The sequence below is a fragment of the Molothrus aeneus genome, chromosome 7, assembly GCF_037042795.1.
Source record: "Molothrus aeneus isolate 106 chromosome 7, BPBGC_Maene_1.0, whole genome shotgun sequence".
Taxonomy (NCBI): Eukaryota; Metazoa; Chordata; class Aves; order Passeriformes; family Icteridae; genus Molothrus; species Molothrus aeneus.
In genome coordinates, this window is record NC_089652.1 from 14,461,709 (window position 1) to 15,038,424 (window position 576,716).

Sequence of the window (576,716 nt, forward strand, 5' to 3'; positions counted from 1 at the left end):
GCATGTGAATATGCAACATTTGATGCTTCTTTGGCGAGCACACATTTTGGAGGAGGAAAAGGATTCTTTGAAAGGCTTTTAAGTTATTAAGTACAACATTAATCTACAGCCCTGTGAAATCAGCACTCTTCACTACTTGCATGATCAGTCTTATGCTGACCCAGTGCTGAATGAATTGCAAGCATCTGTCAATTTCTGTTCATTGGATTAGACATTGACCTCAGAATTTTCAGGTTAAAGACTCCCTTTCTTGGGGCTTTGTTTGGTAGGTTTTATTTAATTTCATCTTATTATTACTGATACTTCTGTTTTCTCAGGAGCCAAATCAATTTTATTCCTCTTGGTTTACTAGCATTTCTAAATCATCCTTTTTCTTGCAACCCCACAGCATGGCAAGATTACACAGCATGAGAACTAGTGGTGCTATTCCCACCCCAGTTTATTTCTCTCTTTCTCACACTCACACATACTTCTCACAGGATATATCTGTTCTTCCTGACAGATATAGCTCAAGGGAGGGAAAGACACTTTGAATAAAAATACCTATATATAGAGAAAGGCTTTGTCCTTGTGTCTCCAAGGTCTTATCTAGCTAGAATTCAGGAAGAAGCATTCCACTGGATAAGAGGGGCACTCTTACCCAGCTCTGGCTGCTATTGGAAAGAGGCTGGGTTAACCAGCCCGGCTAGTCTTTGACTAGCTGACACCCAGTAGTTCATCCCTACACCACTGCAAGGTTTTGCTGCTTCTTTTGCAAAAGTTTGGCCAGAGATCCAAAAGCAAACATGAAAAAGACATATAGATTAAAATCTACTTTAATATGACTACTGGTTGAATTAGATAAAGTACCCAAGATAGGCATGAGGTTAAGAATATGGAAGGTAAAAAAAAAATTTCTGGATATAAAATTCCTTGGCTGAGTAAACATGGTGCCAGTATGATTCTTGTTAAGACCCTTGCTCAGAACTTCACTGCTGGCACTTTTAACCCCTTGCTTTGCTGGCTCTTAGCTTCTCTTAGACACTGTTATCCAGGCTTCCTCCTTTGGTGAGGTTACCAGTTCATATTTTGCCTCCATGACTTGTCCTTTCACTGGGTGGAGATACAGTTTCCTTACCAGGACACTCAGCAGAACTGTGGCCACCATATAGGCAAACCTGAGGGAAAAATCAGGAGAAAAAAATGAAAACCTTGCTATGATGTAAATCTGCCAAAGGACAACAGCCAGCTTGGACAGGCTGTCCCAGCAGTGACACCAAGATCCTGGAAGCACCTTCCCTCCTGTCTGCCACAGAGACTCACTATGACCTCCTTCCCTATGCTCACCTCAACTCTGGGCACTCCTGGCTTCCTGAGAAACCCAACAAGGAGAGGTTTTTCATGGCTAATTCCTCATTGAATCTGTCTGGGTCATACCTATAAAAGATGAAACACATTAGGGTTTTCTGAGCAGGCACAGCATCCTTTCCCCAGAAATGTGCACACACAGAGAGAAAAGTAAAAAACCGGAAATGAACCAGAGAATCTCACTATTTGTTCTCTCTGGGTCATTCCACGCAAATGGATGAAGGCAATTGTGCATCCATTCCATCAATGTTCCCAGCTGGTCAGCTGTGTCCCAGCTTGGTCAAAATGCTGACAAACTGAGGTAGTGTGAGACAGGGCTGGAACTAGGGCACATCCCCAGGGCACATGCAATCTCATTTGTCTCTCTCTCTCTGCCTCTTTGAGTCCCTTCCTTTTTCACTTCCAAAAATATTTCCTTTTTCTCCTTGCCCCTCACCGTTCTCTTCAAGCAGCTGGTGTGTGTATGTGTATGTGCTGGGGGAGGGAAGCCAGTGACTCATTGAAGTGAGAAAAGTGGTTTCCAGCTTTAGGATGGTAGAGGCTGTGAGAAAACTATTATCCAGGGCTGGCATGAGTTAAAACAAGGGAAACTAATAAAATAACATTCAATTTAAATATTAACCCCCCTCCAAACACAAAATTTGATGGACAAAAGATGGTTCTTTTAAACCTTTCTGCTAAATACTTCAAGTCTTCACTTCCCTGCTTAAACATCCAAGGTCTGCTTCTAGCAAGGTGAAAGGACATGTGGGTGCTGATCCTTAAAAAAAGCAGCATCAAACTTACATTCCCCCTGAACTAAAGTGAAAATTACAGATTTTGTAATAGGAGAGAAAAATGCACCTGCCTAGCAAAAAAGCAGGGAGGGGCAAACAGTTTTTTGTACAGTAGGTGAGTGAAAGGATCACACAGAGCTGGTCTCCTACTTCTGTTATGGAAATCTTCACGTACCTCAAGCTAAACTGCGATGCCAGCCTCCCTGAAACAAACATACAATGTTCATAGCAGTCCTCAGTGTAGGTCTCATGGGGTCTCAGCAAAGCTGAACACCATTATGACCTACCTTGGGAGGCAATCCCTGCCAAGGGGCTCATAGACTGGTGCATCAATGCCTGACCCCTTTCTAAAAAGTGTAATTGCAGGAGAGGACAAGTGCTGTTCTAAAGGCTTTATTCTTTCTCCTAAATCTCAGCTGTCTGTTCTCTCTGTCTAGAATAACTGACCCACATTTTTTGCAGCCCAAGTGAAGTAAATCAGATACAGGTTAATATTTGCCACCTGGAGGTCACAAGAAGCTACAGTGATTTTTTTCTTTAACCTCCACTGGCCTAGATCCACTTCAGTTTTCACAAACAGAATGAAATACTGAGGCAGCGTTTCCTTTCACCCTAAAAAAACCAAAACTTCAGACTGATATTTCCTCCCTCGCATCCTTGTTTCATGATGACAAGCAGTGATTCCAAAGCCATTCAAGTCACTGTTTCACAGAAAACCTTTAACAGAAGTTACCAGCATTAGCCAGGGAAGCTCTGTAAAAACAAAAAAGTTTTTACTAGACCCTAACACATACATGCACACACACAGACTGGAGCATCAGAGGAACCTGACTTTAACTGCCCCATAACCATGCCCATGGAGACAAAACAAACCCAGACCTTCATAAACTGATTTTCTTACAGACTCCCTTTCATCTCCAGAATCTGCTTAAGGCAGGCCCTGCAGCACAAAAGGCTGTGCTGCAAGATCTAATTTAACAAAGAAAAGGAATTAGTTGCAATTACAGTTGATTCTACATACTTGTATGGTGATGGCCAAGATGAACTATCCTGCAGCATCACACCAAGAGCATAAAGCACAAGTGTCTGCAAAGAGAATTACAACACATCAATGAGGAAGGAAATGCACAATTAAAGACACCTCTCGACAGCTCTACTGGATGATGATTCTTCTGTAGACTACTCATATTTAGGTGGATTAAAAAGACAATTATGCAGTACTCATCTACAGATTTTCATAATCCATGCCCAGATGTTAGGATTTTAACTTCTAAGAATCACGCTGTTGGTGGTTACAGAGGGTGTGACCCCATTTCTCTATGCTTACTGAGATGTATGTATGGAATACTTTACTCTCAGGAAGGGAAGGTGATATGATGAGTGATATGATGAAGCCTGAAACAATGTTCTTCTATGCATAACTAAGTCCATAGGCCCCTTCAAAAGCTTACTCATCCAAGAAGAAAATCTGCTCAGCAAGATAACATGAATTTGCAGAGCCTCTCCCACAGAGGAACTGCAGGCAAACTTTGAGCTAAACTGTACTTTCAGATGACAGAGCACCTGCTCAGGTTCAACACTGACAGAAGAAATGGTCTTCCTGCCTCACCCCTGGTCTGGAAGAAGAGGGAACAGCAAATTCTCCTACAGGAAAGGAGTGGCCTAGCTCTCCCAGCACTGCCCTACCTCTTTAGGGATAGTGTGCTGGTCGACTCTGCCCTCCAGCTCCTGCAGCTGTGCAGCAATGGGAGTGAGCTTTGCTGTCCGCACTGTTTCACACAGGACCTGCCGGCAGTACCTGCAACAGTAACCCTTGGTCAGTGCCAGTCTCACAGAGAAGCTTGTCCACATCCTTGTGGCAGCAAGCAGAGCAGAGTCAACTGCTTTATTTAGAGGCACTTCTTTTTTTTCCTTTTTGACAAGGAGTCCCAACATCTTTGTAAGAAGCATTAAATCTCATTAACAGCTTTTATAGAAGGTTATTGGAATCCCTCTTCTTTCAGATTTTAAACCAAACTAAATCTGCTAAAATGCATGAAGACATCAGTCCTTTTCCTGTACCTCTCATTCATACAAGAAGAAGCAAGAAAACCACACACACAATATTCCCTAAAACCCTAACACTAGTCCAAATATAAAATGCACCAGGTTGCACCAACATAACAAATGCAGAAAACATAAAGGCACACTGTTGACCAGTCATCATTACTTGCAGCCCTTTGAAAAGAAGATTGGTCCATGCTTTCTCTCTAAATATCTCTATATCCAACCATGAAAATGACTGATTACTTCTACTACTAAAACTAGGACAGAAACCAAATAAGACAGTGAGCAAAAATTTTGGCCTAGCAGCCAAGGCACTGATTCTGTGCTTTTCCTCTGCTGATGAACCTAAAGGGTTTCCTACAGACACCCTAAAGTGAGCACCTTGGTCCCTGTGTCTGGAATGCCAGCAGATTCTCTCTATGTTACAAGTCATCCTGTGGTTTGATCACTTCCAGAAAGAAAAAAGGGAGTAAGCAGCTTTTGGATGTCTTCTCCTGGCCTAGTGCAGGCTAGGCATCAGATTCCACATGAAACACCTGTCCCCACCACATGACACAGCCTTCCTCTGCATTCCTTCGATAGGACCCACCTGAGATGCTCCATTTTCTCATGGGTAATTGGTCCCTTCCCCAGAACACGGTCCAGCTCCTTGTAGAGATTCTGCTGAACATCTTCTGAGGTTGTCAGGAAATAGACTGCCCAGGTGCACACTGGGGAAGGAATCAAGACAAGACTGGACTCAGAAAATTCAATCCTTTACAAATGGCATTGAGTTTCCTTACTTCCTATATTTTCAACATTACTTTTTGGCCTAAAAAGAAGGTGGCCTCTGTTCACAGCAGGCTGTGCTGATTCTGTATTCAGTAGTAGGAACAGAGGCTGAACTCCTGTATAGCAAGAGGCTCTGCAAGTTAAGATTCTCTTTCTGATGCTATGAGGAGCTTTGCAGGACACTAAAGCACTCAGTCCCACAGCTCTGGCAAAAGGACCCCACAGCCCAGCAAACCCAGGGGAATCACAGCTATTACACCAACCATGCAAATGAAAGGCTGGTTTGTTCAAAGCTTTAGAAAATTCCCTTATTTGGGGGTCTTCCCTAGCACATCTCAGGCCAGTGCTCCAGACAGCCAATGCCTGAGGCTCCTGAAGGGAGCTCTCTGCAGATGTTGGCCAGCACTTGTCCCCCTACATCTATTTCTTGAGGTAGTTGAGATTATCTTCAAATGCAGAGTGAGGAAAAAACCCTGCATAAGAAATAAGTGTGTAGGAGGCAGTTTCCCTAAAGCTACAAGGAAATGTTTCTAGCTCTCAAAAATGTCTATTCATGAGAACTATCTGGAATCTTGGACTTCATGATCCTTCCAACTCAGAATATTCTGTGATTCTGTGAATCCGTGTGGATTCAAGCCCTTAAAATCACAGACTTCCTGGAGTACCTGGAGAGGATATTCTCTGGAGAGAGAACTACCACAGTTGTCTGATTTACTTCCCATTTTCTAACATCTAGATGCATCTTGGAGGTTTTCTTTGGAGTCCCAGCCCCACTGGCTGAGGTACAAGGCCAGATAATTGTCCCTTTATTGTAAGGTATTTTACACAGCTTCAGTTTATATTTTTATTTGTTTGGTTTTTTTCATAATCTTTGCATAAATCCCAGAGTAGCTTCTTTGAAAGTCCTCCATACATGGAACACACTTATCCTCCTGAAATTCCAAGCACCCAGACACATGCTAGCAACTCTTTCTTCCTATATGCCTGAACCTATTTTACAACATGATCTTTGTAGCTTATTTATTTTGGTGTTTTTCTTCATCAAATTTAGCATCAGTTGTCTGGGGTTAAGAATGCAAGCAAAAAGCAATGGGGAGAAATTCTAAGGTCCACCATAAGTCTGGAAAGGTTGTCAAACACAGCTTAGGTTCAGCTCACTAACTGTGAGGCTGTGTCAACAGTCTGATGTAAAAATTAGCTTCTTCTGTATGTCTGTAGCTCAGGAGAAAGAATGATTAATACAATTTTTTATTAGCCTAGGGTAAGTCTCATGTCATCACACACAGTTTTTGGCAGCTGAGTGCAAGGATGGGAAGCTACCTACAGTTACTGTACTTACAGTTAGCAGTGATTACACATCCTGCCAAAGAGAAAATCATTGTATCTTCCAGAATCTAGGAAAGAAAATCTACTTCAGGGAATGAAGTTCATAAGACTGTAAAGAGAATAAAGAAGTAGCACACTCTCCACTCAAGCACATTAAACCCCTTTAGTGCAGAGAGCAGGAAATACATCTAGAAGACATAAACTGAACTCTCTGTTGAACCTCCACTGAATTGCATGAGACATGCTTAACATTAACATACTTCTGGTTTATAAAAATAGCTATGAAGCACTGGCAAGGAAATCTACCAAAGTCTAATGCAAGCAAACACTGCAGGAGTGGAGAAAACGAAGCAGAAGCCCTGCTTTGGTAAAAAAATCTAAGCTAAGATGCAAGAACTTATATTAATCAAAGGCTACAATGTAATGAATTGTCCCTCTGGCAAAACTCCATTACTGTGTAAGGAGGTAACAGCTGCACAGACCTGCTGGTCACTCAGGCTCCCCTGCAGCAAGGTGTCTATAAAGACATGCCTGTTGAATGATCTGCCTCGGCGCTCCTTTGTAACCTTCTTCAAGATGGATTCCATCTCCACCAGAGCTTTGGAAGAAAAAAGAAATGTTTATTTTAAAACCTGGTCATCCTGGTGCTGCAGAGAAGCAAATTCATCTTCCCAAGCAGATTTTCAGACCAGCTGTCCCTGCTGGGCTCACTTACAGAAGCAGGCTCTGTTACATGTTACTGTCAATTTGGAAGGCAGTATCCCCAGTTTAGCTGAAAATGCAGGAACCAAATAACAGAGGTTGCCTATAAAAAGCCATCCTTACAGGTATAACCAAGGTGTGTACTCTGTGAGCTGAAATCATGCATGGGGAAGACAAGTAATGTTGTCAAAACATCAGAGAATGCATTCTCATCAGCCCCCATGAAAACACTTATGAGCCACATAACTCTGGTTACATGAACTGCAGAGTTACAATTACTGCAGCACCAGGACTGATGGAGCCCCTTTGGCCAGGGGTTCTACAGGCAGGGTGAAAGAGGATGGCTCTGTGCTAAAGAGTGCAGACACAGACAGAGGAATGGGGGGAAATGTGGGAGGGTCTTGGCAGAGTCCACACATCTGAAGATATGTGAGTGCCTAAATCCTGTGGGAACCAGGGGGAGTTAGGGACCTAGACATCATTGCCCGTCTGGCTTAAATGACCTATTGATGACTATCCAAGAAACATGGAGTAGAATTTGGGTCTGAAACTCCATTTATCAAGGCCCAGTTCAGGTCCTTTGTCTCAGAATTACCTTCCTTCCTCCTCTGTGCAGGAAGGCCAGCAACACTCAAACACCAGGGCTCACTCTCTGGAGTTTGTGAAATTTTGTCCTCACGCATCATCATACTACAACTCAGGAAAAGTGACTATGGGATGAACCCATTTCAGTGGCGCAGAAGTTGTCCTCAGGTTCTGAAACCCACAGAACCAGAAGCATAAAGAAGGAAACACTGGGTTTGGAGGATTTACAAACAAAACTTTAGTTCCAGATACCATCTACTTTAGTTTAGCATCTTATCCATCAATACTGAAATGGTTTAATTATTAACAAAAAAGACAACCTAAAATTAAAATAACTTGATATAAAATATATTAGAAATAAAAGTACTGCTGTAGCAGACCTAAATCATGTTATCTTGCAAGAGCACATCAGAGGCTATCTGATGGTGTATCCAACAAAGCAGCATCTCTGTACCTGTGTCTTCCAGCTTGTGAGTGACTGTCTGGCAGGACAGGCCCCAGATGGTGCATCATTTGAATGCCCATATGGGCCAAATCCAGGGTCTCCATCTGTCTCCACCTAGCACAGCTGCTTGCCTCCAAGAGAGGTCAAAAGTGGACACGAGGGAACAGAACAGTAAGGGAGGAAGCACACCCTGATTCTTCCCCTCTATCACTCTCCAGACTGGACAGACCCTGGAACTCGACCTGGAACTAGTTCTAGTCCTACAATTTCTCACATAAAGAAAGGCAGCTTGGCACTCAACTCCAAAACAACGATCTAATCTGACAGTAAGTACAATGCATTATGACATGATGAGCAACTCTAAAGAGAAGCCAAAACAACTGGGCAAATGAAGTGCTTTCACATGCTAGCTAACTCCTAAGTATTAATTAGAGTGAGAGAAAACCCCTAATTTTGGGAGAAACGTACCATCTTCATAGTGCTTCTTCCTAGTCATGTTTTTGTCAAGAGACCCATCCAAGAAACCTTTTCCAATCTCTGACCAGATCTGGAAGAAGGAGAGAGAGAACAGCACCATCACTTACCACAGGCTTAGACTGCTGGGACTATTCTATTCTTCCCTAGTCAGGAAAATGAAAACACCAAATAATATTAGGACTTCCTGTCAATGTGGAACTGGTCTCTTTAGGACACCACATCCCATTTCCCACTATGTCTATGATAGCTGGAATTAAGCTGAAATTAAACAACTATAATTACAACTGTAGAAAAAAAGCTATAGAAATTTTAAATGGGAGACGGAACTGGTTCTTTCCCACTCTTATCACCAGCATGTTTAACATCCCCACATGTGGATACAGGTGAGGTCTCCTCAGATTTTCCTTTCTCCACAATGTCACAGAGCCTTCAGAAGATCTTCAAAATGGAGAAATTCCACTGGCAGTTCCAACAGAGTTTAACTGACTTAGGTACCAAAGACCTCCCAACTGCCATTGGATCTGGGTTCCTGATCCCCATCGATCCTCTAGAAACACCTCAACTCATGACAGCAGGATCAGCAGTAGGATCTTTCTAACAGTTTAGAGTGTTAGAGACAGACCCCTCAAGCTCATACTTTAAAGTCTCAGGAGTAGCTTGTACTAAACTGTACACAGGTACAAATTCTGTGTTATCAGTTTGGAAAGATTGGATAGGAGATTTCCTGGCTCTGCAGGACACTTACTGCATCGTGGTGCCTGCGGAATCGGATGACTTCCCGGTCATCTTCGAAGCTGCTGCCCATAGCTGTCTGTGTGACAGACTTCATGGCAAAGCCCAGCATGTGCTGGCAGAGTGGCACATGTTGTGCCTCAGGGAGAGACAGCCATTTGGCCAGCAGCTCTTCTGACAGCTTGAGAGGGAATGAACCATTAGTTAGCAGTAACACCAGCAGTCTATTTACCAAACACACCCTGGACACATTCCCACCCACTTCCTAAGGCAGACCACACTTTCATGGCTATGGAATAATGCTAAACTCCTTCCAGGTTTCTTCTCATTGTTAAACAGTAACATTTCAGCCTCCAATCTTCTGCTTCTTTCAAGGCTCTCCCCTAACAAGGCAACTCTACCCTCCTCTCTTGTTCCCTCTGTCACAAAAGAAACCTTAAACCCTTTAATACAGACAGAATAGGAAAGAGATTAATTCCTCCAGAATAGGAAAGAGATCATACTTTGGCTGCTGGACTAAATCAAAATCACCTCTTTGTGGCCCCAAAAGCTGGTTTCTTGCTCCATCCTCCTGTCCAGGGAAATATATCTAGAATCCAGGTGCTCCAGTATCTTTAACTAAATCTGGTATCTTGGCATAAAAATTAAGCAAGCTCCACCCTTCCCCCAGCCCACTGGAGCTAAGAGAACGCAAATATTCACACCATGAAAGGCAGAGGCTGTTTGCTATCTCAGATGCTTATAGCCCCAGCACTAATTTGAATGCAGGTCCTTTATCCTAGTGATCATTCTCACTAAACCTTCCCCTGTGAGCCACACAGGGCTTCTCTGCTGTACAAAGGCAGTTACCTTCTGGATGAGAGCAACGTTACTTTGCAAGGACTTGGTCACACCGTTCTCATACAGTTTTCTCCTCATGTGGCTCTCTCCTGTATCCCCATTCAGGCTGGACTGGTACCTCAAGAGGGATTTCAGCATTGTCTCAAAGGGATCCACTGAAAGCAGAGGAAACATCATTCAAAAGTCACACTACGCAGGGCTGATTAAAACAGCAGCCTCTTTAATTAGATACTGCTACTTCTGGGCAGTGAGCAAGGTGTGGCTCCTTCCCCTACAACAGCCTCTTTGGGGTTTCAAGTTTCTCTTGCTCAGTGTGGGCTGGTACCTCACAAAGTCTTTTTCCTAGGGCTGATTGCCATCCTGTGATCAGCTCCTCATGCAGAGTTTGCCTGCTGGCTCTACCAAGTAACTCTTCAGTAAAAATGCCTTCAGAGCTTGTTCCCTGTTTGCCAGTTCCCAGCTGGTTGTGCCACCGACTTGGTGACAAGAGTGAGTGTGGCATGGTCTTTCCCCTTCTCCTCCAGCCTGACTTGCAGGCTCTTTAGCACATTCCCTTCACATGTGGTGTGCCCTCCTGCCCTGAACATGGCCGTGCACTCAGGATATACCAGTTCATGACAGACTTAGCCAGAGGCTGCTCCCGACACTCCTTCCCTTGCATCACAGACCCAGCAAGGTCTGTTTGATACCCTACTGCTCCTGCATGAATTCTCTTTTGGGCACTGAGTTCCCTCTTGAGGAGCTCTTCCCAAACTAGCACCTACCTGTCTGCCAGCGCTGCCTCCAGAACAGAAGCTCTGAAGCTCCTACAGAAAACCATACCCCACTTAGCTACAGAATGCTTTCTACTGCTAACCACCTTCTTTCCATCTTCAATCCTTCCACATAGACACTTGCATCAGTGTACAAACTAGACAAAACCACGTCACTTCCCAATCCATGACTCATTTCAGTTAGATTTTTAACTCTGAATTTCACCACCAAGGACCTCTATTTAATAAATTTGCTGAAGGATATTAGGTGTCAATGCAAAACTGCGCAATACAGCATGGCATATGTTTTTCCCTTTCTGTAAACCTTTTAGTGTGTCTTGTGGAACTGACAGAGTCTTTAAGGAGCTATTTGGAAGCAGCAATCAGGGTTTTCAAGAAGGATATTGTCACTGTTTATCACAGTCTGTTATTTCTCCCAGATGGAGAGTAAAACCTCTGAGGCATCAGAAAACATCAAGGCTGGGCTAGACACATATGACTTTACCAGCTGTGGATGTATCTAGGATTCCCCACAGAGACTGGGGCCTCATTATGCTACCAAGCAAACTTACACGAAGAGAAAATTCCCACCTGCAGAGGACTTACTACCTAAAGACATAAAAGCAGCTAACGAGGCCAGAGGCATGAATATGGTAATCTTTCCCAAATGTTTTTCTCTCACATCTTTTCCCTTCCAATGTTTTTAAGCTCTGCATCTCACCCTCTTTCCCACTTTGAATGACAAGGAGCATGAGCATGTGTCTTCTGGCAGAGCAGATGGTACCTGCGGCTCTCCACGTGGCGCAGGCTGTTATGTGCCTCTAGCTGCTGCTGACAATTCCTCCTCCAAGGTGCTTTGTCATGGAGCTGCTATTGATGCCACAGATCCCTGCTGACTGGCACTGGCACAGCCAGGCACAATACTGGGCAGCCAGGAAGACACATGGCAGGTGGCAAAGCCCACACAGAAAATCCGGCAAGCAGAGGCACCCAGAGAGGCTGGAGGATGCTTAGAAGCAATGCCTGCTGAAACTGCAAAGTTTTCCTGCCGCATATGAAAGGAAACTGCTGGATTAGCCATAGGCTCTGGGTGTTTTTCTGCCAATGTCCCTAAACTAAACTGGCAATCCCACACCACTGATACACACTGTTGGGCACTCAGGGCTGCAGAGCCCAGGCTGCCCGTTTGCTGAGGGCTGGCTCTGTCTCCTGCTGTTTGGGAAAGGACTATTTCTGCACAGCTGTGGGAGGCTAGTGACTCCACAAGGCACAAACTGCCTCTGGAGAGACCTCTGTTCTGCCAGCACTTGCACAGACTTCATCCTTTGTCTTGGAAACAGCTCCAGGGTTACATTTTCACCCCTCCTAGTGACATATATCAAAATTTCGACTGTTCTTTTCACTTACATGGAAATCTCCCCATCCCAAAGACCTCAGAGTGCTGCCCTGGACACCACTGCAAATAAATATACAGAAAAGATCTAACTGAGATCAAGCACAACTGAACATCAGAGTTAGAAAGGACCTCTGGACCTGCACAGTAAAATGCTCACAGAACAGCAGTGAAGTCCTGCTCAGACAGGCCAGGACCCATAGCTCCATCTCCAGCATGCAGTGTGCTTCAGGTTCATTGCCCCAACCCAAAAAGCAACATCAACTCAGGAGAATTTTCCAAGTTGGTCTCTGAAGCCCCTGCTCCTGGCAATCCTGAATTAGTCCATCCTCTTCACATCCACATTGTTTATAGGCCTGAACAGCTTCCCCAGAGCCCCTCAGGGGAATCACCAGTACCAGCTACAAAGTTTTACTTCCTTTGAATTCCCCTTGCAAACTAATCTCAACCAGGCTTTAAGAGGCCATGAAAACATACCAATTTCAAACACTGCTTGAAGCCTAAGGAAAAAGTGTCTCCTGGCATTGGAAATGTTTATAACTATGAATCCAATTAGTCCAGCTTCAAGGCTTTGATGAGAAATGCATTATCTGCACCTCTCTCTCTCTCCCCAAGAAGTTTGGCCATACCTGTGACACACATATGAGATGAGAGGAACCTTTGTCTGGAGCCAAATCCTGTATTTCAGCCTTGGAAACCAAATGTCAGGTATCCATGAAGATGGATGGTGGCCTCAGGCACTCCAGCTGACTGAGGAATAGTCACATGGCTGGGTTTTCAAGTGGGGCTGAGGAGTCAGGAGTTGGATATAATGCAGTCCACTGTGGGCTGTCTCCTGTTCCACAGCACTGTGTGCACAGCAGAGATATGGGCAAGACCCCATCTCCAAAAAAACTACAGCAGAGATATGGGCAAGACCTCATCTCCAATAAAACTTCAGCCTGCCCAGAGCCAGCTTGTGGCTGAGACCCACTACAACTCCTGTTCCCACTCACCAAGAAAGGGCATAGAAAGGGCTTTGCTACAGCTACTCAGCTCAGTTTATACCTCAATGCTTCAGGACATATCACCTGTAAGATTCCTCACCCCTAATAAAGCTTGAGCACTTCTGGCAAGCATCAGTGCTAAAAGAAAAGCAGTGATACAACTAATATTGCTGCTCTGCCAGCTCTGAGGTTGTAAGAACCCTCCTTCTCAAGCCTGTTGCCTTTATGAGGATCCCTTCAGAGGCTCTTTCTTCATCTGGGCTGAACACACTTTCCCTGGCTTCTCCTGCACAACAGGCTTCCCACTCCTCTGAGAGCACTGGCAGCCTTAATTTGCACTTGCTTTATTCAAAATCATGCCTGAGTATAGAGGTCAGAGCCACACACAGGACTCCAAGTCTGACTCATGCTCATTTTGTGCAAAAGTCCTCTCTTTACTGAAAATCCATGACTCAATATATCCTTTTTTTTCCATGGCCATGTCATCCCATAGGCAATTCATGCAGCTCACTTTTTCTCCTCCTGCTCCTGCTATCCCAGCCCTCAGGGATATCCATCTCACTCTGCTGCCCTGTGCCAACAAAGGGTTCCAGAATAAAGCCAGCAGGGTAGGACACTAACATAAGATGGAGTATTTCATGTCCCCAACACTGCATTTCACTTTTCAAGACAATCTAGCCTTAATCCCCATTTCAAGTACCAGTCCAGTATTTATCAGTATCCAAGCAAATTCTGAACTGAATCCCTGACATAAGCACAGTTTTATCACTTTATTTGTCTAAAAATCTAATTATCAAATTATAACATGCATTTCCCATTTATCCCCCATGCTTAAAAAAATATGTTTAGCCATTGGCATAGCAGGATACTAGGCTAGTCTGTAGCTGCCTGGGTCACCTAATTTCCTGCACTTAAGTCCAGGCACTGCATTTCTCTTTCTCCAATACTCAGATCCTCCAAAATGCAGAACATTTATGAGAACTTGCGTGTGCAGGGGCCTGTCACCACTTCTCTGAGCTTTGAGAAAGTGACTGTCTGCTTAATTTCTCCCAAACACACTTGAGAGCATTCAGATCTTTCAGGGTGGTTTTCCACCTTCTGGAGTGTCATCGTTATCCACTGTGTCTTGCTGATCCTTGTTAACTCCCACTCCTTTCCCAGATTGTCACCATTTCTTTTTCTGATTCTGTCAGGCAACTGTACATGAAGTTTACCCCTCACGACTCCAGTGTAAAGTGAGCTGAGCTATCTACCTGTGCCTAAAGACAGCCTACAGGATCAGGTCAGAGGTGTGCACCCAGCACCTCTGTCAACCTTCTAAAGAAAAACTGGGAAAGCAAGAGATTGAACCCAAGCACCAACTGAGTTAACTTATCAAGTATGATAACCTTAGGAAGCAAAATGCCCACCTAAGAGGCTTAGGCCATAAATTAAAATACTCTCTCATGACTAAGATGGTCAATTCAGCTACCAGTATCACCATCCACTTCCAATACTGGAAGATCATTAAAGGTTTTCACTACAAAATTCTACACACCAAAAGAAACATGAAAGGTAAAGAACTTCTCGAAATAATAGTTTGAAAAGCCTCCATGCTGAACCATACAAGGCAGTTATCACAAACTAGCAGAGCTGTTTTCAGACCTAATTTACCAAAGTTACCTCCTAAACTGTATATCAAGCTTTTAAAATGTATGCCAAGTGGCTACAGGATGTTCATCTTGCTCTATCAAGTGACTAATGAGCATGATGCTTTTCCTGAATGTTTGCCTGTAGAGAGATGGTAAAAGACACAAGCATACTGATTTCCTGATGGCCACTGGACAGCAGTAACCCTTGGTCACTGATACTCTAGCTCAGTAAGCAGGACCAAAGTCATACCTGAACCACCATGTCAGCTACAAAGTCTCACCTTCTTTCAATGTAGAATGAAACCCCAACTTCCTCTGATGCCCAGTGAGGCCAGACCAAATGGACTCAAAAGACAACGTAAAAGACACTTACACAACCGGTTGGGGTTAACATGCTGTTTCAGGAGATCGATGGAGCCGAGGCTGACAACAAGACGCCTTCCAAACCAGAAGGAGACCAGTGGCCCATATTTCTCATGAAGGTTGACAAGAAACTCATGTAAGCTGCTGCTGGCAATGATATCTGGCAGGTTGCCATCCCTGAGAAACACAGAGGATATCTGGTCATGAATAGCATCCTCTGCCAATGCTGAACTTCATCAATGTGAGAGAGAAACCACTTACTTTTCATCAGTTGGAGCCAGCCCAGGGATACCTGATGCTTGCCTAGATGCCTAGAGTAAAAGGAAATGCATCAATCTACATGAACTTCAGATTTTATACAGGTCCCACACCTTTCCGGCAGGAGAGATGAATTTTCCGCACCAATACCACTACACTACTTACAAACATGAAACAGGAGCTGAGTATGCTACATCTGCAGGCTTTAAACCTGCTAAGCCGATAAACCTCAACTGTGTGCCTGGTGCCACTGGCTAAACCAGGATTATTCATCTGTTTAGATCAAAGATGTCTACGTAAAGATTTAAAGGGTCACGTTTGCAATGTAGGGTATTACACACTGATTTGCCTTGGAAGCCTGCAAAAATACAAGGCGAGCAGACGACCGCGCCTTTGGAAAGCAGGATTCATCCCGGAGCCCGTAAGGCAGGAGGAGTGCCGGGGCTGCGCCGTCCCGGGAACGCCCTGCCCGCAGCTTCTCCCGCAGGCCTCTGCCACGGCCCGTCCGGGCCCCGGGCTGCGGGCCGGGGGCACCGCCCGGGCCCAGGGGCTGCGACGGGCCCGGGGCTGCCTCGGCCCCGCGGCCGCTCGCTCTCCGCCCGCCTGCACCGGGGCCGGGCCGGGCCAGGCCGGGCAGGGCCGAGCGCCCCCCGCCCCATGGCCGGCAGCATTACCGGGTACAGGTACAGCACGGCGCCCACGAGGATGAGCAGGAAAGTGACGGCGAAGATGGCGAAGTCCAGCATGGCCAGGCCGGGGCGGTGGAGCGGCGGCGGCTCGGCCCCACCCCGGGGCCGCCGGCGGGGCAGGAAGGGGCGGACCGGGCTGGGCAGGGAGCACGGCTCGGCTCGGCTCGGCTCGGCTCGGCATGGGGAGCCCGCGGCGCCTGCTGCTGATCTCCAACTCCACCCTGCACGGAGGGGGCTACCTGGGCCACTGCCAGCAGCACATCCAGAGCTTCCTCGGGCAGTAAGCGCCGTGAGGGGCTGCGGGAGCGCTCCCGGTCCCCGCTTCCGCCGCGCCCACCGCTCTCTCCCCTCTCTCCTCTCCCAGGAAGGTAAAGCGGGTGCTGTTCATCCCCTACGCACTGCACGACCGCGACGCCTACGCCCGCACGGCCAGGGAGAAGTTTGAAAGCCTGGGTAAGGCCGGCCCGGCTGCGGCGGCCACGCCGGCTGTGCCCGGGACTGCCAGGCCGGTACCGGGCACGAGGAGCAGGCTGCGGGCACGGAGCGGCCCGAGACAGCCGTGGGGCACACGGGCTGGGCTGGGCTGGGCCGGGCCGCTGCGGCACGGGCAGCAAGGGCAGTGAGCAGCAGGAGTCGGCTGCGGACTTCTGCCTGGAAGGAGATGTTTTAGAGGCCTCCAGAAGAAATCCTACTGCAAACACTTCTGCTCACTCCAGGGAAGAAGATTTTATCCCTAACTATTAAGTGGCATCTTTTTATCTTTCTTAAGCACATGAGGGAACATTCTTCCCATATATCTTAAACCTCTGCTCAAGCCATGGTTCTAAGTGAAGACCATTACTTAAAGCACGTCAAGGAGCCGGATAGTTCCATGATGGACAGCAGCTGAACTTTGCTTGGAGCAAAGATCTCTGCAGTCTACAGCAACACCTCCACCTAGTATCTATCACTGTTAAGGGTAACTGTGGGGCTGTTAGTGTAGTAATAATCAGTACTCACTTGCCTGGGCAGCACACTTTGCTCCTTGACTTGCAGGAAGATTGCTGCTGTCAAATGCCTGTGTTCTTCTGTCTCTCTCGACACTTCCTGTACTCAGTGAACCCTGGCAAGGCAAATCTATCAAAGTCAGACATTTTAACAGAAACAATACTCAGATCATGTATTTGCACAAGAAGTGCTAGAGCCAACACATCCTGTCAGACCTCAGCATAGCCAAGCTGAGGACTAACAGCTTTTTCCTCATTTTATAGTTACCTGGTAATGCTCAGGATACTGTGCCTTAGCCTGCACCTGCTGAGTGAAATGCTCTGCTCCTAGAAACTGAGTGCTTATCTCCACAAAACAAGTATTTCCTTTTGTATAGCTGTATTAGCCCTGAACTAATATAGGATGTACACTCTGTTTTACGGCGTAGAGTTCTCTGAAATTTCCCTGGTTGAGATATTTGGCTCAGGGTTGGAGGAGGTGGGCAGAGAGGGATTGAACGTATCCCATTCTTCCACCAAACTTACATATTAAAAGGTAAATACATTTTCATTTAAGGTTATGGGCTGGACAGCATTCATGAATCTTGTGATCCAGTGGAAGCTGTAAGGAAATCTGAAGCAATATTTATTGGTAAGTTTCACTTCTTACTCCCCAGTGAAGGTTTATATAGGGCACTGGACTAGTCCTGCTCAGAGGTGGCACTGAAGACCAACAATTAAGCAGTTAGGCCTAGTAATTAGAAACTACAGAAGACAGTAATTGGGAGCCCTAAGACTCTAAATTTAGTGGTGGGCTGGGAAGTTAGATTTATTAATGGAACTTCATCTCCACTAAATTTCAAATTATTATTTTGAAGAGTACTTCAGTGTAAAAACATGATCATAACAGCTGTATTATCACTTTAGCAAGCCCAAGAAGTTCTAGTCCTAATAGCATGGGTATTGGAACCTGGGTATTGGAAGAGAGGTCACTGTCAGACAGTGGCAGCCTTACAAGGATGACACAGGGCATGCCCATGGCCTGCCCAGTAACCATTCCTCTGAAGCTTTTATTGCTTCTCAAAGCAGGATACTGCCCTGAATAGAGCATAGAACTCATGGTGCCTGCTGAGTTTGTGAAGGCTTCAATTAAAACTGATGGTGAAAGCATGCTAAATAAGCTGAACTTTGTTTCTGCAGGAGGTGGGAACACATTCCGTCTCCTGAAAGCTCTTTATGACAACTGTCTGATACATGAGATCAGGAAAAGAGTTCTTGAGGTAAAACTACAGATTCTGGCCAAGTCTGAAGGGCTGGATCTCATGCATGAGCTTTTGTTCAGACAAGTCCAAGCTGATTCTGCATTTTTGTCTCTAATACACTTCAGATGTCAAGCCATCTCAAACAACCTGGTGAACTGAAAACCATGGCCAAATAAGGCTGCCATTGAGTCATTAAAAAGACTTAAGGTCAGCAGTCTGTCTTCCTAGAGCAGTTTTCTAGATGCTGGATTGCAAGGCCTTGGGATGTACAATGCTACATAGAACCCTAGAAGCAAACCACTCAAAATGCCAATCAAAAGACCAGTGCAGGATTTAATCTGTGTCCAGAAACCCTGCTTTTCAGCTTGAGATGTCCACTTCATATCTTGTTGATACAGATGTGTTCATGTTGCAGGTTGTCTACTAATAAACTGGTGATAAAGTTGGATCCATATGTGCCTTTTAGACAGTGTCCTGTTGATGTTGAAAATTACATAATTCTTGTATCTCCTTGGAACTGAGAGGTGTGAGTGCCATTGAGCAGCACCAGTCCAGCTGGTGAATCTCATAAGGCACAGCAAAGATACACCATCTCTGGAGGAGAACAGAAGCAAGGTGTTCCCTAGCAATGTGGAACTGCAAATGACTTTATGCAGATTTATACAAGCCACAGTAAGGCCAGCTGCCAAGAATAAAGGTTAGCTAGGCTTATCTTAATATATAGAAATTCATCATCTGTTGTGGGAATGAAAGCCAAAAAATGTCCAAATGCCAGTTAAGTCTGGATAACTACATGGTTATATTACCACCAGTTGTCTCAAGACAGCTCTATTTTTACAAATTGCTAAGGATTACCTATACACTTGCATATTTGTGTGGCATTCTTCTATGTACAGCATAGTACTCAGTACTAATAGCTAAACAGTGCTAAACTGGTCATGGTTCTGGTAAGTTGATGCTGTGACAACATTGCACTGAGCTTGCTCTCTCCAGAAGCTAGTTAAAAGCCAGTTCAGGTATTTCCTGTAACTGCAATAGAGGCAAGTCTCTCCTCTTAATAGCAAAGTTCAACATGCTATGCAACATAGTAAATTCTGTCTTGGGGGGTCATAGAGTTGTGAGTACAAGGCAGGCAGCAGTTAGTTCTCTGACACAGAGAAGGTACTGCCCACCTCAGAATCTGAATTCTTGTTCTGCTTTTCACCTGTAAAGTTACCAGTAAGAGGAGCTGGAAGCACTAAGTCTGATCTGATTGATGGGTTTCTGAGACTGATAGAAGATGGTATAAAATTGAGTTCCTAGTTGTGGTGCTGCAGACTGATCATTGCTTTTGTCTTTCAGGATGGGATTCCTTACATGGGATCCAGCGCAGGAACCAACGTTGCTACTGTCAGCATCAATACCACCAATGACATGCCAATTGTTTATCCACCTTCCCTGCAGGCTCTAGGATTAGTTCCTTTTAATATTAACCCCCACTACCTGGACCCAGACATTAAAAGAACTCACATGGGTGTAAGTAAAGCACACCAGAACTCAGACAGTAACTAGGGTGTGGAGGAGTAAAAATAGTGTGCATTTCTGAGGCCTTAAAAAGCTATAGAATGTCAAACAGCTGCTCCCTAGAGAAAATGGAAATGCCAATGAGGCAGTAACACTTCACTTCCTCCTGAAACTTAACTTTGCTTGGGAAGAGGAGTTGGCAGGAGTATTACTGAACAAAGTGTTTTTCACAAACAGAAGCTCTGCAATGTTTGAAATACCGTTGAAATGCTGGCTATCTGGCATGGAATGGGGGAATTAAAAAAGAAAAGATAAACCTGAAGTGTTAAGATGCAAAACACTGTTTCTGGAAAGTTCTGTCTTACCTGCTGCTTGGGAAGCCCTAACTTAAACATACATTAAGAGGCTTAAATATCTAAAGGTCTGAAGAAACAATCAGAACAGAGAGATGTTGAGATTCAAACAGCTGTGTAAGAAAATACCTGGGCACTGGTGTCCTTGCAGGGAGCACAGCCTGTAATGTCCAGTACAGAGCAAGAACATGCACCAGTACCGCTGAAAGAAAAACACTTCAGCCATCAAGAACAGATTTCCATACAGTGGGGAGGAGCTCCTTCTTGAAATAGCATGTCAGCTAATTCCTCAGGGAATAATCTGTGTGGTGCATCTTTTAACAACCTAAATACTTACCTCCTTGTAATCAAATTTCATGGTTAGAGGAAGTATTAAGAGTTAGGGAACAATGAAGATGGTGGATGCTTCTAGATGGGTGAAGAGATGGGTGTGCTTCTAGAATTTAGATGAAGTTGTAGGTATTCATTTAATCAGCTTGTCACTAGATTAGCAGGCAGTCTTTTCCCTATAAATAACTTCTGTTCTTTCTCTCAGAGGAGGCTGGAAGCCCTGTACTGTACCAAGTCCCTGCTGTGTTCCTATGTTTTTATTTCTTTACTGTTGCTCAGTTTAGCAGCAAACCTCAGTAAACATGACAGAGCTGTTCAGAGAAGGAAATTCTTCAGTGTAATACCTACTTGAAGACAAACAAGCAAATATTTAATGACTGAAAATCCATGATTCACTACTCTCTTTCACAAAGGTTGCACCTCAGGCATTTGCTTCTACCACTTTCCTGGTAGTATTAGTACTATCTCTGCACACAGAGATAGTACTAATTAAAAAAAACCCCATGGATTAATTGAGTGGAAGTAAGTTTTGAGGTTTTTTAGGGTTGGGATTGTGTGAGTTCTGTTTGATCAACCTGCAGTAAATTGCTGCTAGTGATGAAGGGTAAAACACATATCTATTAAATAGAGTCAATCCTGCCATCCCATTCTGCTTGAGGTGAAGTGCCTGCTTTGTTTAATGTTATGAAATTATTTGATGTCATGTTGCCTGGATAGCTCCAAATCCTTACCTTATGGCCTGGGAAGCTAAATCTGTGCTCATTATTGCAGGAGACAAGAGAGGAAAGAATCCGCCAGTACCATGAAGAACCAAACACGCCTCCAGTTCTGGTGAGTAGTAGTTCTCCATCAGGAAGCTGGAGCATGATAAACATTTTAAATGCATTCATGCTAGCTCTCACTGTGGGTTCCTTGCCTGTCAAGCCTTACAATTCCATGGATTGGAATGCTAATTGTACTCTTGCTAAGAGCTTGAGCCTTGGATATTGCTCATTGTAGAAAATGGATTGGGGCCAATGAAAGCATACTCCTGTTAGTGTTGCTCAACACTACTTTAGGCAGCTCTGATCTTCCCAGTCACTGGCCACCAAATATTGGGTGTTGGGTGTGATGTGCATGCAGATGGTACAAAACTCCCCCTTAATCTTTTTGCAGATACTCTTAACTTTAATCTCTGTAATAGTTTCTGAATTTGCACATTCAGTAGTGTATACGTAATTTCATTATGTCTGTCTGGGGAATTGGGACTTCTATGTTTCCTGTCCCTGTGTTTGATCTTGTACTATAAATTTTGTGCACTAACAAACCCACTGGCTGTTGCTCAACCCAAACTGGAGCTAAGAATAACTGTGGGAAAAACCAGTTTCCTCTCCTCCTTAATGGTTTCTCCTTTAAGAGTGAAAACTGAAATAAACAAGAAAATCAACTTCTAAAACAAGATAACTCACCTATTTTTGTCTTTACCTCTTTGTTAGGTAAGTGAGAAGGTTTAGTCTGTAGTCATGGTGCCACTGAGATTGGCCTGCTTGTGACAAGCATTCTACCCTTTCACATAGCTTGAAAATAATTTTAAATATTTCCACCTCCACCAGGGCTTGCGGGAAGGTACGATGCTGTTAGTGGAAGGAGATAAAGCCACGCTGCAAGGAGTGACAGGAGCACGTCTGTTTTTGAGGTAAATGCATCACTTGAATTGATATCCTCCTTCAGACAGAAAGGAAGAGAGGTTTCTGTTAAACTCCTGGCACAAGGTGCCTGTCCCCCCACCAGAAGTTACTTAATCCCTTGGTTCCATTTCTCTTTGGAGAAAATGTGACTATTGTTTAATGCTCCAGAGGAGCCAGCAGTATGACAGCACTGCAAAGGATGTCTGACTAACCCAGTGTGTGCTCTAGCTCTGCATCCATTGCTGCTTATGTTTCCAAATTCTAAACAAGAGCCCCAATAGTCAGCTCCTTTATTGAAAGCCAGGGAAATGCCAATTTGGCCCTAATGAACTGAATTCCAGAACAAGGGAGTCCATATCTAGAATTACGTGGACTTTATTGAGAAATCTAAAATGCATGTGACATGATGGAATCAAAACTCTGCTTGTTCAAAATAAGGGTGCCTTGATCTATCCCTAGTAACAGATAGGAGCAGAGTAGTCCCACCTCCCATTAAAGCTCACAGCATGGTTTCTCTTGTTTGCAGGGGTAAGAAACCAACTGAACATGAGCCTGGAACAGATTTCAGTTTCCTCCTGACTGACAGCAATCCCCTGAATCCATAGCCTTCCATATTCTGCAGCAAAAGTTACTATATAGGGAAGACACCGAGGAAAAAGGAAAGATATGCTTGTTGTCCCAGAATAGGTGGGGTACTTCAGCTTTATAAATAAAGATCAATATGCATTAGTGGACTCTTTTCCTCACCCCAATGCATGCCTCAGACACCTCCTTCCCAGCAAAAAGACACTTTTTGTTGCAATACTTGGAGAATCATAGCTAATCAAAGCTTGAAGGGGCCTATACATTCACACATCCACTTTGATTTCTTTCCCACCAAAATAAAAAAAAAAGTTGCCTTAATACAATTAAGACAGGACACTGAGTCAGCTCTTCCCACTGCCTACTTTTACCTGCTACATAAAAGAATTGTTCATTCAGTGTACTCCCACACTTAGTTTAATTTTTGTGCTATTAATAAAGGGAGAAGTTATGCATTCAATTACTTTTATTTGCTTCAGACTCATGTTAAATATATACAATGCTAATTATGTACAAAAGTGTGCATGTTAAAAATTTTCAGGTTACAAACTTGCAAATCCTAGAAAAGTGCAAAATTTTAAAACATCTTCCACCATGCTGTACAGGAAAAATATCCATCATTAGCCAATATACACACTCTTAAAACATATTGATCAAACCAAAGAAAGACATACAGTATACTCTTAAAGCACCCAGAGGGAAAAAGATATTGCACAGAAGACAGACAGCAAGTTCATTACAGTGCCTGAAGGCTCATTTCTGAAAGTAGCTATTTCCAACACTCCTCAGACCTAACATTTAAATCTTTGAAAAGGCATTTTTTGGCATTTAAAGATCCATTTGTAATCACATAATTGCACAATCTGTAAGAATTATCAGAAGATATGGTTAACTTTGCTGTAAGACCTTTGCTCCCACCCCCTGATTAGCTTCAGTAAAAAATCATCAGAAAACTGAGTAGCATCACAGCTTCCATCAAAACACTGACCAAAGGGAGGTAAGTCTCACATGCAGCATTTCCCTTGTCCTAAGTAGCTCCTGCAGAATCAGAATACATATTGCAAGTTTTTCTTTAATTCTTTTTTCCCTCTCATGGCTTTCTTTAAGAAACAACTCACTGCTGCATATGACTAAAGTAGTACTATCAGGTGCAAGACTTCAGTTTATTTTAAAGCTATTTCAAGGCAAAAAGTATGGCTCCCTTGAGAGGAAAATACTGACTAGACAGGAAGCTAAATAAACAAGTGACCTCCAAGTTCAGTTAGATCTATGATATATATGGCTGGATGGTTTATATTCCAATCTCAAAACCCCTTAGCAGCTTTAAACCATAATCTTTAGTGACAATCATGCTTCTGGGACAGAAGATGTCTGATGAAATTATGTCTTTGCTGAGTATAAGCATAGACCTGAACTTTGGAAATACCTGCCAAATTTCTCAAGTCCACTGGACAAAACTAGGAAGAACACACACTGAAGGAACTCTATTGAAAACAAGTGAAACACCTATTTTATTCGGGCCACATAGGTAAGTGATAACTAAAAGAAAGACACACCAGTCTTCTTCCACAGATGCACAATAAAAAGGCGAGTTAAAACTGAACAAAGGCTACCTTAGACTAAACACTGCAAGCAGTTCCTCACTTATAGGGTGTTCAAGACTGCAGTACGGTGAATGGCACTCAACTGAAATGCAGAGCATGCTATGGTGCCACTCAGGCATTTTTACATTCAGGCATCTGATATCCATAACACTGAAGAAGGGAACAATAGCATTTTACCAAATTTTAAATATATTTTTTTAATGCAGTAGCTTTCCAGAAAACTTGCTTCCTTCAAAAGTATGTGCTTACAAGGTCAATTTAGTAATAAGATTGGCTCCTTGGAATGAAAGGAAAGACATCTTCCAAACACTTCAGTTGACTCTAACATTGGCATACAATGAACCCACATGTATTTGAAACCATGGAAACTTACTCTCCCCAAAGGGAGACTACCAGCAAGTGTCATGTTTGCAGCCATAACCAACACAGCTTTTAAGCTAGAAAGCATAAGACCTAGAAAGCACTGAAGCACATGCTTGAATTTCCATTCAAAAAAATACAAGCCTATGTAGTGCTTTCATATAACAGTATTGATTACATCAGGCCCTAGGCTCACTTTAGGCTATGCATTTAATGGGCATGCTTTTTTTTTAATTCTTTGAAAGGGAAAAAATATTCCCAGCACCTCAGCTCATCATTTAACATAGTCAGCAAGGTGCCTTTAGCAGTGGAAGACTGGAATGTTTCAGGTGACAATACAGAGCATGTGTCTACAGAGACTCTCAATATAGGGACAGAAGGAAGTCGACATCTCTACACCCCTTCTACCTCTAAAACTCCCTACCACTCTATATTTTATCTGTATATAGATACACATTTCCAACTAATTACACATACACAGCAAAAGCTTTGTGCAGCATTTGGTTCCTTTACTTATCTTTTCTAATGATTTTGTTCATTAAGATTGGGAAAGGTTTGCAAAGGAAACAGGGAGGAGGAAGACATGGTTTAGGGAAGTGAGGTATACAGCTCCCATTGCCTAAAGCAGGAGTTACCAAATCTGTGCATTACAAAAATAAATTTATCATTCCTGCAGGACTATGTTAAAGAATTTTTCCAGTGCAGAAACTTAGTTCTTTGCACTCATTTAAAGGACAAAGAAATACAACTTTCAATACAAAGAAATACAACTTTGGGGATCCTTGTAAGATAGCCAATTGATTTGGCCATTTAAAACCTGTGAAGTCTGATAAACGTGTTTTGTGATAATATGCATCATCTAAGGTATGTCAGAGGGGAAAGAGCTTTTTTATATCAATGTTGCAGATTAGCAAAGTAATTGTAATATGGATGTGGATGAGTTTGGTTTATTTTTTTTGGAGAGGAAGTTGTGGGGGTTGGGGGTAGTTTTGTTGATTTAGTTTTTTTCTTTTTTTACTCTTTTTAATATCAAAAAATTATTTTCCTAAGAAAATCTAATTTCCATAATGTGTCTTAACCACCAGGACAAATGCAGTTACTTTAGGACTGGGATTACGATGTTGTGCTGGTAAAGGTACATGGATGATAGAAGATGTGGTTTCTAGATATCCTAGGAGTGAGTAATGGATAAGTACATTGGTTACAGAAAAATCTGCCTCAGTCAGATGCTAACTTGAAGAGCATTTCACTTTCTATATGCTTGTATAGTTCAAACTCAGCAAAGACCAGATGGGATTCTTCACTACAGCTAAAAAGACAACTAAAAATACTATCAAGAATTATAAGTAAATTGATTTAGAGAGATTTAACAAACATTTAACTTGAAATAAAGGCGACATGTCTTCTAAATATCCTTTGGTACGCAATTCAAAACTGTGCTACGAAGAAATTAATACTGCTAACTACTTAATCTCATTTATATACAGGTATGAAAAGTAGGTCAGTTTTCAGTTTCTTTTAGATATATATATTTACACTTCTACTTACTCATCTTCAAAGGTAAGCATATGTTAAACTTTGATAAATATTATTAGAGTTATTCCAAAAATTAAACATATGAAGATATCACAAAAAAGATCTTGACAAATGTAGTGCTATGAAATAAATGTCACTTAAGACTTGTTTCTTCTAAATTCCTCATTGGAATACTATAATCTTAAAACTTTGCTTTTTACACTTAAACAAACCTTTGAACAAAACCAAAGGAGAACCTTATTTCACCAGTACTACCTGAAAAAAAAAAGGGATCCTAAGCTTTATTGACTTCAGAAAATCAAAGAATTATGAAAGTCAGTTCACCAAGTCACAGTGCACTGCATAACAGGCTGCAATTCAATGAACTAAACAGCTGATCAGAAGAATTATTTTCTATTTTTAAACATTATTTTCTATTTTTTATGCAAATAAGTTAAACCTAAAAGAAACAACATACCAGCCAATGCTCACACTTACGACTCATCTTTTATTTAAAGCTGGTTTTAAACAAAGGCAAAGAGCAGACTTTCACAGCCATGGAGGTCTTTCCAGATGGCCTCTGGCAAGGATGCCAAGCTGTGATGTTGTACACCTCCCACCCCAAGGAGCAGATCTCAGATCCAAAGGCCATGGATGTTGCCATTCTACCTGGGGCATAAAGCAGCAGCTCAGAGCTCACCTGCCCCCTCCTCATTCTGCTGCTGCTGCTTTGTACTGAGCACAGACCAGCCTTGAGTTTGAGAGCCCAAGAACTGTCCACATTTAAACCTGGTCCAGGTATTTGTGATGATCACCCAGTGCTTGTGATGCACTGAAATTATGGTATTCAAATGTCAAAGGTCTTAATCATAAATTATTTCAATTATTGCAACATTATATTTTACTTAAACTGACACACTATATTCATTATTCTTTAATATTGAAAAATGTTAAGTCAGCTGTTGGATAAACGTACCTAACCCACAATAGGATGTTTTAAAATGCTTATACAAACCCCTCTGTGCAAGTGACAAGAAGAAAACTGTGCTCCCACCAAACACTACATAAGCCCCATCTCCCTTTTTCACTTCATTCTCATAGCCTAAAACATGATAATTTCCTGCCTCCTTCCCCTCCAAATAAAGACTTAGCCTTGTCTATGCATTTAAACACAACATTAATGCACACCTATAAAACCCATCAATTCAATGCCCCAACTGAGTGTTTTCAACCTCCCATAATAAAGAAAGAGCTCACATTCTGCGCTGAAATACTTTTAAACTAATCTACAAAGAGCTCCCCTGAAATCCTTTCTTCGTGAAATCATAATGGACAAACATACTTCACATTCTCATGAACAAACTTAATACTTCCATAGTATCCTTAGTATTCTTACTGGATAGGTAACTGATTAAAAATAGTAATTTTCACTTCTCTATAGCTTATTTGAAAATATGGGATGTGGGTTAATTTACATTTTTTTTTACATATGTGGAGTATGAAAAAACCCACATCACTCTACTTTTGGAAGTTTAATCTTCTCTTGGCAAGTGACTCAAGAAAATAATTCTTATTTTCTCCTAACTTTCCAGACAATCCAGTCTGTCACAGTGAATAGGCAGAATATTGCAACTATGCATAGACCCACTTGTTCACTAATCTGATTTATTATTTAATTTATAAAAGTTAAGAAAATGCAACACAGCTTTCTTTACAAGTACACCAATCAGCCATCAAGAGGGATTTTTTTTCCAGTAAAGAAAGTGAGGAGGAGAAATCAGTTTGAATGAGACTAACACAACTTGTAGAGATAATCCTTTAGCAGGGTAAGGAGATATTATTTCTATAAAGTCAATAAATATTGTGCTTAAAGTTAATGAAATGAGATTATACATTATGTTCCTCAGGTAGTTCAACAACTCCCCAGCCACAAGGCATATGTGATAACATTTATGTGAGATACAACACACATTCATTTCAATAAATAAATAAAAAATAACAAGAAAAGCGATAGTAGAGGGAAGAAATGGGGACCCAAAAGGGAACATATTAGCTAACAATCACACCTGCCTTGTATCTGTGCTCCCCTCACCCCATGGGATTTTCTTCATTTAATACATACATGAATATACATATATACATACACACACATATATACACATACACACACACCTTCGCACACTGATCTGGAAATTCGTGTTTTCCCTCAGCACCCAGCTTTTCTAACAGTATAGAGTTTAGCATTTCAATCAGTAACATTAAAAAAATATCAGATTGCTAGGAAAATGCACCCTTCTATCATCATGTATTGCTAAACAAACAAACAAACAAAAAAATCAGTAATGGCTTCTCCAAAACATAGTAAGCAATTTGATAGAGCACATGTAAGGATCTGATATTTCCTTTTACCAGGTCTTCAATGCATTTTGAAAATGGATATATCATCTAGTTTTCCCTGTTCATTTTTACAGAAAAGAAAATATGGCTAACAACTGGTTTGGTGAACACCAAGAAACAAACAGGTGCTATTTTTAATTGAATTGTGCTGCAATGTTGCATAATGATTCTGCAGTGGAAATTTATCTTTTGTTTGCAGAAGTTGCCTTGCTAATAAAGCAGACTGATTATCTGACCAATATAGATAAGAAGTCTTCCTGGGTATTTCTGCAAGATGTTAAATATATAATAGGATTTCTTGGTGTATGTCTTAAGTTTACTTAACAATATAAATAATTTTCAGCAGCAATATTTCCTACCTCCTTCAGCTCCTTCACCACCTTCAACTCCTTTGAAGTTATTCATGTCTGTACTTAAAACAATTTCTGATAAAGTAGTGCAACACAGATGTCCCTTGCAGAACAGCCTAAAATTGGAACTACACAAAAGAAGTGAGCAATAGCCATTTACACAAATAAACTGTAATAAAGTTGATTAGGCTAACAAACGTACTGAGAAGGTCATAACCATCATCTATTCAATTCTGAATCCAACCACTGCAACTACCAGAGTTTTAATTTACTGGGAAATAACAGTGCTGTCAAAGCAAAGCCAAATATCTCGTTTGTTATCAAGGAGCATCTGGCCCTACTCAGCTTTAAATCAAACGCTACTTATCTTAAATTCAATTAGTAATCTGGGGGTTTGAAGACTTCTGGGGGGATGGTTCAGGGTTTTTTAGTCCTCCCAAAACACAGTTTTAGCAGCTGTTGAGAGAGGGATTTTGCTGTGAACAAGTCAACACAGTTGAGGACAAATATGCAAGCAGGCTAACTTGCATGAGTACATACGCTTACTACTATACCTCTACCATAAGTTCTTCATCAAGAATCAAAGGGCTTCAGATTCAAAGCCCTAATTACATATTTATACATCTAAAGTGACCAAAAGATTAAACATTTTTCTGGAATCCATGAGAGAATGTAGAAGCAGCAATCACTTGGAATCTTGAGTGTTATATTCAGTCTCTCCTGCTGAAATCTGGCTGAGCCGTTTGCTTGATCCCCACAGCTTTCGGGAAAGCTGACCTGAGCGCATCTGTTTGAAAGTAATTCAGAGAAACAAAAGGAGGGGGAAGGGATAAGGTGGATAAATTAAAAAAGAATTCAGACACTGAATCTGGTGAAATGCAGACACTACAATGTACTGCATAAACAAAATATACCAACAAAAATTCTTTGAAAATAAACTAAAAGTTACACTTAGGGATTATTCTTGGGACTGACAAAAAACAACACACAAAACACACTAACCACAGTCTTCTCTGAATTTGAACAGTTAAAGGGGTATTACCCACTAATGTGTACTTATATGCTTAACCTACTTCAAACAGATTAGAAAGAGTGTTTAGATTGCTATTTTGATAGGAAGAGAAAAGAAGAGGTGAATGCCAAGCAAAAATGAACTAAATGAGAAGAAAGGACATTTTATTTTAGAAATTTCAAACAGAAATTGTCAGAAGTGGGAAAAAAATAGCCAAGATGCAGGACAGTGATAGCAGAATAAAGGAAAAAGAGAAAGGTTATCTCCTGGTATCAAATTTATACAGTCTTCCAAAGATCCTGGGTGAAGTGATCAGAGGAATGTTTAAAGCAGAAGTAATTCATAGAGTATTCCATAGGATAAGATGGATAACAAGCAACCAGAGGCCATATTAAATCCAGCATCTGGTAGGTCTACAGTCTCACAACAGTTTGTAAGAAACTCTTCATTACCTAAGCACAAGGTTGATGATTGGCCAGTAGTGATCAGCCTGGCAGCTGATTAGGTTCTGAAAATCCCCACAGTTCAATAAATAAGATCCATGCCTTCACAAGTTTGAGAACAGCTCCTCACAGTTACTACTACAAATGTTACCAGCTTCTGAGCTATATTAGCACAGCAGCAGTGTTCTAGAAAAGGCACAGCACTGATCAGGATTAACACTAACAAGTGATAATTGCCCAGACTTCTGCAACATCCAAAACAGCTAAGTAACTGTTAAAAAATATAAAAGCATTTATTATACTCCATATTAGAAACTGTCAGTGCAGAAACACTAAGGGCCAATCTTGATAGCAAGCAGCATTTCACTTTTTGCACATTAAAGCAAGTCTGTGCCAAGTATCCAATCCTCTGTCCTAAGGATCAATATCACCACTGAAAGCCAGAACTACAACACTGTCTTTGCATACAGATAAAGTTCCAGGAATTAACACATTCCTTCCAAATAAGTCATTCAACAAATGAACACCACACATACACACACTTTTCAAATATATTGATTGATGCCATTATAGAAAACTAGAAAATCTGGGGCATAATGTTGTTCCTTATATGTTTGTGTTAAAAAAAAACCTATTTACATGGATATTAAGCTTGCATATCATCTGAACTGTAAACAGAAAATCCTGGGAAAAAAAGTCACTGGAAAGCCTCTATAATGATAAAGGGAATCCAGTCTTTGAAACAACATTTTCTGCATAGTTAGAAAAATAGATGTGATTAAAAAATGAAAATAAGAAAACAAAAAGCCTTCAGTCTAATGATACACACAAATTTCAGCCTACAAAAGATCTTTTCTATGGAATCGGAAGCTTAGAAATGACAGTGGCTTTAAAACTGCTGTTACAACCATATGTTTAACCACATAATAATCATCTCTTTTTCAATTCTACAATAGAAAACTGAAAGTCAGTGGAAATCTCCCCTCCACATCCAGTGCAAGCAAAATCAGACTACCATTGTGTGAATATTTTTCCAATATTAAACTATGTATATCCTAGCAAGAAAATTTAAAAATACTGACAAATAAAGTTGCTCTGTTTTCACATTTAGAATATAAAATAGAATTAATACACACTTTTCCAGCATGTACTTAAGATCATGCAAAAGTGATAATCACATTTTCAAATAAATACATAGCAGCACAACAGAGATTGAGTTATAAAGATAATAAGCAGTTTTAAGTTAACTCAAGTACTTTCAAAGTCATTACAAGAAGTAATTAAGCAAAAACTATGGTTTTGCACAAGAAAAATTGGGCATATCTATTTGAGAGATGGATGCTCTGTAATTGATATTGCATATGCAGAACCAGCAAGTTTCTATTCACCATATGGAACACAAGCATACTGGGAACCTACAGAAGTGATTCCCTGTGCACTGCCATTAGAGACTCTCAACAGAAATAAATAATACCTTTTTCCCCAATGTCAGTCAATGCATATTAAAAGATATCTGATAGAAACCATAAAAAAAATAAAGGAAGTAGCTTGCTCTCTTTCATTTCCAATTTTCTTCTGGAAAATTATTTCATCAAGAAGAGGCTGACAACACTATCCCATTCAGAAAAGGTTAGCTATTATGACTTTGCTTATTCACATGTGAGTGATAAAGTCTGGAAGTTAGTCCAGCTGAGCTTCCCATCTGCGATCCCTATACACATCTGATTCTTAATCAGAACTTTCAGCAGAGCAGTCTCAAAAGTTATTTGTTTCCCACTGAAAACTGAAACTTGCTCTTAAATTTACCCTGCCATAGAGGAGACCTCTTGCTCAACTGGAAAGCAGAAATAAGTGAACTTCCCACTGTTCGGTAGAAAAAGTTCTTGATGGTGGGTTTTACCTCTGCCGGCTTGCCAACACCAACGATAATCAACTTGCCGTCCTCCAAGCCAACAAGGATGTGGCTGTACTCTTTGGTGACAGAAATGCAATGGATTGGCAGTCTCATGGCTAAGGGAGAGATGCTCAGACTGAGGCTGGAAGGAACAAAAACCACAGAGAGAAAGTAAGTCAGTCATGTATTTGCTTGCACGTACTGCAAAGAATCTCATGCAAGTGAAATTGCTGTCCATGAGATGCACTATAAAACACAGTTTCTCAAGGATAAAATTTGCAGTTTCAATTATCTTACTGCATCCTAAGAATCTAATTTTATCCCAAAATAAAGCTTCAATAACAAAAACAGATGTGGATAGGTTAAGTCAGTAAGCTAAGACACTGAAAAACAGTGACATTAATCGCACAGCTGCCTATGTGACAAACATCCCTCCCATTCTGAGGAGCAATGGAGCTCTACAGATCTAAGCAGTAAGTGGAGCTTAAAACTTGGTGCAGAACTATGTGAGGCTTGATCCTGCAATTGCTGAGCTCCCTGTGACTAATCACAGCAGTTTGCAAGCTGACAGCTCCTCCTGTCAGTTCTAGGTGTTTAATTGGGATAAATGTCTTGCAAGAAAGAGATCTGCTACAACCTCTCATTTTATTTTTCTCCACATCTTAGTTCCGCCAAAATTTTTTTTGGGAACACAGAAAGAGCAACAACTATCACCTATAGCACCAAGCAAAGTTTATTACACAGCCATTTCTCTATAAGGCTCCATATTTGTATCTCAGTACAAATGCTGGTACATTACCTGTAGAGATCCCGTATGGAAAGAAATCCCTGCAAGCTGCCCATGACGATATATTCGCCAGTTACACACAGATCAGACACTTCCTCCTTCAGAGTCTCAGAACCCAGATATTTCCCATTGACAGAATAGAGATGTAATGCATTCTTATCCTGAAGAGATCAAAAATAAATATGTCACAGAGGACTGACAGGATGAAGAGTGTTGTACTTGTATCTTTTGCTCATTAAAAGGCACCAATTTGGCAACAACCACAGATGATAATGCTGACAGCAGTCTCCCTGTTGAATGATGCAAGAGTAGTGAGCCTATACTCAGTGTGTGTGGAGGTAAGGTCCTGTATAGAAGTTTTTGAAGCTACCTCTTGATGTAATATTGTAGCCCATTCAATCAATTGTAAATTTCTTGGAAACATCCATGGATCTAATAGACAGGTCCCTATTTTTTGTTAAGAAAGAAGAAAGCAAGATCGCACTCATCTTCAGCCTTGCTACCACCCCTCCTTACTCTCTTGCCCTCCCAAATCCAAAAGCAGAAGGAAACAAGCGTACTTCCACAGAGCTAGACCCAGAAGCATTTTCTAGACAAGCCAATGACTTCTTGCTGCATTACAGATGCAAATAACAAAACCATCTTAAGTTCTTCCAGCCTGGCATAACCTTGAGTCTCTTCTCTCCCCATCTTCCTAATGTAGTTAGTATGCCTACATCAGAGATTTGTTTTCCAAGAAATCTCCCAGGTTTAAGGAAATCACAACAGCTCTACCATTATTAAAGCAAGTACACAGCTCAACAGACACAAACTTATAGCTGTATCTCCAATCCCAAACTAAGAAACTCCGTGGACGCTGAGCATCTTCCATCCAGAACTTGCTGCTCTCCTTATAAGCCTCTGTTCCTGTGCACAGTGGAACTTGTTTCCCCTAGTTTTTCTGTCCAAAGTGGCTCTCCCAGGAAGACACACTAATGTATGCTTGAACATCTTGCAGGTGTTTGGAGATTTTAATGAAACCCACAGAAGCACAATATGCCTGTCACTTACCTTTAACAATTCAAATTGTTAATTCAAATTTCACTTGAATTGGCCAGCAAAATTTAAAAAAAATATGGAAACTGACACTGCACGCTCAAAAAGCCTCATTACTACAGGAAATTAGATAAAGTTAGATACACTTATGATTAAAATCTTCAGTGACAGAAACAGAGGTTTTCCACAAACTTAAGTACCTTGAGAGTAGTCTTTCCTTCCACACTGGTGTGGACAACTATATGGCCTTCCCAGGACACAGCCAGATTGGGAACAGTCAGCAGGAGAGAACTCTCACACGGGGGTCGCAGAGTCCTCACGTACTGACCTTTCCGAATGGTGCGGACAATGACGGTGCCATCCTGCAGCAAGCACATCAAGGGCAGTGGATATTCAGCAGGACAGGATATTCACAACACTCAGAATTTACATACACAGTACACAGGGGATACTCTGAATGCACTTCAATCCTTAGTGGGAGATAAGGACTCCTGAGCATTAGGAACTCTTCACAAAGAAGTCTTCCCCTCAAGACCATGTACTATAGGCATGTGAAAAAAACAAATGCAAGTAGGGCAAGAGGGAGGATAGGCAGCAAATCAGCCACTTCACAGGTCACATTTATGAGTAGGCATTACATGGAGTACAAAGCCAGACTTCAGCAGCCTGCAACATGAGCAAGTGGCACAGAACCTTCAGGGTTAACATAGCAAGGAAGAAACAATCAGAACACTGCTGCTATGAGAAGCTTAAAATCTCCAAGAAAGTCCACACACATAAAAGCTCATCTGTGCAGAATAACACCACATAGGAGGTGAGGTCTATGCTCTGCACAGCTGTTTGAGATAGTCTGATTTAAGCAGACAGCAAAGGGGATGGCAAATATCTTCTTGATAAGCAAGGCTTAAGAAAGAGATTGTGAAATAGTGACTATTTTTTCTATTATTCTTAATCAACTTCAAACACCTGATACGGTTTGAGTTTGGTTGAGAAGAGGCAAAAAAAGACAAGTAGGAAGGTGCTTACCCTGGATCCTGACACTGCCATGTCCAGTTCGGTGCTGATGCCAACACTCGAAACTTCATCTGTGTGCCCATAAAGGATCTGTAATGGCTTAGGTGCCAGGCCTACAGGCACTCCTCCCTGAGAGTAACAAAAAGTGCAATGACACATTCTCTTGCAGCTGAAGGACAAACAAAAAATGAACTTCTGGTATCTTCAGTACCAGTTGTGAGGTGTGTATTTGATAGAGGTCAGAGCCAAAGGCATAACTCACCACTCCAATATCAATGTATTACCCTCTGTGAGCACCTCACTTATTGAAATCCCAAGAATGAATGAACATGTAGTTACTGCGTGGGTGTGAGAGACAAGGTTACTTTGCTGACTTCCCTCCTACCCCTGCAGGTGTCCAGGAGTGCAAGGACAACAGTGAGCAGGCCTAACAGGAGTTGTTCACATACCCCATCCACACACTCGTTCTTCACCTGTGTATCTGGGCTTTACCAGTTCTTAGAGTTTACCCTGGAATCAAGCACTATCTTCACAATCAAGCTTAAAAAAGAGCTGAAATTGACTTTTATTTTACTTAAAATAACAGCAACTCTTTCCATTTTCCAAGGAAAAGGAAGCAAATAGTACTTCTCAGTGACTACCAGTAGTAAAATACACGAAGGAAATCTTGGAATAATGCTCATTAAAAATAGCAATGTCCCCACGTAACTCCAGGTATCACAGCTTTTGTCCCAGTGAGTGCACTGTCAGCATATACAGACTTATTCTCAAACAAGTTCTAAGGAAAGAACTGTCCTTAAAGAGAAGGTACTGTAAATAGTCCTACAGAGAACTATTTGTTTTCATTTCTGTGATAAGGATTTGTTTGCCAATCAGGCCCTGAAAGCCTGAAGCATGCAGGAATACAGAACAAGTGTCAAAATACAGAAGGTGTCACTGCAGAGAAGACAAGTAGAACGGAAATGCCAGTACGCAGTCCATACGCTGCCACTTTGTAAAGACCAAGTTAAAAGTCTCACAAGAAACATTTACTATACATAAAATAGCATTTATGTATCTATTAATAAAAAATACATTAAAAATCTTCAGAAAAAGCACTTCTAAATAAAGATAATTTCCAGAGTGTGAGTTAACTGACCATGAAAAGATAAACTAAAAAAATCTCCAACATTTATCCCCACTTGAGACAAAAAGCTACCCGTATGAGCACTAAGGTCTTACTTTTTTTGACCATGCACTGTAACTACAAAGTACTTTACAGAATTATAAATACTCCCACCACAAAGACAGCTTCCACAAAAGCACATGCAATTATTCACCACTCTACCGCTTTAATGTGCTGACTTTAGTTCCACGATAAGCACAAGGTGACTTGATGAAATCTACTGTCCGAAACATGACAGATTCCCCCAGCAATTAATCCTACTTGTATATCTTAAATGCAGCAATCAGAAATCAGCATTTAAATGAATAATGATGGAAATAATGATTGAGTATAAGTACACACATGGATCACACAACTACTCTCATTGTGTGAAAGCATGAGACTAATATTAAAGAATTCTCAAATGCCAGTGCAAATGCAGGAAATAGACAGTGCTGTCTTTGCTATAGTTATCAATACCCACCACACAGAAAAGGCAGTGCTAAAATGCAACCACTAGGAGTGAAATGGAAAATTCTTATTTGCCTGCCCTGAAAATAATCTATGAAATCTTAAAGAGAGCCTTTAAAATCGTGCACTAAAATCAATCACCTTAGTAATTTTACTCCCATTGTCTTCTCTGAAGTACTACACATATCAGTTACTATATAGCTAAAGTGCACTATCTTCCCTACAAACCTGAGAAGAAATCAATAAAACATAATAGCAAAACAGAGGAAAAAAAAATACATCCAGAAACTGCTTCTGAGTATGCCTAAATAACCCACCTGGTGAACAATTTGCCATATCATACAGGTAGTATCTCTGGAGCCTGAAATTAAATGAATTCCACAGTGGTCTATTGCCAAGCAGGTCACAATATCTAGATAAAGAAAAGAAGACAAAGTTGTCACATAGGTAATTAAGACTAATTTCCCTCAGCCTGACAATGTGGATACAATTTGTCACACTGTATCCTGATTTGCAGTCAGCATGAAACACTCTACTGTGATAAGGGCTGGTGACACTATTAAACAGTGAAATTATCATACAGCCAAATGTACCCACTTTACACATTCAGCTCTGCTACTTAAAAATAGCAGGCAAGCCTTATTTTGAAACTACATTAAAGCACCAGTCCAATGACTGAAAAGCCATGCTCAAGTATTTATGTATAATCACAATTCAAGCATCCCTCTGTTCTTATGCTGCCATTCCTTTACAGCTGCTACACTTGGGTGCCCAGGGGATGTGGATGTATTCTGGGACCACCAAATAACACACATAATAACCCTTTCCATTTCCCAACACAGAGTGACTGACCCATGTGCCTGATGTGCTGTCCCATCAGTTTGCCTTTGGTAAGGGATGTCACTCGGATGCTGTTGTCCCAGTGTCCGCCACTGAAGAGCAGCTTTGCGTCATGGGACACTGCAAACAGCTTGGAGGTGATCTCCAGCCCTGGGGCAAAAGGACCACTCATGCTGCGCTGTGTTCTGCAGGCAAACGATGAGCAGTTAACAGTAACCTTGGTTCACATCCATGTATTTTGCACTTCCTCTGTCTTTAAACATCACTAATGAATTCCATCTATAGAAGAGGCTACACCCATGGTAAAACTCGCACTGCCACCAGTGACTGGAAGCAAGATTTCATCTTAGTTTTTTTTCAGCCTTTTACACAATTGGATAACTCATGTCCCTACTAAGCACTGTAACATTAAAGACAAAAAAGGAATTTTCTAAAACCAAAAAATCCAAATATGCCATATATGCCTATGTATTACTACAGCATAAGAATGTATGAAGACTATCTCAGATTACACAATGAGTTTTTGTGATTGATAATTAGAAAAAATTAGGAGTAGCTCTAAGAATGAAGCCTGAAATACCACTTACATAACTGTACTAGAATGCTATTATAGATTAGAGGTAATATTAGTGAACACCAGAAGATACATTTTTGGTGAAAACCCAGACAGTGAAAACAGTATTTTCACTGATTTTCAACAATTATTGTATTTCATTATTTTAAATGCATTCATCTGTACCCCCCCTCAAAATTTGCTTACTTGGGATTTGTCACTGTTGTATCTTTGATGAATGTAAAATAGTTGGAAATATTTTTGTCATAAGGCAGCCAACCATGAGTTCCAATAACACAGTTCAGACTTGTTGTTACCTAAAAAAGTTTAATGAAAAAGTTGATGAAACCCAGAGGTTTGCTTTCTGCTTGCCTCAATGCTAGTAGAGCTTGCATAAAGTTCAGCAGAGGCTTCTTGAAAACCTACCACAAAGGAAAAAGCACATGCACCTCGCCCTGAACAAATAAATCAATAAAAAAAAAATCCCACTCAGATGAATTAATCCACATGCGGTACACAGAAACATATTAGAATAGTACATGTTCTACATAGGTCAGAGAAGTTGGGGTAGGAAGGATGGGAGGAGACAAACACTAAAAATCCCAGTCAACCAACCCCTCTCAAATATTTAATTACAAATCAGTCATTTAGTTTAAGCTGCTGCTTCTTCTCTTCTCTAAATACTAACTGTTAATAGTAAACATATTAACACAAGAAGTTTAACAAACATTGTACTACAGTTTCATTTCTGAGGAAGTAACAAAGGAATCTAAATATTCAAGGGTACTTTGATTAGATAGTTATGAAAAACACAAGGAGAATTTTAGATGTGCTCCAATAACCTATGAATGTACCACAATTAAGTGAACACAGTAACTTTGACATACAATATAGGAATATTGAAATATTCTTTCCTGCAAAACAGAGATATTATTGCACTGGGGCCAGTGTTAGGCCATATATACAGATGCAGATACAAAACCACTGCTCTCCTTTCATTATCTGGTATCTGCCATAGTACAAGAATGTGTGTTAGTGCAAGAGTTAGTTCTAGAAACAGTGCAGGCCTTTGGAAGGTGCATGCACCAGATATGGTATAGTTTAACATACAGGTTGGAAAGCAACGACAAACAATGACACCATTAATAACTCAATGCTGTAATTTTAAATCTGGACTGCACTGCATTAGCAAATTGGTTGTTGCAGGGAAGCTGATCAAGTGTCAACTTACAATATGCCTCACTATAATTTACAGTCATATCTCATCAGCTCTTAAACGCCATTCAACAAATCAGCCTGGCTTCTCCTTGGAAGATAAATATTTAACTCAACTGACAGTTGCTTCAGGTTAAAGGAACACATTTGAAGAGGAACAGTTAAGAAATATTTCTCTACAAGCTGCATAAAAAAATACAGCCATTTGACTATCTGCAGTTTAAGAACAGTATTGACACATGCAACTCACCAAGATCTCTGGGCTTCCCTGAGAAATAAAGGAGCGTGATTGATTCCTGGGGACAACAGCTTTGACAATGGGCACACCATCACTAATTCCCTAAGAGAAAGGACATGGGTTTGATCTGATTATATCCAAAAGCTAAAGGATAAATCTAGAACCTGTAAAGAGTAAGATGCAAAGCTCTGGAATCAGTGTCAGACCTGTAGAGCACCCTAAGGCATTGGCACACACCCATTCAGTTTGTGCAGGTAACCTTCATCACAAACACTGCAAATGAAACCCTGACCCCAATCAGAGAGTTTAACTACCAAGTTCAGTGATTCCTCACACACCACCAGTGAGGCTTGCAGCTTTCTTGGTGTGGTGACTAGTTTAATACTCAACACCCACACAAGCAGCCAGCAGATTATGGGATTCAACCTCTAGGAAGCCAACTAAAAAGACAGAGCTCATTTAATACACATTGCATTGCAAAATATTCTAAATAGGAAGCAAGTTTATTTTCATCCAGGTTGTGACCTTTTGTTTCAAGTACATCAAATTTCAGGTTAGACTTCAAACAATTTCAAGTAACACATCTACCTCTATGAAGAATGACTTCAGCTCAGTGAGGTGTTGGAAGAGATTCAGAGTAGAGGTATCGCTTTTAGTTAGTCTTTGTACTACCTCTTCTGCTGACAGCCTTTGTGGATGGGGCTCCTAGGAGGCAATATTTGAAGGAGTAACAAATTAGACTAGTTTATCAATTTGCACATGAGTACTCAGACTCTTAATGGGAAAACAGTCTTAAATACCTAATATCCCTTCTTGAAGTAAATTTATTAACTTTGAAAATGGATTCTTTGGTAATGTGACAAAGATTTAATGTTGCTAAAATTACAAACCATTACCTTAAAAACCATTGTTTTTTTCAGAAGTCCCTGTAACTCAGTTGTATTTAACCACAAAGGTCTGGTTGAGAGGGAGCAAAAGAGCAGTACCTTTAACAGCTGACAGGGAGTTTGCCCAAAATTGTTTATCATCCCTTCTAAAGCCTTCCTTTCTTTCTCATCTGTTAAAGCATCCAAATCCACAGCCCCTGGATCACAATCAGAATGAAGAATAGGAAAAAAAAAAGAGAACACAATCCAAACAACTTATTAAGAACCAATATGGTCAATTTAATTTACTTGCAGCATTATGACCCTTTACCCCCAGAAAAGCCCCAGACAATGCCTCCATTTAAAACACAATCTGAAAACTCCACTCTGCATGTGGAATTTTAAGTGTATCTGTCAAGGCAAGAAGTGCAGGCCTTTGTCTTATCAAATGAATTTAATTTACCTCATTGCAAGCAACAAGTATCACACAAAAACCACCCAAAATTTAGCTTTGAAATTAACAGATTAAATTTATCTCTAATATTAATTGCTTTAAGTCGATGTGCCTGAACTCTAAACCACAAGAAACCTCCTCCCACATATGCATTTAAGCAAGTACATAAGTGGCAAGAAAACCCAGTAACTTTTAGGAAAAAAAAAAAGACAAAAAATCGTAACAGCCCTCCTTTTAAAAAAACTATACTTTTTTTTTTGATGACACATTACAAGGTTTGCTGCCATATTTCATCTATAAATCTGCTGTCTTACCATATGCTACTGAATGGTACACTCACAAATCAAGTGTCTACTGTCTAATAATGAAAACTCACAAGCCTGATGACAATGACAAGAGAACATGCTTTGTACCTTCATAAGTACAATAATAGAACACATTAAGCGCCTCCACTGCAGCTGGTCCCCTCTGCTTGTAGCCAAAAATCAAATCTATCCATTCATGAAGATGAGCAGAAACATACTCAGATTCCTAGAAGGAAAAAAAGTGCTCTTAGAAGAATAAGAGAATACTGCTCCCTCTTGAAGTTTTTACTATTCTCTATGGAAAAGATTCAATTCCTAAATTAAGAGTATCCACAAATTAGGTATTTAGCAACATATAGGGCAGAGGCATAAGAATCTTGTGTGCTATGGGCAGTAACTGCCAGGTAAGAGGGAAAATCAATATAGTGACACAAAAGGTATGCACTTTTGAAATGCACCTGTGCAAGGGAAGGTAACCTGCCAGCTCCCTAACACCAGACAGAGTCATCTTTAAATAGCAAAGGAAGCCTACTCACCTGCCTCTGCATTTTATCTCCTAAGACAGCAAATGCCCAAATCATTAGTGCCCAAAATGCCCAAGAGATTAAATGCTCTTTTCAGCATTTTATCAACGTGCACAGAGCTTTTAACTGGAAGTTCTAATGGCACTTGTAATGTCAAATGCAACGCCAACTCTAGTGTCAACGCCATCCCACTAGTTTTACATTTAAGCCACAGTAACAATCTGCAGGTGCACTTCCTTTATGATTACATTACACACACAAACCACATCTTACCAAAGCCTTCCTGTGTTTATAAATAAAGTCTTCTGGGGAGCGGGCCCACTTAGGCAGAACAACATCATTTACCACCTCTTTGGACATTTGAAGCTGGCCTAAGTTAAAACCTGGTGAATAATTCAGAAAAGTTTTAGAGTTGCTACAAAATATTTCAAGTACCTTGATTTCTCAATAAAAATTAAAAATCATTATTTTCTCAATGCAAGAGAAGGATATTGAAAAGTTATTAATGTAAATCCCTAATAACTCTACACTAACATAGGAGGCTAAGTTCTGTTCTGCATGTTTACGATTTTAAATGATAATGGATAACAATTATCCAAAACATCGAAATTATTTTGAAGCTGAAGTCCCAACCATAGAAGTAGTATTGGTCTTTTACACATCCATCTGTAAACATATCTGTATTTGCTTGTTTATAAACATAATTGCATATTGCAATTTTCCAGGATTAAGAGTCCAAAACATTTCAGGAAGTTTATTCATAAGAAGGGAGTTACTTAGAAGTTTAAATGGTTATAAAATCAAGGCTTTTAAGAAGTCTGAAATCTCACCAGCTGTCATTGAAACAACTCCAAACACTTAAATGACTTGAAAGCGGGACTTGGGAGTTGTCAATTTTTCTAATTTAGAACTCTAGTAGATTGTTCCAGCACAAACATACAAATCCATTTTCAAATTGTGCAAAGATAGAGAAACAAATCACTTAACAATAAATGTGAATTTAAAAAGGAGTCTCATGTCTGAATGCGGGATACTGTCTTTTTAATCAGCATTATAATAATTATAATTAATCTCTTTTAACTTTTGCTATGTATTTAATCAGTATTAACTATTACTAACTTTTTCAAACATCCCAGTGAGCATCTCTGATCTCTCCATTGGGTAAACAACAATATTTTTAGCCATCCTTAAGCCCATAGCCTGAATTTTAAACTATGTTTAGGCTGCTGCTTAACACAACTGGCATCTTCACTGGGAAAAACTTCTAAGTTTAAAGCCAGCGTCATGATTAATGTCTACAGTCACACAATAAGGTTTAAATAGTAAGTGTTCCTCAGCATTCACAAATGGCTGTAACAATTCTTTTCTGAAGAATACAGAAACCGTTTTCTGTGAAAATATTCTTGGCAGTCAGTTTACCATTTTGATTCTCCAGGAACTCTGGGAAGTAGAAGAACTCTGGAATAAGTTCCTTGACATCATTGGGGGTGTCCATGAGTGCCTGCCAGGTAGCAGGAATAGAGTGGAACTGTCTGTCAGCACAGTCAAATCTGTGGATCAGAAAATCCAGGTTAGACTTAGACAATTCCCTCAGTAAAACGACAAAGAAGAAGCAGGAGGGGGCTGCTTATTTGCCCAGCATACCTGCCACTCTGAAGCTGGATATGGAGTGTTGTGAAAGGCTCCACCCGAATGAGGTAATGCATGACACCAGCAGCATTTGAGTAGTGTGTCCCATAGTGAAACTTGTCGATCATCCCAAGAGGATCCTCAAAATTCTCATATCTGACAAAAGAAATCTTTATAAATACAACTAAGCATTATGGTTGATTTACATGGGGATTATGCTTATTCAAGGCAAAGATTCGAAAGAAATTACCACAGCAGTCTATGAGAGGAAAAATACATTGAGTGCCATCAAACATGAAGATTCCAAATCTTACTTAGCAAGTCCCTAAGAAAAGACTGCTGAAAGATAAAAATGTACACCAGATGAAGCCTTTGCATGCCTGTTATACTCTTCCCTAGGCATTTGCTATCAGCTGTCAGAAACCAGACAAAGGGCAGACAAGACTGATGACTTTACACAACAAACCAACACACCCCCCACCACTAAAATGAATATTTACTTGTGAATAGACTTGTGATGGCTTCCTGCAAGATTTAGGAAATGTGTTTGACTGTGCAGGATGCAGGAGAGAGCTCTTTTTCACACTCATGCCCATTTCCTGTTCTACTGGCAAACTCACTCTACCATGCCACCATCTGGCTGATACCTTCCTCAGCCGCACAAGGCTGCTAAGAAATTCTAGTTGAACATACTTCTAGAGAACCCACTTCATTACAATCAGGATAGAACCTAGTCATCCAAAGGAAATTCTCCATGTTCCAAGTTTTCAGAAGATTTTGGAAGACACCTGGCTGCAGTCTGGTATGACAGAACACTCACTCTCCCGACTAGCAAACAAGGGGAAAATCACTACACCGCTGTGTGGGTGTAAGTACCTGTCACTGGCACCTAGAGAGGACCTGCTGAAAGTCACTTGAGACCTATTTTATTTTGAAGATAATAATCTATGCTTGAAAAAAAGAGGAAGCACAGATTTGGGCTCAATGCTACCTCTTAGGCAGCTCAACTCAGCAGTATGATTTCACATTCCCTATCTTGCAGCAGATATGGGACACATTATGTCTTTTCAAGCCATTAAATTGTTTCTACAATCTTTCAGTTTTTCATCTCCACAGCTGAGAAACAACTGAAAATTTACAACAGTAAGTTTTGTCCTTTCACTGCCATATAACTGAGTGCTATATAATATAGTCTGAATGCAGCAGCAACAACAAACCAACCATATTTGCAAGTGCATCTGTTATGTCATAAAACCAGCTTCAAAAAATTCACTGCCACCATTTTATTTTTTAAATGTGCTATTAGCCTGGAGGCTCGGAAAAGACAAAGAAATATAACCAAGTGTTCAAATACGTACTTCTCTTTCACAGTCTTAGCATTCTTCTCATTAACCACACCTATAGGTTTGGACAGGTCCCTAAATACAGCAGGATTATTTAGGTCCAGTTCTTCTGAGGTGTAATCTCGTAAAATCCAGGGAAACTAAAAAAAAGTAAGTCAAGCATCAGATAGAGATTAAAAATACATCTTTCAAACCAGAAGAAACACATATCTTTGGCAAAAACTTAAAAATTAACTTTTTAATTACCACAGGATATTGAGCAAGGTCATTGTAAGTTCGTCCTGCCATAGTGTTTAGCTGAATAAGGTAGTCAAAGTTGGATATTTCTCTATTCACCCATTTCTGAAAGACAAAGAAAGATTAAATGGAATTCACTATATCAAAGATATATTTATTGCAAATTACACATCTTGTCAATATCTATATGCCAGAGGATAGCACTGCCAAGTGAAAGGTACAAGACCACAAAAATTGTATGCAAGTCCAGATTCAATTTCTCATAATGAAGTTTATTTTCCCTTTGATTCAGTGCTTGTGCTATCTATATTTCATTGAAATCAGGTCCTGATTAGTGACAGTACTGTTTCAAATACAGAGCAGCAGATAATTAGCAACCTTGCTAAAAAGGAAAAGAAAAACAGGAAGTAAGAAAAACAAAAAGAAGGCAAGTATGCAGATACTGATGAAAAGGAGAAAAGAATTTTGAAATCCATCTAAGTGCTAAGATCAAGATTTATTTCTAAATTACTCTCCCATTGGTTAACAATCTGTAAACCAAATTGTCTGTGCACCTTTGTTTGCTCCATTATTATATTCTAAACCAAAGAACAGATAGAGCTGTGTTCAGAAGGGGTCAGTATTTGTCTGTAGAGTGATGGAGACATGTCATGAAAGATGACATTTTCTCTGTGTAAATACACAACTCAACAGTTTTTATTGTCAGGAAAACAAAGATCAATCAAAGTATTTCCAATATCTTAAACTTATTTGTAACGCCTCCTCCCTCAGAGAAAGCAATTTTGGCATAAAGAGATGGAAGATAAAAATACATTTACTATATTTACAATTTACTATATTTAAAAATTTATCTGTGTTTATGGTTATACGGACATTATGACATTATCCTTTTTTACCAATATTACTAATTCCCACTTAACCTTCATGTGAGTTTTGTTGAAAGCTCCATCATGAAAAGATAGCAGGGAAAATTATTTGCACATCCAGTGAAAGAAGTTTCAAAACAGCACTCAAGATCATAGACTAAAACCAGAAGCCAATCTGCCACGTTTTATGCTCATGCTAAAATGCCTGTCAATCACATCACCAGAGCTGGCTATACCCATTTACCTGACTGTAAACACAAACCAAACCATCCTAAAATTATGCACATGGAAGTTCAGGGACCAGGCTGAGGGTAGAAATTGGCAGCTGCCATATAAACACTGGGGGAGTCCTTCAAAAAGCAGAGGAATTCTTTAGACCATTGGGCTGAGGTCTCATACCTGCATCAAACCTGATGCTTTGAAAAGCTCCTGTGGCGATCTGGTCCCAGAAATGTTTGGAGAGCGCAGCGACAGTATCCGACTATATACTTTGTTTCGTACCTGTTAGAAACAGCACCAATAAAACAATATTCTGGAGATTGAAGCTGATAATTAAGCAATTTGTCTCCTAATTAAAATATGAAATAATTAGGACACAGATACACTTTCAAGTACTTTGATCTCTTGCTGTTTAAAACATTTGGACATGGATGGATGTGACATCCTTCACATCAAAACCAAACCACGCAACATTTTCTAAGGGATGGCCTACTAGTACACTGACCTACTAGTATGTAACTCACCCTAAATTCTGAAATTTATCATAGTCCCTCATAAAAAGGATCACTGAAATTACCCAGAGAGGGAAAAAGTTCACTACACTTTGACCATCAAATATCAATGATTTCTAATGTTGTTGTTAAAAATAAAGTCCCCTTCGATTTGCAATTAATTTGTTCTATCTTTAAGAAGATGGGCTTCAAAACATTTAGATTACTACTGATGTGATTTTAGTTAAATGGTAATTCTGTATTACAGAGAGAGAGAAAGGAAAAAGGAGAATCTCATTTTAGCTATCTTTTCACAATTAATCAGTTTCTAGGTGCCAGACTGCAGTGTAGTTTTCCATGATGACTATGTAAAGCAAACAGTTTGCTATTAGTGTTACGGTATTAAGAAAGGCACCAGACTCAAATTCAATCACTGATCTTAAACCTAACCTTAAGCTTCTTACATGAATCCATGACATTTAGGAAACCCATACCTCCTTATTGAAGTTGAGGAAGTAGTTGGTTTGATCCGTAAGGAAGATCTCCAAAGCCGACCTCCTCAGGTTGTACCGACGCAAATGGATCTCTCGAATTTGAGAAAGGTGCCATTTGAAATCAAAACCTACCCCTAGGAGGAACGCTCTGTTTACTGATTTGGAATATACACGAAAAAAACCCTTTTCATACAGACACAGTGCAGTACCAGCTTCAATCACCTCAGAGTTATTCCCAGAAAAGGAAAGTCTTATAGCTGATGTGATTAACCATTTTGCTAGGAAAATATTAATTTCAGATATTGGTTGTGCTGAAAGAAATGAAGCAAGAAATACCTGATGGAATGTAGAATACATTTGCTTTCTGATTAAAGACATATTATAAATGTATTCTGTTGACAAAAAGTATGAACCAACCCCTTTGCTTTCTTAAACAGACTCCAAGGCTGAACACTTCGGTATACTGATTTGGAAAATTTTACTATTATTTGTCCAACATTTCACTTCCATGTTTTCATAGCCAGCTGTGTATATTCTATTAAAGTTCCCTAAATTAATATGGATGATGAATGCTTACATACTACTGCTTTTTAATCAATGCATGAGTACAACATTATTTGTTGTAGAAAAAGAACAGAGAGGTGCCATTTACAAAGCAAATTAGAGGTAGTAAAACTTTTTTTTAGTCAGCAGGTTTTTTAGTAAGTTATTTTTAAGAAGTATTAAGAATAGTTAATCAATTTACCAGCTCAGAAATTACAGTTCCATATTCTTGATACTGAAGGGATCAGTCAGCCACTAACCATCAAAAGCAATATTAATTTTAAGTACAGACCGACAACTTGTCTCTTTACAATTACTTTGACACTCGTTTTCAAAACAAACTCAGCCTACAAAAAGCAGAATGCTGAACTACACTGAAAATAAAGAGACATTGATCATGCTTACCTTCCTCTTTCTCAATGCTACCATCAAAGAAATAGATGTGCTGGGTAGTGACCTCCAGCCTGCCCGGTATCACATCAATTACTGTAATGAGTTCACAGTCTTCAGACAATATTAGCTTTTCTTTCTGACTTTCCTCATCCTTCTCATCCCTGCAAAAACACCACCAAGTGTTACAGGGTTGGGTAGATTATACTGTTGCTTAGATCCTTGGTAAGAGCACAGTTAGAAAAGAATCAAATTTAAATGGCATTAAAACTGCAGCATAAACAATTCTATAAAGCTGCTTTCATCAGCAGTCGTGGGTGTTTCAGACTAGACCACAAACAGCATCACTCTTCAGTCTTCATATTTTGGTCTTAGGCACAGTGGACTTGACTTCATGTGAAGCACAAAAATATCAGGCTCCATTTCCCTACTTTATTTAATTGTTAGGGGCTTAAGCTCTCTGGTCCAGATGAGAGCTGAGTTCCAGTTCATGTGACTGAAGTTATCTTCAGGGTTATTTTGCTATAATCTACAGCAAGCATTTAATAACCTTTAAAGTACAAAATGTATCAGTACCACTCAGAGTGCCAACTCTCTACTGAACTTAACAGCACAAACAGAGATGCATGCACAACGTGACATGTCCAATTACTGAAGCAAAGCAAAGCATTTGCTATCCTCCCTCAACTCCCCTTTCCCTGCTCTCTCTCTCCTGCCCTTTTTTTTTTTTGGTTTTAGTCACACAAGTGACATGGAGAAAGCACAGCCTTCCCTCTGGAATGCTCTTAAACACAAGGCACTCTCCAGCACTTAAATGCTAACCACACAAATTTTCATGCTATGCAGCTGACAATGGAGTGAATGACATGGCAACTATGGACAAGAGGCAGTTCCAGTATGGTCCATGTCCTCACACAGCAGATTGCCTCCTGAGAATTACAGTCAATATACACAGCTGAAAAGCATTAACAATTCTGTAGCTTCAGCCCACCTGTGAGCAGTGAATCACTAATGGATTCTCATAAACATCTGCTCTGCCTCCTTTTCCCTGGGGCTTTTCTTGTCTTAGTGGTAACAAGGATAAATCCAACAGTAACTTTGCTGATCAAAACTGCCCTGGATTGAATTGTTAAGGCCAGACAAAAAAAAGAGGGAAACTCTGGATGCTATTCAACTCCCAAAATTGTTTCTTGCTCCCTACCCCTAGCACAGAAACAAATTATAATTGTTTAACCTGTTCTACTTACAAATTGGAACTGGCTGTTGTGTCTTCTTCTGGTAGTTCCAGAACATCATCTTCCAAGTCACTCACTTTCACCTGCTTCACCACCTCCAGAAGCAGAGACTCACTAGAGGGCTGTGTCTGGTGCACACCTAGCATAAATAGACATAACAGCTCATAACTTTTTCTGCTACAATGCTTTTGGAAATCTAGCCTACTAAACCTGTCTTCTACAGTTGAATTTTGGTTTTAACCAAGTAAGAAGCAAGTAGGTTTCTTATATATTTTTGTGGTTAAGCAGAACACTACAAACAGTCCTTGAGCTACACTGAAAATTATGACAACAAAAATTTAACTTGAATTCTGATGTGGACACTTACAGTAAAATATTTAGCAATGTTTTTCCAGACATTTCTAAAGCATGCAGATTTAGTAGAAATGCATTGCATTTGTTTTTTGGTTATGTGGGTTTACAAGAGTGTTTCGTGGGGTTTTTTTGCTTGAGTCTTGATATCCAATACACCAAACTTCACAGTTACACCTAACTCAGCTGTTTGGCACACTTCTGAAACAAAGCACTTCCTATCTACACATTTTAGCCACAAATTCTAAAAGGCTTTGAACAAATACTGCTTACTGTGATCTTTATTTCTTCAAGAAAGAAGCAAAATCTCATACAAGAAAGCTGTGTGACTTCTTATTTTAAAACAGAGGAGTTGACTTTTATTTATTGCTCAACAAAACCCCACATTTCAACGAACCAGGGCAAAAGAATTCTACTTAGTAGGAAAATGTTGTTTAAGGTCAAAGAACCGCTCTTATAATATAGATTTTAGTATAGATGAAATTAAAAAAAAATCAATATTTACGTATATAAGCATATACTGCTTATTAAACACAAAGAGGAAAGTGGGTACCTTTCTTTGGTAAGAACTCAAGTGAGATAGCAAATACAACTTTATACCTAAATTATCTCTCAGGTCACTAGCATCCTGATGAGAGTTGAAGTTGTAATTCTGCACTAGTTTTAGTCTCATACGTGAAAAATTTTCCACATTTGAAAGTTTCCAGTGAACAGGACGCTGTTTCCTAGGAAAACAAGAATATTCATAAAAACAATCTGAATAAAGACCTACAGGAAAGAACTGATTACAAAAGAGTACCTATTTAGAAAAATACTGGTCATCCAGTAGTACATTGTAAAAAATAAAAGATTAAAATGCAGCTATTGCTTTTGTTTCATATTGCAGCTCTGACCATCATTCTTTATTTTGTAAACAGTATTTATTTTCACAGAATTAGCAAGGTTGGAAGAGATGCTCAAGAGCATCAAGTCCAACTGACAAACTACCATCATCACAATCACCCCAAAATTACTTTCTAATAAGAACATTCCCTGGCATGACTTGAGGCATTTCCCCTTGTCCTGTCACTCAAGACTGTACACCTCAAGCATGGTTATTGCAGTCAATCTGACCTGGTTTTAACCACATGAAACAGTGAGCAAACCCCTTTTAAGAATCACACCCAGTCTAGGAAGTCCGGTCTCACCTTTCAGCCCAAGGCCCACGCTCAGAGAACAAGTACAGCTGGGCTGCTCTCCACTGCCTCAGCGTGGCTGTGTGCTGGCTGCTCAGCTGTTTGAGCATGCTGTTGTATCGCAGGTTCTCCTGCCGAGCCTTCCTGCTGAACGGCTCCACAAAGTGCTCCTGAAACACCAGTGCAAATAGATCCAGCACTGAGTTTACTCTGACCATGGAAAACAGCTTCCCAAGAATTCTCAGAAAACAAGAAGAAACGGAAAAGGTTTAGCGATAAAACATTCTGAAATTTTAAGGTAATACTTAGGAGAGAAATTTTAAAAAGCTTAGACCTAGAAGAAATAGTGCCAGACTTTGATTTAAAGATGTGAAGAAAGTATTATCAATGCTGAATCCAGACTAAAGCAATTTTCATCATCAGGAAAGCAGTCAGTATGAGAAACTCTATTATAATAGGTAGGATTTTTCTTAAATTCTGTATTTTTGAATGTGACTCTCATGGTATTTTTCCTTTAGCTATTTGAATAAAATAGACCTGCAAGTTTTGTTATTAAAAAAGCAAAGAGACATGTAACTTCACTACGGTATTGCCTGAAATTACAAGTTAGCTCTAATGCTAAAACTCAATCTGGACCTTATATAGAAAGGTCAGTTTAGAAGCAATTTTTCCACACATTAAGTAAGAAACATTCACTGCTGTAAATGCTTTAATTGTATTAAAATAGGGTTTAAAAAAATCCCAAACAAACAGCTCATAATGGAAATCAGGTTTTAATAATTCAAAACACAAATCAAAGAGGATGCAGCTTATGGTTGAGGATATTTCTACCTTGCTGATGAAAAGGAAGGCCTACTGTACTGAAATCTCTTTGATTGCATGTAAGACTGTTAATAGACAGAGCAGAATTAGTAAATATATCCTAGAAGTGCATATAGTTCCACTGCCCATAAAATCTTAATTTAATTAACCTGTTTACAGTTACTTGAACTGGATCATCCTGAAATGAATTTTCTCCATCTTTTAGAAGGCAGCTCTCGAGAGAGTTCTTTTAAGAGAACCTCACACTCACTGAAAACCTTACCTGAAATTTAAGCTTACTTTCTCCTCTTTCCCGGTCTCGCTTGTGCATGTTCACCATAAATGCTTCATAACAATCTTTCCAATAAAGTGCCATTTGCTCATTATCATGACGGAATGAATTCTCTTCATATTGCTTCATATTTGGAATAATCTGGTTCCATCAAAACAAAATAAAAAGTACCATGTAATTTCTGAATGGGTTCCTCTGCTTTCATGGCTGAAAAGAGGGAGCAAATGATACAAAAAGAATTTATTACTTACATATTTGTCAATATAAACTTGCCACTCATCAGATCTGCAGTATTCTTGAAAGTCCTCAAAGAAAGATGGGCTGCCATTGGTAGGAGGCAGTGAAGGAAGGTGCAGGTTCATAAAGAGAAGTTCATAAACCTTGGATACCAATGTCCGAACAAGGGGAATCAAAAATGAGTAAGTTTCTGTCTTCTCTTCAATTGACCTACTCAAAATGCCTTCCAACTTCCCCAGGAGGTAGCATGCTTCAGGCTGGCTCTCAATTGCTTTGGTCTGAAGGAGGGTGTTTAGTTTGGCTGCTGCCATAGCACAGACCTACAAAAACAGACAGCAAAAAATGAGTGTGATCTTCCTTGAGCACCCATCTTTTTCCTGCCACTCCTGCCTTCATATTCCCATCCTCAAACAGAAGCCCTCTACCTCCTTCTTGTGTTCCACAGGTGCACACTGGCAGGACTGTAGAGTAAACCTGCAAAAGCAAAGAGCCAATAAAACATCTTCCCAATAGAAGGATGAGGGACTGCCACAGGTCTGCTCACTGGTGTGAGCAGCTCTCCCAAAAACCACAACAGTTACATCAAATGTGCCCTTAAAACTCAAGTACCACTTGCAAGAATTTGCAACAAACCTGTAAGTTGTCTTGTGCAATAAATCCAAGGAGGAGCTGGACTTGCACCTGTGAAAGCCTAATTGCTTCTAGGCCAGCAGAGTACCAGACTGACAGACTATCCATGAGAGTCACTAGTTCTTCCAAGAGCTATTACAGAAACAGAAAATAAGCATAACATTAAAATAAATAAAATAAACTGGAATAAAAGTAACAATAACTACTCTAGCTGGAGACACAATAATTTCAAAGAGCTGAACAAGAGGCTGTGTTCACATTTGTAACTTAACCAAACCCAGAAAATCATTTGAGAACACTGCAGTTAAACCAGTAATTTAAAGAAATTCCTGACAACAAAAATCTACCCAGCCCAGTACATTAAGTCAAGTATCTCCCCTAAATAAAGTGTGCATATCTATATATCTATATATCTATATATATATCTCTATATATATATATATATCTGTGTGTGTGTACAGGAAGAGAGAGAGTATATATATGCTTATTGCTTTTCCTATAAGTTAACTCCAGTAAATGCCATATCCTTAGAAAATTTAAACGACTCCACTTTAGGAGGCACTTCTTTCTGTCAGTATTTAGATAGCAAAAGTGACACAAGCCTTGTGAAAGGTGGGTATTCCCAAGGCAAATGGCACATTTCGCTATCCAGATGTGTTTGTTTAAAACTAATACACCTTGACATACTCTCTAACACAGCATTGGAGTTACTGTGTTAATGACTCTTGACATTATACTTTTTTCTTAAAGCAAGTAGTCTTACAAAGTATTTTTAAGGATTTCTAGAGAAATAATGATGGCTTCCAAATAATATCTCTCTTTTTTTGCTTAGAAAAACTGAAAAGCAATGCCAACTCAGACTGTGAAGGAAGCATGACCAGTGCCAGAGATTACATAAATGTTGAGATAAACTGTACCTGTTGAAACTCTAATATAGGTCAAAACCCAGAAGTGACATTTCCCAACTTGCAACCAAGGGCAGAGTTTTGGCTGGTCTTTCATTCAGGATGCTCAGAGAGTCATAAATGCTGATGAACAGTGCAAAATCTGTTTAGCCTACAACTGCTGCTGTTCCATTAGCTTTTACATTTTCTAAATATTTCTCCAGTCTGAAGAAACCTGGATTCTCAGTAAAGAGTACTACTTACATGCCTACTTAATTTGCAAAATTTACTATATTCCCTGTGGTAAATATTCACATCTTTTATTCATGAAAGGGCACTCTAATCCATTCTACTATAAATCCTTACTCTGTAATATCTGTGGTTTAATATGACTAGAAGGGTGACAGTTTCCAAACCAAACAACTTTCTTGTTACCATTTCAGCCCATATACAGTACTTCCATTATGCAGTTACTGTACCTTTTCTGTCCATAAATTTGAATTAATTAGTCCTTCTGCCTGCAGGAAACCTTGTACAATTAGCAAGAGCTTGAAGGCATTTTCAGCATGCGTAGGGAGAGCTTTTGAATCTCTGTTATCAGTGACTGACCATTCTAACATCTTCTCCAGCAAGCTGCATGGAAAACGAAATCCCAAAGTAAGTATTACATGTTCTGAGTGTAAGTGGCTTTTAAAAAATCCAATTAAGCATTTAATTGAATCTCTTAGTCTGCAGTTACATAACTGCCATCTTCTTGATAAGCCAATGAGATAAAAGCGATTGAGAGACTCATGAAAACAGTGATAGTTTTAAAACCTTCTGGCCTCAAGACACACCTCCTAAACAGGTACAGGAATGTATTTCTGACAGTATGTGAAGAGACAGTAGAGAAAAGTACATATTGTTGGAAACCACCCACCCCTTCCCAGCTTCACTCATGTCCCTCATTTCTGTTTATCCACAAAAGGGATGAACTGCACACTCACTTGAGTTTTATTTCATCAGAAGGCCGCAGCAACTCGTTAGACATCCCCAGTTTGGTGAGAGCAGAGAATACCTGTCCTCTCTCAATCCAAGCATCATCATCAGATTTTTCAATACCTTTCCACATTATACACAGTAGGATGTCTGTGAGTAACTGTATGAGTTCATTCTCACTCCCCTACAAAAGAAGTGAAATATTTAAAGCCCTTCTAGTATAGAAAACCTTCAAAACATTTCTTATTCATCACAGCCCTTATGCTTTCATGTTTCAACATTTGAAACTCTGCAGTCTTCAAGTGGACTCTAAAGTCCAATTGAAAAGCTCAGGAAAACACAAATATAAGAGACTGTAGCTTGCTTGTATGATGTAAAACAAACTGCCTTTTAGCCAGCCTTGATTTTTTTCACAGCAAGTCTGCTCCATACCTCCTCTGGATGATAAAGGATGTTTAAATATAGAGGGAGAAGAGTTTGCAGGGATTTTTGTGGTTTCTTATGGTTGGGAGGTTGGCCTTATTTATTTGCTTTTTTGTTCTTTTTTTTTTTAAACACCAAAGCTACCCCAAGTGGACAATCAAAAAAGAAGACACATTACAAAAGGAAGTACCCCTATCCACTATAAAAGAGCCATTTTGTTCACTTTCCTGTTGGATGATAGGAGAGACAAATAAAACTAATAATGATTCATTAGGGAGATTGAAAGAACAAAATGAAATTTCCAACAGTTGGAGAAACCAGCCCCATAGTTACTTACTCCTTGGTTTTCAAAGAGAGAAAGCTCAGCAGCCAAGCCCACATCATTTGTAACACCCAGCTCTTTGTCAGGCTGCCCAGAGAAGGGCTTTGTGCTCTCTGTGGGTGAGGGAGTGCTGGGCTGGCTGTCTGTCATCTGATTCCCACCATCAGCCAGTTCATAAGAGTCAACACTGGACAAATCCAAACTCAGATGTGAAGGATTACTGTGCCACAGTTCTTCTCGGCCCTCCGAACCGAAAGACATCTCTGCTGTGGATGCATCTTCCAGCGGCTTAACAGAGAAATGGGCAGGGACCTCCAGGGATTTGTTGTCTTCTAAACTCCACTGATCAAAGAGACCATTAACTGATGCAAAGCTGCCAGCTTTATCTCTCTCTGTTTTATCAGCTTGATGTTTCTGTAGCTCTTCAGTAGGAGGCTTTTTATCCTCTTCCCTGGAGGAATCAGTCCTGTTCTCCTTACAGCCAATCCGGACCTCTGAGTTTTCTTTCAGGAACAGTCTAACCAAAGTGTCCTGCCAGCCCAGCTGCTGAGAAATCTCTTGTGCTGCATCCAATTGGGAATGCAAAAGGTGCAAAATCTAAGGATAGAAGATATCCCATACCTACACATTAATTTTAGCTTGTAACTGCATCCATCTGGCTTTTCAACTAAACATTTTACAATCTTACAACTTCTTTTCTTACAAGCTTATATAAAGAGCCATAATCAGCTAATAATAAGCAAACCAGCCACAAAGTAATTTTTCCTCATAAAAAAATATAGTTGAGAAAAAAGAAAACAAAAAGTAAAAAATTCTCAAGAGTAGGGGAGAAAAGAAGCTATAAAACCATATTGGTAAGTTGCCATATTTCAGCAACTCTTCTGCAACAATTCCTCCAAAAGCCAGTTATCTCGATAAATAATCACATTCCCCTATAGTCTAAAAAAAAATCTAAATTGGAAAATATACTTGATTGGGAACTATTAATAAAATTACAGTATTAATAGCTTACTCGTAGTATACATTATAGTTTCACTTCTTCATTTTGGGAAACCTTATTTGACTATATGGTGTCTCACAGCTACCATTCAGTACTAATTCCAGTGATACAAGCTTTGAGAAAACTCAGTAAATTCAAGGAGCCTACTATCTCTAACTTGCAGAAAATACAAGCTATTTGAGAATCATGATAGAAGCTTCACTTTTTGTTTTGACTTTTTAAAGTTCTTGAGTACACAAAATTCAACAGTAAGTGACAGATGGGTCTAATTCTTAAAATAAATCACTGCTAAAGAAAACAGTAACAACAAATACTGCCACTGTGTTTCAAAGAAATAATTTAGTTATCACACTGTACAGTTTATAGGCTTGAAGGACAGTATTCCAGTTCTAAAGAAGACAACTAACCCTTCTGCAGATAATCACTCTCATGTTTATATCTGATCTATGAGCCAGATACACTACAGCTAGGAGATCTTTATAATTGACAGCAGGATCTGTAGGGAAAAAAGAAAAAAAGCCACCATAAGCAATATTACACTAAAGAATGTAACAGATAAATATTTAAAAATTGCCTTGGAAGTTATGACTGCATCCAGGGATAGTAAAAGGAACAAACTTCAGCTAACTAAGAAAATGTTAGCTGAGACTAATAGGAACTTTGAGCAGAACAGCTCTACAAGTAACACCTCTGGTTTTCCTCAACAAAAACCAGAGATGTTGGCCTCTGAGCAGCAGAAGTGTACTAATGTCAGATATAGCACTTGCCAATTACCTGCATACAGAACTTGGTTAAGAAGGTTTTTAATAAGAGAAACAGTAACTGGGGATTCATTCAGAAGGAGTCCCAGCCCAGAGTACCCCACTTCTCTGAGCCTCATCCGGTGCTTGCTCCGCTCATAAACTTTGGTACATTTCAGCATCTCTTCCACAATCTGTAAGGAAAAGTAGACACAAATGCAAATTGAGCACAAAAAAAGCATCCTTATCTCACAAACTTGTGTATGATATAGCATGCTGGTCCACAGTTTTTAGAGTTTATTTGACAAACTAACTCAAACAACATGGATAGTTTTTTTAAAGATCCCAACACTTTATTTTAAGAGAACACTAATTCCTTTGTGACAATGCCATCTAGCTAACATTAAAGAAAAAAGCAAACTTGGATGATTAGTATCTTTGTAATTACATACACTTCTGCCAGACCAATGGAAAACACAAATTTATGTTCAATTGATTAATTTAGGAACGTATCATTCAATTCATTACCTTGAACACAAGTTCTCTAAGCCTGTCAGAGTATCTTTGATGCAGTAACAGAGCATAAAGAATATCAGCATTCCCTGGTTCAAAGAGCAATAAAAAAAGCTGGTCTGGGGTTGGACTGGAATGAAGTAGGCTGAAGAGAACATCCAAAATTCCGCAGAGCTACAAAATTAAGACAACCAAATTAATACCCAGTTCATTTAGATTTCATGCTTTGTTTTAGGAAAATTTTCTTGGCTTTTAAGTTTTACTTTTGCTGGTTAATAGACATTTTGTTGCTCAGTATTAGCGCCTTTAACAAATTTTTAATACATTTTTTTCTCTATATAGAATACCTTATCACATTAAGCATGGACACAAAGCAAGATTGAGTGCTGCTGATGCTATAAAATAGAAACTACATCCCAATTCCTGGTAGGCTGAAAATCAATTCATTTGGTTTTGTAAACTAAGATAATTTTTCTAATGGCACATCCTTATCTTACCTACATCTAAACAGAACCATACATCAGTTAACTTTTGTTCGTGGTCATTTCCTTCTTTGTTCACCCTTCTTTTAAGAAAACAAGGCAAGATTTCTAAATGCCAAGATGCAAAACCAAAACACGTCCAGTTTAAACTGTTAATTGATGCCATGTTGCATACCTGCTCCTCATCACTGGTGGCAGCTATGTATCCTACAATGCTCTGAATTTCTTCATGTGTTCCACCTTTGCTCAGAAAATACTTGATCAGTCCATACAGGGATGTCCGTATTGTCCTCAGGTCATCAGGAGCCAAATCGCCGTCTTTACAGCCAGTCCTGCTTGCCAACAGACCAGAAAGACAACCTAAGGACGCTCTTCATGGCTCTTTAATAGCAATTTGATGGTGCCAGTTTGGTAATTTATCATTTACCCAGGCAACGTGCACAAGTGTTCAATTTTTACTGAACTCAAGCAACTGAACAGTAATAATTAGATCAGACTTTGCAAGTCTATCCAAGCCCTGAAATGCAGACTTGTACTGATCTGGATGTAGGTCAGGATTGCAGGTTCCCACCTCCCACAGGAAACAGCAAAGTCTCTAGCCAATCTTCCTCAAACACATAATTATATTCATAAGCAGATATAAATCATCAGCACTGAAAGGTTACAATTTTAAATTTCTAAAGAAGTCCTACTTCAAAATTCTACAAGCATTTAAAAGAACTTAAAATGCTAAACTTTTTACAATGGTAATGATCTATGACTTAATTTGCATTGTTTAACACAAGTCCTACAATTTTGTAGTTGTAATTACTTTTACAAGCACTCCTAATGTCACTGAAAAAGTTTACGTAATCTTAGCATAAAAATTCAAGGCAAGGCAAAGTAGTAAGTCAAATGGGAAAAAATTAATGCAATTTTGTAAACAAAATCAACCAACAAAATCCAACCTGTGGTTTTATTTATTAATTTTAAAATGATGGCAAAAATCCCCAAGAGCCACGTAAAATAAATGAGGAGTCAGAAGTAGTAAAATTCATACCCATAATAAATCCTGAGTGTGTCTAGAAGAAACTGCACACCATACTTCTTTCTGAAGAGCCTTCTACTGTCCTTGATGATTGTAGAAAGATACTGTATATGTCCTACAACATAAAGGTTTCTTTTAGAACCAAGATAAAGATTTGTGTCATGTGAAGAGTCCTGTGCCTTCACACAGTTGCCTCAGGCCAAGAACTCACCAATTCTGAAGGGAAAGTCACCACTGTTCCAGATGCTGAAGTCAAAAAGCAAGTGGTGATACATCTGTTGCAAAAGCTGCATGTTCTTTTCTACTGAGACTTGTTCTATCAGCAACTGTACAGCCATCAGGACATTCACGTCCATTAAGATGCTTGGCACCTTGCAAAATAACAACAGGTGTCAGCACTCAAAATACTGAATGTCCTAATAAAGTTTTATTTTAAAAAACAGAAGTTTATTTTATCTTCTACAGCAATTTCGGCTCCATTAAAGCAATAAAATAAACACAAAAGTAGTCTCATTTGAATAACCAAACAACAAAATAGCTGTATCAAAAAACCAGAACATTACAGAAAATGAAACATTGTATTTCACTTTGCAGATAAAGACCAACTTCTCACATCTTTTTGCTTTTAGAAACACAAGAAATAAAATTCTTACTAAGGAGGCCTTTAAAGACTGTGGCATTCTGGCTATGCTTCAAAATCAGAACCTCATCCACAAAATTCATTACTAAAGGATGTTTCTCAAGTTTGCTCACCTTCTGTAACAAGGCTCCTAGGGTGGCAACTCCATGGGAGTGAATGAGATTTTCTTGATTAACATGATGTCCCTGAATAAAGTGTTTTATCATCAAGATGAAAGTTGCAACTATGTTCTTCTCTAGACGTGCTTCTGCAGAACAGAACAACAGTAGCAAAAGTCTTATGGTTTATCATTGGATCACTGCATAAAAATAGAGGGGAAAAAGTAAAATCAACTGTTTATATTCCTCACTACTTCCTGAACTTCTGAACTCCTGTTCCTTAGCTGTAGCCTGTCTTTAGATTTTTTCCCGTGCAGAATCATAGCCATTCCATGCCCCTCCAGAGCAAAGTGATCCCAGTCCTGACTTCAGTTGCTTCATCCATGACTGTAGGTTACAAACTTCTTTGTTACAATCTTTTGCAAATGCTCAGTTATTTTCCCTCTGTAGCTGCAAACTGACACTTCCTAGCCATGGTATGCAAAAAATTAGAGACAGAGAAGATCTATTTTTTTCACTCTTCTCCACCATTTCATCTGTGTAAAAAAGTAGTGTTCTGCCTTGCAAGGTCTGCTTTCTCAGTGGTTTTTGTTAAGGTCAAAGTTAATTCTCAATATTAGCAAAGCTTTAAAAAAATCTAATCTTAAAGCATCTTTTCAGTTTCTTTTTATTTTAATCCAAAATGTGACTATGTGTGGAAGAGGTAGGAGTTGAATATTTTATTAGGAAAATATAAGTTTGGCTAAAGGCTAAATAGTGCAGTTCTGATGCTGCTGTCCCCACATGCCTGTGTGATCCAGCTCTCAAGCTGTAGGAAAGCTTCTCCTGTTGATATTAGTAAGTTTTACATCAAACAATTTCTCAAAATAATCAGAATAGAAATTAAAACAATGTCATACCTTGGCACCTGTAACAGTAAATAATGAAAAGAAAAATAATGCTATTAAATATATCTATACTTGAAATATGTTATATTATTTTTTATATAGTACTGAACTCCTGGTATTCAGTATCCATGTCAGGTATCTAGGAACAGAAAGAGCCTTTCAGCTTTACATAGATGCTCTGGAAAATTCAGCACATAATAAACAGACCTGTTATTCACAAAAGGACTTGTAAAATCAAGCTCAAAAATTAGGTCACTTCAGCTTCACTTTCCTACCTGATGCCTTTGGGGATGAAAACACCACCCAGTCACCCTCTACAGGAGTTACAAGTTCTGGAGGCAGAGCTTCTCCTTCAGACTTCTCAGGCATCTGTGCACCAAGAAAACTGATCTGCTCCAGCAATGGAAACAGCACGTTCATTCCACCAATACAGTTGATCATATCCTGAATCAAGAGAAAAAGCAGGATAAACAGCATAATCACCATAAATAAAATCCCTTCCACTACAGCAAAAATTTACTCTGCATACAGGAGTACTCACAAACCAATCAGAATGTCTCACAGGCCACTTACACATGGGCCATCCTGTCAGCTCTTGTTCTGAAAGTACATTTTGTACATTTCCTTCCTCCTCCCCCATATAAACACTGAAAACTGAAGGACACAAAAACTTAACAAGAATCTTCTGCTAAATATATTTGAAAAACAGGAAAAAACATCTCTCTGATTTCTAAGTTGCAGCAAGCAGTAAGATAAGATGAAGATTATACACATCTCTGTTTTAATCATCTTCCTGCAACATTTCAACTTCAGGCAATCAAATAATACATTTTTTTTTTAAATAACTCTACACATACATCAATTCTAAGCCTCTCCTTAAAATTCAAATCTCCCAAGTCCCCCTTTTTCCCCTCCTTCTCACAAGTGGAGATAAACACTGCCAGGGGCTGTCTTGTGCTAAGGACAGACTGGATTTGGCACTTAGTGCCATAGTCTGGTTAACAAGATGGTGTTTGGTCACAGGTTGGACTTGATGACCTCAGAGGATGTTTCCAATTTAATTGATTCTGGATTCTGTTGTTCAAACAATGCTTCTTGTGGTAAGGTATAATATATTCCAAACACATGATTTCTAGAAGTGATTCACAACCACTTCAAATCATTTCAAAATCAGGGTTTTAGCAAGCTAGTCAGAGACACCCACTCATTTTCCCAGCTTGGTCCAGAGACAATACTGTGGAGCTGGTGTAGAGGACAAATTTTAGAACTATTCATATCATAGCAAAATTAACGAACGAGTGTCTGCATTTTCTTAACATTAGTCTCAGCAAGTGGTTGTAGAGATATGCACAGTGGATATGTAGGGTGTAGGTCCAGCAAGATTTCCTTATTAATCAGTTTGCCAGTACAGTCAATTGTTCACAGTTCTTAGAAAAAAAGGCAGATCTTATTTACAGTGCATACATTTTCCTCAAGATGAAAAAATGTGGTATTCTACTGACAAGTCCGAAGTGTTAACTAAACCCTAGTAATCTTCATCTAACTCAAAGTTTATGACAGCAAGAAAACCATGACAGAATTCCCTAGAGATGAAAAAATGCTCTTGATACACAACACGCATTCAACATTATTATGAAGAATTGTCAGCTACCACAAAATATCTTCATGTACTGTGACAGTAAATGCAGTGGCATTCATAAGTTCTCAATAAATGTAATGTAAAGGCAACAGTACTTCAGCTACAGTGTTAGCCCATGAATTCTTAGTAAAAAAACATGATGCATCTGTTAAATATAATTTACATTATGATACTAACTTCCAGCATTCTGAAAGTTAGATGAACACACACAACCACTGTTATTTCTGCATCAGGTTCTGCCTCTTCACAAGACATTTACCTTGATGTCCCAATTCACTACTTTGTTTCCAGTTAGTCTTCCATGTAAAAGATTTGCAGACAGGTCAAGGCAAATAGGGTTTCTGCAGGCCTGTTAAACACATAAAGAAGCCATGATATCATCACTCATCTACAGCTGCTTGAACACAAGATTTTGTGCCAGTGTGTTGATATTAAAGTATTTAATATTAATATTAATAATTTAATATTAAAGAATATGCCATTTTAGATTTGACATTCTCTATTGTACAAGATAATTCCATCCTTTTGCAAACCTACTATGTCTGCACAAGACTACAGTTTAAGAAAGCTCTCACTGCCCCTTATCTTCCCATAAAAGCCACAGTGCAAACACTGAAAGCAATGCACGCTGTGTAGTCAAAGAGAAATTATGTCCTGTTTCATACCTTTGGTGTATAATGAAGCAGCACCTTACTGGGGAGGTCTGCTACTTCAGCTTCTTGAGACTTCCATGGAGTTAAACAGTTTGGACCTATTAAAAAAAGTATATAAAATCATATGACCTATTTTTAAGAGTCCAGTGGTTATTAATGTTGCCCTTTACAAATGTTATACTACCAAACTTGTTGGAAGAACAAATGGGACAGTCTGAACCATATCTATTTGAGACATGCTTTCAAGTAGAGTTTCTATGACTTAAATCATTCATTTCAGAGAGTCTGCTTAAAAAGGAATACATCCTACATGAAATGCTAAACTGCACAAAGAAGAGGTGTTTGTACAAACATGAGAGCTGCTTGAAGGCAAAAAAACACCTATCTCATATTTGTCACTAATCTCTGTCATCAAGCCTAAATGCCCAGAAAATGATTAACCTTCAAGATAGTTTTGTTTAGCAATACAAAATACTTCCTTTAAATGGTGCAAGTGTTTTAATGCCAATCTGTAACAACCTTGAGTCATTATGCAACTTAATACCTTTCACACTTTGAACTGTACCACATAGCTTTCAGAGTACTTTCTTCAAAATGACCACTTAATTATTGATTCTTATGGAAGAATCCTTAAGCATAAATCACCTTTAAGTAGCCTAACAAATAAGGGCAATACTTTTAAAGAGTCTCAACTGTAAACACATGTGAGCAAAGGGCAGCAAAAATTCAGAAATTTACAAGTGCAGTTATTCCCTAATGTTTAATTTTACAGGTCTGCTCATATGATAAACGGATGAGCTTATGGAAATGTAACATTTTAAAATCAAACTTCATAACATACTTATTAAATGTTAAGCTTATTTGCTTTAAAGCCCTCTCACTTAGGTCAGCTCTGCAGTTCTTCTGGATTGTAAGTTCTTCATTATGTGTTTGTGTAAAGCAAAGCTTAGTGTGGTCTTGTTCATAACTCATTCCTTTTACTTTGCTAAAACCAGTACAATCACCACTCACCTGCTAAATATAATGCTTTCACCTGAGAAGGCTGCAGTGCTTCATGAAAGATAATAACTGATCCAAGTTGGCCCTCCAAAGATGTTGGACACCCCCATTCACTGTCCTGAGTCCCTGCTGAGATCATTTTGGTGATGAACTCTGGTTTTCCAAGCACCCCACCCCAAGCTCCTGGAGCGAGAATGCCCCCAAGCGATGTCCGGTGGGGCATGATTGGGGAGGAAAAAGGGGGATCTGGTATCTGAGAGGGAGGAGGAGTTGTTGTTCTTTGACCAGCTGAACCAATGCAGCAAGAAGTGAAAGACTGGAGAGTCATACATGGAAGAAAGAAAACAAAACACATACTGTAAATCTCTGCTTTAAATCTGAAGACTGCATCTAGCAAATCTGAACAAAATAAATGAAACCCCAAGCAACAAGTTCTGCCAAGCAATCCATCACAGTAGGCCAAAAACCAGAGCATATACTTCTCATAATAGAAAGAACACCCTTTTTCCAACTAAGAGCAATTTGCAGCACTATTTCAAGTGCTGCATGACCTCTGGCAGGAGCACAGCAGGAGGGCCAGCTCCTGATACCCCTCTGTAAATACTCCTCTTCTGGATTATATTCCAAAATACTAGCCCAGCATACCTGCTACTGCACATTTCTCGTATCACTTAGTCCACTCAAACAGATGCTCTCATGGTAAGATTACTTGCCCTATTTCTAGTTACCTTGAGATTTATAATGTTTATTCTACAGATGGCCCAAAATCCAGAGTTTTATCTTGAAATGAAAACTACACTTCCTCTCATTTATAAGTTTTATACTGATTTTACCATTACAGCATCCAACTTAATTGTTTTCTCAACAGACTTAACAAATATCAAATTAGAACTTAAAAAAGAGGGAAGAATGTTGGGTCTTATAGCCCAGTTTAATATAAATTTGTTTCCCAAAATGAAGGAACAAAGCTTACAGAGGAAATTAAACATGACATACACTCATTTTGATGGCTAGTGTATTGTTAAATGTGTATACATTCAAATGGTTAGATTAACTGTACATAAAGTGCTTATTCAGTTACTAAAGGAATAAGGAATAGCACATTAAGGAAACATTAAAAAAACCCAGTAAAAATACATGAAAATAACAGGGAATATTCTCCATTGAGTACTGTTACATCAATCCTACTGGTAGAGCTGCCACTTATGATGATGTCATCATAAATTATGTCAATATACTCAGGCAATTATTTTGAGGAAAACCCCACTATTTAATCAATGTCACCTGGTAGACGTTTTTATTTTTAAACAGAGATGACTAAACAATAATTACTTAATGGTTAGTTACACTCCAAAAGGATAATTCTGGACAGTATCCATGGCTGAACATTACTAGCAGCAGTCTGAAGACTCACTGCTGTATGAGAGCTCATCCTACCAGGCAATGGCTCAGAAGGGAACTTACTTCATTCATAGCAGGGAATCGAAGTGGGGCAGAGACCTTCTGCTGTCCATTGACATAGATATACACAAGGCTCTGACCAAAGGGCCTCTTTCCAGGCACGTGGACAATAGTTATGTTGTGCTGCAATAAAAAATAATTAAGTCATTATTAAGAGCAGTGAAATTACTATATGAAACTATTTAACTTTATCTCTACTAAGCTGGAGGAAAGCATTTAAGAAAATAAATCCAAACCATCAACAAGAATATAACAAGAACACCTGCTGATTCTATTTCAAAGTAGTAAATGTAATGTTTACATAAAAACAGGTTTGGAAGAGAAAGATACAGCTCTTTCATAGTAATGCACATCAGTTCTTAATCATGGGAATAGAAAAAAGTAAGGCAGAAACAGCACCACAGCCATCTATGCCTGTTTTAATTTAATATAAAAACCTCTAATGCTGTAACAAACTTAATCAACAAAAATGCCTAACATACATGCATAAGTTAGCTCAACTGATAACTAATCTATCTGAAAATTGCTTGCATTATTTGAGATTAAAACTGCTCTTATGCAATGAATTACTACAATATTATAAAACAGACTATTTGTTAAATGATCAAAAAAACAATTTTGACTTCGGAGCCAACAATACAATCCTAAACAAAGTGTTTGTCAGTATCAAATCTTACCCAGAGTGAGTCAAAAAAACAATGGTCAGGCAGCATCACTGTTGCATATTCCCTCTTTGTGCACACTGCAACCACCAATACCCCCGAGCATGTAATAAAGGCTTCAAACCCCATACCACTTCCTGTAAAAAAACTACAAAAGACATACAATCAAGGACTTACTTCATCAAAACTACCACCTAACAATACAATCATTAAGAAGACAATCCACTCAAGTTGTTTGGTGGTGGTGCAATATTTACTATGTGACTGTTACTTCTCTTATTAAAAAAAAAACTAAAAAAACCAAAAAAAACCAAAAAGACACTTTGTTTGCTTCTATTAATACCTAAGAAGTTAAATTACATCAAGAAGCATTCATGTCAATATGCACTATTTAAGCACCATGAAGGTGCCTTCTCACTTGCGCACTTATACAAATCCAGACTTTATTACCTTTACAACAAACTGTGTGAAAGCTTGTTCTGGTTTTGGGTGGGAGGTTGGAGGGATTGGGTTTTGGTTTTTAATGCTGTTTTGTTTAAGCCATGAACCTTCCCAAAATTTGGAGTTATGGATGTTGAAACTGCAGATGACAAGACATTACAACAGAGAAACCACACTTAAGTTCTGTAACAGAACTTGGCTGTGGCGACCAATGAAAGCTCTCCCTTTTCCAGACCAAGCATTAAGTATTGCCTTCGATGAGATTAAGCAGAAGCAGCACATGTCACGGTACCAAACGCCACAGGGCACAGATGGCCCACCCCTGCAGGCTGTAGCAGTAACTGTACCTGTACAGCTGCTTCCTCTTGCCGCTTTTGCCCGTCGTGCCGGGGTCCACCCGGTCCTGGTCGAGGCAGAGCCAGGCGTTGAAGGAGAAGGCGGAGCCCGGCCACCTGTGGACGGCGGGCAGGGCGATGCCGGCCATGCTGTGGTGCAGGTTGAAGTACTGCAGGGCGCTGGCCAGGCCCTGCTTGCGCGCCATGGCCAGCAGCGCGCGCATCACCGGCACCACGTACGGGTGCGCGCCCCGCGGCTCCTCCGGCCGCAGCAGCCGCACCAGCTGCAGCAGCTCTTCTGAGCCCATGGACTGGCTCCCCAAGGAGCCCAGCAGGGCAATCAGGTTCTCCGCACAGGTGCAGTGGAGCACCGAGTGGGAATTGAGGGTCTCGATGATGCGGATGACCATGTTTGCGTTGACGCACGTGGCACGGCTCTGCCTGTCAATGCAGCAGATTCGCCTCAACCAATTGGAGATGAAAATCTGCAGCTCGTGGGATTCTAGCTCTGGAAGCCACTGGATCAGCAGCAATAAGGGCTGGACATTACTAATGCCTAGTATCCCAACAGCCATGTGGTCACCTTCAACAGCCTGAAAAACAGCAGGGAACTCAGACATGAAACACAATAAGACAGGGCCAGAAGTACTGTTGAAAGATGAAAGATTTCTGCTTCAAAGCAAGCACAGCTCACCATATTCATGAGTTCCTCCAGCAATTCCCGTGACGGCTGACCCAGTGATTTCAGTACCTCATATATGTGTGCATACCCAATCCTCTCCTTGAAGACCTCCTGGGGATAAAAATTCCCATCTCACTAACAAGTAAAATGCACAAAAACTGCTTGTCTACTGCAGCAGGTAGACAAGCAACTTTTAATTTAGACAGTTTAATGCAATATTAGACACATAATAATTAGAATGTAATAATTACAGGTTACAAATCTATTTTTGATAACCTGTTCAATCTATGTCTCTAGAATGCTGCAGATGAGAAGCATTTCACTGGAGCACACAGATAAATAACAGTTCAAAGTTGTATTTTATTAATTACCTATAAAAGAATATAACTACGTTGGTATAATCCAAATGTTAATAATATCACAATGAATAAAGAACTTAGTTTTTCATCTTTTTAGTGCAAACTATAGCTTGAAATGTTTACACTGAAACACAGAAGTATTCAAATATTAATGTTTCAGTAAAAAACTTTCATAGAGAAGATTAAAAACCACCTATCCTAAAAACTTTAAAAAATTAGAGAAATGTTCCACAGAAGTTTTCCTGAAAACTAACTGATTTTACAAGAAAAAAAAAACAACCAGCAAAGTTCAAATGGTAGTATCCATTTATGGTTCAATTATTAAACAGCTAACACATCATATGGAATGGATACTCTTCTCCTGGCTCTAGTTTGTGTTGAAATTACTTTTTTAAAAGAATAAATCTTTCAGCAGAAGTGAGGTGACTACTTCGGTAAACATGAAAAGAAAAAATACACATATTGCAGTAGAAGTACAATTGAAAACTCTGACTCTCTGTGAATCCCAGCTAGGCCCCATCTCCAACACACAACTCTTCCCAGGCTTTCCTGAGTCAGTGGAGAAATAAACACCTTCAGTAAAGCTCTGGAGGAGCATAATAGATCCTGTTGTCTCTCCCTTAGGCTGTACTGCAAGTAGCAAAAAAATTAATGATTCCCACTCCTCCTTTATCCTCCACTGGACAGTCACATCCCTTTACCTGTGCCAAGTCCAGGGAATCATTCAGCCAAGGGTTGAATTTAATTAACTCAGCAACCCAGGAATAAATATACTGTTTTTCCATGGGCTCAGCTTCCAGTCATAATCACAAACTAACCACAACCTATCCATTTACCAAATGACAAGAATAACTACCAGGGAAGGGCACAGGGCAATAGCATAATCACCATCTGGCAGCAATACTGTCTTGGCTTGCTTTAAAGCCTTATAAAACTACAATACAAACAGCTGCCTGAAAATTCCTCCAAATACCCACTAAGTCTACCCCATATATCCATGAGACAAGTACCAATGTCCTTTCTTTACAGAGGTTCCAACTGCCAGCATACTCAGATCTTCCAGTTTTGCTAAGAAAGATGGCTCAGTGTTCAGCCATTAGACACATATAAAGGGATAAGAAATCAGCTATTCCTATCAGGCATGAATGTGTGAGCACAATCTGCTCATTTCCATCAAGGTATAACTGGAAACAAGATGAAGAAGCTGCAAACAGCCCTGTGCATAGACACTGTTACCTTTGCAGCTGGAGACTTGTGCATTACTGCTGTGAGGGCTTGAATGGTTGACACTGCCAAGGAGTCCAGGTGTCCCTGAAACACCTGAAAGGAGCAGGTACAGAAGTCATATAACACATGCAAAGACAGTTCAGCTCCAAAATCTGTGCTATGCCCTCCTGCCAGGAGGGAAACCAAGAGTTTGCTAACATGCTTCAAAAATCATCTCCCCACCAGCCAAAATTTCAAACCCCACAGCCTACAAGGAATTACATCACAGTAGACAACTAACCACAGACTTCAAGAGGAGAGAAGCATTCGCAACACAAACCGCACCTCAAATATTCTGATGGACAAACAAGTTTTCCTCATGCGTCTAATGGACAACCTCAAGAGGGAGGGAGGAAAACAATTAGGAAATCTCTTGCAGTGTGTGTGCTGCTGGAAAATCAGCATCTGCAGTTCATATAAAGTGACTTATTCTCCATCCAAGGCCCTGCAAACCAATGCAGCACAGACACACCCCCAAAATCTAAGAGATAAGTCACACCAGCACAGTTAGGTGGCTGCCTCACCCATAGCCTCAGTGCATTGATTCAACACCTCTCTCTCCAATTTAAGTAACCTTTTGAGGTTTTTTTCTATAATTCTTGTTTATATTGATATTTCTATGATGGTTTTAAGAACAAAAATGTTGGAGCACTTTTTGCATCCATCAGTAAACCTAATTAGCAACACTGTACAAACAAACATACTGTTTCATCATCTCTGAAATATGATGTGCACCTCAGACATATTTTGAAAGTGAAATGTCAAGAATCAGATTATTAGATGTGAAGAAACATTTACATGTGGTTAGAGCATTGTGCTGTGTCCAAAAAAGCCAAAGCTATTAGTTAAAAATCACAATTTGTAAATAACCATCCCTTGTATTCAGCTTTTTTTTTTTTTACATTTTTAATCAGAACAAATAATTCTACTATAAAATTTATACAAAAGCTGGCATTTGTAACTTTCCACAATATTTGGGAAAAGCGAAGCAACAGGCTATTCCTACCTCCCTGATTCAGCCTGTCCATTGTTTTGTGAACATCTGTTCTTGATGACAAGCTAAGAACCAGGACACCAAACACAAAACCATTGAGATTCACAAACAAGGCCCCAGAATCCAAAACACCACAGTGCTGAGACAAAGAGCAAAAAAGAGGAAAAGGAGGGGAAAAAGAATCAAAAAGAATCACCACCAGTTTGAGAAAATTAATTTGGCTCTCATTCATGTGCTTCACCTTTTCCTTAAAAAAAGCATAACTGATGCTCATTCTATTGCCAATATCTGCAGTTTGAAGCAGATGAATAAAACATAGGCTGAACTCAATCTGTTATTCAGAAAAATCATTTTCCAGAGACAGGAAATGCTGATCTCTGCAGCATCAAAAGTTTATCTTGCTGCAGAAGGCTTAAGGAGGATGATTAAGGTGAAGCACAGGAATCAATTTTCCTGTGATTGTGTCTTGACTTCAACTGAAGCAAAATACAATTTAGGTAGGTACCTGGTCCTCATTCATTTCTGTCAGTAATTTGTTGGTAAGGTCTTTCTCACTCTTGTCTGCCACTTTATTGTTAGCATTTAAAAACAGCTGTTAGAAACAGAGACAAGAATAATGGAAATAATTGCATTAAACAGTTACCTGCAGCCAAATCTGTGGAGGCTGCCTTAGATTGGTATTTCACATACAAAAACAAAAATGGGGGGAAAAAATACTGATGATTACACTGTATTTTTGCAAAAAAAATTACTTTTTTTTTAAAAACAAAAAAGAAAATATGTAATCACTGAGACAAAGAGAGAGATTTATTTGGAATTTGTACTCATCTCTGGCTTAGCAACTGTGATTTCATTCAATATGCAACATGACAGAGTTCTAAGAAATTTACTTGTAAGAAATAAAGACAAGAGTGGGGCATTAACAAGGAAATGGATACAAATGTTTCATCATTTTCCACTTATATTTCAGCCTAGGTGAAAGCTGAAGATACCTAGACAGAATATGTTCATCTTCAAACAGCATAGTAGCAGAATTTCTGGGGCACACAGTCTTTGGGACAGGAAGAAGGGCAAAATATCTCTGCCATCATCCTGAGGATCAGACAGGTTGCAAATAGCTTTAAATCAAACAGACACCCATACTGCATGAACAGCTAAGGAACCGCTCTGTGTTCAGTAGCTAAATTCCCAGTCAGTACCTGAATTTGACAGTTTCCAACTCACCCAAATTCATAATCAATTGCAGTCAATTTGTGTGCCAAATTTAGATGTAATGTAATCAGAACTAAGATTTACCTCCTTCTGTTTTAAGATTTTATTGAGGCATTAAAAAAAAAAAAATCTGATCAAAATGTTTTAAAAGTTCCTTTAAAAAAATATAAATCCTCTCCTTCAGTGGGTAAAACCTTTCCTCCAGTGGGTAAAACCTAAGCATTTCTTTTCCCACACAGACACACACATATTTTGGTCCATTATCTGCTAGCTTAGTCTCCCTGAAGAAGAACAACCTAAGAAATCAACTTCCATAAATTTGGCTAAAACAAAGGACAACACTGAAGATATTACTTTGACTTACATAGGTGTGAAAGCACATTGTTAGAAACACTTTGAAAGGTACATCACAGTCAAGAGCACTCAACAATGCAGAGTAACTATAATATGTCTCAGAGGACTAGAACATTAACAAGAATAAGAACATTAAACAAAAGCAAATGGAGACAATGAAAAAATAAAAATGTCATCAAACTTTTGGTATGAGTTGCTTCATTTCTTATAAGGCATGTGAAAAGGAAAAATAGATTTCTTTTTACAAAGTCTATACGGTTTGAATTTTTCCATTTAAAAGCTGTTAAAAAACCACATTTTTTTTTCTTTTAATCAGACATACTGTTAAAGGTCATTGTGTTTTGCTCAAAGTCTGACCTCTGAGATAGTTAAACAGATGAGAAAAGATTCAGCACTGAAAAACCAGATTGTTAAATGACTCTCAGTACAGAATAAGCACCTCCTGATACCTCTAAATTACAGTCCCTCTTTTTGAATATCACTGGCAAAAAGCAACATTCAGATCATCAAAACTTAACCAAGCAGTTTTGAAAAGCTTTTGTGTAGATCTCTAACCTTAAAGCATAGCTAAGGAAAGACAGTTTGCCTATGAGCCTTAAAACCAGCAAACATTAAAGAAAAAAAAAAGGATTTACATCTTAGAAGATTGTAATACTGCAAATGACTAGGACGTATGAGTAGAAATACAGCCTTGAACACCCCAAGTTCTTTGGGATATCTAGAGCAGAAATATGGATTTGCTTTACCCCTCCTTTCCATAGAAATTACTTGCATTTCAAGTTTGCAGAAGATCCAATAGCTTCCTGAATTTCAGGTATGTGTATGGACTCTCATGCTCTCTGCAGAAATGCAGAACATGCTTTCCACACACAGTTTGCTTAGGAACCCAGCAGCAATTTTCACAAAATAAGGAATAAAATCTAGAACTAGGATCTCCACCCCCAGCTAATAAGGAGAAATGCTAATTCCAAAACTAACTCAATCTTTGCTATTTGGCTTTGAAAAAGAATGGAGACACAGTATATTTGGAAGTACAAATATACTGCGACACCTGCCCTGCCTCTATCTCTCCCACTTCTCATCTGCGGGGGTATTTTGCCTGTGAAAGGCTAAAAAAGCACTCTGTGTACCAAACTGGCAGCACTGATCTCAAAACAACACAGTGATATGTGAGTCTGTACCCCTGGAAAAAACCTTAAAAGAATATATCTTGTAACATACAGACAGGCAGAATGAAAATAAAAACAGCAAACAGATAAAATAGATCAGCTGAAAAAACAGATCAGCTGTTCCCGCTTTCTTAAATTCCACCACTTGTTTATGAGTGCAGGTACACAGCAAAGAGTTTCCATGAAGAGGTAAACATCACACTGCTGATGATTTTAGAAGAAACTAAAAAAGGAGTTTCTTATCAAGTACAAGGTTAGTACAAAAACAGGCAGATTCCCAAACGCAGGAGAAGAATGGAAAGGTCAAACAATGTATTTTCAGAAGGAGATAATAAGCTACAGACTATTTAAAACACTTCAAGTCAGTTGGCATTCTGCCTCTAATTATACTTACAATTAGGACATAATCCAAACACATTTATTTTTAATACATCATTGCACTGAAATACATTCTAATCCAAAATCTAAACGGATTAGAAACAAATTGCACAGTGTAGTTAGCATTAAATTATCTAACATCAGAAGAGCTCAAAACAGCTATGTCACTAACATATCACATATCATAATAACATATCACAAAAAGAAATAGTACAGAGAGTTACATCATATCTGTGTTCTTTCACACAGGGAAAAATAAAATCAGTGCAATCAGTGGAAGTTTGCAAATTATGACCATTCGCAGCTCAGATGAAAACCCTAGATCCTATGTAGAAAAGGAAAAATTGAGGAGCATTTTTAACAGTTAGAGCTCATATTTTATGTAAGCCACACACAGGATTCAAATATTCTGAAAGACTTAAAATGGGACACCAGAAAGATTTTTTTAAATGGAAAAACATTTCTCTGAAATTAGAATTCAGACCTTCATCTGGCAGCAGTTGTTAAGTGACTTCCTAATGATCCAGTGATAGAATATAAGAGAAACAAAACAAAATAAGGAAACCCCACAACAAAAAGCCAAATAAAAAGGCTGGTGGGATTGATTTTTTTAATCAGACATACTGTTAAGAGATTACTGTGCTTAGCTCAAAGTCTGACATCGGAGAGATTGTAATAGGTAGGAAAAGATTCAGCAGTAATTCAAAGATTGTAACAGATTTTAGAGACTGAGCAAGGTCGGCAAAGGTATTTTGCTCAGGACTCAAAGTATTCATTGCTTTAACCACAAGACAGATGAGACACCTCCACCTCATTAGTAATAATACAAGGCAGGGCTTATTAAAAATATGCTGATAAGGGAAAACTTACCTTGCAGTTCTGCAAGAGTCGAATGAGATGCTCAAAGCAGTTACTGTTAAGGAAAATTGCCTGCAGAACAGGCCTATCTGTGCAGTCTAACATGGCTGTGATGGTATCTATAAAATTAAAATAGAACTGGCATCAAAGACAAAACACATCCCAAATCCATCAAGCATTTTTTCCTGCACATTCCATAATACATATCAGGAAAAAATTATACAAATCATATTATCTGCACTTTTGATCAAGAATGATATGCATTTTAAGAACAAATCACTAGGCCTAAAGCTAAACATTTTGACACTGTAAAGACTACCACAGACTAATATTATGGAGAAATTTTACCAAATGAATATCTTTGATTGCTTTGGGGCTCTGTTTCAAGTAATTTCCAATAGTGAGAACATAAGCAGCATCACCTTTTCTTTACAGCACATGAACATTTCTTTCCTCAACAAGCAATTACTCCGCATTCTACAGCAGCCTTATAGTGTAAGCATTCTCCATGGCCACAGTACTATTCCTCAGTTTTCTTGGAAATATGGGAAAAGAAACACCTTTATTCCCCGTGCTGAACGTCAAAATGGAAAAAATTCAAAGCCCTGAATTCTAACCCAAAAATTTATACCCAACTCTTTCAGACTATTACTTCTGGCCAATGTTTACAGTAACGCCATTTGAAAATCAAACTATCACAAAACAACACCACATAGCTATTTTATTACAGAACAGTTTTATTCTGCAATTACTAAGGTACTGATAAGCTTCACTTCTTGCTAACAAAGTTTTTCTCTTTCAACAGACACTTTTGGCCTATGAACCTTGACACTGGTTAAATGGTAGCAATCTGATTTGGTTTCTTCTGGTTTTTTATTACTAAATTGTGGAAGAGGTTTCACAGCAACTTCTGTGAACCAGAAAGGAGTGTGATAAGAGGATCCATGTTTACCCATGAAAGAATTTTCTACCAAGGTCATTGACATAGAAACCAAGAAAGAGAGAAGGATAAATAAGAGAAACCTACAACTGCCTATTCCAATAAGCTCTCTGTTTGTCTTTCCTGACCTATGAGTAAAGTGTAAACTTATGAGCTTTGTAAGAATGTATAAATAGCATGCATGCTGTAATAAAACCGGGTTTGAAGCTTCCTGAAAGTGGAGCATTGCTTTGTTTTGTGACCCTCTCAACTACGACAGTAAATAATTAAAACAAGAAATATCTAAGAAGAAATGTTAGAAATTTTTCAATTGCTTAGGAAGTCAATATTTTTTGCTTCAGAATTATTGAAAGGAACTGTGTACTCACTCAGCATTTGGATCTGCAGTGCTATGAATCTGCTCTCCCACTGCCTGCATCGCCTTGGATTAGGTAAGGCTGAATGGTCTGAGTTAAGCAACTTGAAATAGTTCTCCAATATTGTACTTGTCTCCACCTGGCGCTGGTCAGAACTGCTGGTTAGGAGGATATGGACAACTTCTGTCAGGCACTTCAGAGTCAGCTCTGCTTTCCTGCTCACTTCCTCAGGGTTTCTGTCATCCCAGTTGTCACAGTCTGCTAAAACACGCATCAAGACTTCCATGGTGGCAGGGGATACTGCTTGAAGAGCATTCCTCTGAAACCCAGTAAGGCAAAAAAATGATTAAGAAAAATAAATTTAGAAGAATTTAAACCTCTTCAAGCCAGCTGTGTCTACTTGAGTTATCTGAACCATGCAATATGCATTGTTCCATCCACTAATGCTGTGTAGTTAAATAACTAAGAAACATTCTATTTGGATTATGCTGATGGCTACAGATGAAATGCATCCCATCTTGTTCACATAAATAGGCTCTCTTTTTCAAAGGGAATGCTTATATAGAAAAGGAAATACAATTTAAATATGTGTTATAACATTCTTTTAAATTAGCCCTGATAAACTGCTAATTTGAGGCAAACCTTCACCTGAGTTTTCATTTTAGATTATGAGATTCATGATACTTTAGAATGTGTGGTAAGAAGATACTCATCATCAAACGTTTGCCTGGGCACTGAATGCATTTTTCTCACCTTTCTTCCTGGGGGCCTGACTGTCTAGGCTCAGAGACAGGAGCCTGAGCTTGTGGCAGGCTTTGAGAAGCCCTGTCAGGGATTCCTTGCCCTGTGTAGGGAGCTGCATTCAAGTTTTGGCTCTCAACCCTTTATTGTTTGATCTACACTGCAGCCATGGCCATGCCTGGCTGTGTCATGTCTTGAACCTGACCCACTGACTTGACTGCAGCTTGACCTCAGCCCTGCCTCATGGCTATGGATGGGGCTGGCAGCCACCGGCCTCTTGACTGACTCTGGTTACCACCAGCAGAGCAAACCCTTACTCTGACGTGCTGACCAGACTTCCTGGCTTGACTTTAGGCTTTATCACCACAGCCTTGTGTGGTGGGCTGGGTTGGGCTGGTCCATCCTGGTTCCAGCCAGCACAGCTGCTCCCATCACTGGGTGCAGTGAGAGTGCACCCTTTGCTGGTCAGGGAAACTGCTGCTGGCCATCCTGCTCAGACTCCACTTGCCTTCCATGATGGAGCAGAGCCTGGCTTTGCAGCTCCCTGGAAACCTTTAAAAACACCCTCTTGGAGATCACCAGAAGTAGCAGCTGCTTGTGACCAGACTAAGTAGGACTTTACAGGAGTCAGGTGAGAAAGTGGATGTTGACTTTGCTGCTGATGAATACCCTCATTTCCTCATGTTCTTTCAAAGACTTTAAACAGCTTCCAAGCTGTAATGCCCCACGCCTCCTACTGAAAACAGCTTACTTTCAGCACTGGGAAGTAAGATAGATCAATTTCATGCACATGAACACAAAACATCCATCTGTGCAGGTGGAAATTCCTAATCTAGTTATGCACATTTTTTCTTAAAGATATTACAGTAAGTTCATATGAACACATAGTTGTTCTAAACAGCAAACTTCTATGGTTACTTGAAATTGGGACCTAGCTTTTAGCATTTAGGTATTATTGCCCAGAATGATCCCAAAGTTGCTAAGACAAAAATAATTAATCATGGATAATAAATTCTTCTCATTTACAAGTTATGGAGTATTTAAAAATCTTAAACAAAGAACAAGCATTTGGAGGTTTCAGCAGCTGAAAAGTTCAAAGTATCCTTACCTGACCACCAGACACAATAGCTCCAAAGAGATGCAGCAGGCAACATTTTAGGCTTTCCTTGAGATGTTCACTTTCTTGAAAGCATTCTGATTGAATAAAAAGAAGATTTTTCTCAAAAAAACCCCCACCAACAAATAATAAAAAATCCCTCCTCTATTCCCTGTTATCATACAAATTTAAAAAAAATCAACTGTATTATCTCCACTTTGTTTTATATAACTCAGACACAAACACACCAATTCCAGCATTATCAAAGCAACACAACATTACCACATTTATCAGGAATTCACAGGGCCACACCTTCAGCTTGCATAAACTTCCCATGCCAGCTGACAGAACTATAGACACACAACTTTTGCTCTCAATTTGTAATGTAAAAATGAGCCCATTTTGTCCATATTAACGAGAAAGAGAAGGACATTCTAACACACAACCAGTTATCAAGCATGGTAAAGTTCAGAGAAATTTTGGCATGAAAAGTCTGATGCCATATGCAGTGCAGGTAGCTCAAAAAAACAGTTCTTGAGCTTGCTGACTTTAAGGCAGATTGTCAGAGAATCCTGCGTGGATCTGTAACCTTTCTAGCAGTAATTTCTTTAATGACAACTATCTTGCATCTCTTCTCTTGCCATATCTGATAGAAATTAGTCCCAGACAGCCTCAGCGTCTCTTCTTAGCAATAGATATAACCTGGATATTGTTGTTATAGCAATAACTGTAGACCTAACACAGCAGCAAGAAACTACAAAGAATTATTTTTGGAAATGCCACTTATTGGCAAGTAAGATTTCTCATTATATACTGAATGTCTAAGCCTATTTTAAAAGAAGATGGCAGAGCTATTTTTCCAATCTCTTCTACAAACAGAACAAAGCTTACTTAGATGATGCCACTGTTAGTGAGCTAGTACCACCATTCCTTGACTTATAGCCTCTGGATCTTTGTAGAACTACAGGCAAATTGAAAAGAGCAGTACCTATCAGATTGTGAATAAATCATTAGGCTGGGTTTTTCCTAGTCACTAGACTAACCCCCCCCCCCTCAAATTAGTCCTGGCATGGCAGGATGCTTAAGGGACATGCTCAGCAATTTCTTACTCTGTCCTTTCTGCCAGTTGGCCAACAAGCAGATGAGTATCTGCTGGCTAATGAGCAGACTTTTAGCTCGGTCACATTATACTGTATTTAAGAGACAGGAGGAACCACAGGGCAATGCACTGAATGGAGAGGAGAGAACCTACAGATGATATTCCTCAGTAGCAGCCTTTAGAGTGGGTTTCCAGTGCTCTGGTATGTAGATAAAGGCATTTTACCGGCAGCAACAATTTGGTCTTTTTGGCAACTATCCTATTTTTTGTATGCAGCAATGGAATCTCAAGGAACAGGAGCTGTGACTCAAACCTAGAAAAATCAAATTCATAAATGCTACCACTCCATGAATAGAATCCCTCTTTTTTTTTTTTATTTTCAATTAAAACTAAGTTATTGGATGGCTGCAAAAAGGACTGATTTCACTCCGTCACCGCCCTTCCCTCCAGCTTGTTCCTGCAGCTTCAATTCTGTAGGCACTAGCACTTTGGTATGCTCAACTGGCAAACTACCTGGATATCCCACATTCTTGAGATTTAAGTACAGAATACGCACATGTAAGTTCTTCTCTTCCATACAAACAATCTGTAATCATAAGAACGCATAAATTCCAAAGTAGCCATCATGATATTTAATGACTTAACCAGAGAAAATTGCTTCCTAAACTCGAGGCCAAGGAGCATTTGCTAGTTGAATGGCACAGTTTCATTTTTTCTAGTTGTTAAAGCATATTAAAGAGACAGAAGTACATGAACACTCTCCTAAGATAATTTTTCCATGAGTTATCAGTGCAGTTACTACAGAGATCGCATGTGCAATCACTGTGTACCACAATAAAAAGAAAGTTCACAGAACCAACCCTATTAAACCATGTTAGGCACTGAAATGAAGTCTAGAAATAAAGAAAAAGGCTTTCAAAGATGAGCAGGAATGACAAAATAGTGATGCTCAAAGCCAAGAAGAAACACAGAAAATAAAGTAACCTGCTACATTCAGTCTCAGAAAGCAAGTAAATGACTTGAACATTATCAGGCATGCTTAGGAGAAAGTTACTTGGGCTCACTAAGTTCATTCCTCGACAGAAAACTATTTTTAACAGGTTGTTAAGTAATACTTACGGTAAAAAAAAGGGACAAACTCAACAGTGAGGGAAGCTGGTTTATACTTCTGTCTGCTCCTTTCAACTGTACTAAGGAAACGTCTGCAATTACATTAAAAACATACACCAAAGAAATTAGATATGATACCTTTGTTTATTACTTACTTATTAATTTATTACTTATAATGTGGATTTATAATACGACATAGTAGAAAATGTTGCCATAAATCAGGAGTTATCTTTTGCTTACAGGATGAAAAAGAATAGTGAAGTAGTATTTCATCCTGAAGACATGAATCACAGCTAATCCCATATTCAGTCTGCACTTAAAAATACTTAACATTTTACAAAATGGTTTAGTTAAAAAAATAAAATTTAAAAAAACCAGCAATCTCTTATTTAGTCCCTGCTTATTGCAACTAAGCCACCAGCTAGAATGCCACATTCCTTGACCAAGCCATTTTAAATGGGCCGAAAACATTATTATGAGTTCATTAGGCTGGTGAGAACACATAGTCAAATTAAAGGGCTGTAATTCTATTGCTACACTTATAAACTCATTTTCAAAGATGTAAGTTATCTACACTGTGAACTTCAATAAGTTCTTTTACCCTATTTCAAGCAGGTCTGCCCATCACATTCCTTTTGGCTTTGTTCCACTAATTTAGAAAAATGGTCAGTTTTTGGAAGGAGAACATAATGTAAGTACCTTCGTGGTGATCAGTTGCAACCAACCACCTCTTGATATATCCTCAAATTTAATTGTTTTAACTTTAGTATTAACAGTAAAAATATTATAATTTTTGAAAATTATTTAAATCTATCCAGTTTGAGAAAGCATAACACATTTCTGTGGTGTGATTATACTGATTGATGGTTAAAGCTCTCATAAACCAGAGTATTTACCATCCTGTGCTAATCCACACATACCCTGCAATTCGCTGCCTCCAGTTCCGATACGGATCATACAGGCTTTCACAGAAAGCCAATGCATGTCTCACAAATTCTTCTATGGGGGTCTGATCCTCCACTTCTTTTTCTTTTGTTTTGCTTTTTAACTGAGAAGAAAAAGAAAGCTATGGTCAGAAAATTTCCAGAAGTTGAAAATTAATCTTGATCTCCCCCAGAACAGTTCTGAGTCTATGAATTGTTCCCCACTATTACTGAAAGAGCAGATCACATAAAACGAAGCAGGAGATGGCAAAAATACAGACAGGAATTATTAACCATGTACCTGTTGAATGTACAATGTAGTCATGGTGATAACATGGTTAATGTATGAACACATCCCAATCTCTTCCACATTAGCCAAATTCCTGCAAAGACAACATAAAAACCACAGATTGTACACTGTGTATCATTTGAAGCTAGTTCAAACAATGTTTGCTTTAGCATTCTGTCTATATTCATACCAGCATTTCAAAAATAGTCTCCAAAAGACTGCACATACTTAAATGTTTATTTCTGTCACCATTACAGAGCTCACGAGTTTTCATCTAACAGGAAGAAAGATTCAAATCACTCTGCTACAGGCCAATTCCATCTGGAATTTGGGGTTTCAGAGGTTAAGCAAATTCCCAGGACACCCTAAATAGAAAGCTCAGAAATGGCATCTGATAACAAAGACAATAACTTCCCCTTTACTAGTGCACACACTTTCTAAAACTTTAGGAAACATATAACCTAGAAACTTTAAATTTCTCACTTTAAATTCCCTGGAGCAAAACAAACATCTAATAAATTATTTTAGAAAATAAAGCAACAACAACTAAGAATTTCTCAGTTCTGAAGTTACAAAGATCAAATACCAAAGCGATGATATAGAATAACTTTTCAGCAAGTAAAGGTGACACCAGTTTGTAATTCAGAAACACATTACCACCATCCACTCAGCTTATATTCAATACTCCAGGGTATTTAAACACTGCCAGCTCTTTGAATTGTTTCAGAGGTACGGTGAGACAAAGTATTCAAAAATGCTGCTTCAAATACTCCTCAGTAAAGGAGATTCTCTATTATATTTTATCTCCTTCCTCTCTCTAATAGCATTTTGCAACAGCAAACTGAAGAAATAGTGAGGAGTAGATCCCTAAAAACAGTTTATTCATTTGTGTCAACAGAATTACACTATCAGGCGGAAGTTTCAGAAGGAAATCAGCTGCATGAGTAGTGTAATAATAAGTTTCACAAGCTGTTTATGGAATTATAAGCATGTTAAGAATGTGCAACAGTTCGTCCTGTACAATTCTCTTGAGTTATTTCATAGCTAACAGTTGTTAGAGTGCACCTTTTCTTTTAAAAGTATTTCTTATACGAGGTACATCATATCTTGAATTCCCACAGATTTATCTTCTACAGCTACAAAGAATTTAGAGTTTAAACCCCTTCTATTTCCATTGCAAACATTATTGCTAAGATCATTGCATTGCTCCCCTCTCTCTCTTTTATTCCCTCTACCTTTATTCTGAAGATTGTGAGAAGTGTTATTTCTCTGTACCTACTGGAATGTATCAAATCACATACTATGTGTCATTAAAATCGATATTTATAGGCTGCATCAAGATTTCTTAACCAAAACAACAGCCTTGCTGAGGTACCAATTGGAACAAATACCTGCAAAGGATGATAAAGAATTTCACAAGTAAAAGTGACAGAGTCTGCTGCTGCTCTTCCAGGCCATCTGACATTTTCTGGACACACTGTAGCAACTGGAGCCTGAGGACCTGAAGAATGTTATCAGGAAGCAGCGAGATTCCCGGTGGAATGTCATCCACCCTAATAAAAAAAGCCAGACACAAAATTGTTAATCATACAAATGCCAAGCTGCCAATCGATTCCCATGCACTCATGTGGTGTTCCAGTGAAGTTCTGTGGGAAAGGTCACCCAGCTGACACATCACAAACACTTCCTAATGAGCCACACAGAAACGTCTGGTGGCAATACACCAGTCTGAGCTTTCTTTTCCCCAGCAATGAGCTACATTAAAAAAAAAAAAAAGTGTTAAAATTCATTAAGTGGCTTCCTAAATCCTCCTCCATGCAATGAGCTGCCTTAATTGCCACAAAGAAATTGCATGATCTTCACCAGATAAAAAGGTGGCCTGGGAAATCCCCAGGGACAGTCACAGTGGAATGAAACATGAGAACAAAACATATTTGGAAGAACATTTTCTACTTTCTAGATTAAAAGTGTCCAAATAAATGAGATGCCAATTACTGCATAGTTATTGAAGCCCAGTTGGTATTCATCTACAGTGAACCTCACGTTGTTCTAACAAATTTCAAAAAGCCATGCAAAATTATCTTTTGCCTATTGTTTTCTGCAAACTAAAACATTTTTAGAAACACGCCAGTGAGAACCAAGACATGAAGAAAAGAATGGGTTTATTTGTGGTTTAATTCTTTTTTCCAATGATCCAAAACCAAATAAGAAAATGACCCAGGAACAACCATAAGGAAACCCATTTCAATAACAGTATAGAAATCTACAGAACTGTAAGAACATTTTTTGGGATGAGAATTGTTTATCCACTGTTGCACATGCTAAAAACAGTTAGCCTTTGGCAGCAGCTATTTAGTCTGACACATCCTCTATGAACTCTATGAAGGAAAAGGAAGACACAGGCAAGAGCCTTAGAGCTTACAAAAGCCTCCAACATAGCCAAAGCCAGAGGAAAGCTACAACAAAAAAATTCAGCAAGCTCAAACCCTCACTAATATGACTGCTGTGCACATTTCACCTACGTGAGAAAAACCACAAAAAAGATGTGTAGAAATGCAGTGACTGACCCTATACAATATGACTCTATTATTTAAGGAAAATGGGGAACAACCATTGTTTAGCTTCTAATGTTGAAAAGGAAGCCTTTATAGGAGGGAAAATCAGAGGCCCGGTTTAGTAAAACACCTAGACAGGTGTAAGTGACAGGAAGCTCCCATATCCTAGAAAACAAATGCTACCTACACTTATACAGATCACTACCTACTTCATTCCTTTGCCCCCTCACACAGCTGTGCAATTTGCTTTTCAGATTGTGGAATTCAGAATCTCAAGGGATTCAGAGCACAATTGTAACTCAATTGTAACACAAATTTTATAGCCAAGGCTCTAAACTGAAAGCAACACAAACCACAAAACTGAGAGCAACTGCTTTTTTTCCAACACAAATGCCAAGAAATAAATTTAAATTCTGTGATAGCAACTTCACCCCTCAAGATGCTGGCAGATTCACTCTGGAATTAAAAGCATGGTTTCTCATGATCTGATAATTCAGATTCTGTATTTCAGATTCTGATAATTCCCTCTTAGTATTAGGAAAACTGTAATTTTTGACAGCTGAAATCATATTTCCAGAAGTTAATTCCCTAAAATGGCCAACAAGTCTTTTTCAGTAAGATCATGAAATGCTTTACAAGAGAGCAAATAGCATACCCTTCATGCCTCACATCCCAAAGAATGTTTTCTTTGCAGTAGCTGCCTGTGTTGCACAACCCATGACAATTTGGGAGAGATGTGTGAGACCAGCATGAGAAATCCTAACTGGCATTACACAAAATTAATACACTGTAGAGTATATAAATAAATGTAAATATTTATAACCAATCAAGCTTGTTTTCACCCCAGACCAAATTACTACTATACCACCAAAAAACCTTAGATTTAAACAAGGATTTAAATTTGTTGACATGTAGTACCAATTTTTCCCGACCAGAGTCATTGTTTAAAGTAAGTACTCCAAAAGGAAGGAAAAAAATGAATATAAAATACATACTCTATCTGACATTGTTACTTGACTGCTGGTACTCTACCTCAAAAATATAAGAAAGAACTTGACGCATTTGGGATCCTTTTGTTTGTAATTTCCTTCATGATGTTAGCATGGTTATGCAGCCATATGACCTCTGTCAGGGGTCTGGAAGGGAACTGAACCACCTCCACTTCGGAGGCATCAATTCCAGCTCAAACACACACTGGGAACTCTCCTCCGCCAGTGGTAAAAACTGCTGTGGCAAACCAGGCTTTACTTTTCAACAATCACCATGCAATCACACAAACCATGTAATCAGCATTCTTACCATGATTTCTGCATCATTTTTATGTGGGTTTGAAATCAGCAAGTAATAAAATACGGTTTCTATGGTACTTTGCATGAGCTTCCTTTAAATTCCTTTGCTCAAGATCATGCAAACCAAAAGCAGAAAAGTATGACAAACACTCTGGAGGCCTTTGTTATTTTTAAAAGTATTGAATCAAATGACAATTCCTCTCCAATGAGGAGAAAAAATCCTCACACCAGCTGGTAGAGATTTTATCCTTTTTATGGTAAATACATATGACATGGATACACATTTTGAGGGAAATAACAGACAGGTGTGTTGGTCTTTTGTGCTCAATGATCAAACCATTAGCATAGCTATATTCACCTTTTCAGCAAAATCAATTATAACATCATCAATGAGCCATTTCATACAGAGTAGAGGCACAAAGATGGGGTAGAACTGAAGCTGTATAAGCTGCATAACTGTATAAGCTCTACTTATACAGTCAAATCATAGTGAGTACACTCACACATTATATTTAGAGGTTTCCTAATTCTGTACTGCTTAGCATCTTTCACATTTCCAAAGCAGACTTCAGGAAATTAGATATTCTAATTTATAGGGGGAAAAAAAACCCTTATGAGTTAAATCAGCAAGTGACACTGCCAATTAAGAGTCCTTCTTTCAGGAAGGAAAAAAACCCAAATCCAAACTTGTAATAGAATCTTTAAATTCCTTAACTGGTATTTTCTTGGATGCTAAAAACCCCCACATATGTTTTAGATTGACACAAAATGTCATGCCTGTAATCCAAAAGTTAGTTGTGTCCAGCAATCTGTACAAGCCTTCTCCCTAAACAGTTTCTCATTATTTCCTGGCATTAGCCCTTCACTACACAAGGTCTTGCAGGCATACAGCTGTAAAACCACCAAGATTCATAGATGGAAGAAAAGAATATTGGTGCAGTTATTGGTGCAGTCTCATTTTAGCTAGTATCAGGCTTTTTTAAGACCAACAGACAGAACTAGTTGTCTAATAAGGAATCCAGTTAAACAAAAAAAAAAAACATAAAGTGAGTCCACAGGGGCCTGTGGTCCCTGGACTCACTGGAAATCAGCATTTGACAGTTCCACACTGACCTACTTTTTTTTTTCATGGGCCCAGTAATACTGTTTTCACAATGTAAAGGCCTGCAATACAAATTGACACAGCCCAAAAAGATGCCACTTTCACATGCCTGATTATATCACAAATGCACGTATAGGCAGAAACTGCAATTCTTCATTAACTCTAGTATCTGAGCACCATGGGTTTGCTTATTGCAGACATAAAAGCACAGGAAGGATCTGCCTTCATCCCTATGTTGTTTTGATGCTTTTTCTTTGCATCTGTTACACAAATAAGCCTAAATCCACATGGTTCTATTCCTCCAGACTAAGTCACTAATCCTGTCATTAAGCTCAGAAAAACACATTATTTTTACACTCACTAAAGTCACCATTTATAACAATGAAGATGCTACTACTGTTCTGCATAATTAAGCTTTATGTTGCTGAAAAAAAACCCAACATGAAAACCATGAACACATACACTAAAAACCACTTAAACTGAGAGTACAAATAAATTAAAAAACTTAAAATCAAAGTACCAAGAGATTTTTATCCTCCAGTGTTCATATTTCAATACTAAACAGTATGTTAAAGATAACCTGTGTCAAAGGACAAACTTTTCTCCTTAACTAAACATAGTAAGATGCATTTTTGACACTAGAAAGAAATAAATTTTTAGAAAAAGCACAGAATTAACTTGAAGGTCTTGCTTACTGGTAATTGCACTATATATTTTGCTCTCATAGAGGCATTATGAGGAAAATTTTAATACAAAGAGCTGGGAAGTCCAGCTTTTATCTGCTGAGATGCAGTTGCAGCATTCTTCCTTTCTTTGTAACAGTTGAGGCTATCACTTGCACTTCAAACAGCATCTGACCCAAAGCCCATTAAAGAATTTCCATTGATTTCAACAGGGCTTGGAATGCAGCCACATGCAAGGAGCACCATTCTGTGCTTTCAAAGAGCATTGGTGGTATAAGCTGTAATACTGACACCAGCTCTCATGAAGTCTGAATCCTTTACATTTGGTTTTTCTTAAAATCCCTAGTTCATCCAAGCACCTCAAAAGCAACAGAAAACATCCAATGCCTAAGTTTTTACTCCTCATTTTCAAAGTCAGACATGAAAACACAATCATGATAACACAGCATACAAATTTAAAATACTAAATATGAAACTCTGAAATTAGGCTCCAATAGACTCATGATTTTAAGTGGGAGCTTTTGGTCAGCAACATGAGGGATGTCAGCAATACTCTTACCCTGAAGTCTTCATGGATGCAAGGAAATCACTCTAAAGTCTATAACTGGTGCATGTTTTAATTTTTACATGTTTTCAGCTAAGATAGCCAAATCTTTCATTGAGAATTTCATTCATCCTTAATCTTAAAGCAAACCCTGAAATAAAATTACAAATTCTTTATCTATATCTTGCTTCTCTTCTGTCACTGCTGATGCAGATAGTAAACACTACTTCATATGCAACATTAAATGAATACTTATTCAAAAGAATTATACCGAATACAAGGAATAACAATTATATTTCTATGAAGAAGAACAAGAAGTACTCATGGCCAATTTCCTAATACAATGTAAATACCAGTATTTGCCTAATTTCATCATTCCCAACCCAACTCGACCTTCAAATGAATGGGAGTGCCACTTGACAACTAAAAAACTTACTTTTGTTTAAAGGCAGCACTGCCATTGAAGAGGACTGGGCTCTCAGCCAGGTCTGTTTCAGGTATCAGGGAAAGATAAACAGGTCTGTAATTCTACATACCTCGTTGGCAGCTTCTCAAAGTCCACATCCAGAAACTGTTCATAGCTAGACACAAAACTATCCAACCAGAGCTTCAGGTAATCTGGGTCTTTCTGTAAAAAGAAAGAGAACATTAGGCAATATTGCACTCAAGGTCATCTATCAACAACTCTGTAATGCTGCCACAAATAAAAAGTTTCTATTTAATGCATTTCAACTGGGTGAAATGAGAGAATACACATTTTTTAGAACCAAAAGAAAAAACGACCACCTGTGTACTTGGAAATGTTCAGCCACGTTGTGCTGATGGGACATTTCTGCTCTATTCAATAGTTTATGCATCTCCTCTTCTTGGCACCAGTGTCAACCAAAGCATTTTAGCTTTTCCCCTCATAAACAATCTTAACTTATTCTCTAGAGTCATCCATACCAGCTTTACAAACTTACTAGAATGTGTTCTAGTCTTGACACCATAGATACTAGTACACAACACTCCTTATGGCTCATAAAACTAAGTAAGAGCCCTAACAGCAATCCTAATCACAAAATAATTTCCTTTTTGCTTCACTCATAGGTCAATATGGCAGATAATAGCAGATTAGAGACAGATGGTGTTCAGAAAAAACAATGTAGAAACTATGACTTGCATATTAGATAGCTATTAACAGATTAAAATTATATTTAAGCTTCCTATTTGTTCCCAGTAGAGCACAAAGACTGTGTTTGTGACCAGCAGTCCCTCAGGGCTAGACACTGCCCCAGGAACTAGGACAGATCCTAGACCACTGCAAACACACAGGGAAATGCTGTCAAAATATGCATTTGAGGTAGTCTTACTTTAGAAGTCAAGCTGCTTAATTTTCAAAAACAAGCTGCCAGCCCATAGCTAACATATTCCTTTGCCAGGACTGTGCAGTCTTGTTCATTAACACACATGCACATAGTCCCATTCTACACTACAAATAATTTTCAAAACAGTTTTAAAATTTTTGCCTGAAGTATTTGAGATTACAAATGATTTCTGAATCCACTCCATAATTTATAACATTTTGCAGAAGTTGAAAACATTTTTCTTTATCTTTTTTCCTCTTCTGTATCTCCTCCCTTTTGTTTGTTGCCTTTATACTACCACAGATGTTCCCAAATAAGATAATGTTTCCCTGTAGAGTTAAGACTGAAGAGCAAACAGTGAATATCTCTAACACACACACACTCTTCTGCAGCAATGTCAATGTAAAAGAAAGTCACCAAGAAAGACTGACAGAGAGTCCTGTCAGTGTAAAATAGCTACCTAAGAAAGAGCCCTCCACGAGGGAAAGAAATCAAACAAAACAAAGTTTTAAAAAAACACACAAACAAAACAAAAAAACAACCTCAGAATAAAATAAACACATAAATCCAGAACCTCAAGTGGTGCAAAGCTCTTCCCAGAGCATCTTTCCACAGCATGTACAGGAGTTACAAAGCATGGGAACCCCCTTCTCATTCTAAACCTTTACCCTTCTCTGTGTCCCCAAAAGCCATCCTCAACTCAAGCAAGAAGTGTCACAAACATCCAGACACAATTTACTTCACTATGACTATTAATTATATATAAAATGTGTTCAGGTACTGTGACAACAGGTGCCAAATAAAACCTTCAGCTAGATACATATCTCATCTGATTATTCAGTTCTGCTGACTTTATGGCATTTTCTTATTCATTTTTCCTTGTTGTTTTATTTTCCCTTCCTCTGTTTAATTCCTAATCTCTCCCTCCTTCATAATCTTTCTTCTCCTCATCTCTGCTTTTATTCACTTTTCAATTATTTAAGTAATCACTTCCTTTCTTTTTCTGTTAAAAATTTGTCAAAACAGCACTATGTTCTGAAAGTGTAATGTAGCCTTGTTCTCATGTTTAATATGCACTCACCTACCAAATGGTTAACTAATCTTAAACACACCTACCAATTGTTCTCAACGTGGAATTGCAAAACACAGAATGAAGGAAGCAGTTGAGATAAAGAATAATTTCAAGGTTTCCAAGATACTGCTTTAAGCTACAGAGTTTGTTCGATTATCACAAGTAGGTGAGCATAGAATACACATTTCTCAGGTTCAGACATCAAACATATTGAAAATCAACCCAAAAGTTAGACAAGAAATAAGACTTGCCTAAAAGAATGATTTAGAAGTAGTAGAAGACACTGTCTTCAGACAGCCCAGCTTTTCAAAAATGTTCACATGTTCAAAGCTTTAACTTTCTTGCATTTCACAATAAGTAATTTTAGCTGAAAGCAAACTATTTCACAGGATCATATAGACAAGAGAAACCAGGATACCATTTTAGTAATTACAACAGAGCTCAGGCTACAAAGGACAAAGCAACTACAGGAAGTAATGAACAGAAATGTTGCCATATCCATGTGTCCATGACTCTGATGAAAATGGCCATATACACGTGCAAAAACTGAACTTAAAAGAGACTTTTTCCCTGTTGAACAAACTGCTTCTTCGTTGACATGAGAAGCTTCTCCTTGAAATCCAACAAGAAATACTAGATTCATGTTCCCAAATAAAAATTTTTTGTTGACACAACTCAGGCTCATTCCTAATTGCTAACAGTAAACTTGTGTAAAAAACCTGTTTTCTTGGTTACCATGAAAGAAGATGTGCAAATAACAACACTATCTGACTTAAAATTGCTTTAACAAAAGTCAAGGATGAGAAAAGGGGAAGGGTAGGGCAAAAGACAAAGTTATATTAAATGCCTGCTTGCTCCTTTTTAATGATACAGCCTAAATGAGTTTCAAGCTTCTTTATCTTTGAACTCCAATGCCTTTGCAAAGCTATCAGTACAGACTGGGAATAAGAGAACACTGGCAGACAAAATTTGCAAGAAATAGCACTTAGACAGATGGCAAGAGTAAACCACATGTTATGAAACAGCCAGAAGTTTTTGCCTACCTGTAGAACACAGCCTGCTCAATTTGCTCTGCCACTAGAACTCCTCCAGCTCCTGGTAAAAACCAAGAACTGCTGTACTGTTTGATTATTCCTGCAGCACACAATTCAACCCAACTCCCTTCATCTCAATCCCCTGCCAGTCAATTAATAATGTAATATTCCAAGTTACTAAAATAATCAGATTTTATATCAAAATACCAGGTAGCACTACTGGTATGTGCCAGCAGAAAACAGTTTATGCAACAGTTGACTCAGAGTCAAATCTAGATATTTCCATCACTAACTCCAAACCACCTGGACAAATTTTTTTTAAAAAAATCATGAAGGCAAAAAAGTAAACAAGATCACTTAGCAACATGAGAAACACCAAGAAATAGATCTCCATTATACACCAGCTAACAGAGGCATGCCTCCTTTCCAGAAATGAACAAAAATGAAGACTTGTGAAGCAAAAGTTCATTCCAGGAAAAAGTGACAAAATATTTAGCAAATGGGCTACAATTAAAATATTTCATGTAAGTTATGTCAATAATGTTAGAAACAGAAGCTATAAACAGCTTTTTAACTTCAAATCTGGCCCAGGTTTTCATTTTTCTTTATTAGGCACCAGTCTCCTGTTGAAAGCTCCAAGAAAACCTAGATTTTACTGAAGTAGTTTTAGGAAAGGAAACTGAAAATGGTAAATGTTACCCTTGGCAAAGTATATATAAATGTCCTAAAACACAGCTAAATACATACAACCTTTCTGAAGATCTGCCTATGTGAATCAGATGCACCTTACATTCTTCCAAACCAAAGGTATCATAGTTTAGGACAGTCTTTTTACAGTGGTTTAATATTCCAAGTTCATAATAAAACCAGGCTGCAATAACAGGTATCAGCTGTTTTGTTTACACTGTGATTTTATGTATAATGCAATTATCCTACCCAGCATCTTTACCTTGAACTGAACTTTTTCTTGAGGTCAGCTGGTCCCACTTAATCTGGAGTTTAAATTTGATGGAATGAAAAGTGAAAAAGAATGTATTTCTGTTAAGTCCTCCCCCCCCACTTACCTTTTCAACAATCCTCTATTGTCCCACAACAGAAGTGGTAAACCATATTAAGAGCAGAACACAAATTAATCTTAATTTAACATTAATACATTTGTGTTCTCCAGTGCCAGATTAACTTTCCAAGCCAGTACATGTTGCAATATGACAAATATCTGTGTTACTAGGTGTCAGAAGAGAGCATCCCATGGGATCCATGATGCTACTGAGGGCAACAAATCAATGAACTGCAACCTCAGCTCCACCTGATTCACTGTAAATTGTGAGCTACTACATCACATCTGTGGTCCTCCTAAGGAAGCAGCAAAAACTATGGAATGTATTTCCCCTCTTTGAAAATTACTCTTTTGTTATCATTCTGCAGACAGGCAGCTGGAGGCTGTATGTCAGAAAACAGCTCCAAATTGTTTTCTGTGGTGCTGGTTGAAGATGCACTTGGAGAGCACAGTTTACAAAGCACTGTATGCTTTGGTAATACACCACAAGGCTAAACTGTGATAAACCAATGTGAGGATTGGTATTCTTTTCCAGCCCCACCACACACACTCTGCACACACGTCCTCTTAGATCAGCAAGAAATCAAGAAGGATATTTTTGATTGGTGCAGAAGCAGTAAAAGCAGGAAGAAGCTTCTAAGAGGTAATAAAATGCCTTTCACCAGTTACAACTTTTCAATTACTACAAGATAAAAAATGCTGTTTTCTGAAGCCTTAAAGCCTTCTAAGTTACAAGCCTAAGCTTTTAATTTATTTACCTGAAACCTGCCTGGCTTTTCTGCAGGCCAAATTTATGTAATTTATTTGACTAACAATTCACATATAGAAACTGCATGCCTTAAAACTTCTGGAAGATAATTTCCCCATGGCTTGAACTCCAAGAAGGTAAAATAGAACTTCAGACAGCATTTCTTTTCATAGTGATACATGGAAACAACTAGAGTTTTAACAAAGCTATCTTAAAGTTGTCATTGTAACAAAAGTCTATGAAAAAACCACTGAAAAACAAAATAAAGAGCCCAGGAATATAAAAATTTGTTAATAGCCACAAGTTTGCAGAAGCTAAGCTTATGCTTCTGAGCTCAGTCCATTGTAATGAAGGCCTTTGAAAGTGCTATAGCAGTCACTCACCTGCACTAATGAAAAACAAGTCCTTTGTGCCTATTAAATCAAATATAGCTCAGAGCAGCTGAAAGTGAAAGTACTTCCTTGTTCCTTCCCTTCCCTAAATACCTCTGGTTTTCATTAAAAAAATGAACAAATAACCCAACCCAGCACAATGACACACCACCCTTCAGGCCTCCATTTCCCCAAGATCCTCTCAGCACAATAAGAGTTGCTACAGCTCTTTACACTTAAAAAAAAAAAACCCAAAAAAACCACTGCCAGGCCTGAGCAGTGGAGTGTTTCTAACAGGTACTGAAAATAACCTCAAAAACCACTCCAAACCATAACACACTAAACCCATTTCCCATGAAACAGCCAGAGGAGCCAGAGGAGGGTTAGGTTGGTTGTTTTTTTTTTCTTTCTTTTCTAAAATAGTACAATGCCAGAAAGAAAAAACATTTGCTAAATAAATCAATTGTACTGGTCTCCAGTATGCACTGCAGTACTGTGACTAAATTCTGCCAACCAATTACCAAGATTCCCATGGAGTGTTAACACTTGCAATTTGGATGTATAAACTCTAGAAAGGCTATTCTTACACGGGGTGTTCTTCACCTTCAGCACTGAACCATGCTGAGGCAAAGCCCAGAGCCCAGTGGGGATCTACTCTGATGCCCTTCAGACAGGCAGGACCTTCTCTAAGGCAATGAAGGGAAAAGAAACTACACCAAAATCTACAGGAGCTGGGGACAGGCTCTTGTCTCTGATACACTGAATTGTCTGGAAATTACAAGAGCCTTTTCTAGTCTCTATGGAAACTCATTAAATGAATGACAAAAATGTTCTAATACACTCTTATTTTTCAATCTGTGCAAGAAGGTCACAATAAATGTTGGAACCACTGTAACGTTTTTTATATCCATTAAGAAGCCAGGTAGTACTAGTCTTACAGCTAGTTCTCAGTTAAATGAAAACATTTTACAGAAAACTAGCACTGAAGTCCTCCCAATTGAAAGTCTTCAGCCCTGTGCCTGTACATTTACCCAAGCTTTCAAACCAACACTGTTTATGTATTTATATAAAGGGCTTATTTTAGATTTAGTACTAACTTCCATTTCTACTAAGGCTTCAGGCAAAGAACTGGAAGGGCAAAGCTCAGTAGAATTTTACAGATATGTTCAGGAAGTATTAGTTCCTAAAACAAAAGCTGGATCCACCCGAGGCTCTTGGTAGGGTCACATTCCATGCTCTGAAGGCAAAAATTCCCTGCAGGGCAGTTCAGAGTCCAGCTATCAGACAAGCCCGACTTGTTGGACAAGGCAGTGGTTTGAAGTCGTTAAATTTAACATGCAGCCATCAAACAGCCAGCCGGGTCTGACTCCTGTGCTAGCACTCAGTCAACCTTCAAAGTGGATTTCAGCTTAGAAGCACAGCCATAAAATCTCACTGGCACTGGCATTATCATAAATAATCCCCATCCCCAAGCATTTTATTTAAAGTAAGAACAATCCTTTGGTGTCAAGATTGAATTAGACTTACAAAATGTAACATTAGGAAACTAAACATGAAACATTGCCTTTAGATCACTGGTGAGTTTACTCATCTTTAAATTAATTGAAGTAGTCTGCATAATGCAGAATTGCAGAACACTTCTCAACACTGTTTGAAATAAACTATTCATTTGGGAATTAGAAGATTTGTGTTAAGGGAGCCCTTTCCTCTTCATGTTTTCAGACATAAAAGGCTACATTTCCAGCATGAGAACTCCTAGAAGCCTTTACTGTGCAATATGACACAGTGCCTATGCTTTTTGTGAAACTTTCATATAAAATGTCAAAATAAAACATGAAAAGCTTTGTTATAGGAGCAACACCACAGACAGAACTAGTAAAAAACTTCATGATAAACCATTGTAAATTGGCATAACTGCCTTGATAAATTCAATCAATCAATTCTAATTGACTGGGGAATCAGTCAATTTTTGGGCTCAACTTTCCATTATAATCAAAATACTGATTTTTGAATCAGTGGATCCAAAAGAAGAAAAGGTCCTGGCAAGTAACTATAAATTTCCGTTTTCAACATCCACACAAGCATTCTGTTCTATTTCCAGAATTAAAAGCAAAGAGGGATGGAGTGGTGATGCTTTGTTTTATAAATGGAAGCTGCAGTGAATCATGATAGAAACAACTATTTTGGAACAACTTAAAAATTCGCTTTAGCATAGGGATTTATACCAAAATAAGCCTATAGCTGTCAATCATGATAAAATTTAGTTCAAGTTTAGTATTTTTCTTCTCTTCTCAACTTTAGGTCAAGTTTAGTATTTTTCTTCTCTTCTCAAAACAAAAAATATTTTTAATCTTCTAGTATTGCCTTAAAGACAATCCAAGCAATTTATTCATTTTCCTTTTTACTTCAGATCTCCAACAAAACTGGAAAAACAAAATGAAAGAATTTTCTTACTAAAATAGAAGTAAAGCCTCAACTTTTCTTTCTCTTGCCATTTTTATTTTGCTGTTGTTTTTGAATGATGATACAATTACAACCTTGTAGCTTGAAACTGGCATGTGTCTGATGCCATCCATGGGATTAATCTAATTAATGTGAATTCAGATTTTAATGTCTTCACATTTGACAGAAAGTACCACCAGGCAAGCCCCATGTACAAGTTGGTATATCCTATTTCAGCCTTCTGGAGTCCACCACACAGAATACTTATCAGGAACTTACCATACTGTAACAAATTTCATTCTATCAACATTCAATTTTCCCACCAAATTTGGCATTGTGAACCAGCTGGAAGCTGTATTTTAATGGGAACAAGAAACATCCTAAATAATTCAAAGATAACATGATGCCAAAATCTACAGTGTCAAGATTAGCCTAAATTTAATGAAAATTCAAACTATACCTTATACAAGACTTGAACTCTTAACTGCTTATAAACTCCAAATTTTGCCATTATTTGACCTGAGAAAAAGGCTGAATTTTAGCACCAACACACACAAAGTCAGCTTTTGCCCCACTGAGTTTCTAACTTTCAATGTAGTGCAAGATACAATACAAGTTTATCACAGACACAAAGGAAGCAGGATGGTGCTACAACAGTGAAACATCAGCCTGTTTCACCATATCAGCAGCTAAACATTGTCTAGCTACGTCTTCCAGCAGATAACGTTGAGAACTGGAGTACAGCTTAGCAAAAAAAAGTCTTTGTTTCAAAGACAAAAGCATGTGTTTCCAAGTGTCATGTGATTATACCAAATTAAATTAAAACCAATTTCTGTATCATTAGCTATGTATTTCACTATTTGGTTTTGCCTCCTCAGTCTCACCTGGCCCTACTTAACATACTGAAGCTGAACTATGCACTGAAGGTATAATTTATGTATTGACTGGAGGGGTATAATTTAAAATCCCCAAATTCACTTTTCAAAAGCACACTTTAAAAAAACTCCTCAAAAATTACAGCATAGCAGAATATGGGTTACTTGCCTAAATGCTGTTTGGCATCCAGTACACTTCTGCTGGTTCAGTTTTTAAATGATCAGCACAATTAACTAGAGCCAGATATCTGTAAATAATACACTTATTTTCTATACCCTGCTTTACTCCCAAGAGCTTTACCCACTCACTATGTATTTAACATCACTTATTCCCATTGCTTACTAAAAGCAAATGTAAGCCTCAATCATAAATTGGATTATGCTTTAAATATCAGAGAATGCATCAACACACACAAACATCTTACCAGCAGAGAGAACTCACAGCTAATGTTTAGGTTTGCAGATACTTGGAGAAGCCTGAGATACCAAACTTAAGACAGGGTTTATGAAGAGAATAACCAAATACAGTTTTCATCTCTTGGTGCTCCCTGTCATCTCTCCCATTGTCCTCCACTGCAACCTCCCATTTAGTAGAAGATAAATTGGAAAAGTTAGACTTGAGCAAGTTGGTGTTTTTTTAAAGAAAAAAGGTGCTTGTCGGTACTGGTGAGATGTGCATGTTTTGATGTTTGCTCCCCTACTCACATACAATTCTTTCAGCAAGAAAAGCTCAGTAATTAGAGAAGCTCTTCTCTCTCCTACAGCAGCTGTTTAACCTTTCTGAAGCCTGTAAATATTTTAACAGTGTCTACTGACAACATTTGGATTCAGGCCTCAAACTCCAATGCTGTTCAATGGGCAGCTAGCAAGCCTTCCTCTCATTTCAGAATCAGCACAAACATACTGCATATTTGAGTTGATTTGGCAATATTCTCTTACCAGGACACACGTCATCCCCAAAGCTGCCCAGCTGACCAAGTTAAAAGAGCTGTAACTCAGACACACACAACAATGCAGGGTTTGTTAATTTCTCTCTATATTAGAGCATCACATATAGAACCAGAAGCCTGTGCTCGTAGCTTTGTGATATATCATTCCATTTAAGAGACACTCAATTCTTTCACATCAATAAAAGCTTGATCTGAATTATTATTTGTTGGCATGTTCAGAACTGGATGTTTCTTACTGGTTCTGTAAAGTGCTGATCCACAAACCCACAGGCATGTGGAAATTCTAACCTCATGTTGGACTCCACTAAAATGCTGAATCTTACATCAAAAACACCAACAAATCTCAGACTCTACTTTGTCCAGCAGTAGCAGCTACATATATGCACTGCTACTTGTATGATAGAATGAGCAACAATAATTTCTTCATAGCTTGTAAAAACCTTATGGTTTTCTTACATCTTTGCCTGTTTAGATTTAGCTGCTGCCTCACTGCAACCTGAAATCTGCATTCTCTGTGTCAGTCTCTGTTCTGTGTCTGAACAACTACCAGCACAAGGTCACCCTGGCCTATAATTAAGGAAGGAAACAGCCACTCCAGAGACTGATGGCTCATATACTGATGTCAGCTATTTATATGAGAAGTTCTATATTTGTAAATATCAGAATTATGTTAGTTCTTGGACTAGGAGACAGCTCTTTAAATAGCAGTTAATTCAGAATTAGACCAACTGTTAATTCAGAAGACCAACTGTTATCTCTATCCATTCTTAGTTCAGGCTCTTGAATAGAGACAGAACAAAGATATTTTTGTCACCACATGGCCACAAGTGACTTGTGACATGTTCTTCAAGTTACAATCCCTAGGAACAAAGAAATTTACTTAAAACAATCTACAGAAAAGATATCTTACACAACAATTCCTTTATAAGACTTCACTAGTTTCAGCAGAGGCATGAATTTACATGACAGTGAATTCCTAAAAACTACTTTTACTGAGCACTTGGTTTGCTCAAATTCATCTAACTGTAAGCTGAATAATTCTTTATCAAATCTAACAAAGGCAACATATAGCAATGTGATCTGCATCACTGACAAGTCAGCAACTGCACAAGAAGGAAGACAAGGGCAAGCCAAGCCAGGATGAGATCACATTTGGGATGCCATGGCCAGTGTTTCACACGGGGCTTACAATTCAACGTCAATGATTATTATATTCTTGTTGAATTACATGCTTCTCATCACAGCAAAGCATAATTTGGCTAAAGGCACGTTTATTTGACAAACAATGTTACAATATTAAATGAGACGATATTTATAATACAAAGATATCCCTCACTGTGCCAGAGAGGAAACTACAATTGTAGTGTATTATCTCAATACAATCAGATTTTGTAAAAACAAATGAGAGGTGCAGCACAAGGTGAGAAAGCACATTTGAGATAACAGTTTATGCACAGGTCTGCTGCTCTTAACACAGCAAGGGACGTGGCTGTCTCAGCTCTCTGCGTTAGTAAAGACCAGATCATTATGATCAGCTAACACACAAAGTCCTGACTGTATCAATGACACCAAGGCTGAACATTCCCTCTTGAAATGAGAAGCACAGGCTCCAAACTGAGTGAAGAACATTCACAGCTTTCCCTTGAAATCATTGTTTCATGTCACAGGAAAAAGTAGTGTTTAAATGAAATCAGGGCTATATTCAAGGCAAGAGTGTAAGAAAAAGCTCAGAACTATTGTAGTATCATGAAAACTGATGTGAATATGGCAGTTAAGTGCTTCCATTAATGCCTTTGAAATGCCTTTTGAAGGCAACTAGGATCTCTTATTTTCACAGATTAGAAAAAATCTCCATATAAAAGGCTATCTGAACACTTTCTGAATAAAATCCAAAATATCAGAAATCCTGACATGCTTTATGTCTAAGAGTCTGAAATACCTAACAGAACAACTGGAGGTGAACTACATATACTTAAAATCTTACAGATAGGACAGAGGTTGAATCTCTTTAATTTGAATCTGCAGCAAAAGTTACTTCAGAGGATTATGAAACAGAAATAAATTTTCTATACTGATATATAATTAATATCTAATAAAAGGATAGTCAACCAATATTACAATAGTAACAGCAACATTACCATAGTAATCTTGCAGCCATGACAGTCTAATGTTACTAGACAAAACTGGTAGATTAGCTCTGTCACAAACCCAAAGAAGTCACAGACACACATGGAAGCATGTCCTTCTACCTGATGGAGCTCTACTCCTGCTGTACACTTACATTAGTAAAGCATTTTCAGCTATCTGCTCTATGTGCACTTACATAAGGAGTGCTCCATGCTCCTCTGTAGGTTATTGAAGGCTTTTAACTATCAGTCTACTGGAAAAAAATGTTGCTATCTCTTTTACACAATTCAATTACCTTAAAATGCTCATTCCAACATTTGGATGAGAAGACAGTAGTTCACAGTCATATCAATATTTGAGTAAAGGCGTTGTACAGTAACAGTTCACTGAACAGAAAAACATCCCCCAACCACTAAAATCATTTCAAACTGAAAATCATCAGGAAGTTACATCCTTAACAAGGCACTCTATGCAGAAACTTTAACAAATTAGAAAAAGAAAAAACCAAAACCAACAAAATACTCAAGACAAAACCAGATTTAGGCTGTGAATAATACAACATGGTAACAACCGCAGTGACTCAAATCTAAATTTTACTAAATCTAAAGAAGTTTTAAACTGCTTCCATGCAACATCAAATGTGGCTACTACTTTAATCTGTAACAGCCGACTGCAATCTGTAGCTTTTAGGGAAACAGAAGGAGAAAAAAAATCCAAAACCAAATCCCACCCTTAGATTAGAAACTGAGAAATGAAAACAATTGAATACCAACTAAAACCAAACTCTTGCAGACACCCAAATATTATCGTTAAAAAAAAATTTAAAAATATTTTTAAAAACCACAAACAAGCAAAATATCCCACCAAAACAACAACAACAAAAAACCCAGAAAAATTAAACCACCTCATACATGGTGTCTTCCAAAGACTGCTCCTGCAAAGGCCCTGCTTAATGCTGCTATCTGCCCATATCTCAAATTCTTCACCTGCACAAGAAGCAATGAAAATGGAGAAATGCCTTCCTAATGTTACTTTGCACAAAACTAATCGTTGCAACTGACACCTGATGCTGCCAGAGATGTCAAGGAATCACAAAGAACAAAAGTCACGACCCAGGATAGATGGTAAGATGGTGACACAGCATTCTGTAGCACTTGAAAGCTGTGAAAAGCCTTGCTGCTTTAGCACAGGGTGCTGTATTTAAAAGATTATCACGAAGGACCCGATTATCAAAAGACAAGACCATTAGCAACAGTCTGAAGCATCACAAAGGAGTAGCTTGGATTTCACTGTCTCTGTAGCTAACAAGGCTGCAAAAGCTAAAGCCACGTATTTGGGATTGGGGCACAATAAATAGGAATTTATCGTGCCTTACTCAACTGTCACTCTCCAGCCATTTTCTAGTTTGAAGAATTTGCCTAGCTTTATTTCCCAGGATGTCATTCAGGGACAGTCACTGCAGTGCAACATACTGCACTTCACTGGGCAGGTATAAACACTTCACTCCCAGCTATAAACAACTTCTCTCTAAACCACTATATCCTATCACTGCTAATTATTGCTACACCTTCCCATTCTGCTAGATGCTCTGAGAAGAACAAAGCACAATATACAGATGTTTCCAAGTGGACTGAATAAACTAATTTACTTTAAGGCCTCCCACATTTTACATCCCAAGATGGAGACATAACTTCTTCACCTGCTTTTAACTTCACCAAGTTTAATACTCTAATTCTGGATGCATGCCTCAAGCAGAATATGATATCATTTTAACCTGAACCAGTTGAGAGATATGGAAAAAAACTGTTTTGTGCTTAACACTTCTTGAAAAAGTGAAGACTCCCTTTTTTTGGATCACTCCAATTGCCCTCATATGTTGAAGACACTCCATTTTAATTTTAAAATACATGGTTTGTTACTTAGGAACAAGCCCTTATCAACAAACAAATTCATTTAATCGTGCCCTTAATATATGGGTCTGAAAGAAAAAAAGGTCAAAAAAGTCACTGATAGCTAATGAGGAGACTGAACATATGAAAAGATTATTTATTTCAAACAGCTCATCCTCTACCACCTGAGAGCTGAGTAAACTGTGGGCATATCATTCCCATAAAGAAACTGAACATCCCCTAAGTGATCTAAACTACACATTTTAAATAGCACTCCTTCATGCAAACTTCCTGCCATGAACAACATGGAGACAGATAGCATACAATCTGAATGAAAGGTTCCAGCAAAGGGGGAGTAGGTCCAAGACAGACAGAAGAATATTTTAAACAACAAGGGAGGAAAGAGCCAAAGAACAGCCAATCAAAGAAATTCAGAACTTGGCTCATCTCTGCTGCCTTAGCGTCTCTCAAAGCTGAGTCAAGTCTGGATTCTCTGAATGTATTCCAAGTGCATTTGTTCCTCTAACATCGATGAACTCACTGGCAAAACATCCATCTTCTCCAGTGCTACTCCACTTCCTACTGCCATTATCATTACTACACTGTTTAAAAGGCAAGGTCCAAGCCAGCAGATCACCCACACGGGGAGCAGTAAGAACTGGTACCACGCTGGTATGCTTGCACTAGGGTTTAACACGTGTAGAGGATTAAGGCGGTACAAAAATTAGGAAACAATACAATTAAGACAAGTACTTCGTGTACTTGTGTTAAATGGTCTGTACTTAACATCTCACATTCTCTAGAAATGAGGTGGGAAGAACAAGCGAAGGACTGTTCTACCCTTAATGTCCTACTGGATTGGAGACTTAAAGAAACTGAAATACAAACGAAGCATGAGACTGCAAAAACGCAAAACAAACCCAGAGAATAAGGCCATCAAAAGCTACCCTTGCCACTGAGGTCCTGTATGACAGTAGATCAGTCCTTTCCTCCACCTTTACAGCTGTTTTCTGTATGCTACTTATTTTACAGCCACCTATTCCGATAATCTGCAATCCAATTTCTCTACGTACTCGGCACACCCGGCAGCAATTAGGATATGGGCTTTAAACACATTAATTGCTTTACACTATAAAACGCAAATAGAGGCAGGACAGCATTTTTGCATTATTTCTGCCAGGTGAAGGAAATTCGTTACTAATGGAGTATGTAGATATTATGGCAATAGCCAGCAAAGGCAGACTCTGGAGCAACTTAACAAATCTGCTCTTTGGGAAGGATTTTGCTAAAAAAGTTTAAATAAAATTGAAGCTGTTCAGAAACCAGTAAGTAAAAAGCTAAATACTAGGCAGTACTTAATTAAATTAATACAGTACAGCTTAATTGCTACAAAATGAAGAATTATGTAAACGTGTACATTCACATAGTTAAAATATATAGCTACAATAACTGCTTAAATTGACCCACGAACACTGCAATTCTCAAACATAAAAAAGACCAACTTGAACAGCAAACCATGGGATGAGGCTGTAAACAGTCTAAGAAGTGCAATTATATCCTTTCAGAGGCTAATCATGTCTATGCAATTTCCAAGAAAAAAGATGTTACAGTTTAAATACCTGACTACCAAACAAGAGAGGAGAAAAGCAAACAAACACAAATATTTACCTTATTGCAGTAAAGCATCCAAAGCTCATACAGTCTCTCTCGGGATGCCATTCCTCCCCTTCCTCTTCCCGTCGATCCCAGCTACTTTTACCTTCAAGATCCTATCATGCTCAGTTCCCAGGTGCTTCTTCCACACTTTTGCTTTATCGTTATTTATATCATAACCCGAGAAGAAGCCAAGTAACAGAATCTCAGTCTCTCCTTTTCGAGTAAACAACGAGGTGCAACACAAGCAACTGCAGACAAGTGTCAAGCATGTCCGTTCTTCGCCAGCGCCGCTTCGGTTTTAATCTCTGAAAGTGAAAACATACCCTTCAGGCCTTTGGTGGAGGGAGGAAAGCAAATCCGCACTTAAAGCCCACAGACAACCTGGGGATTGGGGCGGCGGCAGGTCGCGCTGCTCTGCTCCCTGTCACTATTACCGCTGACGGAGAGCTCTGCCGTTCAGTGTTCGCGGCGCTTGCTCGCTTTGGCGGGGGGGGAAGCCGCAGGGCTGCCGAGCGGCGGCGCCGGAGCCCCGGGTACGGCCGCTCCCGGCCCGGCAGTGACAGCCACCGCCACCGCCACCGCCCTTCTGTCCCGGGCTCCTCGGCCGCTCCGGACCCCGGCGGGCCCCACAGGCCAGCGGCTGCCGGGCAGAGCCGCGGGGCGCGGGAGGAGCCCCGCGCTGCGCCGCCGCCCGCTCCCGGCCGGGACCGGCCGCCCCGCGCCGCCACCTACCGCGCCCCGGCCTCCCCCAGCTCCCGCGGCGCTGCCGCGGCCTCACCCGCAGCCTACCCGGGCCGCGGCGAGTGGCGGCTGGGCAGGAGGGGCCGAGCCTCGCCACATCGCCCGCCCCGCCCGCGCTCCCGCACACGCCCCGGGCGGCCGCCGAGGGGCGGGGAAGCCGCGGGCGCCATCTTGGCAGCGGGCAGGGGTAGTGCCCGCCCGGGGCAGCGGGCGCAGGGGCAGAGCCCCGGCGGAGAAGGCGATCCGCAGCCTGCGGCGCCTCGCCCACAGAGCCGGCGGTTCGTGCCCCGCCTGCGCCCCTCGGCCGCACCAGGAGCGTGCCCGTAAAGAATCAGCATCTCCATCCTGAGCACCTCAGGAAACCTCCGCACTGCTTTGCTTCATAAGTTAATAAAGGATACCAAGCACATAGACGCGTTTTACATACGCTCCAGATAGGGCTACCAGCATAGCCTGCGGAGCATGGATATATCAATACATCCAACCTGCTGCCCCTGTATGCAGCCCCCTACCTTGTATGCAGAGTTTGCGTTAGGACTAAGGAACCAAAGTTAGATTTCCAAAGGAGAAATGCAAAGACATCCCTCAGCTTGCGAGTGGCGCTGCCCAAGCACACCAGCCTGTGCTGACACACAGCCGAGGCACCACACTCCAGTGAAGGACCTTCCTCCTGCTCCTTCAATAACAGGATCTGCTCGGCATGACTCCCCAGGGAATGGGCTTCTCTCCGTGTCCTCCTGCTCCCTTGGACAGTGAGGCTGGAAGTTAATATTGGATCAGACTCCAAAGCAGGGAGGAGGCAGTTTTAAGGAGACGTGGGGCATCTCTCTAGCTTGCTGGGAGAATCACAGACCTGCAGCCACAGCCCTGGTCCTTCTGCCACTGGATCTTCTCTTCACTTGGGTTCCTACAGCTTCATGCAATAAAGCATTTGTCATTCATTACACAGTTGATTATTTTCAGGGTATTTTCACATCTTTGCAATAATTTAATACAAGGTTTGGAAATCCTTTGCAAAGGAATTCACTCTGCAACATCATTGTAGCGTCTGCTACATTAATTTTTTTCTAGGGATGGATAAGTATCACCAAGAGCCCAAAGACAGATTCAGATACGTTCCTGCAACAAGCCTTTGCATATTTGTCTTGTTTTTAGAATATCAGTGAAGTTTCCCTGGAGAAATTCAAGGGCTAATCTGTGCTCAATGTTGTTTCATGTGGATCACCACTGTGGGAGTGGTAGAAGTATCTTTTACTGCAATATCTAAACATAGTATCTAGCACGGATGGAGGGACACTGACAAAAATGAGCCTGTAAAATTATTTTTAGTTGTGTGATACATGTGCTCTGATACTTGATGCTAACCACAATATTCTGCTGCCTTTAGGATGTAAGATCATTTTTTCCATCAAAAAAAAAAATAGGAGCTTAGAGTCTAAACTGTCCCCAGGGCAGGATCTGCTGAGCTTAAACCACCCTGGACCCCCTTTGGTGAAATGTGTCTAGGAAAAAAGAGAGCCTGCCTCCTCCCTGAGAGATTTACCTCAGGGCTTGAGTTACTGCTGGGAGCTCTTCCCTAACAGCCAACCTGCATCACCTTTCTAGCAATGCAAACCACTGTTATTAGACCCTTCTGCAGTAATTTGATAAAAGGAAGCTCTTTCTTAGCAGGTCTTTTGAGTTACAAACTCTTATCACATTTTTTGCAGCCTTTTCTAGACTAAACAACAGCTTATTTCAAATTTCTCTTACAATTTGCTCCCTTTGAAGAAGTCAGGCCCTAGCAAAGCCATGTAAAAATCCCAATCCTCCCTTCAGATATTGCTCTGATTTTTTGCATTACTGACTCCTGTAAGAGCAGCTGCTCCTACACACCAGTCCTGCAAGAACCTTCAATGAAGCAATAAAAAGCCTTCCTCTGACAGAAATGGGAGACTCCTCCCTGGCTAAGTGCGGCCACCCCCGTAATTCGGATGCTCCCAGACTATAAAGCAGCCATTTTCCACTCTGCTGGAGTTGTAGCAATGTAGTTATTTTAGTGGGCCTAGGCAATCAGTGCTGCTTGTGTAGGCAGTTCTTGCCTTATATAGGTGCTCTAGATGGAAACTAAAGCATTTGTGATTTGCAACAGAACAGTCTGTTCCTGTGTCATTCAGGGTGAGTGGTCTCCTGGTCTGACCTAGAGTTTTTCCTAAGCCAGGAAGCTCCCTGTAAAGTTGTTGAGGTGGCTTTGGGGTGTCTGCATCAGTGGGTGTGTGTCAAGTTTAGTCTTTCCCTGTACAGACAGACATTTAGTATTTGCTATGAGTTTTTTCTTACATAGCTATATGGGCAATAATGGGAGAGGTCAGTGGAAAAAGGTGGGTTACAGGTTTATTTCTGCAGGTGGAGTATAATTCTAGGTGAATTTATATTTCAGTGTACTTACCTACACGAATACTCAGCAAATGATATGGAAATCAAAGAATGGAGGAAGGTGTAAAGAGAAGCCATGCCAGCTATGGATGGGTACTTTAAAATGTGACTGTTTATGGATTGCTTCAGCTGTGAGATAATTGCTAGACTTTTCATTGCCTACTCTTCCATAATGATATTCCAATTGTTTCATGGACCTTGAACTGTCAGCTAGGCAGTGTTCATTAGTATTTCATTGTCCCCTAGCTGCTGTCTTGTGGTAACTGTTTACAACAGTGGTTATTTCTCATACTTTGTTTATTACTTTGGGTTTTAATATCTCTCATCAGGAGCCATACATTAGTAACTCAGTCATTTTACTGGGGAGTGAACGTGTTTGTCAGCAAGTCCAGGTAACAGAATGGTTAGAAAGAAGGGTGTGGATAAGGAGAAGGCATTAATTGTGTGTTGAGGAAAGATTTAACAAAGAAATGGACTACACTGGATTGCAACTTTGAGTCCAGGAACCTCTAAAGTGGCAGGAAAAGCCACATACCTTATAATACTGCTTTTGCAAGATTATGCTTATTTTCTGTGGATGCAAATAAATCAGGCAAAAATCTGTATTTGACTTTTAGATATTCTCAGGCCTATTGTTTAGCCCTAAGGCTTCTACTGAAACCAAGCCCCAGAGCAACAGAAATCATGCTGAGATGAATGTATGGCAAAGCTTTTAGCTGAGCTTTCTTTTTGATGTCTTAAAGCTAATGCTTTGTTTACCAACAATAAAGACCTGAAATAGAAATGGATGTGGAAATTAGCTTAGAAAGAACCTGCCCTCAATTATTACACACCTCCACACCTCTTTTTTTTTTTTTTTTTTTTTTTTTTTTTTTTTTTTTTTTACAAACAGGCTCTTGCACAGAGTAGCAAGGAGTAATCTTTACAGTGTAAGTAAACAAATGGCCTGGTGGTTGCATGTAAAATTTCCGTTATCAAAATACCTTTTGCTGAATGTAAAGAAATAAGACTTTTTGGATGCTAGTTTCTGGACATTCAAGACAAAATAACTTGTGATTGGATTTGGTGTGGCTATTGGAAATAGGCAAGCTGGTCCTTGTAAGATGGTGTCTGTGATGATGTTTTGCTGAGGGTGATTTGAATTTCTCTGGCTATGATTGCCAGATGAGTTTGCAATTATTCTGTTTGTTAAGTCAGCAAACCTAATGTTTAATTTTCCTTCTGTTACTATTTTCACTTTGTACCAGAGGTAATTCAGAGCTTGTTAGTTGTTTGTAAAATTTGAAAAGGGGAAGGAATTTGTTTGCCCCTTGACATATAAACTGGTGTCGAGGGATTTTAGTTACTTTCTTTCAAAGTGTTGGAGACTGGCCACAGCTAAAGCTGGGTGGTGATGGTCTGACTAATAGCATTAAGTCTGCCTGCCTGCCCTGCTTTCAGATATGTGGGGTTAAGCCATTCGCCAGACTTAAATTCAGAAAGGAATTTACCCCAGGGTAGCCTGGGACCCTGGTGAGTATTTTTGTCCTTGCCTGTCCTTTCTGCTTGTTTCCACAGGGGGCCTTCAGTATGACTCCACCGTTGTCAAAGGCTCAGGCAGTGACTTCATCTCTTCTGCTCCCTTTTTTGTAGTATGGGCTCCCATACTACAAACTTAAGTTTGCAGCTGTGCTAGGAATGTTCTTGTGGGGGTACCTCCTAAAGACCCTTTCAGACTAGATAGATAGTATGTGTTTATATGCTTTGATCTGCCTAGGTTCTTAAGCAAACAGTGAAAATTCCCGATGAGAGTTGAGTCTCAGGACTGCCCCTATCCTCTGCTGTCATTTAGATTAGCTGTGCAAGAGCTAACATGTAGATTTGTGCTACAGCTGTCTTTCTTTTGCAGATGCTTGAAGGCACCAGTTGTTACTGCACAAGATTGCATCATAAAAATTGTTCTCTGTCCTTCACCAAACTGAGTTCTTACTCAAAGTCATCCTTTTCTGTACAATCTCAGTGCCAGGAATCAGTGAAGTTACCATACTTGCACTTCAAATCATTCTACTTTAGATAAGAGGGTATTTAATGAATTATTTCACTATGTTGCAGTGCTCAGTAGTATGGATCTGCAGTATGATTCCTGAAAGCAATCAGTGTGTCAGGAAAAAACCAGCATAGCAGCAACCAAGACTGAAGGATGTGTAGGGGTTAGTAGTCTCTCTTGATCTGTTGGAAATTAATTCCCTCTTAGCTGAGCAGGGTAAGGTTGTCTCAAGGATGTATGCTATAGCAAACTGGAGCCTGACTTCTCTTGGTTTGGGGAAGAAGGCAAATGAAGGGAAGTAACTAAGGGAAAATGTGCTTAGGAAAGCTCTAACTTGGACTAGAGGTAGGCTTATTGCAAAATATTAGTACCACAGCCTCCCAAAAGTTAGATGTTGGCTGCAAACACACTGCCTGCTTCTGAGTGGGATGCAAAACCAAAGAGGTTCCCTTGTGAATATCCCAGGGACTTGGCTAGCCTAACTCCTGAGCACAGAAAGGGTATAGAGACCTGAATGACGGCTACTGTTGTAAAACTCGAAATTAAGTTTTAAAGATTCTGCAGTAGAGTGTAAACAGTGTGCTGTTAGAGTATGTGAGAGACTTGTGGGGGCCCACTTGCACACTGAACTGGTTGTAGAAGCCTTAATATAACAGGTCTCTCTTTTGGTTCCTAAGCCCAGACCCTGGGGAAAGCAGTTACTTCTGTGCTGTGGAGGGTCAACATGAGTTCATGCCTCCAAATGGTGTGAGGTCCTTGCTAAACAAAAGAGGACAGTGTAGGCCTTGAGCTGGAAGTAGGAGCAATTCAATCCCATTCAGAAATCTGGATTTAATGCCAAATGGTAGCAGGAACTGTTGGGCACCAGGACTGTTTGTTTGTTGGGTGTTTCTTGATCATGAAGTGAATAAGCAACTGAAAGATTTATTTTGTTACCTGTAGCATTTTAAATAGTCATTGCTAGAAATAATTTGTATTAATAAACTTGGTAAATACTGTAAATGCTTTGCTCTGTCTTAAGCCATCCGTGTCACAGGTGGAGGCTTGGTATGCAGTATTTCCATGATGACACTGCTGTCAGCTTGCCAGTGTACTCACAGAAGAAATATTTCTGTAAAGGCCATTGCTTTTATGGGGCAACTCAAGATGAAAGGTACATCCTTTCATCAATTCAAGCATGGAGTTAGCCCATGGGTTTGATTACAGGTGAAGTTTGGGATTTTCATAATCATAAATGAAGAATTTTTTTCTCTAAGGTCTGAAAGTTTTTGGTTTTGTTATTGTTGTTATTGTTGTTTTTAGTTTTGGGGGTTTTTTGTTTTTGTTTTGTTTTTTTTTACATTGAAGCCCACTCAGTGCTGGCAGTCAGGAGAGGTTTCACCTTCAGGAAGTATTGATGGCCTGTGTAGTTGGGACATTGATAGATATGCAGCAGCTGGTTTCCACTTCATCAGGAGTTGAGGAAAGCATGGAGGATGGATCTGTGGTGATGTAACAGGAGCAGCCCTCAAAGAAAGACATCTGCAATAAAACAAAAGTACTCCCAATCACACTGCAAAGTATTTGAAAGCTGACTGGGTTTTGCCTAGGTTGTACAAAGCAATCCAAAGACTGCAAGGGTCCATAGGGACCCTTCTGCTGAGCCCTGGGACGAGCAAAGCCCTTATATCCATTTTCTATAGGATGTGCAGATCATTACTGCTGCCTTCCTTTCTCTAGTACTAGAGAATGGTGGATTTCCCTTTGGGACTCTGAAAGTGGGGAGCAACTGTTATCATTCTTTCATGCTGAAAGTATCCTGTTAACAAGATTTTGGGAGCATTTAGAGAAAGTGAAACCCTATTTGCTCTTTGATAGCTCTGTGGATGACTTCTGTTTATCACAAATTCATTCAACTTGGTGCCCATCTCATGCTCCCAGTCCGTCCTGGGTTCCTAGAAATCTTCTGTAATGTAGAAGACAGACAAAGAAGGAATAATTCTACTATATCTGAATCGTGCTGAAGCTTTCACATCTCTTAATGATACTGGAAAAAAACAAGACTCTCCTGTCCAATGCAAGTAAGCCCACTGAGCACTTTAGGTCTGCTGGACTGCCAATCTTAGGAGCAGTAAAATCAAGTTAGAAATATTAAATTAAGCGGTATTGTTTGGTGATATTCCTTACATTTGTTTGATATAGGTTATTTCAAACTTATTTGCCTGACATCTTAAAAACCTAAGATGATATAAACTGCTACCAACCTTAAAGCAAGCTGCAGGAGCCTAGACGACTTGCCAGTGAAAACTTGTTATTAACTTGTTCTCAACTTGTTCTTAACGTCTCCTTGAGAGTCTCTGAACATTTGCAAACAAAAGCAAGTGCAGCCCCTCAGTAGTCCTTAAAAATAGGTATTGTCACCATCTCAGTCTCAGGTGGAAAACTTTGGAGAACTTTAGCTACCCCTAAGCTCTAGACGGTGGCAGAATCTAGAATCCAGACACCCTACCTATCACTCTGATCTCTGAATAGTTATTTCTGTTGGTTCTTGCCTTTTGCCAGAGGAATGCCAGCACATAATCTACACATGACTATGGAGCCCGGGTTCTCAATTGCACTTACTGAACCAGATACTTTGTTGCAGTAAGTAGGCATATGCTAATTGCTGTCTGGGGAACTGGTCTCTTCTTTCTTTATTTATTCCTGCTGAAGACAAATGAAATATTTTGATTTCCTGTTCTAAGCAGACAAGCAGATACTGTACCTTAACTGCTGTGTTATTTTGCAAATCTGAGTTAGCTAAGCATGCTAACACACATATTCCTTACACTGTGCAGTTCCCATAAATGCACAATATTAGGTGTTTGTGAGCAAGAGGAAACATGCTTTTTCACACCTCTGCCCTGAGAGCCAAGTTGCTCATGCTCCATTTCTCTCTGGCTGAAGCATGGTGTTTTTATGTACACCAAATATTTGCAGTAGCTGAACAGCCTACTTCATGCAGTGAAGGACAGGCAGGAGGGCAGAGGTAGTGTCCCACGTACAAAAGAAAGGACAAGAAGGGCAAAGAATAGTTCTATTCTCCTCTCCAGTGTTGTCAGGGAAGGGCTGGTGAGGATCACGAACAGGCTGTTACTGGTGGGTCATGTGAGTGTGAAATAATGGCTAAATGAGGTCTCTGACATTAGCAAGGGGAGATGTGAGTTTTAAGCAGTCTCCCCAGCTGCTGTAAAAGTTGTTTGGTTTTATTCAAGGACTCCATTATCAGAATGTGTTCTCGGCAAAACAAAATCAAAGCCTACCATTTCAAGCCAAGATGAAGTGATTTAAAATTAAACACATATTAGATAAGGTTGCAGCGTCCTAGTTGTTCTGTGCTCTCAGTACTGTGTTCTCTTTCCAAAAGTCTCCAGAACTTTGCTGAAGAACAGTAGTATCCCTGATAAGTATAGAGCTGGGATCTATTCCTAGATTGAAAACTTGTGAAAATAGAGAACTTAGATGAAAGAATCAGATTTTTCCTTCACTTACCAGGGTATGGTAAGTGTACACTTACCAGCAATGTGCAGTTGGACCTTTAAAATTTATGTAACTTATCATGCCTTAACTTATCATGAACCACTGGCTGATTGTGAATATATCTTAAACCTATTCCTCCTCTTCCCTGAAAATATAAAAGAAATCAGATTTCCCTCTGAACTGCACAACTTTAATTTGTTTGAAGAAAGAGTTGTTTGAACCAGGGTTTTGGAATGCATTCACTGTTTATTTAGTATGAGAGCAGTAACTTAGTGTGTGTCAGCCAGCCTCTGCAAAGAGACAATTTTTGGCATTTACTGTACCACAGTCAAGAATGCTTCTCTATTCCCTAGGTTTCAATAAATACAGTCTACCCTGAATTTTGGCATTTCATACAAGATCCAAGAGCTATGTCAGACATTGAGGGAGCAGATCTCAGGGAGATGGACATAGGCTGGGACAAATATCAGTAAGATCCAACATTTGACCTTGGGGCATTCCTTTTTTATAGAGCTGAATATTGTGGGAAATAGAATTCTGTAGTGGCAAATAGCAAAAATACAGAAAAGACAGAAGTTTAACTGATTTTGACATTACTAAACAAGACAGACATACAGGAAAGGGAGTGTTGCCTGCTTCCATGTGTATTTCTGAGAAATCGTGTTCTGTTCTGGAGTTGGGATTGCAAAAAGATTCACTCTTTTGAAATGAATGGAAAAGGTTTAATTCTTACCCATGGGGAAGAGCTCAGGTATGCCAACAAATGGGTATGATCACACATGTGATAGCAAGTAAATGGAAGATGCTTTATGATTTCAAGAAATGTGATTTATAAGGACTCCGTATCAAGACAATAGGAGCAAATGTATTAATGCAATTTGTGGATGATATGTGGCACTTACTCATGACCAGGCCTGAAAAATGTGGCTTTTTCAGAATTATGCTACTAAAAGACATTCCTGCTGCTATGGCTCATACTGAAAGGATATCAAAATAATGAGAGAAGTACCTTGGCAAGTATTAATCCTTTGCCTCACTTTAACAGACACAGCTTTTATGTTAGGAAAACTGTACCCGTTGCAAATCTGATTTAACATGTTCAAGTATCATTGTACAATAACGCAGTATGGTCATAAGCAAGTTGCATACATCAGCCCACAACAGAAGTTTTTATCAGATAGCCCTGCCAGCCTTTCCCTGGGTGCTGTAAAGATATTCTTTACCTAGGAACAGTCACTCCACTTTGTTTTAGTATCTTCAAGTTATGAAAAGGCCCTGGAAATAGCTTTGATATTAAACAGATTATTTCCTTCACCTTTAGTGAAACTTTGCATCCCCTTACTGAACTTTGCCTGTCTCTAAAGTTGCTTGGAGAGACTGTGTAACTATAATCTTAAGGGATAAACTATACCCACTTTCTTAAACTGTGATGTGCTGCTAAGCAGAACTCACTTTTAGTATTACATGGCAAGACCTGATGGAATTGCAGAGACTGAACCACTTCTGGAAGTCAGGATCATTCTTCCTTTTTAAAAGGTAATGGTGTTCTGAGTAACTGGGCACTCATAAGTACTCTAGCAGCCTTTTTTTGCCTTAAAGGAATTGCATTGTTTCACAGAGGGCTGCAGGTCAAGGTGGTCACTGCAACATTCACAGCAGTGACCCAGAAGCTCTTATTGTCATAAAAAAATGATCTGCAATATAAACATTCAGAAAGACTCATAGTCCACCCTGGTGTCTGTGTCAGAGCAGGGCATGGGCATACTGAGGTTTCCACTTCTCTTTCCCACTTCTGAAAATTTGCTGAGATGGAAGTTGAGAGCTGTGAGCAGACATTGTGCTTGCTTTTATATACCAGAGTCCTAATGCCCCATCTGCAAAAAGTAACACAAAAGAGACCATTTTAAGCTGTAACTGTGGGGTAGACTACACTTTGAGTTGCTGTTAACTGTTTGGTGTGGTCCATCTGACCCAATGTGAGATAGGTACAAGCACATGTATGAGTATATAAAAATGGTTCTTTATAGAACCTCTTTTGCCTGAAAGCTCTCAAACTCAGCAGACCTGAGCAGCTTCTGGTGTAGGTCTGTTCCTTTCCTTCCCCACCCTGTGCTGATTGCCACTTGCCCAAGCTTGTCCCGTGGCGAACTTTCCTTTTGTGACAGCAGATAAACTTTGCTTCAATTTCAGTACTTTGGCACACACTTTATCCTGGAGACAGGAAAAGTCTCCATCTCACATGGTGTTGTTAGCCTTTGCCTACTAATCCTTTCTATTGTGTACAGATTTCAACACAGACGTGTGAGGAGGAAGTAGTGATTAAAAGTCTCAGTCTCTTCCTGGTGTGTGATTAATTGCAATATCCCAGAAGACTATAAAGATTGAAATCAAGTGATTCTTATTAGATGTTTATCAGTGTATCTGAATTTCTAACTAACATTGTGAATCAGTTTGGGTCACTTGGCTCAGTGTTTTCCCTTTGAAAGTTTGTTTTAAAAATTCAGAGGGAGAAAACAGCATTAAACTCCAGTTGCTGTCTATCTGGAACTCAGAAGGATTGTTTAGTCCTAAAGCAGAGTGCTATAACGCTAAAGCATAGATACTAGGCTAGAGAAAACTGTATTCCTCCATTTTGAAACTTTTCCTCTGTTTTTTTTTTTTTCCCCCGTTTGGTGAAGGTTTGTAATAAACCTTGACTTGTTCTGTTTCAATTATCATTTTGTTGCACCTAAATCTTAGACTCTGAAAAACAAACTGCTTCATGGAATATGCAAAGCTGGTTATAAAAGTGACCTATATCACCAGTAGATGAGGCATCAGATCAAAACAAACTACTGCACTCCAAAACTAGATTTTTAATCCTATGTATCTGGGGACCTCATTCAAGCATGTGAAGACCTTGTTAACATGATCCATTAGCAACTTGGCACACAGATGTACACCTTTGTAGATCTAATTTACTTTAAAGAGCTCTATTTTCAACTACATAGCCTCCACCTCCAATGGAACAAAGGAGTGTTTGTGGCTGTAAGGAGGGAGGGCAGGGCACAGTTTGGGAGACTTAGTGGAGCTCAGCTTTGCTTAGGTTTCAGGCCAAAGAAAAGTGCTTTCAGTGCTGTATTAAGAAAGAAAAGAGAATGACAAGTGTATTCTGGGGAAATATGAAACCTCCACCTTCACAGCCTTCCATCACAAACCACTTCACTGATGTTTTTTTTTTAACTACATCCACATTAAATGACAGTGGCTAATGTGCATTCACCATTTCCAAAAAGGTTAGATACCCTTCTGTCCTGTTTAGTATATTCAGCCCTTTTGTCCCAGACTGTGTTACCTCAGACCACCTTCCTTCATCCTGTTGGATTTCCTTGTCATGATGTTTGCTTACCTGTTGTATTTGACTTGCTGTATTGCTGCTGTTACTGTAAGTACACTGTTCAGGACTTGATACTTGTCTGCTGGCAAGTCCCCATGAAAGACCATGAAATCTAGCCCTGGATGCCTTTGGCAACCACACCACACACTTGCTTCACTTAAATAGATGATGGGTTTAGCACTGCCAGTGGAAATACCTGTGTGGAAGTACCTGGCAGATCACCTCCATAACAGCCTGTCTGGGCTAGTTTCTGTTTTGAGGACCTCTAAGCACCCTTTCAACCATGACTCCCTTTGTGAAGCCAGCATCTTTAACAGTGTTTTAGAGAGATGCAGTAAAACTGATTTTCTCATGGCTTTGGTAATTGCTGTTGCTGCCAGCTGCCTCTTGAAGATACATAGTCCTGTGGACTTATATTACTTTCCAACCTGACAAAATTGATGCTTTTCAGAACAGATTGGTTATATTTTTGTCCAACAGATAAACCAGTTTGGGGGAGAAAAGATATTTTGCTTTTCCATGATGAATGCTAGATAGATGTTTCTACATGACATTGGGCTAGGAAAAAGCTCTTCACATAATAAGTGAGAATTTTCAGACTAGCTAGAGAATCAGTAGTGACTTGTCTTAAGATTACTATAGCAGCAATGAGGGAGAAATTTGTGCTTGCTTGCATGGGCAGTGCTCTAGTAACTCTGGCTGTGGTACGAAGACTCTGACTCACAAACTTGAGTGGAGCAATTTAAGAAGCTAGAATCTCTGGTCCAGCAGACAATACGTTTGTGCCTCAGCTGCTGTGTTGTCCAGTCAGGCGTGTTAGCTGAAACCATCTGATTTCAGTGTCATAAACTGGGCTCTGAATTGAGACAGAAAGTTGCCACCATGAGTTCTACTGATGGAGCCAGCCTCTCGGGTACAATTTTCCTCTTAAATTAGCCAAAGGAAAAGTGGATAATGCCCTGTTCAATTCCCCATTTGCCCCTTTTCCATGATTTCAGGTGCTTAGGAAGAACAGAGCCAGAATAGCCTCTTACCTTTCCCACTGTGGGTAGTTTTGCCATGCAATGGTAGGCACTAAATGTATGCATAGGGTGCACTATGATCAGAGATCTCTTCTGGGTCCTGTAGAAAAATTTCATGACTCTGCATTGCATTTGAACTCTGTCCACGGCTTTCTGCATAGCTGAAGAAAGACTTTGAAGTTGTTCTGACTAATTGATTTGGTCACTGAAAGACCTTTCTTTTTTCATTCTGGAGACAATATAGCTCAGAAAAGGAGGAATTTCCTGTCAAGGTAGCAGAAAGCTATGATTCACCAATCCTGTGGTGCACACACAGCCACCTTTCAGGTCTCTAGTTCTGGCTGTCTGAACATGTGAGCAGCAAACCATATGATGTGCTGGGCTTGGTTTTTGTGTGCAGACAATCAGATGCCAACCAGCCAACAGGGGAGGGAGTAGCAAAAGGGCAGGTACTTGCATTCTGATAATAAAGCACTGGGTTTATGCTTATTAGCACAAATAAGTAATACTATAGTAAGTATAACATACTATAATAAGATTTCTGTTGCTTATTCCTCTTAATTTCACTAGTCTTATCTATAAAACCACAAAGTATTAGCCAAAGAAAAGTGAAGACCATGGCAGTAGTCTAACAGCAAAACCAGCACTGGAAAAACAAGGCTAATCACCTATTTGTTAGTCTTACTGTTTATTTTATTACAGGTCAATGAACAAAAAACAGTCATAAGATGTTAATCTCTCTAGCTGTTTAATCTTAACCACCCCCTCACCACTGCTGTCTCATGGGCTCAGCAGCAATATCCCCTCCTCCCCTCTTGAAATGACCTCATTTCAAAGTATAATTTCTCTCTGTTTTGGCTTTTAAGGGGTCAGACTGATGCTGTTTGAGTTGGGATGAAATTTGCTTAGGTCCTGTCATTGGCTGCTGCCTATGGTTCTCCTGAATTTGTTTCAGAGGAGATTCACCAGTTAATTTGTAATTTGTGAATATATTGAGCGGTGATTAGTGACAGCCCATCTAGGGAATGGGGAGTGTTGTTAGGCAGCACAGCATGGACATACGAGGTTACCATTAGAGATGTAAAAATGGGGATTGGAAGATAGACTTCAGTGTACTTGGCACTGCAGGGAGATGCTTTTTCTTTAGCTGAGCCCTTTACCAAAATAAGAAAGCAGGATGGTTAAAGGGGAGAGCTGAGAGGCACAGGCCACATCATCCTGCCCAATGCTGGATCCTGTATGGGAGTTGCAAAGCACTGTGGAAAAGGGAAAGTGTGTATTCCCTGCCTCGGAAGTGCTGCATCCCTCATTGTCTCTGGAAAAGTAGCATAGTGCCTTGAGGAGCAGTAGGGATGCACTGGAAGAATGTAAGCTCCCAACATACTGGCAGGAGGAAGCAGGAGAGAAATAGCTAATGGAAGAGGAATGGATGTCTTAGATGCAAGATATGAGGGTGGACAGGAAGGAATGGCTGTGAAGATTAAACAAAACCCCAACTAAAACACAAGTTGCAAATGTATTACCAAAGCTGAGGTAGAAGACATCAGTTAACTCACCTACAACTAAGTGAAGTAGCTGAAGTCTAGGTATTTGTTATGTCTTTGCTTCATTTGCTTTCCTCAATTTGAGTTTGTTCCAGGCTTCCTTGGAGAGATTCCTTGTTTTGCTTCTGTAGTTCCCTGCAGGATGCAAATATTAATAAGCACAAGCACAGCAGGCAGGGCTGAATCCATCAGGAGAGATGGGGACTGCAAGGCAGATCAGCCTCCCTCCTGCTGTGTGACATGTGATGCACGTTGAACTCAGGGCTGTGGGGGAGCCCCCTTACTCTGGTTCAGCAAATTCAGCACTGCTGCTGGAATGTTTTCTTAGCTTTGTTGCTTAGTGGAGCAGTGGTAAACAAAAGGCTTTAGCAAATCACAGACAAATAGAAAGGCAGAACCTATTTCATGAATGTGCTAGGCTAATCTGACATTACTGGGTTCTTTATGGGGTCAGGGGTTTTGTTAATTTCTTTTGAAATAGGCTTTCTTTTCTTTTAACCTAAGAGTGACGGTAGTAAATGTTTTGGGTTTTTTTCAGAGATATTAGGCAGAAGAATACTTTCCATGTGTATATTACTGGAGTTGACTTTCCAGCTCATGAGTGACACCTCCTGCCAATGTCATGCAATCCAATTTAGAATTTACACTCTTTAGTGTTGAAACATCTCATGCTAAAGAGAGCTGAGAAGGGCAGACAAGACTGGGACATTCAGTGTTGCATTGCAAAAACTGTTTTACTGGCTCATGTGAATTCTCCAGACCAACTTTGTCATTCTGTTGCTTTCCTCTGGTCAGTGTGTCCAGTTGCTTGCAGTCCTTCTTAACTCCTTGCTGAATGAGGGCCTTGCTTCTGATGTGCTGTTGGTGTCTGGTACTTGATGCCTTGGGGGAGAGAGAGCCTTGTATCATCCTGGGCTTAGAGTGCCACCAGGCTGGTTTCCAGACCTACTGCACGGGCCCACTCGCAGTACATGGTTGGAGGTAAGAGGTTCTGGCTTCAAATTCTTTAATGCTCCTGAAGTTACTCTCATTTTTGCTGCAATTGGAAAAGAAACAGGCAAGCTGTAGGTGGCTCTCAGTGGACAGTGGCATGACTGACCTTTGCAAAACTTCTAGTATTAGTCTAAATTTAAAAGCAAGCAATAATTGATCAACATAAAGGCTGTCAAAGGCTACTGGAGACATGTAATCTTGTTTACCTCCACTTGAGGAAAATGCACCTATTGCAGTTGTCAAGAATTTCAGGAGCCTGAGCTAGATGCCATTTTTAGGCTACAATGACAAAACTCCTCTACATTCCCCCCATCTTCCCAAGAGAACAGGCACAGCCCAAGGTTTACACCTTCCTTTCCCTGTGCAGCTGTTGGAGCTCAGCAGGCTGTAACTTGGTGGCTCTGCGGGGCCAGGTCCTGCTGCCTGGTGTTCCCCTGCCCTGGCTTTGTAGGACTTGGGGTCAAATGTTCTCCCTTTGCTTCTGGCCATGCCCTGCAGCTTCAGGGCCAGTCAGCGTGGCAGGTGGATGCAGGGAGATCTTGAAAGGTTGAATCCAGTGGTCCTGACAGGACAACAACTCATAGACTCATATACCTGCAGAAACAATGTGCTAAGACAATGGGCACATTCTTCTGGTCAGCAGAAGCTAATTCAAGTGCTTCAGCAGTCCTGGGGGATAAATAAGCACCATTTATAGTGTCCATCTGAACTACCTCAAGGGTGTGACTTGAGCTCCCTAAGTATCTATATATTTTAATAAAGTTAGCACATGATTTTCAAGGAGATTTAAGCCAAGGCTTAAAAACTGACGAGGGATAACAGGAAATCTCCACCAGTTTACTTCAGCGGGGGAAAAAAATCCACAGAGAGTTAATTTTCAGATGGGCTGGATTCTAGCTCTTTGAGTCTAGGACTCTTAAGGAAGCATAAGCTGAGTTCCAAGAGTTACTGTTAATTTAAAACAGTAGATTTAACCTTTAAATGAATTAGAACTTTGCAAATTAAAGCATCCTTAGTTTCCTAGCTCATCAAAGCATTTCCTTTTCTTTCTCATAGAGTGGGAATGATCTTTAGTGCATGATTAAAATGAAGCAATGTTGTTCTCTAATGTTATCATGAAGAGCATGATAACATTAGCTTATCTTCTTCAGAAAAGTTTGTAACTTTGCTACCTTTTGATCATTAAGGAAGTATCTCTGAGTCCACAAGGGGCAAGATCTAAGCAAGTGGACAGTAACACGAGCTGAGAGAAATATTACTTCTGTTCTTTCTTTGAACAGAAGTACTGTTCTTTCTTTGAACTTCTGCTTGCATAACATCAGAATATAAATTAAAGCTAAAAAAGGCCCACCTCTCCTCCTCCCAGAGGAAGAAAACCCCACCAAAACCCAAATGCAAACTCAAACACCCCACCACAGGAAACAGCATGAATAGCTAGCTGGAAACCTTTCAAGAAAACATTGCTCCTCTGCAGTGTATGGTGAGCACTCAAAACAGATTTCTAAAAATATCCTGGGTTGGACATTCAAGTATTCCTGTCCATAAGAAGCAAGGCTGTAAAAATATACAGTGCAACATTCACAGCAAAAGGAGGGACAGTTAAACCACCCACTTATCCCAGGAGCAGAGAGGAAGATCCCTCCTTCTAAATAACATATTGTGAAATACCCCTACATCCACAACTAGTGACATTTCTAGTTCTTGATGTGGAAGAATTCAACTAAGAGAGGTTACAGCCAAGGCTATTTTGGTGCATGTAACTGTGAGCTGGAATGAGCTCTAGCACTTTCTGGACACTGTGTGTCAGTCTGTCATTAATATTACACCTAAGCATGTCTGAGATTAAAAAAAATGTTAAGTGCACCACAAACACTGTGAATTACATGTAAATTGTCTGTTATAGTCTGACTACAATTCCACATCAACTTGAAATAGTTGGTTAGGAAACATCTATAAATTATATGTTACTGAAAAAACAATCTGTATATTCCAGTACAAGAGACCACCTACACAAATAGAGGCAAAACCATTTCCAAGATAGGATTAAAATAGGAGCTGAGAAAAAATTAATCAAGAAAGAACACAACATACACAGTACTGAAAGTACTTTACCCTTGTAAAGAGTTTAGTAATGAGAAACAGACAGAATGAGCCCATTTAAGATGAGCATCAACCTTAAGCATCAGCTTGCAGCTTGCTTGCATCCCCATCAGTGATGTATATTCTCTCATATAATGCAATCTTTTAAATACTTTCCTTCCTTTTTTTCCCCCTTTCAAAAATCCAGCTCAAGCAGCCCAGCCAGCAGAAATACATGACTGTATTAAACTGTTGTTAACTGAATTCACACCTCTGGGATGAACACCCCCCTGAGATACCCCCAGACATTTCCAAATGCTTGGCTACTCACACAGGTGCACAGTGTTCAGCTCAGTGCATGGAAACACCCTGACTGTGGAAAGGGGCACCTGCTGGGCCTGGTTTGGGTGGGTTTGACACATGACATCACTGACAGGGACTATTTCTGTTATTCCTACTGATTCACAACAACTGTCTCACAGACTTAGTGACTGATTACACTTTTATAACAGAACAAGCATAATCTGGTTACTAAAACCACATGTGCAGCTCATTAGGAAGGATCCCATCCTGCCTTTCAGTGACTGGGCTGTGCTGTCAGTTTAATGAACCTTATTAATTTTGTGAATGAACACATCAGGAGACAAAAATGGAACCTCAAGAAGAGGCATTATTCCACTGTATTATTCACTGAACTGAATAAAACTGCATTTTAAAACTAGTCATATTCTCCAAAACAATATTCTACATGTTGCCTGGCAAAAATCTGAGCAGCTAATGATTTAGACAGGTATGTGCATATAGTCCAGGCTATATATTCTCAGTAAATTCATGATGAATGAAAGGATTAAGAGACTTTTTGAGAAAGAAGCACCATAGAGCCAGTTCTTCAACTTTTTAAATCTCCCCATGTTTTTTTAGTTATCAGTTATCAGATAGGGTATAATTTTGTTGATAGAAGTGCAGTAATTATACAGAGCTGAAATGGAAGGAAACCTAAAGCCTTCTTAAAATTTTCCATGTAAACTAGAGCTGCATAAGTTAAAGCAAAATATAAATCCAATTAAAAAAAGTGCCAAAGCTAAAAACCCCTTTTGATAAATTAATGAACAAGACCACTGTTCCTTTGTAACATTAGTAGCATAAACGATAGTAAATTATGTTTCAGTCTATAATATATTAAAATGCTCAGAGTCATGTATTTGCATATATGGACAAGTTTGCTTGAATGCATCAACCAAGGAAGCCACTCGGTCTCAAAGAAAATATAACTTTATTTAACTACACTTTGTAAATATATGAACCTGTTGAAACTGGAATGAAAGCTGTGCCAGTTGCTGTACCCTTGTATCACTCCATTAATTTCACTTATCAGGGCAGTGGCTCCAAATAATGCAGAATTGGTCCTACAAGTAGGATCCATTAGAGTCAACCAAACCTCAAACCCAACAGGTTTTAGACCATGGCACAAGTCAGTATGAAAGCACTGGATCACAAACACTGGAGTAAACTGTTAGAAAACCAATATATTGATTCAATCTACACTGGCCATCTGATGAAAGCAAAATGAAAACATGTACCAAAAAAATCACAGCTATCATGTTGCAAAATCACTTAATTTGAAAAAAAAGTCAAAGGAATTAGATTATTATTAGCATTAAGACAATTCTCAATTGCCCACTGTGCATCATTGTATTACTTAAAATGTGACACTTTCCTGGACTTATATTAATGTTACCTACAAATTTATTCTGCGAAGAACAAAATTATCCCTTCCAAATGTAGTGCAAAATCTGTGATGCTTACGCAGTGAATCCGTTGATCATATGAGCATATTTCAAAATGACCAGATCTAACCAGCCACAGTGTCTCTTTCTGCCCGTAGTTACCCCCCATTCATGGCCACAGGACTGTAAAAGATCTCCAATTTCCTGAAATAAGGCAGAAAGAATGCTGATGGTGTTTCACTGAAAACATGGCTGGAAAACAAATACAAACAAATACAGATGAAGAGCAAGAAAAATGCAGTTGTGCCATTTTGAAGGCTATTTTCCAGGAAAGAAAATTTACTAGGAGAGGACTATGCAGATAACAAATCCCCTTGTGCACAGGATTTCTGTATTGCAATTGCTAGCATTTCAAATCACGTATTTAATATGACTTTTGTGTTCCAAGGAGAGACTTTTCTCCCTTCTTCATCCAACAGGAAGATTTTCTTGACAACTCAGTCCTTTATTAAATTTGGTTTGCATTTACTTTCTTCATCTGGTCTTTTCACATATTTTTGGGGTCAAGACTCTAAATGCTTGGGACAAGACCAATGCTTGTACACGGTCTAGGTCAAAACACCTAGGGCACCTTGCTTCTACCACAGTATGAGACTGCCAGCTGTTCCATTCAGACTGGCAGTGGCTATACTGTGGTAGAACTTTATGTTCATGATTCATAGACCCCAAGGATACCATCAACTCATCTGAGCCATTAAATAAAGGATTTCAGTGACTAAATCCTTAAATTAGATTCAGAGCACTGCCCTAGAGATTGCTGCATGCATAGCTCACAATCAATATCCTGAACTTTCTAATTTCTTGATAATGAAAATAAAGCAGACAGTTTAAAATAACCAAAATCTCTTCCCTTCTATTTATTGACCCCTTTGTGCATGACTGGCTGAGACACACACCCCATTTATTCTATAAATCACACAGAACACAGGCTGTTAAGCACAGAAGTTGTTGTAATTTAAGCTCTTCTGGGATGCACTGACAGTTCCAGTCCACAACAAACTCTCACCACTGAAATACACCTAATGATGTTACATAAGATGATGACATCTGTTTTCACACTGATCATTACAGCAGGAGTGTGGTCACTGCAATGTAACATCACCACACTCGTGTTTCTCTCCTCTCATGACAAACACCATAATGAAATTCTCTGCTCTTTATGGGTGTGATTGCTCAGCATTATTATCACTGTGCTTATTTATCAGTGGAAAACCCTTACCCCATTGTGTCGGGACCCAGGACATTCCTCTGGTTGCCCTGGGTGATCCAAGACCCTGGCAAGGGGCTCAGAGACCTTGGCACGGAGTCAAAAACACCTGTGCCTTTGATTTTAGTCCATGGAAAAAATTACCAACTTTCTGTGAAGATTTACAAGCCACAAGAGTTTGAGTAGAATGATAGTTAATTTGTCACAAAGAGAAAAAGTAGAATTTCAGGGTTTTAGAATCGGGGTTCAAGAAGCAAGATGGAGGAATCTGGTCGTGTCCTGTCCTTCTTCTCCTTCTTCTTGTCCTCCATCTTCTGCTGGGATGGTGACACTTTTTGATTGATTTAGAGTAGAGACAGACTGCCTAACATAGGTGACAGGTAGTGGAAAATTATTGTAAATAAAGTATACATAGTATGTAGGATAAAAAGTTAACATCACCCCAAGGGCAGACAGTGTGCCACAACCCAACCTGCTGACAGATCTCAGCAGGTCAGAGAAAGAATGTAATAGATAAGAAAAAATAAACAACCCTGAAAAGCAGAACCGACGAATCTCGACTTCTTCTTTGGTCGCCGGGGCTGGGAAAAAAAAAAGACTTTCTAATACCTCAGAGGTCAGAAACCCGAGACCATTGCACAGTTACTTGTTGCCAGCTGTGCAGAGCCCATTTTGTAGCACTAAACGTACATGGATCTGCTCGGTGGGGAAGGCGCCGATGCCCACGCGGGTGGTGTAAGCCTTCACCACGCCGTGCGCATCCCCCACGCGCTGCGGAGGAACGCCCAGCCCGGTGCACACACCGCCCACGGTGCAGTTTGAGGAGGTCACAAAGGGATACGTGCCTGCCAGGGAAACACAGCAGCACAGCCCTCTGTCAGCAATTGGTAAGAAACAAAGACTGCTTTTTATCAGTTCAAAGAAGGTTTTCGCTTCTATGTTTGGCTTTAAAGTTAACTGGAACAGCAGCCAAAGAGGGAGGCAAATTATTTTTATTATGTGTCATTCATCCTTTACAACTTTCACCGAGGATTGCACACAAGGGAGAAATTCAAAAGCATCTCAATATTACCTCCATTAGGCACAGGATCTATTATACGATGCTTCTGCTGTGTAAAGCCTTTTTTCAACGTTCTGTGTATCACAGAAATTATCTCCATTAAGTTCATGGAGAGTGTGATGTAAAGGTCACAGACTGGCATTCCCAATGCTCTGCACAAGTGGCTCTGAGTATTTGCCACAAATTGTCTAAGTCTTAAGAGTTACTTATGATCTCTACACAGTGACTCTGGACTGGAGAATCTCTGAAGTCCTTAATTTTTTCTTCATTGATTTAATTAGACTATTGGTAAGAAAGCAGAGCAGAGACCAACTGTAGTGGCAAGACTTAGAGGCTGCTGCACCAGTTTAATCCTCCTCCCATGGCAGAGGAATTACCTAAACTGCACTGCAATGAGTACCTGGATTGTTTAGCAATGTGCACACACATTTAAAAGCAATCAAGACAGGAATATCTGCAGTGAAATTTCAGCTGCACTGGAATAAACTTCAGTAAAAATCAATATTTAAACCCTAAACACTAATCCTGTTGATGATACAATCTCTGTTTTAATGAGCTTTACTTCTGGGAGATAAGTTCCTATTAAGGAAAGACTATTTTCTCTATTTTCCTGCTGCTTGCAAAGTCAATATAAACACAAATCAAAACAAAACTGATCTCTTAGGAGTTAAGCTGAGTTTAGAATATAACTTACCAAAGTCAATATCAAGTAGTGCTGCATTGGCTCCTTCAAAAAGGATCTTCTTTGGGGAGCCATGAAGAGCTTCATACATAAAATACACACCATCTCGAACCATGGGTCTTATTTTTTCAGCATATCCCTGCAAATTGAGTTCAAATGTCAGCTTCCCCAGATAATAGCTGCAAGCAGAGAACACTGTGTTCACTTTTGAAAGACAAAACATACAGATAAGTCTAAGGTTCCAGCCTCAATAACTGTGTTTTCCTGAAAAATACAACCATTAGTTTATACTCCTTTCAATCTATTGAACCACTCATATAAGAAAACTTGACTTATTGTGGCATTAGAATGCCGTAATTTCTGTATCATTGCTGTTCACAGAGATGTGATATGCCTACTAAATTTTGTTGCTAATGTCCTTAGATAGTGTGCTATAGTCTAGCCACACTGAGAATGGGACTTAGAACTAGTTGAAGCACCAAAAGACAAACATATCAGTCCTTTTGAACATTAAAAAATATCCTCAGGGTGTCAGCTCCAAAAACTTATAAGAAAAAACATGGGAAAGGTAAGAGATATTTTTAACATCCTCTTTTCTTAGATATTTATGAAAGCTGTTTTACCAGTTGCTCTTCTGGATTTATTTGTAAAAAGACAATTTTCTTGTAATACCAGGATCTTGAAACATGCTTCCACAAACAATTCTTCAGTAAGCAAGGAAGTCCCACTGACACACTGGACACTAATTGAAATCATCACCCTGCATTCTCTTGACTTCTTTGACACAACAGTCATTTTAAACAACATTCAAAAAAGTAAAATATTATAGGAGAATTAAATCCTCCACAGAGCTTACATTAATGCCTACAGTAAGAGAGAACATTCAACTACAAAGCATAGCTACTGTTTATTAAAGCTCTCATAATAATGAACATATGTATTTTTCATCCAAATTAGCTCAATAAGTGGTATGTCTGGTACACTTCATTTTTATCTTTTAAAATTAAAATAAATATTTCAAGTGATAAATCCTTACCTTTAGCTTTTTCAATTGTCCTTCTGTATCAATTTCCAATGTGGGAAACATTGACTTGTACTGTTGTGCCAGGTTTTTAAATCTGTAAAATATTGAAATTGTATCTATGAGGAACATATTCACAGAACCTTTGGCAAGAACTCAGTTTGTATTATGCACAGTATATACTGAAAGCTATAGGGAGAAAATACTCAGCACTCTGACACTTCAACCAGTGCATTTCCCAATGTTCAAAATTCCATTTTAAATTATGAGGAACTCTGTGAAGTACAGGAAGTACACACACACACACACACACACACATTCTTTCCAGTTTTCTTCTCCTTCTAGGCAATTTATATACAAAATTCAGACACATATTTAAAAACATCTCCTTAAAAGCAAATCAGTCAGGCAAAATGTATCACTCTTTAACATAATATTTACAAATGAAAATAGTTGTACCTTGAAGAAAATCCATCTAAGTCAGAGAGGAGGTCACAAATCAGAAGGCCTGTTCGTGCAGCTTTGGAAGAATATGTTGGTCCAATCCTCTTTTTTGTTGTGCCAATACTAAGTAAAAAGAAACACCCCCCTCAAAATGTATAAATACATGCAAAAATACACTTTATGCCAAGTAATTTTGTCAAAGTGAAATCATATAATGGGCAGGATGTCTGAGACATAAAAATATATTAAAGTTCTGTAATAATAAATATATTACATTAGTACCTTTCAGGCTTTGCATGAGTATTGCTAATATTTGTGGTATTCAGTAAAGCATGAGTCTGGCTGACAGTTTGTTCACTAGCATAAGTAGGAACAGAACAGAAGCACAGAATTATTAACATCAACAAGGCTCTTCAGAGACACACGGCATTTCTGTTTTTCAAAATTATAATGATTTTCCAAATTTGTGTGACTATTAATGAAATGAGGCTGTTGGAAATACTTACTTTTTGCCTTCTTGTGCTTGACGTTGCACTTCCGGGAGCCCATCTACTGCCTGGTGGAAGTCAAACACTGCAGTGGAAAATCCAATGGATATAGTGAGAGAACAAAGGAGAAAAATATTCTTTAAATCACATATATCCATAATTTCAAGACAAAGTGCCTCTGCTGTCATTGACGGCGCACAGGCCTCCTCAAGTGGAAACAGAGGGAGTATTCCTTAAACATTGTGAAAACATGTAAAAACATCACTCTTCAGTGGACACATTCCATTATCATGCTTCAAATTACACAATATAATAAGAAACTGTGTCAGATCAAATACACAGCTGCTCTGTGGAATAATAATTTAATTTAGCCTCATGAGCTAAGCAAACATTTGTGAGGGCTTTTTCCCCTTCACTCTTCACTTACCTCTATGTGCTCTATCTGATATAATCAGTCTTTTCTTCCAATCTTTCAAAACTGTCAAAAGATGAAGAAAGGCAGGATTTAAGCTGTGCTGATTGGTTGAGCTTTGACATTGATTTTTACTTTTTCTGTCTTTTTGATAGTTTGTATGGCGTATTCTTAAGATAACTGTAGACAAAATGGATAAACCACAAGACAGTATCAAATACCAGCAGTGTTTCTGTTAAGAAACTTCTCGCATTTTTGACTTATCAGGTTTCTCATTTTGGTATGGACAAAGATATTTCTTAAATGCCAGAGTGCTGAGGATTACACAAAATTCTTTAAAAAATATTCTTGTTTATATTGCTACACAACACATTTTCCCCTCCAAGTTTTGTCTTCCTCCTTGACTTTTCCCCCTGCTTTTGCAACGTCTGTGAGCTTAGTTTTGGCATGTTTTGGTCCTTTGCAATGCAGCTTATTTTCTCAGAGACCATTTCTTGAAGACACTAAAACTCCCAATTTTCTGTTTTTTTGGGGGTTTTTTTCAATTGCATTTCATTTGATCCTATCTCCTTTCCAGAGTGTTTGTAAGCCTTTCTTTTCAGGGTCGCAAGATTCCATTTCCCTTCCCGAAAGGAAATTTCATTTCGGGAAGGGAAACGGAATCTTGCGATTTCAATGGGCACAAAGAGAGGAATCTTTGGTGCATGTCCCTGCACTTGATGACATGCCATGCCTTTTGATGGCTTGGACTTGGGGAAAAATCTTTTCCTTTTTTTTTCAGTTTTTTTTAGGTGTCCATCCCATGTCCCTCATATCTTCCCCTCCACGTTTTGTCTTGCTCCTCTACTTTTTCCCCTGCTTTTGCAACGACTGGGTGCTACATTTTGGCATGTTTTGGTTTTTTGCACTGCTCTGATAGAATCCCAGTCCATTTTCTCATAGTCCCTAAATTGCCCAAATTTCCCAATTTTTTTTTTTTCTCCTCCAATTGCAATTCCTTTGATGCTATCTCCTTTCCAGCGTGTTTCTAAGTCCTTCTTTTCTGTTTTGGCCTTCAGTGGGGATCAATTTTGGCAAGCTTTGCTGCATCTGCCTGCACTTGCTAGCATATGGCAAAAATTTTTATTTTTTAATTTTTTTTTTTAAGCAGCTATGCCATGTCCCTCAAATCTTCCCCTCCACATTTTGTCTTCCTCCTTGACTTTTTCCCCTGCTTTTGCAACGTCTGTGAGCTTAGTTTTGGCATGTTTTGGTCCTTTGCAATGCAGCTTATTTTCTCAGAGACCATTTCTTGAAGACACTAAAACTCCCAATTTTCTGGTTTTTTTGGGGTTTTTTTCAATTGCATTTCATTTGATCCTATCTCCTTTCCAGAGTGTTTGTAAGCCTTTCTTTTCAGGGTCGCAAGATTCCGTTTCCTTCCCGAAAGGAAATGAAATTTCTTTTCGGGAAGGGAAACGGAACCTTGCGAATTTAATGGGCACTAAGAGAGGAATCTTTGGTGCATGGCTCTGCACTTGCTACCACTTCTGAGTTTCTTATCACTCGCTTCCTCTCCCTAGTGTGTGTCTCTTAATCAGATCTATATGGTAGAAAGAGGGGATGGACTGGAAAGAAGACCGGATATAAGCGATGAAATAACAGCAAAGAAAAAAGCCAGCACTTGGCGCAGCAATTCATTGTAACATCGAACTGCATGCTCTACTCCTGCATTTCATGATACACACAGCTGTTAATGAATATTGCCCTTGTATTCTGTCTCTCATAAATGTACAGAAGAAATCATGCTCTACCTTTGTCAGTTCTTGCAACAGGCCTCAGGATCTGGGTTTGGAGCCTCTCTGACTCGGGGTATTTCGGAAGAGGAATTCCCTGTTTCTTGTCTCTGCCTCAGTTTGTGTGCCAGTGAAATTAGGCTATGGCTTCCTGCTGGACGGCTGTTTTCTCATGTTGCTTAGAAACAATGCTGCTCATCTGAGAGAAATTAAAAGAAAAAAAGCAGCAAATCAGAACCACCACAGAAAAGAGGTTAAACCTCCAGCTTGCATTATCATTTTCCAGAGAGATGATACTAATACACTTCCAGGCATTGAGTTTTGTTGCTGAGCCTCTAGTGGTTGGTTGGAAACCTAGCAGACTTGCTAACAAGGGAGGCAGAGACTATTCACTGGGTTTTCTGATGGATCTAATTACTTGTAAATGAAGCTACAATCTTCTACTACTGTTTCAGAATTCTACCAAATGGAACAATGAAAAACTAGTACTGATACCCCCCCAGAGCCCATCTAGGGTTCCATTTGCAGTGTTTGTGGCATATAGCAAGGATCCTGGCTACTTGTTCTTTCATCAATGTTATGTTTTCTCTTACAGTACTAGGAGAAATTTTAACAGTCAAGAAATCCCAACATGCAGTTCTAAACACCACTGTTGTCCTTCCAATGGATGCAGGTCTCATTTTTCATGGGATTGCTGATGGTAGCCAATCTGTCATGATGGCTAGCAAGTCACTGAGAGGCTATGGGGTTTTGTAGATAAGGGAGGTTTGCAGGCTGTAGTTCTGAATGAAAAAGCCATCCCCCTCCTTGGAAATGTACTCCTGTTAATAAATGATTTCCTAGTAAAAAATAGGAATCAGTTTATGAGACATGATCATAATGCTGTCTCTCTTTGTGATGGTCTAAGAAAACATACAAGGAAATGTGTTAACACGAGACGCAGATGTTCTCCAGGAAGAAGCCTACTTCGCTTTTATAGAATTTGTGCTGTGCTTTCTCTTGGTTCTTTCATTTGCCTTTGTCACTTATTCTATGGCAAAAGGAGCACCAAGCTTAGCACTTCCCCACCTTTCATCCCAGCTGAGGAGCTTGTAATTAAGTTGGATTTGATTTCTGAGAGCATCCTCCATGCATGCATCGTGGCAAACATATCAAAAATAGAGCTGCTGCTTGTTTGCTCTGAGAAACAGATCTACTGCATGCCAGGCATAACTCCACCAGTTACACCCACCCAGGTCTTATCTGCTGCTATGGCCAGGCAAGAGAGAAAAGTGACCTTCACAAAGTGAACACAGCCATGCCAGGACTGCCCCAATGTCCTGCTAACCCAACCCCTCTACTGTTATGTGGCCTTAAAAGTGATATCCTGATGAAGAAAGGGACTTTCCTGAAATGAGTCTGCTCCCTAGTCCTTGGGTGAGCTCATCCCTGCCATTTCCCCCAAAGTAAGAAATGCTGCTGTATCATTTCAAGGTGGGGAACGCCACTGTGTTTGTTCTCCTCCCTGGAAAAAATAAATAACATTCACTATAAAGCCCGTGGAAGAGATGGGGGGACTGTGCCAGCAGGCATCAAGCTGTGTCAGTGCTTGATTTCTCTGTTCTCCAATTCAGGACCTTCTTGAGCAAAAAGTGTTGCCTTGGCTGTTAATAGTTCTTGCTTGTTTTTAACTTCTCCAAATTTGTCCAATCACTTTCAGAATAAGTGAAATTGAAATTTTGAGAAATGACATCAGCAACATCTCTTGGCAAAGATTGATACTGTTTCAATAGAGCTGTGTCAGAAAGGGTCTCTGATTTTAAGAAGCCAACTGTTAATTTAATTTACTGACCGGTATTCTTAATAAACTTAGTAGAGAAAATTTAGGCCCCCAAACTGTGGAATTTGTCACACATGGATCACAGAGTGTACCTTAGAGGATACTTACATCTTTTACCCACACCCAAAGAACTAGCATTTAATGGCAGTCTGTTTCCTTAGAGCAAGAAATAAAGCTACAGGTTCTGTGTGCCTGCAGAATTGTTACCCATTGCACGTCTAATTTTCAGGATAGGTATGGAGAGTGTTTTGTCAATCTGCTACTTAATTAGGTTGGAATTAATAAATATATTTAACAATTGCCATTATCTAATGCTCATCTGCTATGTATTAACAAATACTCATAAAATAGGAGTAGGGTTTAGGACTCTTGCAAAGGGCTACCTTTGTCTGTGGCAGAGGTATGACGTTCAGGTTTTAGAAACATAAATTACTTATCAGTAGAACTGCCTTGCTGAGGTTCAGAGCTTGAAATGTTTCAATAATCTCAGCTCCAGAAGGACATTAACAAAGTTTGGGAGAAGGATGTACTAGTGATAGTGGAAACAAAGAATGCAGAATTTGCAAGCCGCAAGGACATTTGGGAGAATTCCCAAGATAAAGAAGAAACTAACAAAACCAACTCAGTAACTGTGCTGAAGTCAGCCCCAAGTAGGTAGAAAGTAATTCTGGCAAGGGGAGATTGCGACCACAAAACTCACCAACTCAAAAGAAGAGAGACTGAGCACATAGACTATAACAGTAGATAGAATACTAATTAATCAGAGAACTATGTTACTTGTAGCCAATGAATATTAATGCCTTTGTTTACTAAAATGTATGAATAGTGATAGTTTTTGGTAGTCATGCTGGTTTAGTGGATTTGACACCCAGCACTCTTTTCTGTGCAGAATTGTACAAAAATCAAATACCTCACCTCTCTGTTCGGATTGGCCTCTTGAACACCAGGTAAAAGAACCCATTTTGGGAAAACAGACATGTTTTCAGCAGCTTTACTTCTATGGTACCTGCACTGTAAATTGATTTTCAAAATATTTGTCTGCTTTTCCTGTATGGGTCATCTCCTTAAAATATTCACCAGCACACATAATGTCAACTTCCTGAAGGCAAATTCAAGGGTGTCTGGAAAACAATGTATTAACTAGGACAGAAGTGTGAAGTGCGTAGGAATAAAAGTAATTCCTTTTAACGGTCACATTTAACTGTCTTTGTCACAGCTGAAAATTACAAACTCCAATTTTTTGGGTGGCGTATGTCCTTCAGAAGAACCCTCGGCCTTCTTTGAGGCATTCCAGGAGCGGGTTAGCTCTGTGGGGCCGGGGCCGGGGCCGGGGCCGCTGGCGGCAGCAGCCTCAGCGTTGGCCGCTTCCCGCGAGAAGGGCAGCGGGGCCGCGGCAGCCCCGTGCGGCCGGGGGAGCCCGTCCGGCCTCGGCGGCGGCCCCGGGCGGCAGAGGAAATTCATCCGGCCCCGGCGGGAGCGCAGAGGAGGCGCGGGGCGGGGCGAGGGGCGGGCCGGCCGCGGCATTCGAAAGTCGCTTGGCGGGCAGGGCTTCCTATTTGCCCTTGTCCTCCTCCTCGTCCTCGTCCTCCTCCGCCGGGGGTCCGCGCGGGGCCGGGCCAGGCCGGGCCGCGGCGCCGTTTCTCGGGGAAGTGCGAGCCTTGGCCGGTGAGGGCTTGGGGAAGGGAAATACGGGTGCTGACCCTACTCGGTGTCGCTCTCAGCAGCGATGGCAGCGTGGGAGGCTGCCGAAATGTCCTTCTTCAGTCTGAGCGACGTGAGGGAGCGGATGCGGGAGAAGAAAAAGGGTGCCTTGAGGACTGCGAAGTTGAATGCCTCGCTTGCATCGAAAATCAAAACGAAGATCATCAGTGAGTATATTTTGCGTTGCGGTGTGGACATATGCTGGCTGCTATGTCAGCTTATAACTGGGCCTTTGGCCGTGGCATAGGGAGTGGGCAGCAGTCCCTTAGCAGAGCTCGTGTGCTGCTTCTCAGCTGCTTCTCTGCCCGGAGGTTTTAAGTGAATTCAGTGCCCTGCAAATGAGTGTCAAGTGCCACGCAAGGTGCCCCAAGGTGTACGAAGTATTTTAGTGTATATGCAATCCTCTGCAGAATCTAGGCCAACTGGCTTGTTTTTATGGGGGAAGTAATGCAAGGATAGAATAGGATATAATTTGGACTACCTTTAAAAACTCAGATGTTTCCATTACTTTTATTTAATTGTTTTGAAATTGGGAAACAGGGGTCCAAATTTACTCAAGGGCAACTATAGAGGAAAACAGTTTTTTCTCCCATTTTTTGGATGGCGATGAGGACTTACCTGTTGGTGACTTATTCAAAGCAAGGAGCATATATTTTTAAACTCAGCACTTCAACCATGCCATCATTCATTAAGAATTTAAGAAGTAGCTTGCTGCCTGAGTGTGACCCACTGAGGATGGAGAGGGTATCTGAAGTGTTGTTACATGTTATTATGGAAGGATACTGCTAATTTTGTGAGGGGGCTATTGAGTTGTAGAGATCTGAATGTGAGGAAGGCTGGTCTAGGAAGAGAGAGAATTATGATGACGGGAGAATTATGGGTGAGACCTTGGACGTTGATGATGTGTGATACTGCTCTGTCTCTCACAGACAACTCCTCCACTATGAAAGTCTCCCTAAAGCAGAACAATAAAGCATTGGCTCTGGCCCTCAATGCAGAGAAGGCCAATGCACAGCGGCTCACCCAGGAGAAGACCATCCTACAGAAGGAGGTGAAGCAGTGCCACTTCCAGAATGCTGTGCTGCGGCACAGGCTCTCCTTCCTGGTAAGGCACTCACTGTGCCTGGCATGGGGAGGGGTGGTGGGCAGGGTGAGCTGCACTAGCATCTCAGCTGTGGGAGGATTGAGCTGTTGCTGTTGAATGTCTGGATTCTCAACATATCAAAAAGATTGCCATTCATTTGCTTATTTTTGTTTCCAAGCTGTGTTCTCCCCAGAACATTCCTCTGGCTAGTAGCATCCTTGTTGGAAGAGATGTTTTGATGTAATGTCTTTATGGCTTCTCTCTCTTTATTACCTCAATACAGAATAATATGTTGAAAAAAATGGACAATCTTATGGCTGCAGTTAAGATGGCCGAGCTGTCTGAGGTAAACCATGGGAAACCTGAGCACACTGCTTCTGGGAAGGGGGCTGTCTTTTTCTGTCTTTTGCTTTGTGTTGCTGGCCAGTTTGGTGTTAAGGATTTCCAGGATAAGTCTTTGTGTAGGAAAACTACAGTTTTGAATTGTTTTCCTCTGGATTATTTGCTATATTGGGCAGTAGGCTTTTCTGTTCTGACAGGTTGTGACTTCTTTTCAATTTCTTTTTTGAAGTATTGCCATGGCAACTTGGGATAGGGAATAGGGCACTTTCCCTGTGTCCTGTCTCATGGGTGGATAGGAAAATACTTCTGCTTCCTAGTCTCAGATTATCTGAACTAGTTTAACTTCATCCTTAGGCCGTGGAGACACAATCTGATTCTGCTGCAATTTGTTCCATAATTTATTCCATATCGTGAGAGAGTTGCTGGCAATACTTTACATACTTTCTAGAGAAACTGAGCTTCTGCTGTTTCTGTGCAGGAGGCTGCACAAGGGATTTCAAGAACTTTAACTCACTCTCCTATTTCTCTTATTTCCAGTTCCATATAAATTCTTCATCCTTGTCCAGTGGCCAAAAGAGCATCATGACTGAAGATAGCTGGGCTGATGATATTGTAGATGGTCAGCTTCTGAGGTTGGCTTTAAAATGATACCACCAAGCTTGTTCTGAATTTCTATATGCTAAACTTCTTGTGTTTTATGTGTGTGCCTTGTTGCCAGTTTTATATGAGATAGCTTCTCTGAACCACCACTGCTTAATGCTTTCCTTTATCCTGTCTTTTTATTGCCATTCCTTGTCTTGTTTGTCCTAATGCTGAGTCTGTGCAAAAACTAGTCTTTTTACCTCCTTTCTTTGAGACTGTGTTACTTTTAGGCAGTTTTCTCTTTGCTGCTGAGTACAGCAAGATTTGCTTGAGCGAGTGAGTGCCATAGCTGGCTACTTTGATGTTTGTTACATAAAAACGTTTAATAGTCACCTCCTTGTATCATGTAAGCTTTCTGGAAAGATGGTCAGAGCACGATCTCCTAAAGTATATTTGAAGTCCTCTTTCTTCTCTGTGTAGTCTCTGAAGACAGGGCAGTCCTTGGAGCTGCCACACGTGGCCTGTAGTTAGTCTGCTGGATTCTGGGGCCTGTCATGTATGAGAAACATGATCCATTCTGCTCTTCCTTCTCACCAGGGTTACACAGATACCAATGAGAGTGCCTGTTTCCAAGCTGCATGATGCAGAGCAGCAAGCTGGCAGCTCCACAGTGCTACGAATATCCTCAGGAGAATTTCAGAGACCTGCTTCTAATGCAGGAGAACTTCAGAGACCTGCTTCTAATGAGGCCCTGAAAATTGTGCCTGTTGCCTCCAAAGATACTTTGCCACCACAGCACGATGAGATACCTCAGTTCTACCAGGAAGAGAATGGCAAGAAGGTGACTGAAGCAATGGCAACAGAGGGGGCTTTTCATGACTCTCACGTATTTGGAGGTAAATTTGCATCTCTTGCTGTTCTTCTGGTATGACTTTGTGTCTGTGCTCAGAAATGCGTAAATGCCATAGCTCCAGTTAGCTCTCAACCACAACTCCAGTAGCTCCTAATGACTGGTATTAACTACATGCTCCACTGGGGCCGCTCTTGCTGGAGTTATATATATCCCAGAATCAGTCTTCAGAGGGATATGTGGTGTGTGTGCAGTAGATCAAACTCACAAAACAGGCTTTTTGAGTAATAGGCACTGAGCTTGGATAAGACTTTTGGAGATGTCTGAAAGTGCAGAATCTGACTAGGTGCACCACTGTTTCTTGTGGATTTGCCATACAAATGATAGCTCTTATACAGATCATAAGTGTTCCTAATATTACAGCTGGTTAGGGGAACTTGATTTGGGCTGCCCCTCTGTTCAGAGAGAAGCCAATCTGATACACAGTAAGTTGGGGGAATCCCTGTCTCAAAATCATGCTTTTTTATGCTCTGGATTTGTGGCAGTGTATGGAGCAAGGTTTTTACTGGTATGGAGAAAGATGGCAATTGCCTGCTGCATTTCTCAGCCTTAAACATGATTTTTTTCTTTCCAACAGAGGTCGTGTGCAGCACTGAACAAAATCCCAACAATTTGCCAACACTTGCCTTGGAAAGTCATACTCTTTTTTATGAGGCTGATGAGATGGCAAAACATTTATTTGATCGTCTCTCACAAGGGCACGTTACTCAGAGGAGAAAGCGTTCCACCCTGTTTGCTACAAGCACTCCATCTTCTGCTCTGGATATCTTCCCACATGTCAGTTCCACTCAGGCAGCTTGGGGTAGTACTGCACAGGACAACAGCAGCTCCAGCAAGAACAACACACAGCAACAGCTGCCATCTCCCAGTCCCCTGGCTTCACCTGCTCAAACTGCTGTTGTTTCTCATAGAAACTCTGTGGGTAAAGAGACCTTTTTTGAGCAGCCACAGACAAAAGGAATGGGGTGTGGTGTTGAAATGGACCCTAGCTATAGCCAAGTCCCTGAGTTTGTTCCTGTAAAGGTTAAAAGCAAAGGTAAGTGTAAAACCAGAGAGAAAAAGACTGTTAAAAAAGCAAGAACAGGAAAAAAGAAAACAACTGCAATTAAAAACAATGCAGAAAGTAGTCCTGACAGATCTCAAGGTGAAGAGTGTGCTCAAAATGCAAAGCTTCTTCAGCCAGAAGTTGCAACATGTTCTAGTGAGACTGAAGTCTGTGAGATGGGGCAGAAGGTGTGGGAGGGGGCTTTTGACAGGACGAATAGAGACTGTGGTGTGGAGCACCATTCCCACTCTCCTGATGGAGTCCAAGACTTTGAAAGTACTCATGAGGTGAATCCAGGACAGCTGCAGAGTCTTGAAAGTGCTGACTCAATGCAGCAGGTTAAGAAGGGACCTGTCTTTGGGATGCAAAGTGTGGAGAGCTTGCTAAAACCCCCAGTTCATACCTTCTCAAGTCTTGAAGTTCCCTCAGGTGATTCCAGTCTACAGAATTCTACAAAATTCTCATGTGTGACCAGAAAGAGCATCAGACAGAAAGCCAACAGAAAAACTAGAGTAATTGGGAAAAGAGATGATTCTGATGAGGAATATTTACCAAACATTGTGATAATACCAGAGTCCAAGGCTGAAGAATGGCCTAAAAGAAGCCAAACAATCAGGAAGAATACTGCCAGGAATAGTAATTGTGATCAGAGAAATGAAGTTCGTGTTTTTAGGCCCTGCATAGATGTTCAAGGAGTAGCTAATGGGAGCACAAAGAATTTGCCAGGTAATCTAAAACAGCGCAGGGAAACATATATTGTCCATCCTTTGGATCTTGCAGGAAATTCGGGTTGTTTCCAGACAGAATCTGAAGGGAGTGAAAATCTACCTCCCAGGTCTGTTCCTGGGAGCAAAGTGAGCAAAATCCCCAGAGCTGTTAAGAGCAATCAAAAGAGCAATAAAAACCAGACAGGGGACCTTCAAGAAAATGGGCAAGGTGAAGGTGACCACAACATGAATGCTTTGACAAAAGAAGCCTCTTGCAAACCCAGGCCTCAGAGGAAGAGGAGCAACCCTCAACCTCCAGAGACTGATTCCCTGGCCAGAAAAAGTGATGGAGCCAAGGTTCTCATTGGGAGTTCCACAGAACTTGCATCCAAGCAGACTGTCCTGATGGGGAAGTTTTCCTGCATTAGCCATCTGCTGTCTGAGCCAGGTGATTTCCTGGAGGAGCAGCTACCTGAGATATCACTTGCAGATAGTCTTGCAGACCTTTCACACAGTCTTGAATCCTCCCATGTGAGCAGTTCTGCAGTTTTGTCTGTCAGCTCCAGACTTACAGAAGTACCAGTTTCCAAGAACTTAAGTACTGAGGGCAACAGAATGCCAGCAAAACTCCCTGTTTTGCTGAAAAACTCCCCAATATTTCAAGAAATGACTGCAGAGGAAATATCTGGGGAAAGAAACCAAGTCCAGTCAAGTTCTTGGAGCTCACCTTCACAGAAACCTGGTAGGTACTAAGATGGGGAAGCTACCTGTGTTTGGAGATGAGGCAAAAACTCCATGCAGCAAGTACTTATATTTTCCTTCCTCTCCTCTCTTTTTTCAGAGTTAAAGATCAGTCTCCAGTACAATATTTATGCTTCCACTTGTGCTGTCCTGTCCTTTCTGTGGCTGCATTTGCTTCTAGTTTATCAGCATTTCTATAAGAATTTCTGTCCACTTGTCCATGTGTAGATATTGGGACAAGACTAGCAGGATATGCTGAGTCTTGCTTTACCACTCTTGTTATCTACAGGGCATACCTATTAATTTAGACAGTCAAGTATTTAAGCACTTCAAAATCTAACTTGATGCTGACCCTGCCTACTAAAGTCAGTCAGTATTATTGGGGCACAAAATAACAAGAAGGTGGAAAATTTTTGGTCCAGAATGTTTAGTGCTGCAAGGCACTTCTAAGGTGATATCTTCACTGGAAATTACCCAGGACCCAACCTAAATTATTTTGGTTGTGGGTTTATTTTTTGTTTGTTTATTTTTTAAAAGGATGTGGAGGGTGCATCCCTGGGCTGGTACTACAATAGTTAAGCTGTTAGTTTTGGGGAGATTGCTGTTAATGGATGCTCTGTAAAAACAGTAGTCTTGTGGGGTTTTTCTTTCTGTAGCTGTTGACAAACAGGCCTGTTACAACTGGAGTGGGCTGTACTTTGTAGAGAGGGAGGAAGTTTGTTCTCCTGCCTCCTTTTGGCTGTCTCCACTTGCAAAGGTGCATGAGCACTGGTCCTGTGTCTTGCTGGAAGTGAGTAGGTTGCTGGTAGGTTGTTTGTGTGCTATAAGCTTGCTATCTTCTCCAGGTTGTAAGCTCCTGAGCATTACAGCTATCAAATAGAGTTTTTATATCATTTTTCTACTACACCAGAGCCAATGATACTATCAGTACTAGTGAGTTTTTCATTGAGGAACCTAATTTGATTTATGAGCTGACTTTTCAGGAGCAGGTCTGGTATTTTTGGATTATAATGGTCTCCTGAGTTTAGGGGCAATATGCTTAGATTCTGGATTGCGCATGTTCAGAGAAACCTGGTAATGCAACTCTTTTCTGTTTGTCAGCTGTTATTTTTTAGGATATCTGGAAATAATTTGGAATCACTTTGATCAAACCATGTGAATGTCTCCCTTTGCAGATATCAGGCCACTACAGGACTTGAACAATGCCAGGGTTGTGTCTCACTCTGGCTCGGAGGAAGCGTCAGGGTGCTCATCTAGGCGGAAACGGAAGCCAACCTGCTACAAAGAGCCATCAATCAACAGGTTGGGCTTTAAACTATTAATTCCAAAGACTGTTCCCATGCTGCAACCCCTGCTCAGCTCTCATACACTAACTCTCCAGGGCTGGGCCTTCTGTTGCTTTGTTCAAAGTTCTTACCCTTTGTGTTCTGTGACCCTCCTCTTTTACCACTGTGTGGTTATGCCAAAATTCTGCATCAGTACAAATGGATGTTTAAGCTTCTGGTAACAAGCTACCAAAGATGTTATTTCACTTGTTGAAATGAGCACATCTCTTGGCAGACTGCATCTGTGGCACTCCTGTGCTAATGAGGCAGTAGCACAAGGATAAAAGACAGGTTAAAGACAGCCCAGCAAAAGCCCTGATTTCATTTACATTTTGTGATGACTAAAATTTTAGACACCTGAGTAATACTTTCCCCCTGAGAGCATCCGGTATCTATATTCACTAGCAGATATACCTAAATAAATAGCAGCATCTTTTCCCTAGGAAACTGTAGATTCAGTACATCCAATGGCTATTGCACAGAGTCATGTATTCCTAAAATGACAGCTTCATAGTTATATAATGTTTCTGGTGTGTTTTTCCCTGCAAAGTGTCCCAGTTTGAACTTTCTGTGAATAGCTGGTTATATTGCACCAGAAAGTACTCTATTGGACAAGAAACAAACTGTACCACTTAATCATCTTATGGGGAAGACCTGCACTAAAATTAGAAACTTTAGGGACTAAAATCATACATGAATTCAAGGAATACTTGATGGTTCAATGTAACCCTTTTGTTTCTGCAGGAAACTGAGGCAGGGTGACCCATTTACAGACACTGAGTTCCTCCACTCTTCTCTCTGCAAAAAAAAACCAAAGCCTGTCAAAGCCAAGGGAATGACCAAGAAGATGAAAGAGAACAAAGAATGGCTTCCTGAAGGATGTCTCAGTGCCAAGGCAGGCAAGTTGGTTACAACAGAAAGGATTAGAACGGTGGTTGAAAGCAGCCCCCAGGCTCCTAGAAGCTCACGCGTTTAGCCACAAGGCTACAGCTTTGAACACAGAGGCCCAAGCAAAGATGGAGGTGGCTGACCAGGCAGATGAACTATTCCAACTAAGGCAACCCAAGGACCAATTTGACAAATTGAGCCTTGTGCCATGTATTTCTTCTGTTTTGAAATCTTTAGGACTTACGGAGTGGGGAAAGTGGTTTACACAAATTGATGGATGTCTGTTTTAATGATGGGCATGGCCCTTACGTGCTGTATGATTAGCTCCTAGCTATCTTCTGCTTTCTTCATGTTCTCTGCCCCTGGCTGCCATGTAAAGCTCTCTGCAGCAGAAGATGAGCTCTGTACCATACATTAAGGAATATTTAAAACACAGGGTGCTTAGGACTGGATCTAAACATGTCTTGTCTTAAACATTCTGAGTATTGCTACAGGAAAGGTGATCAGAGGAGAGGGTCCCATGGGACAGAGCTCTTTAAAAACATCTCTCCTTTTCCTATCACTCCTTGCCCTTGTTAAAAAGTACCTCCTTCAGCCTTCTTGTAGCCCCTTGAGGTACTGGAAGGTGTGATAAGGCGTCCCTTGCACCTTCTGTTTTCCAGGCTGAACAACCTCAACTCTCTCAGTCTGTCTTCATAGGGGAGGTATTTCAGCCTCTGATCATCTTTGTGTTCCCCTTCTGGCTTTGCTCCAACAGGTCCATATCCCTCTTAAACTGGGAATCACAGAGCTGGACAACAGTACTCCAGATGGGGTCAGTTGTGTTTCAGGAAATCCTTTACTCTTCCACTGCAGTACCCACTGGCTTCAAGCACTTGCTTTTTTTTAGGTCTGCTGTGTAACTTTGAAGATCATTGATTTTAAATGTTGAGAGAGTGGTGGGGAAAAGATCACACCAGTTGTAAAAGGGAAGGAAATGTGCCTGTTTGGAAGCAGGAAAAGTGTTTCCTCTATGGCAGAGCAGGGAGAGGGCTGCTCTTTTCTTCTGACCATACTTACTCCTTCTCCTTAGCACTTCAGCAACAACTGTCAGTTCATGAGGATAGGCTGGGTCTTGCTGTATTCTCTGTATTCAGAGGACTCCAGAAGGTGGAAACTTCATTAGAAGAGGGAAAACAGTGTCATCAGCAGTCAGGTAAATGCTACTACATAGCTTACATTTAAGCTGTACCATTAAGTCATTAAAACTAGGAAAAAAAAAGGCCTAAGATTCAAAAATGCCTTCTTATTTAGTTGTTCAGTTTTCTGGAAGTTACCAAGCTTTCTCTGGTATTCTGTAACTCTGGAAGCCAGGTAGGAGCTAGTCAATAACACTTATAATACTTGTTATAAGTGCTGTTGTATTAGAACATGCCTGTATTGATCCACTGATGTCAGAAGCCAGGCCAGGAACTTAGATCTCCAAGTGTTCCCACTAATTGTTTTCATTGTCTCTGTGGGTCAGAAATGGGACTTTTTCCAGCTGCACTTATGTGCTTGTGCTAATAACAGAATAGTAGATTGTATTCATTGACATTGAAGGTATGGAGACAGGTGCTAGCAGTTACAGAACTGTGCTTCAAACACAAGGTAATAGTATCTCCTTTAGTCTAACAGTGGTATCTCTATCCTAATCACCACCTCGAGCAGTCAGCTGGAGGGGGAGTTTGTTCATGTGTAACCAGTTTGTTTTGCTGAGCAATGATGTATCAGTTTTTATGACTCCCAAAATAAAATTTCAATGCAAGTGGTATTTTCAAATTCTTGTACGCTACCTGATATTTACCATGACACTACACATGACAGCTGTGCCTAGGCTAAAACAAATTGAAACTATATTCTAAGAAGGGAGATACTTTTTGTTTATATCACATTGCAACAGTCTGTCCCAGCCTGTACTGCACTGTACTGAAAGCTACTGGAGTCTCTCTCTGAGGCAGTTTCCCCATATCTGCTAATCACACAAAGGAAGGAGACACAAAGAATGTTAGTTGGCTTTTATTTTAGTTTCAATTAAAAATATTCCTTAAAAAAAACCAACACACAACCATGGATGGAATAAGTTTTCACAGTCATGATACGACTTGCCGTAAGACAACAAGGGTAAGTAATAGCCCAGACAATGGAGAAAAGTTTGCACCTTTATGAATTGTGGGGAGAGGGAAGAGGTTAACAGTTCCTATGCTTCACATCCAGTCAGAAGGAGCATAACTAAATGCATGGCCTGCATTTAGACACTGCAGCATGGCTTTGGTAGGCTCTTAGCCTATAAGGCTTGTTTCCAGCATTTACTAAGTGCTACTCAAATGCTACAGTCCTGACTGTAGCAATGGAACCAAATCCCTTGGTATCAGGACAGTGTGCTCTGGTTGGCACTACAAGATAAATTCAGGAGGGCTGTGGTAGAGCTGGCATAGCCCTCTGAGCTCACTTATACTCACTGGGAAGTACTCGAGAGAGAAGGACGGTATTCATTTCTAAGGTCTGCTGCACATAGGTCACTGCTGGTTTAACCAGAGCTGTGACACAGACTGGCCTTCAGACTGAGAGGAAGAGATAAACATAGATCAAAGTCACAGAGAAAAACCTCAGGTCTGCTGTGAACAAAACTAGGAATCCAGACCAATACTGAGCTTTTGTCAAATTCATCTGCTTAGCAAAAGTAGGGCTTCACCTAGCAGCTCAAAGAGTTTCAGAAAACATGATTTTCTAAAAGTTTAAAAAGTGTCTATGTTCATTTTTATCTAGTGTTTGTAAAGTTACACAACAAAGCACAATACAAGCAGAACAGAAAAGCCAGGTACATGTTTTCTCCAAAATCCTAAAGTTCCCATTAACTCTTGTAATTTTTTCTTTGATGAGGGCACTTGTATTTCTTCTCATTCCTTTAAAGTGTCTGGAGGAACTACTGCACTGGCTGCATCTACCAAGTACCCAAAAATTTATTTCTTGGTCCTTGACATTTTTCAGGCTGAATTTCAATTTCTGGTTCATGTAATGCTTCCTATTATTGCTGCAGCTTCTCCCACCTTTTCATGGGAATCTCCTTCAATTAGAGTATCATCTATATATTAGTATAGTTTTGCATCTGGAGGGAGTGAGACTGTAAAAATTCAGCAAGATTGAGCAGTCATGGGTGAATGTTTGTACCTCGGAAGGAGCCTATTAAAAACCTAAAACTGATGAGAGAACAACTGCTAAGAAAGCAAGAACAGGAAAAAAGAAAACAACTGCAATTAAAAACAATGCAGAAAGTAGTCCTGACAGATCTCAAGGTGAAGAGTGTGCTCAAAATGCAAAGCTTCTTCAGTCAAAAGCTGTAACATGTTCTAGTGAGACTGAAGTCTGTGAGATGGGGCAGAAGGTGTGGGAGGAGGGTTTTGACAGGAGGAATAGAGACTGTGGTGTGGAGCACCATTCCCACTCTCCTGATGGAGTCCAAGATCTTGACGTAAATATGAGGTAAATCCAGCACAGCTGTAGAGTCTGGAAGTGTTGACTTAATGCAGCAGGTTAAGAAGGAACCTATCTTTGAGACACAAAATGGAGAGCTTGCTAAAACCCCCAGCTCATACCTTCTCAAGTCATGAAGTTCCCTTAGGTGATTCCAGTCTACAGAAATCACTTCTCTTGAGGAAAGCGACCTCCAGTGCCTGTGCTTTGCAAGAAGACTCAAGTGTGATCAGACAGAAAATCAAGAGAAAAATGAGTAATTGGGCAAAGAGATGATTCTGATAGGAAGTATCTACCAGTGTGATAATACCAGATGGCCAAAGCTGAAGAACAGCCTAAAAGAAGCACAACAAATGAGACAATGCCACTTACACTCTGATGTAAGTGGGAGACACTTTGTTAGGGGAGCTTGAGTGCAACCCATGCCTTAAGCTTTGGGCATAGAGGCCAGCTTCCGCTTCAAGTTTTCAGCAAGCTTGTCCATGAACTCAAAGGTGTTCAGGTAATCAGAGCGTGTGACACTGGCAGGGGGAAACAAAACAAGACAGGTATTAGTTGTATAGACTCTAAATAAAGCAGAAGAAGACTGTTCAAACAACTCTGTGTTTTGCCTCTAAAACCAAAAGAGTTCTCTCCTACTCATCAGGCTGGGTTTTTTGCCATAAGACTCTGGGAAGAGGTAGCCAGGTGGTATTTTACAGTTATGTAGGTCTTCTTCATTTGTCAGGATCTGGCCACCATAGCTAGACTGTCATACAAAACATGTAAATCTTTGCAGTTCCTTCTTTACTTTTTTCTCCCATTCATTTGGTGCAATAGCAGGGAGAGAGCAATCTGCACTAAGTTGCTTGGGTCAGGGAGTGTCTCATGTTTGTTTTACAGCACTGGGTACAGGAAGTCCTTTGAGACAGACTCCTGTTCTTTACCACACTAAAAATAACATTTCAGCCAATGCTGTTCAGAACCACCATGTAAAACAGCCTTTTCTAGGCATAGCTGGTTATTTCAGACACTTACTTAGGCAAGCCTTTGATGCAGGCAGCAAGGTCCTTTGTCATGAAGCCAGATTCAATGGTCTCAATGCAGACTTCTTCCAGGGCAACTGCAAAGTTCCTGAGGCTACTGTTGTTGTCCAGCTTAGCCCTGTGAGCAAGGCCTCTTGTCCATGCGAAGATGGAGGCTGAGAGAGAACACTGGGTTATTCTATCTTTCCAGAACTTCCTGAAAGTTGCTCTAAATCATCATGTGGAACAATAATTGGATTTTTTAATACCAATAACATGGAAAGCAAACTGAAAAAAAAAGATACAAAATCTGGTATGGGAAAGAACACTTATCTTCATTTAGGTATCCTTTGCCTTTTGTGGAACTTGAAAAAAACAACCAATGCAGACCTCAAACTACTCACTGCCTCCAGTAATCTCTCTATGCATGTAATTTTATTTTCTCCCTGCCCAAGTCAGAAAGAATGACAGGTGGTAGGACCCTGTAGTTACAGAGAATATTGTAACAGAAGGGTACAGTTCTTTTCCTAACACTACATTATGCTCTGGTCTCTATGCAAATTTAGAGGATGCTTCCCCTCATGTCCCATTTCATGTACCTTTACACTTTGAGTGTGTACATGGCTTGGGGTGTGGTTGGTTCTTCTGGGCCATCAGAAAGAGTTATAAAAAACAACCAACCTAAACCTTAAGGCCTTGTGGCTATAAACCAATAGTTTCCTGAAGAGTGAATGCATAAAGGCTAAGTTAGGTCTAGTTTATTGCTTGCACTCACTCCATTCCAGCCAGTTTTTTGCTTCAGAGGCTGTATCTGTGTCTGTAGAGACCCAGAGAAGCTGACTTAAGTCATGAGAGGACTGTGGAGGTGTATTCCCTTGCCTCCCCCTCAGGCCACACTGTGATCTGAGAAATACTCATTAGGCCTTGGCAAACCACACTTAAGCCCTTCTCAAGCTTGTCAGAAACACAGGAACTAGTGGTGTCTAATGAGCACCTTGTTTTTAAATGAACAGCCTTGCAAAGGTATTTTTCTTGCCTGAATAGCAACCCAAGTTGAATAATATTTTTGTTACTGAACTTTCAAAGAAAGTTACTGACTTGAATTGCAGCCAGGATGGAAAATTACTATAACTAAAGCCCACTCTCTTGTAAACCCCATAAACAGTGACCCAAAGTGAGACCCCTCCAGCTCTCGATTATAAGGAGCTAATGCATACTATACCCTACTCTCTAACAACCCTTTAAACAGCAGCCCAAAATACATCAATGCTGTAGCCAGGACTAGTGATCTATTTTTCTCTCTTTTCTCCTCTTTTTCTTCCTTTAATTCCCTCTTTTTTTTCCTTTCTTACTTGCTTTAATCCATCTTTCTCTCCTTAATTCCTGTCTTCACTTTCACTCTGCCCCTTTATCCAAAACCCACTGCTGTGTGCTTATATAGTTGGTATTTCCATGCCATGTGTGTAATTTACTGATCTACTTTCTGATTGTTTGCAGACCCTCTGACTTTTGTAACTTCTTTTGATCAATGAGCATTTAAGAATCTTAGGTACCTTCCTTCCCCTTAAGGGTCATCACAATCTCTGGAAGAAAAATGCACTATGACCTGCAAGTTTCACCACTAAGTGGTACAGTTGTCTACAGAAAGGGTGCAGATGTTCTTACTCTAAACTTGCTCTTTCATGTGTAGAGATGATGAAGGGCAGTGAAAAGCAGCTCACCAATGGGGTTAGTGGAGGTTTCTTGGCCTTTCTGGTGCATGCGGTAGTGACGAGTAACTGTCCCGTGAGCAGCTTCTGCTTCTACAGTCTTGCCATCAGGGCAGATCAGCACACTGGTCATCATCCCCAGAGAGCCATAGCCTACAAAATACAAGTTTCAAAAGCTCAGTGTCTCCTTTGGACAGCTCCCTCAAATTCCCCTTCATCTCCCCATCCTACAATCCCCCTACATCTTCCCACTGATGGAAGGAAAATCCCTGAACAGCAGAGCTGCAGTAGTGCTTCTGCAATTAACTGGCAAGTCCCTACACATCAAAATAACAGTTCATCTGAACATGAAGTCCAGCTGAAGCATGAGCTATAGATATACAGACATTCTGCACCATTTCAAGGAAATTAGTTTTCTTACCTAATTTGCTGGACAGATTTCTACTGAAAATGTATGGTAAGAGAACAGTAAGTGTTGGGCTGTTTGTCTTTCACACAGGGTGACAGGAAACAAAACAACTTCTTATTAAGAGCATCTGCTCTTGTGAGAGGAACAAACAACTTCTGATATTGGACATTCACACCAGTTCTAACCCTGTAGGTTTCAGAGATCTCCATGTTTGAAAGCTGCTTTGTTTAGAAGTCCAACACACATCCTTGTTCTGTGGGAGGCAGTTTAGTGGCACTACTTCAGAAAGAGTGTATTACATAAAGCCACACATCTCATCCTGTGGAATTCTGCATCCATATTTGTTTTGGCACCGTGCACCTTGGTTATACAGGATTTTGATCAAGCATTACAATTATGTCTAGTTAAACCTATCAACATCCCTCTTTACACCTGACAGGTAGCTTTAGGTCCTGAAAGTTTTATGACTTATCTGCAGAGCACCTGCCATCACTCTCAGCAGCAGTCAGCTTAACTCAAGCTGTCAGTGACAAAGAACCAGCTGTCTAAATACTGTCCATGAGACTAGAAAGCCTACCAGTTATCATGTGGTAGAAACTTCCCTCCTGTAAATAAATACAACTACAGAGTCTACATTCAATAGATTTTCTTGTAAAAGCAAAATCAGAATTTTTTGACTGATACCTCCATGAACTGGCAACAATTTTGAAACACAAGTTTTGAGACCGAACATCACATCCTGGGCCATTCCATAAGATGTGACAGAAGGACACAAGAGACTGCCACTAAGCCTGCTTCAGCGTGGCACAGGAAGCACCTCATACCTTGTGCAACAGAGTCAGACTGCACATCCCCATCGTAGTTCTTGCAAGCCCAGACAAAGCCTCCTTCAGATTTCAGGGCCTGAGCAACCATGTCATCAATGAGCCTGTGCTCATACCAGATCTTTTTGGCTTCAAACTGGGACTTGTATTCTCTAGGAAACACAAACCAAAACACCTTGTCATACAAAGAGGGAATTGCACAGTCTGTACATAGAGAGATGCACACAGATATGACTAAAACAAAAAAACCCCTGCATTCTCTTTACTCTTTTTTCCCTTGGCTGCTTCAGAATCATAGAGGCACCCACAGAGAATCTGTGGCTTTATTAGAAGATATGGACACCACAGCCACATGTAGCAGAGCTTTCCACACTGAGTATTGTGCTTTGCAGGACAAGAGAGACTGTGACAGAGATGGCATCCCCTGTGCCCTTAAAGAGTTGCTGAGTGTCTGAAAAAGCAACTCACAAGGCTGGAGAGGATGTTCCTGCTGCAGACTTATGCACTGAAGCACGAAGAACACAACTGATTACCTGTCATAGATGTCTTGGAAGATGTCTTTGAAGCGGCCATCATATTTCTTCAAAATGGTGTTTTTGGTGCTCATATAGAGGGGCCAGCCTTTAGACAGTGCCATCTGGAAGGAACTGTGGGCAAAATCCTTGATAGACTGGTCAAGATTGTACATTCCCATGGCTACACCACCACAGCCTGTTAGTGGAGGAAGAACAGATAGGAATCAACTAGATTTAGTTTGGGTTTAAGAATTTTATTCTCCCCATAGCATACTCTGGCAGCCAGGCAGACTGGTGCTTTTCCCAGATGTCTTAATCTAGTTCTCAGTTTAAGGTTGGTTCTTCCAGGAGAAGATTTGCTTTGTGTTATCAACTCAAAGCTTCAGCAGTTCTGTGACACATGGATAGGAAAGTGGTTTTGTTTTACAGGCAAGTACATATCTTAATAATGTGATCTAATCCCTCTAAGAAGTTTTGTTCTAATCCAGCCTAAGTACTCAAGCACACTGTGACAGAAGTGAATGTACTTGAACTCCTACTAGCCATTTAAGTAATACAGTCTTTTTCTATCAAAGCAGCAGGCAGCAGTTTGGAGCAGGAGGTCTCAGTCAAAGTCAGAAAGGGATGTGCTCACACCTTAAATGCTTTGCACCTTCAGAACTAACTCCAGCAGTCAAGGACTGCTTTGCCTAGCTCAGGTAAACAAGACTCCACATGAATTCCTGCATTTTTTTTCAGCACACGTGTGGCCTACCCTGCTGCTTTGATCCACCCGCTCAGGCTCACTTCTAGCAAGTTGTGGGAAGAATGTGCCAGTCATGTGGGTGCTCCGGCAAGTCCTGAGAAGGCTCTGAGGAACTATCAACATTCACATGACTTAGACTGTGTAAGGCAGATGTGTTAGAAGCACAAATGGAAGTGCGCTGAACTTGCAGCCCAGCTCACCTAGAAGAAAGCAGCACTCAAATAATGGAAGAGGATGATTGTGGGTGAAAGTAGGGTCTAGAGCTTCATGAGAAAGCTTTGTCATTTTCAGAGCATAACTCTGTTTCTAGTGAAAAGTAGATACCATGTACTTAATTTTAAGCACCTCACTAGCACCACCTATCTAGTTTTTGTACAGTACCAATATTAGGGATCTTTGTTCTAGAAACACCCATAGTTTTTAAATATCTATTTTTCCTGATATCCATTTATCCTTACCACCTTCAGATGGTTGTTACTATATGGACATACATGCAGAATGAAGAGGGGAAGGCAGAGGAGGTTTATCTGCTTGCCAAGATAGCAATGTCATTTAAAGTTGATATTGGCAGAGAATGAAATTCCTGTTGTTACATGTTATCCCTGTACCTTCCCTATGGAGTCAAGGACAGTTCAGGGTGTGATCAGCTACAGAGACTGTGTCCTTTGGAACCATGATTTCATGGTTGCTGGATGACAGCTGTTAAGTTTGAATTAAACAGCTATTTTCATACATGTAAAAGAAAATCCTTATTGCAGTCATATAATCCTACTGCCTCCTAAAAATCTCTTGACTCAGTGTCAAGGTTGAACATATTAGTACAGCAAAAAGACAAGCTTCCCTTAATCATTTGGGAGATATGCTGGCACAACAGTTATCTGTGGGGAGGGCAGCTCCCCAGAGCAACAGCAGTAATCTGCCATCTTTGCACTTCCCTGCCTTCTGTTTGCTGATGCAATGCAGAGTAGCAAACAAGACTGGCAGCTGGATGGCCACACATCTCCAACACAGGCTCACCAGTCACCTAGCAAATGAAAACAGATTGGGACTAGCCACGAAGGTGAACTCCAGATGAAAGGCTATGCAACAAGAGATGATAGAGATGTAGGTTCTTAGGAGCAAGCATGCCAGAGGAATCAAGTATTACAAAGGAGGGTCATATGTCAGTCTTGGTAGCTGTTTGCCAAACCAACTGCACACAAACAAGGATGCTGGTTTATGTGGTTTCATTTTTTTGTAGCTAAATAGATCACCGTAAGACTTTACATCCTGAACCCTTTGATTAATGACAGACAGAGACATGACTTGTATGATGTTTCCTTGAATCCTGCCCCTTAGAGCATACAGCCTGAGTTCTGGCAACATGTCTGTAACTGCTTCCATTAACAAAGCCCAGCAATGTCAGGACTCTTCTGAGCCTTGCAATGTCTGCAACCAGCAGAACAATAGGGAGAAGAGTGACACCAAAACCTTTAGTACTGCATCTATTAAAACAGTTACAGCCTACACAGTCAGGAGCATCCTTGTGAAATCCTCTTTACACCTTACAGAGTTAAGTGTTAATTCTCATTTCTCTTGAGCATATAAAAAGACTGCTTCATAAAGAAGGGCAAAAACTGCTAAGGTATAGAGATCAGCAAAACAAACTAAACCCAGAAAGAATTGCACATGGATTGCTCTCAAATATATCTCCCCATAGGTCAAACCTAGTTTACATAGTAAATTTGCCTCTGATCAGAGAGAAAAACATATATGCTGCTACCAGAGTCATCATATAATGAGCATGACAGGTGGCCAATCTAATATGATTGTGTTCTTGATGTGCCTCTTTGATCCCAGGAAGATTTCAAGGTACTTTCAGTACTTGACCAATAAATGAAGAAGGCCCAAAAACTTTCTCCCCCATTCTCCCTCAAAGTCATATTTTACCATCAAACAGATCTGACTGATATGTCAAGGTTGAATTAAATAAAAAAATACCAGTGTATCAGTTTTAATCACTAATTAGAGAAAATACCTACTTTCAAAGTTATGGACCAGATATGTGACTGGTTTGCCTCCATCTGCAGGAGTGTAGGTCATCTCTACTTTTCCAGGTCCAGGTACCACAAAATCAGTTGCTCTGTACTGTTAAAAGAAAAAAAAAAAAGCCATGATAATTTTTTCTATCAGGAAGAGAGAACCATAAAAGACAGTCCTCATTTGGGAGGGCAGGTTACAGAAAAACAGTTGTACTAAAAACCCCATTAAGCAGACTTTTTCTTCAGCCATATCGTCACTAGATTATTTTACTAGAGCTTAGAAAGACGAGAGTCATGGAATCACTTAGGTTGGAAAAGACTCTTAACATCATCAAGTCCAACAGTTAACCCAGCACTGCCAAGAGCATCACTGAACTGTATCCTTAAATAGTCAAAAGTCTGCCTATTTCAGAAGCCATCCTCCCCTTTAGGGGAAAAAGCTCACAGATTCTTGGGCCTCCATCAATCAGCAGAGTATCTACTTTTGCAGATGTGCTGAAGTTTTAAAGTGCAGAGTATTTAGACTGTTGTGTGGTTGGTAGATAGAAAGGCTCCTCTCCTTGCCTTAAAGCCATTCATATTACTGCTGATCTTGTAGGGTTCATACATCATACAAGATGACATTTGAAAGGCCAACCTGTAACAAGAGCCTTTGAAGTTAAAAACTTTAAGTATTTAAATGCTGTCTCATCTTCCCAATTGTCCTGAACGGTACTATTTAAGGTTACATTTCCTTGAAATTTATTATTCTTTTTCATGTAGTTTCCCTCCTATTAAGGGAATCTGTTCCCTGAGCTGTTCTGAAGTTAGTGTCTCGCTCCTATGTCCTTTGTATGTTCTGATATTGTTCCTTTCACTTTAATCTCATACTTTTGCAGGGTTTCAATCCTTTCCCTTTAATCCGCTGTTTCCTATTATTTTAACCTTCTCAATTTTTCACAACCTTTAAGGAAGTTGAATCCCATTCTTTTCTAGTGTCAGGGTTCTGCAATTATTTTCCTCTTGAAAACTTATTATTTTATCTTCCTAAATTACCTATAGCAGGTAATTTAATGACTTGCCTTCAGTTTGCAGGTTTAGCCACCTATTTAAGCACTTGGCTCTTCTCTTTTGCCATGTTTGGTAGCTTTATAACATATGACTGCCCATGGAGAACAGTATGACTGATTCTTATCTTCCAGGCTACCCAGAGGGCACAACACTGACAATGGTTCCAGGGCTTTCCACAGCCCTGTACTACCATTGTCAGGGAAGTTCTGATAAAAGAGGTTTCCCTACTTCTGTACCACAGCCTGATGTGCCCAGGTCAGATACGAACTCTGCAGGTGTGCTGTGCAAGAAACAGAACAAAACCACACCCCCATACAGAAGGCAATTTTGCCCACTTCTAGAAATCACTCACTTTTATTCATTTTTGCTGTGAGCAACATATGACACCAGAAAGTCCTGCAAAGTAAGAGGGTGGGCAGCGTAAAATAGTATTTTCTGAAGATTCATAAAGTTCTTACGTAAGAAGGAGCGTTCTAGGGAGATGAAGAACAATAACCTAGCAGAGTTAAGTGTCTAAGTACAGGCTTGTGTAATCCAAGCACAGGTTTCTGAATGCTGTTTATACAGTGACACTGCTCAAGGGAGAGGCATGAACCAGGCTCTCCCACACTTGCCGGGTGCAGTACAAACAAAGTGCTAGCACGTGTGTGCTCCCAGGTGGAATGCAAGGCACAGAGCAGGAGCACAGGGATGTCTAAGTCTTTGGAGCTCTATACCAGCCAGGAATAAGCCTGTTAAGACAAAAAGAGGGGTAAACACTGGAGTGACTCACTTGATCCCCATAAGCGTGACGGCCGATGACAATGGGTTTCACCCACCCAGACACCAGCCGGGGAATGTTCTTGCAGATAATCGCTTCTCTGAAGACAGTGCCACCTAGGATGTTTCTAATTGTGCCATTGGGAGACTTCCACATCTGCTTCAACTTGAACTCCTCCACTCTGTTCTCATCAGGAGTGATGGTTGCACACTTTATGCCAACATTGTATTTCTTTATGGCTTCAGCAGCTTCCACAGTTACTTTATCATTTGTAGCATCACGATGCTCAATGCCCAAGTCATAGCTGTAACAAAGCCACAAACACCATCAGGACTTCCCAGGACATTTGTTTGTGTTCAATAGGAAAGAAACAAGACAAGAAACACATGTAGATGTGCTTGTGGGTGTAGCTGCAGCATTCTACCACAACTGAAGTTACCCCTCTTCCAGTGCAAATGCTGCTGGACTGGAAGAAAACAAACTTATACAGTGACATTTCTCCTGTTAGTGGAGGTTGGTAGGAGATGGGAGAAAGGAGAGCTTCAGTTTATGGCTAAGGTTTGCTGCAGCATGGGACAGTATCTCCTCTGCCTTGCCTTTTGAGTTTCCTGCAATGGCATCTGTCAGTTGAGGGTTTTCATTGTATGGAGCAGCAAAATTCCCAGATATGAGCCTTTATTTCAAACCTCTTGTGCTGAAGGCTCTGGCTTCCTTCATGTACTGAGCACATGAAGCTATACTAGACTTAAAAACTGCTTTGACAGTGGACCCACAATCCTGCTCTGGCAGCAAAAATGCCAACATTCCTCTCAAACATCAGAGGAAGGTCATTTCCATACTCACTGTTTTAATAGCTTTTGGAGAACAATGGGTGCCCAGCATGGGACAGCCCTGAAGCACAGCCAGCTGTACATGAATCCAGCCACTGTGCTGCCTCAGCCAGAGGTTTGCTTGCCCTCCTCCCACCCTCTTTGAAAAGGGATGTTCTCCAGACTGTGTGCATGTATTATGCTGCTGGGCTCCTGTCTGCCTGGTTCCCAACACCAGAAAGCCTGATGTAGGTGGCATACAAATGGCTCCAGTGGCAGGGGAAGAGGTCAGACTTGTGGGTTTAACTATGGCAGATACCACTGAAGGCCTCTGTCCACATCGCTAGGAGCAATGTAGCTGGATATTTCTCTAATAATTACAGCTCAGTGGCCAGAAAAGGAAAAGATTATTTGTTCTGCTTGGCCAGATGCTATAGATAGCATGTCCCTTTTGCTGTAGCCAGCTGCTAGTATTTGTTATTTTCCAGAAGGGAGTATAGGAGCACAGCCTAGCTTCAGGGAGTAATTGCAACAGTTAGCTCACATTGTCAACAGCAGAGCTCAGGCTCACAGCCATCAGGGCAGAGTCTGTGCCCTACACACACCCTTCTGTCCTCTGGGCAGATCTTCAAACAGGCATGGCAAGAAGCCATAAGCCCACTCAGGGGGGCAGGATGCTATGCTTCAAGTCAGGGAGTGGCTGAAACAAGCCCATATTTCTTCTCACTGTTTAAGCTGCAGGGTCATGCAGACTTGTCCAGGTGCTGGAAACCCCAAAACACAGGAAAATAAAACACAGGCCATGTCTCGGAGAGACTTTCTTAGAGGCACAGCACAGGCAAAACTCTAACTCACAACTCAGCATGCACTGCTTACTGCTGTGAGGAACATGCTGGAGGGCATGCTTCCGGTGCTTAAAGAAAATCCATCAACACCTACTGACACATGCAAACTTCAGTACATTCAGCTGAATGTCACAGAGTCATTACCTGTGCAAATCCAGATCTACATAAGGAAAAATCAGCTTTTCTTTAATCAGCTCCCAGATGACCCGTGTCATTTCATCTCCTTGCATCTCCACAACGGAGCCTCCACGGATTTTTTTAGACATCTTGAACTGCAATAGGCATAAAAAAAGTCCAACCTAAGTCAAAAGCTACTAATACATGTATCCTGCATTTTTACAACATAACTAGGTGAGGCAGTAACATAGCATACAGGATCTCTCCAAAGTCTTGAAAATAACCTCAGTTTATCCTTAGTTTCATGCTACGTGGTGTTTTCCTTAAAGCCCTAGCTCCTAGAGAGATCTATGTGAGATAAAAAGGTTAATATCTTGACAATTAAAGGCATGGCCTTTAATTATGACTGTATCAAAAAATTTAAAAATACGACCAAATTCTTCCCCCAAATTCCACAGAAATAGATGAGCACTGTTTACTTTTAGATTTCACGAGTTCTAGTCCAGTTACCTGTTTCTCCACCTTTTTCTGAAAATCGGGGGTTAATGGACATGATTACAATGACAGCTCATACTGCCGAAACCACTAAGATTCGGCTGTTAGCTTCTTTATTAACTTTGTCCCCCAGGAAGGAAGGAAACAGGTAGAAAAATCCAAGGGCTACACATCAAGAGTAGTTTCTTGTGGCAAGCTTTATTTCTACAGATAAAATAAATACTGGACAGATTTGTTTGCTGTAGGGAACAAAGGCTAAAAAAAAAAAAAGAACTTGAACTCTGCCCTTCTATTTGCACTTTGATCTTTGTCAAGACAACCTCAGAAGGCACTGAACTGCTCTAGAGTGCCCTTTTTTCCAGCAGCCACAGTTTCTTGGGTCTCAGCTTATGCAAGAGCTATGACTTGGCAAGCTCCTCCCTCACAGTCCTGTGCTTGTGTGCAGCTGCTGGGATAGTACCGTGAGATAGCAAACCCTTGTGCCTGAGGCTGCAGTCTCAGAGACCAAGGGCCAGGAATACTTGATCCAGAATGAAGGGTCCTACTGTACGCGGGATCTGTTCCTCTAGACCAAGTCAGTCCGAGGTGTGAGGCTTGCAGAGCAAGGGCCTCCCATTACAAGCATGTTGGGAGACTATCCCAGGGTTAAAATTTTATTTATTTCTTTTTAATTAAGTAATTTGTGCTGCATTTCCAAAATCCAATCTATTAATAATTTTAGTCTGGGAAGAGAATAAAATTTCTAAGCTACGTTCACAGGATCAAGCTTTTCCAAACCTTTTAAAGCACAAAATGAAGAAAAAAAACCCCAAAAAACCACCACCAACAAAACACCAAAAAAGACACCCCCAAACAAAAAACCAAAAACCCAACAAAAACCCCACCCAAAAAATAACATAAAACCCTAAAAAAATTGAAAAAATAAAATGAGGTCACGTTACAGAGACTCAGTTTAAAAGATAAACTACTTCAGGCATTTCTATCCGTAACACAGACAGTACCTTGGCTTATATTGGGCTTCTCCAGTCCTGAAGGAGAACTTGAACTTCATATGACCCCACTCTATCTGAAATCAGTTTACTTATGCAAGTATTTTGAACCCAATTTTCAATTGTGGCTATCTAAATAATAAGGTCTGTATCACAGTCCATAGCCTAGGCACAGAATTACTACTGTGGGAGAGTTCAGTTTTGCTTCTTGGATCAATCTGAGAAACAGTCTGATTCATTTAAGTAAAAATGTAGACAGGCACAAACCCAGAAAATACTGCTTGTTTTGTGGTTTGGTTCCACTTAACTAAGACAAATCAGACTATGTCAGTCATAGAAATCAGTCTGGCTTCAGAAGCATTTGATGCTGCTGCCACACAGAGAGCACAAAGGTGGGTGAGAAACACCTCCACTGATGCGTGGGAACAGCAGCCTCTTCAAAATCTCTGACAGCATCCAACATGTTTGTGCGATCATGGCCAGGCACAGGCACTTGTCCCATCCTCAGCCACCAGTGCCCCCAGTTTCTCTATGAACTGGGGCAGTACTGCACTAGCATCCCTTGTCTGCACACCAGGCAACATGCCGAGAGGCTCCTCTAGAGAGCACACATTCCCCAGAGTTCAACTCTGTCACTCGTCCCCGCTGATTTTGTACTGAACTGCCAAAATCCAGCAAGGTCTTTCCCCTGCAGCAGCTCTTCTTTAAACACACTTAACCCCGGCACACAGCCAAGGCAACTTAGAAGAAACCGTCTATTTCCAAATCCCTCTTGGTCCCGCGGACGGGCTCGGGGCCTGCGGGCAATAATTAACTATTGCAACAAGTCCGTGACTCCGGCGTACAGCTGATCTCCCGGGAGGGAGCGGCTGGCCGGGGGCACGGAGCGGGTCGCTGGCACCCACCGAGTTCTCGGCTGCACTCGTTTTTTGGTTGTACTGGCCCCTGGCAAGGCGATCTGGTGGCACACGGGGGATTTTCCCACCGGGCCGAGGGCAGCAGCCCCGCCACGGCAAAGGCTGAAACCCCGGCACTGGCACGGCCGCGCCTGCGGCCACTCCCCAAGCGGGAGGGGACAGCCGAGGGCCCCCGAGCCCAGCCCGCGCCAGGGACACCACCGACCAGCGGGAGACCCGAGGACTACGTGAAGAGACAGCCTGGCCCAGGACAGGGCGAGCGATCCCGGGGTGCAGCACCCTCAGCGCCAGTCGCGGCGGGCGGGGCGCGGTCGCGGGGTTCCGCCCGCCCCGAGGGAAAAAAGCCCTTAAACACAATAATCGCACCCCCCCAGGGACCCGCTGCGGGGCGCCGCGCCCGGGAGAGAAAGGAACAAAGGCTGCTGTGCGGCGGCCAGAGCCGCGGCGCGCTGGGGCGGTGGCGCTGCCCTTTACCTGCGGGCGCGGTGCCGGTCCGTTCTCCGTTCCGTGCGGCGGTGCGGCGGTGCGGCGGCGCTGCGGAGCCGGGCCGTGCGCAGGGCCCTTTATGTGGCCGCGCCCCCGCCCCGCCCGGCCCCGCACCCGCGGCGCCCCCTGCTGGCCGCGCGCGGCCCCTCCCCCTGGCGGCGGCGGTGCGGAGCCGCTAGGGGGCGCGAGCCTGGCGCGGGGCCAGCAGCCGGGCCCGCCCCGGTCTCGCGCACCGGTGTCCTCGTGCGAGCGGCCCGTGGCAGCTCGGACGGTGTGGCTGCCGTTCCGGGCCGGGCCCGTTCCGCGCCCTGGCACCCCCGCGCAGTGAGTGCCCGCCGGCACAGGGAAGCCGCTGGCACCGGGGGGCTCGGACGTGGCCCAGGGAGAGCAGCCCAGCCCGGGGATGCGGTATACACACAGCGGGCACGGGTTCCTCCGCTGGCGCTGGGGCGGCGGTGTCGACACCACAGCCCCAGGGAAGAAACGGGCACCTCTCTGGGGCTGGGGCGAAGCGGGGAGAGTGGCCGGGGAGGAACCTCGGGGCGGGAATAGAAGAGAAGGGAATATTAATGAAATAGGGTGAACCCCGAGTTCCCGGGGGACACACCGGCTCGCCGCACTGCCAGCGGCTCCCGAGGCAGCAGCCCGGTGTGCCGCGCCCGGGCAGAGCAGCCGGGAAGGGCCGAGGGGCGGGGCCGGGCGCTGCCGACGGGTGGAGCGCGCGGAGCTTCGATTGGCGATGCCTGGGCGGGAGCGGCGCGGTCGGCGGGCGGTTGGTCGGGGCTGGCGGCGCCGCCGGGCCGGGCCGGGCGGTGAAGGAAGAGCGGCGGTGCCGCCCCAGCACCGGCAGCAGCCGCGGGCAGCAGGTGAGCACCGCCCGCCGGGGACCGCTGGCACCGCTCTGCGGCACCCTTGCTCCGCCCGCATTCTCCGGGCTGCCCGGGCCGGCCCCTGGTGGCGACCAGCGGCGGCTCTCCGGGGGTCGCTGCCCGCCACGTCCGCGCCCTCCCGTCGCAGGTGATCTCCGGGTCTGCCGTGCCAGGCGGGGGAAGGTGGCGTTGTCCCCTTCACGGAGGGGAGAGCGGAGCAGCTGTCTCTTGCGCCGAGGTTGGAGGTGAAGCTGTCAGTCACGCAGTTATGTCCCAATTGCGGGTGGTTTTGCACCGGAGTGTGTTATCCGGGTGCCCGGGAGTGTGTGTGTGTGCAGGAAGGAGGGGCCGTGTCCGTCTGGCACTGAGCCGCTGTGGGTAGGTCTGTGGGACGCGGGATGTCCCGGCCCTGCTCTGCCGGAACAGCAGTGCGCGTGGGGAGGGAGCCTGGCGGCCACCCTCGCACGCCGTGTTTGATCGGTGGTGAGTTGGTGATTGCTGAAGCTGCAGCTTCGAGGGGGCTTAGATACATTCCCCGTGACTGTTGGTGAGGAGCCTATGAGGAATGTACTCTGGTTTTCTGCTTGTTGACCGATATGTGCACCTTGCTTTCCCCTTTCCCATATTATACAAAGGAGTGACTATTTCTTGGTTTCTTTTGGTGGGAGTGGGGAATATTTTCCCTTTAGTGGGGCAGCTAAAGCATAGAAAGGCTGATAGATTCCACAGCTAGTGTGTTGTACAGCACAGAAAATCTAGGTGTTTCTGGGGCTAATGTTAGGTATAATGCTATTCTTCTTAATAGTTTTAATTGGACCAATATTGCTGTGACAGAAGCACTTATGGTTTTTTTCCTCCTTGAAACACAAGTTTTTCTATTAGCACACACACACATATATACATATATATATATAAATACATATATATATTTAATGCACATTCAGAGACTTGCTTGTAACTCTTATCTTGCCAGGCTATAGTCAGTTGCTGAAGTATGAACATAGTTTCCTACAAAACTGACTTCATAGTGGGATTTTCGATGTGGTAGTGTGTGTGAAGATACACCCTTGTTGTATGTTCAGCATTTAAAAAGCAAACTATTAGTTCCCTTAAGATTGAAGAAAGAATTCCAAATTTACCTGAAGAGTGTGTTTCAAGGAAAATGTTCCATGAACTCTGCTGTACATTCAAATCACCTGTTTGAATAATACTGATGAAATGAACAACAAAACAACATACCCTGATTTACAGCGTAGAGGGATGTGGAAGACTGACACTCAGCCTTACATAAAGAATCTGAACAAAGTTTCTTTTGAAACTTAGTAAATGATGTCTCTCTGCTCTCTTGTAAATGATGCCTCTCTGCTTTCTTTCCTGAGGACATGTGAATAGCAAAACTCTGAGCTGAAGTACAGAGCAACAAGCAGAAGTCCACTGAGCAGTCATGTGAATGACTTGCAGATACATCTTTTTGGCATTCATTGTAGGAGAAGTCAAACTTTGCCACATGAGCTGCTTGTTAGCACTTTCAGTGTCACCTGCTGATCATGTTGATTTTCTCTGGACTGCACAAATTTCTTTCAGTGTGGCTTCTTGGAACTTGGAAGAAAATATTCTAGTGAGCAATACATGCCTGTAAGTTCTAGGGAACAACTGTGGGAACTGGAGATTGTTATGTCGTGAAGAAGTGGGTATCAGCTGCTAGGCAGGTAGTAGTTTCATAAGGGGTTTTGATCCTTGCCACAGGTTAAAATCAGGCATCACTCATAGGCTCCATCAGCTCAGCTGCCTCTGTTCCTACTCTCAAACATTTCGCTAAATCTTTCTTAAACAAAGATGAAGTTAGTAAGCACCTTAGCCTAGCAGGCTAGAAATGCAGGCTGAGTGAGGTGTTGTGAAAGAAATGGGGCGTCTGATCAGCTTAAAGAATGTGGGTTGGGGAAAAGTATGACTCTTGACTGTATGACAGCTTTGGTACACAGAAAATAGGGTTTACAGGCATGGCTTCTTCTAATACAGAAAGTGGTTTGGGGTTTTTGCTTTTTTTTCCTAAATGGAGCTGCTCCTGAAAACGAGGATGTTTGAAGGTGTTAGATTTGACAACAAGTAAACCACAGTTTGAGTTGCTTCCCTGGTAACCTGCACAAGCACCTGTGTTGTAATGCAGAGGGGAGGGAAACAGTTTCCCACCAAAATTAATCTTTCAGTCCTGTTTTTGTTTGTAGTTCATTCTGCTTCTCACTCTGAAGTTAACCTGGCCAAACAACAAGTCTGCCTTGTACTTGCTCAGGCATGCCTGTTTTCAGTTTTGTTACAAGGGCTGCAGAGGTCACAACATTAGGAGAAAAGCTGTCAAAGTTAAAACTTCTTTGTGGTATGCCTGCAGAGTCTCCATTTGAAAACTTCAAGTTCTCATAAACCTCTGCTGCAGTGTGTCATCAGTGTAGCGGTTGTTTATTTTGTTGCTCTGGATGTTTAAGTAGGCACTCTGAATTACACTCTGCAGAGGTGCTGCTCTCTGTCAGTGCCTGGGCAGGGGGCATGGGCTTCTCTGGCATTTCTGATCTGTGCTAATAGTAGGTGCCTGTGATCAGTTGGGTGAATGTCTGTCCTCTAGGATCCAATGAGACATCTCCTGTTCAGAAGGCTGAGGAGGTTCTGTTTCACCACCCCTTGTGTAATGTGTGTTGCTGACCTCTTTCCAGGGCACCTGAAATGGCTGCAGATGAGAAACGCTCTCCGACACTGGACTCTAGCAGTGACCTACCTCGTTCTCCCAGCAGCCCATCTCATCTCACTCACTTCAAACCCCTGACTCCTGACCAGGACGAGCCTCCTTTTAAATCAGCTTACAGTTCTTTTGTAAATCTCTTCCGTTTCAGCAAAGGTGGGTGCTGGGGGAATGTGTGGGCATGCCTTGTGCGTGCTGTTTGCTGCTTGTAAAAACACCTCTGAACATAAGAGCATAATGTGACAGGGCTGATGTCAGCTCTTTTGTGAGGGGTGTTGCATCTGGCTTTTGGATGGTGTAGGAGAGCTTTATTATGATAGATAGCCAGTGTCTTGCAGCTGGAAATCTGTAGCTGCCCATGAAAGTCTAAGACAAGCCAGTTAGCAGGTACTATTGTATAGATTCTTAGCTTGACATCAGAATTTCCTTTGCCTGTATGATTTTTTTTTCTGGGCTGAAAGTAGAAGTAACCCTCTGCCAGCCTGCATGAGCAAAATGTGCGCTTGTCCTTCCAGTGCAAGTTCTTCAGACTTCATCCACCTCTCACCTTCCTGTGCATCTCGTACCTGCAGCTGGGTGACAGCTGACCTGCAATAAAGCAGGAAGTCCACACTTAATTTGCATGGCTTAGGTGTTCCCCATCAAGAAGTCTGAAGCGTTGTGAAAGTTTTGTATGTTAAAAAGTATTACATGATTTTGGCCTTTGTACTGCATGTGTCATTAAATATGTTCTCAGTGAGCAAACTCTAAAAGAACTGTGTGAGTTCCTTTTTGTTTCAAAGAAAGATCCTGCTAAGAATGGTGAATGAATGCACCTGGATTTTGTGCAAAGTCTGTGTATCCCTTTACTAGAGATGGCACACTGGTCAGCTGCTTTTGTTTAGTCTGTTCATTATCCAGCTCTGTTAAGCATACTTCAGCAATGTTTGAGCTGGGGGAAAAGAGCCAAACAGCTTTTTGTGTAACCAATCTGTTCAGACTCTTCTTATGCAGAATGAAAAATAATTACTTGGTATGACTGCTATTAGTTTGCATACTAGAGTAGCACCTGTCATTGCTAATTTATTGAAAGTAGCATAAAATGTGGTTAATATTGGCTTCACTTGTTTTGTTCTGACAAAAGTAGCTGGAGTCAGCAATGTCTTTTGTTAAGTGGATGAGAAAACAACCTTGAGACAACACATGAAATGTGGATCTTACTGGAATCAATGAGAACCTATCTATACTTGATCTGCTGATGGAAAATAAAGGCTTTGGTAATTTTACTGTGACCTCAGTACTGGCTTGTAAAATAACTGAAAATCTCTTTTCAAGGCAGAAGCTGATATTCAAGTGTAGCTATTCTATTTTGCACGAACAATTCACATTTGGATTCATGAATAATCTGCCAGGGTTTTTTTGACACTTTTCACATTAGAGAGATTCTGAAATAGCCCGAACCATGAAGACAGCCTACTGTCCTGTTTCTATGATGTGTATAGTACTTTTAAAACTAAAAATTCATTTGTTTTGTTATATCATGATCCAAAAGAGCTGTTTGTGAGAGTTTTTTAACCTTAGCTTTGTGTGTACTACTGGTTTTCTTTATCATGTCTGAACAGGTGGTTTCTTGCTTTTTGTCAACTCTAGATGATGGCAGGCTTTCATCCCCAGCAGAGAGAGCAGAGGCAGGACAGAGTGATCCACAAGCATTGAGTGGTGGCTGGTCCAGTCCTCAGCATCCCACCAGGGCTCAGTCTCTGAGATCACCAATCCCTTACAAAAAACAACTGAGTGGTGAGCTGCAAAGAAGATCTTCTGCAACTCTGGGTAATTTCAGCTCTTTGTTCTATAAGGCAATTTTGCACTAGCCAGGATGCTTCAGGGGGAGGTGGAAGGATGTGAGCAAAGGCTCACTGAGTGTCTAGATTCATAGCAGAATTTAGTATCAGGCTACACTGCTTCTGTTAGTGAGGTTGCACTTTAACCTAATAACCCTCCACCCTTCTTGGTGTTCCAGCAAGGCAACTTCTGCTTTTTTAATTGGAAAACAGTCTGGAACAGAAGAGGCTGCCAAAACACATCCAGTGTTTTAAAGTCACCTGAACTTCAATCCTGACCATTTCTGCTTTGTCTTGAGAGACTACAGTTTCTTAACATCCACATGCTACCTCTAACTTTAGAGCTTAGTCTGGATTGATTTGGTGTTTGGGTCTTCAAGGGAGTTGTAAATGAAGGTTTTTGCTTGTAGTTGTTTTGAGGAGAATTGAATAGGAAGTTGTGCTTAAGATTGTTTTTTTCAATCCTGTCTACATTATTGCCAAATTTTGTATGGATTGATTGTAATTTCAAAGGTGCAACTGTGTAATGGCTTTATGAAGATGTGAAAGAGTGAGGAAGTAGATTAGAGGGGTCCCTCTTGAGATCTGACTGGTTGCTCTTGGCTGTTGCTGATAGCCTTGAGGAAACTGCTGAACTGGATAACAATCTTGTGCAAGGCAGTATTTCCAAGAGTGTAGTACTTAGTGCAAACAAATCAGATCCTAAATGTTGTTAATGTGTATGGGATTTTCAGAAAGACCTGTCGTTTTGGTAGCCAGGCAAAAGTCTAGTACTGAGAACTAGCATTTTTACCTGAGTCATTTGCATGCTTGGTTAAACATGTTCGTCATCTTCCTCTTTGCCCTCTAGTAGTATTTGATCTTTTTAGTTGTACTTCATCCAACGAACCAATTAAGGGGGTTAATTAATTAATTAATGTGGGGGTTTTGTTTTGTTTGCTTGGGCTCTTTCTTAAAGAATTTTCTCAAATGTCTCAAGAACAACCATGTGCTCTTGGTTGATAAGCCAATTTACTTTTACTTGGTACCTCCTGTAAATCACTTGGAAATTGCCTGGGGATTAGGTATTAGAAACCTTCAGGTGAAGTGTGTTGTTTGATACTCAGAAGGCAGAAGTAATCTTGCTGTTTGACTTCCTCTGGGATTGGGCAGCCAGGGAATAAGATTTAGTTTAAGGTGTGTGGGAGGAACCGTTTCTGTAGTATTCCAGCTCTTTTTCAGGACCTCCATTCAGATCTCTGGGCTTGGACAAAAATATGCTTAGAAAAATGTGATAATGAATTAGCCTGTAAAGAAGTAAAGTTAAGACAAGCAGGAATTGCTGCTCACTTTTTTGAAGAGATTTCTGTGGTACCTTGTGCTGAGCAGCCTGACTTGCTATTGGGTATTTTCTCCTGAGCAGCCTTGATGCTGTAACAAACATGAGCTCTGTGTGACACATGTAAAAGTGTATTGGATTAGTGAGAAGGTTTGGGGGAGTGTTTTAGGCCATCTCACTTTATTTGAAGAGAGGGAAAAATACTTGCAGTTTCCTTCTCTAAAAATCAGGCATTGGGTTTTTTGAAGCAAACTTTAGAAAATTCTTTTTCTTTCCTTTTTTGACCTTAAGTGGTGTTGAATAATTAGGTCTTTGAGGATTGTCTTTGAGTAGCAGAGAATTTTATTTCTGCTATTGCAGCTGATGCTGGCCTGCACAAATAATCTTAGAAATTATTATCATATCTAAATGGTGAAAAGCAGGAAAATAAGTGATGGGATTTACTTAAACATCCAGATTGGTAAATTGGGTCACCCACTGACTTCAGTGACAGAGAGGTGTTTAATTAAGTTTTCTTGTAGCCCTGTGTCCACAGGCCCGTGAATGTCTCTCTAGGCTTTGCCATTACTTAGATACTTAATAACATGGGCAGGTGTAGGCAGGAAAATATATAAGCACTTCACAAAGGTCTCCCTAGCCTACTTGATCTTAAATAATTTTTTAAGTTAAGCAAACTGAAAGGAATAAATAAATAAAAGGTTGCTTCTAGTGCCTCTAAATAATGATGACATGAAATTGCTTCTGAAGATGCTGACCCTCACCCCTCATATGTCCATTAGCTTGTGGTGTCTGTGCAGCACATCTCAGTGCTTGGGGACCATGCTGTCTGACAGCTGCAAGTGCAGAACAGCATGGAGGGATGGTGGCTTTTGGAGGACACTGTCTGGCAGCAGTTGTTTAGGGTTTGAGTTCTGTGCTTCCCTTCAGGACTGCTTACCCAAAAATGCTCCTTACTGACTTTTGTGAAAATAGGAGGAGCATTGGGTGCCTGGCTTATGTCAGAGATGCTCTGAGGGTTATGTGGCTGAAGAACCAGTGCTGAGACTCTTCAATGGCTCCTGTGGCCTCTCTTGGGTAGTCTGTTGCATCATTGTGTGCTGGTTGTGTTGGATTGTGTGTGCTGTGCTGTCAGATCAAGGCTTTCAAGGTGCTGGATTGAACCAAAATAGTCCAACAATGGGACTATTGTCACTGAGATAATGTCACAGCTTGCAAATCCTGTTTAAGGAGAACTGGAAATGCTGACTGCTGCAGAGGGAGCATGGGTAGTAAAAGCACTTCTAGCTTGTCACCATGTCATGCAGGATAATGCTGTTAATTCTAGACAATTGTAGCGGACTGGCAGTGATAGGGAGTGGCAAAGGAGCTTAGCAGGAGCAAAGGAATGGCCAATGATCATATAGGGAAGAAGGCCTCAGGAAGGTGGTACTTACTGGGAACCATTGTGGAGCGTGAAGTACTACTACAGCATCTTTTCTAATCAAAAAGATTTTGGAACATGAAAATGCATGGTATAAAATGAAGTTAAGGGCAGTTTTCCTACTTTTCATGGCAGTACTTTTTATGGCAGTGATTTGAGGAAGATGTGATATTTGAACTGTGAAAGTGAAATTGAATATGAAATTTTACGCTGTGGCAGCAAGTAATTAGAAAACAATTTGGGATGTTTCGTATTGGCAAAACTAGTATCTCTGGCAGGGGTGTTTTTTTATGGTTGAAACTGTGTGAATCTCTACCTTTTGTGTAGTTCAGTATGGTCAGTTCTCCTATAAACTGAAACTATAGGTTGCAACAAAGTAGTTCTTGTGGTGTTTTTGCCTTGTCATTCACTGTAAAATGAATGCTAAAATACTGTAGAATCATGAAACTCTGTGAAAACATACTTCTATACTTTAGAGTTTTTTTTCTTAGGTTTTTCCAAGGATCAGCAACCGTAAATGCATATAGGAAGGATGATGTTTACTGTTGAAATAAATTAACTGTTTTTTTCAGCTGTAGAAGTTAAAAATTAACTTATAATAATGCAGTTTGGATCAGGGGTAAGAGTTAACCTAAGATTGAACCTGGAAATTCTTTTTGAAGGATGGTGTTTTAGACAGTGTTTCCTTTACTGCAGGAATGTTCACTTCTTACTTTCTTGCTATACAGTGTTTTTCCTCAGTAAGGGAGAAACCTCATTATTGAGAAGGAAAAGAACCAGCTGAATTTTAATCTAGGTATCAGTCAGTTTCTCTAGTACAAACAGCTTGGCCATGTGCTGCTACTGCTGATGGCATACTTTTTCTTATGTGAGTGACATCATTCTGACATTGTTTTATGCAACAGAGGAAAGGGCATTTAACTAACAAGAACCAGTGTGGAGTTACCTGTGGCATTTCCTCAGTGCTGTGTATGTTTGTTTTTGGAAGTCACTTGCCTGACAAAATTTATTGGTAGTTAGGCAGTAGATCTGATAATTCTTTGAATTGGAAGCAACATTCCTGGAAAGGAGATACTCTTGAATTCAGAGGAAGTATCAGGAAGTAAACACAGCACAGATCTTGTGATAGAAGTAAGGAGGAGCCAAAGGTTTCTCTAGTATTATCAATGTCTTCCTGAAATATGAAGGTTCCCTTAATCACCCTAAAATACTGAACTTCGTACTGCCCAAAAGTCTGTTTGATTTTTAAAAAGAAATCAAGTCCAAGTGGCCAGTTACAGAAATGGATTTCTTTTCTTAAAAAGGAAAATGTGCATTCTTTGTTGTACATAGCAGCAGAGTGTGGGCTGATTGACTAAAAATACCTCCTAAGAAGCTGAAGAGGAGGCATGGAATCCCACAGTTTTAGTCCCGTTAAGGGAGGGCTGTGGTCTGCTGCTCACAGAACAGTAGCGTAGCCCTTACTGCACAGCAACAGTTAACGGGCTTCAGGCAGAGCTGTCAGCGTTCTGCTGACATCAGGGAGAGCTCAGGCAGTAAACAGGGAGCAGCCATGTCTGCTCTTCCTGTGCTAGGGGCAAGCTAAATAAAACTCTAGTCAGATGGACAGCAACGAAGCTGGTAAGAAACTTTAAACTATTCAGAAAGTTATTAATCTAGGAAAGAGACTCTGAAAATGTTTAAGTGTTTAGGTAAATAGAGAGCTGTGATTTCAAATCTTCCTGGAGAGAAGGAGCGTATTTGTAATTTGTTCAGCAATGCTTCAAAGTAAAAGAAATTAGCTGCATTGCATTTTTATTCAGGAAGTCTTTTTGCTGTAGTTAATCAAGAATGACTGTACAAGTTCTCAACAACCTGCTGTTTTTGTTAGGGAAAAAAACTAAACAAAAAAAACCCCAAACCCCTCAAAAACGTGAACTTCTGAATTACTGTTTTTAATAGGAACTGAGCAATGGAGTCCTGATTTTTTGCTGTAATAATTTATAAATAAGTTCAGGTCAAAGCATTTACTTGTACTACTCCTAGAATGAATGTGTATATTGTAGCAATTATTTTGCAAGTATTTGTATCCTAGAGGGCATTTAAAAATGAGACCTCAGTGCTTCGTAACAGACTACTACAAGCTTCATCTAGTAGCTTGAAAATCTTCTTTGAAAGATGTTTTCATTCTCAGAGAACTTAAATGGCTTCTTGTAAACTCAGAGGGTGGTATTTAAAATGTCAGTCACAGCAAACTATCTGGCATCAAGGGCAATGAGCCATACACATTGTAACTTTGTAAAATGCATATATATGTGAATGTTTTTCTCTCTAATTGGGCTTTGTGTTGCGATGTGAATGTTGATGTATCATGGAAGGAATGAATATTGCTCTCTCTTCCCTTCCAGACAATCGGAGGAAAGTAGAACCACCTCTCGGAGGTCATGATCCTCGGACTGCAGTTCAGCTAAGAAGCCTCAGCACTGTTTTAAAACGCCTCAAAGAAATCATGGAGGGGAAGAGCCAGGTACTTCTCTACAAGGATTTGTAGGCCAAACCATCTAGAAAATTAACTCTTTACTGGGCTTTTCTGAGCTTTTTTTTTAGATACATCATGGGGATTGTTTTTTCTGGATGTTTGAAGGATGAGTGAATAAACTCAAAAAGCATTGTGTGAATGCAGGGGAAACAATTTCATTTGATGCTGACTTTTGACTTGCCAAACATCTGTCATATTGGGGGAGTGAATCATTGTGTTTACTTGGCTTCTTGTGCTTGGACCAGATGCTCTCTTTTTAGACTCCTTCCCATTTATGTGTTACTCAGTCTAGTGAAAAAAAACCTCTTAATAGTTTTCTCCCTAGAAGGCTAACCATGGACAGGTGAAACACATTAACTGTCACAAAAAATGATGAGAGTTCTTGGAGTGGTTTAAATCTGCTACTTACTGTGGTACTGATTGGTCAGCAATATTTGCTTGAAAGGTGTGCCCCATTAATCAGTCTCTATTATAGACAAGAGTCTGGTGGTTGCTACTGACTTGCTGATTTCATCTCCATCTGCTGAGTTGGACCATACCTTTAAGAAGAGGCTCTAGTTGAGGAAAGAATCCACACCTATTTATAAGTGACGGTATAAATAGCTATGTCTGTGGGCAAGACATGAACAGGCAAAAGTACATTTAATTAAAAACTGGTAGAGGAAGGAAACAGCTTTTGGCTTGATAGCTTTTATAGGTAGACTTTGAGAAAACTTACTTAGCTTCCAGTGCTGTTCTGCTTGTAAGAATAATCTTTGATAGAAAGGGCAAGATTTTTGAGAGTGAAGCAGAAGCCTTTCATTGCAGTAAGCAGGGCATTGAGTATGCCCCTTACTAATATTTCAGTTTGTGGCAACTTCTGAAGGCCCTAGAGATTTTCAGATGTATTTGAAGCTACTGGAGGAGTGCTGAAACAGACAGGATACAGCAGTAAATGAATATGACCAGGTCTTCTGGAAACAATCTGTTAGTTGTCAGCATGCTGACTTCTGTTAAAAAGGTAATGCATCACCGCTCTTGACTGCAGCCATGTTTTGCTTGAGTCGCTTCAGGTAACAGTTTGTTCCTGCTGTGGGCTTGGCCTGTCTCTGCAGGAGACCTCTTTACTTTTGTAGAAAGCTTGTATCAGATTCTGGAAGGTGCTTTTCTAATGAGCTTACTGCTAAGGCAGGCCAAACTTCTGTTCTGAACCCTCCCTCATGATAAGAACAGCCTGCAAGGAGGGCAGAGAGTTGGGAGGTGTGACCAGCAGTGACTGGGTTTCTGGACACAGTCACATGCATGTGGGGCACAGCACTGGTGTTTGGAACAGCCCTTCTCTATGTGGTAGATCCAGAGACCTGGCTTACTATGCATGTTGAAAAAGAAACTGTTATATAGCATCCCCTGCAGCTTTGCAGCAGTTCCTTGGCAAAGCTCTTCACTCCAATTTTCCCTGCTTGAAGCTCAGTGTTTATCTTAAAAAGTGATTCTAGATTCTCTAAAACACTAGACTGTCTTGAGCAGACTTCAGCTTCTTTATGTGTGGGTTTTCTTGCCTGAGGACAGCATGAAAGTATTGTGTTGTTGATCATAACTGCTTTGGTCTCAAAATTGGTCTAGCAGCTATGTCAAACTTTAGTTTGTGAATATCCAAAAATAAATCCCAATTTAAAATAAAACCCAATGGGTTTTTATGATTATGTGAAAACGAGAGCAGGGATCACCTTTCTTTTGTATGATTACTCTCTTATCTGGTTGTTTTGAGATAATGCTTGCAGCAGTTTCTCTTCCTAAGAAAAACCTGGTGTATTCAGTCCCTCTGAAAAGGCTTTTTGCCAGAACTGAACTCTAGCAAAGAGTGTTGCACAGGCAGAGCTGTCATGTGACCATTAGCAGTTGTGTCCATCCATGGGAGCTGCAGCTGGTGTGCTCAGAATCACAATTGAGAATTTGTCTTGCTCTATAGCTTCTACACCAATGGAAGTTTTAACTCTCTGTTTTTAAGATTATGTTTTTCCTGTGGCTATACCAGTGCTGTTAATTAATATATGTTGTTGTCTGCTGAATGTGAATTTCAGTTTTCTTCACATAGCAGTTAACCTGGAGTTTTGAAACAAGATCAGTTGTGGACTTTTACAGCTATTTACTGAAGTGTTGAAAATGCGATCAAATAATAAAACTTTTTACATGTATCTATAATCCTTTCAAAACATATCCCAATATTAGCTGCTGAAATGATCTTCCTGCAGTGATAATTTCTGATAACTCAATTTATTCCTAGATAAGAGCTTCAATTGATATGTGGTGGATTTTTTTCCTTCTCATTATTAAATTGTGCTAGTTGAGGACCTCTCATGTGCTGGGGGCAAATGAGAGGTGAGGGCAATCATTACTTCATATATTTGTTTATTTTTGACTTCTCGCTACATCCTATGATAATTTTATTCTGCTTTGCTTTCATCTTGGATCAAGGAGGCAAAGTCCTACTGGGTTTATTCTCTTAATTCAGAGCTCTCAGCCTTCTGACTCCCTGTAAAACCACATGAAAAATCCTTTGTGTGCTTTTATGCAAGAGTGTGTATACATGTGCATGGATATGTGAATATATAAAATCTTCTTTTCCATAGGCATAGTCTACAAAGAATCATGAAACTAAACATGCTTTCTTATTTACAAAAGAAAAAGCTTTTATCTGCTGTCTTCTCTTGTAGGACAGTGACTTGAAGCAGTACTGGATGCCTGACAGCCAGTGCAAAGAATGTTATGACTGCAGTGAGAAATTCACCACTTTCCGAAGGAGGCACCACTGTCGACTTTGTGGGCAGATCTTTTGTAGTCGATGCTGCAATCAGGAAATCCCTGGAAAATTCATGGGCTACACAGGTAGGGTTTATTTACTGAGAAACAGAGCAGTCTCTGTGTGCTCAGCTCTGTTTGGTTTACTGCATCTGAGATCCTGGCATCTTCTAGAAAATGCTGTACAGATCTGTAGTGGGCTTAAAAACAAGAAAAAAGAATCACAGGACCTAATTCTACCAGTTTCTCTATGAAAGATGGTGGATTATGCCATGCCTGCTAATTTTACCACACTACAAAACAAATATGGCCACTATTGAACAAGAGTGTGCAGTACAATAAAGTATGCCTGAGGAAAAGCTGCTCTGAGTAACAGTAGTATTAAAGTATGAGCCACATGTTTTAATTGAGGGTCAGGGGAAAATCATTCAAATACCAGTTACCAAATTCTAGACATCAGCCTGCAGTGTCATATCTGACTGGCTGTTCTGCCATCATTTCAGTGGGCACGTGTGTTCTCCCTCCCTCCCTCCCTCCCTCCCTCCCTCCCTCCCTCCCTCCCTCCCTCCCTCCCTCCCTCCCTCCCTCCCTCCCTCCCTCCCTCCCTCCCTCCCTCCCTCCCTCCCTCCCTCCCTCCCTCCCTCCCTCCCTCCCTCCCTCCCTCCCTCCCTCCCTCCCTCTTCCTCTCCTTGCCTCTCTTCTCTCTCCTCTTTTACTGATCTTGTGTTAGGTACCATTTGCCCTGGAAAAACTCCCTGAGTGTGTAATTATCCAGGGTTTTGCCCTTTAAGAGAGTATGAGAATTAGACTTGCAAAGAGGTTTTGAAACAGAAAATCCTTCTGTTTCCGCCACTATACACCTCTGATCCTGCAGGAACAGAGTTCTATTTGTTTCTGTTTGCTTACACTCTCTGGTTCCCTTTTCCGTAGGGGATCTCCGAGCCTGCACTTACTGTCGGAAAATAGCCTTAAGCTACGCACACTCCACAGACAGCAACTCCATTGGAGAAGACTTGAACGCGCTGTCGGATTCTGCGTGCTCTGTGTCCGTGCTGGATCCCGGCGAGCCGCGCACACCGGTTGGGAGCCGCAAAGCCAGCCGCAACATCTTCCTGGAGGAGGATCTGACCTGGCAAAGGTAAAGGCAATGGCTGCATGCTCAGCTCTGCAATCTCAACTGTTCTCAGGCTGAAAGCTGCCTAGACAAAAGCTGGTGGTTTCCACCTAGTAAACTTAGATTCCAACTCATGTAAAAAGAATCGAATTCTGTGCTTGCTTGCAATATTCTTCTCTTCATGTTGAAATATGGAAACATTTCTAGTGAAGTTTTAATTTCTTTGCAGTTCTTCATTTAATGTACTGATTCAGTGATTCTGTACCAGTGACAGAGCAGGCTTTTGTATTCAGAATTTAAAAAAACAGAACCAAAATCACACCATCTAACCACCACTGTATTGAGAGGCAAGTCAATGTAACACTGGTGCTTTACCTGTCACATTTCAGGTGGGGCAAGAGAACGTAAGAAATGCTCTCTGTGTAGGTAAAAGAGAAGTGATGGAAGTAACCACCTGTTTCAGATGAAGTGGTCAATAGAGAGGACCTATAAAGATCCTCCAATCTCCTTTCAAAGTATATTTATTCCTATTGGTCTCAAATAAGGGAATCTTTATTTTTGGACCACGAGTAAAAGAACACTGTACTTCTCAAGTTCTATGCAAGCTATTTTCAGAATACCTTGATTTAATTTAGTGTTGTGAGGAAGAAGAAATAGTCAGGTATGGTACTTGTGCTCGTTTCCCTAAAACAGAAGAACAGGCAGATGTGAAACTACTGAGGAGGTCTTGAGTCAGAACCTTTGTTTATCTGAGTGGTAGTGCTAGTGACATATGCCCCATAGCAGCTCTTCTGATAGCATTTAAAAAAAAAACCTGTCAAACCATTTACTGTATTCAGAAAGTACCCTGGCTCTTGCCTTGCATGTTGCTTTTCAGAATATGATGCTTCTGTCTGGAAGCATTTAAATTATCAGGTTTAGGCCTAAATAAAGAAAAGTACTTCTGGTTTAATGTTATGGTCATTTAAAATGATAATGTAACAATGCATGGGACAAATACTACCAAATTTTGAATTGGGAAATAAGTAGATGTTCTCAGAATCTTCTCTTCAAATGTACAAAATACTAAAGGTATTGTTAGTTTTGTCTTCGGATGTGTTGTTAGTGCCTTTATAACAACAGTTCAGCAGCCTGTAGAAATGAGCATGTAAAGAAAGAATCTATATCTTTATTTGTAGCACTCAAAATAATTCCTATTGTTGAAAGACTCATAACTCATATCACAGTCTTTTTGAGAGACACTGAGTAAATGTGGACCTCTTTTATGTGTGAGAGGAAGAGAGATTTGGGATTAGGTGGTTTATTGTTGCTTTAGCAGGATTAACATTTTTGTCAGTGCTTGTTGCACTTTGCAGTGGGTTACAGTGCTTTTCTTAAATACTGTTTGGTAAGTTCCTGATTGACCTTAAGATATTTAAACACAAGATACTGAATTTAAATGGTGCCACGATGGGAACTGATAACTCACAACTTTGTAATGGAGCAGAGGTTGTGTTCTAATAGTGGCTTCTGCATGAGGAGTAGTTTGTTTCAAAAGAAAACCCGGCAGTTTTCTCTTTCCAAAATAATCTATCTGAGATAAGATGCTGCAAAGCAGTGAGAAAAGCATTTGGGGAGACTGATGGTGCATGTACTTGTCAGACGTGGCTCTGCTCTTCGAACAGGTGGAACACAGAGTTCCTGCTTTAACTAATTTGAAGGGCCATGTCCTTTAAAAGTGAAGGGGTGGTGTACTCTGGGATAAGTACAGCTACCCAGGCAAAGCTGCATTGCTTACAGTTTCTCATGAAGAGCATTTATCATGCTAGGAGCATTTATTGTGCTAGAGCACAGCAGCGTGGCTGTATCAGTTGGCCTGTAGCGGCTTAGGTCTGATACAGTTTTGCCGACAGGAATTTCTTTAGATGTGCTCAAACATCTGCTGTTCTTCCTCCTGGGATGGAAACAGAAGGAGATTGGGATCAGGTTAAACAGTTACAGAAGGTTGTCAGGCTGTCTTGGCAAAAGCTGTCTAGCAGTAGCTATGGGGTAGCGTTGCTTGGATTGCAAAGATGGTATACGGGAGAGATCTAGTGCCAAAGCCTCTACTAGCAGCCTGTAGGAAAGGAAGAGGTGTAAGAAAGGGAAATAGGGGAAGCAGGTGGGAAGGCAGAATAATGCAGGAAGTAGGAATAGTCTGTATTGTTCAAGAGTTGAGTTTGGAAGAAGACAGGAGCACTGTCTTCCAGATACCTTTGGCCTACAGATGGGGAAAGCTCTAAGCTCTCCCTGTTCCCTTGTTGATTTAACAATCATGGATGTGAGAGGTATCATGACAATTAACTGTACTTTAATTACAGTTGTTCTGATGTGCTGGATGTCACAGGTATCTCAAACATCTCTGCCATGCTCCTTTCCCTGCAGTTTGATTCACCCAGACTCTTCAGCTACCACGTTGTCTGCACGCCTTGGGTCTGTCCAGGAGGATGCAGGGAAGTCACCAGCTAGAAACAGGTAAACTAATAATTTCTGAGTATTTTCTGTTCTGGATGCACTCCTAGCATACTCATTGCTGTAACACCTGGGTTTCCAGGCTCATTTTTACTGAAAGTGCTGTTTCATGTCTAAGATGGGACATCTCACTGCCCATATGGAGTGGTAAGGAAGAATCATTTGTGTATGTGTTCATGTTAACAAATGTACTGCTTCTCAGGGCCTGTAGTTTGCTTCTGACTTTGTCAAGCAGGAGTGGTGGTGAAGAGGACAGGAGGGGAAGTAAATGGCTAAGAAAAGTACAGTTCTGAGGAAGCTGAAGAAAAGGGAATAACACCTATTTGGTGACGGGAGACAAAAAGACTCAGGTCAAGGAGGAGCAGAGGTGTAGTTTTTGTTTGTTTGTGTGCATCCCCATCTGCTTCCTTTGCTCTTCCATTAAGGGTAATCTTATTTAAATTACCAAGCTTCCTTAGGCTAAAATCCCTTCATAGATCTTTTTGCAAGAGTGTTGGGATGAACTTGAAAGTGTTCATGAGAGTTTTAGTGTAATTTGTGAGTACTTGAGCTTAATCCCACTAAATAGGCTGGTATTAGAAGTACAAGTAGCTCCCACTTTACAGTGCTTCTACTATGGTGCTGGTTGCAATGCTTCTCTTATGGTTAAATTAAGGAAATGAAGGCAAGGCAGAGAGGTGAGGAACAGAGTAAAGATAATCCAGATTTCCAAACTGGAATTGGGACATTCAGCAATTTCTTTGCATTGGTGTTAGAGGAATACACAATGTTTAGCAGTTTTGAGGGATCTGGCAGGACCAGTGAAGACAGGGGAACTCAGCTGAGAAGGGTGCTGGGTGTGCCTTTTGGAGAATGGTCTGCTTGCAGCCTTTATTCGTCTGGGTGATGGGAATGGTTAGGAGGAGATGCACACTGACTCTACATCTGAGACCCAAAGATCTCACCTGGGGGAGTAAAATACTGGTGAATAAATGAGTACCAAAAATCAATATTGGGCAAACATGGCAAGGAGTCCAGAATTAAAAGTCCAATGTTAAATAACTGCTGTGACGTCAAGAAATGTCTGAAACCTTGAGGATGGTCTCCTGCTTCCTGATTGAATATACCTCTATTTTAAAAGGCTTTTGCTGTTTGCTCAAATATGTGGTAGTAGGATGGTTCTAATCTTGATCTGACAGGCCCAGATTGCTTATTCAAGTGAAATTTTAACTCTGGCTGTTCATGGCGTCACCAAAAGTACTTGTTTGTTTGGACATGTGTAATGATGAGGTATAATGTATCTGTTAAAAATTCTGAACCTTTGGAAAACAAGCTGCTGGCTTTAGGTTAAGTGATGTTAGCCTTTAGATCTTCTCAAAGCAGCTGTAGCCATTTCTTTGAGAGAAACTTGACTATTCCTCTTTCTAGAGGAAATGAAGCAGAAAATATGCAGGTTGAGTGCATTTAGAGGCAGGTAACAGAAGTTACGTATTGCTATTTGTTTTCCCCGTGGGTGGGAAATGTGTTATTTGTTCTCAGTCTTGGTTTTTATGAAGGGGGGAAAACCCCAGCAGAACAGTCAAATGTTGCAAGCAGGGTTCAAACTGCTCCCTTGCAGGTCCTTCTAAAGGATAAGCATTTCCATGGCAAAATCTCCCTCTCTGTTTCTAAAAAACATGTATATAATAAAGGCCCCGATATAATTCATGATGATAAAGACACAGATATGAAATCTCACTGTTCTAACTTGCTCACACCCAAATAAAAAATCCCTGCTGCTTACAGGTATGTGGCACAGTTAAGGCAGATGTTGCAAAACAACTGGCAGAAGTGCTTAGTTATGGACTTCCATGTCAGCCTCATCTTGTGCATTAGGATGCTTTCTGTCAAGGTGCATTACTCTGCAGTAATCAGAAAGAAAAAAAAAAAACAGAAATAGGGTGGCATTGCTTTTTTCATGCCTGGACTGAGCCACATCATCCATGGAGAATTTTTGGGAATAATTATAGTATGTCTGTTAGCCAGTTAGCAAGTTCTCCAAAGTTACCAAAGTTTTGTTCCAAAGGCTAGAGGCTGGCAACTGTTTTCATGAGATTGGTGCAAGCCTCTACAGTCAGTTCAGCACTGGCATTTTGAGTTTCCCTGTTGATGTATGCAGAAGTGTTTTCCATTCTCACTCCTTAGAGTGCTCTTAGCACTGATAGGTTACATTGCAATTGCTGCTATATGATGAGAAGTTGCACTCTGGTTATTCAGAGTCTCAGGTCTAGTTGTGGGTTAATGGAACAGAAGGTATCTGGAACTTGTTTGCATTTGTAACTTCGCAATGATAATTGCAAAACTGTGTGTTTGTGCTGGGGTGCACAGCCAAGATTTCCTAACAGCTGTGCTGAGATAAGGGGGCTGCTCCATGTCACAGTACAAGGGGGATTGCCCACTGCAGTGACTCCAGCTTCAGAAAATGGTTTAGCCACTCTGGGGAACAAGTGCTCAAACTTCAGACTCTGCAAGCTTTCAGCCATGTATTTGAGAGCTGAGGACAAGGAATTTTAAATGGGACAAGGAGAGGATGAAATCTCAGTGCTCTGTTACAGGGATCTGGGTGTTGGCCACCCTTGCTGACATTTGTCTTGTCTCCAAAGTGCTGGAGCTTCTAATTAGCCAGCACGCCATCCCTTCCCCAGTCAATTTAAATACAGACATGTATGAATTGGTGTGCCTAAACTTAGTTCCAGCTGCTTCATACAAGATCTTTACAGAGGCTTATGCTTACCTTAGCAGTTCCAAAGCAATTCACTTGCTTCCTAGGGAGCCTTTCTTCTGCTTTGACAAGGGAGGAAGCATTAAGCAGTCTGTACTGACAAGAGTAAACAGTGTCCTAGGATTGAGCTGTTTTTTAGTATGCTACAAGATAAAGGCCTGCTATGGTGAAGCACCACACGATGAGTACTTACAATGGAATTGTTCTCTGTCCCCTGCAGGTCAGCCAGCATCACTAACCTGTCTCTGGACCGCTCAGGGTCCCCCATGGTGCCTGCCTATGAGACCTCGGTCAGCCCCCAGGCCACTCGCACTCATATGAAGGCAGAGACCAGCGAGGATGAGCGCAAAATCCTTCTGGTACCTTTCGTGCTTCTCTTTGCCTTGCTCTGTGAAGACAGTGAAGTTTGCCTTCCTTGTGCCATGCAGCAGGAGTATTTTGCTGCCTTTTAAGGCTCTTCTCTAAGCACTCTTACCTGGACTTCTCCTCCAGGGGGAGCAAAGATGGAAAATATTGATGCTGCTTTGGACATTACTGTCTTCCTGAAATAAATCATAGTTTCATGGGGTTTTTGCATTCAAATGTTTACAACTTTAGTCTTGCTAAGTGTGGAGTTGGTATGGTTGCTCTTTGAGTTAAACCTGTCGTGGTTGCAGCTGTAATGCAGTGACCTGTTTTTTGTATTTCTTCAAGTTGAGATTTTCTCTTTCATAGGCCACGTAATCAGGAGCTTTAAATGGCTGCTTTGAAATTGTTACACCATGATGAATAAATTGAAGCCCTTATAGCTTACTGGGCCAAAACATAACTTGGCCCCTCTTTGTTTACAGAATGAGTAAAAGATTTTGTAGAAGGTCGTAATGATGTACTTTTTAAAAGAAAACTCAATGTGCAACCGTATTCTGTGTAGTCCTATTATCCCTTCCCCCCAGAGGCAATGTTGTAGGTTGCAGTTACTGTATAAATTTCTAAACAGTAAAAAACTGTTTTGTTTCTTTGAGGGAAATAAAGGGAAGTGTTTCCAACAAATAAGGCAAAGAAGTTGCAGAGAATGGAAGGCAGTGTTTTTCACACATTGAAAGATTCAAGATTGTGCCCCATTGCCACTTTAAAATCAGGCTCATTCTGTGTTACCAAGTTCTGCCTGCTGTCAGCAGTATGCATTCAAGTGTGCCTGAGGGTGTAGAAACACTAACTCCTGTTTAGTTGCAAAACTCTTTTCCTAGTTCCTGAGTAAATGGATAATCACCTGAGGGAGAAACATATTTAAGGCATGTTTTTATACCACTCAGCTTCACAGATGTATGTTAGTGTGGGAATAAGGAAATTCAGACCTCTGTGAATGCAACTTGAAGCAAGATGTTCAAGTCTCGGGGCTCTTTGTCTTCAAGTTGTTTGATTTTTTTTTTTTTGGTCTATTTTCTTTCTTGAGGAAGAAGAGGGCTGGTACTATTTTATTCATGTAAGAGCAGAAGACAGTGTCAATTAATGAAGGATTTTCTATGCATTCCCACTGTTTGTTTAATACCCTTACTGTGTGGAGTTGACCCTCTGTCAGGAGTTGATTTAAAGCCTAACCTAGTCCATTCAGAAGACTAATGAACTTTGTTCATGAAATAAAGGTAGAGAAGGTTGTATGTACACTGGGATAAGCACACACTTCAGTGAACTAGAGGTCAAAATCCTTGAGTTGGAAGGATTTTCTTTGTTCTGCCAATTTCTTCAGTTTACTGTATTCACCAGTTCAAGACAGCTGAACTGTGGAGACTCCAGGTGCATCAAATTGTGTGATCCTGTTGTGTTCTGGTACTGATCCATTTGACTCCATAGGTGGTATGGAAGGGGAGCTGCTGACATTGGTTTTAGGGGAATACCCAGAACAGCCACTGCTGGAACTGAAAGCAGAAAGCCAGTCCAGCAATAAAATGGAGCATAGCTCCTGAGCCTCGGGGCACCCTTTGGAAAATGCAATAATGTGACAGTTAATTGGAGAGCTGAAACCAGTTAAAATGTAATTAAAATTCTGTTACACAAAAATAGAATAAATGAGGCATTTGGGAAAGTGAGCTGCAGTATCTCTTCTCCACACCTTGGGGTGGTGTGCTGCTTGGTCAAAATAGTTCCAGATCCCAGTTTCCACCTGCAGTAATGGCTTGTGCTGTGCTAACTGAGGGTACATATGGGAAGACAAAAGTGGCTAGGGACAGGAAAACAGCTCAGTTTGGATGGAGCACAGCCTACAGAAGAGTTGGTGCACATGTTTAGCAGGCTCCAAAATAAGTTCTAGGTATAGACTGATGTGTTCCATGTGGTGAGGGGAAGAGAGTCACAGATTCAAAAATGGTTATTTGAGTTGGGAGGAATACACATGTTTTTTTCTTAGTGGCCAAAGCTAACAATGCCTAAAGAAGCTTCATAAGCTAGCAGTGCCTAAAAAAGCTTCATAAATGCTGGACAATACAAAACTAGATCCTCAATATGAGATAGTATCTTAGCAGTGAACATTGCTGTGTTAAGTACTTGCTTTATATCTGATCTTGATATTGGACTAATATGTTCACAATGCCTGGGTTGAGCACAGATAATATAGAAAAACTGTCTTGCCAAGGATGATGTCCTCTGTGTTTGCTTACACCTCCTGAGTTTAAGAGTGGGTGCAAGGGGACAGTAGTGAGGACATAAGTTATTCTGCAGGCAGTACGAAAGGTTGCCTCATCAAAACCCCTGTATCTCTCACTTTGGTTTTTGTATTGTTCTCAACTGGATATGAATGGAAGGAAATAAGGAGCTGGTTTTATATCTGTCTGTTATTTCTGTTTGCACTTTTGCATAGGTTATGTTGAATGGCTTAGATTCTGTGCCTGTTTATGGAGGGCTTTCGATCTAGAAGCTGATCTGAAGGCCTGGGTTGATGGCTTTGGAACCAGTGCTGAGATTAGGCTGGTAATTAATTTGCACATCTCCCTGTCCAGGACTCAGTCCAGCTGAAAGATCTGTGGAAGAAAATCTGCCATCATAACAGTGGTATGGAATTTCAAGACCATCGCTACTGGCTGCGGACACATCCCAACTGCATTGTGGGAAAAGAGCTGGTCAACTGGCTCATGAGAAATGGGCACATAACCACGAGGTAACCCTGATGCTTTAGGACAATAGGTGTCCTCTTTCTGTATGAGAGGAGGTTGTGAGTTTGAGCTGATGTAGGGTACCTTAGACTGCAGAGATGGGCCCTTTTGCAGAGAGATGAGAGAGAAAACTCAAATCTCCCCTTTACTGCCTACCCCAGAGTAGCTTCCATTCTGACTCCATGTGCCCCCAAACAACAGGGCACGGGAGGCTGTCTGGTTTGGAAACCAGTATGCGAGGTAGCTGTGGGACAAGTACTACTCATATGGAGAACAGTGCATGTATTACAGAAATTGTCCAAAAGTGTTCACTGCTGCTCCAAAGAGCAAGTGTGCCTCTGGGATCAGAGATCACTAATAGTGTTTGATAGCTAAATTTTCAGTGGAGCTGGCAGACTCTTAACCATGTAGGTGAATATAAACAATCTTGTGTATTTAATTATATGATAATGGGATAAAATGGAGATGGTTCTTAAATGTAGAGCAACAGTCCTCCCACAGAGATGATCAGTATACATAACTCAACAATACTGGAGGAGCACAAACAACATGTCTTAATCATATGTTGGACACCTCAGCTGAGTTCAGAGTACTGGCAATCTCTTTATTTAGCTCCATGCATGAATTAGTACACTCCATGCATGAATTAGTACACTGCCTCACCACAGTACTGTAAATAGTGTCTGTTAAACATGGGAATGGAATACCAACAGGTCAAATAGTGCATAGCAAAATGACTCTTCCCTTTTGTAGTGTGCTTGTATCATAAACCATATGTGTTTAGAGCAAAACACAGAAAACCATCTCTATTATACTTCCAGGGTCCAGGCCATTGCCATAGGACAGGCACTGGTTGATGGACGTTGGCTGGAATGTGTCAGTCATCATGATCAGCTCTTCAGAGATGAATATGCTCTCTACAGACCGTTGCAGGTAAAAGGAGTGGGAAAGCTGAAAGATACTGTTCTTCTGGGATTTGGCTGTTGACTAGAATATTTTCTAATCCTGTTCTCAACAGCTGTAGTATGTTTTCTAAATCAGGTCTCCTGTACAGAAAGTAGGGGGGCAGGCCTTTTTCCTTAATGGGTTGAAGCCTAAGGAAATTTCATTTGCCCAGAAAGCTTTGGGGCTGCCCTCTGTGGAGAATGAGATGTTACATGTGGTGCTACTTAAAGTGAGGGAAAGGCCAGGCCTCTCATGGTGGACATCTTCCACAGAGGCCTCAAGGTGGCACAGTCTGTGCCTGTGGCAGCTATGTTGTCATGTGCAGAATCTAGAATCTGTGTGCACTTACTGGTGATGGAGACACATTGGTGATCTTCTGTTTCAAAATTCCTTAAAAAAATTCCAAATGGATATTTTAGATATATTGTATTGGTAACCTTCTTCTGATCTCCAGTGATGGAGTAATAAGGAATTCAGTACCTTAGCCACATGATCCAAGTTTGGGATGAGGTCTTTTTCATGCCTCCCAACCAGGACTAGTTACCTGAGGGGAGGCAGGAACTAGTGACCAGAGATTCTGTCCTACTGTACTTCACTGGAATCAAATCTAATGAGGGGTAAGAGCAGTCACTGGCCTGAGAGATTGTATTGGGTTTTTTAGCTTGAACAAGATAGCTCTGTAGCCTCTCTTAGCTGAAAACATTTGGTTTCAGTGAAGAGCCTTTCATGTTCTTCAGCTTCTTACAATGACGAGTGGCTTAGCTGTCCCATGGACTCCAGACAGAAAGATTGCAGCCAGTAGCATTTGTCTGCCTCATGCATTTCAATCATATGGATACAGTCACATGACTTCCCTTGAGATTGCTCTGGGGTTCATCTGATACCTCAACTAGTCAGCTGTCTCAGTGTCCTGGTAAAAACTTGCTCTCAACTAGCAAGTCCCTATGCATCTCTATTTGTAAGATGCTTATGTTATATGTTTAAAGTAATTTCTTGTTCTCATCAGCTGGAAGCACTGTCTGATCTCAGTTCTTCTGGACAAGAGTCTGGAGAAATGATGTTGTTGACTCAGTTGCTTGCTGCGCTCACTGCAGCCAAATGCATGATGATGATAACTTTGTTTTGAGGTGCTTGGAGGCATGAAGAAGGCTGATGGAAATTATGTAGGTAGTCTCCAGGTTCTCTGACAATCTGGCCAGTCCTTGCTTTGACATAGTAGGCCCAGCTAGAGTCCATCTTGGATTGAAACTCTTGGGGCTACATTGGTCAGTTAAAGAATTGCTCCAGTAACTTAGAATTAGGCTCCACCAAAAGCTGTGCATGTTGGTTTCTGGGTGAAGGATAAGGCTGTCACCTGCCTTGGCTGGAGACAGCAAGCTTTCAAAGCTGCTTACCTGGATGTGATGACAGAAAATGTGCAGTATAATAAACTTGTCCTTTAGTGCCACTTAGTCACAATTTGTTTAGAAGCAGAGTGTAGGCAGAGACTGGGAATTATAAAGAAGTACTTGTTTCTTGTCCCAAAGAATTCCTACTTCACACCAAAGGGGGTAACTCTATGACTAACTTGGCTCAGCCCACTGAGAGTGTCCTCTGATTTTAAAATGCCTGACCTTCACTTGTGGCAGGCTGCTTAATATTTCAGCAGAGTTGCACTTTAATAATTTTTTTCCCTTCCTTGTCTTCTAGAGCACAGAGTTCTCAGAAACCCCATCTCCAGACAGTGACTCTGTGAACTCTGTAGAGGGCCACTCCGAGCCATCCTGGTTCAAAGACATCAAGTTTGATGACAGTGACAACGAGCAAATTGTTGATGAAGGGGAAGACAACTCAGCCAGTAAGTTTCACCTGAGTCTTGTTCTCACTGTGCCTTCTCCCCTGTTGTCCCCAGTCCTTCAGGACTTGGTAGTTTAACCATGTCTTGCTTTATCTGTGTGTGTTTCTGTGTGTGCGCTTGGGGCCGTAAGGATCTAAGAGAGCTGTAGCCTATCTAGTCTTCCACTTTCTCACAATGGATACAGTAGTTTGAATTTAGTGAAACTGGTAAAGCTTCATACTTTTAATGAAGGAAAAGTATGTAAATTGCTGCCTTCTGTTTCCCAGGCAGACTTCTGCTTGATTTAGGCCCTATAGTAGTACACTAAAGAATGTCCAGTATGTCAGCATGCCCACATGAAGAAAAGATTAGAGATATGAAATTACTGTATTCCTGTATTATTGCACACTGGTCTTTATGTATTAAAGACAATTTTTCTCCTCTCTGGTACCCTCATAATACCCGTTTGAACCCTTCTCCTCCCCTGTATCTTCCCCCTCACCCAACGCTAAAAGACTCCGCCAGCCCTAGCAAGCGCACTTCAGTCAGCAGCTTCCAGTCCACAATGGACAGTGATTCGGCCGCCTCCATCAGCCTGAACGTGGAGCTGGACAACGTCAACTTCCATATCAAGAAGCACTCCAAGTACCCACATGTGCCCCCTCACCCTGCCGACCAAAAAGGTACGAGGTAGTCAGCAGCTGGAGTTGCACATGATGGAGAGCTGGCCCTAATATTACTGACTTATTTGGACACTGCTTACATGGCTGTCTTACAGAGGGGAAAATATGATATTTAACTGGCACTTGCTTGCAGTTTTGGTGTGCTCACCTCTGAGGAGGCTCAATAGACCTGTTGAAATGCCTTCTCTGCAGAGTGTGTAACTTCCCCTGTGACTTTCTCTTTGCCATTGAAGCAAAGTCTCTTGCCCATGCATAATAGACAGATCCACCTATGTTCTGGCTAACTGGGGTGGAAAAATAATCCACACATAAACCAGTTTGATACGTGACTCTACAGTTGGAGATGGAACTTAAAACAGCAAGCAAGAAATAAAACCCCAGAGAACAAAAGAACAAGATTAACTTGGAAGAGTTCTGTGCTGATGTAAAATTGTACCTTAATAAGCTTACATTTTCCAGAAGAATCTTACTGATAAACAAGAAGGCCTAACTTAATCCATATACATAATATTTCTTCAAAAGAGATCATCCACTTAAGTAGGAAGAAATCAAATACTTGGTGTTGGAGGCTGCTTTTGAAAGGATTTTCCCCTAAAGAAGTACTAAATTGAAAGACTCTATAAGCAACATCTTTATGGAAGAAATAATGTGCCTGCATGTTGACAACTGCATTCTCTAAATGATTCAAGGCCTGTCTGAAACTGAGGCTTGCCACTGGCTTGGGTCTAGTATATTTATTTGCTTTACATGTTGGGTAGTAGTGGCTGTCTTTGCTCTGCTTCTTTACATAAGGCTACATCAGCTTTGTAGACTTGTTTCTTTGGTGGCTTCTAAGTAGTTTCTTAATTATTTTTTCACCCCACCCTTTCAGTGCTTCTGACTTTAAAAGATGATCCAATGTTAAATAATTTGCACTCTTAATTAATTCATTCTTCTATAAAGTCTAACAGATCTCGTGTTGCTATGAATCAGAATGGAACAGCAGCCTTGAGCTTGCATACAGATGGCATATTCTGAAACTGAAATGGTCTCTGAAGACAGTGAGGGAGGAGAAGCAGTCATAGCTGACTTTCCAAGTGTGCTAGACATGTGAGGCAGAATGAGACAAATTAGAGGGGACATTTATTGATGCCTACTGTAGTCACCTTTTGTTATTTGCTAAAAATATGTCTAGAAGGAAGGAATTCTAATTGCTTGTTTTCTGCCAAAGAGAAAAGCAGAACAGTTTCAAAAGTTTGAGTTGATGTCAGATGATCCAAAAGTGGGTTGTCAGCACTACTGATACCAGCTCATTATTGGTTCCTTTCAATTTGTTTCCAGCTGATGCCCTAATCAGATGAAAAGCTAATGCATCTACAGGGAAGGAAAGCTGAGAGGCAGATATACCAAAGAATTCCTTTTTGGAAGGAGGGGTGCTGGATTAAATGAGCTTGAAACAGGCCCAGGTGTGCTGCTGTATCCAAGGAATTTGCAGCTGTAGCAGGTTTTTTTTCCAGTGTGTGATGACAGTAAAGTAGGCAATAGTAAGTTTGGCTCTGCCAAATGTTAAAGGACTTGTAGGGTCTGTTTGTCTGGTTTCAGACATATTTCAGTCTTTATCTCTTTGTACAAGGAGCAGTACATAATGAAGGGGAAATGTAAGAGAGCCTCTTGCTCTTGGAAACTGTTGACCAAATCAAGGCTGCTCAGAGCAGAACTCTTGTGAGTTCTTGTGAGAAAGCTTTTAATAGTGGAGAGCTCAGAGAAGATCAGTGGAAAAGGCAAGTGGAGAGGGGACTGAAAAGATAAAGACTTCTGCCTTTGAATTGTGTATGCTGGCAGCACTCTGATGTCCTTGGTGAATCTCTGCTGGTGTTTGGTATATGTTCCTGAAACTTGTGGTCTCTTAACCAGGTTATTCTGTAGGAGTGTAATTGGCAGTAGAAAACTGGTAGCAATTTCTTCCAAGAGAATGGATTTCCCTTGAGGTGATAGTACCAGTAATAGGCCCAGAACTGGGATAGGGTGGAATTATTATGGAAATGCACTGTGGATAGGTAGGTATCCTGCAGCTTTTTGAAAAATCTGTATCTGCAAATACAGAGAAGTTAGTGAACCTTTTTTATTTTGTTTGTGAATTTTATAATTCCTGGCATGGGACTCTCTAGAGAAAAGACCTAACCAGGAAGCAACAAATTAAAATGAGTGACAATATCTTGAAGAGCAAGAAACACTTCTTGGCAATAGACAGATTGAAACTTTGTGGGTAGTGAGGAGGGACAAAATTCTACCATGAATGCTGTATTGCTTAGGGTAGTGAAATACATGACTTCTAAAACTTGGCTCTGTAAATATTAAAGTCAGAGGCTTTATATAATAAAGTTAATATGAAGATTTTCACCTTGTTTTTCTGATTATCCTGGCTATATTCAAGAAAAGATGCCATCTAAGATGCTAGAATATCACAGTGATTAGACAGACAAAACTGGATAGTTAAGCATTTGTGTAAAATAGGTGGTTATTTTAAGGCCAGAGTTCTGTAGTTAATCAGTGACGTGAGGTGTTTGCCACTGTCAGCATCAGTAACTTCCTTGTGACTGTTATGGACACACTTATTTAGCTTGATTGTGTTGGAGTTGTCTCTTGTCCTTCGACTGGGTGACAGTGACTTGACTTCCTTTGAAATAATGAAGTGAAACTGAAGATCCCTCCCACCTTCCTTTTGAAGCTGTAATTTAGTTTCCTTAGGACCGTGTAAATTCCAGTAATTGCATTGTGGAGAGGACTGTCAATAGAAAACATCAAGTGCTGGAAGTTCAGGTCAGACTTTGATCTAAGCACTTTGTGGGTTTCTCAAATGATTAAGGAATATGCAATTTCCCAGAGTCACAGAGGTCAGCTGCTTTGAAGCAAGGGCCGTGATGTATCCACCAGCTGTGATTGAGCACAGAGTGGTTTGTATATACTCTAATGGCAGAACTTCTTGTGGTGTTACAGGCTGACTAATGTCTGGTGTGTTTCCATGAAATTTGGGTGACTCCAAGTTAGCTGAGAATAGTGACTCATTTATAGTATCATCTGCCTAAAGACATAGTATGTATCAGAAGGGGAAACAAAGTAAGATTATTTTCTGCATTTAAATTAGGAGAGGAGATTACATGATAAATTTTATATATGGGGTTTAGTTGCTGTTTTTGAAGAGATGCAGTTAACAGTGTGCGAAATGATATTTTATAAACACCTTTCCAGACAGATATTTGTGATCATGGTACCAGGTATTTTGGGTAATTTTGATGCTTGAAAGTAGTTAGGAGGGGGAAAGAGAAGATGATTTGAGTAACCATATGCAATTCCTTTTAAGTGTTGCTTGCCAGGACTCAGTGTGCTGTTGCTAGGAGCCCTTTTGGTTCTTCTTTTGAGAAAGTGCTTGGGTTTTCAGGTTATAAAATGAGCTACAGGAACATTTCCCCGTCCTCCTTCCTCATTTTGTGGAGCATGATGCATGTAGGGATGATGTGAGGTAAGAAATGTGCGTGTTAGCCCCCCTAAACCATCTCAGACTCACACTTACGTTATCTGTCTGAGCTAAGAAGGGGTATGGTATCTTACCTTGTCAGGAACTTCCCCTGGGAACCAATCAGAAGTGAAGTTATGGGAGGTGAAGTTGTATTGAAAAGAATAATAAAGTGGTTTGGGTTGTAAGGGACTTTAAAAATCACCTAGATGAAAGAACCTAGATCATTACAAATCTAGAAGTGACTTGGAGGTGCTACCTGTGTCTGTCCACAGCATAGCTAAGGTTAGGTTTCAGCTGGGGATAACTTGTGCTTTGGCTTGCCAGACCTAATTTAAGTGTGTTTACAGTAAGAACTGATGCCCTGAGGCTGTTGCAAGAGGGAGAGGGATGGAGGTGCTAGTATACATGCTCTTGTGTAGGTAGAGCATGATGAGGCTTTCTCTAGATAGTCAGTGAGTGAATGAATGCTGGGGGTGGGCCAGCTTTTATAAAGCAGTAGTTTATTGTAATGCTGAACTCTTAAACCAAGCAAGAGATGAAAGGGATCTCAAATAACCAGGAATCTACAAAGGAGGCTTGTAACTTCTCTTTGGTTCACTTATCCTCTATTGAGTATCTGTTTGCAAACAAGCTCAGATATTTAAAATGGTGGCATGAAAGGGGTCTCCTGAGTACTGCTGCTCAGAGCCTTGTGATTGTTTATGTTCTGTCAGCTTTCTGTTGCTTTCTGTCGGTGTCTGAAGCAGCCTGGCTTTGTGTTCTGCTTGTGATGGGTCTGGAGCATTGTCAGGAAAGATGATAAAGGCTTGCCTTTGGGCTTCAGGTAGTTGTGCTGTATAAACAGTTGGGCTACTGCTCTTGTTTCTTATTGTAGAGTCCCTTTTTGTATAAGTGAGGAGCCAACTAAAGGCACAAGAAGTAATGGCTTCTGGAAAAAAAACAAGCTTTTTGTACCCAGCATGAAAGATTAAGATCTTACAAGCTAAATGAGGGTAGTAGGTGGAGCTTCATCCTGTTTCACAGATATCACAGAATGTTCTGAATTGGAAGGGACCCATCAAATCCACCTTTTTAGGTGAATGGTGCATACAGGGATTGAACCCACAACCGTGGCATTATTAGCAGCAGGCTCTAACTGTATTTCCAATGTGTAAAGTGATCTGTCTCTTGCTCTGCTTTGTTTCTGGGAATTCATCTCTGTCAGTATGGATTCCTCAAAACACTTTGACCTGTTCTGGACTTGAGATTTTCAGCTCTTGAAAGGCAGGCTGTCTTGTTTTTGCACTGTATATGATAAACCTTATGGCTGGTCTCTCCCTCAGTCTGAGATGGTTCAATGGAGTGAGTGACCAAAATGGTTTCTGAAGCTGCATTTTTAGACCTGAGTGAGGAGGCCATTCCCATGGTGTTTGATCACATCTTAACATATTTGTGTTCAGGTCTAGAAAAGGGTGGTCTGTGTCAGGTAGAAAATGCACTCTTAGTTCAGTCTTGGCTCGTGTCTACTTTGTTTGTTTTGTTTCTTCACGTTAGTAAGCACTGTTTTCTTGTCATTGTAGAATTTTTGATAGAACAAGAATGAGATTATATTCTTGTCTTAACCACTCAGCAAGCTGTTGCTAAATTGGTGACTAAACACTTGGATGAGTAATGCTGCTTCTTCTGGTGTGGGTGTGTGCATTATAATTATATGGCCACACCAGTGTAACCTGTCCTTTTTTTTTTTTGTCTCCACCTATATCCCTCTTCTCTCCTTCTTTCAGAGTACTTGAATCCTGAAAACGGAGGGCAGCAGATGTTCTCTATAAGTGACGCTTTCATTAAAGGTAAGGAAAAACTTCAATTGCTGCTATGTGTTTTTTTAATATAATGATGGAAATTCCTTAATACTCCTCTAATAAAGCACTGACCCTTTCAAAATATTTACTTGACAGTAAATCTGAACTTATTTGTGGCAAAACTGACGTATAAACTATACTTTGACTTTTTTGAATGCACTTTCAAGCTTAAATTTCTTTCACTTCTCAGATTCCTGCATTCAAAAAGCCTCAATGAAAAGCTTTCACTTTTTTAAAAAATGACTGTGAGAAGTTTATTCACAGTTTCTACACCAACAAATTTATGTAACCGATTTTTAACTTCCTGTGCAAGCAAATGAAGATGTGATACAATTAATTGCATTTCTACAGAGTAGCTTAAAGCTTCTTCTCTTAAATCTTTCTGGGTTTCTTGTCATCACCACCATAGTCACTGCCTCTGAAATGAAAGGCCACTGCATGCACTTATGAGTTTTTAAACCCATGTGCTTTCCGGTATTGTGGCCAGATGCACTTATGGGCTTTTTTATTCTTCCCAGTTAATGCTATTGATTTTGGTGCCCTCAGAAGAGGAGGAAATAAGGGAGAAACCCCAGTGTCTGTCTAGCCTTAAAAATAAAGTCTTGGATTAAACTGATGTTTAGTTTTTAACTGAGCTTTTGCAGAAGGAAGGAGGAAATCAATGTAGGTTCTATTAATCTTCTACACAGCTAATTTTGTACGTGAAGCATCTGGAAGAAGTTAATTGTTATTTTTTAGGAGTCTTTTTCTTCAGTAGTCCTCTTTGGATTGCTATTGTCTAGATTTTGCTTAACACTGAGGAGTTTTAAGCTTTATCTCTGAAGGCTTACATACTTGCTTGAAGAACATTTATACACTACTAGTATAAATGAATGACTTATAATATTGTCAGCCAATGTGGAAGTTTATTATTTGCCTCTATAATATCATAATAACTGTGCAGGAAATAACCCAGTAACTCTTTCAAAGCACGGACTGTGCTGAAGTAACCTCTAATTTTGGTACTGCAAAACAGAGAACAGTTCTAAGGTGTTACGACACAATATAGTAATTGAAAGTGTCAGTCGCCCTCATACTGAGGAACTTGACATCTACCTTAAACTCAGTACTTACTAAGACTTATGTCTTAGTAAATTCTTTCCTTTTTGAAGCAGCCTTTCAGAAAGACAAGCATTCATCTGTGACCTTACATTAACAATGTTTGTTTGTCTCTTGCAGAGTCGTTATTCAACAGGAGGGTGGAGGAGAAGTCCAAAGAGCTCTTATTCACACCCCTAGGCTGGCACCACAGCAATCTGGATCTGCTGAGAGAAGAGAATGGGGAGAAACAAGCCATGGAAAGGCTGCTGTAAGAAACATGTAGAAAAAGGAATTTGCATATCTTGAGTAACAATTTCTGAAGCCCCTCTATTCCACCAACTTTCAGTGGGACTTGAGCTACAGTAGGCAATACAAGGAAATAATTTGCATTAAGGACACAGCATTTTTACATGTATTTTGGTTGGTTTTTTTAATCTTGTGTTGTTTATATACAGAGTACAGGACCAAAGCTGACTGTAGAACATTCTAGGCAACTGTTTCTTCAGAGAACTTCTACATTGTAAATGTTAAGAAATTTACTTCAGCTAATCATTGCACTGTATTTTTATATTTTTTTAATGAGAAATCTATTTATTTTGCCTTTTTTATAGGTCTGCTAATCACAACCACATGATGGCACTGCTTCAGCAGCTTCTCTACAATGAGTCCCTGTCACTGTCCTGGAGAGACATTATTGTTCCCGTGGTCTGCCAGGTAGTTCAAACGGTACGGCCGGATGTCAAGAAGAGAGATGATGACATGGATATCCGCCAGTTTGTCCACATCAAAAAAGTAAGTTTCAAGCAGTGGATGTAGGGAAACAAAAGGGTCCAGCTGTTGGCAGTACACCTTGTTTGAAGAGAATAGTCCCCTTTCCACTGCCCCCAGCATATTCAGTACTGTAATTGGATTGCCTGGCCTTTGGATGAGGTGGGATTTGGAAAAAGTTGCACAGAGGGAACTTGGCATGCTGTGCAAAGTGCTTTAATGCGCTGGGGCTGACCTCTTCTTTCAGGCTGTGGGTTGCAGAAGGTAGCAAAGAGTAACACCACCTCTGTAGTTACTTGGTTCATTTTTTGGTTTCTGCTTGTTTTGCTCTTGGAGATATACCAAATGCTGGATAAGTAGCTTGCAGGACATGGTGCAGCAATCTGTTGCCCTGTACCTATCCATTATGGAGTATTCAACTCCTCCCATGCCAAGTACAATGACTTTCTTCAAGAGCAAAACTTGATTGTTATGGAATGGTATATCCAGTTCTGCCAGATGGCCCAGTGTTGACACTGTTGAACTGTAGGTCTGGAGTTCTGGCATGCAAACTTCATTCTGAGAGTCTGATGTGAAAATAGCATCCAAGGAGTTGTGTGACTGAGGACTGAAGATTTGGGCTTAGTTTTCTTTGGCCAAATTCACCTCAGCAGTACTCTTGTTTGAAAGCCATATGAGATTTGAGGAGAGCCTTATGATTCTGGTGGTAATTCTGTGGCATCTCTTCAGGCAGCACTGCTTGTTCCTGCTGCTCCTGAAACTCCAGTTCAAAGAGCAGTTGTTCAGAGCTGAAAGCTCTTCATAGCTGTCTGCTATTTTCACATGCTGGTAATATGAATGTCCTCTGAAACATATTATTCAGAAAACTGTTTCCTGCTGCTTATTATGCCTGAGATTGCCTGTTACTGCAGGCACACCAGTCAATCAACTGTTTGATGTGTTCAATTGGTAGGTAGAGGGTTTTTGTTTTTCTTTCTTTATTTTATATTTTTTCCTCCCTTTGCTTACATTTTTTTTTGTTGCTAATAGAAGTGGCATGTGCAAAGCTATGTGCTTCTCATGGCCTATCCAAATTAGGTTCCCTTGTCATGTGCTGAAGTAAACTGGTTTAACAAATAAGCATCTCTTGGGAGGGGTGTAGAAATCCTAGAACCCAGTACTAGTTTTCATGTTGTCCTAAGTTTGTCAGGTTTTAAAGGGGAAGACTTATGTGTCCATCATGACTGTATCTGATCTTTCATCTGGTAATTGAGGGTGTAGCTGAAGTTTGTACATCACCTACAAGAGGTATTCTGTGTATTAGCTTTACTGCACTACAAGATGTGGGAGTGTATGACAGTTCTAAAAATGTTCTTTGCTTTGTTAGATCCCTGGTGGGAAGAAATTTGACTCCATGGTGGTGAATGGATTTGTTTGCACTAAAAATGTGGCACACAAAAAGGTAATGCAGCTTGATTAATCTTACTGTAATGCACGCTGTGGAAACAAGGGTGCTCTGGCTTGCTTTTTGTGCCAGGAAGCTTCTCTTACCACCTTGGAGGTTTGTGAGCTTTCTCTGCTTTGAGCCCCCAAAAAGAATGGCTTTTATGGCTTTTAAAGCATTTATTTTCCAAGCTGTTTTGTTTTCTAGCTCAGAGATTTTAGGGGAGAAACTCTCCTCATGCATGTATAGAAAAACCTTTCCAGCCCTACTACATCATGAGGCATCTAATAACTATCCCAACTTTTAGGCAGAAAAAGGCATTTGTGGTTGTGACTTATAATAGTATAGTAAAATGGGTCTTTAAGGCAGAAGGGCAAGATAGAAGTGAACTGCATGAATCAAGTGTATCAAGACTTTGGGGCTCTTAGCAGGGACTGGAAATCCTCTCTAGCATTGCCTGCTTATGGACAGTACCTATGAAATTCCAACAACTGGGTGTTACAACTTCAGAAGAAGGAAGAATGTGTAGTTGGGTCTGCAGTGGGGGATAGCAGAGACACTTTAACGGGAAGTGGGGGTAGCAGGGACCAATCATTGGAAGTCTGTCTCTTTTTCTTGTGTACTTCTTCCTCTCTGGGTATTTGTATTTTTGTTTTAACTATTTTTGTGTCTTTTTTAGATGAACTCTTGCTTAAAAAATCCCAGAATTCTTCTGCTAAAGTGCTCGATTGAGTACCTCTATCGAGAAGAAACAAAGTTTACCTGCATAGAGCCTATAGTACTTCAGGTGAGTGTATGCTTTTGTTCTTGGTTAAAATAACCCCAACAAAACCATGACCAGTGCAAATTTTTTCAATGTGTAAGGTGAAGTTCAATGAGTGAGATTGCATAGAAAAGAAAGAACTTTCCTCTTCTAGTAAGCTTGCTAAGAGAGCTGCTGCAGTAAATATAGTACAAATTTGTAGCCTTGCAATGAGGGTTTTTGTCCTCAAGTTACATGTCCTGAGAACATGTGAGCTTTTGATTCTCACAATGCAGCATTTTAGAAAACTTTTCTTTTTATTGAGACCTTCTGAACTGTAAGTTCCTTATACAGTATTAGAGCTAGATAAGGTTTAGGTGTGTGAAAAAATACTTGAAAAGTTAATGTAGGTTAGGGTTAGGTCACACCCATGTTATTTTTTGTCAGGCTTGAAAAAATGGAACAGCCACCAACCTGATGAACTAGAAAATGTCACTTTAGAACAGGTGCCCTGCCCCTCTGAGTAGGGATGTGCCTTAAAGATGAAAACACTGAAGTACACACACCTTTTCTTTATGAAATGCTTATGAAATACTACTGATAAACTAGTGTTGTGCTGTAGGAGTAGGAGAATGTTCACAATGGACTACTGATGGTGTTTTCTGGATAGCTCTTTTTACCTGTTTCATAGGAAAGGACAGTATGTAAACAAAGTGAGAAATGATAGTAAGCATTAAAGTGGGTTTATTTTCCAGATGGGTTTGCAGTGGTTCAGTGCTATACTTTGTTCCTGTCTGCAGGAAAGGGAGTTCTTGAAGAACTACGTACAGCGGATAGTTGATGTCCAGCCCAATTTGGTCCTTGTTGAGAAGACTGTGTCCAGAATTGCCCAGGATATGCTCTTGGAGCATGGAATCACTCTGGTCATCAATGTCAAGCCGGTGAGCATTTCTGATCAGAGTTAGACTTGGCCTTGTGGTAGATTTCTAATGATTCCTTGTAGCAAACTCCCTGCAGAAAGCCAAGACTTGTCTTATTTTCTTCTCTAACCAAATGTTCTTTTCCAGAAAGGTAAGACAGGGGAATCTGGAGAGTTTGGACTTTGATAACCATTTATAGCAAATCATGTGTGGGTCCTCAGCTATTGCCAGAGAGCCTCTGTCCCTGTGAGGCAGGGTACAGACAGCCAAACAGAGATAGCTGTGGGGCTTGGCTGAGCTCCTGGCAGAGCCAGCATTATGCTGACTGCACTGTACCTCCTGGAGGTATCTGGATCTAGTCAAGTGAGAAGTTCTAGGCAGGGTACAATCTCACCAGAATTATTTACCCAACTGTGTTTCTAAGGTTTTTGTATATTGGGATATGGGTTTGTGGGACTGGGTTTAACTCAGAGTTTGCATCTCAGTGAGTTTTATGGATTGCATTGGTTTAGATTTGTTAAGAGCAAGATAAGGATGCCAGTGTCCTCTTTGCATTGCATATTCTTACTGCTCTTTCCAATTTTACAGCAAGTGTTAGACCGGGTAAGCCGGATGACTCAGGGGGACTTAGTGATGTCAATGGATCAACTGCTGACCAAACCACAGCTGGGGACCTGTCATAAATTTTATATGCAAGTTTTTCAGTTGCCCAATGGTGAGTAAAACTTGATGTGCCTTAGCCTATGTGTGTGAAAGGATGAATGCTTTGCTCCTTTTTAAATAGATTTGAACTGTTGTGATCATGTATCATTCTGCTCATGTATGAGTACTACATGTATCATTTTATTTTTTTTCCTTCTTGTAACTACAGTGAACTGCCTGTGTAAAGTATGATCTTACTAAGAAAAAACACTCTATAGTTTTTAATTAGACTGATTTCTTTCTTCCAAGCTGTTTTTTCTCTTCCCAAGAAGTCTGTAGTTTGTCTAGTCCAACTTCCTGTTAAAAACAGGAAGGATTAATTTCAATGCAGTATCAGATTTCTTTTGTCAGTCAACTCTTGAAAAGATTACAGAGTGGAGATTTTGGTCATCTGTCTGGGCACCATCCTCACTGTAAAGAACTCTTCTGCATTGAAGTTAGAGAATCATAGAACAGCCTTTGTTGGAAGGGACTTCAAAAGATTATCTGGTTCTACCTTAACAAATCCAATCAAAATTTGCCTTGCTGCAAGTTGTGCACACTTCCCCATGTCCAGTCCTTGTGCACCTTTAAGAAAGGTTCCTTTTTCTCTGTAACTCCCCTAGGCAGTGCGAGTCTACAAAGGAAGGAAGAAATGCTGCTTGACAGGTTACCAGTGGTGCTGGCACACATAATGCTGTGGATGCAGATCTTTGTGGAGATGCAGTCTTTGCATCTCTTCATAGAATCGTAGAAAGGTTTCATTTGGAAGAGGCCTTAAAAATCACTTAGTTCTAGCTCCTCTGCCATGGCAGGAACTAGACCTTCCACTAGACCAAGTTGCTCCAAATTCAATCAAATCTGTCCTCGAACAATTTCCTTTCCACTTCCTCATTGCCCCTTCCAGCCTTTAATTGTCCACAGAATGTCATAGGCTTTTGACTTGTAAGGATGAGTAAATGTGCCTGGAAGGGAAGTGATTCTTTTGCCTACTGGTGCAGAGTCTACAATGGTCTTAGAATACTCTGTTTAGGTCAGGATGTTCCACATGGCCTTCACTTTGACTTTATAATGGCTTGTTTAATAAAAACAGGAGAAGATTTATAGCCAATGCTTTTTTGCTTTTTTTTGTTTCTTAATAAATAAGTTATTTCAGTACAGTAATATGAATTTTTGCAGCTACCCATATTACTTGCTCTTAGTCTCCTTTACAGTCTCTTGGGTGTGTGAGGTATCTAAAAGCAGATTAACTGTAGTTGTCATCCTAACTCCCATGTTTTATTTCTAGATCAGACAAAACCCCTGATGTTCTTTGAAGGGTGTCCCCAGCACCTGGGTTGCACTATCAAGTTGTGTGGTGCTGCAGAGTACGAGCTGGCTCGTGTGAAGGAGATCCTGATCTTCATGGTCTGTGTGGCTTATCATTCCCAGCTGGAAATTTCATTTCTTATGGATGAGTTTGCCATGCCCCCTACTCTCACCAAAAACACTTCCTTTCACTCCCTTATTGAGGAGCCAGGAGATGAAAATGAACAACAGAACCTCTTCAATGGTGAGGACTTCAGCACAGCAGTCAAAGACATTGAACTAGCCTCTGAAAAGCTGCCTGTAATCTCTGAATCAGTGTCCGCTGATGAGGTCAGTTTGCCTGAACCAAGGGGTGTATTTGACAGAGGTGACCAAGAGAACAGTCAGCTGGAAACGGTGTCCTCCAAGCAGCAAGAGCACCACAAAGTGGAGTCACCATTTGCAGTGCTCAGCTCTGTACCTCATGCAATACCTGAAACATCCCCACTGCCCCTCCATGGCATGGACCAGCACTTGGCCGCTCTGGATAACCAGGCACTAGAGCCTCTTCCACAGGCAGATGATTTACAGGAATCCAAGAGTCAGATGAGAGTCTTCAGAGACCCTCTCCAGGATGATACTGGTTTATATGTCACAGAGGAGGTAACTTCGTCTGAGGATCGTCTCAAAACTTACTCTGCAGCATTTAAGCAGGAGCTGAAAGATGTCATTCTCTGCATTTCCCCAGTGCTGATGTTCCGTGAACCATTCCTTTTGACTGAAAAAGGCATGAGATGCCCTGCCCGGGAATACTTTCCTGAACAAGTTTATTGGTCTCCTCTCCTCAATAAGGAATACAAGGAGTTGGAGAGCAGAAGGAAGAAGCAATTGTTGCGGGATTTCTCTGGACTACAAGGGAGGAATGGGAGCGTCCAAGCCAAGGCTATCCAAATCTTACCTTCTCATGAGTTGGTCAATACTAGAATAGCAGAGCATCTATGTGATAGCCAGAGCTTAGCCAGAATGCTGGCTGACTATCGGGCCAGAGGAGGGAGGATACTACAGAAAAGCACAGATCCTTTTGCCCAAAATAAGGATGTGTCTAGTGTCCCTACTGGAAAAACTGGGAGCAGAACTGAAGAGGAGGAGAAGGGACTGGCTCAGAGTGAATCCTCATGGTCCCATAAGGTAAGATTGAGTTGTGCTGCTCAAAACTCAAGTTGCATCAGTTTCTCATGGTATAGAGAAGCTGTAGGATCTCATATTAAATCACAGGGGTTGTTTTTTGTCTGTTTCTTTCTGTTTCATTATGGTTTTTTTGGTTTTGTTTTTTTTGACTGGGCCATAACTCCATTTTAGATTGTGGTACTCTGCAATCATTCAGAACAAGAGACTGCAAAATGTCTCTGAGAAATGCACAAAGTCAGCCCAGAATCAGTTTTGCCTGTTTGACTGGGCTGTACCTAACTGGTTTCTGAAAATGAGTCCATGAAGAGGGAGCAAACCTTAAGAAGTTTCTTAAACCGAGCTTCCTTGCTCCTTGTATTTGGTTATTTGTAGAAATGTACTTTCATTTTCAGAGGGCTTTATGTCATGGAAACAGCAGTAGGCTGTAATTACATTGAAGTACTTGATTGATTGTGAAAGTTTGGGTGGTCTGAAGAAAAGTGAGAATCACATAATGGAAAGGAATCTTATTTGAGATTTCAAAGCAAGGGAGTATGTGTTTGTAATAAAAATATCAAAGTTTTGGTAAACTGCCATGAAAGTAACCAACTTGGATCTGAGGCAAAGGAGATCTTGGGACTTCCTTGAATTGTGAGCTGTTTAGGAAGAATGTCTGTGAACAAGATTAGCAGAACTGATCTCTTGAAACAGTCAACATTTTGGTTCCTGAGCCAATCAGCCCTTGTGTTCATGAGCAGAAGTCACTTTTTAATTGGCACTTAAATGTAGATCTCTGTAGCTTTACAAGCCATAATCTTACAAACTGTAAGAGTAGCCCTTGCTCTGGATCAGACTGGCTGATGCTGTTTTAAATTTACTCAGTGATCAAAGACAAGTATTTGGTAACATCATAGTTTTGTAGGGTGTGGAAGGGAAAACAGCTCTGTTCCAAGAGCAGTGTGGTACATCTCTTGCCAGAGAATAGAAAGATGGAAATCTTTCTATAGCCTGAATGAGTAACTGAAGTATAATATATTGGCAGAGTTTTGAATCCAAGATATCCTACATCATACAGTAATTTAGAGACTCTGGATGTTTGTCATGGGGCTTTTGTTGTTTTCTGTTTCTCTTGGCGTCATTTCCACAGAAATATGTGCATGTTCATTGGTTTCCTTACAAGTGATGTTGTTCTAAAAATGGCACTTAGCAATTATACATAGTACAGGTTTACCTGAGGCTGGGAGATAATGCCAAGTTCATCTGTTCAAAAGGAGAAAGCAGATACTTGTCTTTGAATAAAATTACTAGAATAGAATTTTGTCAACAGAAGTTGTGTGTGAATGGAGGTGTCTGTAACCACTGAATGAGTTGTTTTCTCTCTACTAGGTGGATTGCCTGAGTCCAGTAAACCATCAGAGGCTCTGTGTTCTCTTCAGCAGCTCCTCTGCTCAGTCCAGCAATGCTCCAAGTGCCTGTGTTAGCCCCTGGTATAAAAACTACTCCTCTACAGCTTGGATAGTTGCTATTCTTTCCTTCCTAAAGTTAGAGTCAGTGCCTGCCTCATGCCAGTATTTCTTTGAGGAGGTTGTCCTTTCCTTGGTAGGTTGTGCTCATCCTGTAACAGGAACTTTTGCCAAAAGACTTTTGTCTTGCGTGGTCAGGTGAATCTCCAGCAGTATTGCACGACCTCTGTAATACCCAAGGCATGAATGAGAAAGGCCAGCCTGAAACCTAAATGCTTGAGTTGGTGTTTCACTGCAGAGTAATGTCTCTGTGTGGGCAGCACTGCATGCAGACTTGTGGAGAAGAGTTAGTGTAAATGGACACAGGGCAATGTCTAAGCCCAAAAGGGAACCTTGTGAGAATCTGGGAATACTTATAGATTGTATTATCCAACAGTGGCATTGGAATATATTGCTATCTTTATCGTACTATAGTCGTCAGTATTAAGAGCTTTATTTCCAGTTTAGGGGGCTGTAATTTGCTAACTGTGTGCAACTTATGACACACTTTTATCTCTACTAAACAGGACAGGTCTTGGTGTTTAATCATTAGCCTAGGTGATTTTAATCGTTTAACTTAGGTGAAAATAAAGAGATGGCCCTCTAACAGGGAAAGGTCTAAAGTTCCTGTAAAAGCTTAGAAATGAACCAAAGATGATGGTGATATGCTCACTAAGCAGCAACAATGAGAGGATGTAAATTAGAGAAGTTGGGGATATCTGAATTATGACATTTAAACTGATACACAATTTAAATGGCTTGATCACCTCAGGTTCTGGGGAAAGTAAAGTTGCTATTAAATATGCTAGAAGAATAAGGATTTCTTGAGACTTTTTTCATGTTCTGGATGTACCCTTTTTTGTAGCTGTTTAAACATTAGTGCTTGAAGCTTAAGGATGTTTAGACTTCTGTGCCTAGATATTTTGGAAATAATCTTCAGAAGTGCAGTTGAGTTGTATTGGACTTTTAAATGTCAAGTTTAAAGTTGTTCTAGTAGGACTTTGATCTCATTATTAGCAAACCTGACAGCAGGGATCTAGGAAGGGTAGTCAGGTGGAAAAAAAAATCTTTGAAGTTATACGGGGCTGTAAACAAGCCAGCAGTGGGTGTAGATCTGTGCTCCTAAAGGCCACTGCACAGCTAATGGTGATGACATCCAGTCTCTAAAGCTTTTCTTTCTCTGCTTTAGGATTGTGACCATGGAGTTCTATGGGAAAAATGACCTAACTTTAGGGATTTTTCTGGAGCGCTACTGTTTCAGGTAAGGAGGAATTTATTCTAATTCCCTCATGCTCACTTGTTACAAGCAAATACATCCATTGCTTTCCTATTTTGGCCCTGTCCTTCTTCCCTTCATGAGGAAGTGAAACAGATTATGAAACAAAGTTTATAAACTTATGTGTTCACATAGCCCTTTCTGTAGCAGTTGGTTTGAGGGCCAAATTAAGAGCCTGAACATGTATTCCAGCTGTCTGCTTTTCAAGACAAGCAACTGTTCTGGTCACAGTTTTCTGAGGTTCCTCTTTAAAAGGTCATACGAGTGTTGGCTAATACTACTGATTCATTTAGTGTCTCAGAGTAAGGCTTTGTCATATGTGCAAGGCGGCCAATGTAAATGGTCCAGAACACTTTGAGTCCTGGAAAAGTACTGTGTCATTTATTTCATCTTATAGAGGTGCAAATTGTTATGTTTCTGTAATAACTGGTGCTGTCACAACCCCGTGCAGAGTCTCAGCAGGCAGTGAAGCTGGATATGTAACCTGCTCAAAAGACAAGCCTTACTCTGTTCTCTCCATTGGCCACTTGCAGTAGCAGAAGGCCCTCAATGTTCAGCCTGCTGGAGGAACAAATATTTCTCCTTGTGGTGATCAGTGAGAAGGAGCTTAGCTGTCCAGTTTTAAATTCCTGCTTCTCTCTGCTCATTAGGTAGTGTCTGCTAAAGTGAATCCTTCTCAATCTCCATAGTTTCAGCAACTAAAATTATTTATTTTTTCACTTGAGCAAGGAGAATCTCAGCTTTTTCAGACCCTTTCTGGTTTTGAAGAATATCTTATCTGGCTTTGGTACCTCAACAATTCAGTTTTTATTTTTCTGGTATTAGTCTTTCTTCTGTGACTTAAAAAACCCCATCCAAATAAAGGTCATGGGGCTTACTGTTCAAAGATGTTCTAATACAGTGTGTTGCTTACCATTTTCTTAAGGAACTGAAACATTGCCATTTTAAGACTCTTTGTCACATCTTTGTCCTTGGCAGTATGTGCTTGGGTACACTACCAAAGCAGTCTTTTAATTTGGTGCCAAGGACTTCCACAAGTGCCTTGGTCCTTATACAGAATATATTGGTAGAAAGTGATTCATTGTAAAAAGGTGATAGCAACCAGTACCCAGTCACTGCTTTTGGGACCTACACAGCCATTGCTGTTGATGGAACTTCACTACATGCTCCTTCTAAATTGCTCTGCAGATACACCTTTCACTACAGGCTTAGAAAAGACTTTTACAGTGAAGATAAATAGTACCAGGATATTAAAAGTCGTATTGAATCAGTTCTTCAGCAGTGCCTGGTACATGATCATTCATGGATGTTTCTATTTCTCTCTGTCAGGCCTTCCTACCAATGCCCCAGCATGTTCTGTGAAACACCAATGGTGCACCACATCCGTCGCTTTGTTCATGGGCAGGGCTGTGTGCAGATCGTGTTGAAGGAGCTGGACTCCCCCGTGCCTGGGTACCAGCACACCATCCTTACTTACTCCTGGTGCAGACTATGCAAACAGGTAAGCATGTGGACTTCAGAATCATTGCTATTCCAGTTTAGTACTCTTGTTGTGATTGGCTTTGTAGGGAAAGGCAGCATTTTTGAGAAAGTACTCATGCCTGGAGCTCTGGCTAAACTGGCAGAAAACCTGTTACTGGTACATATGTTCTCATGTTACCTACAAATTCCTCTTTTTAGAACTGGGGCCCTTGAGGGTGAAAAATCTTGTGTGAGGTAGTCTTGTTAGAAAGTGTCAAAACTGACTCTTGGAGGATAGATCTAAGCAGAAAAAATGGAGTTGCTCACTTAGAGGTGAAGAGTATGGTCCCTTGCAGTGAATCTTTATGAGCATATGAGAAAGGGCAGACACTAAGACCTGCTGGCATAGTAATTGGCTGAAACCACTTGCTGTTCTTTGATCTGCTGTGCACTGAACAGCCTACATTGCGTCAATGTGATGTCTGGAGTTCCTTTAGTAGTCATTAAAAAGTAACATCTTCATTAGAGAAATATTAAATGGCTTTAAAAAGCCCACAAGATAGTAAGATTGTGTATTATCTGGGACCTGTTCTGTAATTTAGCTAAGAAAACATTGCTAACTGGATACTCATGTCTAGCTAAACATGAAGAGCCTTCAAAGAGATGAGAATAAAACATAATGAAAAAAGATTCATGCAGTACCTGAAATGCAAAACATCTGAATTACCCATATGGATGACTCAGGTCACCTACTTAGGCTGCCTTAGACGTGGGTGTTGGATGTACAGATGCCTGCAGGAGGTTGACGCAGTTGCTGACAGCAAGCCCTGTGTTGCTGTGTATACAGCTGCTCTGTAACCTTTTATTTTTGTGTGCTCATGTAAACACTTATGTGGTTGAGGTTGTTAAGTGTGTGTCAAGTGTCTGCTCTAAGCTTGCAGGCAAGCACTTCTGAAGTTGAAATGCACTGCAAAGCAGTACCAATGCATTTGTAGCTGCAGAATCACCAGGGAAAAGTACATGATATGGCCCTGCTGCTGGCTGGGTTGCTGGAAATTGACTCTATACAGAGAAATAGCATCCCAGAAATAAGCTTCCATCAGCAGTATGTTTGGACTCCCCCAGCTTAGCACCTTTCATCATCAGCTAGCAGTTGTTTAACAAATTTATTTTAATTATGTGTTGGCCTTAGCTATGCATAAATGCTATCTTTGTTGTTAAGTAGGTTTTCAGGGTCATGGTTGCTTCTGGTACTAGAAATACTAGATTGCTGCCTGGATTATCCTCTCCTTAATCTTGTTTGAAGGATGAAATTTAGATGCTTGCCCTTCAATTTTTCAGGTGACACCAGTTGTTCCCCTTTCCAATGACTCTTGGTCTATGTCTTTTGCAAAATACCTTGAGCTGAGGTTCTATGGGTACCAGTACACTCGAAGGGCCAACGCAGAGCCTTGTGGGCATTCCATTCACCACGACTATCACCAGTATTTCTCCTATAATCAGATGGTGGCATCTTTCAGGTGAGTTCCACTGCTAAAACCTTCCTTCTCTCTCTGGTACTGTATGAAGCATGTGGCTCTAGTAAGGATTCATCAGTTCTGTCCTTCACTGTGAGTATAGCATGGGATAGCATAACTGTATTATAACCACAAGTGCAGGATTGTGTGCTGGCTTGCAGAGGGCTTTGTGGGTGTCATCACTGTCCTAGCTGTGGTGGGCAGTGTTCCAAGACTGGATGGTTCCTGTTCATGATACAGAATGGAAATGCTTTTCCCTATCTAATTCCACATGCTTTCAGAATTTTGGTTTTGCAGTATGATTTGTGGTTTTACTTCTTGACTGGGAGAATGAACAGTGTTATTCCTACTAAAAGTAACTAAAGCCCTAGACACATTGACAGTGGCCATTTTCATATAAGGGCCTCAAACCTTAGTATGTTGTAGAACTGGTACTGTGTGATGTGGGTCTTGTTACAAGCTGTTGTATTGCCTTCTCAGCTACTCTCCAATCCGGCTGCTGGAAGTGTGTGTCCCACTCCCCAAGATCTACATCAAACGACAGGCTCCACTAAAAGTTACTATTTTGCAGGATCTCAAGGATTTCTCACAAAAGTAAGCTTAGATTTTAATGTCTTCCTAATCTTATTTGTATTTTGTATTTTAATTAGCAGAACACTTAACAATTTTGCTAGTATGATGAGATTTGGCTAACTATTCATTATTTGATAGAAAAGTAATAGTTTAAAACATGTATGTATATATACTTCCAAGGGACAGTGGTATTGAAATCTTTGTTACCTTTGTTTGCTCTGTCTGTACTAATGTCTCAACTCTTTGTCTGGTGGCAAGTCAGGTTAAACATTGCCAGTAGAAACTAAGATTCTTTTCATCTCTATCTCTGAATGTTTCACTGATGTCTGAGTCATATAGCATGTTTCTGAATAATGCTGCCAAGCTACTGAAAGGTTGACCATCAGCAGGTGTCTGTCATTACCTTATGAAATGTCCAGTTGAAGTATTTTTAATTCTTCATCTAGTGCTAAAAATGAAGAGATGGTCCTAGAAGGCCGACCTGGAAAACTGCAGGTTATACTTCATACTCTTATCCTGATGTTCCTTTATAGAACATCTGACTGAGTTTCAATTCTTCAGCGCCAAAAAACTGCAAAGACCTTGCTCAAATCTCTTGTTCTCTTGTAGAACGGTTATCATTCTATTGGTCATGTGGCAACAGAACTCTGGTGTATAAAAGTCTTTGCCTTTGTTAGCTATTGAATATGATAACAGCAGGCAGACTCTACCTCCTTGTAGTCTAAGGTGAACTACCATGAGCCTAGACACTTTCTAAATGTAGGAACAAAAAGGTGGAAGACAGGCAAGATGAAAACTCTGTAAAATCCAGCCAGACTGCTGTTCTGCCTGGTCACAGCATTGCTGTATGTCTCTGTCTGTATCTGACTTTTTTTTTTTTTTTTTTTTAATTATCTGACTTCAAAACCTGTGGAGCTTTGTTTAGAGCTGAAATAGAGGTACTAATTTTTTCTGAGCCCTGCTGGTGGAGGTATAGCTTGCAGACCCATATTCTTCCTAAACACAGACAACACAATAGTTTCCCTGTGTTAGTAATGTTTGAGACATTTGTATTGCTCTCTGACAACTTCCACTGCTAAGAATAAATTGTGGAGACAAAAGTCAGTGTATGTAACTTCTAGATTCCTCCTATTACTAATGAAGTTTTCCCAGCTTTCTCTGTGAATACAGTTGGATAGCTTACTATGCAGGAAGGCTGTCATGTATTGTCTTTTGTATTCTTAAATGCTGACCTTCAACACATTCAGACTATTCTAAAGAATGTTGAAGAAGCTCCAAGTAGTCACAGGTTAACTCTTTGCATTGCTGTTGGCAGGGTGTCACAAGTGTATCTTGCTGTGGATGATCGCCTTGCCTCTCTGAAAACAGATACCTTCAGCAAAACGAGGGAAGAGAAGATGGAAGACCTCTTTGCCCAAAAGGAGGTAATAGACTGTTTGTACATCAGTGGTCCTTAGGCTAAGTGTGTGGAGGAGCTATTCGGATCTTGTGTTGCCTTGGTGAGATAACACTGACAGTTTTCCTTTTGGCAGATGGAAGAAGGAGAGTTTCGAAACTGGACTGAGAAAATCCAAGCAAGGCTGCTTTCATCATCACTGGACACACCTCAACAGCTGCAATCTGTGTTTGAGTCTCTAATAGCTAAAAAGCAAGGACTCTGTGAGATGCTACAAGCCTGGAATAACAGGTAAGAGGACACATGCTGGAATCATGAGCAACACTGATACAGTGTTGATTCTGGGAGGGAAGAGTTTCAGCTGTAGTTTCTTTCACTATAGAGCAGTTAGTGTATAGAGCTTGTGCTGAATGTGTTCTACTGATCAACACACAGCTGATCAGTTGGAACAGAAAATCATTTGAGGCAATATGATAAAAGCATTGTGTTGTAGAGTGCAACTTGCATCTGGAGGAGAAATTTTCATTTGAGTAATGGTGGAAGAGATTGGAAGAGGGGAGCATGGGACCTATGGATTGGGTGAAATAGTCTCAGAGCTAAAGAAAATGTGCTGTCTTTGGCCATTTGATACATCTTTGGCATGTGTTAGCAGCAATCTGAGTTTGTTATGGAGAAACTTCATAACTTGTGTCATTCAGAGATAACACCAGTAACCTACCTTTTGATTAATTTTTCTTTGGTGGTGGTGGTTTTCTGTGGGTAGTTTTTGTTTGTTTATTATTTTTTTTTTTGTTTAAGATTGCAGGATCTCTTCCAACAAGAGAAAGGAAGAAAACGTCCATCAGTACCGCCCAGCCCTGGGAGACTGAGGCAAGGTGAAGAAAGCAAGGTATGGCTAATAGGCTATAAACCTCTTAAATATTTTTTTTTCCCCTGGGGCAGCACAATAGTCTAAGATTGGCTTGAGTTCTCTTTAAACGTTATTAAAGAGATGCTGATTTTCTGTGATGTTTGTGTAGTGTTGATGTGAGCACTGCCATCAGAGAGCTGCAGTCATTGTCTGTGTGCCTAGATAGGAACTGGGCTGTCTCCTTCAACCCTAGATTGTTGCCCATCAGGTGCACTCCTTGTGAAAAAGAAAAGACAAATAATATTGACAAATAATAGAGCAAATGACGCAGGAAGGACTGATAGTGGCTTTTCAGGATATGATGTATCCTGTGGGAACTGACTGAAGGGATGGATAAATGGTTTTGGACTGCTGCCTCAAGAGCTCTGTCCAAGGATACACACCCCAGCATGCTGAACTTCCACCCTCTGGGGAGCTGGAGCTCTGAGGAAATGTCTGGGCTGCAAGGAAGGACAATATAAGCATGATACTGAGAGGCTGAACTTCCAATAGTTCTATGGTAGTGAGGTGCACTAAAAACTCCTGGAGACCCTGGATTTGCTCTGCTGCATGCACAAATGCCCCTTCCACTTAATGCCCCTTCCACTTAACATATTTGTTAGGTGCTAAAGCAAACCTTACCTTGATCTAGCAGGAAGGAGGTTCTTAGAGAGGGAGTGTAGCAGCATACACAGGTAACAGACATCATAAGCATCCTGTGAACTTGAGTTGCTTTGTCTTGTCTTTTTTGTATGGTAACAGATACAGTGACATGCTGTATAAGGGTTGAGGCTGAGAAGTGGGTGGGAGTACTCAGTTTTAATACATCTGCTTTTGTAAGTGCTCCACACAGGGGGAAATAGAGCTGTAAAGAGCTTGGCACCAACGTTGGTGTTTTGTTATTCTGCCTAGATCAGCAGCATGGATGCTTCCCCACGCAATGCTTCTCCAGCGCTGCAAAATGGAGAGAAAGGTCTGTTACTTCTTTTTCATAATATACCAATAGAAGCATGTTGTAGCCATTTTCCTGACATAATATGGGAGCTTTGGTCAAATTTGATAAATCAGAGAAATACCAAATCCCCATCATGTCACATTTGTTTTTTTTCTAGTGGTAAGATAGAAGTTGGCCATCTGCTTTTAATATGAAGCTGAATTACTAGTGACTGGTAACTTGGCCAACAAGAATTTTCCATTGAACTTTAGTTTAAAAAATTTCAGAAACTTTCTAATTAACTGAATAACTACATGGAATTTGGGAAATGCCTTTTGCCTTTTCTGTGATCTGCTTATGGGTGCTGAGAGCTCTTACCTGTGAAGCATACTGGGAGTTTGTGGGAGCTGAAGGTAGTAGCGATTGTAAGAGTACACGTTTTCTGGAGGTGTTACGCTGATGAGCTTGCCCAGTCCTTTGGTCTGTGTGGCCTTACCTGCTTTCTAAGTAAAAACTTCCTGAAAGTGGGTGCTAGTTATAGTTTGGGCTGGGAGCAAACAGTATCACTTCTTATAGCCTTGTAAAATTATTTCTTCTCTCCTTAACTGTCCTTGTACTCTCAGAGGATCGTTTCCTGACAACTTTATCAAGTCAGAGCTCCACAGGCTCCACCCACCTACAGCTGCCCACCTCTCCAGAGGTTGCATCGGATCATATGACTGGTGCCAGCACACTCTCTGAACAGGACACAACAAGCAGCTCAGAAGGTATAGTTCAGTTGTGATCTTGTATTCTTTCTCTTGCTTTTCTGTGCCAAGTCCACAAAATCCTTTTAGGAAGTGACAAATAACTGTTAACTCTGTGGTCTGTCGTCATCCTTCTGAATTTACAGCTTAAAATTTGATAATTGTGATGCAGACCTGACATATGTCTTTTCCAGATGTGTTTGATGGACACTCACTGGGATCTACAGACAGCCAAGTGAAGGAGAAGTCTACTATGAAAGCTATTTTGGCTAACTTTTTGCCTGGAAACAACTATAACCCCATTCCCTTTCCCTTGTAAGTACTGCATAATATATATAAAATGTACAAAATCAGCAGCCTTGTCAGATTGCAGGCAGAGCCATGCATGCTTCCTTTGCTCAGTGTATAATTTAAGCTGTTACTTGAGTTTGCCTGAGTTTGTCAAGGTAGGAAGTTTTCTAAGTCCATTCTAGGTGATTGTAGGTTAACCACCTTTCTTATGAGTAATCTGCCCTTGTGTAAAGCCAGTATTAGGTTCCTCCTAGCAGGCATGCCTCCTCAGAGCTCTTGTGGGAGATGAAGGGATGGGGAAGAGGGGAGAAAGGTGCCTTCTAGCTCCATTGTTGCAGGGAGGGAGTGGAAATGCCCTTCCTTAGCAAAGGCTTAACTAAAGCTACATGCCTGCATCTTGTTTTTGCTTCCAGAGCTCTTCCAAGGGTTGGACTCAAATTGGCATTGTCTGGGTGTAGGTCAGGTTCAATGGCTACTGCATGTGCCCTCAAGTGTCCTTCTGGTGTGAAGATGGGCAGGCTGGAAAGTCTTTCAGCTACTTGGTCTGCGTGCTTTGTAGTGTTTCTCGTTTGACATGAGCCTAATGTTTGGCAGCCTGAGTTTAACTTGGGAATCCCACCCCAGTGTAGGAGCACAGGCCTTAGGCTGATGAGGTAAAAGCTAAATGACTGACCCTAGAGATCAGTGGAAAAAAAATCATACAAGAATCCAGGAGGCTTTGGGGAATTTTCAGTGATAAACTGCCTGTTTAGAAAAGAGTCCATGTTTGTCCCCTAAGTTCAGTCTACAGGCTATGCTGCTGGATAGTCAAATCAAACTCAGGCAGGTGTTGGTGCCATTAGAAACAGGGGCTGCTAAACAGAAATAGACTCTTATTCTAACCTAAAGCTGGTCTTCTGATCCAAGCAGCTTGCTTGAAATGCTGATTTCCCTAACACTACCATTTAGAATTAACCACATAGTTATGAATGTGTCTGTTGGGAGAAGCTGATCTGGGGAACTTGGGTTCTATGCTGAGACTTGCAGCTTGTGCTTGGGAGTGCAGTGATGATATCTGTGTTTTGACCAAAACTTCTATTCTTTACACAAATTTTTATGACCTACTAACAGTCTGTTGTTTTCATTTAGTGACCCAGATAAGCACTACTTAATGTATGAGCATGAACGTGTACCTATTGCAGTCTGTGAGAAAGAACCAAGCTCCATCATAGCTTTTGCTCTCAGGTACTGGTGTGATTTGGCTTTTCATCTGAGATACTTTACTTTTGCAGCTTTTGTGTTTGAGGAATATTTAAATTTTGATGATAGGGAACAAGCATGACAGAATTTCTATATTAACCCATGTTAGAGTTTCTGCCAGAGATGGTGTTCTTTCCTCTTACTGCTGAGATAATGAAAGTGCAACTGGTTTTTGGATTTTTTAGTGGAACTCTAGTATGCAAAAATGACTTAGTTGTGTGGTGTTTCTTTTAATGAGGTATTTATCACTAGAGAAAGAAGTGCAACTAAGGTTTGCTTAGCCTCTCCAGCTAGAGGAAGTGCAAATGAATTGGGGAACAGCTATTAGTATTGATATTCCAGTCTTTTTCTTGCCTACCTTTGGTCATAGCAGCTCTTTTTACTGCTTCAGTAAACCTTTGGGTTTGCATGTCACAAGGCAGCAGATTTTTGAAGAAATGCATTATTAAATTAAAGGCAGCAGATTTTTGAAGAAGTACATTCCTAAATTGTGGGAGGGGGAAAAACAAGGGGATATTTTTCCTGCAGTATTGTCTAGAGCAGCTTCTGTTCTAAGAAAAAAAAAAAGTTCTAATAATAAGAAAAAATAAAGCAGAGGTTTTTCTGCTGTGGTGTTTTGTTTCCTGTGGTTGTCTCTGAACTGAGTCTTTGGGCTGGTATTGCAGAGTTTCCAGGAGAGCACTTAATTATTTTGGGTCTTTCCCTTTCCCTTTCTTTTCTTCTTTCCTCATCAGTTGCAAGGAGTACAGAAATGCCCTGGATGAGTTGTCCAAAGCATCTCTGAAGAGCAGTTCTGAAGAAGGACTACAACCAAACAGGTTACATGCAGGAACTATAGTACATAGAATGAAGACACAGTGATGGTAGTGAATAACCAAAACTAGGATGGGGAAAAACCCTCAAAATACGCCCCTGTTAGGATCTCTGCTTTCTGATGGAATCTGACTCATTCCATGTAACCATCACTTACTTCAGTATGTGAGTTTCCATTTCACATTATAGACCATGCTGGCTCCATCACCTAATCTCTTGGCTGTGTACATGGTAGGAATACTGGGCCTGCTTACTTTGCTGTGGTCATGGATGGAACTTTGCTATGGACCTTGAGAGATATTTTTTAGGAAGACGAAGGAGGACAACTTCGGGGAGTCCCCCACTCTTACACCTTTAAATGGTGTCTTTTTTCCTTTAGTGTTTAGGTAGGGGAGAGAAATAAATGTCCAGGCATAAAGCAGTAGTGTCTTGGGTGGCAGCATTTGTTGGTTCATCACTTCTTTGTTCTTTCTCCTTTCAGCATGTCAGACAGCAAACCCAAGAGCAGCAGCCCCGTCCGCCTGCCTGAGGCTAACATGTGTCCCCTTCGCAGTGCAGAGCCAGAGCAGCGTAAGGCCGTTTTACCAAAATCATCCATGGTGCTCATCTCAGCTCTCTCTTGAGTCCATTTAACTGGATTCTAGTTCATGTGGGGAAGAAAAAGAAGCATTCTGAGTTGAAATTGTGGCTAGTCCTAGTGTCAACTTAATGTAACACTTGAGAGTGATGGGAGTGTGTGGGCTTTTTAGTTTTATGAAGATCTTATGAGATCAACAGTTCTTATGAGAACTATTATGAGATCAAGCTGTCATTCCCTGATTTAATGTTATTATGTAGTGAACCTAGGGTTGTTCTTGAATCTAGCCTGTTCAGTGAGATATGATGCCCTTCTTTTGGCATTGCCTTCTTTAACGAGATGCAGTTAAAATATCTTGAAATGGAGACATGAAGTTCTTACTGTATTAGAGCACTTATTCTTGGTCTGTGTTTTCAAATGTCTTTGCACCCTAGGATGCTACTCAGAACACTGGATCATCCACCCTCATGGACCTTAGTTGCCTGAAGTTGCAAATGAGTTATAGTTTAATGGCATCATTGCTTCACACAGAACAATGAATGTGGAATGTTCATAGGAGTCATGCTGTTATTAAACTGCCTGTGAAAATGCCAACACCATTTTTGTATTCCTTTTCACTGTAGCAAAGAAACCATCTGGTGTTTTGTCTTTCTTCCGTGGCACGGGAGGGAAGAGCCCAGACCTGTCTTCCCAGAAGAAAGAGACCTTACGTGGTGCTGACAGTGCTTACTACCAGGTTGGACAGATGGGCAAGGAGGGAGCAGAAAACCAAGGAGCAGAGGCACAAGGTACAAGACTGCAGAGTTCATCTTCTCTCTTGCCTTGCTACTTCTCCCAAACCTCATTCATCCATATAAGGCCCCAAATGCACTCCTGCTTGTACTTTTTCAGCAGTCCAAGGTTACTCAGCATGCATGGAAAATGAATCATTTGAATATCAAATATTTGTTTTTCCTAAGTAAATGCCTTTTCTTTATAATAAGGGAAACAGGATCTTTCAAATTCAAGCTATAGGGACATGGAGTAGTCTGATCTTGAATCTCTTTAGATTGAGTTGGCTCTAGTTAAGCAGCCCTTAGTTCTTAGTTTCTCACTTTAGTTCTCATTGTTTTAGCTAATGGAAAATGAATGAAGAGAGAGGCTGGATTTGTGTCCATAAACAGCAGTGCCCTTCTAGCATATGTATTATATTATACAATTACAGCTGTATTTATAATTCCCTGTGTATAGTTCCCACTGTATTCTTGAAAAAAAAATTTCTTGTAAAGTGAGTTTACAAGTAGTAACTAATGTGGCTTTCTCAGTAATAATAGTGAACAGCCCTGACCAAATGTTCCTTTATGCCTTCAGATGATGGAGATGGAGGAGATGGACAGAAGAAGCAGGTGGTGAATCCCCATGTGGAACTCCGTGAGTAGTTGTAAATAACAACTTAGTTTTAGCTGGGAAACGCATTTCTTCATGCACATGCAGTGGAAGTCTTGAAGTTAATGGTTTTTTTTGATATTTTTCTTGGTATTCTTGGTATCATGAAGGAAAAGCAAATCAAGAAAATAGCAATGCAATTTTTGCTTACTGCAATCAATCTCTTTTGCAAAACTACTCCATAAACTTTTTTTAATTGTTCTTTTGTTTGAACACTTCCCCATGACATATTACTATGAGCTTATCTAGAGGGAATTGACTTTCTTATCATTTTCTATTTAAATCTCATTGGTTGAAACTTCTGAATTGCACTAAGCATGAGAGAGATATTTAGCACAATAATACTCCTCTAGACACAAGTAGAATCTCAGTGTTGTCTTGGGTAGTCAGTGCATGTTGCATGCTGGTATTGAGGAAAACCATTTTTTGCAGAGTTCTCAGATGCGAATGCCAAGTTCTACTGCCGGATTTATTACGCTGGGGAGTTTCACAGGATGCGTGAAGTGATCCTGGGGAGCAGTGAAGAGGATTTCATTCGATCCCTCTCTCACTCCATGCCCTGGCAGGCACGAGGTGGCAAATCTGGAGCTGCGTTCTACGTGACTGAGGGTAAATGCAGCTTCTTCCCCCCTTGTACTTAGGGCTGTTATTTCTGTATGGTGGTGGTTAGTGTGTCATTTGATCCCTGATAACCTCTGTCCAGAGGGCTGCCGATTGTCAAGTGGTCACTGAGAAGGGAAAATTGAGTTGTTCTGGGGTCTTCAATATCAAATTATTTGTCTGTTTGTATGTGCAGGAAAACAAAATAAAGTTCTGTTTTTCAGCAGTAGCAGTTAGGAAGGCCAATTAACCGAAGGGTTGTAATCTCAGGCAGGCTTCAGACAACAAAAACTTGAGTATAATTCAAGGAAAAGTTGTTGTTAAAGACAGTGTGTCTTATAATCTCATGTGCTATTGTGAATCTAATTTTTTTTTTTTTAGAACTTTGGCCATTTCTAGGCTTCTATGTAAAACAAGTACTGAACAAAGTAGTCTGTGCAGTTTCTGTTGGCTATATAGGAAGACTGTATAGCTGAGGTAGACCTTGTGTAGTCAGTCTCTTGTCCATGTTTTACTGGAAGGTAGAAATCCAGGGAGGCTGAAATTCAGAATATGTGAAGTAAAAAGAATCTAGAAATGAACTTCTGAGGGTAAGTATTTAAGAGAATTGTAGTGCTTTAATTTTTTAAACCATTTCAGCTATGTGACAATCCTAAAAAATTGTAAATATGCATCACTTATTGTATGTAACCCTGTTGCCTCTGTCTAATGTTAAAACAGATGATAGATTCATCTTGAAGCAAATGCCTCGTCTGGAAGTCCAGTCATTCCTTGACTTTGCTCCACACTACTTCACTTACATCACTAATGCAGTTCAGCAGAAGGTATTAAAAAAGTGCTTTTTATTTTAGGCAATGTTCTGGATTTTAAAGACTAGTAGAAGTTTCTATTAACTTTTTTCATTTAAATAAAAGAAAACTTTGGAGGGTGTGAGTTACATTAATAATGGGGTTTTAAGATGTAAAGTGGAAATTATGCTTGGACTTCTGAGCTGTAATACACAGTCAGACAGAACAGTGGTGCTTCTGGTATGGGATTGCTGATTGTCTCTACACAGATCTTAACCCATGTCTTGTCTTCATTAGAAGCCCACAGCACTGGCTAAAATCCTTGGGGTGTATCGAATCGGTTACAAGAACTCTCAAAACAACACTGAAAAGAAGTTGGATCTGCTTGTCATGGAAAACCTTTTCTATGGCAGGAAAATGGCTCAGGTAAGAGCAAAGTGTTCTGTTCCTTGCAGTGCAGTTGTGACTGGGAGAAAGAGCAGAGTCATTTGTAGCCATCTCGGTGACTTTTAACTTTGCATGTGGTGTTGACCTCTCACACTGCTCAAGGGTGACAGTTTGTGCCTTTTCCTTGTTATGTGATCCTCAGGAGCTTGATGCCTCTCTTGGCTAGTTCAGATAGCTGTTGTGCAGGGTTCAGTCTTCAGAAGTCTTGTTTGTCCCTGTATCTCTGGTGTCCGAGAGAAAGCATTACTAAACTGATTATGAAAATGTAAAATCTTTTTACAATACTTTCAGAGGAACTGACTGGAATTACAGAATAATTAGTTTAAAATGAGAGCCTCACTCAGAGAGAGTTACTCTGTAGTGGGGGGAATTAATTATTTTTTTAACCCACTGTTCTTTCTTGGAATTACTTCAGATGTGGGACAAGATTTTGAGTTCAGACTTGCTCTTAGTCAAGGAAAGCCATCTTTATCAGGCATTGGAATGAAGATAATAAAATTACTAGGGGGAAATTCTCTTTAAATAGAGATTTGAAACTGAAAAGGAAGTTCAAACAAACATCACTTCTAAACCTAGATAGGATCAGTTCTTTCCACTTTACCTTTCAGTGCCTGACCTAAAACAAGGAATGTTTGTGGGAGGAGGTGGATGGAGGGAATTCTAGATGGATGTAAAAGATGATGTGGGTTTTCTTTTTGCTTGTCTGTTGTTTAAATCATGAGGAGGGCTCAGGCACTACAGAAGAGAAACCCAAACAGACTGTGGACTCTATTCCACAGAAGTTAGTGAAATCTTGACTGGACAGAACTTGAACAACCTTCTCTAAAAGGGAGAAGCAGGAGAAGTCCTTGAAGCAGGACTTTGGACTGGAGAACTCCAGAGATAATTTACAGCCTCATGATGGGTCTGTCATTTGCCTTGCCCATGTTAACTGGTGCTTCATGCACCACCCACCTCCCTCTTCAGTGGCTTTGCTTTTGTCAGCAATTAACTCTGTAGAAACTGGCTGGAAAACTGAGTTTACCTAAACAATATAAAAAGTAGAGGGACCCTTTTTCTCTTAATTTAGACTAATTATTAGTGAAATAACTTGCCTAAAACTTCTGACTTGCGGTGGCAGAGCTTTCACCCAGGCTTACATGCTATTCTCTACAAAATATTTTTTTGTTAATTGCCTTCCTTCTAAAGAGAAGGAAAGAGTTGTCCAGCTGTGCTGCCTTCTCAAGTGGTAGGTATTGAAGTCTTTAACCCAGAGAAATGAAACAAAGCAGTGCTGTTCTCCATTTGCAGGTGTTTGATCTGAAGGGCTCCCTCCGGAATAGAAATGTTAAAACAGAGACAGGCAAGGAAACCTGTGATGTGGTCCTGCTGGATGAAAACCTTCTGAAGATGGTTCGGGACAACCCTTTGTACATCCGTTCCCATTGCAAAGCTGTGCTGAAGGCCTCCATACACAGCGATTCCCAGTTCCTCTCCAGCCATCTCATCATCGACTATTCCCTGCTGGTGGGGCGTGATGATACCAACAATGAGCTGGTCGTTGGGATCATTGGTATGTTGTATTTTGTATTTTGTTGCTCTCAGATGATGAAATGGTTTCCTTCTGGTTTAGATGTTCATAGTGCTCCCACTAGAGAGATGTGTGTCAGGAAATCTTGTCTTCTCCCTGGTGGAATACCACCCTCAGGTCTTACAGGTATTCAAAGTGGAGGCAGTAAGTCTTCTCTGCAGGTCTCTCTTAGGCTCAAATTAGCATTTGCATTGCTGTGAGTATATGCAGGAGGCCTCAAAGGTAGTTTAACCTAGACTTTGACTCCAGTTGAGTTATTTGTATGCTTTTATGTGTTTAATCTGTAAACTTTAGTTTAGTTGTGTTTACATAGGCTTCAATCTTGTGTGGAGGGGCTCTAAGGAGAAACAGTGTTGGTAGGGTTGGAAGAAAGAAGTTAAACATCATGGGATCTCATATAATCATATAGTCTGACCTGGATAATGTGGGTGGCAATGCAGTAATTACCTTACTTGCATCCTCTGACTTGTGACTGGAAAGTAGAGACAGAAAAAGAGATGGTTGAGACAGACAAACTTCTGTAGTATAAAAGACAGAGATGAGGCAATTTTGCAGGATGTGGAATTGACTTGGGAAATGGTCATGAAACCCAGCTCAGAAATGCTTCCAGATGAGATCTCAAAACAGGAGGTCTGGATTACACTTATTCTGATAAAGCTCAAAAGCCATTTCAGTAACATTTCTTTTTCTAAACTCACAGCTACAACCAAGCTCTTGTTTGTTGCAAGTTGTTATTACTTTCTAGATTTGTAGACTCTTGAATATTGGAACAAATAGGATGGGACTACACTGACCATGTGCTTCTATTGTGTGTGTGGTTTTTTGTTGCCCTATGTCAAGTCTTATCTGATATATGATATTTAAAGCTACCAGTTCCTTCAGCGTTTAACACAAATATCTGAAAGAACTTGGTGAACACAAATATTGTCAAGAAGAGAGAATATGTCTGCTGTATCAGGCTATCAGAATGTTCTTTAGATGATAACCGGAGAACTTATAAAGTACTCAAGCTAAATTTGTGTTGGACTGGAACTAAGAAATCTTAGCGTGGACTGTGTTTGAATCTGAGGTCAGTATCTTTACCTAGTTTAGATCCTTATGTGATACAGGAAACAAGTAACTTAGGTCTCTGAAAACTGGTCTGCAAAGCTAAAGCTGCAGTAAGGCCCAAATGTTCATGTGCTTGTGACTGAGCATGCCTTCTCTGGAAGGGCTTGGAAACAATTCAGACGTTGTCTTCTTGCTGCCCCCTCTGCCAGTCAGGGTCACTGACTGGTAGGTGATATTTCCAGTCCTCTCTATCATAAAGTGGCAATCCCTTCCATTCTGTTATCAAACCTGCAGGTGGCTGCAGTGATGACAAATGCTGGTTTAAATGGAGGGGTGTCCAAGCCTCAGTCTTCTAGTGGGGATGAGGGTGAGTGAAGTGACCCTTGTAAATGAGCCCTTGACATTCTAACATGGATAAAGACAGATGTGCTTGGGCAGCCTGTTCTTGTGGAGACAGGAAGAGTTGATTGTGATCTTGCTGGACTTTTGAAAGACTGTATTCACCCTACACAAACATAATACAGAAAATGAGGCAACTGGTAGGGAAAACACTGAAGCTCTGACTATAAAGCACTGATGCTTTTCTGCCCTCTTTGGGGGAAAATAGATACATTTTAAAACAGTGTTACTTGGATTAAAACAAGTAAAACATATTTGTGTGTGGATTTTTTTTTTTAATTGTAACAGATTATATTCGTACTTTTACCTGGGACAAAAAGCTTGAAATGGTGGTAAAGTCAACTGGCATCTTGGGAGGACAAGGTAAGTCCAGACTGAAAGCAAAGATTTTGATCATGTTCATTCATGTTCATGTTTTTGTTCATGTTCATTTCCTTGTTACATGGAAGCTTTCTATAACACTGCTAAAGTCACAACTTCCCCACAATGCAAATTTGTGACAGATTAAGTTGTTGAGAACAGAGCAAGGAATAATAGAATACGAGGTTGGAAGGGACCTCAAGAGCTATCTGATCCAACCTTTCTTGACAAAAGCACAGTCTATACAAGATGGCTTAATACCCTGTGCAGCTGAATCTTAAATCCCCTCTGTTGGGGAATCCATCCTTTCACTGGCAAGACTATTCCAGTGGCTGGTTGTTCTCATTGAGGAAAATGTTCCTCTTATGTCTATCTGGACTCTGCCCAGGAATAACATATATCCATTACCCCTCATCTTTTCCATGTGGCTCCTTGTAAAATGAGTCTCCATCTCCTTTTTAGCCACCCTATAAATACTGGAACGTGATGATATGGTCTCCTCTAAGCAGCCTTTTTTCCAAGGCTGAGCAAACCCAGTTCTCTCAGCATTTCCTCATATGGCAGGCTTCCCAGTCCTTGGATCATCTCTCTGACCCTTCTCTGGACCCTCTTCAGCCTGTCCACATTTTTTTTTTTTTAATATAGCAGGGACCAAAACTGAGTCCAGTATTCCAGGTATGGCCTGGAAGTAGCCCCTTCCAGGTGGAAGATAATGCTGGGATAATGACTTCTGTCCTTCTGTCTCTCTGCTGGTGATGTCCTTCCTGCTGGCTTTCTTTGCTGCAGCAGCACTGTTCACTCCCACTGAGCTGCTTGTCCACCAGGATCCTAAGGTCTCTTTGACAGAGCTGCTCCCCAGGGAGATCCCAGTCTGTGCTCCTGCATTATATTTTCCCAGGTGCAAAACCTTATGCTTGTTTGTTGTTGAACTTTATAAGGTGTAATCTCATGTGACATCTGTCTGTTCTGCAGTATCTTTAGCCCATTTCTAACTGCTTTTGGCTCTTACACATTAGGTAAGATGCCCACTGTGGTCTCTCCAGAGCTATACCGGACCAGGTTTTGTGAAGCTATGGACAAGTATTTCCTGATGGTGCCAGACCATTGGACAGGACTGGGCCTGAATTGCTGACCTAAAGCCCATATTGGGAAAGCACAAGAGGACAATGACATTATAGGCCACTCTCTTCCAGCAGTCTGTCCAGCAGCAAGAGGATTGCAGTTCCATGTCTACACTGACCATGGGCATCATGTTGCAGAGTGTGAAATCTGCTTGCACTTTAATCCCCTCTTGGAGGATAACAAGCAAACCTGCCTCAGTAAGGATCTAAACTGTAAGGTACCACTGAACAGCACTGATAAGTGATATCCCTGCTGTCAGTAGGGAAGGTGATGCTATCTCCTTCTAAGTACTGGACTGACATTCTGTCCAGATCCTGATGGTGAAGAAGTACACGATCTCTGGAAGTCTTGCACTGCCAAAATGGTGTTGAATACATGCAGCTCATGTTTCTGTAGTGGATACTTGGTACTGAAAATGTGAAATAAACTCCCCAAACGTGGATGGGGGAGAGAAGAATGAAGTTAATTAATGAGTTCTGCTATTGTTACAAGGTCTGTAATTGACCTGTTTAGGATCCATTAATAACTTGTGCTGTTTATGCTCCATAGTTTTAATTCTTACTAGGTTCTGTAAACAGTATTTTTTTAAGGCAGCTCCACATCTATAATGCCCTATGACTCCATCTTTTAAGTTATGTTACTGCAGTACAGCTCTGGTTTATCTGTCATAATTGCACTTTAGCTGAATCCCCTAAAATGGATTGTCAGTCATCAGTATACTGCAAAACTCAAAACATATCCCTTCACTCCTAAACAGTACTTTGATCTGAATGTTGCTCAAATTCCTGGAAACAGGTAACTAACATACCCTTTAATTTAACAAGACTTGATTGATTATAGTTATGAAGCAGATTAACCCTTTCCTTAGTAAAGGTAGTGAGTTGCTAGACAAAGTGAATACTGCAACTTTCTTCTTAATGCAACTATCATTCCTGGCAGATCACTTCAAATCCATTTCAGTTTCCCTTTACTTTCAAGCAATGCAATTACCTCATGGTGAAATTTTGCCAGGAGAATGTTTTTCTTGCATTCATGTCATGATTTTTTTTTGGTCACGGAGATGAATGTAGTTGTTGTTTTCTGTAAAAAGGAAAACCTGAACTAACAGGTATCTTGTATGATGCATAAGATGTGCAGAGATCTGTGAGTCTCTGTATCATTACAATAAGCATTTCTTTCCATTTAAAAAAAAAACTTTACTCATTTTTGAGGTGATGAGTTTACTTTTTTGTTTCATTATAATACAGGCCAGTAAATAACAGGAGTTTTAATGAGTTTGAAAGGCAAGAATACTGTCCTTTGACTTCCAGTCTCTGATGGAAGAACATCAAATGAACATGGAATCTGGGACAGGATAGCTCTTAGTGATCACTTGCTCATTCTAACCAGTTGCCTCATAATGCCCTCATCAGTGTAACTATGGATTGAAACGTGCATTTTGTTCAGTTCTCCTGTGTTCAGTATTTTTTTCTGCAGCAGATGGTGGTGGCTGTTTAGGAGTGACCAGCAGTAGGCAGCACTGAGAAAGGAAAAGGCCAGCAGTGAGAATTGAGCTATTTGCTCCAAAACCAACCGGTGCAGCTCTTGTCTGAGCTGCCAGGATGCAACAGTAATTTGTGTTCGAAGGAGCCTTCCCCACCCTATTGCAACACTGTACTAGAGGATGAGCAAAGATGCTGGCCTTGAAGCAGCAGAAAAGCAAGTGTACTGATTTCCTCAGTGCAATGTGAGAATTGTTTCTGGGGGTGCACTGTTGAAGGCTGCAGTGATATGTGCTGTGGAAAGAGGACACAGTACTCCTTGCTTCAGTCCAACACAGCACATCAGGCACAGCTGATCGCCTCTGGGATGCATCTTGCCTCTTTTGTTGAAATGTTCTCCCAGTTTGCCTGGTTGTGTGTGTGGCCTTGTCTAATGAGGGCAACCAGTCCATCAGCTCCGGACTACTCCCACTTCTGTGGCCTCTACCTACTGTCTTGGTTCATCACTGTGAAAGAACCTGCCATGCAGCCTATGTTCCAGTCTCAGTTAAAGTTTACATGTGTTCTCCTCCTTCCCTTAAAGTTTACAGACAAAACTTGACTGTCCTGGCCAGCTAAGGTGACCCAACAGCAGCTAATTATGTTGTCTTCCACCTTGGTCAGTATGTGGATTGGTGGATGGAGCATGAGCGTGGGCATGGCACCTGCTCTAGGCTGATGTGGTGTGCTAGCCCAGTCTGTTCTGTCACCAGTAACCCTCATCTTATCCTGGGATATGTGGCTGCTCTGTGCTGCTTGTCTGCCAGAGTCCTGAGCAGATGGCTGTAAGCAGCTTCATCATCTGACAGTGGCTGCTACTCCTCTGAACGTGACAGCACAAGGCCCTCAGCACAGCAGAAGGGAGAGAGAATCTTCCACTGTTCTGCAGCCTGTGAACAAAGCCAGAGACGTGAATGGTCATGGCCCAACTTCTTGGGCTGAAGTTACAGCGGTTGGAGAGATTTTTAGGAATGATCTTGAGCTGGTATCAACAGTTAATTTTTGGCCAGGATGTGGCTGATAGACTAGTCCTGATTAGACTGGAGTATAAACTACTGGTCATGAGTATCACAGTAGCTGCAGTATCAGCTGGAGTTGGGTCATCTTGGATGTCCTGTGGTATAAAGCTGTAAGCATTTCTAGTCCAAATCCCTGCAGCTGGATGGGTCTCCTCAAATGTTCCATTTTCAGTATGATAGTTGTCCTGACATTTCAATTACTACTAAGCTTAATTTTCTCAGAAGGAGAGCAGTACTTAATGCAGAACAAATCTTTGAGAGCTGCTTGGGAGGCTGTGTTCAGTCTGTGTCCCTGTAGAATTCCTAAGGATGAACCCTTTGGTCAGAGCTTATTTCTTTGTTTATAACACAGGTTTAGCATATGCGTAAGTAACTCCCAGTTGCAAATATGAAGACTGAATTTCTTCAGAGCTACACTGACTCTTCTGTTGTTTTGATCTGAGGCCTTGAGACAAATGTCTAAGTCTTGTCCAAGTCAGAAGCAATGACTGAGTCAGCATGTGGACAGCAGAATGCCTTCTAGCGGCCCAGGGATGCATTCTGTCCCCAAAAAGCACATGAGGGACTCTTGCTGGTAGAGCAGTTCTAGTGGGCTCAGGGGAGTTACCTGTGGAGTCTCCTCTGTGAGAATGACCAAAACCAAATGAATTGCTCACTAGCTGGTGGCCAGACTAGTCATTCTTCAAAGCACTTAATGTGCTATATTGTATGGATTTCTATTCTAACTTGGTTCAGCTGTATTTTATAAAATTGATGTACTAAACTATTTGAGAATAATTGCCTTGGCTACTTGGATAATCAAAATGTAATGTATATAGATACAAATAAAGTGACTAAAGTATACTTGAGTCTGTTCCATGTGTGGAGCAGTTGGGTTTCATTGCACCCCATTTATCTCGATCAGAGGCAAGGCCACTGCTCACTGTGCAGGGACTGCTGTGCTGGAGAGTGCCAGCTTTGTGTGCAGTGTAAAATGCCTGTCCTGTCTCTGTACCTCACAGCTTTTCTCCTGTGATGCAGCAGCACCTCTGGGCAGCTCCCCAGGGCAGTGGCAGTAGAATGTACAAATAACCTTTTACACAGTTCTATCTTCCCTGCAGCTGCTGTTCACCACAATGGTGTGTGAGACAGGGATCCAGTTTTGTCCAGCAGGTGGTGGTGTGCCTTTGCCCAGTTCTGCCATGATGTAGAACACATTCCAGGTATTTCCATAATCTTTTTTTTTAAGTGGACTAGATAAAGAAAAAAATCCAAGAAGGTCTGAAAAGAAATGTATTCTCTTGATTGTTTCACATTAACCTGGTATATATTAACATTAACCTGGTATATATTAACCTCTTTGCTAAGGCTTAAAATAATTTGTGATTAGTTCTGGGAAGGGGACTTGTTCATTCCTAGAATATAAAACTCTATCTAAAACTTGAGGATTTTACCTTTTATATGTGAAATCACCATTTTTTGCCAGGCGAGTGAGTTCTTTCATCTGCTGCAGTATGAAACTGCATCAGAACCTTTCCCCCCATGGGGCTATGAGCAAGGAAAAGGTGGGATACTCAATTCAGAGGTAGTGCTGCCTTCTGTGGGTGTAAAGGTGAGTGGTGGGACTTGAGGAGCTTCTGGCATGAAGTTGAGGAGCACAAATGCAGCCTTAGTTCAAGAAATAATGATTCATGACCAAAGGTAAGATAATAAAGTAAGTGAACACAATTACCAAAAAGAGCACTGAACTACAGTTGAAAAGACAGGGTGGGAATATAGTAACTTTTCTCCATTGCTTACATAGGATATTTTTCTGCTATAACTTCATCAAAAATAAAACAACACCCTGGGTACGAAAAAATGAAGTATCCTGGGTATGGGCTTGTTACTGGACTAGCTGAGATCTTGTGTCTTAACTAAAATAAACTACCTGCCAGGTGAAAGAGTTACATATCTACAAGAGCACAACTGGGATTGCTTAATGTACACATACACATGTAACAAGAGAAAGAAATTATTTTCTTTTTCTAGTAGGATTATAAGTATTATTTAAAATACATATTATAGGGAAAAACTATTTTCTGGAAACAAATCACATCAGCTATATGAATTTCTAGTTGATCTGTAATTTATTCTGACTGAATTGTATTCTTCCTAATGTGTCTGTTAAGGTAGGAAAAGAATACGGGAACTTTATGTGACTCCATAGCAGCCTATAACATGCAGAAATTATATCTTCATATTAATTTGAACTGCTTTATGGAAAACCAATATTCTGCTTTTTGTCTATTAAGCCCTAAAAAGCAGAACATCTTCAGGCTGTATTTTCCATGTCAGCTCAGTTGTACAGTAAGAATTAACTAGAATTAATGTGTTTTTACAACAACCCAACCCCTACTTAATTCAGCTCTTGAATGTTTTCTTGATAATCTGACATTTAAGTAAAGTAGTAATTTTCTTACAGGAAGTACTGGCTTCTGCAGAATTACACTCCAAATTTTAACCAATATGGCTTCTGTGGTCTTAGTCAAGAAACACTCTGCAGAATACAGCTGTCATATACATTAATTTGGGAAACTTTCTTTTCTCAACTAACTGTAATTACTATCTGTTGGCAGCTAGAGAAGTCTATTAAATCCTAGAAAGTTGGCAGTAAAAGGAGTCTGTTCAGTGTTAGGGATACGTACTTAGTATCATGTTGATAATTTACCTTTAGGTGTTTATTATCAAAATTGTGGCGGCTTTACATATCTGGGGATATAAAATTAGTACTGAGTTCTAGCAGAGAGAGAAAACCAAGGTTGAAAGTATTGGGGATTGGAACATCGCTGTTTTCAGCTGCCAAGTTTCAGTAAATGGAGTAAGTTCTTGTGCGTTCCTGTTGAAAACTTTAAATAATAGAACACTTTAAGTCTTTTTATAAAAAAATCCATGAAAATGTGGAAAATCCTCCATCATCTAATTTGGAAGATTATTTTCCCCCACCCAGCTGCATCCATTTGGTCTCTCAGAAATTTAAAAATCTGAATACAAAGAGAATACCTTGATACAGAATTGTATCTTCAAAATGAACTTTATTGATATTTAAACTAAATCCTCTTCCCCAGAGGCTAAATATGTTTCAAAACTTTTCCTAGACCTCATTCTCCAAGAAGGGCATAGAAGGTGGGAAGTGCAGTTACAGTGATATGCAAAAACTGACCAAAACAGTTTGTTTTAAAATTTTAATTTTTAACTGTGATTGAATTTGAAGTTAAATTTGGATGTAAGAAGATCTACTTTATTAAAAAATAATAGTCTCTTCATTCTTAGAATAATATGCTGCAAAAATGAAAAATCAATAGAGGCAACCCTGAGAATAGGGGAAAAACAGTTGAATGTCTCAGTTACTTGTATCTCTTCATTTCTTGCTGCCTTCTTCATGAAATAAGTTACTTGTCAATAACAATGTATTTACAAATTTGTAATACTCATAATACACTGACCAGTCATGCTAGGTCTAAATACGTAGAGAGAAGGGAGGAAATTCCATCTGTCAAGAGTTAGGGAGCATTTTATTGAAATCATGAAACAGTTTGCAGACATTTTGTCATCTGCTGTATTTTTTCTTGTCTATGGAGAGGCTCTGAAAAATATTACTCTTTAGAGCAGGAATTCTAGTAAGAAGTATGAGGAGACATTGCAATGTACAGTGTTCATTATTAAATTAAAGAAGGCACTTGCTCTCCTGCTTGCCTGAAGATTATATAAAAACAAACAAAAAAAAACCCACCTAAAAATATGTCTGCAGGGAAAGGGAAAGTGGTAATGCCAAAAGAGGTTAAATATGTCCACAGAATACATTCATATTTAAAAAGACAATGATAAAAGTAATGATCTAATGACTTAACCAGATGCTTCTATTGCATAATATAAACTTTGAAAGTTAATACCACATTTGAATTATTTTATTTTTTCTTTCTTACTTAAAAAAAAAAGAATAAACACAATCCCAAAACTAAACCAAGCAACTAAAGCTCTTCAACGTTCTGTTCATCCAGGTGGCATCACCACTGCCACAACAGAGTAATCCACTCGAGAGCAAGAGCAATTTAATTCAATAAACATATCCTCCTACCAGTTCTTGATTTTATTTCTTAACCATTGACTAGACGATAATGCAACCCCAAAGCAGAATAATCATCAGGTCCAACTGTTTGTCTGTCAAATAGACAATCCGTCATTATGTTCTGCATTGCAGAGTGCTTCGAGTGCATATTCAGCCACAGGCTGAGTGCCACATTCAAAAAGCATTTGAGAAGAGACAGAAAAAAATATAAGGAGCTAGTAAATGGGTAGGCAAAAGTGATAGAGTCCACATTTCTGGTCAACTCCAGTGTCTGGCCAGGAAGAAGGTAGCTGGTATATAAGAAGAGGGACATGCAGAAACATTGCCTCCACCAAAACCAAAATGTTTTCATCTCCCCACAGTTTAACAGAACTCATACAGTTGTGTATGATTGTGAACTCAAACTTGTTTTCATGTGTCTTGTCCTGTCACCAATGTAACTATCCTTATATTTTCCTTGTGGTGTCTTCTATCTTCACAGCTTCAGAATATTTTGATTTGTATCTACCTTCAGTACCAGTTAGAGTTCATCCTAGTGACAAGAAAATAAACAATGGAGTTTCTCTGAAACTACAAACAAAAATATTTTTTCATATGATTTTAAAATTTTCAGTAGCAATAATTTTTCAATTGGAAAAACATTTCTTAAGCAGCTGTGTGTTAATATCTTGTTAAGTTTACCCAATCTTGCCTCTGTAATTTGCATTTAATACTATGGATAAAGAACAAATACTAACATCATTTTAAATAGTTATTATTTATAGCAAGTCTTTTGAAAAGGCTCCACAGTAAGTGTTCTTACCTTATTTCTAGATTTTTTTCTTTTTTCTTTCTTTTCCATTGCTTCTAATTTTTCATTCAAAAGGTCAGCTATACCTTTTGCATCTCTGCTGTCTATGTATTCCCCAAGAACACTTTTCTTAAAAGAAAACAAAAATAGAGCATGGGTAATATGTTACACAATTTTCAGACAAAATTCAAGAGAAAAGCAGGGCAGAATACAATGGCCTTGGTAGCTTGATTTATGATTCATGAATATATTTTTGTCTCTGTTTAAACAATGCTAATTTGCATTGTATTAAGAACCACTCTTAGCTGCTAGTTTTCAGAACAACACTAATTTTGTTCCAATCATTAAAGAAACCTGAAATAGTTACAATTTGCTCACATTTATTGAGGTGAGTGTTTAAGCTAGACAGCTATTACAAGTCTGCCACTTTGTAATCTATATGAAATCTGTTGCTGTGGGGGGCTACTTTGAAGACCTAGAATGTCTTTACACTTCACCACAGAAAATCTCATGGAATTTGGTGGGATTGTGCCACGAAAGATTTCTAGAACTTCCCATTAAAAATTCAGTTAAAAAAAGGAAAATAAGTTAAGCCAGTTCTCTATCAGAAATCAGTGAATACTTTTTCTTCAGCATTAAAACATTAAAAAAGTCACTATAATGTTTCTGAAATTTATTAGTGTTACAAGAATAAAGGCAATCCCTATAAATATCTGAATACTCCTTGTATTTTTAATTTATACTATCACTCTCTTAGTAGGAAATGTTGATCTGAAAGAGTCCCACTGATAATTGAAATAGTTTGATAAGGTTTGTTTTTGAGACAACACAACCATCTATTTTTCATTAATTATCTGTCTTACAATACATTTGATGTCTAAATTGGTCTTTCAATATAATAACAGGATTTAATTATACTTCTCATTAGCCAAAAAGAAGTTGTCTGTATTTCATTTAGAGAGAGACCATCTACTTTAGGGTAGTTGGTGATGGAATTGGTAAAAGTTGAAAAACATTTTGTCATCCAAGACCTTGCAAATCACACCCTAGTTCTGATTAAGCCCACATTTTAATTATTATTAGAATTCTATTTAGTTCTATTAATTTGCAATTTGTTATTATTGTATCACTGTTCTACTATTTTAAGTATTACTGAAACTGATTATTTGGAGATACAGATATATATAAACAATTCACTTTAAATATGTGACAGAAGTATTCTCTTTAGTTTTAAGGTGAAATGAAATACATTTACTAACAGTATCTGCTCAACACTAACATTTTACCTTTGTTCCTTGGTAGGGGTAAAACTTAACAGTAGGATAGGCTCTGATATCAGCAGTCTGACAGGTGTGACCATATGCCTGACAGTCTACTTTTCCAGCTTTTACTTTTCCTTTAACAGCCTGAAAAGAAACATTTATTAGAAACAAACTACAAGTTTACAGGGGTGAGTAAAAGCAAGTAAGTGGAATAAGCCAGCAGTGTGGCTAAAAAGAAAAGTGTTGCTCAAATCTTTGAAATATTTCAGAGTAGTTCCTTGCTTGTTTCCCAGACTGTCAGCCTTGTGCCAGGTGTCTCTCTTTGTATTCAGAGAGCACTTGTACTTGAATTCAGGGCAAAGCACAAAAGCACACCACAGCTCCAAGGGCCACTCCATCAAAAGCTGAAATCTGTTTCGAAAGAGGGTCCCTGTGTGTCTGTCTGTGGAAGACAACACCCACTGTCTAGTGGGACCTAGAAGCGTGCAGCACTCCCCAAGTAGGAGGCTCATGGAAGTATTGTGGGTTTTGGATGACTGCTAAGAAATAAAGTGCCATCAGCACTTTAAGTAAGATTTTAACCATTACAATAATAACAAGCTGCCAGTATATTTAAAAACATACCCTTGCAAGCATCTCAAATTCAGGAGCAAAGTTTTGGCAAGGTCCACACCAAGGAGCATAGAAATCAATGACCCAATGATCTTTTCCATTCAGAACTTTTTCTGTGAAACTCTGAGGGGTGAGATCTACAGACACCTGTGGTAAATACCTGTGTAAAGGAAGAGTAACAATCAGAATGCATTCAAAACTGTAAACAATAGCAAATTGCATTTAAGAAAAGCTTCTGAAATTAAGAACATGAGTAGTCTGGAAATCCCTATTTCACACTTTGAACTATAGGAGAATAACTTCTTAAATGTGGTAAACAAAATAATATGGTCTGCAGGAGATGAGTAGACAACAAGGAGTATGCTATTTCTCCAAATTCTAAAAGCAGTAAATTAAAGGATGTAGAAACTTGAACGTCTTAAATTAAGCAATACATATACCCAAGTGTTTCTAGTTCTTGATTTACACAGTATTTAAATATTAATTTATCCTAGCAAGCAGTTTATGAACAAAGTTGAGTGCAGTAACTTACCCCAATGCCCAGCCTCTGAGTGAATAGGCATCTCTGTGCCATCCATTGTAGCTACTATAAAAATGTAAAAGAAAAAACAAAAAGCCAGTTGCACAGTAGTTTGAATTATTCTGAGGAAAAAACCTTACAAACAACTTACTCTGAAGAGTGGTGATAATCAAATAAAGAATGTAAATGCATATATTCTAGGATATATTTCTACCCTGCTTTCAAATCTGAATAAATGAAAAGTTTCAAAGACAGAATTTAAACCTATAAAATTAAGGACTAGAAGACCAAGACGAGAAAAAGAAGAAATAAAAATTAAGATTCACGTGTAATTTCAAATTACTGCAATGAAATGGCAAAATAAAATCCCTAGTTTGAAGTAACAAGGCCAATGCTATGCAGTACAGTAATGTCCTAACAGCCTATTTTAATAGCTGTGATAACCATCTTCTACACAACAGAAGAGGTGTATTTGTCTTGTTTCACAGCATGGAATGTTTCCCAAAAGGAAGCAATGTACTTACTAATAGTGGTGAGCCGTGTTTGATTTTTGAGGAAAGAGTCTGATTTCAGGATAGCCCCGAACACTTTCTTGGTGACAGAAAGAGTAATATTTTTGACAATCCACACTGCCTACACTGATTAACCCATTTAACATCTGAAAAAGAAAGAAGAAAACCTACCATCAAATATGTTAACCAATACTGCTACAATTTCCATAATACTTCTTAGTTGGGGGAAAAAAATCTCAACAAAACAGACCAAGATTATCACAAGGCCTTCCTCTTCCCTGTAAACAGATCAGTGGTACCAGAGCCAGCCACCCAGGTGCATTCCCATCATGCACACATTTAGTAAAGGCTGCATGCACAGGGCTCACAAGGCACCTACCTTAGCTCAAAGGCACTCAGGACTGGGATTATTTAGTGCAAAGAATGCCCTGTTCCTGTGTGCCCCATGACAGCTCAGTAACTGTGCCAATGCTGGTGCAGTGCAGATGTGCCAGTGTGTCACTGTGACCCTGTCCTGAACACACTCTATTTGCTGCAAAGGCCCAAATTACCCAGCATGGGCAGGGAAGCTGATGATTACTCAATGTGTCCTACAGAGCTACTAACACTTCACAGACATTCCAACGGGATAGAAAATCCTGGCTATAATTCCTAGTTGAGTTCTAAATGTCTCAAAGTCACAGGCTTGTTTCCAAAGCCCTTCTTTCCCCCCCCCAAATTTTCTAGTTCAAATTCCTGTGAACACCTCCAGGAACGGTTGTCAGTAGAATAATAGTACTTTTGCAAATGAGAGAATGCTACAATGACCTTACACACTTGTAACCAACATGAAAAACTGGAATACAGTATCAGTGTATTGAAGCTTTTAAAAAGCTGAATAAAAACTTTGTATTTGGAACAATACAAAACTGTCAGGTAGGAATTGCCTGTTTTGGTGGCAGTATTCGACTCTATATTTTCTCAGCTGACAATTCTCTTAAGAAAGCAGTTGTGCCATCTCAGCAATTTCCCAGAAGAGGAACAAAAGCAGAAAAGTGTTTGAATGTGATTTACCCTGGCCATTTTCTTCCATTCTGGCATTAAGGCCTGGCAAGGTCCACACCATGGAGCATAGAAGTCCACCATCCAGATCTCCTCTCGCTTTCTTCTCTGAACCAATTCAGCAAATGTCTCTGGTGTTAGGGACACCACTGATGGATTCCTAAGATCCTAAATAAAGATAGCTCATAGACATAACTCATTGTTGCACAGTGTATCCCCTATCTAGGGCCATCATGTATAAACAGTGCCAAATTTCGAGAATGTTCTGTGAAATTTGCTTGCTGCTCTGTCAGGGAAGACCCCACATCACCGAAAAGCATAGAAGCACGAAAAGACATTCCTTCAACCCAAAAATCTTATTTTTAAAAGCCTAAGTTGTTGAGAAAAACTATCAAAAAAGTACACCCAGGCTCCAAAAGGGAGGTTTTCTGCCTTCTCTCAATAGAAGAAGGTAAAAACTATGAAATCATGCTTAACTAGCAGAAACAGGTGCTACAAAACTCAGCCATGCTATTTAAGCTGGAATCCAAAAGAACACATATAGTGCACTATGGGCCTCTGAATGCCAACTGAAAGACTAATCTCCACCTGTTTCTGCATGTTCTTGAAGCTGTTTTTTCTGAGCTACCTAGAGAGAAATGTCTCTTCAAAAAGTGAAAAAGAGCCTGTGGATATAGCAGTGAACCTGAATGCTGGAGCCAAGTTGGGTGCCAGAATTCTAGCATCAACAGTGATCAATACCAGTAATTTGCAGTTAAAGTTCAAGGACAGCTGAAAAATGTGGACAGCAGCAATCTAATTGACAAAAATGTGAACCCCCTCCTATATCAAGGTGTGTATGTGAAGCATTTCCACCTTAAAAGTTGGAAGTACTGTAACATTCATTCCCTTATTCTCTCCATAAGATAGAAATAATTATCATTATTTTGCAGATTGGAAGGGATTTTTTTTTATTTGCTAATGACCTCAAATAAATTATGTGACAGAGTAGGGAAATGAATCCATTAGTTGTCAAGTCTCTCACTGACAGTTGCTGGATCACTTTTCTTCCCTGAAGTTTTTTCACTTTTATTTTCCTTGTCCAATTAAAAGAAAAAAAAAATCTTACAATCTTCCAGCTGAAGAATGTATTTGTGTATGAACTGCATAGAAGAAGACTGCAACCAACATTATTATTTACATACCTCTATAAACTCCAAGATTTGCTCAGCTGAGTGGTGTCCTTCATACTCATGAACATCAGACTGATTGAACACAACTGTTGTTGGGTAAGCTCGAATGTTATGCTGATAAAACAAGACAGTAACAAATTCCACAGAATGATTAAGGCTCTTGGACTTGCCTCTAACTGTCCCTGGTATTGGTGGCTCAAGCTGCTCATCTGTTCAGTTTGTACAGTACAAGTGCTCAGGCTTACTTGCAGCTGAGAATCTGACACCGTAACAAATCAGTACAGAGAAGATGCCAATTGTATTTAGAGATGGCAAACTGTGTTCTCAATTTAAAAACCAGCCAGTAATTCTTCTGCCATGCTCCACAAACACAGCAATTAATCCATGGGCCTCCTAAGCCTTAGCTTTAAAACTATTCCCAGTCCTCAGATGGAATGTTTGGACTGTATGAATAACTATTGTTTACCATTGAACACAGCCAGTTCCCATCATCTGAATTCCTCGGTGGGTAAACACATCTAAATAAAACTTGAAAAAGTTCATCCTTTTTTGCTCATTTTCCATGCATTTTCAGACATTAACCCCAGGCCCCAGAATTATTAAATTCTGAGACTTCTGAAGTCTCCCAGTAACACTATGAAATTAGAATAAAATCTGCCTGTATTCCACATTGATACATTATCTATAGTGTTTATATAGTTTGCTTCTTTAAAAAAAAATGATACAAGTGCCTCTTCAATTTAGGGCCCTTTAGGAAAGTCCTTAAAGGACAAACATCGTCTGCCCATATCCTCCTACCCCCAATCCAAAGAAAATGATATTGTTTGAAAAGATTATATTTGTATTTCTTTATTTTTAGTTCCTGCAGCTTACCATGTTGCAAAGGCCTTCATGGACAGTACAGTCTAGTGTTCCAAATTTAAGCTGACCATAAAGATGTTTAGATGCTTTTCTCAGCTCTGGTAACAAAGCTCGACAAGGAGGACACCACTAGAAGACAAAATGCAAGTAAGTGCAATTGCTTTTCCCAGAGGTAGCTCTCAGGAGAATATTCAAGATTAATCATCTGCTGCTTTGACAACAGAGTCCACTAAACACAAAACCCAGTTAGGAGCTAGAGCTGCTGGGGAAAGAGGAATTAGAACACCCTCTCATGATGCTGAAGGGCACTTTCTAGCTACTCCTTAGTACCTTGTTACATAGTTACAGAACAGATTTTAGAAGGAGGAATATACAGAAATCAAATATTTACCGGTGCAAAGAAATCCACAAGCCATGGTTCTTTATCTTTGTCAGGAAAATTCTGAGGTCCCAGTGTGATGACATGGGAGTTCACACTTTCTTTGGCAAATGCAACAATGTCATATAAGATCTTCTTTCCTTCAAAAAACAATGTAGAAAGGAAATTCAGTTTTAACCTATGAGAGGTGTAATTAGAAAACTCTTTGAAAGCAATAGGAGTCTTTCAGATCCCTTGTCTAATCTTTAAACCCAGCCTGCTTAAGTAAATGTAGCATAAAATTATGTTACTTTTCCTTAGGAGGACAATGTTAAACTGTCCAAACCTATGCAGGCAGGACATACTGTAGTTGATAGTTGATATGTGGCTAAATATTAAACTGGACAGTTACCCAATATTAGCCAAATAAATACTTTATCCAAGACAAAACATGTTTTTGTCAAACAAAATGATGAAATTTTTTTGTGACAGGATTATTGGTCATTTTACCATCTTACTTGTGTTGGAATTAAAAAGTACAATTCTAGATACACTGGACTTGGCAAAGGGATTGACAAGGTTAAAACTTCAAGCAAAATAGATTATATTGATAAATCACAGCTATTTAGGTGTAACTGAAATTACTGCTCACACAGCTCCAGTGGGCAAAGATCCAGTCTCTTCATAACCTTTGTATACGTATTTGTCAGCAGAAATGAGTTTGTCTGAGAATAAGAACTTCAGGTTAATCAAATCTGAAGTCACTGCACAATGACTTACCAAGATTTATTACTGTTCTTAGATTTTAAACTGTTGAAGCCCTTCAACATAGCATATAAAAAAGCCTGATTCTTTTGAGGATTATTTTCTCATAAAGACTGGAGTAGATGGCTATTGGTGAATGTTCTACGTGCCATCTATTTTCTAAATAGTAAACCAAACCATTCAGAAAAAAATGCACTGAAGTCCAATGTACTTCTCTTCCACTGTATTCCACACCATTATAAAAATGCTGCATGGATGTGACCTCTTCCTGCCCTCTCTGCAGCAATGTATATACAGGAAGTATATAAGGCTTTTCCTTATATATATTATATATATATATTATACCAATCATTAGATGTATGGGATCATCCTTTCCCCTTGATAAGCCTAATCTTTTCTAAACAGTGAAAAACTTTTCACTTTTCCTGGTTATAATAGTATTGAGGTTCTGGCTTAATCCTAGCAGGCTGTTTCTAATACCTCAGAGGCTGAAAAATGAGAACTTCATCTTGCATAACTGCCTTGTGCTACATTCTCAATGAAGCTACACCTGCTCCTGCAAGCTACAGTTTGGCTTTAGGCTCTCTTCTTCTTCAACCAGCATCACTGAATCCTTTCAGCAGTAAATAGTAACATAGTTCCAGCCTTTCCTGAAAGGAAACTGTGATGTTGGAAATGAAAGTAAGTGGTAAAAGTCTCAGTATCTTGGACAGAATTAACAAAGCATGGAATTAGTGCAGTGGTACATGAAACCAAATCCAAGTTTGTCAAACTGGCTGCACTGTGTAACCAGCAAGTCAGGTCTCTCTGAAGGGTGTGCCTTAGAACATTCTTTGGTTATCCTACCCAAAGCAGAAGCTGTCCCGATCAGCTTCAGAGATTTCATTTGGATGTCATTATGCAAATGATGTTGAAACAGACTGCAAAGACAAACTACATCCCTCAGCATCTGATGACTGCTTACCCAGGAAAAATAGAAAAAAGAAAACCAAAGGAAATTATAAATAGGTTGTGTAAGGCTACATTATGGTCAGAGGAAAGATTGCAAATATTAAAGCTACAAAACTGTTCTTTGGGAAAAAAACATGGTTTGCCAAAGATTTTGTAATCTCAAAGGGATTAGGTCATGATTTAAACTTGCCAAAGTTTCCCTTACCATGATGAATTTCATAATCTCCAGTGCCTTTTCCTTTGAAGACTGCTAAACAAGGCTGATAAACATACAGTTTGTTGCAGATGGTTGGTGAGGAAAGACAGTCAAACTTCCCAACCTATATTTAACAGACAATGCCACTTTAATTAATGCAGCCTAATTTATATCAATTAACATATTTTGAAAGGAAGTAAGAGTCAAAGTTAAAAACATAGAAAACTGATAGCCTTTTTTATAAACAGAGATCTTAAAAAAAATTGATGTTCAAGGAAAACTACCAGCATAACTATATCAAGTTGCTTGCTAATTTTTAATTTAAAGGCCAAAATGGGGAATAAAATCTTAAAGAATTCTCTTTTCCCTCCCTCCAAATACAACAGCAAGGAAGTAAGAAGACATCTAAAATAAATGTAAAATTAAAATTCTTCTAGTCAAAGCAACAATTAAAAAAAAAACCATACTTTATAGATTAATACAATCTGTAAAGGCCTTTAGTGCAAAGTTGAACTTGGATTCTTTTTATTAAGAAAATAATCAACATGATCACAGGGTTTTCTGAATAATTCATATGTTAATTATATTAATAGTTCCACATACATAAATTTGATGTTGCAATGTTAATTTATAATTATTAATAGAATGGGATCTGCAGCAACACTTCCAACAACAGAGCAGATTTAAAAGATAATCTCTCTCTACTTTTAAATTATTAAAAACATACAGGAAATGATTGCTTTAAATAAAAAACTTTACTGCAGATCTACTATAAGAAAGTATATCTCTTCCAGTACCAGAGGTGGCATGTGCTGGTAAAAGCTAATAACCATGAAAACCATGATTTGTTCTTGGAATGTAAACAGCATTTAACATTAGATGAGTGAGCACTCTTACCTGAATATGCTCATCTTTCAGTAAAAATTTAAGTTTCTTAAACTCCTGCACATTTGATTTGTCCCCCTCCCCAAACTGGAAGAAAAGCAGCCACCGGTGATGAGCCAGACGGTCCTTTAAACCACAGGGAAAAACAAAGCAACAACACCACAAAAAATTAATCCCAACTACATCAACGTGCAAAATTCTTTTGTGCTTTATAAAGGCAAATGTCCAGTTATCCATCTCCAAAAGACCTCCACTAAACAAGTTCTTTCACACAACCCTTCCACTAAACTTCCTTTTACTGCATCATAATCAAGGAAGTGGAAAAAATCTGCCAGCAAGCTGGGTTGGGTACAAGCTGCACTGTAATGTTGTTGTTTCTGTGTGGGTTTCCTGTTGTAAATTATGCTGCTATGTGCAACTACCAGTGTGGAAAGAGGTTTACTTTTGTTTTTCCTCCAAGACGTGAGCTACTTTTAAGACTCAATTTCAGTTCATACATCAATTATCATGTATTAACAAGTATTTTCTTCTTTTCTAAATTACCAAACAAAACACACTTAGACCAAAATTCTCTACAATGTAGTTGATTCAAAAAATTACTAGAAAACTGCAGTTGCAGAGAGAGTTGCAATGGCAATTTCTGTGATTTCTTACATTCCTATGAAATCTCCTCCCCTCACTTTTGTTATTTTGCTAAACAACAGAAGTGAATGTAGACAAACAATGTTAAATAATTTTGGGTAGAGTTAAAAAGAAGTAATATTCAGTTATATGCTAAGTTTTTGTGTCAACAAGATTTGAAAAACGTAGAAAATAACAAAAAAAATATTATTTGAAGAAATCTTAGCATATTTTTAAAAAAATACCTCCAATGATGCTGCAGAGATGATTTCAAAGTCTGGTAGATGCTGCATTACTTCTTGATATATTTCTCTGGCATCCAAGGAGTTAAGAAACTAGGATAGAGAATTAACTGTCTTTATTACAAGGAATTACAAACATCAACCTGATTAGTACTGAAAGTGTCAGGGAATTTATTCTGATTTGTTCCTTTCAATCAAATGGAGAATGCAGCTAATAATATTTTATTTGATCAACTTCTTTTTCATACATGTAATTCCACAAACATCACTATCAGAATACTGCTTTTAACTCACTTGCCTACAATATTCAACTCAAGAAATTGTATTTTGTCAAGACAGGGACCAAGAGCGTGAAATTCAAATTTCACACCAAATCCAACAATCAAGCTTACAAGATTTCCAATCTAGTTTTACAGCCTTTCATAACTGCACTGTAGAGATATTTAGATTTCCTTAACTTGTAAAATTTTGGAAGTAATATGAATCAGTAACTGAGTTGGTAAGTTAAAACGTTCAAAGTAGGTAGGTTGCAATTTATTTTCCTCCTTTTAAAAATATAGGTAACAGTAGTGACAATAAAGGAACAAGTCGTGCTTCAAACAGAAATGCCTCCCATCAATTAGGGAAGTTAAAACTACCACACAAATGTAGGTTGCAATTTTAGAATAGAACTGAGCAGTAAAATTTGTACTGACAGACACTGTAGGAGTACTTTTATCACACATGTCAGGGTAGCATTTCTCAAACTTGTGATACCTGCTGCATATTATTTCTGGAATAAAAAATCAGGGGCACATCAAAGACCATAGTACCATTTAGGGTGGAAAAGACCTTTAAAATCATTTAAGTCCAAGCTGCCAGCAGCTGCCAAGTTCACCACTCTAAACCACGTCCCCAAGTGCAATGTCCACACATGTCTTTTAAATACCCCGGGGATACTGACTGAACCACATCCCTCAGGGCACTTCCAGTGCCTCACAACCCTTCTGCTAAAGAAAGATTTGCCAACATTCAATCTAAACCTCCCTTGCTTGAGACCATTTCCTCTTGTCCTGTCAGTTTTTACTCAGGAGAAGAGACTCCCAGGCTTGCCAGGACAGCTGGACAGCAGGTTTAGAATCAGCTCTTGGGGCAGTCACAGAGCACTTCCCAGCCCTCAACTCCCTGAGCTGCTCAGGGACCCTCCTGGGGAGGTGGCCAGGCAGAGTCACAGGCTGCTGTTCACTCTCCCAGCAAACTGGAATCGCCTCCAGGATCACTGCCTGAGCAGACACAGGGATAGAAACTCATGCAGAACATACCAGCTTAGAAGAGAAAAGAAAAAGGCATCTTTTCAGTTGTGTATCATCAGTCTGGAAATGATCTATACATTCCTTTAGCATGGTTATCACTTTGTTTATCTAAATAGATAATCAAAGACAAGTCATACCAAAACACCTCCTTTCTCTTTGTTATTTATGGTGGCTCCAGGTGGGAAGTATGCAGTAGTACTAGATGAGACATCTAAGTTATCACAAAGCTCACCCTGGGTGCCACAGTCCATCCAGCCCACATTAACAAGACCTTCCTGTAATTAGGAAAAAAACAACATAAAACAAATCCAAAGAAAAGTATTTTTAAATTTCTGGTACAGAAATGCTTTTGAAAATCCCAACACAGGCAATTATTTATAATAATTAGAAAATTAGAAGAAACAACACTGTGATTTATTATGTAATATAAATTTTATTTTATAAAATTCTTAAAAAAAATAGTTATTTCAAAAGCTGCTTGGGCAAAGTATTGAATTCTTCTAAAAGTTAACAGGTGTTATCTTGGTTCTACTAAACTCAGTGAAAGTTTTAGCTACAATCTGATGCTTTCACTTCTGTTATTTTGTTTCAAATATAACATGTAATGCTTTCAAAGTGAAACACTGCTTACCAACATGCCAGCTAGCTTAAGGCGGGTTTGGTAACTCAAGCAATCTGCAAAACAAAAATTTTTTATTTACAAACATAAAACTTCACCTTATTAATGCACTAAATCTACTCTTGCTTAGAATTGCCCCTTTCCCCCCAAAAAACATGACCATTTCTAATGGCATGCTTCCTGGCTATTCATCCAGTATTCCTGGAGTTGTCATATCTAATAATCAGCACTTAATGATTGTCTACTCTAAGTTAAAAAACTCCCAAAATTAACATTCTCCTACTTCATCAACACAGAATCCTCATTTAAACAATTTTACTATTTTCTTCACTGTAAAGAATGACCTTTAAAATTTGTTAATCAGTGTTTAAAAACAAATTAATCTAAGTATCTACATAGAGTCTTGTAATGATATTTCAACAGAAATATCCATTTTCTGTGATACAAATAATAATTCACTATTATAAATACAGCATATGCTTTGAATAGATGCCTTTGGATGCAGATTTTTTTATAAAAATAAGATGCATCAACTTCTCCTTAAGTGAAACAAATTTGAAAACTTAATAATGAAAGGGCTGCAAGTTGAAATCAAGCTATTTACAAATATAAATCCAAGACTGAGGCTCTGGCTATTCAGTTCTCAGAACAAAGGTCTCTTTATAAGGCTGAGAAGTCTTTATTTGTCCAAGGTGTAGTGCATTTACTTAGCTCCACCGGCTAACCAAGGTAACTTTCTCATATATTGTATCCAGTACTAATCCCAAGAAAGCCAGGGACAAACAGCTACAAAAAACTGCTCTGATGTAAAACTAGTGGTAAGAGGCAATTACTGTGTGCAAACCTACCTTATTAACTAACTTATTCAGCTAAATTTTAATATTGGTGGTTTAAGGGGGAGATACAGCCTTTCTGCTGCTCAGCTGTGATAAGAAGCTGGCATGTGCCTCAGCAGTAGCTGTCACCTGAGCTGGAAACTGAAGGAGAAACCTTTTCTGCCACTTCCCCTCCTGATGGGTTACACTCCAGTGCTGCTTTAATGACTCACAGGACATTACAGAAGGACAATAACATAATATTTCCATTAATGTCCTTTTGCCAAACTGCTTTTAACAGAGAACTTAAATGACCCACAGGCCAAATACTGTGGTGACCTAAGATGTTTTTTAGCAGCAAAAGGGATCTTTTTTGTCACATTATTTAAAACATATTTAATATACCTACCCCCACGTTCAGCACAGAAGGTGATCAGCCAACCAACACCAGATGCAAATGAAGTTTCAATAGCATTTACAAAATTTCCTAAGAATGAAACAATTTGCATCAGTTTGCGACTAGTTAAACATGGCCATGAAACAAGGTTTTCTATTTGTATTAGCAAATTACATGAAATATTTTTACTCTCAAAAAAAAGACTTAGCAATAGTTGACAGATTCAGTCATATACATAGTTTCTGCCATATTTTATATAGTAAAAACAATTTCAACAACAACCCCCAAGCCAAACACATGAACATTACCTGCCCATAACTCAGTGACTGTGCTTGTAACATACTGCATGGCAAAGTTCTTTAAGCTCTCTTTTGACCTGTCTCCATAATATTTCACTGGTTGCTATAGAAGACAAAAAGTAAAGTTTATAAAATTAAGCAGAAAAAAAAGGCAAATAACCCCATCCCAAAACCTACTGTGTTCTTCTAAGAGTACTTAAGCAGCTGCAGGACCAACCCCCCACTACCACCCTAGCTGTTCTCTCCCTCCCCGATCAGAATGTTTGAAATGTAACCTTAATTTAAATTTTGTAATGTGATTTCTTCCAAATGCTGCAACATAAGGATAATTTAGTCTTAGAAACACCAGCTCCCAATGATTCTATTTCTATTTAAATAAAAATTGCTTACATCACTCCATTTAGCATTCAACTTCTTGAAACTTATCATTGTCAAAATGTACCCATCTATTTGAGAGCACTTTGTACACCACCCCAGCACCACGACTTAGCAAGCAGCTATAAAGAGTGACACACATCATGCAGGTAGCATGGAGGGAATCTTGCAGAAGAAATTTCCAAGTTTCTTTAGGTATAGAGTCATATTCTTTAAGACTCAACACCACAGACTATGCTTTGTACGTGAAAAGTCCTTGACAACACTATAAGAGAAACTGCTCAAGGAGACTTGTTGCTTTGCTACAGCACCTCTGCTGACAGTAGCTTCCCAATCAAAAGTGATATGTTGCACAGAAAAATTATTCAAAAAATCCATTGTAAAAATATATTAGCATTTATTTCAAATTTATTTGTATCTAAAATATAAATTATATATGTTAACAAATACTTTTTTTTTGACATTAGCTTTGTAAAATAATTTGACTAAGGTAAAGAAAAAGTTATATTTATTATTAAAGGAAGTAACATACTATAAAGCAAGATCGTTGTAAAAAAATCTCTACGACTGAACAAGTATTAAAGAAATACTTCTCCAGATTTCATTCTAAAAACACTTGAAGTCTTATCACTCACCATTCCATTTTTGAAAACGTACAGACTGGGGTAACTGTTAATGCCTTTAATTCGACAAAGCATTCTGTTATCACCACAGTTCACAGCTCCGATGCGTATTACTCCATCCAGCTCCTTAGCAAATTCTCTCCACTAAAAAAAAAGTCAAAAGAGAGGCTATTTTCCTATAAAGATATAATGAACACATGCTTTATTTCTGGAATTTTGAATTGTTATCTCTGGTTTCAGCTTCAGTGTAAAAATCTACTTCATTAAGTTTTAGGCTATTAAAACCAATGAATTTTCAGAGTTCATTTACTTGGTTTACGTACCGTAGGTGCTAAATCATGGCAGTGGGAGCAGCGAGGAGAATAAAAATTCACAAACCACAGTTCTCCTGAGTTAACAGCAGCATCTAGGCGGAGAGAAGAAAACTGTAAGTAAATCATGCACATGTGCAGTGTAGTTACATCTAGGATGTACATTTTTGCTATACTGTATTCCCCAAAAGCTGTATTAAGTATTTAATGTCAGGCACAGTAACAGTAACTCTGATGAACATGCTGTTGTAGGCAGGTGCATGAAAATCCTATCTCAGAAGGTATCAGCACTCTGACTTTCAGCATCTGTTCTATTAATTAAGAAAAAAAGTACTGTCTGCAGATTATTCTAGCTGAAATGTGTGATAGTGTAAGTCTAGTTACAAAATACAAGTTCTAAAAGATTTTTACCCACTAGAATTTTCCATTTCCTTATATTACTTTATGTATGTGAGTCTCACCTGGCAGTATTTTTATGAAGAAATCACGTCTAATGTAATTTAAAAATCCAAGTTAATGTAATTACTAGAAAAGTCAAGGGAAACAAATCATCTTGCTTATGAAAGCAAATAACAGCAATAAAACATACACAAAGAGCAGTTATCAGCTTTAATTACTTGGCTTTCAGCCTGTCCAATTTTCATGTAGTGGATTTTGTAACCTTTATTGACTGCATTAAAATATCCTCACAAAAAAGACAACTAAGGAATATGTTGACCCTGCAAATAGATTAACCAAAGAAAGACTGTGGTCTCAGGGAAATCATGAGGGTCTGCTCTTAGAACAGTTTACAGACAAATTCAGCATGTAGGTCCAATCTTGCACACAGGAAACCATACTCAATATGCAGATGAAAAATCATACAAAATCCAGTATTTTTTACTCTAGCCTCTCTTAGTTACAAACAACTTAGTTGTAATTTTAAAAGGAAAAAAACCTGGACAATATTCACATAGAAACTGTTATCTTTCCACACCTTGTTCTCCTTAGCTGTGCTTTTAGTATCTAGTATCACCTTCTGGTTTTGAACTACACATAACTGACTAGATTTCACAGAAAAAAAATTATATTAGAAAAGTTTTATCAAGTGCATTTTTATACAAGAGAAACAGCAACAATAAATTAGGAGTAACAAAATTTTAATTCAAATAATTTCCTTTTACAGACCTCACAAAATAGCTCTAAAACTTAATGCAAACTGTTTATTGATATTGATCAATTTGCCAACTAGTGTTTAACAGGAAGCATTAAGGGTTTTTTTATTCTTTGTTTTCTCATGTGAAGATGATTTTCCAACATGTGTTTGTAAAGATAGGTAAGAAAAGCCTACTAAGACACAGCTCAATATGTAAAAATTGTACTTTGGGTTGTCATGTTGTCAAACAGCCATTTATTTAAAAAACTTACCAAATTCTCCTCTATCCAGTGTTATAATTTCGGGATCATCATCATAAATACCTATTAAAAAACCAACAATTGCTTTTCATTTTTCCACCTTTAAAACAAACAATCATCTTATGCACAGAAGAAGACAGTAGATTTAAGTTGAAATACTAAACTGGCAGAGGTTTTACAAAAATGCTATCCTTGTTTAACCTCTTGCTAGCTCACTGACTCTCATGCTACCACAGCCACTATCAGAACATTCTTTTGATAATTTAGTAACCAACCATGAAGCCAGCAGAGAATTTGAACTACTGCTGTTATGGCAAGAGAAATGATGTTAGAAATAACATAATCCAGCTGTCAGATTAAAATTCAAGAAGCCTCAGCTCTCACTGAGAGCTTTATATAATGTCCAGAAGTTTCCACACTTTCTCAGCCTCTGGTTACCTAAACATTTAGATCACAAACGTGTTTCCAGCCACAGGCTTTTCTACTAAAAAAGTGTGTGTGTGAATGCAGTGGAATGAAGTGGGTAAGGAAGTTAAGGAAGACAAAGCTAACCAGTCCTACCTAGGGCATCACTACAAAACACTCCACTACTTCAACTACACAAGAAAGGCAGTGCAGAGTACCAAAAATACTAATAAAGAGCATTATATTATGCTACTATGGTTGCAGATTTTTACAGTACCTAACATGGTGAGATGTCATTTCACCTGAAGTACACAAGGATCAAATGCAAATAAATGAGAGAAATTAATATCTACAGGTGACAAGGTACTTTTCATATTACTTTCCATTTATAGCTCACATAATATAGTACATATGTTCACCCATACATATAAATGTATATAAAGCTATACTTGCATATAGGTACACACACATATAAAATATAAAAATAGATGCTCCCTAAATCACTGATTAATAGACATTTCAGGATACTGTTTCTCAATCAAGCAGTGAAACTTCAGGGAGATAAAATTTAAATCTGAAGATGTTTTAGGCTAATTTCCGTATTTTCCTGTGATACTTGTGCCACTGGTTTATTCAATTTCAATCTGCACAGACATTAATTTCTTGGAGACTGGGACATGTTAAATCAAACAACACTAGAAAAAAATTGTTGCCAAGGTAGAGGTTCCTTTCATCCCAATCCAACTATGTTCCTCAGTTCCCTGTTGTAGTTTACTCCTATTACAGCAGCTCTGAGAATCACTAATTGCAGCCTTTCCCTACAACTACCTAAAATTTGTTCAGACAAACATTAAGCAACTTGTCTCAAGATCATTTTAGGTAGACTCTGTTATTTTTTTCAGCTTCTGTTACCTCTTTACTGATGTCTAATTGCATAACTGCATATCAAATAGGCTTGACAGTGCAAAAATTTCCTCTCAAAATCCCCCTGAAGGATACTAAACAAAGAAGGTCTTCCTGCATTAAAAAGTTAAAAAGAGCCCTGATGACATATTAACACTGACATTTAAGTGAAAAAAAATCTTTGCACTTTAAAAAAATAAACAAGAAGTACATCAAAACTTACCAAAATCATAGCGATAGAAGTTCCAGCTCTCGTACCGACCTCCCTGCTGCTGATCTTCGAGACCCTTCTCCCCATATTTATCGTACTTCTTCCGTAGATCTTCATCTTTAAGTACTTCATATGCTCTATTTATTTTCAAAAAATTGTCATGTGCATTTGGATCATTCTATGTAAGGAAAACTATAATTAGTAATTAATCAATAAACCATATAGTGCATATAGTGCTGAGAAAATTATCTTTGGAAATTTTTTTATATTCCTGCTAAGGATGTCAGTTGTGATGGAAGCAGACATTGCACTGTGATCTCAAACCAAACTACAGCAAGGTTTTCTTTCCCAAACCAGGTCTGTCCTCTTATTTCTTCCATCCTCACTAAGTACAACTGAAATACAAAGTGAACTGGTAGGAGGCTGTAACATTCTCCAGTGAACCCTCTTTTTTCAACTCTCTCTTCAGTGGAATTTAAAAAAATACTCAAGAATGAAGACATACCATTTCCTCCATAATCTCTTCCACTCCCCTAGAATCCCTACTTGACCAGTTCAAAATCTCTGCTAGAGACAGATTAATCCCTTCTGGTCTTGACAGTGTAGACAAATGCCACCTCCTTTTATTTAAAAAGCATTTTTGTTCCCAAGATAGCTTGGGAGTTAGAATGGTGAAAAATCTGCAGATATATTTAGAATCCAAGTTTGAGATCTGCACAGGTGCAGTGTGACAGTGTGTGCAAAATGTGCCACACAGTCCTGCTCTTTTAACTTCTGCTAACATGTTTCATTCAAAAGACATTTTCTTAAGATTTTTGTTTTAGCTAGATACACAGGAAATTCATTACCATTATGGAATTTGTCTAATGGGCTCATCTTCTATATATCATCACTAAGGTTGAAAATAACCTGTTGAAAAATCTTTAGTAGTATCTGCATGCTCAGAAACAACAGAATCTGACCCCAAAGACCATTATTTTGAAAGTACCAACAGAGAAAACAAAACTTTCATTTCATAGCTACAAGTTGGAATTCCTAACTTTGCTGACATTTGGTTTTCTCACTGAGCTGTCAGAGGCTCCAGTGTAGTCAGTGAAGGCAGGCCCTGAGCTGATATGAAACACTGCTGTCTTTTGGGACTCCATGCAGTTGTACATACAAAGTTCTAAACCCTTTTATTTCCTGTGAATTTCTGCTTATTTCACGTCATTTCAAGGAAAAACTGATGATGTTTAAAAGTGATTTCTTTGTATTTCAGAAATACAGTAGCACAGACTGAGCCATTCCAATCTTCTCTCTCCAGTTAGTCCAGAGTAACCTCCACTGTTATCCCTTGGCAGTCCCAGGATGCCTGCTTTGTCCTATTTGATACTTGGAGACTGATGTCTCAGAACAGGCTGTTCTTATTTGATGTTTAGAGGAGACTTCAGGGCAGGGAAACAGCAAGTCCCCCGAAACTAAACGGAAAGAGGAAAACTCAACAGCTTACCAACAAGGTAATACAGTACACAAATAAGTTTTCCTCTAGTTACAAAAATATAAGTGAGAATTAAAGAATCTTGACTCCTTTCACTACTGCAATTTAACACAGCCCAAATTCAACTCTATCGCTTTTTGTAAGTTTTCTCTGCAGAAAATCTGAGTCGAACTATATTATCAGGTGATTCACAGAGAGACATTTTTGATAAATTAAAACTGCTTTTTGTTTAAACACTAAGATCCATTAAGTTAACACCTTTGACTTGTTAAAAAGGTAACTTACCTGATTTTTATCAGGGTGCAACTTTAATGCCAGCTTTTTGAATGCTTGTCGTATTTCTCTACTACTTGCTTCTTTGGATACTCCAAGTAAACTATAGTAGTCTTGATCAGTGCATACAAGAACTATTACACATACTAAAAGTAGCAATAAAGACCTTTTAAAATATCTCATATAATCTCCTTTGGATGCTAAAAACTCCATTATGAAGCTTTTGGAAATTTCACAGGCTCTGATTCAAACAGACTTTGGGAAGAGTCTCCAGTAAATGTGCCAACATTCAGAGATACAGCTGTATTTATGGCAGAGCTTTTTAAAACGCCTGTTCTACTTCATGTCACAAGTCTTGCTAGAGAGACACTGTAAGATGACAGAAGAAAAAAACAATTAAACACTACTTCTTCAATAAACACAGGTTAGTAACACACCCCAACACCACCTTGTGCGGATTGCACATGAGCATTTAAGTTTCTGGGTGGCTAATTATCTTCTTTCTGGAAACCACACAAGCGGTAGACCATCTCTTAACAGTTACCTTAATCGGGGTAATCATACACAGCTGCACCGAATGGCACTACAAGCCCCACACCTGTATCGCATCAGAAAAGGCGGGTGTAGGAGGGTTCATACCTACCTTCAGCAGCCCCGCCAGGGCTCATTCCGCGGGAAGGGCCGGTGCCTCTGAGCCGGCCGCCGCCCCGGGGCGGGGGCTGCCCGCCAAGGACGCCCCTCGCAGACAAAGCCGGGCGGGCGAGCCCCGCGCCAGGAGCCGCTGCTGCCGCCGGGAGCGCTCAGGTCGGAGCTCCGCGGGGCCGGGATGCGGCGGGAGGGCTGGGGAGGCACCGGGGCGGGGCGGCCGCCGCGCTCTGCCCTCCCCGCCGCGGGAGCGGGGCCGGCCCCGGGTTCGGGACTGCGGGAGCCGGCGGTGCGAGCGGGCCGGGCGCGGGGCAGGCTGGGACGGCAGCGCCTTCCCCGGCGCCGGCGGAAGGGCGGCCGGATCCGGGATCCGGCTCTGGGCCGGAGGCGGGCGGGGCGGCTCCGGGGCTGACGTGGCCTCCGCGCCCGCCTCGGCCGGGGTGCTCGGCTCCTCCCGACCGCTCCCTCCGGGCGCGCCGGCCCAGCCCCGGCCCGCCCCTTCCTCGCCGGGCCCGCCCCCGGCTGCCACCGCCTGCTGCGGGCACCGTGGGCCCGGGGAGCCCCGGCGGGGCTGGGCGGGGGAGCGGTGCGGGCGGCGGGGCTGGGCAGGGGAGGTTGCCGCAGGCTCTCGCCCAGTCCGCGCCCTGAGCGCACAACCCGCCCGAAGAGTCTCTAGGGACTTAGAGCCAGCGCTGGCGTGTTCTGGGGGTTGCGGGGGATTTCTTTTAAAAGTTCACGTAGGGCTAAGCACTACTAAACACTTAATAGTTTAAGCACTGAACAGTTTTCACCGTTTGTGGAGGAAAAAAAAGTTCGTTGTTTAATGAGTAGGGCCTAAAAAGCGGGTTATGAAATACATATACATGGGAAGAAGTCTTTGCAAGTATTTTCTGTTTCAAAGATAATTCAGGATTATATTGCAATGCCTAGAATTGCGTGTTTCTTAGCGTTTGCCCCTCTGTGCACTTGCTTTGTTTGAAATTATGTCAAATGTCTTGGTTCATTCCCTTGCTCTCGTTTATGTAGGTGGAACCGATCATAAGTTCTGACTACTTTTGCTTCTGACAATATTAAAGTAACATAGGAGTACCTAAGGCTCATTGTTGAAGAGGAATTAAGCTCCTTAGTTTCATCTACCTGAATAAATTTCTGTTGTGAAATATTTTTGGGGAAAAAACCCTATTGAATCAACGAATACAAAGATATGCTCCAGTATAGTGTACCTGAAAAATTAGTTTATAATATTCATATTATTACAGAAACCACAACATCTGTCAAACTATTGATGAAAAACATATCTGCTGAAACATTTATATTTCCTTCTCAATGATTATATGCCAAAGTACCTTACTGGGTGGTGCCTTTGCTTTTAATTTTCAGTTTTTGGAATTTAGATGAGACTCTGTGTTGCAACACTTGTTCCTGTATGTGTGTATTCAGTGACCTGGGGTCTTTCAGATGGGGTGGGGTTAATGTGTTGCAGTCTTTAAAAGCTCATTTAGCATATGAGGATATGTAAAATAAGGCATATTACAACACTTCAGTATATAATATAAATAAACATAAGACATATGAAATGTGTCTGTCTGAAGTAAGTTTTGTGTAACTGTCAAGTGTTTCCAGGTAAGGAAAATCAGTTCTCTCTCAGAGCTCATGTGCAATGAACTATATATTGTGGAATGGGTAAAAGCTCTCCTGTTTAGCTGGAGGAATACAATAATAGGCATTTCTGGATCTTCAGTTGTGATTAAAACTTTAATAAGAACAACTTTTAACTTAAATTGATATTATATATTTGCAAGCAGCGCATGTCTGTAATTATTCACTCAAATACTTGCTTGAATGGTAGTGAGTTTTATGAGTTACTCTGCTGTTCATTTTGTCACTGTCTTTGAATGGCTGATTTGAGCATTAAAAGAGATGGTGAGCGAATGCTTTTATGTGGTCTTGAAGATTCTGATCATTTTAACACCTAACTATCCTAGGTTTATCATATTGCTCAATTTTTCTTCAAGTTGATGTTCTGATTTAATAAAATGCTATATTTTTGTTGTTTCTTTATTGTGTTGATGTTGGGGTTTTTTTGCTTGTTTGTGTTCCCCCCCAGCTGCTGATTTTTTATGAAATTGTGTCTGCATGTCTAGATGGGTTGCTTCTCTTTGTACACTGTGCTGGTGATACATGAAGAGCTGTGCTGTGACATACAGCATTTCATTGATTAATAATATCTATAAATGTTTTGGTTTTCTCCCCTGCTCGGTGGTGTGGACTTGGCTCAAGAGGAGCTGGAGAGACTTGAAGTGGAGTTCTGAGCTTCAGTGTGGTGAACAAGTGGCCAGGAAGAACCAGGAAAAGCTGCTGTAGCTTAAAATGTGCAGTGTGCCCTAGTGCCAGAGGCTTTGGTTTTCATGCAGGGTGTAATGACTCCCATCCCAAATAACTCCACATGACTCACGAGTCACTAAAGTCACCCTTCACTTTGTGATAGGCATTTGTCACCTGCTTATGTAAGGACCCTGCCGCAGTGTAGCTAAGCAGGGCCATTTGTGCATGCACTGTTACCTTTTCTCACCTCTTTGATCTATAAACTCAGAGAACAGACTGAAGTTCATTCTAGTCTAACGTTGTCTTTGGTAGTGAGTTAAAAAAACTCCCTGGCTCAGTGACCATATTGTTGTTTTTTCTATTTCTGCCTTCTACTGTTTGTTTTGAATCAGCTCTATAAAGACATGCCAGGAACTATACATAATAACTGTGAAACCCTTCCTTTTGCTGAAACTACCACATCAAATTCGTACTTAATAAGGATTTTGAGACCTTTTCTCACTAGGCTCAGTTTTTTATTTTCATCCCTCCTTTTTCTGCCAGCTGTCTGATTGTGGCTTTGTGGAGCTGTGTAACCTGATTTTATTTTCCCCTGGGGAACCTGGGGGCAGCATACCTTTTTGTCTTTTATGAAATGCTTTCTAAGTGAGTTCATTAAGCCTTCTTCATTATCTCAAACCTCTCACACTCAGCAGTAGTCATGTCTAGCTTTTACAGCAGTATCCAAACCTGTATCTTGTTTGGTGTTTGTTTTAATATTTCATTTCATAAAATATTTCATCTTATTTATCCTGTTTTTGTAAAGGGGATAAAAAGGAAAAATCTAAAATATTCACTTTTAAATTAGGACTATTTAAAATAAAGGAAACCAGTAGAATTATGGAAAAAGTATTACCATCAAGAAGAAATAGGAATGAAATGGACAACTAGATTTTTCATATGTATTAGACAATAGAAGCTAGGTCAGTAAGCTGGTATTAGATATGAATATTTTATTTAATTATTTGATTAATATGGTACATACATAAAATTACTTTGTAATTTAAATTTAGAAAGCCAGTTGGAAAGGGCACCATCAAATACCATTTTACGGAATATATAAAATGTTTAATTAAGCAGTAAAGCAATATAAACCATCTGCTTCTGTTGAAAGAGTCAAGATGTTAGAAAGCCATTTCTTTTAATTTAAAACATCTATGCATTTTTGATTGCTTTAAAATTAACATTCAGCTTTCATAAGGACTTGCTTATTTTTTCCCTGCAGTGAAATATGCAATAACTGTTAATGAAGAGGACTTTGAACAGAAATTCTGTTCATTTAGCACATTTTGAACTTTATTTTAACGCACCAGTTTTGGTCAGTGAAGTTTCTTGTTCTTGCTAACAGTTTAAAAATGAAAAGCTGCAGTTTGATGCTTTCTGTACGTTGCATGGTGGGCAATTGACGAGGAACTGGGTTTTATTGTATTCCATTCATCAGCTGGGCCTTTTCCTCCAGACTATTTCCTTGGTGCTCAGTAGCTGAAAGTGTCATGAGACACAGCTCTTTCAGGCCAGAGTGCTGCAGACTAGCTCGTCTTGCAGGCTGCTGAAGAGTCAACATGAGCCCCCAGAATCACGTAACTTGTGTCTCCTGGCAGGAGAAGGGGTGCGAGCAGAAGGGAGATGTCTCTTCAGTCATTCAGTGGCAAAATTCCTGGGGAATCCTTGCACAAATGAAAGCCACCTGCCAAATCCAAACTAAAACCTAAACATTCAAAGGAGCTCACAAGGAATTCCGTATCCTTGTTAGCAGGTTTTCAAAATCTGTAAATGGAGCATGGTGAATTTGAACAGGCAAAGCTGTATTTGTCTGGAACTTCCAGGTTTATTTGGAGGTTCTCTGATGCAGTTGGAAAGCTGTTTGCAGGGTGGTTTGCGCCAGTTTTGAAAAGATGAGGAGATAAAATGAGGTATAGCTGTGGGGGCAGAAGTTTCCTGTGACGTATTCTTCACAGTCTAGGGGTTTCTTTACAGACCTTGAACACAAAAATATGCTTTCTGTATGATGTGGTCTGCCAGTTGTTGATTTTTGAATTCCTGCCTATGGTGTTATAAAGTGTTTTTTTCCCTTGTACATTCCAGGGGCTTGCATCTCACTTCCTTTCCTAATAGCTTCACAGAAATCTTTATAACTGTTTTGATGCACAGTTTTATATATACAGACACTGTTATAAGAACATAGTGTTAACACCTGTGCTTTTGTAAATCAAAATAGGACAAATAAGCTGTGAGATCCAACATTTTGCAGGCTTTTCAGGCATCTTAGGTGAAGAGACATTCAGAGATGCCTTCACTATAGTTGGCTGAAAGGGTAAAAATGTTGACAGATTTGATTCCAACACCCTTGTCTTCCCTTCCTCTGTAAGGGCATAAGAGTTTTTCCTAATTCAGTAATAATTTAAGGATGTGGTGACTAGTTTGTATGCAAATCTATAAACTTGACTGGGTCTCTTAAAAAGCTCCACATCTGCAGTGAGACCTCACATAGAGGGGCATGCAAACTGCAGCAGTGTAGCAGCTGGTGGAGCTATCTGAATAGCCTTGAAGTTTTTATTAAAGAAAACAGAAATAAACCCCAAGATTACAGCTCTTCAAAAAGTCTAAATCAAAGCAGAAACCTTGAAAAATGATGATAGATGTGTCACATTGGAAAACAGCGGCAGTCATCTGTCAATGTACAAGAAAAGGGCAAAAAAATGGAAGATGTTCTTAATATTCACAGTATTTAGTCAATATTTTATACAAGATGAGCTTTCTGCTTCTCCTTTATCACTTAAACTTCCCTTTGGGGGTTTCAGAGTTTTAGCAGCCTGCTCTAATTCTGCTGACTTACAGCCACTTTGTGTGGTGCACTGGCCCCTTTTCGGCAATTCTGAGCTGCCTGGCACTGTTTGGAAACAAAACAAAGCATTCCTATTGCACTACTGAGATTTCCCATCTCCACAAACTGCATACTACAGCTATGGCCCATGAAGAGAAAGTCCAATTATTGACTTTAAACTGATGATATGAGTTAGGACAAAACGAGACAAGTCTGTTTCTCCTGCTTCCTGCCTTCACTGTAAAGCTTTCTTGTTCCTTAATGTTGGGTCTCCTGGTGTGTATGCATGTCTGGCTGGGTGACTTGCTGCAGGCTGAAACCCAGATTTTCTGCTCCCAGTTGATGAGTTTATACCTGGGTGCTGTGCTCTTTATGGAGCACAGTTATTCCTGTAGACCCTTTAGTCCAAATCTAGCTGCTTGGACTGGGAAAAGATGTGTTCACAGGAAGCAGAGGCAAAAGTTATAAAGGTGAAAGAAGTCAGTGATTGGGCAAATTTGGTTTGAGGCTAGGAGATAACAAGTCATGCTTGTTGAAGGCAGTGAAAGGGACTGCTTGGGTATACTGGTTTAGTTATTTAAAGATTAGTGCCTTTCTGTGTTAGTGCCCCAGGCTGTGATCTTTAGTATCACTGATGAACACTTACTCACAAAAATAGCCTTGGACATCATGAGCATTATTCTTGTAAAGTGGGTGACTTTTCAGAGCAAGCTGTGTGGTGTTATTTGCACAGGGTTGGTGTACAAGTCTATCAGAATTGCATTCTGTTTGTCTTTGTGCTTCAGTATTTCCTCATGGCTGTTGCATGTCTTCTAACCTGAACCATAACGTGCAGCATGTAGCGGAAACCATACAGCCTCAATTTATCTCTGTGTTCTCCTGCACACTGTGGCAGCTTGTCTGCAGACTAGAAACACAACTGTTCCTCACATAGGTCATTCTTTTGGTTTTATTTAATATTTTACTATTAAAGAATGAATCGGGTGTTTGACTGTTGTTGTCTGGGGAGCTGATGCTGTCCCTTCCGCACAGCAAACAGGTAGAGGTTTATCCATTATGGATGTGTTCTAGAATAAAACACCGAATTGCATACACTTGGGTTCTGTGTTAACATGACCTCTTCAACCTATATTGTAGCTGTCTTAACATACAGTGGAGGTTCTGCTTTAGGTATTGTGCTTAATTTGGTTCTGAAGGTGGCATTGTGAGGAAAAGCATTCATTTCCACTGGTATGTCATATACATTGGTTATACATCTGACTGTACAGGGTGATGCAGTTTAAGCCTTTGAGAGAATGCAGAGAACTTCAACTGATTTATTTGCATTGCTACTTTGTTTACATTGTATTTATGACTTATGATGAAAATAAAATGTTTAAACTCCCAGTGGATAAACCAAATACATTATTTTAAATTTCTTGTGATTCACATTCGGAGATCTTTAATGAGCCTGAGGAATGACTGCCAACTCAACTTGCCTCATTAATTTAAAACTAATGTTAATAGCATTATTTTTATCCGTAGTCCTTTAAAATTGTTCCCTCTGCTCCTGTTACATTCATGATCCATAAATAGATTCTTAATTCATGCTTTGAATCATCATATAGTTATAACTTATATGCTGAAATTGTAATAAAGCAAAGATTTCTAAGGAACAGTAGCTTTTAAAGCATCTATCAATTCAGTCAGCACTTGAGACGTTTGCCATAAACATGTGTGCTAAAGTCAAAACCCCACTGTTTTAAATGCTCAGTCTGGTTGCTGGGCTGGATCCTAAACTGCTTTCCTTGTGGTGTGAACTGGTGTAATTTTATTAACTCCCTGGGAACTATCACAACGTCTTCTTCACAACCCTGGACAGCTTGTGTTATTTCCACTTCTTTATTAAGTGGTGTCTGAATTTTAAAAAATACTTATGTTTGATTTTGACTCTGTTCTTGATTTGTTTAATGTGAAAAGTTGTTGTAAAATATGTTGTTTCTTGTAAGCAAATAAAAGGCTATTAGTAGCACTATTATGAATTAAATGCTATTCGAAGTAAGTGGAAACTGTTCAGCACACATGGTCTCAGTTCTATGAGCACTTTGCATTCATGTGCATATGGAAAAAAAACCAACCCAAACCATGATTACACTGAAGGGCTCATACTTCAAAAAACAAATAAATGTGTGTGTGAATGTTGGCAGAACTTTCATCTGTGCAATCAAGGTCATAGATTTAAATGCTACAGAAATGCCATAATGTATTCACTTGATAGGAGAATTTATCAGAATATGGTTGAAGCCAGTTACTGTGATTAATTTTTGTTATGTAAACTATCATTCATACATTGCAAATCAACATGCTTCAATCCTGATTGTCTTTGATATTTATTGTAGGTATGTAAGCAGTTTTAAACTGCTTGGCATTTGTTCAAAAGTACCGGATTTACTAAGAGCTTCGTAGTTGTCTTTAGAGTAAACAACTTTACTCTCAGCATTCAAGCACTGCTGTTGTTTAAGCTGGCTGTGCTGGGGCATGGCAGGTGTGAGCCTGCCCTTGAGCACTCTGTCCTGCCCTGGGACCATGGCAGGGCTGAGAGTGGGCAGTAGGAGAGCAGTGCCAGTTTGTGTGCTCTTGCAGTGGGACCTGGGTCCCACATAGGCTCAGCTCCACCTGAATTTGCTTCTGTGTTCCAGGTGGGACTGCCACTGGTGAAGTCAGGGATGTGAGAGTGCAGCCACTTGTCTGAACTGGGCTGTAGCACAGAGGAGCCGGGCTCACGCAATTGCACTGACCTCAGCAGCACAGTAGGCTTATGGAAGAGCCCTGGATCAGAAAGTACCAGGCTCAGTTGAAAGGGATGTTTTTCCACTCTTATTCCCTATGAAGGAAAAAAACATGGAACTTATCCCAGCTAGGATGCAGCAATTTAATGCTCTGATCCCTCTGTTTTCACTCCATGCCATGCACATTACAAAGCAAAGCTCCCAGAAGAGCTGCCTTGGTCTGGTTTAAGAGTATTGGCTTTGGCTCAGCCCCAGGCAAAACAGTCTGCTGGACTAGCTGCAGTAAGAGCTTGGAGCTGCAAAGTTACCCTGCTGGAGGTAGGATAGTGGGTTGGCTCTTGTGGCTGCTGATTTCCTAAGGAGCTCAATAGAGAAATGGTTTAGGATGACAGAACTGTTTAAGTTGGAAAAGACATCCAAGATCATGGAGTCTAACAGCAAATTTTTCCTAATATCCAGTCTAAATCTTCCATGGCATAACTTGGGGCTATTTCCTTTGGTCCTCTCATTTGTTACTTGGGAGAAGAGACTGACCCCTACCTCTCTACAGCCTCTTTTCAGGTAGTTGGAGAGTGATAAGGCTACTGAGCCTTCTTTTTGCCAGGCTGAACAACTCCAATTTCCTCTGTCACTCCTCAGAAGACTTCTGCTCCAGATCTTTCACCATCCTCATTGCACTTCTCTGGACACACAGGCCAGAATAACAACTCACTTTATTTGTTTGATTTCATTTTGTATAGGATGTTTCCATAAAATTATTTCAATCACAGACTAAATATAAATGTGATTTTTGATGGTATGTTGAGGGATGCAGTATTTTAAGGATTGGAGAGAATGTTGACTGAAACCCTTTGACATAAAATACACAGCTTCCAAAAGGGGTTCTCCCTCCACAAACTTAAATTGGTAGCTATTTATTCCTTTGATTATTTTTCAAAAATTTATCTTCCAAGCATGCTAAAAAACCCTAAACACCATTATTTACCCAGCCTGTGGAGACCTGTAGTACCTATGAAAGATATAAGGCAGTTCATATGAATTGTAGGCTAATTGAGCTCTGTAGAAGGTTGTAAATTAATTTTGTGTTTGAAAAACTAGGTGATAATGTATGCAATATTTGGCAATACTTTCCAACCCATAATAATGGGGGCTAGCTTGTTTTACTAATAGCTAAAAATTAAAGAAGCCTTAACTACATTAGTAATGAAAATCTGGGATATAATTATCCATGTAATTTTGCACTGAAGAATAAAGAAAGGAAAATATGACATCATGTATTTATTTCTATTTGTCTTGGTTCTTACTAATATAAGGTAATTAAAAAAAAATGCGAAACTCTATTAGAATCTAGTTCCTCTAAGTCTGTAGTTCTGTTAGCTGATTGAACTCTGGCATATATGTACTAAAAGCCCAAGACTCTGCCTGATGCCATTCACCATGTTCTTTTAAACAGTGCCACTGTTTGAGAAGATTGTACAGCCAGGGTCTGTGCTCAGCCAAGGAATTTAAAGAAGACTGAGATAGTGAAGGTGTCAGACTCTACTCATTGTACCTTTTCCCTCTATGGGCCATTCACTTCAGAGTTGGACTCAATCATCCTTGTGGGTCCCAACTCGGAGTACTCTGGGTTTCTGTGTGATTCTGTGACTTTGCAGAGGATGACTATGAAACCAGCCTTAGGAATGCCCCATGGACATTGCAAGGAAAAAATGTTAGATGAATGTCGCAGACATCTTTTCATTAAAAATCCTTTCTTAGGATTTTTCTTCCTGAGAAGCTGAGAGGCTTCAGGAACAAAATGTAAACAATGGTTATCTGCTGCTGTGGAATGCAACAGGTGCATCTGTGATTGGCCCATCTTGGATGTTTATAATTAATGGCCAATCACAGCCCAGTTAGCTTGGACTCTCTGTCCGAGACACAAACCTTTATTATTCATTCCTTTCTATTCCTAGCTTAGCTAGACTTCTGAGATGAAACTTTTCCTTCTATTATTTTTAGTATAATTTTAATGTAATATATATCATAAAATAATAAATCCAACCTTCTGAACATGGAGTCAACATTCTTATCTCTTCCCTCACCTGAAAACCCCTGTGAACACTGTCACAGAGGAAAAATATTAGCTGTTCTGAAGAGGACTTAATAGGCCTCTTAATCTAGTGATGTGCTAAATGTTTAGTTTTGTTTTTTAAAGTAAATATATTTAAATTGAGGACTGTGGAGCAAACTAAGAGTGTGAATCCTAGCATTAGGAAGTGAGGGAAGCATGAGTCATTTTTTTGTATTTCTGTCAATGACAGATTATAATCTACAGGTTTATTTTGGTTGTATCATATATATGCAGCTCTGCTAATTGCATATATGTAATTGTCAGGTTACAGGTAATGCTTTAGTTGTCCTAGAAGAGGCTGTCATATCTAAAATATATTTTTCTCACAGCAAAGCTCTGTGTTCTCCAATGAGTGGGAAACAAAAAAAATATAAAAACACAAGGTTGGGCAAGTGCTAGATTTGCATAGGGATTTTATGCATGTAAAATTTGTGGTTTTTTTTTTCAGTTTGTTTCTTTTCTTTTCGCAGTTTATAGAAAATGAAATAAAACAATTTATTGTGAAATTCTTATGTGTCTTGTCAAAACTGCTGCTTGTATTATATGGAAGAAGAAGTACTAAACATTTACATGGAGCTGCTCATGGCATTGTGTCAGGGACAGTATCCTGAGATTCACAATATGGGTTCCCTTTGCTTAGGGAGGAAAAACTATGCTAGTCTTTCTTGGTTCAGCCTATTGGCCCATCCATGCTGCTTCAGCTTGGCTTCTCTGGTGTGCTTGGTGGGAAAAGAATGGCTTGGGCTTCTGAGTGAAATACAAGAACGTGTCTTCCATTATTGTGGCTTTTAATACAATTTTCACTAATTGATGGCAAAGTTGTCCATCCACCCACACACTTTTAATGCCCTGATTTAGTTATTGTGGAGCATTTAATAAGCTACTTGTGTGTTCTCATGCTTGTATCAGTGGGGAAAACATCTACTGACCTGGATCAAGCAAGATCAAACTCCAGGTTGCTGTGAGTTCTACTTGAATTACTGAAACAACTTTAAGGTGTTCATGGGGAAAGAGATATTTTTACATATATGTAAAGTATTAATTAGGTATTAAAAAGATTCTCTTTTTTTAATATACAAATAGAGGATCCACGTCTAAGCTTAGTTTTGGATTAAAAAAATATCTCAAAGTGGATTTCATGTAATGTTTTCCTTTCTTTACACTTCAGTGTGAAGTTACATGTGTAATTACATAATATTTTGATCTTATGATTGTTAAATGGAACAGCAAAATTTACCACACTGATTTAAGAATTTGATATGTACAAATACATATACCTGTTTAACTGGGAATGTGATTTTTGTGATTTTTGTTTTTCACGAATAGTGAACTTTTTTTTAGAAGGTAACTTAAGTAGGATGTTGGCACTTGCAAATGACCGATGCAATCTTTTATAATTCCAAGTTTGTGTCGGAGCTAAGACACTAGAGGGAGCCCATATCACAGCTGTCTGCACTGAGAGAAATGGCTTCACAAAGACAAAACTATTTCTACTAATGAGTAATTTAGAGAGAAATTTCTTACGGCTTTGTGATATGAAAGAAACTATCACAGTACTATAGCACACTTAGTTGAAAGCATTTTTGGCAGTCTTTCAATTCACAAAGGCAGTTCTCCCTTACCACTATCTGCATTTTTTGAGTACTATGAAAAGAGTACAATAGAGAAATCTGTTCTGGTGCTTACGTAATAGAAAACAATTTATGGCTGTTCTCTTTTGAAGAACTCTCAAGACCCTCTGAGTGCAGTAACACAGCGCAAAGGCTTGAGTACGTGTGTGTTGAGGCATTCTTCTTGTTCAGGCTGCATGGAGACATGAGATTTTTTTGATCTGCTAGAACACAAGATTTGACCTCTGTTTTTGAATGCCTGTAAGTTGCATGTAACTTCCTGCCACGTGTCAGTGAGCACATAAAAGATGGCTCCTGCAGCAATAAGCAGCAACGTGTGCCAGCCCCTGGGCAAAGGACCTTGTGTCATGCTACAGCAGCCCAGGGGTCATGGCTATAGTAATTATTTAACTGCAGTCTTTACCCTTTTGATTGCAGTTTTCCCCTCACTAAATAGAGGCTTTAGAATTTAGCAAGGTTTTTGTCCAAGACAGATTGCTTAAGGCTGCACCTGCGCTGCATGATGTCATTTCCATCCTGTGCCTGTGCTTCCTGCCCGTGATACTTTGAGGTGGTAGTGCCCACCCAGTCTTCTCCTGTTATATAGTCAAAATAACACTCAAATCCACAAGATGGGAAGTATTACCAGTTTCAGTCTGGATGCAACTGGGCTCACTCAAACTGAGAGTGCAAGTCTGGATGAGATTTAAAAACAGTCTTTAATTTTAACTTCCCAGCCTTATATTCAATGCACTGAATACTTCAGTCCAAGGAACTGGAAGATGTAATGTTTTCAAAATTTCTATTCATAAAGGATAGTTGAGAACGTGTTGTTTTGATAAAATGCAGTATTTATTAATTCTGAGGGACAACTTCCACATTTCCTGCAGCAATTCACAAGGAATTCAATACTGAAGACCTTCAATATCCTAATTGCACTTTGTTTAGTCTCTTATTTTAAAAATGTTGGAACTAAATCCATAAAAATCTGTTTACAAAGATAGTATTCAGTATTAACTGCTTTTTACTTCCATTCAGATCCCTTTGTCATGCTTCTAACAGTGAGCATTTTTTTCAACATTGCATTAGTAAATGATTATGTAAGTTTTTGCTGCAACTTATTCACAGGGTAGGTAGTATCAACATTGTATTTACAATTCAAATAGGAGCAGAGATGTATGTAATTTATCAGGATACCCTCTCTCCATCCATCTGTTAAGTGTGCTCTTAGAAGTCTCTAACAGAAAACACTAACCCAAACATCTTTCCTCAGCATGGATACCGTTTGTCACTATGCGCTACACGTGATTTACTGCGGATTGGTTTTCCCGGACTATGTGATTTTGTCCTTCTAATCACAAAGAATGTTTTTTAGAACTTTGCTAAGATTAGTAGAAAATTACTCCTAATAGTTAGAAATCTCAGCTGCTTGTGCAATTTTTTTAAATTAGCAGCTCTTATGGATGTTTGTGAATGTGTTTTAATATATCAAAATATATTGATGGAAAGATTGTATACATGCTGTGCAAAGCTACTATTATTGTTTTCATGGTTTGAAGAGTAGTCCGTGCTTTTTCTAAAGCTTTCTGTCCGTAGCACAGAATGAACACAGAACTGGTAATTTTACCAGACCACAGAATTCGTTGTTGTGGTGCTTAGTATGGATCTACAGAAAGGTTTTAAATATCTGCCAGCTGATTTTTCCCAACACACCTTTCAAGCAAAAGGATATATCTATTCCCATTTTGAAACTGGCAAGTATGATATTCAGATCAATACTGCAGTAACAAGAAACTTTATGTACACCTTTTCCTAAAAGAAAAGCAAAAGCTTCTTGGCCTTCTGAAACTGAATGTGAAGTCTAGATGCATGTCTTTCCAGCACTCCTGTTTTCCTGAAGGTCTGTGACATCAGCACTTCCTTACTCATTGGAATAAAAAGAAGCTGAGTTAGTTTAAACAGTAGGAATGTAGTTCTCCTGATGCAACTTTTCTTTCTTATTAAAACAGGCTAGGGTACATTATCAAACAGCAAATAGGAAGCAGATTTGGGAGGTAATTCCCATTTCAGAAGTACAGTGAGAAGCAGCTAGAGAGAGAAGGACTTCTTAAAGTCTTTATGTAACACAGTGACACCAAGAAGAGAAAACAATCCCAGGTTTGTGGGCTACTTGCAGCTTAACAAGCTGTCATGTTAGGAAATATGACTGCCCACTACTTTTCCATTACCAAAATAATGTGTGTTGCCCCACAAAGGCATGTGAATGATTTTGAATTTGTCAGTTCCCTGCCTTCTCAGTGTTCATTTACCCACTGTCTTGGGGAGTTTGGCTCTAAAAGGCACCTCCTGTTCAAGTAGCTATTTCTATTGGATGTAGAGCATGGCAAGCTCAAGGGGAAAGTCTCTCACTGAAGGACTGGCTGTGCAAGTAATGTTCTAAGTGTTTTTCAGACAACAGTTGGCCTGGCTGGGACTGATGTATTAAACAGTGGTCAGGTGTTGATGAAAGGCTGTACTTGCCAGATCTCAGAAATTCAACTCGAGGATCTGGGAAAATACTGACTTGTGGATCTCAGAATTTTCCCAGTATCTGGAGATGAAGATTTCTGCACAGGACAGAACTAACAACCCAAAAATAATGAGGTACTGAGGTTAAATAGCTGTGAAAATCTTCTGAAAGCTTAATTTGAGTAACAGAGCTATTTACTTGTTTGAATGATTGACAATTCAATCACTAGTAATTCACAAGTTTCCATTAGACTGAATGAAGAATATGCTAGTCCAGCATCACAGTGATGCATTTAGAAAATAATTCTAGCTTTCTATAATTGTTTACATGAATAACAAGGTTGAAAGAAAATAACTGAAAACTAATTGGTGTCTCTGCTTCCAGCCATGTATGCAGTTCTATTTTAAGATAAAAATTTTGAAGTGCCCTTAAAACAGAAAATTCTTACATTTTTCTGTTAAAGGTGATTGCTAAGCTGCAGAAGTAAACCATGGCAGGGTTTTTTCACTTACCACAAAGGGGTGATGGTGGTGTGTGTCAAGTCACAAACACTTCCCTACTTGTTCCATGTACTTTCCAGTCCATCATGTAAAGAAGGAAACTCATTATTATGGCATTTCTTTTGAATTTGTGAGTACTCTGAGAAATATTTTGTTTGCATTCTCTCTTTTCTATGTAAAAGTGTGGAGCTGCAACATAATAAGAGATCTCTTGGTAGAACCTTATGTTATTATAACTAACTGTCTGGACCTGAAGATGTGTAAAGAGCAATAATACACCACTGGAAATCTGTACTTAAGGATTGCTACAGAAACGTGTTTGGTGATAGAAGTCCTGTGCCCTTACTGCCTTGCGTAGTAACTGGAAAGTTTATGGGCTTGAGTTTGTTTGGCTGGACTTTGATCAAGGATTTTGTGTGGATTGTTTTGGTTTTTTTTCTTTTTTTTTTTTTTTTTTAATACTGCTATGAATAAACACAACTTCTCAAGAATGGGCTGTGTTTAGAGAAGAGCAGTGTGCTGGCCAGAATGCCTGAGATATTGGATAAACAGATGATGAGCTTTTGTCCAGTCTCTGTCTTATTCTGGATGATTCACAAACTAGAGACAAGATTTAGTGAAGGATTTTGTTTAATCTAAGTGATGAGGACACATTTCCACAATAAAATTACTGCATTTCAGAGGCTGTGTGAATATAGATTGATGTTTTCAATGTATGCCTATAATAAAAGATTAATTTAATAATAATATACTTATTTTAAACATTGATTTACTCTGTTTATTATCATTCTGGGGAAATATTGTTTTGTTGCTGATGCCAGTATAATTGGGAAGATATCTGATCAAGTAAATTACCTTACATTACATTTTTAAAAAATATATTTTAATTTTTTAATGTTTAAATTTTTATATTATTTTAATTTTGATTTTATTTTAAATTAATTTTAAATTTTATTTTTATTTATTTTTATTTATTTATATTTATTTTTATTTTTATTTTTTATTTTTATTTATTCATTTTTATTTTCATTCATTTTTATTTTTATTTAGTTTTATTTATTTTATTTTAATTTTATTTTTATTTTTGTCGATTTTTGTCGATTTTTGTCGATTTTTGTCTTTATTTTTATTTATTTATTTTAATTTTTAATTTTAATTTTAAAATTTATTTTATTACTTTTTTATTTTTATTTTATTATATTATAGAGGCATAGAAAAATTTCAATGAAGCACAATTCATTTAGAGTCGTTTCATATTTTGTGAGGAATTAGGAAGCTAATACTTGTGATTAAGATCTGAGTAACACATTTGGTCCATCCTAAGAAGTTTATAAGGTAATTGTGCTTTCCTCTTAATTCCTTAACAATATGTGGCCTTCATTATCTTTAGGCAGATGCTTTCTGGACACTGTTATATTTTACTGAACAGTAATTTATTTCTTGCTGTATAAAACCAAAATTCTATGGTCTAAGCTGAATGAAAAGGAGTATCATCATCAAAACTAAAGTTACCTTAAGCCAGAGGGATGAATCTGTAAAAGAGAGAGATGATGAAGAAGGGGTGAACATGAAGTTGGGAACTTGCAAGAATAGGTTTTGGAGGATGTCCTCTGTGATTCTAACAAACTTAGAGTGCAAAGGAGACTGGCAGGAGCCTTGTCTTGACACTGCTGTTTTAGCTGGTTTGCACCATATTAGCTGATGAACCAGAGTTTGCTTTTTCTTCCCTGCCTTCTCCAGCTGCAGTATATGGAATTGGCTTCTGTATTTCACCCCTTTGTCTGAAAGAATGAGGGTTTAGTATGGAAGAAGAGATGATGTACTAAATTAGAAAATAAGAAGTGGTTGTTTTGTTCTTACAATACTACATGTCCTCAATCTCAGATTTGGGATGACTTGCGGTATTTTGAAATTAGACAGTAATTTTTTTGATTGCTAAACCACATTTTGACAAGTTTTTCTTGTCTAGTTTGTGTAACATGATACATTATTCTGTTCAGAAGTCATCTGAAAGTTTTATGTTTTGAATTCTCTGCTGTTCTACCTTATATTACAGAATCACTAGGTTGGGAGAGGCTTTCAAGACCATTGAGTCCAACCCATGCCCTAACACCTCAACTAAGCCTGAGGGCCACATCCAGGATTGGTGACTCCACCACCCTGTTAAGTTATTCAACTCAGGAGTTTCTGTGACTGTTTTGAAAATGAAATTGTTTCGATAATTGAAAATATTTACTTTCCTGTTTAAGAAACAAAGACCCACTCCTGCTAAATGATGAACAGCTTTCATTGTCCTAATGACTTTTCATGTTTCAAGTTGTGAGGAATACTTGAGTGAATGCTCTTTAAAGGTAATTTCAGATTTCTGTAAGCATGAGCTCCTCTCTATGCATAACAGTAAGCTTAGGCAATGTTGTTAGCAAATACTCTGAATCTCTGGCAGCACCAGTATGACTAATGGGCTCAAAAAGATAGTTGATTTTTATTCCCTCATGTGGGATCTTGATTCTACTAGATCAAGTATCCTATTTACCGGATTTGACCAAAGCATTTTAATATATTCTAAACCCTAACATTAAGTAATGTGTAATATTTTATAATCATCACCTTATGTCCCAAGTGCTAATACTGGCAAGTGAATTCTCCACTGCAATATATAGCAAATGTCCTATTGCTACTTATGCAATCAAAGGTTATATATTTTTTCCAAATATTTGTTAGCCATATGCATTTTATATAGTCACTTATTTTCTTATAAATACTCAGGGAACACTGCAAAAACTGACAGATTGTCTTAAAAAATATCTCTTTGCCTAGTTTAAACATTAATTCTTCACTTTAGAAAAATTCATGTTACATGTAAGTCTGATTTTCAAAATTCTTTCAGAATCTTGCGTATCCAAAGATGAGTAAGAGCTATGTCTAGCATTTCTCTTGTCAGATAGTGTCATAGCTTCTCCTTTATATAACTGTAATTCCATAAGCTAATTAATAATTTTTGCAAATTAAACTGGTAGAGGGTACTGATGAATGATATTCCAGTTCTGATTAACAGCATGGTCTAAGGTTACTTGATTAAATGTGTTCTGTGCTTGTTTAGAAAGGACAGATAGACTGTGTCACTTGCAGCATGAGCAAATTGCTAGTCAGATCATTGTTCTGTTTTTCAAAAAGCAATCATGAGAGATAAAGCCAGATTTTTTCATTATGTTGCAAGTGAGATTAATGTACATGCAGAAATGGAGAAAGTGCTTTTTTTAGAGACTACAGCACTGTCTAGCAAGTATAAAGAAATGGGATGTATGTAAGTTCAGCCTCAAACTATGGATAATTTAGCCTTGACTTGATCTCTTTGTGTTGCCGTTCTAAAAATAGAATTAATCTGTTAAAGATGCTGAATGCAAGCAATCTTTATCCTATTTTTCATTGGTATAATGCATTAGAGAATCAGACTGGATATAAAAGTAGAATATTTAGTGATACATATGTATACAAATCTGTGTATGTGCACATATATAACTGTACATGTGATACACAACTGCATACTTGGTGTCCTCTGCTTTTTGTGGAATTGTTGATACCCTTATCCAAAGAAGATCCTATTTTTTAACTCTAGTGTCACTTGCCATATCATTTTGGATGGCTAGTTGTTCCTAAGTATTACTTGATGCTAATAGGCCTTGCAACTTCCTGTGTGTTGTGAGCTGTGACGTGATGGGTGCAGGTTTGTTTAACAAGAGTAACCACAGTAACAGGTGTGTGTTTCTGTAGATACAGGAATCACAGGCAAGTTAATGCTCACAGAGTGGTGCAGCAGAGAACAGAAAGAGTGCTGAAATTAGGAAACAAGGAGTGCTGCATTAGATGTTACAGGTAACAGGAATATACATATGTTTAATTTGCTTCCTTTTTTTAGGTGCTGCAATGATAAAGGCTATTTTGTTATTTTAGAATTAAAAAAAAAAATTACCTGTGAATTGCAGCTGTATTTCTATCATGGAGTTATAGGCATTGACATTTACTGTTTCATTCTTAATAGGATTGGTCTGTTCCTCTATGGTTGTTGACTTCTGTACACCATGTACAGTTCTGTAACTCAGAGGTAAAAAAGTGGGCATCATGAATCAATTCCACAAAATTTGCCCTTTTTAATTAATACACAGGTTATATTAGTTTTGCAAAACACTTTTAGGTGTGCTGTTTTGCCCTGGAGTTTGAGTTGAGTGACTGTAATGTTGTGTATTGTGTGTTGTATAGTGAGATTAGTAGAAACCCGCATTATTTTAAAAAATGGGAACTGTCTACAGTTTAAAACACCTTTGTACTGGGCTGGTGATATTAAAATTCTGGGAGAAACCAAGGCCACTTTTATTATTAACCCTTGAATGAGAATGAGTGGGATAAAGATGGGGATAAAACCTGTGTGTAGACAGGTGGGAGAAGACAGAAAGCCATGCCCTTTTTTCACTGAAGAACAAAATACCAATAGTTTTATAAGCTGGAAAGGAAATGTAGATTTAGTGCCTTTAGCTTCTAATTCTTTTGCCTACTGAGTGCCAGGTGGATGCTATAATGTTGATATCACTTTATAAAAGGAGAAACTTCCAGTTGGAAGTAAATGCCATTGTCAGTTAGAGAATGGGAAGAAATGGGAGTATAGCTATCCAAGAGTTTTGAACACATACATTTCCTTAGAGGTGCTGCCTTTCGTTGTCCAAGTAGGGCCATTGCAGCAGTCCTGCTTGAGTCAATGTTGTAGAGCTCAGTACAGGCTGTAAATGCCTTTTGCATCCTTTTCAAAGGCAGGTTGCTCTAAAGCTAGACACTTATACTAGTGATTCTTCCTGTTTTCTTTCATGTCTAATACTGAATATGTAACTGAATTCCATTCAAGACACAGAGAGCTGAAATATAAGAAATTCTGGGATCCAAATTCAGTGTTATGAATATCTATAATGTCAAGTATTCGAAGGATTTAATTAAATCCTTATGCATAGTTGAATACCTCCTGAATTTCATTTCAGTTGCAATCAAGCATCTGCAAATGGAGTTGGTGTAATCGCAGGTTTTGTGACATTTTATAAAGGATTTTTTTAGCAGTCTAAATCAGCTACAAGGTTTGAGAATACTTCTTCATTGCAGCTCTCCGAGTTCAGTAGAACAAGAGGAGTTTTATTTCATGAGCAGTAAAGCTGATAGGATGTTTTAGGAGAGGAAATTGTTTAGGAAAAGAAGTTTTTCTAGGAGTAAAAGATCCTAAAGTTGTCCTTCAGCAATAATCAAAAAAAAAGTTAAGATTTGATGTTTGAGGTTTTTGTGCTTTTCTGCAACTGCAAGGAATCAGACTCACATTTCCATTTCCTTGGGGAGCTGTGGGCTCCGAAGTTCTTGTATCTTTTAAACAAGCCACGCATCTCCAAAAAAGGCAAAAATGTCACAGGAATGACATTTTAACATAAGCTGTGTTTTTCTGCATTAAAGTTTCTTGTGGAATGACACAAGTTCTCTTACCTGCACCCTCTTATGGTAGAAATAGACAGTTTTGCATAACCAGTTCTGCATGCTAAGTTATCATATTGGTCTTGAATGCAGATAAAAATATGACTACATAAGAAATAGAATTCAAGAAATTGGATTGTGCTCTTTGGTCAATAATGAAATTGAAAAGCTTTGCTTGCAGATATGTCCAAATGATGTGGAACTGATGCGGTTCAAATGTGGTTAGTTTCCCTGAGGAACCCTGAGCAATGATGATGCCTCAGAGAGATGATGTGAAAGAGTGGCTGTACCATGGAAATATATTGAAAAGGCAATGAAATGAAAGGATCTGCAGATTGAATTGTTACTTTCTCTACTTTATGCATCAAGGCTTTTACGCTGATTAATTCACTCCCCAGCTATGATTCATTTAATAGCATACCCAGCCACTGCTTTCGTGTTTTGGAACACTGACTGCAGAGCTACTATTTTGGTCTCCAGAGCAGGCTTTCTGTTTTGTGAAGTGTGCACCATTTATACCAAGTTTCACCTCTAGAAAGACAACAACAGTGTTACTTTTCACTTCAGTAAACTGATGTGCTTAAAGAAGATCACAAGCACTCTATAATCAAAGATGTTTTACTGGACCAAGTATTTCTGATGTTAATGACTAGGGAAATTGTGATCTATTTTACAGCACATCCTAGTTGAGGATAGAAGATGTGCAGTCCATGGCTACAGTTTCCCTTCAGAATGTTTGACTTACACCATGTCTCTAAATTCAGTGTTTTTAAGCTTTTGTTAAAATGAGAGATCCTGCCTTCCCTTTCATCCTCTACCATGTGTTTTGTCCTGTCCTTGGAGCTGTTGCCAAGGGAGCACAGAGTATGCTGGAGCAAGGAACTATGCTGATTGAAAGTGAACCACGTTTTATGGTTTTCTTTTTACTTCTTAGTTCCTTCCAAATGAGTTTCCTGTCAAACTCACCAGGCAGCTGCACAAATGCTGGCACTGAGACAAGGGAAGCAGCGGTCTGGCACTGCTTAGGGACTGGGGAAGGAGCTTGCTTCTTTGGGTAGCTAGCTGTGTGCTCCATTGAAGCCCATGCCTTGTTTTCTGCCAATAAAGAATGGAAGTTAAGTGGTTGCACTTGTTGTGACTGTTATCACTTATGTCTGGGGTCCTTCAGTGGGTTGGAAGTGTCTCTCACCTTTTCTGGTGTCACTGCTCTACTTTCCCTGGGGGGTCCATGATACCAGGGCGCTATGGCTGATGCAGAGTGAAGCAAGGCAGTTGAAAACTTCCTTTCCTGAAAGTGAAGATCTGTTGTTGCTGTGTGAGGGGAAGAGGCATCTTGTGTGCACAGGCATTTTACCTCATTTCTGTAGCAACATTTAGCCACTCACAGTGATGCTGAGAAGCTATAAATGAGAGAAAGAAAGCAAGATGACCTCCAGGAGAGAGAAGGTCTGCTATTAATGGTATTGCAGATACTATTTTTCATTTATTTCAGTAGTTCAGTTCATTGGTTGCTAATACACAGATTTCTTATATTAGATATTTTTCTTGCCTGCTGATTATTGCTCTTTGCCATAGTCAGAAAACTTTTATTCTAAAAGCATCCAGCTCTTAAAGGAAACAATTTAATGCTTGTGTTCTAGGCATACAAATTATCTTCCACAGCCCAAGATGCACATTTGAGTCAGGCCTCTCAGTTCATCTGCCAGTAAGGATTGCTGCTGCTGCTCCTCCTTCTTCAGAAGTAGTTTATCCCAACTCTTTGATTTTCTTAGTGGGAATTTAGTTTTGTGGTGACATAGCAGTAGCTTTTAGCAGTGACAAATACAGATCCAAGCAAGATCCAACAGAGCTGGAGCCTCTCTATTTTTTAAAACAGGCTTGTTTCTTAGCCAATCCCAGCACTTAAACTGATAGCCTCCAACCTCCTGAACATCTCTTTATGGAGAAGTGCAGTCTGACTGACTTGTGGCCAGATGTGTGACAGTATGGAGCTGGTCTGGAGTGAAGAACTGCTGCTTTCTGTAGAAATGGGGTGTTGCAGTGTTCCTGCTGGTCTGTGATAGTACATAGTTGAAATGCTTACCTGTTGCAGGTGCAATGCCAGGCAGAGTTGTTTGCTCCTTGCTTGCTGCCGATTTCCAGGGAGAAGCAAAAGAAACTGAAAGGTTTGTGCTGGTCATTAAAGTCAATGCCTGTTTCTGTTCTCAGTGTATATCCAAATAAGAAGTTTCTGAGTTAACATTTGGGGGAGGTTTAGAGTTAGATTATGGGTTTTTGAGGTTTTTTGTTAATGTTTTATGCAAATCTTTATCCCTACATGACTAAATGTATGGAAAGCTGAATTCCAAGTTAAGAGCAGGTAGAAAAGATGGAAACTCTATATAAAGGGAAGTATTTATTGTCTTTGTTCAGTCAAGACATTTCTGTGGTACAACTATGTGGCTGACACTATTTCAACCAACAATTTATTGTTGTTTGCAAATCCTCTAAGACTTTTAGAATCTTTTCTGAATCTCTAATTAGTTTGATTTATGTATTTATTCTTATGACATGAGCTTATCCAGGGATAAAATCATTCCTTTCTTTTTCTGAGGGTGAGAAAGACTCATGATTGTGTTTTGATAAGTGGAATAATAGGGCCTCAATTTAACCATAATGTGATACAAAGCAGCCTAGATATGCTTGCATTCAGGTAGCATTTTTAATGCAATATTCCTTCTAACTTTTGATAATTCTTTTGAGTAAGAAACCCTTAATCCATATATGCAACAACACTTCTACAAAGTATGTAATTTATCACTGGTCTGTGTGAAATATATTGTACTCTTCAATACAGATATTGCTAGATGATGTTTTTAATATTGTCATTTTTCAAACATATGAAGGGCTAGACACAACAAAAATTGAAAAGATGCATGATGAAATGTAAATATTCTGAACTTGCTTGGCAGCAAATCTTAGAATGTTTTCCCTCAGGATGCTTCTCTCCTATTTTTTTCCCCTTTATACTCTCTCCAACATTAAGATATCATCAGCTTTTCCAGTCTTGAGATTAATGTGAGCTTTGGATGTTTTTAAGGAGCTGGGGAATGAAGACAGACATTTAGAAGATTAAGTTCTGAATTTTGTCATTAGAATTGCAGAATTTCTGTAATAGGAACAATAAACAATGAAATGAGAATACAACAAAAGAGAATGTGAGAAAGATCTTGATGATTAAGTCCAGGTACTTGAGAGACAATCACTGCCAATGTTGAATCAGTTTATGGGATTTTATATCTTAATTAATTGGATCAAAGAAAGGGTCATTTACATGGCATCCATTCAGAGTCGCAAACCACTCTCTGGCACGTGGATTTCAAAATGCTGCTAAAAATGAGTCCTTCCTGCTTGTTCATACCTTTTGAAGAGATAAATTTAGACACGCTTATGAAGAACTATTTAGTGATTTCTTTCTAATTTTAGTTTTAATTCTTTTACGTTTTAGAGACTGTGTGGGTGATGATATTAAAAAATTTAAATACATGGAATCTTTTGATGGATGGTAATTTAAGGTGAAATGAAGTGCACTAATGGATTATTCTACTTTCTTTGGCCATTTGTTTGATCTTTATATGATTAGTAAATGTTAGAACTATTAATAGAGTTAGACTCTGAGATGTTTGAGAAATTAATTGAATAGGCAAAGGATTAACAAAAGCACTTGGTGTAGGATGTATACAATTTTTCACACCACACTGTTTCCATCAGCTGCATGCTCCCAGGAGTCATATTTGCATATTTCATTGCAAGCACATGAGCACAGGCTTTTCAGTGGAAATTTTGCATGATAATACCTATGCTGTGCCTAATGGTTTCTATGAAGTACATGTACTGAAGACCAGATACAGTAAATAAAATTGAGTTATCCACTCATTGCTATTTCCTAATTTTTAACATTAAAACTGTAAATTTTTCAGGTAAACCTAATTACAAGAAGTAGGATCTGGAAACACAACAATGACCAGTGTGTTGTGGCTTGTGGTTTTGTTTGTTTGTTTGAACTGTTTTGACTTTTCTTTCCCTGCCTAGAAATTTTGCAAACTCTCAAATGCTACCCGATTTTTTTTTTTTTTTTTAATCCGGAGCTAATGTAAGCTTTGGAAATTTCTAGAGGCTTTTTCCCCCCAAATGCTTTTTGACATTTTAGTGTTTCTGCTAATTCAATGTTTTCTAAATGTGAAGCTGTTGTAATTAGTCTCTGGTAGAATATGGGTATATCTTAGGATTCCCAGATGTTATGCAACAATTTTGTTTTACACCTCCAGAATGATCTGGCCAAAAGCACTCTGGCCCTGGGCAGAGCATCTCTGTCCCATTCTTGCTTTTTGCCTTGTGTTCCTCTGGCCCTGAACAGGGCTTGGCCAAACACATGATTCAGAAGAGTTTACTTTACTAAATGCATTATTCTGATTAATGCTATTGTGGTGGAAGAACATCAGGTTAAGAGTCCCTGTGGGCCAGACTGCAAATCTGTTTAGAACTAGAAACCCTAAAGTCTGAGCATAAAAGTCTAAGCCTTAAAAATTGTTTTATTGCTGCAATAAAGTTTCTTAGTGTGACAGAGGATAAAGTTCTCTAAAGCACAGTATTTCAAATATGTCCCATGGAGTCCAACATTGTGCACAAATTAATTGGGATTCATTGTCCCATGTTTATACACTAGTCCAATGATCCAGGAAGTTTCATAGTAGTTCAGAAGTGTCTGAATCCTGACTTGTCTCTTGACCTTGGCGCTATCTTTTTCCATGTATTTTTCTTTGCAGTTCAGCTGTAGACTGTAAATCAGCTAGACTCTGATAGTTTGCCAGTTTCTCTGCAGATACACATATATCTCAGAGGAGTCATTTACAAGTTTAATTTGGAAAAAATTAACCTGGATAAAGCTCTGAGCAACCTAACCTCGTAGTTGACCTGGATTAGAGCAGGAACTGGACTAGAGACTTCCTGAAGCCACCCTTTTTTTTTTTTTTTTTTTTTTTTTTTTTTTTTCCCCTTCTTCTTCCCTGGCTTTATTTTTGATCTATTTTCCCCTAGAATGGAACTGCAGGTTTAGGAAATTCTTTCTTTCCGTCCTTCCGTCCGTCCTTCCGTCTGTCCTTTTGGATCATTCCACAGTCAAGAATATTGCAGAATACCAGAAACTTGAGTGGTCATGGACATGGAGTGGGCCTGAGAACTGTCTGCTTTGACAGTTACTGCTTTGACAATGGAAGTATTCATTTTACTGAATAGTGCAGTTGTCTTTTCCTTCATTGTAGCTTTCGACATGAATAATCTTAGCTTAGAATGAGAGTCAGAGTTATATGCTGACCTTTTCTACACTATCCTGTTTGCAGTTTGAGTTTGTGTAACTTTTTTAGATAAAAGCAATGCATGTATTTTATGCTCATAAAGTAATCCTTAAAATCTGTAAGTAGATAGTGAGAACTCATTTACCTCCCATCCTCATCACTTCTAGGTGTACATATTTTGGTCAGAGGCTGTACATACAGGTTGCAGGTGCTTCCTTTATGTCTCCAAAGGCCAGCATGTCAGAACTGACCTTCACTACTTCACAGTGAAAAAGAATCAAAATTTCCCCTTTGAAACTGCATGGGCAAAGATCTGGCAGCACAGACATAAATAGATTATCTTACTTGGATCAATTCTTAATAAGGATAGGCAGTTTTGTAAGCACTTCTGTTGGGAAGTTTGTGGACACACACTGGCACAGGTTCCCCAGAGAGATGATAGAAATAATGCCTACAGATACACCTATAGATATTCAAATCCTGACTGGCCATGGTCTTGCTCAAACTGCTGTAGGTGACCTTGCTTGAGCTGGATGATATTGATGAGTCCCATCCAACCTCCCTTGATCATTCTGTGATTCTGTGAAAATTTCCTTCCAACAAGAGAACCATAGTTCCTGTATTGGATTGTGTTTATACTGTCAATAATCCTGTCATGAATGATCTCAATGCTTTTTTCACTGTATAAATAATCTCTAAGGCATTTAATAATGACATAATATCCTATTATTGATGAGCATTCAGAATTCCTGCTGATTCCAAGGGGAGTGGTGGCAGAATATTGCCCTGGAGGGATCAATCAATATCATACTCAAGTCGCCTAACCCTTAATTTCCTAAATGACTGATGCTCTGCACTTGTAAACTGTACTACCTGGTCATGTTTTTAAAGGGCCATTTTGATTTTATAAACTCTCCCTGAGCAGTGAGGGACTACCTTGAAACTAATTGCATGGTGCAACTGGGAACTCTTGTTGTACGTATAATGAAATATGAAGTGTTTGGATACAATAAATTAGTCAAAAATTATAACTAAAAAACAAGACATCTATTAAAATTTATTCCACTTGTATGGAGAAAGGGCAACACTTTTACCTAGAAATGTCTTTTAATTTTTGTAATATGCTGTTCAGTTCACTACTGAAGTTTGACATCAATAATTGTGAGTATTATTTTAACTTTCTATAGTGTAGTAATGCCGTAGTTGAGCTTCCCCTACTAGTTATAGGCAATAACTACCAGGTAGAAATATGTTATAAAAAAACAAGGTGTAAAAGCATGTTAAAAATGTATAAAAACAGTGTGAAGTGGTCCGTAGGGTGAGGAAGAAGAAATAATCAATGTACTGTCAAATTCTTTGCTAAAGGAAGGACTCTCCCCTTCCTCGTCCCCATCAACATAGTCTCACCAGTGGAGATTTGGGACACTGAGGACTCACTATAATGTTCCTGTAGGCAGAAGTGACTGACCTTGGGACCCAAAGGGGCAGTGAAAAGCTGAGCATAACATCAGAGAGAAATGGGTAGGTAGTAGAAAGCTTGTGTATCTAATTTTTGACTCAGTAAAATTTCAACTATAATGTTCATAATTCACTTTAGATGGACAAGTAATTCTTTGATTAGACAGTTAAGGCTTTAATGAAACAAATGTAATTTATAGCTTTGTACTTAAGAAGCATTCTGTCCCTGTTTTTCCTGGAAGATGTTGAGTACAACGTGAGCCAGCAGCAGGTACACACACACTCTCTCCTTCCCCATCCAGCTCCACAGTGGTGTCAGTATGTTCACATGCTGCATTTTGGGGCCGAACGGAGGGAAGAATGAAGGTGTCCATGAGATACACAGCACAGAAACTGAGTGGACTGTAATAGCTCATACCATATCTTTCCCTTCTTATTTTTTCTTTTGTGATCTGTGTATGAACAAAATCTTCAGAGACAAAAGATTCTGCTTATGACTATGCATCTGCTATCTCAAAGGGCTCAAGAGAGAACATTTGGCTCTTTGTGATTGTAGTGTTTTTCTCTGGTAATTTCTCGAACATGCTAGCTGGCCTCCTACATCAACTCCTGAATGGCGACTGACAGCACTTTTTCTTCATGAAAAGAAATTTTTAATGGGCTGCTCCATAAATAGCTGGAACTTGCAGTCCTATGTGAAAAATACAGGATATGAGTCATTAACAACAGCAGGAGACCTTAGATCCTGGGTAGCTTTACGTATCTTCTCTGGCCGTATCAAGGGCTGCATTTAATCTGAGCAGCACATGTTCATTCCAGATAGCTTTAGGAGGCAACCTGGCTCCCACTGGCTGCTTTTGTAGTATCTGCTCTCTAGTAAAACACACTCCAGGCTTGAAGAAACTCTAGTTTATTTTAGAGTTACTCAGTTTCTGGTACCTTAAAGGAAAATCAAGTAATTACTGGATTGTCTTTGGGACAAGAGAGGATGAGGCTAACTCAGGAAGCCAGACCTCAGTTCTTTCCAGAGTTTCTGATGTCCCCTGTTCTGCCAGAGAGGTCACTTTTTTTTTTTCCTGAGGATTTCAATGGATCTTTAGAGATTTTAACTTGATTAACACTCTGACTAGTCAAAGAGAAATTGTTATTCTGACGGTTCTGTAAACCTTTATTTCTAATATTTTTAAGCATTCAGTTCAAAAAACAGTGTTAACTATTTGTTCTTCTATTCCATTTGCAGTAGTTACATATGGATTTGAAATTCTTGAATGCAGTTTTGAATTGCTTTACACTTCCATCTTTCAGAGATAAAAAAGTCCAAGTAGAAAAATTACAACTTATTTTAAGGTAGGGCTCAGTGGGAGAGGGAAAAAGCAATACCCTCCTGGTCTTTTGACTTCCAGGACTGTGCTTTTATTAAAACACCATCTTCTGGATAATTTAGCAGTAGTCTGCTAAGCAAACTCCAATTCAGGAGAACGTCTCACTTGAGGCCAAGGTTGAATAAATAGTTTTGATTCTTCACATCTGGCAGATGAATTCCCAAATCTTTTAAGGCAAAAATTTGAATGTTTGGATTTGTCAGAATATATGCAATGCTATTTAGTGTCACAGACCAGCAGAAACGGAGGGTTTTTTTTTTTTAATTACTGTGAAAATTCCTTCTGTAGCTGAATTTTTTTAATGCTGATGCTTTTATCAGAAATTACATATGGTATTCCAGCTAAAATTGTGAACTTTATGGTGTATTAGGTCAATGTGGGGATTTTGACTGGAATTATGGAAATTTGTAACATGCTTATAGTAGGGTGTCTGTACTGTGACTGGAAGGATATACCTGTCTATAGAGTGACCAGAGCTGAGTTTTAAATTCAGGTCTAGAGTGGCACCTGGAAAACCCTATTTCCAAATGCTTTTCATTGCCAAAGAAGCTACATCTTTAACTCCCAGTGCGAGGCTATGTTGAGTGATTACTGTTCCATTAAAGCTGCAGAATAACTCACTGTCAAGGAGGCTGCTGCAGTCACTCAGGTGGAAATCTGGAATGTTTGGACCATACGAGTGGAAACAAAAACCTTACAGCTTTGTCTGACTTATGTAAAGCAGGGCTGATGGGCCCTTGACTAACCTTGAACTGTCAGACCCTGAAAAAATGATGGGCAACTATGAGCTTTTTATTTTTAGATGTCAGCTTGAAGCTGATTTATAAAAGCTTTCAAGTCAGAGCAAACTCCTTAGGGCTTCAAGGTCTGGATTGAGTGTTTTGGAATTTCCAGAATGTACACAGGCAGGGCAGAGAGGCTTTCAGTAGGGAGAATAGGAGGTCAAATGAAGGGATTTGAAATTCCCTGTAAATCCACATTCTCAAGCTGCTATTTCTGCTTTCTGAGATTTCTACTTCTGAAACATGAAGTGCATAATCCCAAAATTTGGCAAGCAACTGAGAAGATGAGTAGCTGTTTCCTAGTCTCTGCCTTGATTTTCCAGTTTTTTTTTGGAACAGTTACAGATTTCTGTAAGGTTACAGATGTCTATCTTTGCTCACCAGTCTTTAATGAGCTTTTTTTTTTTGGTAGAACATCACCTATTTATATTTAATGACTAAGTTACCTGCGACATAGCAGACATGACAAAATCGTTTTCATTTCTTGAATTTTTGCACTCTACCTCTTACAGGTGTGTAAAAGTTAAGATGTGAGCCTTGTTTGGATAAGGCCAGTCAACATTCCTGCTTGCTTGGTGGCTAAATGAAAATGGAATCTGTATTCTAAACCCCTTTCATTTGTGATACACTTTAGCAGAAGGTGAAGGTATATTGCTTCTGCTTCCATCGCTCTGTATGCTCCCCGTTTTGTGGCAGGAAGTGAAACAGACTGGGAATTAGTGGCTCATGATATTCACTAAGTGGCAGTCCCAAATTTCATATATGCTTGCCTCCCATCTGCTAAGTGGATGAGTCATTTATGACTCAACTTTCTCCACTCATCTTAAGAATAATTCCTAATGACTCACACAGAATGTTTGCAGGGGCTCCTGCTGTTGGAGAGCACTTTACCTCTTCTCTTATCTCTTCTCATCTCTCCTGTAGTGTGGACTGCGGTTTAACTTCCACAGCAAAATCCTCTTGCCTGACACTCAGGATTGGTGCAGTTGCTGCTTTAGTGAGTCATTTCTGATTTGAGTATGCCTTTTAGCTTTGTCTGCAGTACTGTCACTTAGTGAGGTGGATAGGATGAATTATTGTAGGCAAAGCCCAGGTCTGGAGCCCCTGGAGGTGCTTGTGGAGCACACAATGCTCCTGCAGGACAGGATGGTGCAGGGGCAGGACGTGCCCTGGTGGTGGCTGTGCCCATCAATGCCCATGGATGAGCAGACTGATCTAGAGCCTCAGCAGGGTGGGGGCAGGCTTGCCTTCAGCTGGAGGACATGCAGTAGAGAAAAACAGGATCACAGGTTTGTTATTCCTTCTCTTGTGCACAAGAGAGAGAGCCGACCCAGACTTGGTACTAAATCTGTTTTAATTCTAGGCTGATCTTTGTCTGTTGCCTCTGTGTTTGAAGTGCAAGTGGAATATGAATCCTTGTCATCAATGACTACTCCAATCATGTAGCAGCAACAATCTGCATGTGTGCAGAGACCTTTAGTAACTCGTAAGAGTTGCTAGTGATGTCTGCAGGTGATAGAAGAAGCTAAAGGGGTGGTAGAGAATTTTTCTTGGACTTTCCTTCTTATGTATTTTTGCACATCCTTGATATATCCCCGCTAAAAATGTAGGTAAATGCACACTTCCCATCGAGAAAAATGCAAATATTACATAAATAGCAGCTCATGTCTTACAGTTTTCCCAGCCATATGGCCAGTCCTATAGACGTGCCCCTTGTGTAAGAGAGACCCTGTTCTACACTTTAGTACTGTGTGGCAGTTCACTGGAAAGGGAGTCTGAGAATCATTAATTGAAAGATATGTCTAGTGTCTTCCAGATTTGAATTTTTAATTTCCAAATCATTCTGTTAATAAGCAAAGTTTGTACTCTTAGAAACAAATCTTTATACTATAACTCCTTTTACTTATCTTTCTATTTAATTAGAACTAAATAGCTGTAGCTCTTCAGCTCATTCTTTTTTCCCTAAAGCAATTTCTTACATGTCCTCACTAATTACTAAAATCACATCTCAAAGGCATCCATTCCTGATGGCTCTGTGAATGTTTCAGGGTTCATGAGAAAGAAGCACTTGCTTCACAATCTATATCTGAAACAAAATACCTCGTAAAAAAGTAACTTTACGTTTGACTTTATTCTCTGTTAGCAGATATTTTCCAATTGGAGTTTAAAGATAATGTGGATTTTGCCCCCAAACCTAAATGAATACTTGGCTTCAGTTTTCTGGAAGAATGTTTTCAGGAACAAAAAAGGATGGTTAGCAGAAACAACTACATGAAATGAGGATTTCTACATCTGAAAGGAAAACCAAAACATTTTAATAGGATCACCCAAAAGGAATAAAATTATTTCCTCTCCAGATACCTGATAGCAGTGGAAGGTGAATGTTTTTTTTTTGTAATTTGATGAGTTGATGTTTAATATAACTGAACTTGAAGGAAGGGAGTGAAGCAGACTGCAGATGCCATTGTTATCAAAATAACACAAAATCCTCTTAAACGCATTTTTGAAGGACAGAATAATTAAGCAATATCACCTGGGGACAAACAGCTATGGAAAAAAGAGACACAAATTGGCCCAGGCAAAGTCTGTAAGGGTGTAGTAAGATTATTAGATACTATTCCCAAACATCAGCCTACAGCCTGTCTTGGACTTTGTTTTTACTAGGAGCCATAGCACAAAAGCAGGAATGTACTGATTTCAGTTTATTCATGCTACAAAGTCAGGAGATACAAAATAGTGAGGGTGGTCATAAACATATTGCACAAAAGTAATTTCATGACCTTGTGAAACTAATGGCAATAGGAAATTTAATATTGGGAAAGGTAAGGGTTTGCCTTTATGAGCCAGCATTTCTATTAGAAACTGGAGGCCCATCAGGTGGGAGTGGTGAAGATCAAGACTGATTGTCGACTACAAGGGACAAGAAGATCTAAAATCCTGAGAAAAGCAAATATGTTGCCAGTAGCCTATGGGCTGAGGTCACTGCAAAGGTGGGGATCCAAAAATGGCTTCTGTACTGTTGAACAAGGAACTCATTGATCTTTAATCTCCAGCACACTGAAGCCTTGCCTGCCAGAGGAAAAAACGTATACAAACAATGACTTGACAGTTTTGCATGCTAAGCTTTGTAAATGGATTATAGGCTTCCATGGCTGTCACTCAGTATCTTTGTACTCAGTGAGTGCACAGGTGGTTTTTATCATTGCAGATTTTATAGCTTGAATACTGAAAAATTCTCTAAAACTTGTTTTTCAAATAAGTACTTCAATTTTTCTACCACTAAGCAGATCTGCATTTCATTACTGACTTCAGTGGAATTGGGAAAGGACCCAAGAATACCCATATTGGTGTCTAGCATTTTGCAGATGCCTTTGGAAAATCTGGTCTGCAGAGCTGATCAAGAATAGTTACTTCTCTTGTGAAATGATCAGAGAAAAAGATCTCTGAACTATGTCATAGTGATTTTACTTAAATTAGAAGAAAAGGTAAGAGAAAACAGTTAATATCACACACTGCATGTTATTCTTTATTCTTAGCTTATATTTTCCATAGCACAAGCTGCCAAATAAAAATAAATATGCAAAATAAATGTTTGGAGGGTGTCCAGCAACAGACTATGCCAATGGATCCTCCTGGATTCATTTTTGAAATCTAAACAAAATTAATAGATGTTTAGACTCAGTGTTGGTTTCATTTGAAAACATTTATTATGTGGATGTTTTTTGTTTTGCTGAAATAAACGATGTAATAAAAATATAGGGCCAAAACTCATAATTTTTACATTTCAACAGATTGATCATTTTGTCATCAGTGGAACACATACAGATTCATGGCTCACATCATAACTAGTATAATTAGTGAAATGTCAAATAAAAAGTAGTTACTGAAATATTAACATATTGGACACCTTTACAGTCTGTTAGTCCCTCTTGCTTTAAAACAAATCTCTCTTATCACTGATTTAATAACTATGTTACAATTATATTGACCCTCAACTTTTTTGGTGGATTAAGGAAATTTCCACATGGTTCCTCATGGTTTGTTGAAGTCTGACTTCACAAATCAGATATTTATACTTTAGATCTTTTCTAGCTCATAAGAATTTTTGAGACATTTTAAAAAGATTGTTTTTTTTTTTTGCCTTGCTTAAAGGGAAAGGCAGCTGAAAATGTTCTCCTTCTATATGAACTCAATTCCAGGAGATATTTCTCCAATAGATAGTCATTGGGAAATGAAGAGATAATGTCAGGCTGAGTTAGAATTTGATAAATGCTGTCCAGGATCTATAACCTGAAATAATTTTTACCTTAGATAACACTTAATATTGCATTCATGATTACTTTTTCTGTGTTTCAAATATTACAACATAAAATCTCCAATGAATTGTCACTTTCCTCAAAGAAATCTATTTATCAGATGAGATACTCCTGTTAGAGAGCTCCAACTCTTCAGATAGGGACATCTGAGCTTGCCATGGTGTTTTGGGTAAAGTTAAAACAAGTAATGTTGCAGGAGTACTGTAAGTAATTAAGAGCATTGGAGAGTTGCAGTCCCAATGTGCTGGGGACAGAAGGCGTCTAATATATGAGAGTTCCATGTAGTCTTGTAGATAATGATGAAAACTGTTGTTACTGATCTTATTTTTACTTTATTGAAGAGTTAAGTAGGTGCATCTGCAGTTGTCTTCACTTGATTTTTCTGTGCTTACCCCTGCAGGGAGGGTGGTGCTGGGATCCTTCAGGGTGTAAACCACTCAGTATTTTTAGCTGCATTAGGCCCAAAGAAACCTGTCCACATGTAATGAAGTGTCAAAACTAGTTTGTGTGACAATTTTATGTAGTGTGTCTTACAACATTCTAAAATCATTTGTGTGCCTATGAACTGTAAGCATAACCCCTTTCTTCATTTTGTCTCATTCAGTCTTTTGCACTTGCATATTTCATTCTTTTTCTCAGTCATCTTTGTGGCATCACCTGTTCTCCATGTCCTTTGACAATTAGCAATTAACTGGATGTTGTTAGTAAGGATTTCCCTTTGGATGTAGAGGAACACTTCTCCAAGGTATTAGCACTGCCTCTGTCCTCCTTCCAGACCTGTAAGCATATACTCAGCATGTACAGAAGACAGCTGGAACAGAATATTTGGATAATAATTTGTAGTTCACTGATTAGTCCGTGCTTTAAAAGTTGTATTTGAATGTATTACTCCATTGCACTAAAAAGAAAGGTTTTTTTCCTCCCCTTAGCAAGCCCATGGCAGCAGCAGCAGCATGAGCTTGCCCACACTCCTCAAGAAAGGTGCTTCACTTTTCTGCAGGAGTCATCCCCTGTGGGAGAGAAAGCACTTCCTTGTAGCCTTCTTAACTTTTGTAGTAGCCAAAATGAAGGGCAGTTCTGATGATTTTCCCTCCTCAAACTATGTGAAGAATTTTCTTCATCAGGAAAGTTCCAAAGATTTGTTTTATATAGACCACTGCAAGCCAAATTAAAATTATTGCAGGGATAGGAACTGAGTGTTCTAAAGATACTTCTCAAAATTTTCATTTTACAAAATTAAAAAAAAAATCTGTATTACATTTTCCCAACTAATTATATAAGTGTTAGTAAGAATTACATGCCCTGCATTTAAAAAGCTACTAAACCAATTCACTATTTTATATTGGATTTTGCAAAAGGGAAAAGTGAGCCACTTTTCTGTTTCATTCTGTTTTTCCCACTCTGTATTGTAATTTCTTAATTTTCTATCACAGACAGCTTGTTTCCACATCACTTTGCTGAAAGCTCTATTTTTGGTGTACCTGATTAGATGGCTCTGGACAAGATGAGCTGCACTAAACTTGAGCAACATCAGCAGCTGATGGCACTGTGTTGCCTAACACCTTCAGAAATTTCTGCACTTGTGCTGAGTTGCCATAGCAATATCTGCCCACTGGTGGTGGACTTGCCTCAGAAGTTGCCGTAAAAACTTCTGTCAGAGTAACATAATGACAGATACATTAGCCACAGCAACACCAAGAAACTGGAAATTATTTCTGTCACAATTGTAAGTGAAGCTTCATTTTGCTTCAGATCACAGGTTTGCATCTCTTTTGGGAAGTCCAACACTCTGCTGCTTTATTTAATAAATGTAACCACATAAGTACATGAGATGGGCTGGAATATTTCAGTATTGGACAGAACATGAGGATCAATTACTTGTCTTGTGAACGCTCCTCAGGGAGGACCAGTTTTAATACTGTGTTTCTGCAACACCTTTCCTTTTGCTCTTTTTGTTATAAAACCATGCTTTGTTTCATTTCTTCCACATGCTGCAATTATTCTTGATATCAACTCATTCTTCTCCTTCAGCAATTCAGATATTTGGAGATGATAAAGGAAAGAGAATGTTTGTGGATGTGCTTTAAAATTATTTTAAAATATCTCTGAGTACTTCTGAGTCCTTTACTTCTTCAGAGTCTTTCGCATACTTTACATGCTGAAGTTGTAAGGCTGAGATTTTTCAGACCAGGAAAGCTAATGTAACAACTTTAACCCAGCAATAATTATTAGCCCATCTGTTTTGTTTCACTGGCCTATTGAGACAGACAGAAAAAAATATCTGTTTCTGCAAATTGCTGTTTCTGCAAAAGATGCTGGAGCCTTTACTCTGGATGCATGTTTCCAGATTTGTTTGGTTTAACTCCACAGATTGAGAACCGTTTCCCCTCTAGTAATTGGTTTATTTGTTTAGCTTTCCTGGATTAAAATTCAATTTAATCAAATACTTGGATGAAATGATGCTTTAACTTGGTCTTCCTGACAGAGATTTTTCTTCCCTGAAGCAGCAACGGATTGTTTTTCTCAGTATGTTCTGTAACTGCTAGCATTAAGTGCAAACTGACCCATGTTTCTGTCTTGAACCACAGTATTAAATTCTCCATTTAGAAAGTATCACGTTGTCCATTTCCACTCTGCCTTAATTGTCCAAAATTAAATGTGATCAGAGTGGGACCCTTTTAACAGACACAGCTTGGAATGCTAACTGCTTGCTGATGATGTGTTTGCTTAGCAGTTTGCAGGCTATCATTCTGATTAATAAAAAAATTCACTGTATCTATGGAAACAAAGTGTGGAAAATAGCTTTTACATCTTAGGAATGTTCAAGGAAAATGATTAGGTGGCCTTAAAAATGATAGCAGCTGTCTTCAGAGCAAAACTCCGGGCATTGCTGGTGTAGAAAGGACTGTGACATATAGGATCCTAACATTTTTGCTGCATTCTAATCAAATATTGTTTTAGAAAATTTATTTATGCAAATCATTGCATCTGCTTTATTTTTTCTTGATGCTTTTGTGAATTGCCATGTCTTAATTGAGATGTCCCAAGAGATTATTTAAATAATGTTAATTATTAATTGATTGCCTCTAGATTAACTCTAAAAGAAATGAAAATTTCAACATGAGGATAATTAACAGTATTTGCACCAAATTTGCCAATGCTTTTGCTCTTTTGGAGAGCCTTTGTGTGAAATTGTCTTCTTTCCTGGCTTCTTGCTGTAGAGTTAAGCTACCACGAATGTATTCTCTCTTTCCCATTTTATTTTTCCAGCTAAAGGTGCTGGCCAACAAATGACAATTTTAGGAGTTCTCCTGGAATTAAAAATTCTATTCTTTAAGATTCTAGTCTTTTTCTCTCGCTTCTTAACTCCTAGAAGTTATTTGGTGTGCTCAAAGCATCGGTAGGTCTTGTGCCTTAGTCGCAGCAAATACAGGAAACTTCTGCTCTCTTTTAATGGCAAATAAGAATGGGTGACTGAGTTTACTCTCCTCTGATCCTTCAGATGGTCATAATCTTCCTTGACTATCAGGCTTCCATTCACATTACAAATATGTCTTGGGGAACATGAACTTGGTCCCATTTGGGTGAAGGTAAAATAAGATTTGCCCCAGGAACACACATTGCTTTCCAACCACTAAATGGTGGTTGGTCCAAGGGACAGGGTCAGTGCTCCTCTGGGGTAAATCCCTCTGACACACATGGAAGGGAGACATCATGCCCTCAGCTCTATAGACTTACTCCTATTGCAATCCATTGAGTAATTAACTGAGCTGGGAGTTGGCTGGGGTAAGAATCCATGTTTCCCAGGAGAATAACTCTGAACAGGGCACATTTCGTGGAAAAAAAGTAAGGAGCTGAGGCAGCAAGTGGATATTCACTGTTTTATTGAGAACATCCTTTAACAAGTTACTGTGAATTATGAAAATGTCAGAATATTCAAATATGCTAGTAATATATTAGTATAACATTTATAATTCATGTCCTTTATTTTATACTGTTTCTACTGTGGAGTTAGGCCAAAGGGCTTGCCTGGTGGTTTGATGAAAGGAAATACTTAAATTGTAAGAAAAGACTCATCTAATTATCTTACCTTGGTCTGCATTAAGCAGGATGCAGACCTGAAATTCTGTGTCCATCATAGTTTCCAAAGGTTTTGGATGAAGTCAATAGAAGGAGTTTTTCAGAATGTGCACTTCATGGCCCAGCTGTATCTGACAGCCTTGGGTGACATGAAATATTAAAAGGGGGAAATGTTTATTTAGGCTGAGGTGGAAGGGAGCCCAAAGTGCAGTGGATAAGCCTTGGTAATGAGAGCAGAAGGGAACAGTTTTTCAATGGTTTTGGAGTTGTTTTTTTTTTTTGGAGTTGTTTTTTTTTTTTTTTATTTTTCTCCCCAGTGAAATACTGTCCTTCAGGGGCCAGTGAAAGCATTTGAGTATGATGCAAGCTGTAATGAGGTGCAAGAGCAGTGCAGTAGCAGAACCCCTCGTGCTCCTGGTGGAATCAGCCTTTGCTGATGGGAGGAGAGGCTACAGGAGCTCTGCTGCAACTGTGTCCCTTTTAGCCTCAAACTTGGTTTTCATTTAAAATTCATACTTGCTCTTGCTTCGGGGGAAAAGAAAGCTCTTGAAGTAAAATACCTCTTGTGAGAGTCAACCTTGGAAGCTTTTGCTTGGATCCATCTCTAAACAGAATCTGAATGTTTACATGGAGTTCTGTGGCCCTTAATTTGACCTGGCCTAGACATGCTTGTAGCAGCAGTGGATCAGTTAGTGGGGAATAAAAAGTAGATGAAATGCAGGAAGAAAAAGAAAATGTGACGTAACTCAGAAAACTAAAACAGGCATACAAAAAGAAACATTTAAGGTATGTCTCAAGATATATTTGAGGTGCATAATATATGAAGATACAGTGCAATATTATTGCAGCATTAATTGCCAAAGTATAAATGCCTGAACTTTTGGATGTTTTGATATTTTTAGAGGCCCATGTAAGGCATAAAACTTTGGGTATTTTAAAACTGTTATTGCAGTGATGAACTATAAATGTTTATTTACTTGAAAAGAAGCTGAGCTTAGTTAGGAATCCAAGTGTATTGCAATAGTTCTAGCTGGATGTACACCTTTTCACTTATGTCAAAAGAACTGTTTACACAGATTAAAATATTTATTCAGTTAAGTATTATTTTAGAGTTTATGGGCAGCTGGGTTTGGAAAACATTATTGCAGAGGCAATATGAAGTGATAGAACATGATCTGCAAAAGTCTTTGTAAAGGACTACACAGTGTTTTAACTAACCATAAGGAGCAAAGTGCTCCTCAGCAGATGGTGCAGCTGAGTTTTTCTTGAGGAAGATTTGTTTTGTTTTGTTCCTTTCTCATCCAGCTATGACGAGGGTTCGCAGAAGTGTTTCCAGATCCTCCATGTGAGCTATACCATGCGTGCAGCTTGGAAAGTCCAATGTCTGCAAATGTGTCTGAGTGTTCCAGACAATGTTGGATTGGGTTTGCTGTGGGATTCTCTTGGAGGGACACAGATTGAATTACAATGAGTGAGACAGGAACTTAGAAAAACTTGTGACAATCTGAACATAGGGAGTCTTTAGATTTTTAGGACTAGGGATTGAAAACCCCCAGAGAAACCAAGAAGCAAACAACCCCCTCTGCACCCCTGAAAAAAAATTCCCCCCCACCCAAGAAACTGAAAAAAGCATCAAAATCTGCTCCAGCTGTTATGCAAACCAGATAGCTGCAAAAATGCCTTTACTGGTTGTTTTGGCATCCTGATTTCCCTCTCCCTTTTTAAGAAACTTGCCAAGGAAGGGATAAAAATGTTAAATACTACACCAGCAAACCTATGATGGGACACATGCTTTGCCTTTGCTTACTGAAGGGAAGTCTCAGGCATGGGGAGACTGAGTTAGGCAAGGCCATACAGGCAGTGCATGACAAAAATAAATCCTCCAGATTCTCGGGTTGGTGTTCTTAGGGTGACACTTAATTCCACTGTGCTCATTGCTAAATACATTTCTCTGAGAAAATGGTATCACTGGTAATGTGTAAAAATTAAAAGATGAAGTATTTCAGAAGGCTCTTAAAAAAACGCATGGAAAGTTAATTGTATTTCTGTAATAAATTGTGTTCAGAGACCAGAGTATTAATTAGGTTCTAGGAAAAGTTACATCCTCAGTATATAAATAAAACCAACTGCACATAAAATGGTACTTTTTTCTTTTAAACCTAGCAGATATGACCAACTTACTGAGTGTAGTCTAATATAACATTGTAATATTAATATCATACTTTCATAAAAATGAATCACAGCAATTCCAAGTTCAGGTCTCTATATCAGGGAGCATAAAGGAAATTTTATAAAAAATAGTTGGAATATATTCTTAGGATATCACATCTATTCAGCAAATGATTTCAAAAACTCCTGTGTGTATGAGTTTGCATTTGATTAGAATAGTTAATAAATGCACAGTTAATATGATACTGAATTTTCATCTGCCAAAGATATACTTTAAGATACCTTTTCTAAAAAAATAAAAAGCAGTTTGCTCTTCTTAGCTCTTACTCAGTGTTGCTCCAAGTGTAAACTCACCTTGATTAGAACCTTCAGTATATTTCCTGTATTCATGTAATTCAGAACAAACCATATGATGTGACATGTTATATCATTAATAAATCTGTGAAGCTAATAAATCCAATTTGTGGTTTGGAAAGGAGAACACTGCAATTCTTTCATAGAGCATGTTTTTGTCAATGGAAGATAGATACAGAACTATCAGGATGTTTAAAGGATGAGAATGGTTAAACTTGTAGTGTTATTTGCATGGCTGATGTCCGTGGAGACAAATGGTTACAAAATCAGTTTTCTTACAAAATCACTTGACTTGAGTATTATAAAAAGTTATTACAAATAAAGAAGGGTACTCTTTCATGTTCTGTCAAGTAGATACAGGGGTTATTTTAAATTTTTGTCACAGGCTTAACATTCACACAGATGTCCTTATGCCCAGTTTCTGTGTGCCAGAGTGAATTCTTAGTGAAGTATGTGTGGCTTGTGTGGATATGTGATAGAATAGATTATCTGATATTAATAGATTTTCTCATTGTATACAGTACATCACAATAAAAAATGTACTTAAAAATAAGAGACTTGGGCAGAACATGCCTTTGTGTACAATTTAACAAAAAACCAGAAAAATTATTTTTGCAAATTACAAGTAGTTTTGGGATGATTGAGTGCAAGCAATTTCTAACAGGGGCTTGGGGTTTGTATTTACAGAAGCCAGGAGCTGGACTTGGTCATCCTTGTGGGCCCCTTCCAGCTCAGAAACTCATAGGATTCCAAGGCTACATCTTGCACCACTTTAAATAAATAGGTGATAATGCAGAGAACAATGCACAATTGAAACATTAGTGCCCCATTATGTCCATGCCCTTTTAAATGCTACATTTTGGGTTATGTAATACAAGGAGTGCTCTGCAGCAGGCTGACAGAGAATATGGAATATACAAATGACTTTGCAGGGTATGTTTTATTATTTGTGCTACCTTGCTTAAGTCAAGTTTTGCTCTCTGCAGCTGTTTATGATTTTAGACTTTATTTCCTTTGTCAGATTGGCTTTCTTGGACAGTATAAAAATGCTGCCAAATTACTTTTGCTGGTCAACGAAGTATCTAATGTTTTTTTAGGAAGAGTGGTTCATCTTAGCTTTGCTTTGCAGTTACATTTTTATGGCAGGGACAGGGTGTTAGCTCAAGTCACATTTCTGTTTACTATGTACAAAGAAAATAGCACATGGGTGATTTCTTGTCCCTCACTGTCATTTCTTACAGGATTGTATCATCACTGAGTGATCACTTAGCATCAGTTTGTTCCCTTTTAAATTGTCAAATGAGTATTAAATGTCTCCTTTCATTAAACCTGAACAGTGTTGTGTTAACTAGTCAGAAGGACATTACAACTTTAATGTGCTGGTACTGGTGAGTTCCTGTATATCCTTAGGTGGATCTGCAGTAAAGTCTTTCAGGACTTTGGTCTGCACATTCATTGAACTTCCATGCTGTCTTTAAAGGAAAAAGAAGCCTCTTGGAATTTTATCCACTGGAACGTACTTCTTTTAAAAGCTACTTATTTTAAGACAAAATGAACAGTGTGCCAACACGTTGATTATTAAATAGTCTGCTCTGCAATAAAGTGTGAGCAAATGTTATTCCCATCTGTGGTCTTCACTGAAGACTAAATAAGGGACAGCTTACATCTAAGAACATTTTATGGTGCATTTGCTTTTGAAAAGGCTGAGTTTATGGAACTTTGGTATTGCACCATTAGTATTTGGAAAACAGGGAGACTGTATTGAATCATGTAAATGAGATTGCAGATAAGGAAAGACTGGCAACTCCGAGTAAAATAAATTTGAATATTAGTGTCCCATTGCTATGCTAGAATGTATTTCATTTAATAGCTCTAAATCCCAAAGGTTTTCTGAAGGATACAGGTACATTGTATATTTCCCATGCATTACTGTAATTTTGTTCCAAGGATTCCTCTCCTGTATTGCTTCCCATTTTTAAATTCTATGTGACAAAAAGATGATCTATTTATTTATATATGGAAAAACAAAAAAGCAGAAGTATAGGGTCTAGTTTTAATGGCTCTCAGAAGCATAAAGCATCTTCAGTGATATCTAAAATCAGTGAGATTTTATTAGTAATTCCCACAATCAAAGGTTTAGCTAAGGAGCCAGATTGCTGTAACTTGTACTAACATAAAATGTTTGTTTTTTATATAGGAATTTTAAGAAGCAGAATGTATATGCTGCATTTTCCATATAACAAAATTTTAAGAAATATTTTTTGTTCTATGCCAACTTAAGAAACTCCCAAGTTAGCTTCAGGTTCACTCTGCCTTACCTTGAACTGGGACCACATCTATGCTTTTCATTATTTGCTTTTCTAAGCTTCAGTTTGTATTTCATGCGTGTTTCCAACAAGAAACATTTTCATCAGCTGATGAAAAATCTGAAATATATGTTCTCAAACTTATTCTCCTGTTTACACTTTTTGTTCAGAAAAGGGATTCTTGGCCTGGGACCAAATAAGTGGTCTTTATGTAATTAAATCCTAAATGCACTTATGTAAGAAGGATAAAAATCAAATGAGTAGGAGGATAAAATGCAAAGATCTAATTTCTTTGAGGTCTCAGTTTGTAAGTTCAGCATTATTTTTTGACGTTCTTGCTTTTAGAAAATGCCCAGTTTGATTAGGAACTCATTATTTAGAGTACAAGTTCTTAGTTGGAAAGTTCTTTTTAGACTTAAACTCCATGGGTTTTTTTTTTATTTTGAAAATAGGATTTTTTTTTTCCTTTTCGAAGACAGTTTTTTGGGTAAAATAATATCTGCGTTAGTGTGATCAGAGTGATGAATGTTTTGGTTTTATGTCCTGCTGTTTGTTTTCTTTGTCATTGTCAGTTTATTTTTGCTTTTTTTCTTTTCAATTGGAGCTTCCCAGCATCTCTGTACATTTATTGCAGCATCCTTTGGGATGCCATTGGCTTACAGCAATTTTTGGATTATGTCTACTTTTATTTATGCTGAATTTGCAGCAAGAATTTTGAACATAAACCTTCCAGAGCTTTTATTCCCTTTCAGTTTTAGTGCATTACAAAAGATCTTTTTAAGCTGCTGTCTTCATCCAAGTGGCAGAAACCTTGTACACAAAATAAAACAAAAAGCTGCTTTGGAAAATACATAGAGGTTATGAGAAACTTGAGATAATACATACTTTTACAATTTTTTAGCCAAAATATTCAATTTAATCCACCAGATACTTGCTATTAAAAACATGTAGAGAATAGGGAAAATCAGAAATTCTGTACTAAATGGATTCCACAGAACAAAATACATGTTTTTTATAAAAGGCCACATTTGTTTGAAACTTAGAGCAGTGCTGAGCATAATTTTATTGGTGTAGCCCTTGGTGCCTTGGCCTGGTGTTAGGTTATTTTATAGGGCATAGAGTGAAAGTTGGTCTTCATTTCTTCTGCATAATTTTGTGCCAGAAGTACAGCCCTTTTATCACATGCTGTAATCTAGTACTTTTTCCTGAGCTTGACATAGACTATGTGATATCAAGTATTTCACATCCATAAAGATTCAGGCTGAATAAAAGACTTTCACCTACAATGGGTGATACAAAAATGTGTTAGAAAAGGTTTTAAAAGGATGTACTTATGCTAACTTCCTGTCCTGATCTGTGTCTCACCAGATGCACAAAGAAGCAATAAATTACAAATAGGCTGAGGTTTTCCCCGCTGGGCTTTCTCCCTTTATGGGCTGGCACTGGTCCCCTGTGTGCTGCCCCTGCCTCTCCTCCTGTCAGCAAACGCTGCCCCACGAGCCTCCAGCTGCCCAGAAACCCTCAAAGGGTGCCATCATTTCAAATCCTCACAACTCCAAATCCACAACTTTTAAAGTAGATCAATTGCTTCATGTCTGACACGGCTGGGCTTTGATATCTGAAAAAGTAATTTGGGAGAGACTTTCTGGTGTTCATTTGCATTGAGTGAAGACTATAGCCTGCTTTATAAAATAGTTCTGACCAAGCAGATCAGGCTTGTTTGAAGCTCAGTCTCAGTTATCATCTTCCTAAATTTCACAATTTCCTCAGGAAATCTAAAACTGTGTGTGTTTTATCTTTTTATTCTCCTTCTTTTGAGAAATGTCCTCCTCCCTGTGGGAACTCAGCACATCGTTCCCGATGTCCAGAGATGCCAGGAGAACCCTTGGAGGTCTCGGAAATCCTGGAATGTTGCCAAGAGTGCTTGGTGGCTTGATTTTGATCCATCCACAGAAGTGACAGCAGTTTGAGGACATGAGAATCACTTTAGAGTGAAAGGTGTAAAAGGGACACATTTATAGGGTGAAATATAAACTTCAAGGTTTTTGGTACAGGGGGGTTATGGAGACAAGATGGAGGGATCAGGGCGTGTCTCATCCTTCTTCTTTCTTCTTCTTGTCTTCCATCTCCTGTGGTGATGTTGGCACTTGGGGATTGGTTTATGGTGAAGGTGCACTTGCCAACATGGGTGAAAAGTATTGGAAAATAAAGGTAAATATCATGTACGTAGATTTTAGTATAAAAAGACATGACCGCCCCGTGGGTGGTCACGAGTGCCCTTGGCTGCCTTGCAGGTCAGACCTCTTTTGAGCAGACAAGAAATTTTTTAGATAAGAAACAATAAACAATCTAAAGATCGAAAAGCTGAAGAGTCCAGGCTCGTCCTTTGAAACGCGTGCCACCCAAGAACCACCCTACCCGTGTCGGGGCAGAGACAGACAGCCGAACCCGACACCTCCCTTCCCCCAGAAAAATCCAAACAACCAAATACAGCACCTCAACCAAAATGCAACCAACTAACCCACAGAAAACCAGGAAAATAAACCCCCATTCACACTTATAAGAGCTTTTGGTAAGGTAATATGGAATAAAAAAATGCATCAAGATTGAAGATCCAGATTTAGGAATTTGGTGTCATGTAGGAAGAATTGCTTTTATCTGGTAGTAATTGTATGGGGCAATGTTGAGAGATTATGTTGATTCTGTTAAGACAAGAAAAAGGCGTTTGCCTTGTGTGTACTCAGTGTAACTGTGTTCAATGACTGTTAATGCAGGGCATATTCATAGTCCACCAAGGGATTGAATGTATCTACTTTTGTATCTTTCAGATGTTTCCTTCTAAAATACCATATTGTAGTATACGGTCAGCTATGGCGTTCTTACACATAGAAATTAAATTTGAAGGTATTTATTGATGGTAAAACTAAGGAAACACATGTAAGCAGGTTTTTCACTGATCAGCTTGGAGACCGTGGGTGTGTTGAAGAACCTGATGCTCTGAGTGAATTAGCAAAGTTTGGCGTTTTTTTTTGCATGACATCCAAGCTTCTAGGCTCTAAGGAGTAGAGAAGAATTTCCAAAAGTTCCTAGAAATGGATTTTATTTTTAAAGTTTTATTTTGGGGTGTACTTATTTGTTTAGCAATTATTCCTATGAAGGTTGAAGTTGAGGAACTGAGAAGGGAATGGAGAAGGAGAAGGATTTTATTATCATGTGCTTGGCACTTTTGTGGCATGTTTTTAAGTGCTATAATTTAAAAAAATAGAAAAGAATAGAGAATGTGTACATTTCATTACAAGTGAAAAGTATTTACCCTTTCAGATATTTACAAGTAGATATCATAGGAACTATACAAATGCATACTAATGAGGACTAATGAGCTGTTATCTAAGTTAGTATTTAATTGATTTGGCTAAATATTGGTCTGTAGGAAGAAATGCAATTTTTTTCATGCAAGTAATGTTTTTTACATATGCAAATGTATGTGATTGGACCTGTGTCAATCCCCAGCAAATTCCAGTGTGGTCTTTTGTGAGATTATAGAAGCCTCTGCCAAGTGTACTTTCAGATAATTTTTCTGAGTGAATTTGGAACTTAAGATTACCCAAGAAAGCTTCAACTCATGCAATTTCCTGCCAATTTAGTGAAGTCAGTAACAGGGATAATTTAAGTCCACTTTGATATCTATCATAAAAAGTAGTAGAATATTTTATATAATAATACTTACTTTGGAGGCAGATTTTTTGGGTAAAAAGTTACTATATTGATGTGATCAAAGTGATGAATCTTCCTTTTACAGTTGTCACAAATTTAAAACATCACTAAATGTCATGGCAGTAGGCCTTGGCAGAGAATTTCCTCAGCTTGGATTTTTATTTCTCTCCCTTGCTTATGTCATACATCTCTCTTTAGTAGTAAGTACACTGTCACCTCAGCAATATATCAGAATTAATAAAATTTTGACCCAGAGGAGGTGTCTATCTAAAAAAAAAAAAAGAAAAAAAGAAAAAAAGGCCATCTAAAGAACTTTGAACTCTGCTGATACTACTTGGAAGGGCACAAGCTGTGCTCATAGTAAGCAACATCCAATAGAATGCTGTCCAAGCCAATTTAAGATATATTTTGTCTATCCTTAAAGCTGTTTACAGAAACCATATTTGGTTAAGTTACTTTTTATTGTCGTCAGTAGATAAGTTCAGTCAGATGGGTCAGAATCTGCAGAAGGCATTACTTTTACTAAAGCTTCATCGAAATTAAATTTGGAGTTTGAATCAATGCCCAGGAATGATGTCAGCTATAGCAGATTAAATTTGCTAACGTCTCTTCATTTTAATTGTGTTTTTAAAACAAAGCAGATAATTCTTCCAGGCTTTTGCCTTTTAATGTTTTCACCCTTTGTTTGGGCTGAATATTTTGGGTTATTGAATATTAAATTTTAAATCTATTTTGCAGTGCCTCTGCATACAAAAACATCGATTTAGTAGACACGTTTCAACAATAATTTGTAAGTAGTAAAATATTCAATATTTTATCAGTCTTTTGCATACTGTCTTAGTTGTTGTTTTATATTATGGAGGAATGAGTAAAGGGAAAGGTAGAGAAATAATTACTGATGTGCAGTATTGTCTGTTTCTTATCCTGAAAAATCAAATACACAAAATAGTTCTTTAAATCCTATAATATTAAAACCAGTATATAACCTGTAGGAAAATAGTTAAATAATTCAATTTTCTGTCTCTGATAGTATTGTGTATCATTTTGTATTATTGTAATAAGATAATTTTGCTTTTGTTCTATGTGGTGATATGCTTATGGTCTGACTACAGCCTGAGAATTGCTAGCCTTTTTATTTGTATCCTATGTCACAATTATAATGGTTTTATAAAATAATGGAATTATTTTTATACTTAATCTGCTAAAAATCTTAATAACATAATTAAATCAATTGCATCCTGCAGCAATGAATTCTGCAGGTATATTGTATAGTCTATATCCTGCTGTTGGAAACAATGTGAAGTGTTCAAATTTCAAGTAATTGGAAATGAAAAGTCCTAATTTACTGGAGTAAGCTTTCTCCACAGTGGCAATACTTTGCTGTATGTTAGAATCCTAGAGCCCCAGTTTTAACTGCAAGGGAGCTCTGGAGCTCTTGTAGTCAGACATGATAAAGGTACTTGGGGATGTGTCCAGCTGAGCCTTGAACACTCATAGAATGGCAGTTCCACAGCCCCAGTACTTAATTGCTCATAATGAAAGTTCTTTTCAAAATATTGGATTTTCCAGTGGTGAATTCTTCCCCTAGATGCTGGGATTTCTCATGCTTCTACTTGCCTATTACCTCTTGTCTTATAAATGTGCACCTTTGAGGATTACCTGCCTCCATGTCATCTCTCTCCTCTGACGAGCAGTAAGGAGTCCCCTGAGCCTCTCCTACTGTGGGCTCTCCAGTTCCCTCAGTATTTCATAGATGGCAGAGAGCAGCTTCACAAGGACACTGTCTGGCTCCTTCAGCACATTTGGATGACTCCAATCTCATGGATTTGCTTATATCCAAATTATTAAGGGATTCCTTCCCTTCATCTCTCTCCAGCAAGTACTGCTTCAATCCCACAGTTTGTGCTGGGAGGCTTAGGGGCTTGGAAACCCTCAGGACAAGCCATTACATGGAAGAGTAAAGTGCTCTTTTCTATTATTTTTAAATGCCTTCCACAGAAATTACTTGGGAATCTTTACCATCCCTTCTTTTCCATTTTTCCAGATCATATCTTCACCTCTGTGTGCACTTTTCTTGCACTAGTGCTAGTAACCATCCCAATACTATGAGAATTTCTTGGCTGAGACCAGTCAGTAAGGCAAGGAGAATAGGTTGCCATTCTTGCAGAAACCCTGGTTGTCTAGGTTGCACCTATGGAGCTTCAGTCTCTTTTTTTCTGTGGGATGTTAAAAACTGAGGATTCACTGGTGTATAATGCTGAAATAAGGAAGTACAAAGACAGCCTTTATCTTACTGTTGCATCCTTCTCTCTCCGGACTTCCCATTATGAAAAGGTCTTTATGTGATCTGAACTATTACTTTGTAAAAAAATTAGACATAATGGTTCTTTCTGGTGTGAAAAATGTCAAGCAGTATGTTGCTGATGCCAGAAAAAAGTTTGTTAGGCTTCCTAATGCAATTAATCTTTGATCTCAGAAATGGTACATGAATACTGTTTCACTCTGTTAGAAAAGCAGAAACAATGTTGGTCTGACATCTAAAGACAAGTATAAGATGAAATCTTTGTCTTGTTCTGTTCTTATACTTGCACTGCTACTTTTTTGTCTTATATACTTGTCATAGCACTTAGATAACCTACATTTCTTCTTCTTTATCTATTTTTCTTCTGTTTGCCTCATGGTTTAATATAACTTCCCACACCAACAAGCTGGTTATGAAATTCAGAACATCAGGTACAAAGTTCTCAGTTAACTTCTAGCTGCTTTTTTATACAAGGTGAGTATATATTAGAACTGTCTTAGAAATTATGTTATCCCTTACTGCTCAGTTTCTCTGGTTTTCTTTATCAAGACTTCCAAGACACAGGGAAAGTGATATTAAAAAAAATGTTCCTGTGTACATAAAAATTGTGTAAACCTCTGCTAATTTTAGCAACCCTCTTGAGCAATCAGCCTCTCTAGCCCCAGAAGCTCTTTTTTCTTCAGAGCTCATTAGTCATATAACTTGGTCAAGTTTTAACCGGTTTGGAAAAATGCCATAGCATAGCAAAGTTCAGGGTGAGGAAATTTTACTCTGAGCACAGCATTTACATGGCACTTGAGCAAGATTTTAGCACTGGACATCTGCAGAGGGGATGTTTCTTTCCCTGCTCTGTTTTGTTCTTGGCTGCAGCTTACATTTTGAGCCCAGAAGTGGTCTCACTTTCCCTGAGAGTGAGTTGGCGCTGTAACTTTTTACTTCTGACTGTGTGCTCTTCTGTGAGTGGGTTTGTGGAGAACTCCTTTAGTGGCCAATTGAATGGGAGAAGGAATGACACTTTACCCAAGTGGGAGGTGCTGGAAAGCATTGCTGCTCAGGGTCCTGTGTCACCAAGCAGAGCCATGTCAGACACCTGCTTTTGAAATGTCATGAGGACTCATAAACTGCTTGCAGCTTCCCAGGGACAGTCTCACTCCTGAACTGTGTAACTTTAAAATACCCATACTGTTGACAGAAAAGGATCACTTGGTAATTTGAGAGCTTTAGACTTCCTCCTAAAAATCCCCATAGCCAATAATTTTTTTCATGAAACTGCATTGTTTAGCTTCAGTTACATTCACTAGTATACTTCTATCTTCACAGAATGCAATTCAAACTTTTTTAATATATCTAACGTTTTTGCAAAATTATTTTCTCTATGTAATGCAATCTTTCACTGAAAATTTTGTTGTATAACTATAGGAAAGCATAATTTCTAAAATTCTATGAATAATGCAGCAATGATTCAGACAGATTTTAAACTCTGTAATGGCTGATCAGTGTTTAGGAATAGACCTATTTTCTAGTACTGCAATGATAAGCAGATTTCAGTTTAAGATAGGCCACAGGGACCAATCAATGTTTTCCAAATTTGAGGATCAATATGTAAAACGTAATTTAGGTACTGGGAAGGTTTTTGGTATGCAAAATGAAAAAAAATTTGTGCTGCCAGTTTTCCCCATCAGTTTAATACTCCACTCAACATTTAAGGTGCTTAAAAGCCAAAACATGGAGAACATCTTGCTGAAATTAAGGTTAAAATTCAAAATATGTTAAGAAAGGGCCTTTTCAGCTGCCCTTAGACTTCAGATTCTGTAGCAATTCCCTGAAGTGTGGAGATTTGAACAGACTAATTCTGAATCTGGTATAATTGTGCATATTCCAACATGTACAGAACTGCACCAAAAGTCCAGGCAGTACTTGGGGTTATGATGCAGCTTTGTCTTAAAAAGGGTGAGACTCTGCCATTCTGTCCTGAAAGCTCAGATCTGCAATTAAGGTTTTGAAGGAATCCTGTGTGGGGTGGGATGATTTGATTCCACCTCTTTGGGATAGCTAGTAGTGGAAAGTTTCTGTACAGTAAAAATAGCCATAGTCAGGGTAGCTTCCCAAGTTGATCTCTTTAGTTTGAGATGAAAATACTTTTTTTCTCTGCTGGCATCTGCTGTTATAATATTTTATAAATATCAAGAAACATTTTCTTGTTGCTATGGTCCTTGTGTCAGTAGTGTTTAGCAAAAGGAAATTATTTTATTGTTTTCTTTGTGGAGTGGTTCAAAATGATTGCTAGAAAAACCTCTTTTAGACAATGATTAGCTGGAATGACTCCATGCTGTTCTATATCTACACATCTTTCCAGCATGAATTAGTTATTTTCTTTATAGCTGGTGTAGTTCAGTGGGATAAACTGGCAAATGCATTGTCATATCTAGATTTACCATTTCCTATTGTTTGGTATGCCATATTCTTTCTTTTCTAGTTACATGCAAGTACCTGGCAGTTGGAGTTTTTCTCAGTTAACCACAACTTTTGTCTTCAAATGACTTTTTTACCTTACCACTTACTCTTCTGTACATGATTATCAAAAGTATAACACCTCCTAGAGGATGGATTGAATACATCCAAATTGTGATGAAATAGGCAATGGGCTCTGATAAAAGGAGCCTAATTAGTCTGAAACTAAAAGTCTGTATTTATTCTATTCTTTGTTCTTCACTTTGGGGGTAGTCTTGCCTTTCTGACATTGTTAGGTATCAATCTCATGTTATTATGAAGTACATCATCACCCTTGTGATTGTGGCAATTTCAGTCCCTCTTCGATGCTGATGGCAGTTCTAGATCAGTCTCCTCTCTTTGCAAAAATTAGCACATTAGTTTTGTAGCTAAGTTGTTTCCTAAGGAGTTCTTAAAAGCTTCTGTTTGTTTCATGAATGTTACTGCTCCATTTCAATTCATGCTTTTCAATACCAGCTAATTCATTCCAAATAAAGAAGTTAAAAGTCACTAAGCCTTAAAATCTGTAATCTCTTTCTTCAGTTGTGCTGATTGCCCTCTGATACTGTATGAGCTATGTGCAATTGCTGTTTTCAGAAAATGTATTCCAATTGTCATGGCTCTCTATAGTAATCTTTTCTTTCCTGAAGTACTGCAATTAAATACTAAGAAGTTATTAAAGAATCACTTTCAAAGGGAAGTAAGACTGAAGAAAATCTCAAAACTGGTTTGTACCGACCGTTCTTTGCTCATTCTACATCTGTTTTTTCCCCCCTGTGTGTGAAATAATTATCTTTTAGCTCAAATTACCAGTGAATTACTGCTGACCAGTTTAAACATACCTGGAGAAAGATGTAGATGCCAACTGAGCATCTGTCTTACAAAGCAGGTCAAGATGTTTAATCACCCTGCCTTGAACCACTTTTGTTTCATTTCATTCACTGATATGCAGTACACTTTCTACTGAACATTTGGCTTCTTCCTGATTGACGGCTGTCTGTTTTGAAACTTTGGTTCTAAAGCCTCTTTCCAGGTCCAACTGCTCAAGACACACTCTGTTTACCTCATTCTGTTTTTTCTGCTTAGGGTGCACTAGCAAGTTTACATCTGCAGGTTTTTTTCAGATTATCCATAACACATTTCTCATGTATTATGTATCTTGGCAATTACTCGTTTTTTGCTCTCTCTCCATCTTCTTGAATTTGTCAGATTGCTTGGTTCACTGAATTAAGTGAATGATTCTATGATTCTAAATTGCATGTAAAGTCATATTCAAAGTAAACTTAAAGATAGATGTGCTTAACAAGGGCGCCTGAACATCTAAATTTTGTGGACTGCAGTGAGGTCCAGCATGGGTGCAGATTTCAAGCATCTCCCTTCACAAATCCAACTTTACCTGGCACTGAATTGGTCTGTGAACACCCACAGAGTTGTAACAGGCTTTTGGTGCTGGTTGCCTCTAGTAAGGGGCAGTATTGAACAATCAAATGTGATAAGGTCTTAACCTGTTATAGGTAGACTTGCAGATATATATCTATTTGTGCCCTGAGCACAAACAAATAAAAGGTTCTTTTTCTCCTTGCTAAACTTAAAGTTGATACTTGAAGGGCACATAAATGAATATACACATTTTAGTAATTATATAAACAAGCCTGAAATATAGTAAATCAGATATTGCAAAAGATACTAAAGTAAAAATAAAGGGGAAAATGTTTCCTGTTTGGTCTCCTTATATAGGTCATCTAAGTAAGCACTGTTAATGTATCAAACCCAGCTCTTTTGCCTACTTAATTGAGTCAGTGCCAATACACTGTGTAGACCATATGCATAACTTTATAAAGTTGCTATTCCTCAATTATGTAACTGTACTAATTTTGTTAATATATTCTGTGGAGAATCCAATAGTCCAAGATTACTGTAACATCAATATTTTTCCATTGGCAGATTGCTGGAGACCTATGTATTTAAATAAAGTCAGTGGACTTTAATAAGACCAAATATTTCTTCTTCCTCTGCTGTGCTTCCTATTGAATAATAAATCAGCTATTTGGGCATTGCAAGAAAGTGGGAAACTCTACTTGTGCAAAAGAGGATTGTGTACTACAAATGAAAATATAATAGACAATAGGGAGGGCAAAAGAAGAACACTAACTAGCAAACCATTCCTTTTCTGCAAGGGTGGAATTTGAGTGATGAGATGTCTCTGCTATCTTAGGTTCTGTTCACAAAGCACCCTGTAGCACTCGAGTCCACTGGCAGGCAGTTCTTCAGTTGTTTAACTGTTATTTACAGTGCTGTTGAACCCTGTCTTACCCAGCAAATAAATGCAATGTTTTACCTGCTTAAAATTAAACACGTATTAGTGCTTGGCAGAGCAGGGCCAGGGCATACAGCATGCAAATATAATACCTGCTGTCACTAATTACAATAAACCTGTCTTATCTTTTTGAGGATCTGTTTTGTTTTGTTTTTTCCCCTTATGTTTTCAGATTTCTTAATTGGTCCACGGCTCTCCTGCAGTTCCACCGCAGGGAGGTTTGTGTTGTCACGTTTGGAAGCATGGGTATTAGTTTGACAAGTCACCCTGCAGGTCTCTTGATACTTTCTTATTTTCCATGTGTCATGAATTAGATGTTTTGAAGATTAATTTCAAACAAAACAGCAAACAGTGTATTTAATTTCCCTTCAGGAGCAGAGAATGTCTTTAAAATAAAGCTCTTATTCTCCTCATCAAAACCTGCATGATCCCTTTCCTCTTCTTATAGCTAATTAACTGGTGGAGCTGCAGGATTTTCCCAGTTTCAAGGTAAGTTTTTTTCATTGCAACTGTTTGATTTTAGCATAACTGTAAAGGTCTATCAGTAGTCAATATTGAAAAGACAATCTGATTTCTTTACTGGTGCATATATTTTAAAATTATTTATTTGCATTGATATTACTACTGGAGTGAATTACATCTAGATGAAAAAAAATCTTAGTATAAATTTTCATTAAGTGTAGCTTCTTATCTGAGGAGTATGTGTCACTGGGAGAGTTTTCTTATCACCATAATGAAGGGTGAAGAAGTTAATTATTCCTGTTTTAATGTATCTCCATATTAGCTAATAAAAGTGTGTGTTGACTTTAGTATGGAGATTTTAAGCTGAAATCTAAAAATAACAGAAAAAACTGTGGACAAAGTGCAAAAAAGATTTTTTTTTTTAAGGAGGAAGATAGACTGTAACACCAACTTGCTGGGACTGTAGCACAAATGATGAGTTTAGGTGGGGTGAGAACTGGAAGTGGAAAGAAGAAAACTGAAGGATAATTTTTCATTTCAGATACTAGCCCTCTTGACTGGCCTTGCTTTCTAAGGTAGCTGCTCACAGTTTAGTGTTCTGTATCTTTTGACCTGCTTGTGATGCAGGACAGAGGTCAGTGTGTCTGGGCAGGCAGGGCTGGCTGTAGCTGCAGGAGCTGGGGAGGCACTGCCTTGGCCCTCTCATTCTCAGCCTCATGTGCCCTGCACTGAGCCAGAGGAAGGATGTAGGCTCAGGTACTTCGTTCTCTGAGCCTTATTCACAGAAGCTAAAGGGAGGAAAGGTCTCTCCTTTCCCAGTGTTTCCACGAGGGCTTTTTGCTCATGTTTTCCAGACAACTTAAAAGTCGCTCTTTTGTTTTAGATGGTTTGTTTCTGTCTCCCTAGGGAACTACAGGACATGTTCTGGTGAATTTCTTGGATTTCAAATGCCTTATCTGTTTTTTTTGTTTCCTGCTCTTTAACTTTCAGAGATACAGTTTCATCCTTCAGTGTCTTCTCTGGTGGTTTGCTCTATCAATTCTCAGGACAAACCTTTGGAGCAAAGGCTGCTGTGTTTGTCTTTTGCTTAAGCCATGCTGGGTGCTTCTGCTCTTGGAATTTCTATTGTAGTAGTGGCAGGGTCCTTCAGGGAGCAGAGGTTTTACAATTTTCCTTTGTGGAGTTCTGGTGCCATTGGCAGGTGTATCTCCATTTACAGGGTTACTGTTTGGGCAGTTTGCACCTTCCTTCCTGGAGGATATTGCCTTCTCATTATAGTGTTCTCCAGTAAATCAGAGCAATGTATCTTCAACTACTGAATTCCTTCTGAGGGAGAGAGAACAGCTTGCAAACACCACTTTTTTTCATTGTAGAATTGGACAACAAGAGCTGGAAATACTTGTTGAAGCCCTTAAAATTCCACGCTGTCCCCGGAGGTTTATGTGGTTTCTATAAATACTTAATTTCTTTGCTTTTCTTCAGATATTTGGCAGTTAGAAGGCAGGGAAGAGCCCAGATTAGTGTGAGATGTTCTTATTAATTATTCCATGGAAGAATATTTATGCTCTTTCCTACAAACTTTGGTTGGACTCCATGCAAAACAGGAGTGGAAACTTTGGAAGGTTTTAAGTTGTTCAAAGGTACTACTGCTGCATTTGACCAAATAAATGCCTTACAGTTGTTGAAAATACATATTTGTATTTCTTCATTTTTGTCTTAATGTTTGAAAATTGTAAGTGATTTTACTCATCCAGTGACTGCTTTTCAGAAATTATTAGTAAATTTTATGGGATTGAGTCTTAAATGTCTGAGTCTGGAAGAATTCAGTGAAAGTCTGGAATCTAATAGCAGTTTAAAATTGTGTATGTCTTAAATCTATGGAAGCAAATGAAATGTACTGTTTAATTATCCACCTGAAATCAGCATGCAAAAGATGCAACTCAAACTGGTTTATAGATCTCATAGGGTGTAATTTATCTCTATAACATGCATAAAGGTTGCCATAGAGGAAAAAAATTGATTAGGAAATTCTGAAATGTTCATATTATCTCAAAGCTGTGAGCCCCTTCTTTTATTTTCCTTTGAGAACCTGAGAACTTAGTAATAATATCCATTTCTGCCAGTTGCATCAGACAGGAATGCTCATTATCTCACTCTATTGCAGAATTTAACACAGGTAAAGCTGTTTAGTTAAAACCATACCAAAATATTCCTCCCTCACCCTTAGTCTCCTTCCAGTCACCATCTGAGGACTCTCATCCTTACTTTTCCAATGTGGACCCAAAGCTCCTTTTCCCAGCTACTGGCAGTGGCACCAGTAGCTAACAAAGCTGACACATTTACTCCCTCTTGGCACGCTCCTCTTGCCTGGCTTCTTACACCGCTCTTAGTCTGATTGAAACAAACGTGATCACTGAGACAAGTCTGTGGTATATTTGATTATTTGGCTGCTGCTTCAGAAATGAAGATTTTTTACTCACCAACCAAGACAGGTGCTGTTTTTAGAGAGGAGAAGTGCTCTGCAAACTCAAGTCTGTGACTGAGCAAGCAGCAGGGAAATCCCCTCCTTTGCCCTCTCCCAGCCCTGACTTGGGCTGTACAGAGAGGTTCTCAGGTTTGCACTTGGAAGGCAGAGCAGGCAATCTGCTGCATGGCTCATGTACTGATTAGTCCTCAACCCTTTTGCTGTTTGTATGCACTTAATTGTTTTGTTGCTGGCAGACACACAGAGTTCAGCATCAGATTTTGACACACACATGCTGCTGTCCCGGAGGACTTGCAGAGTGGGCTGTCTTGCAGCTGCTGCATTTTCCACCAGTAAAATTGACAGTTACCTACTGAGTGGAGTTGCTAGGAGAAGGTGAACAGTCATCATTACAGCATATTCCTTCAATAACAACCTGTAGCGCTCGCTGATTTCTCTTCTGCAGGGATTTAGACGTGTCTTTGCTACTGACTTAGCATTTGTGCAGTCATATTTTTATTGACAGGCTGGTAGATATTTATTCAATAAGAAACAACTCAGGATCAGCTAAAGAGAGGAAAGCTCTGGCATTTGAACATACACTCTTTTTGTAGGGTGATGTGGCTGATACTGGCACCTACCATCTGCTTTCCTATTGCAGCCTGTTTCTCCAACCTGCAAAGCAGAAACCAGCCTTTCTTTCCTTCTGGATTGTTAAAGCCATTCACATTTATACTGCATGGCAATGAATTATAGTCCGTTTTAAGGACTCTTTTGTGCTTCTGTGTGTATTTCTACAGCAGAAAAAGTGCATGAGAAAGGAGCTTGAGCAGTCAGTAGTATAAGTAGCTGGCTCTCCCTTATGGATTAGACTTGTGAGGTCAGAGGAGCTGTGTGTACTTGCTCTGTGCTTGGGGGGGAAGAGTGGATTTGTCTGTCAAAGTGAATAGCGATTCAGGCAGGATCGTCCCTCAGCTGTTGTAATTCTGATGTGTTTTGCTATGACAGCAGCTACTGTCTAACATGCGTGGATCTTCTGAAATTTGTAGTGGACTAAGGACTGCTTTTACTTGCTGCTGAGCCTGACTGTAACTGTATCGCTGTAGGACAATAACGATGGGGGCTCGAGCAACAGAAACAACTCGGGAACTGGAAAGCGCCTCTGTACAGTACCAAATAGGAGGACATGCAGAGAAAATGTGGCAACGACTCAAAGGAATGTGAGTAGCTTGTCTCCTTGGCTTTTGTTCTGTTCCTTGGGAAAGATAATTTTCTTCTGTTTGTTAAAATGTCTAATTAGCAAACGGGAGAGTTATCTTTAAGCTGTGAACAGTATTTGCTCCCACAATAGAGTTCATCGTTCTGCTTTACGATGGTACTTAGATTAATGTCTGACTCTCTATTAGGTTCAGTCATCTCATTTAAAAGATGTATAATAAGTGAGAGTTATTATCCAAATTGAAATGCAGGTAAGTCCTTCCAAGTTAGCACTTCCATATCTCCGATATGATTTTGTAAATGTTATCTTCAGAATCAGCATTTCTGGAGCTGTTTCATCATTTTTGTCAGTATGTATGGGTAAGTATATTATTGCAATTCTATAGGAAGAACTAATACTTTCTCTTTAAGAATGAAGGTAAATAAGTCAATATTAAAATGTGCTTACCTATTAGGAAGCTGCTCTGTCTGGTTTTTGTCAATTATTTTGGTGTTCAATAATGCTAGAAACTATTTCAAGGAGTATTTGAGGGAATCACTGTGTACCTGCTGTGTCTAATTCACTGCTCTCAAATGCAATTTTCATTTCAGTGCAAATGATCGGTAAATAAACATCTGCAACCTGTCAGAGTAAACTCTATCAAACTAGTGCATTCTGAACCCCTCAAATGTCAACATCTCCTTTTCAGTATTCGCTAGGTTTTTGATCTGAAAGCTGATGTCAGGATGTTACAAATAAATGCATGTTACACTTGTTGAAGCAAAGAAATGGCACTGGTTATTTTTGCTGGGAAGATTTGTAATCCTGGGTTTCTGAAGGTATTCCACAGATGCTAAATAGTGCCTCAGCTGTTGGAGGTAAACAGGTTGTTTAAGTGTGGAGGATTAGATGTGTCAGCTATGACACTGCCTGTTTCCCTTGTGCATTGGGTAGAGACTCAAAGTGGCTGTGGGGAAGGGGATTTCCACCATTGCTTTCTTTAAGGAGAAATTGGTTTGCTTGATTGGAAAGTCACTTTTCAGGTGTGGCCAGGGATTTATCATAACTTCTCTGTGAGATGCGTTTGAATATTTGCTCCGAATCCTATCATCACTTTGTTTAACACATTTTGGGAAAAATGTCCCCATAAAATCTCCAAAGTGTACACAGCAGAGCAAATATTTTGATTATTTGATGATGACACACATTTTGCCCCTGAATTTCTGCTGCCAAAGACCTCCATCAATTTGTGTAGATTTCCATTTGTGTAGGGTCTTAGCTGCTGTTTTTGCTCTGTAAGTTCTCTGTTACTACTTCACTCTTGGGTTAAAGCGTTTCCTTTCAGCTGCCTCTGGAATGGTACCATTAAACAAACTAATGCAAATAACTAAACATTGGTGACACAGTACAAGACCTCCAGGAAAAAAGGTTTATGCTTTTTTAGGAGTAGTTAAGATGATATTTGGAATTTGTGGTGTATCAATATAAAATGGAACTTTCCTGTTTGGAAACGACGCACCTTTCACAGACAACCTCATGAATGTTGTGACAAGATGATGCTAAAATAAATATGTGTGTTTAAAAGCAGGTTATATTATTAGATATGTGCTCAGCTGACTGTTTTTCAGACTTACCAATGGTTCCATTTTAATTATTCACTAGTCAGTTGGAAATCACTGACTAGTCGATATTATGAACATTGTATGGGGAAATTTCAAAGAATTGAAATTTTCAGAGTAGATATCTGGGCTCACTTTATACTATAAGCATCAATCATTAAGGAAAAGGATTCATTTTTTTTTCGTGGGCAGATATCAAAGTAGAAGCATGTTTGTATATGGTAGGGGAGAGGGACAGATAAGTGGAACTGCCAGATAATCTGACTTGGGAAGAATTCTTTTATAAACAGTCAGGAGAATTGTTTCATCTTAGAGATGGGAACTGTTAATGTAACTACATACGATGACAAATTATTGAGCTTTTAAAGTAGTGTGCAGTAGTATATTTACAATGAAGTCAGGACTTTGTGGTTTGAATCGTGAAGCTAAATCTGTTCTTGCTGATGGAGTCCATAGACCTACATAATGTTCATGTGATTTCAACGCAGTTTTACAGTATTTTTTTGCCAGTCAAGAGTGCTGATTATCTTCTTGCAAGCAGGTCATTATTTCTGAAAGAACATTGGATTTAACTTAGGTAACTATCTGAATAGTGTTCAAAAGCTTTACAATAGACCCTTATTTAAAATCAGCTTTAATTTCCTGTTAGCATTACATCTTTTTTCATAATAGACTTTTAATTAAAAATTTGGCAGCAGAAGTCCATTTAACCTTGTATGTCTTGGAGTATTTTTGTTGTTAGCTTGTTGGCTTTTTTTCATTCATTTTTATGAAATACAGGCTATTGTAGAAGATAGGTGAGTTGAATGCACTTAAAGCTAAATGAAAATCCTTATTTGAATGCCCAATAAGAAAAGCTGTCCACTGTGGAAGCTTGAATGAAAGGGCTTTTTATAGGTTTTCTATTCTATAGGCTTTCATAGTTCTTGCTAGCCTAAGTGTTGCAATAAAGACTGGGATGTTTGGAATAAAATTAAAATGATATATAACTTTTATTTGGTTTATGGTGCTTTACAGCCAAGTTCTTACTTTCATATGGCAAGTAAAAATCCCACTCTGTTTTCCTTACACTGGAATTGCAGCAGTGCTGCAACCAAGGACATTATCTGTCAGAGAAGATATTTGAATTTCATAACTCGATCCTTAGCATTGGTGCTGATTTTATTGATGCCTGAATATATAAAACACAAGCTCAGTGAAACAAGATGTGTGAAAGAGTCATGTAAATTTGTCTTGACTGTAGTTTTTGGTTTTTGAATTGAGATATTTTCAGTAGGCAAACTGCAAGCTACTAATGTTTTGTAGTTCATGGAGAAAGAAAAAAAACAAATAACAAAGAGCAGCTAAATAACTCATATAATAGTGTGGCTTTTATAATTCTCTGCTATGCAGAAGAATAAAAACAAAAGCCATTCAAGCCACTGCAGGAAATCCAGCTGCCAGTTCTTACCTGCTGAAGAGAGGTAAAATCAGCAAGAACTGCTAACTCTTGTATCTGAGTATAAAACCTCAGTCTCCTTAAGTCAAGTTTACACTCATTGCTTAATATTAACTGCTGCTGGCGACCCGTGGGGGTGTGGCAATTGCAAGGCGTTTTGAGCTACGGTTGTGGTGAGCCTGATACCCCCTCCTATCTACCTAAGTAAGGTGTCCAGGGCATCTACACTGGAGCATGGATACTTGCATGTATATATACCTAGCAAAAACTAACAGTAAGGTTAGGACTAAGTCTTTTGTCCTTGGGTATGTGTGGCAGCCATCTTGACATCCTCAGTGTCATGCTTTTTATAAGCTACAAGGACGTAAAATTTTGGTGTGGGGTTGGTTGATGGTGTATTATTATGGTTTATATTTTTGTTTGGATTTTGGAGAGGGACCAGTTTTGGGGTTAATTTTATGTTTGTTTGGGGGTGGTTGGGGGGGGTGATGATGGTGGAGAGGGAGGGAGAGTGTTGTATATCTTCCACTTCAAAAAAACACCTTGTCACAGCCCAGCCAAGGGGCTCCTTTTCAGCCTGTTTAAATGCCACCAGTTACACCTTTTCTCCCCCACCAACATTTATTCTCTATTGGATTGAATCTTTCTTTAGACAGTAAATAAACTGCCAGCTTAAATGTATTGTGGTGTCAATAGATCCAGATGATTTGCTGCCTAGGACAGTTTGTCTTCTGCTGCTGATAGAGCATGCTAGGGAGAAAAGAAAAGCTGCTTTTTAAAAGCATTTTGATTTGGAATTCAGAGAACCAGGTTTAAAGCAGATGTCTTCATGCTTACTGGCCTTGCAGTGTTTGGTATTCTTCTTAATCTGCACATAGACTTGACATAACTCTGGATTGTTCCTCGGAGTGTGAAATCATGCGCTGTCTTTTAAGGTCTGTTTTGTCTTTTTGCCACTTCACTCAATGCCAGTGCAAAACAGCCAGACATTCCCCCCCACCAACTTTTTTTATTTTGCAAGTAGACATCTTAGGCACCTTTGCAAGTAGGTTCTGCTATCGTCAAAACTGCTGGACATAGTATTAGGGGTGGGCTCCCTTTCTGAGCTTTGAATTCATTAGTGAGTAATTAACTTGATTTTCATAAATATCTGTATTTGCTAGAACTGTCTCTAATTGGCCAGAAAAATGTCTGAATGGGAAAAGTTAAAGTCCAAGGTTCCAGGAATTTGGGGACTGGAAATTGACATGTGGTTAGTATAGACTACTTTATGAAATTTTTACTGCTTTAAAATGAGAGTGTGTTATTGCCATCACTGGTTAAAACTGATTTGTGTCAACTTGTACGGCAAAAGTGATTTGGAAAACAGTCATAAGCTTCTTTCTTTACCTTGTTCCCTTTCTTTTCCTCAACATTCAACATTAAGAAACCCTGATTTCTGCAGGAAGGAAAGCCTAAACTGTTTTAGGTACTAAAAGGGACTGACATGTACACCCAGTTTGTTGATCCTGCAATGCTGCAGTGACAAATTGTATGCATACACATTTTGTTGAGACAAAAAGGGGCCTTAGTCACTGATTTGGGGAAATTGGGCTTGATGTCAAAGAAAGTAGAAAAATGGCTTCCTGTGTACCTGCTGAATTATCAGAAGATAGATTTCTTTTAAAGACATTGAATAGAATCCAGATTAGCAGCCTAGTTAGGTCTAAAACAGACTAGAATGGGTAATTTTATTTAGAGAACAGTCATTCCTTCACTAGGTCCATGGATATTGGTAGAGCAGCAGTAGAATAGTTTCCAGATATGACACAAGTCTTTCTTTTTTCAAGCTACTTGTTTACAATTTATTTTATACTGTGTTTCATGTTTGCTTATTGCCCTTGTTTCTGTGGTCTATTTATCTCAACTATGGTAGCTCAGTAAAGCTTGACTGAAGAGATTATCAAAGCAGAACATATTATGATACAAAAATTTATAAATTTGTGAGTACTGAACTAACAAAAAGAGGAGAAGAGATAGAATTACAGGTGCATACCTATGGTAAAAAGTAGTAAGACAGATTTTCACTTACTGCTAACTACAGGAACAAATCAGGAACAAATGGGTATATAGTTCAAGTAGTTTTTACTGTAATGTTACCTATTTTTACTTTCTTGTAATATGAAAACTTTCCTATGAAGTCATAAGCTCTTAAAAGTAATCAAAATGACAGGTATTTTAAGGGGACTTTAAGTAAAATTAAAGTTTATTTCAGAAATGCTCTGAACAGAAAATGGAAGGTATATGATGATATACCTGTTGATTGATATGCATTTCATTACTGCTATAATTACCTAAGAATAGTTTAATTATAAATGATGATCAGCTTCTTTTGCTTTTGAAAGCAAAATGTGTTTCTGCACCTGAGTAGTCAGGTAAACAATTTATAATTATAACTTTGTGGTTTATAAACATGTATCTAATTAAACATAATATGAAAAATTTCAAATTTTCAATAAGTCTAGATTTTAAGCTACTTAACATTAGCAATTTAAAGAACTTTTGTATCCAGTCATATTATTTTGCTGTTAGAAAGGTATTTCCATTAGTATCATATAGATAACAGGCATAGAATTAATATTCAGGTTTATACTAAGTTTTTCTTTCAATTTCTGGCATGGTCCAATGCTGTTGATGGTTAGAATAAATGCTGATCTTCCAGTTTACTGTGAGTAGGTGAATTGCTGTGCCTATAGGAAGCTGTACTAGAAATGATTGCAAATTGAAGGAGTGGTGCACAAACCATAATCTGCCTATGGTACCAGTAAGAACAGCAGCAGTGTTTTTACAGGTGTTTCTCAATAATACAATAAAATACTGAGATTCCCCATTAGAGCTTTAAGTGAACGTGTTTATACATCCCTCGCATGTGTGTCCAATTAAAATTAAGTATTATATCTAAGGACAATGGAAATGAGATTAAAGATAACATTTTGTGAAGCTGACTACTAAACTGCAATTAAATCTATATATTCTGGATTTTATTTTAGCTTAGACATCTGACTCTACTTATGCTACATCTGAGACTTCTAAAATTTCCTAAAAGATACTTTCTGAGGCTATTCACCTTATAAGTGTTCTATTCAGATCTCTGCTTAGAAAGAGATTGTATATAGCTGACTACACAAGTAATGACTTTCCTCTTGAGCTCCTGCCAACTCCTTGTGCAGGGGTCCTTGATTGCTGACCAATTTTTATAAACATTTCTTTACAAACTTCATTCTCTAATTTAGCTGTTGCCCACTGAAGCCTCCACAGTTTCTCAGAGCTATGGGTCAAAACCTCAGAGCTCCTATTGCCCTCCCACATGTAACTCCTAGGTTCTGCTCCACCTCCACAACAGAGTGAAGTCAAAATATCTGGATAGGAGAAAAAAAGGCCTTTTGTATTGCTAATTATATAGAGTTAGAAAAATGCAAATGCCTAAATACTGAAATTACATAGTTACCAGTGGAAGCTATAATAAAAATAGGCATTCACTTCATACATCTAAAAGAGAAACATAACCTCAGGTTTATCAAAATTGTGCCTGACAGAATTTCTCCTGTAAGATGTCAAAATAATCCTTTAGGAGTGAACCCATTTAGTACTGTTCCATTTTGTTTGTGTTTTCTCTCTGATCTGGCTCACTCCTGGTAAAATCTCTGGAGGAGGGCTAGAACAAAACAGTTGCAATTATTTCTACTGCCATTTACTGGAGACTATTTGACAAATAAGACTGCAAAAAAGGTGAAAGACCTACTCTGGTAGCAAGTCCTCCAGTACTACTGTATTGTATCTAACATGAAAGGTTTATTTTTGTCAAAACCCCCTCCCGACATTCAAAGCCTTCCAAAAGGAAGGGAAATAACCAACTAACCAACCAGCTAAGGGGTAAATGGGCTAAGCTTGACCCACAGACTGCACAGTGACAGAGTTCTTTACACCTTCTCAGACAACAGCAGGTATTTGGATTGCTTTTTTTCCTTTACTGCCTTCCCATGACAAAATGTGACTAAATGGAGAGAAAATTGCACTCTGCTGTGGTTAAGGGAAGCTAAACAGAAATTGAGTACATCTCTTACAAAGTTACAGCTGACAATGAAATGACTCAGTTTTCACAGTCCATAAAGCTTTGCAATTAGTCAGGCAGTGCTGCAGACTGAAGAAGCCAGCCTTCTCCCTGACCTCTCTTTTCTCTTACAAAGCTGCTTAGATTTGTAAAGAACTACTACATGCAGTTTCTGTTAAAGGCTGCAGCTGGTCACAGCATAGATGCACATTTCCTGAATACATATATGCAAGGAATAGTGATTTTAAAGGAATATGTGACCTAAAAGCTTCTGTGATTCTGATTTTTGGCCAGCATATGTAATTTTATTTGTGGAGTCAAATGCTGTTAGCATGATACAGTATTTATTCCTGTGGATTCTGCTAGAAATGTGATTTCCAAAGTGGTTGGTTTTCTGCAAATGGAGTGAGTTTTTCAGATACAATATCCCTAAAAGGTGACCATTTTCTGCAGGTACTGTGGATTAAGTTGTCTCCCGCAATACATTCTTGATTCCCAACTCTCATTCTCTCATTGCTTTCTCCATGCTCTTTTTTTTTTTAGCTGTTCTAGTGTGACTGGTTCTGATACCACCCAGGGATTTCTTCTGTGGTAAAAACAGCAATAGCTTTTTTTCTTTTTTTTTTCTTAAATTTTATTGGTTCCTTGGCTGGATTCCCTCTATGTTTTCATACCTAGTTGCATCCTTACAATGGAGAGAGTTGTCTGAGGCTGGGACTACCTGAAGTTAAAGGAGATGGTCTCATTTGAGCAGCTCTCTAAGAAAACACTCATGGTCTTGCATCTGTTATGTTTTAAGTCCTTGGTTCTCTGGTATTGTAAATCCCATCCTAGAGTACCTAGTATTGTATCAAAACATGACAGAAAATGTTGATCCAATGTGAGCTTCTTCTGAGGGTTCAATTTTGTTCTGGTATTTTTGAAAGGCTAACTTTGAACTAGCAGGTTTTATGAAGATCAAGCAGTGCCCACGTCACTGCAGAGTTATGATGCACAGATAACATCTGTGCTTTTGTAGCCTACAAATAGCTGGCCTGAAAGAGAAGGCAAGGATAAACATCCGTGTTGTGTGCTTGGGCTAATTCAGGACAATTGCAACCATTTATTTGCACCTCAGCTGAATCAGTGAAATACTGCTGGGTAACCTATAACCAGCAGTTACAGAACTGTATTCTAAACCCCCCTGAGCCTATTGTTTGCCTTGGCTATAAAGCCCTTTGCCACTGCTGGCAATATCTTGTGGATCTGCAAATCAAAAAAAAAAAGCTGAAAAGTGCTTTATTAGAATTTTTATTCTTGAAGTGAATGATCTCAGAATGAGTACTCATTAGCTGCAATTGTGCTGCTTATGGTCTGTACACGAAGCTGGACTGTAATGAGATTTAGTATGGGTTATTTTGAATGAGTAAGAGAAGTGTGCTCATCTGAGTCAGTGTCGTGAAATGACAAAAAGCATTCTCAAGTTGCTTGTCTCTTTGACAATTTTATGCAAATATGTCTGATTTTAGATGTTCCAGAAAAGAGAGCATACCTTGACGTATCATGTGCTGGAAAACATTAAAATAACATGGATGTTAAAGCTTTGCTTGTTTCAGGATTAGCCGCTCTATAAATATCACTCCAATGTTAAAAAAAAAGAAAAGTACTTTTTCTTGTCTTCACTGTCTCATGTTTGTAGTCATTATCATTTAGCATTTTTGCATGATTGTGTTGCTATGTGTTTAGTAAGTTTCTCAGAATAAGAGACGGTTGAATTCCAGCCATTCAACCCTCCAAGCATAATGCAGATATTATTTGAAGCAGTGTTATTTATCTAGGAGCAACCTCAAGGAAGATGTTTGTCTGTACAAGTGCTTATGCTCCTTTATCTATTGTTTGACATTGGCTGCAGTTTGTTTGACCCAACCGTTCTCCAGACTTTTGGCGCCCCAGGAAAACAAGTAGCTTCCATAAATATTATGGAGACGTTTAATTGTTGTGAATTTCTCTGATAAATAGTGTTTGAAGGCAGCTACATTTGAATTGTTCACTGTTAGTGTAATTTATGCCAGAGTAAAGAACAAACTGCTGGGTAGAATTTACTTCTTTCTTCAATTGTTCTACAATATAGAACTGTTCTGCCTGGGAAATTTGAAATTAAATTATTTTTTCTTCCTTCTATGTTGTCTGCAGAATTTATTAAAGAATTAACACCTAACATCATGCTTACCTGCTGTTATATATTTTGTATTTTTATTTACTGTGTTTTGAATAGTTTATTTTTTTATTTGTTTTTATTTTGCAATATATTGGACACCTCTTAGTATAATTCTGTAGCTTTCTTTTGCCATTTTTACTAAAGACTTGATGAAGGTTTGAGTATTTTTCTTCTAAACTGAAGATTTTTTTATTTATATCACTGTATTTCCTAATCTCAAATACATTCACTTAAGAGAACTCAGATACCGTTTGGCAGAAATGCCAAATATACCAGGCCCAGTTGGAGCTGCAAATTGTTGTCCCTTTTGGCAATTCCTTTATATCTTCAGTGTGTGATTTGCTGATGCACAGGTAACTGCACTGCAAAAAGCATTACACCATTGGCATTAATTTCCATTAGGGTGGGCTGGAATGCAGAATTCCTGCTCTGAAGAATACATAAAAAAACCTTGGAAAAGGCCACCAAGATTAAAAGCTCAGAAGAGTGAGTAATCTGAAATGCCTTTAAAAAACTTTAAATTAGTATCTCTTTCTGACTTTTCAACTTCCAAACCCTTAAACTGAAGTGGCAGACACCTGATTATTTGAAAGCCGCTTGTCCTAGTCCCTGTGCTGCAAAGGTATCCTGGTCTCTGAGAAATCTAGAGAAATAGTTACCTACAGTCAGGAAATCTCTGAGATAGATATAATTTTATAAGCAAAGTAAGTTGTGCATGAAATCTGAACTTTTCCATTGAAGAAGTTAAATTATAAAATTACTGACCGACTCTGATTTACTTGCTTCTCTTTCATAGAAAAGTGCTGACATATCAGAGAAAGTTCTATGTTTCAATAGCTACCAAGACATGCTCACCAGCGTAATTCAGTTCAAGCTCACAGGCCAGGTTTATGGGATAAATCTGTAACAGTCAATGGCAGTAAGAGACAGATAACCTTTTCCCTGGCATATGCTGCTGTGACAAGAAATCCCTATTTTAGTATTGTATCTTTCTTGATACATGAATGAAGACATTATGGGTCTTCATTCTAAATAATTGGAACAAAGATGAGACTTCAAATTAATTTACTTGTGAGTATTTGAAATTTGTCTCCATCTCTTAATGCAATGCATGTATTTTGTGCCTTTACCACATTTTATATATATGGCTCATTACTATACTACGTTGGGAAGTGTTGAGTCCTTGTTTCTGTCCTGAAGACTCCTCAAAACTGCCAAACTATCTTGATTTATTGAGTGAAATAGTGAAATAGTACATTTGCCTCTGGAAGGAAAACTGCAAGCATTGAATGATAGTATTAGAGTAGTGCGCATCTATGTAAAAGGAGTGAAAAAAGTTATAATCTTCAAAATAAGTTTATTTCTACTGCATCTGATTGGTATAGATTTTGTTCTTAACTTAAAATGTGAGAAATAGAAAATTTGGCTTATTTTGACCTTTTGATTTTGAAGTTCCTTTCTAAGCAGATTGATTTAATACTGCTTGTTTCTCTAAAATATTAAAAAAATATTTGTCAAAGACATGTCAAAATGAAGAGTGGTAATAACATACACATGAAAATAGATAGCGATAATTGTGAGGAAGCTTTGCCTTCAAGAGGGAAATATTTGATTCTATTTTTAGTTATTTTCTTGGGTAGTTCAGTTAGCCATTTTCTGCTTTGTGTGAGCTATACTACAAAAAGGGATTCCTTCTCCACTTGATTGATAGAAAGTCTCTAGTGTTCCAGAAACATTTAAATGTGTAATGTTTAGAAGTAACTAGGCATGAAAGTGTTAAAATGTTTTGTTTCCATACACTCATAAACCTATATGGGTAATTGTATTCCTGGCTTTGTAGTTAAAAAAAAAAAGCATGATGCATACCTAGAGACTTCTTGGTAAGAAATAAAAAATTGGCAATATGTTTCCATGAAAGAGAAATTACATTTCCAAGAATGCCAAATGGACAACTCATGAACACTTGGGGCTTAGACCTTATGATCCTTAATTTTAGTTTAATATACCAAACCTTTCCCTTTTCCTTCACCACTGATGTACTGAATGTGGTTCATATGCTGTATGGAAGTGAACATTATCTAGAAGAAAAATGGTTTGCATTTATAGCAGATAGGGACAAAACATTTTAAATCTGATCATACAAAAACTGCAAATCTGTTTCTAGAGCTGGATACAAGGTAAACACAGGATATGAGAATCCCAAATGATTACAGGATTTGTGAGAGTTTATAGCTCCATCCAAACTTTGAGTTGCTTCTGCCACTGTGAGAGCCCAAACCAAAGTTTGTGTTAAAACAAGTGGAGCCTTTTAGAAGACTAAATTGTGACAGATGTAATACAATTTGGTCATTATGTCTACTGATATAAAAAGAAAAAATAAGTATGGTACTAGAATTCTTAAAGAAAATCTTGCTTTGATTTAATGCTTTAACAAGAGCAAACATGCCCTAAGATTTTAATATTATCAATTCCTGAAAAAAATAGTCAGCTCTGGTGGACATAAAACCATATGGAGCCAGCTCTGTCATCTATTTTCCTGTCTTGACTTACAATCAGCTTTGACCAGATAAATTCTTGATACAGGTGAGAGTCAGCCTTGTCTTAGAATGAGGTCATATTTAGCCTTCTAGTACTGTGTTCATCTTCTGTGTAAGACAAAGAGCTGCATCCAAAATGCTGTGTTTGTGATATGAAAGTATCCTTATGTTCCTGCGGAAATTCAAAGCAAAATGTGGAGTGGAGAATGAGTAGCTGAAAGTATATAATTTTCTATGAGTTTTAACTAAGACTATTTAGTTTAAAAGTTCGGAATATTCTCATCATCAGTTTAGTCTTAAAATCATCTTGGTTTCAGTTCAATCCTAAAATCATCTTGGTTTAAGAGAGAAGGACTCAGGAGTTGCAGAATTCAGGAATTGTGTTACAATTTGGGGAAACATGGTTATTAACAGTATTTAATTTTTAAATGCTTTTCAATGTTTATATATCAAATGCAATCTCAAATGCATTTTTAGGGTGAATGATCAAGGGAATAACGTGAAACTTTTTGCTTCAATTTTTATATCAGCTTTGATAGAGGAAGGCGAAGAATCTCAGGAAAAGGAAGAATTCATAGTGGTGTTAGAGATTAACTGTATTCTTTTCATTCCCAGTAATGAAAAATGGTATTGCAACTTTACATATGGTGACTGAATTGAAATAGACTCAAAAAATCCTCTGTAAAGCTCTATAATGGCAGTGTAAAGTGACAACAGATGTGATTTCTCACACTAAAATACATTCTTATCATTTGACAATGATTCTCATTATGACGATACTCCTGGCATGGAACTAAAATTTTTCTGCATTGTACAAGTTATATAAAAATCTGTCTTTAGCTGGCAACCATGCCTTACTGAAGTTGCCAGAGTACCACATGTATGGGATAGATTCTAGCTTTCTATATGGGTGTGATTACAAAAATCTACATATGATGCTTCACTTCTGAAAATTAGTTGATTTTTCACAAAAGGGCTGCTGCATAATGTAATTCTGAATCTCAGCAAGAAGTGCTTCATGGCCCGGCTATGGCTCTATTTGCTCAGTCATCTGCTTTTATTCAGTCTATTATGATCTAATAATATTTAAATGCACTCCAGTTCCTGGCTGTATTGGGGTTTTGTGGTTTAGTCTGAAAATCCTTTAGATTTACAAGACTGCAGTTCAGAGATGTAAGAAAATTTCAAGTTCCAACAATCAATTTTTCCTTTAGGTACAATGTATTTTTCAAGCTGAAATGAACAGCATGACAATGGTTTGGGGTTTTTGAATGAATAATAGAAAAGATATAAAGTAGTTTTTGAGGAATTAAGATAATAATGTTCAAGTTGTGCCTGTAGACCATAGAACTTCAGCCTGTGATTTCTCAATCCAGTCAGTAATCAAATAAAATTAGCCTGGTTCTGGTCTCACTTAAACCAGCATAATTGGACACTATTGAATTACAACACAATAAATGAGACCTGAAAACAGATTTACTTTATTGTGACAAAAGAGCACAGCATTTCATGGATGCAGTGGAATTTGGCTAAGGTAATTCGTTTTTATGAACACTGGGCTATGTCAACCATGTTATAGTTTTCAGTTTTAATTCTTATTGGATATGATTCTTATTTTCTTAATTGGTAAGTGAAGAAATCACCTGATAGAAGGATTCCCTGAATTACCTTTTTTTTCCCTTTTTTTTTTCCCCTTCTCCCAAGGGAAAGAAACATGTTTACCTCCCTTTGTCTATCACTTGGCTGCAGCTATAGTAGTAACACAGAAACAGATTGCACTGAATTTGCTATTTATTGCTCTGATTTTGGATTTTTGCCACTCTCACTAATGAGCTGTGTTTTTGCAGATAGACAAATTAAGGATGGGCTCCTCAGCTCACATGCATTCAATTGTATCCCAGTTTGTCATTAAATTTATTTTTAACAATAAAATCAGCAGATTTTAATTTGTATTACGATTATCACAAATAGATCTCACCACATTTAATGGAACTGTGAAGCTTTGACAATGCAGATGAGGGGAGTTAGACCTTGAAAGAAAAAAACAGTTGCACAGCATCATCTAAAATTTTATTTTGGCAGTTTTTCTGTAGTGATTTGGGGAATGGGAACAGCGGAAAAGGGAGGGGCCAATTTTATCTAATAACATCCTCACTCAAACCAAATAATTACATTGCGTTCCTTTCTATTAGCATGGCAGGCACAAGACTGGACAGTATATGGTATAGAAGTAGAAGTATCCACCACATTAAGTGATGAAGTCTTAAATGTTGTACTTGCGTTTTTACGGGTAGCTGAAGGATTCTCTGTATACACTTATCACTTCTAAAAGTGTTTAATGAAAGTTAGAAGTTTTGTTTTTTCTTTGTTGAGTTGCCTCAGAGGAAAATGTCAGAAGCACAAAAGCCTTTGTTGCTTCACTTCATGATTAAATACAGCCTTCCCTATTGAAAGAACTCTCTTATTTTGCATTATTATCCTGTTACAAAATGTCATTCCCATCACAAATATTTCAGTTTCCCCATTCTTCCCTTCATAATTAACACTGAAAGCCTAATGTTGTGAGGCTAGAAGCTGCCATTTCTTCATGTGCAAAGATTTAAGCTCAGCAATTGCATATGTAAAAGAGGTGTTTTACTCAGTAAACTATCACATTACCAAAAGTACACTACCAATAAGCAAATGTAGGGTACTATTTTTAATTTAAATTTTATTGTCCATAAGGCATCAAGACCTACACAGGTAATTACAACTACCCAGATTGCCTTATCTTTGTAAATGGATTATGAGACTGAAAATGAGGAAAGGTGTTATCTGGGAAATACTATATTTCCAATTATAGTGAAGTGACTATACAATTGTAACGCTTCAAGCCTTTGTACTTCAATGGAAGGTAGCTTTCATTCTGTTCACATTAACACTTTCCTAAAAGATTAAGTAATCTTAAAAAGGTCACATTTATACTGTGGGAAAAATTAACACCAGAAATTATCCCACTCATCTGTAGCAGCTTCAGTTCATGGCTTTGAATCCAGTGACATGTGCTTGCTTCAATAGTCAAGCTATTTGCTTCTCACTTACTTCCACAATCTTTTTTGGCAAGAAGAGTTACCTTTAATCCAGATTGTTTGTAGGAATTCATGTAATTTCAAGGATCTGCCTTATTAGCATGGTTAAATGGATAATGGATGTGGCATGGAATAGGAATGAACTATCAGAGCTGGGGTGTTAGTATTAATTCACAGTCATAACTGGTGTACTGAGAAATGAAATCCCTAAATTGTGTCAAAAAGATTTTCCCTCAGTGAAGCTGAAAAACACAAGGAAATGTTATGCCAGTACTGTTCACGGCAAAGCCAGTGCTGAAGCACTGTTAACAAAACCATGAGATTGCTTCCCTCCCCCAGCACAACTGGAACAATGGAAAACACAGAATCAAAGATGCAGTGCTTTATATTTGCTTGGCACCATGCTAACTTAATCAAGAATGAACTTGCTCAAGGATTTTTTCCATAGAAATAGGACAACAAGCTGTTCTGGTACCACTCCCAGAGTGTGACTCACAAAGAGAAAGCAGCAGAGAAAGACAGTGTTTTTTTTTTCCTTTCATGAAACCACTCACTTCCCTCCAAGGTTATACACTTGTTTTGTTTTCAAATGTGTTACTTTGATTCTTTTCCTACTGATGTTTGAAAAATTAGTCTTAAACATAGATTATGTCAGTGTTGATGGAGAGGTTGTCATCCCTCTCCATTTTTTCTGAAAGATGGATGCTACATTCTGTGTTTAGTCACTTCAATGCAATGTGAAATCCTGACAAGAATGCAAGTTCCTGTGGCTCCTTATCAATTAGTTTGTTCTAGCAAAACAGACCAAATGATACCAATAAATTTTCTCTCATGATTCATTCATTAGCCTTAAAAAGATTTGTGATACTTTTGGAGTGGATGGCTCTTCGCTCCATCCTCCAAACAAAAGTCTGGATAGTGGCCAGACTTGGAAAGTAAGTCTCTAGGGTTCACAAAAATAGTATTTTAGTCTGATATTTCCTGATCTGCTTACAAAGACAGTCTTTGCAGTAGGGAGTTTTTGTAGTGGTTATATGTGGGTGCACCACAACCTTCCACCCTCTGCATACTCATGTAGACTTCCATCTCATTACTGTCTAGCTATTAATTGTATGTGTCTGTGAACAATGATGGCTTCAAGCACTCAGCTGTCAATATGACTTTCCCAGATGAACATCTGAGTAGGCGTAAATGTCATGATAAGCATGCTGCCTTCATGGATCACACAAAGTTATTACCTCCTTTTTGCTGATTCTTATGTAACTATACTTTTGATAAAGTAGAATAAATAGTTTTTATTTTTCATAGTCAGCTATGTTAAACTTACATATATATATATATATATAAGATCTGTCAACATTCTTCTTACTGATAGTGATATTTTTTCCTTCCAAATACTTGTCAAATCTGACTGATACTCTTTCCCATATTCTTACTTAGATGAACTTGAATGCTGTCAAGAATTTTGGTTATATGCACCAATATCAATTCAAGTCACCAACACCAATTTGCCCTCAGAAACAATGGAAAAAGAAATTAATTGAATAATTCAATTTACTTTCAAAATAATCTTTAAGAATAATCTTTAGAGGTAGCATCACTGCATGCCCCTGATAAAAATGTATCTGAGGGGCTGGATGCATCCATGCTTTTGGAAAAATTTATATATATTTGTTTTGTTTTTTTGTTTTCCTGTGGGTTTTCCAGATTGAAATAGTGCTGGAACTATAATAAATAGCAGGAAAGTAATACAAAATTATGGCATGAAATTGATACTTTAGACAAAACTGACAATGCCTTCAAAAGTAGAGCAATGCAATCTCCACAGTTTAGACAGGTCTTGTTAAGGGAGAATAGCACAGAAAGATATTTTGTAGCAAAAAACCCCCCAAAACCAGCACGATACATAAGCTCCTGTAAAAGGACATGTTATTATTAATTAGAGTACAGCATGCAAAAAGATTTGGAGTTTCTTGGGCTCTGTCCTCTGGGCTGTTTGGGTTCCAGGCTGCTGGTGCAGCTGATAGGCTGCTCTGTTAGTGGTGCTTCTCCCTGTGAGTCCAAGTCTGACATATGTGATGAAATGCAGAATACTGATAATCAGAAAAGAAAACCAAACCCAGAGCTTAAATGCAAGATGTTTGAGGAATTTATATGTGAATATACAGGCTGCCAGTACTCATTTTATTTAGCATTTACTGTTACTCCAAGCAGACACTTTTAAAATAAATCCTTTATTGCAGTTTTGTGTGAGGTTTTTGTGTCAGGGTCAGGAGCTTGAAATTTCTAATTTCTTGTTAGACCAGTGCAAGAAAAAAATCAAGCAATGCTGCCTGCTACTTGTAAGCCTTTCAGGGAGCTTCTTTTCAGTGGCAGCTGCAGAACATGAATGTGAAAATGTTTAAACCAAATGTTCCATAGGCATCTCCCAGTGTCCATGTGATCCTCAAGTGCTTAAAAGCTTTCAGAAAAAGCATGGAAACAAAAATATTTCTTTTATTTTAATCCTTTGTAAAAGATGGCGCTGATTTTGTCTATTAATGCAGTAGAACTAAATAGAAAATGCTCCTTTGCTTCCATTTAACTGTTCTAAATCAAAGTTTCTGAACATTCTTCTCTTGATCTACCTCAGTGAAGAGCATAGTTGTGTGCAGGGCATAAGAAACTATGCTTGGGAGTGACTGATGGTTGTTGATGAAATCTCAGACAAAATAGAGAAGTGAAGGTTGAGCTTCTAGGAAGTAATTAGAATGTTTAAGTGCCTAGACCTGAACTTTTGATGGACTTTAATGAGGCTTTTAATAAGACTTTTGATAGTCTTGCCTCAATATGTGATGCTAATAAATTCCACCAATAAAGATTCTGTTTGGATAATGGACAAAACACAAATTATTTCACTGGAGTAGCCATTTGTCACAAGAAACAAATGCAATCTGCTGTTGTCTTCTTACCCATTCCTCTCTTCTTAGGTCCATTTGCATGTGTCTGTGTTTCTGCAGATCTTTCATCATAACTCATAGCTTAAAACTCCTCAGAGTTCTTGTTCAGCAGTTTTTTCCTAGAGTTTAGTTTCAAATTTTCTCCCCATACCAGTGTGGAAAGTTTAACAGTCTGGCAGTTTAAGCAGAGTCTCATTTTTCTGTGTCTGGTTTAACCCTTCGTCTGGAAAAAAAATGCTGCAGCTTTTTGGGTATGTGCCAAAATAAAAAAGGAAAAGTGCCAAGTTCTTAGTTTTAAAATAAGACCAGCAAAAGTGTATGAAATGATTCATCACTTCCTGGCAAGTGTAATTATCACTGCAGTCACCAATCTCTATCTACTTGCATCCTTGAAAGATGTGCTAAATGTTACTGTAAGTTCCAAAAGTTATTGTTTCAACTGAATCTACTTAAAAAAAATCAAGAGCATCACAGGTGTGTGCTTTAAACAGGAAATGATCCTGATCTCTGGGACTCTCAGAGCTGCATTCCTTTAGATTGGCCTGCAAGAAATGTGTCACATTTCACATTGGTGTAAAGGTGGAATATGCTGAGTTTACAGTAGTAGCTATACAAGGGAAAGTATTTCAACTGGTTTAGCTCTTGTTTGTCAATGTTGGAAGCTGACTGCTCAAATTTGAAACTAGTTCCACCTCTTATCTGGCATTTATTCTTTCCCTAGACCGGGACATTGGAGATACAGTAATTATGTTTAGTATTCAGCTCATGTACTTTTTTTACACAGTTTAAGAAAATCACTTGTAGCTTCACTCCTATAGGTGCTCCCTGGCCATTACCGATAACCAAAGAATCTTATTTTTACAAGGTATAGTTGTAATTTCTCTGTGTTTTGAACCTCATAAAAATGACTCAAAGCATAATTGATGCTGCCTATAAGTAAATTGGGATGTGGGATGCATTCTCACCAGTCATTGCCTGAAGTCTAAAACAGAAATCAGACTTGGTAACATACCAGTGTACTCATTTCTCACATAACATATGTTGTGAGATCTTTGGGGTAGCAATGAGCTTTTTTGTTCTGTTTGTATAGCAACTACACAGATGGTCTTTATCTACCACTGGCAAATTTGGGTAGTATCACAGCAAACAAATGTTTAAAATACATTGTTTAAAAGTTTTACAGTACAGGAAAAATTTTTCCAAGTTGTTATGAATGATTTCTGTGTCAGTAAAAAGTTTTTGCCTAACAAATAATGCTGTTATTTAGTATTTCAGCACTTATTTTTTGCATGTCACTTAACTTCTGCTCATAACCAGGGGACTGGTGCAAAGACCTGCCTTTATTCTCCAGATTCTGTGGCATTCAACTCTAGCTGAGGGTCTCTCCTGTGACCTTGTGTTGTTGTACGTTAGAAGTAACGCCTTCCCAAATGTATCTCATCCTGGAATGCTGCTCAAAATGGAGGAATCCAATGGTGTGTAACAAAAGAAATATTAAGAGCAGCAGAAAGGGAGGAGGAAATTACTTCAGTGGAAGTAGCAAGGGAGGGAAAAATCCACAGAAGTAATAGCTGTGTGTCATGGTTTAATGCTGGCACAATGCCAGTGCCCCCATGAGAATACCCTCTCCCTGGTTTCTGCTGTGAGATGTGACCAGGAATAAGCAAAGCAGGCTCCCACTTAGGAAAAAAAAATATTAACTAAACTACAAGGAAAAGGGAGGAAAAAAAGAAACACACAAGGAAAATGAAAACTTCACAAATACATCTCCTCCTCCTCCCCACCAAATTCCCAATACAATACATCCCCCTAATCATCAACTCTCGGCCTGGCACCACCCTTCAGAACACTCAATCCTCAGTTCATCAAGAGGAGGAGGAGTCCTTCTTGTGCCAATGGTGACCTCTTCCTTTCATGTCCAGCGCTCTCACCACTGAACATGGACCAGAGCTGCTTCTAGGGTCGACTTTAAAGGATGCTTCGTCCCACTCCAAAAAGGCACAGTCTCAACTTTGGGACATCTGTCCCCCCCATATTTTTCACCCCCTGGGGCTGAGGGGTACCCACACCGAACCCTCTTGGTCCTGAGGCATTGCCTCCCCCTAGAATGCAGTCCCTGTATCACAAGGAAACATGGCTCTGTCCATGGCTACACACAAAGAGTCCAGTATAAGCAACTCCATCATCTCTTCCACCTGAGTTCTTCTCTTTCTCTCATGGCCCATTTCCTCTTATCTATATCTCTCTTCTCATTCAGCTCCAGGAGGATTAGCATTTGTAAGGTTTCCATCATCCAAGAAAAGGGTTAAAAATCTGAGGCTCTGTCTGTCCAGAACTCCCATGGCTGCCCTGCCAGGCACCTTCTCGCTGCACCCTCCCCTTTCTCCTTCTCGGCCAGCCACTATTAAATTTCAAGGTGGCACAAGCACGGGCACAGGCTCTCTCTCTGTCTCTCCTGGGGAGGGGTGGCTGCCCGATGCCTCTCAGGGCTCCTCCACCCTTCCATCCTGCAGGGGCCTTCCCCTCCCTTCTGCCCAGGCCCGGCCTACCTCACCTGGCCGCATGGCTGCCCCTGCCCCGCCCAGCCCGCAGCCGCGCAGGGCAGCTCTGAACCTTTCACGGAACAGAACCCAAGAGAGCCTCCCAGGGGAGAGCCCTGCTTTTAACCTCGTGTTCTCAGAGGCGGATCCAATGTCCCAATGGCCACATTGGGTGCCATATTAAAATATGGCATATTTATATATAAATATTAAAATCTGAGCATCCATTGGCCTGACCACAGCATCCCAGAAAACGCATTTCCTGTTAAACCACCACACTGTGGAATGGCCACAACTCACACTATCTGAATTCCTCCCATCACTTTGCCCAGCTGTTGATTAATTATGTTGGGACAAAACAGAATTTCAAAGTAGATTTCAGCTTTAGAATGACTGAATTGATTGTCTGCCCAGGAGGACTGTCAAAGTGTGCATACTTTTCAATATTTTTACATCAGGAGAATAAATGGATATTTTGTGTATTATGATATTCTATTTAGAATCTTGGATTTACCTTTTAAAATTTCATGGTATCAGAAAGAGAGAGAGCTAGAGATGGAAGTAGATTTCATTTCTAGATTTACATTAGAGTAATTAGGTAGCTGGGAAGGGTGCTGAACACCTCCTATGTATCAACATATTCTTTGGAGTCCAGATTAGTTATCTTTGACTCCTTCAGGAAACCTGTATGAAGCTGACCTGGAAATTCCAGTACTCTTTCTCCTTACTTTTCCCTCAGTCAAAGATGCCAGTGAAGAGTCCTTTAAGAAGCTGAAACAGGATACCCTGCTTTAGTTCTGTGCTTGCAACTTAAGGGGAGTTACTCACAGATGCATTCTTGCATTATAATGTTGCTTAACTTGAAAGATTGCATTGTGCTGATGAGAAAGGGTAAATAGGTTTGCTGAACTCCAGATTGGACTGAAGATGTTTTTTCCCTAAAACTAAGGTTATATGTATGCAACAAATTACATGTATCCCTATGGTTTAGTCAGTCAGACTGGTCAAGCATAGTGGCCTTTTCAAAGGTTCTTTAGTATTTCTCACTGTGATTTGAAGGTTTATTTGCATTCCTGACTGACTGAGCAAGTGTCTGATATTGTCAATAGGGTTTGTCAGCAAGTTGGCAGAATGTAAGTTTTCCTTTCTTGGCACAGATAACATTAAGAAGTTTATCAGGGAATATTATGCAGACTCAAAATCTGTCAAAAACATGAATGACAGTGTGACAGAAGCCACCTGCACAGCTCATGATATTCTTGGATCAAAGTACCAGCAGGAAATCACTGCAGTATTCCAAATAGTAAGTATGGTTTTGTAACAAGGCAGAAATCTTGAGAAAAAGTAGATATTTACTTTTTGTCACTTTAAAGCAGTTCCTTAAAGCTTGTACAAAAGGACATACTTCAATGTGTGGCAAGTGGTAGTAAGAAATAGTGAGTTACATATCCACAAATTAACAAGCTCTGTCTGAAACTAGGACACCTGCTATATAACAGGAACAAAAAAAGATACTACTAGATATGACTGCAGAGGAAAGGGGTTTTAGAAAAAGCTGTTGCTACTGAGTCACTGAAATGAAAATTTGCTTCATATAGGAAAAGAAACAAAGGTAGAAAGAATGCCTAGTGTTTGCAAATACTTTTAGTCCATAAAGTAAAACAGCTTTTGAAGGGCAGAAATTTCACCAGCTCACAGTGCTGAACTTAGGCAGTCTGAGTTGAAAGCGACCTGTCCAAGATCACGTCCATGGACTCATGAAAAGCTCAGGGTTCTTAGATCCCAACACAGAGTCTTATCTGTCAGTCCATGTTGTTTATATTTGTATAAAAAGGAAAACTAACCAGGTTACTTTTGCCATTAATCTACTTTAAATGCCACTCACATCACTTAACAAAGGACATTCTGTGAGGTGATCAGCTTCCACCATCAATATGGCATAAGTGTGCAAGGCTTTATATAGTATTAGCAATAACAAGATCAATTTCTGTAAGTTAAAATTGAAGATGCCTAGTATGCATTCAGATGCCAGTTCAATGTCACAACTTTAGATAAATGTAAGAAAAATTGTGAGGATAATTTACTTTCCAGTCATGATGTGTGCAAGTTACCAAGGAGGCTTTGTAGTTGGGAAATATCCAATCAATAATTAAATTTTAGTTGTCAACATCACTTTGGATTGAGTCCAAGGAAGGATCATTCCTTAAAATAGTTGTCAACAGAAGGATATTTTCCTGCAAATTTGAAGGTATGATTTTGATACTAGTTGGTTGAAATCAGAGTACAAGGGTGAACTGTTTGCTGTGTGGTGGCTTTGCCTTTAAGACATGGTTTTTCCACAGCTGTGGTCACTGTGAGTGAATACAGTGACTTGCTTCATCACCTCTGTTGTTCTCTGATTCCTTGAGATACATATCCATATAATTGGTTTTAGGGCTCAGAGCAACTTTCTAAGAATCATACACTGGCTGTAAAGTATATTTGGCAAAGAATTATCAAAGGTTTTATTTGTCAGAAAAGAAAGATGTTCCCATGGCTCTGAAGACCTCTGACATGGGTGCATTTTTGTTCTTTGGAATAATATTAACTTATAGAAAGACCTGTAAATACAGTGAGAGACAAATTAGAATTCAAAATTATCCTGAAACACGATAAAACTGTCATCCTTTTGTCATGTTTATGTGGCAGTAATCAGCTGTACAAATATATGATGGGGTTAAACCAGCTGCACTGCAATACCATGGAAAAGGATCTGGGAGGCAATCAAAAACTTGAACAATAGTGAAGTGTCCTGCTGTTATGAAAACAAGTAAAACATCTTGCTGGGAGATATAATCTCTGCTAGCACTTGTGAAAACTGACACAGGCATCTGACTTGTGCAGTTCATGCATCTCTTTCCAAACACTGAGCATTGTCTTGGCTTCTATTATTTCTCTTGGTTGCAAAATGCTGTTTATGTATCCCATTTAGAGCTCTACATGTCCACCACAGTGCTGTTCTTGAAAGGTTTTGTACCCTTTTTAGTGTTTACAATGTCAACCTGAAATGCAAAGTGTTCTTTATTTGCAAATCAAACTTGTGAAGAGCAAATGTGGTATTTCAGCCATATAATTCTGAGATATTTGTCCCAGATCATCATAGTATTTTGTTTGATTGTTTTTGTTTGTTTATTTTTGGGTTTTGTTTAGTTTTTTTTGTTTTCAAGGAACTGGACTGCATGTTGGTGTTAATGAGTGATTGGACCTTCCCCTTTTTATTCTTTTCAGGAATATGTGTTTGCAGTTTTGAAATTTTCAGTCTTAGATGGAATGCAATTTTCTTCAGTATCTGCAAATGCAGTTTCATAGTGTCATTATTTGATCTAACAGGAACGTGCTGAGATGTGAAGTGTATCAGAGCCAGTTATTCTTAGAACTAAACTTACTTTCTGTCTTATTTCCTCATGGCTGGCAGCTATTGCTGGAAGAGACCAATGAAGCATTATTTAAATCTGCAATTATTCCTGGTGTTTCCAGAAAGTTGCAGGTCTCTGTGAGTTTTCAGTGGCTCCCTCCTTACAGTCATGTTTCTTGCTTTTGATACCCTGAGTCACGTGGAAGCCCAATTTGTCATTATCCCAGATCATTATTCCTCCAAGGCTATGTAACATGAGCTCTGCATGGCACAGTCACTGACTGTCCTGTGAATCCCTCCCTGAAGATATGGTTCCCCAAACCAGAAAAATCCAAATCACAAAAACAATGATTTCCACAGGGGATACAAAAGACAGATATTATCAGAAATAGAAAGCAACATGGTTTTATATAGAGATGTTACTGGCATTTCCTTGGTCTTCCCTTTGTTTTCTTTTCTAAAAATGTTCACATCAAACAGTCTTAGCAGAATTGACCTGAGTAGCCCATGACATTTTCCTTAGGCTATATGTTTTTGAGAAATGCTTTTCTTAACTGTGGTTTATGAGCTGGTCTGTATAACAGCACTAAACAAATAATTTCCTTAAGGTTAAATAGTCATGGAAGAATTAATATAACTAATCTCGATAAAGGGATAATTAAATTGCTTTGATCCAAGTGAAAAAAAGTTTGTAGTTGTAATGGAAATTTTACTGACAAATGTCTTGTGCACACAGATGCTCAGCTGTAGAGAATCAGAGTAAAAGCCAAACTCATAAGTACCTCACACTTTAAAAAAGGCTGCTAAATGGACAATTATATTTTAGCACCTGTCATACAGTCATTATTTATAACAAGCTCATTTCATTTTACATCCTACTTAAGTGCTCACCTTTGTTAAATACTTTCTTGTTTATATGTATCTTTAGGGTAAAGTCCCTTCACTGAACCAAACCAGAATCATTCTATATAATTGAATTTAAAGTCTCCAATGCAGTATAGTGGCCTTGCAATAAATATTGTGGGTTACTTCAAATAAAACTGAAGAACAAGAGCAGTTGTCTCAATCTGAACACAACAATTAACTGAACACAACAATGAACACAAGAAGTTCAAGCAATGAGCATCAAGAAATTGAAGAGCAGAATCAGGGAGAAGGGTGCAAGCTCAGTCAGCACTGTTTGCAGTAAGTCATAGGGCGTTGGCAGGGGAGCATTGGCCACTAAATGGCTTGAACCCATGCCTGGTTATCTCAGTCTAAGGCTTGCAGAAGATACTGTGCTAAGGGCTCTGCTCAGGGCTCTTCTCTAACATTTGGGTTTCTGAGCTGCACTAATGTTGCCATCAGGCTGTGTGGAGACATGTTTAACATCATCATGGCTGATATTGCTGTTATTTAAAAGGGTGTAATTCCTCACTTGGAAAATTGCAGTACACTTTGATAATATAGCTGGAAGAGTATCTGACAGGTAATACCTAAATTCAGGGCTCTTGGGCATGAAAGTTTTAAAATTCAGTGGAAAGTGTGTTTTCCCATAACTTCAAGAGCTCCTAAACCTGTCTCTTTAAAGAAATAAAAATAGTTTCTTCCTAAGTATATCTCAAAGTGCACATTTCATTTTCCACTGCAGTTGTCCTGATTAGTTAAGGCCTATCATAACTTGATAGGTCTGTTTGTTTGGAGCATGATTTACCACGGAAAACAACTTAAATGAATGTTGCTCCATCTGCTCCTTGAGGATCCCACTGGCTGTGAGTTAGTCATAGTGGATGCTACTGACATCAGTTGGACCAATATTGCAACAACTTCTCTCTAATGTGAATGAAAGATGGTCTGTTTTTCAAAATGTCCAAGATGAGACTTCTGCAACTCGTGGTGGGAAATACTAAAGTAATTACATTTTGTTTAACTGTGTTGATTGTTCTTAATGAATTACAATTACACCCCCAGGCAGTGCTACAGGCTGGGAGTAGTGGCTGGAAAGCTGCCCAGTGGAAAAGGACCTGAGGGTGCTGGTTGACAGCAGATGAACATAAGCCAGTGTGTGCCCAGGTGGCTGGGAAGGCCAGTGCCATCCTGGCATGTATCAGGAATACTGTGGCCAGTTAGGATTGTCCCCCTGTACCCAGCACTGGTGGCACCACACCTCGTGTCCCGAGTTCAGTTTTGGACCCCTTGCTACAAGGAGGACATTGAGGTGTGGGAGTGAATCCAGAGAAGGGCAACAGAGCTGGTGGAGGGTCTGGAAATTAAGTCTGGTGAACAACAGCTGAGGGAGGTGGGGGTGTTTAGTCAGGGGAAAAGGAGGGTCAGGAGAGACTTTATCACTCTCTACAATTGCTTGAAAGGAAATAGGGTGGTGAGGTGGGTTTTGGTCTCTCCTCCCAAGTAACAAGCCTGGTACTTTTTCAGATGAAGTGGCCTCAAGTTGTGTCAGGCGTCGTTTAGATTGAATGTTAGGAAAAGTTTCTTCACTAAAAGGGTTATCCAGCTTTGGAATAGGCTGCCCAGGGAAATGATAGAATCACCATCCTTGGAGGAATTAAAAGATATGAAGATGCAGTGTTTATGACATTGTTTAATGCTGGACTTGGCAGTGTTAAGTTTACAGGTGGACTCAATGACCTTAAAGGTCTTTTCCCACCTAAACTGTTCTCTGATTGTTCCATGAATTGATGGTGTTACGTGTGCTCAGCTGCAGCCATCGCCACTGCTTGGGGCTGCTTACATCACCAGTATGTCTTATACAGTTTTTTCTAAATGCATAAGTTTGCTTCTTTTACCAAGTGGTCTGCTCTGAATATTCAAAAGTATAGAGCAGTGGAAAAAATAAGAGTCTGATAATAGCAGAGCTGCTAAATGCTTGACATTCCCTATAGCATCCTACTGGGCTTCAGAGAACACATCAGTTTGTGATACACATGGTAGTATCTGTTACACACTGTTTGACTGGATAGGATGTTGTTATCCTGGATAAAATAATTCCACTGCTATCTCATCTTGTCAGGATAGAGGCAGATAACTTTAATCAATATATGGATCTCCCTGCTTATTTATAAATTCTGCAAAAAGATAATTAAAAATCTGCTGCTTGGCAATTTATATAATTAATTTAAAATTAGTCTCATTATACCTTACTGCTTGACAATAATCTGCATAACAAAGGAGACTTACTGTGCTCATGGCAGTGGTATTCAAAAGCTGTTGAGAATATGTGGTTTATAGTAACAGGAAAATATCAAATATTTGGGGAGAACTTATTACTCATAAAAGTTAATAATTATGGTCAAAAATTTGATAGGTAGAAGAAAGTAAACAAATACTGGTGTGAAATGTACTTGCCAAGGAAGAAATTAATGTCAAAATGACCACTGTATTACACAGTGAAATGGCAACTTTTTATTTTGTCATGAGAATTTGTAAAGAATAAATCATGGAAGTGCACAGTATTTCAGTGTGCTGACAGAGGAACCTTGAATCTCCTGGGACACAACAAAATAATCTTGCACCTTTGCATTAATGATATTCATCTGAATTGTGGTTCAGTGGTTTAGTTCAAATTCCCACTTGATGGTATATGATTGTAGTCAGAAGGTGCCCACATAACATAGCTCAGAATCAGAACAAATAACACAGCTTTGCATGTTTTTTGTTAAGTTTCAGAGGAAAAGCTGAGATGGGGTGTGAAGAAAATCAGTTTATCTTTCCATTAGGTAATGACAGTAACTGAATGATAAAATTCTAAAAAAAGTTACAAAATCGACACCTTCTGAAGGGACAAAAAATACACACAGTCTTCAGATAACCTAAAACATTATACAGCAGTCATTTTTTAAATCTATGTCTTATTAAAACTTATTTTTCAGCTGTTACCAAGATGTGATTACACACTGGAAAACCTTTTTCTTGCTGAATATTGTGGTTTAGCTTGCCATTCAAGAGTAACTCACAAGAAGTTTAATAGTTCTACAAAAGACATCATTGCACAGATTATATTCAAATTCCTGTTCTTTGTTGCTTTTAGTTCAATTTCGAGATTTAGTATTAAAAATTGCAACTCATTATTTGGTCTAGGTAGACACAGACAATACATAAGGAGTTTAACAATGTCCTGGTGAGTACCTTGTTTCTTTAGTAGATAATGACAACAGCTCATTGTCTGGGGCTGGGAGCATAGCCATTACCTGTACACCAAATTAATATGGGAAATAATTGCATTGGTAATGAAGTCAGCTACATTGTACCTCCATTTAAACATCTCGGAGAATTTAGGTAGCAAAATTAGTCTGCCTCAGCCTTGAGTTCAGACAGAGTATGGTATGAAATGAATGCATATTCAAGTTTTGGTTAGGCTTGCAGCTCTAAGAAAATTTTGAGATTAATTTTTCTGAAATGGGATTTTTAATGTATGGATAAAAAAGAGGTGTTCTAGGCAGACAGTAGGAAATCATGAGTCATTTCTTGTTTATAAACTGTAATGTTTGGTGTGTTTCACATTCTCTCAGGTTCTTTTTGTTTTATATTTCTGGCTAACTTTTGACCCTTGATGAAAAGTGTGAGCATTGAGCTACTTTAAAGCACCATTTTTATTTTTAAAATTTGTTGACTAAACAAGTGATATACTGACAAATTCACTGTAGATTATCTGACTGTCAAAATTTATCTCAAGGAGTCCTGAACATGAACACACTAGGGAACCCTTCCTGAGGATAATTACCAGTTCATCTAAAATAATTTCAGAGTTTTTCTCATGCCTAGACTATGATTAGTAGGACAGCCTTGTTTTACATAATTTGGTCATCCTAAGAATTAAATTTATGGGGTGGAGAGAGAGAAAACACTTTGATATATACAATTCTACATTTCTCCTTTGTTTGTTGCTTTTTTCCTCTGGAAATGCTGTTGCCAAATAACAGAGGGAGTTTTCTTCTTAGTCTCCAAAAAGTTTTGCTAGAAAAGATAAACTTCCTGCTAATCTTCTCTCATGAGTACACATATACTTGGCATGTTTAGAGGAATGTCTTCACAGTGAATAGACTTGGGAAGAAGTGTGTGGGGTGCTGGGGGGATGGTGAGCTGGGATAAGGAGTAAAAAAATATAGGTAATATAGTAAAAGGAGAATAAAAAGCTGTGTGTGTCTTTCTATCTTAGGAAGAGAGTACTGTGTATTGCAAAGGCCATAATAGAATCTAGATAGGAAGAAAAAAATTAGATCATTGCTGTATACATTAAATTTTGTGAATATCTTTCTAATAGAAAGATAAGAATGATCAAGATGTTATTGTCTTAGAATAATAGATTTCTGAGTCATGCACGAGATGTTTCTTGTCTATGGCCATGTTAGGTACCTGAGGATTGAGCTGAACTCAGAATTTCATTTATCACTATTTGTAAGACTTAAAAAATTATGAATGTCAGATTTCAAGACATCTATGGAGAAACTGTTGTTTAAAAGCAATTTTTCATACTCTGAATGCAAAAAGAAACAGTTTTATAAGATTATTTATCACCTGTAGTGTTTTTGCTGTGTCAACTTTTTTTGTACCTACCCAATGGCAATGTGAGCAAAGAACAATTAGCTGATAGAAGAGATACTGCATCAAGTCCCAGATACTGCTAATCCTCATGGAAAGTGCAAGGGTCTACACTTCCAGATAGTTTCTGTGTCAGTCAAGCTGGGTGCCAGTAATCTGATAATGAAAACAAGAAAATCTCAATAAGTGTGCATAGACCAGCGTGTTTTAACCAGTTTTAATGAAGTAGGTTTCAGAAAACTTTGAAATACATAATCTTGGAGACCATGATGAAAGACAGAGCAAAATATTTTCAAAACCTAAAATTAAAAAAAAAAATAGGTTTTCAAACTCTGCCACCTACACAGATTTGAATGTGACTTACAAAGAAAAAACCGTGTAGTGAAGAGGTAGCTAATGATAGATTCTTGCCTCTTTGTTCCAGACATTCAGATGAGAACTGTTGTATATAGAGAAAATTGATGCAGTCTATCATATACCTTCTAATTCATTTTAGAATAGCCTCTTCCTATTAAGTGCCCATATATTTTCCACAAGGAATCTCAATTCAGCAGAAATTCTTTTGGTCATGATTTTGACATTGTCCAATAGCCATGCTTAACATATGGCACAGTTAGTCATGTTTTCCTTTCTGGACAATCTTGGATTTCTAAACTTTCTTTTTCAATCTTTAAGTACTGTAGCAAACGGTTATCCTGACATATATTTTAATCATTACCTTTAAAGTGTTTAGCAATTATCTTTTGTTTGATTTTATGCAGCTCATCTGTACTAAGTTCTGAGGATTTTATTACCCTTTTCCACCCTAAAGAGCAACAGTGTGCTCTGTCAGTGGTTGCTCAATTGTCAGTGTATAGTTGCCACAATATGTATACATTTAGAAAACACATGGCACATCAATTGCAGTGTTTTCTGATAGAGACTGGAATTCCATCAACTGTGGCCAATAATAATATTGCACTGGCTCAAAACTAAAGAATGCCATGTTTTGACTTGGGTATCTCAGTGCTAGTTTAGCATCATATATCCCAAAGGAATTTCTTTCTTCCCATTTCCCCTCCCTTGCTTTCCTTCTCATCCCCCTCTTTCCCTTAACTGGAGATGCAGAGTAGAAAGTCCTAATAGGTAGAATCCAATGAAATACAGCTGTGATACTGGTCACATTCTTCAGAAGAGTTTTATTAATCAGGAAAATTAATGTTCCCATAAGGCATTGGTATTTTTTTTTTTTGTTATTTCTACTTATTTGCTTGAGTTTTACTAGGACTTTTATGATGCAGTAAAATATAAAAGCACAAGTAAAGCACTGGGAAGCTTCTTAAGCCAAGTTCCTGTGCTCCAGTCTGAGCAGGAAAGCCTTAGCAGGGAAATTAATCTCCTGCATGATGGCATTGACGTAAGTCTCTGCTCAGTTTGTGTGTGCATGTAAACAGGGAAAGTAAGAGAGAATAAGACTATTTTATTTAGGATTTAATTTACAATTCATTTTACTTAGGAAAGGTAAAGAGGGAAAGCAGAACTTAAAGGCCTACAGAACTCTTTTCACAGAGCTTTAGCACGCATACTACAATAGATCCAGTGACATTTGCAAACTCTTCTCTCTGCATTCTGAATGAGTCACAATTCTCTTTAGTTCTGTCTGGTTTCTCAAGCTTGGAGCAGTCATTAGGTGAAGTTTTAGAGTGGGTTTTGCTGACGTCAGCGTAAGGAAACCAATTGAGACTGTCCTACACTTCTCAGAGTGCAGTAAGATTAATGCAAACCTGGTATAACAGTTGGGTGAAAAACCACTCAGCCTGATCCTTAACGGGATGAATTGTGCCAAGGAATATGAAGAATGGGGTAACTATAATTCAGCTCTTAAACCATTGCACAAACACAGTTCTAGAAGGTGGTATTCTTTATCAAGCATGATATGCTTGTGATAAAATTACCTTTGGCATGGCAGGCAGTCACAGCATCTCCTTTAGCAATTAACCTGTTCCTGGGGGCATCAGACACCTGGACAATTTTATTAGCTTGCTATAGACAGATTTGGAGACTGTCCATGGAGATTGGAAGCTGGTAAAAGGCATGCTGAGAGGCTTATCCCTCTCATTATAAGGGAAGGGAAGGTTCTGGAAGCTATTCTGTCTTGTAAAGAGCCTTGGAAGACCTTGCTGAACTGACCCTGATGGTATAGATAGATTTCACATAATCCTCTCTGGTTTCTTATGCACCAAGTTTGAATCTTTAGTCCGTACATAGCCTTTATTGAGTGAATACAAGCTTAGAAATACTTGAATAAAAATGTTGTTAGGGATTGTTTGAACAAAGTATGTTGCCTTTTTACTATATAAAGTTTTTTCTTCATTCATTTAATTACGTTACAAGTTTTCTAACCAGTAAACTGGTGCAAGGTACTGCTTGTACTGCAAAGTAAGATAGCATTCTTTTCACAAGTTCTGCTTTAGATTTTTATGTTTCAAGCCTGTAAGAAGAGAAACAGGTAGAAATATGCTGTCTTTTTTTTTAACAACTTCATTAGTGCAGAAAATGGGTGCACATAACTTAGCTCTTCATTTGTCCTCTTGTTGCTTCTGAACAATATGGGAAAACATCTGACTCCATACATAGGGAAGCAAAACAGAAATGGTGTTTAATGGAATAAAGCTTTAAGTGTCTTTGTTACCAGAATTAAGGACCAAAGTTCAAAATTTGGATTAAGTGGCAAACAAATGAAAGATTGAAAAGCCCAAGTGCTACAGCTAACTGATACATGGTTTAATGCACACTAAAATCCAAAACTAATTAGCAGGTTCAGTTAGAAGCTGATAATAGCAGTTGGTTACCAAAGAATTTTAGAACTATGAGATTGGATGATGTATTTAGAGATTATTTGGTCTGTATTCTCATTCAAGTCAAGGCTAATACTTTCTGATACATGCTTATATAGCCTTTTAAAAATCCATGCTTAGAAAGCTACTCATGTTTCCAAGAACAGATTCCCTTAGCAATTAATATCCTTATTACTTTCCTTTTAAAAGTATTTTTTCACCACTGAATCTTTATTACCACAACTTACAAGCCCATGAGCTATTTTGTTATTTCTTGACCACAGAGGTAGGGAAAACAGTCTGTTTTCATAAATTACACAGCTATATTTATGTTCTGGAATATTTTTAATTAGGTTTTCTTTTCCTTAGGCTACACTGTGTGACCTTCTGTCTTTACTCGTGAGATGTTTTCTAAATTTCTGTTTTGTCAAGGTTTAGTCCCGTATGTGTCTGCTGAGCTGTGTTGCCTCAAAGCAAGAAACAATGCTTCAGGTGAGCCTTGGGAACACAGAGAGTGGCAGGTTGCTCTTCTGGACAATACTCCTTTTTATATCTCCCAGAATCATGCTTGTTTTTGCCTGAGTCTGTGATTGTTTAGTGTATTATTCACTGCTGCTTCCCATGCATTTTCCAAAGAAATGCTGCTGAGCCAATGGCCCCTTGTCCTGCAGATTATTCCCATGTGTATGTAGAGCTTGGTATTTTTTATATCCTCTTTTTTTCCTGAACATTTCTGCAGTTTGCCAAGGACATTCAGAAAATATTACTGGCTTAATATCATTTTGGAATAAGAATAACTCCTTTCTCCATCCAAACCATTGAAGAAAATATTGAATAGTGCATGCCTTGAGACAGCAAGCTGCTTAGATAAATTATCTTTCTACTTTGACAGAATTACTACTCTTACAGAACAGTTTGCCAGTTATTTTTCTCACTGATATTCCAGAATTTTTATAAAGGTAATTTCTTTTTCACATATGTGGTTCATAATTTCTTTGTCTCCCCTTTCTGTTGATTCTCCCACCTATGTGTTCTTTCTACAGAAGTTGAGGAGGTCTTAGACCCCAACCAGCAATGTTTACACATATCTTCATGGCCAGAAGTTATTTTAGCTAGAAAGTAGAAAGCATCAAGTGCCTGACACATACAGATTACTGGTTCTTAATTTTACCATCTTAATTGCCCACAGCTTTGAAATCAAAGTAGGAGAAATAATTGCATTTCTAGACTTCTGGCAAAGAGCTACAGATCAATAAGAAATATGTGGCGTTAGAACAAGCACAATAGAATGTTTTGAGTTCTACCTCATATGTAGTCTTTTGCCCTGAGACCTAGTATTAAATATCAAATTACTTAAATATTGCTATAGATATTGAAGTTTGGAAAGCTCAGGTTCTGTGAGTGGTAAAGGATTACAAGGTTTTGGTCCAAAAAGTCTTTGTTCACAGTAACATATGTATGAGACATGAAATACAATTACTTACATCACATAGAGCAGTGGTCATTGGTTCAGATGGGCAAACAATAACAGCAATAATTGGAAAATATATTGAGAAAAAATAATTTCGGTATTTTCTACTTGATGTTTCATTTTGTTGTTTTCCAGTGTTGGAATATTAAATAAGATATCTCTAGAGTATCATTTAAATAGATTTTTACCATTCTAATTAATACTAAAAAGATTAGCTTGAAGTAAGAAATATGATGAAGCTTGTCTAAAGAGGACTTTTTAAAATTATAATAATGCTTTCAAGGAAAAGCTCATTATAATTACACTTCCTCATTATGATTAAAGTGCACCTCTTCAGTGCATTCTGTGTATCAGGTCCAGCATAGCCTACAATTTGGAGTACTTACAGCCTACAGATTGGAGTAGTGTTACTCCAATATGCTCCAATTCTGCTATCTGCAGAATGGTGAAGTTTATACATGTTATTTTTCCAGGGGGACTCAGGCTTCAGGCCTCAGTCTAGTTAATCTACCACATGTTTCTGAAATGCCCTCTGTCAAAGGGCTTGTGTGAATACTTATTTAACATGAAAAAAAAATATTTTTGAATATTATAAACAAGTCAGTGGGTAGTTGCTGTGTTGAATGAAAAAAATAGTCAAAAATGTCTCTTTGCAAGAAGAAACTAATGCCATTAATGTTAGCATTTCCTATTAACAGTACTTTTTTTTCAAACCATTCTTGAATGAAAGTCCCATGAATAACAGTACATAGAAGCTGCCCAGAAAAATTTACTTTTAAGATGTTTGCTACTTTCAGAACCAATAAAACTGTTAGAAAAAAAGTTTCAGAGTTCAGTGGAAACATATTTGGTACAGCTTTCATTGAGAATTTGGAGAATTTTTTTTTCTTTCTTGTAACTTTCTAGAGTTTTACCCTGAGCTACAGAAAATCCCTCTAAATAACAGAAGTATAGCAATATATGCACATTATGCGAAACAGAAAGAAAATAGAGATTTCTTTGTGATTTTTAGCTTTGTGTATTATCAGTGAGTGAGCACACTTCAAAAAGTAGCAAATTATTTTGAAATTCTGAAACCCAGAACAAGAAAACTATATGAAGGAAATAGTAAATCTTGGCAGACAAGAATGAATGAGATGATGACTAGATGAAGGTCTTTAAAAATATGACAGCACTCTGAACGGTGCATGTTGTATGCATAAAGATCTTCAGATCCTTCAAGATCTTACAGTCTGACACAGGTAATTTTTTTCCTGGTGAAGATGTATTTCTGTCTACTTCTCAGAGGAATAGAAATAGTGGGGAAGATAAAACTGAACTACACAAAATAACTGCTGATGACAGTCTGATAATTTTTTGTTTAGATAGTTCCTCCATGGCTGTGTCGAGAAAATAGTTTTATATGGTGTGGGGATCACTTACTGGGTCCTTTCAGGCTAACTAAACTTGTCATCATCACTCAGTTGTAAAAGCAGTATATTTTACCTCTAGGAAGAGACTTTACCTATTTCAATAAAACCCACCCAACTCCTAGGTTTTCCTTCATGAAAATACATGTTAATAGAATATGTGTTATCGCCGCTATATGGAGTTATTTCATGAAATATTGTTAATTGAATAATAGTTTCTGCATAAAGTAATGGAATCTTTCATGGTCATATACAACCTAAGACACATCTTACTTCCTTATCTTGCCTCAAACTTTGATATTGCCAGTGTTATGCACTTAACTGTGTAAATCTGCCCCTCTTCTCCTCTCTGCCCAAGCACTAATGCAATTGCAGAAGAATCCCAACCAGCCTGATCCTACTTGCCCAGTGTCAGGAGCTCCACCTTGGACGCACTGCAGGAATGGAGCGCAGGGGAGCTGCAGTGCTGGGTGCAGGGCAGAGCCTGTGGCGGGACCGTCCCTCGCTGGCAGGAAGGGAGCACACGGTTCTGGGTGTGCAGCCGCACACGTGCTGCTGCCCTGCTGCTGGTTTGCCGCTCCTCTGGCTGGGTTCCACGTTTTCCATCAAGACCTGTGCCAGCACAGGTTTGTTATGAGCCTCTGACGTGTAGGGGTGATTGTGTCTCACCTGAAGCCCTCATGACTTCAGTTCACTGAGAACCACGGTCAGCCGCTTCTGCTTTATGGCTTTGTTTACAGCCTGTGCTCGCTGCGGTTGAATTCTTCCTGATTTATGTCAGCGTGATGTCAGAGCAAGATTTTCAGTTTGGATCTATGTTGAAATCTTATCTTGCAAACAGTAACAGTTTGCTACTGACACTATCTGAAGTTGGTCATTTTGTTTTCCTCGCTGATGTAGCTTTGCTTTGGTTCATGTAGTTGTGGTCCTACTAGCTGCAAACACCATATTCTGCTTCAGCCAATTCTAGGTCATTAGGTTATGTATGCTAAAAATTATGAGCAGCGCTTTAATTTGCATAGTTATATCCACACATCATCCAGAGTGAATAAAAGCCAGATTGTAAAATAATTACAATCTCTTGAAGTAGAGCCAGCCTTACAGACCAGATCCATCCGTCTTCATTAATTTGTATACAGTTTTGTTTTTTTTTTACCAGAGCAAATTTTCTGAAGGTACTCGCATGGGAATGCTGAAACAGCTGCACAACTTTTATTTTGAAGAAAAAAAGTTGAGCCTCAGAACAGTGTGTTTTAGAGAGAGAGAGAGAGAGAGAGTGACTCTGCATTTAAGACTTTGACCAGTATTTGTAAGAAGTGCTCTCATGGCTGGGATAATCTAACAGATTTTTACCTAGGTAGCACTTGGCAGAGCTCCCCCCTTTTCTTGCACAGTTGAAAGGAATCCAGTGCAGTTCTGCGCCTCGATCAACTTGACTCCAGTTGTGCTCAGCCTGCCCGGTTTGGTAGCGCACGGCTGTGCCTGGCTTCTGTGGCCTCTATGGCCCTTTTCTGCTCCACTGTCAGAAAGAGGGAGGGAGGCTTCCCCCAGCACCAAAATACCATTCTGTGTGCTCTCTGCAGCACAGTAGCTAAGAACAAATTTCCCGATTACTCCCTGGGTTTTTTTGGAGTTATTTGCTGGAAGAAGTCTTTTCCCCCACTTTAAATGGATGATTGTGTTACAATCAAGAAAAAGCATCTCCAAAGACCAATCTTTAGGTAAGTGATGCTGTTATTACTTTGAACTGAAAATGTTATGAACTTTATTCTCTAGTCCTATTTGTTAACTTACAGTTTGTATGCAAGTGCACAAAAAGTTACTGAAGATAAAGGATTTAATATTGCATAGCCTAGTAACATATTAGGTGATTTTGGTTCTCAGAGTTTATTTTTTTTTCCACTTATACTGAGACTTTATAAAAGTTAGTTTTCTTCTCCTCTCTGTCCTCTGCATTCTCTAAAGTTTTGTGTGGGATTGTCTTTATTATGAAAGAGAGGCAGAGTAGCTTTTGAAAACTTTTTTGTGTGTTCTGTTTTCCTACATCTCCAAAGCCCCTCAGTGTATTCTGGAATTATAAAACTTTAAAAGTGGAACATGGTTCTTGGCTGGTTTTGCTGGTTTTGTCTGCATGGCAGAGTTTTAGTACTTGAAATGATACACCTTTCAGAGTAAAGTAGCCTGCTTGCTGGGATGTGCAGACAAGTGCCTAAAGTCTGAATGATCTGTAAGACACTTCTGATAGTAAGGGTTCAAGTCTAAAGAATAAGAAGTTGGAATTTTACTGAGGTGATTATTCAAAGCATCTTCTATATATTAATTTGATCTCTGAAACATCTTTCTGATTATTTTATATTTTAAAGTAAATTGTAGAATTCCTTTACGGATCAGAATTAGATGTAGTTTACTCATGCTTTCTACCACAGGGGACCCCTTTCTTTCTTTTATCAAGTCCTAGCTTCAGGTCAAATGTCCTTGAGTGGGAAATAACATTTCTCAAACTGCTAGGAATAAGGCTGGAAGGTTAAACAAATCTTCAATAGTTCACACTTCTGTTTATGGCTGGTGACAACTTTAACAAAATCCCAACTCTTACTGGGTGACATCAGTAGGATATTGTAACCGCAGTGTTGATATGACAAATAAATATAAGGTTATACATGGTCCCAGAGTAAATACAGGATTTTTATTTATTGGATCACCACTACTGATGTCATATATGATGGGAGTGCAGTAACAGTTGGCATTGCAGCTCAAGAGTAAGTTCAGACAGGTAGTCATGCCAGGATTATGTCTTACTAACCTTAAATGTGGAGAAATCTTTCAGTACTATTACAGTTACAGGGCAGAAGGAGAATCTGGACACTAAAGGTTACTATGGAATTGAAATTACATAACTATTAACTTTAAATTTGAATTGCCAGTGTGTATCTGCTATGCAATTTATATCATAAAAAATTAAGCACTTTGCACTTCAATAAAGAGGAGCTAAAAAGTTCTTTCACAGAAAGCTTTTGACTGACAATCAAGAGATATTTGATATTTTCCAAGTGATGTATTTTTATTTAAGTTAATAGTTTAATGGAATATAATTGTTTGAGTATCAGTAACTATTTCCAAGGATCTGTGATAATTATCCTATAAGCTGTAAATAAAAAAAATTCTAAATGCACATTCTTCACAGTCTTTTGGGGCCATTAAAATTGTGGGTGAATAAGTGCATATTTCCTAATGTTTGGTAACGTGCTATAGAAATCTGCTGTAGCTGGTGTAGTACTGGATAGTCTGCAACAGCTTTCTTAATGGATGTTTCCTTAAATTGTCTTGTGGGAGTGAACTTAAGTCAATGAAATACAAGAAGTTTCAACATTTCTTACCAAAATCCATTCCATCAAATCAGTTCTAAATACAGAACGGCAACTAAATACTGTTGGCATGCTTAATCCAGAGTGAGAAAACCCCTAATATGGAAAGCCCCCAAAGAGTCCGTGGCTCTGCAGTGACTCCTCTGGCAAAAGATCCCTGTAATACTACAGTAAATGCTTAAGAAATGTTTCCAAGGTCGAGACCAGCATAATATTTTAGGTGGCTCGAAGAGAAAAACAATCTCCGTATGTCATAAAGATTGTATCATGTACAGTAAATACAGATGCTATCCTGTATTAAAGAGCTGGTTTTTTAATGCATGTTCTTTTTCCTTATGACTTTGGAAAATATTTCTCTAGTGAAAAAGTGTTCTCATGCAAGAATTGTGAAGATTTAATCTCAGTCCTTTGAATCCTGTGGGTTTTTTGTCCATATAAGCGAAATGGTTTTACAGGGTACAAATCTTACATTAAGGTAACTGAATCAGCAGTCTATCCAATTTTTTCCTTGAAAAGAAGAGAAAAAATATCCAAAATTTGATATATATTTATATTTACCAATGTTTTGATGACAACCAACTCTAATTATAGTTACTCTTTAAAAATACATCTTTCTTGGGAATTAAGTTAGAACTCAGTAAGTACCTATAAGTATCTTCCTACTTAGCAAAGTTGCATTTACAGTGGATCTGTACTTTTATTTGTTGCTTTTCCAGTAATGTAGAAATTAAATATTTATTCAAAATTATCCTTTCAATATTGCCAATACTCTACATAAGAGTGGGATGGGTTTTATGTGTCAAGATGCGAAGAAGATATTTCTGACTTATTTACAAATTTTTTGCAAGTTCTGAATTAATGAAGTAATAAAAATAAAAAAATAGTGGGAGCTAATGTAATGTTTGGTACTTGCTACCCAGCAGTGCTTGGAAATAACTAAATTAATTCAGAAATATAACTGTGTAAAAAGAAAGCCAAGCTTATGAATCACATTGAACTGATAACTAAAGTACTAAAGCACACCAATTAGGATAAAAAATTTTAATTGCATCAGAAAAGATTGCCAAATACTTACAGATTCCTGCATTCATTAATATCAAAGGAAGAATCTGCTACATGCAAAGATATATTTCAACAGAATGTGTAGCTTGGATATTCACTGGCTATTTTAATGCTAACATAAATTTCTGAGGACATTCCATGTTTTTATTAAGAACAGCATCTTGAGCGTATTTGCTGTGACTGGATACAGTGAAATTAATTCAAACAATAGACAAATCAACTTTCTTAAAGAAAGCAATGGGAGTCTCATGGCTCCTACCTTTAAAAATGAACTGAATAAAACCATTAAAATATACTTTATGAACAAATTTGTCTCTGTCAACTGCATAGATTAGATGACATAATAGGTGTTCTAGTGCTCAAATTTCTATGAATTCTGTTAAAATATGAATTTACATGGTCATTAATCAAAACTTATACTGAAGTTAACATTTTTCTGCACTCTGTTTCAGTCTTTAGGGAGTGGGTTGGGTTGTATGACTTTGGCCTTCCTGGTCTTGTCTGTAAATGGAAGCAAAAGGATCAGAGTGTCACAAGATAAGTTGTTCTTTGGGTGTCTTTGCCTTGGTAGGGTCCACAAAAGCCTGGAAATAGTTCAAGAAACCCATGGGCTTTGAGATTTCCAGATCAAAGACAGCTGGATAATAGCAAAGAATTTGTCCTTGCTGTGTAATGTCTTTGATTTAAGGCTCGTAGTGTGTTTAAGAAGTATTAATGCATTTGCTTCAAAATTTTGTTCCGCACATTTTCTCTTTTGTTCTGCACATTTTCTGTGGTTTCATGCAATATTGGATCAAGGGTTTTCCCTTTGAGCAAGAGGAACAGGAAAATAGGGGCTGACAGTGCTGAAAGCCAGAGAGAGAATAAGGTGAAACCCATCAGTTTTCCCACTCCTCAGGGAGCTCTGGTGTCACCTTCTCTCTGGTGTCTGCATGTGAGAGGAACTCCTTGCTCTGTTGCTGCTGTTCCAGTACCTTTGCTCATTTACGTTTGCAAATGCTGTATTAACTGCAGTTAAATAGACTGGATCTCTCTGGAACTTGGAATTCTCCTTCACTAAGAAATGCCCCAGTCCAGTCCTTTGGTCTCTAGTCCCTCAAAATATATGTAGCTGATTCATTATTTTATTTTACACTAAGATTGGGTTTAAATACTAAGTGCTGTTGTCTGCTGTAATCAATTGGCAGAGGCTATTCCAGCACTATTTCTGCACCACCATAGAGCACATAGGTAATTATATACTATACAGAATATTGTTTACAGACACCTGATTTCCAGAAGATGTTTATAATGCTGTAATCTGTGGAGTAAGAACAATCCATATCTGTAACCTTTGAGTTTTAATTATAAGTACAGTAAATAATACCAAAATATTCTGCAAATTCTAGACATTCTCATTTTTGCCAGAGACTCTTTCCTTCCTGAAAAAATATACTAACATGTCATTTCTAGCAAAAAATAACTATCAGAGTAATACTCTTACTTGGCTTCTCCTTCTTTCCTTTCTAAAAATTCTTTCATCTCCTGAATGCTTGAAATATTCAGGAGTTTTACCAACTACAAGAGATGCATCTTTATACTGTGGTAAAATATTTTTCCTATTTGTGAGTTTTATCTTACTCTCTTTATACTCTGGTGTCAATATAGTATGTACTGAAGAGGCATATTTGTGTTTTGCATGGGTATAGCTGTTGTTGACACCTTTTCAATTTGTGTCTGTGGAAAGGTACCAAATCAGAATAACAGATGAAGAAGAAGCAACTTAGTAAACAAGTACCTGTGGGTAGCATAGAAAGTTGTAGACTTTAGCTGTTTAGAAGTTTATAAAAAAAACTTCCTTGGTGGACCTTGCAGACACTCCCAGGTCTGCAGATGAAAGTCAGAATTTCAGCATCAGAATCAAACTTGATGATGACTATGTCAGCATCAGAATCAAACTTGATAATGACTATGGTGGTGAATATGTAAATCAGTGGCTTTAGTGGCAGAGTAGCACTGAGAAGTTGGGAACGAGTTTTTGGAATTGAGAAAGAGAGAATGATGAGAAACTTTATAGAAATAATCTGAAGACAAAAAAAAACAAAAAAGAGGTGAGAAAAAAGGAAAAGAGAAAAATGAAATTAAAGGAAAATTAAAAGAAGAAGAGAATGAGTAACAGAATGTGATGACTAATGTGGAAATGTAAAGAAAAGCAAGTCGTGAGCTAACAAAGAAATGAATGAGCATTTGGTCATTTTCAGTTTTACATTCTTACTCATCCCTTAATACACTAAAACATAAATGGTGGTAATTACTCTATTTTATCTGTAGGTAGACTACAGAGAGTGACACTGTTGAAATATATTGAATATTTAATGTTGGCTTGATGGTCTGTTTGGGACACTCCTGGTGTGCTGTTTTGTAATATTCCTAAGCAAACTTTTCTAGAGTTAACGATGAATTCAAGAGGCACTACAAGGTCAGTTGCTGAGTCATTTCTCAATTGGCATGAGTGACCTTTGTAATATTTCTTGTTGTCAAAAATGTCTGATTTTCAAGGTACTTTAGGGGATCTGGAAAATCCATTCACTAAGTGGATTCTGGTGGGGTTGTGGGTTTTTTTCAGCTTGCAAAAATTAGGTAAAGCAATTTCCTGATCACCAGAAATGGTAATAGATGGCTTTCATCCAGATCTTCATCTAGTATTTGAAACATTGACCAACACAGAAATTAAGCCTGAATCTGAAATTGTGGCACTTGGGACATGGTGTAGTGGCACTTGGCAGTGTTACGTTTGCAATTAGACTCAATGATCTTTAAGATCTTTTCTAACCTAAATGATTATTGTCTTCTATGATTCTGTTCTCGAGTGCTGCCATTCTGCTTGCTGGAGCTCAAAAGCTTTCAGCCAATGATCAGGCCTTAAAGAATGTTCCTCTTGCTGTGTCATGGTGATTGTTATGGGATTTATGTGTAAATATTTGTACTTTTGGAGAAAATTAGTTTGATTTCCTGGTGCTACCAACTGAGAAACATTTTGTGCTGAGCTCATCTTTCTTAAATTATGAATCCCCTAACTTTAGAGAATTTACCTTTCATGACTAGAACAGGTCCTGTTAACATCTCATTTGTAAACTAGATGTGTGGCTTTGCACAAAGACTGGAACGTTTGTTTCATGTAAAACAGGTAAAATGCATTGGTGTAAAACTAAGGTATTGCAGTAACTTTTTCTATTAATAATGGACAATTACAAGGATTTTTTAAAATGTTGTTGTGAACCAAATATCAGCTTCCTTAATGCTGGAGAAAGGATTTCAGTGCTATAACATGATTCATTAAAATTAAATTAATATTATACCTCAATAATTGGGGTATTGTTTCCAAATAATTAACAGTACGTTGGTGTTCTGAGCAGAAATAAATTACCAAGTTCCCATAAGAATGTATAGAGATTTTAAACTATTTTCAACATGACTGATCTAGCCAGAATGATTGTCCCTTCAGGGCCTAAATTAAAATTTACTGTTGTGTTGCCAGGTCTCCCTTTTTACATTCCATCCTCCTGGAATGTGAAAAACAACTTTAATATTCTATTACCTGATGTAAAACCAGACTACATAAAGGTTTCCTTAGGAATCCTGAAGTCTATGTCTTGGCACAGGCTGAACTCTGTTCTGCTACTGACTGCTTCTACCTCCTGACTCAACTTCTCTGCATATTCTCTGTCTGTGCACTACAGTGAGATAGGCTGAAAAACATGCCCAGTTTGAAATGTTTGTTTCCTCAGTGTATGAAGAGGTGGTTTCTCATCAACTTCTTAGTAAGAGCTTTTTCCATGTGTACCTCTCTGCTTTCAGTCATCTCTTTGCTTGAGAAAATGAATCCAGTCCTTCAGTACTCTTCGCTGGGGACAGGGCAGCCCTGGCTGTAGGGACAGACAGCCAAGTGAGAGGCTGGAGAGCAGCACCATGGAAAGGGATCTGGGGGTCCTGATCGATGGTGAGCACAGGTCAGCAGTGCCCTGGCAGCCAGGAGGGGCAAGTGTGCCCTGGGGGACATCAGGGACAGCATCTCCAGCCAGGCAAGGGAGGGGATTGTCCCTCTCTGCTCTGCTCTGCACTGGGGCAGCCTCATCTCCAGTGCTGGGGGCAATTTTGGGCACCACAATATAAAATAGGTACAAAGCTGTTAGAGTCTAAAGGAGGGCTGTGAAGATGAGGAAAGGTCCAGAGCAGAAGCTGGATGAGCAGTGACTGAGGTCACTTGGTGTGTTCAGCCTGGAGGAGTCTGAGGGGAGTCATCACTGCAGCTACAACTTCCTTGTGAGGGGAAGAGGGCAGACACTGATATCTGCTCTGTGGTGGCCACGACAGGACCTGATAGAATGGCCTGAAGTTGTGTTGCATTGGACATTAGAAGGTTTAGGTTGGATATTAGAAAAAAGTTCTTCACCCAGAGTGGTTGAGCAAACAAATTATTTAGGGCATATATATTGGGAAAAAATGGTATGTGCTATTGTATACACAGCTCTTTCTTAGATGATGTTGCTAAGACTTTCATTTTTGTGTTATCATCAATTCTTTCTCACATCATCATTCTCAATATACTTTCCACATTGTTTTCTGCATCGTTACTGCATCATCCATTGCCTCCATCTTCTTTCTAAAACATTTTTAAATTGTCTATATTAAATGTTATTTTGTGTGATGAAAAGCGTTACTCTAGATGAAATATTTACCCAACCTCCTATATACTTGCTACTCTATCCATTCTGGTAGCTTCCATAATCTCTTACCACTGAGCTTTATTTCTTTATTTAAGAGAATATGCAATGGATCTGAGCTGGTTCTTATGATACCCAGCTTCTTCTTAGGCGGTAAACCATTGATAATTATTTATTCAACCAGAGACATATCCTTATCTTAGGGAATTTCATCAAGTTGTATTTCTTTTCCTTCTTTACGAGAGAGTTAATTAGGACAGCAGGAAAGACTTTATTGAAATCAATATATTTCATAAGCACTTCCTCCTTACACATTTGACCAGTTAGTCTAGCAAAGAAGAAAATAGAAGCATTTTGACATGATTCGCTTTGGACAAATTCATTTTGACTGTATTTTATTATGTTTTAAACATGTATGCTCTTATAAATGGATTTATTAGCTATGAGGTTTTTTTCTTTCAGTGAATCACAGGAAAGAGAGAGATATGTTTCCTGTGTACTTCTTTACCTCCCCAAAGATATGTGCCTTTCCTCAGCCCTGTAATACACTCTCCCCGTTAGTTTGTGAAGCTCTAACTAATGACAGAGCAATACTCAGCTAATTCATCAATTATGTCATAGTGAATTTCATCAGGCTTTGCCTATGCATTCATTTTATGCCTCAGCTTTTCTGATTTAATTCCCATTCTCACTCTGTTTCTTCTGCTCCTTGCTTTCTCCTTCCTTTTTCTACAACTTTAGGCTCCAAGATTTCATCATTTTAAGCAGAATTTGTTTGTACTTTCCTATCATATTTTTATTATTGTGCATAAAACTGAAATAATGGCCCATCATTTCTCTCCCTCTGTAATTATCTCTACTTCTTGAAACAACTAGTTGTCTCCAACAATGTGCTCTGCCACGTTATTTTATTGAAAAAAATCCTCAGAGCTCTGGTCTCATTATCTTTCTGTGCTTTTGGCATTTTCTGTACTTCCTCATCTTGGCAGTGCTTTGTAAATTTACTTCATTATTTGGTCTCTGCTGTAGTGGCTCTGTATATCTCTATTCTCTTTGCCTGACACCATTTGTCTGCATATTTATCTATCTCTCGTGGGCCTTTAGTAGGAGATAGAATGCTTGCTGTGCTGCTGATTGCTTCATGGCTTTGAGGATTGTGTCTGGCAGTGCCAGCAGCAGGGACCAGGGGGGACCAGCAGCATGTGAGAATGGATCACGTGCCTCAGGCAGAAGAACATTTTGACCACTATCTTGTAATGACTCCTCCTAGCAGAAGAGTGAGGTGTGAATTTTCTCACCAGCAGGAATCAGTCCTCTTGCTAGAAGATTTGGGGTTTGGGTGTTCTGACTTGCAGAGAAGGCAGAACACTGGCATGAGTAGGCAGTCTACGTGGCTGCTGATATAACTGCTGCAGCCTTCACCAGTCAGCGAATTTCCTCAATCCATGCTCTATATTCATCTTGATGAAATCCATTGTTCCGGGAAATGTCACACTGAAACACGCCCTCCTGCTGCTCTCCTGGACTGTGGAGGGACATCCTTGGCAGACATTTCCCAGACTGAGTGGCAGTTCTGGCCAGCTTTCTTTGGCAGGAACACAGAGTCTGGTTGTTAACATCAGGGTGGATGTCCACAGCATCAAGATGGTTTTATGGGCTAAGACTTACCAGATGCAAACTGAAAGGATAGTGATGTTGGCACCATTTTGCTTTCCACCCTCTGTGGTTTTACTCTGTAGCATCTGCAATAGCAATGGAAACACCTGCCTCTGTGATTATTATCCATAGGTGAATTCAGCAGGCCGTCTCAGTTTGTCTCTCAGATTCATTAGATTCCTACTGCGTGTCAGATTACTGTGACCTGAAGACCACAGTAATGTCTAAGCATACCTTATATCACACATTATGTATGTAATAAATCTCACCAACTAGATGGAGAAAATAAATAAGGGCTGCAGTACTGAGCATGAGGTAAAAGGTAGAACCAATTCTTCAGTCAAAAGACTGGGAGGACAATATGGTGGTTACCGTGTCTTTGCTGTTAGGAATTATCTCCCAGAGGGAACCCAGTAGCAGCAGTAAGTTCTCCTTTGTTACAGTGCAGTCAAATAAATTAGTTTAAATACTTGCCAAAGGAGGTTGAAATTAATGTTTGACTTGGCTCTGGAAGAACTGCTCACATGGGCAATGAAGCCAGGAGTTACCACCTCTCATTTAAAGATGGAATGTGATTCCAGCTAAACTTAGTGTGGGCTAACACACTAATTGCAAATTTGCATCTATTCTGCTGGTAAATAAGCTGTGATTAAATTCAGAAGTGAAAGCAAAATTAATTAACCATGCTGAAGACAATCTGGAAAAGTGTCTTATGAAGTTAAGTGAAATACAATCTAGTAGAGAAATAGCATAGATTACATACATTGCATATTCTTCATGTTTAGATGTTTAAAAGCACACCTGCTGTTCTACATGGGCTAGTTTAAAACAAGAGGAAGGGAGGTGTCCATGCATGAAACTCTCCTTATTTTGCATAGTGAATATTCACAGAATATAAAGCGACTGAATTAACTGGATTGCTATCATCACCATACCAAGATGCTGTGTAGGTCCTGAACAGATCCATTAATGTATCTGGGTATTTTTTAGGCTGCAGCACAGATGTCTGAAATTTCTATGTGAAGTGGCCTTCAGAGATTGCCAAATAAGCTCTTATAGAAACTTGCAAACTGGTTTGGTAAAGGGGTTTGATTTCTCTATAATCATATTTTTTCCTTCAAGGTGTTTCTTTACTTAAATAAAAATGTGATTCTACAAATACTGTGCCCTTTAGAAGTAATTGTAAGTCTAGTGAAATTGAGGAAACTATGCATAAGAAAGCACTGTCTCTTAGGGTTGAAAACTCTTGACACAGGGTTTCACAGTATCAGTTAATGCAAGGTAAATAAACATTTTGTCCAACACTGATTTGGATTGAACACAGAGTTATTTTTACTTTGATTCTCCTACCAATGAAAAAAGAAAAACATTAGGATGTCTGCAGTACATGGAATGATAATCAAATTGCATTTAAATATAAAAAAGTGTAGTGATTTTGGTTCTACAATTTGAGGTTTCTTGGCCAATGCACTAAATAATGCCACATTTGTAAAGAAGTTTGAAGGAAGTTAGTTAGCAACCTGAACATATTCGTAAACTGTTCTCTTTAAGGACATGTAATCGAAAGTTTGAGTAAGTGTGGTATATGCAACAGTTGTTGAATCAATTTGCAAAATAACATTTCTTTAATGTGAATAGTTTACTTTTAAAGCTCTACCATGTAGCTCTGCAGAAGCTTTAGCCCAGATTCTGGGACAGATGCTGCATATTTCTTGGGACACTTCCTGCTCTGTGTGAAGACCAATTGAGAAATAGTGCATTATTGTTAATATTACCTTTGTCATATACATGGTTCAGTACTTCAATATCAGATCATATACTGCAGAAGGAATCTGAATGTTACAATTTCACAGTGTGCAGTAATTTTAAAAAATTTTGAGTTTTTGGCCCTAGCTAGACACTGCAGACTTCTGTATTTTATATATGTATATATACATCTATATGTGTGTGTGTGTAGATATATATATATATATAGCTCAATAAATTTTACTCTAAGGCATTCAGTCGCTTATATTAATGGATTTTCTCTCCTGTTGTATAGCCAGTTTTCAAAATCTTCCTTCAATTATGAGCACCTGGTTGGATACTGGTGTTCAGTGTTGATGCCTCCAGGATCAGATGCAGAGGTATATCACTTCTACATCTACTGGATTCCCTTGTTATATGTCCAAAATAGTACTTGACTCCCTTTAAGTACAATATTCAGATGATTCATTTTTGCATGGCATCCCTCATGATACTTATGGAAGACTACATGTGTATATCTATCTGTTTAATTGAAAGCTTAAAAAAAATACGTCTGGTAAATTTATTCAATTAAACAAAATGACTTTGTTCAAATGATTTGACCTGAAATGACACAGCTCCCATGCTGATGTCTCAATCACTGGGCTAAATAACTATTTTCAAACTTAGCTTTGTGATTCTTTCAGGAGTCAGCAACAGATGACTTTGTGATTATTTTATGCCATGACAATTAAGGCTCATCCATAACGCGTAAGAAATATAGAAGAAGAATGTTCCCCTTCCATAAATCAGACAGAGGGAAGATTTAAAAAATTGTAAACTTTAATGATCAGGTGGGGTTTAAGCTGTGTTGATTGTTCTAAGTAATTTATGAAATCTTGTGCCATTTTAATGATGTGAATTTTGGATCAGATTTTAGGAATTAAAATAGCTATTAAAATTAATTTATTAGTTAAAAGCAAATGCATACTTATCAGTAAATAGTTTTAATTGAATTTATTATCCAGCCTTCTAACCCTATGTGGCAGTCAAAACAGATTTGTAAGACAAAGTGACATTGGAGTCCCTTCTGCAGTTCCTTGGTATCTACCTTGATGCTTTCCAAAAGAACTAGGTTTATTGCAATACTCATCAGATTTGCAAGGCAACAGAGAGACTTTACACTTCAAACCACATGGATCCTGTCTCTCTGAAGTTCCCTGCCACAGACATGTTTAATTTCCTGCTTACAGGGAACCTTCTGTCTGGGCCTCAGCTCTTCAAGTGGGATATCTCAAAACTCCATAAGGTTTCACCACAAAGACCATGAAAGACATATTTATTCCCCCTATTGCTCAGTCTGTTACTGATCTGGTTCCCTTGGAAAAGAATTTTCAGGAGGAGGTACAGCAGATGCCAGTATATTTGTCAGCACCAGCTGAGCCAGCCATCCTTTAATCATACTCTTTTATCCCAGATGATTAAAAATCCTTCCAAAGTCTCATGAGAAAAGTTGTTTGACATCTACGTGGAAGCTGTCCAGGAAAATCCTTACAATGCTGGATGTATTGCACACAGCTGTGCCTACATGGATAGCTTTAACCATTAGTGAAGAATTCTTGAACATGGAGAAACTTGGTTGGCAAGCAACAGCTTCCTTCCCAGCAATCTCCAAGAGAGCAGCTTCTCATTAGTGTGGGCCTTCATGTGAGCAATTCTTATATTTGTCCTCTGCTGGAGTATCTGGTGGAAGAAGCAATGAGAAGGAAGTCTAAACAAAAGTAGTTTAAATCCCATCCGTATGTAAAAGTCCAAAAGTAATTGTTCTGTAAACTCCAAAACTGGATTCACAGACTAATTTCATGAGGGCCTGAGGGAATTTTAAGCTCTTTATGAATAATGCTCAGCTTGTAAACTGAACATCACTCAAGACCCTTTGTGCTGATTCAGTAGATTGTCACATCCATTGCAACACATATCTGACATTCTTCAGCATTTGAGACAGCTCCTTAAGGATTGCAGTTTTACTGAAAGTAATACAAATGTTTATGATTTACTTTAAAGGTTCCAAAGTGATGGCAAGGATATTGAGAGTCAGATCTTCATCAATAGAGGGAACATGATGTTAAAAATACTTAGACAGGCTCTGCAGTTGTCCTTGTGTGAGAGATACTTTGATCCACAATCATCTCATGGCCCTTCACTGGAACAGTCTTGCTGCACTGGTGTGGAAATACCAGGCACCTTCTGAGCTCAGTGGTGTGGGTACCAATTCCTGTGCCCACAATTATAATATGTCATTTGCCAGATATTAACTGTATCTGATACAAATTCCATGTGAAATACTTCTGGCAAAAAAGTAAAAGACCTCCTATAATGATTGCCATTCTATCAGTTTCATAAAAACTTGATGAAAATCCAGAATGTTCCCATATTACCAAACCTGAAATTTGACCAGACAGACCCAAATTGCATCAGGAAATACCATATGTGCAATATCAGGTCCAAATAGGAACATGTTTTGTTTTACTTAGTTTTTTTACAAATATGCAAACAAAGGTTTATGGTAAGTAAAACTGTCTTTGGTCCCAAACTTCTGTCTGACAGCATGAAACAGGCCATTGCAGCTTCACAAATATTTTTTTTTTTAGCTCCAGCTTGATAAACATGCTGTCAGTTGCAGAAAGAGTGATTTGTGGTTGTTTGTTTGTTTGTTTTTAATTTGTTCAATGTTCAAGATGTGAATTAAGGCTGGGCAGCATTGTGTCAGACTTTCTTTTCTGTAAAGTGGTCATTAAAGATGACTAGTGGCTTTCAGTTTCAGGAGCAGGATGTTTGCTGTGAAATCTTATAAAAGTGGTCCATTTTTCTGTAATTTAAAATTTGTCAATGAAGTTTTGATATACAAGATTTGCAGTTAAAAGTGTTTCTTAATTTGAGCAGAAACCAACAAAATTATAGATGTTGGAAAGTAAAGTTGCCTTTTAGGATAAAAGGAAGTTATAAATTTGCAGGACTAAATGTTAAAAGCTAAGTTAGGAATTGATATATCAGGCTTACAAATGTGTGCTTCACTTTGTGTGAAATGCACTTCCTAACTTTTTGAAGTTCTTTCCATTTTCTGCTTTTAGAATATTTGGCTTATTTCAAACATCAGGTACTAATGTTTCTATTGAGCATACTGGAATCATAAACTCTAGGAATACCAGAGGAAGCTGACAGGTGGTTTCTGTGAGGATGTTCTGACTATTGAATGTATTTCACATTTCCTTCCAGAAAAAGTCCCTCAGCAACTCCTATAAAAATTTGTGTCCCTGGCAGTAAATAAAAACAGTAAAATATCCTCACAAAGGAACTGTAGAGACATTTAGAACATGTTCAGAACTTGAAATTTTTATACCTATATGTATTATTGAGAATCATAGATTATTTTTTCACTGTATTTTAATTTAAAATGTGTCAACTCATAATTAAAATATGTAATCTCTCTCTGGAGGACATACAGACTTAGTTAGGGATGCCTTTAGCCTATCTTATCAGAACTTTTTTTCTTTTGAATACCTCTCATCACAAATAAATAATGTCCCATTTTTATTGCCCTTTTGGAGAAGAACATCTCAAAATACTTTTGTTATCTAAGCTGGAGTCACAATATGGAAATCTTTGATAGTATCTGACCTTGAGTAAAGTGGGGTTTCTTTTGATGTGGTGAGTGAATATATAAAAATAGTTTCTTACATGTAAGGAATTGTAAGTTGTTTTTTTTTTTCCTGGGAAGTATTTTATCCTTGAGTTCTGGGTACACTATAGATATAGAAAAGTTGAGGTTTCTTTCCCAATATTTATGGAACCTTATGCAGAATACAGTGATTGCTGGCTGTTACAAACTGATTGAGGTGGACAGAAAAACTTTGTCTCATTTCAAGTGTATACAGTCTGTTGTTTCTATTCTGCTTTAGAGATGAGATGCTCTATCTCCTAATCAAAATATTTCACAATAAAATATTGAGTAGGATTAAAAAATTCAACAAACTGGAGAGCATTTGCAGAAACAAATTGCTAATATGAGTATAACTTGAAATAGCACAAGACAACTACCTGTAAGAAAATTATATTTAAAAGGAAAAGAAAAAAATTCTTAATTTGAAACAAATCTATATCCTTTGAATAGCATTTCTCAAATGGGAGGTCTTGGTCTGCTAACACAGTGATGCCTGATCTGCAGCCCTAAAAGGAGCCAAATACTCTGGCTGTGCTGTGTTCAGTGCTCCTGCAGTATTTTTAACATCTACTGCTGTAGGTTGCTGCAGGAGATGGGGGGACTGAGCATTTCTGAAAGAAAAACAACTTTGCATGCAGACAGACCTCTGGGCAGTAATGCAATTCAAGTGGAAATGAAGACAATAAGACAATTACTTCTAAATATAGTAGAAGTAATAGAAATTGCAAAATGCAGTTGGGTGAAAGTTGCCCAACACTTTGCCCTTTGGTTAGAAAGACCTGTTTCCTTCATTCATGACCTTGCCTAACCCATTTTGTAATCCTGGTGATTTTAATTTAAAGTGGTGTTTAGATTTCTTGGTACTTGAAATGTGACAGAGAGGTCATTTTGTCATCTGTTTTGTATCTTCTACTGGCTTCATGAAGTTTTGTGTCTATTTGATAGTGAAAACCTGCTACAGAATTTTCTGTTAGTAGTAGACTGGGTTTTTAGCTTGGTAGGGTTGGGTTGTTAAGCCCAGTTCCCAGGGGATTCTGTCTAACTCAGGGAGAGACTCTGTCTTCACAGCTCCTCTGTGCCAACTGGGTTGGATTTGAAATTCCAAAGCAGCTATGCTAAGGGACTTTCCAAGCCAGTCACATTGTTCTCCAGAGTGCTTTTGTTAGCAATTTTGCTATGAGATTCCTGATTCCTGCAGACCTGAAGCTCGGGGCAAAAAATCAAGGTTGTCAAAATAATTAAAACTACAACTGCTCTATAAAGCTGAGTAAGAACCTGCTCAGTAAACCATATCAAAAGCATTTACAGATTCTGGGTTTTATTTACATTCATGAGAAAAAAAAAAAGTAAAAAGAAAAGCATCTTAATTTTGATGCCAGCACAATATCAGCATATGTTCTGGTTGCTTTCTTCCTGACAGCTCCATGTACAATATAATACAGTTAGACCAGAAAGCTGAAATGCTGGCCCATTTTTTGTGCCAGGTTTTTCTTTGTTGATACTCTAAAACTGAAGTCCTGCCATGCACAGCTTTCATAAAAGGGTGGTTACCTAATTACTTTTGCTGCATAAGAAAACATTCCCTTTCCTCTCCCTTTCCCCCCCAGAAACCTTTGTAGAAATAGAACAAAGTGAAACATAAACCAGTGCTATTAAATATTTCCACTATCTGTTCTGGCCATGAACTAAAAGGTATTAAAAAATTTGCTGTTAAAGAGGAACGAAAAAAGAACATAAATTTTACCTATGGACTTCTACTAAACAAAGAAAATATCATGCATTCTCAGGAATTACATAAATCAGAAATACACCAATAAATATTTGATTCTGCTTTTAGTATTTGTTTTAGTTATGCTTCTCTTGATACAAGTTCATTAAATTCTTTCTTCTCTCTCAAGAGTTACTGCAAAGAAAACTTCTAAAATCTGTTTTACTATGAGAACGCAGAACCGTCATCAAGGCAACGAGAGTGCATAAACAGTGTCATTGCTTGGCAAAGTCCCTTACTGTCCTACCCCCAGCTCACTTGGTAATTTTTGGTATGATGTGACCATCTGAGTTTTCTCAGATGAGAAGGTTTATAGCATGCAGAGAGCAAAAAGCTCATGGGAAAATTCCTTTAGTTTTCTCTGTTATTCTTCTTGACTTCTTCTTAGTCCTCTATTCTCATCTGTGTAAAATGTGTCTGCCATAGTACAACTCTTATTTATTTAGTTGCTGTGAAAGTAGAGTAGAATTCTTCATAAAATTAATTCAGTAATGCTTCTGTTTGATGAAAAAGGGGAACTTGAATTTCTTTTAAAAAATCTAATAGAAAAGGGATATGATCATAAGATATTTTAGCCTTGTAATTTGGGAATTAATTTCTGTCTGTCACAGAACAGGTGGTCAGCCTACAGTTTGTTTAGATGATCTTACTTTTTTGTTATTAAAAAAACCATTTAATTTTACTTCCTCCCAATAAAAGAATCTTAAACCACATTCTATAAAAAGGTTTTGATTGACTGAGTATACCATTCTGTTAAACTGCATATTTTAAATAGCAATCAAAAAGCTTCTGAATCCTTGGCTTGTTCCTCACCATCTTTATATTGTCTTTATTTCTGAGTGTGTCCACAGCCTCTTAGGATTCTCATGCATTTTGAAAAAGGAGAGAAAGATTTTCATTTTGTGGGATCAAAGTAGCACTTCACTAGGATTATAATTTCATGTAAAGCTGATGATTGCTCAGATTGCTTGATTCCCCTTCAAGGAAGACTCGAAAAATGGTGATGAACCCTTTTGGAGTGTGGGCTCTCTGTTAAGTCTTACCCTGTCTGGACTAAAGTTATGACCTAAAAATTGATTATCCTGAAAACAGGCCTGAAGCTTTCTCCTTTGCTTCTTATTCTGCATTGAACATGGATGTGCATGCTCAGGGAACACTGATGTCTTCAATGTTGATTGTATCTTCAGATACGCTTTTAGAAATAAATAAGGGCTGTCATTCACTATATTATGAACAACATTATGATAAACAATGTAAAAAATAGATTTTTTTTTTTACTTAAAAGAATTTTCTGAAGAGTTTTCATGTTTTCTGGAGAGTTTCATTCTTCATTCACCTTTCTTCTTTTTCTGTTTAAAGTAATATTTGGTCATGAAGGGCAAAAGATTACAAATAGTTCCTATAACATTACCAAGTTGCCTCCATGTTATGCAACCCTCTTCAAAGAGATGTGGGCAAGAACTGTGTTTGATCATTAGTGCATGCACAGGTAAGAAAACAGTTACATGGGAAATTGTACTAAGTAGTGGTTTTCCATGCTGGGCCTGTCAGCAGTTTTGAAATTTTCCCAGGATGGAGGAGAAAGGTACAAAATGGATAAAGAAGCAGATTCACTTGTAGATTTACCAGTGCTTCAAAATACACTCACCTTGTGCAACTTGGTTTGGAGAGTCCTTATACTAAAAAGACTAATGGGAAAATCTGTGCTACAACCTACCTGTACTGTTTCTTAATTTATAATTTATATAAAATTTGCTAAAGGTGTCCTTTTGATCTCATTGATTTTAATCAGTTTAATGCTCATATTTTAAGCCCTTGTTGCTTTGCTTAATTAAAGTGATGTAGATTCTCTCAATATCAAGTTTTTTTTCCCCTTACAGTTAACTTCTTTACCAGCTTCTCTTTTGCCACAACTTTGTCAGTCTGTTCTCTGTTTCTCACTGTTACCTTTTTTCCAGGCAGAATCAGCTTTGTAGCTAATCTAAGCTACAGCATACACAGAGACAGTCCTGCACATGAACACATCTTGAGGCTCTAATGTTTAGTTAAACAATCTTTCTACAAATATAGGTACAGAAAAGAAATATTTCAAGACTAGCACTGAAAACATTCACTGCAAGGTTTTCCTCTACTGGGACCAGAAAATTTACTCAGCTAATGCAGTGTTTTCTCATTCTGACATTAGGTATGACCTTGTGCAAAGGTTTCCAAACTGTTGATTTCCTTTCAAAATACAGTTTCTGGCTACATCTAAACTTACTGGTGTCTCTTGTCTGAGTCCTTGTGTAAAGACCACCTGAACAAAAAACCATAGTAATTCGGACCTGCTGCTGGAAGTAAACAGAGTTCTGAGAGTTTATACAGAGTTGCTCTAATGTGTAAAGGTGAAGGTGATGAGGCATCAAACTGGGTGGCCTGTAAGCCAGAAACACCTCTCAGTTTCTTAGTGTGTTGGTTTGTACTGTCATATGAATTCTTCCCCAAAAGAAAACAACTATTTGGTTGCAGCAGCCGTGGGACCCTCATTGTACAATACACACTAAGGATGCCAAGTGAGCTTCTTACTTGTGATGTCACTAAAGGTCAGAAAAACACAGCCTGTGTGCTCTTATAGGCATAGCTTTGGTAAGGAACAGCCTATTTTGTGTTCCACTGAGACTGGAATAACAGCCTGCAGTGTCATTAGGAGTGAAGCCTTGGACTGCAGCTACTCTACACTGAGGTGCCCTTGGCTGCATGTTTCCCTCCCCTCCCTGCCACAGCAGGATGCAGCAGCAGCCAAGAGGTGAGTCAGTGTAGGCAGGTGAGCTGGGGAGAGCTCGTTCCTTTTTTGTTTACTCAGATTTTGAAGAGTGCTTTCATTTCTCTCAGGCTGCTGAAGTGACTCAGCTTGTGGCCACCCCAGCAAGTCCCTTCCTTCTGGAGAAACTGAAAGTAGCATGTGGAGGATGGGAGAATACACTATGGTCACTGCACTGGGTGTCAGGCACTTTTACCCTCATTTAGTGGAATGTGAGGTTAGGGCTCTTTGAATGGGTGGAGAGCAGTTCTGTGTAAAATAATTGGGCAAAAGTTGGCCCTGATGTACCAGATTTATCACTGCAATCAATAATTCACATAGATGCACTATATTCTTAATAGTCAATGCCAGGAAATTATCTCAAGGATGGGTGCCTGTCAATATATTTTATCACTTCTATGTCACTAATTTAACTTCCTTTGTATATTTAATTATGCTGAGAACTCTGAAAATTCCAATCTGCAGTGAAATTAAAGTCAGTTGTAGACCTATGACCATTTAAATTCCACTTTCACCCCTAAATGATAGGCTAAGTTTATTTTGCCTTGTGCAGAGAGGTGCATGTCTCTTGTACAGCAAAAGAAATCTGAACAATGGACTTCACATCTCTTGGCCATTCTGGGGACATGACCCTGTAATGGCTGTGTCACAGAATCATTGTTCACAGTATAGCCTGTTCCTCTCTGGTTCCATTACTGCATGTTTTTTTTAGCTGAAGCAAGTTTGCATAGTGTGTTGGAAATATAAACAGAGCTCAAAAAGCCACAAGGCATCCTTAACTACAGAGCCATCAAACCTTCTGCTTCACAAATAAGTATCATATTTTCTTTGGACTTATTAGCACTTTCTCACTATTACTTTTTCCACCAGTGATACTATTTTAGTACATCAGAGTGAATTTCAACAGTTTTAAAAGGTACAAAATCACTATATTGCAGCAATACTCTTCTTCCTAATTGTCCTCAGAATGAAAAGCTCTTTCTTATTTAATAACTTTTTAAAAAAGGAATATTTCTTCCTGTTATGTGATTTGTTTTCTCTGTAATCCTTTTTCATGATAGTTGCTGAACACTGCTTTAAATATTTTGCCAGTTCAGATTTGTTTCTCAAACAAACAGGAGGTTTTTATAACTCACCCTGAATCAACCACCTAATTTTGGAAAGCAAAACGTTTCCATGTTACAAAGATTAGCCAGTAAATGAATATTAACTTTTGTTTCTCTGTGACATAAATAACATGCAGAACAACTTTGTTCTGGGCTTTTTTTTTTTTTTTGCATTTAGGACATAAAGTGTAAGCTTTTTTTTTTTAGTGGTTAAAAAATTAAATTAGGAAAGTATCTGCAAAGACATATTGATAAACTGTGCAACTTGTTAAAAGACTCTGGACTGGGACAATCGTATTTAAAGGCATCTTATTACATAGCATGGTTCTTAACTCAGCGTGCCTGACTCGTTGCTGCTCTGTGGAAGTCACACCTGCGCATTCGTGTTGATGTCAGCCAGGTTGATATGGAAGTTAATCAAGATCAGTAATTGGCACTAAACATAAAAGATTCTGTTTGAAAAGAAAATAATGGGTGCAGGAAGGAATGAGTATCAAGAGGGTTTGAAAAGTTTTGGCATATGATTAAGAGGAAATAGTTAACAATAGGATTAAACTTTAAACTAAAAACATTTTCCCATTCACTTTATTAAAAATATCTCTTTAGATTTTAAATGAGGAAAAGACACCTATAGACCAACTGTAGTCACCATGACAACAACTTAAACTTACAAAACACATAGCAGAATTACTTGGCAGCATAGTTACTTACAAGCTAATACATCAAATCAGCAGAACATAGGCTAACACTTCACCTAAAATAATTTATTTTTTTTTCTTTCTGTTTTATATGGGAACAAACTGTAGAGCACAACAAACATGAGCTCCGGCTCCGCCTTATTTTTGGAATGATTTTTGTGAATTTCTTTTGAATAACTAAAATATTTTCTTTCAAACACAGTAGGGTTTTTTGCTTTGGTTTGGGTTTTTTTTTTTTTTTTTTTTTTGTGTTGTTTTTTATTTTTTAATCTGTGATCATCTACAGGAGGGATTTATGTATTTCAACCAGAGATGGCAATGGCCTACCAGTATCAAGTAATATATCTTTTGCCAATACAAAAATATTCCCCTACACTGATTGTTATTGTCTAGTCTAGTTTTAAAAGTTTAAAGCTATGTGGATTCCATTGTTTCCCCTGGGAGCCCAGTTTGTTTCACTGCCAGGAAGCTTTCCTGATACTCAGCCTCAATTTTTCCATGTTTAATTTCAGGCTATTAATATGAGAGTCTTATACTGAATAACTGCTCTACTTTTTGTTATGATCTTAAAATATTTGTAGATGCTGTTAGTCCAGTCAAATGTGAACCACTCTATACTTATTATTTTTAACTTTCCTCAACTGAGTATTTAAAGCTCCCAGTTAATGCTCTCTTTGAGCAATTTCTACTTTCCATGGATTTGCTTTGTTATAGGAAAATTTAATTCCATTTATTTTCTTATACCAAAGTAATATGTGAAATAATGCCCTCTTTCTTTTCCAAGATGTAGTTAAATATATCCAGGTTACAGAATTATTTTTAATTACACACTAGCATGAATATTGGTCTCCTGAAGTCTATCTCAGTAGTATTCATTTTCATCTCTCCCCTTGAAATGCATATTGAAATATATTCTTTCACCTTTTTGTTTGCTTCCAGTGCTATGAGATTATTTTCTTAACATTGTTTTGTGTGCATTTACAATTTCTTTAAAATTGTCTTTGTTACCACCTGACTGGAAAATCTGAAAATTCCATTAATGTTTTCCCATTATTGAAAAATAAGTAAAAGAAAAAGAAAAAGGTTTTAGTCCTGAATATTATCAAAGACACAAAACCTCATCCTGATGTTACTGTGTTTATGATTTTCTTGCCAATTTGTAATTCTCAAAAATACCTCCCTTTGTGAGCCAATTTGAATTACATTACCAGGTCTTCAAGTGTCTAAATCTTTCTGGAAAATTGGTGATATAATTTCTACTCTACTCAATCAATCTACTTGTTTTACTGTTACATCAAGAAGACACTTGAGATTACTTGGTTCAGTCCTTATAAAAAGCAGAAAGTTAAACTGCTCACAATTCCATTATTCCCCAACTAATCAGCATGTTATTCTCCTACTCTATGTTCTGAATTACTAGGGACATGCAAATTCAAATTACTCATTGATAGCCAGCAATGTTACAGTTTACTTCCTTTGGCCATCACTTTGTTGCTGTTGTTGCTGCTAGTTTATTTTCCCTTTTTTTGTTAGGGCTCATTGGTATGTATGAAACTCTTTCCTATGTAAACCTGTTCATGATGATTATTGTGATTAACATGAAAAATCTCAAGACATTGCTTTTAGCAAGTGCTTATATGAGAGTGACTTCAATTATCAGCACAGATTAAAAGTAGGGGTGTGTTTACAGGCTATTTGGATATAGCTGTTTGTATCCTGGCAGATTCATAGCAGTCACTTATATAAGACCATGCCTTTGCCAGCTACATTTGGACCACCTCAATGCCTAGAAAACCTTTGTAAATCTTCCCTTCAGAGCACACAGAGAAGTTAGTTATCTCAATACTGGAGTAATTCAAGCAGCTGTGCTGTGGGATTTGCTCTCTACATGGCTTTTGGACCTACTGAGCTTAACAAATGAACGTAGGGTTTATGCAACTCTCTATCCGATGTATTAGATCAGTTGTGATATGACACAGATACCTTTACCCCACTCCTCAGCCAGTGCTGCCTTGGATGTAGATGGAGTTCCCTCTGACCAGATTCTTGCTTTCTAACCTGATGGAAATGGTGACACGGGGGAATTTCCTTATCAGGGCCAGAGCAGTCACCAGAGTGCCAGTATGGACAACAAAATTTTCTTCAAGAAGATGGCAGCTGCAGAAAGAATCAGGGAACTATTTTGGGACTAAAGGAAGTAGTCAAATGCAAGGCGGATTTAAAAGACCAACTAGATCTTTGTGGAAGAGGCATGACACACGTAAAACAGATAAAGATAAGAACTTTGTTTTTTAAGAGTATCCTAACTTACTCCTTATAATGGAAAGGAACATAACATTTTCTGATAGGAATCCACTTTGAAATATAGTACAGGGAGCTTTATACTCTGAAAGCTAGATGTTAAACCAAAGAGCAATATTTTTAAATATATTGCACACAGTTTTGTATTCTGTAGACAAAACCTTTTGGTGACTTGCACGGGTTGCTCTGGGTTAAAGTGGACTAGTATTTTGCTGCTGCATATAGTGCCAACAGGGTTTTAAAATGTGAATAATAAATGTGTTCAGAATAAATAGGAACAAGAAATAAAATTACCAAGAAACAAAAAGAGAGATCATCATGACATTTTATGAATAAATGATAAATGGTTCTCTGCACAACATCACAATATACTGAGGGATTCCTTGACAAAGGACATTGTGGATGCCAGGAATGTACAAGAGTGCAGAAAGAGACTGAGAAACTTCATAGAATAGTTATTTATTTCTAGACACATAGAAACACCTCTGTATCAGGGAGTCCTTTACCCCTCCATGGCCAGAGGCTGGCATGCTGGCAATCCAGTATCATTGTATGTTACTTCTGATCTTTTTCTCTTCCCTGGACATCCGCTTTTGCAGATTCATTTTCAAATGTATATGAGATTTGATATTTTCAAAACTGTATGTGAATGGGATAGACTGGAATTGTGACCCAGTTTAGATGTGCCTATGTTATCAGGAACAAAAATAAAAGAGTATGAGATCAGCTTTTCCTGCTAAGTTCATAAATGAATAAGATTTCATTAGAAAGGCTGAAGAAAGGAAAAGGGAAAAGAGCAATATTGCTTGAATTAGGAAAATACATTTGATCTAACACGTAAAACTCATAAAGACTCAAGATATTTACCCAGCAGCATAATCAGGTGAGCAAAATTCACACTTTTTTTTTTTAAGTGTGCAGAAGCCAGTAAGAAACATGGGGTGATTAAAGGAGCTCCACTGTGATTAATAACTGCAAGTTAACCCATGTGATAAGTTATGAGCAGTTATCACATCTTTAACTTCATTGAATTAAGTGGATAAATAGCTGTTTCATTTTTTCTTTTTCAAGATCCCAAGCTTGCTCTAGTTACTGTAGCTTATTGTAATGATTTTTCCTCAGTAAAGGTAACTTTACAATGTGAGAAAGGAAAATTTGAAAATCAGGAAGAAGGAGTTTTTTCAATGGCTTTTACTAGATCATAGGGGTATAGAATAAAACAGGTTGGAAGGAACCTCCCCACTCTGATTAGATTTTTGCAGGATATTGTTCAGCTGAGTTTGGAAGAACTGGGTCTATTCTTGGAGTCCAAGGATGGAGATAATGTAATCTAGGGTTATTCTTTTAAAAATATCTGTCAATAGCTTAAGAACTCTGGTTTTATCACCTGTTTCACAATTAATACATGTACTTCAGCGGAGATGTTGCCATGAAACATGCTTATCAAAGAGAAAACATCATGCCTACTGAATTCTGGGCCATGAACTTCTGGGACAAGTACTCTGATTCTCTTTATGGAGAATAATCTGACATTGTGTTGAGAAAGCTTGGCTATTTCTTGTGTAGTAATAAAAGCCACAATTGGACAAAAGCTATTGCACCATAAAGCATAAATCAATGAATTTTAAATAAAACTTTTTGACATTTTTGAAAGAAATACTCCAGAATTTTAAGTAGTACAAAAAAACCCTTGAAGAATTATAAATATTTCACACTCTGCATATAGTTCTCCTATAATATTCTGAATAATGTATTCTAATATTTTATAGCACAGCATGTTATTTCATGTTCAGAAAGGGGTGTAAAACAACAATCCCATCTGGGGTTTTTTTGGTAATTCTCAAAATCAAGAGACTTGTGTCACATTACTGTGTTCTGCAAGTCCTTTTATGTGGGGATCTCGTGAGAGGACACTGAGGCACAGCTGAAAAGCAGACAGACCTGTTTTTCTGTGAAGTTCTCCTGATGTGACACCAGGTATGTGTGTGCCTGTGGTCAGCAGCTGATGGGGCTCTGTGCTCTCCCTGCCAGGGCCCTGCAGAAAGTCACCAAGAAAATCCAAGGCATATCCCTGCTTGGAAAAAATGCTGGGGGGGAGGAAGCAGGCTGGAAAGGGTTGGAGATCACTGTTAACTTTGGGCAGGAGCAGCTCCAAAACCTTGTGCAAGTTGTCAGAGTAGGTGGGTTCAGCTGTGTGTTCTAACACCCAGATCTGTGAAGTTTAAACATGGAAATAGGCTGTGGATGAAATGGGCTGGGCACGACCTTACAGCCACACTTGTGCTTAAATAGCCTGCGGGTGGAAGGGCTAATTCTGTCTTTTGCTTGCTGATAGCTGCCCTGATCTACACGTCAGAGAAAGCTATGAATTTAAGTAGAACATTTGGTTATCAGGCACTTGAACTCTGTCAAGCAATATGCATCTCTGAAATAGCAGGAAACATGTGCTTAGCATCTGGGCAGACTGGATTAGAGAGAAGGCAAGAGGCATCTGCTTGAAAATACTGTGCCTGTCTGTGATGCCTGCCCACATCCCTAGGCATATGGGATACTTCTGATAGTTTCAGGAAACTACTTCTTCCACTAGCAGCTTCATATGCCTTTACCATTGCTTGTGGGTGGAGCTTCCCCATCTGTATAGCAGATGAGGATTTTGGACAAGCAGTCAGCAGAGGAGATCTTAACTGAGCTGAAAAATATCTTATTTTGGAGTACAAAAACTTTTCAAGATCATAGTGAAATAAGGTGTATATTTCAGTTTGGTTCTGAGGAGTTTCTTTGTAGATGGGAACAAAACCTGAGGCAAATTATGGAGTCTTTTCCAAAGAAAAATGTAGCTAAATAATCTGAGTTTCTTCATCAGTACCTTTCAGTGGCATGTAAATGCTGAAAGGAAATTAAATGTTTTTAAAAGTATGTCTTGAGAATGTTCCTGGGGTTAGTAGTAAATAATTTAAAATACTGTAAATATTGCACATGAGAAACACCATCCCTCCATTCCCTGCTGTAGAATTGTTTGTCCAGTAAACTGGCTCAGAAATGTTGTCATGTTAAATGTGCTCTCTCTCCCAGTGGCTTACAAAGCAGTTTTGTTTCTACATAACAAAATTGCTTTTTATGTTATGAAATCTTGGCATCGATACATCTCTGAACATCTACCCAAAATATGGCAACTGGTTTTAGTACTGAATAAATAATAGGCAGTAATAGTCCCCTAGTGTGGCTGTTTTCTAAGAAGCAGTAGAACTGGCAATTGGGAATTCAATCACTGTGTATCAGAGACAAATTTAGAAAAGATGAAACAAAATTAGGATATGTGTCATTTAATGATACTGGAGTATGTATCTCATCCTGTGGGAGAACTTTGGAAACATTACACAATTATTCTCATGTGGTTTGAGCAAAATGCAATGTTATGCATTATTGTGTTTTTGAGCATAAGGCTTATAAAATGATTTGTAGATGAAGAAAACCCCATTATTTTGCTTATTTTAAAAGCAAAAAATAGTCACTTTGGTAACAAATAGCAGCACTGAGTTTCACAGCTAAAGGTCACTTGGAAACAAGGATGTTTTCCAAATGGGTTTCCAATGAGCCCAGCTTTCATGAATGTAATTTGAATTTTACAATATTGAAGAGTTACCATTAGTTCCACAAATTTGTCAAGAACTGAAGCACAACCTCATGATCATTTTGAACAGGATGCAGCTGAAAATCAATACTTTTTTGATCTGACTGATTATGGGTTTTGGCACTCTAGAATCCTCTTTCTTTAATTTAAGATTTAGGTAAAATAAGGCATTTTTTTACAGTGAGAGAGTGACTTCATAGATTTATGATAGATTCTCCAATATTATGAATATATTGAATTAAAATATACCATAGTGTCTGATGGGATTATTACCATGTACTTTTGCTATTCTTCAAATTTCGTCATGTTGAGTATTAAATTTGCCTTACCTGGGCTACTAGTACTTCTGCACTTTGAAAAATAATTAAAAATGACAAGTTTAAAGATTGCAAGATTTGCAATTTGATGCATTTTTTCTGTTTATTAATCTTTGATTTAATTGGGAGAAATCTGCATTAAGCAACACCATAGAATGTAGCAGCAAACATGAAATGATTACTTTAATCAAGTGCCTTACTGAAACTTCAACCTTTTCTTTTCCTTTTTTTTATAACTGATATTAGTATTGTGGTTTGTTCAACAAATCAGTTAGTTACCTGCAAATGTGGATCCATTGTATTGTAGAAGTTACAATATGACCTCATTTTATCGTTTACCTGAGCTACACAGCAAGGAAAGAGGAGAGGTAAGATATGTAACTTTCTAAAGTAATGGAATGTTTGCATTTTAAAATGACTCTGGGCATTTTAAGTGAGCTCTTTATTCCCATTTAACCATCTCATAGATTTGGAGCAATAAACTAATCTGAAACCATTATCTATGGTTTTTAAGCTAGGCAGTCTTATGACCGTGTTAAATAAAACAGAATTCAGCAGAACGATGAATGCAAACATCAGGACTGGAACCTGTAGGAAAAGCTTTGACCTTGGTTTAAAAGCTAGGTTTGGCCAGGAGGTAGTTTCCAGTCACTGTGGAGCTTTGAGGCTGGAGATTTGGGCAATGGAACTAATCCCTGCTGGATTTTCAGCATAAAGGAGAACACCAGGCACAGAGTGGCAGGAATAGGCCTGTGAGCCAAGAGAATCTTGTCCTGTTTCCCATGACCCCTGGTACCTATCTCCTCATGTTCCACAGTATCCCTATTTGTAGAACAGAGATAAAATTTGGTGTGTAAGTCTCAGCTTGTTTATAAAATGTCACAATATCCTTGGATAGAAAGTGCTATGAAAATATAATCCATTCTACTAAATACAACCCACATTACCAGGCTCTTTTGCTTTGTCCTAACATTTTAGCCTAGCTAATTTTTATGCAAATAAAACATGATAGCAAAACCAAAGAAGTTAATTCACAAGATATTAAGTACATTGTCATAAATTGTCATAATGATGGAAATCCCTGTGTCTCTGACAGATTTATATATAAGTTTACTCCTAGCTTTGAGTGCATGCCTTGGGATTGAAACACATTTAGTGGATAGATTTTTATTTTTAAATTTTCAGCAATTAAAGGAAAACAGATGAGGAAAGCCTAGATAACCTACTGGTTGTATTTATTCAGCATAGAAACTCTTAATCATGTATTCATTATAAAATATGAAGAAGCACTTATTACTGCATTTATTTATATGCATTGCTGTCTTTTGCTCAAGACTGAGTACAGAAACAAGGTAGATATAGAAGCTTGAAATTGCAGGAACATAACAGAACCTCCTTCTTTACCCAAGGACAAGAAATTGGTAGGAATCCATTAAATTTATAATAGATTCTTAATGGAGTCAGCTTTTCACATTACATTGACAATAAAGCAACCCTTTCCAAGGTGGCATATTTAGAGTGAGGACAGAGTAGAATACACAGGTTATAAAAGAAAATCAAATAGCTTGATTCTGTAGAGCTTTTAGCTTTTAATTCTAAATTATGAAATGTGACAAATTACAGATTACTTCTAAATGTATTTCTTTCAAGCCATTTGATGTTTGATAGATTTCTATTTTTATGATTGTTTTCAACAAAATGGTTTCTTTTGCATAGTATATGTTTTCTATGTGAGAATGGGCTTGCATTTTTTTTAATCCTCTCTTTTAAGTCAAAACTTACTTTTGATTTTGGAAAATTCAAAAATGAGATTTTACATTTTCCATAAAATTGTCAACTATTTCTAAAAGTGCTAAGTAACCTAAAATCACCATTTTTTATCTCTGTTTTTCAAATTCACATAAATACTTTCTAAATTAAAACTAAGCATAAAGCAGGTTTATGTCTTTCTCTTTGAAAGTCATCAGGTCAGATTCGTAGTTTTAATGTCACAACCTCTCCTTGTTCAAACTGATGAAAATTGCAAGATGTGAAGACAAGAAGGATAAAAGTTTTCCCTTGCACCAAATGTCCTTGTTAGTAACTACAAAATATGACAATTAGGGTTTTTTTTCTTGTTCCCAATGTAATTTTTGTATTTTACCTTCCTGTTACAAAATTCTTCTTGCTGGGGAATGTGCAGGGTATGACTGTCCCTGACCTGGAGGGGAATTCCTGTCAGGACTCTTGAGACTTCAGCACTTCAAGGCCTTTGCAGCTGCCCTGTCCCAGCTGAATTGAACATTTTCTGGGCAGCCCAACAGGCTCAGTCACAGTAAATAATTAAATGCATCTTTCAGCAGAAAGTGTGTCAGAAGTGGCAGGGCAGTTAACAATTAAATGATGCTGGTTTCTCCTGTGTCAGGAAACAGCTGGATGAGACTTCAATCTTTTCACGTTTTTATTAGAAAACAGGAAAAGTCGTGGGAGCCTTCATACATTTTTAGTACAATTATGCTCCTCTGCTGATGCACCCATTCTTTTTCTTGCTATTTATCTTTTTTTTTTTCTTTTTTTTTTTTTTTTTTTTTTTTTGGTACCTGTTATTATGACAAAATTTCTGTAATGCCAGTAGTATCTGGTACATATGCAAAGCTGTAATAACATGAATATGCCCTGGTGGGTGAGCCCTGAATGAGCTCTTTGGTCTTATTTGACTAACAAGGGACTTTTTAACCTCTAGAAAGACACTCAAGAGATATATTACTATGGAGCATCTTTTCAGAGGTCACTGAGTGGAAAGAAGGATTTGTACAGCTATTGGGAGTTTGGTGACAAGGCAGAATCACAAGTGAAAAAAGAATATCCTCTTAACCTTTAGGCTTCCCTTTCAGCTGGCACTCAGTGAGCTACAGCTCATGTGATGAACAGAGAAAGCATGTTGTTCCATGTTGTTTCTTATATTTATCCCAAACATACAACCTTTTCCAAGTTCAGTTTGACTGTAGGGGCTAATAGCCAAATTTAGATAAAAACGTTTGCTTGGAATAACTTTGAAACCTCTTAAAATTAGTATTATAGGGCACTTGGGTTTCTGGGAAGGTTTTATTTTAGGCTCCAGTGACGTGATATGGTGTGCTGTGCAATTGTACAGCAAAAATTACTGGCATTATTTGAAAGGTTTAGTAGTATTTTCCATTGTTCACAAATGAGGCTTCCTGCTTTAGCAAATAGGGCTTCCTTCCTTTGCAAAACTGCAAATATTCCAATTACAGGTATGCACCAGAGCAAAGTGTTCTCAGAAGCACGAGCTGAACAATTTTGTCTCAGTGCTATGACAGCTGTGTTCAGGTGTCTGCTGTGCAGCTGCCCCCTGTGTGGGGCCAGGGGCTCTTCTGTTGTCTTTAGGTGGGTAAGAAATCTCAGAAAGTCATTGGGATTTGAAAAGAGTTGAAACAGTTATTGACAGGCCAGCTTTTTTTCTCAGTTTTATAGGCTCTTAATATGTTTGGATAGTTTCCTCAAAAATAAAGCGAGTAGTCTAATTTTAGTAGAATAGATTGTATAAAAATAGAAGCGTGTGTTTATTTATATTACTTTTATGATGACTTTTTAGGAGAAAACTTCTATATGGCAATAGTTGTGCCATAGGCCAGAACCAAGTCAAATTACTTCTAGTAGCTGGATTCTCCCTAAAGCAGCCTAAGATGGTTGTATCTCACTTTTTACAGTGCTGAGTGAATGGAGGTAAAATAACAGAATTGCCACCTTCTTTGATGAGAATCTCAAAACCAGCTTTGTGTGAACATATAAAGCTGCTACATTAAACACTTGCATAGATATCACAGATGTTTTCCACAGCCTGAACACATTTGTTTTCTAGTTTGTAGTGGATGAAGTGAAATTGTGTTGACAAATGCTGTTTTCTTTAAAAAAGGGAAAGATACTAAGACTTTATGTATCGGGATGTTTTATGCAATGGTACCTGTTCATACCTGCATAATGATATTCATACCTGCATAATGATTTTCAGAACATTGGGAAATGGGAAAGTCATAAGCATTGCTGATCATCCCTTAAAGAATGGTACTTGTACCATGGTCATGGCAAATAGCAGGGAGACTGTTGAGGTGGCTCTAAATTCTACATATAGAAAGGTCTTAGGAAAGTTACTGTGACTGGTTTAGTAAGTTCCTCTTATTGGCCTGTGGTATAAAGTATCCTACATAAATTATTGTCTGTAATTTTTTATAAATGGAACTGGAGCTAAGGAAAGCTAAGCATGTACCTCCTGTCAGATAGACTTTTCAAATCTCTGTGGTCCTAGTTAGAATAGGAATTCAGATGCAGTATCATAAATCCAGGCAGAATTTTGGTAATTAGCCATTTAAATGACCATTCAGTTGCTTTTTTTCAGATGCTGATTCTTTTTCCCCTAACTATGAGTGTTAGCTCAACATAAAAATATATGTCTCAAAGTCCAGTGTCCATTGTACTTACACAATTTGAACTCTCAAAATATTCTTGTTTTGCAAATTAAATGTTTTGGTCCTCACATAGACCTAAAAATGGTGGTTGTTCATGATAAACAATTTTTCCATTATTTTGGGGTTATTTTAATATAGGTCATGTTGATATCTTTAAAGATAGTCTCATTTTATGTAGCTTTTTATTATTAGCTCATTTCTGAAAACTGGCTTTGAGATAACCATCACATTTAAACAAGTTTGTCCTTTAGTTCCTTTTCTGTCCTCACGTGAAAGTAGATGGGTATTATTTGGAAGGATTTTAAGGTCAAATGAACTGATAGCAAGAGAAGGACAGGTGAAAGGCTGAATTCCAGCTTTGTGTGTGATAAGCAGTGATGTCAGCCATGTTGGAGGGGTCAGGTACCATCTCACACAGCTGACTGTGGAAAAAAATCTCAGCTGGTCTCTCCCCAGGGAACCACAGTGTGTGTCCTCTGTTTGGAAGGGAGAGGGAAGCAGCTGGGAAGATTTAGTACTGGGAGACAGGAAAGAGGAGGTGGGAGCTGTTACACTGGAGCACTCACATGTTCCCTGGGTAACCTGGTAGTCAGACCTAGTAACTAATAAACTGGATATAAAATAGAGCCCAAGATAGGAGAACAGAGATGATTTGAGAAAATGAAAACATTGCCATAGATTTTATCTCATTGGTTTGGTCCCCATTTATGTTATGGCCAGTACGTTATTTGCCCAGCAGTGGAGATGGACTAAATCTCTGCTCCTTTAGTACCATTATGGTGGTGTAAAAATGTATGGGGTGTTAAGAATGTATGTTGCTTTACTATTCAGATTACTTAGGCATCACACTTGACTGAGAAGTGGGGAAAAACCTGGGCATGGTGGAAATGGTGAGAAGTCCTTTGCTAAATCAGGTTATAATCAGTCACAGAAGGTGAGGAACCATACAAAAAAGGGGTAACTGTGCTCCTGACATGTCAGAAGACTGCAGTATATATGTGCTTGCTCTGTCTGTGGCTTTCTCTCTCTTTTCTTTTCTCCTCACGACACATGTACAAGACCAGGCTTTTTATGTCATACTGCAGCAGTAGCACCATCCCACACACTCTCTGTCTCTGAGAAATGTAACCCTTCTCTCGCTTGTCTTCAAGTAGATTTCAGTGATTTCTGAACTGAGTATCTTCTGCCTGAAGGAGTGTGTCTGCTTACCTGTACAGAGCTGACAGCCTAGGCTTGCATCAGTGGCTCAGATACAGTATCTAGTGCCATTTGAGACACCCAGGGGTGCCTGAGACATCCACCCAGGGCTGGCAGATATGACCCAGGACCAGCAGGACACCTGCGCTCTTCTGGAGCAGCAGCTGGCGACCAGGTGAGATACCCCAGGGCATCTCCACTGCAGCAAGATGCCTATCTTAGAGAGCTGTTTTGAGCCTCCTGTTTCTGGGCATGCTGTATGATTAGTATATAAAATGACTAATTGAGCTCCTGGTTTTGTTTTTGTTTTGTTCTGAGGCCAAGTCGCACAAATCTGTAATTACGTCGTCTTCCTCTGGCTGCTAATGGAACTGCTTGTACACGTAATTGCTGACTGCTGTGGGTAAAATGTACAGAACTGAGCTCTCCCTCTCTGAGTGCTCTGGCTAGGCAGCTGCTCCTCTTGACAGGAACTTTTATATATAACAGACCATTCCAAATTTGTCTTGTTCACAATATTACGGAAACAAAGCCACTCAACTTCTTAAGCTGATAAGTAAAAATGAGCATGTGTATTTTTGCACAGAAGGCTTTGCACTTCAGGGATTGTAAAATCTTCTGTCAATTCTGGCAGCATACAATTTGAGAGAAGCAAAAGACTAGCTTATACAGCATCTCTTTCTGAGCCCAGATTTATGCTTTGTGTGCCAGAACTACATTAAGCAAATCCTCTTCTTCCTTCTAAAGGAGCTAGCCAGCTTGTAGCTCTCAAGAATTTTCTTTTTTCAGGGATAAACATTACTTTGAAAACTTTTCCATGCACCTGGGTGGTGACCAAAGACAACAAATAATGGAACAGGAAACCATAATTCAATTCTTTACTATATAGAAAGCCTTTCAGATGACCTAACCAGCTTTTTAAAGAGATTGATTTGGTTTTTTGGCTGCTGGAAATGGAAAATCTGTCTCTTTTATTGTATTCTATGTGCATTTAATCAGTTTGTAATCCTCTCCTTAGTTCTGTGCCTACACTGCTTTTCCTTCTATTTCAGAGAACAAGACAGAAAACCAGGCTAGAGCATTGCCAGTGAGATGGCTTTTGAACATACAAAAGTTGCTGACTGAACTGGTGGCATGACTTTAGATGCTGAGGATTTAGAGCAAAATCAGTATAAGAGGGACATTTCTGTTATTCCTTAAGCATTTCCCGGCTTGAGAAGGGTATTGGTAGCAGTTGTGGTACATAATAGCTTTATTATGAATGCTGCTTTCCCCCCTCCATATCTACAGTTAATTATCTATTTTGTTAATACTTTTTCAAGTCTCATTTAAGGTTTTGTTATAACACAGTACCAAGAACTGAAATGTGTGCCAACCCTCAAACCTGAAGACAGACTGGATTGCCCTTTAGGTTGGCTCCTTTCCTTTGACCTCACTTGAGAAATGACACAGGCAGCAAAGTGAGTTCTGGCACTGTTTGTTGGGTCATGGGAGGAAGCCAATTTCTCCAGTACACCAGGTATAGGCAGTTCCTTGGAAGTGCATCCTGTGCAGTAATCTGTAGAAACACATCTCAAAGAAAGGGCATTAAAAGAAAATTATTGATTTACTGTGGCAGTGGGTTTTACTCTTTGTTGGTGGTTTGGTTTGGTTTGGTTTTGGTTTTGTCCCAGATATTGCCATCCCTGTGAGTTCTGCAGCTGGTGCCAATGGCCAGCCCTCTGTATCAATAGACAGGTTAATGCTCAAGGGACCTTTTGGCATCATGCCAGTTATGATTTTTCTAGCAATTTAACACAGTGTTTCTTCCTTTCTGATATTTATAGATATTTTCAGTTGATGTGTGCCTCTCTGGAGAGAAAGAACTGAACTGAAATTTTCTGTCACTCTATCAAAAATGTCTGAACAAAGCAGAACAAAAATCTACACTCTGCCTTCAGGAACATTTACAATTTCCACATAGGAGATGCATTATGGTCCAGTTCTCCAGAACCTTTACCTTTTTTAGCACATCCAATAATCCCATCTAGAATATTTGTCATTTAAACATACATTGGTAATATGGGAAAAATATTTGCTAAATATAATAATTAATATTTATTGTATTTCTGTGAAAGAGGTATAAAATGTAGAAATCTGAATCTGTTGGGTTGAGCAGATCTTTAGATCAGGTACTTTTGTACAAGACAAAAGTCTCCAGCACAAGACATCTGTCCTGAAATGGCAATTTTGTGTCCTGTATAGTTGGCTTCATGGAGTTAAATGCAGCACTAGATTAAACTTTGAAGGGGATAATTATTCTTTTCTCTTAGAAATGGAACTAGCTGAGGTATTATAGTTGTAATGCATATATATTCTTTTGCAAATAGCTCTTTTCTGAGGTGGTCTGAGCTTAAAAAATACGGAATTTGTAATCCTTTTTTGGAGCTGAAAACATGTTCACAGTGGTTTAAAATAATGTTGATAATAATTTATTGCTTAGCTGTAATAGGAAATTTAAATTTGTTAAAAGGAACATAAATGGGAACTTTCTATGCTTGTTTCTTTTCCTTGTGAATTTTTACATAGATGATTTCTGTTCCTCCTTCTCTGTCAGTGCTTTACTACCTGCTGCTCTCTGAAAAGATGAGTAAATTGTCTTAATTATGTGCATGAAGAAAGTACAGAATTGGGAATTCATATACTTATTTTCATAGCTGGACATCCTGGCTCTTTTTCCATTCTGGTGTCCTGGTCTGAGAGTCCATGGGGCAGATTATCAGATCAGTAAGGCAGGAACTGGGAGCAGACTGGGGGCTGATGCTGGGCTGCTGAGAGTTCTCCTGATAAAGCAGATATTCAGGAATTGGCTGATCTGTATTACGTCAGCTGAGCAGAGGTCTCGTGCACTCAGTGATGTAGAGCAACAGAACGGTCCTTATCAGATGGTCCTTATCAGATGATCCATATGAGAATCAGCTGCTGAAGGCATAAAGGTCTTCTGTCATGTACCACTCTGAACATTCAGAAAAAAAGTAAAGTGACTGCAAAAGGCTTCCACTTTCTGTGCTCTGCCGATAAGAGGTTTTTGGCAATATACAGGCTTAGTTTCCATAAGGAAATGCCAATTACTCAAACCCAAAAGTTTTTCTGATACTGTACAATTTCCAGTGAAATTTTGCTTGAGAAAAACATCCATGCTCATCCTAGCCTACTTGATGAAATCTATATTATTTAGAAATAACTTTTTTGTTTTCTTCCAGGGATATATTGAAAGGTCTGCAAAGCTTTTATGCTTTTGTTTTCTGTATTAATTATATGAATGCCTATAGTCTTAATTGTAAACATAAATGTCAAATACTACAATTGTGTCAAATCTGAATATGGAATGGAACAGGTAACTTTAGGAGAACCACTGTAACATTAGTACAAAATTAGACATTCTCATTTTAAATTTTAGAAGGATAGCAAAATCCAGTAGTAAATAAAAGTGGTCCTGTTCTATAGGAGGCTGCTGCAAATGTTCTTACAGATCACATAATTACATTGTGTAATCCAACAGTAGAGTAACTGCTGAGACTTTTTGTTATTATTAGAGAAAACACACCACCATTAATCCATCTTAGAGCAGTGTTTATATTTTTAATAATTATGAGCAGCTAGTCAAATGTAATGACAGGTTGAATAACTAGAAAATCCATAAGCAAGATGAATAGGATTATCATAATATTTTTATCTTACCTTCTTTTTGAAATTCAAAACATCTAAGAAGTCTGAAAAATCTCTTAACTGACTTTTATGGAGCTCCTATAATCCTATTTGTAAAAGAAAAGATTCCAAGTTCATTCACTGATATAGGTCTGCAAAATACTGTTTAAAGATTTTTAGTAAGATTTAGGAGACAATATGTTTTGGAAAAGTGCCACACTTGTACAAATGTGGGATTGGGAAGTGCTGACAAGATTCAGAAAGCCAACTCAAAACCAACCTTATGTATCACAAGAAGACATTGCAGCAAATCTAAAGAAAAAGTGATTATAATTTCCAAAGCAGATCTAGGCCTAACATGTATTCAATTTACACTGTTATAAGGCATGCTACTGAAAAACACAGTGAGACTTAAGGTAGCATTTATTCCAGCACCAATGAAAGGAACATTTGATTGCTTTATGAGACAGCTAAAACTGATAGTTTAGGACATATTTTTTAAACCTTCTGCTAGTAGATATCTGTTGGAGTTAAATGGGGCATGCATTAAAAGATTAAAAAAATCAAATAATTATTTTGTTAAAGATTATGTGTTTTCCTCTAAGGACCTTTCATGTCATTTCAAAATCATTCTGGCATGTACCAAATGTAGAACTTGGAGCTTGTAAGAGGCTCTCCAGCATTTCAAGAGAAAGCAATTATCCTGATCAAATTGGTTCTTGGTATGTAACCAGACTGGAGTGAGGAAAGGGAAGGTTCTTCCCAGTGAAGTTTAGTGCTAAGTCACAAGTTCCAGCAGTCTGGATGTGTAGATGTGGGTATAGTAAGAGACAGCTTGGTGCTTGTGTTGTTTGAGGAATACTTGTATAATGAATCCCTCCTCTGTGTGTGGGAGAGCTGTTGTGTCTTGCAAGTCCCAGAGTCCTGCCTTACTGGCACCAGTCACTTGGCTCAGCAGCTTTAGGTATTTTCAGGAGTGAAATGTTTCTGAAGAGCACTGCAAATTAGTTTGGTGCACTTGAAGCACGAACTGTGCGTCACTGGTGACAACAGTAAAATATCCTTCATGAACTGTTAATCCATGCATCTTTATCACATGCATGAGGAATTAATGAATTCTCTCTCTGATGGCTCTTACCTGTCTTCATAACTGAAGTTGTTAATGGCTTTGTAATGAAACTTTTGTATAAAAAAAAAAAGTGCAGGTACTCTTCACTTAGAAAACATTCATTTTGTTTTTTCATGCCATTATTCCAAAAGGTGATAGAAAGCACGTGTGTTCATGTGAACTAATTGAACTCCTCTATGTGCTCTGTGAGATTCATGCCACCTAAAATGCTGACCTGTGATGCCTAACAGAAAAACCTGTATCATTGCTAGAGCTGGACTCAGAAGACTGATCTGTAGCAAGCTGCCCTGCCTAGTGACCTGACTGCTATATGCTTTCAAGGGTGTTTCTTTCATATTGTAGATAAATATGGGGAAAAAATTGATCAAACAGTACTTAAAAACTTAAAGTGAAGATGTGTATTAATAAAATTCCTCACTATGGGAGCTATACAGCTCTGTGTAGGATATTTTGTAGGTGAAAGGCAATATTTTGTAGGTGAATGAAAATGCCCACTTTAATGATGTTACTCTTCAGTTCACAACTTTGGCATGACTGTGTGAGTGCAGGGAGTTGAATGGCAGGAAGAAATCTCAGTCAGACACCAAGAAATTAAAATAGAAAAGGGCAGGCTCAGTTTAGAGCAAGAGGAACATAAGTGAGGAAGGCCTATAGGGGCAAAGTCAGTATTTCTCATGCCTGGCCCCAGGATTAAAGGGAATGCTAAAGAGGTGAAGGAGGTTTTAATGATTGCAACATGAAAATGCAGAGTGTGCATCCATGAGTCCTGGCAGGAACATGTGGAGAGAAGAGGGAACTGCCTATGCCTCATCAGAGCTGGAGGCAGCTGGGAAGGAATGGAAAGATGAATGGCAAAGCAGATGAAAAGATATAGGTTTTGTTGCTCTAATCTTTGCACTTCTATTTATGTGTCCATGGGATAAATGGAACCATTATTATTGGTGTTTGAAAAATGTCCATCTCTTAACAACTTTTATAGGCTTCTGAAGAAAAGGGACTGCAGGTGCACGATGCAGTTAGACTTGTGAGGTTGATGTAATTAATGAAAAAGAATCACAGGCTGGATTTTTAGCCTTAAATCATTAGGACAGTCTGATTTGTAATCAGAGGGGACAAATCACTGGTGTAATAGTCAGAAATCTACCTCATAAAGGAATTATTTTCATTATTAAATTGTATGTTGTCATATTTGGGGGCTAACATCATGTGTAATCAAATATGTATCTGCATGTCAAGATATTCTGCCTCTGAAATTAATTAATGTCATTTCTGTAAGCATGTTTGGGGTGGAGATGCCAAGATCTCTTTTTTCAATATATCAGAATCTAGCAGAGTCCTTGTGGTTGAGTAAGAGCAGAAATTAATTAAATTTTATTTTGATTAATCCTCTTTAACAGTAATTGTAGTTTCTGAGATCATTTTGATAAGGTTTATTTCTTTTTACTGTAAGAATATTTTTCTCTGCTATTTTTTGTCCTTTTAATGGTGCTCCAATTTGAATTTTATTAAGGGTATTCCAGAAAATAGTCTGAGATTAACTATTCTGGATTAAAATTTAAACTAAGTACAGTGATGTGACATCAAAATAATAGTCATTCAATAGTGAATGAAAATCTTAAGAGTATTATTTTGCCATAAGAAGTTATTTTATGGCAAAGCATATTTTAAATACTCCCTGGATTAACTTCATATTAAATCTGGTTCACTATAATACAAATACCTTTCCTTAATACCTGATTTAGGATCTACTGGAGGAAAAATTATTACATTGTTTTTTACTTACATTTCTTCTCCATGTAAAATACTAACATGTATCCAACAGTAGAATATTAGCAAGATTTTAAGATATAGGCTGATGTATGCAGAGTTAGGATCACATTTGTGAGACAGCAAATTGCAATGATTAAGAAAACTGAAGATTAATAAAAACATTACACAAAATACTAAAAGTCCTCTGATCTCCAAACAGTTATGCCATGGATCATATGTTTTTCTTTGGGTGCTCCTATGCCTGCCTTTTTGTCACTGTAAGTTGTTCCTGCATATATCACTTTATTAAATGTTTCTGGGCCTTTAGCAAATTTCTTCATAAAAATACATCAGCATTTTTGCTAGTGTAGTTACTGTATGAAATGCCAATGTCTATACTTTGTCATGTTCACGTTTCCTTACTGTTTCTTGGTTTTTTTATGTTAGAGGGGGTCTTTTACATGATTTTTTTTGTATACTCTCAGTTAATTAATCAGGCATTTCAACACAGCTCTCCTAGAATGGATTCAAATACATGTTTTAACAGCTTTTGCATCTGCCTTAGATCTTAAAAAGATAGATTTAGATCTCTCCGTTGCTTGATCCCACAGCCCCATGGGGAGTGCACTTTTTCTACTTCAATTTATATGTAATGTATTTTTATATGGGAATACTTCTAGTAAGTTTTTTGCTATGAAGTTTTTAATAAGCTGAAGCAAAGTTTTCAGCTGTACATTTACCTTTCATTTGAGTGTTTTACTATACTTTTGGTTTTCTGTACTTTTTTTAGGTGTATCCTCTCAATGATAACAAAGTTGTTTGGGTTTTTTCCCTTTCTTTGTGCATATCACTGCACAAGATGGAAACTACTGATTTCTGTTGATTCTGAAATCTCTCACACATCTTTCAGAATCATGTCCTTGAATCTTTTAATCCATTTAAAAACCACAGAGTCCACAGAAATGAGTGTTGAATAACTGAATCCCTAGTTACCAGTTGTGAAATATGCCATTAAGAAAACCTCAAACTCCACAGAAATAATGAGCTGAGATATACATAAAATGGCTTAGAAGGCTCACTTGCTGGTAGGGCCAAATACTGAGCACTGCACAGGAGATGGCCAGGCCCTGCCCTGCGGGTCCAAGCCAAAGAAGCACAGCAGCCACTGCCATTTGCTGACCTAGGAAAGTGTGGTGGCTGACCAAAAACATGATATCCATCTGATTCATCATCATTTTCACATCGTCTTTTCAGAGTGAAATTGCAGAGAGGCTATAAACAGTCTCACTAGCTCTGAACTCCTACTTTTGAGCTGTGCTTGGCTAAGGCATAGCTGTGAGCCCACATTGACCAGCACTGAGCTGTTCATTAGCTTTGCACTTGGGTCCCTTGCTCCACCATCCACCCAAGAACATCCTGCATTGCGTATTCATGGCATCATGTAGGTACCTGCAGGTGAAACCAATGTATTGGTAGGAGACTACTGAACAAGGCACTTTCTCATTTGCATTAATTTTAGGAAATTTAACTGCTGTAGACTTTGCTGTACTATTTCTCTCTGCTCTTTCTTCAAGAACTCCCTTGTGATTGATGCCTGGACTGTTTGCTACTGTATTCAAACCAGCCTATTCTCCTTGAAGCAGGCTTACTTCTCTGAGTAATGGTATTTTAGAGTGAAGTGAATAACCTGATTTCAAAACTGAAAATTCCAATTAAAAATATGCTGCAGTAAAGGATCTGAAAAGTAATGGAAAACAAAACAATGTACTGTTTGAGAATATGACAGGCAAATCATAGTAAGTAGTTACGCTTTCTATGAAATTGTTTTATTACCTATTTTGCTTTTATACACACAGGCTTCTTCCTTAGTAAGCGTGTAAACAAACATTATAATATTGAGTCAAGAACTGACTAGTTTTCTATTTTAAAATTAAACTACAACCAGGCTCTTAACTTAAAAGGAATGGCAATGCTTTGTAGAGAACTGAAGGATAGTGATTCGTTCAGTAGAACTATGAAAAATGAAGCAATATTTGGGAATGTTGTTAGTCATGACTGTAACTGAGTTGAACCTTTCAGGTTAGACTTCACACCCCTAGAGAAGAACATTTAGGGATATTGTACTGTCATCACTTTGAAAAAGTCACATTTTAATTTCTGCATCCTCAAAAGAGACAGACATTAAGGATAGATGGTGGGTTCATTAGAAGGCAGGTTTTAAATTTTCTTATCAACAAATACTTGCCAGACTCCCAGTAATTTTCCAGCTGAAAGCTCTTTCTGGTAAACAGAACATTTTCTAGCCATTTCACAAGTAATTAAACATAGCTGTATGTATTAGTTCTGCAGTTAATTTTGAGACCAGTTTAGGGCTTCTTTTAGAAAGTAATGGGGCAGTGTATCATTTAGCAGCTAAGATGGTCCATTTTGTTTCCATCATGAGTATTCTATGATCAATTTGAGAACTAGGTTCTAAGTTTTCAATATAATCTGCTTATAATATGTGTAAAGTGTATATAAACATATATAAACATATATAAACATGCAAATTCAAGTTGTCTATGTTTGCTAGATTTTCTCATTTTAAGCAAAACGAGAAAAATAACACTTTTGCTGATAGATTCTGGACTACACCTTCTGAGGGATGCTGCATTTCAAACCTGGAACATTAACAAACTGGAAACTATGAAATACGGTCCCTATTTAGTCAATAGGTCGATAATCAGGTTGGTTTAAAAGCATGTTTTCGTATCAGGAAAGATAATGTGATTAGCATGTGAGGTTAGTACATCTTGTTGAAGCAGAGGAGTTAAAGTGCTTTGTGGGGTGTGTATGAACACAATCTCATCCAAGTCCTGAGCACAGTATGGAAAACAAAGGCAGTTCTGGTGAGGATAGCTGCCTGTCCCTTATAGGAGTCCTCTAGATTAGAACCATGTAGGAGAAACTCTTGTATTTTGTGTGATTTACGGCAAAAAAAAAACCCTGTGAGAACTAAGGAATGGCTTCTAATCCAATCTGCCTTCCTGCCTACAAACCTGAACCCTTTACACCGAAGTGCCAGGCACTCTGCAGGCTGAGGAGAATGGCAGCTGTACACCAGCATTGGCTAAAAATGATATTTTATTTGGTTTACTACACTCTCTGTCACAACTGTGTCCAGAACAAAAAACCAGTGTGCATATAGACCATATATACTGTCCACTTGATAATGGATTTAGTGTGATATTGTTCAGGAATTACATTTTTGGAAATATTTTTTTTCTGATGAGGTCCAGGGTCTTTTATCTGATTAAGGCAACTAATCCTGAAGTATTCAAAGATGGAGCTAATTAAAAACAGTGAATTTCAGTTTCTTATCTAACCCTGATTCAAATTTAGTATCCCATGTACAAATCCTAAATCAGGGTCTCATGTGTAAAGAAGAATGGTCATGTTACATTTCATCCTATTTATGACTATTCTTACAGAATGTAGGGAAAAGGTTCACCCGCTTGATTCTTTCCTCTTTAAAACATTTATATAGCTCTCAAGTGTTTAAGCTAATCTGATGTTCTACTTCTCATTACCAAGACCTGCTTTGAAGTACTTTATTTGGCAATTCTTCAGCAGAACATTTATTTTTAACAATTCCAAATGCCAGAAGTTAGTTTCACACATAACATAGAGTGCTGAATTCTAGCATCTCCTATTTTTTCCCTACATTTTAATTGCAGTATTGCGGTTTTAACTAAAAACCCTATTCATATTTTTACGTTGCCATATACATTACATGTACTTTATTCTTTCTTCAGAACCACTGAGATGGTAATGATTTTACAGAAAAAATTGTACTGTAATTACTACAGCTGTTGTGCTAAAGCATTTATGTCTTGCTCTGTCTTTTGAATGAAAAATTCTTTTAGTGAAAATAGATTTGTTGAAGCTGTTAATTATTCAGTAGAAAAGACATCTCAATTAAGGTGGTTGTATTTTTTCTACAATAGTTTAGGCAGACTAAGATAAGTCTTAACTGATTTCATGCAATAGTCTGTAATAGTTCATAATGCAAATATTTGGGACTTCTACATTTTACAATTTTATTCCAGAAATACAGATCTGTACTTGGTTCCTCAGAACCCATGATACACATTAAAAATTAAATTCAAGATAAATTGGCTCTGCCATCCCATCTGGAAGGTGTGATTATATATTAAAAGTAAAACTTTCATACTTTAGTACTTCAAGTATTTAAGTTTAATTATAAGAAGAAAAGGAGGACTTCCAAGTCCACTGAAAAGTGAGAGCTTGGATCAAAGTAGGACTATCTTGGTGATTGTGTTGCTCTGTTAGTACAGCAGAACCAGCTACCCTGGTTCACCTGATAGCACAGCTGCACGTGCATGGGACTCCCATCCGATTGTGTGGACAGACTTCAGTAGAACTGATGTAAAATACCTTGAAGGTAAACTGGATTGTTTTGACAGCATCACCTTGAAGAGATATTGTTACCCATATTCTTGTACTATCAGATATAGGAGCAGTGGGGCAATTTCTCCCAGAAAAAAGAGTGGATCACACAGCGATTGCTGGGGCACCACATCTGACCATGTTCTTAGACCAAGTATGGGGGACTGCCATTTCAAAAAACTGTTCTTCTCTACTGCATTTTTGTAGAGGCTTTTAGGTAACCTCTGTTCACTTAATATATTAGCAGCTGTCAGCTGTGTGTGTGTTGAGAGAAATGCAAGTTGGCAAGAAACAACTGGACAGGGCACTTGGTGCTATGGTTTAGTTGGCAGTGAGGTGTTTGGCCAAAGGTTGGACTTGATGACCTTGGAGGGCTTTTCCAGCCTTAAAGATTCTGTGATTCTATTACATATTAAGCAACAAAAAGGAGCAACAAAATACTTCTTGCTTTGTCCAAAGAAGTCAGCAGGTCAGAAACAAATATAAAATAATTTATAAATAGGTGCAGAGTCCCCATATTACTTACTAGGATAAAGATTCTACAGTTGCAGGTTTTTGATGTCTCAAAAAATCTGTAACTATTAAGCAACAAATTTAAGAGTTACCAGAAGTGTTAGCTGTTAGGGTTTAGCCACATTTATAAAAGTTGACCTGTGGTTTGCAGCAAGGATATTCTGTCCTGGCTCTAATTTCTTTCTCAGGGAAATGAAGATGTTAAATATATACAGATTATATAGTATTTACTGGAGTTTGATTCCACATAGAAATCATAGAACAAACTGTCATTATTTTCATGTTTCTGTATTATTTGCTCATATGGGATTTTATCAAGAAAAGGAAAGGATATTTGTGCTGTCACAGTTGAAGATTCTTTGATCATGGCTGAAGATTCTTTAATCATTGGGCAATGACATTATTTTAGTGCTGAACACTTACCAATCTTGTCTCCTTAATGGCTGCAGAAATTGCACCAAAAAGGCTTTCAAAAGCAATGGCAGCAATATATTTTCTAAGTATTAGCATACAAAATATTTTCAGGACAAAGTTACCAGTTCTGGTTAATGCAGTTTTAAATCAAAGAACTTCAGTTGGCTTTTTATATGGTAGCTTGTTATCAATATTTTTAGAAGGGCTTTTTTACTTCTTTGCACGCCCTTTTCAAAGGATGAGTATCAACATTTATCAACCCACATTTTCTGGTCCCATGGTCTGAAGGAGATAATCTGCCTTTTAGCAACTTTGATCACTGTGCTCAAAGCTGCTATCTGCAGGAAAAATAAAGCTTTTTAAAGCACTATTGGAAATAAGGGCTTTGTGCCTTTTCTGTGTGCTTATCACATTAGCTCCAACAAGTTAAACATACCAAAGGTTGGCCATCATCTTCAAGCATGATTTTTGATAGCTGATGAGTTTACATTTGATTTCCCAGCTTGTTAATAGTGAATTCAGCAAGTACATAATGAAGACATTGAGACATCTTGTAGTATTTGGCAACTTCAAGATGAAATAACTTTGGCTAGGACCCTATATAATTTATAGAGGATTCAGGAGAACCTTGTGGGTTTAATTTCAATCTCCAGACAAAACATAAGTATTCAGCAAAAGCCATTAGAAGAATAATTTGCAATTTCCAAATCACTCCTGTATATTTTGATCATCTTTGATTTCATGGATTGATTGTGAAATGGGAATGTCAAATAATGGAAATAGACATTGAGACAATAGAAAGAGTTAAAGTGTTTAGGGTAAGGAGACTAGTTGATTACTTGTTGGATCTAACACAAGATAGAGAAAATGCCCAAACATTTGTACATACTAAGTAATTTGAAGTTTGAAGGTTTTTGATTAAGCTTCAACCCGGAAAGGAATTGAATAGCAGAACCAAATAAGTATTAATGATGGTTCTTTAGCAGAAGTGAGAGAAAAATTTGAAAGACACTTAAAGCTTGGCTAAGTTCATTCTGCAGCTTGGGTGTGCACAAAGGACGGTCAGAGAAATTCAAATGTGTGAGAATTCGTGATCATGACATATAATGAATTCAATGGTGAAAGTGACTTTTGGGAAAGGATGAGTAACTTGGGGAGGCGTGAGAGACAGCAGGGAAGAGCAGCAGGACCAGGGTCCCAGACAAGAGAGTCCCACCGTCCTCCTCTGGGGTGTCTCTCCAGGGTAGCCAGAGATGATGGTGGAGGATGGTGAAAAGTTACAGCGCTGCACATAGCAGACCTTTAGTCTCACTGGAGTCAGGACACTGTGGCTTCTCAGGCACATGACATTTGTTTTATTAGGTTTGTTAAAAATTATGCAAAAGTTAAAAAATGCCTTTGAGACCTTGAATTTGGTTTATGGTTTCAGGTGGAAAACCTGTGGAGTTTCCATGGTGTTCTGTGATTTCAGCTGGGTGCTAAAGCAAATGTAGGAATTTTGACTAAATTTTTTAAACACGCTTGTTTAACCTGTTACTAAATGAGACACAAAGGATAATATTTATGTACTATTAGAGTGGTAAATATTAAATTTTTAGGATAAGGTAAAATGAATTGAAGCCTAATAGAGAATGCCTGTTTGAGGGAAAACCATTTCATCTTGCATAAAAATAATATTTGAACAACCAAGGCAATTAAATCACCATGAAAAAGCAGATTATTATCATTAAGAAAATGTAAAATTCAGTGTTGATATATAGCTGCACAACTTCTATTTCAATTCTTCAATATGGGATTGAAGTTTTGGTATATCAAAATGTTATCTGAATTACCAGCATGATCAATATTTATTTTCTAATGACTGAATCATAATTACAGATCAGCGTGTACCACTTAAATGCTTAAAATAATCATGAAATACATGTGATTCATGAAACCCTTAGCAACCACAAGACTTCCTGTGCATAAGCTCAGACACAGCAGTGGCTAAGAAGTAAGTTCATAAGACACATTTGCAGCAGTGAAAACACTTGTATTTCTCCACGTAAGGGTTTATTGAGAGCCCCTCTAATCAGAAGACAAATTAGGTAACTGCATTTGGAGGTGCATTTTTTATGATTTCAAGGAAGTGAAACACAAGGTCTGTGTCAAGAGCTGCCAGTTCTAACCCTTGCTCCCTATTGATATGCTGGCCTTGCCTTGCTGGGCAAAATATTGCAATATCATCTTGTTTTTCCCTGACATAAAGTAAAATACCTTGAAGTAAAGCTCAGCCATCTTGAAGTTGTGATAATTGGCCACTTTGTGACTTCAGGTAGGAGCAGGGAAACAGGAGTGGCAACCCAAAGGGGTCACTCCTGAATCTTTGCTACTATATTGTGTATATTTCTTCAGCATCTCTTATCTATTTGAATTTGTTGGATGGAATGGTGTATTTATACAAAGATTTATTTTATACATGCATGTTCTTAATAGAAACATGTAAAATTCCAATTATACCAATTCACATAAAAATAATTGGAATTTGGGCAATTCATATAGGGATTTGGAATTGTTGGATATTGACCCTTTTTAAGAGCATTCATGTTTGAGTGAGGATGTAATTTCTGCCTTGGAAAGCTGAGGAACTCCTGAGTGAGTGATGCTTTCTACAGGTGAAAATTATTCAACAGATTCATATGAGAATCACTACAGGCAGCAAAACTGGTTTGTGGTTTTAATTACAGATAGCTTTAGAGGAAAATGTCCCCCTTCTCTTAAGTTTTGAAAAACTAGTGGTGCTTAACTGTCCATATTGCCAGGATATTGTTACCCTCCTCTTCTTTAATTTTAATTTCATATTACACATCAATCCATTTTTACTTTGTGTTGTTCATTTAGAGGGTCAAATCACTTTTATAACAAAGTTGACAATAATCCACTTAGTTTTATTGTTCAATATTAAATAGCCCAAACAGTACATGAAATACTTGTTTACAGAAAAAATATTTTTTTCTGTCCTTAGACTTTTTCACACATTGTCACAATTGTCACAGCTAGGCTCTTCTCAATTAGTTTGTGGGAAGGTAATGATTTACAACTTGGAGTTGTTCTAAACAACACAGATAATTGTTTTTAAAGCACTGTGAATATGAATATCAATAATAATTTCTCTTTAATTGACAATAGCATGTGTCTATTATTTTCAAAGAATTACCAATGTGTTCATTGCCCATCTTCAACAGTGACTTTCACTAATTTCAAAATGTAGAAGGAAGCAAGGTTAGTTTATAGTTTACTTTTTACAGTTTATTTCACTTCCCCTTTAATAGGATCTGTGGCAAAAGCAAGCCTTTTTTTGTTCAAAGTTTCCAAAACAGTTTTAAGTGAAGTCCAGATGTGTAAGTTAGAAAGCTGTTTCTCTGCAATGCTCAGTGGTGGGGAGACTTACAAGGCAAATGAAGGCAGTTTAGGAAAAGCAGGCAGAGGGTTTTTTTCTCAGGTTCAGAAGTTAACTTCAGGCTGAATTTTCCTCTTCTGGTTCTTAAAGACTCTTAAGCTGGGCCTTCAACAGTGATTTATTCTCAGTGATTGCTAGTAATTTATTTTATCTTGGAAATGAAAATGGCAGTTTAATCTGAAATTGAAATTGTCCAACTTGTCTGCTTCTCTACTTTAAAATATCCCTTCTTAAGTAATGCCATCCTTGCACCTTTCTTTGTTAGCACTTTAGCCTGTGTTTAGGACAGTTATTCACTGTATCTCCTAACATACTTCTCTCATTGGACTTTCTCCTTGGTTCCATAGAAAAGACTTTCTCATGAGGACATTGCAAAAAGTCACATTTGATCACCAATTCCTTACCTTTTAAATTTTTTTCTTATTTTTCCTTTTTGTAGTAACTGAAAACATCATAGGAAGCTTTTTGAAATAACATCATAACATCACAAAACTATCCTCAGTTAATTTGGTATAACCCCAGAAAGCTACAGTAGATTTAACAAAACTTTAGTTCAAACATGGGAGAATTTTAATGGGAAAATTGGAAACAAGTGAGTTGTGGTTTTGATATTTTTAATCAAGAAATGCTTCTTCATCTCCCAGTAAAATCCTTGCTTCCTCTGATTTTCCTGTGTTGCTGGGTGGGCCTCAGGGATTTTTGCCCACAGCAGTACAGTGGCATCAGCTGCACAGAGAGGTGAGGGCTGGGGAAACACAGGCCCCAGTAACAACAACAGCCATATTATTGAAGATAATTTGGATTTGGATTGTCCACAAGAGCATTTAATCCCACAGCACTGTTAATGATGTTTACCCAAGATGACAGAAGATGGTTCTCCACCCACTGCTGTTATTAATTGCAGATGTCTCTTTCTCCCTTATAAACTAGGGCTGCTAGTTTTATAATGCAGTTTTCAGGTGTCCTCAGATGCATAATCTTTTTCTCGTGTTTTTTTTATCACATTAGTTCTGCATACAATTTTCTTTACATCTTAAACCAGCTCAAATAGTCCTTTTTTCTCTTTGCTGTCTATTATTTCTTAGTAGCACTGTTTACAGGCTGAGTGTGAATACAATTACTTCCAGTTTTAAGTAACACTTCAGGTTTTCAAATATTTCAAGTATTTCAAGTATTTCTAATGTTCATTTTCAATTTATGAAAATTAAAAGAAAACAAACAAATAAAAATCCTCTCAATACAGCTGAAGAAATAATTATTTTTAATTACCTTGTCCTTTTCACAAGTTTCTTTGTCTTGTTGAATGGTGGGCTATGGATGTGTTAATACCTGTTACTTAATCTTATAAATTGATGTTTATTCTTTGCTAAATTATTAGTTTCATTGCTTAAATGTCAGCTCCTAAGCTCTGTGGCTATTCAGTTTAATACAGAAGATATTGAGTGTGCTCAGACTGTTCATATACTGCTATAACCCACTTAATTATGCTGTGTTGGAAGTCAGTTTTTCTGACTTCTGGGGTAGACTTCATTAGTGTCACATGAGAAGTGTCTGATCAGTGACAAAATGGAAGGATTTTATTGCTGTGTCCAGCTTCCTAGTGGCAAGCTGTACATAGACAGAGACATTTTTTTCTTGGAACTGCACAGCAAAGTTTGGGCACACAGGTTGCCACAAAGGACACTCCAGTTAGATGTTATGAAAACATGATGCACTATGAGGCTGACTGACTGTTTAAACTGTTTTTTTTTTCCAAGACTTCTTGAAATCTCCATACATTCAAAGCTTGAGCAGAAATACTGTGAGTAATTTTATCTAACTTTGCAGTTATACCTATCTTTGAGGTTAGCCCCGTCTTGAGCAAGAGCTTGTACCTGGTGGAGGTCACTTCAACGAAATTATCCCTTGATTCTATGATAGATCTGCACTGGGAGAGCTAAGGACTCCTGAGGACATCTTCACAAAGTCATGCCTGAGATAAAGTCACTTGTGTCCTTCTGTGAATCTGCAATATCTTCAGAATCACTTCAGATTTGCCTGAGCAGTGTTTCCAAATCATCTGGTCTGTTACTGCATTCTGCATTCCTCCTGAACATGAGCTGTACCCACAGTGCAGGTTACCTCTGATGACTGTCACCTATGCAGTGAGACATTGCAAGATCATTGTGGCTTAAAGGCTCCCCCAGGGACTCATTTCCACCTAAAAGCATAAAAATTATTCCAAATACCTGTCATCTGATCTATTGCCTCAGATAATGAGGAACCACTGGAAATAGTAGGATTTGAAGCTGTTTTAAGCTGATATTGTTCTACCAGAGCCTGGCCCCTTGCTGTGCAGTGTTACAAATTTATTTTTGTGTATTTGAAAATAAGTTTTCAAATTTATTTATGCTTCCACTTTGGAAAGCGTGATTTGGAGATGTGCTCAGTCAAATACGGAGGGAGCAGTGGAAGTGCCAGAAACACCCTACAGCTATTTGCAAGCAGTGGCACTGATGCTGCCAGACCCACCTGGGCATTTTGGCAGTGGTGCTTAGGAGGGGCTGTGTGTGTGTTTGTGTGCAGTACCGAGGAGCACACGCCCCAGGAGATACCCGTGTTGGGTTCTGGGAGATGTCTGTGAATAACCTCCTGCAGCTACAGGTTCCTCTGAAGTGGAAGAAGTTATGTACTGGAAATGTCTCCCATGCATATATGGTTATTTCTGTGTAGATCAGCTCCCAGAGTATTTCATCTGCCCACTTCATCTCTCAGAGAAAAATTTTTAACGCTACGTTTTCCATTCCACTGATATGCAATGCACTGTGTAAAATACCAAGTAAATATGGTTGCTAAGAGTCTTATTTATTGCATGTGCTAGGCTAATTTGAATTGAATTAAGGCTTAAGAGAACCGAGGAGGTTGGTCTTAAAACCCCATTTGCTAAAATTATCTTTACACACTTGAACATAATTGTACTTAGGCCAAAGAAATATGTATAAAAACATGAAAATATTTTTATGATAGAACAGTACTTTCCAAGTTAAATTTTTTTTTCCAATATTACTGTAATTTTGTTATTTATATATTTTAATTAGGTACAATGAAACGATGCATGCACACAATGAAAATAATATATAGTATATATATGTATGAAATATATTATTATCCCAGAGTAAGGTGAGTTGGAAGGGACACACAAGGGTCATTGAATCCAACTCATGGCCCTGCACAGGACATCCCCAAGAGTCACACCATGTGCCTGAGTGTGTTGTCCAAACATTTCTCAAACTCTGCCAGGCTTGGTGCTGGGGCTATTTCCCTGGGCAGCCCATTCCAGTGCCCAGACACCCTGTGGTTTAAGAATCTTTATCTGATGTCCAACCTAAACCTCCCCTGACACAACTTGAGGCCAATCCCTTGGGTTCTGTCCCTGTCAGCACAGAAGACATCAGTGCCTGCCCCTCTTCTTTCCCTCATGGGGAAGTTGTAACTGCAGTGAGGTGTCCCCTCAGTCTTCTCTTCATATAAAATTTGCATATTTTATGTATGCTGGTGCATGTCATAAATATGATCTTTTCCTGAAAGTAGTTGTCTTAATGCTGAATCAATTTCACTGCACTTTTTGTCTAAATGCTCATATCACAATTTTTCCTGCACATAAAGAAGATTATTTACTGGAAGTTATGTAACACTAATGATATATCCTTAGTTACAGAAATCTTTATCTTACTTGATACAAAACTGTAGATTATTTCTACTCAGAGATGGAGCACAGAAAAAAGCAAAATACCTGATAAGTTTTTAATTTTACTCCAGTGATTTATCTACTCTGTATGGTTAAATTGAACAGTGTCAGAAGTGTTCTTGTCAGCAGAGTTTAGGAAAAATCTAGCATTCAAGGAGTGTGTCTGTGGAAGTGTATTGCTGCAGAGACATGAGTTGGTGCACAACAAAATCCCCTTTGGGCGTATCCATGTTTGTACTGTAAAACAAAGTCCTCAAAACTAAAAGTTTAAAGCACACTTGGGAATATTTGGATTTTTCTACTGCCATGGGCACTGCCTTTCCTCTGGTATAATGATGAATTTGGTATAAGCACAGACACAACAGACTTCCATATTATCGCACACTAATAAGAATACAAATTCTGCAGCAAAAACATACTGGAGGCCTAAACAAAAACTAAAGACATTTAAGTGAAACGAAATCAGTATATCGTGGTTATAAAAATATAATTAACCACCTAAGCACGGAAAAATTATAGTTAGACAACACACTAACTTAATTTTTTTTTTTTTTAAATTAGAGACTCAGGCATAATAGTAATGTCACAAATGAATAGGAATTTGCTTTGATGATGATTAAAATGTCCTCTCTGACTTTCTGGAATGTATAAACCATTTTTTAGTACACCTTATGAATTTAGCAAGCTATAAAAACATAAAACCAGTCAGTGTTAAGTGCATTCTAAAGCCAGATTTTCTTAAACCAGGACAAGAGTTGGAGTGATGGTCCTTGGCTCTACATTGCTTTGTTGGTTCCAATGTTTCAATTAGAAAATGAAGTCACAAAATTTGATAGAATTATCATACTGATGTTTTTATTTTATTTTTTCCCTACAGATTAAGATGCTTGGTAAAGCAGCTGGAGAAGGGTGACATTAATGTGGTGGACTTAAAAAAGAATATTGAATATGCAGCGTCTGTGCTGGAGGCAGTTTATATTGATGAAACCAGGTAAGTCTGAGGGGAAAACAAAATGAAAGAATGTTGCAAATTGTATTTTAGAACTTTGGTCTTTGCGTGCAATTGTCACTGACATGAGCTGAAGGTCTGAGCACATTAGAAGAAGCGTATGTGGCTCCTGGGTCTTTTATTACAAAGTTAAAGCAAGTAAGATTCCAAAGGTCAGATGTAACTGTTGTCTGGAAAGAAATACTCACAGAAATGAGTCAGAATAGCTGGTCAGTAAATACACAAATGAATGAAATGCTGGTATTTATTTTATAACGTTTGATGCTTAGTTTCTGTTTATTGTTGGCAGTATTACTGGCAATCATGTGAGTTAATTCCAAGTAAAACAGAGGTTCTAAGTATTTGGTTTCTTGAAAGAGTTTTAAGATATGGACTGTACTGAAATTAGCTAGCTAGCTCACTGGTTTTCTTTGTGCATGCTGGCCTTTCTAAGTTTTTTCTAAGCAAAATGGTCTTGCAAAGATGTCTGTCCAAACTTCCTTGGTACCACTGGAGTGTGCAGCACATGTCTCAGTTCTACATTTGTGAATTATTTCATGGACCTAACGCTCCCTGTGGCGTGTGCCCTCCCCTTGCAAATCTGCATAGATGATACAGAGCTTGAAGTCCTGCTTCAGAGATAAAGCACTGGTTATTCCTCCGTACACCTCCCAAACACTGGGATTAAATGGGTGTAGTATTCATGGCTCTGTCTGAGCAGTAGTGCCAGGACCAGGAAAATAAATTGAGATTTACTTAGTTTCTAAACTGAGGCAGCTTCTGTGCAAATGAATAGTAGTGTCACAATGAGGAATCCAGTCTTTCTGGCTCTCTGTGGGAATATCAAGACAAATAGCAGGCATTTCATGCTCAGAGAAAACAGCTACCACTGAAAATACATAGGCTCTGGCAGCAACAGGTACATTGCTTTTGCTGTAAGCAAATCTTTAAATTAGCTAATTGCCCTCATAGAACTTGACAGCAAGATTATGAAAATACCCAGAAGAAAACAAACACGTGTAATTTTATAGTGATTGGCAAGATTTTCATAGTCCTCTGGTTATTTTCTTAATTCTAGGACCGCTATGTCCTCGTAATGGTGACTATTTTCAAAAATTCTACTTCAGTGTATCAATAAAGTTTTTCTCTTCTGGAGCTTACTGCACAACGATGTTTAATCATATTTATTTATTGCATTCAGTATTTTACAGAATATTCTGATTTTTCACTGTACTAAGTCAGGATACACTTGAGACAGGTATCTTGTTTTGCTCTTATTTGTTGAATACCTGTGTTCACCAAAGAAATTTGAGAGTTTGTGGACCTACCAAATTTTGGTAGCATTCCTTATATAGATATGCATTAAGCATACATTTTGTGTATATCTTTCTGTACCTATATCTGTATTTATGAAGTGTATATGTAGACATATAAATCAAATTCTGCTACAAATAATAGTTAAAAGTGTTGCTATAATGAAACCTACTTTTGTACTTTTATTCTTTTAATTTTAGTGGTTTGTACTTCACTATTTTACCTCTATATTTCTCCTTTTGGTTTACAGTATTTGATTTTGGTTTTAATTTCTCTTCCTTGAACTAATGCAGTCTCCATGAAATTCAGAAAATCAGTATGATGGGTTTTTTTAACGTGGTGGTTTTTGTGCTAATTTTGTCCTAGAAATGTAGACTGACCCTCCACATCTTAGTTGGACATGGATTATGTATGAGTCTATTTTAAATTTTGACACTTCCCCATTAAAAACAATTGTAAATGGTAATCTGTAAACTTAGTAATTTACTAACAACTGCAAATTTTAAATTTATTGTGAGGCTGGGAAACATGGTAGTTGCGACTGGTACTTTCATAGTAGACTCTTTTCCATGGCAAGCTGAAGAGAAAATTTTGTTTTAAATAGCGTGGACATTATTCTGTAACCTAAGTCACTCAAAAATGTAAGCACACAAAGAGGGTCTTGAGTTCCTGGGAAGCCAACCCTTAAGGAACAAAGCAGTATATCACTGAGTCAAATGGAGTTAGCTGAGTTACCTGGTGTGGTTGCATTTGTCCTTGTTCCCACCAAAGAATACAGGTTCTTTGTCTTGCACAGAGCTACTTCTGTGGGAGTCCAGAACTGAGTTAATTGCACTCATTAGTAGATTAGAAATAATAGTTTAGATCATAAGCAAAAGGGCTTGCTCCTGCTGAGCCTGAACATGCAGTTTTATACATCACAAAGTTCAAATAACTTCAGTAAGTTTCTTACATATGAATTGCTGTTCAGTCAGTGTCTGCAATGTCTCATGTGAAAATACCCATGCTTTCTGTTTTAAGACCATTATTGATCCCTGGATTTTGTCCTGATGAATTTACTGACCCATTGCTAAAGTATCCAAGCAGAGGAAGACCTCAGCTTCAACCAGCAATCTAAAATTGCATCCTGTTTGTGGTGTTCTCTTCTTCCCCACTTTTTTGGGCAACAGACCTCAATATCAGCTGAGGGAAAGGTCATTTAAATATCTTTGTGGACAGGAATAGCAACCTCTACAGATTAAGAATAGAAATAAACAGAGAGTTTGTTACTTGAATCCTCTTAACTCATCTTTCTGTTCTGATATATGTGTTATGAAACAGGATGATAAAATGCTCCTGACAGTGGTCCCTCACCTATTGCTGAAGGACTTTCTGCAATTCTTCACAGGCATAGAGAAGAAAATAGCAAAAAGAAAAGTCAAAACTAAGGTCAATAAAGAGGTCCAAGTATGACATATCTCACAGAACTTGGTCAGTAATGTACCAAGGATCAAGGAAGAGCTTTGTCTGTTCCATAGCTCCAGGAAACCACCACTACTTAAAAAATAAATCTCTGGCATTATTCTGGCAAAACCACTTTTCTCTTTATAAGCCTGAGGGTTTTTTCAGGGAGCAGTTCCAATTTCTTCCAGTAGAAGATACCCATTCCCCCCCCACCCCCCCATATACTGTTGCTTCATTTGAGTTTCTTGAAAAGCCTGTATCATATTATAAAGTTGTGTGTGAACATGAGAGAACAATCAAACGTGTGTTGATGGCATATTGAATCTTTATTTAAAGTGCAATGATCAGGTTCAAATAGCTGTAGCATTCACACCATTTAGCAGAGGATGAAACATTTTTTTCAGGTCCCCTGACTTTCCCTTTGTCTGCTCCTGTGTTTCTGTATACTATAGCCATTTACATGAGCATTTTTTGTAACTATTTGCCAATACTCCTTTCCATTCTTGAGCTTTCTACAACTCTGTGGATTTGGGCTAGGGCAAAAGCAGAGAAACAACACACCAGATTTTATTTAAGAAGTTCTGAGAGTAGTCTTCTTAGAAACAGGGATAGGCACTAGGGATAACCTTCCGAAATGAGGAGAAATTGGTTTGGGGCAGTGACTGTCAATATCTCTATAAAGGGTTCTGAGCTGATGGAAAGTTGGAAAGCCCAGACATCAGGCATCAAGTAAGTGCTGCTTTCCTATGAGCTCCATTATCTGTGGCCCCAAGTCACTAAATTAGCTTGTTTAACAAGCTCCTTTTCGACTGCTGCATCTTTCAGTGCTGCACCAAATTGTTCCTTGAAAGAGATCAAGCACTCTGGTAGCTCAATCTGAGGTCCATCGTCAGCTGAAAATACCCAGGAGACTCTCACAGTTCCAGCCCCTCAGATTTGCTCTGTGGAAGAAGTTCAGACTTAATAGATATTATAAATAATTCTGACAAATCTTGCAGAATTTTCTCCATTAGTACCTGCCATTTGGCTCAAGGCAATGGAAGAAGGATATTTAGAGTCAAACAGGAAATAAATACAGCTTGATAATTCAGTCATGACAGATGTTCCATTCCTTCTAAATGCAGCTCTTCATTCATGCTAACTGAAAAGAAAATAAGTCAAATAAAATCTAGATAAGAATTACAAGATGAAAGAGAAAAAATGTATTCAAAAGCTAAATAATAAAAATAGCAATAGTAATAGTAATAATAATAAAAAATCCTTATTGTGGAGACTACTTTTATGCTGTTTGGTATAAAATCAGAATAGTTTATTCCAATTATGTTTTATTTTTATATGCCTTAGTATGTTAGAAAATAGATTTGATTTCAGGGGGATATTTATCTATGCGGTTGCAGTTCCATACAGGGTTTTTGCTTGTTTCAGACTGTATAATGCCCTTTTAATAAGGCTTTAACTTATTAAAAGGTCATTATACAGTCCTTTTTGAGAACTTACAGTCCTTAATTGAGAACTTTTGACTTAGAAGAGACTGCATTTCTGTAATGCATGAAGTAGCTCTGTATCATATACTGGCAGGATCTTTTAGCATCTTTGATTCAACAAGGCATAATAACCAATACGGATTCACAAAGAAAAAGGTAATGTCATTAAGGGTGACATTGTAGCAATATATATTTGCATGAGAGCTCTGGAAATAATATTTCAATGACACTACAATGGCAGACACAGTTTTTGTACCAGCATTGTAAGGCTCTGAGCTAGCAGGAAACTCCCAGCAGGAAGCTGTTCCTTGACATTGCAGGACCACTGGCACTCTGTTCTCACCTGTGGCACACCAGATGGAGCTGACTGTGAGTCACAGAATTTCACTGGCTCTAAGGCTCTGGTTATGGAAGGAATTGTGCCGTTCAGACACCAATAGCTATTCAGGGACACCAGCAGAGATGGTCACACCAGCAAAGTGTCTTTGATGGTGCAAGGTTGAGAAACTTAAATTTTCTTACATCAAAGAGATGTACATATTTTTGAAAACATTTATCCCATATCTCTCAATCTGAAAAGACAGATTAATTTGCTCATTTATACATGAAGGCGAATGTTTCATTCACAGTAAGGCATTCAGTCAATGACGTAATTTCTTTTGAAAGATCTAGAACATATTTATCCTGAAAATTAACTTTTTGAGAAAAATCTATGAATATTAAAGAACATAATCTGCCTAATGCCAAGGATAGAACAGGTGGAATGGGCTGCTCTATTTGGTAATTATTTACCAGATGAAAAATATGGTCTGTGATTCCTCTCTCAGCTGGCCTAGCTATTTGAAGAGGCAATTATTTAAGCATGAAGTTAAATTTTAATCTTGAATATTCAGTCAAGTTTGCTGAGCATGTATTGCTGTCCTCCATAGCCAACCCATGGTTAAATATACTTTGCCTGAACAACAAAATGTACCATTTGAAGTGAATCATTCAGTTTATCCACTAAGGGAATCTACAATTGATACTTTTGCAAAAGCTGCTATTGAGAAAAAGCTTATTGTGTTGAGATGAATTCAGTACATTCCACCCTTATAAAAGCTTAAAATAAGCCTTTGAAATCTTTTGTACTAAGCTAACGTGGTATGCTTTTGGGGTTTTTTGTGTTTTTTTTCTGAGAGGAAAGCTTACAAGAGCATTCAAGTTGCATAAAAAAATCATATAAAATCACTGAAAATCTATGAAATTCTGACTAAGCTTCTCAGTTCAGTTAGGGTATTTAATAAATGGCCAGCATCCCTTTTCCAAAGTTATTGAATTTTTATATTTCAAAGTTTTTGCTGTTAATTCTAAATCATGCCCTGAATTAGTTCTTGCCCTATAGAATTCCCAGAATACTATATCAAAGGGAAAGGGAAAGGGAAAGGGAAAGGGAAAGGGAAAGGAAAGGAAAGGAAAGGAAAGGAAAGGAAAGGAAAGGAAAGGAAAGGAAAGGAAAGGAAAGGAAAGGAAAGGAAAGGAAAGGAAAGACAGTGGCTCACATCTGTAATCTGAAAAATGACATTTTTTAATCATGATTAGCCTGAGCCAAATCTTAAGATTGTTGTTGGCCTTTGGTATATATCTCTGCATTTCTGAATAGGTAGTACATATCAACAAGTGCAAATTTCAGTAACAGTGGTCCTTCTTACATTGCTTCTCTTCTGTTGTATTTCCTGCATTTATTCCAAATTATTTTCTGTTTATTTTAACTAATTGGTAATTCTTCATATGTGGACAATTCTTCTAAGAATGTGCTAATTTTATGACTATAACATGTTGGTAAAATAATAATTTCCATTGGAAATACCTTTATGTACTAAAAATGCCCCTCATTTGTTTTTGCAGTTTGTTTATCCTTATTGGGAGTCAAGAGAACCTTTTAGTGGATGTAAGTGGAAGTTGTAATGGACTATAGAGGATGGAAATATTGATTGAATATATTGATTCATGCTTATTCAGGAAGATAGGGAGATAACAGAACTAAATAATTGGTAAAAATGTGAACTGACTAGTTAGACTGTAAATTCTCCTGCATTCTAGACATAGGAGAGGACTTTAATTCACTCTTAAGGGCTTGATTAATTCAGTAATTAGAGCAAAGAGCTAGTACCACCTTCTCAACCTCTTCTCTGGAAATCTTCCACTACCTCTGTTAGGCAGCATGACTGATCAACAAAGATGGAATTTTTTTCCCCATAACCATTATCTAATTTTAATTTTTTTCATTTTCTTTTCTTTCTTCTCCTCCATAGTACATCTGATATATTCCTAAGGGAAAAGAAATACACTTCTGACTAGTGCATTACTATATTTAAAATTCTGATTAAATGAAAAGAGAGCTAGAAATTATCACTACTTGAATTTTGAAAAATTATTCTTGGCAAAAAACACAGTACTGCGACAAGAAGATCAGGTTATTAGTTACTATGACTGCAGTATTAATTGATTGCTAAGCTGAAATGCCAAGGACCATGTCTTACTTATTCCCACAACTGTCAATGAAAGTTCTACTCATGGAATGAATAGAATTAAATAACCCAAGCCTCCCCCTCTCCTTCCCACGCATATCGCTTCCTCGTATTGCATCTACTTAACAGGCTGATGATATATGAGCAAAATAAGTGTATGCAACCCTGAAATTCTGATTATGTGTTGGAAAAAAAAGTATTTTCTGTGGCACATTTTAGTAGAGCTCTTATTGTTGTTTTGTTTTTTAGCATTTTAGGGTGTTCCTTTGCTTTATGGAAGAAAAATTAAAGTATGTGCTTTGGCATCTGTTAGTATAATTTTGTAATTCAATTGGGATATTTGAGTTCATGCCTCCTGGTTCAATGAAATTTATCTCAGCAGAGTTTTACTTAAGACTGATTATGGAACAACTATCTAGCTTTAAAGTACCCACAATATCTGATCTTCAGGTTGGTTGATTAGGAGCATGAGGCTTTGGGCCTTGTAGTCACTCCATGCCAAATACTTACTAAGCCAAAGGCTGTAGCCTTCTGTTTGACAGATATAGCCACATGTCTATTACTTTTTCCATTAATTTTTCCATGAAATTTTTGAACCTATGTCACAGTTTAAATGTTTTGAAATGTCACAAAATTATATTACAGTTTACAATTTATAATTGCAAGTTAGGTTGCAAAATCTTGCAAAAAACGCTGTAATATTTCATAGGAAGTTAAGCGGTTTGAATGTGTGCCTTTCTTTTGAACCTGTCATTTGATTTTATTTGATCTTCATCTTTTTTTTTTAAAGGAATAAAATGCTAGAATGGGTTTGAGTGAGATGAATGACTAGCCTTTGTTTCCTCTCCTTAAATGTTGTTTCAATTAGGCACCTGAAAGAAACGAATCCTTTTTGAGAAGTTATTAATCTTATGTGATGAGGGATCTATAAGATTTTGTCCTTGCAAATTAATTCCGTGTTGCAGTTGCTTTTCTTGATGTTTAAGTTAGAAGCAGAGCCACTGAAACTCTCTCTTGCCTGGCAAGTTATTCAGCCATCTCTCATCAGAGAGCAGTGGCCTCATGAAAATTACAGATAAATGAACGCTTATTTCAAATACTACTTTCTCTGTTCCATCTTCATGAAGTAACTCCTGCTTACTGTCATTTACAGACTGAATAGTTCTCCTACTTTACAGATGAATGGTTAAAAAGATGAGAGAGACTGCAGTGTGTTTTTCTAGTCTTAATTTGTACTCCAGTGGCTCATATCTGCAGAGCTCAGATCCCAAATTTAGATCTGCATCTCATCATAGCAAACTGATGTAGAACCCTGCTTCCTGCTGCGCAGGTGATGTGGAATATCCTGGCTGCAAGCTCTGAGGTAGCCTAATGCCCATGGCCCTCTAATTGTGGGAATATTTGCATCTCATTTGAATAAAAGTTGCAATAGTTACAAAAATATGTTTTAGGGATTGTAAGGTTTTTTCCTTGTTATACAAAAAAACATATCAAATGTCGAATATTCCTCAGAAATATAAATGTACTGATTTCTCCAGGAATATTTAATGACAGTGTTAGACTAGGATGGATTTAAGTGGACTATAACATGGGTTTTAGTGTAGGCAATAAAGCCAATTTGTAGCCTTTGACCTTTGGCCAGTCTCAGCCTTGGTTCAGTTTTGCAAGATAATTTGCTCAAATCCTTTCTTCCACACAAGTTCTCTTCTTCCAAATTAAGTTTCTGATTTTTGGCTGTTGTCCCACAGCCAGAAAATTTCATAATCCTTGTTCATTCTGCTCTTCTTGTACTCCATTTTAAGGAGCCTTCCTAGTCAGATAATTCTATGCCTCTGAAAAAATAAGAATTTTTCTACTGCTCTTTCAGTAAACCAGGGAAGGACAAGGAGTGCATTTATATTTTTTAAACCCCAGTTGAAGAATCTCAGAAAATATACTGTCCACCAGATGGGCTGCTGAAACTGAGCACAAATATGCTATGCTCGCAGTTCACCAATAATTAAAATGATTCTTCTGACATGTTTCCTATTACTATAATCCCTCAGATACGATTAAATTTATGTGGAGATTCTTTTGAACTACACCACACTCAGGCTTTCTTTATTCATCCATGTTTCAGAAAGGCAGCACAATAGAAATAGACCTATGTAATCAAATAATGCCTGCAATTCAATTGGTACCACTTTCAAGAATATATTTTGAAAGGGTGGCATGCTATGTATATATTCAGGTCACCCTACTCTGGGTTTTCTTGCATAACTGAATGAAAGGAAAATTAATATCAGACAAAATAAGGGATTTGTTTCCTGGAAACCCCAGCACTCTGAGTGATAAGGTCAAATAACTGTAAGAAAAAGATTTATAGAAGTGTGGAACGGAAGTGTTGAGTCTGTTTAAAGAGAGTATTTAGTTAAAAGTTTCTTCTAAGTAAACTGATGACCTCTAATTCACTTTTGTTGAAGTAAAGATTCTTTTTAATACTTCTTCTATTTTGCAAGAGCTATATATAACTTTTCTAGATTTTTGAACTGCTAACAAGTTTGAAAGCTGACTTGCAATCCAATCTTGTATAATATCTTTACTGCTATGACTTTTTTACCCTGCCTTCAATAGGAATACAGATCTCTACGTAGAAGGAATTAATTCTCTTTAATGCTTTTATTGTACTGCAGTAGCAGGATGAGCATGTGTACAGGGCATTCACTGACATGCACGCACCACATCATTACCATGTATCATCATTTACTTTTGTTTGTAAGTATCAAAGCACTTGTACCATTTTGGGGTACAGATCAATAGACTAATGGTGCTCTCACAGCAGCTACTCTGCTAACAGTTCTGTCAGTTACTGTTTTAGAGGTGGTCTTGGGATTTTACAGCTCATTGACTACTCTTCAAGCCACCACTGCTCTGACAACTTAGTAGAAAAACCTTTTCTTGTCTTCAGTTGAATAAATTGCATTTTATTGTCTTTTACCTGCTGGAACATGAGCAGTGGGAGAGAGAGATGGTATCTGCTGTGCACAGCTTCCCCTTGGTGTCAGTCCATCTGCCAGAGAAGACATTTTGTGATGTGCTGAGTTGGTCCTACAGACAACCTCAGCTCCTCTTAAATCAAGTTTTAGCTGTTCACCTGTGAGTACTCCTCTTGTTACATACGAGGTCTTGTTGGTTACCTTGAATTATTGTTCTGTAGGAAACTTTTGGACACTGAAGATGAACTCTCTGACATCCAGTCGGATTCGGTCCCGCTGGAAGTGCGGGACTGGTTAGCTTCTACATTCACAAGGGAAATGGGAATAGTGAAGAGGAGGCCTGAGGAAAAGCCCAAATTCCGAAGCATTGTGCACGCTGTACAGGCTGGGATTTTTGTAGAAAGGTGAGAGCTTTGTTTTCTTGTTACTGCAAGCACTGCATTTAACCACAGTGTCTGCCATCCTTTAAATGGTGGGGTGAACCTGGAGCAAATCTTTGAGCCAGAATTTATGCTTAATTTTCTGCAACCACTCCATTTTTCTCTACAGAATTCCAGATGAAACCTCTAATTTGTAAAATTTCTTAAGCCTTGGAAAATTCTGGGGATTAACTCAATGTCTTTGTAACTTCTACACTAAATCGTACCAACGGCTATTCTTATATTAAAGAGTAATATACTTGCAAAGGGGTTTGTCTCATAACTTCATAAAAGATTACATAAATCTTTGGGGTCAGACCCTTAAATAGATTCATGTTACTTCACAAATTCTGAAAGAAAAATTAAAACAAGATAAACTTTTCCAGTATGTTTTTGAAGAAGAGCTATTCCTTAATATTTTATTTGTTCTTTTAGGATGTACCGGAAAACTTCAAGCATGGTTGGTTTGGCTTATCCAGCTGAAGTGATAGTCACATTTAAGGTGAAAGAAGTTTAATCATTGTGGAAGTTGAATGTATTTGCACTTATGTTTAGTGACTTTTAGGGTCCAATTAATATTTTTCTACTGAAGGTACTCTAGCCATAGTTAGTACTACAGAACTGAGCACAAAGTACAGAGAAACGAATAGTTAAAAATTCAGAAATAACATATGATTCTGATTAATTCTGACTTAATTTAGATCCTATTAGAGTAATAGAATGAAATTTGTGTAGAAGTTCTTATAGAAATGTGAGACAGTTTTATCAGCTCCCAGTGGTATCGTAATCAGCATCTCAGACAGCAGCATTTGTTTCCTTTTTAGGCAAGAAAAAGGAGATAGTATTGGGATAGAGCTAACAAAAGAAGCTGAAGCTTATGGAACAAGTACAGTATTTGGTGCATATTTAAAGTATTACTCTAGTTCAGCCAAAAGATGTTCTTTTATAGTAAGCTGAGTTCCTATGTCTATGAATGCAATTATAAACTGAGATTTCTTGAGAGTTAAGAACCTCCACTTTTCCCCTGAAAGCCAAACAATTATTCTCAATTTGCTTTATGTTTAATGACATCGGTGTTAATGACATTGCATAATAGCCTATTTGAAGGGTGGTATTCAGAGTAGCTCCATGAGGTACTCATGGAGCTACTCTGTACTCAACTTTCTCAGTACAATTTGTACTGAGAAAGTTAAACTTGGAAGTTTGATTCAAAGCATGCAAATGGCCCGGTCATGTTGCAAGTATTTTATTCATAACTGACAGAATTGTTTCCATCATCAATATTGTAGTAGCCATTAATATGTTATCTACATTAGGAATTTGAAAGAGCTGGGTAATAAAACCACCAAACTCTCCCTCTTCCCTCTAGATACTAGCCAAATGGATGGAAATGTAATTTTTTTTTGCTTTGTTTTGTTGTTTTCCTTTTCCCTCATCTACAGGATGTTGATAAGTGGTCTTTTGACGTATTTGCCCTTAATGAAGCAAGTGGAGAGCACAGTCTGAAATTTATGATGTATGAGCTGTTAACCCGATATGACCTTTTGAGCCGTTTCAAGGTCAGGAACTAAACATAAAGAAAAATATAGATGCAAAAATGCATGTGTCAAGTTTAAAATACAAGAAAACCAGCATTGAAATGTTTTTTATTATATGATGTAGTGTAGAATTTCAAAGAATATGGCAAATAAAATATTGCAAAATGCCAATTGTTCTAACAAATGAAACTTCACCCAGAACATGCAATTTTTTTCTGCAACCCAAAAAATGGAAAGCGATGTAGACCCTTGTCATGTCATTTGTGTTACATAAATAGATTATGTATACAGGCTATTTACTCAGCAGGCCTGAACCAGTGTCTCACCTTTGCAGACCAAAAATTACCAAAAGGGCATAAAACTGTAGTTAGTCCTAAATACCTTTTTCATGGTCTGGATCATGCTATGTAGATCACCACTGTGCAGGGGGTTCAGCTGAGCCTTCTTCTCCTGAACAACCTGGGGGATATATAAAGAGAAAAATTGCTTTTCCGAGGTGTTTGTTGGTTTGTGTTCCAAGGTGTTTGTTGGGTTTTTTAATACCATTTGGAGTCCTTATAGCTATCTTTGAAAGGCTGAGATAAAAAAATGAATCAAAATGATAAATTTATTGTTATGATACCAAATGAAAGTTTTCTTATAGTTTCAAAATCTCTTCACTGCAAAAACTCTGTATTCGTTTTGAAGAGGATGTCTCATCCTGAAGTTTCTTGACTATTTTAATTTTAGGCTGGCCACCCATCTTTTCCCAACAGGCTTCATTTGCTTGAAGTCAGAACCACACCAAGACCACCATTACAACACAGACATGAAGTACATAATGCTACTGGCAGAGTAGGCTTAAGCCCATTCTCAGTCCCATTGTTTATGTTTCAGGGTTTTTAAATTAAAAAAAAAAATTATTAAGGGACATGTAATTTCATTAAATGGGTGAAGTGGTTTATCCCCAGGCAGCAAATAAGCACCACACTGCCACTCACTTGCTCACTCCTCTCCCCAGAAGGATGGGGGAAAGAGAATTGGAGGCGGAAAAGTGAGAAAACTTGTGGGTTGAGATATGTACAGTTTAATAATGATGGTGGTAATAATAATATAGAAAATTAATATTTAAGAGAGGAATCAAACCCAAGGAGAAAGGCTGCAAATGAAAGCAATTGCTCAGCAGCAGCTGAGAGCTGCCCAGGCAGGCCCCAGGCAGCAGTGCCCAGCCAGGCTCCCCCAGCCCGGGGCTGCAGACCATGAGGCCGTGTGGAGCATTGTCCCCTGGTCAGCAGGGCCAGCTCTCCCAGCTGGGTCCCTTCCCACCTTCTTGTGCACCCCAGGCTACCCAGGGTGGGTGGGATGGGCAGCAGAAAAGGCCTGGACTCTGTGCAGTCTCTGCTCAGCAGTAACTAAAACATCCTGGAGTTATCAGCTCTGTTCACAGCACAAATCCAAAACATTGGCCCATATCAGCTACTATGAAGGAAACTAACTCTATCCCTGCCAAAACCAGCACAATGCAAAAATAAGTGGGACCAGATAGTACCTGTAGTTCACACAATGTCTGGAGGAAAGGAAGTTGTACTGTGACATTAAAGCAAACCTTGTGTCAAGCAAGGTAAAAGTGGTGAAGAAAAGGAGATAATCCTATTGTTAGACTCCTATCTGTCATGCCTGTGTTATACATGCAACCTCTGCATCCCTGGTGCAGACAGACATGCCTTGAAAACCATTTGGTTAATAGCTCTGCAGTGTCTTGTGCATGGTGTATGAAGAGAGATACAACATCTACAGAATTTGTGTGGAGGCTCATTGGTGTATGTATGATATCAGATCTTTATATTTTAAATTTTTATTTTATTGTTTGCCCACTAGATCCCATGGTATATTATTTGTGATTCATTTATTGCATGCTTGACTTTGCAGCTGTTGCAGGAAAAAAGCAATTATTTTAATGTTTTCTTGTCTGTAGATCCCTGTTCCCAATCTTATTTCTTTTGCTGAAGCTCTTGAAGTTGGTTACAGCAAATACAAAAATCCCTATCACAATTTGATCCATGCAGCTGATGTTACTCAAACTGTGCATTACATAATGATTCACACTGGCATCATGGTAAGAAGTATTGTGAAATTCAATTTCTTTTCTCAGACTCTGCTGTTTTGAATAAATGTGTACATGTTTCTTTTCTAATGGAAAAAGCTCAGTTGAGAATTTTTGCAGAGAGAGATTCAAGAACTGCTGTTCAGGCTGGGAACTTTATTTCGTTTTAACAGTTCTTCCAGGCTGAACTTCTCTTAATGTAGAGGGGAAAAAGGAAGAAAAAAATAATCTTCAAACCCCTTTTGCTTTTCATCGCCTGGATTTAGGTATTTTATATCATATTTAATGAGATAGATTTGCAGGAGTGGGCAGGTGAGAATTTTTTTACTTTCACATCAGAGCATGGGAGGTGTGATCAGGCAAGGAAGCTTTAGTATCTGCAGAGGTCCTGGCTGTTGAAAAATATACTGAATCAGTGCAGGCTTAGAATTATATCATCACCTGAATCAGTGCAGGCTTAGAATTCTATCATCATGGAATGGCTTGGGTTGGAAGGCACCTTAAAGACAACTCAGTTCCTACCACCCTGCCACAGGCAAGGACACCTTCCTCCAGACCAGGCTGCTCAAGGTCCCATCCAGGCTGGCCTTAAACTCTGAAACTGCTTTTTCTTTCAGTTTTTAACCTTCTTTAGCACTGCTCTTGAATACTTTATATGCCTGTGGTAGGCAGGCTATTGCATTTGCCTTGAAACATCACAAAATTTTAAATTATTTATTTGGGAACTGAAATGAATCTGTGCAAGCATTTTTATTTCTTAACAATTAAGTTAAGCAGTGGAATTCTCCTCACTATCAGCTTGCTAGGCAAAAGTAAATACTGACTGAAAGAAAATGGAGATTGCTGTCAATGGCTTTTTGATAATTTGTCTTTACTTTGAATGCAGTTGTTAAAAAAAAAAACAAACCAACAAACCAAAAAACAGACAAAAAACCAAACAGCTGGGAAGAAATAGTGTTTGATTTCTGTTTGCAGAGCTGTGAAACAATTCCAGAAGACTTTGGATAGAAAAAATTTAGAACTGACTCTGGATGGTTTTGCTCCTATATATACACAATAAATGGCAGTCAATCACTTATGTTAAGCCTTTTTTCACTTAAAATGCCCTTGGCTTCAGGGTGGTCAAGGAAAGGTCCCCAGGCATTGCACATTTTTATTCTACTGTTTGAAGGAAGTATTTTGCTTGTAAGCGTTTAAAGCTGTATTTTAACTCTAATACTGTTTTAAGTGAAGCCTGGAGTCTTCACCAGCCAAGATTCCTTTTCAGATTGAGAAAGCACTTCCATATCAGCCTGAAGCAGAGGTTAGAGAGCTCTTGCCAAGAGGAGTCCAAACCAAAGTTGTTGTATACAATATTCACATATCAAATTAATACTTTAGTAAAATAAAATTCTTGAAGATATTAGATTAATTGAAAGAATTAAGTGATGTGAGCCATCTCTTTGTTGCAGGTATACACCTGGATCTTACCAGGAGGAAAATCCTTTTGTTTTAGTATAAGCATCCCTCTGGCCCATTGTATCTGCCCCTCTGCCCTTCAAAAAACCAATAACATTCAGATTTTTCTTGTGATGCCAGTACAAAGTTCCAACTTCCAGAACTGTCCTAGTGATTTTGGGACATTTAGCCATTGCTTAAACCACTTTGAAAGGCACTTTGTGTATCTCTGAACACTGAATAAAGAAATCTGTTTCATATTTGAATATCTGCTATTTCACTGCATGTACATAAGTGTGAGAAAGGCCCTTCCATCCTTATTAGCATCTTAACCTTCTGCCTTAGATGTGATTTGGAAAATGATTTTCAAAAAAGTTTAGACTTTACCACTGCAAAATCTCATTAGTGTTGCAACACTGCTACAAAATATTTTTGTAAAATTAGTCCAGGTTTAATTCACATTGTAATTGCCAAATTAAGATATTGAATTGTGATATTTCTCTGCTTGTGGCAGGGGGAATTGGAATTAGATCATCTTTAAGGTCCCTTCTAGCCCTAACCATTCTATGATTCTATGGTGCAGTGATACTGAAAAGTTCCTGGAAAGAAATCTAACTAGGACACCACTTAGTCAAGAGTGCCTTCAAACAGATGTACTTGCCAGGCAGAAGGAACATTTATGGAAATCAGTGTTTGAAAGAGGGCCTAGTGATTCTGCAGCTTGCAAAGTATTTCTCTCCCAAATGTCACTTGCAATTTGAGAAAGCATCAGTATAATGAAAATGTTCTATTTAACTTGCTGGTTTTTTTTTCCTGTTGCCTGGTTAACCCTCCAATACCCCACTCAATAACAATTTGGAATTTGCTTCTCAAGCCAACAGTTTTCAGACGTGTTCATTGTAGTCCTTTTTTAAAACTCTGCTCTATTTCTAATACCTGGATTAGAGTAAATATGATACAATTCTAGATCAGATTCCTGTGGTTTTTCAGTTGTTTTTTTTTTATTTTTTTCCAGATTGGTTTGCAATTTGAGGTTTTTCTGCTTTCATTTTCTCTTAAGGACCTGGTACTAACTCCAAATCTTGCAGCGTTGCTATCTTCCTTGTTTATTTCTGAAACACATACTGAAGCAAATGTTTCCAAAAGCTGGGATTTAGGAAATATTTTGCATGATTCCTGTTGTTGAGGTCAGATGTTTTGTACCTTTTACAGGAAGCTGGAAAATAGCCCTATTTCCACATTTGCCAGAAAAATTTGGCTAATCAGAGCTTATGCTTCTCCACAAGCCCCTAGAGAGATTCTGGTGAAGAATAAGACATATTCAGAGCTGCTGTTAAAGAAATGAAATAATCATTATATTTTTCAAAATTTGCTGTCTATCTAAAGAAAGAAGATCCAGCCACCTCAGATCAATGTGTTAGAATGTTAAGTATCACAGATGGCAGACAGTCTATTAACCTTCCCAAGAGACTAAATCCCAGATGATGCAACTGAAATGTATAAGTCAAGCTTACATTCATGAAGTTTTCATCTTTATAAAGGTTTAAGAATCCAAGTCCCAGGGAATATATCTTGTAAAGAACTTTTGAGTCATCGATCATCTTCCCACCATCCCTTTTCTCCTCCCACGTACCTGTATTGCTCAAAGTAAAGGAAAAAAGGCCTTTACTGCCAATAAGTGCATTGTGAGACTCAATGTCTTGCTCAGTTTTTAATCTATCACTGTAAAAAAAAGTTTCAAACAGAACTCATAAGTTGCAATGTATCTATTTACATATAAGCAATACATAATACTTCCATAGAAGACATAATTTATATTATCTGTGACACCCACAAGACATAGTATCTTTCAGGAGGGAAGCATGTTTCAGCTCTTCTCAGTCTTGCAGACCCCCAGATACTTGTTTTTCCCTCTCCCTTTCAAAACACACTTATTAACTGTCTCTGTCAGAGTATTTTTCTACTTCCTTAGAAATCCTTTAGCTAAAGCAGTTCTCTGGTTCTCTGATTTGATTACTGATCTCAATTTTGACTATACCAGTGTGTGTAGAATACTTGCTCTTCTCTCTTACTGTATGAAGTCTCTGTGCAGCCCATAGATATTGTCTGTGAGGAATGTTCTTCTGCTTATGAATGCATTGTCTAGCAACTATTTTATTTGCTACAAAAGCTGACCTTTGAAAAGGCATCTTAAAGAAAAGTTTATGTTTAGCTTTCATTACGTTTTCTGTGTTTCTGTTCTGTTTGGTATGTTGAAAACATTGTGAGAGCCAGGACTGGTCATGGCCTGGTTTCTTGTGTCACACAATATGATGAAGGTCATTGTTTCCATTTTTAGAACTGCTTACAGTACATTCTCATTCCTCAGCCTGTGACCTTTCTAAACCTATACTGCTTCACCAACAGCCAGTACTTGTTCCTCAGCAGCCCTATTGTGTCACTGAATGACCTATTTAATTATTCTTACATTGCTAATGAGTCTTGAATCTTTCCTTTCTTCTTCTTTGAAAGAAGAACTACTATTGGCAACTTTTACTACATCTGGCAACTTATGCATTTCATATCCATTCATACACACACATGCACATTCATATGTGCATATTGGGGTGTGTGAAGTTGAGATCATTCTTTGATCCTTTAGTACAGAAGCTTATTTGTACACCAAAACCATCTGAAATATGTGTGGAAAGGCTTGACTGGCATTTGACTTAATCAGTCCTATGACTGTGGGGGTTAATTATCATATGATTTTTCTGCCCCCATCTTTAGATGGAGTAAGTTTTCTCCTCAAGGACTTTTTGTCATTCAAGAAATAGAACTTGAAAGAAGATAACAGAGGTTATTTTACAAGCTGTGCTATACAGAACAGCCTCATTTAGCAAGAGTTATAAAAGGGCTCAAAACTCCAGGGTCTGCATTATTTTGTATACATGACCTACATTACCTTTTGTTCTGTGTAACTGTATACTAGCCTTCTGCACTTTTTTAATTTTTTTTTTTTTCATCAGTACAAAGTACGATCAAATTTAGAACAGAGAAATCTCCCATGGGCCTAATTTTAGTGCTACGTACACTGGTAAAATATAGATAATACTAATTTTGTACCTTCAACTTATGATTAACTGTATATATAGTTTACTAAAAGACAAATTATAACCTAAACTTCATATAAGACTTTTTTAGATTAATATACTGTAATTTGGCAAGTGCCACATGTGAGCTAACAGAGTAGATACTCAAAGGAGTTGTAAAGTGAACTGTGTATTTCTTTTGATAACTTCTTATATTTTTGACTGCCAATATTTACTTTGCTAGTGGCCATAAGGGTGTTAACTTGGTCTCAGAGAAATCATAAGTACAAGGATTTATTTTATCGTATAGTACTGAAGTGTTACGGATATATAGTTATCTGGAGTTAGAGGAAAGTTTATTTAAGTTGAAGATAATGCATTGAAGGTAAAACATTTTCAGTACTGTAGAGTTTAATCTGAGTTAGGGTGTTATTGAAAATGTGACTATGATTTGTTTTTCATTTACCAGCACTGGCTCACAGAACTGGAAATTTTAGCAATGATCTTTGCAGCTGCCGTCCATGACTATGAACATACTGGGACCACAAACAATTTTCATATTCAGACAAGGTAAGTGATGCAGTCTCCTAAGAGTCATATCTGGAGTTTGCAGTTCATTCAGTTCATTGCTGAACTATTTCATAACTGTTTCTAATAAATCCAGGAAGCAGCCAGGTCAGTCCTGGTTTTACAAATTGCTTCATCAACTTCTGTCCTGTTAATGGGATCAGTCACATGGTCAAAAACTGTGGAAAAGTAATAAGATAGCTCCATAATGTCTGAAATAATTCCATTTTGGAGCAGATATGTCAAGAGGAAGTTTGAAAAGGTTCAGAACATGCAGAACATGGACTTGAAAGCCGTTCACCCCCTATTATTCATTAAAATTCTGATACTGCTGACTCAAAAACTTCTTCTACTGTATCCCCATAAAAATGCCTCATCCCTTACAGCAATGTGCTTACATTTTGTGTCACTTTGTGTATTGAACTTAGAGGGTCCTGGTGCAGAGGGAGAAACTTTCAAGTAGAGCTTTAGAAATACCTACCATGAGCCATCTCCTAGCACGTTTTGAAAGCAACAGCAGTAGATATGAAAAGGAAATCTAGGAAGGAATCCAGTTTGAAAGTTAGGCTAGCTGTGTTCTCCTGCAGGTGCAGCATGTCATTCTAGCTGCTGTTCCTGTACAACTGCATATAGTTCTCTCCCTTAAAATATTTTCTTGTTATCACAGGAAAATCCCTGACCAATCCCTTACTGAGTGAAAAATGGTACATCTGATGCTTCATCTAGTACAAACCATCTTATTTTTCTCTTACACTGAGCTATATGTTGTTTTTAGTATCCTCAGTTGAGGAGTTTGCTTTGGCTGCTGTTTAAAAAAAATCAGCATAGCGCTGGCATATTTTAATAAAACAACTCAGTGCTAGAAATATTACTTTGGACACAAACATCCTCACATTCACTAATATGGATCAACTGTCCCATGATTACATTTAAATTAAATCTATAACAATTTTCTCCAAGATGTGGCTTTCAATGATGAAAAATGCTAGATTTGCAGCTAAAATAAGGACACAATTCTTTTCTCCTTCAGCATAGTCTGGCTAAATATAAACTTCAGTTTGTAGTTCCAAGTTTATATTAATTTTCTATTTTTGTCCTTAATATTTTGCTATGAGGTACTGCAAGAGTGGAACACTAATTAAGCTGATTGCCTTTGAATTTTACTCAGGCACTTACTTGCAAACAGGTATTTGTTATGTGATATAGCTTGTTCTTCTCTCTTTGTGTAACTTGGCCCTGATGTGGCATCCCAGATTGTGATTCCAAGTGTCTTTTGCCTGAGGAAAATGGATGGAATGGCTGCCAAAATCATAGCAAATTTTAGCACTGCTTAAACATAGTCATAAGTGGCTATGTTGATCAAAGTGTGCTTCATAAACATATGTGATTGGCATAACACAGATTTTCCTATGATTTTAGCTTGATTATGGGTGTAAACATATTGATTATTTAGGCTGGCTATGGTTTGTTTCATCTAAATAACCTTTCCAATCCTATTTAAGTTATTTATATTCCTTGGTATCATACATGGCAATATTTACTGTTGCTCAACAGAACAAGAGATTTATTTAGCTTATTGATGTCAGAGTGAGCTGCACTGCTAAAGCAACACACCTTTCTTCTAGTACAGACTTGTCAGTGGACCAAATTGAAATATTCAGAAACAGTTTTATCAAAGCAGAATTGCAGCAGAGAGGTGTCTCCTGAGATTGATTGCCTAGCAGGTTAGATCAGGTCTTGGGGAAGCAAATTTCCCAAGAATTAATGATGTTGGAAGCTAAGTATGATAAATCCACACCACATCAAAATGTGTGAGTGTCTCAGTGTAATTTTGGAATTGTACATTAGTCTTTGATTAAGAAGAAAAGGAGTTTAAGTTTGTTAAGTTTACCAACATTATGGTATGAGTCTGTCTTTAGGAAATGCTTGCGTGATTCCAAATTCCAGCTTAGCATCTCTGCCATCCCACTGTGATGAGGCTCAAGGTTTCTCTGTTTTTCTGAGAAAGATGGTGGCTGTTTAAAACATATGAAATTTTAATACCTTATTTTTTACAGCATCTTCTGATAATGAGTAGCATGGGCCAAAGCACATCTCTCAGAGCAGGGGGAGTAACTTCCTAACACCCATGCTATGTGTGGAGCCCCACTGTTGGTGAACATGTTGCATTTTAAATGGATGCATTGTGTTAGTGTACTCTTGTAAGCTAATTGGAGCATTTCTGATGCTCTGTGATCCTATCTGCAGTCAAGAAGCTTAAAGTACTCATGAGGTTTTTGCCACAGTTAGGTCATATCAATGAAACATCACACATTTTAAAATATGACTTTCCCACAAACAGTGTATGCAATGGTATAATGATAATTTTTAATGCATTTAAGATGGAAAATTTATCAGTATTTGATAGAATAGGAACAAATAAGCATCATTTGATATATCTTTCTCTATATATGTACATATTATCAATATTTCTCATAGAGAAGACATAGTCCTGTCTTTCCCAGTGCCATCACTGGAACACTATTGCAAAACCTGCCTCTTTTTCCCCACGCTAGGTCAGATGTTGCTATATTGTACAACGATCGTTCTGTTCTTGAAAATCATCATGTAAGTGCTGCTTATAGACTCATGCAGGAAGAAGAGATGAACATCCTGGCTAATCTAAACAAAGATGACTGGAGGTAAGACTTGCTGTGACATTCAAAAATACTCCCAGTATTTAAAAATAATAAAAACCACCAGGCCTTCCCTGAGGAGTCTATTTTAAGAGTTCAAATTACAGGAAGTTGACAGTGGAAAGAGTGATGGATGTTTAGAGCCTAGGGAAGGCTGTTGTGGTGTTAAGAAGTACTGTTTGGGAGATTCTGTGTAATTTTCCAAGTGAGGCTGTGCATTTAGGAGGCACAGTGCTGGAGTGTGTGGACAGAGTCTCAGGTGAAATAGCTCTTTAGGAAAACCACAATGCTGCCTGAGCTGGGTTGCCTTTGTCCAGCATAACCAGTGAGCTGAAATCACAGTGCAGAGTCACACTCAGCTGCCAGCTTGAGCACTGCTGCTCCTGGGATCTCAGCATAGTCACGTCTTGGTTAAGCATTAAAAAATGAATTGTGTGGACAGTCCAAAAATAACAAAGGTCCAGAAGCGCTACAGAACCCTTTTCTTTTTCTTAATTTTAGTGTAATTTCTGAAGAAAATTTGGCCAGCTGAAATATTAAGTATCATAATTGATATATCACAAATAATAAGACCTGTAAGGCTAAAAATCAAGTGTTAGAGTAAGACTCTCTCTGTTATTAAAAAGGAAATATTATCTTTGTATCTCGTTGATGGATACATATTGTATTTAAAATATGAGTCTTCTGCGTTTCTGTAAACACAGATATTATTCAATGGCCCTAAAAAAACCCTTGCAGACAGGTGGACTGTGAAGTTCAGAGAAATATGTTGTGATAGGGGAAAGTCTCCCACTGTGAATGGTACTACCATTAATAACAAAGCTAAACTCTGCTTTATCTGTATTTTCACAAAATTATACATTTATGAAGGAGTATGTGAACATCAGATCATATTTTGCTGAAGTGTATATTTACAGATGGACTTTTACATGGTAGATTTACATTTTTTTACTTATTTACATGATGAGAAAACCCCTAAATAAAGCATTTATTGAATGTGAGTCTGCTGGCCCTTCTGGGTTTCAATTAATTATTATTTATTAATTATTATAAATTAATTATTAATTATCTGTACCTGTTTAAAAATATTTTTTAAATCTATAATTTTTTAATTTAATACAAAGTGAGAGAGGAAGCATACAATTTTTAGTTCTCTTGAAAGAATTCTTCTCAGTGGATACTCATTTAGATTTAGTTATCAGAAGGTTTGTGTTGTACATTTAATTCTGGAGAAATTTCTCCAGAAGTGAATTGTAAACTTCATTGATAACTGTCTACACACTTGGATTTTCAATGCCAACAAGAGCCAGCCTTGCTCCTCTTGAAACTATTTTGGGGCTGATAGGTCTCTGTGACCCTATTTCAGTTTGTTCTAGTTATTGAGTGTGGAGATTATTGTGCTAGTATGCAGCCATCAGAAACTCATATTCTGTCTTTTAAAACCATACATTTAGAGGGAAAATTATTTTCAAATCTTCAGACATGTTGCCTTGAGTAAGTTTTTATGAAGTGGTGTTGTTTCATATTGCATCCTACCAGAGGATGCTTCCAAGTAGAAAGGAGCTGAAATTCTCCAGCTGAATTTCAGTCCAGGAGTGTTCCAAGGGTGGCTTGAAGACACTTACGTTCATCCCTAGTCCTGGCTTCTTCATCACTGGAGACCACCATAAATTAGTATGGTCTGGGAATCCCTGCAGCAACACAGAGTGGCTCCAGCTGATAGAAATCTGGCTGCCAGCTAGTGCAGTTTATCCCAGTCATTTCCCTCTGTTATGCCACTGAGGAAAGCAGTACCAGGCTGAAACCCAAATATTTGTGAATGGAAAGAAGGACCTGTGATTTCCAGGTTGTGATGTTCATATATACTACTCTGCTGGACTGCAAACAAAAGAAAGGGGGGAATGTGATAAGCTCTCTTCACATTTCTGAAGCACACTCTTCTCTGTATAGACTGCTTGGGCAGGTCTTCCCACAGTTCTTTGTCCAGTTCAGTTGTGGACCATTTTGTCCAACTTTTGTTGCATTTTATTTCTCTGTGGTTTTTAACCTGTGATAAACTACCACATTATTTTGGAATTTGCTCAATCACACACTGGGTCTGCTTACACTTCCTTTCCAATCTCTTCTCTCTGTAAACCGACTATATTTTCCTAGAAGATCTTACTTTAGTTTTGCAAATTTTGTTTGTGTAGGTACACAGATTCTTCTATATGCAGCCAGTTTGAAGCTGGTGAGTTTTGGCAACCAGAGAAAAGCAGAATTAATCATCTGTTTTTGGGTATTTTCAGTAAAATGTAGAAGAAATGTATGAATTGACTAATAAGCTCAAGAATCTAAACTAGGACATTCAGTTCCATGTTTTGTCACTTAGCTCAGCAATTACACTCTGTTCTTTGAAGCAAGCAGTAAATTCCAAAGTGCCTGTCTGTGCCAACCTGCACAACCTGTTGCAGTGTGATACTTCAATTTAGAGGGTCAGTCATGGAAATGACAGTTTCCTGGTATTCATTTCTAATATCCAGAAATTCCTGTTACCCTGTCATTTCATTAGTGCAATAATGGATCTGGTAGCCACTTAACAATTTTCTTATTAATACTGGAGTGAGCTTCTTGGATCTGTACTGAAATTCATGCTGTTAAACTAACTATTTTGAAGGGGTTGCACTGAATCAAGTTGGCAGTAAATTGAAATGATAATCTGTTCAACTTTTCAATGTACTTCCTGGCACTGATTAATTTCTTTACTTCTGTCACATCTATTTTCTTTAGTTGCAGCAGTTTCATTTTTCAAAAAATTAACACTGCTGACTATTTAAACTGAGGTTCTGCTAATTATTCTAGCAAAATGAAGCAAAATGACTGAAATTACTTTATAGTATTCAATTTTCTCTTCTACATGTTAACTTTAAGAAGATAAATGTGCTAATAAACTGCCAGCTTCAATTAAGTTTAAAACTTAGACTTCTAGTCTGAGGTGGGGAGCACTGCCAACATTCTGAGGATGATGTCCTTTGTGGATAATGCATGTGACATTCATAGCAATTTTCAGTCTTTTCTTGACTCTGAAAATTTGTTCCAGTCTTTGATATTGTTTTGTTTCTTTCACTTAGTGCCCTTAAATAGCTAAAGAGGGATCCTTGTTTGTCCCCCTTTCTCCTTTGATTTAGCAGGTTCCCAGTGTTCCAGCACCCCATGCAAAATGTCACTGTAGGGGCAGTATTAATGTCTCAAACCACCCCAGTCATAAGGCATACAGTGATTTATTGCCTGATTATCAAAAAAAAAGAGACAAAACAGTACATGTTATGTATAATGCAGAATGAACAACATTCTTTCTCAAAGTCCCTTGAGATTCTTCTGTCTAAGGATTCCTGTAACCTGAAGATGAGGCTTATGTCTTCAGTTCTCACTTTGCTTTTGCTCATCTTAGTCTGTTCCTGCATTTTTTTTATTAGTTTTCAGCTGATTAGATGTCTTTGTCATGGACAAATCCAGGTAAAGCTAGTTTCTATTTCTTGGCTAACTACTTTTTCAAGAAATTAATGTATCACTCCTTTTCTCTTTATTACATCATTGTTCATGTAATTTTTTCACATAGTCTTGCATCTCTGTTTTTTTACAGTATCCTATCTGTAGGACTTGTGGCTGGGGGAGGGTTGAGAAAGGATGCCAGCCTAGAACATGACAATTTAATTAAATGGAGGTGATAGACTCAAACCCACTAATCATCTGATATTGGGCCTGAAAGATTGCCATGTTCTGTATGTGAATATTGTTACCACTTCCCTTCAAGTATGACAACATCTATGTGTCTTTTTGGGTGGCAGCAGGTATCTGTATTGTCCTGAGGCTTGTAGCTGGGGACTGCCTAATGAGGACTGGGAGAGATTTCTGTCCAGGAGTCACCTATGAGACCAGCTGAGGTCTCATGATGTGGAAGTTGAGACAGTCTTCTTTCCATGGGAAGCAATTTGGTAAAGAGATCAGCCCAAGATCAACCTTCTGTGCAATGATAGCAGATGAAGCATTTGTAGCTCCAGTAGAGCTTTACCTACCATTTCCCCATCAAGTTTCAATTCTAGCATCGGATTGTGGTGGATATGGGCACAGGCAGTTAACAACTGCAGGAGTCTCTCTTTTGCTGTTAAGCAGATTTTTAGTGGTCTGAAATCTTCAGGAGTGTGTGACAGGACAGTGCTGTACTGTTTGATCCTTATTCAGATGTTGTAGGTAAGAATTAGGGGTTTTTTCCTCCTGCCATCACAATATGAATAAACTGTAAGTGTGGTTTTGCTTCTCTGTGTGTGTCTTGCGTAGTAGGGGTGAGGTATCTTCTGAGTAAGGGTGTACTAATTTCTGATTTTTCTGATTACTCTGAAAAGTTCAGACATTGAATGTTCCTAAGAAAATCTCCTATGGAAAGGAGAAGTGAAAATTATCTCAGTCTTAAAAACAACAGGGTTTAACAATGCAGAGCCCTCATTTCCTCTTGTAGTGTTAGCTGAGTTTTTTGTTTTGTTTCGTTGGGGTTTTCTGTTTTGCTTTTTTTTTCTTTAATGGTTTTGACTGTTTTTGAAGGGTAGACTTTCAAAGCAATGTGGAGGAGGAACAGTTGGGATGCAAAATAATTAGTGTCTCATTATGAGGTCAGATAAGGTAAGGCATTTTCTAAACACAAGTTGCTATGGCTGCATATTATTGAGTAGAAGTGAGAGCATTGAGTCTTTATCCAGTTACATTAAAGCATGTCAGGAATATATACATAAAAATCAGCAACAAATATCTGCTTAAATATGTAATTAATTTGGATCAAAAAAAGTCTTGATAGTCTTTATAACAAAGTATTCTAATCGCCCTAAAGGAAACTGCAAATTACCTCTTTAAAGCATAGTCCTTTGAAAAAACCTGCGTGTTTTTTGATTTACTTAAGTCAAACATATGAATATGGTATGAAAGATCAGTAAGAATTACAAAAGTAGGATTTTACTGTTTTATTTGATACTTGGACATCTTTAAGATTGGGGATGTGCTCGTGAAGATACATGGTACATAATGAAAGGTTTAATGTGGGAAATTCCCCATATACATATAAACACCACTTGTCCTCCTAGGCCATTTAAAAAGCATATAAAGAAAGACCCACTGGACTCCTACATGGCCTATACATGATCTTTCTACATCAAGGAGACAGAATTTTCTAAATCAGTAATTATTCTTGACAAAATTAATTAAATTTTCTATTTACATAGAATATTTACAAGAATAAAGTTTCTTACATGATTCATATTTCATTAGTTTCATATGGATATAATAGAAAGCTGGACAAGCTAAAACATCTCTAATCAAAACACCAAGACAGAAATAAATTACTAATCCCAAACTTGTTCTGATTCATTAAATAGGTATTACAATACTTTTGGAATGAAAGGTAGTTCGTCATAATGATCTTATATTGGTGAAATGTTGATAGTATTTCAGATGTAATACCTCTTGCTCTTGTGAGTGTTTCCACAGCCTTCTTCCTAGGCTTAATGTTATGCACACTCTTCACTAACATGAGGGCAGTAAAAATGTATGCTGTTGTGTGGTGGTAAGCCAGAGAACAACTTGTTTTTTGAATACTCTACTGCTGGAAAAAATAAGGAATTACTTATAATTGGTGAGAGAACTGCATGTAATATTAGTTTATGCACTAGGAAATAGGATTTACAAAATAGTGTGGCTCTGAAATAATGATTGCAGAGTACATTTTCTGAGGTACACTGCTTTCACAGAATCCCTCTAGGATACAATATTCAAGTTGTTAATAATTTATTTAAATGCTTTTAAAAACGTAATAAAACCCATGATGTTGTTTTGAAAGTTATAAATTAACAAATACCGCTTAAACAAATGTACCATACATAGAATAAATGAATTTTAATCAGTCATTTTGCTTTCAATTGTTCTTAGGGAGTTGCGTAGCTTGGTCATTGAGATGGTCTTGTCTACAGACATGTCGGGTCATTTCCAACAAATTAAAACAATGCGACACACTCTGCAGCAGGCACAGGGGTAGGTTGTTTTCCATTCTCTTCATTATCTGTAGTCTTTCAATGAGCTCATATTCAAGAAAAGAATTTAAATAGTTGCTTTTGTTTTGAGATAATTGGAGCATGTCCTTGAATTGACAGGGTAGACAAAGCCAAAGCCATGTCTTTGATTCTACATGCAGCAGACATAAGCCATCCAGCAAAATCCTGGGAGCTGCACTACCGGTGGACCATGGCCCTGATGGAAGAATTTTTTCGACAGGTGCCATTTTTAAAATCCTTTAATACATCTAGTTCAAGAAGCAATGGTTACATGATTGAATATTTTCTTAAGTCTGCCAGCAAGGTTGCTGTTGGTTGTGATTGACAGGCATAGTCAGTAGTATATATTCTTTATTCTTCATACATACCACTGACATTGATTCAACTTTTATGTGTGTGAATAAGACAAAATGGTTATAGTTCTCTATCTATTTCAGCTGATATCAGTATTCTGAGTGTTGTAGTAGGTTTTTTTCCTTTCAATTATAATATAACTTGTCAAGCTGTTTTCATTCTGTAGACAGAGATTTATATATGCTTTGAATTATAAAGAAGCACCAGAAGGGTAGGATGAGAGAAAATAGGAAGAATTCATGTTCAGGAAAGAAGGCAAAAAGTTGTCCTCATTTCAGAAAGCCCCTCTATTTCTTTTCCTTGCTAGTATTTGCCATGCCTATGCCACATAGATCTGAAGGTGTTGCTTTCATAACAGCCTGATCCAAAGCCAGAGATTAGACAGTACCATCCTGTTAATGCTGTGACCATATACCCTAAACCAAAAATGAAGACATACCATTGTGAAAGCCTTTTTATTTCTGTGAGGTACTGAATTCCAAGAGAAAACCCAGTAGATGTTGGTGTCACTGCTGTCGGTTTTTGACTCACCTCAGCAGGTGAAAGAAAAAACCCTTTCTCCAGAGGGAAAATACTTTCTCTGTAATCAATATTTGTGACCATGCACATTGTCAGCATAACAGTTACTGAAGTACAATTGATAATCAAGGTCCAGTTTCAGTATGACAATTTCTAGAGTTATGCACAGATTTTAAATCAGGGAAAACTCTATGCCTTGCTCAGCTTGATTGTCTTTATTTTGCTATATGTTGACATTTTCAAATCAGAAGGGTCACAGTGGAAAAAGGGACCAGAGAATAAAAAAGAAAGTATGTTAAACCATGAGGTTGTTAGACCCATCTGCCATATAAGGTTCCTGCTCAGATCCTGGAGATTCTTCATATGAATTCTTATAGGGAGCATTGGGCATCCTTGACTCTAGACTGGACTGGGGAGGCAGACTGGAGAGCTGGTGCCTTAATATAAATAACGAATGGATTGAGTTTTATGGAAATAAGGAGCAGTCATGAGTTTGTGTCTGCCTCTGTCAAGGGAAATTTTGAGGATTTTGAACTTGAGAGCGAAAAGGAAGAACAGATTACCCAAGAAAAAGTCATAAAATGACCAACTGTAATAACATTTAAGACACAGTTAGACAGACTAGACAGGGCCCTTGGGACAGTGAGGCAATGTGTCCAGCCAAGTGGAGGTAGCATTAGCAGTAAACAGTACCACACTGGTCACTGAATGCATAGGACCAGCTAATGTTTTAGTTATTCCTTTATCCATCCATTAGAAGAAGTAACTGGATCCCAAAAAAGCTGCTCAAGAACTCGAGAAGGCATTTAACAATAGCAAGTAAAAAGGAATATGTGTATGCAGCTCAGCACTATAAAATACCAAAGTCTTCCAGGATGCAGGGGAGTGTATCAGAAGCAGAATTCTTTCCATGTACTGCTAAGGACAATGTGTGTGGAGCAGTTCCAGCACTTTTAAAATGTGATGAAGTGTCAGCACATGTATAAATGCAGTGAGCAGTGCAGACACAGTAGGCCTCCTACTTCCTGCATGCACTGCCTTGTTGTGCATCCTCTGGTCTGTTGATCTGAGCCTGTGTGATAGAAACCTCTGGGACTTCCAAATCCATGACTACCAAGATGAAGTAGCGCAAATGTATATGAAACCCCTTAATTCCTCCTCTTCTTTAAAGATTCAACTACTTCTGTGCCTTTTGGGAGAGGCAGTAGATTCTGAAAGAGGCTGATGCAAATCCAAGGCTTTCACAGGCAGCTTTCAAAGCTCACCAGCAAAAAAATGAACATTCACCTTGACGAAAACTTTGTTAACTACAGCTAATGTTTAAAATATGTGCCAGTGTTAACTTCAGGAAAAAAAAAAGCCCAAGAACACTTTAAATTTAATAGCAACAGCTACAGAAAGTATATTGCAATACCAAGGAAAATCTGAGTTACTTGTTTAAAATAGAAAAACAGCCACCCATCTCAAATCCTTAAAAGAAAAGAAATACATAGTTCCAGTAACTCAAAGAAGTACCACAGTGCCTGTAGTACTATACTCTCAGTCTGAATAGATCCAGAGACATTAAAAGAGAGTTAAAAAGCGGGTCCGTAGCCTGGACAAAGAATTTTTTTACTGTTTGATTTGTATCTTGTTTTTAGATCTCATCAAATTCTAACTGGTTTAAATGTCAGTTTTGTGTCCATTATTACAACTTACAGTCTTAGATTTAGATGACTTAAGTATTAATGATATTATGTTGATTGCAAAGTAATTCATAACTTGGAACTACTTGAAAACAAACAAAAAAAAATCCAGTTTATATGATATTGCAATCTGGCCCCTGTATTTACATGGAGATGCCACTCCCACTGCTCCTAGTAGCAATTGTTCGTGTGTTCTTCCATGCCCTGAGTTCAAATTATTAACACTTCAGTATAAAATGTAATGACCTTAGTGATAAAGCTCTCCACTTTCACATGAAATGCAATCTGTAAGTTGCATCTGTTTCTGTGGCTGGATTGGTTTTACTGCCTTTATGGTTCTAAACCTTTCCCAAATATACTTCAGTGATAGATGATAAAAAGACTAAGGAAGGTTAATACTGCCCCCTTCATCCATCAGTTTATGTTTTCCCAGTTTTCCTTGGGAGAATGGTATGTTCCTGCAGTGCTCTCCACTGAATGACCATCTAACAGCACTCTACATGACAAATATATAGGTTTATTTGACTTGCAAGGCTAGGTTTTCCTCTATCTGTAATATCAGTGCTTCTGGCAGCCAGGTTTGTCCAGCAATACTAATTATAATCTCCTTTGAAAGATGTCTCTTCAGGGTTTTTTGGAGTTTTTTTTGTGCCACAGGACTTTTCTTTTGAGGTTTTGCAAATCAGTTGGTCTACCATGCTGAAAATGGAGATACACCCTCCTGTCTGTTAAGACTGTTGCAACAAAAAAGACTCTTCTAATCTGCTGAGTGCTGAAAAAGCTTCAGAGCTAGGTTGTACAAATCATCCTTGTAATGAAACTGAATTTGTATTTTTTGTGGCTTCAGCAGCAGAGAGACATGCCTGCTAGTGAGAACAAGTTCAAGTTGGTTCATACACTTGACATGAGTAAATCCATTGAAGGATTTTTACATGCTGGATGAACCAGTGTAATAGAAGGAAGCACTCAGCATTTGGCATACTATTACAAACATGTCTAAGTATCTTTAGTGCCATTACATCTGGATCAGCAGAACTAAATTATGAATACAAGGACTTCGTGTATTTTAAATCTCATTGGCAGATGCCTTGATGAGGAGAACTTGCAGTAAACTTCTTTACATAAAAGTGCCAAAGTTAGAATTTAGACACTTAATCAAAATTTGAAGATTTACCTCTGACTTGTTTTTATTTAAGAATATAAATTAATGAAGTCATCTTGAATAAATACTAAGAATATTACTAAGAATATTCAGATTCCTTTGTCTTTCTGTCTCTCCATCAAATATATGCTTATAATATTAAACATTGTTGTTTACAGGGAGACAAGGAGGCTGCTTTAGGTCTTCAATTTTCCCCACTTTGTGACCGCAAGTCCACTTTGGTAGCTCAGTCTCAAATAGGTAATGACAAACTGTGTTTTTCTCTTTTTTGTCTGTGTAGGAGCATGTAAATTCACAAGGACATTTCATTTACCCATTTTGAATTTGGAATGTTCAAAATTCCATCATGTGGAAGGTATTTCTTTGCACCTATCTGTTCACCGAACTCCTGTGCTTTTGCAGCAGAATGGTGCTGGTCTCAAAAGAACATGATGTAATTTCACCATATGTGAGGGAGGGGTAGGAGAGGGATTAACCAAGATACTGGACATAAGCCCAGCTTTTACTGTACACACTTTAGAGTCTGGCAAATCATGTCCTCAAACTGCTTATCTCATGCTTAAGAACTCACAAGTCTCTCTCTATTATAATCTGAAAGTACCAGTTTGTAGATGCATCTCACCTTAAAGCTAATTAATAAATCAGCCCTCTGGACTGCAAGTAAGCCTATCAGTGTCTCAGGGTCAAACTACAGAGGGTCAAGCCTCCCTGGGTCAGTCACTTTTTGTATCCTTTATTCCATTTCACTGGGAGTTTGAAGCCAATATACTTAAGCATCATATTTACTGCAGAAGAGAAGCTGGATTATAGACTGACTCCCTGTTGCTCATCTTCATGCTGTGTTGCATGGTTAGAGCAGGAAGACATCTGGAAATCCATTGCTAGCTCATGTTTTAACATATTTTTTCTGTTAAGTGCTCAGTAGAGAATAATGCTTCATTCTCTCACTGTGTCATTCCATACCATGATGAGCACTTTAGAATGTAAAAGACATTGTTCAGAGCTGACATCTCAGAACTGTGGGATGAATGCTGTCTCCTAAGGATATTACTTGTTCTCTTCACTGATTTGACAGAACCCTCCTACACACTGTGAAATAACACTTTACCTCCACAGAATAATAAACAGCAATTTGAAATATTAACTCCTTGGCAAGAAGCTCCGAATGGTAAAAGAGACAGCATGGCTTGTAGCACTCTGGCTCAACAGTAGCTTCCCTTCTATTCAATAATTAATACTCATTTCAAATGGTAGGTGTGTTCAGCAGTGCATAAAATTTACAAGAAAAAAGAATGAAAAGCTGAAATTATTAATATCTACTTATATCTATACAGTTTCAGGCATTTTTTGTTTCAATTGTGCTTTTTCCTTCAAGATTGTACTAGCAGTATCTAGTATATTGAATTGGGCCTGCAGTTAGAAAATCAGCCCAATAGCAAGTATTCATTTTTAGATTTGAGACTTGTGGAAATATAAAACCTGATTTTCTCTCTTTTTCTTCCTTAGGTTTCATTGATTTCATAGTAGAACCAACATTTTCTCTTCTTACTGATTCAATGGAGAAAATTGTTATGCCTCTTATAGAGGAAGCGACAAAATCTGAAAGTCCTGCATTTGGGACCCCCAGGTATGAATACGCTGCTTTGTTATTGAACTAACATGAGCTCCCATAGTAATCCTAACAATGTGATTCTCAGAGTGATCCCGGTTATTTGGAGCTGGGAAGGTAACAAACAGCTGTGCAGTATTGCCACCCTGTGGGGCTGTGTTGTATTTGCAATGTGCTATTCTGCCCCATTGACTGAACAATTGTACATATACAAAGGCAAAATCCCAGTAATGATCAGAATAAACACATAAAAACCGTGAAATTTATTTCTACATTTTAAATATAATCTTTCCAATAGGCTATTGAAATTCCTGTTCCTATAAGGCAAAGTAGCTACAACAGTGTAATTTGAGTGTATTTTGAGCGGCTTCTTGCTGAAAGCGTTGTTGAATAATCAGATACTGCCTTTACAAATACTGCCTCTATTATCATATTTATATTTCATTTTGAAACTGTGATTTGAGCTTTCACTGAGGTTACTAAGTGATAACTCTGCAAGGCAATTTTTTATTTGCTGGGCATTAGTTAGATTTCAGTATCAAAAGGGTGAACCTAGTGCTTTCCTAGATTTTGCTTACTAGAAGCAAGTAGGAGTTACTAGAAGTAGGTATTTATGATGGTGTTCTTAGTGTTTTGGGGAACAGTGCTAAACTAAGGTATTACTGATAAATAATTTGTTTGCATATTCCTTCACAAATGAGTGATTAGCAGCTGCAAATGATTAGCAGCTTCAGGCTTCATTTTTGGTTGATGTTCATGACTGAGTGGCAAATGAAAAAAGGCTTATGATCCAGCAAAACTTCCCCATGTGAGATGGAGGATAAAGGGATTTTTTCTTTGTATGGAATCAAGTGCCACACTTTTGAGGGGAGTGAAGAGCCTGTAGCATGATACAGAGAAGTCTGAGCCAGAGAATTGCACACAGGCTATTGCATGTACACCATGAGATGGTGCCTGGAAAACACTAGAATTGTGGCCTATTTTTTCCATTCTATCCCCTTCAATATGTCTGGAGCACATGGAAATTACAGTTAACTCTTCTTGTGAAGTTTTTGTTGCTATGTTCACTGCAACTATTTTCTGATTAATGGAAACCCATTTGTATGTCTATTAATATCTGCCTGTGGTACCAATGAGATAAACCATGCAGCAAAGTTGAGTAAACAAAACCTATTAAGACATGAGTAGCTGCACAAGGTTGGAAATAGGTCTTATTTTTTAATTGTAAGAAAAAAAAGAGCATTCGTTCTTTTTTTCCCACCTTCTCCATCATATACGTATATGGATAATTTCACTTCTACTTACCTGTAGATGTAGCTGCAGTCTCTATTTAGGGAATTTTAAAGCCACTCACATCTTTCTTTGTCTATACTTGAAGCTTTGTAACTTGAAGAGAATTTTCAGCTCAAGCAAAACTTACCTGTCATATATGTCATGTTTTCCTTTTTTTTAAATGCATCAAAAAATAATGATCAGATGTCTTTCCTGTGAGAACCAAAGATACCATTCATCATGCAAAAACACAGCTAAGAAGCTACTCCAAAATGTCTGTGTAAACATTCTTTTAAGAAATGGATTACAAGTAATGTATTTTCAGTTGTCACTTTTTTTTCAAGAATTCCCTGGGAAATGGTCAGCAAGACATCTTGTATCTTAGTCACACTCTGATAAAAACTACTGTTCAAGTTAGTTCCTAAGCAACTTGATTGACATGAACTGTTTGTGTATTATTAAAATTAGCTGACTGTGTTTATAATTTGGGGTTTTTTTCCCTTGTCCAGCCAAAATAGTTTGGGAGCAGTAAGCAATGCTGAAGCACAAAGACGACCTGGGTTTAAAAGTACAGGTGATGGAGGGACTCACACAGAAAATTCTCTAGCAACTGTAGACCTAAGGGCCTTCAAGGACAACTTGATGAAGATCATTCAAGCAAACAAAGAAAGATGGAAAGAATTAGCAGCAGAAGGTATGACATGTTAAGGTAGAATGCTTTTATAGGTTACTCCCTAAGACCTCACCTACGTTCGTTTTTTAATTTCTATCAACCTGTAAAAATGCATAGTTGTGTTGTACTCGTATATTTTATGTCTTAATGTTTGTTTTAGATGCTCCTGTTTTGCTCTCCCAGGGGGTCTAAAGAGGTGTAGGTGGTTAGGGGATGGGAATAACTCTCACAGCCTGTGCAATAAGGCTTTGTGCTGCACAGCTTATCTTCAGAGGTCTGGTTTAGAAATGTACATTCTTGCACTTTTAATTGTAACTTACACTGACATCTGCTTTAAATGCCAAAATCAACAATTCAAAGTGGCGTGTGCTGCCACATTTCCTCAGAAATATGAAAGTTGTACTTTGCTATTAGAAATGCTATTTGTCCCCCACTGTATATAGCAGAATTCTGTATTTCAGGCTTCTTGGGATTATGCTGTAGGCAATTATTTAAATGACCCAGTGGATCTAAAGATTTGGGCAATCACTGCATGCATTAGGCCCAAGCAAGCCAAAAGTGACTCTTCATTTGCCAGTAGATAGTTGATAAATCCAAACCTGCACAGAGTATCCCAGTTCATAAGCCATACCTGAAAATTGCCTGAAATTACAGTTACTTGAGTGAAATGCTTTTCAATCACCTGAGTGATAGTTGTTGAGAAGACTTTATAGCTTCAATCTAGGTTAAGTGAGTGCCATTTGGGAGTATTTTGTCCACAGTCTGTGTTATTTCCTAGTAAGTACCTGGAATATTTCAGCATAGCATTTCACTGCTGAGATTGGTCTTGCTGTACATGACCTGACACTGACAGCTGGGAGTGATATCCTGGAACCCACTGCCAGCTTTGTTTTTATCCCATCATCCAAATCAATGTCTTTTTTCCCAAAGAGGTGTCAGACAAGACAGAAAAAGAGTGCTGAACAGTGATAAAATCTAATTTAGTGCTAAATTGCAAATGAATATTCTCATTAGAAGGATATTAAGAATAAGCTTCCACACATCATTTGTGACAAAGGTTTGAAAGAGTCAGGTGGAAGGGGCATCTGAGCAGAGGATTCCATTAATATTGTCTCTTCTTCCTGAGAAGATTTATATAACCAATTGCTTCCTTTGGTGTTGCCCAACTAATAATGGCTGGTCAAAGGAAAAAACTTCTAATTTGCAGTGGTTAGTAATGATACAAGACCATCAGAGTGCCCAAGGCCACTTAGCTACAGCCTGCAGAAATCAGGCAACCCTGAGCTGGTGACATGAAAGGTCCTTCAACATGGAGGAATGGAGAACTTGTATGGAAGTTTGCCATCTCCAGTTACACAGAACTAACCAGTTTGATTCTGGTGCATCAGCTTTTTGGTCTGCTGTTCTGGAGGGGTACAGTGCTGTCAAAGGGCAGTTTCCACTTCATTCCCAGGGCTTTGTTGTGCTCTATAAATTAATGATATATTTAGCCCAGTTTTACTGTACTGTTGACAGGCATCGAAAACACAAAGCTACTTGCAGCAAGAGATTTAAAAATTACTTTGGGTAAGGTTGCAGTGAATATCAATGAGGGGCCCAGCAAAATCCAGGAAACTGGGCATACTTTGTACTCTGACAACCAGAGAGGTTAATGCTCAAGGCTCAATGGATTTTGTTGAGATTGTGGTTGTCCTAACCTCCTTTTCTTCCATCAACTTGAGTAATGAAGCATGTCTAAGTACTGCCTGAACAGAGTTATGGAATTGCAGTAAAACATACATTAGGGAAGCTGATGGGTAAGTGACAATAGCTGGTGTTGGGGCCAGCGCCTGAGGAACGATATTGTCTCTGTATGATTGTGGCTGAATCTGTTTTTTGAGCTACTCTGTGAGGAAAAGATTTATAGAAGTCTGCTGCCACAAAGAGGCTACTTGCAGCAAGACCTGCAGTTGACTGGAGTATGGCATAGAGACCTTCAGGGTGCCAGTTTAGCCTTAGAGGAAACCTTGTGAATAATCCAAATACTTTTGAGTACACATTTATATTTTGTTAATTAACAGCTGTGGGGTGGATTTGATAGGTTTTGTGGAAGTTACATGTTCCATTCATTTGGAATGGAATGTCTGCATCCACAGTCCATACGTCGTCCCTGAGGACTGCTGTAGCAGATTTTTTTGTTAAGTAACAATAGCTTTCTGTAGAGGACTTTCTGAGGTAGCACATAATCCTTGCCACTAAATGGAAAAGGGAGTCTTCAACTGGTCCAGTATATCTGCTCTGAAGCTGTACCCTGCAAAGGTTGAAAATCCTTAATCAGGCTGTGCAAAATGAACATCTAGTAAAGAATAAAAAATATTGTTATACGTCTCCCTTCCCTTTAAATTATTTTCAGATTAACCAAGTTTGACTAAGCTTGTAAGTCAATAACCTGAGCCCTTGAATTTCAGATGATTAGTCTCGTCTTGTCTAGATCTCATGCTACTTTCTCTGACTCCATGTCAGAGAAAAATCTTTAGACTGCTTTGGGCATGTGTATGAAGTTATGCTTTATTTGTATGTTAGTAGGAGCATGTACTGAGAGAAGAGATGTAGAGAAAAATCACTGCCAGGTGAAAGTGGTGCTCTCATTGTTCCTAGCTAGATAATTCATGACAAGTCACAAATTGCTGAATGCCTTGAGGAGGTGACATGTTTGAGGACCATGTTGTGGTAGTAAACAGGCTGGCTCTCAGTGCAGATCTTCAAACACACTTCCTGAGCTGCCTATGACAAACAGAGCTTGTGCTGTTAAAGGAGCCATCTGCATTCTTGTCAATGGGCTCTGCAAACAGCAGATATTGTTCCCAGTTTAGTTCACAGGCTCAGGAGAAGTTGTCTCTATAAAATGTAGTACTACAGATGCCCAAGGAGTACAGAAAGGAAACTAGCAACATTCCATATAATTTCCTGAGGATGACCTGAACTCATGCCAGCTTTTCAGGATAAGGTTACACGTGTAGCACCTGTGGGAAGCAGTTCAGCTGGAGCAAGGGCTCCCTTAGCAAGAGCCAGAGGAGATGGTCTGACTCCTGTGCCAGGTAGTCCAGAGGAAAAGACTCATTCTCAGTGACAGTGCTGTTGACAGGGAAGCTGTCCTGAAGATGCTGGCACTACCTCTCCCTGAAAAGACAGTTGCTGTGGAGGCTTGATTCAGAGCAAGCAGCTTGTGCAAGGAATAGTGTGCTTTTTGGAAAGGCCTCTGTTAGTAAGGAAAGTTCTTATCTATCTAGAGCACTGAGCTGTTTGAAAGCATCCTTAACAGAAGGCTCAGTAAATAGGATGGCTCCACTTTGCTAAAAAGGCCATGACTTGTGTAATTGATGCAGGGGAGCTCAGTGCTCTATAGCCTAAGGGTCTTCAACCTTTCACCACTGGAGAATTAGAGGAATGTTTCTCAGGCCTTTCAGGGAGTACTGTTAACAGGGAATTACCATAATGATCAAACATCTGGGATTCTAATTTGAAAGCCTTGATGTTTAATTAATATTCCAAGCCCCAATCACCAGATAATCTGTCTCTGTTCAACTCAATACAGTGATGAAGATACTATTTCATCCTGAACTTTTTTCAACATATATTCTTGATCTCTGCTGCTGTTTGCAATTATTGTAGTGTAGCAAATGGACAGTAAATGTGCTCAGATGTATCTGAGAGGTTCTTTCATTAGAGAATATGTGTTCTAAGTGGATTTTAAGATCTGAAAGTTATTGACCTACTGAGAAAGCTGTAAGAAGCACAAAACTTATCAGGAAAGATTTAACTACCATGTAAGATCCTTCACAGTACCCTTCTTAGAACATAATTGTAAAAAAATTATTTAATATTTTAAAAATACAGTGTTTATTCCTTTATTCATACTTGGTTTGTTCTATAAAACTGTTCCAAAGTTTTAATAATAAAGTTGGTCTGTGCTTGGCAAGCTCAGGTACTCTTAACAGAATGTAAGGGCACAGACTAATAATCACACTTGCTGATTTACATGCTTTAATCTCTTCAGTAGTTATCATTGTAAATAAAGTTACAGGGATAAAAAATTATCATTAATTTCTGTTAATAATGAAAAGAGGCACAGGCAGCTCAGGACACTCACCTGAGGCCATGTGACAACACAAGGGTATGCAGAACAGCACACCAAAAGTCCAGCTGCCAATCAAATGGGCCCATCTTCAGGATAATACAACAGCAGTTGTATTACAAACTTATTGTTTTCATCTTAAGCTTATGTAACTCTTCTAAAGAATTCAGTGGTACAGAACCTGAACCAGGTTTGCATTATCTGTGTGGAAAGACATCAGTGACAAATGTTGTCCTCAACACTTTTGGCAGTACACTGGGCTGCTTGGATTGAAAGTGTATGCCTGCGATGGCTGACCTCATCAAAGTGGGATGAAAAATAAGTGAGGTTGAATGAGTCTCTCACACTGGCCTCTGCTTAATTTTGATGCTAAAAATGTGACAAAATAACAACTATTGAATCTTTGGAGCAGAGATCAGCTTTTTTTTCCCCATGGGCAGCAATTTTTAATGACAAATGTTTCTTCTGAAAGACCTGTGCAGGGTACCTGCAGGCTCCCCTCGGGCACTTTCAGTTCTGCATACTTCCAGTCACAATAACCACAGGGCTCAGCTCCATTTTGTCTGAAAGATTTTCTCTGCAGACTCACTAACAAGAAGAGAGTAGCAGCTGCTGAAATGTGAAAATCTGAGAGTGATGATCTGATAGCATGTTAATGTGACTTAGCAGCCGCGAGGAAGGGCGGGCCGTGGGAGGATGTGTGTGACAGTCACAGAAACTGACTGACAGTTTGGCACATGAAATCTCCCCTAATGGACGGTTTTATTCTGTTGGAAACTAATCAATTCAGGAGGCTAAAGGAGTCCCATCTAGTATCAGTAACAGTGATTTTAATTGCAGTGCTAAAATGCTTGGGTCATAAACAGTTTCTGAACTAATTCAGAAACGTGTTAAGTGGGAAAAGAAGAATTTTTCAGCATGGTCTGAGTAAATGCAAGGAGTGGGTTGAGCTATGAGTAGGAAGAAATGGTTGGTATTGGCAATACCTGGTAAATCACAGGCAAAGGAATGGTAACTGACCTAATAATGGAACCTGTTTTAGATCTCTCTGGAATACACATCAGAGAGCTGGCCTGTCTCTGCACATGACAGTCTGCATCACTTAAAGACCCTTTTCCCTCTAGCAGGATCACAGCAGCATGTCCCTTCCACTCCCTGTCCCAAAAATTCCAGCATTCAATCCCCTGTGCTTACAGCTAAACAGAAGTAGAAGGTGGAGGTAGCAACTCTAGGAAACCATAAACTCACAAATTATTTTTAACCAAGTCCTTTAGTGAAAAGTTTTGGTTTAATTAGCTAGTTTAGTCTTTGCTACTTTTTCTATATGACATAATGCTGTAACATTAAGTGCCACTGGATTACATGGTTTGCAGTGGTTTTATATACTCCTATAACTGTGATGAAATTGGTGTGATGAGTAGAAAGTGGAAGGAATCAGTACCTAAATTACTCTGTGCATTACTGCAATATTTTCTTGGATTTGAAAATGGTAGGTTGGTTGGGGATAATCATGGTTGTTTGGGAACTTTTGGACGCATCTTTAAACTTACTTGGTAGTTCCAGAGACACCAGGATCAGTCTTCTCCTTCTCTGAAGAATTTTGATACTCTGTCCTGGTCTTTTAATTTTTTCTTTAAAATGGCTGATGTGAGAACATGTCTCCTAGAAAGGTACATTTCCTTCCCATGTTGTCCTGGTTTGGGTATTTTGTCACTGCTTTCTGGAATTCCATTTTACAGTAAAAAAAGGGAGACAAACCTAGAAATCAAAGTTTGTCATAGTATACACAGAGATTCCATTACATCCAGCAGCATTCTTCATTACAGAGTCCTCAAATAATTTAATTCTTAGTGAAGATTAACAGCTTTCCTCTCTAATTCAGTAGTTTTCTAATTGTCAAAACTCTCATGTCATCATGTCTTTCCGTAAGGGTTAATAATTGTGGCTTATTGTCAACACAATAGCAGTGTGATTGAGCAGATATTTGTTTTACTGGGATTTACAGGCACTGCCATTAGCTGGTTTGAGATGTCCTGCTTGCACATGGCTCTTGTATTTTTCCTCTCTATTCCTGTTGAATCAAGTGATGCAGTTGCTGTAAAGAGGAAGGTAATTTACAAGCCATGTACTGTGCAGGTCACAGCAGCTGAATCCTCTTTTGTGTACTACAGAAAGGTGAGAAAAGAAAGTTGACGGACATATACAGAAGAGAAAGTTCCAAAATGTAGCAAAGCTTCCTCACCACTTGGGCCATGTCCTGAAAGTGCTGCTGCACACATTGGCAGTGACAAACAGGCCTGGTGGAAAGCAGTGTGGTAGTTGATAGTACAGAACCTCCAGGGCATCTGGGGTTCTTTGGGGACACCACAGACTGCTGCAGCTGGGGCTAGAGATTGAGTCTTGTGGCAGTTTTAGTGTTTCATGGACATTGCAGTCTTTCATTGGACTGATAGGAATTCAGTGCTCCCATTCACTCCTGGAAACAATAAAAATGAAACTTAAAGAAATCAATTAAATTTTCTGACACCTATTAAGTGAAAAACAAAACAAAAAACCCTAGTGACTTAGTGAAAAAAATGTATAATCTGATTAAAAGAAGAGAGGAAAGAAGTTGCCTTCACTAGTTAACACATTTTCTGCAAATACAAAATTATTGAGTACCAGAATTTTTGAGCTATTCTGAAATTTGGCTATTGCCTTACAAGTCCTGCCAGTTTTCCAAACTAAATATTGTATTACAGTTATTTTGCCAACAGCCTGAACACAATGGAGGAAGGACACCCTTTCTATCATGTTTGTGTCAAATGCCATTATTGCTTCCCATAAAGGACTGTTCTGCATTTCTGTGCTCTTTCCTGCCTTAAAGCACAGTCCTTTATGAGAAGGGTTAATAGAATCCATTTATTTTATAGAGGAATTCACACAAATTTTGCTGAATGACACTTGGATTCTTGTAAGGAAAACAAACCCAACAGCTGAAAAATACACAAACAGGCCTGGCTCCTGGCACTTTTGCCAAGTTAAAGCAGAGAGAGCAAAACCAGTAGCAACATCAACAACATGTAGCTGAGCTGACTGCACTGCACAATGTTCTCCTGCCTGCCTTTATCTGAATGGCTTTGACAGTCCCCGAGCTCTTCAGTGCCTAACAGACACACCCCAAAACACAAAAACTCTTCTGAGGGCCAAGATAGGTGGTTGTTTAATATTTTATATCTTATTAATCTATTTATTTGTATTGATTATTGAGACTGTTCAAATGCCAGATTACCTGGTTCATTTAGCAGAGTCCTTTTCCATCTCTGGCTGGCCATGGTAATGTGCCCATAGGAAGGGAGAGCTTGCTTTTCCCAGAAGCCCAGTGCAGGGTGAGGGTCCTGGCATTCTGTGGCTGGCTGGAGGCAGAGACTGCCACAGTGTTTATTACAATTCCTCCTGCACAGCACTGGGGGTGAGACAGCATGCCAGCTCCATTTCTCTTACACTAGTAGGATTACTTTAGCATTGCCCTGCTTGAATTCTACTTATTTGGTCACTGTCCCGGTCTCAGCCTCATTTAGACTGCTAGATAATTCTGTTTCATCAGAGTGACATAGGACAGCAGAAATTTTAGAGAATTCCAAATATTATATGCAATATAAAGGTCACATGTATTATAGAGTACAATTATTAGCTGTTATAGAAAGCAGAAATCTACATTTTCCCAGCACATTTAGCATATTCCACAAGTGGCTGACACACCATAAGAACCCAGCATTTTTCATCTTTCTAGCAGTGGATTAAAGCTGAGGGGAGCAAAGCAAGTCAGAACATAGAGTCAGACATCCAGCAGGTGACAGACTTAATACTAAGAAAACAGGGGGGGCTCTTAGTGACACTTGTGACAGCATCATAGAGAATTTTGTACTTGAGGCTTCTCAGTCTCATTCACTCCCACCAGGCACTCCTGGTGGTGGTCCTGTAGTCTTACCCCAGTTTAAATGCAAAAGGCTTCACTTTTGTCTGGTATATTACCAAGTGTATCTTGGTGCAGAGATACTTCATTTCAAAGCTCCATCCATCAGTTAGTCCTGAGTTAGAGTTTGGCTCTGGTTTAGGTATCCTTAAACTGACAAATTTGAGATCATCTCAAATCATCTCCAGGACTGTCACAGAAATTGGAGACCATAATGACATAAATGAGGAACAAACCATCAGAGCTGTTATAATTAAACTTTTAACCTTCATTTGCCAGTTTAAGTTTTCTAAGGAGTGAATAAGAACAATTTTAAGTTTGGATATGCAACTTTATGAACAAAAAATAACAGTGGATTTTGCTTGTATGAATATTCTGAACTTTCTTATTTGAGAATAAAATGGTCAGCCATCCAATTACACCAAGACATACCTGAATTCTGGCTAGAATAGTCCTAAAACAATATTCAGTGAGAAAAATACTCTCTTCTTACTAGGTTTTTAGTTAAAAAATCTCACCAGCATGAGCTACATTAATCTTACAGTTTTATGTGTGTTCGTAGTTCAGCTTTGCTTTTTTTAACTTACTGATGCATCTGAACAGCATGTGAAATATTTTATATTTTAATTTTCTTGGAGTTTTTTTATGAAGCTAAGGAAAGTACTGTAGTTGTGCCATTTGGAGGCGAATATGGCACATAAATCACTTTCTTAGGAAAAAAGCTTTATGTAGGTAGGTTATATCATGAGTGACGGGTGCTTTAAATAATGTCTCTAGATTGAACATAGCTTGCTTCAAGTTCCATATGCATATTTTTCAATGGCTTTAACCCAACCTCTTCTTTGTAAGAGCTACATTGAAGTCTGTAGAAAAAGACTAGCTGTCTAAGTTGCAGAAGATTTGGAATCTAAACCAAGCAGGACACTAAAGTTTTGGAAAAAATGGTTTAACAATGTAGAAATTGCTCACATTTTAAAGTTCTTGATTTCTTAAAAAAGTGTACTAGAAGGCATAAATGACAAAAAAAAAAAAAAGGAAATTAATCATTCTGTGCTTCTGCACATCGGGTTTGAAGATATTCCCTTCCATCCCATTTCACCGACCAAATTGTACTTCAGGGGGAACTTTTGTCTGGATTTAGAAAAGTGAGGTGGTGCAAAATGCTGACAGCAATAAAAATGTGCTTGCAGTCTGGGTTATCTTTCAGTTGTCATGTGCAATCCCTTGTGGCCTGCATTTGGGCTGGTCACTCAAAATCAGAGTTCCTGGGAGTTGCCAGTTGAACTCCATCAGTATCTCAATGCTTGGTTTCCTTCCTTAGTAATTTCTAACATCCAAATTAGAAATTTTGTGCAATATCATGCAGCTGTTTTATGCCCATGTTGTTCAAACTGCAATGCTAACTTTTTAAATTGACAGTATTTGGTATCTTCTATACTAGTGTACAGATTCTAAAATCCAAATTTATGAAATGCAGATTACAATAGCAAGAAAATAGGCCCTCCATGAAGATGGCGCATTTATTTTTTGTTGGACACTTCACCTGCCATCACAAGTTTTCCATTCTCAGTTTCTTTTTCATCTAGTTATTCCTGGTGCCACCTCTCTGTGCTGTTCTGTTCTTTCTCCTTTTACTCTGGGCCATTTCATTTGTACTGTTCTCTGGGTCTCTGCAATAAAGTAAGGAGTAGAGCCTTCCACAAACATTATTTTTTCCTGTTGCTGCTGTCCCCTGAAGCACAGTTTCCCCCATATCTGTCCCTTCCCATTCTAGATGTATGTTTAGCCAAAATGGCAGTAGTACTGGACAGCACATACATAACACCCTATAGCTTGTTCCAGCTTGTTCCCAACTGGATGGTTTGGACTTTTCCAGGTTGATAGGCAAATTTCATTCAGGGCTTCCCCTCAGCTTTGATTCCTGCCCCATCCCCAGAAGGGCATTCCCCTCCATGCCCTCTCTCTCTTGCAGAACTGATGAGCTCTGCTCTTCCTAGTCCTGTGTCAGTAACACCACTGCAGAGGGACATGCCTGCAGAAGGGGTCCTCCTGCTCCCATCCTTCAGGTTACTGTTGTCTGATGATGCTCCTTGCTCTGTATTATGGCCAAAAAAGAGATACATATTAGACATCAAACCAGAAAGAGGACTGCTACATTCAGCTGCAGTTGTGCAATCAGGAGCAGAATCTGACCCATATTAAACACTGGGCATGGCCTCATGCAGAAATTGATGTTCACAGTGCTCCTGTGTGCAGCTCTATATGTCACTACTCTGAAATCAAAAAATTGTGGCATATCCTTCTTATCTAATTCACCTATTTTGTTCCCTCTTTGTAGAAGAACTTGTGAAAAATGTTGGTGAACAGGAAAAAGACCAAAGCAGAAATTCCACAGATGCACAGTTACAGGAAGAGGCAACAAGGACACAAAATGAGAGTAGTCAGGGGAGTGATGGTACAGCCTGTCCTCCCAGATCCATCGTCCTACAAGTAGTCTCTTTGGACACTCCACTGAGTGATGAATCCAGCTCAGAAAAATGCACTAACTCTGATCCGAACCAGAAAGATCTCAGCGATGCCCAGCAAGAGACCCAGAATACAGACCCACTGAATGGTAATGCTTCATCACAGAGCACAAGCCAGTCTCGTGGAGCTGTCCAGGGTGAAGCTGCAGCAGTGTCTGGTATCTCCCTGTCAAACATCAACAGCAATGTAAAATACTGAAATAAGGTGTTGGACAAACCATCAGCGCAGGACAGTTTGTTCAGGCCTGTGTAAAAGTGGTAGTATCCTAAAACATCAAATAGAAGCATATTAAAAAATATCAACTTCTTGATATCAGCTATTTGGGATCTACTAGAAAATTCTTTAGAGAATATACTTTAGTTGAACTTGAAGAATGGTTTTAGAATAATTTAAAGAATAAGGTGAACTTATTCAGAACAGATCTATTTAACATTTTCTTTTTTAATAATTAATTACACTATTAATATCTGTTCCCCTTAGTTTGGGTACCTAATATGATTGTTATTTTGTAAACCACATCCTTTGTACCAAACATAGTGTGAATCTAAGAGTTAAGCTTAAGTAGATGGAATTTGCCAGCTGTAGTAGTCATGGGACTGTGTCATTCACTTAATCAGGAAGATCAGTCTCTTGACTGTAGCTGCTAGACAAGTGGAGCAGCCAGAACATCGCTGAAATGTTAGAATATGTTTTTAGAGTGTAAGTATTTTATCACAAGATGACCACGTCTAGTATCTGGAGATTGCAACACAGTATCAAGGGCAACATGCCCAAGCCATGAGGTATAGATGTTATCAAAGGGAGAGGAAGACACTGTACATCTTCATTTTATTTTCTGAGTTTGCTTATAGTTAGAGTAAACTTTGAAGTGTTAGGGTAATAAGAAGAATCAAGGATATAATGACACTTCTTTTCCTCACTTTTACTTAAAATGTGAAACTCATTAATGCTTTAATGACAGTAAGCCTTGCAATATTGTGCCAGAAGTATGGCATTGTCTGAGCAGCAGCATTGAAGTGCTTATAATGCTTAGCTTAGACATGAGTATATGACTTGGCATATTTCTCAAAAAACCTTTTTATGGAGAACTCCCACCTACTCTAGATTTCCACATTCCATGGCTCCATGCTTTTATTGTTGACAGGTTTTTTTCCATCAGAAATAACAGATGGTTAATTTAGGGCCCTAAATCAAAATATTTACACTAAAATTACTTTCACAGCATTTGACGTTGTCTAATAACTGACATTTTATCTTTTAACATGTATTTTTTACAACAGGTTTGTATTAAAGCTCAGCCTAAAATTTAAGTGCCTTAGAGAAGTTCTCCATCTCCTGGATGAGGAATGCTGTAGGAAAAGCTGCATCTTTTATCTTTCAGACTTGGCAGAAGGCAGTTGTGGTGCAGCTGTACTTGTGGGTCTTCAGATGGCTGACCAACAAAAATGATTGAGAGATCAGATAAAACTCTGCATGCAGTTAGTTCATGCTGTTGCATGAACTTTACATTCCACCTTTCAATCTTTACATTCCACCTTTCAATCTTTACATTCTACCTTTCCAATGAGAACAGAGATTTCTTATCTTATAGCATGCTAATCTCATTTGTTTTCTAAAGCAGGAAATTTTTTAGAGAATGCATTGTACTTTGAAACTTCAAACTGAGAACTTTATTAAATGAGTAAGAAACAGTTTTTAATACTGTTTTTGCACCTCTGTTGATGTCCAGTGGATCCAGACTGGACTCTTTTAACCAAGATCAGACATTTTCAATGGAATGCTGCTTCAAGCAAGCAGAAGGTAGCAAACACATGACCTTTCTCTATTTCACAAGTTAGACTTATTTGAGTATTCTAAGAGACACCATACATCTGTCAGGACACTCTCCATGTTTCTTCCAAGAAGAAGACTTCTCTACTTCTGTAGTTTCTGTCCTGAGGTTGGGGGGCTAGAGGGGATGTCCAGAGTGCTTGCTGACTCCTGGGGTGGAGAAGTGAGCACCTGTGGGTGCTAGGGCTGGGAGGGTGAGATAGAAAGGAAAAAGAAAAGCAACATGGTTATTCAGGTTGAAATTTCATATGTTATCTGTCATTGTTCTGTCTTTTATAAAAAGCAGAAAATCCAGTTAAGTTTTCTGTGATTCAATTACAGCAGTTGGGGAACACTGGAAGATGATGTGTGTGCATCCTTGGGAGCTGTGGATGTGCTATGATGAGGGAGTTCCTCATTTAAAAAAATTTAAAAGGGTCTGGTTTCTGCTTTTTGTGTCACATCTCATTCTAGGTGTAGTTCTTGTAGACCATCACATTTTAGTGACAGGAATAGCTCTGCCCTGGGTCCAGGTTGGTGCAAAGGGAAGACTGGAGGTCGCTGCTACCACCACTGCAGTTGGGACTGAATGTTGTTTTTCTCCACAAATACCTTTTTTCCTTTCCATCATCTCACTTTAATTTAATTGAATGGTACAAGATTAAATGAAACTATTATAAGGTGATTTTTTTTTAAGTGATGATTTTCCTTTTCTCCTTAGTGATTTATTAATTAGAACATTAATTTTAAAAACTGCTTATGTTTAATTAAACGACTCCACATTTCAATGATTTATAAATGCTAATTGGCAAACTTAACTCCTCACTCGTAATGATAGCCACATTAATCCTTAATATCAAAATGCAAGGGAGATAATAAATCTGTGATAAAACGGATTGCCAGTAGCTTCACTCTCTGTGACAGGAGAGGACTGCCCAGTCCCACTGAGTGTGCAGCGCATTCCACATCACCAGCATTCAGCCAGTGAGAGCCTCTGGAGAACAGCCAGGTTAAACAGCAGTGGGCAGATCCATGGCATCCACATGCCAGTTTGATTTATGGTGCTGCAGGTGGCATCAAGGGATCACCTGTGCCAGGCAAATGCTTGGTGACTGCTCAGTGCTGTGGTGGCCCCGTGGGGCTCAGCGAGTGTGGAACCTCTGTGTCCCAGCAGAGCAGGAGCAGATTGCTGTGCTGCCTGCTTCCCTGGTGCTCCTTGGGCACAGCAGGAGCCTGCGACTAAGGGAAGGCAGCCCTGTTCAGGCATGGGATAAGGATGGAGGGAAGGTTAGATTGAAAAAGCAATAATGTGTTTATAAAAAAGATAGGGTATAGAAGATAACAGCCATTAGCAATCTCATTTTTTTTAATCGCATAAAAAACTTGATGTACAAACAGAAAACTATATACGCCTTAGAAGTTACTGTTTAGTTTTTTAAATTTATACCAAAATATATGAAAGATATTAAGCTATTAGGGACCTTCCAGAGGAGGCCACAGGATGGGAAGGGTCTGGAGTAGAAGCCATATGAGGAGCAGCTGAGGTTACTTGGTCTGTTCAGTCTGGAGAAGAGAGACTGAGGGGAGACCTAATTGCAGCTACAGCTTCCTTATGAGGGAAGAGAAGGGGCAGGCATTGATCTTTTCTGTGGTGGCAGTGACAGGACCTGAGGGAGTGGCTTGGAGTTATGCTGGGGAGGTTCACCTGGGATATTAGAAAAAGGGTCTTCACCCAGAGGGTGGTTGGATGCCAGAACAGGCTCCCCAGGGCAGTGGTCACAGCACCAAGGCTGACAGAGTTCAAGAAGCATTTGGATAAGGCTCTCAGGCACAGGGTGCGATTCTTGGAAGTGGTGCTGAGAGAGACCAGGAGCTGGATGTGATGGTCCTTGGGGGTCCTTTGCAACTCAGCATATTCCATGATTCTGTGAATTGTCTTGTTTTAAGGCTTCCACACTTCCACAAACTCAAGTGTCAAATTTAAAATCTGAATATTTAGATAAATAGCTTTTTTTTTTTTTTTTTTTTTTTTTACATATAATAATGCTAATAAAGTTTTGCTAAATCCCTCCAAAAAGAGCCACAGGCTGAAAGATCTGTAGACATCCTTGTTCTTATTAATGTTATTCCAGTTTTGAAACTTTAAAAGCCTTTGAAGTATTGGTTGTCTGTATTCCACCTACATTAAATTGAATGAAAATAAGGAGTGGTGTAGGATGCTGTTTGTGGGAATATGGCCCATCTGCTTGTTTCTGTGTTACAGAGTGGGCAGCACACACTCTGCCACCATTCAAGGTAGTGAAACAAAGGTGAAATCAGTAGCAATTCTTCATTTACAGTGAAGCCATGGCAGATTTGTAGGTATTAATTTTCTTCTTTCTTCATGCTTGTTCACTTGAGTTTTCTTTCCTCTCTTCCTATTCTCTTTTCTAAACAGTCAGCCTCTTCAATTCGCCACCATCTTTCAATTTTCCTTTCAGATCATGCATCATCTGCTTTCTCTTTCAACTACTTCTACCTTAGTTTTCTGGCTTTCAAAAATATTCCCCTCACTATTTTTATAACTTTTAAGCTTCTCCCAGATCATCTTTTCCACTTTTGAGACTTCTATGCTTTTTCTTTCTGATATTTTCAAGTCAGAGTTCTTACTGGTGGGATCTCTCTATCCAGCGGATAAAACTGAGAAGTTACTATATGTAGTTAGTAAAAAACACTGTGAGTTTGCTAGATTGTACCCTGCCTCCCATCTCAGTGTAGAAATTCCTCAGCTGTACTCATTCAAAGCTACTGAAGGAATAGTAACAGTTTAATTCTATGATTCTCTACTTGAGATTCATGTTGTATCACTTAGTTTGAAAGCTGCTTGTGTTACTCTGTGTCATTTCTCCTGTCTGATTGAATTTAGTTCTTAGAACCTGACACTGGCATCTTTCATTATCTGGGAGGAACTTAGACTCTGATTTGAAAGCCTACGGTAAAGAGGATTTAAACAGTGCTTTGCAGAGGGTGAATTTTGACTTTCAATAAGCTGGAACAAAAAAATGAACCAAACCCACTTTATTCACACTCATGTAAAAGTCTTCATAGTTTTGTTTCATGCTGTGATCTATCGCTTTCATTCTATCTTTTGCCTTGTGATTAACCATAATGATTATTTAATTCAAGCTGATGATTATTTTGGTGAGAAAGCAATTAAAGGAAGCAGTGACTGAAACCTCATTTTATCCTTAAAATATCTTGAGGAACTAGATTCTGTCTGTCTGTGGCTGTGCAGAGTCTCTTGACTTGGTTAACTTCCTCATTCACGTTGCCAATCACATTTGTTTATCTTCCAGGTGAGCCTAAACACTGTAAGAAGTCAGAAGATATTGTAAAAGCCACGGAGCAGACAGAAGCACTGGTACAGAACTAGATTTGCTATTTCTTATAAGCTTCTGACATTTCAGGCAGGACAGGTAATTTGGTAATTTCTTTCTTTTAATGGGGAGTGTTTTATACCATAAAGGCTTGCTTAGTGCTATTCTTAAACTCTTTGTTCCATCCCAGTTGTGCTTATATTAAGAAATGTTGAAATGAGGCCACAGAATACCCCACTTTCAATGTCACCTTAAAAAAAATTCAGTATAAAGGGAAAACCAATACTTTTAAATCTGAATCCTTAGTGCCAGACTAAATGATCATGTGATAAATCATCCTCAATTCAAGTATATGGAATATTGAAAGTAATAGCATCAGAAATCTCTTGTTTATGAATTTTCATTTGAACTCTGTTGCAGGAGAAAAGAACTCTAGCTGTTCCTACCTCATGATCTCAGAGGCTGTTATCTGTCAACTTGTTCTTGGATCATCCTATATCTGTGGAGAATGATTGAACAAAATGTTAAAAAATGTAAAATGTAAAACCCTGAGCTGGTAACTCAAGGCACTTAAAAATTTGCAAGATTTCAGTTGTTTTTGTGTTGCTATTTCCTCTTCTATTCTGCTTTCTTAAACTAGCCAAAATAATCTTTTCAGCCAAAGTTGGACCTTGCTTTGTTGCATCACTGGTACCAGACATTTCCAGTTAATCATGAGATGTATGAAAACATGATGTTTGTCATCTGCCTGGGATTGCTGTTATGTGTCACTGCTGCTGGTGTCCACTGAAAATGGAAAATCAAAACAAAATGTGTTTCTAGATACTTGTTCATGCAATCATGCTGCATGCACCATAAAAGTCCTACTTGTTAGCTTCCTTAAAATATCTGGAAATAAATGTTTGTAGACTGTACAGGGAAGTTGCAAAGTTACGCTGACCAGCCTGCACAAATGAAGATTCTTCCCCCTTGCAGTGGCTGCCATATGGACAGAACTGGTGTTGAACAAATTTGAAAGTATTTGAAATATCTCTTAAAAATTAATTGAATAGCATCTGGCGTTAAAGATTGAAACATTCTGAATCCTGTTATATATTTTGAAAGACAACAGCACTGCTGTCAGCCCTTCCATGAAGCTGGTACTTATTGTTTTATTGAGTGGAAGAGAAGCAACAGAAATACATGAAAATTGCTTCACTTCAGCAAAATGTTGTGTTGCCTCTCAGACAGAATTGGAAGGTGACACAGAGGCCTTGTGTCATAGTTTATCTCAAATGCAAAGGTGATAACATGCATCCAGCAACATCTTTCCTAGAGTTTGTTTCTTTTTGAGGGGCAGCAAAAACAGCAGCACACAGGCAGTTACCTCTGCAAGAAGCCTCAGAATGAGCCCTCCAGCCCAAACTGTGCCCATAATGGAACTCCATTTTCATCTCTTCTTCCCCTGAGCTGCACATGACCCCTCCTGATTTCTCTGGGTGTCTTACACAGCTGCAGCCAACCTCATTTCCCTCTGCTGGAACCTGCCAGGAAATTCTAGGCTCCCGTTCAGGTTGTAGGCACTCAGGTGGCTCCCGACGCTCCCTGTTCTCCTTTTTGGACCCTGTGGTTATTACCTCACTGAACAAAAAGTCTTTCTAATCAGCCATGGTCCGCTCTGAAGGGGACTTGTGGGGGCAGTGGCACTTTCCTCTGTGCCAAGGGTGACTGAGACCTGTGTGCTGTTCATGTGCTGCTTCAGGGATCCAACCAGAGTTCAGCAGGCATCAGGGTCCACCTCCACAAGGGCACGCTTTGTCCAACTGAAGAAGGAATCATGAAACAATCCCCTTTGCTGACCCTTACATGTCCATAGCTGTTGACTGTCTCTTTTCTGACAGCTGAGCAGTCAAAGTTGAGCTGGGAACAGTGTAAGCTCTGAGCCCTGGGACAAGGGCATGCCAAGAGGTGGAATTCCTGTCGTTGAATATGTAAGCCATATATGTGCTATGCATAAGTAGTATGCATAGTTTTAACTTAAGAAATGTTTGTGCATATAGGATGTAAAAAATACATTTAAATTGTTTTGTGTATCTGGTCCAAGGCTTGTATTTAGCATGGACAGATTTCTGTACAGTGCCGTTAATGAATGAAATGTTAACAGATGAAATTGTATCATAGATGTTATAACGCAATCAATATTTTTTGCTAAGAGTTAAGAATTTATATATATTCTCTGCTGGTGTTTGAGCAAATTATTAGTAGCCTGGACCGCTCTGTGCACCTTTGCATCCTTTTTGGGAATGTTGAACTCTTTTTTTTCCTTTGTAATAAAATGTAAACCACCTTATGGCTTCTTATTGTCCTTATGACAAGAGAAGAAATTTAATGGTCATATCAGACTTTTTTTAATTGTAAGTTGCCATATGCTGTGGCAGTGGAAAATCTTTTTGATTAAGATCTGAGAAGTCAGAAACTTATTTTAGATAAGTAGATAATCTATAGTTCCCACCAAATTTGAAAAGAACAAAAGACAACTACTATCTTTAAAAACTGGGCCAGTTAGATATTTGCTACTGACTGTTTTTCAACATGATAATTTATGATTCACTGAGCCTGAAAGTCTGAAGCAATCAGAATTTAATCTTTATGTTGTATTTTCACTTTCAGGCTTTTACCATAGTTGAACTTAAATTTTTTTTGTGTCTCTATCCCATTGACATTTATTACTCTGCAAAAATTTTCCCCTGGAAATACAAGCAGAAAATATAACAGATTCTGCAAAGAACTTGAAGCACCCTGTGGGGCTCTCAGTGTCCTGCTGTCATAGTGAGCACCAAGATCTCCCACTGCAGAAGCTAGAAGGAGCTCCTGGTCTCACAAGAGGTGCTCATTGCCTGCAGATCTCGTTCATTAGGATAGAAGAGTGATTTTTCTATAAATAATCCTATTTGCTCATTTGTATTCAGATTTTATCACTGTGGTAGATGTTACTGAAATACAAGAAGAGTCTTTAGTTTTTTGTTAATGCCAGCTGACTCTCTTTCTTTCTTCCTTCCTTTATTCTTAGCAAGATTTTGCCTGGACATGACCCAAAGCTTGGTGTATTGTTTGGATAAGGAGACATTTTCTCTGATGGAAAAGACCAATAGAGCCAACACATGCTGGTTAAGGCTTTGGGCTGGGTGAAATTTGGCTTCATTTGGGAGAAAGGCTTCTTGAGAGAGCCTCTCCCAGAACAGTAGTTTTATCTCTGAAACCTGTAAGGCTGCGCTACCAAAACACTGCATGGGGCCCTAAGAAATGTTGTTTGTATCTGCATCTCTCCCACAGCATTCTGGGCATGTACCCTGCATCGAGCACACTGACCAGCTGTAGCTATAAATGAGCCCTCAAAAGTTTTATTTTGTACTTTTATCTTGAGATATATGACAGATATATTATGTAATATTGTTATGGGTTATGATCTAGCCAGTTTTTTTTTTTAATTTAATTTTCAAGGAGGCAATCTACAACTGTGTGTTTTTATTCTGCTGTATTTGTCCATATTTCCTATGATGATACTCCCAAATAAATCTGATTTGAGGGCAAGGATTGTGAAGCTCCTGAGTGTTAGTTACAAATTTGATTTCCTGGAGCATTTTTGCTCCTTTGTGTTTGACTGACTTGGAGAAATGACAGTGTGTATATATGGTCGTTTCCAACCCTTACACCCACGTGGGACTCCACAGTTTTCCCATTATTGTCCCAGTTTGCCACACAAACTCACTCACATCCTCATGGCATGTTTGAAAACAATTTTTTTAAGCGAGTCTTGCCTTCTTAGCCTTTACGGCTAAAACAGCCCTCACATGAAGAAAAACATAACCAATAAAATAATTTTATACAAAAAAATTCATACTGGGGTTGAAATTGAAGGAGCCACTGGGACTGTACTTGTTAGCAACAATTCTTCAGGAAGTGTATGACTTTGAGGGATACCTCCATGGCATGGTGTAAATTTTATAATCAAAGTTCAGTGTAAATGGAATTAAACAGGGCCCCTATCTACTTGGATTGATAATGAATGGAAAGAATCCCATAGGCTCAAACATGTATCAAATCCTGACTAGGTACATGATGAAAATAAATCAAGACAACTACTTTATACCACATTCTTTGCAGTTCATCTTTTCCAGGTGCCATCTGAGCTACATGCACAAAAGACCTTCTTCTTGTAGAGATGCCAGAAGTCAAACAAGCCACTACTGTGATGAAAATACTTTCAAATTAACAAATCAAGATCACTAGTGGTAAGTGTCTAAAATGTGTATTTTGAACAGACCATACAGTTATTGTATGAGAAAGAGGAAAATGTAAGTATTGCTAACATTCTCCAGCAGCAGATTAAGATTTCTGTGTCCAGTAGTTTAGCAGAAAAAGGTTTGTCTGAAAGGGGAGTACATCCCTTTAAAAGCATTTTTTAAAATCACATCCTTGAAAAACACTATGGAAAAATGAGTGGAATTGAATTTAATGCTAAGAGTAAAAGAAATTGTCCTCTGTCAAACACTATGCAAACATTTAGGCTTCTTCCCTGGAATAATTTTACTTTCCTGGTCATTTAAGTATGTAATGGGTCTCCAGAGACTCCTTTTCCATGTCCCAGGGCAAACATTCAGAAGTTTTATCAAGCTATGAATATCTAAGTTTTCCCCTGGGAACAAAGAAGAAAGTCATAACCATGGAGTTATAAATGGAAAAAATATCTTATAAAAAATGGGAAAAAATCTCTTATAAAACTTTTGGGATGAACTTTGCTGCAAAATACTTTCTTTGTGCCTAGGCCAGTCCTTTGCTTGTGGCCTTTGAGTGAAGAATTATTGGGGAAATTTACATTAGCTGAACTTGGACAGATAATATCTTCTTAACAAAATCAGCTATTATTCTGAGATTACATAGTATATGAACTTTAAAGCTGTTGAGTTTTATGCATTTGCAACATCCTGTACAGGTCATTATTACAAACCAGAAGTAATGGAGTTGTAGCCAAATAAGGGGGTAAAAATCAAAATGGTAGGTGCAATCTTGGCTTTAAGATGGAACAGTTAAGCAGAACAGAAGTTTCTTCACTTTTATTTGGACTGTAGTTCTAAAGCTTTCTCATCACCATATAGGACCTAATGCTGGTGCACCTACAAGCAACACTCCTGAACCTGCAAGAAAGATTGTGGGACTTGGATCATAATACCATGAATAAACATAAAGTTACATGAAAGTATTGGCTAATTATTTGTATAAAGCCAGATATGATTATCTCAATCAAAATTCAGTGAGCCAAAGGGTCAAATTCACCTATGATGCATTTCCATGAAATCCGAGAGAGATGGTGTCATTATACCAGAAATTAATTTGCTAATTGGATAGTAATTGGTTGTCTCTTGCTTTCTCTGTATTCAGCTGGCTTACAGATTTTGTTTTCTGTGGTGCAGGGTACTCTGAAGGTCTAATGTCTCTTACAAAGCATATGTTTAAATTTAGGCCATCTTGAATTCTTTTATTGAAATTATGCTTCTTTATCTTTGAGACTGCTCAACTTTGAGAGAGAACTGAATTTTTCTTACTTGTCAGAAATGAACATTCACCTTTATTGTTTGGGGTTCAGCAGGACTTCACAACTGGAAAAAATGGCAGCATATTTGGGTCAAACATTTTAATACATGATGCATCTTTATTTTAGTGTTCCCACCTGGGGAAGACTCCTAATCTGCTAGGCACAAGGTGGTTTGGGGTAGGGCAGAACTGTGACTGCAGCCAAAGTAGCTCTGGAGGACATGTGTGTGGTTTCAAGTAAATAGCAGATACAGGACCATGACTACAGAGTTGATATTTCCAGTAAATTAGAGAATAAAAATGTCATGAGCAATTTAAATATTATTTATAGTTGACCTTCATGTCTGTTTTTAATATTCAATCTGCTGAGTGTTTAAAAAAGCAATTAAAAGTCCCATATAATGTTAAAACCCTTGATAAATGTAATAAACAAATGACATATTCAAAAGAGAGAATCTATGTCCCATTAGGAGAGAAAAAGAAAGATGAGAGCAACATATGGCAGTATAATTAGAATGATTAGGGAAGCACATCAACAGAATTTATGCTGCAGGGAAAATGTAATAAGAAACCAACACACTTTCCTCACTGCCTTGAAAACTGCAAATATCGCTCTCTGAAAAGGAGAAGATGCAGAAAGGGTCCCTGGCATTTAAAGCTGTAACTTGTGTTCTTCTGTCATTATTAAAGATGCACACAGCCATCTGCAAACCATTTATTTTTTGCAGAGTTCACATTGTCCCATTGCTTTGATTAATAAGGAGCAATATTACACCTCAGCTGCTTTTCAGAAAGATGCTATTTTGGAAACCTAATTAATACTCATTCCACAGTTAGCTTGAGGTGTTCGTTAGTGCCAGATACTGAGTTCTTATTTTTTTCTCATTATGTGGAGAGTATTGCTTCTCAATGCCAGGGTTCTTGTTTTGCATTTTGGAATAACCTTTCGACACTCCTGCTTCCCACAGCCCTCCCTTCAGAAGAGCTAATAACACCTGCCATCATTATTTTCACATGCCTGTTAATGTCTACTGAAGACATTGTGGGCTATTTACATAGATAGACTATCCTGATGCACAGCAAATATTCCTGCTGTTTTCTGAACAGTTGGGCCAAAGAGAAAAGCAAAATTTAGGAACTTGGAAATGCAATTAAAATCTCAGTTTACCACTAAGGGTCAGTATATACTAGGCAAATTAATAATTACAAAATTGAAAGAGAGTGTATGGCCTAGCAGAATACCAAATAATTTTTCTGCCCTAATCCCCCCAGATTATTTAATAAAAACCACAAAAACTCTACAGCAGAATATAGACACTGAACTTGTTTAAACCCCATCAGCTCACTTTGATGAAACAGCCTGAGGTTTAGCAGAGGGTGCACAAATATCTTGCTTGAGATTTGCTCCAAGTGCTGCTATCCTCAGTGGAGGATAAAGGAGGGAATGCAGCAAAGCAGACGGCATTTAGCATCCACTCAGCTGCCAAGTATAATGCTGTGCATGAAAAGGTTAAATGTAATTGCACATGTCAGGAATCAACAGAACAACTGAGGCTCTTTCTGGAGCTCACTCTTGCACTGAGCTGCTATAGAAAAAAAATAATAAAAAGAATGAAAAAAGAACATCTGTGGGCCTGGGTACTAACATGGATGCAATAGGAGAGGAAGAAAGGGGAGCTTGAGGGACAGCATGTTTTAAATGTGCCCTTACATTGTCCCCCCGGGGTTAGTGGATAGACAATGCCTTATTTTCTGCAGGAAAAAGGTCCCTCATGAAAAAAACTTGTCTCAAGAGAAAAGAAATGTGGAGGGGAGCCCTGCACCAAGCAGGACATTTTGTTGTACAGTGCCAGCTGTACAAAAGCAGAGCTGCAGCCTGCAGGAGCCCTGCTTGGGTTCCTCCCCAACCATCACAGCCTACCCAGGCCAGCTCTGGAGAGAGCCACCCAATGCTTCACCTTCTGGAGTAAAAGAAATGCTTTTTCTTAAAGAGTGAAAGCAACCACCAGCCTGGCCCTTGGTGTTCCAGGAGGTGCAGATGAACGGGAAGTCCCTTCCTTACTGACTGCCTGGACCCTGGACACCATGGGAGGCCCTTGTCCAAGCACAGGCAATAGAACCTCTCCTGCAGCCCTGCCTTGGAGTCAGTGTTGGATGTGACTCTTTTGGTAAAATAACACCAACAGTGCAAGAACTAATGGTGATTTTTCAGTTTACATTACTGGAGAGAAAGAATGGTGCTATGAGAAGAAGTGGGTAAATCCTTGAAGACTTTAGCAGAATTTATAGCAGTCTTAAAAAAGAAAAAGCAAGAAATCCAGTAATTAAATTGATAGCAGGATAATAGAAGCTTTCCTGTACACTCCATATCATATTTCCCCCAAGGAAAGTATGTTTCAGCCAGAATCTATGGTCTTTCTCAAGCAAAATTCCTCTGACTTCAGGGGAAAGCATGCTTTAGAATGCATACTTTAGAATGCTTTAGAAAGAAGTTTTAAATCTTGACTCAATATCTACTTAAGTATGATCTGATTTTGCGCCTGGAGAATATACAATATGTACCATTCTGAAAGTCAAATACAGTTCAAACTAAATCTGGTGGGGTTTTTTTTTCCCTTATTATTTATAAAGTGTAATTATACTCAAGTCCAACTGTCAGCCTGAAACAGCATGTTCAGTGGTGAATTCTCCAAGCTCCTATCAGGTGCTTTGTGTGTTGCCTTTGAAATGCTGAGATTCCACAGCGTTCAATCCCTTGTCCTGATCTCCAGTGCTGTAAATCATGTCCATGCTTTCCTTTGCTCACAGGTCCTGGACAGTTCTCATCTGCAGCCTGTGGGTACTAATAACCAGCAGAAAGCCATTAACATCCAAAGTGCTTTATTAGCTAGCAGCACAGAGAGATGGTGTGAGGTGAAACACCAGTGACTGATACACAGACTGTGGCAACAAGAAATTTTGTGAAGAGCCTAGTGCTGTGTGAAAGCAAAGCCATGGCAAAGCTGGGACCAGAGCCCAGCTCTTCTTGCTGCCATTTCAGACCTGACTTGGGGCCATTCAGTTTCTGAAGGGTCATTTCCTTCTTTTTGTTGTTTGGGACATAAAAAGCTCTCAGTCCTGTAAGTCCTGTGGTGGCTCCTGTATAATTGCAGAGTCCTTCTCTAGTCCTTCTTGTGCACCCTTGCTGAGCTGGAGTCATGGATCCTGTCTGCAGTGTTTCTACAGAAAATGGAACAAAAGAGGACAGGATACAGAGATACATGGAGGGAAAAAATGACTCTTAAATATAATGAAACACTAGTTGACAGATCCTGTTCTCAGCAGGTCTTTGTGGAAGACCTGAGATTATGAAATCAGTGAAATCACCATGGAAGGCACAGATAAAAGGCACTGTGTTTTCCTATATGCAATAGATTTTATTATTTTGTTTGTTTGTTTGTTATTTTTGTTTGTTTGGGTTTTTTTGCTAGCTCAACCCTTTAAAAGAGACTTGAATCAGTTGAATGTTAAAGTGAGGATAAAACTTTTTTATCAAAGTCAAACAGTTGATGCAAAATGACAGTGAATTCATTTAAAAATCTGCCATTGATTGAAAAATTGAAATAATCTCTTAAGTGTGACTTTCAAGAAAATTTTTTTCCTTCTCCACCTTATTTCATTTTATGCCATAGAGTTTTTGTGATCTGAAAAATAAAAAGGATGATATGAAGCATGCTGACCCTAGCCAAAGCCCTGGGACTCATTCCCAAGGTGAATTTGTGCAGCTTGCAGTGCTGTCGCTCACTGGCTCAGACTGAGCCATGCACAGGGCAGGAAGGCTGTGACCTGTCCTGCCTGCAGGTGACAGAGGGGGATGTGGCACTTGCCACGGCTCAGCTGGGGCTGGGACCCTGCTCCCAGGCCTTGCACACACCTGTGCTCCTCAGTCCCACACTGAAAGGTGTTTTAATGCCTCCTGATAACAGTGATCTTGTGTGAGAGAAATTGTTTTGGCTGCTGAGACAAGGCAGCCTCAGAACAAAGCAAGGCAAGTATTTCAGTGTCCCATATCAGGGAGCACAAAGGTGTCTTTGCATCGTTCTCTGGACAGAGCCACCTCTGCTTGCTTTGTTACCCTTTTTCCATCCACATCACCACAAGTAATTCTACTGACAAGGGTAAAAACTGTCCTTAACTGAAAGGATCATTTTATAGGAACACTTCTCTGTAGCAAGACAAACCCTCTGTACAACAGACAATCTTGTCTAAATTAATGTATTATTTATTTTGTACCTTTTAAATCACTTTTATTTACAAGAAGCCTTAGATACAGCTCACACACAGTAGTTAAGCTCTGGCAGTACTGACCTCAGGGAGCTAACACATTTGCGAATTACATTTCTAAGTCATAGAAAATAAAAGAAAAAAACGAGTTTAAAAGAACAGTTTTGTCTCCGGGAGGAAGGGCGGCAGGACACGTGTGCAGTGCCTGTGGAGCCCCGGGGCCTGCCGGGCCGGGCAGGACGCGGCGGGGCCGGGCAGGGCTCCGGGCGGGCTCCAGGCCGCTCCGTGCTGGCTAATGGCCCCACTCCTCTTCCCGCTCGCCAAGCCCCTCTTCTTCTTCTGGGAACACTGACTCGCTCTGACTCTTCAGATGCTTAATCCCTGAAAATACAGAAGTCATGGTTAAGGTTGTGTTTGGTTTGCATCAGGTATTTTTTTGTGGAGGAAGGAACAGAAAACCAAAATAAGGGCAAGTTTAATGCTCATATTTCCTCCTTTTTTAAACAAGCCTCTTAGTTCAAGTTCTATGATGGTGTATTTACAACAGAGATATTCTCTTCCTTGAATAAAGATTCTGAACAGTATTTGCTTCTTTTTTCCTTGGTAAGCCTTGATCAAGTGTGTGTTGAACACCATTGCAAAGCTGTCCTGAGCCAAGGGGAGCCTGACAGAGGCTCTGTCCTGACAGAGAGGTGACTGCTGGCACCAAAGCTGTGACTACACTGGATCATTTCTTACATGGAGAATGGGTTCTTTTGACCTCCAAATACCATGAGGGGCTGGATGACAAGGGTAAATACCTATCACAGGATATTTGGAAGTTAAGCTTTGAGGGCAGTTATGAAGTAGGTACTGCTGGCAGGTATCAGCCAACAAGTAAAGTAGACTTTATGAAAATGAATCAAATTACAGATATTTCCCTGTCTCAAGTTCAGTACAAGGAAGCAGACTTCAATGAATGGGCCTAATCTCATCTTCTCAGCTCTGCCTTGGTGTGATAGAATTCGAGCTGGAAAAGGAAGCAAGATCAAGATAAAAAGATGAGAGAAGAAACGTTATTTTCAAAAAACCTAAAGAGCAAATGTGCAAGATTAGTCTTGGGGTCCCCCAGTTTATGACAAGCAAAGTGGGATAACAACTGATCAAAACTGCATGATTTGAACAAAACATAAGCCTGAATTAGGCTATTATCTGGTGCTGCTACTGTCATGGCATAAAAATATTTTTGATTTCATTAAAGATCATACATAGTCCTAGTAGCCATCTCTAACTGTCAGGAAAAATGCTTCCCTTTTGGATCACTTCCTCTCTATGATGAGGAGAAGTGACACCCCAGCTGCTTTATATAATCACTGCTAGATAATCAAACACCCCAATGTGCCCCCTGCAAGTCATAGCACTTGTAGGGGCACATTTTTCAAAAAGGGGTTCACCCTTGAGGGGTGAGGGCAAGATCCAGATTACTGCTAATTGTGAGTAAGAAGAACTGATGATGGTGTAAGTCCAAGAGCTTTGGCCCCAGCGCCTCTTCATCTGGAAAGCTTCTACACCTCACTGTTTATGTCCACACTACTCCAAAATACAGGATAGATTTTTTTTTCCAGATATATTACTTGAAAAAAATCTCAGCATAAGTTATTTCAGTTCCACAACGTTAAAAATAGCTGAAAACAGTATCTTACAATGGCTGTACAACAGCCAACTCCACTTCTAAGAGGAGCTCTGTGCTGGGCCCTGGGCTCCTCTCTCTCTTTTCTTTCACACAAATGACAGCACACAGTCTCCTGGGAAGTTGTTGTTCTGACATAAACCAAGCAAACACATTAATGCTCCAAAGCCACAGTTCTTGTAAGTGCACCCTGCAATAATCCAGCCATTTCCAATTAAGAGCTGTGATACATGAAGGTGCTCAGCTACTACCAAGCTCTTTAGCAGCACCCTTTAGTAAGACAAACACTTTAAATATGATTTCTCCTAACTACAGGTTAATAGACATTTGTTTCCAAATTATGTTTCGTTTTTAAGGTAAATTTTTCTCCTGTTATTTCCTCTGCACTTACAGAGCCATTTCTTGTACAATTCACAGTACTCATCTAACAGCTGCTGTTCAGTACTCCTGTCAGGAATTACTGGAGTCAGAGTGAATAATTTTTTTAGGGAGCTTTTCAAAGATAAGAAGGGCAACGTTATGGACAGAAAAGAAGGCATGTCATATATGGTATGATGAAACCATGGAACTGTATTTTTTGTAGGAGTGAAGACTTTTGGCCATGTGGTTTAATTGCAATATTAAATATGAAAATTGTAGGAAATTGAGAGAAATTACATCACTGAGCATTACCCATTGATTTTTTGCATGGCAAGTAGCTATTGATCTTATTTAATGATTTTTTCATAAACTCCATTCTGCAGCCTGCCTTCACCTCTGCCAGTCATTTTATGCTACAGTGTCCCTTGGAAGTTTCCTCCTCTGACCAGTAAATGCACAAGACTTCATGTAGTTATATATAAGCCTCAAGATGTTCTCACAGCATCAGGTTGTCAGAATGAGCTGACCCTTGGTGTGGCATTATGAAATAAGATGCTCATCTACACAATGGAATAAACCAGTGTGAATTGACATAGAGGTAATGAAATTCCTGTCAGTAACATATGAACATATATGACAGGAAATGCTGGTAACTGCCTTGAAAAGATACATTTCCTGCACAAAGCTGCAGACTTTTACAGTGCAAAAAATGGCCTGGAGTAATGAAAATACTTAGTTAAATTACAGCAATCATACTCCTGGATTAAAAGCATATCTAGCCACATAACATTGCAGTAGCCCACAGTGGCTGCCAAGAGTGATTAGAAGGCACCAGAGCTGGGCAGGTGCACACTGGCACATTCAGCCACAGCTCAAGAGCAGAGGCTGGGACAGTGGCTCTCCAGGGTGGCTCCAGTGGGGTTATTCAGGTGTGCCCTACCCTTTGTCAATATGAACCATGTGACAAGCAGGTAGTGGGGTGAAGTTCTACCCACAGAGTGTTTTGCTGGATCAGTTCAGCATCTTTGCTTAGCAATACCTATTATCTATCTATCTTAGCAATATCTATTGTTTGCTGAAAGGTTGCATTCTTTTAGAGACTGAGTAAAAATTCATTACTCAGGTCATCTCAGCTGTTTTTACAACCACAACTATGGCAATGCTAATTTATGAGAAAGGATATTTCCTTCTCATATTTCCAATCTTTGTACCAGTGATACAGCTCGTGACCTCAGCTTTCTCAGCTAGTAACCAAGAAGGACTAAAATGCTGTAGTTTGGGGGTGATTTCTGTTCATTTTTTTTAACACAGTGTAAAGATGAACATGAAATACAGACTGTAAGATTTTACTTGTACCAAAAAAGCAAAACAAACCAGGATATTTTAGAAGAAATCATTTGTGTGTAAGAGCACATCCAAGTTAGAAACATCAAGTTACTGATTCCACATAAACTGCACAAGCTTTACAGTGTCAGTAGCAAAAAGGGAGGTCTGCAAACGCTGATCCATGCAGTCACCCAGTCCCATCAATGTCCCTTTTTCCAAGCAAGGAGTTTGTGGGCACTCAGTTTCCTGAAGTGCTGTGCCTGCACTGTCCTGATGCTGCTCCATTTCTCCCACTGGGTTCCCTGCCCTTCTCTGCCCTTTCCTGGGGATGGGGCTCACAGGGTGCCACCCATCCACTGTCCCCATGGGTTCCCAATCCCCTCTGCACCTGACCCAGCCCCTGCTTCAGTGTCACACCCTGCCTGGGGCTCTGCTCTTCACCTGGGATTTCTGGCAGCAAAAACCCTTCCAGACCAAACACTGCCCCTTCTCACCACTCCCTGGAAAATGTTTCATACCCACAATGTCTTCACACTCATCGTTATGCTGCTTAGAGCAAGGTCTGTCTGAACACTGCTAAAACCTGCAGGACAATAATTGTTTTTTCTCAAAGGGCTTATATTTCACTGCAGGTAATTTAATACAATTAATGTCGATAAACAAACCCATAATTCCAAACCAGATTGGAATATATACTCAAATATAATTTGAACTGGCAAAAGTCATCTAAAAAGACTTCATTCTTTTTAGATGAAGTCGCTGTCTCAAGAATATTTGTAGAATCCTAGATACTGATAAATTATGAATGAGAATGGGACAATTTTGTGTCATTTTTGCAGTCACATCATATTCATGCTGCTTCATCAGCAGCTGTCTTTTAGCTTCTCTCCATCTAACCAAAGTACCAGCTTAGAAAGCTAAGTAGGGTCACAAGATTTGAAACAACCAAGTGCTCCTGAATTAAATATCTCCTGGAAAAAATTTAAAAATATTCAAGTAATTAAAGCAGCTCCCCATTCTATTTAACACTTCTTCCTTCACTCTGCTTCACTGCCCAAGGAAGGGTGTTGACATTTACCAAACTCAGGATTGAAGTCTGGTTGGCAGCTTGAATTCCCTAAAGTTTGAAGGGTTATTTAGTTTTACGATTTGGAGCTGATCCTCTCTCTATCAAAAACACATTTCCAGATTTGCAGAAAGCAGTGAAAGGCATAGAAAAAAACAGGCTCATTTTCAGCATTTCAGAACTCAAATCGCTTTGAAATAATCATGCAAACAGACCTGGCCAAACAGGATAACAGCAAAATAAAAATGTCTCAGCCAGTGCTAAATTAATTGTTTTCTATTTTCCCTAGCAAAAATGAGAATATCAAAAGAAATATCATAGACTCATATCACTAAACAGGAAAAAGGACTGTTCTTTTTAATGGTACATTCTGGTTTGCATTCACCAGTTAAATATGTTTAAATTATGTTTCTCTGATGTGTCTTCTTCATAATGTTTTTTTCCCAATTCAAGTTTTGATTGAGAATATGCCAACAAAACAAACAAATAAACAGACAGAAAACACAAAGCCCAAACAAACAACAAAAACCAACCAAACAGAAAAAACACTCAAATTAATGTCATTAAATCCAGCATCCACCACAGGTCTTTGGCTGGGTGCAATGCAAAGCACTTGTGAAGAGCCAAAGGAAGCTGGCAGTTCTTCCAGGGCAGCCTCCTCCATGTGAAAGGATGGCCCCACAGTTACAGGAGATAACAGCAGCTGCATCAGGTCAGGGGCAACTCTGGGGCAACCTAACAGCAGCCTGCCTGTACCCAGGAAAGGTACCCAGAGGATGAAGGTGTCTGGTTGTGAATTGGAAGAGACTATTTTCTGACTGGATATAAGGAAGAAATTATTCCACTGAGTGTATTTAAGCACTGGTGTGATTTCACAATGAAAATATGATTCAAGGAGATTTTCAGTATTGAACTAGACAAAGCATTGAACAACCTTGTTAAATTTGGTGCTAATTCTACTTTATGCATCAGGTTCAACTATGGACTTTCCCAAGGTTCCTTGCAACCTAAATGACTATATGATTTTATGAAATCAAAACTTAGTAAATGCATCTTATGGTTTATAACAATGTATTAACATTAACTGCATGGCTACATATTGATCCACCTGGGAGCTTCAAATGACTCCTTTCTCTAGAAAAGTGATGAAGTGTCTAAGTGCACCAGTCAGGCTTAATTGAGGAACAAGATTCCTCTTCACTCCTTAAAACTGTGGGGCCAGACTGAATCAATATTTCTGTGCTGATTTTGGAAAGCATGCAAACTCTCAATTATGTGCTCCACTGTGATTTATATATACATTTATGTGATCTGCATATTTCTCAAAAATAATGGGATTAAAGTTAGTGAACCTGGAGCATCTCTAGCATGTGACAGATACACCCATGAGATCCCCAAAATCTCACATACAAATCACACCCCAGTTGTGGCCCAGTGCATGGAACTGCAACAGAAAAATGTAATTCCTGAGAGGGAGGCAGAGAGCTGCTCCTCTGCAGGTGAGTCCTGGCACTGCAGCTGAAATGGCTCATCTTCCCTTGGGGCCTCAGGGGCACATCATTGTCTCAGTCACTACCAGGCTGTGGTGCCTGAGGGTGCTGACTGCCATTGCAATTAAAAGAATACGCTCAGCTGCCTGCAGATGTAACAGGTTAAAAAACCACACTGTGGTAATAAACCCAAGGTCTCTGCACCCTGTTTCACAAGAAATGCCTTTCTTGCTCAGGCATCTGTCAATGGGAGTAACATGGACTCTCTACACTTCACAAGATGTTTTGGCAGATGTTTCCAGAAACATCTGGTTCTCCCTGGGATGGAAAGTGCTCCCTTCTGCTGGTCAGTGCCAGTGGGAGAGTCCAGAGCCTGTCCCTGCCATGAGCGCCACAATCCAGCTCTGATGGGCACAGGACACAGTCTCAGCTCTGAAAAGCTTTAATGCTTCCTGCTCCTCCCACCTCCAGCAGAAGCTGAGGACCATCAGAGCCGGCAGAAGCAGCTGTCTGGCAGAAAACTCCTTTGACAGAAGCTGAATAATTATTAAAAACTTTTCCTCTCTGTGATGACTTTCAGTTCAACAGAATACAGCTTCACTAGCCTCCATTCTTGACACTTTATGCTTCATAGAAGTTTAGAAAAATCCAGTTTCATCATCTTCAAATGTTCATTGTCAGGTACACGCCAGCTATGCTGTCCAATTTATTCAAATGCAAGAAATTTGTGTCTTGTCTTGTCTCTGCCCCATTTGAAGACAGAAACACAGCTGTCATTACTGGTCATGGAGAAACTCAAAACTTACCCCTGCACATACATCTCCTAGGCATTTTGACTTTCTTGATCAAAAATTTGGTTCTTTGGCTGGAAAGAAATTAAATCCTACTATATATTTAATTTTTTTTAAACAGCTGAAATACAGGAGGGCATATATAGAGCATGCAAGAACAGAACAGTAAGAAAAATGCTATAGTTTCCCAAAAACCTATTTTGAGCTTTCTCTTGTTTTCTCTTTGCATAAATGACCTGTTATCTCTCTCCTTCATCTTTCATCAACTGTACAATCAGTTCCTGAAACCTTTAATCCATTTTTACTTCAAGTGGTTTAGATAAGCTGAACCTGCATACAAGTCAGAGTTCAGTGCTTAAGCTTTCATTAGTAACTCTGAAAAACCATTAACCCTATCCTTAACCCTACCTGCCTCCCCTTCTTCTCTCGCTACCATTCAGCTCACCAAAAATGATGCTCACTGGTTCCACCTTATCAGCCCTCTCTGCCCCCATCCTCCATTTCCTTTGATCCAGTTGCCCTTGGACCCAGTCTCAGCTTTCTGGCCAAGTGCCCAGTGACCTCCCTCTCCATCCTTTCCAGACTGCTGATATCTTTGCCTCTGACAATTTTTGCCTTGGTTCTCCTTCCCTCTGGTTCTTCTGCTGTTGTAATCCTTTCTCCTTGCCATTCTCTGAGAGTCATTTTCCCTTCTGCCCAGGTTAAAACTGTAGAGTGCATCTTATGTGCAAGCTGGTGAAAGTCTAAGACAGCACCTCAAAGTGGTCAAAATCAAGATCTTGATCTGAAGTCCTGTCCAAGACATTCATCTACCATGAACAACACTGTCATTTTTTCCTGATATTTAGGTTTACACATTTCTGATTTCCACTCCTCTCTAGATCCCCATATCCAATTGTCATCTGAGTCTTGCATGTTTTTTCTTGCTTAATGTGTCCCATATAGTTTTTACTATTTATCCAGACTTCGAAAGTCTCCTTTTTCTGAGGTGTTCGCTACTACCACATCTCCTTCTCCTAGCTTTATAAATGTACCTTTTCTCCTGCCACTGCTTTCCCCCTTGAGTTCCCTCCATTGATTCCCTCCAATATATTTCAGACTAATGGTGGCTATTTATGCTTTCAAGGAAAATTAAATTTCTTCATATATTATGGGCATCATCTGTACTCATCTCAAATCAGGAGATGATTCAGCTTTGCTTCTCAGATTGCTAGGCTTTTAGATTAACATTTTCATTCCTTCTCCTAAAGTCCTGGAGAGATACAACTATCTGCCTCCATGGCTATATCCAGAAACACGCTGAGCACATTTTTGTTGCCAACCTGCTGAGACAAAGACTGTTGCTTTCCTCCCTAACATTCTCTATCAGTCCTTGGGCTGGATTGCTACTCCCTAGCTGGGAGTTCCCTGGTGCAACAACCAGCTTCTGTTAAATGTTTGAACAAGGTTTATGTGGCATGGACTGAATTCCTGGTGTGGGCTCCTGGATGCTTCATTAACCTCAATACGATATGACAAGAATTGTTGTGTGCAGTGATCAGTGGATGTTACTGAGTATGAACAAAGAGCCAGACAATGGCTGATGTGTGTATGCGAACACAAGATGCATTTTACACATCGCTCCTTGTGCTTCTTCACGCCTACCCAGTAGAATGGCTTCAGTCTGACAAGCTGGCAGCTGTTATTTCATCTGCTGGTGCTCATGTTCAATAATCAAACTAGATGACCTGTGGCAGGAGGTTAATCCTGCTTCCAAGAAGATCTGGCAACAAGAGCCCAGGCTGTGTGTCCCAAGGCAGCCACTCCCTTGGGTGGTCTCTAATCTACTGGCGGTTCAAAGAGTATCAAAAAGTTACCTATGACATGACAGCAATAAAACACAACAAAACACACAGTCCCAGGCCTTGGCAACTCCCATGTGTATGAGTGAGCGAACAGAAAAAACACGAGGGAGGGAAGGCAAAATAAAAATAAAGGGATGTGGAAAATTTTGCTTTATAGATGTTGGTAACTGTGAACAGTCTGCTTGATACAGCCTTTGAAAGTTTTCTAAAATTTGGTTGTCCTTTGTGGAGAAAGACTGAAAAATGATGCACTGTGCAACAGTCCCAAGGGACTCTGAGTGGTACCCATGCCTGTGAGTTTCTGTTAAGCAAGGTTTCACAGAAGCTTGATAACCAACATGCAAGGGTGGCCCTTGGTCCTGTGGCCAATGAGTTTGAGCATAACCAGGTCTTTTCTCTATTACACAGATCTTGGTCCCACTTCTCCAGAAATTTAAGAGATTTTCTCTTACTATTGTTAAAGAAAGAAGAGTCAACATACATCATTGATCCTAAGTTGCAGTTATAAAGACAAAACCCCAGCTACTGTTTGTCTGCAATGAATTTATGTAAAATACTGTATGTGACTTTAAAGTTTGGGAGATGAGATAAATGAGTTGGTACAGAAAGTAGGTGGACTAGATATTCTCAAACTCCTGTTTAGATTAGCTTAGAAAAAGCAAAGTCAGGTTGTCACTCTGTGATTTACCATTGATGTAAATGGTAAATCAATATTCAAACAGCAGCAGATATGGGAGACCTCCAACATTTAGAATGAAAAGAATCTGGAGTGCCAATGTGGCAGTTTAAACTAGGCTGGCATTATAGCAATATATGAATAATAAAAAAACCTCCTCCATGTGTTGTATTATTTTACACCTCAGCTCAAAATGAGGAGAAAAAAATTCTCATGTGTTGTGATTATGAGACCAAGACATTATTCAGCCTTGCAAATTCATTTACTTTTTTTTCCTCTCTAATATGCATGACTAAACCAAAACAAATGATCTGAAGCATTGGCAAATATGATGGGTTTATGTAGGTCACATATCTGATCTGGAGCAGATCAGATCATCAGCATATTCAGCATGTCACCATGGCCCTGTAGAGGTTTGTGAATGATCATTCAGAAACCCAGCAACAAAGTATGACTAATTTTCTAAATGTCTGCTGGTTGCTGCTAACTCTTCTCTTAGCTCAAGTCATACCATCCTCAGTTGCCATGGTGAGCCTTTTAAATGACAAATCTTGAGGCTCATTTGAGGCTACTTTCAGTCAAAAGGCTCACTGTTAAACTATTACAATGAAGACTGTATGAGAGCAGCAAAAATCATGTTGCAAATGCCTGGCTACTTTCCAGTTTGTTCTATGAGACATTGCCTTCCACTTTCCATTTTTTCCCTCTCAGGATGGCTTGAAGCAGCAGTGGCTCCTTAAGAGTCACGTGAAGGAGCTTCTTGCACAGAAAGGCTTTTGTGGACCCTCCACAGGCCGGCCAGGACCTGCACTGGAGAGAGGGGTCAGCTTTGCCATGGCTGAAGGGATTGCATCTCCCATGTACAGTAGCCTAAAGAGTAAACAGAGAGGTTTCTGTTGCCCCAGGCAACTTCTCCTGGTATGGAAACATCTTGTTCTGCTGGTCCTTCCTTCCCTTGCCAGCCCTCAGACTGCAGAAGGCAGCCAGTCTTCAGAGCTCACATGAAGAGCAGAACCTCCTGCAGTCAGCCAGCAAGGGGTGATTTTACCCTTTGGGAAACCAGAAAATATTTCTTAGCTGATTCTGTGGAGGATGGGTCTTGGTCAAATACCCCAAAAACTTGATCAGAAAAACATGCAGAGGTGTCTTCCATGGCAGTAATGAATCCAGGCAGTACTGCAAGGCTCTCCTCCTCATGGCTCCTGTGCTGCTCTGACCAGGCAGCTGGGGCTGGCAATCAGGAGAGGATTAGAGCTTTCCAGCTGACACTTTTCCATCCCAATTTTTCACAGCTAAAAGACAGGCTTAGAACTGCTGGTAAGTGTGCTTGAATTCAGTGCAGGTAGACCTTCAAAGGTGCTATGCTTTGATGGGTCCTGGGAAGCTTGTTAGATGGTCAGAATCTCCACTGAAAAAGCACTTGTCTGGAAGCCAAACCTTACTGGGCAGTGTGTTCATTTGCTGGAGTTGCTAAGCCCTCACTTTTTACATCAGCACCACTTTCAGTCAGGCAGCTGTGTGCCTGAGAGAAGGTCAGAATCATAGCACTGGCAGAATTGTTCCCTTATGTCAAAGGATTACAGTAATTCCACCAAATTAAAGGCCACATTTTCAAACCTCTAATCAGCTGCTCCATAATAACAGAAGTCAAAAGCTCTGCTACTGTCACAAATTATGTCTTAGAACTCACTGGCCTTAAAAGTTAGTGAGTAGCATTTTCTAAACACAGCTTCTTTAAATTAAACCATCTTTCACAGGCAACTTCTGTCATTCTTAGGATTAACCACCTGCTTCTCCAGCCTATGTATCCAGTTGGAGCCACTCTGTAGCCTGACTATCTTAAAATAAGCTAGGAGGCTAAAAGTGGGAAGTAAGTTTTACAGCTAGAAAATCACATCAGCAAAGACTTGGGAAAGCTGATGCTAAAGACAGCATGAAACAATGCTCAGTATTCCAGCCACAGAAGGTAAGTCTGTTTGGAGGTAGGGACAAGCCAAATTTTAGTTATACAGACTGCTATGTACAAAATAAAACAATTATATCATCCCACCTGCTGTAAGTAAACAAGAAAAGGTAAGGAGAGTTAGATAAATCTTAACTTCTGTAAGAAGTTTTAACTGCTGCATTCTAAAATACACACCATTGTTCAACCTCAACTATGGATCAAGCGTAGTATTAGGTTGAAGGTTAATGCCAGAGCTTCAATTATAAAAATAAGGGTCCTTTCCAGGCCTTGATATCAGTGAGCATTTACAAAAGCAGTCCTCCACTTGTCTCTAGGAGCAAATGCTTTGTTCACAGCTACTATTCCTTTTACAGAGGATAAAGCAAGAGAGTTCTGCTCCCAATATGTTAAAAGACTAAATGGTAATTTCTGTGTGAGGAAGGGAATCAAGTGTCATAATTTTATTTCCTCTAATCTGTTCCTGCCAATAGTAGCAACCAAGAACATTTTCCTTTTTATAATATTTGTTTTATTTCTTGTGTTCTTGATGGGAGATTTCTGACTGGCTCTCCTGGCCATTTCTCTTATACTGCACAGTTATGTCTGTGTGTATTCTTGTCCCAAACTCCTGCTGGTGCTGTGCAAACCAGCCTTCAAAGCAAATGCCTAAGCATTTGTAAGGGATTTGCCTTCAGCAATTAATTCTTGGAGAAAATGCTGTATTAAAGAACCTGAGCTGAAGGGGTCTGAGCTTTTTGGACCTTACACGGCCTGACACCTGCACCTAGCTGCTCTGTGAGGTTGCACTGTGACACAAGAGCAGCATGACATTTTATTCATGCCATATGTTTTAACTTCAAATTAAATTACATCCATTCAAATGGCAATTTTTGTTAAGGTTTAAAAACCATATTTTCTGGCAGAGGTCTTTTTGTGGTGGGCAGAAATGAAGGTCTGTTCAAAGCCCTGCAGTGGAGGCAGTGTGTGCTGCTGGGAAGGGCTGGGAATGCTGACCCAGAGCAGGGCAAGCCCACTGCACGCTGCTGTCCTGGCAGCACAGCCAGCACAAGTGAAGTGAAAAACGAAAATGCTGCTTATCTGCAAGTTTCTGAGCAGTAAGAACAAAGCCTAGCATTTTTTCCTGTGATTCCTTACAGTGATTTGCTCCCACCCCCCCCAAAAAAAGGGAATGCGCTTGTCTGTGATTCCTTGTCCAGCCAGCAGAGAGGCTTTCAGGGCTTGATGTTTCACTAGGCACTCTGTAACAAGCCCGGGGTAGTTCCATGCCTGACTTGGTTTAAGCAGGATGGATTCATGCCAGAGCACTTTTAAAAATGACAGTAGCAGGCCTCAATAGGTGAATAGTTGCACTTCCTTGAAGCCAGACAATTTTCATTTGTTCATTATTAGGAAAATATCTCTGAAATTTTGCAGTTCCCTTTAGAAAGAAAAAAAAAATCCACCAAAAAAAAAAAAAAGCAATACCAGAACATTTAGTTTTGCCTGGTTTGTTAAATATAAAAAATGTAGACATGTCAGAGGAAAATTAATTTGATTTTTATACACATTCAAAACACAATGGTAATGATTGGTTTCTTTTCATTCAAAACCTAACTGAAAATGCTTTACAAAACATTTTAATCTCCCCAACTTCATAAGCCATTTCCAAGAAGCTGTATTTCAGTTTTCTTAAGGCATTCTTATCTGACTTCAGTTTTTAGTGGACAGCATTGTCCAGCTGTTCACTTTTTCCTGGATAGCTGCACTGTGGCTCTACATTTTTTGGTTTTGATTGACATGGGATTTTTTCTGAGGTTAAGAAACCTAAGTAGTTGAGAAAAAACGTATTGCCACATCCTTAGGGGAGAGAATCCTTGAAGAGGAGGTTGTGACACTGAGAAGCAGAAGCCTGGTGAGAATGAAGTCCTGTGTGTAATCATTGAACAGCTTTTGCTTCTTCTGTTTCACCCCCAGGTCTGGCAGGACACCCCCAGCATTCTGTTCAGTTTATATTTTGGATCCATAATTTCTATTTTTGTTATTATTTTTGTGGTTATTATTTCTTTCCATGATCTGAGGCAGATACAGAAAAAAATTTGTTAATGTTAGACATAAATTTCTTGCTGAATACTCTGTGCAGCCTGAGATTTTTAGGGTTAGGATGAAAATATTTCCAGTGAGTTTTCAAAATGAAGACAGGAGCAAAATATTTGCTGGTCACCCAAAATTCCAAGGTGGTGTTTCTGTGGTGTACTTCCATGTACTATGTGGCTTTCACTTTTAATTAATCCTGTCTCTTCCTTTTGTCAGAAGTCTATAAGCTTCTCTGTTAATTTGCTGATTAATTCCCTACTGAGTTAAAATTATTATCTTCATTTTGATCCCTCCTATGATGACAAAGGAGATAGGATTTTGGCATCAGCATAACCTCACATCAGTAATATTGCAAATGTTGAAATTATTTCTTCTTCTACATATTTTATAAGCAACTTCAAAATTAGAAAAACCTTTTATGATTAAACAAGTGATTGATAGGCAAATGTTCTGCTTATTATCCCCACTACAGTTTTTTCATGGGTGGCCTATAAATAATAGGCCATTACTATTTTCTTCATATTGCCCTAACAAGTCCCAATTTTTGCTTCTGAGACATTTTCTTAGGACACAGTATCACCCTTCCAAACTGACACTGCAGAGCTGTCCTACAGAAGCAGGGAATGTGCTTCCACAAAAGGTGTCACCCACTGGACTGCAAGGTGAAACTTGGATTTGGGCAGCTGTGGGATGGTGTTTTCACTGATGTTGGCATTACCACGTTGTGAGAGGTTTTGTCTGTGCCAATGAGCTCTCACCCAGAGCATCCCCAGCTGGGTGTAGGCACCCTGATCATTTCCACTGGGAAATAGAGTCCTTGCATTGCTTTGCTGCAAGGAACAATTTTAACAGAGTAAGGGTACAAATCCCTTGAATCCAGGGAGATAAACTGGACTGTAGCAATTTATGGTGTTTTGCACAGTAATACAGGTAGGTTTTTACACCCTTAAAACAAATGCAAGCCAATTTAGTACATAATGTTTATGCACACCCAGGTCATTTCTTTGGTAGAGAAATTCAGCAAAATCAAATTCCTAGCTTAAACTTCAGAGGGTGTCTGGCACAGTGTCTCTGATTTTTTGGGAGAGGAGAAAAGAGAACAGTTAAAGCTTTAGTTTGACATCTCTAGTAATATTTTAAATTTGAAATGTTTTCATTTTAACTTGTTCAGCTTACAGGCAACTGAAACCCCACCAAATTCTTATATTTAAGTCTTTTTGATTGCTGGAAAATTAAACCCTAATATTAATAAATGCATTATTCAACATAAAATGCAGTGACCACAAATTATTTGCATTGCAGTAGATACAACCAATCTCACCTTGCAGGTGCCATGGGCAGCACAACACTTGGACAAAATCTTTGGTGGCTCTTTATTGTGTGAGTGACTTGACTTGTGATAAACCTACCTCTTCTGGTTAGCCAAAAGCATCAAAATACCCCAGAGCCAGCATCCAGTACAATCAGAAGGCGATTATGCCATAGAAACACACTGCCTGACACTCAGAATTGCCAGAGTCTGAAAACAAGTAAAGCTCTCAATTTTTCTGGGAAGCACAGCAAGCATATCAGTATACTCAGTTTAATTGGGGAAAATATAGACAAAATACAGAAAAGGTAGGCACTTCTCTAAAGGTTAGACACATTCAGATTACAGTCATAGATTCTTTAAAAATTAGTTTTTACGCTTCTTACTTTAGCTTTTGTTAAGAGTGAGTTGAAATAAAAGTCAGGATCTAACCACTCATGGGATGTGGGGAATTCTGCTGGAAGGCAGGTAAATGTAGTCATGTAGCAACCTCACAGATTTTAAGTTGAAATTAGTCAGATTTAATATCATTCCACTCCTTGTATCTGTTCTTTCCATTAAACAGTGGAACTGCACTAGGAGTCACCAGAGGGAGCCTGCATGCCAAAAATCCCACTGTTTTTTTAAAAACTCTTTCCTTTCAGATTGCAAGGACATTGAAAGCTGAATTTACATAATTTCTCCTCATTGCTGAAAAACCAAAGAGAAGGCTGTTTCCTCCCTCTGCCTCTGCAGGAGCTGGCCAGCCCCTGGGTACCCTCTCCCTGCTGCTCTCTGGCAGTGTCTGTGCTTTCCCTGCTCTCCCTTCCTCTCCTTCCTTGGGGCTCATGTGTGCACCCAGTCCCAGCTGAGCTGGAAAGGTGCCTGTGGGTGCCCTGCACCTCACCAGCTGCTCTCCAGGGACAGGTGTGCCCTGTGTCCCTGTCACCTGGAAAGGTGCCATTGCAGGGAGTAACCCACAAACCTGCACCATTCCCAGGGTTTACCAGATGTGTGTGCACATTTTCTGCTTGCTGTGCGCCAGCATACACAGCAGAGATGCACCCTGAGCTGGGACAACCACAGCAAACACTTCAGGGGAGTGCTTTCCTTCTAGATCCCACAAGTCCTTTAATTGTATTGTTGGAAATAGTTACTCTGCAAATTGCTCAGAGCCTGCTAATCATCTCTCCTGGCTATAAGAGATCTGTGGAATAACACTGGTTGTTCTCAGGTTGTGTGAGAGCTGAAAAGCCTGAACTATCCTCTCTCCTTCCATTTCAAGAAAAACGAGCAGCTCCATCAGATGAGAGCTTTTAAACAACATCCTGCTGGCCCGTGCAGCTCACAGGAAAATGAATCCCTTTTCAGATCCATATGCTAGCTGCAGTATTTCCTGTGTTTTTCTGGTCACGGTCACACACATAATTCATGTGAGCACTCAGTCCTAGCTGCAGGCCTGAAAGGATGTGGTTGAAATCTTCAGGCTGCTCGTGTTCTTGTCTCCATGCCAAAGCTCTGGAGGATGGTTTTGGGAACTCTGTGTTCTTGCTATACTGGGCAATGTTGCATCTCAAGGGGTGAAGGAAGGGAGAAATTATGGAGGGGAGAAGAACCACATGGCCTTCTGTAGAAAATTTTTAGGTTTTGATAAATTCAAATAGGCATCCACTTCAAAAGGAAAAAAAAAATTCAAATACTAAAAACCCAGAAAACATCCCCACCACAAGAAACCCAGGACAGATGGTCCCTAAAAATCAGAAGCATGGTTTCTCTATGTTTCTCTTAGCTTAACCACAGAGATAAGGACCAGGTTGTTCAGTAACAGAGATGTCACAAAGCTGATGTGCTACTGGGACCTTGGCTCAGGTCAGGGTGAAACCTGAAGCAAAAAGAGCTAATGGCAAGCTACTGTCCCTGGAAGAGCAGCTTGTGGCCAGGAGCCACTCACATGGAAATCATTGCCCTGGCCCCAGGAGGACTCAGAGCAGGTGGTGAGAGCTGGGCTGATGGCTGTGAGCCTGCACCCCCTTGCACATGCTCACAAGGAGCAGCACAGCTGATGGAATCGTAGCTGGAAGGTCGTGGGATGATTTTGCTGTGTCAGGCTAATGCCACTGCTCAATGCACAGTGGTGCCTTTCATGTTGTACAAATTCACTATTAACCTTGAGCTTGCCTGTAGTCATTCTGTCTTTTGAAAGCTTTGCCTTTTGGGGGTGGGGATTTTTATATATGAAATTTGACTACATGGAGGGGAGCCATCAATAGACAAAGAGGGGCTGTAGAAATATGCAGTTAGGTACAAATGCAGGGAAGGCTTTTCTTTTTGAGGGCAAATTAAATGAGACAGCAGCCCACATACTGTGGGGACTTTTTAGAAATACACTACTTAGAGAGGTACCTCTGTATGTACATAATGCATCTACCTCCAGAACACCCCAACAGAGCCTGAGCAAGCTCCCCCACTGCCCCCAGCCATGGCCCCTGGCAGTGCTGCAGGAGGAGCATGTTCTCCCCACTGGGGCTGAACCTCAGAGCCAAGGGGAGTGGGGCCCTGACAGATGCACTTGTCCTCACTGTGTGCACAATCCAGCCCTGCCTGTCTGGGAGACGTCAAACACTGAACAGGAGCAGCAATGTGTAATCTAGGTCTTCATTCTGCCATCTTGCTTGGGATCAAATTCCAGATTTACAATGCTTTAGATGAAACAGAGGGGCAATTATTATTTATTACAGTAGGGCTGACTGCAGTCACTGTCTGCCATGTGGCTTGGTTGTTAACCTCCAGCATAGAACATACAGCAAGGAAATAAAATTTAATACTCTGTCAAATGGCTGACTTCATAAGAATCTTACATGTTCTCCTATAAAAATATTATCTTTTCTTCAAAAGCTGCTTCAATTCAGAACACAACACTGCCAAAATCCTTGTAATTTCACTATAAATACATCTTGTAAAAAAAAGTAACCAGAACAACACATGCTGCCCTTCTTGGGATTTCTATTTTACATTTTAAAACATGTACTATGTCTCCCATATTTTTGTTCTACAGTATTTTATGATGCTAGCTCTTAAAAGGTTTTTAATGTTGTCTGTTACTGCTTAGAAACAGTATGATATTTACACTGCCCTGTATTTAATACAACAATGCTTCATAACACTATTTTCAAGTTATAAATGCTGTTTCACAGCACTTTTAAAGATTATTTTCTATCATAAAAATGAAGTTATACCTTTAGAAGGAGGCCCCTTTAGCATTCATTGCACAAGATTAGAAGGGGCTATCAGATATGTGGATTTCACACTGAGCCAGATGTGGCCAGCAGAAACACCCCTCCAGAATTTGGGTCTGTGTTGGACCACACGTGGTAATTTAGGGACTGACATTAGTGCTCAACACAGCCCTTTCTTCTTCACTCCAGGTAGAGTGGCTGTAACACAAACATCCCAGTTTTACTCTGGAGCAGATGTCAAGCTTAGTCTCCTCTGGACACCTTGGTCTCTCTATAGGTGCTGCAGTATTTATTGCAGCCAAGGCCAGAGCCATTTTGAAGCAGGAGCTGCCAGCTGTGTGAAATGAAATGTATTCAAAGCTGCCAACAGTAAGAAATTAAATTCAGACTACAGCAGTGTCTGCCAACGTGTTGGGCAGTACTGTAGCAGTGGCAGCCAGCTGAACTTGAGATGGCAGCAATCTGATGTATCCCTGTCACCAACTCAGTGATTCACTAATTAATTTAACTTTTTTTTCCCCCTTAATTATATCTAGTGTCGTCATCCTCCTGTTCAAGTCTGAGGAAGGAGAGAGGAGGGTAGAGAGAGGAGGAAAGAGACCAGATACTAGAAGGTAACATCTTGGTAAAGAAAGCCAGGAAATTCATTCAAGGCCATTCTGCGTCAAGTGGTGTGGTTGTATCGAGGGGCACTGACTAAGATGGGGATGAGAACAGCATATAAATGATGAGAACAAGTAGTTTGGGAAACAAAGCTGCACCTCTTGTGACCAAGTTAGGGACAAGGAAAAAACACAATGATACAATACTGAAGCATAAATCTTCTATTCCCAGTTCTTCAGCAGGTCCAGACAGTTGTGGGCCTTCCACCCAGGAAATGAAGAGCATTGATGGCATTTTGTCACATCACAACACATGAACAAACCAGAGCAGTGCACATGAAAACAAGGCAGAGTTTAGCCTTCTGTTACCCAAGAAACAACTCACTGAGACAGATTTTCTACTTAAAAGGAATGTGGTGAAGAGCTGGTACTACCAGGCTAAAGAACAGATGTTTCTCCAGAGACATGGTAGCTCTGCTAAGGCGTTAGGGGAAAGAATCAACCTCAGGAATTGCTCCAGCCACTGGAATTAACCTGGTTTTGTGCAGTAGTCCTTGCCCCCTGCCCAGCAGTTATCACAGCCATTTAGCCTACTGGAAAAGGAAGGAGGTCCAAAATACCACTCAGCACTGAGAGGATAATGGAAAACCATCTCCATCTCCTGTTCTGGCCACGTGACTGATGTGCAGCACAATCATCTTTGAAAAAGGATCATCATTGGAGAGATTGGAAAAATGTAATAGGCTGAGTCAAAGTGACTCACCCACAGAAGAAAAATTTGACTGGGCACCAGCTCAATTTGTGAGCCTGGCCTTGATGTTTAGAAGACTGTGTAAGATGCTGATGATAAGGCTAACATTAATTTCCTAAAAATTAAATTTAAACCCATGTATGAAGCAGAAGCAAAAAAAGACATGGTATTTTTCTTTCTAGAATAGTGGGAATGTTCTTACACTGCTGTGTTTAGTTAACACGAGAAGCTCTTTGCAGAGTTTGCCATGTAAAAAGGCAGCCTGTAAATTGATACAAGTTTTTGTAGTGACTGCTAAAATCTTAGAAACTTCATTCCTGTGCCACTTGAAGTAAATTTAGGCTGAGATTTTTGTTCCACAATGATTCTCATGGGCTCCAAACTCAGTGCTTACCATACTAACAATAATCTTGAATGTCTCCAGACTCTACCCATGTTCGTGTTAACCTTCAGTCACAAAGTAATGAGATGCATCAGACATCGTCAGGCTGGCCTAAGGGGTTACAAATTTGGATGAGGGCCACACACTGTACTAATTGCTTCTAATAAATTACATATTTCAGGAGGGACATCATGATTTTAATCATTTATTCTGCATGTTGTTTCCTTTGGAGAGAAGAACAAGCAGACACTAAACAAGCAGAGCATCTGAAATTCATGGCAGAAGCTAGAAAGAGCTCATTTAATATCAACCATCATTGTAAATACTAGAATTATGCATGTATCAAATCCCTGGGTCTGAACACTTTGGGAAAAGCCAGTGAGTTCTGGTTGTTTTAATGACTCAAACCAAAATAATGTCTTTGAATGTTCCTTAGATTTATAACAGCACTGATTTAATCCCATTTCAAATCTTGTAGCTGGGGCCTAGCTCAGGAAAAGGCCTTTGTTTTTATGCAAAGAAAAATACATTAGGAGGGGAATTTAAAGCATTTATTTCCCAAAAGGCTGAGAGGGAAAACAGTAAAATGTATCTCTTGTGTGGGGAATTACTTTAATTATGATTTGATGTCTCCTCGTTGCAAAGGTGGTCCAGTGAACACAGACAGCTACAGTAACTCTCTTTAATGCCTGCTGAAATTAGCAGGATCTTGATCTGATCTAAACAGCCTCTTGCTGAGTGAACTAAGATGAGTGAAATTTTCCTATTTCCCTGCCCTCTAGCACATCCAGGCTAGTAGACTCACTGCTAATGAAATCCTCAAATCACTTGGGAACGTGCACTTCCTTCACAGGGGGAGACCTTGATGGTGTTTAAATAGCCACTAGTATTAATAGCAATAGCTGGGAGATAATGTGGGGATTTGGGACCTCTAGGGAGCAATGCAGGTTTGGGAACAGCTCTGGCTGTCTTCTGTCAGTCTTTGTAAACCTTGCTTCCTGCCACTGCCGTCTGCATTTCCTTCCAAGGATGAGCTGAGCTACCAAAACAAACATGACTACCTGGGTGAAAGGAAACCTGCCTGAGCACAAAGCATGCCCTGGCATGGAAAGCTGCAGCTCTGAGACTCAAATGTGCTCTTCTGATTTTCAAGTGGAATGAGACACCAAGGAAGCACCTTCACCTGGGGCGAGTGCAATCCTGCACTTCTGCCTTGGCAGTCTAAGATGCTTTCACTCGGTCCCTCTCTATCTGGAAGGGTTAACATCCCATTTTAGACTTCTCTGGCAAGCGTGAGGGTAAAAAATGAGCCTCCACTAAGACTTCCAGGGGCTCCTCTAGCCCACCAAGCAGAATGATGAAGACAGTTCTAAGGATGCTGTTTGTGCTTTGATAGATGGATGGACCTTTGTGCTAAACCAACTGGACATCTACTTTGGAAAGGGATCAAAGGATTCTTCTTGGTTTTGTCATACAAAAGAAGAACAAGAAGCAGATTAGTAAATAGGAAAAAAAAGCCTTACACATTGAGAACTGACTGGAAAAGATTGCCCAAGGCAAAAGTGGTGACTATTCAAATTGAAAAACATTCCTGTGGTTGTTTTTATGGTATTTTTCATAGGGAGGTTCAAGCCAACCTTCACACTTGAAGAAGAAGACCTTAAAGGATGAGAAAATTTTAAGTTAAGGCATAAAAGCACAGGAGTAACAGAAGAAAAACTGACACAAAGAGGGGAACTATAGGTGATGAATGCTCAGTTAAGATTGCTGCTTAACACAGAAAAAAACTATGAATGAAAAGACAAGAGCTGAATCACAACATACAGAAAATAGAATGGATTCATTTGATGCAATCTTCAGACACTGACTTTTGCAACATTGCATGCTACATACCAGCATGGAATTCAACATGGAATTCAACACTAGTGAGGCACGTTAGGAAAGAAATATCTATGAAAGCAAAATGGAAAACCTCTTTGATATCCATTAGGTTTGGTAATATAACACTAAGAAGTACACCATGCCCAGCTGTTATCTGGTTGGCTGGCTGAGTCCCTCTCCAGATTACTACCTCAATCAATAGCTCTCACATTGATTTTTCCAGCACACTGTATTCCAGTAAAAAGAGCAATGCTCTGAGATGAGTCAGCTATTTGCTCTGTCTGTAGGAACTCTGGTGTGGTTTTGTTTAGGAAAATAAAAGCAGGAGCCAAAGTACACAGAGATATACAGTAATAAGAACCTGCCTGTTGCACCAGGTTTGCCACAGCTTGCTGCAGCAGCCACAGCCCAGCCTGGAGCTAGAGGAAGCTTTTGTAATTATAAAACTGAAATATTTGGGGATTGTCTTAGAACAGATAATAATGTTGAGTTTTAGTTTAATAAGTGCAATGGCAGAAGGAAAAAATATGCCCCCCTAAATACCAAAGAATAGAATCACAGACTCATAGAATGGTTTGGGTTGGAAAAGACAAAAAAGATCACCTCATTCTAGCCCCCCTTCCATGGACAGGGTCACTGCCCACTAGACCAGGTTTCCCAGAGGCCCAACCAACCTGGCCTTGGACACTTCCAGGGATGCTAAGGCATGCAGTTCTTGAGAGGAGCCATGAGGACCTGTTTTACACTGCACTTCATTTGCACAGTATTTAGTTTAGGCTTGTTCAGCAAAATAATGCAGCAGAGAGATCAATAGGTATTGCTATCCATGCAAAGCATTTTCCTTCCAGAAAAAACATTGAAATTGGACATCATAAGATTATTTCTAATATCCAGCACACGGACTTGAGCCTATTTTGGCAAACAGAGTCTTGTGTGGCAGATGGGTGATATTTTATTTGAGGACAAGTACTAGAGAACTGCAGCTACAGAATGAGATGCATAGAACTGGCTGATATGGTAGATGCTCATGACAGCAGCAGTATTTCACACAACTAATCAGATATCCCAGGTAATAAACTGTGTTAAGCAGACAAATGGAAATTTACATATTCATTACCTATCAAGAGACCTGGCAGGATGGCCTTTAGACTGCAGTCTGATAATAATCCAGCTCTGACAAGTGTCAGTCAGAAGGGCTGGTGAATCACCATCAAGTCAAATTCTGTTCAGAACTACATAAGAAGCAAGGCCTAAATGTAGCTATTTTGATTCCAGGTGATATTCCTGCTGCTCTTGAACATATTCCTAAAAAGCATGTTATCCCTCAAAACTTTTATCAAGACTACTAATTTTTCCTTATTTTCCAAGAAAGTCTTCACACACCCTACTGTCACATACCCAGACCACGGTTTCGATTTTTCTCCTTTTCACAGCTGCCTGGAAATGAGAGGCAGAATATGGGGGAGTGGTTTCAAATAAGAAACAGAGAACTCTTTGGCACCAATAGAATTTACATATTCAAGAAGCTCTGTTCATAGCTAGGCATTGAATTATCTGTTCTAGATAACTAATCAAACCATAAAAACTTTTTTTCCCCCAACAAATAAATTTGCAACTGGAGCAAGATTCAGTGCTGAGGATGGAGGGATGGTCAGCCCCGGGCAGGTGGGCAGTGAGAGCAGAGTGCGAGGGCAGTGATGGCCGGGCAGGACCCTGTGGCACTGCTCTGGTCCCGCTGTCCCCCCACCAGAGGAGCCCCCGAGGCAGGGCAGGGCCGGGCAGGAGCTGACAGTACCTTTGAGGGCAGGAGGGGTGAAGACGCTCTGCTTCCTCTGCTTGGGAGAGGCACTCTGCGACTGCAGGGACAGACAGAGAGGGCAGTGAGACACGGCACAGACAGAGCTTTCTGCTCCTGGCAGCTCCCTGGGCACCCACCTGGGTGCCCACCACAGAGCCTCTGAGGAAAACATTCCGTGTACAACTGAATGCAGCTCCTGGGCTGTCATGGATACAGGATAAATAAGACAAAAACATCTGTTTAATGGACAGCTCCATTTATGACTCCCAGGTAAAACAGACCCAATACTACTGAAAATTACCCTTCACTCTATACAAACATTGTTAAACATAAAATTTGGATAGCCTGTGCCTTTAACAGCCTGTGCAATTGATTCTCATAATGCAAATGAATGTCTATGTATATTAAAATAGTTGCAAGGTTTACATTTGCCAACATTTCAATTACAGTGTAATCAGTGATTATGTGCATGTGTAAGATACTACTGAAATGTTACTATATACATTTTAATATAAATAAGTGGAAAATCCCTTCCCCTGTACCTTTTCAATGTGTTCTATTAAACTCAAGATAATAATTTCAGCAGCCAATCACTCAGCATTTAACTGAGCCTCATTTGAGTGTTGTATTTAGTTACTCTTTGTGGCCCCAAAATCGCATCTATGCACAAAAGATAAATTATTCCAAAATAATGGAACTAAAATTCACATAAAGTAATAATAGTATTATTATATTATACCAATACACATAGAGTAATAATAGTATTACTACATTATATCAGTGTTTAGGTAGCAAAAACTAACTGGAGTATATTCAGTGCTAAAGCAGAGCAGCTTTTGCAAATTGAAAGCAACTAAATTGGTGTCAATATTATACCAACATGAATTATGTCTACATAAAAAGGACAAGAAAACCTCATACAGTACACCCTCAGCTAGCTTTGGAAGACATAAGCACCATATTACACTCCTATCCAAAAGGTTAAGGAAAAATTGTGTGTAACCAAGCATTTTCCCCTCCTCATTTTATCAATTTCTAGTTGTAGCAATGTTGTTGCCTTAGCCCAAATATTTGCTAAAAATGCCTAATATATACACCATGAATTTTAATCAGATCTATTTCTCCATGGAACATTTGAGACATGTTTCACACAAGTAGGGCTAATCCTATTAACTTAGCTTATCACAGTGGATAGAATGATAACATTTATAAATAAAATATTTTCTTCTTTGGAAAGAGAAAGCTATTTATAAACACTATGGGATAGCTTGGTGAACCTCATGCCAGTAAATCTTTATATGTTTGTATTGGAGTTCAAATTTGAACCAATCAATACCTCCTGCTGCTATTTAAGGTGCTGCCCGCTGCTCTGAGCAGTGGGTGAAGGAGAAAGAGATCAGGGAATTGGAGGAACCATGCAAGGGGAGGTTAGAAAATGAGATCAGAGGAGCCAGCTTTCAACTCTTGTGCCGACAACATGACTGCACTGCCTGCTGTAGGCATGACAAGTGATGGAGAGAGTGGAGAGGTGTTTGTGCCCAGCACTGAGCTGCAGATCCACAGCAACGCTTGGGTGGGGTGAGCTGGCAGGGCCACCTTGGCTTTGCTGTGCTTTGACAGGGCATGGCAGCAAGGCAGAGGGGAAGCTTGCCTCTACCAGATCCCTGTACAGGGAGCTGGCAGAACACACAATACAGCTTTACACAGCCCTGCTTTGAAAATTATGTGTGATTGCAGGAGGCGTGACAATGTAAATAAAAGTATCCATTGGGATGAACCAGTGAGTTTCCAAGAGTTTTTTATCAATAGAACTATTTTAGCAATAAGTATGTTTAAAACAAAGTAAAATCACTTACCTCTGCCTGTGAGATGTTTGTTCTCTTCTCGTCTTTTTCTAGAGAAAAACACATGAAAAGAGAAAAGTTAGTACAGAAGCGTTTCTCTGGGCTAACATTTGTAACTCTGCCATGAACCTACAGCACTGCTGTAAATAAGAAATTGACCTTCTAATTTACAGCTTTTCTTTCTCATTTGTGTGTCTCAGAAAGCCAGAGGCCCTGATTAGCATTTAGACACAAGCACTGCATGTGAAGCACTTAACTCCCATTTTTGTCTGTGAATAACAGTGAGCAATGGAGTTCCTTCAGCAGCAGGTCCTTTGTCCTGGCTGGCAGCAGGGCTCTGCAACTGGGGCTGTCAGGGTGCAGGGCTGCTTTGCCCAGGGACTGAGCTTTCTTCTACGGTTGGCAAATGGTGTGAAGCAAACCCACAAAGGGTTCTACTGCACTCAAATTATAACAAGAACCTCACCTCAGATAAGTTATTAATATACTAATGCTGGTACTGAAAAGTGCCTTGCAGTAATATGTAAAATTAACAAAACAAAGCTTAACAAAGAGTGGTCTTTCACCTTAAAAAGTTTATGACAGTACCAGACTGAAACTTTTCCTGAAACATTTTACTTTTGTTGCCTTAATTTGCTTTAGACTATATGTATGGCAGAATTGGCAGAACCTGAGACTTCTATTAAAAATAAGTGCCTGTGAGAATCTGTATGAACAGCTAAGATTGTATGACACAGAGGAGGCTCAAGGTTCTTCCTAACCATAGCATGTAACCAGTTTTTGTATGAGCTAAATTATTTTGCTGCTGTTGTCTTCATGTGGTTAATGGCCAGAAAGTATCTGTCTTCTGCTGATGATTTCGCAAATATTTGGCAAAGATCATGCAGGATATTTGGTACACAGTAATTTGGAGTCCTAAAATAAAATGTCATTAAAAATGTCATTAAAACATAGACATCAATCTCTCACTGTTGCAATGGGCCTTCTAAAATTTTCCACTGGCAGATATCTGTGTAATTTTCACTGAGGTGGGACAGACCTGTAACCACTGGTCTGAGCAAAGAATTAGGCCTAGGCAATATCATTTCATCTGTTTTATTCTCTAGATATTGGCCTCTTGGGGTGTGCTGTGAATGAGGGGACAAGCCAGTCCATGCAGCTGGATCAATCACATTTTCTATTTCATTCTTTACCATTGTCTTTGTGCATCTTGCAAACATTAATTGATTTACCAGATTTTTCAATATAAGTATTTCCCATTATCTCTTTCTGAAAGATATTCAAATCACTCATACTCAGGGTTAAAAAGTGTAGTTGAAAACAGGCCTGATTACTAAAGCATGATCCCACAGATACAGAATTAGACAAGACAATCAGGAGTTTCCTGCCATTGACATTTGCGGGAACTTTGGCAAGGTCACTGATCTCCTCCTGGACTTCCCTACCTGCAAATAAGTATAGCAATGTCTATTTCAGTATAGAAGTGTGTATTCCAGCCCATAAAACACTTTGGGGTATGAAGCCAGGCTGGTTAAATGGGTGATTATTTATGTGCTTGAAGCCTTTTTTATTGGTTGCATACCAACACATCAATTAGTCAACATTAGACTTTTTTTATAATTCAGGATACTGGATTCAGCTTAAATGCTGAAATTTGAATAAATCAGGGACTGTCAGCAAAGAACAATGAAGAGTAAGTTATGTCCCATTCCTTCCTGAAAATCTAAATTTGCCCAGATTAAAAATATATTTTGTGAACCCAAGCTGATGCTTGCATAAGGAACAAAAACTGACATCAGTAGCTTTGTTGTGTTTCAGGTCTTGATCCTGAGAATGTGCATAACTCCAACCCTTTGGGCTCACACATTTGGTGTTCTGAGTGATGTGACATTAAAATTGTCAGAACTGCCACATTTACAGCTCTTCCCTTCACCCAGCAGCCTTTATATGACAGGCAGCTTTGGGAATAAGGACTGGTCCTGTATGGAGTTACAGAAACCATTCATATCCACACAGCAAATAGTGCCAATGGGAAGCATCAGACAATGTGGACATTTAAGAACAACCTGTAAAATCACACAAACAAACAATTTTCCAAATCAGTAAACAGAAACTGGAAAGTAACCTGTGGGACTGAAAGATAAGAACTCCAGGCAGGAGCCATGAAGTGTTTCAGGTGAGTTGTGAGATGAACGGAAAGGTACAGCTGGCTGGAGATGAAGTTTGGGCAAGGATACATTCTGGCATGAGTTTCTTTTTGAGGACAGAAGGAGGATCACATGCTAATTTTTGACAGGTATTTTGATGGATAAGACTCAATCAAGAATATAGATTTTTAAGGAGAGGTGACAAGGAATGGGAACAAGGGAAGCCTAAATCCCAGAATGCCATAGACTGAGGCAGAGAGGATAAAACAAACAAACCTCTATGTAGAGAGGATGAGGAGGAGAAGAAAGGCAAGGGGAACATGGAATGAAGATAGAAGATCTTGTGAGTAACTGAAGTAGTACTAAGAGATGGGGACATTGTACCAACAGTAAAAGGGGAAATTTAGGGGTGACAGAGAGTGGAGCTGGAGTGCAGTGTGGGCTGGTGCTCAGTCAAGAGTTCTCTGCCTGGCCATAAACTTGGAGGCATCTTGTTCTGACTGAAAGATTACATTAATAATTGTGTAAACAGTCTTCCTTGGACAAAGAGGCATTTTCCAGTGTAACTTATAATGCTTTATAAAGTTACCTTATAGCACAGTTTAAATTAGTTAATGAAAGCATGTTTTTACAGCAGCCTGACATGGCACATCCCCCAGCCCAGCTGATCTAAGAGCTGAGCTCCCCCAAAGGTGCCCTCATCTGAAGTCAGAGAAGAGCCCAGAGGAAGGAGGCTGATTGCAGCTGGAACAGAATCTGCTTGGTGGTGCAGATCCCTCCCTCCATGGACCTGCCCTGCTGCGCAAACATCGTGTCTGTGCTGGGGGAAGCTTTGTGGTCCTTTTAGAGTGAGATCAAACTTCACCTGCCTTGCTTCTCCCCCTGGACAATGTTAATGCACTCAGAGCAGCCATGCAGGGTGAGAGGTGACCTGTTTTAAAGGAGCTGCCCTCTGATGTCACCCATGGGCTCTGCAGAGGTCTCATCCAGCAAAGGCTTATCTCATCCAGCTAAGTACCCTGCTTGCTTTCCCCTCAGCAAGAGCCAATAAAAGCCTTTTCTGGGGGGTTTCAGTCAGGCACTGGAGAAACAGAACAGGTCAGAGGGACCAGTTTTTACACAAAAGAAACTCAGTAAGAAGCTGGTATAATTGTTGGAGAAAGCTTCTTGTAGAAAGTTTGGAATTTTCCTTGGGAAAACATAGCTGAGCAGATAAAAATCACAGAGGGCTGATAGATTTGGACTCAGGCAATTTTAGAAACCAAAACCAGAAAATAATCCTTCATTCTGCTGCCACTTAGAAAAGATGAAGAAAAAGATGAAATTTTCTAAAAATTATCTTTCAGTCCTTTCACATTTCAATTTTTCCATCAGTAAAAGAAAATAAATATTTTTTGATCTTTCACTTTACCTCACTGGTGTTTGACCACTACAATCTGTATCAGTCATTGGTATTTGTAAAACAAGCTCTCTGAATTCTGATTTAGAAACTGACCAACATAATCCTTGTTTTGTCTGCTATCACAACCACTTTTCCTTTCTTCTAGAAGACATAACAAGATCAAACAGTATTTAATGTTTTCTTTTTGCCAGACTCCTAACTACATATTGCCACATTAGCTAGCTTCTCATCACTTTTTACTAAACCACTGAGGTAGGAAAAGGAAAAAATTCAGGAAAGACCATCATACAAATGCTTACATAGCTAATTGTTTGATTTTCACTTGCTGGTTTTTATTTGCCAGTGTTTATCAATGAGAACTTGACTACAGGTTTAGATGTCATTACATTTAATTACAAAGAAATATCCTGGTAAGCCCTCCTGGAGTGAGTATGTGTTTCTGACAATATTCCCATTGCAGAACAGCTCATTAGCTCCCGAGTGCAGCTGCTGTGGCAGGCGGAGCCGGGAGCTCTGCTCCCCTCCTCGCTCGAGTGCTGACAGGAGAGAGCTGCTGCTGCTGCATCCACTCACTCATCAGCATCTAAATGACTGCCTGCCCCTTCAGGGAGCACTAATAACAAGATTTGTATAGCAAGCATTAATGAAAACATAGGGCAGAGAGGAATTTGCCATACACAGAGGCATTTGCCTGCCTATCTGCCCTGTCAGGAGCTTGCAGCTCAGCTGTGTAGCTTGGGGAAGGTCCCACACTGTGCTGACAGTGCTGTCACCAAGGGACCTCTTGTCCCTCTGTCCCAGAGATCATAGCACAGCTTTTCCCAGCTAGCTCCTGTCTGTAACCAGCCCTTTGTGCTTCATTAAAATACTGCAGGCCAAATGAATCTGCTCTTTGGACATTTAATTTTTTTTCCCAGGTAAATCAGTTTTCTAAACAACCTTGCATTTTCCACCTTCAATATTCAAGTAGCCATTACTAGTACTGAGAGTAGGGGCAGCAATCTCCTTTGTTAGACCAAATCCTTCCTCATGGTGCTCAAAGTCAGCCACTAAATGAAAAGAACAATCATTGTTTCCTCCTGATGCACACAGCAGCATCTGATCCAAACATCTCTGATCATACAGAATATAAGAACCGACTTTAAGCTGCACAGCCATAAGAATATGAAATAAAACCACCTTTCACAAGCTTCACAGATCAAAATTTCTTTAAAACTTGCATTCTGGTAAACATAATCTATTTTGGAAGAAGCTGGAGACATTACAAACCTCAAATGTGAATCTGAATGTATTTGTTTACATCACATGATTCTCAGAAAGGAATTATACTGCCTGATTCACCAGCTTGTTATTCCAGCTTCATGCCAGACTCATGGAAATCAGTCTCATTTCACTGGCATGAAACTAGAATACAAGAGTGATGAATAAGGTCTGCAGCCTTACCACAGAGCAGTCATGAATTATTTCAACAAGCACAAAAGTCATCCTTCTCCTAAGCATTTTTGTTCCAAATTTTTCATTCTCCCTCCCTAAAATACATGATAAATATTAATATAAGATAAATTCTAAACACGTACCATAAATCAAATATAGCTTCTCAAAATATATTTTGAAAGAGAATTAAAATTTGCTTATTTTCTCCCTTCTTAAAAATGGACTTACTTTTCTGCCTCTTGTCTTGGTGTTGCATTTCTGCCTGACATTGTGGCCTTCCAGTTGCTGCCAGCTCTGTTAAGGCTTTATTCTGATACTGTCCTGGCTTTGAATGACTGGACATAAAACAGGTTTTGTGGAAAAAGCTGTCATGAAAAGAATAGTTCCGTGCAGAATCTTCTTTTTCTGAAACACAATAGGCCCTGTCCTGCTCCATGAGAGAGGGTCAGGTGAGCAAGGCACTGGGAACAGAGCTCCTGATGTGAAGTCCTGGACATGGGGACAATTCCAGAGCTGGCAGGTCTTCCCAGAGAGATAATCAACCCAGGGAGAAACAGGCATGAAATAAACATTCTGTTTGGACAACTAATGTAAAGATTTGCTTTCATTCACAATATAAGCAATGCTTGAAGATATTTTCTTCTAGTTGCTTTCTAAGCAGCACAAATTCCTCTTTGGTGAAGGAAATGGAGACAGCTTCCAAAGAATGACTGACTAAATAAGATTAACCAGGAGGAGGAAAGTACTTTATTTTTTTCTTTTGATCTCTCAGATGAGACATTTTCTTGACCAAACAAAATTCTCTGACTAAATTTCCACGAGTGACTCTGAGCCGAAGTTTTCATGCAGTTTGCAGCTGACCAGTGTGGATTCCTGGCATCAGAGCTGGGAGGAGCCTCTGGCAGGACCACAGGGGGTCACTGAGGGCAGGAGCTCTGGATCAGGGTTTGCCTCCACACTGCTTTGAAGCTCCCTAAAATTTACTCATCACAAAGAGTAACCACTTATTTAACAGCAAAGTATTTCTGTTTGCAGCAGGACAGAGTTGAGCTCAATCTGGGGTGTCTGCTATGGCCTGAGCCTTGGCAAAGAGGAGTTCATCAGTGCCTGCTTCTGTGGGTGTTAAGGAGAGCTGAGGGGTGTTACAGGCAAAATGAGTCCCATGGGAGTTCAACACATGCTCAGTGCAAATCCTGCACCAGCAAAGCAAACTGGGCAAAGGGGAATGTTGGAGGGAAGTGAAAGAAAATAATTTTGTCACTGACTTTATTAGCTCATAAGCAACAGCAAATTTTGCCATCAACTTAAAAGTCAGTGCTTTATCTTACATATACAGCATGAACTGGTAAAAAAAAAAGGAAAAGAGAAAAGGCAAAATACTTTCTCATTTACTAAATAGTTCTAGAATTAGTGCAACTGGGAAGGAACTTCAGCTGTACATAAACTGCCTCCTAGTCAAAACTCTTGCTCATTTTCTAAACTAAGTAGTAAGAGTCATCTCAATATTCACTACACCGTTGAAGGGCCAGGTTAATACATTCAAATAAGTAAAAATAAATGAGACAAACTGAAGAAAACTGCTGAGATTACTGATGTGAAATTTAAAATCCTTGGTCTATCAGGAAAGCTGTTGGTAAACTCAGGTCTCAAAATGAGTAAAGACTTAGAAGATACATGATGGTCTACATGTGACCCTTTTATGCACAGCTACTTAGAATGATTAAAATCTCCCATTTAGGTTGAAACACACATTAGAAAAAAAATCCCTTATTCTTGCAGCAAACAAATGTAAACCAGGATGATACATATTTTCTGGCATGAACCAGAAGGGAACTGGACAGCCATCATTTCTGGGTGCCCCAAGCAGTGCTGGAAGGCCAAACTAAACCACAAGGAAACCTTAGAAAATTAGACTTTCACAGACATACAGAAAGAGGCAAAGGGCAAATAAAAGACTGCAAAGTAGACCTAAATCACAAAATGTTGTCTCAAAGTTGTCCAGCTGTGTAGAAGGAGAACTCACCTCGTTGTGGGGTTACATTGGCATAGGGGCTATTCTGACATGACAGACATCAATAAAGATTGCATCTTTGCTGTAGGGACCAAGGGCAGTCCACCTCCACTCTCACCTGGCCTGAAACCTGGCAGTGGGAGACAAGACTCACTTAAAGGAAATAGGAGAGTAGTGGAGATAAGAAAGGCTTTGGAGAGGTTAGAAGGCCAGAGCTGTTGAGAAGATGCTAGCAAATACTCAGAGAAACAGGTTCAAAGAGCAGAAACATGAGTCTGCCATGAGTGCCCCAAGTAAAACAAACTGCTAGATTGCCAAATTTCTTGTTAATGATTGCTACTGTTTAACCAAATGTACCTAATGCTCACACTCAAAAAACTTCTCAAGAAACTTGCAATTATTTTTGTACATTGATGAAGTCATAAAAATGTTACTAGTTTGTAAAAAGACTTAACAATGTCATGAATTACTTTCAAATACAGAAGGAAGTACCTTGAGCAGACACCTGCCCAGGGCTGTGAGTCCATCAGTAACACTGCACAGTGTTAGTGAAGTGCTGCTTTCCATCTGCTGGCTTGCTTTAGCTTCAGTCTGTGCTCAAATGACTGAAGAGGCTGATCTCAATACAGTACTGAGGCAAAGATCATGAAGTAAAATTCATTATTATCAGAAATATAGTGCTAGCAAATCCCAGGATAAACTTTTAAACCATTTTCTAATAACCTGATGTGCAGGAATCAGTTGTGATGGAAAATGGCTCAGAAGTGACCTACCCATCGCGGTCTTTGTAGCAGTGTTACAGCTGCAAATGCCATCACTGTGAGTGGTTCCTTTCTTGGCTGGGAGCTGTAGGAATATTCTAAGCTCTAAAATAAAAACCAGCAGCAGCCAAAACCAAAGAAACCCCAGCCAAACATTTCTTACCATGCTATAGCTCATAAAACCATTTAAAATGTATCCTATCTGAAGGTGTTTGTACATTCTGGAAAGTGACATTTGCCATGGGAGAAGAAAACCTACAAAACAATAAAATTTTTCCTTAGCCAGTGATTATTATTGCTGTCTTAGCAATTTCCTTCCTTTTGGAATAATACCTCCAGGATTTCAGTAAGAATGCTTTGTAAAGCTAGTCCTGGCCAACTGCTTGTGGCTTGCTTGTGGTTAGAATGCACATGCAGAGAGTTCATCCCATACATGTATCATCTTACATGGGAATCAAGTCAGCTACTATTAATAGCTCTTCTTGGGGTTTAGGACCCTTTTTTTTATAAAAAACAATATATGCAAATATCAGTTTTGTAAAGCCATTGCTGGGTTTTCCAGGCCTTCAAAGAGTCAGCAAAGCCAGGTTCCATAATCTCATTCTTGCCTTAAGCACAACTAGGTGGGCTGGAACTGCCCAGGGCAATCATTGTTAGCTCAGAATAAGTCAGCTGTAGTTTCCAAAGGCATTTTTCAGAATTTCTACTAACCTTAATACATACCAGAGACAGAGGGGACAGTGGCTTCTGTTTTATACATCTCCATCTGTACGGTCACAGTCAGAAACACCTTGCTGTGATTCCTTTGGAAGGAGCCTCATGCTCCTATGGGATATGCTGCACACATTAAAGCCTGAGTCACACACCAGCATTTCAGGGGGCTTGAAAGCACACCTCTTAACAATAACAGCCTGCTTGCTTTCTAATGTATCTCAAAAAGATAAAAAACAGACAGTAAAAACCTAATATTGGTTAGGATCAAAATCTTCCTGGTCACAATTCTTCAAAGGAAAAACTCTTCTTTTCTCCCCTACCCCCATTCCTCTCCTTCCCCTACAAACTAGCACTTAGTAATACAAAGGTGTTGCCCTCAAACCAACCTGGCTTTTAGGTTAAATGGCTCCCTGACTGTTCAGCTGCCCTGCAGATCCTAACACAAGGGGGAAAAGGCAGAACAAGTGCTTCAGCTGATGCCAGAGAAGCTACTCTGGAGGTGGCCAAGGAAAGAGCCGAACAGGCTCATCCAAATCTTTGCTTTCTACCACCACCTGAGAACAGCTCTGGCAGGAACCCCAGCAAGACTTGAAGGGAATGCTACCCCTCCATGTCACTGAGTGGTGCAGGCTCAATGCAGGAATGTGAAGGTTATGGGGTGTCCAGGTCCCAGGATAAGCCAGACTGTAGGGTGCAATAGAGCTCACTGCTGTACTGAACTTTCACTCTACCTTGCTCACGTTCATTTTCTGTGTGACTTTGCTTGTCTTATCAGAACGAGGGACTTGGCCCCAGGTAAAAAACACAACCTTTACAATGCACCTTCGTCTGCTTAACACTGCTGGCTCTGTTGGTGCAGTTTGGTTCCATAAGATGAATAATACCAAGACATCAATTCCCCGTGGGACACCTGCATGCTGGGTATCCCATGGAAGACATGAACAAAGAAGGAGCAGGCCACTGTGCTTCATTCTGCTACTCTGATAGTCTCTTGATCCTCCAGTAAAGACGTTTGAGAAAAAAATCAGAAGTGATTTTAGATACAGACACAGAAATCAAAAGTTTTGAAGGGGAGAAGGAGAAAACAGAGGTCCTTTCAATAGACATAAAGCTTAATTCTACCCCAGAACTGCTTTGGTTACTGTAAAAAGAGACTGGACTGCTCCATCAGATCTTGTTTCCACCAGCTGATGACACAGGCAGCTCAGGCTCACAGGAAAGCAAAGCTAAGCTCTGCAGCTCCCTGCACTCTCACTGAGTTTCTGCAGCCTTCTGCAGTTGGCAAAGCCTTCCAGGACTGATAAGTTCCATTTGTTTAGTCTCTGCTAGCTTTAGGTCCAGATTCATTAAATTCCCACTTTTGATGTATTTTGAAGTGAAGTTTTAACTTCAGTTACACCGTATAAAGAGTTAAATTCTGTCTCTAAAAGCTCAATAAATGGGCTACCTTGATTGATGCTTTAAGTGCAACCCCTTCCCAATATTCTGAACATAATGAGGTTAGTGCTAAAAGCTGGATTCTCTCTCATCTATCTGCATTATCTATTTATTCCGCACACGTCACCATGGTAAATGAGGGCTGCATTAAGTACTAAATAGCAGAGGTCAGAAAAACCCTGTGTTGTATTCTTTTGCCTCAGCAAGGCTGAAACATCTATTAATGGATTTTAGTTGATTACCTGATGTGAACTAAAAAATACATTGAAAATATCAATATTAGCACATTATTGAAGTTTGATTTAAACATAATCTTAAAAAAACCTATCTTGATATTCTTATTTTATGAATTTTATCTTATAATGTTTACATGCACTCAATTTCAAATATTCTCTGAATTTTTTTTCCATTAAATACCCCTCCCCCCAAAAAACCCAGAACCTTTGCCACAGGCTAAACTAGAATATTTTGATCCGAAGTCTTTTTTTAAAATGCCATCAACACCCCAAACTGTATGCTCATGTAGTTGTATTTAATATAGCTTAAGTACTTTGACTATAAGAAGTAATTACACCTAGACACTTTATTTTTTAACTAGAAAACCCACCACCTATTCCGAATTCTCAGCAAAACAAACTATATGAGGTAAATATCTGGCACAGTGCAAATCTGTGAAGAGCTCCTCTTTACAGAGAGCAAAATATTTAGCCTTATGATTGCAACAAAGTTAGAATCTGCCCAGCTGACTTCCTCAGCAGGCCAGGCAGCCCTGCCCATGCCTATTCCCTCCCAGGGCACGGCTCTGTCGTGCTGTACTCACAGAGGTGATAACAAATGTAAACATTCCAAATGCTTATCAGCCCTGACCCTGAGTGATCAAGCAGCTGGAGAGCTGTAATGTGAAGCCATGTATATTAAAAATAATTTGCAAATAATCTCCTGGGGGGGAAGAAGGCTGTTTCTATGGTGCTTTTGTATAAGGAACAAGGAAAACAGATGAAGAGTACAAAGTTCAGCCTCTAAAAATACCACATTCACTCTCAGATAGTTCCATGGACATTGACCCTTCCAACACAAAACCAAGGGAGGCAGGGAGCAGGAGGAACAAGTGAAATCACGGCACACATTAGGAGTTTAGCTGCACTGGTAAATAAAAAAATATTTCAATTCATTTCTTGGATATTCAAGGCTGGAACAAGAGTAATGGATTAATGCAATTCCATCCATACTGGGAGCAAGCAAAGCTTTGGAGTTTTAGCTTCAGGCCCTCTCAGCTGCACCACTTCTCTGATGTAGGTACAAATCTGAGTCCTGGTTGAATATCCAACCTCTATTTCCATCCTCCAGAGCTTTCCCACACAGTGTTTGCACCCTGGAATGCCCCATCTCACAGAGGGACAGTAGGTCCTGGTGGATGGGAATGGCTCATTCTTGTTTTGACTAAATTGACTCACTTCAGCCAACTAGGAGAACCTAGTTTATATGGTCATGTCAAATGTACCTGTACAGTCAATCAGTAAACACTGAAAATGAAGGAAGCATGGATAAAAATAAACGTGAAAAAATCAGTAACATAAGTGAATTTTGACCAGAACATGCACAGCAGCTTTTTGTTTTGACTGTCCCTGTGTAGCTGTCAGACCCTTCACTGTTCACTGACTAAAAAGACAGCCCAGATTCTATTTGGCCTCTATATGAAATAGTACATGCTTCCCACTGTTTCACACTATATGGTTTACACAACTGCTAAAATATTCACAGGGAATGTTTATATTTGTGAATTACTGTGCTCAGGACTGCAAAAAATTGTGAAAGTCCAGCTGGCTGCTTTGGTGATAACCCTCAGTCGAGGCACAGCACTGCTCACTGCATCCCAAGCAAGTGATGTCTGCTGTCCAAGCCTGCTGTCCTTACTGCACTGCAGGGAGCATGACAGCTCTTTTGACAAGTGGTGATGGTGACATATAAAATCCTCATCCTCTCATGAAAATGGAGCATTTTCATGAAATGGAACGTTTTCATGAATGATGAAAAAATCCTTTTTTAAAATTCATTGTTTCTTTCTGGAGCCTGTGAGCTGCTCCTTCTGGACTGAATAAAGAACAGCTCAAGCACAGGTTCTTGACACTTTTTTCTTTTTCTTTTTTTCAAGTCCCTGAGCTTTCCTTTTAGATTTCATGGAGTCTGTATTCACACTGCTTATGTGTGAGGAACTTTTGCTGTGCCTTGTCCCAGGGAATTCTGTGGGTCTGAACAGCAGAATAAATTCAGAGTAATCCAAATAAAAAAGTATGTGAGCATAGTGCACATAGGTAAGAAAAAGGGATGCTGTCTGCCACTGAACATTTGCAGTCACACGTCATCCTACAAACAGCAGGATATTTTCAAGCACAGACATTTTTATCTCTGTTCTGGAGCCCCTATCACCTGTCAGGTCTCACACAATGTTTACTTTAATATTTCATTGTTTGACTGTGTCAGATAGTCCTTTCAAGCACAGGCTGAAAGCACAGGAAGGCCCTCACTGCCTTGACAAGGTGTGCCCAATCTCTGAACATCCTGGTGCCATCAGTAATGTACACTGGGCTGTACCAGCCCTCTGCTGTCAGGGGACAGAAATGTTTTCATTGCGTACTGAAATACCTCCACAGACTCCTGGACTGATATAAAAAGAGACAGAATACTTAAATGGCATATACATTTAGCATATAGAAAGACCAACTGGTTTGACCAAAAAAAGAAAATACAGCTAATGACAGTTTTTATTCATGTACTGCTTTTCTGACTGCTCTATCACCACATTAGAAGCCTAAATTTGCAATTGAAAACAGCTGCTATCTGGCTTACTCACTCTCTAGTTCTTGGACCAAAGTAAGCTGTGTGTCCTACCAGAATCTCAATAGCTTGAAAAACATATCAGTTTCCATGAACTCTGAGACCAAGAGTTTTCTGCTGAGATTTTTCTCTGAGAAAGTAGAGCAGAACTGCTTGACAATGCTCAGAAACACCTGCCTCCTACTAAGTACATCTTTCTTGAGCTCAGTTTATTTTGTCTTGGAAGAAAAAAAAAAGTAATCATTAGATCTAAACCCAAGCACATTCATTCACCTAGAAGCATGATCCAACTAATATTAGTCACGAACCTTAATGCTGGGCAAAGTGACTCACATTAATCCCATCAAGAATGTGCTGCTGGTACAGTTTGCATCAGCAGAAAAGCACATCTGTCTGTGGTAATGGGATTTATTGTGCAGGCAAAGTCCAGGAGTGTCTAAAACCAATTTAGCAATAAAACCTCAACTACTTTGGGTTGTCATGGAATTGACAAAGGTGTAAGGACAGATTTTCCTCCACCACTCACCTGGCTGTGTTGTTTGCTGCTGCACTAAATACTGAGACTGCCCATGAGGCATCTCAGCAGAGCTCTGGGGAAGTGACAGTAAGCTGAAAGGCATGGATCCTTTCTGGATAACCAAAAATCAGCTAGGAATGAGGAAGCAAAACTGCTAATGCCCAAACACAAGCTGTGAGCACCTTCCTTGTTCAGAGACAGGTACAGATTGCTTTTCTTCAAGTTATGATTCCCAGCATTCAGGAAGCTCAGATGTACTGTGTTATACTGGGAAGGTATGCTTTATATTGCTTTTGCAGTGATAATATATCCTTACTGCTTTGAAATGAGGCTTGCAAAGCCCAAAAAGGCAGCTGTATTTCTAAACACACAGTAACATTTACATTACAAGCAAGGATGTCAAAACAGGCAACAAAGCAGAAATGGGAGTTGAAAACAGCAAATACACAGAAAATTTAGATACACAGAAGTTTATCCTAATGTTTACCCATATTCCAATGCTTCAAGAAGACTGAACACTTTGACATAAGCTGAAGAGGCCTTGCCAGCCAGACTGTTTGATGTTGTGTTGGCTCTGTGACAAAGCCAGTCTGTGCAGGAATGCTGGCATTGTTTTCTGATCAAAGAGAGCCCTAATGGCATTAAACCTGGGTTGTGGTCTGATGTGCTTTATTCCCTCAGCCATCAGTTCTCTACTCTGCCACCAGCTTTTTCTTGAGCTGTTGCATTATGATATTCTGCTATTTTAAAGCATTCTCAGATGTTTATTTCAGCTAATAAGAATTGATATTCCAATATTTTCTGCTATGCTGGGCATGGAGACAGAAGGTTGTGCATACACAGAAAAGGCTGCTTGTGATGGTGATACTCAGTTTCTGTTGACTCCAAGGATATTGCAAGGGGGAAAGGAAGCAGGAGAGCTTTAACAATTTTTGGATTAAGCACTTGTGTAGGTAATAGTTAAATATGGCTTTAAAATTAAGCATGTACTTATGCTCCTTTTCAAAAAGGCAGGTGTAGAGAAAGTGTGGCTATAGCAGGATGTGAGTGGGTTACCCCAGTAACCCGTGCACCACCCTCACAGGATGAGATGCTGCCCATTTGTGCAGCTGTCTCACTTTATACTTGTCTTTGCCTTCACAGATAGCAAAAGGGTCTTATAATTTCAAATAAAAGTAAACTGATTTGCTATTACAAAATCGAACATCAGATGCTCAGAAAATACAGCTCCTCTGATGGCAACTGAAGCACAACAGATTCAAGTGTCTTCATAACTCAAGTCTCAGTATGCTAGTGCTAGTTTCTCTGCTCAAATGTGACACAACCCATCTAAGAGCACTTTACATAGAACCTAAAGGTAGAGTTAAGTGTTTCTTCATTGCTCTGCTGCTTCCCAAGTTCATCTTGCCCACTGCAATCACTGTTGCTGCTGCAACTGAAATCTCACTTTTGTTGACTGTGATTGCACTTATACATGGTGCCAACCAGAGTGAGCATGAGGGACTGTGAGAGTCAATGGTGTTACAGGCTGCGTATGAGCTCCTGTAGTTACATTTATCACCTGACTTTAAAACATTCAGTGTGGTCTAACACTGCCTCCTTGAAAGTCAAGCAGACTCTTATAGTTTTTGAGCAGCTGTCATTGGTTTAAAATGACTTAGCTTAGTAGATATTCCATCTTCACTTTATAGCACAATTGACCTGACCTAAGCAGGTGAAGACATATCCCTACCAAAGCTGCAACAAGCATCAGGGATGGATGAAAAGACTTAATAGAAAACAACTTTTAGATCTTTTACAGAAGAACTCAAGCTGAATTTATTATGAAGTTCTTAAATGTCCAAACACATTTTATTGCCTTCTGGTTTCCAGATGGGTGTGCATCCAGAGCACCAGAATACCACAAATATGCTACTTTTTTTTTTTTTTTCCCAGCTGCAATCAGAAGCAGCTGTAACAGAAGGCTATAGAAAAGTCTGATTCTTAGAGTATGCCTGTCTCTGGTTTTCAAAAAATGAGAAGTTTAGATAATTTGAGTAAACTTTGTACAGACATCCAATTATTTAGGATTGTATTAGGATGCCCATTTCAGACTCTTGGAAGCATATCCTTCACTAGGTCCTTGCTCCTAATGAAGGAAGTGGAATACTCCAGTGGGTAAAATTCAAGGGACAGGACTCTTGTTTAGCCCAGCTCTAACAAAAAAGGCTGGCTCTGTCAGCATCACTGAGATTCTCTACTGCACAGTTTTCCCATTGTTCTAGGGAATCACACTTCTAAAGCAATTTGTTGGATTATCAGGTTACCATCCCTACTTTTTTTTTTTAACGGCATCCATTTGCAGTGATGAATTTACTATTTTATTCAGCATCCCCCTGAATTCTATTCAAAATCCAGTAACTGATCAGCATTTTGGGATTTAATCAGCAAGGCGTCAGGAAGCCCTAGGACCAGCTGGCTCTGAAATTTGAAGGCACACAACCATCTCAGAATCTGTACAGCACCTTGCAAGATGAAGACCACAAAGGCTTTATTTAGTATTTGCACATCCATTTCAAACCTATTGTCTGCTTTCCAAGCTGGCTTTACTGTCCTTTTACTCAGCAGGCTTACAGAGCTACCTGCACACACCCTGTCCAAAACATTTGCCCATATTAAGCAAGTGACCCCCTATGGAAATCTGCATGAACCTCGAGGTGAAGGGCAGGAAAAGGAAGCTGCTTTTAAAGTTTTAATTTTTATCTGGCTTTATGGAAAATTTTAAATCAGGACAAGGTTATAATTTAGCCAAATAATAAATTCATTAATATTAGTTCCCAGTATCTAGAAAGAGCAAATAATATCTAAATAAACAAATCTAAGTAAGTGAAGACAAATACTAACTCATGGGCTTATATGGAAGTTGGCTGAAACCTGCAGCAATCCTGACTCATAATAAAAATGATTTATATAGAGACTTATTATGAACATTGCAGGAAAGGTGATAACAGACATGTACCATTTTGTTTACAGTAAAATTTCCTGTAAATTAAAGAGTTCTTATTCTTTGTTTGGTTTTGATTTGGTATTGTACCAAGTATCTGTTTATAAAAGGAAATATGACGGTACAAAGTGTACAAAGGGAATTGCAGAAGAGATTAAGAGTTAAGGTGAATTTGCTTTAAATTAAGTCCTAGCAACATAGACAGTGTAGATCCCATTATTATCTTATATAAGTAAAGGAAGTCAGTTCAAAGCAGATCTTTCATGCACCTTTTTTGAGAGCTGAACTGCTGAAATTCAGGACAGAAAGCTACTCTCCCAAAAGATTTTAAAAAAAGATTCAGGTGACTAAGAGATATGGCAGGAAAAAAAAATGTTGCAGAGCACAACAAAGGAAAAGTTTGATATAAAGTCGGCACTGTGTTCCAAGGGATTAAGTATTGAGGATTTTCTCCTTTTTGTGGATTTGTTTATAACACTCCCTAAACAGCTTATTAAGGAAACTTTCTGAAGTCATATTTATATGACAAAGTATGTCTCAACCTCAAATCATCCCATCCCACAGGGAATCTTCTGTGGGCACTCCTGCATGAAGATAATGTATTCACAGTTGAAAAACAATAATGAAAAAACACAAGATATGTTTTATCAGGAAGCTAGAAGAGAACCTGTTTTGTAGAAACAGCTCCTTGGGTTGGATTCACCCTGGATCCAGCCTGGTATCTCCAGAGATCAGACTTCATGGATCTCCAAGGTCTCCACCCATGGAAAGGAAATATTTGTGGATGGAAGAACTGGATCTGGGTCATATTAATTCTCCTTCTACGTATAACCAAGATTGACATGGAGGATAGAATTGTGAAATCAGTGACATTATCTGAAGGCCAGGAGTTACCTGTGTTCATGGGGTTTACTCCAAACAGTCCTAAGATCCATTGTTTGATATTTAGAGCTAAAAAATTAATGCTGGATTTTTAAACTCATGTAGTTAATCAAACCAGTTTGCAGCCAGTCCTGTGTATACAAGCTCAGTGGTTTAGAAGGTATGCTAGCACTCACCTGGGGGCATGTGTTCATTCATGATGACGAGTGATGCTGGCGTCGGCCTTCTTTTCCTGATCTGTAACAGGTAGAAACCAAGGGGAGTCAGCAGGGCCCATCAGCTGCCACACACACAAGGCAAAGCAAAAAATCTGTCTGGTGTCCTCCAGAGTATAGACCAGGCAAAGTTAAAAAGGAAACTATCTAAAGAAGAGCAGCACTTCACTGTCTTAGTGACAGCTTGTCTGGTCTGACAGCAATCAGGGTCATGCTGCTGCTTGTCCAGGGAGACCAAAGGCATGGGGAGAGCTGTCCTAAATACCTTTAGGATTTGTAATCATCTTGACTTCAGTTTTTTGGATATGTATTGCTGAAAAATATAAGTAATTTCTTAAAATATTGACATTTAGCTTTGCATCAGGAAGATTATTTCATCGTTTCTGAGCTTGTATGTGCAAATATCTAGTGCTGCCATAGCTCTCTCAAGTAATAATTAATAATACTTTGCAAGTGCATTTAAGTGTTTGCAGGTATGCCTTCCAATGAACTCATGTTTCTAAACTGTTGTCAGAGGTGTTACTACAGTAAGAGTTCTTTAATTAAAAATACTCCTGTATTTAAGACTTTTAAAAGAGTATTTGCAATATAGCAGATTCTACATATCAATACATACTCCTGAATTGTATGCAATTCTTCAGAGTTTATCTGGGTAACTACTTTTGTTCCATTAACAGTGGTTGAACTACATGGTATTGGAATACCCTCTTATAATGCACACATTTGCACTGAAAGCTTTGTGTTGCTTCACAAAAGCCTCCAGGCCTGATATTCTATTGAATTTAAGACAGGGACCAGGAACATTTAAGCTAGAAACCATTCTGACACAAAACCTCAATGTCAGTGCATTTGTTCTTTTTTATTTGCTGAGCCAACATCTGTATTTAGCCAGGTTCAAATTTTGCTTTCAGAGGTGTAAATGGAAAGTTACATCATCAGGGTTAATGGGTTTATTCTAGATTACTGTAACTGTAGCTGACTGTAGAATTTACTATTTTAATTTCATCACACACCCACAGTGAAACTGTATAGCGCTTGGAATCAAGCTCACAACACCAGAAAAAAAAAAAAAAGGACTGCCCATAAATACCAGGCAGAAAATAGAGTACAGCATTTCAACAGCCATGGGAATTCCAGGAAATCCTAATCCTATGGTTCTCACAGATTGCAGAAAACCACCAGAACACATTCTGCTTGAATTCATTGCAGAACTGTTCTGCGAGGGATGGACAGCTTCACAGCTCAGAAGTGCCTAGAGACAAAATGAGGACCCACAACAATTCTTTTCTGAACCCTTCTAATATTTCACATTCAACGGTCACTCCCAACTCATCATTTTCTGGAAAAGCTCTCTGCCTTTTAAGAGACACAACATCAGTGTATTCAGGAAACCAGGTACAAATAATTTCATGGCTACTGGTATGGAACTTTCAAGGTTATAATATTCCCCTGGTATCATCTAAAATCAGATGTACCCAAATAGAAGCAAATGTTGAGGACAACTTGCACAGAGAGAAATATACTGGGTCACCTAATTAAGATTTATACAGTTTTCTCACAAAACTGCCTGTGACCTTTTATTAGGCACATCTACACATATCTGTACACAGTAATAGGTATCTTTTCCTCCTTTAACTCATTCCCAAAAGATACACATAAAATATATATATATATATATATTATTACGTGCATCTTTTAGAAGTGAGTTAAAACCTAAAATAGCACACATATTATTCCAACAAGGACATAAGTACATCATATTTCCACATGTATATATTTTTCAGGCACATAAAACACTGTAAAAATGACTTAAAGACTGTAAAAAATCATGGGAAATGCAGGCAGTAACTGAAATGATGACTATTGTGCAAAACATTAATTGTATTTACTCATGTTAAAATGAAAGGTAAATAAGATGTTTTCCCAATATTTCTGTTAGGTACCTATTATGAACTTTATGCTTTGCTATATGTACATATAATACACTTTAATTGATTTGTTGAGAATGTGTTCATTGAGTGTATTTATGTGAAATGTAAGTATTAGGGTAAAAGTGCAGTTACAGAAAAGGCACAACAAATATACATTAATAAACCTACCCAAAGTGAAGAAGTTTTATTCTGGCTAGAGGACATACCCTTCTCTCTCTTTAAGTATATCAAACATCACTATAACCTCCGGAGTATTTAATCTAAAGTCTCACTAACATAAGCTAGGAAAGCCTTTAGGCCACAAATATCCCTTGTGCTCACTCACATCCTGCCCCATTCCCTGGAAACAGTGAAGGAAACTCATCCTCCTTACCTGCTCAGCTGCCTCAGGGTCTATTTGGCTCTGAAACAGGGGCACAGCAAACTGTATTTTTTTGGGGCTGTTGGGCTCCATGGCGATGCTGAGGTGAGGCAGAGGAGAGAAGAGCCTGGAGCTGGAGCTGGGTCTGTGCTGTGCCCCGGCGCCGGCGCCGCGGCCAGGCTGGAGCTCCGCAGGAACAGCTGTAGCTCCCGACTTAGCCGGGGAATCTGCGCCAGCCCAGCGACTCCCGTACTCCACATCCACAGAGATGCCACCGGCTTGGCTATTTTCTTTTTTTTTTTCCCCTCTCCCCTCTCTTCAGCAGCCCTTCAGATCCTCTCAGCAGAAAGCTGGAAGGAACAATAAGCTAATTGTGTACCGGCTCACTTCCCCATATGCCAAGCATTCACTCAGGAGCTAATTGAAAATGCAATACTAGCACTGCACGGCCTGGAGCCTTGGGATTTGAAAAAGAGGATCTCTCCACCATATATTACTAACTGGCTGCTCAGAAGTGCAATGCAAGCTCCCTCTGAGTATTGCTGATGGGCTCTTAATTATTGATGAACACAAATCAGGAAGTTTTCAGATTTTGGGGGTGGAGGTAGCAGAAGGGGTGGATTCAAAAATTCGATCTCTGTTACAGTGTGCCAGAACCGCTCTCCTCTTTGCACATATCAAACAATTACCTTTACTCTTTCAAATATTTTTTTAATCCTACAATTTTAGACTCTACTAAATCTTACAGGAAGATTTCTGATGATGATTCCACAGAGTTGTCCATAATCTCATGACATTTCTCTGGTGCGTTTGCACCTTAGGCCTGGTTTTCATATTTAGACTGTGATTTCTTTTGGTGGACTCCATTTCACGTGACTCCAGATACTGAGAAGACTCACATTTGAGCCAGCTCTCTGGGTTCCCTTGTGCTAAGCACATCAACAGGCTTCTCATTCTATCCAAGTCAAGTGGGATGTAGTGTTTACTCAAGATTACATTTTCTCTCCATTAACTTTAGAAAAAGGAAAGATGATTCAGACTAGTTAAACCACTTTTGGATGACTAAAATTCAGAGGCCAAATCCTACTTAAGGGTACAAAATCTGTGCCTCATTCCAAGACCAGGAAAAGAATTTGGCCAATCATATCAATAGTACTCCTTCATGAATATAATTGATTTTCATTTGTAATTTCATGTTATTTCAAGAGAAGTGTGTGAAACAACATCCAGCAATCACTGATCTAGCCTACCTCTTTGCAAAACTCAGAGGAATTTGAAAATGTTCAGGCCACTGAGAGCACAAAGGATTTTCACAGTTCACCACAAGCTCATTGAGTCACTGAGTACTTTCCCACCTGTGCCAGTGGAGGCGGTGGGGAAGGAGTGAGAATTGTGGGTGAGAAAAATGCACTGGCCATACACACAGAACAAACCAGCCAGTCAGACATGAAATACTGTTTGACTTTGATTTTTGCAAATTAAAACCATGACACATTAGGAACACAGGCTGTTTCTGAGCAGAGGCAAACACACGAGCTAGCTGGTTTGGGAAGGACCTGATACAGCTTAGGAGGGGAGGATACACTTTAATCTAAGGATCCAGTTGGCTCAATGATCAAAAATAACTCTCCATGAGGGCCAAAATTTCCCTCCTCATCCAAATCAAAGCTACTATGAACCATAGTGGCTTCCAGCTAACAGCTAGTAGCTGGCAACTCTCCTGTTCAATTTCTTATGATAGTTTAGATGGCATTAACTTAGACTTTTGAATCACAGAAGAGTTTGATTGGTCAGGGCCTTCTGGAGATACTTGGTCCCACCACCCCTGCTCAAAGCAGAGCATGAGACCAGCTTATTCTGGGACCTCTCTGTCTGAATCCTGAAAGTTCTTGGTGCTTAAGTGAAATGCTTAGCTTCATTGACAAGAAATGAAAGAGATGCACAAAACACTGATATTCAGTGTTTCATATGCCCATTTTTAAGCCTTCACTATTCCTACAAAGACAAAACATAATTTGTTTTATAGACTTCCACAGTTGGAGCAAGAGTGCAATTGTAAAAGTTGTGGAGGCACAATGAAGTCGGAGGCACAATGAAATCTAAGGCACTAAAGTAAGAGAGAAACACTCTGCTTTCACCAGGACAATTAGAGAGCTGTTTTCAGGACAGTCTGATTATCCAATTTCACAGTTCCTTCATGCATAGATGTGCCATTATCTTCAATGACAGCTTCAGACATACCAGGGATATACACACACACATACACAGGGTTGCACCTGGGGGAGGACATAAGCAGGGGTCTGAAGTGGCTTTCCTCTTGAACTTTAATACTTGAAAGAAAATAATGTTTGGTTTTGCTGTGAGATACTGTGAGAAAAACGTTTTCCAGATCCATTGCTACCATAAGTATTAATAAATTGTATATTTTAAATATCAAGTTTCTCTAGAAAATACCTTTTTTCCATAAAATATCTATTCTAGATGTCTACAAACTTCATGTATTAAATTGTACAATTGCAATTCTAATATATGTTACTGATCACAGGAGCTATAATTATCATTGCAAAGGTTTAACATTTCTTATGTTAATGATAAAGTAATTTTAAAAACTGTATTCAGACAGTAAAAAATTATTAAAATATTAAGTGCTCAAAGGATTATAACAGTGTGTTTCAGCTCTAGATTGCTGGACATTGCTGTCCAAAGGAATTATGTCTCAAATGCATCTTTATTAATTAATATAAGAAACAAGCTGAGCAACCTTACAAAAAACCCAAACCAACAAAACCACTTTTTGGCAGCTTCTGAAGGGAGACAGACAACAGGACAGACCAAGACACAAGGACTAATCCTTAATGGGGCTGGCTAGGACTGGGAGACAGGCCCCCAACAATGTGATATGGAAGCATTTGCCTCCTGCAGCTTTTCTCCCTGTGCCTATTTGGAACTGGCAGCCCAACAATCTTCACATGCACTAAAACCATAACAGTATTTTTAAAATGGTATAAGAGGCACAGTGAGAGAGCACTCAGCTATAGCATTTCAGGATGCCTACCTTGGCTCCCTCTTACACCCATTTGCAGCATTAGAAGTCTGCAGGCAAAGTGTGCTGGCATTTTCTATAGACTGCATCATAGTCTGGGGAGACTGAAACACTTTTAAGTACTGACACATCCTTGTAGTTCATCTTCTGTTTTTAGTGCATTCCCCACAACTTCAGTTTCAGATGCCTTCATGATTCAGCTAAAACCATAATGGAATTAAAAATAATAAGAACTGTCCAAGATCTTTCCTTCCTATGTCATTCAGTATGTTCTGGTATGAAGCCTTTTAGAATATCCTGCTGTGGGGATGAGCCATGGAAGTACTCATGGCATAGTTCCTGCTTGAGCTATTTCCCCTGGTGTCTAGAAAAGGTTTATATCTTGTTTCCAGCCAAAGACAAGGCTTCTGGGATGGCAGTTCAAGGGTGTTGGTTCTGCACTCTTCGCACCATTTTTATTGTGGCTCTGATCTGCCTCAGCTCCTCTGGTGTGGTCAGAGACTACTGCAGCACCACTCTGGAGAGGAGAGCTGGAGTTCCTTGTAAAACAAACCTGCTTAGGGCTTTGGCTCCTAAATCCACCTGTGCAGATGCAGAGAAGCATTAATTTACAGCACCCTGATCCAACAGGGGGCCTTTGCAGAGCAAGGGCTCAGCTTGGATATGGCAATTCTTCCAGTGTGTCTCAGACACAACTTTAATCCCCATCCTAGCCACTGATCTGTGAGTGATTTAACAAAGCTATGTTGCCCTGTGCTTTCCCTGGGCTCTCCAGCTGGTCCCTCTCCTCACAGCAGTGCATCCTCAGCATGTTGCTGGGCAGCCCCAGCAGCAGAGGGAGAAACACTGCAGAGCACTCTGGCTTCCTGCTACAGCCAAAGGGGCTTCCATGTGCTCCTTCCTGCTGCCTTTTTCTAAAACTGATGGAGAGCTTCTTCCCTGCCTTTGCCCAGACAGGGGCATCAGTTTGCCCTTTGGGGCTCTGCACTGTGCCTCACTCATGGGTGCTAAAATCAGACAGAAGCCCTCCAAGAATAAAAAATTACATATTCAAAATGAGACTGAAATTTTCCTTTCCAAATAGCATTGCAAACAGGGTGACTCCCACTGAGCTGCTGGAAACACAGTCTGCTATTTATATATAGAAAATGCAAAGAATTTAAAATTTGCCAGGGAGGTAGAATGCAGAGCAGATCCCATTTGCCTCATGAGTACCAAATGCTGCCACAGCCATGTCAAGAAGAACAGAAAGTCTTTCTGAGCAGTGACAGAGTCAGTGGGACATTCAGTGAGAGCTGTTGGCCCGGTAACAGTCTAACCCAAATTTCCATTGCCAGTTCTTACCCACAGAGTATCAGGTTTGGACTTGTTTATGTACTAACTATATATGTGGATACATAAAGCCTAGATAAGTAAAAAGATACAGCTATTTCTATTTATACAAGCTCTTAAGATAATAAATAATTCCTCAGCAGTATGGTTTTAATCAGAATCAGTTTAAAGTTACTTTATCTGAGCACAGAAGAACTTACACTGTCTATTCCAGTCTTCCTCTGAAATTCACAGCTCTCCACACTTTGAAGTAATGTACAAACATTTACTGCTAGATCCCATCCACTACCATCAAGAGAATACACACATCCAAAACACAGGAAAGGAGCTGGATTAATGGGACATGACCTGAGCAGACAGTCAAAGGATTCTTGCCTAATATGGACTATAGTTCAATAGTGCAGGAAGCAAAACTCTGGTACTGATTTTAGAAGGGTATTTCAGCAGGAAAAGATGCTACAATTTGCTTCCTTACCAAGAATAGAGTAAATCTAATACATCTTTCAATAAAAAAAAAACTGTATAGTGTACATAGGTTTTAGAATAGAATTATATTACATTATTTCCATATTAAATCTTTAATGCAAAAGTTGACTGACTATATCACTGAATTAAACAACTGAAATATAAAATTCAGTTGTTACTGTAATTTTTTTTTTAAACAAAAGGTAAAATATAGAATACATAGAAGATAAACCAAGGAATGAACTTCCACAGTTTCAGAATCTGAGTTAGAAAATTCCTGTGCAAACACACCTTCCCAGGCAGAAAATGAAAAGTCACCAAGTACCTATAAAAGCTCAGTATGCCAATTTCAGAACATGTTCTGAAAATTCTCATTTTTGAATTTGAGACTCTTTAGATGGCCCTTCTTTCTTGCCTCCTCCTCCTCCCCCTCTGAGAACATGCTAGACCAAAAGATATCACAACAATCCTCAAGGTCCTGCCTGTAGCATCTGCAAGGGAGGGACTGAGACACACCTGGAGGACAGGATCTGGGGTTTGGTGACCTGGGCAAAGTGGCTGGGGCACAATTGTTTGCAATTTCCTATACAGGTGTTGGGAGTAGCAGGAATGGGGCTGCTCCATGAGTAGGGACAAGCCAGGAGCCAAAGCTAAGTGGGCTACCTGGTATGTAATATCACACTGCCTGAGCAGGACCTACCTTTCCTAAATCCATGCTCCTGGGCTTGATGCTTTGGCTGTCCTCTATGGGTCATGAGATTGAACTCAAGTTAATCTGATCCATAACCTTCGCCGGCACTGAGGTCAGGCTGACAGGCCTCTCCTTCCCAGGATTCTCCTTCCAACACTTCTTGCAGGTGGGTGTCACACTGGGCAGTCTCCAGCTGGGACTTTTCTGGTTAACTAGAACTGCTGACAAATGATGGAGAGTGGCTTGGCAAGCTCTTCCACCAGCTCCCTCAGTACCCTCGAGTGAATCTCACGGGGCCCCACAGACTTGTGAGGGTTTAATGGCACAACAGGTCACTAAACACTTCCTCCTGGGTTGCAGGGAGCCTGTTCTGCTCCCTGTCCCTGTCTACCAGCTCAGGGGACTGATTGCCTAGAGGATAACTGGTCTGTCTGTTAAAGACTGAGGGAAAGAAGGCATTAAGTAGCCTTTTCTTCATCCTTGGTGACAATTTTACCCCCCATGTTCAATAAATGATGGAGCTTTTCCTCATTCTGCCTCTTGTTGTTAATGTACATAAAAAACCACTTTTTAGTATCTTTTACAGCAGTGGCCAGATTGAGTTCTAGCTGAGCTTTTGCCTTATAATTGTTTTCTACATGACCTAATGACACACTTGTGCTCTTCCTGAGTTGCCTGCTCCTTCTTTCAGTCTCTCTTCTGTCCTGAGTTTCAGTAAAAGCTCCTTGTTCAGGCAGGCCAGTCTTCTTCCCCACCAGCTCTTCTTTCAGCACATGGGATGGCCTGCTCCTGTATCTTTGAGATTTCCTTCCTGAAGTATATTCAGCCTTGCTGGACCCCTTAGTTATTAAGGACTGATTCCCACTGACACTCTCTGAACCAGTGTCCTGAACAGGCCAAAGTCTGCCCTCTACAAGTTCAAGGTAGAGGTTCTGTTGATCCCTCTCCCTACTTCACCAAAAATCAGAAACTATCATTTCGTGGTTGAAGGCTGTCATGAGCACAGCATCTCCCACCAGCCCTTTGTTTGTAAACAGATCTAGTGAGGCACCACCCCTTGCAGCCTTACTTACCAGTTGTGTCAGGAAGTTCTCCTCTGCACACTCCAGGACTGCCCCCTCTCATCTGCTGGAGTTTCCAGGAGATATCTGGCAAGATAAAGCCTCCCACAAGAACATGGGCCAACAACCATGAAATATCAGCCAGGCACTTATCAAACAGTTCATCTGCTGCCTCATCCTGGGTGGTCCCACTAAGATTTTTGCTTTGCTGGCCTTCCCCCCCAATTTTCACCCACAGGCACTCAACCTTATCATCACTATCCTTGGCTCTGCACAGAATAAACACTGGCTAATGTGCAGAGCCACCCTGCTGCCTCTGCTTCCTCACTCATCCCTTCTGAAGAGCTTACAGCCATCACTGCAGCACTCCAGTCACACAAGTCATCCCAGCATGCTTCTGTGAGGGACACTACTATGTCATGGCTGTCCTGCTGCCCAATGGCTTCCAGTTCCTCCTGTTTGTTACTGACACTGTGCATTGGTGTAGAAGCATGTCAGCTGAGCTACTGATTCCGCCCCAGCACTGGCCTGCTGGCCCTAGGCCCATCTCTACTGAGCCTGGCCTTATCTTCCTCCCACTGCCAAGCCAGCTTAAAGCCCTCTCAAATCACAACACCAACCCATGGGCTAGAATCCTTTACCCCCTTTAGCTAGTGAACCCAATCTGTCTCCAGCAAGCCTGGTGCCACATGGACCCACCCATGACTGAAAAAGCCAAAATGCCACCAATGGTACAAGCCTTTAAGCCACAGGATCAGGTGGGGTCTCCTGTTACTCCTACAGCCAACTGGCATGACAAAGGTCACTGTCATAGCAAACTTTAGAAAAGCATGCAAATTACCTCTGGCAATACAGTCTGGCTTTATTTACTGCAAATTTAGTTGACCAATATTTATCAGCCACTAATAAAGCTGTCTGAATCTGCATAGAATCCATTTAAAATTCCAGGCTGGCAGAAAAAAAAGACAACACTAATTTGCAAGGAAAGTAGGAGTGTGAATCATTAAACAAAATTAAAACTGTCCATGCTCAGAAAACCATTATGCTAAGTCACCCAGGATAGGCCTCAATAATGATGGCTTTTCCTAAGGCACAAACAATTGTCAACAGAAGTTGATACCAGCTCTATGACAGACCCATTAAAATATTTTTTTAAACAGTTTATAGGCATTCCTATACATAAGTGTCACTCAGAAAATATTATCTGTAAGTGTCTTTAAGAATGGCAAAAATCTGTTATCCAGACTATGGAAAAACAGGTGCTTTTATATCCATTAGTTTTAGTACAGTTTTTAGAGACATCATTTTGAAATGTCTTTATTTTAAATTATAGCCAAACCTCAGAAATATGACTTCCATCAGTTGGATAAAAATTTGGCAGTACTTTTCATTTCTCAGGATATATTAAACATTAGGATTTGCAGTGCTGAGATCAAATGTTCTTACAATCTACAAGATGAAGTACCTCAGATACTCTGGGATGTTACCAGCAAGTGGCTTCTCTTGGTGAAGTAGCAGGAAGTCAGGCTGCTGTCTCCATGGAAGATGCTCCTGCTTAACTGCCACCAGCTCCCAAAGTGCTTTCCTCCAGCATTCCCTGGGAGCTGCAGCTGTCACCTTTCTTGGAAAGCCACTTTGAGCAGCTCAAAGGCACAAGACCTACATAAGTGGTCAAGAGTGTTAATTGATCTGGCTGTGGGACAAGGGGAGCAGGTTGAGTAGGTTTTGGGTTTCTGCATTTGCAAAAGAAGGTTGCAGACACGTGGGTCTGGCTGGCTGATCTCCTGTGGTGTTCTGGAATGGAGCTGTGTGCTCATGCAAGCTGCAAAGCAAGGCAGAAATCTACTGCAACTACCACCTTGTATGGATTGCCACATATCAGTGCTGCCAGAGTTTGTATTTCAGCTTTTCAATGGGCAGAATAAGGCTTTCAAGAAAGCCCTGCCTCTTCTTACAGGGAAAACTCTGATGAGAGGTCACCTCATCAACTTCTTGGACCAGCAACCGAAGCCAACAACTTTAAGACAGTGGTTTTAAGTGCCAAAACTGCTCTCACATTTCAGGGTCCCTGAATATCTGAAAGCTTTTTGGAAAGCCAAGTCCCAAGCTTTCCTGCTGTTCCCCATTCTGTGTACTGTTTGATTAAATCTATCTCATTTTGCTTAAGAGTAAACCATGCACAATACAAAACACTGACACAAATTATAGGCAAAATAAATATTTTATTGGTTTAATATACAGTTTTTTAAAGAAATCAGCCCTTGTGTGTCTTCCTAACACAACTTAAAATTTTATAAACTTTTTCATATAATATTGTAATATTTGAAACTATTTTTGATTAAAGACCTTGACATATTGTGAAGAGTTTTAGTAGATGGAAAAGGCAAAGGAGTAAAGAGAGTTCAAGCACAGCCAAAAGGGATATTACATATCCACTAAGTGTCTATTTGACCACATAAAAACTCCAATGACTTCCAATTTTCTCCATTGGAACAATCGGATATTCACCAGGCTGACTGAAAATACACTCTGTGAGGGATGGAGAGGGAAAAGAGATTTTTTCCATTTTCCCCATAATATAAGCAAGGTCGTTCATGCATTCCAAGTTGCAAATCCTAATTGCTTTCAGAAGATAGCATTTTTATTGCATTTTGGTTAATATGAAGCAGAACTTCTCTTGGTATGACTGCAAGTAGTCAACACCAAAAAAAAAAAAACACCCCAGTGCTTAAATAAGGCACTTTCCTATAAAGGGATGAGCAAACAGCAAGGAAGCAAATAAAATTAGTTAAAAGTTGTCTTCTACACAAAGATAAGGCTTTCAGTGTCAGAACTTTAAGTAGTTTTCAGAGTAACCTCATGTCATTCGACCACTCTGTTAATAGTAACCGCCTCAAGAATTAACAGCAATTTGTGTAACAGAGTTGTTTCCTTCTTTTGAAGTGGCACTAAGTAACAGCAGTGGAAACCATTATTGGTTATTTCAAGCTCTTAAAGTGGATCAGTTATTGCACAATAAATACCTCATAGAGGTCAGTGTTTTGGGAGGGGTTGTTGTGGGGGTTTTTTATTTTTTTTAAAAAAAAAGCTAGGCTGAATTTGTACGTGTTATTTATAAATTGGTTATGTCTGGAAATCTTCAAGTTTCATGATGCATCATTAGACCAAGAAATAGCTACATAAAAATTTACAACAGGGACATACAAATAAATACAAAACCTTTCAGAGTGACACAATTTTGCTGATGCTTTAAGGAAAGTAATGTTAAAGTGTCTAAGTCCTTACAGATGAACTCAAGGAAAGGTCCACATCAGAGAACCAAGTGCCAAACACAGTAGCCCATCTCAGCAGCTTTAACACTTCCTGAAGCAAAACCAACTCGGCACTTTCACCACTGGGTGCTGCCCAGAGCAGAATCCCACAGCACTTCCAACTACATCCAACCTTAGAAAAAAAAAGGAAGATGAAGACCTAAATTAGATTTTTGGAAGTCTGTTTGTTATGTTTAAGTATGTATTTTGAAACTCTTCATATCTAAGGCAGGCAAACTGCAGAAATCCTCTTGCATGATGCATTCCCATAAAAAGTCATCATAGAGCATATGAAACTAAAAATCAAGGACCACTCTATGAACGCTGACAGTAAAATGGGCCAAACTAAAAACCAGCTGACTTTCCAAATCCATTCAGGATTATCAGTATTCCCTGTATCCAACAAACTTCAAATTTGATCACTTACTTTTCAAGGAGAAAATGCAAACAAAGCAAGGTATAAGTTAGCAATGATATTTAACACAATTTAAATAAAAATAAAATCTGGTTCTTGCAGATCCTCAAAGATTACCTGCAGTACCAGTTTCATGGCTGTGTATCTTGTTTTGCAGTTGCAGATCTGCTTTGGGGTGATACAGCTGCTAACAATCCACTTACTATTTCTCTTCTTATTTCACCAACAATAGATTCCTTGATCTGAAAGGGATTAGCCAAAGTTTAAAGGTCAGTAATTTATATAAACAATGGATAAAACTAAATGATATTGCAGATATGTTTGACACTACCATCATGCACCACTAAAATTCAACTTCCAAAACTGTGACTGGAAAAAACATTAGAAGAATGAAAAAATAACTGTGAGTAATTTTGAAGTTCTTGCAAATTGTATAAATGAAAACCAAACTAGTTCTATATTTCCAGATGGCAAATATATTTATATTTTACACTTAGGATATCTGGTTTTATGCTAAGAAAAGAATACATTTCAACTATGCAACGTTCTGAAGAAAAACATTTTAGGATATATACATCAAAAGCATCCCAAATACACTACTTTCTGACAAGCTGTTATTCTCTTGAAAAAGGAAGGCAGGACTGATCTCCCTCACAAATGGATTACACAGTAGAACAGGTCCAAGTCTGTGAACATAAGCTGTTGTTTTCAAATAACTGAAAAGGAGACAAATCCTAATTGCATACTTTCAGCAGGAAAGACAAAGAATTTCAGCAGTTGCTCACATCATCAATGGGCCACAGTGGTTTAATCTATGCCAGTGAAGGCTATTTTTCACAGGATTGTGACAAAGCAATTACTCATTAAGTTTTATATAAAACACACCTAGGAGTTTCCAGTAGCAGGCATGTGAGTGTGGCTAAGGATACAACAACAAAAAGAGCAGAGCACTGACTGCTACAGTAAAGAAAACAAAGGAGAAAAGGAGGCAAAACACAGTTCTACAAGAGCATATTATACTGGAAAAGAGCAGAGAATGACAAAGAAAAACAGTGTGGGCTTCTTGCAAGTACAAGAAATCTTTGGCACCAACTTATTTTTTTGGATGGTCTTCAGGAGGGACAACACAGTTCCAAGGACAGAGGAGGACAACAATTGTGAGAAGGCGCAGGGGGGTAAGAGCCAGAGTCTGGCCTAAGGTCACACAGAAGCACTCAACATCCCAGTTAGGCAATACACTTTTCTTTTTCATGTTAGTCTCCCCTTTTCCTGGTGCGTCAAAAGGATTAAGCAACAACGTCAGAAGGGCGGCAGCAGCATTAGCAGCAGGTTATTTATCCCTTGTTCTCTTTGGCAGGCAATTCAATCCCTAAATCATTAGTGTGGCAAAGTTCCTCATTTCATTACTACTTTGCATCAAGCAGAAATTCAGAGACTATGATATTATTGGGAAACGGGTTCCAGTTGGGTTGTTTGCTGATTAACAGACAAAAGAAAAGCCACTGTGCAATAGAGCCTGTCTCACCAACAGCTGAAAGCCCAGAGGATTTCTATGCTGATGCACACTCATGATGTACAAAGCTTTAGAACCACTGTCAGCATAGTAAGGGCTTTGGGATTTAGAAATGTAGGTACAGGGAAACCTGCACACAGCACCCCAACTGTCCAGCAGGTGTAAGAGAGCCCCCAGTGCTCTGTCTACCTTTCTTCTTCAGTATCTCATGGGGTGGGTCTGTGAGTATGCTACAGAACAGTCATTTTGTACCCTTCTCTCAACAGACAGACAAAAATAAACCTCACTTTCCAAAAAAAGCTCATAAAAGCTTTCCAAATTAGCAAGTAAATGATCTAGTATAACAGACAGACTTGTAAAAAAGTAGAGACTGGAAGCAAAGCAGCTCCTGTTCTATTCTCAGCTCTCCCAACAGCTCTGGCTTGACCTTGATTATTTGAGCCCTCTGCTTCTCACCTTCCTGTCTGGATGACAACAAGGCCACCCTCCACTGCCTCTTTTCACAGGCTCTGCCTCCTTCCCCTCCAGACTCAGCAAGGTCACTCCTGTGTGGTGAGCCAGCACTGACTCCTGCACTGACTCAGTACCGCGCGTGTGTCGTGACCAATGGCCGATATTTGCCTTTTTCATTATAAATTAGTTAGGGCAAGGTGCACCTTTTATTTGCTCTGCAGAGGGCACAGCCCCCTGCCAAGGCTTCCTCTGTACAGAAGACAGAAAAGCAGTCAATGAATGCTCCATCAATTACTTTTTAGCAAGTGAATGAAAAATTGATCATTTGAAAAATGAGAGAATCGCTCATTTATGCTACATTTACTACGTTAATACAACACCAATACTCAATATTGCACTGAAAACATAGTATCACTCTCACTTTTACAACAGTAAACCAATGACCTCTCCTCCTAGAAAAGAATTACCATTACTGCAGTATTATGTTGCTGCTAAATAAAGAACTGATTGAGAGTGAAATGCACCACTTGTGTCAAACCTGAGATAGGTGTTCTTCACCGACCAATGAAAAATGGAAACAAGGCTTTTCACAGTGCTTATACTTCTGAAGTAAATTTTCTACAATTAAAGGAATTGCTTCCTACTCTGTTTTCTTCCCATGCCACTTCTTCATGGCAGCAGCTGGTGAGATTTTATGCTCAAGACAATAAGATGAGGAATCCCAACACCTGCACACGTCAACAACCTACAGACATTTTGAGGGATGTTGAGCTAACATGGATTTGAATGGAAAATGGAAAAGGGATGATTCTCTGCCAGACCATCTCTGTCCCATTAAGACTCATTACAGCCTCTTAAAGCAGATGATGACAGGAAAATCATACATTTCCTTTAAGTGTAACTTCATTAAGAGTCATTTATAATGAAGAACTGTTAGCAAAATCAGAATTTCCACTGCTTATAAGCAGAAAGATCTTTAAACCAGCACATCTTTCAAACTGGAGAAGAGCAGAGTGAGAGGGCCTGGTGGCCCTCCTAGTGACCCTGTGACTTACTGAAGTCAAGCAGTAAGTACTTCATGTGATAATCCCGTGGAGGCCAGGCTGCATTTTATCAAGAGAGCTACTGTTTGCTATTTTAACACTTCATGTTGCTGAATGTTTTTCCGAGGGAGTTAGTCCATTATTGCCAAGAGCGAACACCATGGGTTTTTTTCACAGAACAAATAGTTACAGGTCAAAGTTCACATGCATTACAGCCCACCCAGGCATATCACACCCACTGCCTGGCTTCTCCCTCCCCTAAAAACAAGGTCAGCTACAGAGAATGGGAGGAATGAACAAGGGTTTAATATTTCTGAGTACATACATCAAGAATGCATCCTACCAGATTTCTTTCTTTTGACAATGAAACTGGAATTCCTTTGCTAACAACAGGGCTATTTAAGCGAGGCATCATTTCAGTTTATGCTCTGTTTTATCTCTTATGAAATAATAAAGATTTTCCTGATATGTGTTTAATAGCATGTTCTGGCTCTGCAAAATCCACCAAGTGCTGTGAGCCAATACATCTCCACTCTGACCTGCAAAACTCCTCATGCCGAGAATCTTGAGTTGATCCAGAACCCGCTGCCAATGAAGTTAAACTGAGGGAAAATCTCTCTGTGTGCTTAAATATCCACAAAGTGAGTCAAGCTCGGTTGTTTGCTGACTACTCATCTTTGAATAGTAGCCTCTCAGTTCAGTGTGGATTCTTTCAGCATTACAATGTCCTCAGTGCCACACAACCCAAATAACAATCTCTGTGCAAAGAGTACACATCTTTATTTGCTATCAATTAATGAAGCTAAAGAGGAACTTTCACAGAGGCTAACCTCAGAAAAAATATTGACTGAAATAATTCTGTCCTTTGACTTCAGCTCACTGTTTTTTTCTAAGCTGCTTTTGCAGTACTTTTGAATTACAGTTCTCCTTCCTATCTCAGTTTCTCCTTTAGCAACCTTCCACCATGACACCACTGCCCTGACATGTGGATTTTTACAGACAGCCTGGATACAAAGGCCATCCTAGCTTCACTGCAGAATCAGAAGCACAGTGCAAGGTGTGCTAAATATCTCATGTACCACTCTTCTGATGAGTGGCATGCATCTCATCCATTTCACTGACAAAGTTAAGGTAAAGCTGCTTCCAATTATCCACAGCTTCAACACATGCAGACCTGGAAGGTACCACGGCATTACAGCCTGGTCTGTTGTACATTTCTAAGCATGACATCTCACCTAGTCTTCAGTGGTCTATGACAGAGCCATACAACAGCTTCAAGGGACAAGCTAAAGGCTAAGTGTACAGTGATCCTTGGCTAAAGTCTAAGTGGACCTTCTCTTGTGAAGAAGAGGGAATAAAATCCACAAGTTCTCGATTCCCATTTCTGTATTCAGAGCAAACTTTGCTCCACTTTTTCACAGGCACTTCATTTCAGAACAAGTAGTTTCTCTGGCTTCCTTTCTCCATTTATATTACTTGCCAGAGAGCTTTTTTGTCATGCCACTAACAAAACACATAGTTTTAGTTGTGTTTCTTAACTTGGCCCACAGGAAAAATAACCAAGCACTCCTCACTTTCATCGACTGCCAATAAAACTAGTCCAATACAATTGGTCCAAAATCACTCAAACTCTGAAATAACTTCCCACCTGCCTTCAGCTTGTTTCATTTACATTCCTATAGTCCTTAGTGGTTGGGGTAGAGGGACTAGAAAGTACACTTAGCATTTACTACAGCGTTGTTTCAGAAACATTATTTCACCACTCAATGAGCTCCAGTTTGGCATTTTAACAAGCAAACATGACAGAAATTTTCACTTGGGAATCAAAAATACTGCTGCTTAACCAAGTAGTAGAGACAGCAAATTCTTTCCCAGCCATACTTAGCTATTAATTTACATGCTAACCACTACCACTGAAAAAAAGATCCACTGCTTTGCACATAAACCGAGTTGTGGCTCCAACACCTTGTGACATGTTCTGAGCTTTCAGCCACAGCACAGGAACAGGATGGAGCCTTGGCTGGAGAGGGAAGAGAAAACCTCGATGGACAGGAGTTACAGCCAGCCTTGTCTTTAGGTTTCAGGAAACTCAATTCAAACATCCCAGATCTCAGCCCCTCCTTCCTCACCTCCCGTATGACTTGTTGTAGCTCCTCCTGCTCCACTGCTTTGTGGATTTCATCAACTGAAGGCATGAGAGGGATTTTTTCAAGTTTGTGCTCCACCTCTGGCTTGGAGTCTGCAAGCTCCTCAGAGCTCTCCACTGGCTGTCCAGTGCCTGCTCTCAGGGGGGGAGTTGGTGTTAAGGCAACAGAGGCTCGGTACAACTTCTTGCTTTGACTCTTGGCTCTTCTACCTGTGTGACCAGAGCACACTGAAGAGGAATCCGAGTTTCCATGGGAGAATACTGACTCTGCACCCTCTGTTGGGAGAGTTTCCAGTCCAAGCTCTCCCAGTCCTAAACCCAGTTCAGACTTCAGAAATGACTGCTCTCGAATAAGCTCAGAGACCTAAGGATTCAGAAAAGAAACAGTCCCGAATAAGCAAACAAAAAAGTCACACACAGACATAACTATGTTTTCTTGCTATTTATTTAATCACTTACTCATTCCCTCCATGTTACAAATACAGCTATAAAATAAATATATCCTTTGCCTTTATTACTGCAACAAAGAGAATCATGAAAAGGAATGTGCCTTTTTTAAAGCCAACATAAATAAAAATTGTGGCTCTTCCCCAAGCCACCGACTTTTGCAACACATATGCATCTTGCCAGAGCCATTGACAGGCACACACGTAAGGGCTTGATTTCCATTTGTTTGTTCTTTCCTTTCTGTAGTTTTTGAACTACTTATTTTCATTAGCAGAAAATGTGCAGAAATACAAAAAAATAATTTTCCCTAGAAAATTAATGAGGTATTACCATCATATGCATCAACTAAATGAAAAAATATCTCACTTCTACATATTCCTCTTAAAAGCTAACAAGACTCTATAGGCTCTTAGACCTACAGCTAAATCTGCTTAAGGAAAATTGCATCAACAAAGCTATTTAAGGGAGTAAAGTATTTCTAAAATTATGTGTCAAATTAATCGCCTGCAACCTATTTTAAAGTAAAGCCTTCCTGGTTCTTTTCATCAGTAAAACACTGAGTAAACACTTACTGGTTCAATGACGTTCAATGGAGAAGGACACGACAGATTATCAGCACTTCTGCTTCCATACATACCCTGAAAAATTAAGTTAAGTTAATGCACTTAGGAGTTTCTTAGAGCTCTCAGAAGTTAGTATATAAACATGCTGCATCTCAGACAACTTTCTGTAAAACCAGAAAGTTGGAAACAGGAAGCGGAAAGCTGGTTGGAGAAAGTTAATTTCAGTCATTTTAAAGCTGGCCCTCTTCTATAAAAGGATTTACAAAAAAAAAGTTATTTATACGGTTCAAAGAATTCAAGTTTGGCCTGAGATCACAGTAACACCATATTTTCCTGTTCTTGGGTTTCAATTTTTTTCCCCATGACAAAATACTGAAGAGGAAGATGTAGCCTGTGCCTGCGCTGCTTCTACAGAAGATGATTGGCTAAGAAAGAGAAATGAAACCCAGGAAGAACATATGACACTTTTTGTCTGTGCTTCTTTTGTTTGGCTAATGACAGAACTGCAGCACAAAAAGAGAGGAACAGTCTTTCACTGAGTGAAAAATAGGAGAAAGTATATTGCCACGCCACCAATAAACACAGACAAAGCCTTTTATCCCCCTTCTTGCACTTTTGGGGAGTGTTTGTGGGAGCAGAGCTTCTCCCACTGTTTGTCAGGGAGCCATGTCTTCATCTGAAGGAGCTACAAAAGGCAATGGAGGAAAAAACTCATGACAATGGGATTTTCCCCTTTTTTCTTTTCTTTTTTTGTGTGTGTGGGGTCAGTTTGTTTTTTTTTTTTTGTGTGGGTTTTTTTTTAATTTTTGTTTTGTTTTTTTGCTTTTCTTTTTGTTCCCATGGATTGGCAGAGCTAGAGAGAAAGCACACTGTTTCTTGGGAGAAAAACACTGTGAATGTCTCATCTCTCTGCCCTCATCTCTCAAGAAAATCAGTGTAGAACTCCAGAAAGCCCATCACCATGCTCCAAGGATTTTAGACATAAGCCCTAGCTACCAAAACTGCAAAAATTCAGGGTCATGAAGAGGAAAAAGAAAGCACTGACAGAAGAGGTCTGTCTTTCTCAGCCCTAAAACCCCCCAAGGTACGTATTGATATGTATGAACACCAAGAAAGTCACACACCTTTTCTCCAAGGTGAAATAGTGACTGAAAATGAGAAAATATGACCCCTGATACACATGGCATCATTAGATTCCATCCCACTCTAAGAGTTAAAACAGTTATGACTTATTATTTGTCCCTGCTCATTGCAGGAGGGTTGGACTAGATGATCTTTAAAGGTCCCTTCCAACCCAAACTATTCTACGATTCTCTGATGAACATTGCACTGAGAAAAAACATGATGCTCTTGCAAAACTAATACTTACTATGTGTGCCTGAGGTCTGTAAGGTGAAGACATGTGCAGACTTCTGAGCTGGTCCTCCAAGGCAAGCAGACGTTCTTCCAGCTGCATCTCCAACTCCTGTAGCTCCATGCGGACAGACTTCCTCAGGCTCTGCAGCTGGTCAGCTTCGAATCTATGGCAAGGCCATCACAGAAAGAACAAAAGCATTCACTGCACTCAGCTGCAAAGAGGTGACTGAGCAGGACAGTGCCACAAATGAAGGACTTCATACAAGGGAATTCAAAGCAGGACACAGAAATGTTAGATGAATGCCTATGTGGCACAGAAGTCTTTTTCTGTTTATAGAAAAGATGTATCAGTCCACAGAAAAAACAAAACCACACAGTGTACCACAGAACATTCTCCATAAATTTTAGCTTTAAATGCAGAAGAAATCAGTATTTCTACATATATCGAATCAAATTAAATTTAAAGCTGATAAGAACAAGCACCACAGAGTAATGCAGTAATCACATGTTACTTCTCCTGTGTGGTTATAACTTCCCCAGCACTCAGAGCTACATTTTGGCCAGGAAACCATAGTCTAAGGCAGCCAACTGATTTCAAACATGTTTACTTTTAAAATGATAGGCCAAGAGTTGATTCAACTAAACTAAATATATAATCAGTTTCAAAAATTGTTCCAGATCTGCTGCTACTATAACTCCTGGCAAGCACAACCACTCGGAGCCAGAATATGAATGCCATCTGCAGCCTGCTGAGTAGCCACTGAAAGGTGGAAAAGCATCTGAATGCTAGAGTTTTCATTCTTTATTTACACCTACGAAGATGGGAGCAATCTAAAATCAAATCTTTAAGATTTCTTTTCCCTGAAATATGCTATGTTCAAGTATTCTACGATAACAATCCTTAAAATCTGCAGCTGTAGAATCACTTTGGAGAAAGGATGCAAAAAAAAATAATTAGGAGAAATAGAGATTGGAAGAGACAAAGAGTAAAAAAAATCTAGAATGAAAATGTATAAAGAAAAGAGTAAATAAGATTTTGGCAAAAAAACTCATCTCCAACCCTGTTCAAATTGAAATGAATAGATTTCTTGCTGATCTCAAGAGCAGTAACACATTTTCTGATATGCCAGAGTATTTTCTCTTTTTTTGTTTTTTATAAAAGGTTTACCTTTCCTCCTCTGTCATGTGCTGATAAACCGTGGTCTGTTGACGCAACATAGTCAACTCCAAATCCATCATTTGGGTTCTGAATAAATTTAGATTTCTCCTCACCACTTGTAGCTCCTGGAAAGTATTCTGGGGAAATAAAAATATAACAATGAATTACATGGGAAAATGATTAAAGTAAGTTTGGATCCTGTAGCCATATTTGCCCAGATGAGCCCTTTGAATTAACAGCACCTCAGCAACTTCGGCACATGATGGAAGCTGCATGTTGTGCCATCACAATGACTCAAGAAAACAACATTTTCAGCTGTATCATACAACCAAACACATGAAAGTGTATTTAGATTAATTCCTTTCTAACATCATTTGTGGGAAGCTCTCTCTTGAGAACAAAGACAAGCAACTGCCCAAAGCGAGCACAATCTGTGACACATTTAGGATGCTTCCTTGTATTTTATTTTGACTGAGTACGACTCCATAAACAGGGTCACTTACTTCGTAGAGAGGTAGAATGGATGATCTCTGAGTAGTGTAACCAGTGGCAGCTGAAAAATCCTGTCCCCTCATCACTGGGTACTAGGGGGAAGAAACAAACAATTTGAAATGGGAAAGGCACCCTCTGGAACGCACAGACACTCCAAAATCAGTCCCTAAAACACAACCTTTCTGGCACCGAGATTTCTGCAATCCGTGGAAATACTGTGTTGCAAATGGGCAACCTTTCAAAATGTCAGCGCCGCTTCTTAACTGACACATGTCAACAAATTATGGGTGAAAACTCAGTAGTCTCAATTGTCTCAGCTAATGATAAAAACAACGATTCCAAAACCATAACTGAGCAAATTAAACTGTGTCCCATTTTGAAATCATGATTATAGTCAAATTTGTCATGGGATTTTCTTCAGTTCTTAGTTTGGGGAATTTTTGTTCATTTTGGTTTTTAATCTCACTATGTTGCCTTCATCCAAAGACCCCAGCTTGCTAATGATCTCTCATGAAAACAAGATTAAGAATTTCTATTTGCATGTTGCAACAACATATGGAGCAAACAGATAAAATCCAGAGGTTTGTTACATGTAGAGACACAGCACAACAAAGAACAGTGGAAACAGCAAAAATGTTTACCTTCTCAAACATGAAAGACAGCTTGTCCAATATAATTTTGAAAGAATTCAAAGGACTACTGATATGTCATGGAAAATCTGAAGCATGTTCATTCATACAGAGAAGTTTTGCTCCAACATGATCACATCAAGGGGATGGGTTTATCTTTCCTCTGCCAGCTTTCTCTGTTCCCTGCTCTATCAGCAACTTATCTAGTCCTCCTTATTTCCTCTTAAAATCAGAATCAAATGTTTAAACATCTCAACTTTTTCTTTAGCCATTGAGTATGCTATGTGCCAAACTCGGTCTCTACTGTAGGAAACCAACCTCTGCTGTGAGAAGGACCAAGTCTCCAAAATGAAACTAATTTAGACAAAATATGCTTGAAGAACAAGTGGGCTAAATGTTATTATCCACTCCAGTGCCCCCTTTTTTTTTCTGAGTGAACCAGCTTGAGTAGTGGATGTAATACAGAGATTTCTTTTTCGGCAGGTTCAGTTAGCATTGTATATGTGATAGAAGTACTGAGCACACTGTAACCTTACAGAGATCAGGGCTGCAATTGGTACACATGAGAGAATTCTCTAGAGAAGGTTAAGCTCTGCAAACGCTTTCTCCCAGGCACACCATCAACAGCACCTTGAGCAATGGTTGACTTAAAACACAGATGACCAGAGCTTCCTGCTGCAGAGCTGGTCACTAAATCTTGCTCTGAGAAGCAAGGCCAGCTGATAGAACCAAAAGAAGACTGGACTCACCTCTAACTTCTGACAAGTGGCAAAGTCAGTAAAATAAGAGGGGCCCAAAAAAGGCCACTACAGCCTCCCACCTGCAATTTGGTGCATGTTTGCTCTTGAGTTAAATGCACAGAAATTTTAGGTCTACAACTGCATAGTATTCACATATTCATACATAAACAAGCAGAGTCTGTAACTGCCTTGCCCACACAGCCTCCTGCAGGAGCTTGCAGGACCCTAAGTTGGATCACTACCTAAGAAAACAGCAGAACCAGGATGGCAACTGGCAATCAGGAGAGGAGGAGCAGAAGGTGTGGTAGAAATTGGTAAAATTTACATGCTTGCATTCTCAAGCTTTTCTTCTCTGAGTGATGAGATGGATAAAATTTCACATGCTCTGACAAAATCAATTCTTAATAAAAGACTGATGGTATCAAGAACATGTTGGCTAGCACCAGAGTTGCAAGTGGAAAAGACTGGCATGAAACAGCACAGAAACCCACAGAGATCAATCATTGACATCATTATTGAAGCTTTGTGACTATAAGGAAAAAAACCACACTTTTAACAGCTGGATGAGAAGTATGTCAAAGAGAAGAGAAATCAAAGGATTGATCGGACTGTTCTGTGATTCCATAAGTATGCATTTTAAAATCTAAATCTAATCATTCTCAAAATAAAATAATAGCTAATAAAGAGTACACTGTTCCTCCCTCCCATCCAAGAATATCCATAAAAGCTAAAAAATAAAAAATACTGGGAAAAACAATCACTCTGGATCAACTGGAACAAGAAAACACTAAATGCAAAAAAAGTGGAGCATTGAAAAGATGATTACAGAATCACAGAGTATATTGATTGGAAGGGACCCACAAGGGTCATCAAAGTCCAACTCCTGGCCCTGCACAGGACAGCCCCAAGAGTCATATCATGTGCCTGAGAGCATTGCCCAAATGCTTCCTGAACTCCATCAGGCTTGCTGCTGTGACTTCTGTGGGGAGCCTGTTCCAGTGCCCAACCACCCTCTGGGTGGAAAACTTTTTCCTAATATCTAACCTAAAACTGTCACCTTTGAACTCTTCCAACTTGCCTGTTTAAACAGAAGCTCCTAAAACAACAGCAAATCAGATTTGAAAAAATATTTTTTTTTTCCTGATCTGTTGAACTACTCAAAGGAATATTGAGGTTATCACCTTGGTTTGGTAAGGATAAAATAAGGAGCCCCTTTGTCCAGGGGCAAAACCAAGCTTCCTCTTACCTGCGAGAGGTTCTGCAGAGAGTTTCTGATGTCATGGAGGACCCTGCGGAGCTGCATCTCCACAGTGGAGGGTGGGTTCATGGCAGGAGGACGATGAGGAACTCCATGCCTTGGAAAGAAGGGGCAGCTGAAGGGGGAAAGCATGGCATTGAAGGAAGAGCCAGAGATGCTTGGGACACTGTGGGTGCTGAGCGTCCTCATGTGCTCGCACAGCGGCCTGTCCTGCCACTCCGTGGGGAGGGAATGGAGGGAGCACGTGGACCGGGACATGGCTGCTGGCATGTGCAGGGGGCAGCTCTGTACCCTGGTGGGACTGAGCTCCTCAGACAGCCTGCTGGGCCCTGCCTGGGGCACCTCTTTCTTGGAGGACGAAGGCGCAATAAACAGTGTGGATTTGCACACAGGATGGCTGGAGGCTGCCTCCTCCTCACTTCTGTCATTCTCAGATGCTGCTTCCTTGTCCTCCTCCACTTGTGTGTACTTGTAGGTGAAAGAAGGAGGACTGCAGAGAGTCTCTTTTCCTGGAGTTAACTGAACATTCACAGAGGACACCACTTTCACTGGATTCAGCAATGCAGTTGGGAGAGACTGAGACCGCCTTAGAGGATAGCCCGATTCAGCAAACCAGAGTCTCTGCTTCCTCAGAAGATCTTTCGACTTAAGCAGATGGCACCTGGCCTTGGAATCAGGTGAGTTGATGATCCTCATCTCAGCTCTTTGCAAGGCAACCTGAACTCTGTCCACAGATGATGTGGAGGAGCCATCACCTTCCAGAGACTGCATCGACTTGAGGATATGGTGCGTGTGATACTGAGGAAACTCAAACACACTGCCTTCCTCCAGCAGGTCTGACTCTTTTTGCTCACTGGAAATGTCTTCCTCTTTAGAGCTGACCTCTCCTTGGACTGTCTCTGATATATGAGATGACTTGCTTTCTTGTCCTTGATTTTGTTCAGTTTTACAGTCACTAATTTTTCTGTCTTCAGTCCTTCTGCTATCAGAAGATGCCCCCGCCTTTCGTCTCTCTACTTGAGAGATAATATCCTCTTCATCATCATCATAATCCTCCTCCTCATCATCTTCCTCCTCCTCCTCCTCAAACTTATCAAAACAGGGCAGTTCCTTGGCTATCGGTGTCTTCTGTTCCTCACTGTGCGATGTCACGGTTGTTTCACTGTCACAGCTGTCAGCACTGCTTCCCATACCCTGCAAAGACTCCTGAACCTAGGAAAGATATGAGACAGCAAAGGAGTGAATGTACTGGACACTCAACTACTGCCTCTCAGGAGTCAGGCCAACAGTCCAAGAACACCTTCACAGGGCATTGGGGTGGGGAGCAGAAAGAATAATGCACTTAGTGTGCAAGAAAAACGGTGAAGGAGAACAAAGAAACCGTAGTATCAGACACATTAGGAGTACAGTGAAGTATGGCACTAAAAGCAGGTTTTTATTTTCTAAAGAGAAAATTCTTCATACATTCCTTTGATTTGACAATAAATTCAATATTGTAAGAAGAATAGAAGTTGCAAAAGTGTAAGAGCAAGAAGAATACAATGCTAGTATTTTAGGTAGTGATGACAAACAGGTAGCAGGGTCATGGTACAAAGCATTTCCCATTTATAAAGGTTCACAACAGTGAAATGAAGGGTAGCATTAGGAAATGCATACAGAGAACTGAGGAGAACTGCAGACTGTATTGAAGCTGTGTTACAGGACAACACCAAGAATGGGAAAGCCAGTCTGCCCATAAACTAAGCCTGTTTAAATAAAAAAATCATTTTTTAAAAAAAATTTTTTTTTTTTAAGACTGAGAATATCACATCAGGATGTTAATCTCAGTTGCAGACCACATCTCTCCTGATACTTCTTCCCCTTTTCATTCTAAATAACAGTTTAAAACAGAGCACATAAATGAGGGAGTTGCTAATTTAATAGGTAACAAATGGCAGGAAAAGCATTTAAGAGAAAAGAAAAAAGAAGAGCTCTGTTCATTGCAAAGCATATTCTTGAAGCTAGCCTGGCTGACTGCTGTATTTACAAGACATTTCCCTAAGAATATGTGGTATAAAGTACACTCTTGGAAATTTACCATAGTTGATGCATGAACTAGAAATTTTCCCACCTCTACTTTCTGCAGTTCTTGCTGCCATTAGGATATTAATTATTAGTTCCTTCTAAAGAGATTATATTTGTCAGGCAATAGTTCCTTCTCCAACCATCTAGAAGATTTCAGCCATGAATGTCATCTTCACAAGTACATACCTAACACTGCACTCACTAGCACAGCCACAAATTATTGTGAAAGAATGTGCACATTCAGATGGCTTTCAAGTTAAAGGTACTAAATGAGCAAAAGATTATAATGTTTAGGTGAAATCATACGGGCTACATGTGTGTCTATCTGTGTCCTAATCCTCCATCACAATGTTCAACTATGAGTAAAGCATAAGAACTTGGATAGAGAATTCTGGCTTCTTTGGTAACAGAAAACCCCTCTGCAGAATACCCTATCTCAATATCAAAATCTCCCTCAGAAATCTTAATTATGGAAGTTCAGAGATGAAAGGCAATACGGTTCAAATTTTGAGTTCTCTCCTGAGTTTCAGAGGAAAGCTATGGGTGCTAGAGTCAATAATTTAACAGTAGATGGCACTAAATTACCATACTTTTAAGAAACAATATATACTCCTCTGTATCCCCTTCCTCTTTTCACAGATTCTCTTCTCCAGCTGCCAAGTTCTCATTTCCCCTAGCTGCATCATTCACCCATATTTTCTGAATTCAGCTCAGCACTTGGTCAGAATTAAGGAGTAAAGGTGGCAGAGGAGAGCCTAGCAATTCCATGGCACAAACCTCATGCAGCCTCAACATACCTTTTCAAAACAGCAGAACAGAAAACAGAAATCTCTTCCCTTTACAGCCAACACAGATAAACTCCAGCAATATTCCAGTGAAAGGGTACTTAGCTGCAACATACTTTTAGTGGGCTCTTAATCAGGTTGCAACCAACATAAAAATCAAGAGTGACCAACTCTTCTCTGAGTCACCTTCTAACATGCCTGTCAACTTCAGTGCATTCACAGCTCTGTAGAGAGCTGAATAAGTATGTCAGATGATCATGCTCTTTGCAGGAACTCAGGATCATTTTCCCTTTATTCAGTATTACTCCCTTTCTTGCTCTTGGAAAGCATTAAGCTGATGTTTAAGGGAGACAAAGACTAACACTGTCTCGGCTTTTATTTTGGTACTCAGTTGAAGAACTACTAAATCAGAAAACCCAGAATTCCAGAACCAAAATGAAAAAGCAACATTGATGGATAAAGAGGGTAAAAACCTCTTCCTAGTAACTGCCAAGCAGCTTTTAAAATGCTTGGCGTGCCACAAGGGAGAAACACATGGTAGCGTAAGAAACAGTTCAGCAGACACAAGCTATAGAGATGAAATTGCTGGAGATACCCAGAATCCCATTTATTCATTTGGGCTGTGGTCTAGGTCTCAGGAACAGCTGGCCTTGAGAACAGGATCAAATTCAAGGCTTTTGTCTGGCTGACTGACAGGCCAATCAAATCATGGCTATTAATGTGTGAATGTTTTAGAAGAACCAGGAGAACAGCTCTCCAAAATATCAGACACAATGCTGTGCAAGCATGTGTATTGAGCACACACCTAAACACCAGGCTGGAACAAAAGCTTTCCCTAAAACATGAGGTCTCTGGTCAGCATCACAGCAATTTCTGGGACTAAGATCAAAGAAACTGGAGCAAGAAAGAGCATCGAAGGTCAAGATAACTAAAGTTAGTCTATCTTCAGTAAAGTTAGACTATCACAGTAAAGCTAGTGTGAAATTGTTTTCATTTTCTGTCAGTTGGTAATTAAAAAAAAAAAAAGAAAAAAAGAAAAAAAAAAGAAAAAAAGAAAAAATGTACGGGGCGGGGGAGAGAAGAACATGGGCAGTGGGAAGGCAAAAATGATTAAAAAATTAAATGATCAGCAGAATAGCTATAATCTTTCGAGACCTTAATCTCTACCCACTACTGAGAGGAATCAACAGTGAGAAAAGATATGCCAGTAACAGCAAACAGAACATACTGAATTTAGACCTTATTCCAGTCCCAAGTCTACCCAGATTAACCTACCAGAAAGGCTTTCAAATCTGAACACGGACTTGGCAGGTCCAGCTCTGAAAACTATGATTTTATAGATCTAGACTGACAGTCACAGTAACAGTCAAACATCAACATCCCTCCTACCCTCCCCTGTTTCACACTAATCAGGAGTATTTCAGCCACAGGATGAGAACCTTACCTGAAGCTGACTGAATGGAGAACAGTCTGTAGAGTCCTCAGCAAAGCCACTGCTGTCAGAGTGCTGACTTGCTGTCCTTAAGAGCTGATCTGTTTGAAACAACCAAACCCCAACTGTAATTACTTTACAAATCACAGCCTTTCAAGACCAATCCCATTCAATACAAGCTTTCCTTTTACAGCAAAAAACCATGAAATGGGTAATACAATTGCTTTTCAGGTTCCACTTTGAATGAAACAGAGAAACAACTTGTTTGTTTCAAACAAAATCTCACCCAAAGCCCTACTTGTGAAACTTCAAGCAACCTTGTTTCCTTCCTATGCTGTGGAAAAAAACCTCTGCAGATTTTGCCACTGTTGGAGTTCTTCTTTCACAAAACTGCATCACTGATTAATTCACAGGCAGTGGAAGAGTTGCTTTTGTGTTGAAAAGTACAGATCTGACACCTCTCCTGATCATGGAGATACTGAAGATCACTGGTCTCCTACCAGCCTACACCACCCCACACACCCAAAACGACAGCATCACATGGGCAGAGAGGGCCATGTGGAAGGCTCTGCCAATTGCTGGAGAGGATTCTCCACTGGGTTAGTAGACAAATGCAGAACATCCCTTACACATCAATGGGCAATCTGCCAAAGCACATTCCCAGTGCTCATTTTATACACCAGAGATAAGATCCTCCTGCTTGTTCCTTTCTACTCTCATTAGGTAAGCATTAAAATAGCCTAAAGAGGCTCTAAAACCCTAAGTGCTTCCCAGGAGTGATTTCCTCTGGTGCAAGCACTGCACTCACTAAGCAGCTTTGCAGGGAGATCTCAGCAAGCTCTGCAGCACACTATTGTAAGTATATTTTTCCTGACTGGACACAGAAAGCACCCACCAAGTGCAATGTTCACCTTATGGCCCCAGAAACATTTTGCCCAGCCTGAGGTGGGCAACAACCTTATCTCACCTCTAGATCTCAGCAGAAGTATAAAATCTTGGAGATGGGAACTACAGTGGCCTGTAGCCCCAGGCCCCTGCCATTTTCTCCTCTGGAGCTTTAGGCAAGAGCTTGCTGCTGTCTCCTCAAAGGCTCAATGCAGAATTTTGTCCCAGTTAAACGTAGTCATATAATTAATCCCAGTTCACAGCACAATGCATTGGCATGCATTATGCAAACTGTTGGATATTCATAACTAATTTTTTAGTATTAATTTTGATAAACATTTTACTAACACAGAAATAAGTAAGAGCCTGCAACAGCCTGTGAACACCAGTAGAGGCAAACTGCCCACTAAGCTTCTGTATCAGTGATGTCACACAGCTTTTAGGGAGTGCCTTTCAAATCGTGCTGCTGCTCTGTTATCATGGTAGCCACAATATCCTGCGATGACAAACAACTTTTCTACCTCAAGACAGACATCCCCACCCAACTCCCAGTAAGGACAATGGAAATTACTTCCCTGAGAACTGGATCTTATTAACTGACTAATTCACTTAATACAGCTGAAAGAGCATGCCATGAACAGCTTGCCACTACAGCTGAAGCTGGGGGGAAGCTGTTACCTTCTTCATGGTGAATAGTTATCTAAATTTGTTGCCAGACATGCAGCCTCCTCTGTCTCTTTTCTTATCTGGTGAATTTTAATAGAAGAGGGGAAAAAAAAAAAACCCACTACTGGTGAAAGCCTTAACCTCTCATAGGGAAGAGATCCCAATTAGTTCAGATAAAGCAATTCACCAGTGCATGTCCATGAACTTCATTACTGTTCAATACAACACTGACCTGCCCTTCTGCTTCCTTCTCAGTCAGTATTTCCTTTTCAGCTACAGAAAGGAAAATTACATCTATATGTTTTCTGAAATCAATTCTTAGGCTTCTCAGAGACACAGTACTGAAGTTAAAATGAGTCTTTCAGATAATTTTCTGTAGCATTAGTTATTTATGGACATGCTTTGACAGCCTCTCAGGACAGATACCACCAGGCAAGGGATCAGCCTAGAGCAGTCATTCATTCACACCAGCTTCATGGCTTATCCATGGCAAGTGACTGGCACAGTATGAACAGATTCAAACTGCCTTGGTTCAACCTAAGGAGACCCATCCCCTTTACACAGTTATCCCTTGCTTTCTGTGCTACAGAGCTGCTAGGATTTTTTAACATTTTAAAGCAAATCAGAAAAGATGTTTTCTGAGTAGTCATCTGCTACCACACCTTACCCTGGTCCTTTGCAAGTTCTTAGGGTTCTCCACAAGACCACCATGATGTAAATGCAGTAAAAAATTTTATAGAGCTGGAATCTCTACTGAATCAGTAGTGAAATGACAAGGTTGGTTCTGTAAAGACTGGAAATACCAACTAATATGCTGGGATATACAGGTACATAATGGTATCCACCTCTTGACAAGACTGATCCAGCTATGTAGCCTGCTCTGGATAGCTCTCAGATTCAAGCAAACAAGGAGAAAATAGGAAAACACTTCAAAAAAAGCTACAGAGTTACATTTGGCTCTTGACTAAAGGGCCTCCTGGCAAAGGAGAATCTTAAGACAAGGAGTTTGTGATGGGTCCTCTCTCTTCACCCTGAGTGCAGAAAACTCAGCACCAAAGGTTGGTTTACAGGGACCAGGCTGGGATCATCCCTTATCCTGTGCAACCCCAGGAAGGCAAATATACCTTCTACAAAAGGGTACCACTGCACAACATTGACTCTGCTACTCAGAGCTACTGTCAACCCTACACAGAGGAAATCTTCTGAACTACTGGGAGGAGGCCAGGGGCAGGATAATAACTAAAGTGGAAGAAGGAAGAAGGAACCAGCTACAACAAACAAAACCAGCAGGAACAATCAAACTCCCATCCCATCAGTTTACCAGAGCACAAATAAAAAGGTTTACTGGATTATTGTTTTAAACTATATATATAAAAAAAAAGTATATTTGAGCACTGAATATATGTTAAAAATTGTGTATTCATAAATAATCTAAATAAACTGAAAATGTTCTAAACAAAGAACACATGATGAAGAATCAAGTCTGGGGTTTACAAAACGTGAGAGCAGATTCAGCAGAGCATCCCTGTCAGGGAAATGATTAGTTCATCTATTGTAACATAATAATGAGCTACCAGTGTCAGTGTCACCTCTTCTGTGTCACTCAACTGCTCACATAGAAGAGGTGAAGAAGTACGTGGAAACTGTCCATAAAGTTTTAACATTTTTTTCTTGTACCTGCGCTATTGGAAAAGTTCAAATGCACTTTGTATTTTATAGGATAAACTTTAAATTAACATTCCCAACTTAACAATGAGCTATTTCATTATGGGCTTAAATATCAGTTGTCCCTTTGCATACTGATCACACCATGCACCCCAGCACCAACAAAACCAGCCCAATAGGGAGCCCTGCTGCAAAAACTCTCTGAGTCCTGGGGGATTTCCTTGCTTCTGGACAGATAAGCACAGACTCCCACAAATACTAAATCTGTTCCAGATGTTTTCTTTTCACTCCCCCATCTCCAATCTCCTGTGGAGCTGCACCCACAGAGAGCTATAAATACAATAATATATTAAGGACAGGAAGTGCTGATGATGTGCTTTCTTCCCTTTCAAGGATTAAACTTGCAAAACCAATAACCTTAATGCCTTAAAAGAAACAGGTCTGTGGCTACTCAGAATTTCACAGAGCCATGTTGATGCCAACAACCAGACATTCATGATTTGCAGTGTCTTGAGAATGCTTTTTCCTCTAGGCATTGCACCTGTATTTGTCTTGCTTTTGGGGCATTTTTTTTGAATGGAAGGTGCTGCTGTATGATATGTCAGTAAGAATTTTGTTAGTTAGTTTGCACTAACAAACCTTTCTACCAGATAACTTTGCAATATGCTTTTTTTATAGTGGACATTTAGCAGTGCTGTGTGTTTGCAAACTAGCTGAAGCTTTTAATTCTTGTGTTCCTAAAACAACTGAGACAAGAAACATGCTTTAGTTAGGAGTCTAAACAGCAGTAGACTGTGTTGTTCAACCATAATAGTCAACAGTCAGACAGACTATTTCAGTAAGAAAAGAGAGTATCTTTTTATTTGAATAGTTCACTTCTTATTAAAAGCCCTCTTAATATGCCTTACAAATCACTGTAAATTTCAGAGAAAGCATCCATAGCCCTCTGTGCAGATGTAAAATGACACTGCAAGGTTTCTAATAATCTGTACCAAAGAACACCAACCCTACTAATTGACAAAGAAATACCACCACATAAAAAAAGAAGTACAGAAGTGTTCCTTCAAGGGAAGTATTCATCTGGAACAAATCTTTATGTGTGCTTACACACCACAGAGAAAAAGCCACTGAAAAAAGTGGGTTTGTATAAGGATTGTCAACTGAAATCACACTGCAACAGAGGATCTGTGGTTGAATTTCATGCTGATCCCACCTCATGAGATTGCTAGCAAGAGTGGAATTTCACATTCAGACACAATGGCCAGAATTTTTAGTAAGTGACCACTAACTTCGTATGCCTTCTAACTTGGTGAACATCCACCCTCTGAGAAAGCAGGCTGAAAGGCCTCCATGTTGTCTCATGTTGGACAACTTGCAAAAAAAAGTCAGCTACAGTTTTTCTACATTTTCGGTAAGTTCTCCATCAATGTTCACTCTCTTAGCAACTTGACTGAAATCCACAAAGTCCTAAATTTTTTGCATCTCCCAGGTGAAATAAAATGCTGGTCTCAGACTAACTTTCAGCAAATGTTCAGGTAGTGATACCCTTGTTAGATAAGTCATAGAAAACTCTAGGCAATGCCTACCTGATAATAAAGTGTCACCACTAATCTGTGTGAAGTGTATTCAGAAATAGGAGAGACACAGTGCCTGGGAAACATGACCTGGGCCTGCTTCAGTCAGACTGAAATCCCATTGCTAGAACTGTTGGTAGCTTTCAGCAAGTACACACAGGACCATCTCACTTTTCTTTCTTGTGTGGTGGAAGAAGAGGGTAAAAGAACTACTGGGAGCAGAAAAGATGAAAAAAATTATTTTGTCTCCTCCCTGACTGCAGCTCCTGGTTCCTTAACTTAGTTTTCTCTGAAAAGCTCTCCCTGAAGCTGGAGAGGCCAGCCAACAGGAGACCTGCCCTATAAAAACTGCACTTCTTTTCATGTAGTCATGTAAAGCAGGTGGAGGAAGGAGGAAGTATGCAAGGAGGAAGTACTAGGAACAGTCAGAGATTCAGTTTCTGGCAATCCTTAGTGGCCTATGTTTGTACCAGAGGAAGCTTAGTGAGCACCAGGCTGTGTTGTGCAGAACACTGATGAACAAGTAGCACAAGCTATCACCAATAACCAGGCATTACTCTCCCACACTTAGTCCAGGGCACTCTCAAGCACGTTCATGCAATTCAGCTGACAGGTCATACGACTGTCAATTCATTTGTGCAAATGCAAATAAGATGATCTGTGTTTCTTTAGACAGGTTCTTCTGCCGCTCTTAAGTATCTAGAGATGCTATTCATGTTTCACCAAGAAATTGCACGCATCTAAGCACCTCCCTAAGTGCAACAAGCTCTAGTTCCTCTTTAATTAAATGTATCAGCTACAGAATGAACTTCACTTGCCCACGCTGGGCAAAGTAACAATCACAAAATAAACTTAAAAATCATCTTTATCCCTCTGCCAAGCCATAAAACACATAAATAAGACTTTGAGACAAAAGCACAAATGAAGTGAACCCCAACAGCCAGTGCACAGTGTTCTCCATGTGAGGGACTATAGTTTCCACGTGGGTGTAGAGACACTAGTTTTTGGTGCAGGCAGCCTGCAGACAGAGCAGTAGTGCATAGGAAAAAGCTGCATGTATCATGCAATTTAGGTTTAAAACAATGTAATTTCAGTTTAAATGGGTATCTTAAATTACAGGATCTACTAAGGAAAAAAAAAAAATCCCACACAATCTGAATTAACATTTCAGGCCGTCTGAACTACCATCAATTACACAAAAGTGAAAACAGCCAGTGAGGTTATAGGGCTGTTGTCTTGCCTGTAATTTGGTTGCCACTTTGTAGTAATGTTCTGTGATTTAGCTAAAAAAAAAAAAAAAACAGGTCTTTTTTATTTCTAGAGAGAAAACAAACTTTAGAAGCTTAAAATATCTGAATCAGCCTTTCAGAGATGGAAGGACACTCAGCAGTCTGCTGTCCTCACAGAAGCTGAAGTCTACTCACCTTTCCTTGACTTGGTCACTGCTAGCTGATGTGTAGCTGAAACGTGAGGTAGATCCCCCTCTGTACTCTGGATCTATCAGGAAGAGGAGATGAATATTTTGTCAGGCCAACTGGAATATATTCCTGTACTTAGGAATGCCTAAGCTATACACACTGCACACGCAGGAGGAGGTTTTGGTGGTTTTTTCCTCCAATTGAACAACCTATACTGGTGGAAGGAGCAAATTGTGATCTCCTTGAATCACCTTTCACCAGGCATTCAGCAATGCTCCTGGAGGAGAACAGTGATCCTTGGGCAGCACCTCCCATGCAGAGCACAGACCTCCCCCTGGTTACCCTCTGCACGCAAAAGACCTGGAAATCACATCCTGTGACAACACAGAGCTCTCAGTTCCTCTTTGACAAAACACTAAAATTACTGTGTGAAAACACCTCTGACCACCTTTACACTACTGTCTTTTTCCAGTCAGAACTCTTGGCCCTTCATTTGAATATAAAGAACAAGTACAATACATTTTAGAAAATGTATCAGGAGGTCAGCAGTCATGGACTGTCATCTGCTGCCCTACCAACTATTTCCTACAAGCCACCAAACCTCCAGCAGAAGGACCCAGACCCAGCCAGAAGCTACTCCCGACTTCACCATGCCACTACTCATGGAAATAATTGCTATGTCTTTCAGCACAGAAAAGGAAGATAATGTATTCAGATCCATGCACGTTTCAACTGGGAAATGTAAAACTACATAAAAATGAATCCTTTCACTCAGTAACTTTGTGAAACACAGTCTTATTAAGAAAGCAGTTCTCAGGCAAATGTTCAAACAATGAAAACAATATGCCTAAAATCTCAACAGGGAGGCCTTTGTTTGGTTCAAACCCTAGAATATGTTCTCTCTTTTTGCATGTGATCCAGAAAAAATCCTAATGGATCACACGCAAGTCTACATGCACACCCCCCCTGTCCAACTCTCCCCAACTCTTCCCTCTAATGGGCTGCCAGCCCAGTTTCAAAATTATCATGCAATGAATTTATCTCAATTTTTTATAAACTTAAAAATGTAAAAATCAAGATACTGATGTTGATAAGCCAAAATTAGTATTTGGCTAAAAAAGAGGTTATATTTGCATTGATCTCATGTGTATAGCAGTCACAAGGGTGCATTTTCTTAGTTACAAAGGTTTTGAGGAGTATTTGGCCTGAACTTTTCACCATTAATAAGTGAGCAGCATTACTTTTACACAATAAACCTAGTGGCTTCTGTTCTTTTAGGAGATGAAGGCTGTACCAAAAAGGTAAATCCTTATTTCATCCAAATGCAGGGGAGCACAGAAGGAGCTCACCATTTAAGATTAGGAAAAAATTTGTTTGTTTTTTTTATTTTAACAAAGAACAACAAGTAATCTTACAGACACTTTAATAAAACTGGCCTTCCAGGAAGATGTCTTGATTCTCTCAAACCTCCCAGTTTCTGATGGCTAAATTTGCAGCCTTCCAAAAGCTAAGCCTCTTCTCATTTAAATACCATCCACCTCCTGTCCTTGGCTGGGAGACAGCATTCCAACCGTGTCTGCAGCACGGTGCAGCTCCTCAAGCACACAGAAGCTCCTTCCCCATCCCTCCAGCCAATATTCCTGCTGGAAGTGACCTTCAGGACTGTCATTGGCCACCTCAGGAGTGGGTGTTTGGGGGAAATCCTGTCCTGACTCACTCCCACACTAGCTATCTTCACAGCCACAGACTTCCGAAGGGCACGCAAACCTCCAAGGCATTTGTAAGCCTGGGAAAGAACTTCCTTGATATATCTGTCATCTTTCTTATGCATAAGAATGCACTCCATGCCAAGCTAGGAAAACAGGGGGAGGAGTTACTGTCACTGTTTCTAATACAGTTTATTGTTCATTACACCCTGCTTAGAGACGCACAAAAATAAAATCCCACTGCCAGGAATTGTTCTAAAATGTCTTCAGCAAAACTGAATCCCTCCCTCCCAGGGATCTGTAGGCAGTTGATAAGTATATACTATATTGCATAAACAAAAAATCCACCAAAATCCCATCCCACATCATATGCTGTCTTGCCAAAACAGCTGTGTTTATGCCTGGCATCCCTGCACAAAGTGTGCAACCAAAACTCTGCAAACACATCACACTTGAGCAGAATTCAGCAAGTCTTTCCAGCCAGCTTACTCTGAAGGAAAATTCCACACCTCTTTTTAATATAAACACATGTATATACATGTATACAAAATACATTAATTGTTTCAGTTTTGCCCAAGGGAACCAAAAATGGATTTCTCCTCTGAAATATATGGCAAAATGCATTGCTGCTCAGTCCCACCCAATTGTGCCAATGCAAACATTTTTGTAGCTACACAACAAGCTGTATCAAGAAAATTATCTGGCTGAAAACTAAGCCAGGAAAAAGAAATAAATCAAAATACACTGAGTTTCTTTTTCCCCTCTAAACTGGACTAGTCCTTTGTTCTGGTTCAGTAGATGGCCACACAACGTGTGGGTAGGACACACTGGAATAAACAAGTGCTAGGAAGCACAAGAGGCTTGAATCTTTTTTTTTTTGCTTAATGACTACCTTTAGCTACAACATCAGTTGATCTAGAAGAGCTTGTCATGACAATATGACACTAGACACAGTATCTTCTAAATCATCACTTCATCATTCACTGTAAAATTCTGTGGTTTTTCTATTCACTTGCTTTCTACATTTCACCGATGAAATCACAATATCTTTCATTTTATGTATCTATTTCACACAGACAAAAAACTTAACTGCTGAACTTTTCACATTGAAATGTGTCCACGAAAGTGTCTACTCATTTAAGAATATTGAGACAGTTCTTAGAATTTGAGCAGCAAGTCTATACAAAAATTGCATTCTTGAATTAGTAGGCTGTATGCTTACTAGCCTAATAAACAAATCACTTACAGGAACCTGGGAATTAAAATTCCTTTGGGACAATTATCAATATGAAAATGGATATCTGCATATATGAAGATGTTAAAAGACAACTAGCACAAACTTTGTAATTAAGTCTTGCCAAAAGTCATGTCACAGCGACCTTCAATGTGCTAATTTCCAGAGAACAAATAAATCAACTTAGAGTAGATTGTAATCAAAACTGAAAGTTGCACAAGATGAGCACCTCACGCTACATGAAAGTGCCTCCTCTGTTTCACTGCAACAAAACTCTTGCTTTATTCACGAATTTATCTTTAATAAGTATCAATTAATAAATTGAATTTACTTCTGGGCAACAAAAGTAATGATTTCTAGTTAACAATTTAAGTAAAGTAAAAACTAAACACATGAAGTTTTGCTGCGTACAAAGCCTAACCTAGATTTACTTACACAGGGAAACCTTCCCTTGAGTTATGCCAGATAGCAATTACCTGAATTTGATTTAAAAAAAAGAATGAGAACTTTCCCAGTGACTTAGGAACAACAGCAGCAACAGCACCAAGTTACCTCATTTAGAGGATCAATTACAGCAGCCTGCAACTGCTGGGAAAGCGCAACACAGAGAATTTCAAGTATTCCTGGAGAAAACACTGTCAACTGCACAGGAGGGAACATTCCTGTGCTGGCAGACAGGGAGTTATGTAAACTGTAAGCACAAATAAAGTCATGTATCTTCACCCACCTCCTCCATCTCAAAGGAGTCCTTCTGCTGCAGCATTAGGTTCACGACGGACGGGTTTGCGAGGGGAGCGCAGGGGTCTCTCGCCGGCGATGCCGTGCACAGTCTCTGTGTCAGGACACTGCTGTCGGAGGTGCTGGAGCTGCTGCTGAGGCCTGGCGAGTCCAAAAGCCCGGGCTCCTCGCATGGTCTATCCTGGGCACTTGCCAGCCTGCCACCCTGCCCGTCTGCTGGAGGCACAGAACCCTCCTGTGTTCCGTCAGCCAGAGCAGGGAGGTGCGTGGGTCTCTCTGCGCTTGCAGCCTTTGTCTGACTGCCGGCTATCTCCTCCTTTACAGGAGCCAAAAAAGAGGGACAGTCTTTCTTTTTAGGATATTTTGGCAATTTAGATTCATTTTTAACATCATTCTCCTCACTCCCTACTTCAGCTGGACTTTTCCCTTTTTCAACAGGCGAGGGACTTGAGGAGCCGCTGCCATCAGCTTGCTGTGTGCCACACAGATTGAGTTTTGACAAGGTCTTCATTAACCGACTGGCTGTGTTGCTGCGATTCAAAGGGGGAGGGCTGGATGCCTCTTTGCTGGAAGACACTGAATTCATACTACCAATTTTCTGCAAAGGAGTCCCAGAGACTTGAGAATACAAAGAAGAAAAAGCATTGGCCACAGTAGTAAGCACTTCAATCTGACGAAAACGACCTGCACAGGAATAAAACACAAGGCATATCTGAAGAGGGAATTTTGATCATAATCTCTGCCCAACCCCACAAACCTCCTCCTACTTTTATCAGGTGCCTCTAAGGCTGAATGAACACTTCCTAGACGTGGAAGATGAAAGTCATACCCTACTATGGAAAAAAAAATCTCTACTAAATGCACAAGAACAGCACGCAAAGTTCTCCCAAATTAAATCAGTGGCATGTGTGTGTGACACAAGTTTATTTACAAAATGCTAGAAAGGAAGTGTTACTCACATTGCTCTCTCCAGCTAGCTACAACTACAAAAGGACAGCTATGCCCTCATTTCAGCAGCGCTCATTACTGTTCCAACAAAGCTGTTGTCCAAGTCCATAGAAATACTGCCCCAGATTTCAACAATGACAAAAATAGGTCACTGCCACCCAGAAAAAAAATCCCACCCAGCAACTGAAGAACACCAGAAACAGAAGGATATTGCTATTTGTTTCAGTGCTCTAAAGCTACATCAGAAGAAAAGATGAGAATGATACAAACTAGAAGGCAGCATACCTTAGAGGATGCCTTTTATTTCCCTCCCTCACTAAAATCCTTCCACTCACCCCAAGGAGTACCACCCTGGTGGTCACCTCTTGCCTATTTAAGACCAAGCAAGAGTTTTATTATGAATTCTGAATGGAATGTTGGCCTTTAGGCTGTAACAGAGTTTTGCCAGATTATTAGATACACACCTCTTTTGGGGTTGTTTACTGAGTTAATAAACTCATACATAAACTGTGCTTCAAAAACATACTTACTTGTTAAAGCAAAACTTGGGTTTTCCACTTCCATGCGCTGTATTTGAGCATTCAAAAACACTTTGATATCTATCCCTCTGGCAAATGATGATGAATTAAAAAATCTCGCTGGAATTTTTGAAGCAATATCTGGTTCATCTCTCCCAAACCCAAGGTTATAGAGCACTTCTTCAGGATCTTCCTCATAAAGCTCCAGTAATTCAGAAACACTAGACAAATGAAAGATGTTAACCATCTACATGTCTCCTTTTAAGATCCAGTCCCTTCTATCAAACTGCTAACTCAGCCCAGTAACCACTTTGGTTTATTGAACTTTTGACTCCTAAAGCTCAGACTAGTTTTGGAAATAATTGTGGAGATCTCTGCATCAAAAGTTTTCGTTCTCATTATGAGAGCCTTTGGGCCAAACACATCACAGATCCAATCCTGTAATTTCTAAAATCAGTCCTATACTGCAGAGACCAAATTTTAAAATGCCATTAAAAGTTCAGGCATTTTTAATGTTTAGGTCCATTTGTTAGCGTTTACTGAAAACCACAACAAAAGACAAACAGAAGTTTTCCAAGCAACCAAATGAAAATCCCTTTCTCAGCTACTAAATGCAGCAAGGCACATAAACAAGCCAAGTCCATGTAACTGAGGAACAGACCTTTTAAGCAGAGTTTTACCTTGAAACAGTCGCACTGCTTTTTCCAGAGCCTGTGGAGTTCATACTTCTCCCCTTCTGATGGAACTGCAGCCTCCTGTCCTTTGCCAGTACACCATTGCTGTCAACACAAACAGAGAGGACCCCTGTGATAGACCTCTTCTGTTCAGGGACTTGATTCTCTGTCTCACTGGAGAGCTACCCCGCCAGCACTGCCGAACTTCTCTTTTTCCCTTCAGTGTTCTCTGGTTTATATTATCCATGTCATTTATTGAAATACAGAAACAAAAGCAAACCCTGGGCCACCTCAGTAAAAATGTACAAAGACAGTATGACTTTGAAGGCAAATGTGAGCTGAGAAAACAACCCCCAATCTGCCCTTGCTGCCCCACCCTCCCTGTTTCCACCCTCCTCCAGTAAGGAAGCCCAGCCTCGGGTGAGCTGTCCTTGCCCTGCCTTTTCCTGCCTCCCCTGGGCCGCTGCCTCCTCCAGCAGGGCCACCTCTCCATGCAGGGCCACCCTCTCCACACCTTGGGTACCCTGCTCCCCCCAGGTCCCACCTGCCCCGATCTGGCTGGGGACACTGAAGAGGCTCCTGGGGAAATGAAGCAAGACGAGCTGCAGCCCACACTGCTGGCCAGTCTCTCTCCCAGTCCCAAACTATTTCTTTCCTGCATCTGGAGAAGCTGCCTGAGCATTAGATGGTATCCTGGGTTCAAACATACTTTTCCAGTTAATCTCTCTGAAGAACAAACTGTTCCCCTCAAAGAACAAACTGTTCCCCCCCGAACAGCCACCAAGAAACCAAAGGTGGCAGACGATTCACCTAAGAGTGTGTATTTATTTATGGAGCCCAACTCAGGAGGAATAGAGAGGATGTTTTCCACAGGGGCTGTGCAGTATTCCACTGAAGTCTCAGTGGGGTTTTAGTTTCAGCACATTTTATTTAGAAGCTCTAACCATCTCTCCTCTCTCAAAGTCTTCTTTCCCTGCTCCCAAAACACGTCTGCTGTGACAGGCAAAACTAATTTTCCCTTGAAATTTCTGAAACAGTGAGCAACCAGTGAAGCAAAGAAGGTTAATCATACTACATTGCTAAGATTTGTCATTTCTGTTTTCCTCCTGCTACTCCAAAATCTATGTCAGGTCTGCTAAAAGAACACAAAATCTTAATTTTATTTTTTTTCTGCACCTCCTAACAGCTCTTTCTGTGTTATCTGGATCACCCCCTTCACTCTCATGTAAACAGACACAAGCAGAGGAGCTTTAGCTCTGTGGTAGCCCCCATGACTTCCACTGCCCATTCTCCCCCCCCGCCCTTCAGTATAAATATTCCTCTGAAGTAAACAAACACAAAAAAATATGTTTACCATGTTTCTGTTTGGGCATCACTCCGTAGTTGATTAGCTGTAGAGAAAGAAGAAGAAGTTATATCCAGACCTCTATCCAGAACTACACTTCTGACAATCAGTATGAATAAGCAGACAGTGAGCGTGTTTACCAACAGTCCTGCATAAACCAGATTTTACTTCTTCCATGTAAATGATTGTCAAGGGTTTCTAGTATATGGCTGATATAAAATGATCTGGTTTATTAAAGCTCTGTTTAAAATTATATCTCATATGGACACAGGTTTACATCCTGTCATTAATCTCATTACTTGAAATTTCAATTGCGATAAGCTGGTAATTGTTATATAAACCATTTATTACTTTGTGACTGAAGACATGATTACCAGCTGCAGGGCTGTTCCTGGGTGGGAAGGGGAGGAGGACAAGCAGGCATGCAAAGATTGCTCCAGGTGAGAAAGGAAAGAATATAAGAAAGGCAGCTGGCCCCACGGCCAGGTGCTGAGACTACTTGTTCATCTTCTCATCAGCAAAGTGGGGCAGGGCCCTGGCTGCCTGAGCTGGACCAGAGCTCAGTGAAGCCCCTGGTGCTGATGGGGCCAGCAGACATTGATAGGGCAGGAGGGATAGTTGATAGGGCTCAGAGTTGATAACCTCAGGAGGGAGGCTGTCTGCCAGGTACCAAACACCTGGTCACCAGGCTGACAGGGAAGTCAGCACTTTCCACAGCTGGATCATATGGGGACATTCCAGGCAGCATTATTCTTTCAGAACTGAACTTCGGACTTAATGGGTTCCCCAAAAAAGCAACTCAGCATTAACAACTTGCCCCAGGAGACAGGGGAGGAGCAAAGGTCTGTTATAGCAGCCCTCAGAATCAGCTATGAAAAGAGTGATGTCACACACTGCCAGGAAAACCCTGCATCTCGACCTGCTGTGCCAGCAGGGTAAAGTCAGCAGCCGTGAGTAAAACATGGAAACCTCTCAGCCTCTTTGTTTTGGAGACATCACAAAGAAATGTATGCAAAACACAGATCCCACATCTCTTCAATATTCTTGCCTATAATAGGAAGGTAAGCCTATCTGTAAGGATTATCCAGTGACTAAGTTGAACAGCTGAACCATGGGTTTTAACCAGCTCAGCAGTGGGCCGGGGTTACAGGTCCTGCCCAGTGCCCTCTGTACCATTCACACAGGGCTCTGCCTTGCATCTGGACTCAGGCAGTCGTGGCTGCACAAGGGCAGGCCATTCATCCCAGCCTCAAAGGGGCTGTCTGTCTGGCAGGGCACGCAGCCCTGCTCCAAGCAGCTCTGTTGTCCCCTTGTTCTTGGATGGGAAGCAAAGCCCAGCAGAAACATCCACATCGTTACCCAGAAAAATCAACCAGCAGTTCTAGTACTGGCATCTTTTCATCTGAACAAGTTAAATCATGCTAAAGGCCCACAAAAACCAGCAGTCCTTAGAAATTATAAGCAGAAAAACTTAAAACAAAAGAGTGACATGATGTACTAAAATCCACTGATTCTTGTATTCTTGGTCATAGGCTCAGACCCTTGGATTATCATTACACAGAAACTTTTTCTATGAAATCTTTGTGCTGCAGGCAATCTAACAAGTGGAAAAGACTGTCAATAGGAAAATTTAATCCTATTTAAGCTATTGCAATGGGAGACTCATTTACTGCTTTTCCATCATTATCAGATCAAGATCATTACCAGATAAACTTTTTTCCCTTAGAAATCTTAAATCTTTAAAAATTAAAGATATTTCCTTCCTCCAGGCCTTGTCCCACTATTCTGACACTACTGGCAAGACTAATTCTGACACTACTGGCAAGACTAACGTGGAAGGAAAGGGCTTTCTACTACACCAGTTCTGGCACTTAGCAAAAGCTATAATTCAAAAACATTAAAAGCTAAACTGGGAGTTGCGCCTTTTTGTTTCTAAACACTGAAAGCAGATAATGTCTTATATCCTCTGTCCTACAGATAACTCCAGGACATGGTTTGTGAGACATTTTTTTTGCTGTTTTACAAATGTCTGTTAGAACAGAATCTACAGTGCTTTTGCTAGCTGGTTTATGGACACCTCTGATCACCTCTGATCAACATCAAGGCTAGAAGCCTTTTTTACAAAGTCCACGGGGAACAGCCACATCTCCTTCCCCTTAAAAAAGGGAAGAGAAAGAAAAGGCAAGCAGCTAGCAACAGAAGACTGTATATTGTGGTTGATCCAAAATACTTACTCAGCTTTGGTGCTTTTCACTTTTCAAAGCACTTAGCTCTTAATGGGTTTGCCTCATGGCTGACAGAATTTCACTCCTCCTTTCAGAAGCTCGCACAGCCACTCCCAAGGGATTCAGTGGAAGTGGGGCATGCATGGCTGCCAAGAGTAACCCATGGACAAGAAGAGCAAGTAGGAGAAATCATTTTCTCACAGCCTTGGTAAGTGCTCCAGGCTGTCCTGTCATTGTGGGTATTAAAATTAGAGGGCAGAAACAAATTCAGGGCTGCCTCTGACCTTTGGGTCAGAGACTCAGTGTGTTTAACTCTAGCAATAGTCTAAATAACTTCAAAAAGTGAACCTTTGTGCATTTCTTGTGTGCTTCATCCTGCTTTTCTAGCCAATGCTGTCCTTCAAAATAAAAATCAGATGACTGAGTATAATTTTCTTTGCTAGAAAAAGTCATAATCTGCCACACCCACCTTCGGCTCCCAAGGATAAGTCATCTTCAAAACTTCCTCCATTTCTCACCAGCATGCCTGAAAACATACAGTTAGCACTTCAACAACTAAAATGCTCCAATGTTTTCCTTCCAGCTGCTTATCTAAAGATATTAGCAAGACACTTCATTTGATACAAGAAATAACTAGACTTTATTTACAATCCCTGCATTACTCATGCAGTTAAAATGCATTAAGAAGCAAGAAGTTACATTTCAGAACATAGCAGAATGATTTTGAAAGGAAACAACTATGACACTGCTCTGGTTTTGCACTCAGAAACACTTCCAAGTCAATGTGTGAGCAAATTAACTTCAAGTGGGAACCTGGAGGTGCCACTCAGCACATCTGTGCCTTTGGCTGCTGCATTATCTATCCTCCAGACATCTTACCAGGAGAATCCAGAGTCTGAGTCCAGCTGGGGCATTCCCCTCTCACCTTCCTGTACCAGATTAGGAGCTGAAGTGAAGACTCAGGCACAACAAGTAATTCTTCTTCACTGTCACTACCTGCCCATTCCCACTGTACTTTGAACTTTAGTATTCAGACCTGCTCGGATAGTAAAATTTTCAGGTGTGGCAACCACAGTTATTAGAGGCAGAGACTGCTTAATGCTCACCAGTTTGGAGACAAAATCACCTCCCTGTTTTGCACATCTGGGAGTTTTTTCAGAGCTTACTAAGATCTCCAGAAAGACTTATTAAGGTTCTTTTCTCCCTTCTCCAGCTGCTCAGGCACAATTGTGCCGCTGTGAGAATAACTCTGCGACACTGACCCAGCTTTGGTTTGCTACTAAAGACACCAAGTCTCACATGAATGTCCTTGAAAACAGTTTCCAGCAAAAGAGATTTCAGTAGGTAAAGCCCTTCCTTACCCTTCAACAGAGGATTGCTTTGCTCATCCAGGGAGGCTCCCAGAGGCGTTCTGAAACCACAGAAGAGATTAACACTACTTAAAAACTTGCTGCTTCATGTCCTTCCTTACAGCATGTAACAAGCTTGTGATAGCAGCAGTTGTCCCTCCCTCCCTCCTTCCCTCCCTCCGCCCCCAGAAAGCACAAACATCTGACGACTGGCAATAACTTCCTAAACAACCCCCAGCCCTCTAAATAAATACACCTTGCAGAGAAAAACAACAAAACATAATAACTGCAAAGCTCAAACACCTTCAGGAGCAGCAGCCCCTGATGAGGAAAATCATGGACCTCTCAGCAAAACACCCAGAAAAAACAAGCATGAATTTTGAATGGATTAATTCAATCTCATTTATGCAGCAAAAACTGTTGCCATTTTTCTACACATTTAAAACTTCTTGGAGAGAGGGGTGAAAAGTTGTATTTGATGATCAGGAAGAATCAAGATAAAAAATCTTGACAGCTACTGTTAGCTGTCACTTGCCAATTCTGATGCCTTACAGGCTGTTCACACTAGCTCTTTCTTGGATGATCCCTCCCATAGCTGCTGCCTGAAGGGCAGAGGATCTTCCGAACCTCATGGTGCTTGATAGGAGCAGCAGAAGCCTCACAAATGACAGGTCCAATCCCACTCTGGGTTCAGACTGTATTTGTTGACACTAGCTAGATGTTTCCACATCTTGTCTCTCAGACATGTTTAACCAAAGCCTTGTCACTTTTAAGTAGCACAGCATTAACTTTCAATGCTCAAAACAAATTCAGAAATATAATACTCATAAAGAAGGGAAAAGCAGATGATTTATCCACCTACATTATGTATGTTTCATTTGGATTTTTAATTAGACAAGCACATAAACCTGCCCGAAGACCTGAAAGTAAACAGTGCTCTGATACAGTATTTATTTTGGTGCCATAGCCAAATTAAGGAAGGAAAGTTTGCATCTGCTTTCTAACAGATCTTACACTTCACAATTTTATTTTTCTTTCCCCTCTGAAAAAAGCTCACTCTCTCCAGATGCAGCCTGCTGATACGGAGCAAGCTCACTTCAACACGCCTTCCTTCTGCAAAGCAAAGCAAAGCCCCACCGTGGTGGGACTCCAAGGCAAACAGCCAGAGCATCCAGTGCATAAGCACATTCCAGGTGACAGGACACACTCTGCTGAGGCTCAGACCTCCTGCATTTCTGGATGTCTGTCCAGTCAGAGTCTGAAAAAACTTAGGCTATATTGTCTAAACCTGTCAGGCTGCAAGAAGCCTTATGTTCTGAGGTAATACCTATGCTGGATGTTTACTCCCTGGCCCTGATCGGTGCGCTCCCAATCCTCTCCCTCTCCTTCCCTGCTGACTCCCATGCCTCTATGTTTTCAATGTAGAAACTTGCTGGCATTGACTTCGACAGCCAAGGTCAGTGCTGCATGCAGTGGCTGGCAGAGAGCAGTAAAGGCATCCATCAAAGCTGGCATTTTCCTTTTGAAATTAAGTCTGTCACCATTACAGCACATTAGCAGCTACCAGAAAAGCATCCTTCAAACCACCCCTTGCTGCCCTACCTGCACAGCTACACACAGCTGCCATACACCCCTGCCTTTGAAAAACTTGCTCTTAACAACTAGGCAAAACATGAGTTAAAACAACAGAGAAGTACCACACAAAAATCCTTTTGGACAACAGCACAATAGCTCTGCCTTTCTGCACCAGCTGTTTCCCACCAGCAAGGCCCATGGCTCTGTCTCAGAGCAGCCCTGTGCACCTGGGAATGTCAGGGCTGCAAAACCCTTCCCCTTGCTGTGCCCTCAGGATGGGGTCTGCCTGCCTCACACAGCCTCAAGGCTTCCTCTCATCCAGAACTTTGCTCAGCTACCAGTTGTGGTCAGGTGGTCTCTCAGAACAAGACAAGGGTTTTGCACTGTGCCGTGGAAGTGTTTAAACCTCAGCTTTTAAAACCTTATTTGGGCAGAAGCCATATTTATTTTAAACCTGAAGCAAAAAATCTCTTCTTTCTGAGGCATTTCAAGAACTCACTTCCTGCATATCTACAGGAGATGGCTCCTAGATACCTCCCACATCCCCTGTATTACTGGTAGAGTTTAAATATATTCAATCAAAATAATACACGTCATCATAATAATTGACAAAAATTTCTTTTTATCTATCAGTATAATACAAACACTTGTGCTTTAACTTTTATGAGCTTTCTTATTACTTCAAGATGCCTTTTCTAAGTACTGGGGAGAGAGAAAAAGAGGCCTTTTTCAAAGGCATGTGATTCCCAAAATGTGAATGAATCAAGAGACTTTGAGTAACATCTGACATTTTTTATGCCTCCATAATTCTAATTACAGTATGATAAATGCTTGCTTTTCTACTTTTGGGGTTTGCTGCTAGTTTTTTCTTTACAAAAATCCCAAAACAACAAAATGGGTATCTATCAAGGTAAATAACATGGGAAATTAGGAACCCTCCTCTCCTCTAAAGCAGATGTGAAACAGAGATGCCAAGTAATAAAAGCCCCAAACCACTAACATAAGTATCAAAGGACAGCTAGTAATTCTTTTTATCCATATTAGAACTCTATTGATGCCTTTAGAAACAAACAAAGGAATAAAACTTATAAGCAGATCTATTTATGCAGTGGGTTGATATTAAGGTTTTTTGTGCTGCTGCCAACTCAAACCAGAAAATGAGATTTTAGAAGTTCCAGTTTTCTTCTGATTTCACAAACACATACAGAAACTCAGAAAATGTGAAGGACTACTTTTAGAAAGCATGTAACAGAAAAAATATTGTATTCAGTAACTGAATCTTCATTTGCAGTAATAGTTACATGGTAACTTGTTATGGAGCTAACTTGTAAGAATAAGCTTCTGCCATGAACCAGAAATAGAAGCTCAGTTTGTGTATGCTCACACTTTTTAGCAACCAAAGCTTGACAGCAAAACCAGTGTTATTAAACAAACAAGAAATTTCAGGGAGAACAACTTACAAATTGTAAATTTCACAATTGTTATTTTTAAACAAAACACTCTCGTATCTGCAGGGCTATTGTGTTGTCCTCTGTTAATGCTGTCCTCTCTTCCTATGTACATTGTCATCTAGGTTTCTATACATACAATCACTTATAACACTGCAAATTGAATTATCACTTTACTGCACATGCTAGCAACTGCTTGCATGTACATTAGGCACAAAAAATTAAACTATTCTGCAGTTTAAAACACAAGGAACTGTGCAGCCCTTCACAGGCAGCTGGGATTGCATCTTCCAGCCATGAACCGCAGGCGCTGGCACCCTGCACACCATAGAGCAGAGACTAACTCCTGCCTGAATAGCATTGTTTAGGAAATCTGGGTTTAAAAGTCCTTCTGAGCAGAACACAAGATTCCTCTGAAAATACTTAAAATAGTAAACAGCTGTACTTTAAAAGGCTACTGTGCAAGAAAAGCAACAGGTTTCACAAACATGAATTACCTAAATTTGCGTTTCTGTATTAGCAAAAGGAAAGTTAACTTGTGCTTCATTTGTTATTTGTAAAACAAGATTCCCTTATTTTGGGAATCAACCACCAGAGATGTAAACACATTCCACAGAAATGTGCGGTGCCAGTTTTAACAACAGATAGTTACCAAAGCATGGGTATGAAACTGCAAGCTTTGTGTTAGTACTCAAGATTTTAGGCCATCTATTAGATGTTCATGTTGTCAATTTAGCTTAGTGCTAATCCTTAAATTCTGTACGGAAATGTTAAGGACTACAGGGCCAGGGAAGGTTCTAGACAGAAATCCTGCAGATTTAGACATAGTGGCAGTGCAGCATTAGGAAAAATGTCACCCCCAATGGCCTCTTTCCCCTCCAGTCCTTACATTTTTTGCCGTTCCCACTCAAAAAGATACTTCTAAGAAAGCACTGAATTCGTAATACTGATTTTAAGAAAACTGTTTAGTAGACCAACAGGACACCAGATCTGAGGTAAAGTCAGAAAAATCTTCTCCCATTCTAGCATTTTGGAAGAATGGTCTGTCAGGTCTGAACATTGTATTTTAGGGATTAGTATGGTTTCAAGCCTGCAGCTGCCAACACCCTATCCAAGGCACAGCCTGTGAAGTGTGAAGATCTGAGGAAAACTATATGGAAGATCCTGTAGCTATAAAACAACCCATACTTCAGTTACAGAGTAAGATCAGTCACCTGCTTACTGGACCAAGAGATCACAAATGCACAACTAATCTCAGTGGTAAATTCTTGCCTTAATGTAGCTGCTCTGAAAAGGAGAAAGAAACCAGAAATATCAAATAGCAGAGGTCTTGAAATGTCATTGTCAGCTACTGGAAAGTTAATTGTTAGCTTCTCCACATCAACTCTGCCTCCAAGGGCTGATAGGGCTGAATGGAGAAAAAGACAGGACAAAAGCAGCTGCTACTGATGTAGCATTTGTGCTTTTATGTGACTGAGGATGAAGAAAAAGTAATTGCATCAATACCTGTCCTAAACACCAAAGATTATTTTGCAACAGTAATAGAAACGCAGAATACGTATACCATGCCTCAAGTTAAGGATAGAAGACAGTAAGAGACTCAGATAAATCTAGTTAGTCTAAACTGTGGCATCACTCCTGAAGGCCCGTAAGCACAGAGGCCATGCCGCGGAAGCACCGTTTCTTGAAACCTGCACCACAAACCACGCAAGGAAACAGTGGAAGCTTTAAACTGGAGCCCCTCGGTGAGAACCACTGCAGCTTCCTAAGTAACGCTGCCTTCCTGACCCTCTGCTGAGTTCCTCCCCCGGCGGCTGGAAGCATTAATGAGACGCCAAGGAGCGGAGCGGTGCCGAGCGCCAGCTCCCCTGTGGCCACGCGGGCTCCCGGCGCAGCCCGGCCGGAGGAGCGGCGGTGCCAGCGCCCGGTGCCCGCTCCGCAGCGCGGCCGTGCCCGCCGGGGCCGCCTCCCTCCCTGCCTCCCTGCGCTGCCGCAGCGACCCGCCGGCGGGAGCACCCACCTGCAGTCCTTCAGCCATATCGCGATCTTCTCGTTGGGAACGCTGTGGCAGCCTTAGGGGCAGAGCGGGAGAGAGAAGCCGACAGTCAGTAACAGCGAGGTCGCCTCGCGGGGGTCCCGGTGGCCCGCGGGCTGCTGCCCCCGGCACTGACCTGCTCCTGCGGCCAGCGGCAGCTCGCCGCCGCCGAGATCCTCCTCCTCCTCCTCTTCCTCCTCTTCCTCCTCCTCCTCCTCGCCGCGGGCCAGCGCCGCTGCCGCGAAATCCTCCGTTTCCGACGCCTGCCAGGAGTCGCGGCTCTTGGCCCAGGCCTTCCTCTTCTGGGTCGCCCCTTGCCACTCCTCCGCCGCCGGGGGCTGCTCCATCGGGGCGGCGGGGCCGGCGGGGGCTTCACGCCGGGAGGCGAGTGCCGGAGAGAGCCAGCCTGCCGGGAGAGCGGAGATGTGCCGTCCGTCCGGCTGTCCGTCCGGGGGCCGCGGGGCTGCCGAGGGGCGCGGAGCCGCCGTCCGCGCAGCCCCCGGGAGCGCGGCCGCCCCTCCCCGCGCTCACACGCCGGCCCGGCCCTCCCCAGCCCCGAACACCGCCGCCCCCCGGCCGCCCCCCGGCCCCGCAGGTGTCCGCCCCGGCCCGCCGGCGTCCAGGGGGAGCGGGCGGGCAGAGCCGGGTCGGACAGAGCTCGGGCGGCCCGGCTGCCCGCCGTACTCACATGTCGCGCCGCGGCGAGGCGGCGGCGGAGGCTGCGCCCGCCCGGGCTGCGGGCGGCGGCGGCGGCTCTGACTTCCTCATACCGCTGCGGGATGAGAAAACTCGGCGGCCACGTGACGGCGGCGGGGCCGGCGGCAGAGCGGGGCCTCCCGCCAGGGCCGGGCCGCCGTCGCGGGCAGGGATGGGGAGTCGGGCAGCGCGGCCCCTCGGGCCTGGGCTGGCTCGGAAGGGCTGCCCGTGGCCTGGGCCCGGAAAGGATGTTTCCAAACTAAAAAAGATGCAGAGCAGCGAAGAGGAACTTTGCAGGGTTTTATCCTGGGGAGGGGAGAGCAGGCACAAGGAAAAGATACAGGATATGTACTGGGTATACACAGCCTTCGGCCTCGCTTCCAGGAGTGTGAAATTAGATCAACCTCTGCTCAGGCACAGGCTGGGGGCTGCAGGCACACCAGGAGCACCAAAACCGGCCTCTTGAAAATCTTAGCTTTGAAGTCTTTATCATCTCCTTCAGGATGTACTTAGGCCACCAGAATCAACTCATAAACCCAGCAAAAGACGAACGAGTCCCCATATATGGGAAGGAGGTGCCGACAAAAGGCTGCTTTCACTGTGGGGGCGAGTGCCATTTCTTTCTCCCCTGCTTGGGGAGGAGACAGTAGCCTCAGAGCTACTGGCTGGGTCAGTCAGTGAGCACACGATGGGCCAGCTGGTGCCCACCCTGGCCGGGTCAGTCACTGGGCACACGATGGGCCAGCTGGTGCCCACCCTGGCTGGGTCAGTCACTGGGGGCACGATGGGCCAGCTGGTGCCCACCCTGGCCGGGTCAGTCACTGGGGACACGATGGGCCAGCTGGTGCCCACCCTGGCCGGGTCAGTCAGTGAGCACACGATGGGCCAGCTGGTGCCCACCCTGGCCGGGTCAGTCACTGGGGACACGATGGGCCAGCTGGTGCCCACCCTGGCTGGGTCAGTCACTGGGGGCACGATGGGCCAGCTGGTGCCCACCCTGGCCGGGTCAGTCAGTGAGCACACGATGGGCCAGCTGGTGCCACCCTGGCCGGGTCAGTCAGTGAGCACACGATGGGCCAGCTGGTGCCCACCCTGGCTGGGTCAGTCAGTGAGGACACGATGGGCCAGCTGGTGCCCACCCTGGCCGGGTCAGTCACTGGGCGCACGATGGGCCAGCTGGTGCCCACCCTGGCTGGGGAGCAGGGCACTGCCATCCTGCCTGGGGTCAGACTTCACATCCCAGACACTGCTGGAGGAGCCCTGCATGCCCAGCAAGCTCCCCTGCACCCATGGAGGATGGGAGAAATAAGCTTTTCAAAAGATCTTTTACAACATTTTCATGAAAAGATGCTGAATTAGTAAGCACAAGCAGCAAAATTAACCCATGTTTTCTGGAGTTGTAAAACCAGGTGTTGACAGCCAGGCATATGACATACTTCATGTTTAAAGGTAAATCTGCCTTTGGAAGAAAAAGATTAATAGTACCAAATCAATATTCTTTCATTATCTAGTTTATAGTTAAAACCTTTCAAGGAATTTCTGTTTCTTGTTTTTCCTAAACCCCTCTAGCTCACCCACTACTTTACACATATACAGCCTTTAAATAAATAAATTTCCCCTCACCACAAGTCAATTTCCTAAACACACTCTAATTTTCTGAATGGTTTGTCTCAAAATAAAACCAGAAGAGCAGTAGCACAAAGGACAAACAAAGTGTATTTGTATTTAATTTGACCCTGAAAGTACACATCATTTCTATGCATGTTTTGAGACGGTATTTTTGAATTTCTTAAAAAAAGAGCAAACTAAATTTGAATCTTTCTCATTGATCCTCAAAATAATAAAATAATTTTCTCAGCAGGGCATGTTTCACACAGTACAGGATTTGCATAAGCTAATATGGAGCGTGTCCTGAGCCACGGGTGTCCCAAGTGGTGAGTCAGAGGGTCAGCTCAGGTCCTGCACCCTCCACCACTGTGCTGGGGCTTGGACTTCAGCTGAGTCTCCTACAGGCGTATTTATAGTACTAGTATCTTAAAATCTGATTTTTTCTGGCTTTGTTGCAAGTGCCTAGCACAGTATTTCTTCAACATAATGGCCTATATTTCCATTTTATGTGTATGCATAAATACACGTACCTATTAAAAAGCAGCCCTTTGAGGTTGAGCTGCCTGGATGAGAGCTGTAGGAGCGGCAGGGAGGGCCTAGAGAAGTTTAACCCCTGCCATTGTTTGCTGCTTAAGAGGGAGCACAATTTCTTCTTGAAAGTTACAGCTTCATTGGCACAGCCAAGGGTGAACAGTTGCAAGCTAAAAGCAGCTACTGTCTGGCTGTGCCAGTACATCCTTAAGGAGTTCTTAATCCACAAATTACTGACATTATTGTCTATAATTGCTTGTCTGTTGTGACAACACTTACTCAGAGAATGTCAGAAATGTAAACAGCAGCCAATGGCTTTTTGCAGTGAAGTCCTGCCAGTACAGCACTGGGCTCTGTCTTGCACCTTCATCCCATACCAGGAAAATCCCTTTTGTCTCTATATGAGTAAGGATTGCACAATCAAATCCTATATTAAGCAGAACATTTTTCTAGGAAAATATGTGGCTTGTTATTTCTTTTAATACTTGTAATCAAAAAGTCAGTTTTTTCTGTAATAAAAGTTTCTCTTGCTTCAGTGTAATTTGGTAGTTGTACTTCAAAGCACAAATTGATTGGGAAAAAAATCATGTCATCTTGTCACTTAAATTAGACCAACTTTTTTTCCCCTCAATTTATTTTGAAACCATTCAAATTAAACATTGTGTAGGCATTAATTAGATCAGGGATAAATTGTGCTTTACATTATGTTATAACTTCCTAAAGGAAAATTTATAACCACAGTGTTAGCAGTTCTACTAAGTGCTACCAAATAAAAAATACACAGACACGCACATTTTAAGAATAATAATAATTCTTACATTTGTCATCTGAGTGCTGGCCCTGGGCATATTAATATGTGCGTAAATGCACACAAAGAAATACAATTTGGCCCAAAAAATACCACTAAGTCACTCTTTTTTTCTTAAAAGAACAAAAACCTTTGAAGTGGACTTAATGCAATTTTTGCCTGCAGAGAATTCTTTCAGATGCAGTATTGTGTGAAATAATACATTCCTACATAACGCAAAGATACAAATGAGGTGCTTCCACCAGTTCCCATGGGCACTTGTTCCCATGTCTGAGTGCGCTGTAAGGAGCATTTTCCTGCTACAGTTGGGCTAGGCTTCCCTATGCTTTTGAGCACATCTAGAGCTAGCTGTGTACATCAGGAGAGCCTCCAGTGTTCAGGAAGGATTACACAATTTATCTATATCCCTCATACAGTATGGGAAGATAGGGATAAACCTCTGGAAACCAAAGAAATATTGCCAGGCTGCAAATCTGGGCCCTTGGTACCATGGTCAAAGCCTATGCTTTGTCCTCTGCTGCCTTCCCAGGAACTGTAGGCATCCAGTGCTGGATGAGGATTGGAGGAAATGAGACCGAAAAGTGCTGGTGAGATCTGGACTGGTCAGATTTGGAATCTCTTTCCTCTGTTTTCCAGCTCAGCTGAGGGCTAAGCCCACTCTCTCAGGATGACCATCTACAGGAGAACCAGCCATCAAAGCCCCATTGGCAGGTCTTGCCACAGAGAAGAGACTGTGACAAATGGGTTACACATACAGAAGCTACGAGACAGAGTAATTAGGAATAGATTTATAGACAAAAAAGGAAGAAAAATAAAATTTAACAAAAATTAAAAACCCCAAAAAACTGAACAAAACCCAAAAAATCCCCTCCCCCAAAAAAACAGAAAGAAAAAAAACCCCCAAAACTCTCTCTGTGCCTTGTGTCTTCCTTTGACAGCAGTAATGGGAGTTATTTCATAGGTGTGCATTCAGAGATGTAGTGCAATATGACAAAAAACCTTCTGCTGGTCTTTCGCGTGGCAGTAGAACCGGTTCTTGACAGGGGGAGAAACTCCATGCTGCTGCCTAATGTGGTTTGATCCTGGGACTTGCAGCTCCAAGTCAGCAATGTTTCGTGACCACAATTGGATTTCCATATTATTGGCAGACAGAAGAGAGGAGGAGCTAACAAATAGTTCACCTTTGCAAGCATTGTTACAAAAAAATATTCCTACATAGTAACAAAACTATGATAAATACTGTGCAGTTATTTGCTTTGGCAGGGTCTGTGTTTGAGAGCTGGAGAATGCATGAAGAAACACACAACCCACTGTCATGCACATCTTTAAAGTTTCCACAGCTCCATTTTAGTAAATGTGCTTTGTTAAATTAAGCAATTTCTTTCTAAGCCAAGATTATTTCTCCACGTGTATCTCACCTCCCTGGTCCTTCTAGGTAGGAGACCAACCAGCACCTCTGTCTTCTACAGATCATCTGTAGCCTTCTCTCTACCAGTTGAAATACCTCTTTTTTTCTTTTTTCTTTTTTCTTTTTTTTTTTCCTTTTAAGCCATTGTCTATTATTTTAGGCCTTTTGAAGGCCTTTTCTCTCTCACAGTGCTGACACCAAGCACACCCATAATATCTGCCACTTCAGATATGGGGATTTTCTTAACATACTTAAAAATGGGAATCTCACTTGTTTTTGTATCATCCTGTCTTGCCAGAACCAAACTGAGTAACCAGAGTACTATGTTCCTAAGGCAGAACAGACTGTTTGCTTTCATCCTATAAAATATATTTAACATAAGAAGATAAATAATCAAAACTGTGCCGTGAAACAATAATAACATGCACACCATATTTTTTCCTAAATTTTCATTTTTAAAAATACATATTTAAAGGGAACTGCTGCAAGTGAAAGATAATTACATCTAGAGTATCATTCAGCTGTCTTTCTCTGTGAAGAAAAGAAATCATATACTTGACTTGGAACCATTACTGTTGCCAGACAGATGTTCTCTCTCAAATATGAAGAGTAGAAAGGATGGAAAGTCACCTGGCAGTTTTGCTCTAATAAATTAAAGCGTTAGGACAGTGTCTACAGCTTCTACAGCTTTGCCAGTCATTTTGTTTAAACATGAGTGATATGCATGATGTTTCTATAAGGTAAGAAAAAAAAAGCATTAAAGTTTATGCAAACTACATCTCTTCAGGCTCTTTTCAAACCAAATGTTGTCTGGTTCATTAAGCCACTTGTACTTCTGGGACCTCTTGCAGGAGCAGGAAGGAGGAAAAAGCCACTTCCGCCAGGGCGTTTACAAGAGCTATAGCATAGCAAGAGGAAGTCTCTAAAGGAAGAGCCGGATATCTGTACTGAAGTGGATTACAGCTCCACCACCAAGTCAGATGGACAGAGCTGAGGCCAAGTACACATAAATGTGTGAAAACAAGCAGCATGGGGAAGAGTGAAAAGCAGCTTTAAATCTCTCAAGAAGTAAATGCACTTCATGTCACTGAATTATGTCAGTGGGTAGCTGTAATTTTTGATGTTCATATCTTTACCAAGAGATCAGGCAAAGGAAATAAATCCACCAGGTTCAGGAAAGTAAGGCTTTTGTTCATTTTAAAGCCAATTCTGTGCATTTTCTCATTCAATGCTGTCTTTCTTTAAATTTAGCAACTGTGTTCATTCCCTTTCTGAGCACTGCCCATCCAAGACTATGGCACTGGAGCCATGTCCATTTATACATCTGTCTCCTCTACTGTAGGATTCTATTCTCTGCTTTTACAGTTGTAATACATTAAGACAGTAATTTCAAGTACTGTTACTTCTCATATGTTTTAAATCTTATGTGTTCCAAAATGCTCATAAAGAAACTACACATAAAAAATAAAGGAGAGAGATATTTCTCTGCACTTAAAAGATCTTTCTTTATCTTATCTTTCAAAAGCACTCAGCTGATATTTTGTCCTGTTTCTGCTCTCACTGGGATCCCTGATAAAGCTGTGTGTGTTTAGGGTAATTAAGCTTTCTAACATGCATTGAGGTAGGGAGTAGGCATTACACTGTCCACACTCACAGCAAACTGCAGGAATACAAAACAAGGCAGCACAGCGTATCCAGATCTGACCAACTTACTGTACATTTCCTTCCAAATCCATTTAGAAAACTCACTCAATCAATTTGGATTTTTGCAAGGAATCAGTGAAATAAAATTTCACCAGCTCCAGAATGAATACAGTCATATTTTCTATGGATTTAGATTGGATATGTTTGCTTCCTTTAAGTCTTTCATCACTGGACCATTTGTAACCTGTCTCTTCTATATATTGCCTATTGTCAGATCATGAGCAACTTCATGGTGCGACCTTTGCATCTCAGTTCTCCAACCATCTATATCATGTAGAATAACGAATACTTAGCATCATTGAGTCTTCTTCCCTCTCTAGATCTGGGCTGAAATTGACCAGTGAGATCAGGAATTATGACAGGAGGAGGAGAAGAAAAGAATCCACTTAATACCTGTTTTCATAGCAAATGAGATTAACAAACAAAAAAATGCAGAAAGCTGGCACAAAGGCTGTCCATAAGCAAGCCCAGAGGACATGTCCCTTTCTTGGCATCTGCTCAGGGTGCGTGACTAGTTAAAAATGTGCTGTCAGATATTTACCCAATGTGCTAATTCATTTCTGGGCTTGACTCAGCTCTAAAATTAATGCATTTCCTTTCCCTGGACAGTACAAGGAGTTCCAGAGTGATAATAGTATTGACTTTAAGGCGTTGACCAAGTTATCCTATAGCTGTGACAAGCGGTAAAACAAAAAGCTTCAGGAGAAAATTCTAAACAGAAACTAGTAAGCAAAACCACAGCTTAGGTGGGCTAGACAGTCTTAAGAAATTCACATTATTTCCTATAAATCTCATTCACTCAGTGCTGAGACATCAGTTTAAATGACTGAGCTCAGAAGAGCATTGGTATTCCTTTGATCTATGGCAGCAGTAGCATGGGAAGGAGGGAGGGAGGGGATCCAGGTGCTACAGCTCCTTTGAGATAACCTTTGGCCAGCAACAGACTCTCAATTAAAAACTATTGTAGCATGCAACAGAAGAAATTTGTTTCTGCATTTAAAAGGCCAGTCTATAAATCCCATTAAAATGGAGCTGGAATAAAAGGAGGAAAATAGTGGTTTTCTCTTGCAGGATGCATTAACATAACTACTCTGAATTTGGGGTTAGTCAGAGAATTGGGTAAAGACCAAATTTCCTGCATGAAGCTGCCTAAAGACAAAGAAGCACGTTTGACTTCACAAGCTCTTCCACACCAATCAATAAATTCTAAAGAAAGATATATTTACACAATTCAATAACTCCTTGATGAGACACTATCTATTTCAACTCCTCAGACATTTAATGGTCAGATGGTATCATGCAAAAGAGGATTTTCCAGTCTAACAACTCTATACTGTATGTACTTTTAAATACTGTATGTATTTTTAAATGTTTTTAAATGGATAGTCCAGTGTTTGAAGTACAGGATATTTCTTTAGCTGACTGGTCAGAAGCTGGTCTGATCCAGTAACAACCAACAGCCATTCCTGGCCTGCAGTTCTTTGGTGGCTTATATGAACTCATTTGATGTGCTCAGCAGAAGTAGCTGCCGCTGGGCAGGAGGCCAAGTGGCGAAAGCGTCACATTTTGCACTAATCAGCCACTTCATTGCTCTCTGCAGTTATGGCTGGCCAACCCTCTGTGCAAGAAGCCCCATTAACTTTAAACTTAGCTCCCTAAAGGGCATAGCAGGGACTGGTAGTGGTAAACCTGACACAAAAAATAAATGGGAGCAAAATTTGTCCTGTCTAGAGAAATTATTCTGTTACAAGGAAGTTCAAGCCTTCTGGTGTTACATTATCAGAGGGCTTTATTTGTTAAGCTCCCTTCAGAGCATTAATTCATTCAAACTCACGTAGTTCCAGTCCCTGAATTCTGCCATCAGTTGTCCATATCCATTTGATAGATTAAAATATTAACTGAAATTCCAAGTGCAGTGTCCAAAAATATAAATGCATCTCTTGAAAATTAACTGTCAGCCAGAGGAAAACCTTCCTTCCGTGCTGTGTGCTGGGAAGAGTCAATGACTGCATGTTCCCCAGGAAGCTGGTTAAACCCACAGAGCTCTTGCTGCAGTTTCCCACTTCCCTGCAGTCAAGCAGCACTCCCACACTTTGGTACCTGGGCCTCCCTCCAACTACACAGTCATTTACTATGGGAATGGTTCAATTATCACAGGTAGAAAATTCAGGCTGGTAGATATGGAAGGGCGAGAAAAAAACCTGTCCAGCTAAAGATGAGGACTCCACCTTTTGTGTAAATAAGTTAGGAGTTAGTTTGAATAGAGGAGATGCTACAGAACACATTAGCTGAAGGATAAGAACAAAACATACTTTTCTGAAGGCTCCTACCTGTGCTGCTAAAGGACACACTGGACTGTGGTGGTGTGTTTGGTGCACATCCCTCTTTTCACCAAATTCCCAATCTCACTATGGAAGGAATGGATCAGTGCATCTTGAATTGGGGCTTCCTGACAGGAACAAGAATTTGGTTTTAAAACCCTGTTCATATATCAGTTAGGCTTCACTAGCACTGGAAAACATGAATTAAAAAGTCATTATTAATGCTGAAGATTATTTTGACCCCTCCATGAATGGAGACAGCTATTTTTTACCTCAAAACATGCCATTTGTGGTCCTCCCTTCCTCTGTACCATACTCTGTAGAGTTGAGAGGTGTTTTACATTAATGTCTGACATGTATTGAGTATCACTGCTGTCATGCTGATGCCTATGGATCCTGTCCTGACAATGAAGACCTTTCAGAGCTTTTGACTCATGCAAAGCTGGAAGAGGGATGTGTTTCTTCCTGTTTTCCTACAAAAAAACATGCTCTGCACTCCTCAAAACACCCTGGGACACAGCAAGCATGTGTCTGGGTGTGCCCTGAAGGGAGCACAGGACACACTGCAGTAGGGTCTTCCTCCCAGAAGCGGGAGGAGGTGGCTCTGAAGCCTGCCATGGCACTCTGCAGCTTCAAGGAAAGGCTGAAGTTTTCCATGGACAGGAACTGCTCCCAAAGTGGTCAGATGAAGGTAAGAAAGGCTGATGGGGGATGAGAGAGAGACACCCCTTCCTCTACCTTCCGTCCTCTGAAGGAAGTTCCCCGAGACCATCCAGGTGGTTTGGTGATGCCATGGTGCTAAGTAACACTGCAATAACTTTTTCTTTGTGGCAACAGTTTTTGGAGAAACATTTGAATGGCATTACCAAAGTATGCCTAAAGTGATCAAAGGTCCAGAAAAATGCCAGAATGGCCTGACATTTTAGGAACTAATATACAAAGATCTGAACATTTTTCCCCTTGGTTGTTAGAATAAGCATGTTAGCAGTGCACTGCCACAGCTGAACCCAGATGTTAAACCTGAGCTCTTCAAAACTGTATCTTGGGATCTCATGGATACAGAATTTCACAAGGTGGATTTGACCAGAGTGGCAAGGCTTACCATGTTGGAAAACTCATAATTTTAATGATCATTACTGAATATATTGAAATCTACACTTTCCACAAAACAATGGCATCTCTAATGAGAATGCTCCAGCACCTCAGTTTCACTGCTAGCTTTATCATCCATTCTTTCTCATGCATGTTTTTTTTTTAGTGGCTGTGTGCCCTTGTGCACACAGGAGAAGATCACATTCACACAGAAAGACTTATCTGTGAAATGCTGAAGCCATTAATCTCATGAAGCCAGCACAGCACCACAGGAAACATGTCTCCTTGCTGTAAGATGGTCTTGTTTTTGTGCAGGCAAAAAAAAGAAACCCAAAAAAAAAAAAAAACTGTCCCAGAATTTACTGATATGTAGCTCTTTGTTTTAAAGATTACATGTGAAGGAATAAGTATCCTGGCACTGGTAAGCACACCATAGGCTAGGAGGTTTTTATTTGCTAGTTATTGTTTGTCTTATAAATGCTAAAGTGAAATGACGCAAGTGCCCTTTTTGTTGTCATATTGTTTGTTTTAGCTTTCATTGGATGCAATCCAATGGTACCTTTACGTAGGCTCCTGTATAATTAAGATAGTGTGCACATTCTCTGAAAGGAAATCATTAAGAGCCTCTCACAGAGAATGCACTGATTTCCCTGTCTGTGCCTTTTAAGTGGGTATTGCTCACACTCCATCAATTAACTTCTTGATAGTCCAGGCAGACTTCAAAAATTAATCCCATGTTAAGCTTCCAAAGCGGCTTTCAGCTGAAAACATTCAAGCTACTTTGCAGGCTATAATTCACTTGCTACAAACATAAATTTCTTGTTTTTCCTAATTATAAGATGTTATTCTCTGGGGAAAAAAAAAAAAAAACCACAAAAAACAACAAACAAACAAAACAAAACAACCAAAACCCCAACTTTTTTTCCTCAGAGACACTTGAGAATCTGGGGGGTTTTGAGTTTTTAGTTTGTTGGTTTTTAAAGTAACAAAACCAAAAAAGCAACCCTATAAATACTCAGATTAATTGATAGGTACCTTGGTTATAGATGTTATATCAAGAAATCAAGAGAAGCAGGTATGATTCTTGGGAAAGGAACCTGGGATTCTAACAACTGAACAAAGAGGATAAAGTACAATTTCACTGTATATTTACTCAACTGAAACTGCAAACACAAGGCATTGCATATAAATAACTGCCTTTCATTGCTACAAACTCTCTGTAGCTGTGTATGTGCTCCCAATAGGTGAGGTGTGCCCTGATACCAGGCTGCCACTGCTGAGAACCTGCCAGGCTGCTGTGCAGCTCAGAACCTGCTCACCTGTGAGCTCCCCTTGGGTGCTTCTGCTCTCAAACTGCCCTGTCCCCACTACACCTCACAATGGAACATATTCCTCCTCTAGATCTAAGAGGAAAGCCAAGAAAACCCTGTAAAACTAAACCATGCTTGTGACACTAGAGAGGGAAAAGCTCTGCTACTGCTGTGCTCGCCTGCCTTTATTGGGAGCTCAAGCTGAGGATTGAATTTTCTCATCCTGAAAGCCTACCCAAAAATTTAGTAGACTTCAGGCGAGATTTGACATCTAAGACTGGTTTCCTAAGTAAAAACAAATAAAAACACAATGTACCGTTACTACAGGCATATTTGTAGATGATCAGTGTGCAACAGTAAAAAATGATTATTGAATGGTTGTTCGTTAAATTCTGCAACCTGCAACTGAAGTCGAAACAGTGTGTGCATTAAAGCAGGAGCTGCTTGACTGAACACGCTGCAGGTAAAATTGTATCAAAGTAGTTACAAAACCTGATTAAACAGGGCTTCATTCCCACATGCAACTCCACCTTGCTGCCTTGGCAGAGTCATAAACTGGTAACACCCTTTTGCTGGGTTTCACAGAGCTCATTAGCAGTTAATAATAGCAGAGCAAAGGAGTTCAGTTTGTTTCCATCACACGGATGGTGTTTAGGGAATCGATGCCCTCTGACAGAGGGTGATGGTTCAAAAAACACACTTTGCATCAGCTCCTGTTTTCTGTCTGACTCCAAAGGCAGCAGAGTCAGTCAGCGCTGAGGATCTGTGCCGCCTGCAGTGACAGAATTCAACCACTCACTCAACTGCTCATCCACTTCTGCCAGGTGAAAGCTGATTTGCTTCAAAAAGAGGTCCCAGGGCACTCAGTAAAGATTGATAAAGCAGCCCCAATTCAGAAATCTGTCAGAAAAGGAAATAAATAGCTCTAAATACAGATCACTATTTTTTGCAAAATCCAAACTGCAGCCACTTACAAGTCCTTTGTGCGTTAATGTGTGTCCTAATATATCACTTCTTGAAAACGAATGCTGTGACAGCACTTATATTGTGGATATATACATCAGCTGAGCTTACTGCTTGCTGCAAAGTTAGATACTCACCTTTCAACTGTGGGGCCTTCCAGCTAAGCTCCTATTCACCTCTAAACACAGTGTATAAGGTCTCAAAAACTGTGATTAAGACAATTAAAATAAAGTAGTGAAAAACTCCATCCAAACAAGCTTCATTTCTACATCAATGACATGCAAAAAATGTAATTGCAATTGTATTTCAACCTCTCGCCCACTTTTGGAAAACAGAAAACATTTCTTCCACCCCCATTCTTTGCAAAATTTCTATGCTGCTTCTATTTAAATGAAGAAAGAAGAATGAGCAACGTTTTTTCAGACCAGTCACAGTATTCCAGCCTCAGGATTTTGTCTTCATATAAAATCACCATGGCTGCAGTGTAGTACCCAAGTATTTTTTACCCTTTGCTAAGACATAGGAAATGGATTAGAAAAGGAAGGTGACAGCAATTCTCTCTCCTAAACATCACAAAAATAAGAGGCTGTCAAATAATCCTTGCAAAAGTCATTTAAACACTGCTAGATTCTTGACTCTCCTGCTCTTCCTTGACTACACCAGTTTGCTGTATAAATGGAGTTTTAAGTAGTTTAGCCTTTCCAAACTGTTTGCTCTGGAGAGAGCATTCTGTACTATTCCAAGCACTGCAGGGACTGTCCCCTCCAGTTTCCAAGGCACATTATGCATGCTGACACTCCAGAAAGACTTTGGGAAGGAGTTCTTGTCCTTGGGCACAGCCAAACATTACTCTTAGAAGGAGTGGGGACAAAAAGACACCTCAGAGCTCTGGGCACCCTCCTCACAGGATGATAATGCAGCTTCAGAGAAAAGACACTAAATTTGTTCAGACTGGGCCATTACCCAGAGCTTGCAAAAACCACCATGGAGTTGTGGTATGTTTAAGAAATGAATATATAGGTACTATCTCCCAACAACCAATAGCAAAAATTTTTTACAAGTCCAGACATCTTAAAACCAGCGAACTGCTATGGGAGAGGCAGTGCTGATCCTGACTAGAAGTGGCAAGCTGCTGTTCCCCCCTGCTGGGGGTGGTTTTAGCAGATGCAAAATGTACCTGGTAACTCGACTTCTGTTATTGCTTTCCTCTAAGAAATATGAAAATTAATTAAAAATAAAATGCAAGTAATTTCTTCCAGATCTGCTAAATAAATAATGTAATAATAAATAAATAAATGGAATCAGCTACATTCCTGCAGGTAGGTTTTCTCCCCAGAGAGAAAGGTATGTGTGCTTGCTTCTTCTGAATTTTAAGCTATCTGATAAGCACTAACAAACCTGTCACTTATATAGATTTACAATCTGTTTTCCCATAAAGCATTAATCCAAAATGAAGGAGGAAATAAAGCAGAGTCCCTTTAAGATTGGTGCAGCATTCACCCCCTCAGGCACTGGATATGGGCAGAAATCTGGCAGATCTCCCCAGGCTGGTCAGAAGATCAGATCTGCTGACACTTGGGACCAGAGCTGCTGCCAGTGCCCCCATCTAGATTTGCACACAATGTCTTGTGTGGGCACTGGCAGCAGCTCTGGTCCCAGGTGTCAGCAAATCTGGTCTTCTGACCACACACACTCAAGGCTTTGAAAGGAGAAAGCAACTGGTTTTAAATACCTGAAAAATTGTGCCAGAAGAAAAAGAGAATGATGCTCAAAATTCACCCATTTTTTTTCTTTTATCATAAGCCAAAACATTGCCATAAACATCCATTATTTGAGAAAAAACATTAACTTTGTTTTGTCTGATTAGCTATTTCCATTGATACAAATTTTCATTGGTCAATCTTCAGGAATAAATTGATGAAATCTGAAGTCAGATGCACACTTAGAAAAGGTGTTTAACTTAGCTTATTATCTCATGTTAGTAAAAATAGAGAAAACAACCTCCTAATTCAAAAGTATTGCCCATGTAAGCAATGCAGTTTAGCTCTAGTCATGCAGTTCACAACATTAAGTAGAAATCAACTGATTATCATTTTCCTAGTAACTTTGGAGAATCAATTTACATAATCTACTGATGCAACCATTTTCTTCCCAGGTGGAAGATGCTTTGTGGCTCATGGAGTGGGAGCACAGCTGCTTTTTGTCTTGTTCTGTGACCTGCCTGGGATATAAAGTAGTTGTTGGAGCAACAGGCACAGCTGCACTACGTCTGAATGCTCCCACTGTGAACTCCAAAGCTGTCTGACAGCTATGCAGCAGAAAAAACACAGAACATGAAAATCTTTGGCACAGGGCAAGTCCATCAGCCCACATGCCAGAGAGCAGGTTGGACACCCCTCCTGACAGTGTGTGAAAGCATCTGCAAGCAGACATTCCTGAGTCTCCAACTTCTCCTGCTCTTTGGACATTTTTAAAGTAAACCCTTTTTAGTTTGCCATTTTTAGGCAAAGGCAAGGAGTTATATTGTGGGGTCTTTGTGAAGATTAGCTGGTGGTCACATCCAAGAGTCACTAAATTGCAGCTCTGCCATGAGCAAACCTGTACAGCTCTACCTACAGCTGTGAGGAGAAGCTGCTCTGCCATGTGGGAATTGCACTTAATTTCGTTCACATTTTTGGTAACGCAGTCTAAACCCTTTCTTTTGGTTTGGTGATAGGACACCAAAGACTTATCTCCATATACTGAGGGAGAACACTGGAATATTCTCCATTTTATGGCCTTCTTTTCCTAGCAGGACTTTTATGGGCAGAAAATCCCAACAAACAAGCCTGAAGTACAATAATTTTGAAAGTTCAGGTTTCTGAGTATTTACAGCTAGTTCCTGTGTTTGTACTGGCGATAGTTCCTTTATGGGCTCAGTGCAGGGGATGCACCATCCAGTGCTCATGAGATCACAGCATCCTGCCAGGCAGGCAGACAAAACCTCATGTTTTCTAACTGAGGAGGTGAAATGTCCCAAGAGCATGAAACCAGGCTGCTGAGCTTAATCTTGCTTTCATGGCTACTCTTATACCTTCCGCCTCTGAAAGTCCCTCCAACACGGACAAATCCAAAAATACTTCAAGCTGAGCACAGCAGCTGCTGGGCACAAGGGCAGCATCTTTGTGGCTGCCCAAACCAAGATAAAAACATCATCAAAGTGTGCAGCTAGGAGAAAAGGAGCAGAGGACATTTTCCACTACTATTCTGGAAACAGGGTCTTAGGGCTGCCAGTGCTGTTAGTGCTCCATCAATCACTGTTATCACTGTGGGCTCATTTTAATAAAAAAGTATCTTAGAGAACAAATGAATCCTCCTTCCTTTTGCTAGTTTACCCAGATGAAATATTACATAATAAAACATTAAGAATGCTGTGGTAGTAAGGACAGGAGCACATACTCAGGAAAATATGATATGGTGTTAAAAGGAAACCTTCAACCCTTTCTTGCATCCTGAAGGAAAGAGTGATAAAAGTGGATTTTAATTATTAACTTGGATTAGCTATCACAATACCTGAGAAATTGCCATATGGAACATATTTCAGTATAGCTTTTACTCTTAATGGCCTCGAGCCTTCCAAGAAACAAAATCTGTGTTACATAAAACAATATCAAAGTGGCCTTGCTTTTCCTTCCCCTAGAGCTACAAATACATCAGCTATGCAAGAGCCATTAATGTGCAGTTAATGTGTCCAGTAAAAATTTTAGTGAAACATACTGTGGTTGCTTGAAATAAGTGTTTGGATGGAATAAGGTTATAGTACTGGGAGACTTGAAGAAGAAATTCCAGCTATGTTACCCTTTCACTTTTATTTGTTCTCAACAAAGTTCCTGCTGTGATTATGGCTGTGCTTTAGAGCAGGGTGTGAAGGATGTAAGGCATGAAGAACTGTGCTATTCAGCCCTTTAATTATTCAGCCATCCCTAAAATATCAACTAGTAATATCCATGAAAAGATGACACCTCCTTTATATTTTGCACAGATAGAAGAAGTAAGAATCAGAACCAATGAAAGGGACATGAACAACAGTGGCATTGCCTTACAGTCTCTGTGAGGCAGTATCAAGTTTCCATCACTATTTTTCAGATAAATGTTTTGTACTGGAGACACAATTTTTGGTGCTTGTAAACATATTTTTCCTTCCGCAAAGTTGTTAAAAATAATAGCACATATTTATATAAAAGCACCCGGATTAAAATAGCACAAGCTGATTTCCTGTTTCTCCAAAAAGCAGTGTGTATGGGCAAACCAAGGTAGGGCTTCCAGAAGTGCTTGTGAAAGGTTAAAGGTTAGTGTCCTCTGATTTTGAGAGAGATAGGTTTGAGGAGAAGAGAGAAAGGAGAGCTCAAGTGAAATTATTCTTCAGGTTGTGGCCTAGCTGCAGTAGCTCTGCTTTCAAACCTTCTTCCATATTCCCTCAGTGAAACAAGCAAGGACCCACCACAGGCAGAGCGAGGACAGGTATACAGTCACACATGCAATTTTGGTTAGCAGAAGTGGATAGTGGATGAAGTGGATCCCAACTCCAGCTGCTGAGCTCTGGGCTAGTGAATGTGCAGAGCCATAGGGAACAGTGTGTTTCTGTGCCTTTTCAGTCAGTTACAGCACTAACAAATGCAAGAGCTCTCTGTTTCTTCAATGTCTTTTTGCTTACAAAAGGACAACATCCCTCACTATTGTTCTCTTCAAAGCAAGTCAAGGCATTTCAGAAAAAAACCAAACTTAAATGGATGTTGCAGAATATGCAAATGTCATGATGAGATTGACTCTAAGAAAGGCATGTTGTATACCAAATTCATCCTGGGTGAGGCCAGTGTTTGCCTTTGAATGATGGCATACAGTGAATTCATTGACAGGCTCAGCAGCCCACACTTCTTTCTGAATAATCACAATCCGAGAAAAAGCTACAATAGAACACAGCAGTAATCCTCAAAGGTTCACACACTTGCACATGTGCACAAGACACAACGCCAAACAAATCTCAAACAGAATAGCCTGGCTTTTATTTTTCTCACAGAGCTCTTACCTCTTCACAACCAGACACTTCTCAGCGTTCTCTACCTCCTCCTCCTAAGAAAGCATCTGCATCAGTTCAACCTAGAGTGGAAGAGGGGGTGAATAAGGGGAAAAAAAACATGTAATTTTGGCATTGGAATAAATATGAACATTGTTTCTGCTGTTTCATTTCTATCAGATTTGGCTTCTCTGTTGGGTGTTTTTAACAGCTGTTTATTTGCACACAGTTGTGCAAGCTTTTTTACAGCTTGTTGAGTTAGACTTGAGAGACAGCATGTGGTTCCCTTCAGGCATAACTAACTTAAAATAACAAAGCCCAAGAATTCCTTCTTAAGAAGCTCAAGGCCATTTGTTTAAAGTTTGAAAAGAATTAGGATCCTGTAATTTCAGGCTTTGTTATGAAAGGGGTGAAAAGTTTCCTTCGCATTACCTGGCTGGATGCATCTGCAGCTGTATCCCACTGCAGAACCTCCAAAAAAGTCATCCTGCTCTGCGTGTGCTGGTTGCAGAGAAAATTCTGGCTACAAAACTTATTACAGCCACATGTAACACACCTTAGAGGAGGGGTGACTGCATGAAAAATAGTAGCTGAAACATGATGGCTTTAAGAAAAAGACAAACCAACCAGCAAACAAGTGAACAACAGAATATTTTTCATAGGCCTGCATTCTCACAGTTTAAGGAAGTGTCAAAACTGGAAGAAAATGCAATTTTACTTATCCTAAGCATAGGAAAGTGCGAAATGCCACGGAGGTGACCAAACATTTTCTCAGAAGCCCCCGAAGGACTCTGCTGCAGCTGAAGGTTGAGAACAACTGTATACACCATGCACAGGGGTCAGCAATGAACTGTTATAGCCAAGTGCCAGCCAGAAAAAGAAAACAACTGAGACAAGAGAGATATTTGCAGGAGTGATAAGAAGTTTTTGCTGTAACAAAGGGCAGCTTTGTTCTATGTAGCTGATAGAACAATATTGGTCTTGGAGATCCTTGGATTTAAAAACAGTTCCTTGCTAGGCAAAGATACATTTTTTGCTACTCGAGTGTGGGCAGGCATTAAGAGAAAGAGGCACAGGGGTGCATTTAGTACTGCTCCCTGGCCTGGGAGAATAAGTCAGCTTGAAGATAGCAGAGTAAGAACAAGCACTTCTGAGAAGTCTGACAAGCAAAAGATCAAAAGGCTTCTGCTTTAACTTACTGTCTCCCTTTAATGGCTGTAGGCTGAATGCATGATTCCCAATCAGTCCCTCATGCTTTTTTACCCCCATGTATGGACATTACATCTCTTCTCTTCAATCCAGACCTTTGGAGTTTTTCCCAGCATTGTGAAGGAGCAGAGTATATTACACATTTTACATTTAGCTACTGTAGGTTCAAATCAAATGTGTCTAATTCTTAATAATGGATACCTTGAACCCACAAGCAAGCTGCTGAAAAATTACTTTGGTTACATAGAAAACCAGTAAACACTAATACTAATACAAAGGGCATATTTGTGTACACCTGTTCTGACTAACAGATTGTTGGAGAAACACAAAACATGAGAATTTAATCCTATAGCTTGGACAGAATATTAAAAGCATTTGCTTTTTGAAGAGTGAACTTGTGGTTTGATAATGCAAGGAAGGGAATTTCAGCTGAGTTGTCCAGTAGCTTCTAATTGAAAGAAGAGATACAGTTTATAGACAGCACCAGTTACAATGAAGTATTGATAAAAAGGATTTTCAGGCACAAATACATCTCTCAGGAGTGCCAAGTTGCAATGTTTACAAAATGCCAAGAATGCTCTTCCATTTTATAGCAGGTAACTACATTATCTTGCAAATCACATCTCCTAGGGCCTACTGTATTACAGCCTCCCACAGTTTAGTTGAGCATTGTGATGACAGCCCCAGCTGTACTGTGCTGAGGCTTGTGGGATGGCTGCTCCATTTGATGGTACAGGGGGTGTTCAGCTGCAGGAATGGAATTTGCAAACCTGAGTCGAGTCCTCGCATCCTCCATGCAGTGAAAGGCTTCGATGCCTGCAGTTGCCATCTACAACATCCACATGGAAGAACACCTGAAAAGCTTCTGTAGGTGTTAGCACCATCCAAATGCCAGATTATAGATCAAATGTGCTTTGAAGTGAACTGTCTACATCATTCTCCAGGGAACAAGCTCACCCCACTCAGGACTCAAGACAGGGACTCTGAGTCTGCTCTTTTAAAAATACCTTTGCTTTCCCAGCATCCACACAAAATATAGCAGCAGCTTCTGTCTGAGCAACCAGGAACAAAACTTTTATGAGCTCTAAAGGTAAATCTTTCTTATGATGAGACCACAGTGCCAGGCCCTCCTGGCGCCATGCGTATCTTATTGGAACACCAAGGCTTCATGCTCTTCCCAGAGAAGGGTGAAAGGGTCCCTTTAGCAGAAGAGCTGCAGAGTTTAATGGTTTCCTGTCCAGCAAAAATGTGAACTGCAGTTCCTTTTGCCTGCAAATGGGGCTGAGCTCATTTCGCACATCCCAGTGAGGGCCTCTAAGTTGTTCAATAACAATGCTCCCTTCTGCAACCTACTGTAAGTAGGGATGCAAGTTCTGTGCTTTTTGCTGACCTCCTTTTAATCACTGAATCTTACTAATCCTCACATGACATTTCACAAATCAGCCCCAGAGGCAGGCTCTGCATGAGGGATCCCAGGTGGCAGAGAAGCTTATCTACAAATGCAGTGGATCTGACCAGGCTGAGTGCAACTCCCAGAGCCTACTCAGCTTGTCTGGCAAAAATATGGATACCCATGGATGTCTGGCTTTGTGTAACTGCTGGAGCTCTTGGAGGCTCATCTTAGATGCAGGTGAATACATTTGGCCTTAAGTTGTATTTTAGCTCTCTAGACCCCCTTTTTTGAAAATCTGGCCTGACATTCTCTAACAAACTCTGTTGAGCTAATTCTCCAGATTATCCAGGATAAGGTTTGATGAAAGTTAAGTCATCTTGTTGTAAGGGTAATTGATACAGAGCACTGTACATTACAAAAAGACAGCTACTGTTCAGTCAGGAAACCTAGACCCTCCAAAAGGCATTAAGACATGGAAAGGTGATGATTGGCATGTTTCTCACTAGGCCAAACAAAAGACATGGCTAAAGCAGATTGAAAAACTCTTCAAACTGAATGCTTCCAATGGAAACTTCTGCTGCTGTCAGTGCTGAAAATGCCAATAGCAGCAGAGCTCAGAGACATGCACAAGCCAGCGGGCAAGGTGAGCCTCTCCTGCTCCGCAGGCATCAGCCCCCGGGGCTCCCTCTGGAGCAGTGACACGGCTGCAGGGCCCTGGGAGAGGCAGCAGGGCAGCCTGGTGACAGCCACCAGCCCTGGCCATCAGGCATCCCTGCCAGGATGAGGTGGGGCAGGCTGAGTGCAAGGAGAGGGAAAGGCTGCAGGCTGACCTCACATTCCTCAGCACCGAGACTGCCGGGTGAGCTTCTGCTCCACCCTGAGCTGAGAGCTCAGCACCTCCAGAAGCTGCAGCCCTGAGGTGAGGTAGAGAATTCCCGAGCACAAGCAGCTTGAGCAGCAAGCTGGTAGACTGGAAGGAGGAAGGTGAGACATTTGAGATGGAAACAAACAGCTGGAAATACAAGAAGGCATGGATGACTGACAAAAGTGATGACTGCAATTTAATAAACAAGTAGCTCAATTACAAAGTGGAAAATACCATAAAAAGCACACCACATCAGAAAAGGTTATCAAGCATCCATCATCCATTCTATTAAACATTCATAGCTCAAAGTTAATCATAATTCTTGGCTTGTTAGTCTTATGAGTTAAAGATTCCGGATTTCCTAGCCCATTTTATGTCAGAAAAAGGGCAACAAGACATCACAATCACTGGCATCAGGAAGCAAACTCACAAAGTGTAACTACAGCACTCAGACAACACGAAGAGAATTTTTCACAGCACCTGGCAGCCAGCTTAGAATGGATTTATTATTGGTCTGTTAAAACTTTCTGACAGCAATCTTCACTTAAATATGTTTCTTCCTTTCTTTTCATCATGAAAAGCTAATTCCCTTCCTGAAGGTATAAAGTCATTGGCAGAACTGCAGTGTTCTCTTTAAATATTCAACATGCTTGAACATCAACTGTTGCCCACTGGTACTCTCTATCCATTAGTGGAGCTGAGCTCATGCCACTCCTGTCAGGGGAAGCTTGGTTACCAGAACATCAACTTCCCAAACCCTTCAGGAGAGCAGGAGGATGCTGAGGCTGTGAGCACAACACTGCATTCTCAAAGAAAGCTGTCTGTTTCTTGGCAACTGGAAAAACAATCTCAATTCATGTAGTCTAGTCTACATCTGCTGTTCAAACATTGGAGGGAATATTTGAGCCCTTTCAAATTGTTGATAGTGAAATTACACAGACAAGAGATTAGATTGTTCATTTGGAAATGGGTTTAATTAATAGCCTGGACATTTTATTTGTACCCTTTCTAAAGTTCATGATTCAAGTTTCATTTCCTTCCCTTTCTGTAGCATCTCTTGCTGCAAAGTAATGAAAGAGAAAGGAGGAAAAAACATGTTTGGTTTGGTTTATTTTCCAAGTAATTCAAGGCAGAGTATTGGAACTTATGTTAAAATATACCTGCTCACTTTATGGTTCAGTAAAAGTCACATGCAACAGGAGGGTTTGGAAGGTCATTTGACAGTCTTGTGTCCAAGGCTCATTCTGACCATGGCATTGTGTTTCATCTTCAGTGGCTATAATTTTACACATATATGTTTATTCTTTTTCCCATGTTCTTTGTGCTTTCTCCCCCTCACACCTGTGAAACACTAACACTTGTCAGACTCCTGCCTTACAGTTCACAGGCAGCTCTCTCCATTTTAAGGCTTGAATAAAGGTGGTGGGAGCTTTGCCTTTTAGGCAAAGTTCAAAAGTTGGCAAATATCCTTTATGAGCTTGTAAACACATTTTTGTGACTAGAAGGAACTGTCAGACATTTCTAGTCATGAGAGGAATGCGCTCCCCTCAGTCTTTTTAATGACTTTTATATTCTAAATCTCTCTTGCCTGCTATGATTTTCATGAACCTCTTCCATTTTTAAACTCTTACAGCACAAAGCAGTCACTGTTTAAGACAAAGTAAATATAATTCACAAGGTCATTACTTACCTAGAAAAAAATATTAAGTAAATGTCATTAAAAATATATATACCTTGGGCACAGGAGCTCCAAACATCTACAAGGAAATAAACCTTCACCAGGAGCCTCATGAAGGGGCTCCTCATAGAGCATTACAGACATCATTACTGATCTGCTCTATGCATGAACTTCCTGATTTTTTTATGTCATCAAGTAAAAGAATAATTCCTATCTTAAAAGTAACTGTTGCTTCCCACACTGCCTCTTTTGGAGTGAAATCTAGAGAAAACTTTGATTACAAAGGTGTAGCTCTTTCTGAAACACTGTTTAATGAAGGCACTTTCGTTTCCTATTGAACAGCCTTTCACACGTACATTTTGTTGAATGACAAACAATGGCCATGGGGAAATTAAACACTGAAATCTGCAGACACTCTGGAACAATATTTGTTTAACAGCTGCCGAACTCTGGAAGTAACAGCAAAGAGTATTATGTAAGAAAATCCTGTAACCCAAACAGATAATATTCTGGTTAACATCACTTTGAGGCTCTACTTGCTTCAAACACCAGTTGTTACAAGAAAACAATGTTCTGCTGAGGATCCTTGGTGCAGGACTATTTGTTCAGTCCAGAAACGTAACAACCTAGAAATGTTCCATCAATCAAATTCAGGTAAATGTATAATTGCTATGGCTTTAAAAGGAAACAAATATATAATACAACAGACAACTTGGTCTTGCTTCGCTTTGAAAAAAATATTACTGGAATGATAGATTGTACACTAGATTGTTCCAGTCTTCAGAGCTAAAATTGAATCCATAAAAATAGATCTGGAACCATCAAGAGCTGTAAATGCAGGCCTGGACAAAGAGTTGACAGAAATAAATGAACTAATTGGACCTATATTTCTTAGCAGCATGTACCAGATTTCATGCCATGATTGTTCTATGATAGTAAATGGAAAACAAACTGCTATTGTTTAAGCTTGGTAAATAAAAGATATTTTTATGAGCATTGACCCAGAAAAAAAGTTGACAGTTTGCCAAATAGGTATGTTTTTCCAGTGCTACCAGACATTTTTAACTAAAATCTGAAGTTGGCCAGTAAATTAACATAGTTTGAAGTGACATCATAAATTGTATGTTTGTTTGGCTGTTACCAGAGATACTCCAAAAGTAACAGTGAAGAATTACCATTTCAAGAGAGGCCATACAACCTTTATCAAGTTAGTAATGCTACTTATTCATTCCAGATAGATGAGATTTCAAATAATTATCCAAACTACAAATAATTCAATTAAGTCAGTGCAACACTTCAAATCTGGTTATCAAGTTTTACTCAAATTGCTTCAGAGCACTTTTAGACAGCCTTGTAGGAAATCAATTAGGTAGCAGAACACTTGGTAGAAATATATAATTTTTTAAATAAATCAGTATAATCATCATCTGTGACAGTTAAAAGTTCCTGTTTAAAAAGTTGGGGTAGCTCCCTTATCTAGTTTTATGGAGTTTTATGGATTTTCACCTAAGTACAACCAACTGTAAAGTTTGAATTCAAGAGACTTGATCATAAATATGCAACTAATGAAGACAAATGCTGGACAACTCCTTCTCTTCTGCTTACAAAGAGTACAAAATAGTACCAGTGGGGAAAACAGAGTTTATTCCATTAAATCAAGAGTCACTTTTCCATCAGCTTTGTCCGACTTATTGCATATGACAATATCATCATCTTAGCTCACCCATTCGTTGATTTTACTGGGATTAAACATGTCAGTTTTATGCTGTTCTAGAATGGATGTTGTAAAAAGAAAATAAAAGATCTTTTCCTGACACATTTTTCTTTCCAGCAGAAATGTAGCTAAGGATAACTTCTTATTTAAAAATTCTATGACTATCAATATTCATCTCACTCCAGCTCCTTGAAACCTTTTGGCCACAGCAAAAATGCCAATTTTTCCCTTTTGTGCTGTCCTGAGGGGACTTTTTCCATCAGGACATGGTGTACATCCCCCAGAGCACAAGTCTGTGCATGGTCACAGGTACACACTGTGTTAGCAGACATGGGGCCAGAGCAGCACAAGGTCCTGAGCCAGGCTTTGCCAGCATCACATCCCTGGCACAAGGGAGCAATGCAGGGACTCCCTCAGCCCAGAGGAGAGTCAGATGGGACAGACAGAGAGAAAGGAGGCTCTTCAGCAGTTTCTCCTGCCTTTATACCCGAGCACTCTTTCACAAACACCAATGATCTGCTCTAAACAAGATTTTTTTTTATACTTTTTTTTTGTCTGTTTAGCAACAGGTAGTTTGCCTTCAGCTACAGACCTGAGTGCACAGGATAAGGACAGGAAGCGTAGAGCTGACCATTCATGAAAGGTAAAGTCAAAGATCAAGATAAAATATGTACAGTTCCAGCTGCCTACATTGAGGCTGAGCAAGTAAGTAAAAACCCCTCTAAACAGAGGGATAAGAAATGTCTGTTTTCCTGACCTTAAAGGTCCCTTGAGTTGTCTCTGCATTGTAGCACAGGAAATAAGGTCTGGACTGGGACTGCTAATTTCCCATTTGCTTTTAAGCTTCAAGAATATGCCAAGTCTGATGCTCACAACACCAAACCAGCGAGAAACATGAGCCAACATTGAGAAAAGACAGGCAAAAGGACTAACCAAAAGCATTCCCCACACTCCTTGTTCTCTTAAAAATCTGTTAATAGAGGTGTCTTTTCAATTCCTTCTCTTCCTCTGACTGATTAGGTATTTCTATCCTCACAGTTCTGTTAACATCTCAGTAACAGAATTTGGCCAGACACCATTTAACTGTGCTGCACTGCCTTTTTATCAATTTTTAGCTTCTGCCGTGTTATCCTTTCAAAGGCTGCTCTTCCCATAGTACCAGTAGGGTCACTTGGAAGGATCTCTGTCTGTCCAGAAGCCCAGCAACACAGGACCCAGTTTTCTGCAGCCACTTACGGAGTGTCCTAACAAACCTCACGGGAAGTCAAACGCCCATGCTCTATCTATGGCTCTGCCACTTTTGAAATGGATACACAGATTTGATGGGATTGTCAGACCTTTGCTTCCTTGAGAGCCCCAGTGCCCTGCTCACTGCCCACAGCTGAGGACCAGCTACCCCACTCTATCCCAGCGCAAGGGATCCAGTACCAGGGCTGCAGGCAGCTCCCACTGGAGGAGCTCCTGCTCCCCACTTACCTCGAGGTTTCCTCCTTTGTGATTCACTGCTTAGACACAGCTGCAAAGGGCATTAGTGGGAGAGATCCAGATGAACTTCACTTTGTTTTTTGGACACAGCAGTTTCCAGTTCAGTTTATTTAGGGTAATAACATGGCCTCAGGTGAAGGCAACATCTCAGTCACTGCAATGAGAGTGCTGCAGATGCAGTGAAAAGCTAACACACTCAGTGTGCTATGAAAGATAATTTGAATTTCTGATGCATTCTGACACAACCACTGTGCAGCAGCTATTGCTTTTACACAGACACCTCCAGACAGGGGATGATTTTACACTGTCTTTGTTATTTATGTAGGTGGCCCACCACAATCCCTGGGATAGGTGATGCAAAGGATGCAAACTGCAATTGCATTTCATGTGGGTCCTGGTTTCTGATGCACATTATCCTACTGTCTGTGCTTGGAAGCAGAGCAGAAAGACTTGCTCCCTGCCCACACAGAAGTCTGGTTAACTTACTTCAGAGTATATCTTGGGTGTAAACCATCATATATGCAGTGCAAATAATTCATAGGGACTTGAATCCCTTCATGAGAGAGGGAACCTGGCAAGGCAATTAAATAAATTTATGCAATTTTCTTTAGGTTCCTCTGCTTAATGTTATAGCTTAGACAGCAGTTTCACAGGTAGCCCATCAAGAACAATTCAGTCCAATAACTGATTACAATAAATATTTTAACACTGGCTAATTTTTTGGTGAATGCAGATTGCCTTTCTGAGCAGTGAAAAATCTCGCTAAGCTCAAACCATGACAAAAGTAGCAATAGCTCTGTGAAAAGACAGCTATAGGTACAGTTTGTATGGCTGATTGCAACATTCAATTTGCAACCTGGGCAGATTGACTTTGTGTATCTTGTATATCCCATACCTCAATGAAATTTCTCACACAAGCCTAATTCCACTGAAATATTTTAATGAACCACATTCAGCACCAATTTATACTAGAGATCCCACCTACTTACACAGGATGAAACCTCCCCCTTTTTGTAGTTTACCACACCACACGTGGCAGAGTCCATACAAGGCTGCCCATGTTGCCAGTGCAAATTGAAGGCCTCCCCAGCCCATGCTGTCCACATTCCCATCCCTGCTAAGTATTTTTAGCAGCATGCCAATCTAACTTCAGGTACTGAAGTGTTTGCTTGTCACATGTTCCTCTGTTTCTTCTACTTCTTAAGATATAAAAATGAAGCACTTAAAAGTTCTTAAATAGATATAAACTCCCATGTTATTACTGGCCATTCCCCATTACAGGCAAAACCTAGTGTTCTCTAGAATCCTAGAATGGTTTGGGTTCAAAGGGACCCTAAAGGTCATCTAGGCCAATTCTCCTGCAATGAGAGGGGCAACTTCAACTGAGAGCCCTGCCTCAACCTGACCTTCAATGCTTCCAGGGCTGGGGGCATCTTGCAGCTCTCAGAAGCCTGTTCCATTGTTTCACCACACTCCCTGTAAAAATGTCCCCCTCACATCCAGTCTAATTCTACCCTCTCTGTTTAGAACCATTGCCCCTATTCCTAACTCAGTCCCAGTTGGAGAGAACCAATTTGTTCATCTGACTCTGTATGCCAGAGACCTCAAGGTCACAGCACGCAGAGCAGTGCAGGCTGGCTGTGCCAGCACAGCAGTGGCCCTGCTATTCCAGGCTCCTCTCCCAGAAACAGCACATGCAGCAGCTCCTTTTGCAGCAGCTCCCAGCAAGCACAGCATTTCTGTACAATATCCATTTTTACTCTTGCATGTCCAAAAATTTCAGCAGCAGCACAAAATGAATGCAGAACAACAGTGCTTTAATGCTTCAAACCTAAGGAGAGAGATTGCCTCCCTCTCAAGTGGGATGGATCCGTGTGTTCCCACGTTCGGTGCTGAGGAGGGGGCTCACCAGGAGGGGAGGGCACCCTCCAGACAGCCCTTCCCAGCCCCCTGCCCTGGCAGGGGAGGGCAGAGCTCGGGGTTCCAGCGTTACTTGGTTACTTTCAATGAAAGGAGCTGGGCTGTGCTCAATAGCCACTGAGTACATTCCTCAGATTCTTTTCTTCTGTGCTTTGTAAATCGGGGTTGGAAGTTATTGCTGAAAGCACAGGAAGTTTAAAATCACCTTTTTCAGCCTCCTGTCACCTCAGGGTATTTTTGTGACAAACTGACCCAGGCTTGAAGGATGAAACTCCTTTTATAGCCCCAGTAACAAAACAGTTTACAAAATAATGAATTACTGACCTTACCATACTCTCAGCTGGCACTCTCAGGTTGGTAAGTAGCCATGCCCATGAGCAGAAGCACAAGTTGTGCCCCTGGTAATAAGAGCCCAGCTATCACAGGGGCCAAGGGTTCCTTTGTATCCCGTTGAAAGTGGCCTTTTAAAGACCAGCATGGTACATCTTATCCACTGAAATTAAACAAAAGTTTTCCATGACTACAAACTGCATTGTCAGTGCTCACCTCCCTACTAACAACACTTATTAAAGCTCCAAGGGGAATTTAAAATTGAAATCTGGATGGCCAGGGCACAACTGTGTCCTGCAGGGATCCAGTGGGAAAATCCAGATGATTAAGGCATTGTGATCCACAAGAAAAGCATTTAAAAATATTTACCCTATATTAAATATATAACCATAAGCAAAATGAGGAACAGGTCAAGTGTTTACTATAACTCTCTTCCAGAATTTTCTGTCTAGGGACAGAACCACAGCCTAAGGTGGAGCACACTGGTCACTGCTATGATTCAATTCCTGCTCCATTGCAAAGGGTTGAGTTCAAGCAGCACCTCAGCAACATCCAAAGCCACAGGAAAAAGCCACCCTGCACTGCTTGCTGGCAGGCAGCTCCTGTCTGTACAGCTTCAAACCTCCCACCTCCATGGCAGAAGGACAGAAGCCCCTGGCAGGACAGGTGACCCCGAGTGCCAACGGAGCAAGGCCAACTCCCCAAGCACCGGGCACCAACTCCGTGTCAGAGAGGGACGGCAGAGCCAGACTGAGCTCCACAAGGAGTCAATGCTAGGTCAGGCCAGCAAGCAGAAATCAGGATTCCTCCTGCCTCTCCTTGAATCAGACATCATCCTCCCAGGGCTTTCCAAGCTGAGGTAAGTATTTCAATTTATGGTTTGGAACATATATTTTTTCTCCTCAATTTTTGCTTCCGACCGCATATTTTTATAGGACTTCTTCCCTTACTTATTCAAATACTGGCTTTAATTGTCCCAGAAAATATTTGCTTTTGATTTCCTTGTAGATACTTAGGAAACGGAATCTTTAAAGGAACAAAAACCCAGAAAACTTTATTTTCACATTCATTTAAGGGTTTTCAGTTCAAAATTGGAGAAAAAGGAAGAAGGTTTTATCCAAGCAAGTTTTTAACCAGAAAGCTACTATAAATTATGAGAGGATTGCTAAAGGTCAGCATGCTATAACCAAATTCCAGCTGGTTAAATTACTGCTATACTGCGCTTCCAAGAAAATCTGTATTCAACATCTGTTTTCTTTACAGGAGATCATTAGGAGCAGGCAGCCAGAGTCATAGACTCATTCTGCACTTACCTCAAGTTTTGAAAGGACAGATCTGTCCCTCTCTAGACACAAGACAAGATTAAAACCTGGCCTTGTTGGACTTGGTCACTACTGTGATGTTTTAGAGTTGCTTTGGAGGCAGACATTACCCAAAAATCAGTATTAATGAGGAAAACAGGAAGGGGAGCTGGAGACCAGCCAGGTCTGCTTCTCATCATTTACACTTGCTGCTGTTCAGACTAATTTTTTATCAAGTTAGAGCAGATTTATCTTTATGACATAGCTGACAAAAAACTTCCTGAAAAAAAAAAATCTGTGGCTGATAGTCTAATTAGGAATCAGTGTGGATCCCAACATCCTGCTGCTTCTGAAGAGGTCAGTACTCTAAAAAACCCAAACCCGAACCCCTTCACATCTCAAAGAGCTCAGCAATTACTTAAAATTATGGAAAGCAACTGTTACTGTCTAGCATGTGCTAAAACAATTGCTTCCCAACACTCTCAATTTGTTTTTCCAAGACCAGCACATGAAGGATGGAGACATCTGGATATTTCAAGGTCAGTACGGTTATGGATACAAATTCAACAGCAAAACCATGTTCTGCTCTGTAAAAGGACACAACCTCTGCTCTGGGCACAACCTGAAGCAACCAGACCAGAAGCATTGCACATTTCTCCCACTCCTGTTGTTTCTATTCTCTTCCCATCCCTTCCTTATCTTGATTTTGGTTCCTCTTCATAGCTTTGACACAAACACAAGGCAAAGACTAAGAGTAAAACAGATGCTTCTGGCTGTGGTGAAAATTTTGAAAATGCTCAGCCTCCTGTCAATGTTGTCATTATGGAAGTATTTGATGTCACATGCAGAGAAGAGTTTTCACAAGCAGAAATACCAAGACACAGAGAAAAAAAAACCTGCAAATAAAACTGAAGGGTGTGAGTGTGTCTGGAACAACAAAGTGCCTGACATTTTGGGGCAGTGCCCTTCCTGTACCTCCAGCAGCTTTTTCATCCCAGACCTGAAGTTGTAGCATCCATCACAGGAGACTGGTCACAGGGTTATGGGGGCTTTAACTCAAATATATTAACTACCTGTTTTGGTCAAGTTGCACAGAACAATAGAGATAAAAACTGCAGAGGAACATCCAAACAGAGTGTCATGACCATTCAAGGTGACACACTGATTTTTTTATACAAGTGTTCAAATTATCACATTTCTTGTTTCCTTTATTCTTTCTACATGAACATCATGTTG

General features: G+C 39.4%; 10 protein-coding genes across 14 annotated transcripts; 3 read left to right on the plus strand and 7 right to left on the minus strand.

The window, feature by feature from the left end:
* Positions 1-797: 797 nt before the first annotated feature.
* On the minus strand, positions 798-16,403 carry CYP20A1 (cytochrome P450 family 20 subfamily A member 1). The gene is made up of 13 exons (XM_066553338.1): positions 16,105-16,403; positions 15,434-15,483; positions 15,183-15,349; positions 10,057-10,202; positions 9,221-9,388; positions 8,467-8,545; positions 6,749-6,864; positions 6,280-6,334; positions 4,759-4,879; positions 3,810-3,921; positions 3,145-3,209; positions 1,327-1,416; positions 798-1,157 (listed from the first exon to the last, which is right to left on the minus strand). Exons 1-13 carry the CDS (start codon positions 16,174-16,176, stop codon positions 1,007-1,009), a joined length of 1,392 nt encoding a protein of 463 aa, XP_066409435.1. The 5' UTR covers positions 16,177-16,403; the 3' UTR covers positions 798-1,006.
* Positions 16,229-23,241, plus strand: LOC136558700 (alpha-aspartyl dipeptidase-like). The gene is made up of 8 exons (XM_066553339.1): positions 16,229-16,399; positions 16,484-16,572; positions 17,662-17,736; positions 18,285-18,364; positions 19,688-19,861; positions 21,304-21,363; positions 22,125-22,207; positions 22,726-23,241. Exons 1-8 carry the CDS (start codon positions 16,299-16,301, stop codon positions 22,802-22,804), a joined length of 741 nt encoding a protein of 246 aa, XP_066409436.1. The 5' UTR covers positions 16,229-16,298; the 3' UTR covers positions 22,805-23,241.
* On the minus strand, positions 23,230-103,289 carry NBEAL1 (neurobeachin like 1). The gene is made up of 56 exons (XM_066553340.1): positions 103,218-103,289; positions 102,498-102,790; positions 87,455-87,546; positions 82,137-82,298; positions 80,758-80,839; positions 80,454-80,581; positions 79,543-79,625; positions 77,337-77,422; positions 75,500-75,806; positions 74,204-74,310; positions 70,726-70,812; positions 69,197-69,280; positions 67,614-67,712; positions 66,932-67,512; positions 66,159-66,291; positions 65,485-65,604; positions 64,033-64,336; positions 63,034-63,119; positions 62,628-62,717; positions 61,005-61,173; positions 59,858-59,991; positions 59,316-59,475; positions 59,117-59,219; positions 58,253-58,409; positions 57,611-57,769; positions 57,117-57,276; positions 56,750-56,838; positions 55,358-55,939; positions 54,606-54,781; positions 54,099-54,252; positions 52,739-52,867; positions 52,120-52,425; positions 51,860-52,009; positions 50,788-50,945; positions 50,201-50,325; positions 49,262-49,388; positions 48,030-48,178; positions 47,082-47,215; positions 46,277-46,378; positions 45,021-45,116; positions 44,790-44,914; positions 43,447-43,587; positions 43,222-43,352; positions 42,076-42,185; positions 41,387-41,504; positions 40,640-40,737; positions 40,242-40,358; positions 39,666-39,755; positions 38,408-38,517; positions 37,660-37,832; positions 37,125-37,219; positions 35,205-35,321; positions 34,379-34,540; positions 33,156-33,304; positions 32,363-32,498; positions 23,230-29,794 (listed from the first exon to the last, which is right to left on the minus strand). The coding sequence occupies exons 2-56, from the start codon at positions 102,546-102,548 to the stop codon at positions 29,693-29,695; spliced, it is 8,175 nt and encodes a 2,724-aa protein (XP_066409437.1). The 5' UTR covers positions 102,549-102,790; positions 103,218-103,289; the 3' UTR covers positions 23,230-29,692.
* Positions 103,290-121,981: 18,692 nt separating this feature from the next.
* LOC136558941 (adenylosuccinate synthetase isozyme 1-like) lies at positions 121,982-130,193 on the minus strand. Its single transcript, XM_066553736.1, has 8 exons — positions 130,124-130,193; positions 127,296-127,346; positions 126,887-126,953; positions 126,396-126,503; positions 125,952-126,033; positions 124,928-125,054; positions 123,864-124,018; positions 121,982-122,110 (listed from the first exon to the last, which is right to left on the minus strand). Exons 1-8 carry the CDS (start codon positions 130,191-130,193, stop codon positions 121,982-121,984), a joined length of 789 nt encoding a protein of 262 aa, XP_066409833.1.
* Positions 130,194-142,220: 12,027 nt separating this feature from the next.
* IDH1 (isocitrate dehydrogenase (NADP(+)) 1) lies at positions 142,221-157,429 on the minus strand. The gene is made up of 9 exons (XM_066553732.1): positions 157,375-157,429; positions 154,527-154,654; positions 152,741-153,032; positions 150,919-151,024; positions 148,171-148,348; positions 147,638-147,789; positions 146,417-146,557; positions 144,709-144,871; positions 142,221-144,212 (listed from the first exon to the last, which is right to left on the minus strand). Exons 2-9 carry the CDS (start codon positions 154,646-154,648, stop codon positions 144,119-144,121), a joined length of 1,248 nt encoding a protein of 415 aa, XP_066409829.1. The 5' UTR covers positions 154,649-154,654; positions 157,375-157,429; the 3' UTR covers positions 142,221-144,118.
* A 3,529-nt stretch (positions 157,430-160,958) lies between these two features.
* Positions 160,959-221,512, plus strand: PIKFYVE (phosphoinositide kinase, FYVE-type zinc finger containing). The gene is made up of 41 exons (XM_066553274.1): positions 160,959-161,142; positions 162,616-162,795; positions 167,932-168,050; positions 170,756-170,927; positions 171,771-171,978; positions 174,358-174,447; positions 177,405-177,543; positions 180,157-180,314; positions 181,131-181,242; positions 182,944-183,091; positions 183,586-183,753; positions 189,013-189,075; positions 190,306-190,435; positions 190,779-190,959; positions 192,302-192,376; positions 193,038-193,145; positions 193,901-194,041; positions 194,609-194,735; positions 195,990-197,176; positions 198,542-198,642; positions 199,847-199,918; positions 201,263-201,434; positions 202,736-202,914; positions 203,392-203,505; positions 204,800-204,908; positions 205,017-205,171; positions 205,679-205,769; positions 206,682-206,742; positions 207,327-207,470; positions 207,644-207,764; positions 208,869-208,964; positions 209,714-209,797; positions 210,274-210,362; positions 210,993-211,157; positions 211,720-211,779; positions 212,227-212,403; positions 213,115-213,218; positions 213,480-213,608; positions 214,920-215,181; positions 216,937-217,011; positions 218,025-221,512. Exons 1-41 carry the CDS (start codon positions 160,971-160,973, stop codon positions 218,138-218,140), a joined length of 6,354 nt encoding a protein of 2,117 aa, XP_066409371.1. The 5' UTR covers positions 160,959-160,970; the 3' UTR covers positions 218,141-221,512.
* A 2,190-nt stretch (positions 221,513-223,702) lies between these two features.
* Positions 223,703-245,713, minus strand: DNAJC10 (DnaJ heat shock protein family (Hsp40) member C10). The gene is made up of 23 exons (XM_066553498.1): positions 245,583-245,713; positions 244,952-245,308; positions 243,202-243,367; positions 241,683-241,733; positions 240,288-240,370; positions 239,977-240,108; positions 238,976-239,069; positions 238,680-238,757; positions 237,468-237,511; positions 236,974-237,111; positions 235,548-235,637; positions 234,694-234,807; positions 233,806-233,920; positions 231,918-232,045; positions 231,539-231,655; positions 230,678-230,779; positions 229,506-229,661; positions 228,465-228,598; positions 227,953-228,006; positions 227,433-227,580; positions 226,833-226,952; positions 225,559-225,675; positions 223,703-225,288 (listed from the first exon to the last, which is right to left on the minus strand). Exons 2-23 carry the CDS (start codon positions 245,150-245,152, stop codon positions 225,277-225,279), a joined length of 2,394 nt encoding a protein of 797 aa, XP_066409595.1. The 5' UTR covers positions 245,153-245,308; positions 245,583-245,713; the 3' UTR covers positions 223,703-225,276.
* Positions 245,696-446,756, plus strand: PDE1A (phosphodiesterase 1A). 5 transcript variants are annotated; one of them, XM_066553500.1, is made up of 17 exons: positions 245,696-245,743; positions 302,807-302,920; positions 392,452-392,565; positions 402,507-402,689; positions 403,140-403,206; positions 404,147-404,263; positions 406,197-406,337; positions 411,303-411,403; positions 413,956-414,081; positions 420,028-420,129; positions 420,249-420,369; positions 424,028-424,109; positions 425,376-425,496; positions 427,260-427,444; positions 437,831-438,106; positions 443,163-443,227; positions 443,604-446,756. In XM_066553500.1, the coding sequence occupies exons 2-17, from the start codon at positions 302,817-302,819 to the stop codon at positions 443,634-443,636; spliced, it is 1,938 nt and encodes a 645-aa protein (XP_066409597.1). In that variant the 5' UTR covers positions 245,696-245,743; positions 302,807-302,816; the 3' UTR covers positions 443,637-446,756. The 5 variants fall into 5 exon arrangements, with proteins under 5 accessions (XP_066409597.1, XP_066409596.1, XP_066409598.1 ...); XM_066553499.1 differs by lacking the exon at positions 245,696-245,743 and adding an exon at positions 302,160-302,580; XM_066553501.1 differs by lacking the exon at positions 245,696-245,743 and having other exon boundaries at positions 302,587-302,920; positions 443,163-443,282.
* A 6,244-nt stretch (positions 446,757-453,000) lies between these two features.
* On the minus strand, positions 453,001-497,950 carry PPP1R1C (protein phosphatase 1 regulatory inhibitor subunit 1C). The gene is given in 6 exon segments (XM_066553504.1): positions 453,001-453,398; positions 476,214-476,274; positions 478,073-478,110; positions 495,360-495,420; positions 497,703-497,833; positions 497,836-497,950. Coding segments are annotated over 6 exon segments (495 nt in total). The 3' UTR covers positions 453,001-453,309.
* Positions 497,951-506,484: 8,534 nt separating this feature from the next.
* Positions 506,485-546,824, minus strand: ITPRID2 (ITPR interacting domain containing 2). Its single transcript, XM_066553211.1, has 19 exons — positions 546,780-546,824; positions 546,228-546,497; positions 546,077-546,128; positions 541,046-541,095; positions 540,154-540,210; positions 537,469-537,505; positions 536,121-536,219; positions 535,453-535,661; positions 533,964-534,658; positions 530,303-530,375; positions 524,101-524,189; positions 519,796-521,019; positions 517,192-517,272; positions 516,698-516,825; positions 515,543-515,693; positions 514,183-514,248; positions 513,147-513,527; positions 508,126-508,250; positions 506,485-507,726 (listed from the first exon to the last, which is right to left on the minus strand). The coding sequence occupies exons 2-18, from the start codon at positions 546,436-546,438 to the stop codon at positions 508,140-508,142; spliced, it is 3,714 nt and encodes a 1,237-aa protein (XP_066409308.1). The 5' UTR covers positions 546,439-546,497; positions 546,780-546,824; the 3' UTR covers positions 506,485-507,726; positions 508,126-508,139.
* Positions 546,825-576,716: the final 29,892 nt, after the last annotated feature.

Bases quoted from the DNA above. Each gene is read 5' to 3' on its own strand.
- LOC136558941 (XM_066553736.1), bottom strand. From the start codon at position 130,193: ATGCATGCATGGAGGATGCTCTCAGAAATCAAATCCAACTTAATTACA. The intron at 126,504-126,886 runs GTAAGTATTTCC...CTTTTTACTTAG, and splicing joins CAAGCACAAGAAGGCAAAAA to TATTGGCACAACAAAAAAGA. The intron at 126,034-126,395 runs GTACAACTATTT...AATATTTTACAG, and splicing joins TTAGATGGATTTTCTTCAAG to ATTTAAAAACCTGGCACAAC.
- DNAJC10 (XM_066553498.1), bottom strand. From the start codon at position 245,152: ATGGAGTTTTTAGCATCCAAAGGAGATTATATGAGATATTTTAAAAGG. The intron at 229,662-230,677 runs GTATGTAAATAA...ATCTTTATTTAG, and splicing joins AAATCTTGGAGTTTATAGAG to GATCTTAGGAATCCATCAGT. The intron at 225,676-226,832 runs GTAAAATGTTAG...TTTTCTTTTAAG, and splicing joins ACCCCTACCAAGGAACAAAG to AAAAGTGTTCTTGGGGAATA.
- IDH1 (XM_066553732.1), bottom strand. From the start codon at position 154,648: ATGTCTAAAAAAATCCGTGGAGGCTCCGTTGTGGAGATGCAAGGAGAT. The intron at 147,790-148,170 runs GTAATCAGTTGT...TGTGTTTCCTAG, and splicing joins TTCCAAGACATCTATGACAG to AGAATACAAGTCCCAGTTTG. The intron at 144,872-146,416 runs GTGAGCTGCTTT...GTTCTCTCTCAG, and splicing joins AACCTCCACTAACCCCATTG to CCTCCATCTTCGCATGGACA.
- CYP20A1 (XM_066553338.1), bottom strand. From the start codon at position 16,176: ATGCTGGACTTCGCCATCTTCGCCGTCACTTTCCTGCTCATCCTCGTG. The intron at 15,484-16,104 runs GTAATGCTGCCG...CTTTTACTCTAG, and splicing joins CCGTGCTGTACCTGTACCCG to GCATCTAGGCAAGCATCAGG. The intron at 3,922-4,758 runs GTGGGTCCTATC...TTACTGTTGCAG, and splicing joins GAGAAAATGGAGCATCTCAG to GTACTGCCGGCAGGTCCTGT.
- PDE1A (XM_066553500.1), top strand. From the start codon at position 302,817: ATGGGGGCTCGAGCAACAGAAACAACTCGGGAACTGGAAAGCGCCTCT. The intron at 302,921-392,451 runs GTGAGTAGCTTG...TTTTCCCTACAG, and splicing joins TGGCAACGACTCAAAGGAAT to ATTAAGATGCTTGGTAAAGC. The intron at 392,566-402,506 runs GTAAGTCTGAGG...ATTGTTCTGTAG, and splicing joins GTTTATATTGATGAAACCAG to GAAACTTTTGGACACTGAAG.
- NBEAL1 (XM_066553340.1), bottom strand. From the start codon at position 102,548: ATGGCATCCCGAGAGAGACTGTATGAGCTTTGGATGCTTTACTGCAAT. The intron at 70,813-74,203 runs GTAAGTTTTCCC...TGTTTCTAACAG, and splicing joins GACTCTTGCAGAACTGCAAG to CTGTTTTTAAATGCTAACAA. The intron at 40,359-40,639 runs GTACTGCTCTTT...ATTGCCTCCTAG, and splicing joins CTCCCTGTCAGCTGTTAAAG to GAGCCCCATCCACAAAGGCT.
- LOC136558700 (XM_066553339.1), top strand. From the start codon at position 16,299: ATGGGGAGCCCGCGGCGCCTGCTGCTGATCTCCAACTCCACCCTGCAC. The intron at 16,573-17,661 runs GTAAGGCCGGCC...TTTTCATTTAAG, and splicing joins GGAGAAGTTTGAAAGCCTGG to GTTATGGGCTGGACAGCATT. The intron at 22,208-22,725 runs GTAAATGCATCA...TCTTGTTTGCAG, and splicing joins GGAGCACGTCTGTTTTTGAG to GGGTAAGAAACCAACTGAAC.
- ITPRID2 (XM_066553211.1), bottom strand. From the start codon at position 546,438: ATGGAGCAGCCCCCGGCGGCGGAGGAGTGGCAAGGGGCGACCCAGAAG. The intron at 524,190-530,302 runs GTGAGTAGACTT...TGTTTCAAACAG, and splicing joins AGTGACCAAGTCAAGGAAAG to ATCAGCTCTTAAGGACAGCA. The intron at 515,694-516,697 runs GTAAACCTTTTA...GCCTTGCCATAG, and splicing joins CACATGACAGAGGAGGAAAG to ATTCGAAGCTGACCAGCTGC.
- PIKFYVE (XM_066553274.1), top strand. From the start codon at position 160,971: ATGGCTGCAGATGAGAAACGCTCTCCGACACTGGACTCTAGCAGTGAC. The intron at 174,448-177,404 runs GTAAACTAATAA...TGTCCCCTGCAG, and splicing joins AAGTCACCAGCTAGAAACAG to GTCAGCCAGCATCACTAACC. The intron at 211,780-212,226 runs GTGAGTAGTTGT...CATTTTTTGCAG, and splicing joins GAATCCCCATGTGGAACTCC to AGTTCTCAGATGCGAATGCC.